Below are 551,255 nucleotides of genomic sequence, written 5' to 3' on the forward strand. Positions count from 1 at the left end.
ACATTGATCATTTCTGTCCCTCCCCTTTCTGCTTTCGGTTAAAGGCAGCCCCCCAGCTCCCAGCTGGCTCCTGTCCCCTCCCCCAGCTGGGAGAAGTTATTACATGAAGAGATCAGCTTACCAGTTTTCTTCCGAGCAGAGGCTGAGCTCGGAGCTCCGGGTAGTACAGTGAGGGAGAGCCGAGGGAAGCAGCGCGGTGCCTAGCGGAACTCCGGGGCTGGAATCCCGAGACACAAGTGCATCTGCTAGCTGTTAGCACTTGGCAGACGGACTTCTCCTCTAGGGTAGTTCTAACGTTGGGTAATAATGTTTGTCAGCTACCTGATATTAACATTGCTCCACGTTCAAACAGCAGTGTTAGCAAGACCTGGGGGAGAGGTAAGCCAAATAAAATATCTTGTCAGAAGTTGTATTTTCGTCAGCATTATATTTCCTCTTCTATCTACCAAGAGGGATCAAGGAAGGGGTTTTTATGGTGTGTAAAGAGTCATGCTTGATTTTGCTTTTTTAGGCTTGCCTTGCCTTTTCTTACAGGAAGACTTCTTTTCTTCTTGAAAAATCCTGTAATTTCTAAAATCTTCTTCTGGTACAGCTGCCACACCAGGGCATTGGCATGGTCTTGGTGACAGATGCCTGGAGCATGTACGTTTCTAGTTCTGTTGTTGCAAAAAAAAAAAAAAAAATGTACATGTCAGATTCCAATAGAGACTATTACCTGTTGCAAATTTTTCTCCAGTATTGCATATGCATGCTAGAGGGTGCATACTAGAGGAATTGCTTTTCTTTGCTGCCTTTGCATTACATTTTCCTCCTTTTTTGCTTTGATGTGCTTGGAAAAAATCTGTGTTTAACTTTGTATCATAGGTTTGAAGAAGGGTAGTGATACATAACAGGGCTCAGAGTGTCCCAGCTCTACTGATCTACCATAGAAGGGAGGCATGTTTAAGACCCATGAGGATGATTTATTCTTATTGGTTTAGCTCATATGTTTGCTGGATACATTTTTGAACATCATAAATGCCTGTAGGAGCCAGTTTTTGACACAGCAATTGGAAGGGATGATCATATGGGCTGGAGAGGGAAGCACATAGGTGTATCCACCCTCACCTACAAATAAGCCTGCAACAAATTTACCTCGTCCACTGCTTTTACTCCTTATTCTGATGAAAAGTCTTGGAGACTGATGGCTGAGTAATGAAAGGACAGCCTTTTTTCCTGAATCCATCTTCCTCTTTGAAAAGCCAAGTGAAAAGTGTATCTCCTAGAAAGGCCACTGGGCCACTTCACAGCTCTGCCTTTTGTTAGCATTGTGGGGACGGAGCAGGCTCTGAAAGCCTCCTGTAATGACTTTCCCTTTTCTAAGAGGAGTGGAAGTGAGCTGCTCCCAAATCCACGCTGCAAGGCAAGCTATGGTTGCAGCAGGCTCTTTACTCTGTTCAAAGCAGACATGGTACAGAGGCGTGCAGCAATGGGTCATTTGTTCTAGGCTTTTAGCCTATTAGTTACCCATGTCTTCTGCTCTGCAGATATTTTCTGGGCCTGTTGGGTGGGGGGAGGCGGGGTCTTGAATGGGAGCTGGAGGAACTGAATGGGTTAGTGATGCGGAGGCGGAAAGCAGACCATTACCCTCTAGTTGCAGTTGAAGTTCGCAACTTCCCTGTTGATTTTTTAGTGGAGTAAATGACAAATGGGCCAGCCTGACTCAGCCTGGAGCACTTAAGCATGTGAGAGGAGAGCTCATATGGAAAATATTTCTATCACCACTGCATACGCATATGGTCTGGGGAGACCCCCATACAGAGCAAATCACAGCGCTCCAACAGCCCCTCAGTGGCGTGCCAATTACTCTTATTAACAGCGGGGCCAAGGGCAGGCTCCAGTTACCTGCACACAGCTGGCTCCCGGGGAAGGCCACTCTGCAATGTGTGTGCTTCAAGCCTTGTGTCACATGCGGAGAGGCCAGTGGCTCTGTTTCACTTTACAGTCAGCACAGCAGATGAAAAATTCAAGGGGATTACACGGGCTCATCCAAATCTTGACTGTTCAGGCGGCACTTAGCACTCAGGAGAGGAAGGCAGAACTTCTGTCTTTTGAATTAAAGTGTGTGTGTGTGTGTGTGTGTGTGTGCTTAATACTCAGAAAAGCCAATCAGAGGTGATGAATGCCTGCTGTCTCTTCCTTTGTTCTACCCTGCTATGCTAAATAAAGACCCTCCTGTGCCTTTTCCTCTTTTCTTTCTAGTTTACCTTCCTTCCGTGTGTGTGTGTGTGTGTGTGTGTGTGCGCGCGCGCGTGTGTGTGTGTGTGTGTGCCGCTGCAAAGCCTTGGCTCCATATCTACTGTGCTCCTAGAAAACTGTACAATTAAGATTCCTTTCCCCTTGTTGGAAATGAAACGATGAGGAAGAACATGAGTATGAACTGCTCCCCCCCCCTCCTTAAAAAGAATGTCGTTTATATGGAGCTTTGGGGAATGGGGCATTTCTTTATAAGAGCCTCTTTTTTTATAACCATGTTACTTACAAAACGCACCCGTAAACATGTGGTGTCATCCCCAAGTCACCCAGATTTTCAGTTTCTCGGCCAGCCGGTTTTCTTGCAGGTTTTAATTACCCTCCCTTTCGATGTTTCTAAAAACACATGAGGAAAACGAAGGAAGGGGGCGAGGGTGTCACACACCTCGTGGTGTTTGGCTGGCTGTGTTCTCAGTGTGCATGGACGCCAAGCAGCAAACCCCGACCAGGAGCTCACAGACTCAGTTTTCTAGGGTGTGAGGTCCTTCCAGATAACCAGGGGCTGGCAGGTGGTGGGAAGAGGGGGTGAGATTCAAAGCAAGTCTTATTTGGCGTCCTGTCGCTGGCACTGTTGCGTTGGTGACTGTCAACCAAGGACAGTCAACTGACTGTCAACCCAGTATGGGGTCGGTGCATGGGTTGGAGAACAAACACAGAGAAGGACTGTTCCCTCTTTCATTTTCTGGTTGCAGGAGCATTAAACCAGGAACACTGAGGCCCCTAGAATGCTTTTGCCTTTGTCACAGTAGGACAGCATTGGTGTTCACTTGTACAGACTGTGTGCATCCCTTGAAAGAATGTAAAGGACCGTGAATCAGGCTGGACCTTGGGTGCATTTTTCTGTGTGGGAAGTGTGCCAGGATCCAGTTAATTTGCAGGATGCAAGAGAATGCTGTGTGGGGATGTGTGTGTACATTTCCTGAACTTGGACTTACCTTCTCAGATAAAACCAATGCGATAGTTATATGTGCAGAGGGGGTGGCAGAGGCAACTGGAAACCTGTACAGTTGGTACACTGTGGTGAGACAGATTCCTAGAAGTGAGCCAGAAAGACGTTTATTTTAATTTTGATGAAGCAATTTGGCAAAACGTATCAAAATTAAAAATAAATATCTCAGCTGCTAACAGGTACGGGCTATCTTTTGTGGTGATGAAAATGTTTCCGAGTTAGTGGTGATGGTTGCACAATCTTGTGATTGTACTGAATCGTACCTTTTAAAAGAGCAAATTTTATGGCATGTGACTAATATCTCAACGTATTTAATTAAAAATAAACAATAAGTATCTCTTTGACGCAGCTTTTCCATTTCTAATACTTTATCAAATAGATCTACTCTGAATGTGCAAAATGCCCTCTAAACCATTTTCCACTATGTAGCTGTTACAACAACCTAAATGTCCGTCAGTAGGGGACAAATGCACCCAAAGTCCAGCCTGACTCACACTCCTTTACATTCTTTCAGGGGATGCACACAGCCTGTGCAAGTGGACACCAATGCTGTCCTATTGTGACAAGGGCAAGGGCATTCTAGGGACCTAGAGTGGACCTAGCATTAAACCTCTCAGTTTAATGCTCCTGCAGCCAGAAAATGAAAGAAGGAATAGTCCTTCTCTGTTTGTTTTCAAACCCGTGCACCGACCCCATACTGGGTTGTTCTGTTCTTGGTTGACAATCATCACCAAGGTTTTCAGAAAGAATGGGGTAGCTCTACACGCACTGATACGAAATGACCACCAGGATATGTTGTTAGGTAAGAAAAGAGCAACGTGTATAACATGGTAGCCTTTTTGTGAAATGTGTTAACGTATTTGTCCATCCTCTCTCTGGAAGGATATATGAGAAAATGAGGGAAAAAATAGAGTGGCTGGGGAAGGAGAGCCGGTGAGACTTATGATTTACTATATACCTTTGGTACCTTTTGAATTGTGCGCAGTGAGCATGTCTTTTCAGTTAAAAAATAATAATAATATGCATGATGTAATAATAAATCACTTAGTAATAAAATATGTGATATAATAGATAACGTCCTCAACAATTGCTCATAGTAGGTGTCAAGGTGAAGTGTTCATGACTTAATAAGCATAACACAAGTAGTTCAGCTCAATGAAGTGATTCCTTAAGGGCTAAAATGATGTTCTTTAGGTGGCTCATTCATTCAGTGAACACCTACTTAAAACCCCTCTGTTTTCTCATTTTACAATGAGGATAACAACAGTAGCTATTTTAAGGGTGGTTGGAAGGATTACCACCAACCAACAGACTCACAGATATGGAGGACAGACTAGTGGTTACCAGTGGGGAGAAAGAATGGAGAGGGGCGAGATAGAGGCATAGGATTAAGAGGTACAAACTACTATGCCTAAAATAAATAAGCTATAGGGATATATTGTAGAGCACAGGGAATATAGCCTATAACTATAAATGGAGTATAACCTTAAAAAATTGTGAATTACTGTGTTGTACACCTGAAATTTATATAATATTGTAAATCAACTATACCTCAATTTAAAAAAAAAGATTTTTAAAATGTGATAAAATGTGCAGAGCTCTTAGCTTGGTGTGTCAGGCACAGAGTAAACAGCACTTATTGGCTATTACTACAATTACTATTGCAAATGCTACCAGAGTGTGCCACCTCAGTGCTGAAAAAAGGAAGGTAAAAAAATAAGGTCTTTGTCTTTGATGAGCTTATACTTTAAAAGGGTTACAGAGTGCAAACAATTAATGATTATGCAATAAGAAGCTCTCTTTAATTGCAAAAGCAGAGGCAAAGAAGCAGTGAAATCTGCCTAAGAAAGTGAAGAAAGATTGACAGACAATGTCAATTTGAAAAACTCAGTGTTTTGCGTTGGGGCTCTTCAAGACAACCCCCAGGTTCAGTGATTCACAGTGATTCTATACATCAGCATATAGTTGCACTTAACAGCTGTAAATTATCACAGTGACAGGATACAAGAAAACCAGCAAAGAAGAAGGTGCATGGGGTGAAGCTGGGGGGAAACCAGAGGAAAGTTCCAATGAAGTGGAGTCACACAGGGCCCACTTCATTCCCCCGGCAATGTGTTGTGACAACACGTGTGAAGTATTGCCAACCAGGGAAGCTGTAGACACTCAGCACCTCAGGTTTTTGTTGGGGGCTGGCCACGCAGGCACTCTCTGCCTGCCATGTACCAACATTACAGACTCCCAAAGGGAAACAGCTGTTCAGCATAAACCGAATTGTTCATACAGTACATGCAAGTGAGCCACTCTTACCAGTTCTGGGAATGGTGAGCACCCTCCCAAAATCCAAGTTCCCAGACACCAGCCAATGGCCAACATCATAAGCAGGTGTTTCTTTTTGGCTGTGTTGGGTCTTCGTTGCTGCGCACGGGCTTTCTCTAGCTGCGGTGAGCAGGGGCTACTCTTCGATGCGGCGTGCGGGCTTCTCATTGCGGTGGTTTCTCTTGTTGCGGAGCACGGGCTCTAGGCGCGTGGGCTTCAGTAGTTGTGGCACCTGGGCTCAGTAGTTGTGGCTCGTGGGCTCTAGAGCCCAGGCTCAGTAGTTGTCGTGCACGGGCTTAGTTGCTCTGTGGCACGTGACATCTTCCCGGACCAGGGCTCGAGCCCATGTCCCCTGCATTGGCAGGCGGATTCTTAACCACTGCACCACCAGGGAAGCCCCATAAGCAGGTATTTTTAAAGGAGAGTAGTCAGGTCTGCTATGTTAACTCCTCTGCACAGATGGGTAGGCAACTTAAGGGGAAAAATAGGGAGGGAGGACGTTCCAGGCAGAAGGAAAAGGTATGTAGAGACCCAGAAATAAGAAAGAACATGGCGTACTCTGGAAGCAGTTCAGATTACACAATCATATTGTAAGGGATGTGTCAGGAGAAGGTTTGTCAGTCACCTGGATCCCGAGGGTTGGAGTTCTTTTCTGTGCCTTTGGAAGTTCCAGAAATTCTATATCTACAGTCTTAAGATTATATTTTTATGACATCATTTAGATTACCATTGTGGAACATTTTCTTGGTCATAGATTATTGAAATTATTTCCTAAGGGTTAAAGTAAGTGAAATAGTGAAGGTAGGGTTGTTTTGTAAGCGGTGACAGACTTTATAAGTAGCTAGCCATCATTATTAGTCCCTGGAGTGTTATTTGTGGCAAATAGGAGTGAAGGATCAGTGTAATGCCCGGAGTGACTGATTCTTTGTGCACAATTCTCAGTGGCTCCACCTTTCTTTCACCTTCTTATGAATACAATTTTCAAAACCAACTGTGTGGAACTACCTTGATAATATAAGACCTGAGTTTGAGCCTTGGGTCTACCATGTTTAGCCATATGACTTTTGACATTTTTAATTGTTTTTTTCTTTAATTATGAAAGCTGTTGTTATTGTAAAACAAGTTCAAGCAATAAAGAAATGCAAAGAATAAAAAATTAAAGGTTCCTTTTTACCCTCACTTCCTACCCTATCCCTCTTCCCTCCCTGGATGAAACCATCAGTAACAATTTGGCATTTGTCCTTCTAGAACCATTCCTACATATTTACAAGCATAAAGGTGTGTGTATGTGTGGATGTGTGTGTCTATGAGTATATGTGTGTATATGCCTAAGACTTGCAAATAATGACAGTTTTGCTTCTTTTCTGATACCTGGTGCCTCTTGTTTCTACCTCTTATCTAATGCAATTGCTAGGATTCCCAGGATACAATGTTGAATTAGCACAATGAAAATGAACATTCTTGTCTTCTTCTAGACTTAAATGGGAAAGCTTCTAATATTTCATCACTAAGTGTGATGCCTGCCAATTGTTTTAGGTGGATAAATTTTATCTAGTTACAATTTCCCTTCTATGTTTCTGTTGAATTTTATCAAACCCTGTTTGCCTTCATGAAATGCTGATATGGAATTCTCCTTTAATCTACTTAGATAAGGAATTCTATTAATAGATTTCTTAACGTTGGGTTCTCTTTGGATTCCTGGAACTTAACTTTCTTAATCATAGTGATTTATTCATTAAATTTGCTGATGGATTTGATTTGTGAATATTTTATTTTGAAATTTGTCTTTTTTTATAAAAATGAGTACTATTGGTTCATGGCTCTCTTTTATTGGGCTAGGCTGGGGTTTTGCTAGTTCTGTAAAGTAAATTCAAAAGTTTCTCATACTTTAGCGTGCTTTGAAATAGTTTAAACAACAGAGGAATTAGCCTTTTCTTGAAGGTCTGTTGAACTCAGTCACGAAACCAGCCCTTTTGTGGAGTGGTAGTCTCTGGGTACCTTTTTTACCTTCTCTTTTATTTCTAAAAAATGTGCAATATTTAATATATATGATAATATATATAATATATAAGCAAGTTATAAAGCAAAATAATAAAACAAACACCTATGAGCCCACCACCCAACAAAAGAAATAAAACATTTTCAATACTGTATGCTGCTCCTAGCTTTGTCCCCCTCACTTCTCTCCCTCAGAGAGAAACATCATCCTGAATTTTATGATTATCGTTTCTTTGCTTTTTTAAAAATAATTTTATTACATATGTATGTATCTTTAAAGAATATATTGTTTGATTTTGTTTGGTTTTGAATTACATAGACATGGTATCTTGATTTTTTTTTTTTTTTTTACTTTTTTTTTTTTTTTTTGCGGTACGCGGGCCTTTCACTGTTGTGGCCTCTCCCGTTGTGGAGCACAGGCTCCGGACGCGCAGGCTCAGCAGCCATGGCTCACGGGCCCAGCCACCCCGCGGCATGTGGGATCCTCCCGGACCGGGGCACGAACCCGTGTCCCCTGCCTCGGCAGGCGGACTCTCAACCACTGCACCACCAGGGAAAGCCCTTGATTTTTTTTTATTCAACTTGATCTTTTATTCAACAGGAGGATGCATATAGCTATATTTCATTTATTTTCACTGCTACAAAGCATCCTTCTATGTGAATATACCATATTTTTTACTGTTGATGGATATTTAGGTTCTTTCCATGTTTCTTTTTCTTTTTATTTTTTATTATAAATGATACTGATGTGACCATTTTGGAACATATCTCTTCACATGTATGTGCAAGGATTCCTTTAGGATGTATACCTAGGAGTTGAGTTACTGGGTCATAGAGTATGTTTTGTTTAACTCTACAGTATAATGTCAAATTCATTTCTAAAGCGTTCCATCAATTTTCACTCCCACTAGCAGTGTTTAAGGGTTCTCAATTATCTATCTCCTTGTCAGTGTTTGGCACTATCAGACAGGCTAATTTTTGCTGAAACATTAGGTATAAAACGTTATTAGTATATGTTCATTGACACTTCTCTTTTCACTAACTCTTGCAATATAGTATAATTTTTACATGTGTACAAGTTATTCACATTTTGTCTTCCATGAAATGCCAGTTCATGACTATTTTCTTATTTTAAATTTGGTGCTTCTTTTTTTCACCACTGACATAAGAGTTCTTTATGTATTTTGAATATGAATCCTCTGCTTATTATTCCTTGCACTATTTCCTCCAGTTTGTGCCTTGTATTTTTTTTTAATTTTTTTTTTTTTGGCTGCACCGCTCGGCATGAGGGAACCTAGTTCCCCAATCAGGGATTGAACCCACACCCTCTGCACCAGGAATGCAGAGTCTTAACCACTAGACCACCAGGGTAGTCCCTGTGCCTTGTATTTAAATGTTTATAGTCTTTTGATAAACAGAAGCCTTCAGTTTTCGTGTATTTGAATTTACCAGTTTTCTTTCTTTGTGTTAACACTTTCTATGTCTTGTTTAAGAAATTATTGAGCCCGAGGTTATGGAGTTATTATCCTATGTTCTTTTCTAAAATTGTTGAAGTTTTGCATTTCACATTTATGTCTTTAATCCACTTAGAGTTGATTTGCCTGCTTAGTGTGAAGAAGGGATCTAATTTTTTTTCTCATATTGGTAATCAATTGTTGCAGAACCATTTATTGAAATCTCTCTACCTTATTCTTACTTTGGGGGAGTCTCAGTTATACTTAGACATTCTTTATGAAATTTGAAGTTAACTCATCAATTTTCCTTGAAAAATCCTTTAGAAAATTTTATCAGAACTGTATTGAATCTATAGATCAATATAAGAGCACTAACATCATCCCAATATTGAGCCCTTATATCCAGGAACATACTCTAAACCTTACATTTATTTAAGTCGTCTTTGAACTTTTTCAATAAGGTTTTATAATTTTCTACATAAAGGTCTGGTACACTTTTTTTTTTAATTAGTTTCTGCTTTATAACAAAGTGAATCAGTTAGACATATACATCTGTTCCCATATCCCTTCCCTCTTGCGTCTCCCTCCCTCTCACCCTCCCTATCCCACCCCATGGTCTGGTACACTTTTAATTTTAGATTTATTCCTACCTACCTTGTTATATTTTTGTTATTGTAAATTATGTTTATTTTTTAAATTATTTTTTAAATTTTGCTAATGCCTAGAAATGCAACCAGGCAACTTTCTAAACTCTCTTATTTATTTAAATCAATTGTCTGTAGGAACCTTTGTGATTTCTTTTTTTTTTTTTAACATCTTTATTGGAGTATAATTGCTTTACAATGGTGTGTTAGTTTCTGCTGTATAACAAAGTGAATCAGCTATACATATACATACATCCCCATATCTTCTCCCTCTTGCATCTCCCTCCCACCCTCCCTATCCCACCTCTCTAGGTGGACACAAAGCACTGAGCTGATGTCCCCATGCTATGCGGCTGCTTCCCGCTAGCTATCTATTTTACATTTGGTAGTGTATATATGTCCATGCCACTCTCTCACTTCGTCCCAACTTACCCTTCCCCCTCCCCATGTCCTCAAGTCCATTCTCTATGTCTGCGTCTTTAACCTTTGTGATTTCTAAGTACATAATCATGTCATCTGTGAATAATGACTTTGAATAATGACCATTGGTTTTTTTTTTTTTCTTTTTCAATTCTTTTACCTTTTGTTTCTTCTTATTTTTATTGCACTGGCTGGAACCTCCAATAAAATGTTGAATAGAGGCAGTGCTATTTTGTTTCTGATTTAAAGGGAATGCTTCTAACATTTTGCCATTGAAAATGAAGTTTGTTGAAAGTGTTTGGTTGTATTGGGTTGATAAATTCTCTTGTATTTGTTAAGAGATTTATTCTTTAATCATGAATAGGTATTGAATTTTATCTAAGGCATTGCCTCTGTCTATTGAGATGATCATGTAGTTTTCTTTAATCTGTCTAATTGCAGAAATAGACATTATAATGTTAAACCATACTTGCGTTCCAGGGATAAATCTGACTTGGTTATGATATATTTTGATTTTTATTAAATTAATTCTACATGTAACTATTTTGTCTAGAGGATTTTTTAAAATCTGTATTCAAGAGTATTGAATTGTATTAAATGGTTGTAGGAAAATTAAACCTTCCTATTTCTTCTTGGATAATGTTTGAAAGTTATATGTGTCTAGGAATTTGTCCATTTCATTTAAGTTATCCAGTTTTTTAACATAAACATGTTCATTATATCCTCTAATTATCTTTTCAGATGCTACAGATGTCCTTAGTTTTTTCCTAACATTGTTCCTTTATGACTTCTATTTTATTGACCATTCTCACCAGAGATCTGTCGATTTTATTGATCTTTACGAAAAAAGCAACTTTTGGCTTTGTTGACCCTCTGTACTGAAGCTTTGTTTTCTGTTCTTTTTAGTTCTGCTCTTCTTTTTACTTCTACTTTCTTTGAATTTATTCATTTGATTTTTTTCTTTATTTCTTTATCTCCTTAAATTTATGTTTAGCTCATTAATTTTCAACCTTTAATCTGTTCTAATATAAGCATTAAAGATGATATTTTTTTCCTTGAAATATCACTTTTGCATCCTTAAGTTTTGACATATAGTATTTTTATTATTCAGTTTTAGTGGTTTTTAAAATTGTCATTATGATATTTTTAACCCATGCCTTATTTAATTATATTTTCACAAGTATGACCCATGCTCATTTATAACTTGATTGCATGGTGGTCAGAGAATGTGGTATCTGTAATACTTATTCTTTTAAATTAGCTGAAACGTGCTTTATGGCCTCATATGTGGACAGTCTTTGTAAACATTCTAAGTGTGCTTGAGGAAAATGTTCATTCTTGATAACTGGGTACAGGGACTATTTATATATGTATTCAATCAAGATTGCAGATTGAATTTTTCAAGTCTGTATCTTTGCTAATGTTTGCCTGCTTCATCTATCAATATTTGAAAGAGACATGTTGAAATCTCTCACCAGCTGCTCTGTTGGCCTGTGGAGGGGATGGGGCATGACTGACCTCACTGTTCTTCAGGGAGTCCTGTCCTTGATATTAATGACCACTCTTGCTCAATGGCCCCTCCTGCTCATTGTACCTGTGGTTTCTGTGTTTAGAATTTTTCCAACTCAGCAATAGTCTGCTTTAGTAGTTTTTTTCTGCTGTGGTTTTTTGCCAACATAAACTTTCTAATACTCAGAAATTCCTCAAAAATTGTTTATCTGCTGATTGTATCCTTACTTCTTTTGTAGTTGTTTTTACAACATGTGTATCTTTTCTGCCATCTGAATGGAATTTTGGAAAGAAAATAGAAAAACAAATACTTTTGCTCAGTCTACCATCTTGACCTTTGTAAGATACATTTTTATCCTTTCTTCTTTTCTTCCTTTTCCTTTTTCTCCCAGCATGTGTTTATTGGGCAAAGAATTTTTCTAGACCTCTGTTTCCTTATCTATAAAATGGGGATAATAGTAATATTCATCTCAATGCCATATAAGGAACATTAATAAGATAATGTCCATGTAGGTGCTTTGCAAACTGTAAAGATCTATACAAATGCAAACTATGACCTTTAGCACCTTTCCTTAACTTTCCTTTCCTTTTGTATAGCTAATGTTATAAAGCAGCTCAGCTACATTAGAGAAAAGTGATTCATTGTGGTTGGCATATCATGAGAGCCTCAAACAAAATTTTATTTGCCACTTTTTGAGAAAATTACTCACCAAGAAACTATTGGGTGCCTTAATAGAAAGTCACAAGTTTGATAAATGGAAGTATTTATTCAGTCTAAAAACGAATGCCATAGTGGGTGTCCTTTTCCCCTATTTTCTTGTACTGTGTTGTTGGCATGCATATTCAAATTAGGCATTTCTTCTTTAAAAATATTTTTTTTTACTTAAAATACTTATTTGCTGATTCAGCGTATTATATAAATTTATTTACTTTAGCTTAGAAAGTTAATATGAACTGACAGAAAGAATGCTAAAATTTCAGCCCAGGCATATTTAAAAGACAGAATGAGTAATTGATGTAAAAGACCAAGTGGTTTGTATTAGAATGTACTGAAATCTGCCTATCTACAATTATTTTCTTCCACATTCCTATGTTGTACCACGGCAAAAGTAAACAACTCTCAATTAAATTCAACAGCTCTGTATTGAGTGCTATTTCATGTATGAGGTTTGTGCTAAGTGCTCTGGGATTCATAAGGAAGTGAGAACCACCTCTACCTCCACTGTCCTCTAAAGGTGGGCATGCAAAATTAGGTTAGTTAAAGCTAACATGTAAACTACTCTAATAAACATATTATACCCTATTGTGAGGATCAGGACCAGCCTTATGGAAAAAATACTATTTGAGATGAGATTGAAGAATGCTTAAGCATTCTATAGACAGATAGTGGAGGAAGCCATTCCCAGCCTCAGGAACGATATGAATAAAGAAAAGTCTTAAATTGGGACAGGTAAGGGCATATTTAGACAATGGCAAATAATTCTTTTTTTTTTTTTGGTTCCCTTTGGCTAGAATGTCAAGTACACGCACGTAGTGGGAGACAATGAAGGCAAGACAGCTTGGGGACATATTGTACACAATACAATTCCAGCCTTAAAGAAAGGATTGAGGCTTTCTTTGTGGTCAAATATTACAATTTTTGTAAATGTTCCATGGCAGCTTGTAAAGATATACTTTACATTTTTATTATAAATATAGATGTATATAATACGTGTGCATTCTTCCATGTAATTATATCATTCCTTCCCTCTGTGTGGGTATGTTCTTATATTTCTTAAGTTCTACTAGAAGTAACTAAAACTAAATGATTTATTAAATATGTTCCAACTTTAAAATTCTCTGAGTCTAGAAGTGACCACTAAACTACAAATGCACATTGTGAACCCCTGAATAGCATTACTGTCTTTAGTAGAATGGAGAAGACCCATGGGCTTTGAGGCACGTGGACCTGAGCTTGAATCTCCAGTCTTGCACGTTCTTAACTGGGCAGGGTCAGTGACTTCCCTAAGCATCTTTTCTCTCATCTTTAAAACGGGGAGGATTGTGTCAACGTCATAGTTGTAGTGAAGATTAAGGAGGTAATTTCCATAGAGTGTTTGGTACACAGCCGATGCTTGATGGATGGCAGTTATCCTGGTTGTAAACATATTTGATCTCTCAAGCCTAATGGAAAAGGATTCTTCAGTAAAGCTTCAAGGAGATATTTGTCAAATTAAAGCAGAATATAAAGTGAGAGGAAGGAGAGGGAGTGAACGTGGATTTGGGGGGAGCATCCATGGGAATAAAAAGAGAAGATCCTAGAGAGGGGAGGTTTATGGTCAAGACACCACAACGTGGCTCCAAATTTCTCAACCAAATATTATGGAGGCAAAGGCTCTGACTGAGAGAGAAAGGAGAAGAAAGTTTCTAGGATGCTTTAGGATGGGAAGGTAGAGATGGCCCATTGAAAGGCGAGAAAGAGCAAAACTAGGATTCTTAAAGCTGGAACAAGTCAGCCACACCTGCCCTGTGGGTGAAGGAGGGGGCTAGGAGGTCACTGTGGTTTTCCCAGCAAAAGGGTGGAAAAAAAACACTCTGTCTTCCCTAGAGCCAAAAAGTGGTGCTAAACACCAAATTCCAATCTCTTAAATCATTATTTGAGAAGGAATCTTAGAGATAATCCAGTCCAACCCATTAATTTTGCATAGGAGGAAAATAAATCTTTTAGAGGTGATGTGGCTTTCCCAAGACCATACAGTTGCTCAGCCCAGAGCTGGAGGGTGAATGGTCTAGAAGCAACATAATCACTATGGGCCTAGTTGTAGCATCTGAAACCTTTGGGCGAGCGAAAGCTTGGGGGTAACTTGAAAGACAGTGGTTGTGGCTTTAAATCTTTTTGGCTGCACCAGTTAAACCAGATGCATTAAATGTGTTCAGAGCTATTTGTAAGAGACCTCGGCTGTATACAGTTTGTTCCCCAAGTATGCTGACCCGTGGGATGGTTAGATTTGTGCATCAACCATCTGAGTCTGTTGGAAGGTGGTGGGGAGGGAGGAGAAAGGGTGGAATCCAGGTCTCCACTGCATTCAGCAACACATTATTTTTGGAGGGCCTGCTATGTGCCAGGCACTGTTCTAAGTGGCTGGCATACATCAGTGAATCAACCAGACAAAGGTGCTGACCTCACATTCTAGCTTTCTCGCTCCGGAAGTGTAGCAGAAAAGCAGGGCGTGGATATGGTGCAGCTTCCATTTCTTCACACCTCCCGTTCCCTGCTCATTCCCAGTCTCACACTTCCATGACACCCCTAGCATACCATCTCTGGTCCTAGAGCGCCCTCTGCTTTGACACATAACGTAACATCAAGCCTTGGATCTGGTTTGACCTCCATTGCTCTCTTACTAGTTTCCCCCATGAGCAGCTGGTCTCAGGGTGAGCCTGCAAACGCCGGAGGCTGGAAAACCACCCCTACCTCCCGCATCATCCTGTGGTACACAGTGCTGGACCCCAGGTTCATGCAGGTGGCATACATTTGTAGAGCCTTCACGTAAGACTGGAGCAGAAAAGCTGTGTCATGACTGATGAGGACACCCTTCAAAGACGAGAAGTCAGCAGAGTCTTGCTGGGGCACCCACTCGCAAGACTACTCCAGGAATCTTCCCTGTGAGGTACAGGTAGTGAAGACCCAGTTAGTGCCCTGGGAGCAGCTTCTTTGGAACCATATCCTCTAAATGCTCTGGAAAACCCATTCAAAGGGAATTGAAATCCCAAATGCCACTGAAAACATCTAAGAACTATGAGTAAGCACTGTGGGATTGTCAGATGAAGGGGGGCCTCTAATCATGAAGCATTTTGATGATTAACAGAATTCTAAGCCAAGACTTGAAGCCAGATACATACCATAATGGTTAAGCCAAATAGCATTTTGGCTGTTATTCCTGAGAAACAAAGCACACTGAAATAGAAAGGTAGTACATTTTTTTAAAGGTCCACTTATTTTTACTGGGTTCAAATAACCTAATTCTAAGGACTTACATGGCCTCTGATTTCCATGTTTCATAGCATGTCTGTCAGTAACCTCAATAGAGGTGGCTTTGTCTGGCCTCAAAGAAGGTTGTTATCCAACCAGGACTCCCTACTTCCCGGTTACTGTTCCCATCTCCCATAAATGTATCCAGCTGATGAGTAAAGTCTTAAGCCCAAGTGGAAAATGTGTATCAAGGCCCCCACCATTCACCAGCTCCCAGGGCTGTAGTTTGACGTGCAGGTCTAAGGCAGCCCTGACTTGTTAGTGATGGGCCGCGCTGGAAGTGATGGGAGAGATCTTATCACTCTAGTTTCTGCTCCAGGACTCTCTTGCAAGTTTAATTGTAAACAAGCATTGAATTTGAAGAGGGAGCAACAGACAGATTTTCCTGGACCCGAATGAACCTCTGAGACCACAGGACATAAATTACTGGGGTACAGTAACAAGAGGAAAGACATCCTCCTGTAATTTATTGACAAGGGAAGAAAAGCAAAGGAGTCATTAAGGTTTAGATGCTCTCAGACAGCTTCTGAGGTACTCGGGACACAAGTGTGACGATGGCAGACAGAAGTAACTCTTTATGTCCACACAAAGGACTCAGTCCTCTGCTTTCCCAGGGGCCCTAGAATGGAAACAGACCAAAGACCCAAAAAGGCTCTTCAAGTGCATTTGGCCCAGTGCCCCTCGATTTTTAGTTATGGGAAATCTGAGGTTCAGGGAGCAGAATAACTTGATAAGGTCACAGCTAGTACTTAAAGAAAAGTAATGAGTAAACCATTTCATTTGGTTTTGTTTTAGACATTTTTTTGCTGAAATTTAATAGTGAATTCAAGTACCCTTCAGGCATTGTTATTCTGTAACAGTGCACCATTTGAATGTTGTGTGCGTTTTCTCTTTATACGAATTTAATCAAATAAAAATGCAAACTAGCTTTGAAATAGCCATGAGTAAAAATACCCACTTTCTGAGTCAAAATACCCACTTTCTGAGGGTTGAGAAGCTTGTGGTCAGAGGTGTCCATGCATTTCTTTAATTCAGGGTCGGCCAACGTTCCCACACCAGTATTTAGGGAGCATCTACTTCGTGCTCAGGTGCTCAGGCCAGCAGAGCTCTCTGTGATAGGGATTATTATCCCATTTTTAGATGAGAAAACTGAGCTAGACAGATAAGGAACACTCTGACTGTAACTTGTTAAAGGCTGTAGGACTTCTCTTAGTTCCTCAGCCACGCTGGGTGGTACACCCCACCCTGAGTTTCTGTAGTACAGACCCTGATCTCTCGGACCGTTTTGCCACATAATTCCCCATTCCTTCCCACACTGCAACCAGATTTTGTGGGTTATAATTGCCTCACTGTGCCTCCAGAGAGCCCTGTCATTTCCTCTCTTGGTCTCTAAACTGTCCTCTTAGCTCTTGAGCCTCCCTTTCTCCCTCCTCATGCCCTTCCCACTTCCTTGGTCATCACGTGGACAAATGTGATGGCTGCTCCAGACACTAGCTCTTCTCTCCTCAGGGCCACCTCCCCATCTCCAACCCTGAAGGCTTCTGCTGAACAGACTGGGATGCTCTGAAAAACACCTCAGCAGAGAGCACTGTGATTTTCTTTCTCCCTAAAAGCTTAAACTCATGTAGGTATGGCATATTTTACGTCAAGGAGTCTTAGAACCGGAGGGGACCAATAGACCAGCCCTTTCTTGTTAGAGATTAGGAATCTGCAGGCCAGATAAAGTTATTGGCTCCACTTTATTGGCTCCAATGCTAAAAGTTAGTTCTATCAAGTGGACCCCTCACCCCGAGCAGTGAGCAGGTGGCCATGGCATTGATTATGTGAAACTGTCCGTGGCTGTGCTGGACGTCCTTATACGAGGCAGCAAGTGGCAATCATCATTGTGTTTACTACGTTTCACTAGATCTCACAGCATCTAGGTCTTGGTTTGGGTTCCCCCAGACACAGACTCTGAGCCAGAGATCCTAGTGCAAGTGGTTCATTTGGCAGGTGGTCACAAGATACCCCAGTAGAGAGTGGGGAGGTAAGGCACAGAGGGAGGCACTCAGTACAGGTGTGTTGTCAAGCCAGTGACCATGTGGGCATCTGGGCCTCCATCTGGATGGGGGTCTCTGAGAGTCATTGTAGCACATACCTCGGAATTATTCAACAGAGGAGCAAGGAAGCTGGCATATTTGCCCACTTACTTGGCTTCATCTTTTTAAGGACCTACAAGAGGAAGTACATCAGCCATCAGAAGCAGGAACACCAGGACACCTGATCTGTGTGTGTGTGTGTGTGTGTGCGTGCGTGTGTGTTTGACTTACAAACACTGATTTTGATGACTCATCATGCTTGCTTCTCAGTCTTTGCAATTTGGAAGCTCAGAACCAATTTATAACCCACCTCTAGCTATTGGATAAGACCTTATGGAAATACAACCCTTGTACCAACCTTACCTTTTTATTTCCCTTCTCTCATTTATTTTCTTTCTGCCCCAGTTTCTTTGTATATTTATTCTTACCCTATTTGTGCATGCCTTTAAAAGGCTCCTGGAATCTCTGTGTTGGTATAAGTTGGGTACAAATAAATACAAAACCAGGTTATGCAGTTGAAAGAGACAAATCTGGGACTGCCAGGCTGCTGGCTGGTCTCTAGCTTTACCTAAAGATTTTTTATCTGGGGCTTCCTGGTCTTCACACAAAGGTCTTGACTGCATGGGGAACCACAGAATTCTTACACATGCATCAAGTTTGTAGTGAGTCACCAGAGAACTGCAGATAAAGGAAAATGCATGTGTTCTTCAAAGTGGCTGCAGAAACAGTGCTATAAAATAGGAGACTCCTGCATCGCATGGGTAATATGACCAGGATTCCTGAAGACCAAATCAGAGCCCACGAGTCTCAGTTTTGCTGAATCAGGATTCAGGACCCTTTTGATAACATGGAAAATAGAAAAATAAATGAAGGCAAGTACTAGCAGAAGCACCCTCCAGAACTTTAATAGCTGTGATCTTACCTCTCTTTTTTTAGGCTAATATTTAAAACATTTCCTCCCATGCATGATTTTTTGCTTAATATTTTTTACTACTTGTCTGTACGGTATACAACAAATTTCCTTTAATGAGTATGTATTACTCCTAAATGGAGAGAAGATGAAGAGATACTTCCTCTCATAAGAATATATTTTAATCATGACATCCCCTTAAATATCTTGGTTTTCTAAAAATACATGTTTTGCTAAAAGCATCCAAGGCAAAATGTGGCCTGCTGGTCAGATATCCAAGGTTTGGGTTGTGTTCTTTGCTGGTCAGAAGCCCTGAAGAAATGAAGATTCTGCCCTCTGATATTCATGGATATGAGTACAGACCCATGCTAATCTTTCTTTGCCATTTGGTTTCACGTTTCAGGGAAAATATTAAGCCCGATGTCACAGTTAAAAGGAGCGGGGAAGAGGGACAGAGGGGAAGGAAGGAAGGAAGGAAGGGAGGGAGGGATGGAGGGAGGGAGGGAGGTTGCAAACCTGGACTCCACTCTTGTTTCTTTCTCTTTCTTTTGTTCAGCAGTCAAGAATGTGAATTGAGCATCTCTCAAAAGTTATTTACTTATGACTCCTTTATTCTAAAAAGTGTTGAAAACAACCACAAAAAGTTTAGTGAATGTAACATACACGGTAACAAGTAAGGGAGGAAGATGGAGCAAAGGGAAAACTTAACATAAGAAAACTAAGAGAAGGATAAAAACTAGTGTCTAAAATCCATGCCATTAAGTCCTGCTGAGTATGGGTCAGAAATTTTACTCTGCGCTTCATAGTAGCCAAAGCAAAGACGGAAACACAATCAAATATGTGACTCATAGGTCGGGGGAGAAAAACGTAATTCATTTTGGATGGGGTACTGAGCTAAGTATTTTGGAGAACATATACAAAGGAGATAAGAGGTATTAGCCCTTGGACTCAAAGAGTCAGTGCCACTACTTACGAGGACAAATAATAATACTAGCTACCATCAACTGAGTGCTTCTTATATGCCAAGCACAATCCCAGCCAAGGTACTCATGGCACAAGAATACCATGCATTAAGTACAGCTGCCTATATTTGTAAAAGTAGAATTTGTGGTTTATAAAAGGCTTTCCCATTTGTATTTACTTAATTACTCAAAATAACCCTTTGAGATACTGGCCAGGAAGACATTGTTTTTTCCACAAGGAAGGCAAGGTCATATAGCTAATAATTGGTGGACCTGGCATGCAAATCCAGATTTTTCTGATAGACCGTTTCCACTACCTTGTGATCTAGGAGGCAAAACTGTGGTGATGGAAATAGGATAGTTGGCTCTAGGATCTTAAGCTGAGTTTGTGTGTCTACTCCCAGGCCCGCCATGAACAGGCTGTAGGGTATTGAGAAAGTCCCTTTTCTTCTGGGAGCAGCAGTGTCTTCAACTGGAAAATTAGAAGGTTGATGACTGTCCAGGCGGATTCATTCCAGCTGCAACAGCCTGTTCATCTCTGGGTTTCTATGGCTCCAGGCGGTTTCCCAGACTACACTCCAGGGTGTTCCTAGTCATTTTCGCGTTAGCAGTTGCTCTGTGGTACAGCTTGGCTGTGCCTCTGTGGGCCGTTTAACCTTCATCATTGTCCCCGCCTGCTTGGGGGCCGAGCTGGGCTTGCAAGCTGCATGTTAAAGGCTGAGAGAAGCCAGAGCTCCCTTTAAGCCTGAGGTGTCCCACGGGGTGTTTCCACGGCATCACCAGGACAGGTTTTGTTGTTGCTGATTGATGCTTCATCTTCCATGCATCTTCTGGGAAGATTCAAGGTGGAAAGTTCCTGAAGTTGAATCCAGACCTAGTAAAGAACTCACTTTTTTTTCCCCCCTTTCCTGTTTAAGCCTCTTCGGAGCCCAAAGATCCCATGTACACATCTTGGATTCTTACAAGTTTGCAGTGTCTCCATGGAGGGCTTCCCTGGGGGCTAGAATGTTGTGTGTTAGTTTCCTGTGCCCAAATAAATAAACCCTGTCCTAAGCTGTAGGCTCCAGGTTTGCTTCTGGCATCCCTTTGCCTCAAAGTTTCTGTATTGAATAAAACAGAAATGTTTAGCAAATCCCAAGAAATTCCTTGTTTAATGGAAAAAAGAGATCCCTGAGTTTATATTTCAAAATGTGATTTCCATGTTCCTACCATATTAAGGCAAGTTCACCTCACCAAATCCCCAGATGTCTGGTATGCTTTTCTAAAAATGCCTGTATTTAGCCCCTAGAATGCATTTCGAGTACCTATTGTGGACAGGATTCTCCTCTGAGCCCTGTAGGAAATAGAGTCCCCAAGTGAGACTCAAACCCCAACATATAATTTAGTTGTAAAGATTGCATTAGAATCTATAGGACGTGTCAGCTCTAGCCTGCAGACCAGCTTTCTCCCTACATGTTGATCGTCTATACTATGCAATATAGCATCTTCATGTGGCCACCGTCCTCCTTCCTGATGGTGGTAAGTTTAGCTCTGGGACTGGCCACAAATAGCTTATCTCACTAGCTAAGATGGCATCTAGCAACTGCCTTGGCAATTTCTCTATGAGTTGTATTTTCTTTCTTCCAGCCTCTTTGAAGAGTGGGTTTTTTTCATCTGCTTCTTGTTTCTGCCAACCCTAAACTTCCCTCCCTCCTAAAATGTTTGTCTTTTTTCCTAAAAGTAATTTATATTTATTGTTGAAAGAGAAAGAGAGACAGAAACAGAAAGAGACACCATGCAGAGAGAAACTTAGAAAAAGATAATAAAGAAAATATAATCCCACCATAGCAGATTTACTGCTGTTAATATTTTGGATTTCCAAAAGTATGATTGCCTGTGGTTACTCATCCTCAACCCTTGCCAATTATGTGAATTTCGAGTTGGGGGATAATAACTATATTATATAGTGAGCAGTTTTCCTCTATCATTAAATCGTCTTCAAAACCTTTGTTAATAGCTGCACAACATTCAGTTGTACGGGTGAAGCTGTCATTTTACCCATTTCCTTTGTGCTGGACTTGTAGATGGTTTCCACCTTTTAACTTCAAACCCACCGATAAGGTGGTAGCTGTAGCTTGGTAGCCACTTACAGAGTGTATAGCTCACGTCTGACACTGGGCTAGCTCTGGGGATAAAGGAAGAAAAGGCACTGGCTTCGCCCCCAGGGAGAGGGGTTGTGAGCACTGTTTCTGGGCGTGTATCATGTCTACTAACATGATACTTAATATTGGGGCCCTCCCTTGTAGCATAGCAGAGTCTGAAAGGGCTTGCTGAGTCATAATGCTACGATATTCAGTATAATCTCAGAGTTATGTATATTTCATTATTTTCTAAGTCTGAAAAGTGATTTTCGGGGTGGCGGTGGGGAGAAAGCTCCCTAAGAGAAGTTGACCCTTGAGCTACTTCTTGAAGGACAAAGTGACAAGGAGGAAGGAGGGAAGGTTTGGGGGTGAGGGTGGGAGAGGTCATTCCAGGAAAGGCAAACAAGGCCAAGAAAGGGAGCTTGGGCAGGGTTGGATGTGTGCCAGGGCTTTGTTCTGGCCTGAATTTAGGATGCATGACAGGGGCTGCCACTGGCGAGGTTTGCAGGGGACATGTGCTGAGAGGCTTTTGATGTCCCACAAGGGGAGCACTTCAACCAAAAGCTTGGTGAACCGCTAAGGGTTACAGATAGAGGTCTGAGCTCGGCGGACGTGCAAGACGTACAGAATGTCTAGGAGAGTCACTGTAGCATCCGTAGCGGGGACAGGAGACATGGGGGTTTCTGGGGAGAGGTAGCAGGTGAGGACTCTGAGCCTCCTGGGCACAGGAATTGTGACTTTTCTTTACCGCTGCCTGGCACATGATGGGTGCTCAGTATTTGTTACATCTGAAAGAGGCCGTTACAAGATTCCAGGAGGAATGCTGAAGGTGGTGGCATTGAGAAGGGTAGGGTGGGGTCCCATTAGAAAGACATTTAGGAAGGGACGTGGATGAGATTTACTGACCGTAAAGCCAAGGATCCCAACAGACCTTATTTTTCAGCCCTGAACAAAAACTAGAATGTGGCTTTTGAAAAGGTATTTGACTTCAGGAACCAATAGGCCAATGGAATGTTTCTAGACCTTTTGAAACTCTAATCTCTGCTTTGTGAATTACATAGTTTGGTTCTATTCAGTGGGTCCCTTTTCCCCAAAAAATGCCACCTGTGAAATAAGTTAAATACTACACTGTCTTAATATAAAAATATTTCCTCAAACCCACTGTATAAATTAATTACTCTTTAGGGAATAGAATAATCTAATTTTCCTTATACAAGGTACTCCATTCACACGTTCTACACTGCTGTTGGGGTAGGTGATGAATCAACTGTTTCTGAAGGATTGTGAGCGACAGTAAATGTCAGTCTGAGCTCTTGATTTCCTGCAGTCTCACTAGTTGTGACTTCATTTGGTAACTTAATACTAATTGTGCCACTTTGATTACCTTTGATTTTCACTGTATTCCCAGCACGTGCTAGAGTACCTGGAACAAGCAGGGTGCCTAGTAAATGTCTTCTGAGTGGAGGAGGACTCTGAGTCCTTTAAAAATGCTCCTCTGGGGCTTCCCTGGTGGCGCAGTGGTTGAGAGTCCACCTGCCGATGCGGGGGACACAGGTTCGTGCCCCAGTCCGGGAAGATCCCACATGCCGCGGAGCGGCTGGGCCCGTGAGCCATGGCCGCTAAGCCTGCATGTCCGGAGCCTGTGCTCCGCAACAGGAGAGGCCACAGCAGTGAGAGGCCCGCGTACCGCAAAAAAAAAAAAAAATGCTCCTCTGGGGAATTTTAGAGACGTCAGAGAGAACTGCAGTTCAGGGGGAACTTAAGAGGTGAAACCAGAATTTGGTCCTTGATACAGTGACACAGACTTGCTCTAACCCCTTGATCCCACTACTTTGGAGGCACTCAGTGAATATTAGCTCCCTGATCAACACTGCCGGAGCAATGTCTGGTGCTGAGCCACAGCCATCAGTTCAAGCTTGTGCCTCAGGCAATAATGCAACTTTTCTTGCATGCATTCAGCTTTTATTGAGCACCTGCAGCGTGCCAACACAATAGCAGACATTCATGGTGTTCCTTGGATTCCAAAGAGATTTCTCCTTTTGAACCTTGCGACCACCCTGGTAGATATTATCGTCCCCTTTTGCAGATAAGCAAAATGAGGTTGGAAACACTAAAGTTACTCATCCCAGGTGGTATAATCAAAGGGGAAGCTGGCTGTTTCACCTCCCTCTTCATGGTACCAGAAACTGGTTTCTGGCTCTCCTTTTACCAGCTAAGTAAGCAGTGGGGGCTATGAAGTAGGGTGTCAGGATGTCAGAGGGTTTGAAGGCTCCTTGCCTTTCTGCTTTGTGACCCTGAGCAGTTCCTTCCTCTCTCTGGCCCTCAGTTTATAGTGCCCAGGTGAGAGGTGATGAACTGAGGGGCACCAGAACAGATGGAGAGGAGCAGCTGGACACAAGAATGTTAACGGGAAAATCACCTGGACATGATGATCGATGCAATATAAGGCAGGAAAGAGTGGCTTAAAATAACAGCCATTTATTATTGTTCCTGAGTCTGCAGGTCAGTTGGGGTGTTTCTGCCAATGTGGGCCATGCATGGCTGACCTTGGCTGGGCTGCATCTGTGGTTGGTCAGGAGCTGGCTGATCTAAGAGAGCCTCACACACATGTCCGACAGTTGCCTGGCTATCCACCAGGGTGACAAGGGTGAATGGAGCATGCATCTCTCATTCTCTACAGGCTAAGCCAAGCTTGTTCATGTGTCAGTGTTGGAATTCCAAGAGTATGAGCAGAAACATGCAAGACCTTCAAGGGGATAAGGAGATAGACTCCATCTCTTTATGGGGAGGAGCTGCAAAATCACATTGCCATGGGCTTGGCTACAGAGAAATGTGAACAAGTGCAGCCATAGTGATTGCCTGAAGCTGATATAATCGATCCATTTCCCTAGAGGCTCCAGAATAGCTTCAGACTAAGCCAGACTGGCAGAAGCTGCATAGCTGAACCATAGTATTATAGCCCTCAGTAGAATTCACCTGTACTAACAGGGCTTTAGTGATGCATCGGTCTGTACACAAGGGAAGTTACAGGAAACTGGACTCTTCAGCTCATTGTCATATTTACTCCCAGTTTGTTGTTGAAGACATTGTGCATTTTAGTACACGGTGGAGAGGTTCCTGACTTGTCTCCATACTAGGCACGCCTGGGTTTCTCTAGAGCTGGGCTGTTTTTTAATCTTACAAATTTGTGACTCATGAAGTGAATGGATTTCTCTCTCCAACTGTCTACTAGAAAGTTTAGAGCTGAATAGTGACCCGCTACTAACAAACATGGAGACCCTGTGACATATATTTTGGTACTGATTTCACTTTCAGCTCCCTTATATTGTTCCTTTTAACAGGTCTCCTTCCTACTTACTTTAAATCTTATTTTGTTTGATTGCGTTGTATATTTTTGTAAGTGGTTAAGTTTTGAATAAAGTAGACGATAAAAAAATGACTGAATGAATAAGCAAGCAGAATGCCTTCATATACCCAACAATGTACTGAAAATCAGTGTGTTTTTTATTATTTTTTGTTTATTTTCAATAAGTTGTTTTTGAAGTCCCACCTTGAGGACTGAAATTTCATACTTTGAAACTTTACAGCTTCTAAATTTTATTTTGGAAAGACTGCAGTTACCCTTCTCACCACTAGGTGACACTCTGTCATTATCTAGGTGGATAATAGTTGTACGGACTCTGCTGTAAGGACTGTGGGATATTTATGCGCGACCACTCTAAGGCATAAAACCTATGTCTCTTTTATATAGGGTTGGGTGTACAAATATTTGGCAATGGAATGGAAAAGGTTGAGGGCATGGTACCCTGTGTATGTGGGCTAGCCCCTGCCTGCAAGACGCTTACAATCAAGGCCAGAGTTTTCCTAACCCTCCTAAATGCAGTTTTCAGTGGCCCTGAGCAAAATGTAAATGAAAAAGTAGTGTAGAGAACCTTACATGAAGCTAAATATATTCTTTTGTTTTTAATTTATTTATTTTTGGCTGTGTTGGGTCTTCGTTGCTGCATGCAGGCTTTCTCCAGTTACAGAGAGCGGGGGCTACTCTTCGTTGCGGTGTGCAGGCTTCTTATTGCGGTGGCTTCTTTTGTTGCGGAGCATGAGCTCTAGGCACGCAGGCTTCAGTAGTTGTGGCACACGGGCTCAGTAGTTGTGGTGCACGGGCTTAGTTGCTCCGCGGCATATGGGATCTTCCTGGACCAGGGCTCGAACCTGTGTCCCGTGTTGGCAGGCGGATTCTTAACCACTGTGCCACCAGGGAGTTCCTAAATATAATCATTTTTAAAAGTTCTCTTTTTCTCTGAAATTTTGCTTTTCTACTTTTTTGGTATTAAAATGTCTTTTCTTTTATGAAATGATAGTAAGAATAGATGGAAGACAGTTTTTTTTTCTTTTTGTAAAAAACTTTCTACTTGACAATAAAAGGGGAACAAATCCATAGAGACGTCAGAGTTCTTTGGGGGAATTTAAAAATTTGGGCCCACAAAATCCAAAATTCCGGAAAATGTGCAGTTATATAAGAAAGGAAACCAATACCGAAATAGTTAATATAATCCTTCTCAATACATTTGTATATATCAGGCCCTTCACAGAAAATATGATCTCATATCACTTACAGTCCAGCTCCTATTATAAACCACGTTTTTTTTAAAAGGTGGCATTTAGGAAACAGTCTAAGGAATATTCTCCTTCCTCCCCTCCAGCTGGGAATTCTAAATCTACCCTTTAAGCATGTTAGAATACTTGGCCTCAATAATTACATTCCACTGTCATGTTCTTAGCTTTTATAGAGATCAAAAGATGAAACAACCTATTAAAACTCTGTTTCTGCCTTTGTTTTATTTTAAAGCTATTATTAAGGACACCTTCGCTTATATTACACAGTAGACTTTAAAGTTCCATATAAGGAAGTTTTAGGGTCCTTTCTAATGTTCTGTGGATCTATCTTTTCTTCTCCTTTCGATAACAAGATAGCATGTTACCTTTTTGCCTTCGCTGAGAGTGGCCCCGGTTCAGTTTTTATGCTCAACCAGAACAACTTTGTTTACCCTTAAGAGTGATAACATTTTTTGTTTCCTGGTTTCTTCTTCTATTTTTAACAACCTTGTAATGTCTTTTATTATAAACCCTCCAAAACCTATGTTGGAGTGATATACAAATTCTTCCAAAATAGAAATAGATTTCTTTATATAATAAATAGTATATTTTGGAAAGTACTGAGTTCTTCAATATAAACTGTGAATGCCTGCAGAGTATGTTCCAGGACTGTCCTAACAAAAAACCTTTAGTATTCTCTTATTCAAAATCATTTCACATATTTAAACCTTCTTTCCTGGACTAGAATAGAATCCCTGTTGCGGGAAGAAACTTTGTTTTGAATCCCTCATAGTTTCTAGACCAATGCCACGACATAAGAAGTACTCAGTGAATACTTGCTGACTGACTAATCCACTGATCTGTGTGTTCTGGGAGAATCAGAAAAGCTTTCCTAGAAGGGGTGCAAGGAAATGCACAGAAGGCATGACATTCATCTCCCTAATCCTTGGCTACTGTAATGTTAAACGTGATGGCTAAGGTCTCTTTTTTTTTTTTTTTTCTTTTTTTTTAACATCTTTATTGGAGTATAATTGCTTTACAATGGTGTGTTAGTTTCTGCTTTATAACAAAGTGAATCGGTTATACATATACATATATCCCCATATCTCTTCCCTCTTGCATCTCCCTCCCTCCCACCCTCATGGCTAAGGTTTCTAACGTTCTGGGACTTTACAGTTGTTAAGTAGGACAGGAGACTGTGGAATGTGGTGAATGACAGTTTTCAGATTCATGGGGGCAGAAGTAAATGTGGTATTGTGGAGACACTTTCAGGATGGAGGAACGTTTTGTAAACTGTAAAGTGCGGTGAAATTACGCCTCTTTGGTTTACAACCATTTGGCTTTACTACAGCTTTCACTGCATGCCCCTGATTTAGCTCTGAGAGGGCTGTCCTGGTATTCATGAAAACCGGTTTGGACTGGTGCCCCTTGTGAGCAGCAGGGTGGCCTCCAGGTGGCCATCTGGGCCGTGGTGCAGGTCACACCAACATCTGGCTGGGCGCGCTCCTTTCAGATGACTCGTGGTTTGCTGGTTGTAGCAGGGATGCTGTTTCATTAGGATGGCAACTTGTTGGATGAGTATGGTGTCATCCGCACTGTGTTCATTGATTCTTTTTGACTTTACTATTTTTTTTAATTAAAGGTTGAATTACTTAAACTTTCAGTATCAAATACATGTTTTGTTTTTTTAGTATAAAGTATACAGGGGGTCATAGCCTAAGGAGAACAGGTAAACAGCTATTAGATAGACTAACTAATAAAGAGAAAACACTTGGTTGGGTTTTATCACCATACCGATGTTGTCTAGTAAAGTAGTTAAGACCATTTTAGTGATATTTGGTGTTGTCTTTACGTACATTGATTTAATTTGGGGTTCTGGATTGCACTAACTTTTTTCTTATGAAATTAGTGGTAATTATATTTTCAGTTTAAGGTAATTTGCCTTCATAAAGTGGGGATAAACTGAATTAGGTAAGGGGATATTCTGTTATTCCTTTTGTATTCTCCTTCAGATCTGGTTCTTTGCAGATGTCCAATACCTGTTATTGTTAAGTTGCTAGAGGCTGGCTGGAATTTCAGAGAGTATTACCTAGAGCTAGCATGTCCTTCGGAAGAGGGACCCATGCCCGTTCTCATGATAATCTGACTATTGCAAATCTATGGAGTTTCTGATGAGGAAAGGAATTAGAAATACCTCTGGGTAAACAAGTCCCCAAAAGAAGGAAAGCACACATGTGAAAAGTAATAATAATTCAACTATCAGACTTGACATGGTTCAGGAGGTTTGTTATTTTAGCAAAGTAGCTTCACCCAGAAAAGATTGCTGCTACACTCTTAAAGGATGATTCCAATCTACTCTGCAGTAATCGGTAGATACCTCTCAAATTACTTCTTTTATCTCTCCCTACCCTCAACCTTGGTTTTTATTTTCCATTCATAACATTTAAAGGATCTGAGCCACCATAATTTGCAAGGTAAAACAACAGCAACAAGAGACACCAATTTCACAGACAGAGAAATAAATAGAAAACCTAGCTAGTAACTAAATCTGCTGAATTCTATGTATAACTAGTTTTCTATTGCTTTGTAACAAAATACCACAAACTTAGTGGCTTAAAACAACACAGATGTATTATTTCATAGTTTCTATATTATATACGGGATGCATACATTATATTAATTCATATATATCATCATCATCATTTCTGTAGGTATGAAGTCTGGGCACAGCATGGCTAGGTTTTTTGTTCAGGGTCTCCCTGGGCTGAGATCAAGGTGTTCCCAGGTGTTCCTCACCTGGATGGAGTCTGGAGTGATGTTCCAAGCTCCCTGCTTGTTGTCAGAATTCATTCCTGAGGTCCCTGTTTCCTTGCGGCTATCAGCTGACCTCTGGGAGGCTGCCTACTTTTCCTCGCCATGTGATCTCTCCATCTTCAAGCCAGAAACAGCACGACAAATACTTGTGTTTCAAATCTGCAACCAACCAGTTTAAAAACTTTCTGCCTTTAAAAGGCTCGTGTGATTAAGCCAGGCCACGCAGATAACCTCCCTATCTTAAGGTCAACTGTGCCATTTAACATAACGTAATCATGGGCGTGAATCCCATCACACTGGCAGTCCTGGAGAGCATCCAGGGCATGAGGCTCATCTCAGAATTCTGCTTAGCCCTGAGGAAAACTGCTTATCAGAACCAACAAGTATCATGCCTGCTGTGGAGGATATAAAATGCCTATAAGTCCTTTTCTGCCTCTTCACAGTTTGCAAAGTACTTCCGCAGCTGTGATCTCATTGCCTCTTAAAAAAAAAAAAAAAAAGAAGAAGAAGAAGAAGCTCTACCACCTTTTCATTTTATATGCAAGGAAACTGGAGCTCAGAGAGGTTATAAGATTAGCCCAAGGTAAAAAACCCAGTGACTTGCAGCTGGGACTTCTGAGTCATGGATGAGATACTCTGCTCTAAGATGGGAACTTTCACTGTGACATATTTCCACCCTCAAGAATTTTGTCTTTTGGAAGACGATGGGAGCCAATGCAGAAAGCAGTTGCAGATTAAGGAGTAAACATCCTAGTGGTGTTTTTAACACAGCTTAAGTTGAAGGGCAGTGTGAGACTGGGGTAGCTTTTGATACTTGATGGGGAGATGGGCACAGGTATGCAGAGGGCAGGAAGAAAGGGGCAGGCAGGGGGCACAGTCTGAGTAAAGGCAGGAACAAGCAGGGGGAGGGGGGAAACCTGTCAAAGTGTTAATGACCTGTCAGAGACCCAGGAATTTGCGGTAAGGCGCGTTAGATGTTAGGGAACTGTTGTGTTTGTTTAGCTGGAGAGTGATTTAAAAGAGCAGTCTTTTAATGGGGAGCTGAAGGTTCACATAGCCTTCCGTCCACTCCGCAATTCCACACCTGGGTATATACCCTAGACCCATATATGGATCATGAAATCAGTTTGGTGCGTTTTGAACAGCATTTAAAATATAGAACAGGGTGGAATGAAATATACTAAAGGACAGGGGATGCAATAAGGGTAATAAGTATTGTTTCTTGAAGCAGTTCCATTATATGTAAGTATGTGGACATATTTTGTGCTTTGTGTAGCATACTGTGATATAAAATATATTTCTTACTGTGGGTTGCAGTCAAAACAGTTCAAAAAAGACTGCCCAGAGAAACTCTTGCAGATGTGTACATAAGTACAGTAATGTTGGTAGCAGCACTGTTTATAATCGCCAATAATAGGAAACCCCCTTGATGTTCATCCTCAGGAGAATAGATAAGTTGTGGATTATGCGTATAATGAGGTACAGAGTAACACTTAAAAAGAAAGAAACTAGAGACACATCATCATAGACAAAAAACATCAAAGCTGGGCTTCCCTGGTGGCACAGTGGTTGAGAGTCTGCCTGCTGATGCAGGGGACGTGGGTTCGTGCCCTGGTCCGGGAGGATCCCACATGCCGCGGAGCGGCTAGGCCCGTGAGCCATGGCCGCTGAGCCTGCGCGTCCGGAGCCTGTGCTCCGCAATGGGAGAGGCCACAACAGTGAGAGGCCCGCGTACCGCAAAAAAAAAAAAAAAAAAAAAAAATCAAAGCTGAAAGAGAGAAAAAAGGCCTCTGAATTATAAATGTATTATATCATTATATAGACCTTAAAAACATACAAAACAATGAAATACATTATTTATGGAGGAGTATAAACATGCCTGAGTATGATAACAGCAAATTTGAGGGTAGCGGTTATGGCTAATGAAGGAGAGAGGGGAATGGCATCAGAGAGACGGACTTTCCCCTGCATCTGTTTGTGTTAAATTGGGTGATGGGAACTCAAGTGTCTGTGATAACATTCCCTATGTCTGTCTGCAGGCTCGAATATTCTGTAGTACATTTGCTTAGAACAGAACCGTAGGATAATTCATGAGCCAGCGCTGGGCAGAGACTGACTTGGAGACTTGCAATAGTATAGCTTTAAAGGCAATGGTCCTGGACTAGGGCCATGACAAGAATAAGCTGTTCTCATACAGTAGTATGTGTGATAGCGGTGATAATAATACCCTATATTTTTGGATGGGCTTTCAAAATAGAAAAACACTTCTACAGACATCTTCTCATGTTATGGTCACCAGATAGGCAGGTGACCTCAGAAAACTGAAATTTAGAGAAATGAAATGACTTGGCTGAGACAAGACAGTAAGGAGTAGTGAAGTGTGGAATTGAATCCAGTCTGCCCATGTTTTTTTGGTCTTTCAAGACATATATACACTAATATGTATAAAATAGATAACTAATAAGAACCTGCTGTATAAAAAATGAATAAAATTAAATTTAAAAAAAAGACTAGCATATTAGGTCCACCTTTGACTAAAGTCCAAGTGTTGTTCTTTAAGTCTCTGGTTTTCACTTATACGTGTCACAAACATATGATATAAAGACTGTGATTGTGGAGACATCGTCAGCTCTCATGAAGCAAGAGCATTGCTGTAACTCACTCACGTCTTCAAGATGCAGGAGCAGATCCTCACCTGGGCTTCCCTGTTGGTCATGGGGCACATTCCCTGTGTGACACATGACACTGAAAGGGAGAATTCAAGGGCAAATACCTGGTAGATTCTTGCTGGCCGAGCTTCAGAGGATGTCAGAGGGCAGCTGATAGGGGAATGAGGCCTGGTACCACCTTCTGCAGGAATGTTTGCAACCAGCCTATGTGTGGCTAGAGATGCTTAGACTGGAGCCAGACATTCTCCCTAGCAAAAAAAGAGAGAGAGAAAAAAAAAGGCAACAAACCCAGACATCTTCCATAGACTAGGAACTAACAAACAAAAACGTGGGTGTGTAACAAAGGCAGCAGGTAACTGTGAATAACGTTGTTCAGATGTGGTTTCACTCCATAAATAACAGAAGAAAGGACAAAAACAAATGTTTCTGGGTCTAAAGTGTAGGTTCCATGTCAGGTTTTGATGAACACATTATTCTCATGTAATTTTCCCAACAACCCTCTGAGGCAGGTGATAATATCCTTCAATTTAAAGACTGGGAAACAAGAGCTAAGGCATTAGCTGGTCTGCCCAGGGTCACTGGCTAGTAAGTGATGTAGCCAGGATTTGAAGTCGGGTTTTGCCCCATAGCTCACAGCGTTTGCTCTGTATCATGCAGTAATAAAATTGATAGGGAAAAGAAAACACGTTTATAAGCCAACATGTGGTGACCATGGAAAGAAGTAGATTTGGGGGGTGGGGCTGGAATACTGGAAGAGGAAATTTAGACCTTTGGGCTGGGAAACTAGTCTAGGTTCTTGAGCAGATGACTGTCTAGGTGAATGCTCTGTTCTGGCATGTTCCATCCAGCAGTGAAGTGCACGGTGGGCAGGAGCTACAAGCAGCAGGGGCAGAGAGCAGAGGAGGGCTGCTGGCAGTCCCCCAGTGCCCCACTGGCCCTACTGAACAGCCACATGCCCTGCTATCCCAGGAGTTGAGCAGATACCTCCCTGTAGAGGTGCAGTGAGATGTCTGTCTGGGATAACAAGTCGCAATGCAGAACACATTTTCCCACGGAAAGCACGTCCTCCTTGGTATTGGGTTCTGGCCTGCAGAACAGTGACAGAATCCACTGTGGACTAGATTGGCTTTTATGGGCAGGTCTGGGAGCCCAGTCGCCACATATCACATACATTCGGTAGGAAAATGTGTTCGTAGTTCAGCTTTCAAATGGACATTTGGAACATAGCCTGCCTTAAGCTGAGGATGCCCTACCTTGGAAGAATGCTGAGATTTGAGGTGTTAAGCGTCTGGGTTCCAGTGTTGCCTGAGGGAGGGGACGGGGAGTGACACTTAGTGGGCACTCACAGGTACCCAGGGCTGTGCTGGGGATTCTATGTAACCTCTTGTCTCGTTCCAACTCTAGTTCTGGGAAGTCAGTAGGAGCATCTTCATTTTTGTGCAGGGGATTGGACTCTCAGAAAGGTTAATTAACTTTTCCAAGGGTTTACAGCTAGGGAGAATTGTGAGGTCTATAGTTCAAGTTCTTTCCAGAAAGAGATCAAATCACTTAATTGGAGGTTCTCTTCCTGCCCCAGCTTTGCCCCTTACCATCATGGTGATAAAAAGAACCCATACGAAAGCCTCATGGGGGCCTTGTAAAAACACACTAAGTTGCTGGAGACTGTGTGACGTGGGCAGGATGGTAACACCCCTCATAGCTGCTCCTGCCCTTTCCTGGACCCACTGTCTCATCTCCCTTTCTCTTCTCTGTGTCTGGCTGGAAATTCTTGCTGTCAAATCAGTGGCTGTTTATAGTCACTAAGAGAGGAGGCCAATGGAAAAGGGGGCAGAGGGGAGGGCGCCCAAGGACAGGAGGGAGCTGAGGAGGTGGGAGGTGTAGGGGGTTCCATGGGGGGCTAAGCACATAGTATGGGGTGTCTTTTCCTGCCAGGTGCCTCCCTCTGCACCTTTTGCCTCACAGCCCAGGCACCCACTGGATTGCTGGCACCATTTGCTCCAGTCCATTCCCAAGCCTGCATGGATCTCTTTCAAGCTAGGACTTCTGCTTCACTGTGAGCCAGCTTCTGCCCTAGCCCAGGAGGATCCAACCTGACTCAGGTGTGACCAGGTGATTCAGACTTCCCGAATCCAGAAGTTCCCCACACTGCCTTCGGTGGAGACCTTGGGCTTCCCCCTCGGCACTGAGAGCAGACACGTGAAGGCAATGCTCCAGGTCACTCGTACTCTTGCCTCTATTTACACAGCAAGCATTAACTCACCGCCTACAATGTGTCAGGCTTCGTGATATGCTGGGGCATAAAGGAAAATAAGATATAGTCTTGGTCTGGAGGAATTAACAGTCGAGAGAGAGAGAAGTAAACGAAGTATGTTGTATGCCTGAAGAAGGCACAAAAAGCTTGGGAGCAGAGATAAGTTAGTATCTGAGTGTCCCTGGGATTAGGGAATTGGGGACGCCTTCTCTGAGATGGTGACATCTGAGCTGGGTATTCAAGAAGGAGGAAGCATTAACCAGGTATGTAGGGGGCTGGGCAGTCCCAATGGTGCGAATTGAGTGGCAGAGCATGGAGGCCAGGGAGGAGCTGAGTTTGGAAAGTCAAGTGATGTTGTTACTAAACTAAAAGTATGAGCTTCTTCTTCTCTCTTTATTTTATTTATTTATTTATTTTTTTGCAGTATGCGGGCCTCTCACTGCCATGGCCTCTCCCACTGCGGAGCACAGGCTCCGGACGCACAGGCTCAGCGGCCATGGCTCACGGGCCCAGCCGCTCCGCGGCATGTGGGATCTTCCCGGACCGGGGCACGAACCCGTGTCCCCTGCATCGGCAGGCGGACTCTCTACCACTGCGCCACCAGGGAAGCCCCCGCTTCTTCTCTCTTTAATCAGACTGGGATTGGAAGCTGTGCGGTGGTACTTCTATGTAGATACTGGGTGATGCTGGAAAGCCACTATGGGCAGGAAGCCTTGGAAGTCAGACACTGTGAATACTAAAAATTTGTTTTAATAAGCAATTTAGTTAGAGCTTGGGAAATTCAACAGGCCTAAAATTGCATGTATGTATATGCCAGTCCAAAGGAAGAAGCTAGCATCCTTTACCAGTTAGTGTATTCCCAGAGCCCTGTTAATAATTAAAGAACATCCTCCTCTGAATTATTAGAGCAGAAGAATCCCCTCACCCCATCATCGCAAGGTCTGCTAGTTCAACACCATCCATTTAAAGATGGTAGGTTCTGTTATACCCATTCTACAGATGAGGAAACCAAGACCCAAAGAGGCTAAGGTCATCCTGAGTGGCAGAGAAGGGTTTCTGTCTGTGTTTGCATAACTGCATATTTTGGTTTCACTGAGAGATGGCACAGCTTTCTGGCGTAACTGTTTCAGCATCTCCTAACCTTAATGTCAGGACGTGAGTCCTTCTGTGCAACCTCATCATTACTTTTCTTTCCCAGCAAAGGTTCTGTTTTGGGTTTTTTGTTTTTCAATCACAACCAGAATGTTCTTGAGGTATTCCTTGTTTGTATTTTTGTTTCTTATGTGTATTCATTCCATCCTTTATTAAAAACATGTCTTTAGAGAAATCACTGAGTAAAAGGCGACGTTCTATTTTGCCGACTGGTTTGAAGGGACAGTGGCCTTCCACAAATGACATGGTGTGTGCCACCCCTCTGTGGGTAGAGATGTAGTCAAAATCATGACATCATTGTGGCTTTCTCCCTTTCTCTTTTTTCCAAGTACAAACACAAGGTAATTATCTAAAGAATCTTTTATGAAAAAAGGAACATCTTCTACCCAGTTCCAGAAGTAGCCATCTGTTTCTCTAACCCAATAAATGCAGCAAGCATCCACTTCCCAGGAGGTGCTGTAAAAGCTTATTGCTGAGAGTTTTGTATTTTGTGAACAGTGAGTTACCACTCAGATTGTCCTTAGCAACCCAAGACTGGTTCCATGGGAACAAACTAAGATACTTAGTTTTATTTAGTTACTCCAGATCAAGACACTTGTTGGGCCTCTTTGAATTCTAAAGTTTCCTGGTGTTGAAGAGGCCCAGGTTGATCCTTGCATGGACAGTGCTCTTCAGGCTCAATTTGGCCAACCTGTTCATGATGGGACCATTGTCTGCTTGTTTCCTGTTGTGCATGGTGGGGTGAGAACCCTGGAGACTTCCTACCTGGGGAATGGTGTCCTGTTTTGGGAGCGCAGAAGCAGAGCGAGGTGGAAGGGTGATGGTGGTTTGCTGGGCCTTGGGTTGACCCTGGCCCTCCTGGCTTGGAATGCCATTGTTTAAGAGCTGCAGCCAGAGATGGGGTGGGGACAAAGGAAAGCAGCCAAGAGACACTGAAGCCGTAAGCTTTAGGGAACGAAGCTGGGTGAGGCAAAGAGGAACTATTGCTAAACCAAAATATTTGACTAGATTTCACTTTTTTCCTTCAGTCCAAATTCTTTGCTTGAAAGTTTAGCTTTGAAGTTGTTTCTTTTCTTAATGTTCCAACAATATTGTTCTTTTAATCTTGTTTTTTTGGGTGGAATGTAGACTCTTTAGATTATTTCTAAATCATAGCATCAAATTTCTCAAATTCCTGGGTATGCTTTCAGTCATAGGCCTTCTTTGGTGCGACCCAGAATCTTCTTTCTCAAACAGGCAAGAATGTGTAAAAACAGCCTGGCTAAAACTGACAGTGGATCTTTAGTGTCTGGTATTTTGCAGATTTTCAGAGAGATGCTAAATGGACTATATATTCTTATAATCTATGCAGCTCTTTCTGACGTCTTGATACAGAATACTTATGCCAGTTCTTCCGATAGACAAAACACACTGTAAAGGGCATCATAATACAAGTCATTAGAATGATAATAAGATTTATAGAGAAAAAGTTTTTCACCAAAATTACGTTCACAAGAGAACACAACCTTTTTATTTTACTTGGAAAAACAAGATGAGACGTTCCCTAGTCAAATCACTGAGCTTTGATGGATTCATTTCCCTTGCATACTGTACCCACTTCTCTTCCAAGTCACTGGATAGCACTTACGGGTTTTTAACAAGCTCAACATCCCATGTGAGAAAAGCCTCTTCCATCCACGGCCTCCTGGGATTGGAAAGTAGATCCCACCACCCAACCCCCAAGCACAGCTTCTGAGCCCCCAGGGTTGTACAGTGCATCTCATCAGGGTAGCGCCTGTGTCAGCCCCAAAGGAAGTGAGTTCAGGCACCCTCTTGAATTGCTTTTCATTTCTCCCTCATACATTTAGCGAGTGCCTGCTCTGAGCCAGATCCTGTGCTGGACCCCAGGATCGCCCAGATGAATTAACCATGATTCAAGGTGCTCCCAGGGGAGAGAGAAGTGCTCATTGGTACAGGCTAAGCTGAGTAAGGAGGACAGCAACAGAGAGAGATAAGAAGGGTTGTATCAGAGGGTAGAGTCACCAGGGTTGGCAAAGGTTCACAGAGCCAGTCACTTTTAGCTTAGACCTTAGAAGACTGGTGAGCACTGGTCAGGTAGATGAACGAGAGGGGCCTTCCAGGCCAGGGGAACAAGAACAAAAATCAAGGGCAGAAAGTATTCAACCCATGATATGTTTGGAAAATGCCAGTGTGGCTGATGTGGCTACATCAGGAGACTTGAGAAGTCAGCCAGGATAAACCCCAAAGCCAAGAGTTTGACCTTTAATCTGAAAGCATTGATGGGAATTGAGAAGAGGAGGGCCTGCATGTATACATGGTATCAAGTATAAACACACTAGAGGACTCCTTGGAAAGACCAGGATTTGACAGAAGGTTGGGGAGAAGGCTCATTATCTTGCTGAGTCTATTTTCCCCCTGCCCTACCGCACTCCTCCTCCTCTCCCCCAGGCTTTGTGCTGGAGTCTTCTACGCACAGCCAAGGACTCAGGGCTGTTAACAGTAACTAAGATAGTCTTCTTTTTTTTTTTTGCGGTACGTGGACCTCTCACTGCTGTGGCCTCTCCCGTTGAGGAGCACAGGCTCCGGACGCGCAGGCTCAGCGGCCATGGCTCACAGGCCCAGCCGCTCTGCAGCATGTGGGATCTTCCCGGACTGGGGCACGAACCCGCGTCCCCTGCATCGGCAGGCGGACTCTCAACCACTGCGCCACCAGGAAAGCCCCTAAGATAGTCTTTTGAGGCAGAAACCAGCAGGCCTCACAGGTTTGTGTCTGAAAGAACCCCACCGCATGCCTGAGGAGCTCATGTTTTCCCACCAAGCCTTCTCTGTAATCCATGCCATTACTAATTGAATTGTTCATATTCTTCAAGGCAGCGGATGCCCCAGGCTAATGCCAAGAACGGCATTTCCATAATTAAACTCCCAGGTGGGAGAACGAATCTCCTTCCTAGGTTCTTAATTTAGTACCACTGCACAATGGATTAGTCCTATTGAAGGCTGCTTTTCATTCTCAATACCCCCCAGCCACATAATGCATGCATGATCCAGAAAAACCATACTATTCTGAATATGCTTCTGAAAGAACTGTTTTATTTTATAATATTTAAAATTAGAAGAGGGCTTAGGCAAGTTCCACCATACTTGTGTTAGCTGTGGGAGGTTCAAGAACAGAGCTGGGTTCGAATCCCTCCCCACCTCTGACAAACCAGATAACTTCAGATGACAATTATCTCACAAGATTGCTTAGTATTTAAAGAGATCTAATAAAGAATGCTCTTTCAGTTTCTCTGAAAAGTTGTTTTCTACAGACTGATGAAGGTATGTGTCACCTATGTTAAGAGCAACCCAGGGAAAGTTCCACCTACTTTGTGACTCCTTTTTTAACTACTCATACTTGCTCTGACCTTTTTATATTCTCTGAACCCCACTTGCACTCACAGTCAATATTTACAGTTGGGACCACTTGAAAACCTTAGTAAAACCCTAAATGATGTTGGGTACAAGTATTTATTTCATGTGGCTTAGTTTTGTCTCCCAAACTAAATGGTAAACCTTTGAGATCAGGGGGCATGTATTATATTTCTTTGAATCCAGCCCTCTGACTCTAGCATGGTGCAATGCTGGTTACACGGTATGTACGAGGTAAATACTTGATTGATGGATTTGCTGTGGCTTTTCCCATCCAAGTGGAAATATGGATGTTTGTCGCCTGAGGAGGATCCAAGTCCTCTGAGCTGATGTCACACACGGAACTCACTTTCCATCAATATATTCATTCACACTGTCACATTCCAACCGGACACAGACTGAGCCCCTGCTATGCCAGACCCTTTCCATACACATTATAATGTCTTCTCTTAGTGCCAAAATTTGAGGCTCAGACTTACGCAAGCTGTTCACTGTTCTGACCAGAGCTTGGTCACCTGCGAGGTCATGGAAATGCTGTGGAGTATCTCAAGGGTGGAAAGGACCTAAAACCAGGAACCCTGCCCAACGCAAGGTAATTAGACTCCATCAATCCGGTGGCATGCACCACCTCTCCCCGCCCGCTCAAGGTCCCGCTCCATTTGCTTCGTAAAACCTGATGAGGAGCCCTTTTTTTTTTTAAAGTAAGAACTCTTCCATTCTGCCACTCAGCTGCTATGGTGGCTGCTGGCTGCGGCCCTGAGGAATGTGTGTGCACTCAAGGGCAAATGTCATCTCCCTGCATTGTGTGGAGAGCTCGCTTTGTGCCTAAAGACCGGGAGCTGCATAAAGCCCCAATGTCTTCCCCACAATGCACCCCAGTATGCAAAGTTCCTTTTCAGCGGCAGAGCCACAGATCTCGCTGAGATGCACTTTGACTCTCTGTCTTCCTGTAAGCTCTCACGTCTCAAATTCTGAACCATCCAGGCTTGGTTAGTGTCATCTTTCTGTTATGACTCCATCTGGTGAAAACCTATTTAATTTCCCTTCCAAAGTGACTGATATGAGCACCAAAAGCTTTTTTTCTTCTTTAAAGATTGAAACATCAATTAAGATTTTATAACAGTGTGACCTTGGGAAAATACCACTAATTAGCTACAGTCAATTCTGTGGATTCGAGAATATTCTGTGCAAGACTGCCACTCACATAGAAAGTTCTGTCTGGATTTCCCAGCCTTGTCCTCTTCCTGGAATGCCTGTCTCCTAGTCTTCCATGGTCAAATCACTTCACTATCATCACTTCTCTAGCTCAGGTATCACCTCCTCCAGTAAGCCTTCCCTGATTTCACTCTTCTTCTGAATTCCCATAGGGCTTTGTTTCCTCTTCTCTTGAAACTCTTTTCATTTTTTTCTTTGTCTCATCTTAATAAGAGCATATGTTACTTGTATTCTTCTCTAAGATCCTTGAGGAAAGAATCTGTGTCTTCTTAATCATTATTCTTCCCATAATACTTAATAAAGTGCCTTACACATACATGACACTTTCTAAATATTTGGTGTGTGGGCATAGAAAAGGAATTATTGGAAATTATTTGAATGAATTGTAGTTAACCATTTTTTGTTTTGTGTTTTTACAGTTTTATTCAGATAAAATTGACATATAACATTATATTAGTTGAAGATATACAGCATAAAGATTTGTTATGTGTGTGTACTGCAAAATGATTACCAGTCAGTTTAGTTAACATCCATCACAGTTTTTTTTTTTTTTCTTGTGATGAAGAACTTTTAGGATCTACTCTCTTAGCAACTTTCAAGTATACAATACAGTATTGTTAAGTGCATGACATCCCCAGGACTTATTTATCTTATAACTGGAAGTTTGTTCCCATACTCAACCATTTTTAATGACCTCCACAATCAGTTCCTAAGAATGTTGTCTGATGAGGATGATAGTGATGATGGTGATGATAACTAAAATAGTAAGAGTGGCCATCATACATTGAACAGTTGCTGCATTCTACATGCGACAAAGTAACAGCACCTTACATGTTACTATACTCATCTTAATAATGAGGAAATGTGGTTTTAGAGAGAGCAAATAACATGCCCAAAGCCAGGATGAATAAATGATAGAAGTGAGATTTGAAACCAGCTCCATTTGACTACAGAGCAGAGCCATGAACTGTTGTGTTATCCTAAAGAATATCATTAAACGGCGATTTCTGCTGCGTGTAACAGCAGTCTCTTTCCCTTTATTCCCTCAAGGCTTGGGCTAGGGCAGTGGGGAGAATTGATGCATTTGTGAAATCAAGCTAGAATGAAAGCATTTCGCAGCTTAGAAAGAGCATTACAGGTCATCTACGCTTATCCCAGCTCCAGCGATTGCCCCCCTGGTCTCCACAGTGCTTCCAGAACAAGGGAAAACTGGGTGAGAATCCCCAGGCGGCCAGACTTTGGGAGGCATTGTCACGGACCTGCCAAGCCTCTTTTCATGTTGGCTACTTTATAAATGACTATAATTGCACCAGGCTTTGGTGGAAGACTTTGAGCCTAATAAAAATGTCAAACTCATTAAGAAGGTTTCCAAGACCAAATAAACTCTGAAGAGGCTGTAATCTTTGATGGCTGTAAATTTGCAAATCACAAGAATGTGGAAAAATATAACTGCCATGTACGAGCTACTGAAATGTCACTGTTTATTGCTTCAACATCATCTCGTAATGGCGATTTGGTTGCAAGATCAGAAATCTCTCCTGAAAAAACTGTAGCACTCTTTTTCTTTATTGTAACAAAGCAGCTGTGTGTATGAGCTGTCCTGGATGTGTCACAAAGCAAAATCTAGAATAAACACAAGTTTGATTAGCCTGGAATCATGGCCCAAATCTCATTATGTGGAAATGTTTAAAGTCAGGCCGAAGGGCTTTTTTTTCTGTCTTCAGGGTAGCTTAGGAAAACCATGGGAAAAACAGAAGTTACACTGGAGAAGGTTTCACAAGTAGGGGTAGAATTTCAGCTGGATCTTCAATGTTGGGTTTGGAGAGGCAGTGATCTAGGAGACAGAAATGAGCTGAGGGGCAAGAACAGAGTGTAAGGTGAGGATGGTGATAAAGATGATGGGTTGACTGGAGCTAAGGGTTTCATACTGGGGACTCTGAAGGGTTTAGCAATTTATTAAAGTCCTCTTAGATGCCAACACTGAGCTAGAGGCTTAGCAATCCTCATATTAGTCCTATAAGGTAAGTGTTATATTCAGCTTAGAGTTAATTACAACTGAGGCTAATGCAAATCCATAGAGGGCAGAAAGCAGATTGGTGGTTGTCAGGGGCTGGGAGAGGGGAAAATAGGAAGTGATTGTTAATGGATGGATACAGGGTTTCTTTGTGGGGTGATGAGTGTTCTGGAATTGGATCGTTGTGATGTTTGTACAACTTTGTGAATATACTACTAAATTATCTACTTTAAAAAGGGTGAACTATATGGTATATGAACTGTATCTCAAAAATAATAATAATGAGGGGAAAAAAACTGAGGAACAAAGAGATCAAGTGACGTTCCCAGGGTCATGAAGCTGGTGGTCAATCGGCAAACCGGGATTGAAGCCCGTGCTTCCTGGCTCCAAAGCTTGTGATCTTCCCCCTAGACCATGCTGTCTTCTGTCCTTTTAGGACCTGTGAAGGCTTAGCCATGAAGTTGGTCACAGAGTTTGATCAATGAGTAAAAGGTATTTTTACAAATGCAGTGATGCTGTCTGACAGATACAATGTAAAACCTAGTGGGTCATGTGACACATAGTAACGTTTCTAGTAGGAAGTAACACACCAGATACTGCCTTTGAAGAGAGCAAGACCAATTCTGGGCTCCACCTGAGGTCTGGACGGGGGATGCTGGGGTGCTGGCTCCCAGGGTTCATTGACCAACTGAGCCTCGTGATGGAATATTTTTGTGCACACAGCTTGTGGGCTGTGACAGGTAAGGTCTGCAGGAGGGGATCGTATTATGGAAGACTTGAAATGCCCTCCCCTCTGGTGGGGAAATTTTAATTCAGGGCAGTGGACAGTGGTACATTAGGGATATTATTGTTTTTGGAAGGTTCTTCTGGCACTGTACAAAGGGTGGGTTAGTGTGAAGACAGAGTGGGTCAGGGAGGCCAACTGTAATCATCCAGGCATGAGTTAAGGAGAGTTTAGTTCAAGGTTTTGGTAGTAGAAATGGAGAGGAGGAACGAATCGGGGTAAGATTTAGAAAAAATAAATAATAGCCTCAGCCACAGATGGAGAAGGAACAGTTATAGAACCATCCTAAGTTTCTCTTCTTTTTAACTCTAGGTTTTGCACCTGGAAGGCTGGAAACTTGAAGGTGCTAGGGATAGAAACGACATAGAAAGGAGGCTTAGCTTGAGGAGAAGATAATGAAGTAAGTTGGCAGCCTATTGAGTTTGGGGTAATGACACTGGAACATTGGCACCAGAGTTGTGCTAACTCCCTGCCCAGGCCCTCATTCCAGACAGATGCAGCCTTTTCCTTCCTTGCACTTTAGGAAAGTAAGGTCTGATTGTTGTGCCAATGAGAAGTATGAAAGAGTAATAACACTGGCAATCCAGTGCATTTTCATAATGCTTTGTAATCTACAGACTATTTTGGCATCTTTTTTTCTACTTAATGTGACACAGTTTTATCGTAATTCTTCCACAATGGAGAATTTGCCCTGCACAAAACTACAGTTGGATTTATTATGGCCTTCCATTCAGCAGTTTGAGTGACAGAGGGAGTTCAGGAGGAAGAATCAGAAAGGCCCTGAATATTTGGATGCAAGACGAGACACTCCCACCAGTGCCTGGTGAAATGTGTGTTATCTGCATCAAATGAAACAAATACCCCATTCAAACTTAGGGGAGCTCCAGGAAAGCAAGGAGCTCCAGGAGCTCCACTGCAAACAAGTGCTGGGAAAATGTATGTGTATTAACTGGTGTCAATTATTTACCGTTTCAAGGTATATAAATGTCCATTGTAATAGAAAAAGACAGTGGAATGGTGTCTTCAAGTGCTGAAAGAAAAAACACTGTCAACCTAGAATTCTATGTCCAGTGAAAATATTCTGTAGAAATGATGGAAAAAAGAAATGCTATGGAGAAGAATAAAACAAGAAATGTCAGTAAGAAGTGCAGGAGTGGGGTCTTAGTTTTAAGTAGAATGGTCAAGGAGGACCTTTCTGGGAATGTGACAGTTGTTCAGAGACCAGAAGGTGAGGGGGTGAGCCATGTAAACAAATGGGAGAAGAAGTTATAACAAGCAGAAAGCCCCTGAGAAGATGCATGTCTGACATGTTTAAATAACAGCAAGGAGACCAGTGTGGCTGAGGAGATCAAGGAAGAAAAGAGAAGGGGATGACTTCACAAAGCTGACAGGGACCAGACTGTGTAGAGGATTATGGGAAGGATAAATATATATCTTGTTGGCCTGGGACAATCCAAATATATACTTATTGTCCTGATATTATTTTATTAAAAACATATCCTGGTTTGGATGAGAAACTTTATGGTAACCCTAAGTATAGGTCATTTAAAAACTTTGGCCTTTATGCATATTGAGATTGGAACCTCTGGAGGTTTTGACCAGTGATCTGGCTGTAACATGAGTGTCAGACTATCATGTGGAGAATAGATGCTAAGCGGGCAAAACTGAAAAGAGGACACCAATTAGTTAACTATTGAACAATCCCAGGTGAGAGGTGAGGGTGTCTTGGGTCACAGGGCGGTAGAGGTGATGAGAAGTGTCTGGATCCTGGAAGTATTTTGAAGGGAGAGTGGCATACCTCTTGCAGGGTGTGAGAGGAAAAGGGTAGTTAGAGGGTGACATCAAAGATTTTGGCCTAAACAATGGGAACGATGGAGTAGCCCACAGCCGAGATGGGGAACAGATTTGGGAGAGGAGATCAGGAACTAGATTTTGGATTGTGAAGTTTGTGGTGCCTTTTGGACAGCTAAGTGGAGATGTTGGAGCCATGGGTATAGAAGTCAGAGGTTCAGGGAGAGCTTCAGACTGGAATATAAATGTGATATTTAATACCAAGAGACTAGATGAGCTTGGCAAGTATAGAGGAGAGAAGATGGTCAAAGAACTGAGCCCTAGGATGCTACAATGTTTGTAGTCTGTGAAATGGGGAGGACAGCAAATAAGACCGAGAAGCAGCAACCAGGAAGTTCGGAATAAAACTAGGAGAGAGTGCAGTGCCAGAAGCCAACTGAGGACAGTGTTCTAGGGAGGAAGGGGTAAATCATTTGGGTCAAACGTTCCTGTTGGGTACGGTAAGATGAGGACTCAGAATTAGTATCAGGGCAGTCACTGGTAACCTTGACGATGGAAGTGTCTGTACCTAGTGAGGGCAGAAGCCTGACTGCAGCAAGTTCAAGAGAAAATGCTGTCTCTGTTTTTGTGGGGTTTTTTTTTCCTTTCATTTTGTTTTTTGTTGTTTTCTTTTCCACACTCTCCTTGGTTGGTCTTTGTGAAAAGCAAAAGACAAAGGAAGTTTCTCCAAGAGACCTCTTCTAATATAATTTGCACAGTGGCTGGGCAGAGAGACCACAGAAGCTATATGGTTTTCTGTTGCCATCATCCGGCTCCTTTTGGGGTTGGGGGCATTTTGCAGCAGCACGTTAGCTCATTTTATGTTCCTTGTCACTTAAGCTTCTGCGGCAAAGGGAATGCAATTTGGGAGCTGCACACTCCAGCAAGGAGACGGGATCAACAGCTCAAAGGAACAAGACCTCCCAGAAATAACATATTTCTAGGGGCAATTGTAATGTGGTTGTCCTTAAAATTGGGAGATGAAATCTGAAAACATTTCTGAGGGGAAAAAAGGCAGGGCTGGATGACAGCCTGGCTTTGGGGGATGAATTAGGGGAGAAGAAAAAATTTGTCAAACCTTTTGGGTGAGCCAAAAGCTTAGCAGTGCTGAGCAGAAATGTGTTAGTAGGAAAAGAGGGGCCAGCTGGGGGCAACGCAGTACTTTCAATTTGGGACTTTGCAGGAGATACAAATGGAGATGATCTAGCACTGGCTAGAAACTGACACCAGAGAGTCAGAATGGCTAAATGTGGATCCAGGGGTCCCTGAATGGGAAGTGGCAGAGGAAGTCCTGTTTCATAGGAGAGTTGGGATTTAGGAGACATTGCAAAGGTTGGAGAAAGGCAGGTGGACCGTCTTGGGAAGAAGTGGTAATGGGGAAGGTCACAGGCAGATGGTCCAGCGGGCAAGACGGCTCAAAGGTGAGGAAGGATGGCATTTTGGCAGTTGTAAATGACAAGGACTTTGAGAGGTGACTTGTGAGTTAAGGTGCTGGAATAAGAGTCTCTCACTTCTGTGCTCGTTGACTCACTGCTAAGACCCAGGCATCATGCCCAGCACTGAGAATTCAGAGGTGAGCAAGGTACAGTGTCTGTACTTGCTGTAGTCACCCTCTCTGTTGTGGTGAAACAGCAGTGTGTGCTCAACACAGCACAAAGCATAAGAGTTGTAATCAAGGCATGAGGAGGTGGAACCTTATGCACCCCGAGTCTCAGTGCAGGTGTGCAGATAGAGTCATACTGAATAGTGTTTAACTAGGTCTGGGGAGGAGAGACCTGTAACTTTTTCCAACACGGACAAACACTAGGGTGTGTGGAAAAGCATGAAAGGTCCTGGGAGGTACAGGGAGTTCAGAAGTATGGAAGGGCCTGGAATCCGGAGGAAAGCAGGAAATGAGGTAGGAAATTGACCGAGGGCAGGTCAGCAGCCACTTAGTAAACATGCTAAGGGGCTGGAGGTGGGGAGGGGACTCACACTTAAGTACCTATTGTACAGCAGGCCCTTTGTTAAGGCTTTCATATTTTTAAGTTTGGTTGTGATCTTTCAATTTTTTTAAAAAAATATGCTCGTTGTAGAAAAATTGTAAAACACAAAAAGAAAGAAGACAATAACCCATCCTGATATACTTCTTCCTGGCATTTTTATATAATGTCTCTTCCATCCTTTTATCACTTAGCATTTTAAAGGGGATCTCCCACATTATTAAAAATTCTTTATAAAAATCATCTTAAGCAATATCTAATATTCCATCCTGTGAATGCACAGTAATTTATTTAATCATTCTCCTAGCACTGTGTATTTGGGTTGTTTCCAGTTTTACATAAATATAAATAAAGCTGTGATCAGCATCCTTGTATGTCCGTCTTTGACCTTGTTTTTGATTATGCCTTCACAGTTAGTTCCCATAACTGGAATGACGGGGTCAAAGGGCATGAGCATTTTCAGCCTCTTGATCCCTGTTGCCAAATGGCTTTCCAAAAACTCCTTCCAATCTGTGTTTCAACTGGCAGCATTTCACTGCATACTCTCCAAAAATGAACACTGTAATTTAAAATTTGATATCACTTAATCCTTATGATATTCTCATGACATGAGTATTATCCCCAATTTACAGATAAGAAACTGAGGTCGACAGGTTACTTCACCAGCTCCGAGTCACATAGCTAGGAAGGCACAGAGACAGACCCAACCCGGGTTTTGGCTCAGAATTCGAGAGCTGCATTGCTGTCTCCCTGGACAGCTAAAGGATCCCACTGGAGGGTTTTAAATCCAGAGAGTGACATGAAGGACAAGGTCCTCTTGGCCTGCTCTTCTTAGCCCTGGCTTGTATATTGGTGATGGGTCTAAAGAAGATTAACTACCAGCTGACACGAGAGAACCCTTTCTTGTTCTTTGGGATTTATGAGCTGAAGACTGATTATATGGAGAGGGGCGAAAAAAACAGAAAATGTAATGTAGGTTATTAATGTTAATAGGTAACATATATATGAGTTCATACAAATTAGTTAACAAATGTGACCCACTGCAGTAATTTCTAAACAGTGTTGTCTAGTTAATAATTGTGGAAGGGGTCATTTCACTAGGAATTAAGTTGAGCTGTTCTCAGCTCAGCCATGTCTCTGAAAACTCCCACATCTCTTCAGCTTTTCAGACCTGAAGGTCAGAGGCATGACATCCAGGTCCAGGGTCACCTCAGGGTTTAACTCAGGCTCTGGCCAGATTAGCCACATGGGTTAGATGTGCTCTCTTGAAAGATCCAAATTGGCCAATAATCTCTCTTGGCCACACATAGCGAGTGTAAGAAAAATAACAATCAGAACTACCATTTATTGAGTGCTTACTGTATGCCAGACATATAGAGAAAATGAACTCCCTTGGGCACATTTGGGACCCAATAAGCAAACCAAATTAAAGACAGACTCCCTGGCATGGAATCCAAGACTGTCATCAGCAATAAAGAAGTGAAAACTGTTTGCAAAAGGGATTTAAATAATCTGTTTTAGAGCACATTGAATCATGCATATTCCTTCCCTAACTTAAAGAAGAATACACTGGTATTAAATAGGAGAAAGCGGGACTTCCCTGGTGGTCCAGTGCGTAAGACTCTGCGCTCCCAATGCAAGGGGCCCAGGTTCGATCCTGGTCTGGGAACTAGATCCTACATGCCGCAACTAAAAAAAAAAGATCCTGCATGCTTCTACGAAGACCCAGTGCAGCCAAAACAAATAAATAAGTATTAAAAAAATATATAGGAGAAAGCATCAGATTGACAAGCAATCGATAGTGGCAACCACTCACGTGTCCCGAAGGAAATGAATGCTGCAGAGAGGAAGGAACCGTGTGGCACTCTGCCTGTTGGGATGTGTCACCCCCGCTGCAGGGCCCCTCCATCCACCTTCTGCCCTGTCATATCTTCCAGCCCTTCGTTTTCTGTCCATTGCTCCTGTTAGTAAGAGAAACACCACATTTCATAAGCATGTGTGAACTGCGGAGATCCACTATCATCCAGAAAATGGCACCTTTAGGAAGGCACTGGGTCAGACTGAAGGGAATGCTAATTTTTTCACAACAGAACTCCTGTGAGAACAGGGCTCAAATCAGCAAGGACTGCCCTTGTAGAAACAGTCTGTCTCGCCACAGGAGGGAGATTACAATGGGGGCGGGGTTCCACTTAGTAGGGACGGATGTGTGGGACATTCCTGGTTCCAGTAATTTACTCTCTGTGCTCAAGTGTAAACTCAGGTGATTTATATACATTCATTTACATATTTACTGGAAGATGCTCATGCATTAATACACCCTCTTTCCCCAGATTGAATAAAACGCGGTCTTTATACTTCTTTGCTTATGTAAGAGGGGGTAACACTCTGACAGTCATTCCTCAAATATAAGTTGGAGGCAAACAGAGCACAGAGCAGACAGGGCAGTCATATGATGGCAGTGGGGGACTAGAGGGGTGCCCCTCGGTGAGTTGGCATGTACGTATACTTACATCCACATGTGTATGTATGTGTATGTATGTATGCATTTGTGTGTATGTGTGTGTGTAGAAGGAGAAAGACAGGCTGGGGTGTGGAGAGGGTTACATGAATGAACACCATGCTGACCTCTATTCTTAGCATACAACTATTTGCGGAGGCCTTGTCAGTTTTTAATGTGCATTTAGATGCCTTAATAGAAAAAGCATTGCACTTATGGCTGCTTGGGCCCAAACCTCAGTTATGCCACCTTACCAGCTGTGCAATCAGTAAATATGAGAAGTGTCAGCGGTAGCCAGTTCCAGTCAGTAGATTACACATTTCCCTTCTGTATCCCTGACCCTTTCAGTGTCCTAATATTGCTGTACTGATCTCCTGTTTCCTGTATCTGGCATTTGGAGAGTCCTGGGGTTTTCATTGGAATATTAAAGTATCGCCGTTTCCTCCTAGACATAGATTAAGGGTGGTCCCAGGCTAGCCTTTTCCATTTCGTGCTGCCTGCTTCCCACTGCCAGTGTTTCCTATGGAAGCTACCTCCCCTCAGAAGCCCTGTGCCCATGCGCAGCGGAAGCTCAGCACGCCTCCTCTTTTCTCAGTGAGCACCCTGCGGACACCTGCTCTGTGCTGGGGACCCTCAGGAGGTCACAGTCTAGACATAGAAGAGACAATCAATAACAACTAACCATTGTATAATATGACAGGTGAGCAATTAATGTTATGTGCAGAGGAGAGAGAAGGAATAACCCAGCTTGGGGAGGTCAGAGAAGGCTTCAGAGGAAATGACGTTTCAGTTGGAACTTGAGGGATAATTTTTGTTTGGCAGGCCAATGAGGACAATTAAGGCAGAGCCTACAGCATGATAGGATTAAGGAACAGGGAATAGTCTGGAATACCTGGATCGGGGGGTGGGGGGTGTGCTGGTTGAGCATGTAAGTTGTGGAATGGGAAATGGCTATAAATAAGGTTGGAAAATTAGGCAGGGGTCAGGTCTTGCAAGCTTGGAGCTGAGCAGAATTTGAGTGAGTGCTTTTTGCCCCAAGAACTGCTGCTGTATAGAGGCATTTAAGTCAGTGTGTGTACTATTCGTAGCTAAGGCATGTGGGGGCCCAGAGTACTGGGTCACTTGAAAGACATCCCCTGTTAGCCAGTTCTGTGGAAATGGACAACCCTCAAAGACTAGGGAAACACTAGTTGTGTGGTCAGGGAGGGGCCAGGAGGCCTGGGAGACCTTTGGAATAGGGTCATGAATGACCGGTATCTTTGTGCTTTTGTCAGTTTAATCACTAAAGGGGAATTAAAGCCTTTTGTAGAAGAGGTAATGAGGCTTTCTAAGGTTGGATGAGCTCACGGTTTCAACTAATCACCCCTCAGTGGGGCTGATGCCAGACTTCTTCTGCAAACTTCTTTGTAAGATGGCTCCTTGAATTGAAGGATTTCTGAAAACAGATAATTCATAGAGGAAATGGTTTCACAGAGATGGAGGATCTGAAATTCAAAGGGCAGACAGCAGGAAGGCAGAATGGCATCCCAGGCTCTGTGAGGTTACTTGGATTGTTAGTGTATGAACCATACAAGGTTGTCCATAGCTGTTTTCACCCGTGAAAAGGAGTAGGTTCCATGGCTGCAGCTGTTGACAGAGACAAGAGGGATATGCAGCTGCTCAAACTTTTGACACATTGCTGTGGGACTAGAATGGGAGGCTATTCAGCTTCCTCTCATGTCTTCTTTGCCTTCTGAATTCTGCAATTGAAAGGATCACACTCAGACGGGAGGCCCCAGCTGTGAAATTAATTCCCGACAGAGTCAATGCATTGATAAGTTTCAAAGGCTCAATCCAGGGTACTCCAATGAGCTTAGAGCAAGGTGGATGATTGTCGGTGCTTTCCTGAAATTTCTGATTGTTGCTAAATGTGACTGAAGTCAGAATGCTAGTGCCATCAGTAGGAAAGAGTTAGCAAATTCACAAATTGTGCTTTTGATAATAATTCTATCTTGAAGGGTATTGTTTATTTAATAAGAGCCTTTGTCACTTGGTCTCATGAATAACCAAGGTAAAAAAGCCTTTGCGGAGTCTGCTTCCTTAATGAAAAAGCATCGTGAAATTCACCTTGACTTAAGGAAAAGCAAATGCATTTTCATTTGCTAATGGCCAGTCACAGGCATAGTGTTTGCATAAGCAGAGCTGATGAAGAACAACCTTTCCCAAAGTGTGTTCCAATACCTTTAGTCCTTTGAGAGTCCTGCGCAGGAAAGGGTTTATATGTGAGTAAATCCAAGAAATGCTGTGTGTTATATGCTCCTCTTGGAGATTCACAAGGCCCACTGGCATAGTAAAGACACTGAGGAAACCTGGTTGACTTTGTACAATTTAGCATTTCCCAAACTCGTTTTCCATGGAGCCATTGTTTTGCAGTGTTTTTTGTTTTTTGTTTTTCCTATTTTTAACATCCTTTAAAATCCTGCATATTCAGAACGACTTTAGGAAATGCTGCTTTGGATAACTAAGACATAAATAGGCGTAGGATTTATTGATTTATATTGTCTTTGCTCACTTTTGACAATGTTGAGCCTGTTAATCGTTAGCCTGGAGATATTTATCGAGCCACATATATAAAATGAGTCACAGTCTCTCTCTCCAACCCCTCTTCCTTATCTGGATCCTCTCATGTTCATAACTCCCGACATCCACCCAAGCAAAACTGGCCTGACCATGTCAATTTTCCTCTACACCCTGTTTATGAAGCTATATCCATACCAACTGTTGTGCTCGGAAGGGTTCTTCTATCCACATATGGAATCATATCCCATGTAAACCACTAAATCCATGCAGAACCTCTGTACTCTAATAAACCAGTCCTGCTTAGGTGGAATGTAGTATCACATTTGGGCCAAATTCCCAGCTGACCAATATGCCTCCTTTTTTGTGGAGTGTAAGTATAACTCATTTAAGCTTGGAGTATGTGTAACCGATATCCACCTATGGTCTGAAAGGAGATTTGCTGCCTATTGACCAGACTGTAAACTCACTGAATAAATAGGCCCTTTTCCCTGTCCTCCCCTCACTACAGGGTATGTTTATTAATTCAACTTTTAACCGCAGAAGCCAGCTCTAGACATGGAGGCTTTATGGTTAGAGCTGGGTCATCAGAATGGTAGCAGAGCGACGCTCGCTCCCTAAAGGGCCATATTTTCTTTAAAAAAACAGCTACTCTGTTTCGGCTAAATATTTATCTGTCTTCCCCAAATAAATATTTGCCAGTGTTTGAGACAACTCTACCCACTTCTTGCATTTCCTTGCCACCATTTACTTTGTGCTGTTGCCCATCCCAGCCTGGATTCAGCCACCTTTACTCCTGAGGACACTGGTAACTGCCTAATTATCATGTCCACTTGGCATTGTCACAGCTTTATTTTTTCCACCTCCTCAAAGTCTTCTTGAGGACCTATTCTCCTGACTTATAGGATGCTGAATTCTCCTTGTTCTCACATGCCCTTGAAGTCAGCCCTTCGAGTCTCTGTCTTCTGCACGGAATGCTTCCATCCATTTAACTCATTTATCTCCAACCACCTAAGGTTGCTGCCCTACCTCTGATTCTTTTGGAATCCTGCAGGGAATAAACAAGTAAACTGTTGCTTCCTCCAAATATTTCTGTTTCTCTAAATGAAATCATAAATTTCCCAGGTCAATTGAATTTAAAACATCAGGATTATCTTTGACTTCCCTGTCTCCCTGACCTCCTGTGACATTTGTGACCGTGTCATAAATTTGGAGGCACGAGGGCAGGTCTGTGAAAGATATTTATTTCTTCTGTTTCCTGCTCAAATAAACAGAATTTATTTAATCCATTTTATTTTATGCTGGGAAGTTGTCCTGCTCTCTAACTTCCTCATGCATTAGTTCAAAATGCTCCCTGGCTTCGTTCCTATGTATGTTATTGTCATCTAAAAGTTGTATGTGTTTTATCAGAGCCCTCTATTTATTTACAATTCTGGTGGCTGCCTTCTGGTGAATAGTCATGGCTGTTAATGATTTTGTAAGCCTAGATCAGAGGTTTTACTCACTGCCTGGCTCAACCTTGTATGGGATTTTTGGAAATAAGGGGAAGAGTGAAATTTCATTCCTTTTTCATAAAGCATCCTCTCACTGGACAGGAAAGCCATAAATCTGAAAGGTTTAAATAACAGTTTCTGAAAATATTTAATTAAACCAGAAATGCTTAGCTGGAAGACATACTTCAAGTATAGGAAGAGAGGGAGAGGTTTAGTGTTGGTGAGAGTCAGTGTGGAACATTTCAAAAAAAGATAAGACTTTGAGTGGAGATGAAGAATATGTAATATTTGAAGAGAGCAGTAACTGGAGACAAGGAACTCAGGGACTATTTCTTCCTCCTTTTAAAATGGAGAGAGACGGGCTTCCCTGGTGGCGCAGTGCTTGAGAGTCCGCCTGCCGATGCAGGGGACACGGGTTCGTGCCCCGGCCTGGGAAGGTCCCACATGCCACGGAGCAGCAGGGCCCATGAGCCATGGCCACTGAGCCTGCGCGTCCGGAGCCTGTGCTCCACAATGGGAGAAGCCACAACAGTGAGAGGCCCGCATACCGCAAAAAAATAAATAAATAAAATAAAATAAAATAAAATAAAATAAAATGGAGAGAGACAACGAGCTAGACCTGGCAGGGGAAGAAGCAGGCCACGTGAGCGTAGGTGAACCCCCTACCCCAGCAGGTCACATTTACTGAGACTGACTCTAGGCTGGGTGCTTTTACAACCAGAAGATGAGGCCTGCATGTGAGGAGTCTCCACCAGCTCGGGATAGGAAGATGCCACCCTTCCTACCAAACCACTGCCCTCAATTCAAAAACAGGACCGAGAAAGGACTGGCCTTTGGAGCAATTCTTAGATTACACTACCTTCGATGTAAATCAACTTGTACAGATTTGCTTTTGCAAGTGAAAACAGTGGGCCGGTGTTTTATAGCTCTCTACTTCTGCCCTCAGCCTTGTTCACTTTTCCCTTTTAAATGTAAATGGAAAAATGGAAACGAGGTTTCCATGATGCACAGAATCTCTATTTTCAGAAAAGATAAACAGGTTCTCCTGGCCAGAGACTCCAAAGAGAAATATGGCTCCCAAAGGGATGGAGGACAAAATAAATGAAAATGTTGCTACATAGGTAAGTGAATTAATAAAACGAGACAACCAAACAAAACCTCTAAACTCAGTTCACGTTACCATTGAAAGAAACACCACTGAAAGAAAATGAGCACCAGGGAAAGGAGGGAAACTTCCAAAGAAACCCATGAAGCTGTCTCTAGAGATCTCACGAGCCGGGGTTTCCAAAAGTTTGGTCATGTGGGCGGAAGGGGATCACGCACCCAGATGAACACACACAGCAGTGAAACGTAGGAAAACAGGGTCAGGAAGGCCAAGGCTGGAATCAACCAGGACTCTTGAAAAAAGGGCCTCTAGATCATTTGGATGTCTTGTTGGCCTGTAGGTAAGCAAGGCCTCAGAAACAGCGGTCAGGGTAATATATGCATTTAATATATGCATTTACAGGAATCCTGGGTTTGGGGCCCAGCGAGCAGCCTCATTTTCACAGGTGTCCGGTCAGTAGTTCACTGCTGAGCTACTGACGGGTGCGCTCATTTCCTAATAATGTGACACCAGGCATGTTACTGGGCCTGTTTTCCCAGCTGTAAATGAGGATAAAAATACCTCATTAGATTGCTATGAGGATTAGAAAGGACTGAAGGAGTGTATATGAGATATATGTAACATGTACTTTATACCGAGTGAATGTTCAATAAAAACGGAAGCTGTTGGGGCTTCCCTGGTGGCACAGTGGTTGAGAGTCAGCCTGCTGATGCAGGGGATGCGGGTTCGTGCCCCAGTCCGGGAAGATCCCACATGCCGTGGAGCAGCTGGGCCCGTGAGCCATGGCCGCTGAGCCTGCGCATCCGGAGCCTGTGCTCCGCAACGGGAGAGGCCACAACAGTGAGAGGCCCACATACCGCAAAAAAAAAAAAAAAAAGGAAGCTGCTCCTTCTCTTTGTCATCATCACCATCCTTTAGAGCAAGTAGGAACAGAGTGCAGGGTCAGGCCTACTCCTTAGGGTCCCAAGAATAATTTATTAAATAGCAAAGAGAAACAAGGGCTGTTCCTACGTGGATTCTGTGTTTTCCTGGGTGGACATTGCTCATTATGTAAGAAAAGAGAAACAGGCTAAAGAGGCACCTGCAGCCCAGGGTCAGTGAGGAGGTAGGGCTCTTGAGATGAATTTGGGCTTCTGGCCAATCCTAATTGTTTGTGGATTGACCCCAGAACCCCAGGGAGAGATACTCCTTCAGTGTGGATGAATGTGTGTTCCCATGGCAACTTGCTCCTGGGCTGTTGTAACCTTCTCATCACTTACGTGACTCTCCCCTCTGGATAGAGGCTCCGCAAGGGCAGAGATTGTGTCTCATTCACTGCCATTCCCAGCTCCCAGTACAGCATCTGGCCCAGAAGAGACACACAATACAAATGTGCCATTTAAATGTGCCAAGACTAGAGATAGACAAATGTCTACATTTTCAAAATGAAGAAGGGTAAACTTTGGGAACTACAAATATCTAAGCTTGATGGTAGTTCCCCCCCACAAAAAAAATCTGGAAATAGCTGGTTTGAAAATCTGCAGTTCATCTAGAAATGATCTGGAAATTTGAGCTGACTTTCTTTAAAAACCACTAGTGCAATGAAAAGATGTTAAAAGCAAAATCTAATTATATATTGCATTACTAGAAATATAGGGTCCTGAATAATCATAGTCCTCTTGTGAATTGCTGGTCAGACCACATTATGTTCTGTTCCGAGCAGCTCACTTTCAGAAGGGCTCTGATAATCTCTAGATTATCAGAGGGAGGGTATCCAGGACCAGTCGTTAGAGTCCCTATCAAATAAGTACAGTTGAGAGAGCTGGCGTGGTTTAACCTGGAGAATATTGGTGGAGGTAAGCAGGAAGAGGCAGCAATGCCATCTTCAAAGCTCTGGAAAATAGGTGTAGATCTCCTTTGTTCTGCTTACAAAGGCAGAACTGGGACCAATGGGTAGAAGTAATAAGGGGCCTGTATTTAATCCACCATAAAGAAGAATTTCCTAGAAAATAGAATTGTGCTGCCCCCAGACACAAAGAGCAAATGTTCCACAGAAGTGCCTGGATAACCTGTTCAGGGAAGGTGTACATGGGATTCCTGCATTGAGCAAGAGGTTTGAACTGGGTGGTCTTCAACACCAGGAATTCATGATGGTGAATTAATCATGAATAGGATTGGCTGTCTACAAGGAACCTTTCCAGATGAGGGCCACTGTGCAGCAAAGCCCCTTGGAGGCTCCATTCACATTATTTTCCAGGTCAGCTGTTCACAGTAACCCATATCTGTCATACGGATTCAAAAGAGTTCAGCAATTAGTTTAAAGCAACTTCCTACCTGTCACCAGGGAGCGGCCAATCTATAATTAATTCTAGCTTTTAAAAGATAATTTCTAAGTTAGAACATTGATTCACATCACATCATGTGATATCATGGCAAATGTCAGCAGAAGTTTCTAGTGATAAATCAACTAACATGAACTCCAATCTGAGAGTTCTTGAATTCCTCAAATTCCCTATCTCAAATTCCTTTCCTCCAGTTGTTTTTAGAACATTTAATAGCAATCTTCTACTTTTAAAATAAAATCACATAAAAGCCAGAAATAAATTAATGGAAGTACATAAAATTAGACTATAATCTTCTTCTTAAATTATTTTAGTTTAAATTTTTTCCACCATCATTTAGGTTTCACTTCTACTTTTATTAGTAATTTCTTATTGTCTGCCCCTTTTCTTCTTCTTCCTGCCTTTCATTTCCCTTCATCTTCTTTTCCTCTAAAAATTTATATATATATTTTTTTGAATTTTATTTTATTTTATTTGTTTATACAGCAGGTTCTTATTAGTCATCCATTTTATACACATCAGTGTATACATGTCAATCCCAATCACCCAATTCATCACACCACCACCCCCCAGCCGCTTTCCCCCCTTGGTGTCCAAACGTTTGTTCTCTACATCTGTGTCTCAATTTCTGCCCTGCAAACTGATTCATCTGTACCATTTTTCTAGGTTCCACATACAAGTGTTAATATATGATATTTGTTTTTCTCTTTCTGACTCACTTCACTCTCTATGACAGTCTCTAGATCCATCCACATCTCTACAAATGACCCAATTTCTTTCCTTTTATGGCTGAGTAATATTCCATTGTATATATGTACCACCTCTTCTTTATCCATTTGTCTGTCCATGGACATTTAGGTTGCTTCCATGACCTGGCTATTGTAAATAGTGCTGCAATGAACATTGGGGTGCATGTGTCTTTTTGAATTATGCTTTTCTCTGGGTATATGCCCAGTAGTGGGATTGCTGGGTTATATGGTAGTTCTATTTTTAGTTTTTTAAGGAACCTCCATACTGTTCTCCATAGTGGCTGTATCAATCTACATTCCCACCAACAGTGCAAGACGGTTCCCTTTTCTCCACACCCTCTCCAGCATTTGTTGTTTGTAGATTTTCTGATGATGCCCATTCTAACTGGTGTGAGGTGATACCTCATTGTAGTTTTGATTTATATTTCTCTAATAATTAGTGATGTTGAGCAGCTTTTCATGTGCTTCTTGGCCATCTGTATGTCTTCTTTGGAGAAATGTCTATTTAGGTCTTCTGCCCATTTTTGGATTGGGTTGTTTGTTTTTTTCATATTGAGCTGCATGAGCTGTTTATATATTTTGGAGATTAATCCTTTGTCCATTGATTCGTTTGCAAATATCTTCTCCCATTTTGAGGGTTGTCTTTTCGTCTTGTTTATGGCTTCCTTTGCTGTGCAAAAGCTTTGAAGTTTCATTAGGTCCCATTTGTTTATTTTTGCCTTTATTTCCATTACTCTAAGAGGTGGATCAAAAAAGATCTTGCTGTGATTTATGTCAAAGAGTATTCTTCCTATGTTTTCCTCTAAGAGTTTTATAGTGTCCAGTCTTACATTTAGGTCTCTAATCCATTTTGAGTTTATTTTTGTGTATGGTGTTAGGGAGTGTTCTAATTTCATTCTTTTACGTGTAGCTGTCCAGTTTTCCCAGCACCACTTATTGAAGAGACTGTCTTTTCTCCATTGTATATCCTTGCCTCCTTTGTCATGGATTAGTTGACCATAGGTGCATGGGTTTATCTCTGGGCTTTCTATCTTGTTCCATTGATCTATATTTCTGTTTTTGTGCCAGTACCATATTGTCTTGATTACTGTAGCTTTGTAGTACAGTTTGAAGTCAGAGAGTCTGATTCCTGCAGCTCCATTTTTCTTCCCTCAAGACTGCTTTGGCTATTCACAGTTTTTGTGTCTCCATACAAATTTTAAGATTTTTGTTCTATTTCCATAAAAAATGCTATTGGTAACTTGATAGGGATTGCATTGAATCTGTAGATTGCTTTCGGTAGTATAGTCATGTTCACAATATTGATTCTTCCAGTCTAAGAACATGGTATATCTCTCCATCTGTTCGTATCATCCTTAGTTTCTTTCATCAGTGTCTTATAGTTTTCTGCATGCAGGTCTTTTGTCTCCCTCAGTAGGTTTATTCCTAGGTATTTTATTCTTTTTGTTGCAGGGGTATATGAGAGTGTTTCCTTATTTTCTCTTTCAGATTTTTCATCATTAGTGTATAGGAATGCAGGAGATTTCTGTGCATTAATTTGTATCCTGCAACTTTACCGAATTCGTTGATTGCCTCTAGTAGTTTTCTGGTGGCATCTTTAGGATAATCTGTGTATAGTATCATGTCATCTGCAAACAGTGACAGTTTTACTTCTTCTTTTCCAATTTGTATTCATTTTATTTCTTTTTCTTCTCTGATTGCCATGGCTAGGACTTCCAAAACTATGTTGAATAATAGTGGTGAGAATGGACATCCTTGTCTCGTTCCTGATCTTAGAGGAAATGCTTTCAGTTTTCCACCGTTGAGAATGATGTTTGCTGTGGGTTTGTCGTATATGGCCTTTATTATGTTGAGGTAGGTTCCCTCTATGCCCACTTTATGGAGAGTTTTTATCATAAATTGGTGTTGAACTTTGTCAAAAGCTTTTTCTGCATCTATTGAGATGATCATATGGTTTTTATTCTTCAATTTGTTAATATGGTTTATCACATTGATTGATTTGCATATATTGAAGAATCCTTGCATCCCTGGGATAATCCCACTTGATCATGGTGTATGATACTTTTAATGTGTTGTTGGATTCTGTTTGCTAGTATTTTGTTGAGGAATTTTGCATCTATATTCATTAGTGATATTGGTCTGTAATTTTTTTTTTTTGTAGTATCTTTGTCTGGTTTTGGTATCGGTGATGGTGGCCTCATAGAATGAGTTTGGGAGTGTTCCTTCCTCTGCAATTTTTTGGAAGAGTTTGAGAAGGATGGATGTTAGCTCTTTTCTAGATTTTTGATAAAATTCACCTGTGAAGCTATCTGGTCCTGGACTTTTGTTTGTTGGAAGATTTTTAACCACAGTTTCAATTTCATTACTTGTGATTGGTCTGTTCATATTTTCTATTTCTTCCTTGTTCAGTCTTGGAAGGTTATACCTTTCTAAGAATTTGTCCATTTCTTCCAGGTTGTCCATTTTATTGGCATAGAGTTGCTTGTAGTAGTCTCTTAGGATGCTTTGTATTTCTGTGGTGTCTGTTGTAACTTCTCCTTTTTCATTTCTAATTTTATTGATTTGAGTCCTCTCCCTCTTTTTCTTGATGAGTCTGGCTAATGGTTTATCAATTTTGTTTATCTTCTCAAAGAAACAGCTTTTCGTTTTATTGATCTTTGCTATTGTTTTCTTTGTTTCTATTTCATTTATTTCTGCTCTGATCTTTATGATTTCTTTCCTTTTGCCTACTTTGGGTTTTGTTTTTTCTTCTTTCTCTAGTTCCTTTAGGTGTAAGTTTAGATTCTTTATTTGAGATTTTTCTTGTTTCTTGAGGTAGGCTCGTATAGCTATAAACTTGCCTCTTCGAACTGCTTTTGCCACATCCCATAGGTTTTGGATCATAGTGTTTTCATTGTCATTTGTCTCTAGGTATTTTTTGATTTCCTCTTTGGTTTCTTCAGTGATCTCTTGGTTATTTAGTAACGTATTGTTTAGCCTCCATGTTTGTGTTTCTTACATTTTTTTTCCCTGTAATTGATTTCTAATCTCATAACGTTGTGGTCAGAAAAGATGCTTGATATGATATCAATTTTCTTAAATTTACTGAGGCTTGATTTGTGACCCAAGATGTGATCTATCCTAGAGAATGTTCCGTGTGCACTTGAGAAGAAAGTATAATCTGCTGTTTTGGGATGCAATGTCCTATAAATATCAATTATATCTATCAGGTCTATTGTGTCTTTTATAGTTTGAGTTTCCTTATTAATTTTCTGTTTGTATGATCTGTCCACTGGTGTAAGTGAGGTGTTAAAGTCCCCCACTATGATTGTGTTACTGTCGATTTCCTCTTGTATAGCTGTTAGCAGTTGCCTTATGTATTGAGGTGCTCCTATGTTGGCTGCATATATGTTTATAATTGTCATATCTTCTTCTTGGATTGACCCCTTGATCATTATGTAGTGTCCTTCCTTGTCTCTTGTAACATTCTTTATTTTAAAGTATATTTTATCTGATATGAGTATTGCTACTCCAGTTTTCTTTTGATTTCCATTTGCATGGAATATCTTTTTCCATCCCCTTACTTTCAGTCTGTATGTGTCCCTAGGTCTGAAGTGGGTGTCTTGTAGACAGCATATATATGGGTCTTGTTTTTGTATCCATTCAGCGAGCCTGTGTCTTTTGGTTGGAACGTTTAATCCATTCACGTTTAAGGTAATTATTGATATGTATGTTCTTATGACCATTTTCTTAATTGCTTTGGGTTTGTAGGTCCTTTTCTTCTCTTGTGTTTCCCACTTAGAGAAGTTCCTTTTGCATTTGTTGTAGAGCTGGTTTGGTGGTGCTGAATTCTCTTAGCTTTTACTCGTCTGTAAAGCTTTTGATTTATCCATCAAATCTGAATGAGATCGTTGCCAGGTAGAGTAATCTTGGTTGTAGGTTCTTCCCTTTCATCACTTTAAGTATATCATGCCACTCCCTTCTGGCTTGTAGAGTTTCTGCTGAGAAATCAGCTGTTAACCTATGGGAGTTCCCTTGTATGTTATTTGTCATTTTTCCCTTGCTGCTTTCAATAATTTTTCTTTGTCTTTAATTTTTGCCAATTTGATTACTATGTGTCTCAGCGTATTTCTCCTTGGGTTTATCCTGTATGGGACTCTGCGCTTCGTGGACTTGGGTGGCTATTTCTTTTCCCATGTTAGGGAAGTTTTCGACTATAATCTCTTCAAATATTTTCTCGTGTCCTTTCTCTCTCTCTTCTCCTTCTGGGACCCCTATAATGCAAATGTTGTTGCATTTAATGTTGTCCCAGAGGTCTCTTAGGCTGTCTTCATTTCTTTTCATTCTTTTTTCTTTATTCTGTTCCGTAGCAGTGAATTCCACCATTCTGTCTTCCAGGTCACTTATCTGTTCTTCTGCCTCAGTTATTCTGCTATTGATTCCCTCAAGTGTATTTTTCATTTCAGTTATCTTTTTTTTGTTGTTCTTTAATTCTTCTAGATCTTTGTTAAACATTTCTTGCATCTTCTCAGTCTTTGCCTCCATTCTTTTTCCAATTTCCTGGATCATCTTCACTATCATTCTGAATTCTTTTTGTGGAAGGTTGCCTATCTCCATTTCATTTAGTTGTTTTTCTGGGGTTTTATCTTGTTCCTTGATCGGATATGTAGCCCTCTGCCTTTTCATCTTGTCTGTCTTTCTGTGAATGTGGTGTTTGTGGAAGTAGGTTCTTTAAATACCAGAAAATCAGAGCTTCTCTGGAGCTGCTGGGAGAGCACTGCAGGAGCCTGAAGACCCTGGGGTTTGCAAAGGATCTTGCTGTTACCTTGTTTTACTTGTTCATCACTCTTGAAGATGTTTGCCTTATTACAGTAACTTTATTTCTTGGTTTATGCCAGCCACTTTTAAGACTATTTCCAACTGGGGGAGAGGACTCGTTTGGTCTGGTAATATCAAGCCAACTGGTGAATACAGCTCTCAGTCTGAATCAGATGGAATTTAGCATCTTTATCCTTTCTGTTTCTCTCGAGATGCTTTGGAACAGCAACAGCTTCTTAATTAAATGATAGAGATCCTCAGAAAGATCAGGAGCAAGTCCTTTGGACTTAAGAATTCTCAAGATTTTATTGCCTGTCACAAAAACGTACTTGTGCAACACCATGTGAGTCCCTCAGGATCACACTGATTTGCGAGGGAGTCAGGCCCTTCTTGGCCAGTTTGTAGATCTTCTCCTTCACGTAGTCAGATGTCAGCTTCAGCCAGGTGGGGACGCTGGGGCGGTAGGGCAGAGCCGACTGGGACAGGCCCTTCCCGGGAGCATGCATGCGACCAAATTTATATTTTTTAAACTTTCCCAGGACTCAATTAATATCACTTAAGAAAATTTTTGTGGGACCAGTGAAGTCTTGGGGCTGCTGCATTTAAGACTCAGCCGAACCCTGGAAACCCAATCTGTAGCCAAACATTTGGCTTTGGTTTAGAGGCAGAAGTCGAAAAGGGGAATTGATATGCAGGTGTGGTACAAAGCTGGTCTTAAAAATACAGATGTTATTACCTCTGGGCCCTAGGGACCTGGAACAAAATGCAGCGAGCCACCCCCAGAGGTGAAACAATGGTCATAAAATGGTTTCTCAATTCATGAGTTTTGCTGAGCTGTCTCTTTGCAACATTTAGTGACTATTTAATAACACTAACAGCTCTTTGAGCTAAATTGCTAACATTTGGGGAGCAAGGTTATGTAAAACAAAATTGAATTATGAAAACAATTTTCCAGTTAGCTCTGGCATTTCTGTTTATCTTTGTCCTCAAAGGAGCCATTTACCAGTTCCTACCCGGCAGGCATGAGCTGATGTCCACAGACCCCAAACAATCAGCACACACCTCTGAACAACAAGCGTTCTTATTTTCCATCTCTGGTCCTAGCCCAAAGTTTGGAAGTACATTCAGTCATGGAAAGCTCTAAAACCAAAGAAGTACCCAAAGTAGTCTTTTGAAGAAAATTACAATGCCTATTTAACTTCACTTAAATTTCCTAAGGTTCTCTTAGCCTAGTACTGTTGGAGGTTGTCTTACTTAGGTGTAGAAACGGTGTGTACTGATACCTGAAACTTAAAAACAGAGGCACTTTCTAGTAAAACTGAAAGCACGCACACCATAAAAGCAAGCAGTTCCACTTTTAGGTATATACTTCAGGGCAACTCTTCCACATGTGCCCTCTTAGCAGCAGTTAAAATGAATAAACCAGATGCACATGTGCCCACGTGGATAGCTCTCAAGAACACAGAGTGAAGAAAGCAAATTACTAAAGATACATTACCATTATGCAAATATTTGAATTAAAAACACAAAACAGACACTAAAGAGCATGGATGTACCCCAGCTTCAGAGACTGCCTCTGGGGAGAGGATGGAAGTAGGGAGGGATACCAAAGCCTCCTCAACATTATCAGTAATGTTGTGTTTCCCTAAGAAAGAAAATATCTAAAGCAAATTTAACACAAAATTAATTTACTGAGCACTTGGTATTATTTTCTATGCCTTTCTGCATCTTTACACATTTTTTTTGATTTTTTTTAAATTGAATGAACAATTCTTTACATTCTGTAGTGATTTACAGTTTTCAAGGGTTTCACACATGCATCGTTATACATTTTACAAATTAAACATAAAGCCCAAACCAGGATTTAAACAAAAAGAGTGGATGCACTATGTAGCACCCAGGAGGGTTTCTCTCCAAACCCAGCAAAGCAAGGACAGTTGGCATCTGGTAAAACAAGCTGAGGCCCCGATCTTCAGGAAGACAGAAGTACCGGCAAGTTGTGTTCAAACTAATTCATTCTTTCTCTTTCAGCAGCCTGCTCTTAAGACTCCATAAAAGCTTGTTGTTTAATGACTTAACTTCCTGGTCACATTCTTCTTGCCTGGCACAAATTTTTAATCCCACCTGGTGATACTATAAACCGAAATTTCCATTGCTGCTATTCATTCTATTCCTTTGTGGTTCAAGTTCCTCTTCTCTCTGTTCATTATATTCAAATGCGTACACCCAAACAGGACCTATAGGTGGGTGGCACAGCTTGCTCTCTATTCCACATAGAACTTTATTTAATAAATGGAAATAAATATCTACAGGTGGAGGGAGGTCTGATTGACAGTAACAATTCATTTTTCCAACTAATTCAGTTAACACCTGATTGGAATTCCTGACCAAGGTTTGAAGTTCTTTCAATGTTACTTAATATCACTTCTGTTCAGCCAGTATCTATGCAACATCTTCTCTGTCAAGGGTGACCAGCCTATAAGACTGGAATTACGTGCAGCTCTTTAGAAAATCATTTGCAGTCCCAGAAGGCAGTTTGAAGAAAAATATGCAATGCACTGTCCGTTGCATTGATGCTGTGATTAAAGGCCTTTGAGAGTCCTGAGAGGAAGGCATGGAGGAACCAGTGCAGTGTTTGAGGTCAGATAAGTGGAGCTCTGGATGGCAGCTTTGCCATGATACCCCTGGTGAGCCCTTGGAAAAGTTACTTAACATCTCTGATCTTCTATTTTCTCATCCAAAACATGAGGTTAGTAATACCTACCTTCTGGGATGGCTAAGAACTGAGTGAGGACTTCCCTGGTGGCGTGGTGTTTAAGAACCCACCTGCCGGGGCTTCCCTGGTGGTGCAGTGGTTGGGAGTCTGCCTGCTAGTGCAGGGGACACGGGTTCGAGCCCTGTTCCGGGAAGATCCCACATGCCACGGAGCAGCTAGGCCCGTGAGCCACAACTACTGAGCCTGCACGTCTGGAGCCTGTGCTCTGCAACAAGAGAGGCCGCGATAGTGAGAGGCCCGCGCACCGCGATGAAGAGTGGCCTCCGCTTGCCACAACTAGAGAAAGCCCTCGCACAGAAACGAAGACCCAACACAGCAAAAATAAATAAATTAATTAATAATTTAAAAAAAAAAAAAAAAGAACCCACCTGCCAATGCAGGGGACACGGGTTCGTGCCCCGGTTCGGGAAGGTCCCACATGCCATGGAGCGGCTGGGCCCATGAGCCATGGCCACAGAGCCTCCGCGTCCGGAGCCTGTGCTCCGCAACGGGAGAGGCCACAACAGTGAGAGGCCTGCGTACTGCAAAAAAAAAAAAAAAAAAAAAATGGTGATGTAGGATGTTAGATGAAATGATTTCTGGATTCCTTTGCTTCAGAATTCTGCATGTTCATGACTTCTTGTTCTTTGCATGTATGATTGCACACTAAAATGACCATGTGTTTTCAGTTGTAAAATGCACTTTTTTTTTCACATTTTAACATCCAAAAAATTACAACTGTTGGTAATTTAGATTGCTGTGAAATACAGTGTTAAATACAGGAGAAACACTGATAATAAGTACTATTTTATCAAGAGTTTCTACAGGAAGATGGAAAATTACTGTCAAAATACTGACTGAAAATGAGAATGTACAATTCTTGTAACTTAATGGAGATTTTTAACATAAAAGCAACCCAGAAGCTGTAAGGACAATTGTCCCAGGGGAGGGATTGGTTTGGGTGTCCCTGAAGGTCCCTTTCGGCCCAGAGATGCTCTGACACACTAACTTTGTTTCACTTATTTGGTTATTTTGTGCACTCATTAAGTATAGAGCATTTTGGAAAAAATAGAAGATGGTTTATGGGAATGACATAGTAATATTGTACCTATTAAATAATTACATGTAAATTTCCATTGAAGTGTTAAATTACTGATATTCTGATCAGCTGGTTTTTCCTATAGCTGTCACACATTGATTATCTTCAAGTAAATATGTTTGGACACTGAAACTGCAGTGAAAATAATTTCATATTTGTTGATGGCTTCAAAGGTTCTTTGGATTCTTGTAGAAACTCAAGAGTTAATTGCTATGAGCACAGTGCTGTATAACAAAAAATATTTTTTACTTGTGCTCTAGATAAATGGAACTTCCATGTTAATTCTTACCCTAGTAATAGAGGAAATATTACTTTATTATAACTGCTAATGATTTTGGTTGCTGTTGAGCTTATATGCGTAAAAGGAAGCGATTATTACTTATGGATGACTTGTTTCTTGATTTATCAAGACCGTAATAATTACAATGCATGTTGTTATAGTCAGTCTCACTGTGGCTCTTAGCATGAATTCATGAGAATTGAAGCAATTTTGAACCTGACTATAGCAGGAACAAAGCCCAGAGCTGTGGTGCAGTTGATCTTGGAGGAGCTGCTTAGAAAGTGGTTCCAACGCCAAAATCTGGGATCAGTTATCCAAAGAGCCGTATTTGAGGGCTGGGTTTGATTTCTGGGTTTCCCTAATTGACAGTAGAAATCTCAATTTATCACATGTGCCATGAATTTGTTAGTCTGAAGGAATTAATCAAAATCCTGTTTCTGTAAACATTTTTATTGATTCATCATTTCTGAAATCATGCAGTTTATGAGTTGGTCCTATTTTGGGTAATAGCAATTACTTATGAAAGCTGCTAGATAGTTTCTGTCAAGCTTAATTAAAACTTTTCTGCTGGGAGACAGACTTTTTAAAGAGTTTGTTAACTGCCGACTGTTGATACCATGTCCCAAATATTACTAATAAAATGGAATCTCTACCAGTAAAAATAAGTTGGAGGCATCAAACCTGCAAATCTGGAAGCCACTTGACTTCTTTTAGACAAATTCCATATGTCTCATTACCTCATCGTGGCTCAGCATTTGATCTTGTGTTATTTGTGGGTGGGAGTCACTTTTTTTTAAGCCTTTTTTTCTTTTTTGAGATGTCCACTCTATTTTTTAGTACTATCCTTTTGTAAATTTTAATGATGTAAAAAGCACCTAAGGACTGATGGAGATGCTCAGAATAGCAACCTTTGTAGTCTGTCCTGATGACAAGCTTATCAAGGGAGATTTTTTGACTCATTTATGAAATCGGAGGAAAATGTAGAACTTTAAGGCTGCCTTTGACTATACAGTATTAGAAACGTGGGAGGATGTTAGACTCAGGACAGAGGTAGCTATTGACTTAGATAGAGAGGAATTTTAATTGATAGGGTCCACTTTGATCTGGGCAGGTTTGGATTGATTTAAAAAAAAAAGGGAAAGTAATTCAGACTGAGCAATGGTTCAAAGACAATGAAGAAGAGTTTTCTCCATTGGAAAAATGGTTGGATGACTACAGAAGAGCCAGTTTTTAAAGGTCTTGGTAATCAGGAGTCCCTGAAGAATATTGAGTGGAGAAGTGATATAATGAAAGCAATGTTAAAAGAAAGTAATTCAGTGGCATTGGATAAAATTGGAGGGAAGGAGTAAGGTGAAGGAAAACTAAGAGGCAGGAAGACCAGTTTCTGTTATAACAATCAAGGAGTAACGTGATGATTAAAGTAATAATAACTAAGGTCACCAGAGTGGTGCCAGTGTTATGCCATTCATAACAACAAAGCTACCATTAATTGCATGCTTATTATGTGCCAGGCATAGTGCTAAGTACTTTACATAGAGTATATCATTTAATCATCATCACAGCAACGTTATGAGATAAGTACTATTATTAATCCCATTTTGCAGATGAAGAAACTGAGACTTAGAAAAGTTAAATGATTTCCCCTAATTGGTAGAGTGAAGATCTCAGCCTAAGTTATCTGACAGCTGAAGCCATGTTATAAAAGAGAAACGTTAGAAGTATTTGAAAGGTAGAAATGAAAAATAGCCAATATATATTTTGCTTAGCACTGTACTTGATATTATAGCATCTTAAAGTAGTTAAGACCAAATATTTTATCATAAGAGTTTAAAATCTAACCAGAAAATCAAGTTGTAACATGAACCAAACAGATGTCATAGGTTGGATTCCCCAGGAAATAGACTTTGAGATTTGTGTGCAGAAGGTTTATCAGGGAGAGTGCTTGGGAAAAATATCCCATGAAAGGTGAGGGGTGCAGGAATGGGCAGATGCCACAGAGACCTCAACTGATCTTATAGGGAATTCTGGAGCTGGAATGGCCCTTCAGAGTTGTCCCAATAAAGGCAAGGAGGCCAGGCCTTTGTACCCCTCCATCAAGCAATCAGTGGATGCTGGCTGCCCCCAGGAAGGGAGGGTAACCTTTGAACAAAGCAGCTTCCTTCTCCTGAAGACAGGTCCTGGGGAGGGACTCAGCTGTGTCCTCAGTCCTGAAGGGAATCTGGACAACATACTACAGCATCCACTACAACAAAATATAAGAACATACTTATATTTTTAAAACTATCTACTCTTTAATATAAATACCTTAAGTCACATTTGGGGGGAACACTTTCCTTTCAAAGTACTATTTTGGTGGGGAGGAGACACATAATAAATCTATCAGTGCATTTCTTTGCTATAGAGTGGTAGCTTTAGTTCTTGATGAAAATAATCGATATGGAAGGCATTTGGTGTGTGGCTTAATTGAAACACTGTTTTGGACCCATTTGGTGTTAATGTGTAAATCCAATACTGTTTTCACACCTGTCCTCGTTTTATGATTCCTTTTTCAAGTGGAAGTCTAGTATGGATTTCTTGCTTCAGACTAAGGAAAGGGCATGGACTGTCATCACTGTCCGGGAATCCAAATCATATGGTGCCATGAAGTCATCCTTCACGTCCATCAGAAAGACCCTGCCAGGCTTGCCTGCAGAGAGGAGCTGTGTGAATAATGTCTTGGGCCAAAGTCACCCAGGGGACACTCCATTATACCGCAGCTGATCTTGACAAATATTAGGCACAAACACACAAAATACATACATACCTGGACTTCACCTCCCAGAGAATCTAATTCCTGGTGGCTGGAGTGGGATCCAGGAATACTTATTTTGTAACAGCCTCTAAGATTCACCAGAGTTCAAGAACCCCTTTCCAGTGAGCCAGTGGAGGCCTTTGATAAACAGTCTATTCTATGGGAGTCTTTGAGGATGATGTCACCAGTTGGGTACGTTGGGGCTTTCCAAAAGGCTGAATCTCAGAAAGAAAGATCTTCTTAGAGGAAGTGGGGAGTACCATCTAGAAGAAAGAAAGAAGTTGAAAAACTCTGCACTCAAAAGAGCAAGAGAACACAGGACAGAATTGGGAACTAGAAAGTAGGGATAGGGATGAAGAAAAATCTCTAAGATTCATAGATCTTTTTGAAGTTCCTCTTGTTTATTTTTATTATCTTATCCATTGCTCTTAAATGAAGATGATCCTTGTGTTTATCTTGGGGGATAGCAAATAAGCGGGAGCATATAAGCAGGGATCTGTCTTTTATTTATTCACGCAATAAACCTTAGTTGAGCAGTTACTATATTCCAAGCACTGTGCAAATGTCAGCAGTGCAAAGACAGGAAGATTCAACCTCTGCCTTCAGGAGCTCACAGCCTGAGGGAGCGGGCTGAGACTGACAGATAATAGAGCACAAACACAGAGAGGCACAGGAACTGGGAGAGCACAGACAGGTGGTCCCTAAACTCTCCTCTGAGAGTCAGGGAGAGCTCCCTGGAGGAGGTCTAGAGGACTCTCCAGGATTGGAAATGCATAAGTCAAATGTGATTTTTCCATCCATAATTGTGTCACATATTTCCACCTACTTAGATTTTCTTTTTTATCCTTTAAGAGGATTTTTATACATTTTCCATAAAGATCTTTTATTTGTCTTTGAACTTAATTCCTAAATAATTCATCATCTTTGATGCTATTGTGAAGAGTATGTTATTTTATATTCTTTTTTTGGTGGTTCATTGTTGGTTATAGAGAAGTACAATTGACCTTGACATAGTATCTTGTATCATGCAACCTCACAGTACCCTGTGACTAATTCTAAGAGTGTTTGGATTTTCTTGGGTTTTCTATATAGATAAACATACCATCTGCAGACAAAGGCAGTCTTGTCTCATCTTTTCCAGTCTTTATATTTCTTATTTCCTTTCTCTGTGTTACTGCACTGGCCAGGACATCCATAAAGAAAGAGCAGCAGTAATTTGGGCATCTCTGTCTTCTCCCAGACCCTAAAAGGAATATGTCTTACTTTTCTCCTTTGAGAGTGATGTTTTCTGTGGGTAGGTTTTGGTAGATACCATTTTCAGGTTTAGGAAGCACCCTTCTACTTCTAAGTTTTTCTAGGAATGCTTTATCTTAAATACGAATTGGACTTTAACAAATGCTTTATTTAAATAGCATCTTTTGAGATGCCCATATGATTTTTATTCTTTAGTACCAATGATGGAATGAATTACATTGGTATATTTATCAGATTGTACCATCCTTACTTTCTGAGATAAAATCACTTGAATATAATTATTACCATTTTAATACACTACTGGATTACATTAGCTAACATTTAATTCAAGATTGTGGTATGTTAAAGTAGGGAACATTGGCTTATTGTTTTCTTTTCTTTCACTGTTCTTATCCAGCTTTGGAATCAAAGCTATTCTAATGTCATTAAATAAAATGGGAAGCTTTTCTTCTTTTTCTGTACTCAGGAACAACTTGTAAAGTGGGGATTATCTGTTCCTGGAACATTTGATAGAACTTACAAAATCATCTAGGCCCAGTGCTCTGGGGGAGGAAGGTGAAGCATAAGAAGATTCTTTATTACTATATGAATGACCATGAGGGCTGGCGGATGTGAAGGAGCCACCATGGGTCCCAGAACCAACCATTGCCAGTCACAGCAGGCTGGCTATCCTGGGAACCAGACGAACCAAACTCCTGTGAGCTGGGGCTGCAATCGACATATCTCGAAGGAGGAACGTGTACAGAAAGCTGCTTGAGCAGCTGCCTACAGGATGGATTTTATTGGGGATGGGGACAGGGGACATAAATAAACAAAGAGAAACTTCCAGGGAGGCTGATGCAACAGTCTAGGCGTGGGATGTGGGGTGGCGTGGGGCCCGGATGAGGAAAAGGCAAGTCTATGAATATCGCAAAGGAATAACTGGGAAGCCCTGAGCATCTTCTCATGGATCATATCCTCTAGAGCTGAGCTTCTCAAACTGTCCTCACACACAAGTAAGAAATGATGGTACAACGAGGGAGGTGATAAGAGTTAAGAAGAAGTGAAAACATGGACATGTGATGGGGAGTGCTGGGGACATGCGATGGGGAGGATGCTTTCACTTAGATCAGGGAGGGTGACAATAGCGTGGCCTGAACGACAGGTGTCATCCCTTGAGGACTATGGAGGGAGCACAGAGGCAGAGGGACATCCGGGGAAGGCCCTCAGGTCCCTCGCACCCTCTGTCTTGAAGCAGGACCTGTAACACTTCCAGCGCGTTCAACAGTGCTTGATGTGACGAGTTCAGGTCTCCTCCCCTGTCTGGCCACTCTCCCTGGACGAGGCCCCGTTTGTCACAGTTCCCGCTGAGACAGGGCCCGGAGATCTGAAACCAGTTGTCCAGCTGCAGGCTGACTGGGCAGAGAGAGCTGGTTTAGGACACTTCTATTTATGCAGATGGAGCCTCCATTAGTTTTCTTGCAGTTCCACAACATTGTTTATTCATATCGAGCCAACCTGGTGACAGACTGGACATAGAGGCTGACAGAGCAAGAAAAGTCAGGGTATTTCAAGGGTTTGGGGCAGGAAAACTGTAAGACATGTAACCAAACCCCATGATAACTGTTTTGGTTTAGGCTCACTCCACCAGATTATAAAAGTGACTTGTTTATCTTTCCATCTCAAGTGCCTAGAACAGTCTCCAGGTCTCTGTGGGCACCCCATAAATATTAGTTGAACCACTGGATGACTAACCCTATTTCCCTCACTGCCAGCCCCATTCTTGTTTCCCAGGGAAGCCTGTCTGATGCCTCAGTAGGACAAGCAGTGGCTGTGAGTCAAAGTAGAGACATCCCAAATGTGCATGGACATCAAGGGACATCTCTTTTTCTCAATTTTCTCATCTGAGAAATATAGTCATCAAATTCATTTATAATCAAGGACATCAGGATCATCTATCCTCTCAAAACAGGCAGACCTCATTTTATTGCACTTTGCTTTATTTTGCTTCACAGATATTGCTTGTTTCTTTGTTTATTTATTTTACAGCTTGAAGGTTGTGGCAGCCCTGTGTTGTCAGGTGATGATTTTCAGTTTTTAGCAATCACGTATTTTTTTAAAAAACATAATGCTATTGCACACTTAGTAGACTACAGTACAGTGTAAACGTAACTTTTATATGCTCTGGAAAACCAAAAAATTAGTGTGATTCGCTTTATTGTGATATTTACTTTATTTCCGTGGTTGTGAACTAATCCCACTATATCTCCAAGGTATACCCACAGAGACCTGGAGACTGTCCTAGGCACTTGAAATGGAAGGATAAACAAGTCACTTTTATAATCCGGTGGAGTGAGCCTAAACCAAAACAGTTATCATGGGGTTTGGTTACGTGTCTAACTTACAGTTTTCCTGCCCCAAACCCTTGAAATACCCTGACTTTTCTTGCTCTGTCAGCCTCTATGTCCAGTCTGTCACCAGGTTGGCTCGATATGAATAAACAATGTTGTGGAACTGCAAGAAAACTAATGGAGGCTCCATCTGCATAAATAGAAGTGTCCTAAACCAGCTCTCTCTGCCCAGTCAGCCTGCAGCTGGACAACTGGTTTCAGATCTCCGGGCCCTGTCTCAGCGGGAACTGTGACAAACGGGGCCTCGTCCAGGGAGAGTGGCCAGACAGGGGAGGAGACCTGAACTCGTCACATCAAGCACTGTTGAACGCGCTGGAAGTGTTACAGGTCCTGCTTCAAGACAGAGGGTGCGAGGGACCTGAGGGCCTTCCCCGGATGTCCCTCTGCCTCTGTGCTCCCTCCATAGTCCTCAAGGGATGACACCTGTCGTTCAGGCCACGCTATTGTCACCCTCCCTGATCTAAGTGAAAGCATCCTCCCCATCGCATGTCCCCAGCACTCCCCATCACATGTCCATGTTTTCACTTCTTCTTAACTCTTATCACCTCCCTCGTTGTACCATCATTTCTTACTTGTGTGTGAGGACAGTTTGAGAAGCTCAGCTCTAGAGGATATGATCCATGAGAAGATGCTCAGGGCTTCCCAGTTATTCCTTTGCGATATTCATAGACTTGCCTTTTCCTCATCCGGGCCCCACGCCATCCTACATCCCACGCCTAGACTGTTGCATCAGCCTCCCTGGAAGTTTCTCTTTATTTATGTCCCCTGTCCCCATCCCCAATAAAATCCATCCTGTAGGCAGCTGCTCAAGCAGCCTTTCTGTACACGTTCCTCCTTCGAGATATGTCGATTGCAGCCCCAGCTCACAGGAGTTTGGTTCGTCTGGTTCCCAGGATAGCCAGCCCGCTGTGACTGGCGATGGCTGGTTCTGGGACCCATGGTGGCTCCTTCACACCCGCCAGCCCTCATGGTCATGCCCGCTGTTTGCTCCGAGAGGGGCCCTCATCCCTCTTAGCCAGCTTTCCTTCTTCTGCCTCAAGTTGAAATCGCTCGATAAAAAGGGAAACAGTTTTCAAGCATCAAGCTTATGTCCATGTAAGCTGGCTCTCGAGCACTTTCTTTTTTTTCTTAAAAGTTGTTCCTATCTAACCACGTTCTAAAATTCCCCCAATAAAAAAGAAAACAAACAGACAAAAAAAAACACCCTCCTTTAATCAATGCTTGCTTAAATAGTGCTTCAGACAAGCACTTTTTAGGCGAATGGATGACCACAAGGATTTTCCAGGGAGGGGTGGGGAGATGTGAAATTGGCACAGAGCTCTGTTCTGTCTCCTTTGATCTTTAATTCGAGCCATTCCAGGCAGAGCTCAGTACACTCTGAAAACACACTTTGTGATTAAAAAATGGGTGGTACATCAGCCAAAACATTTGTTTATATTTTACCTCCCATTTCAGTGTTCTTGTTTCTTGTCATGCTTTCCTTGAGAATTTTCTTCATGTAATTAAAGAGGTGTGAGCATTCTGAGCATGACTGTGAATAGGATACAAAGTGCAGTTTCCTCCCCTGAAGACAGAGCAGGGTTTCTCCCCACCTTCTCAGGCACAACGTCCATAAGGATATGGCAAAAACAACCTTCGCTGTAACGTTTCCAGAACGGTAATAACAGGCAGGCTGTCCAGGAAAGAAGGAACCTCACAAAGACCGAGGCCTTCCAAATAGGGCCTCTCACAGCCCCGGGGAGCCCCTCACAGGTGCGAGGGTGTTTGAATGCACCAGTGTGTGTCTCTAGTTCCGTTAGAGAGGGGTTTCTCAACAGTGGCACTATTCACATTTTGGACCAATAATTATTGGCTGTGGGGCTGTCCTGTGCATTGTAGGATGTCTAGCAGCATCCCTGGCCTCCATCCACCAGGTGTCAGTATCACATTCCCCCTGCCTCCATCGATTGTACAATCAAAAATGTCTCCAGGGCTTCCCTGGTGGTGCAGTGGTAGAGAATCCGCCTGCTGATGCAGGGGACATGGGTTCGTGCCCCGGTCCGGGAAGATCCCATATGCCGCGGAGCGGCTGGGCCCGTGAGCCATGGCCACTGAGCCTGCGCGTCCAGAGCCTGTGCTCTGCAACGGGAGAGGCCACAACAGTGAGAGGCCCGCGTACCGCAAAAAAAAAAAAAAAAAAAGTCTCCAGACATTTCTAAATGTTCCCTGAGGAAAGAAAAAACCTCCCCCCAACCCCCATTTGAGAACTGCTGCTTTGGATGGACTTGGAAAGGGATCCTTGTAAGAGGCAGCGTTTATGGGACCCAGAGTAGTGAGTCACCTGAGACACTTCAACAAATGACCATGGCCAGGCCTGTGCCAGACCAAGTCAGAGTCTTGGGGGAAAGACCCAGGCATCAATGGCTTTAAAAGACCCCCAGGTGATTCTAGTATACACTCAGTGTTGAGAAAGAGAGAACTTTGAAAAGAGGGACTGTTTCATGACCTCCATCAAAGGACTAAGAAGAACATGGACCTTAGAACATCGCCATTTCATTAATAATGGGAGTCAGAAAGGAAAGACCAAGAAGGACAAATGACCAGCTGAAGCTCTTGTGTTTGCTCTTTTTTCTTCCTTAGTGGTTAGAAGAACCTTGAAATGAAGAAGCCCTGTGCTGGGAAGGGTCAGGGAGACCCAGTTACACCTCACAGCCAGGCTGTGAGAGAGGAGGAATCTTAAAGGGGTAGAATGTGTCTTGGAGATACTAAAAAGAAAAGTCAGCTGAGCCTCTGAGGCCTCAGGGAAAAGGGAAGGAGGGAGAGACAGACCGGGAGGGGAAGCAGCCCTGAGGCAGAGAAGTCATTCCTTCTTGGCCACTTGGTTCCAATTAACCTAGGGTTAGGAAATGGCTTCAGCAGTGTTGGCTTAGGGGTCTTGTGATGTTCCTCCATTTTCCTCTGTGGTAACATAAGTCCTATACTAAAGGGATAAGAAAAACAGTGGGATGCTTTAGTGTCAGACTTCCGGGTTTCAGTTCAGGATGCTACCATCCCATCTCATATCCTAAGCTAGAAATCCTCCTGTCGTTTTGCACTCAGATTTCTACTACGGCAGAGAGATTAAGAGCATGGAGTCACTAGAGTTGTGTTCAGTTCTTGAGTCCATGTCTTACTAGTGGAGAGATCTTAGAGAAGTAGGCTGCTTGACCTACCTGGGCCTCAGTTTTCCATCTGTAAAATGAGGATAATCATCATGCCTATCTCATAAAGCTGGTAGAAGAATTGAATGAGATAATCCATGAAAAGTATTAAGTACAGTGCTCACTAAATATTAGCTACTATCATTATTTATTCTTTGGCCACAACATCCAGTGGGTCAAGAAGTTCTGTTACCTGTTCCATGGAAATGTCTTTTGAAAATATGGCCCCCAGCTTCCCATCTTTGTTGGTATTACCTGAGTTCTGTGTCACCAGTCACACCCCCTGTAAGTCTGCCTTGCTGTGTCATGAAGCTGACATCTCTCCAGGTGTTACTAGGGTCATGTGACTCCTGATTAAAATTTCCAGAGGTTCTCTGGAACCAACAGGGTGAAATCCAGAAGCCATATGGCCAGAATCTACTTCTTTGGACCCCCTGTGGTCTCCCAGTGTGTCAGAATTGTTAGTTTTGGTTCCCACCACCAGAGAGCCTGGACTGGCTTACTTTGCTTGGGTTTTAAATGTCTGTATGTTTTCAAGTCACTCTAAGTGTTGGTCGAATGAACTCCCCATCCACAGTTTATATGTCTTGGACTGAAGTGTTGCACACTTTTTTCCTGTTATGTTTTAAATATAAAGTTTTGTTTTCCCAGCAAGTGCTGTCAGTGATTCGGAAATATTGCCTGGTCCTGGTTAATTTCTTTTTTGCATCTCACGTAGGGTCTTGTTTACTTACATTAATAAAAAGACTATACAAACAGCTTACATGTGAAATTTTCTCCTGGGGGCACAGAGGCCAATGATAGGGGCTAATTCATGAGTGAGGAGAAGTTGAACTCTAGGTCCTTTCAGCTCTTGTCTGACCTGTTGCTGCAACAAATCTCCTAATTACTACAACAGACCTTGTCTAAGGCAGTTATTTTATTACAGGTCTCCCCGGTTTGGCACCTTAGCTAACAATTTGTCCTTTTTTTCGGGGATCAAGGTGAGACAGGAAAGAAAAGAGTTCCTAAAGGAAAAAAGCAACTAAAAGACAAACTGCTCCAAAATCAAACTCTTTGGAATTCCTAGGCATTGGTTGACGCTCAACAGGAAAATTGCTTCCAGGAATATTTTGTCACATTGCCCCCAAATTTAGTTTCTTCAGATTCTTATTCTAGGTCAGCCCCCATCTATTGGGTGTACAAATAAGCATCCCCACTTATGAGAATGACTTCACTGTGTGAAGACAGGGGTAACTGTGGAAAGATGGTGACTTGAAATCAAGAGCAGTATTTCTCTTGAAGGGATAAATTTTGATTCCTTGAAGATGCAGCTCCCCTGGGTGTTGGTATAGATTATTAATATGTCCTCCCATTAGTTCTTTTTCCTGCTGGGTTATAATTATCAATGATGTTATAATTATCAATGATCAGTGATTGTGAACTTCTTTGTCTATTTCCCTCCACTAGACTGGGAAGCAAATGACCAGAAAGGAAAGTCAACATAGCATAAGGGATAAGGGCATGAGATCTGACAACGGAAAGCCTATTCTAGTCCAAATTCTGCTGCTTACTGGCTCCCTAGCTTGGGGAAAGTTATCTGATTGCCCTCCCACTCAAAATTCAGTTTTGTCATCTGTCAAATGAAATAATAATAGTAGCCACTTCACTGGGTTGTTCTGAGGGATACGTGAGCTCGTGTAAGTGGAGCACCTGGCAGAGTGCTTGGTATACCCAGCCCATGTCAGTTGCTGCAGTGACAAGGAGGAGGCTTTTTATAAGTTCCTTGAGAACACGGAGTGTTCTGTGTGCATCGCCAGCTTCTAGATCTGTATCTGGAAATGCAAGTGTCTGAAATGAATGAATGAATGTCATACTCACATGTTCAGGTCTCTGCTGTCTTCAATATAAGTATTTAGGGAAGCATGAGAACATCCACAACCCAATGACACACCCGGTACTTTGGCCACAGCTGGACAAGTGACATTTTAAAATCCTTATGTAATTTGGGAGAAGGAGTCTCCCCCAGGGTGATCAGTCACATGGCAGATGTGGACAGAGAAGAAGAATTGTAGCTTGGGGACTAACTCATTGAGGAGATGGGAGGAGCAAGTTGGAGATAGGTTGATCTGAAAGGAGAGGAAAAAACTGGCCTCAGAGGTGAAGGGAAGAGTTTCTTTTTTTTTTTTTTTTTTTGCGGTACGCGGACCTCTCACCGCTGTGGCCTCTCCTGTTGCGGAGCACAGGCTCCGGACGCGCAGGCTCAGCGGCCATGGCTCACGGGCCCAGCCGCTCCGCGGCATGTGGGATCCTCCCAGACCGGGGCACGAACCTGTGTCCCCTCTATCAGCAGGCGGACTCTCAACCACTGTGCCACCAGGGAAGCCCGGGAAGAGTTTCTTGAAGGCAGTGATGCTCCTCTGTGCCCAGGGTGGCAGCAAGGTCAAAGGGAAGCCCAGTCCACGTAAACTGTACTAACACTCATTTGGGCACCCAGTTTTGTTACAGTTGCATGACCCCACAATTTCATTGTTTTCTGATGAGCAGTGAAGAGCCTTTCCACACTGCCACAAATGGAAGCTATTCTAATGGCTCTCAGCTGGGCTGTGGTTTTGCTCACCATTGTTTGCACACAAAAGCCTGATCCCATTAAGATGGTCAGATATTTCCTGCCATTGCATGGCCTCCTGCTCACAAACATTTGATGCTATTTAAAGCCTCTTCTCTGCAAATATGCTTTGGTCACATTTGTGTAGTGCCCATTAATTAAGGCCAGATTTGAAGCTCTCACAGCTGTCACTTCTATTAACTGGCTTCAGGGAATGTAGGACTTCATTTTTCCAGGAGATAATTTGGACATCAGAGAAAAGCCAAGAGATCCTCGAATCCCTGTGGCACTTACCTTAACTTCCAGGCTTCTAATGAAAAAGCTTCTTAGACAAAAAGGGACACAAAGACCCTTTCACAGAAACCATCAACACTCCCTGCCAAGTGGGAGATTTATTGGGTGGGAACACACACACACACGCACACACACACAGGCTTTATTTGAGGCACCCTGGAAAATGAAAAGCTGTCTGGCAAAAGTAATCGTGTGAGAAGATGGTCTTGAAGATAGCAGTTGGGTTTTCTGTGAAAGTAAAAATGGACCAATTGACAACGGTGAGTCTGCTGGAAGGCTGAAAGAACGGTCTGTTTTCTCCTATATCTATCTTTCTCTAAAGGAAACACATCGTGGATTGGTTGGAACACGTGATCTTCTGGTTACCAAATGCTTTAATTAATAGGGAGTCAAAAACATATTGTACAAAGATTGCCAATTATCAAAGAAAGAAAATACTATTCTTTCCCAGCAGCATGATTTGGAACAGGAACATGTGGCAGAGGTGATACTAAAAAAAAAAAAAAAAACCACAATCATAATAAAAAGGGAGTTTATGTTTATTAGGTCCTTAGTCTGTGGCACTTTCATGTATGCATTTTCATGAATTATCTCATTTGACCCTTGAAAATCTATGAGGTAGGCACTATTATGCGTCCGTTTCATAGATGAGGAAATTACAGTTTCACAAGCTTAAGAAACTTACCAAGGTCATCCAGCTGGGAAATGGCAGAGTCAGAACTCAGATCTCAGTGAGGTCTGTCTGTCTGTCCTGAAGCTCTTGCTCATCACCTTCTGTTATCCTGGTTCAGTGGAAACTACGTGGGCTTTGGAGGCAGACCAGAGTTTTGTCCAGGTCTGTCATGTGATCGTCAACAAATTGATTAACTTTTCTGAAACTGTCCTTCAACTCAGGTAAAATGGGAAAAAATAATAGCTGCCTCGTAGTTAGTATAAAAATTAAATGAAATAAGGATAAATGAAGTACAGAGATAGTCAACAGATGTCAGTACCTCCTCCTCCTCCTCCATTTTATTTCATTCCATTTATTTCTTATTTCCATCCCTGGACTGAAGCTCCCACCATCTTCTGCTACATTGTCCCTGCATTCTTAGCTTCTTGGCTCTCTATCATGGGTGGGGACCAGCACAAAGAAATCTTTCTTTGCTTAGCTCTTCCTAGCAATCCTGCAGCTGTGCCTTCAACTCCCCTGACCCCCACCGGTCCCCCAGGAATCATAGGCTCCCACCTCTCTCCTCAATTCCCATGACATCCCAGAACCACAGGAGGACCTGTGAGGTGAGAGACCTGCAAGTTTGATTACTGGCCCAGCATTCCCTTCTATTCAGGAATTTCTCACATTTAAGCAGGTTCCTAAGAGAAGAGCTTTGAATGACATCTGTTTTCGCCCTCAAAACTGCTTTCTAGATTCAGATTTTATTTCTTCGAGAAACTTGGGCATTCCTGCCTTAGTATCGTTTCTGAATTTCCTGGAGGATGAGTAAAAAAAGAGAAAAGACAATAATTAGCAGAATGCTTTTCAAATATAATCCATGGACTTTAGCTGGAAAACACAGACACCTAAAGAACTAGTTAAGATTGTGGTCTTTTGTATTAGGAATTCAGGTGAGAATAAGTAGATGAATTTACTGATGGCAACAGAATAAATAGAAAACAGAGAGTGAACAATTAGCTTGAGAGAACACCCACTGTTAGGAGGTAGTAGGGAATCAGTGATCAGTGCTGGTTTCAAGTCTGATTAACTCTTTTTAAGCATTGTTTACAGATCTTTAACTTCTTGTTTACTTTCAGGACACTTGTTTTTGAAGTTTTAGATGAAAGTTCCTTTACTAACAAATTCTTTACAAGATTGGCTTTCACACTATGGAGCACAGTATGGAGGTTCCTTAAAAAACTAAAAATAGAATTACCATATGATCCAGCAATCCCACTACTGGGCATATACCCAGAGAAAACCACAATTCAAAAAGACACATGCACCCCAATGTTCATTGCAACACTATTTACAATAGCCAGGTCATGGAAGCAACCTAAATGCCCATCGACAGACGAATGGATAAAGATAATGTGGTACATATATACAGTGGAATATTACTCAGCCATAAAAAGGAACGAAATTGGGTCATTTGTTGAGATGTGGATGGATCTAGAGACTGTCATACAGAGTGAAGTAAGTCAGAAAGAGAAAAACAAATATTGTATATTAACGCGTGTATGTGGAACCTAGAAAAATGATACAGATGAACCGGTTTGCAGGGCAGAAATTGAGACACGGATGTAGAGAACAAACGTATGGACACCAAGGGGGGAAAGCCATGGGGGGGTGGGGATGGTGGTGTGATGAATTGGGCGATTGGGATTGACATGTATACATTGATGTGTATAAAATTGATGACTAATAAGAAAAAAAAAAGAGATTGGCTTTCAGAAAACATCCTGGGCTGTATAGATTGAGAAAGTACAGTCAAGAACTGAGCCTTTGGCCCCTCTCCCTGCCATCCCATGTTAAATATTTGCAAACACTAATCTAAAGAGTATTAAGAATCGAACTGAGACTTTGGAAGCCCACAGTTAGGAAACAAGTAGAGGAAAGGAAGAAAGGAGAGCATGGAGGGCCAAGGTGGGTGCAAAGGCAGAGAACAATTCAGGAGGTGAGGCATGAGCAGTGCTCTTGGGAATGAATGAGAAGACCCCATTTGATACAGGGTAAAATGAAGTCATTAGCATCTTCAAGGGAGAAAATCTCAGTAACTAGCAAGGGTGGGAGTCCGTGGCTAAAGGTTAAGAGACATGATTGTTTGAAAGTTGGTGCTTCTTTGACATATTTAGTAGTGAGAGGATAATAGCCAAAAGTGCAGGCAGCACCGTACTTGGGGCAGCAGTGAAGGTCAGGATTGTCAATGTGTAATTTCTAGTTTTTTGCAGGACATGGTTATTCTTGTGTAGTATCATGTTGAGCTGATAGTATGCAGTGGGGACAAATGAATGCAGGATTCTCCAGGTTGTATTTTTAGAAGGCTGAAGGCCATTTGGTTACTTGTGGACTTCTGTTTTACTCTGGCTTTGTGTGATACATAGAATTTGTGATGAAATGTCTTGTGGGTTCCTTACAGGGACCTGCATGGAGCTTTCCAAACTATGTCTCATAACCCAGAAACGCGAAGTTAAAGTCTGAACCCTAGGAGACTAAAAGTATACATGAAAATCGTGAACTGCACGTGGAATTGTCAAGTAGCATTCTGTGTCTATTAACAGTTTGTCTTTTCTATATAATAAAGAAAAAATCTTTTTAAGCGATTTCAACTACTCCATTTCAAACTTTATTATTCTCATAGTCATAGTAATTTTAATTTATGATATAGCAATGCAATAGCACACTCTCTATCAGGCATTAGAAAGAAAGAATTCAGAACATAGTTTGACCTACCAGATATTAGAAATTAGTATGATCTAGTCTTTGTCACCTAGCATGAAATTCTACATAATTTTTTGGCTGTAGGTTTAAAAATTTAACCAGAAGTTCTGTATCAAGAAAAATAGTCTGTGCTATGCTTGAGTGACAAATAAGGACAAAATATCAGTGACTTAAAACAAAGATTTCTTTTTCATTCCAGTCCTTCAAGGACCAGCAAGACCTCTGTTTATCATAGTCCTTCAGGGTCCCAGGTTGGTGGAGGCTCCACCACCTTAGGCAGCTGCCATCTCACCCAAAGTCTGCAAGATTTGCTCTGGCAGAGGAAGAAAAGTTTGGAGAGTTGAGCACCAGCAATTAAATCTTTCAACCTGGAAGTGATTCATGCCACTCCCACATACATCCCATTGGCCAGAACTAGGCACATGGTCACAGCTAACTTCAGAGGGGTGGGAAATTGTAATCCACCATTTACCTAGAAGAACCACATACAGAGGAATGTCCGTAATGTTGAACAGAAGTTCATCCTACCATTCCCTTTGCCTAAGAAGAAAAGATGAGTACTTTCATCACCTTTGTAAACTGTAATTTTGAAGTAAATCCTGGTGACTTGCATGGGGGATGGGAGAGAGTTCCAGTAAGCCAGATATAACTCAGGAGTGACATCCACTGAAGCTAAGAAAGTATCTCTTTGACATAAACACCTCATTTGCAATACAGAAGCAAAAATGCACTAAACCACAAAATTTCACTCCATGTGGACCTAGGCTCTAATTTCTTCGATGTCCAAATGAGACATTCTGTAAACTGAAAAGGAAGCCCAGTTGCAGCCATAAAATTTTACTTAATTCAAGAATTATTATCACTTAGTGTGTGCTAGTTCTGAAAGGCATACAGAGCTAAATTTTGTATGTTCTTTGCTCAAGACACTTAGATGTAACTTGAACACAAGGTCGATAATAATGTTGGGATTTAAATATTTTAAAAGACTTCCAGTTAAATTAAAATGTTAATCAACAAAGAATTATGATCTTTATCTTGTGGCTTTATGTAATCCTGACCTACTGCCAATATATCCCTGGGGATTCTCATCTGCTAATTCTTATAAGATGGTCTAGGTCAATTACAAGTAACCCATTTAGCAAAAAGAGCAAGCCAGAAAGCATTAAAATATATTCAGGTATATTTTTTCTTATTCAAAATAAAGTTTACTTTAGTGTCATGAAGAATAATACATCTCACAATGTATATTACTGGCCTGTTTCAGCAGAGACAGGTCAAGAAAAAAAATGGTACTCTTTTTTAGCCACCAAATAGTAATATTTGGGGAAGATTTGAAAAGCAGTAAAAAAAGCAACTTTCTAGTCCAGGGACCAGTAATGTGATAGGTCTTTCTGTACAATCCCCCTGTTGGTCCCTGTCCAGCCTCTTGTGACCAAGAAGAGGACATCTTTCTTCCATGTGACAAAGCCTCCAATATTTAGAGCCATCTAGCATGTCTGTCTTCTTTTCTTCCTGTTAAACACTCCAGATCTTTATACTGTAATTGTTAACAACAATCGCAAACTCTTATTCCAAGTACTGTGAGAAATGCTTTCCTCTTGTGGCTTAAATTACTATAATTTTTTAATTTAAGCACCTTGCCTAAGGTCACACAGCCAGAGTGGCCAACAGGATTGGAACCCCAGGAGAGCATGATTCCAAAGACAGAGTTTCCAGTTATTACTCAGTGTCATTGCTATTTAATAGTAATTTTATCTTTTTTCACAGTATAAAATTTCTTATGTCATCTTTTTAATAGAAGAGTGAAAAAGGCAAATACTTTGTCATAGAAAGAAGATTCGTGAAAGGGGTATTTTCAAGCCCCTGTTTTCTCTGGAAAACCAAATGCTAGAAAAGGTCCAATACTGAAAATATATTTTTGATACTGTACATCAGTAAAGTTATTCTAGATCATTCATCTTTGGAGCTGGAAATCTAGGGCTTTCCTTGCACCAGAGTCTCATCCCATAGTCCTGACAAAGAGGGGATAATGTTGAGGAAAAGGACTGTTTTAGGCAAAAACGTCAAACCAAATGGAAAATATTAGAAAGGAAGTGGGACAGCCCAGTGTCCAAAGGTCTCCAGAGATCAGAGTTTGGAGCACTGGTGGAGGGTGGAGGGTACACAGAGAGTGGTTTCCAAAGGGAGGATTTGTTACAAGTCAGAGTCTTTCAGGGATGAATGGCCTCCTCAGCAGGTGGGGAGCTCCCTGACAGTGGAAGAGGGTCAAACAAACAGATAGACAGGGTTCTTGCCAAGAAGGGAAATGTCTTACAAAGTTAGGGTCACCAGGCACCCATAAGGTCATCAGGAGATGTCGTGAGAGTTGGAGCTAACAGTCCATGTTCTGGGACCAGACTGCCCAGGTTACATTCTAGCTCAATAGCTTGCTAATCTAGGACAATTTTCTCAACCTCCCTGTGCCTCAGTTTTCTCATCTCTAAAATGGAATTAATATCATCTACCTCTTGGGATGTTGGGAAAATTCAATGAGTTAATTTATGTAAGGCATTTTATAAAAATAAGTGCTATGCTTGTGCTAAATTATCTAATCTTATCGTCTTCACTTTTTAGCAGCAATGCTCTTTTTTCCAAACAAAGTGGTATGAGAGATCCTAATCATAAAATAAATTTTAAAAAACTCGATGTGTTGTGTTAGTATTAATTAATTTTAATTAAAACATTAGCATCTAACTGTTATAATAGCAATTAGTAAGCACATGGCTATTTTGTTGAGTAGAAATTTTAGTGCATAGAATATGGAAAATGATTTTAGATGCCTGACCATCCAATTTATTTCTGAATTTTATTTTAGCTTACAGTTCTTGAGGCGTGCCTGATTAAGACAGACAACAAATTGCAAATTGTAGACAGGCAATCTCTTTGATTAAAAATGGGAGCAGTTTGTCCTGAGGACTGCATAAGAATGAGTTAATACAGCAGTGTCCAGTGTGTTATAATTAGGCATATACAATGGTTAAAAGGATGTTTATCAAGTTCTTCATATTTTACAAACATGTTTTAAAGATTATGAAAACATTAAAATAGAACCGTAGAATAGCTTGAAAGCCTATTTAGTCTAGCACACACATTTTATTAGTTAAATTAGCCCCAGTGACCTGTCCAGGGTCTCAGCAGGGAACAGTAGTTCCTAGGCTGACACCAGTATGGATCTTGGCCCCTTACATTACCTCCTGTGACCTTGGTTAGACCAGATGACTTCTATGGTTTCTTCCGCTCTAAGTCTGTGATTCTAGCATTCTTTATTTAGTGGGAATACTTGGTAATAAGACTGATTTTACTATGATAAGCCTCCTCCTCCTCCTATGGGTTGGACCATTTTGTTCCTCTCTATATTACAAAAATCTGTTAGGAAAAGAAATTCAAGGTTATATTTTTTGAAAAGGACATCCTTTGATGAAAATCCATTTTATTATTGTTCCTACCCACTTTAGTGATGTTTGTATAAAATAGAGAACTGTGGTTTTCTACAGCAAGGAGAGATAGTGGGGTATTTGCTAACACTCACTGGCAACTGCAAGGTCCAAATTTACAAAGAAATTCAAATTTGCTTTTCATGGCCAGCTAGGTCAATGCCCTATGCCACCCTTGTTTGTGTTCTGTTCCCTGACATTTTAGCTTTTATTAAAAAAAGAAAAAAAAAAAAAAACCTGGTTCAATTTGTCCATGACTTTGAACGACAGCAGAGAGGTAGACAAACATCCTCGTCTACGCTGATGATATGGTTTTCCAGCCATCCTAAGAAGCAGATAAGTCATTCTGCTCGTTACCATCTGAATGGCTTTGTGTCAACAATGTCACCATTCCCAACTTATTTGAGGCAAAGATTTTTCCGGTGTTCAAGTAGACACTTCCAATAACTCTGGAGCACTCCAGTTCACTCCTCATCTCAGGGGTAAAATCTTAGTTAACAACTCAAAATCAATGTTCTACCAAAGCACCTATTAAGTTATAGGTTTATAGCCTTCCTCCGCTCAAGATCTCTAGAAGTTTCTGTACCTTAAAAAGAGCAGGCTGTTTCCTATCATTACTTAAAATACAAGCTGAGCAAATTGAATCTACAGGGATTTCTTTGTAGCCCTCAAACATAAAGAATACAGTCTCAAAGAGGGTGACCTTAGGTCTCAAAAGGGAAGCCCCAGGATTGCTAGGATGACTCAAATACACTCAGAGAAAAGGTGGTCTTGGAGAAATCCTGGTCTATAAGCTCGTGATGCCATGATTTTAGCTTCCCTTTCCACTCACTAGTCAAAAGAGAACATTCTGGAGGCTTGAGGCAGAGTGAGTCTAATAGGAAATAGAGGCTGTCCAAAAGATTTAAAGACCCTTGGGTCTGTACTGGAGAGAAAGCCTCCATCAGATCCTTTTGTTACAATAGGAAAAAGTGGTTGGGAAAATTTTTCGTGCCAGGGCTTCAGGCAACACATGGAGACAATGGATAAGAGAGAACCCAAAGATTCTGAGAAATTGGAGCTTTCCCATGAGTATAAAAAGGAAGCCCAACACAATATTAAGAGACTCCCTTCCGTGAGCTATATCAGGGAAGAGCAGGCAGTCAGAAGCCATTTTTCTCTCCGTCACTGTCCACCCCAGGCTGCATGTCCTCATCCAGAGGACACTTGCCTTTGTGGGCACTGCATTCACCCATTTCCAGAGCTGTTCTCACTCCCTCTCTTGTAGCTCCTGCTTTTCCCCCTTAGTGTGTGCTGTTCACCACTGTGTTCACTGTCTCAGTCACTATTCACCTCGCCTGTTTGGCTTCCACCCTATCATTCTGTTTCTAAGAGTTTGAGCTAGATAGCTGTGTGTTCATAGCCTGACTCTTAGCTATGTGACCTCTTTCCTTCTCTATTAAAATGGTAGTAAATATTGTCACCTTACTAGATCCTCAACAAGTACCAGTTTCCTTTCTTTCTGTTGCTTTTCTTGGCATCCATCAGCACCTCTAGGGACTCCTTTGAATAATGAGAACCTGCCTTTCTTATAGGGTCCAGAGAGTCCATCAATTGTCAAAACTGAATTTTTGACTCTTTTTGCTTTGGCTCTGGCTCTCTTTTAACTAGGGTTTCTTTTACTCTGCCAGAGAAATGCTTTTCTTTTTACTTCCATATTTGCTGCCATTCCACATTCCTTGAAGTATACGCAGTCCGGCTGTTCTCTAGCTAAGTAACATTCCAAGGCAGCTATTGTTTAAGCTAGCAATGAATATCATTTGTTTGTATTTCTTTGAATTTGCCCTCTATGTTATCTTTAACTTGACTTTAAATAAAACATAATGTGTATTGAGTTCCTCCCCTGTGTCAGATGCCTTTTACAAACTTTGTCTCCGTTTATTATCACAAAACCAACCCAACAAATTAGAGCAGAATTAATAATTAGCATTACTAATTAATAGGTACTGTCACTTTAACAAAGTATTTTTGCTGTCAAAGTGTAATGATGCTGGATCATTTTCAAAATTTCTGCTTTCACTCAGTTATCACACCTGGGGTAAAGCTCACTCTTGAGATCCTGTAGCCCCAGGCACTCCTTTCCACCTGGAATCAGGAACTTAAATATAGGCATAATGCCTAGGAGAAAATAATCAGCTTGTTTAAGTGACAATTGACATCAGGAAGCCTTTTGAGCCAGAGGACTGACATGATGACAGCAGTATTTTGGGAAGATAAATTTCACAGCCACATGCAGGATAGATTACCTGAAATCACAACATTAGCCTTTCTTATGCTTATACATCTGGGGGGCATGACTTAAAAGCTCATAAATATGATCTGTTTAAAGAAGGGACTGGTGAAAATTAAGAATTTCAGGGTTCCACCAAAGATGGTGAAGAATCAATGTTTATCCAACTGGTTTGCATGTCCTAAATATTTATGTACACAAGTGCATATAGGTAATGCAGTCACTTGGAGGCCATATGTGGGTATCCTATCTGCCATTGCCCTACCTTAAAGTTGGTTTAAAGTTGCAGAAGAAGGTTTAAAGTTGCAGAAGAAGGGAAATTTTCTGCAAGCGTGAGAATTATTCATCTGGCTGCCACCTGAATTATTGTTATGGAACACATTGAGTTTGACAGATAACCCTGTTCTTAGACATCCTTCAAAAGAAGCGTGAAGGAGCCTTCGTGTTTAAATATTTCAGCCAAATTTCTTCCTTCTGAGCATGCATGCAACACAGTGTCTTTCTTTTTTTTTTAATTTTATTTATTTATTTTTGGCTGTGTTGGGTCTTCCTTGCTGTGTGCAGGCTTTCTTTAGTTGCGGCGAGCGGGGACTACTCTTTGTTGTGGTGTGCGGGCTTCTCATTGTGGTGGCTTCTTTTGTTGTGGAGCACGGGCTCTAGGCGTGCGGGCTTCAGTAGTTGTGGCACGCGGGCTCTAGAGCACAGGCTCAGTAGTTATGGCGTATGGGCTTTGTTGCTCCATGGCATGTGGGATCTTCCCGGACCAGGGCTCGAACCTGTGTCCCCTGCATTGGCAAGCAGATTCTTAACCACTGCGCCACCAGGGAAGCCCCTTTATTTCTTAATGAAATAAATATTCACAATGGATGCACCTATGGTTAGGAGAGAGAATAAGAAGGAATTATCTTTATTTGATTTCTTGGTCAGTCTAGCCCTAAAGAGCAAGCTCTTGGATTGGGTAATGATATCTCTCATGGAATGATGTTCTTCCTTGAGTCATAAATATTTCCCAGCTTGGTGCACCAACAGTTTCCATTCCCAGCAAGACAAATGAGAAAGCTCTAGTTACTATTTCAATAAATAAGTTTGGACCTATGAATTTGTTATGAAAGAAAGGATGGTGTTGTAGATGTCCCCTCCCTTAGGGGAATGAGCGCTGTGTGAGGGGAAAGAGACAGCATGGGACTTTCGGGGGAACAAGAAACAAAGAGAAGCTATAGGAAGGAGATGCAGAAACAGTTCAGTCAGCCCTTGTGGGAGTCCTCAGACCATAAGTAGCACCCCGTGAAAGGGTCTTGGGAAAAGCCAGAGAGCAGCCCTAGAGATAGAACAATAAGAGGGAATTAGCCTTATTTGATTTCTTGGACATTCTAGCCCTCGGTATATGTAGCCCTTGGTCGGCCATCTACCAGGCTCTGTTCTTAAGGTAAAGAAAGATTTCCACTGGGCTAAGGGACTATGCCAGTAGCAAAGGAGAAAGAGCCAGAAGTCCCTTCATTCAAACCCACCATCACCACCTCTGTGTTACACATTACTTATCTTCTGTGAGCTTCGATAAAGTAGGGATAGTCAAGATAATTAAACAGGATAACATGTGAGGTGCCTAGCACGTGGCCAGTACTCTACCCAGGACAGCTATCAAATATATATGTGGGGCTTCCTACTGCCTGAATCCCTGGGAGTTGCTTGAATCCCTATTTGCATCTGTTTTCCACCTACAGTCCATCTAAGACAGCGCTTCAACATGCCTGAGCTGTGAGCTCCACCCACAGCTTCCCTTGCTCTGTTTCTGAAATGAACATAACCTCTTTACAACGTCAGAGGCTTTCCATAACTGGTCTCTAAGACAAACCAGGAAAGACTAACAAAACAAGCAAACCCACACTTTTTTTAAAAAAATAGAGAGGTAACAAAGTTATAAGAAAATCTCTGGAATTCTTGATCCCCATTGTCCCAGAATGGTATTGAAATGCAAATAGATCATAGCAGTTTGCCATTACAACCCTGGCTTGGAACACCACTTGAGAATCGTGTGTAAATAGAAGTGGGGTTTCTGTGGACAGTGCAAACAGAACAACCTCCTCTGTTAGAGTAGAAATGTGTGTGCCTGGTGTGAGAGTAAGGATTCCCATGGCCATGCCCAGGGACAGGTCATTGAAGGGAGGCAGGTGCAGCCTCAAGGAGAAGGAAAGCATGCCAACATTTTTCCAACAGCCCCAAGTCCAAGCCAGTTCTGAACTAGGTGTCTTCATCTGCATGTTTCCAATCTTCACAACAGATTTGAGAAACTATATTTTAATATCCTTGCTTTACACGGAAGGAAACTAAGGCTCAGAAAGACGATGTCACCTGCAGGAATACACTAGGGATGCTCTTAGGTGGGCATCCCTGTGTCTAGAAGAAAAACTTATGAAGATGTGGGAACATAGAAGAAAAATTTTTATTTCCGATTATGGAAATGAAGAGGGGTTAAAGGAACCTAAACCAGGAATTTTAAAGGCAGGAAAATAGGCATAACGTAGATGTTATGTTAAGTCTTCAGTGAAGACTTGGGAAGTCTGAGAACAAAGAGAGGTTTAAATCACAGCAAGCACACTTCAGATTCAAGGTCAGTGTTAACAGTGCTCCCAGCCACTCAGGGCTTCTCATTGACCCTCCACAATCTCATAACTTCTCTCCTCCTTCTCTTTTCTGTCCCTTTGTTCTGTCTCCAGCTCTGGAAGCAAAACCAGACTCTTCTCCTATTTAGCTATATCTCAGTTTAGCCATTATCTCTTGTTGCCTTGATTTTTGCTCACCCCCAGGCCTCAGGGTCCCACCTCTCAGCCCATGCAGTTTATCCAAGTATTTTCACAGAGACAGTTTGCTTTCCAAAAGGGGTCGCTATTCTAGCTGGTAGACAAAACCTTTTTCACATGGTTACAGGGACGTAAGAAGAAGAAAGAAAAGAACATAGACCATTTAAGGGAGGAAACATTAAAACCCTGCCTCAGAAGGAGCAGGGGGACATCATAGTATCATGAAAAGGAGTCTCTAGCCTGTAGTCTCTAGAGAGAGGAAGTCCTCTCTCTGCCACCCTGGAGAAATCACTTCCCCTCCTGAGACTTTGTTCTTCATCCCTGGAGCAAGGGGCTGGGTTTCCCAGAGCCCTTCCTGCTGTCCAGTACTGGGATTCTCAAGAGACTGTGTTTAGGAATGTGTGTCTTGCCTCCATCCCATCCCTATTAAAAATATCACAGAGAAAAGCTTCCCAAAGGCATTATTTCTTTTTAATTTTTAACCTAGAGGGTGATGGTGTTGTGTTGTCTTTGTTTTGACGGGGTGGGAGAATTGGTTGGGCAACTTGGGAAAAGTAGATGCGGAGCAAACAAAAAGTGATCCAGAAAGTCAGATAATCTCAGATAGCACAGGAGTCACCTGAGGACGCTACTCAAATGTAGACTGCGATTCATTAAGCCTGCAGTGGGCCCCAGGGTTTCTAACGAGCTCTCAGATGATGCCTATGCTTCTGGTCCATGGACCACACTTTGGGTAGCAGTGAGGCTAGAGAAGGTCAAATAGTGCTTATTATTCTTGATTTTTAAAAAAGAAAATCAAAACAAAGGAGTGAAAAATATAGTTTGGAAGGATTCCTATCCAAAAAGCTAAAATTAAAAAAAATGTTTAGTGTTCTAGAGGAAAGTTCCAGTGAAAGAGGAAGAGAGAATTAATATGACTAAATTTAATGAATTAGTGATAATCAAGATGTACACTCAGACCCTCGCTCTAAGATGACTCCATCAAAGGCCTACTTCCCTAGGAAAGCTTCTGCCCGAAACAGGCAACACTACTAATCTTCCAGATTCCAAAGCCACGGACCTCCAAGTCTTCCCTACTTCACGTTCAATAGACCATCCTTCATCCCTCTATTGGTCATTCCTCCAGCCTAACATGGGTGTGCCCTTGCCTTCTGTTCTAATTCCATCTCTCTGGTCCAGGCCACCATCCCTCTGTGCCCATTTTAATGTAGTTGTCTGTGTGCTTCTCAGTCTCTAGTCTCTTCCATCTCTGGAACCCACTGCCTGTGTCTGCCTAGCGTCTTGCGGCAACAGCATTTCAGTGCGCCCTTCTCCCACTCAAGAGTCTTGGGATTCGAGCCCTCGTGCTTTGGTAGCCAGCTTTTCTTCTCATCTCCTGCCCCTCACCCGCTAACCCACCCACCCAGCCAGTCTTCTCAACCATCCCTGAAGAGATCACCCAGTGACATCGAAAAAGCCCATGTAGCCCCCAAAGTTTAACTCACACAGCTTTTTAAGCACTTTCTTGAACATTCTGGAAATAAAAGGCCTGAATATCCCACCCTCGTTTTGAAATGCTCCACAAAAACATTTTGAGAAATGAACATCACATCTTAACAACATGGCAGCAACTTGCACATAAGAGCACAATAAATATAGTCACCCTGAATTTCTGAGTCTACCCTTCTTATGTTTCTCAACTATCATTCCTTTTAATGTTTAACCACTGTTTCATGTCCCTAAACTAGTTGCTTATGTGAGTACCCTTTTACAAAGGCTTATAGGTGCCATCTTGTGGAGAAAAATGCAAACAGGCAGGTCTAGAGATAGGCTGTGAGGCAAGGAAATGTCAAGGACAAGCATGAGCCTCCCTCTTTGCTGGTCCCTGGATTCACCCACAGTCCTCCAAGGGCCTTTTGATTGGACCTGTGGATCCCGACTGTCTGCACCCAGGAGGCCGTGTAAATTGGGCCAGTGTGCAAGCAGCCTCCATCCTAGAGCACAGTTCATCCACCCAACTCGCTATTGCCTTTTTGCTAGTAATCTGGCTTCCAGAACTTTGCCCTGTAGAGTGTAGACAAGTATCTCTCTGCTCCTTTCTGCAAGAAACTTCCTAATCCTGACCCCTTGGCTGCCCAGACCACAGCTCCTCACAGACCCATCCCTCCTGAGGCCCTACAGAGTGAAGATACAATCTGACCAAATACTTTAAACAGAATTCTGTTTAAACAGAGAATTTACCAGTCAGCCTTACATTTTAAAAGTAAAGTGGAAGTCCAGAGGTTTCTACTATTCTGTACAGAAATATGGACACCTTACTTTTATAATAGAGCAGTTGTCATTGTTGTAATTCATTCATGCCCCCCCACCGCCATTTCAGTCCATCAGGGAGGAAGATCATGAAAGTGAAGCACTGAAATTTTCGAGTTTGGAATACCCCTACTCTCCAGGGAAAGACGACCCTAGTGGGAAGAGGGGTGGTAATTCTCTCACTGCATATCAAATGTTTCCCTCTCAGGACTACTTCCCTCAGATTTGTAAACACTCATGTAGTTGATTCTCACCCAATCTTATCCTAGAAGAGCACCAACATTTTCTTCCAGTGGAGTCACTTGATAAGGTGCTATTCTCTAATGAAATAAGATGAGGTACTGAAAAGGGACAGCCATAAGCTTGATTAAAACCAGATTGCCAGTTTACAATTACCTTCTTTAAGGAAGCCAAAATACCTTTTATCTCATGGACCATTTCTTCCCTCCAAATGAATGACATTGTCAGTTTGTTTCCCATTGATTCCTGTTTCCAATTTAATTTTGTCTACATGAAGCAAATTCCTCTGACTTTAGACATGGCAGGATTCTTCACATCAGGGCTGTATCTTTTCTTTTTCCCCAGAAACAATTTAGCACCAGAAGAGACTTAGAGATGATCCAGTTCAAGAAGCAAGTTGGTTCCTATAATTTTGATCTCTTGATTCCTCAACCAGCTGCTACTTCATTCAACACTATGCACCTACCATATACCAGGCACTGTGCTCTTCCCAGTACATAACCCTGCTCATGTTGAAGTTCAGCCAAAAGGCAAGATTCGAGAGCTCTAGAAGGCTACTGGCTAGCCTGATAACAGTGGGGAAGTGTTTTTTAAAACTGGATAATTAAGTATTCTGTGCTCATTAGCTTCTGACACTTACAGATGACTGTTTTTGCACTTCTAGGAAATTGCCATTGTTTTAAAGCTTTTTTCCAGGAGATCTGTGCTCCTAGGTGTTTCGTGAGCTGTGGAATAAACTAGAGCAGTGCTTCTCAACCAGGGGTGGTTTTTTTCCCAAAGGGACATTTGGCAATGTCTGTAGACATTTCTGTTTGTCATACTGAGGAGGAGGGTTGCTACTGGCATCCAGTGGGTAGAAGCCAGGGGTGCTGCTAACCATCCTACAATGCAGAAGACAATCCCCACAACCAAGAACTATCTAGGCCAAATTGGCACTAGAGCCGCAGTTGAGAAACCGTGGCCGTGAGGAAGAAGAGCCAGCAGGAAGGTGAGACGCGGGCTTCCAAACCCTGCCAGCCCCTCTTCAACCAGAACAGTTCTGCTTTTCTCATTTTACGTATTGGAGTTCTCTCTGTTTCTTCATGAGGTTTTGTTTGAAAAGTATGTGTTTTCTGCTTAAGGAAAAGAAGAAAACGACTGAGGTAGAAGGTAACTCTTTGCCTTCCGTATTATAGTTGAGACACATTGGGACGAATCAAGTGGGCAGCAGGGTGAGGGCCAGTCAGGGGCAGACTGGAGCCTTCAACCTGAGCCTCGGCCTTGTCTGTGCAGGGCTCTGCATGCCTCCCTCTGAACATATACATGCCATATTGAAAGATGGCATCGTGTCTGCCTTTTTTTTTTTTCTTTTTACATCTTTATTGGAGTATAATTGCTTTACAATGGTGTGTTAGTTTCTGCTTTATAACAAAGTGAACCAATTATACATATACATATGTTCCCATATCTCTTCCCTCTTGCGTCTCCCTCCATCCCACCCTCCCTATCCCACCCCTCTAGGTGGTCACAAAGCACTGAGCTCATCTCCCTGTGCTATGTGGCTGCTAGTGTCTGCCTTTTGATTTAAACCAGGGGTTGGCTTTTTTTTTTTTTTTCTGTAAATCACCAAATCATAAGTATTTTAGGCTTTGTGGGCCATACTATCTCTGTTGCAACTACTCAACTCTGCTGTTATAACACAAAAGCAGCTCTGGACAGTAAGTAAACTGTAAGTAATGGGCATGTTTGTGTTCCAATAAATCTTTATTTATAAAAACAGGTGCTGGGCCAGATATGGCCTGTGGGCAGTAGTTTGCTGACCCCTGATTTAGACCATAAGTAGGAACCGTGTTGGTTTTACCTTCATGTCTCCCCTGCCTAACACCATACTGGCACATAGTACAGGCTCCTCAGGAAACATTTACCAAACTATATTGAGGGTCAATCGTGCTGGGACAAGTGCTAGAAGATTTTCATGAGAAAAACAACTGGAAAAAGACCCCTCCAGTGTTTCCCAGAGGATTTCTGTATATTGTTTAACTATTTCCCTATGTTGGACATTTAGGATGTTTCCATTTTTTCATTAATAATAATACTGTGATGAGCTCCTTCATAGAGAAATTGTTGGCCTCATTTCTTATAATTTCCTTAGTGTAAATTCCTAGAAGGATTCCTGGGTCAGACAGTATATATAGCTAAATAGCTTTCCAGGAAGGTGCTATTGATCTACATTCCTGACCGTAATAAGCGGGAGATATTTATCATAGGCAAAAGATTTCTTTCAGCAGGGTGTCATGAATAAAAGTTTTGGCATCCATATGTATTTCCACGAATTAGCTCACCGTAAATGTAAGTAAATTGGTGTTAGCGACTGATCATTTTAATAATAACGTTCTCCCACACTGTTGGGAAAGCATGGTTATTAAGGCACGTTGTTTTACCTGTCAGTGTCATCAAGCCCACCAGTTGAGTTTACCCTATCTGATGTGTTTACTGAGCACACACAGAGACATCTGCTTCCCATTAGGGAATCAGAAGCTCCACTATCTGCACGCCTGGCACCAGCCTACCCTGCCACGATGTACAGAGGTCTCCTCCCTGTGAACTTCACCACCAAATATGTCATCCAGCTTGCTCATTTCCCACAGGAAATTTCATTTAGGTTAATTTTGGCATACAATTGGAGGCAATTCTTGAGCAATTTCTCCTGTGATGGCTTACAACATATAAAATTTTCCTACAACATGTTGCAAAAATCACTGGAAGAGTATAAGAATATATGATAGTTGTCCAATTGCCTTTGTAACAACAAGAAATATCTCTTTTGAACGACAGTACATGGTGAGCGAAAAAAAAAGAGAGAGAGATGAAATATAGATCGGGGGCCAGGGACCAGATGTTTGTTCTGTCCTTTTTCACTCAATGCTATTGGAGCAGTCAGGGTGCAAAAGAGCCATGTCAGCTGTCTTACCTTTATGGAGAACTTGGCCTTTTCTTAGCCTTTCACACTTTTCTGAATTTCTCCAAATGAAGAAGAGAATATCTGCAACTGAGAAGTAATAGAAAGTGCTATAGAAATAAGAGTGAGTCTGAACACTTATATAAGGGTGGGATTTACTTTAAAATGGATAGATTCCAGCTGAAACCAAGTCTATGAAGACAATGATAAACCCAGAGTTGCCTGAGAAGCCACCCTATCCAGCATCCTGCTAAATGCCTTCCATGTTTACCTCATCTGATGCTCCCAATAGTGCTATGAGGTACCGCCCCAGCCACAGATCAACTGAGGCTCAGAATGGCTGATTGACAGGTCCAAAGATGCAGCACTCCTAAGTGGCAGAGCCAGCACGTGACCCAGGTCCAGCAGTGTCACCTTAAGGGCCCACTGATGGCACTTTGGTGGTGCCTCTGAAAGAGTTTAGAGACACAGACCAGCACTATTAAGTCAACTCCATCAGAGACCAATTGACCAGACTTCTGATATGCAAACCAGAATTCAGGTCAGATTCATTTCTGAGCACTGTCCCCTGAAAGATCTGGATGGTGGTGGAAATGTTTTCAGCACCAAGCCCAGAGAGAAGCAAGTCACCCAGCATCACACATAAGTCAGGGACTGAGCCAGGACTATGCTCCAGGTTTCCTGATTCCCAGTGCAACATTCTTTCCCTCATGCCGAACTGCTTTTCCTGCTAAATGACGTCAACTCCACTTATCAACTTATACCTCCATGTTTTAGAGGAGAATACCAGCTGCATTAAAGAAAGCAACAAAGCACATGAATCTATATTTGTGATAAAATTGTGTAGACCTATACACCAAGAAAAAGTGCAGGTAAAAAATGGCAAAATCCAAATAAGGTTTATTCTTGAGTTAATACGTTATACTGATGTCCATGATATGCATGGTTTTGACAACATGCTGTGCTAATGTGAGATACTGTCATTGGAGGAGCCTGGGTGATGGGTCACTGAAATGCTCTGTACTGTTTTTGTAACTTCTTGTGAGTCTTAAACTTTTCCAAAATTAAAAGTTACAACAGTAAGAAAGTTATGTGACAGTAACGTGATGGGAAGATGAGCTAAAATATTTATTCACTTACTGTGTGTATAATGGTAAAACAGTCAACGTGAGAGAGATACAAAATGTGCTTGGTGCTTCATAATGTTGGAAAAGGAGAATGCCAGAGTCACTTCTGGACCAAGCTCTCACAGTCACTATAGTAACAGTGCCTTGAACTTGCTCCTCTGCATCTAGGTCACAGCCACCATCCACTCCTTCGACAAAGCTAGAACCCTCAGTGTGACCTCTGATCCTTTGGAGGGGGGCAGTTTTTGCATAATGGTTACAAGCCTGGGATTTGTGTTCAAATCCAGCCCCACCTCTTATTAGCAGCATAGCCTTGAGCCAGTTACCTAACCTCTCTCTTAAGTCTTAGTTTCCTAGTTTTTCAGCAATAGCACAGATCGCTTTTAAGATTAAATGAGAAAACTACATATTCAGAGGACCTGGAATATGACAAAGACTGTAAATGTTAGGTTTGATGATGCTGAGGCGGGGGAGGAGGAAGACAATGATTTGAGTTCCCTTCTACCTCACAAAGGCCTGTCCATTTTGCTTCCTAAGCATCTTTCAAATCCTCTTCATGCCATCATCATTCCCCTAGTTCAGACTGGGATCTTGCCACATTCTCCAGACTTATGCACCCCATTGTCAATTATCAGCTTTCTAAAAGAGAATTGATCTGGCCCAGCATGACATGGGGAATGCAGGGACTCCTCGTTGCCTAATAGCAAGTGATTTTCTGCATGTGTGTCTAATCGCCCCACTTAGATTCAAATTCCCATAATCAGGACCCATGTCAGAGTCAGCCTGGGATTTCCCAGATTTCGCCCAGTGCAGTCACTCAACAAGAGTAGTGATAAAATGTGTGTTTACATGTTTGGATCTTGCCATGGTTGATCCTTCTTGTGCTTCAGATTCTAGCCCAAAGGTCACTTCCTTAGCCATGCCCTGCCTGGACCCCAAGTCCAGATTTTCCCTCATTATATCATCTGATCTTCATAATAGCCCCGTGCAAGAGAAGGGACAGTTGTCAGATATGTAATTTACCCGTGCCCTCAGTGCTAAAAATAAAGGTCTTGAAAGCACGTCATCTGCCCAGTTCGCATTATGGGGTTGTCCCTCCTGCTTTGCGAACTGCATGTGGGACATTTAGCAACTCCATAGCAACTGAGCCTCTCGAAGACCCTGGCTAGGCACTAGAACACTAGAAGGGTGCTCTGTTAGCCTCTTGTCACCCCTCAAGGAAGGTTCACACACTCTTTGTTCTGACTTCTCTCTTAAGGAGTGAACCCTGGGTGCTCAGAGTCCACAGAGATGGGCTTTGAGGAGGCAGGATGTTACCTTCAGTTCTTGGCATCACTTATGCAGCTTCATGCATCATTGAAGCCAACCTCCAGGCTCTTAGACATCTACCAGGAAAAACTGCTGCAGCCCTCCCTCCCCATTGTCTAGATTCATCCTGAGTGCAGGAAATCTGGTGTGGGCTCCATTTTAATGTGCAGAGCATTTTAATATAGTGTCTACTTCCAAGATAAAATGGTGTTTTGTCTGCGTGTGTGGTTGTTTGAAGCAATCCACGTCTGTGTAATTCCTTTGTGATCATCCCATACTAACTGGGCTGCGGGCTGAGGATTCATGCAAAGTCAGTCCCTGTCTTCGGAGGTTCTTTTTTTTTTTTTTTTGCATCTTTATTGGAGTATAATTGCTTTACAATGGTGTGTTAGTTTCTGCTTTATAACAAAGTGAATCAGTTATACATATACATATGTTCCCATATCTCTTCCCTCTTGCGTCTCCCTTCCTCCCACCTTCCCTATCCCACCCCTCCAGGTGGCCACAAAGCACGAGCTGATCTCCCTGTGCTATGCAGCTGCTTCCCACTAGCTATCTACCTTACGTTTGGTAGTGTATATATGTCCATGCCTCTCTCTCGCTTTGTCACAGCTTACCCTTCCCCCTCCCCATATCCTCAAGTCCATTCTCTAGTAGGTCACCCCATACACCCCATTGACAAGAGAAAGACTCACTGGACTGCCTGCTCTCCCCTCTCTAAGACCCACTCCTCACTGCAGCTAAAGTTATTACCTGAAAAACAAATCTGAGGATGGCCCCCACCTTCTTCAGTGGTTGTTGATATGATAGAATAAAATTCCGATTCTTCACCCTGGCAAACAAGATCCTTAATGGATTCAGCTAAATTCTCCAGCCCCCTTTCATCCTTAGCAACAAACCTACACTTCAACCATGTCTGGCTATGAGCATGCTCTCCTACTTCCTCAGTGTTCTTTCCTACTTCTGTGCCTCGGTACACATTGTTGCCTTTACCTGGAGTGCCCCAAGGGAATAAGCTCCATCTGGGTTAAGTTGAGGCCAGGGGTAGCAAGAATGGATCATGCAGCGGGGAAGGGAAGAAGTTAAGATTTTGCTAGACAGGCCAGTGTGTCAGCGCTGCCAGCTTTTCTGTTCATCTTCCCTTTCAGTGAGAATCAGAGGCATCTCCATTCAGTTAGAATCTTTCTTTAGCAACGTGGGATCTACTTTCCCAAACTTCTGCTGAGGGTGGCCTTTTTGTTTGTTTGTTTCAAAGCAAAGGAGAACCCGGAGCAGGGGTGCGGGCTAGAAACCATGCACAGAAAGCGTTTTCCTTATTTTTCTGCTAAAACGTGCACAGGGCAAGGGCAAGAAATATTTGAGGGAGGAGAAATTCATAGCAAACATGGCACTTTGAAAGGCTAATTGGATGTGGAGGAACATGTTGAGATGATGTTCTGTTATTGTCAGAAATAATGTTTTACAGAGAAGCTATTTGTGAAGAGAGACCAGTTATTGTTGATGGACTCATGTGCACTCAGGAATATGGAAATAATAATGCAGATGTACAGTGCCTGCAGAAAGATGTCAGTCAAACATGAAGTGGGAGGGGAAAGAATGAACACCTTTTGATCTGACTCTGCCTGTAGGATTTGGCCTGTAGGACCCACGTGAACAGACCCAGGATTGTTTAACACAATCAAAAGTGAACTTCGAATGGTTTCCTGAACACTTTGCCCCTGAGGTGGGGTCTGACGATTGCTCTTACAATTCCAGAACCAACACAAACCTCTGATTCAGCAGACATGTGTCTCAAGTTGTAAAACTGATTTCAAGTATCATTTCCTATCCCCATAACCCAGTGAAATAATCCTGTCATCCCGATATTTCATTGTCCGAACTATAATCAGCTCACTTGTATCTGCCAACAGAAGTGGGACAGAATCTTCTCTGTTCAGACCATATGTCCCAACTTTAAATTCAGGATACACGAATGTGAGTCCTATGGACTCAGCTGCAGACGTGGAAAAGGATTCTGTGAAGACCATTCCATTCGGTCCTGAGGTTAAATTGCCTAAGAAGCACATGAATAGGGAGGGGGAAGATAAAGCAAAAAGATCTTGGGATGAATAATGAGAAGATTCATTGGGGAGGAAACGCAGGAAGGTCAGAGTTCCTTTAAACTCTGGTGTATCCCGTTATTTAGATGCATATCATCCAGTTTGCTGATGTTTCTGGTCCTTGCTTCCCTGTACCCTTCTGCCCTGGGAAAAATGCTTTAGACGAGCCAAGCAAAAGCCCCAACTGCTCAGCTTTTCAGAGTCACAGTGACCAGTGGGGACCCAGATCTCAACCAATTTGATTTAATTTCCTAAGAAACAGGGCCTGAGAACACTACTGTTGGGGGTACTTGGCTAAGTGTTTGTATCGTCTGTCATTTAGGACAGAAGACTTGAAGACAAACCCCAGTTTTATGTCCCAAAAAACTTCCAACAGGGGCATGAATTTTCAGGACAACTTCACTGTCCAACCTGTTTAATAAATGTCCAGTCCCCACACCCTCCTTATGTATTTTCTCTGTTATTTTTCTCCTGATTACCAAGTGTGCTTGTTTTACTTACTTGTTTACTGATGTGGCTTCCACCTCGCCCCTAGAACGTACATTTCACACCTAACCTAGGAAAGAAGTTCCTTGCCCAGAGTAGGTGCTCAGTGGAAATCTGTTGAGCGAAGGGAAGAATGAACTTGCTTATCTACAGGATCTGGATGGGGACAGGAGGAAGTTCAGGTCGAGACCCACCAACGGATCTTCAGTCGTCCCTTCTCCCCTTCCTCCCTGGGATGCTCCTGACATATGCTACAAGAGTCTCTTGTTTTCCACCTCTTTGCAGAGCATTGGCTGTGATGACTACCTAGGCTCCGACAAAGTCGTGGACAAATGCGGGGTGTGCGGAGGCGATAACACGGGCTGTCAGGTTGTGTCGGGTGTGTTTAAGCATGCCCTCACCAGCCTGGGCTACCACCGAGTTGTTGAGATTCCTCAAGGAGCCACAAAAATCAACATCACCGAGATGTACAAGAGCAACAACTATTTGGGTAAGCTTGATCTTTTTCCAGAGGAAACCAGCTGTCCCTACAAGATGATTTATTCCTTCCACGACTGTGACACGGCAGTGTCCAGAGGTCCTTGGAGCTGTAGAAGGTGCCACTGGGGAATGCCAAAGCACTACCTGGCCTCCCCTTGAAATGATATGGAGAAAGTAAAAAAGTCCTTCTTGCAAGGAAATGTTTAATATCTACATATTTAAACCAGTCTTTCTTCCTTCCAAGAGAAACAAGGCTATGAAATCAGGAATGGCCTAAATGTTTCTCTGAAATAGGGGAGGCTCTTTGAAATGGCAAGAGATCTGCCAGTCTTTTTTCTGTTGGAATTTAAGGGGGACAGGGGCAGTTGATGATCCTGTCTGGACTCCCACTCTGCAGAGGTCTAAAGCAAAAGCCATTTTTCTCTTCTTTCTGCTTCATCAGCCTGGGGCAACAGTATGTGTGTGTCTTTGGAACAGCTGCAGAACCTGTCAGCGATCATTTTGGGCAATATCATCAATATTGGGAGACCATTTTTGACCCATTTTCCCACAAAAGGAGATCTTTGTTGATTCTTCCTTCACTGTTTCTGGCTGATTTTATGCAAAGCAAATCAGGTCCTGCAAGTTAACTTTTAGCAGTTCTAATTCATGTAAACATGGACAAATCAGTTAACAAATAGCATAAGGAAAGCAATTTCTTAAAAACATTTAATGAACAGCAATATACATGTTTATTTTTTTGATCATTTATTTAACAGAAATTTAAATAGCACAGACTATATACTAGGCACTATTCTTGGTGCTTTACAGGTATTAAATCATTGAACCCTCCCAACAACCCTAGGAGATGGGAGCTATTCCCCTCACCATTTCATACATAAGGAGACAGGCACAGGGCGATTATGTAACTTGACAAGGTCACACAGCAAGGAAGAGGTGGAGCTGGGATTCAAAGCCAGGCAGTCTATCTCCAAGCGTGGTAGTCTACCAAGACATAACACCCATGAGCAGTTCTGGTACACCATTGGCCATGCAGCAGTCAATGGTTGCAGCAACTGAGAGATCATTAATTTTATAAATTCGAGTACCAGGATCATCCCAGAAGATAACCCAAGAACTCTAGATTCTGAAGCTCTTCCATCTTTGTCTGGGCAAATGCATCCAAAATTAGCTTCACTTGGTTTTATTGGTGGGAGGAGGAAGGGATGGCAGATGGGACTCTGAAACAAACCCAATTAAAGTGGAAAGCTATTACAATTGCTCTGGAAAACCCAGGAGCCACCAAAGTGGCAATAAGGCTAGTTTCCCCCGAGTTTGTGTGTTATTTTTATTTGCATAAAAAAAGGTCTTTTCGCTTCCTTCCTTTTGTACTATTAAAAGAGCAAATCTTCATAAACATCCTGTTCCTAGAATGGAAAATGTTCTTTGAGGGATTGCTTTAAGTGTGATTGTGTTCAAATGCACCAGCAAACAATGCCACTTTTTGTGAGCTTTGCGTAGTTTTTAGTAATTTCCCTGGCTCGAATTAGTTCTATTCAGTAAGTGGCTTTTAAGCTGTGCCTTCCGAAGGTAAAATAGATAATCTGGGTGATTACCCACCAGATGTCTGAGTGGAAACTGCTCTCAGAGCCTCAGTGTTTTCATCTAGAATATGGGAATAAGAATCTGGACCTTATAAGTATTCATGAGAATCCATAGGATAACAGATATTCAGGACCCCACCGAGCCCCTGGCACTTATTAGTAGTTGACAAATGTTCAGTCTCTTTCTTTTGTCTCAGAGAGCTTGTCAGTATTTCAAAGCTTCATGGAATACAAATTCCCTAATTCCCTGAAATTCCCTAAAAAAGATGAAGAGGAGGCAGAGGAGAATGGAAGTACCCAGAATCAATGGAAGGGTGATTCAGAAAATCATGTTCAACTTCTTATGCCCAGTGACCAGTGGGGTGCATGAGAAATCCAGAGTCCATGGCAGTATGACGCGATGCCATGTGGCCAGAGTGGGGAGAGTAGAGATAGAAGAACAGGCGAGAGTGAAAGGAGTTTCCAGAGGTGATGAACAGGGCCTCCTGTTTAGGGCACTTAAGCATCACTTGGGATGTAGCATCACCCAGAAGGCTCTTTTTTCCCCCTTCTTTCCTTCTATTATTGAGATTTAATTCGCCTACCATAAAATTCATTCTTTTAAAGCGCACGGTGGATGGGATGGTCTTTTTCTCATCACAGGTGTTCTCTTCCCCTATTCCACTTAATCCTATGAAATTTCCTGTTCTGGGAAGTCTATATATGTTCAAAGTTAAACTGCATGCAATTGTTTGAGATTATGTGTAAGCTATTAGAGCACAGGTCTATCAAGCTATTTTTGAACTTTCCAATGACTGTATTTCACATTATACATTTTCAAACATTGAAACATTTTTCTTTCTTTTTTTTCTTTTCTTGAAACATTTTTCAAAGAGGTATGTAATAGGGTTCTCCACAATCTTCCAGGTCATGATAAAAGTTTTGGTTTTCTTACCTTGTGATTTCTGGCTATGTAAACTGTATTTTGTACAAAAATTTGACTTGATGCACAAAACTGATTTGGCTGTCTGTGTACATTTGTTCTGCATAATACACAATGTAGAGGAAATGAATAGTTCAAATGTGTATCATTGCTTTTAAAAAATGCACACCTTTAACAAGTTTTTTCAGTTGCCCTATTGTTTTCCTGAATGGCCTGTGGGTTATTAGTAATAAAAATCAAATTTGCCTTGTGAAATACTTGGAATTGTTAAAATGACTGACTCTCCAAACTTGATAGAGATAGAAAGTAGATTTCTATGAGAACAGAAGGACTTATATTATTAGTGCTGGAGAAGATGGTTTAATCACCTCATTTTTAAAGGTTTTTTTAAAACCCACAATATTTAAATGACTTATTCTAGGCTATTCGCTTAGTTAATAATAATAGTCATGCTACACGTGTAGTACTTTAGTCTCCAAGTGTTTTTACATGCATGGTCTTCTGACTTTTAAAAATGGACATTCTTTACTTTGCTTGGTTCAAAAAAGATCTGGAGTTATTTACTAAAGATGCAATTATTGAGTTAGTATGTGAAAATTGAAATTTAAAAATCAAAAACTTTGGAAAAATATCTGTTCAGGCCTTTTGCCTATTTTTAATTGGGTTGTTTGGTTTTTCTGATATTGAGTTGTATGAGCTATTTATATATTTTGGATATTAACCCCTTATTGGTCATATCATTTGCAAATATTTTCTCCCATTCAATAGGTTGTCATTTTGTTTTGTTGATGGTTTCCTTTCCTGTGCAAAAACTTTTAAGTTTAATTAGGTCCCATTTGTTTATTTTTGCTTTTTTTTTCCTTTGCCTTAGGAGACAGATTCAAAAATATATTGCTACAATTTGTGTCAAAGAGTGTTCTGCCTATGTTTTCTTCTAGGAAACATTTAGGTCCTACATTTAGGTCTTTAATCCATTTTGACTTTACTTTTGTATATGGTGAGAAAATGTTCTAGTTTCATTCTTTTACATAGCTGCCCAGTTTTTCCAGCACCATTTATTGAAGAGACTATCTTTTTCCCATTGTATATTCTTGTCTCCTTTGTCATAGATTAATTGACCATAAGTGTATGGGTTTATTTCTCTGCTCTCTTTTCTGTTCCATTGATCTATGTGTCTGTTCTTGTGCCAGTACCATACTGTTTTGATGACTGTAGTTTTATAGTATAATCCGAAGTCAAAGAGTGTGATGCCTCCAGCTTTTTTTTTTTTTCTCAAGATTGGTTTGGCTATTCTTGGTCTTTTGTGGTTCTACATAAATTTTAGGAGTATTTGTTCTAGTTCTGTGAAAAATGTCATGGAGAAGACACAGAGATGGCCAAAAGACACATGAAAAGATACTCAACATTACTAATCATCAGAGAAATGCAAATCAAAACCACAATGAGTTATCACCTCACATCTGTCAAAATGGTTATCATCAAAAAGACCACAAATAACAAATTTTTGCAAGGATATGAAGAAAAGGGAACCCTCCTACACTGTTGATGGGAATGTAAATTGATGCAGCCACTGTGGAAAACAGTATGGAGGGTCCTCAAAAAACTAAAAATAGAGTTACCATATGATCCAGCAATCCCACTCCTGGGTATATATCGGAAGAAGAGGAAAACACTAATACTAAAAGTTATATGCACCCTAATGTTCACAGCAGCATTACTTACAGTAGCCAAGATATGGAAGCAACCTAAATGTCCATCAGCAGATGAATGGATAAAGAACATGTGGTACAAAAAATTAGATATTACTCAGCCATAAAAAAAAGAATAAAATCTTGCAATTTGCAACAACATGGAATGGGAGGGTATTATGCTTAGTGAAATAAGTCAGACAGAGAAAGACAAAGACTGTATGTTATCACTTATAGGTGGAACCTAAAAAATGAAACAAATATATGTGGAATCTAGAAAAGTGGTTCAGATGAACCTATTTGCAGGGCAGGAATAGAAACGCAGACGTAGAGAACGGACATGTGGGCACAGGGGTGATGGGGAGGGTGGGATAAAATGGAGGATTAGGTTTGACATAAATACACTACCATGTGTAAAATAGATAGCTAGTGGGAACCTGCTATATAGCGCAGGGAGCTCAGTTTGATGTTCTGTGATTATCTAGATGGGTGGGATGGTGGGGGAGGGAGGTCCAAGAGGCAGGGGATATATGTATACATATAGCTGATTCACTTTATTGTACAGCAGAAACTAACACAACATTGTAAAGCAATTATATGCTGACTTAAAAAAATGAATGAATGTAACAAAACAGAAACAGACTTACAGATATAGAGAACAAACTGTGGTTACCAATGGGGAGAGGGAAGGGGGAGGGGCAAGATAGGGGTATGGGATCAAGAGATACAAACTACTATGTATAAAATAAAAAAGCAACAAAGATATATTGTACAGCACAGGGAATATAGCCAATATTTTATAATAACTTTAAACGGAGTATAATCTATAAAAATATTGAATCAGTATGTTGAACATGTGAAACATATAATATTGTAAATCAACTATATTTCAATTTTAAAAAATCAAAACCTTCACAGAAGAAAGAGGCATATATACCAAAAGCCTTGGCTAATATGTAAATAGCGATGGAGCATTCGACCTGACTCTTGAGTTTATGGCTTTCTTGGGTTTGGCCATCGAGAACTGGACCTGCTGGACTCAGATTCTGAAAGCCTGAGTTCTGGCCCTGGCCCTGCCATAACTCACAAGGGGTTCTGGCCCATGTGTAGCTGGGAAGACAGGCCAGCTCAGCACCTCGTGATGCTTACTATTTCTCTGAGCAAAGCTGAAGAAATCACGACATTTAATGATACACAGATTTCAGGAGATAAGATGTTTATCTGTCTCATTTTAGGTTGGAAACCAATGAAGTTCTGCAGAAATGAGCTCCACTTTTCAGTGTTTATTTGAATTTTTCACATGCTCCAAAATATAGACTAGCTGGTAGATTATAGATTCCTAGATCTTTTTTTTTTCATGGAAAATACTTTAGAACCAGTGTATCTATTGTAAACTATGTAGTCTCCTTTTCCACTTGAATTATTCTGAACCTTGCTCTTTGGAAATAAAAAGTTAAATCTAATTTTATTAAAATGATTGACATTTTATATTACTTGCCTCTTCCTTAATAAGATGTTGTGAAATTATTTTAGCTGAAATATCAAAGTTTGGCATAGTTCAGCCAGCTCAATTTACTAATGTCATTATGTAACAGTTAAGAAATCAGACATAAAAGCATACCAAGCAAAAATTGATTCTACAGGACATGTTCTACCTGCCAACATGTTTACAGTGTCATAGAGCTTTAGACTTAGAAGGGATTTTTTTTGTTTTTGAAGATTTATAAACTTTTAAAAATAAACTGGCAGACTTCCCTAGTGGCGCAATGGTTAAGAATCCGCCTGCCAATGCAGGGGACATGGGTTCAAGCCCTGGTCCAGGAAGATCTCACGTGCTGCAGAGCAACTGAGCCCGTGAGCCACAATTACTGAGCCTGCGCTCTAGAGTCCGAGAGCCACAACTACTGACCCTGCATGCCACAACTACTGAAGCCCGCGTGCTCAGAGCCCGTGCTCCACAACAGGAGAAGGCACCACAATGAGAAGCCCGCACACCGCAACGAAGAGTAGCCCCCGCTCGCCACAACTAGAGAAAGCCCACGCGCAGCAACAAAGACCCAACACAGCCAAAAATAAATAAATAAATAAATTTTTTTAAAAAATTAAAATAAACTGGCAATACCTTTACTTTTAAGCACGTTTTCTTAAAAGTTTTAAACAATGAAAGTAGTGGTCAGCATTTTAAAAATCAAGTATCATGGACCATCTGTAATTTGCAAGCCTTTAATTTGTTAGTTGAGCAGCTTTCTATGTGGGAAAGACTAGAGTATTTAAATAATATGATGCCTCACATTTGTATGATGATTAATTCCAAAGATTTAGTCACATGCATTGTAAAAAATTTGAACAATACAGGTGATATAGAGCAAAAAAGATGAAATTCTTTTTCCATGCCAACCTCACACTTGATCCACCGGTTTCAAGTGTAAAGATGGATATAAAGGACCGCTCTTAACACATCAGTGTATACCCTCCAGTCCTTTGTGGAAATAGAAATAAATATATATTTTCTAAAATCCATGTTACTATATACACTTTCTGCAATGTGCTCCTTTATTTTAATGTTATATCATGATAACTTTTCATAGCAATGCATATAATAAGCTAATTCATTATTTTTGAGTAAAGAATATTCCATACAACAGATGTAACCTAATTTATTTAAGCATTTTCCTACTGAGGAATATTGAGACTGGCTCCAGTTTTCTAATATTGCAAATAATACTTTCGATTTGTCGTTCAAGATGGCAGACTGCATACATGAGTTTTTCTTCCCTTCCTCCCAAGGTTCCATCAAAATGACACTAAAGGAATAAGAGAAGGTATAACCTACAACCACTAAAAAAATGGGGGGGGCATCTATTACATGATTTTAACAAATTTCTGGAACAAATTCTCGAGTAGGTGAAAGAAATTTCACTAATAGAGCAAAGGAAATCACAGCCTAGGTAGCAGAGGGGACTGTGATAAAGGGGGGTTGACCTGCATGCAGAGCCCCATGAGCCTGTGAGTCTGGGGGACAGCAGGTAAAATGGAAGGGGAGAGGGGAGAATGGAGCTGAAAAACAGGGAAACAGTGAACAAACGTGTATGTGAGCAGGCAGCCCACACACACACGTTCAGAATGCTGGCACTGACTTCCTCATTCAAAAGGATGTGGGTGAGAGGATTGGTGCTCCAAGACCTCAGTATTCATTCTGGAATTGGAAGAAGGAGCTGCTGAGTGACTGGTACCCCATCTCCTAGAACTTGGCCTGTTAATAAGCTCAGCCAATGTGTACGGAGTTCTCAAGCAGCCTTCCCACCACTTTTGTCTTAAATATCAATGGATGATTGAAAATAACATGAATGGACAACCAAGGATCACTAGATATTTTTTAAAAGGCTGAAAGAGAAAACCCAAGATAAATAACTGAAAAAGATGTTTCTAGAAGAAACAGCAAATTCTTGGAGAAGAAAACTTGAAGAATGGTTCTTTAACAAGTAGTGCTTCCATGAATATCCTAATACATGTATCCTTTCATACTTACATAAATATTTCTATAGGATAGACTCCTAGAAATAGAATTTATAGGTCAAATGGAATGAACACTTAAAATTCTGAAAGATAAAGCAAAATTCCTCTCCACATTTGGTTGTACCCATCTATACCCCCACCAAAAGTTCATGAAAGAACCATTTCTCCACACCTTTACCAACACTAAATATTATGAATGTACCTAATTTTTAGTATAGCTTTTTAATTTACATTTCCCTGACCACTCATTTTTGTTATTTGTACTCCTTCTATGAATTTGCTATGAATTGTGTTTGTAGTTTTCTTGCTGATTTTAAGAACTCATATATGTTATGAATAATAACCGTTCTCTTTGTGTATGTTTATTCGTCTTTATCTTGTGTTTCAACTCTGCTTATGATATCTATTGTTCTGTGGAGAAAATTTTAGTCTTTTTTTAGTCAAATCTATCAATCATCTTTTTATGGCTAGTGGATTTTGTCTTACATAGGAAGAGCTACCCACCTCCAACATTATAAAATTATTCTCTAATATTTTCTCCTATTACTTTTATAATCTCTTTTATATTTAAACATTTAATCCATCTGGAATTAATTTTTGTGTGCAGTGTGAGGTAGGGATCTGTCTTTTTCCTAATAGATAGACATTATTGTCCCAATACTGCTTATTAAATTTCCCTCACTAATTTGAAATGACACCTCTACCATATATTAAATTTAAATATCTGTAGATATACCTGTGAATTCTCAGTTCAGGTCTGTTGATCTATCTGTCTCTTCCTCCTTTAGTACCATTTTTTTCATTACTGTAATTTTATATGTTTTAAGTTTTTGTAGGTCAACTCTCTGACTCCTCCCAAATGCTTTGTTTTTCCTAAATTTTCTTGGGTCTTCTTGTACATTTGTTCTACATACACTTTACAAATCAATTTGTCAAAATCTATAAAACTTCTGTTGAGATTTTAATTGAAAGTGCAATAAACTTACGGACTAATTTGAAGAAGAAAAAATTGTCTTCACAATATTGACTTATTTGATTCCAGAGCATAGTATATCTCCTTGTTTTATGTTCTTTCATAAAATGTCTTTACCTAGACTTTGCTTATGTTTTATTAGGTTTATGCTATAGTTTTTCCTAATATGAGATAAGATTTTTATTCCATTATATTTCCAATTACTCGTGCTAATGCATATTAAATCAGTTTACTTATTTATTTTGTACCTGTACACCTTGCTAGACTCTTTTAACAATTCTAATAGAATTGTTTTTCAGTTATTTAACGTGGATTTTCTAGGTGGAAAATCATGATATCTGTAGATAATATTAATGTTATCTTCCCTTGAAGTATTCTACCTCCTATTTCTTTCATATGTTGTTGCACTTAAAGACTCAGACCTCTAAAAATTTTTGGAATAATCATACTGATAGTGGACTTCTTTATCATGTTTCTGACAACGGGAATGCTTCTAATAGATGTTTGCTGAAGATTCTGATAGATACCTCTTATCAAAGTAAGGAATTTTCTTTACATAACTAACTTTTAAGAATTTTTATTGTAATTTGCCCTTGTTTTTGTTTTTGCTCCAGTAACTGATTATCCTTAGTTGTCAATTTACATTTATAAAGTTAATGAATATTTGTTTATTATAGGTATATTAAGTGGTTTCCTTCAGTTACTACAGTAGACTGAATGCTCACATCCTTCCCAGATTCATTTGTTGAAACCTCCAAGGTGGTGGTATTGGGAGGTGAGGCCTTTGGGAGATGATTAGGTCATGAGGGCAGAACCTTCATGAATGGAATTAGTGCCCTTATAAAAGAGGCCCCAGAGAGATCCCTGACCCCTTTCTGCCATGTGAGGTTACAGGGAAAAGAGTCATCTAGGAAGTAGGCTCTCATCTGTCACTGAACCTACCAACACCTTTATCTTATACTTCCCAGCCCTCAAAACTGTGAGAAATAAATTTCTATTGTTTACAAGCCACCCAGTCAGTGATATATTGCTCTAGTGACCCAAACAGACTAAGACACTTACCTTTCCTTAAAATGGAACAAACCTCAGTATGCTGTCAGTCTGCTGTCAGTCTGCTGTCTGAGAGGTTTCCTCTGAGTGTGTATGGGCAAGTGGCAACACGGAGTAGATACAAAACCACTACCTCCTAGAGGTATGCAAGGATTCAATAGGATAATAAACATAAAGCTTCTAGCATGGCAAGGGCTTAATTCATAGTTTCCCTTTCTTATCTCAAGGTTCCAATATTTATCAATGACTGCTTAACAAAACTCTACTTTTCCTTGTAATGGCTAAATAGAAAACAGCCTTCTCTTCCACCCATTGCCAGAAGCCTCTAGGATTATGCTGGCTCAAGTGTAAAAATTTGTACCTTTCGGGCTTCCCTGGTGGCGCAGTGGTTGAGAGTCCGCCTGCCGATGCAGGGGACACGGGTTTGTGCCCCGGTCCAGGAAGATCCCACATGCTGCGGAGCGGCTGGGCCCGTGAGCCATGGCCGCTGGGCCTGCGCATCCGGAGCCTGTGCTCCGCCACGGGAGAGGCCACAACAGTGAGAGGCCCGCGTACCGCAAAAAAAAAAAAAAATTTTGTACCTTTCTTCTTAGACATCAAAAGCCTACCTGATTTAACTTAATTGCTCTAGTTATGTGTCCTTATGCCCCACCACCCACCAACTGTCTCTCTAGGAGTAATTCCTTCTTCCCAGCAGAACAAAGAAAGAAACACAAGTGAACACATGTGTTCAGCATCTCCCCTGTGATGACCTCATTCTAATCAGAAAATGGTTTCTTTTAAACCCACAGACATAGAAAACAAACTTACGGTTACCAAAGGGGAAAGGTGGGGGGAGGGATAAAGTAAGAGTTTGGAATTAACAGATACACACTACTGTATCTAAAATAGATAAACAACAAGGACTTATTGTTTAGCACAGAGAACTCTACTCAATATTCTCTGATAACCTATAAGGGAAAAGAATCTGAAAATGAATAGATATATACCTGAATCACTGTGCTGTACACCTGAAACTAACACGACATTGTAAATCAACTATACTCCAATAAAAAGAGAAGAAAATGGCTTCTTTGTGGTACACACTTATAATCACGTATTTACTCCTTCCACCTCCACCTTAGACTGCATCCAGTGCTTCAAGTGACATTTCTCTGCTCTTGTTCCTATGTCACCTCCACTTCTTGATTTGTCTTCCATTCAATCCAGCATTGCCCATTGAAATTGCCCTTTGCAAAACTACCATTTCTGACTGGGATGCTTTTGGACAAGTTTGTTAATGTTTCTGAGATTCCGTTTCCTCACAGGTAAAAGAGAGAAATAGTTCTAATTTCATTGAGCCTTTGACTTCAAATGAGATGTATGTAAAATACCCAGCATCTTAGAGGTACTCAGTAACTGTTAGTTCCTTAATCTCCCTGGGTTACTGGTTCTCACCCTGGCTGCACAATGGAATCACAGGAGGTATAATATTTGAGGTCTATTTGAAATATGCCCATGCCTTCTCCCGCCTGCAGTTTTAATAGATCTGGGGCACGGTTTGGGTATCAGGATTTTTTAAGCTCCTAGGTGATTCCAGTGTCCTTTCACGGTAAAAGACCATTTCCTTATACAGTGGGTCTCAACTAGGGACTATTTTGCCCCCCACCCTGATACCCATTCATGTGGCAATATCTGGAGACATCTTTGATTGTTACAACTTGGGTAGGGTTAGGGGTTGCTACTGACATCTGGTGAGTAGAGGCCAGGGCTGGTGCTAAGCATCCTACAATGCACAGGATAGCCCCGCAGCAAAGAATTATCCAGCCCCAAGTGTCATTAGTGCTGAGATGAGAAACCCTGGCCAATGCGATCACTAAGATCTCTTTTGGTGCTAAAGTTTCATGGGTCACTTATTTCAGAGTGGTGTCTTAATGATAATAATAAATGTCTAAGGTGCTATTGGAATGACTGTTCTATCTACCATTAAGTTTGTGTTTGTCAGCTCACTCTGAATTCTTAGTTCCCAAATCCAAGCCCTCTCCTTCATTTTACCTTCAATCTTTCACTCGGTCTGTTGGTTGTGGGCCCCTGGGTTACAGCCCCGTCAACAGAAGTTCCAGCTTAGAACACCTTCCTACACCTTACAACAGCTGCCTTTCTGGAATCTGTAGTCCTTGCTTGCTTTCTTAATACATGGCAGAACAATAAAAGATAGAAGATAAAAGGAAAAGCAAAGAGAGATTTTTCCTTTGGACTCCCATAGGACTTTGATCATATCTCCAGTTTGGCACTCACCATATTTTATTTTATTGTAATTTATCTATTGTAATTTGTCTGTGTACTCCTTGAAGACAAACAGTCCAGACTTAGACATTCCTTCCCTCGAGTACCCTCCAGGTGCCAGCAACTGGGATGAGTAGTGGGGATACAGAAATCAAGGTAGGCCTTGGCTCTCCTGAAGCCATTTTGGGGGGTCTATGCTCAGGCATCCTTAGCCCACCTTGATCACGAGGCCTCACTTATGGTACTGGGGTCGTGTGTTACTCGTAGACTGTAGGAATCCTGGGTCTGCCTGCTTCGTGTAATGCAGCAGTCTCACAGTGGTGGTGGGCTGGTAGGGTCCTATCAGCATCTGCATTTAGAGCTGAGGATACTGAGCTCAGCCTGCTTGAGGGACCTGCTGAGGGGAACAATTCATGAGTGGTGGAGTCAAGTCTCAGATCCAGGCTCTGTCCTTGTTCATGACCTACGTATACGCCCGTGGCCATTCGCAGGAAAAACGTAGCTGGGGCGTGGAGGAGGACCTGTGCCTTCTCTGCCCCCCTCCCTACCGCCATGAGAAGAAAAATATGTTCTAATTCCTCACAGCCTTTTGTCCCCTCCACACTGTTCCATCCCTACCCCGACTATTACTTCAAACTTGCTGACAATCATTTGGCCTACCCTCATGTTGGAAATCCTTGGGCTAGCTTGCCAGAGTTATGTCTTAGTCACTAGACTTTCACCATCTGCCTCAACAGCGTTCTTCTGAAGCTAGCCTCTTAAAGAATGTTCAGCTCTTAAAAAGTGTGGAGCATTTTGGAGAAATGAAACACCATGTGGTTTTTTTTCTCCTTTTTAAAAAATTGTGGTAAAATATCTATAAACATAAAATTTATGGTTTTAACAGTTTTAACTGTATTCTTCAGTGGCATTAAGTACATTCATATGTTGTCCAACTACCACCACTATCGGACCTTTTTTATCATCCCCAAAACTGTACCTAATAAACAATAATTCTTCATTTTCCCCTATTTCAAACCCCTGGTAACCTCTATTCTACTTTATGTCTCATGAATTTGCCTGTTCTAGGTACCTCATACAAGTGGAATCACACAGTATTTGTCCTTTTGTGTCTGGATTATTTCACTTAGCATAATGTTGTCAAGACTCATCCATGTTGTAGCATGTGTCAGAAATTAATTCCTTTTTATGTATCTACCACATTTTTGTATCCACTCATCTGTTGATGGACATTTGGGTCGTTTCCACCTTTTGTCTATAGTGAATAATGCTGCTGTATAGGTATCTGTTTAGTCCCTGCTTTCATCTCTTTTGGGTATATACCTAGGAGTGGAATTGCTGGGTCATGTGATAATTCTGTGTTTACCTTTCTGAGGAATTGCACAACTGTTTTCCACAGTGGCTGCACCATTTTCTATCCCCACTAGCTACGCATGAGGGTTCCAGGTTCTCCACATCCAACACTTAAAGCTTGTTTTTAAAAGGTATTTAAGCAGGTGATATGACATGGCCTGCTTTCAAGCATCAGGAAAGGCTGCTGAGATGGGCTTTGTGACCCTTCTCGGTTACCTGTTACAGGTAGTGGCAGCCCCAGGACACATCTCAGAGTGATACCCTGATTCGCGGCTGGAGGTTCCTCATCAATGCTGGCACATGAGAGAGGGTGATCCTTGAGCATTTGGTTTTTTACTTGGATTCAGTTCTTGCCTTCTCTTCAGCAAGAGGCTTTTATGATTCCTGTCTAAAACCAAATATTTGCCAAAGATCCCATGCCAGAGAGACAGTGGAAAGATGCTGTTATTTGTTTGAGCACTCCTAGACTTAATTTTGCATTACATACTCTCCACCTGGTGTCTGACGGCACTCTTCCCTTTGATTTAGGAAAGCTCTGATGTCCTTGCGTCTGTTTACATGGGCTTTCTTTTTACTTTTACAGTCGCTCTGCCTTGAAGAGCTTTCAGAGACGCTGGAACCAATTCTGCCCCACCTGCTTATGCTCCTTGTGTTTTCACATTTTCTACTTTTTAGTTAGTGCCTAGTTGCCTGGAAATGTAAGACTGAGTTTTGCCTCTTTGTACTTGGATTTGCCTTTTGTTTTGTGGGGAGGAGTTAAGCTGAGATTTGCCTTTGTTTTTAATTATATCATCTGTCTCAGACATATGCAAAGCACCCACACCTGCTTTTTTTGCACCTAATGGGATGCTTTCCTCAAATGCAGGAAACAGCTGTCGGGCAGGCTGGGTCTTAGATTTTTATGGAAGTGGTTTGACAGCCTTGTCCCTTCAGGGAGAATAACATTATCTCCCAGCAGCACCTGCAGACAGCATCTTCAGCAGGGCTGCTAATCGCTCCCAGGTCTCCTACCTGGATTAGGGTAATAGCTCAGAACCCATTATCTGTGCGTCCAGCATCGATAAAGCTGTCCTCAATACATCCACTCCCTAACCCACTTGGAAGTGCCTCTAAGCCTTCCCTCTTTGAAGCGAAGTTTGGCTTTTTGCGGTGTGTTAGATCACTGAGCTTCCACATTAGGGAATTAATACAAGTTAAGCCTCAAGAAGAGATCTCTAAGGTTTAAACGACATTTAGTAAATATAATTGACTTACGGAAAGAAGCAACAGCCGAGAAAAACCATAACTTCCAGACTTTCTTAACCAGCAGCTGAGGTTGCCCATGCTTTGCTGCTCCATTGTCAGTGCTGTCTTCGGAAGGCCCCCTACTTTCTCTCAAGAGTTAAAGCTTCAGAAATGGGAAACCTGCATTCTAGGATGGTCCCCCTCTTCCCTCCAGGAGAAACTGAGCATGCTTTTCCCTTCTCGCATTAAGCAGAGCTCCAGTCAGATTCTGCTCTTCCTTTAAACATTTAATTCTTGCTAATAAATCCCTGAAGGGGTGAGCTTTGAAGATAAAGTTCTTTTCTGCTGCTAGTTGTGGGCTGCTAGTTGTTACTATTATACAAACTAGTCCAGAATTATATGGTTATATATTTGCGCTTTGAGATTTTTCTGGACAAGAAATACCCTTCCACAAGCAAAGACTTTTTTTCTAACCATACCAAGCCAAGAGTGATGTCAAAGTTTTATGGCACATGCTTTTATAATTGACAGTGAACTAGATCTTAAGGGCTGTTTGGATTATATCCAGCCCATGTGATGTCCCTCATGGAGCTCATTGGCTTGAGGTGTTACTAAGATGTTCATAGATGCAATCAGAAGTTGATCAATACTTATATAGGCAGAACACTCTATGACATAAATCACAGCAAGATCCTTTTTGATCTACCTCCTAGAGAAATGGAAATAAAAACAAAAATAAACAAATGGGACCTAATGAAACTTCAAAGCTTTTGCATAGCAAAGGAAACCATAAACAAAACAAAAAGACAACCCTCAGAATGGGAGAAAATATTTGCAAATGAAGCAACTGACAAAGCATTAATCTCCAAAATATACAAGCAGCTCATGCAGCTTAATATCAAAAAAACAAACAACCCAATCCAAAAATGGGCAGAAGACCTAAATAGACGTTTCTCCAAAGAAGACATACAGATGGCCAAGAGGCACATGATAAGCTGCTCAACATCACTAATTATTAGTGAAATGCAAATCAAAACTACAATGAGGTATCACCTCACACCAGTTAGAATGACCATCATCAAAAAATCTACAAACAATAAATGCTGGAGAGGGTGTGGAGAAAAGGGAACCCTCTTGCACTGCTGGTGGGAATGTGAATTGGTACAGCCACTATGGAGAACGGTATGGAGGTTCCTTAAAAAACTACAAATAGAACTACCATATGACCCAGCAATCCCACTACTGGGCATATACCCTGAGAAAACCATAATTCAAAAAGAGTCATGTACCAAAATGTTCATTGCAGCTCTATTTACAATAGCCCAGAGATGGAAACAACCTAAGTGTCCATCATCCGATGAATGGATAAAGAAGATGTGGCACGTATATACAATGGAATATTACTCAGCCATAAAAAGAAACGAAATTGAGCTATTTGTAATGAGGTGGATGGACCTAGGGTCTGTCATACAGAGTGAAGTAAGTCAGAAAGAGAAAGACAAATACCATATGCTAACACATATATATGGAATTTAAGAAAAAAATGTCATGAAGAACCTAGGGGTAAGACAGGAATAAAGACACAGACCTACTAGAGAATGGACTTGAGGATATGGGGAGGGGGAAGGGTAAGCTGTGACAAACTGAGAGAGTGGCATGGACATATATACACTACCAAACGTAAAATAGATAGCTAGTGGGAAGCAGCCGCATAGCACGGGGAGATCAGCTCAGTGCTTTGTGACCACCTAGAGGGGTGGGATAGGGAGGGTGGGAGGGAGGGAGATGCAAGAGGGAAGAGATATGGGAACATATGTATAGGTATAACTGATTCACTTTGTTACAAAGCAGAAAGTAACACACCATTGTAAAGCAATTATACTCCAATAAAGATGTAAAAAAAATTATTTATTTATTTATTTTATTATTTATTTTTGGCTGCGTTGGGTCTTCGTTGCTGTACACGGGCTTTCTCTAGTTGTGGCGAGCGGGGGCTGCTCTTCCTTGCGGTGTGTGGGCTTCTCATTGCAGTGGCTTCTCAACGCGGAACACGGGCTCTAGGCGCGCGGGCTTCAGTAGCTGTGGAACGTGGGCTCAGTAGTTGTGGTGCACGGGCTTAGTTCCCGGACCAGGGCTCAAACCGTGTCCCCTGCATTGGCAGGCGGATTCTTAACCACTGTGCCAGCAGGGAAGTCCCAAGGATTGGGCTTTTAGATGTTCTGCTTTTAGTATGAATACTGACTTTCTATTTTGTTATGTGTTTTTTAAAATGTTCAACCATGTCTCAGAGACCCACAGAACATTGAAATGTCTGCTTTGAGCATAGGGAACTCTCATAGAAACATAAACCCTCAGTGCTGGTCAGCATGGGGAATCTCAGAGCCGCTGTGACACAGATCCCTCGTGGAGGGATGCAGACGTGTTTCAACCCAAGGTCCTTATGGACCTGATTAATTGATTACAATGAAATAAGTTTAGCTTTTCACCACAGACCTTTATTCCCTCTTCTCAAACACAAATGGAGAAGAAATGCATGTTTAAGGATGGAAAGCCTGACCTCTGGCCAGAACCATCAGCTGGCCTAATACTTATTTTTTGTTAAATAAGCTTTTTATTGAAGTATTAAGTGTAAATATATAGGAAAAGTCCTCAGTTCAGATTTGTACAGCTTTGATGAATTTTCACAAAGTGAACACACACTCGTGTAACTAGTACCCAGATCAAGAAATGGAACTTTATTGGCGTCCCAGGAGCACCCTGCCCCCAGTCACCTCCAAAGGAACCACTACCTTTACTGTTATCACCATAGATTAGTTTTGTCTGTTTTTTTTAAAGCTTTATATAAATATGGAATAATACAGCATATATATACTCTTTTATGTCTGGCTTGGGGGCATAGGGGTCTAAATAGTTTTACACTTAACTTGGAGAATAGTATAAAATGTGATGATAGATTTTTCCCCTAATATTTAGCCAATTTTCCAACCCAACCTTTTGGATAATTTATTTATTTAACATTGGAATGTTTAGAATGTGCTACATCCTCATATTTATCCTAGGTCTATTTCATGGCTGCTTTCTCTGTTCCATTTATCTGTCAAATAAACTCCATACCACATTTTGACTGTTGCAGCTTTAAAATGTGTTTTAATATTTAGCATGGCAAGTCTCCCCTCTTTTGCTTCTTTTTTAACACCATTTAAGATAATCTGGGGTGTTTGTATTCCAGGTGAATTTTGGAACCATTTTGTCACATTCAAAAAAAAAATACTATTGGTGTTTTCTTGTGAGTGTGTTAAATCCACTTGATAAACATGTATTGAGCACTTACTGTGTGCCAGGCTCTGTTCTAGGCGCTGGGAATACTGCAGAGAAAAAGGGCACACCCCTGCCCTGATGACAGTTACTTTCTAGTGGGCGAGATGGGAGACAAAAAAGCAAAACGATCATTTCAGATGGAGATATGTGCTATAAAAAAAGAAAACAGGGGAAGTGGAGAATGAGTGGCTGGCTAGAGGAGCAGGGTGCTCTCTGAGTTCAGTGGTCAGAAAAGATCTCTCAAAGGAGGTGACACTTGAATTGGAACCTGCATCCTGTCTAGAATGTGCCAGATCTATACATCAATTTGAGAGTAATAGACATAATTAAAACATCCAGCCTAAGAACGTAGCATTTATTTCCATTTATTCCGATAGTTTACATCTGCCAGTAAAAGTTTGATATTTCTCATGTAGATTCTCTGCATTTCTTGTGAAGATTGGTCTTAGGTGTTTAACTGTATTTTGCTGTGGTATGATGATGATGATGACGATGATGGAGAATGAAATCTGTCCCTATCTTATCTTCAAATTGTTATTATCAGTATATAGGAAAGCTATGGATTTCTTACATTTACTGGCCACTTTGTGAACTTCTATTAATTCTGAGTATTTTCAATTGGTCCTCATGATTTTCTAATGATATAATCATATAAGATAGAAATAATGATGATGTTGCCTTCTTCTTTCCAACAGTCATACCTCGATTTCTTTTTCATGATATATTACCAAAAGTTTACCAAAACTTCTAAAACAACTGTTAGTGAGTGATAGCAGACATCCTTCACCTATCTCTGACTTTCATGCGAATGCCTCTAATTTTCACTATCATGAAAGATAAATGTATGCTCAATAAATATTTTAAATTAATTTATGATTACATGCTTATTATCAGGTTGAGAAAGTCTGTTTCTAATTTTATAAATGTTTTTTTACCAGGATGAGTTTTAGATGTCATTTTTGGCAGCTATTTAAATTATTTTTTCCTAAAAATTTCCTATATTAAATCATTCTTGCATTCTTGGCATACAACCTTCTTCATCTTGCTCAGGGATTCTTTTACTCTTCTGTTGAATTCAGTTTGCTGGTACCTTACTTAGGACTTTTAAAATCTATAATTCATCAGTGAGATTGGGCTATTGCTTTCATTTTGTGCCACTTCTCTGAAGCTTAGGTTAGGTTAGCTTTCCAATTTTTATATTCTCTGGAAAGGTTTATAACATTACCTAGTCCTTTAGGTTTTGATGGAAACGCACCAATAAAAAACATCTGGCTCTGGAATCTTTCTAAAAGAAATTATTTTTGGTAACCCTTAAACATTCGTTTACGGTTACTAGTCTGTCATGAGTTTCTTTTGTTCATCTTAAGTCAATTTGGTAATTTTTTCATATAGCTTTTTCATGGAGAGCTTCGAATGTCGTAGTATAGAATTACATATAGAATTCACTCATTATTTAAATGTCCTCTGACGTATTGTCTATTTTTAGTTGTGATACAGTTTGAGTGGCTTTATGGCTTTTTTCTTTATCAAGGTTGCTTATTTAAAAACTACAAAGTCGTGAGGAGGTAATGTACAGCATGGTGGCTGTAATGCCTGGTACATCTGAAAAGTGGCTTACTCTTTACCCGCTGACCATGTTAAAGGAAAATTCTACCAGCACACAGATGAACAGTAATCAAGACAATGAATAGTCACATACTGTGCCTATTAACAGGTACCAAAGCTGGACTCATTTCTCATTCCAAAATTTAGTTGAGAAAAGTTTCATAGTCAATTATGAGCATAGTGCTAGATGGTGGCTAGTAAGCCCTAGGGAATAAAAATTAAGCTACCAACTTCTTACTAGGTGTTCATTTTCTGTAATTGCTTGTTCTTTAGAACTATTTAGTCCACCTCTTAATGTTTGTTATGGTCTGCTATTTTAAATAAGAATTTTATTTTATATGAAAATTTATGCTGATATGCTTTAATTTTTCAAGTTGTGGGATCTTGGCTGTTTGGGCCAGGAGGCCATAAGCAGGGCATCATTGCTTCCTTCTGAAAGCACTTTCTGTTTAGGAAAAGCCCATCAGAGGACAATGAGCTAGCAAACTAACCTTAAAAACTAACATCTCAGAAACTGATCTGTGTCAACCATCAATCGGTGAAAAATATTGGAGTGCTTATATACAAGTTACACTTATTCATTCACTTTTCTTTCATTTATTCACCATTCAACAGACGTTTATTGAGAGTCTGTTACAAGCCAAGTCTGTTTTAGGCTACAGTTATGACTTCAGTTACAGCTTCTTGTAAATGTTTGTTTTGTTTCACATGTGCTCATAAGTATTCTATATAATTATTTCTTCTACCTTCCCTTTTGATAATAAAAGCCACTTGAGTCAAAATCTGGATTTTCCCTTTTCTTCATAATGCTCCACAGTTCCCAACTGGATACTCCACACGGAAAAAAGTGCTTAGCTCATGACTTTGATTTACTGACTGGTGGGAAGCCTTTATAATCCAGTCTTCTGTCTTAAGGCCTATCCAGAATTCCTCCCTTAATTTTCCTATCATTCCCGAAGGTTGCAAAGAACATTTTCCTTTCTGCCTTTAAGGGTTTGTGTAGAATTACCAGGACCCAGACTTCACCCTAAAGATGAGTGTATTTGCATACTCAAATGAAGTGATCCTGAGGTAATATTCTGAATTGCGTCCTAATTTTTAAAGAGGCTCCATATTGCATTTGATTCATAAAACTGAAAAGTAAAATGTTAATGTCTAAAAGTGTTATTCCAGGTAATAAAACCTGTTCCCAGCCTTTCATAATCACTTCCAGCCCAGTCGACGAGCTTATTAGCAGAAATAATGGAGGGGAAAGGGAAATTAAAACTTTTATAATTAAAAAGAATAACGCTTTTATTAAGTTACCTGTTTATTACCCACAGTTGTTGGGGTTTTTTTTTTTTCTTTTCGTGAGCTGCCTATAATTTTTAAAAACCTACTTTTGAGGGCAAAAAGTTAACATCTTGGAATAATCATTCCCCATCCGTTATTATTTATTTATTTTTAGTCATTCACTTTGACATTTCCATTCCCAGTTGTGATGTTCCAGAACCCCGTGCATCTGACTCTTCTTGGGAGCAGGACCGTTTACCTGCTTCCTATCCATCTCCACCCACGAGGTAACGCACATGAGAGTCTTTTGTCCACCGTTCGGTGTCAGGCAGGTGCCAGGGATCCTCTGCTCTGAAGCTCTGCCCATTAGGACCTGCAGGGATCTTCAGTTTACTTCTTGCTCACTGAGATTCTGATAGATAAACAGTAGGTCTAAAATGTGACCCCAAAATAACAATCTTCCTGCTGGAAGTTTCTACAAAGTGTTTTTAACCCTCAAAAAGCGTTTTATCCTCTTGGTATCCTCGTGTGGGTGTGTGTAGTCAGACCAAGGATGGATTTCGGAGCTGGTGTGCCCTTCCAGCTCTGGAAGCCACCACCTGGTTCCTCAGGGTGCTCGGCACCTCTGGGCTTCTGGAAGCAGCATCCAGGAAGGGGCAGTGGAGAGAGTCCCGGGCTCGGAGTCTCAGTCAATCTTTGAATTCCGTGCCCACCACTGGGCAGCTCTGTGATCTTGGGCATGTACTGTGAACTCTGTGAATCTCCTTCTCCTGACATATAAAGTAGGGATGACAGAAATGAGATAGTTGTATAAAGCTGCCTACAGATACGAAGTAAGCTTCGTTTTCTCGCCTCTGCTCTCAGAATTATCATAAAGTCACTGACTTCCTGAGCCAGGAAGGAGAGCCAAGAGCATCCAGGCTTCCCAATGAGAGAGTTATGTGGCCTGCACACCAGGAGCCTGGGCTATCCTCCAACCCCTGCCTTGGGCAAGCTCTGTTACCTGGGGTGAGTCTCTGTGACTCACCTGTTTTCTGATCCATAAAGTGGAGCTAATACTGCCATCCTCGTTGAGGTTGTGAGTGTCTATAAAAGGACTAGCATCTCATCTGGACCAGGGAAGGGATTCTCCAGCTGTCATTTCCCTCCAGGTTGGGTTCAGAGTCCAGAATCCTATCTGGAGCTCTCTGGACCACTCTCCCCAGCTTCCCTGAACACAGACAGAGGCAGAGTGACTTCCTCGCGGGGCAGGCTCTTCCACCCCAAACAGTTCTGATTGCTCAAAAGTACTTTCTATTTAACCCAAATCTGCTTCTTCAAACTTCCCACCCATAATCCATAAAATGGAATAAATGCCCCAAGCCTTTCTCCAATTAAGGTGCTTTTTTTTAATCCCAATGGAATCAGGTTCAATTAAACATCGAAGTCAATCTTAAAAGGAAAAAATTAAAAGCCAGCCAGAGGGATCTTTGCAGAAGACCATCCTTGCCCTTCATCTTGGCCCTGGTGGTGTAAATGGTTTTGTGATGGATGGGCAGTTACTTCTGTGTGTTCTCTGAGCCTCCCATTTTCAAGACTACTTGGTGGAACTGTCCTCTTCGGATTCCCTCTCTGGAATTGCTGAGCATCAGTTCAGAATCCTTGCTGAGAAGCTGGGGTCCCAGAGGAGCTGTAGCTCCCACTCCCCCTCTCTTAAGATGGTGCTAGAGTCTATATTTCTAGATTTTCACAAAGTTGCTTAGCAGGGTGGGAGCCAGGGGTCAGCACACATGTCAGAGGGGGACATGGGGACTTGAGTGCCACCATCAGCCAGCTTCAAGTAAAATTGCGAGGAGGCAGAGTCGTGTTGATACTCCCTGTGGTAAGCAGAATAATGCTCTCCCCCAAAGAATGTTCACATCCTATTCCCTGGAACCTGTAAACATGTTAAGTTACATGGCAAAGGAGAATTATGGTTGCAGATGGAATTAAAGTTTCTAATTAAAATCTTGTGATGGGGAGATTATCCAGGTAGGTCCGATGTAATCACAAGCGTTCTTGTAAGTGGAAGGGGAAGAAAGAAAAGTTGTAGTCAGAGAGAAATTTGAAGATGCTTCACGGCTGGTTTTGATGATGGAGGTAGGGCCACGAGCCAAGGAGTGCAACGAAGACGGCTCTAGGAAATGGCAAAGGAAAATGTAATCTCCCCTAGAATTTCTATAAAGGGACATCTGCCAACACCTTGATTTTAGTCCAGTGAAACCCATTTCAGACTTCTGACCTCCAGAACTGCAAGAGAATAAATGTGTGATGCATTAAGCCACCAAGTTTATAGTAATTTGTTACAGCAGCAGTAGGGAACTAATACATCCCCCTTCTTTCATTATCCTGCTTCCTGCTGTGGGTGTATCATTCTTCACTGTCACCTGCCTGGAGACCGTGACTGCTAAGGTGTTAACTCATCATTAAGAGGCAACTTGCCTGGAGAGGAAAGAGCACAGACTTTGGATCCAGACAGGACTGGATTGAGTTCCAGTGCCATCACTTCCTGGTTGCACAGCCTCAAATTGCTTCATGGCCTTTATTATCCTCATCTATGAAATGGGCATCACGAAAGGATTAAACTGCAGAAGGTTCTCCTTTTGGAGTACCTGGCACCTAGTGGACTCTCAGCATATGGCCTCTTTTACTAATGACTCTGGGAAGCATTTCTCTTTATTTAGAGTGTAGGAGATCAATGTTCTTTCCTCTGTACAGCACTGGGGAGCCTGGCCCCAGGGATTCCTAGTGACACCACTGGAGGTAGTTGAACTCTCACACCTGGACACTCTCTTCTCCAAGGACAGCTAATACGTGAAGACTTGGCACAGCACCTCTCTTTGGATGTCAAAACCAACCAGCCATCAAGATTCCCAAAGATCACGCCAGCCAGGTGAGAGCCTTGAGTAACCAAAAACGGCAGTGTGGTTGGGCTAGAAATTTTAACCTCTCCACGAGGGACCACAAAATTCCATCTGGGACATTCACCAAAAGTAACAAGAAATCACACGGGCGTGTTCTCTATTTGAGTGACCAGAGCCTCTGTAGGGCCAATTTCTCATATAATTTTAAGAGTGAAAAAATACCAGGACATTGATATATACAAATGAGGGTTCCAGAACATTCAGGCACAAACTGATAAAAGACACACGGGGATAGATGCACATGGAAGAGAACATTTGAGTCTAATTTTGATTTTTCCATTATTCTAAACTGAATCGCTGTTACAGGTTTCAAGAATTATAGAGATTATGAGGTCATCTTACTGGAATTTTACTCCCAGGCCATCCTTGAAGACAGTTCAGGACTATTTTTTTCCCCTTTTACTTTGCTGGATGCCAAGGGGATTTAGCTAGACAAAAGCTGTATTTTATGGCAGGACACATATTCTTCCACTGGAGATTTTTTTTCATTCACTGGGTTGTAAGATTTAGCTCTGCAGTATGCTGGGAGCTACCAGTGAGCTGGAGGTCAGGAGCCGGCCGTGGTGAACTCAGCTCAGCTATCAGAGCCAGTCTTTCCAGCTGGCCACCCCTCAGTCTCCTGGTCTCCTCTTCTGTGCTTGGGGGATTGGACAGGAACATCCCTGAGTTCACGTGTTGCTCTGACATCTGAGAGTGTCTTAGAGAAGCAGCAGGAGAAAGTGGGAAGGGGAGGAATGGCACCGAGGTGCCTGCAGGTAAGAGTCACCGGCTCTATTACTGGCAGTAAGAAATCCTGCTCCAACACCCTGGTATCCAGTGGGACTCACGTTCCAGTGAAGACAATTTGGCAAATGCTGACCTGGGTGATATTTAACATTTAAAAGGATCTTTGAAGTCATTGAGTCAACTTTATTTACAAGTCACTATCCTGGAATTACAATTCCATAAAACGTCCGACTGGGCCAAGAATATAAACGTCAGGAAGAGAGAGCAGTGTCCTAAATGGGTAATGAGAGTGAATCCAAAAGTGGTTTTGAGGGCTTCCCTGGTGGCGCAGTGGTTGAGAGTCTGCCTGCCGATGCAGGGGACATGGGTTCGTGCCCCGGTCCAGGAAGATCCCACGTGCCGCAGAGCAGCTGGGCCCGTGAGCCATGGCCGCTGGGCCTGCGCATCCGGAGCCTGGGCTTCGCAATGGGAGAGGCCACAACAGTGAGAGGCCTGTGTACCGCCAAAAAAAAAAAAAAAAAAAAACCACAAAAACTTGGGTTTTGAAGAGACACAAAAATATCTCAAATTTCTGGCTGTGGCTCTAGATGTTTAGGTTTGTTTGTAGACTGAATCAACCATGATGTTAACTCACTATTACTTTCAGGATATGAGGATGGTGGAGGGAAGTCCAGCCTATGCAAAAGGAAAATCAGGAAAACCTCTTAGTGGATAGATATTTCTCATTGCTACCAAAGGATTGGAAGGCGAAAAACATCCCTCAGCAGGAAGTATTTGTGGGGTGGTCCAGACGTGTTCTCTGGTGGGACATCAGGGCAAGGAAATCCATCTTCCAAGATCTGTCTCCTTGTGTCCACTGGCAACAAAAGATCTTGAACTGGAGGGAGAGGTGGAGGAACAAAGCTTGGGTTGAATGTAGGACTCTGAGAAGAGGGCAATGGGAAGAGCTTTCAGATGAAGCTTGATCCTTGGTGAAGAATCTGAGAAGGACTCTTGAAAAGCCGTCAGCCATTGAATGGATTTTCACTTATGTTCTAGTGACTCTATCCTTCTTGTATTATCACAAGCAATTCATCTCTGAATGTTTAGATCTCTCCTCTGTCGTTTTTTTCTTTGTATTTTATTTTTCCCCACAACAGAGATTTCCATCTGGTTAGCTTTTCATCAGTTGCCTCCAGATCACTGTTTCTGATGACTTTTAATAAAAGTCTGATGTCCTTTAAGCATGACTTCGGGTCATCACATTTTCTTTTTTTGTGTGTGTGATACGCGGGCCTCTCACTGTTGTGGCCTCTCCCGTTGTGGAGCACAGGCTCCGGACGCACAGGCTCAGTGGCCATGGCTCACAGGCCCAGCCGTTCCGCGGCATGTGGGATCTTCCCGGACCGGGGCACGAACCCGTGTCCCCTGCATCGGCAGGCGGACTCTCAACCACTGCACCACCAGGGAAGCCCATCACATTTTCTTTTAACATGGTTAAGCTTTTCAAGAATTATGCGTTTTCCTTCAATTTGTTCAACATGTTTCCTAGTGGCTTATTTTTCCTTTCCTCTCTATGGTTTAACCGAAATTTTTATTGAAATAATTGTGGATTCACATGCAGTTGTAAGAAATAATACAAATATTATCTCAGGTTTTAACTAAGTGAAAACTTCTGCTCCCAAACAAAGGAGCCATTAAAAACTTTTTTAAAAGTCTAATGACTGCTGCCCTTATTATTGTGTCCCAAGAAAAAGTGCAGATATCCTGAACTTAGGTTTTCAGGATGTGCTACCATAACTGTGTATAACTTCGTCAGGAGAAGCCTGAAGCACAAATCTGAGGACGTCCATAGCCCCATCCTCGTGCCAAGGACCACCCCAGTAGACCCCGCAGGACCACAGCAAACCACACAGAGCACCCACGGCATCCACCTGGGGCCCAGGTGCACCTGGCAGCCAGGAAAACCCATAAGTGGAGCCAGTCAAGAGAGGCAGAAGGATACAATATAAAACAAGCATGTGCATAGAAATGGCCAGGTACCCTTGTCTCTTAATTTAAACTTTTCCTTTGGTGCCTCTTGAGTTCATATCCCATTCACTATCCTCATATCTCCCTTCTTCCAAAATCCCATGGAACACATGTATATCTTTTTTTTTTAACATCTTTATTGGAGTATAATTGCTTTACAGTGTTGTGTTAGTTTCTGCTGTATAACAAAGTGAATCAGCTATATGCATATGTATATCCTTATATCTTAATGAGTTATTACAAAGTAAAGAACTGGAAATCAGCCAGTCACTAGAAGCCCCTCCACATGCCCTGTCCCAAGCTCTGCTCCCTCCCTCCCCCTCCTAACTTGTAGAGAAATCACTTCCTTGCATTTATTTATAATTTTATTGCCCAAGTGGTCATCCTTGGACCTCATGGTTCAGTCTTGCCCACTTTCAGTTAGGTCCTTTTAAACCTCTCTTCACCTACAGATTCTCTCTTCTCTTCTTTTCTTTATGAGTTACCTGTTGAGGATGCAGTGTCATTGATTGTCATGTAACCCGTGGTGGTGAGTTTTGCTGATTGCAGAGTCAGTGCAGTTTAGTATGTTCCTCTGTCCTCTCTATTTTCTGCCAATTGGCAGTTGGATCAGAGGCTAGATGAGAGTCAGGTACAGTCCCCCAAGTGAGACATTAGTCCATATGTTGATATCTTTAGAGTAGATCAAGGTCAGTAAAGAGGTTGGAAGACTGCAGCTTCTCGCCTTCAGAGACCCCCTCCAACCCAACTCCTGAGTCTGCTGTCCACCCTTGTCATTCCAGGAGAGGGGCCCGCCTAGACATGGAATGTCCTTGCCCCAAAAGAAGGCAGACCCACAGTTCTGTGAAGGCCGGGGACAATCTCACAAAAGGAAGATCGGGCCTCTGCTATCCCTCCTGCCATCCCGGGGCCCCCTCATGAAGGGAGAGGTAGTGGCAACCACAACAGAAGCAGTGAGAAGGTGGCCTGACCCCCACCCTGCCCTAGGGTCACAGCCCCAAGTCTGGGAACAGCTTCAGCCCCTCACACTCAGGAGCCAGCACACATGCTACCTTCCTCTTCCTTCACAAGGGAGAAGAATAGCTTTGGAACCAAGTTCGAATCCCTGCTTTGCACCTTGGTAGCTCTGTGACCTTGGGCAAGTTAGTTGGCCTGTCTGAGCCTCTGCTTCTTCATCTGTACGGTGCAGCTAATAATGCCTCCCTGGAGACTTTATGAAGAGTATACATGATAATTTGTGCATATTGTGCAAGTTACTTAACTTCTCTATAAAATCTGAGTAATACAGGTACCTACCTGATAAGGTGGTTATGGTAATTAAATGAGTCATTACAGATAGAGCATTTATCATACAAGGTGCATAGTAAGTCTGCAATAAATGTTAGCTCGTTTTACTGTTATTATGTAAGGTATAATATATGGTCTATTGAAAAGTTCTATTATGGTAGCAATGATCATTTAAAAGAAGAACACAGGGGCTTCCAGGTAGCTGAAAATAAGGACAGCAGCTGGGTGCCCATCTCCCAATATTTCTTCTACAAACAAGCTAGAACATCAAGAAAGGGGAAAAGAAAGTGCACAAAAATCACACCCTTGGCATAACTTGAGGCCAGAGAATGCCCAAACGTTAAAGTAACTACAATTAAAAAGAAAAAGAACACCACGTCCCAGCACACAAAGGTGCACACGTCCTCCCACCTCACCTGCATCCCCACTGCATGGCCGGGGGAAGCAGAGACATACAGAGAATCTGGAGGGGAGAGAGAAGAAGGCTTCAGATTGATCTAAAACAGCTCCTGACAGAATTAAGTCTGCTCTAAGCCTGAAAATACTAACCCAGGTGTCCAGGGAGATCAGAGCACAGACTCTGAGGGAGTCACAAGTACAAGTGTCTTGAACGGGCAGTCTATGCAACACACAGCTTCCAGGGGAGGAGAACAGGTGAGGAAGGGAGAAGTGTGATGGGGTGGAAAAGAGGGAGGGAAATAAAGGGGGAAAATAGGGTGGCCGCTGTTAAGGGCAAACAGATACCAATTATTATGTGGAAAGGGGATGTATGAGAAGAGCTGTGTCCAGGAGAATTCCAGAAGGAATCTTAAGTTGGAGAGCTTCAAAAGGGGAAATGGGAAAATAAAGTGGAGGAGCTGTCCCAGAGTGTGGGATGGTAGAGCAGAAGGGGGGTGTGGAGGACAGTGACATGAAATGAAGAAGAGGTGCATGACATCAGGAAGCCGGGAGCCAGCCAGTGGGAGGTGGAATGTGCTGGAATGCCAGCTTCGTTAAGCAAACTTGGAATTCATTTCAGGAAAATGAGGAGAAACACCTGCTCAAGGGAAGTGGGCACAGAGACACAAAAACATACCTGTTCTGCAAGCTGCCTGGGCCAGAGGATCCCAGGGCCCACAGGCAGGGGAAATGGGGGTGCGGAGCGCCTCCGAGGGCTCTGCCATAAAGAAAGAGTATGGGGGCTTCCCTGGTGGCGCAGCGGTTGAGAGTCCGCCTGCCGAGGCAGGGGATACGGGTTCGTGCCCCGGTCCGGGAGGATCCCACATGCCGCGGAGCGGCTGGGCCCATGAGCCATGGCCGCTGAGCCTGCGCGTCCGGAGCCTGTGCTCTGCAACGGGAGAGGCCACAACAGTGAGAGGCCCACGTACCGCAAAAAAAAAAAAAAAAAAAGAAAGAGTATGGTTTTGGACCCAGATGAAAGGAGAAAGGGAGAAAGTGATGATTCTGGCACCATAGACCTGGAATGCTGTAGAATTCAGGTCACCGAGTCTAAAATGTACCATATAAAGTGAAAAAAGGAAGATAGAACCACCTTCATAGCACCTGATTAACACTTAGGGTTTTGCAAATCATGGTGTTCGCAAAATCTGCATTTGTGTTCTGTGTGTGTTGGGGGAGATATTATTGGATATTTGTAAAACGTCACGTCTTTCCGGTTACAAAATGTGAATTCATTTTTATGGCACAAGACGTGGTGGTCTCCTCTTTGAAGTTTTAAAAAAGCCAGGTAGCCAGTGTTTTCTCTAGAATATGTACAGAACAGGGCCTTGGGTGGAAATGTGAGTTTTTCTTATTTTTATGGCAGTGAAACTTTTATAGATGAAATTTTGCACAGAACCCCCAATTCAGTATGTGAATAAGACACAGGGCATTTCTCTCACAGAATAGGGGGTTGAGGACCTGTAGCTTCATCAGCTCAGCCCCTCCCTCACTCTGCAGAGTCCTTCATATTCGACTCAGGACCTTAGGGCTCTGTGACACACACTTTGAAAACTATCGGATGCAGCCACTTCCTGCATACACTGTGGTAGATATGGGAGACATACAGTTAAATAAGTATCGTACCCTGCCCTTGGAGAACTCAGAGTCTAGAGGGGAGACAGAAGATTAAACAGCTCTCTGGAACACAGTGCTGAGGTAGAATCAGAGAGAGAACAATCAACTCTTCCCAGAGGGTGTGCAGAGGAGAGAAAGAAGGCTTATAGAAGGCCTTCAGAGGAGCTGCCTCTGAGCTGGATTGTGAAGAATAAATCAAATTCTCCAGGTGAGACTAGAGAAAGAGCTTTGAAGGCAAAGAGAACAAACTGTAAATCTATGAAAGTATAAATGTGCATAGAATGTTCTGGAAATGTTATTCTAGAACACAGGATGATGTAAAGGGTAATGGGAAATGAGACTGGAAAGGCTGGGTGAAGTGAATTAGGAAGGACAGGAGCAAAAAGGGAGGAAGGGGACCTTGCCAACAAGATTTGCCAAATTGATTTGAATGATCCATGAGGTGGCAGGATTACAGACTGGTCATCCTCACAGGATTCAAGATGACATTTGGAATCATAATCTCTTGTGAGACCTTCCCTAAACTCCAGGGTTATGAAATGTTTCCTTTGGGAACAGCAAAGCTAGATACATAGATAGTTTTTGTAGCTAAGAATGTATATACTGTACCTTGTCTGTCTTCTGATCTGTTATTTTTCTCCAGCTTTCAAAGCAAAGTTTCTGCCAATATTTTATTCCAGTATTTAGTAATGTTATTAGCTGTTAGTGTCTATTATCTTCTCTCTTCTTGAAAATAACATTGTCATTCCCTTTGTTTCTCTGTTTTGGACATTTCACATTTCACTTGATAGGTTCAGCCTAGGGTTTGCCAAAGTCACCTTCAAACTCGGTCTATGCCCAAGTCTTACAGCTAGACATACCGCACATTCATTGGGGCCTTCCAGGCCTGAAAGCACCAAACAGATCAAGAATTGGTTAAGAGGTGGCAGGTCCAGCATTCTGGAGGGTTTTCGATGTTAATATAACAATCTTTGTTGTTTCTAATGGAAAATCCCATTAGAAAGGCATGTTGGGGAGGGGATTGTCACTTAATTTCAAAAACCCAAATAATTCTGGGAATAAAAAAGATAGCTAATATTAGGAAATCTGTTACTACACCAATATATTAAATGAAAAAGTATTTTAATAGATGCTAAAAAGTCACTTGATGACATTTGCCACCCAATTTGTATTTGAATTCATTCATTCATTCCCTCTTAATAAGCTAGGGATCCCTTAATTTGATAAAGAATGTCTATTGGAATCCAATAGTATTCATTGTACTTAATGGTGAAACTTGAAAAGCAATCCTATTTCAGAGAATCACTGTGAAGATTCTAACCAATGAATTAAGATGAGAAAAATAAGCAAGGTATAAATATTGGGGGAAAAGAGATAAAACTCTCCTTACTTGCATATTACATTACTTTTTACAAATTAAATTATTGACAATTCATGTAAAGTTCATTAGACCTAATCATATGTTCATTACAGGTAAATTCCAAAATCAGTAGCTTTTCTATACATAAGCAATAACCATAGAGAACATGTAATTTTTTTTTTTTTTTTGGCACGTGGGCTCAGTAGTTGTGGCTCTCAGGCTCTAGAGCACAGGCTCAGTAGTTGCGGCACATGGGCTTAGTTGCTCCGCAGCATGTGGGATCCTCCCAGACCAGGGCTCGAACCCATGTCCTCTGCATTGGCAGGCAGACTCCCAACCACTGGGCCACCAGGGAAGTCCCGAGAACATGTAATTTTTAAAAGACGCCATTCAATAAAGCAACAAAAATTTTAAAGATTTAGGAATAAATGAAGCAATAACACAAGAGACATATGAAGAAAACTGTGAAACTTTACTAAAGGATATGTAAGTAAACTTAAATAAATTTAAGAATATACCATATTTATGTCTGACAACTCCATATTAAAGAGTCATCAACTTCCCCCAAATTAATCCACAAATTCAATTTTTTAAAAACCTCAACATTCCAGTAGAATTTTAATGATCATCACCTAACTGATTCATCTGGAAGAACAAATGTGCAAGAATAACCAAAATTTTTTGAATAAAGATGAAGTGAGAACATGTCCTACCAGATATCAAAATACTGTAAGCCTACAGCACTTAAAACAGTGTGGAACAGACACAGGGATACCAAAGAGATTGCAATGAAATGAAATAGTCTAGAAAAAGACTGTGTATATAAAAACATAGTATATGATAAAAGATGTATTTTTTTTTAATTTTTGAATTTTATTTTATTTATATTTTTATACAGCAGGTTCTTATTAGTCATCAGTTTTATACACATCAGTGTATACATGTCAATCCCAATCGCCCAATTCATCACACCACCAGCCCCAACCCCCCACGGCTTACCCCCCTTGGTGTCCATACATTTGTTCTCTACATCTGTGTCTCAACTTCTGCCCTGCAAGCCAGTTCCTCTGTACCATTTTTCTAGGTTCCACATACATGCATTAATATACGATATTTGTTTTTCTCGTTCTAACTTACTTCACTCTGTACGACAGTCTCTAGACCATCCACATCTCAACAAATGACCCAATTTCGTTCCTTTTTATGGCTGAGTAATATTCCATTGCATATATGTACCACATCTTCTTTTTTTTTTTTTTTTTTTAAAGAAGATGTTGGGGGTAGGAGTTTATTAATTAATTAATTTATTTTTGCTGTGTTAGGTCTTCGTTTCTGTGCGAGGGCTTTCTCTAGTTGTGGCAAGCGGGGGCCACTCTTCATCACAGTGTGCGGGCCTCTCACTATCGCAGTCTCTCTTGTTGCAGAGCACAGGCTCCAGATGCTCAGGCTCAGTAGTTGCAGCTCACGGGCCTAGTTGCTCCGCGGCATGTGGGATCCTCCCAGACCAGTGCTCGAACCCATGTCCCCTTCATTAGCAGGCAGATTCTCATCCACTGTGCCACCAGGGAAGCCCGTACCATATCTTCTTTATCCATTCGTCTGTTCATGGGCATTTAGGTTACTTCCATGACCTGGCTATTGTGAATAGTGCTGCAATGAACATTGGGGTGCATGTGTCTTTTTGAATTATGCTTTTCTCTGGGTAAATGCCCAGTAGTGGGATTGCTGGATCATATGGTAATTCTATTTTTAGTTTTTTAAGGAACCTCCATACTGTTCTCCATAGTGGCTGTATCAATTTACATTCCCACCAACAGTGCAAGACTTCTTGTTTGTAGATTTTCTGATGATGCCCATTGTAACTGGTGTGAGGTGATACCTCATTGCAGTTTTGATTTGCATTTCTCTAATAATTAGTGATGTTGATCAGCTTTTCATGTGCTTCTTGGCCATCTGTATGTCTTCTTTGGAGAAATGTCTATTTAGGTCTTCTGCCCATTTTTGGATTGGATTGTTTGTTTCTTTAATATTGAGCTGCATGAGCTGTTTATATATTTTGGAGATTAATCCTTTGTCCGTTGATTCATTTCCAAATATTTTCTCCCATTCTGAGGGTTGTCTTTTCGTCTTATTTATGGCTTCCTTTGCTGTGCAAAAGCTTTGAAGTTTCATTAGGTCCCATTTGTTTATTTTTGTTTTTATTTCCATTACCCTAGGAGGTGGATCCAAAAAAATCTTGCTGTGATTTATGTCAAAGAGTGTTCTTCCTATGTTTTCCTCTAAGAGTTTTATAGTGTCCAGTCTTACATTTAGGTCTCTAGTCCATTTTGAGTTTATTTTTGTGTATGGTGTTAGGGAGTGTTCTAATTTCATTCTTTTGCATGTAGCTGTCCAGTTTTCCCAGCACCACTTATTGAAGAGACTGTCTTTTCTCCATTGTATATCCTTGCCTCCTTTGTCATAGATTAGTTGACCATAGGTGCGTGGGTTTATCTCTGGGCTTTCTATCTTGTTCCATTGATCTATGTTTCTGTTTTTGTGCCAGTACCATATTGTCTTGATTACTGTAGCTTTGTAGTATAGTCTGAAGTCAGGGAGTCTGATTCCTCCAGCTCCGTTTTTTTCCCTAAAGACTGCTTTGGCTATTCGGGGTCTTTTGTGTCTCCATACAAATTTTAAGATTTTTTTGGTTCTAGTTCCATAAAAAATGCCAATGGTAATTTGCTAGGGATTGCATTGAATCTGTAGATTGCTTTGGGTAGTATAGTCATTTTCACAATATTGATTCTTCCAATCCAAGAACATGGTATATCTCTCCATCTGTCCGTCTAATCCCTTATTGTGTATATGAGGACACAGACCCAGGCTGGTAGGAGCAGGTCTGGAAACTGAGCCATTACAAATGCAGCGTCTGTCCACACAGTGCCCTCCTCACCCAGCACACAGTGCAGGCCAGTGCCTGGAGGCGTGGAAGTTCTGACTGAATGGTGGAATGAGGATCACAGTTTGCTTGGAAAATAGGATTTTGTAACTGATTAGACACCAGAGGTAAAGAAAGAGCTGGGGAAGAGCAGAGGTTTCCAGCCCGATGACTGGGAGGACACCTGGGCCAGTGAACAGGCGAAGCAGGGCTGGGAGAGATCATGGGGTGTTTGCTTTGGGACATGTTGAACTTGGGGGGCATGGGGCATATTTATGAAAGGTACAGAGTAAAGTTCTGGTAGGCCTTGGAGACCTGGTGCTGGAGTGCAGGAAGGAGACAGGACCAAAGATATAAATTGCAGGTCATCTCTTCAAAGTGGAGAACTGGAGTTGTCGCAGGGGTGGGAGGAAGGCAGTAGAATGGAAGGGAAATAGAAGCCAACCAAAGAGGGCTCCCCTGGTGGCGCCGTGGTTAAGAATCCGCCTGCCAATGCATGGGACATGGGTTGGATCCCTGGTCCGGGAAGATCCCACATGCTGCAGAGCAGCTAAGCCCGTGCACCACAACTACTGAGCCTGAGCTCTAGAGCCCATGAGCCACAACTACTGAGCCCATGCACCACGACTACTGAAGCCCGCATGCCTAGAGCCCGTGCTCCGCAACAAGAGAAGCCACCACAGTGAGAAGCCTGCGCACCGCAACGAAGAGTAACCTCCGCTCACCGCAACTAGAGAAAGCCCACATGCAGCAATGAAGATCCAACTCAGCCAAAAATAAATAAATAAATAAATAAAATTTATTAAAAAAAAAAAAAAGCCAACCAAAGACTGCAGCCACAGCTCCCTTTGGACAGGAGAAGGTAGAGGAGGAGCAGAGGTGCACAGAGATAGGCAGGAGTCAGGGAATGCAGCAGCCTGGAGGTGAGGGATGAGAGATGCACTGGGGAGCAGTCTACGTCCCAGTAAAAAAGGGTTAACATTCCATAGGCAGGAGGCCTGAGCAGAGAGGCAGCTGAATCTAGCCACTAGACCGTTGCTCCTGACCTTTGCAGGTGCAAGTCAGCCAGAGTAAATGTTATTTAGGAAGTTTGACAGTGCAGAGGAGGAGGGAGATTAAGGGGTGCCAGGGCTGAGGCAAGATGTGGTGTTTCTTTTCTTCTTGAAGGCTAGGGTAGACTTAAACATGTTTCTTGGAAAATGGAGAGGAGCTGGCAGAGACAGAGGGAGATAAGAGTTGGAGGGGAGAAGGAATGCTTGCTGGCAGGTGATCTTGAAGGAGGCAGGAGGGATTAAGGTCAAGGACATGGCCCGTTGACAGTTGGAATGGAAGTCTCTGAGCTGAGGTGGGAGGGCCGGGCTGGGGTGAGCACTGAATCTCCCGGATGGAGTGAGTCACGAAGGAAGAAGAAAACCAAAGGGCCAAGGCTTGAACATTGGGAGAAACCCAAAGGTCAGGGTCAGATAGGCACCAAGAAGAGGACAGCTGGAAAACACAGTCATGATGTCCAGAGGCCCAGACAAGTCAGTCCATGGTACCCAGCCCCCAAGATGGGGCTAAAGGAAGAGGACCAACAAGGATAACGTTTGCTTTGGAGACAGGTTAGAATGATAAAGCTCAAGTCCGTTAAGCCACATAAACACATGCAAGATTTCTCTGCTTGCACTGGACTTCAACTTCCAAATATTTTAATTAAACCAATATGTGAGTATTGAAGATATCAAAAGAACAAGGGCATTATTAATGTGAGAATCAGCAACTAACCACTTGATCCTTTTAAGTCATTTCCTCATTTAGGTCTAATCTGAGTAACAAACATTCCTGTAGCTCCACGATAATGTTCATGGATTTAAAATCACAGCTTGGTTTTTTACCCCCTCAGGGACTTATTTCTTATCTCATGGGTCTTTTTGAAATAAGCAGTTATCAGATTAACCTTTAGCTCACTGACCTTGGGTTGAATAGGTAATTTTTCCCCTGAATCATAGGCTCGTAAGAATTCAAGCCAAAATTCCAAGCTGGCTTTAAGCAATAAATACTGTAATTAACTTCTAACCAGGCAAGCTAACATTTTGCTTGGAGAAAGCATCGTTTTTGCAAACAAATGCCTCTTAAATAAAAACAATTTCATGCCCTCTTTTTCCAGCATGATACTTTACAGGGCTTGGTAATAACCAGTGCTTCATGTGAGAGCATGTTCTTAGAGATTTTTAAAATCCAGTTTTCTCTGGTTATCTGTCCAGCCAAGGAAGAGGCACTATCTTTTAGGGGTCTGTTGTTCCTAACAGAGTTCTTTTCCATCTGAACTGTTGGGCAAGTTCTATGGAAGCCCTACCGAGCCTGGTCAGATGTGACTTCCATCCTGCCCAAAAGACAGGGCAGAAATGGAGCCCAGGGCTGTAGCAGGTTGGGATGGACATTTGTGACTGAATGTTACCAAGGGGAGGGGGAAGGGGGCAGTGGGAGGAGGATTTTATCATGGTGATAATAAAAAGCATCGACTGCTAGACAGTCATTACCATTTTTAAATCCTCTACAATGTACCTCCTTATTCCCTGCACTCAGGACAAACCTCGCCCACTGCCCAGACAATGAATATCACACTGTCTTTAGTTCCGTCAGTGAAATAGGTGAAATTAAGACCCCAAGTAGTGTCAGCAATGGGAGTCTGAAATCAGCAAGTCCTGAGAGTATTCCAAATGTGCAGCCAGAAAACCAAAGCCCAGGGTCAGAGCTGAGCTGGAAACTAAAAGGGTATATAATTAAGGTGTCAGTTGTTAGAAGGGATTTTTTTAAGTCCTAGGGCAAACACAAGCCAGGAACCAAAAGGAGAATAAAGCATCCCATGTATGGGAATAAAGCATCCCATATATGCAGGAAGGGATCCATCATGAGATGAATTATGAATTTTTGCCAAACAGGTTGCCAGTGTCTGACCTGGTTTTTGTGATTTGGTTCAGCCATGCACATGGCGGCCTTTCTCCAAGGAGGTTTGAAAGTAACCACATAATTTCTGTCAGCATTCAGAGTGAGGGGCGTGTAATGTGGCCTGAAACCTGGCCTTATTTTCTCAACACTGTGGCAGAGACTCCTGTCCTGTGGTTATGGTGCTGCACACACACAGTACAGAGAGCTTGGGTGGCCCTGGAACACCGCCACATATAGCAGCAGCAACAACCAGAGGTCTGTATTCCGTGAGGTCCTGTCCCCAGCCTGCCATGGACATTCAGTTATGTGGGAGGTGGTGTGACATAGTGTAGGAATTTAAATATGGAAGCAGGAGCCTTACATTCCACCCCCAGCTCTGCTACTTGCTAACCTCGTGGTTTGGGGCACAATTCTTTATTTTAAAACCAGCTTCCTCACCTAAATAATGTGATTGGAATAAGAACAGCTGAGGAGGAGGAGTAATTGAAATAAGGTGTGTGAATTTACTTTGCAAACTGTAAAATGTTAAGGGATGTAAGAGTGAATTGTCTCCAGGCTCTGCTGATTGGTTTTCTGGTTGTCATTAGGCCTTAGCCAGTAATTTTTAATTCGTATCCAAATTCAAGGGGGGAAAGGAATTGATGGAAATCATCAATTCCATCCCAGCACAGTGCACTCACTCCAGGGGAGGTACCTCACTTTCAGAGAAATACAGGCCAGCCCGATCACATGCTGCTGGAGGAGACATCCAGGGAGCGCTGGGATTTTCATTGGAAGGGGAAAACTCTGCGAGGAAAGTGAAAGCTGTCTCTGGATTGTAAACATAAAGGTTCTTATGTGGAAGACAGATTTGGATTGTTACACGTGTCTTCAACAGGAGTAAGAGCACTAGGTAACACTTCTTAGGTACAGATTTCAGCTCATGTAAGGCTACGGTTCCCAAACTTTGCTGCAAATTAGAATCACTCGGGAAACTGTGAAATCACCCATAGCCCCGGCTGCACCCCAAACCCATTATATCAGAATCTCTAAGGGGTGGGGCCCAGGCATCAGTATTTTTTAAACCTCTCCAGGTGATTTCAATGGGGAGCCAAGTTAGAGAAGCACTGATCTACAGAAAGGCTGATGGCATCAGAACTAAGCAAAAAAGTGAACTGCTAGAGACATGGAGATTCCCTGCCATTGAAGCTGCTCAGACCCAGTCTGGGTGTCATGTAGTTGTGATGAATGCAAGCCTTCCGTGGACGGTTAGACTGAAGTTCACCGACCTCAAGTTCCCACCCATCCTGAGAGGCTGAGTCAATGCTCTGAGGTGGAGGTTTTCAAATTTCCTTAATAGTTCCAAGGAACTATTTGTTCAAATAAAATATCTAAAACAAAAGAAGAAGGAGTTGGCTTCCTCCCCACCTCACCCCTACACACACCAAGTCCATTCTACCTGCTTCTCCATGATGACCCGTGAGGACACTGTGGAAATCTAGAAAGTTAATGAAAAGCTCTAGGACTCCAGGGAACACAGTTTTTAAAACCACTAATTTAAGGGAAGGGAAATAGGATTTCCACAGAAATGAATTTTGTATTCAGCCATCTGTAGTTGAAATCCTGATTGTTTTGATGAATAGAAGTAGCAAATCCCAAATGGAGAAGAGCCAACATAAATGGCCATGGACTGAAACTATTTGTTAGTTGGGAACATGAACAGCATCAGCCAGTCTGTGGTTCATCCAGTGCCTTAAAAATTAGACCCAGGTCTATTTCTGCTTATTATCTTGGTGCCACATGTAGGATATAAGAGCCACTTCCTCGAGGTCACCATGGTGTTTCCAAAGGGAAGAATGCTTACATATTATTTATTGACACTTCCCTGGCTTTGCAGTCACATATTGAGTGTTCTCCCTGAATGGGCTCTGTCGTTATGTCCTGCAATGTGCAAAGCATGTCTTGAACCCAGGTGTTGTCATTTCCAATATTTGTTTGCAATTTCATGGCACCTTCTGTGCCACACAGACTCTAGCTTCTGTACCAAAGTCATAACTTACATATATGGCAGCCTAGTAACAGAGAAAGGAATAGGAAGTGAGAACAAATAAGTCGAGTCCTAGTTCTGCTGTTAGCCAGCTGTGTGAATACAGACAAGTCACCTAACTTACCAGTTTTCTCTCCTCAAAAATGGAAATCATAATACCTGCTACCTATTTCATAGGATTATCGTGAGGTTAAAAAAAGCCAAGGTCATCCTCTTAAGTTATATGAACTATGCGTGATTATTGAAAGCAAAAATAACACTGGGAGGATTTCAATGTATGTAGATGTAATACATATGACAAATATATCAATAATATAAATAGGGGTGTGTAAAAGTACCTATATGTTTTCAAGACTTTATGTTTTATTTGAAGTGGTAAATATTAACATTAAACTGTGACAAATGAGGTTTGTGTATTATAATCCTTAGGTAACAACTAAAAAAAGTACAAGAGCTATGAACAAAAAGCCGATAGATAAATTATATGGAATACTAAAAATTATTCAAATCCAAAAGAAGGAAGGGAAAGAGAGAACAGAGGAACAGAAGACAGAGGAGACAAACAGAACACTAAGAAAATGGTAGACCTAAATCTAATCAATAATTATGCTAAATGTAGATATTGTCCAGTTGGGTTTTTTTTTTTTAAGACCCAATGATATGCTCTCTGTGAGAAACCTACTCTAAATTTAATGATAAAAGTAGATTAAAACTAATAGGATAAAAAAAAAGATATGCCATGGAAATACTAAATAAAAGAAAGCTATGTTATAATTACACAAAGTAAACTTCAGAACAAGGAAAAATTACCAGGGACAAAGAGAGAACTTATATAATAATAAAGAGGAAATTAGCAAGAAAACATAGCAGTCATAAATGTGTATATATCTAAACAGCAAAGTCCCAAAATACATAAAGCTAAAACCGATAGCACTGAAAGGAAAAATAGACAAATCCACAATTATACTTGGAGACTTTAGTGTTACTGTCAAGATAATTAATAGAACAAGAAGACAACTTGATCTAATCAACATTTATACAACAGTCCACCCAGCAGCAGCAGAAATATACACTCTTTCCAAGTGCACATGGAACAGTCAGCAAGATAAACTGTATTCTGAGCCATAAGGTAGGCCTTAACAAATTTAATATAGTGATAATCATATAAAATAAGCTTTTTATTTGACCATGACGGGAATTTAACTAGAAATCAGTAATCAAAGGAGATCTGGAAATTTCCCAAATATTTGAAGTTTAACAAAACATGGAAATAAAATGGCAAAAATTTCACGTGAACTTAGAAAATATTTTGAACTGAATAAAAGTGAAAATACAACATGTTGAAACTTGTGGGATGTAGCTAAAGCAATACTTAGAGGAAATTTATAGTGTTAAATGCTTATATTGGAAAAGAAGAAAGATTCCAAATCAGTAATTTAATCTTAAAACTTGAGAAAGTAGGAAAAGAAGAGCAAATGAAAGCCAAAGCAAGCAGAAGGGAGAAAATAATCAAGATAAGAGCAGAAATCAGTGAAATTGAAAATAGGAAAACAACTGAGGAAATCAATGTGCCACCCATTTCTGGGCCCCACTTCCACGGATTCAAGTTCAGGAGGTCTGATATGGGGCCTGAGAGCTTGCATTTCTAACCAGTTCTCCGATGCTGCTGCTGTTGACTCAGGATTCACACTTTGAGAACCATGGCTCTAGCTCTGTGCTGCCCTAACTGGACCCCATCATCACTTGGTGCTCAATACCCCAAGTGCAGGAACAGTGCCCAAATGGGGTTGATTCCATTCTGAGCTCCACCTTGCATTCCTTAACCCAATTTGGAAAGGGAATTAAATCAGAGAAGTAAAAAAAGATTAATCTGCTATATTCTTGAAATCTGAATTGAGTGAATACTTCCAGGGAAAAGAACAAGTCTATCTCTCCTAAGAAGGGGTTGAAAAGCAAAAAAGGTAAGGAAGCAATTAGAGAGGTATAATGAAGAATGGCTGAATGTTGATAATTCCTGAAGCTTGATGATAGGTACATGAGAATTTATTATACTGCTTTGTTTACTCTTAATATTATATGTTTGACATTTTCCATTTTTAAAAAAGTTCTTTTTAAGTAAACTGAGATTATAAAATAGAGGAGCCTAGAAGAAGATGGATGTGTGTTAGAGGAAATTTAAATGCTATTCTCAAATTCTCAAGATGATTTAGAGATAAATCCACTTCCCTGGTGCTTCTTAGACTTTCCTTTAAGCCCCTAGTACTGAGGAAAGTTAATACTTACCTGACACTAACAAGGTAGCCCAAGGTTGTTCTACTGCAAGTCCAAATTTCTTTAAAATTTTGTGTTTTCTCTCCCAAATGTGGTTTTGCATCCTAGTTAGTATCCATTTGGTTTCATCTAAAAATGTTTTAAATTATTATCATGGGAAAATGTTTCCTACCTGTTCACCTAATAGATGGACAAGCTGCCATCATTAGCTGTATAAACCTTATAACTCCAAAGACGTAAGTGGTTCAGTCTCAGGGGAGTATCAAGTGCAAGAACCATAGCTCAACAAAGTAATTCAATAGGAATTTCTTTCCTTGTGTTTGCTTTCAGAGGACATTGAAATTGATATGCATTTATCGCTCAGTGTTCTCATACTCAGACAACAAAAGGGTTTGGGTTCATTTGTGTCTCTGCAATAAAACTCTTATATTACATTATATCTAAGTACATCCTATGCTTTTTAGATTAACTTCTGCCATTACCAATTCACTAGTAAGGATTGAATTAGTACCATCATCTTGGAACCCTCAGCAAAAAAGTAGTGTGTATGTGTTAATCCCAAACTCCTAATTTATCTCTCCCCCCCACCGGAAGAATCTGAAAAAGAATGTGTCTGTATGTGTATACATATATATATTATATACACATAACTGTATCACTTTGCTGTACACTTGAAACTAACACAACATTGTTTTTTAGTTCTTTTGGTTTGGCCACACTGCGCAGCATGCAGAACTTCCCCAACCAGGGACCTAGCCAGTGCCCCCTGCAGTGGAAGCACAGAGTTTTAACCACTGGACCGCCATGGAAGTCCAACAACAATGTAAATTAACTATATTTCAGCAAAAAGGCTTTAAAAAAGAAAAGAATAAAAGGGGTGAAAATGCTATTAGACTGGTTGTTTGGAATTTCCCACAAGATCTTGCATCTTTTCATTGGATTCAAGTTTATGCTTGAATCTTAAAAACAGGTTTGTTGGAAAAAGAGTAACATGTATTATACACACACATATGTATCACATTAGTGTAGGTGCTGGTTAGGACAGGCAGGGGGAGATGTCAGTGAGAATCCAGTGTGAAGGGGAAAATAAAATAAGACAAGAGAGGTAGGCCTTGTAGAGCAAAAATGTCCTGAGCTGACGAGACTGATTAATTCAACTTTCTGCTCCTGAGGTTAAAAAAAATCTTGGGAGCTTAGATGCAACATTTAGAATAGTAAAACAATCAAGACAGCCATTGATTGAGCCTCAAAAAAAACAGGTCATGGACCCTAAGATTAGGGTTAAGAGGTTAGAAGCAAGAGAGAACAGCTCTTGACTAGGACCCTCAGGATGAGAAGGGGATGCTAGCTTTATTCAGCAACGTCTACTGAGTGTCCTTTTGTCACATACTAAATAAGACAGGGCTCCTGCCCTATGAAAAATCACAGTAGGATTTTTTTAAATCTCAGGTACAAATTACCGACATTTTCCATACTTGATTGAAGAAGCCAAGGGGGCTGTGCAAGATGGTTGAAGGCAGGGTCAAATCACACAAGACATTGATTGTGAATCAGGGGAGGGTGGGCTTTATCCTTTAGGCATGGGGGTATTTTACAAAGATCAATCTAGGGTAGCATGCAAGGACATCCATGATCAAACTTCTGCCGTGGTCCAGGGGTGAGGCAAACCGAACTTGAATGTGGGGAGGGGACTAGGCAGGAGGAGAAAGGAGAGAGAAAAACAGGGGAAACCCAAAGATGATTGCCAAAACTTGAATCTGAGTAGTGGGAGAATAATTCTTTTTTAAAAGGAGGAGGAGTTAGGAAGCAAGTTCATTTAGGGTGAGAAAGATATCGGGTTTATCTCTAGATGAACTGAGCTATAATGAGACCTGTTAGAGTAACTAGGCTCCTGGAATTCCTTCTAAAGGGCAGGGAGTTACCCCCTGCTCGTGGGGAGTAGACAGTTCAGCCTAGAGAAGAGAGGTGGCCGCAGATGGCTGCAGTGGCAGAGCTGGCGCTGCCCATGAAGCATGGTGGACGCTCAGAAACTCTGGTGATCATGAACTTTGGGGCCCCTCCTATTCAGCAGCCAGTGTTCTCTCCTAAAACCAGATCTCAGCTGTCCCTCTCCTGATCAAAAACCTTTCATGGCTCCCCAGTGCCCACCATCCAGCCCTCACAGTCCGCCCACAACATTCACTTCCCACCTCACCTCCAGGGGCTCTCACTCCACACCCCCGCCCTGCTCTATTCCAGCCCCCACCACCCTATGATGCCCCTTCTCTAACCGCACCAGACTATCCCCCACCCCTCCAAGGTCAGGCCTCTTCTGGCCTCTGCCTTTGTCCATGTCCTTCTCTGTTCTCCCCTGAATTCCTCCCCCTACCCCGCCACCCTCTGCCTGGTGAACTGCTTCTCACCCTGCAAATTCCTGCTCAGACACCACCAACACCCTCTGCTGTGATCCGCTGCACCCCATGGAAATTTTACCAGTCTCTCTATTCACGTCATATTAGTATGTGTCTAAGCTCCCAAAGTTGTGGGCTGTGTCTTACCTTTACAGCCCCGCAATACCTCTTTGCTTAGCTTATTGTCTTAAACAGTAGATGGGATCTATTTCATACAACATTATTTGGGGCTTAAAAATACACAAAATTTCTTTATAGTTAGTAAGCACTCCAAAGGAAATTTGGAGTCAAAATAAATCAAATGTTAATATTGTAAAGAATGAGAATTAGCTGTACTTAGCCATAATTTAGCAATTAAATAACAGACTTGGCAGTTCCCTTTATTCAAACCCCTCACAACCTGTAATCACACAGTGCCAAAGAGAAAGCCAACCTTCTTTCTCTGTTACTCTGATTTTCAGTCCAAATGTGTTACATCATGTTGTAGAAAATCACACAGGTTCAATTCTTTCCAAACTCAAAATGCCAAAGTAATCTGAACTGAAAAATCAGTGTGATATGTGTGTATATTTGTTTAACAGAAACCATAATCTGGACATTTTAACAGACTGGACCTGGATCTACCCAAAGAGAGATGTTGCTTTTTTTGTGTCATTTTTTTTTCAACAGAATTTTTAGGCATCACTGCATGCATTTACCATTTTGACCAGGAGGAATGGAGGACATTTTTGAGATTGAAATTCTTAAACAGGAGCATCTAGATAAAAGCAGGACTTTAAGGAGTTTTCAAGAGCCTCTTATCTGAACTCCAAAGTTAAAATAAGATAGATCGGAACAATACAAGGACTTCCCTGGTGGTCCAGTGGTTAAGAATCCGCCTTCCAATGCAGGGGATGCGGATTCAATCTCTGGTCGAGGAACTAAGATCCCACATGCCACAGGGCAGCTAAGCTCACGCACCACAACTACAGAGCTGGTGTGCCGCAACTACAGATCCAACATGCTCTGGAGCCCACGCGCCACAACTACAGAGGAGCCCGTATGCCCCAACGAAGAGCCCGTGTGCCACAACGAAAGTTCCCACATGCCGCAACGAAAAGACCCGACACAGCCAAAAAAAAAAAAAAAAAGGAACAATACACCTCATAATTTACTCTATTCAATAAGCAATTTTTAAGTGCCAAGCAAGAGCTAAGTAGTGGGGCAAACATGTACATGTCACAGTATCTGCTTTTAAAGCACCCACATTCTATCAAGGGAAGCAGGTATATACACATATAGTTCAGGGAAATAAAGTTAATAATAGAAACCAGCCATAACATATATTTATGTATAGATGCTACTTCTTTCAAAGTTGCATCAACATTGCACTCTAAGCCTTCTTCATACTCAGATCCTAAAACGTCTTTTGCACCACTTTTGGTCTTTGGCAGTTCTGTAGAGCATCACAGTGACAGAATGTTTTGTGTGATCTGTGCATATGGTCTCCCTTCAGCATGTTTTTTTAATTAATTTTTATTGGAGTATCATTGATTTACAATGTTGTGTTAGTTTCAGGTGTACAGCAAAGTGAATCAGTTATACATATACATATATCCACTCTTTTTTTAGATTCTTTTCCCATATAGGTCATTACAGAGTATCAAGTAGAGTTCCCTGTGCTATACAGTAGGTCCTTATTAGTTATCTATTTTATATATAGTGGTGTGTACACGTCAATCCCAATCTCCCAGTTTATCCCTTTCCCCCCAGTAACCATAAGTTTGTTTTCTACTGATACATCTGTGACTCTATTTCTGTTTTCTAAATAAGTGCATTTGTACCATTTTTTGAGATTCCACAGATAAGTGATATCATATGATATGTGTCTTCCTCTGTCTGATTTACTTCACTCAGTATGACAATCTCTTAGCTATCAGTAGATGTTCAAAGCACATTAGAGAATACCGGGGCTTTGTCTGAACTTCTTGTTTGATTATACACGTTGTTTCCCCCTCATCATATTATGTATTTCTAGAAGTTATCCACTGAAAGTTAGCTCAAAGCTTTAGAAAAATAGATGGGGAGCAACACACTTGTGATTCAGGATGCAGGAAACAGTGGCACCTACTTCTGCTTTGGAAATTTTGTTATCTAATCCAGTCCTGGCTGTACATTAGTATCACCTGGGAGCTTTATTATTATTATTTTTTTCCTTTTTCTCTGTGGTACGTGGGCCTCTTACTGCTGTGGCCTCTCCCGTTGCGGAGCACAGGCTCCGGACGCACAGGCTCAGCGGCCATGGCTCACGGGCCCAGCCGCTCCGCGGCATGTGGGATCCTCCCAGACTGGGACACGAACCTGTGTCCCCTGCATCGGCAGGCAGACTCTCAACCACTGCGCCACCAGGGAAGCCCACCTGGGAGCTTGTAAATCACTCGCTGTGCAAGCTGTACCTCAACCAATTAAATCCAAATCAATGGGGAGATGCAACCCAGGTGTGAGTATCTGGGGGCGAAGGCGTCATCTTGTGTTTTTAAAAGAAGTTTTTATGTGGAAATAATTTGAATTCAAATTATTGAATAAATGTTGAAAAAGTTAAAATAGTACAGAGAACCCCTGTATTTACTTATTCAGAGTCACCTATATTTTTTCCCTCTGAACCATTTGAGGGTAAGTTACGTGTACCACAGCCCTTTATCCACAAATACACCAGTTTCAGTGAGTATTTGCTAAGAATGGGAATACTCTCTTACGTAACCATGGGATAGCCTGCAACTTCACACATCTACATTGACACAACATTTACAAGTATTTAATTTACAGTCCATACTCCAGTTTTGTCAGTTGATCTAATAATGTCCTTTATAGCACTTTTCTTCCTCCAGTTCAGGAGCAAATCTAGGCTAGGTACTACATTCATTTGACATTTCTCCCTCTCCTCATTTAATCTCTAATGTTTCCACAGACTTTGTCTTTTATCATATTGACATTTTTTAAGAATACAGTCCCCCACCCTTAAAAAAATTAAAATGTTCCTCCCTGTCTGATGTTTCTTGTGACTAGATTAAAGTTATACACTCTCAGCTGAACCCTGGGTTAGGGGTGGTGCGCCCTTTGCAAGGTACCATGTCAGGAGATACACAGTGTCTACCTTTTCTCACTGGTGCTGTTAATTTTGATCACCTGGTAAAGTGTTGCCCAGTTTCTTCACTGGATAATTACTCTTTCTTTTTCTCCCTCGCAACTAATAAGCAGTCTGAGGGGCTGACAAGACCACTGGAATATATTGCTCCACATCAAAATTTCCCCCCAAGGTTTAGTGTGTGTTGATGATTTCTGGCTGATCCAATCTTTACCATGACGATTGCAAAATGATTTTCCAACTCCAGCACTCTCTCTATATTTACCAGTCGGCCCTTGAAATTTTTCACAAGCAAGAGCCCTCCCTTCTCCCCCATGTATTTATTTATCTACTTATTATTGGTATGAGCTCATGAATTTCCTTTTCTTTCAGTAATTTGTAATTTGTTACCATACTTATTTGGGTGCTCAAACTGTCTCAGATGTGGCCAATAGGAGCTTCTTCAAGGTGACTCCTATGTCCTTGTGACATGTCCCCATCATCTTTGTGAACACTTCCTTACTCCCAGGCTTATCTTATACCTACCCTGCCCCATCCCTGGAACTAGTCATTTCTCCAAATAAGGGTGCCTTTTCATGGGGACTGGTATTAGAGACCAAGATTAAGGTGCAGGGTATGCTTATTGCTAGTGGGGTGTCTCTGCTTCTTAGCCCTCTTAGCAAACAGAGCTAGGAAATATATGCATGTATGTATACATATGCAAACACATAACAAAAATACACATACTCACATATGTATACATATATACGGTGTACATATAAACATGCACATATACCTACATATACATGATTTCAAAATTATGAATTCACGCTGATATCTTAAATTTAAATCCATAGCCCACAGTGTTCCCCCATTCCATATTTGTATGGCTCCTTTTCCACAGTGAGATCCCTGGCTCCCAACAACATGTCCAGCCACTTTGGAAAAATGTTTGGCAGTGCCTACTGCAACTAAGCATACATATGCCTTTAACACAGCAATTCTACTTCTGGGTATATTCCCAACAGAAATGAGAACTTATGTCCACCAAAAACATACAAGAATGTTTTATAGCAGCTTTACCCAAAGGAGCCAAAAACTGGAAACACCCAAAAGTCAATCAACAATAGAAAAGTAAATCGTGGCATATTTACATGATACTAAATTGCTATGAAAAAGAATGAACTACTGATAAATGCAACAAAGTGGGTGAGTCTCATGGGCATCAAGTTAAGTAAAAGATGTCCAGTGCAAAAGGATATGTATGTTATTATTCCATTTATATGAAATTCAAAAACAGGGAAACTGTGGCTCTAGACAGCAGAGTAGTGGCAACATTCGAGACTTGTGAGGATGGGGTAAGGACTCTGAGGGGACCAGGAGGAGCCTTGTGGGGGGCTGGAATGTTCTGTGTTTTTTCCAGGTAGTAGTAACACAGGCATAATACAAATATAAAAAATCAAGCTATAAACTTATCATTTAAATACTTTACTATATGTGAGTTATATCCTATTTTTTTATTTAATACAGCTATAAATTGGGCTGCCAATGCAATTAACTCAACTGAAACGACTTAATCGGACCAAATTCACATGTGTTCAGGAAATGACAACTCTATCAGAGCTTAATCATCTGCCTGACAACTACTGCTTTTCTGTTGTAATACACATCCAGTGTCAGTAATGGGAAAATGGGAAAAAAACTGTGCATGGAGGGTCTAATAACTATTGTAATTCTAAAATAGTGATGAGTTATTTAACAATATTTCATAATATCTGTTAACATCCATAATGTCTTGTGAATAGATAAGTGATTTCTATTGGTGACAATGCCACAGTACTGCTAATACTGTTTTGGTTTGTTGCCTACATTTATAATAGAAGGAATGCTAAGTTTCACTTGGAAGCTAGTGAAAATAAAGATGTCATTGACAGACCCCTCCATGGTGATAATATGAAGTGAATAGTTGTGTTCCATTTTCAGGGTATCTAGATTAGCTAAAATATTCTGAGACTCACTTGGGATCATGCCCATATGTGGGCCTCTGTGGAAGCTCAGAGACCAGACCAAAAATGGCATGACTACAAACCTTCAGCTACATCATGGCAGTGGCCAGTGACGTCTGACCCCTTCACCCTTAAGTTTGTTGTGCCGCTTCCCTAATAGCTTCTAAGAATGGATGAAACATTAAGAAGCTTGGTATTTTGTTAATAGGAGGAACTTAAGCTTCATTTCCAAGGGAAGAAACAGACATCTAGATCACAGCGATCTGTTTGCTGTAAGGAAATCACCTTCTTTATTTGATTGTGGAAGCCAGTGTTTGGGTCATCAACAGTGGGCATTAAGATGGTGGGATAAGGCTTCCCTGGTGGCGCAGTGGTTAAGAATCTGCCTGCCAGTGGAGGGGACACGGGTTCGAGCCCTAGTCCGGGAAGATCCCATATGCCACGGAGCAACTAAGCCCATGCATCACAACTACTGAAGCCTGCGCACTTAGAGCCCGTGAGCCACAACTACTGAAGCCCACGCGCCTAGAGCCCGTGCTCCGCAACAAGAGAAGCCACCACAATGAGAAGCCCGCGCACCGCAAGGAAGAGTAACCCCCGCTCACTGCAACTACAGAAAGCCCCCCACGTGCAGCAACAAAGACCCAATGCAGCCAAAAATAAATAAATAAAAATAAAATAAGATGGTGGGATAAGGTATATGAAAAGCAGGGCTTGGACATATTAGCAATTCCTATATGAACCTTGGAGAAAGGCATTATTGGTGCAGATAGTTTAGGCCAAATATATATGCTCAGCGTTGACAACTAAAACTGGAATAAAACTCAAATGTCTAACAAGAATGGAGATTTCCTCTCATTGACATAGTTGTGAAGTTGCCTTTCAAATAGGCTTTGCCAAAGCTTGACCTTCAGTGAACACTCATTAGCAAGAACCATGAATCACCTGCACCTTTTTGTGGACTAGTTCTGGACACCATTAATAGCTCTGGAGCTGCTTACAGGCACAGAAATTGTAGATGCAGCTGTTTTCAATATACAAGGCCAGGCCAGATGGGGGCTAGTTTTGGAGCTATTTCAGAAGCTAACCCGTGGGCATATGGAATCAGGACCATGTTTACTAAAAATCTGATGTGGCTTTTTTTTTTCTCAATGCTTTGCTATTATATGATTAAAGATTCATCTAAACCTTTAGAGGGAATGTACAGGTAACAGTAGTGGATGGTAAAAAGATTCAGGATCCCAGTGTTTTATTTCCTGGGGGGCCTTTGATGCTCTCTCCCATACAGTACTTCAGATGTTCTTTAATGGACTTTTTGGTTTCCAGATAATAACCTCTTCTACAATACTGCCATTAAAAGCAATAAAATCTTAGCCAGAACCTACCTTAATTCTGAGCTCTTGATGCTCTGAATGGTCTTTAAGGAGAAGCTGTAAAAAAAGGGAAAATCTTTATATCCCTTAGTAGTATTTCTGTAGTACCTTGTCCTTTATATTAATTAAAAATTTTAAGCTTTAAAGAAAGTAAGAAAGTAATATATGCATATGGTAAAAAAAATTTTAATGGTAGTAAAAAGATATAAAATGGGAAATAAATGTCTCCCTTCTAATCTCCCATCCCAACCTAAACCACAGCTCCTGTCCCCAAATGTTAACAGTTTTAGAACCATCTTTCCCTGAAATGTTTTCTGTGTGTGTCTACATGTTTTATGTATATATGTTTTTATTTAAAAGCATATCACAGGGACTTCCCTGGCGGTCCAGTGGTTAAGACTCTTCCACTGCAGGGGGCGTGGGTTCAATCCCTGATCAGGGAACTAAGATCCCGCATGCCCACTGTGCGGCCAAAATGAAAAAAAAAAAGTATTCAAGTAAGAAAAACAAAAAAATTTTTTAATGTATCACAGAGTTCTTTTCATACCCACGTACACAGACCTGCCTCATCATTTTTAGGGTCACGTGATATTCCACTGCATGATTATCCAGGGTGACAATTTCCTTAAGCAATCCTCTACTAATGGATATTTAGGTTGGTCTTAGTTTTTCTCAAGTTAAAACTGTCTGCAGAGAATATCCTTATTAAAAACACTTTTGTGTACTTAGAAGGGCAGCCCTCAAGTAGTTTCCTAGAAGTACAATGCTCAGGTCAAGAGGATGGGCATTTAAACATCCTCTTGACCTGAGAACAGATTGTAACCAAACTGCCATCCAAGGTTGAATCGGTTTACATTCCCACCAACAATGTCATGGGTGCTTGCTTGTTCACACACATGTCAATTCTGGCAGTATTAAATTTTTTAAACATTTACTGATCTGGTGGGTCAAGAATATTTCATTGTGGTTTTGACTTGCATTTCTTAAATTATAAGTAAGGTAGAGCATCTTTTCATTTGCTTATGGAATTTGTATTTGGTTTTCTGTGCATTGCCTATTTATCATTCTTTGCCTGTCTTTCTTTTGAGCTGTTGCCTTTTTCTACTAGATATTTTTGCATTCAGTAAGTATTAAGTTCCTACTACATGGTGAGCAGTATGCTGGGCTCACCACTGTTGGTGAGGAAACACCACTGTCTTTGCCCTTTGGGAGCTTACAGTACTGGGACACAAACATTAACCAAGTCATGCTCTGAATGGGTGTATGTACAGACTGAGTTAAGTGCCTTGAAGGAAAGGCTCTTGCATCTCTTAGAGCATGTGAGAAGAGAGAGACCTGGACTGAGGGTAGGAGAAAATTACCTGAAGGAGCTGACATCTAAAGAACAAATAGGATTTGTGGTTAGGGAAAGCATTTCTGGAAGAAGGAACAGCATTTTGGAGGGAATGTGATATATCAGATGAGCTAAAAGAAGGCCAGGGATCAGAGCACAGAGAGAAGAATAACAGTGACACAAGATGAGGCTGGACTACATTACCTGGGCCCTGACCCCATTGATGATTGAGGGGTTCTTCTCCTAGAGAAATAGAAAGTATTGAAGGATTTTGAGCCACAGTTGGTTATCAAATCTGCATTCTGAAAAGATCACTCTGGCTGAAAAGAAGGTAAACAGGAAGACCAGTCAGAAGGTTTTTGAGTTAGTCCATATGAAATCTGATGGTACCTTGGCCCTGGATTATGGCAGTGGACATGAAGAGAAGTAGATGAGTTCAAGAAATATGGAGAAGGGCTTCCCTGGTGGCGCAGTGGTTGAGAGTCGGCCTGCCGATGCAGGGGACACGGGTTCATGCCCCGGTCCAGGAAGATCCCACATACTGCGGAGCAGCTGGGCCCGTGAGCCATGGCCGCTGAGCCTGCGCGTCCGGAGCCTGTGCTCCTTAACGGGAGGGGCCACAACAGTGAGAGGCCCGCATACCGCAAAAAAAAAAAAAAGAAATATGGAGAAGGTCAAAATTTGATGATGGATTGGATATAAGGGATAAGGAAGGGAGGAAGTGTCCAGGATGATTCCTAGGTTCCTAATTAGATGGATGGTGGTACCATTTACTGAAATAAGAACCACCATATGATCCAGCAGTTCTACTCCTGGGTATACATAAAAAAAAACTAAAACACTAATTCAAAAAGATGTATGGACATAACAGCACTATTAACAATAGCCAAGATATGGAAGCAAACCAAGTGCCCGTCAACACATGAATGGATAAAGAAGATGTGATATATATATATATATTCCATTACATATATATATATACATAATATTACTCAGCCATAAAAAGAATGAAATTCTTCCATTTGCAGCAACATGAATGGAGTTAGAGAATATTATGCTTAGTGTAATACGTCAGACAGTGAAAAACACTATATGATATCAGTTATATGTGGAGTCTAAAAAAATAATATAAATGAATGTATATGCAAAACAGAAATGGACTCAGAGACATAGAAAACAAACTAGAGGTTACCAAAGGGGAGAGGAAAGAGAGTATAATATGTAAAAATACTGAATCATTATGCCGTAAACCTGAAATTAATATAATATTGTAAATAAACTATACTTCAATTAAAAAAAGAAATACTGGAAGAGGTCAAGGATGAATTCAGGCTTACACAACACATCTGAGTGAAGCTGTCAAATAGCTAATTAGATTTAAAAGTCTGGGACCAGGGAATTCCCTCGTGGTACAGTGGTTAGGACTCCGCACTCTCACTGCTGAGGGCCTGGGTTCAATCCCTGGTCAGGGAACTAAAATCCCATAAGCCTGGGACCAGAGGAGAAGTCTGGATTGGAGACATAAATATGGAAGTCACTGGAATATAGTAATTAAAGCCATGGGCAAAGATGCAATCACCCATGAAAGGAGTACAGCACCCAAATCAGCTCTACTCTGAAGCCTTAAGGAACACTAACATTTAATGGCCGAGTAGAGAAAGATGAGACAACAAAGAAAGAACAGGTGAGCAGCCCGAGAGCAGGAGGAAAACCAGCTGAGTGAGGGGTCCCAGAAACCAGTGAAAGAAAGTTTCAAATAGAATGGAGCAGCCAGGAGTGCTAAATGCTGCTGAGACATCTAATAAGAGGAAGGCTGGAAAATGCCCATTGGAATGGGCAACATGGAGGTCCTGGTGACGTTCATTTGAATTGTTTCAGTGAAATAATGGGGGCAGGAGTCAGACTGGAGATGACTGAGAAATGAATGGGAAGTGAAAACACATAGACACCGTATGGACCACTCTCAAGAAGTGTGGTTTTGAGAGAAAACAGCCCCAAACCTATTCATCCTCAGTCTCTACTCTTGACCCTTCCTTGCCACTCAGTAAGCTGAAGTGATTTTCTAATTTGGTATTTGATGTTCCACAGCTGTGGTCTCCCAGGAGCCATGGCAACAAGCCAGACAGGGATAGAGTCTGCAGGGGAGGCCACCTCAACCTTGGGGACTCTTCCACCTCTCAGAGCAGCTTCTGACTCTGCAGGCCTGGGAAGGCCCATTGTAGAAAACGCTGCTGAAACTGGCTTTAAGAAACAAAGAGTCCTTATATTTTAGAGACACCCACTGAAAAATGTAAGGATAAATAGTGTCTGGGATTTACAAAGTGAAAAAAGCTAAGCCAGGAGTTGATCATTTATTGAAGCTGGGTGATAGGATGGGTACATGGAGGTTTATTATACCGTTCTCACTACTTTCGTTTATGTGTAAATTTTTTTCATAATACATTGTAAAAAAATTAAGTTTAGTAACTATGTAAATTGAAAGTACACAGAGCCAGTGACTGTCACAGGCCCACAGTTGACCATGCCACTTAAAATGGGATCTCCTTTAAATACAATTTGCCATTCGCTTGTGGGTTTCAAGGTACCAAATGTCTAAGGGAGTCAAGTCTGCTCTCAGATGCTGTCCTTTCTTCTCTCAGTAACCCTAACACCTTGTTCCTTGCCCCTCTTCTCTGTTCTTACCTCCCTCCTGAGTCCGCTGTTATGGGACTCCAAATAGCAGTTCTGTCACTTGTTCATGAACTTGAACAACTTCCTTCTCAGACTTGAACCATGTTCTGAAAGATGAGGATGCACATCCACTTAACAATGTTGTGAAGATGAATTCTGACAGTGTATGTGGGAGTAGGGACATAGCTACATCCTCAAAAGTCCACAGAAGTCAGGTAATACAAATGAATGAAGACGACCAAGTAGGAGAAAGTCCTGTGACCCTTTTAGCCTGTCTTTAGCTTTGCCACTTTTAGTAGACATACCAGTAGGAAGAATTGTAAGAAATTTTCTATTCTATAAGGAAAATATTAATTCAGCATGATCATAAATGGAATAAATAATCTATATTCATAAATAAATGGGTAATAAACTGAGACTTAGCCTCAGTGTTGGGGAGCATTAGGGAGCGGTGGAGAGTAGGGCAAGCCAGAGCACGCAGGCCCCATCTAACAGAGGCAGTCCTCCTCAGCTCCATGACTGCTGCCATGAGAGAATGTGGAGCCAAGGTTAACATGTCTTGTTTTACAAGAGAAGCTAGAACTCTAAAATTTTTATGTGAAATCTCCCAATTCTTAAATTTGGTTTCAATTATTTACAAAAAAAGAACACTACAATGGCTAAACTAATTCCATTTGTGGGCCAAAAGCAGCTCATGAGCTGCCAGTGTGCAACCTCTCACCTAGATAATGGGATAGAACACAGTTTCCCTTCCCCGCCCCCTTATCTTCCACCTCTAACTTTCTCCTTTCTCTCATTTTCCACATTCTTCTCTCCTAACCACTCCCACCCTTCCTTTCTAGACTAAGTCCAAGTGGTAGAAGGGATTGAAGTGGGTTGAAGAAGTGATGAAGCCCAAAGGGCTGTGATCTAGATGCCTCATCCTGTTCCGGGGCCTAGGCCAGTGCCCTGCACATAGTGGATCATAATGACAAACCTGATGAATGAATAAGCCAGCAAGTAGGGAGCAGTCAGTTTCTTGTGCACACCTAGGCTTACCTGAGGACTCTCATTTTTCTCAACAGCCTTGCGAAGTCGTTCTGGCCGCTCCATCATCAACGGGAACTGGGCAATTGACCGGCCTGGAAAATATGAAGGAGGAGGGACCATGTTCACATACAAGCGACCAAATGAGATTTCGAGCACTGCTGGAGAGTCCTTTTTGGCCGAAGGTCCCACTAATGAGATCTTGGATGTCTATGTGAGTTTGAACTCCTGCCTGGAGTTTGTATCTTCTTGCTTCTCAGGACCACACTTAGAACAAATAAACAACAAATATTGCCCTTGCTCAATAAGACCATTTGAGCGGCACCTTTTGGGGTGCCCTTACATGCTTGGCATTCATCTTTGCCCCTCACCTCCAAATGTACCTAGCTCACAGAAACCTTAAACTCTCCCAGATGCTTATTACCCTCAGCGTTTATTGAGCCAGTAAAACCAATTTTACTTGTTGAACCAAATCAGAGGCAAAACATATCCTTTATTTCATGAGCATTGGCTCTCCTCCAGGCACTTTCCTCCTGTGCTAATTTGGCGTGTTTTCTTTTTATGGCAAAAGAAAGCAAATGCCTAAAGCAAGACAAGACCACTCAGAGTTCCCAGCCCTCTTCAAATTCTATTAAAGCAAGTGAAGAAACAAGAACTCCAGAGTACTCCAGACGACACAATAAAGCTTGGAGGAACAATATAGAGATTTACTAGTCGTTCCCTGCTTTGCAGAAGACAGAACTTTGATTTCTTTGACAAGAAACTAAAGTATTAAGTTGCCCCAGAGTTAAAAATGGTCCTTATTTTTTAAAAGAAACCACTAGAATCCAATCTTCTTAAAAAGATCAGGAAATAAAAGGTGACCGGAAATAAAAGCTCAAAATCACGTTTTGATAAAAAAGAATGTGCTCACCCATAGATATATATTCTCTCACCATCTCCAAAGCCATATTGGTCTACTTGATATTTGCCAAGTTCAAATTTTATAAATATTACTTGTCCATCTATACAGTTACATGTTCATTCCCTTTGAGCCTAGTGGCTCATGGACTAGAAACTACAAAGGAAGTCTTGTTATAGCTCATTCTGAATATTTTTTTATAGACTGTCCAGCTGGTGTTGGACTCCGGGTAAGTTTCGAATGGCATCAGGGGTAAAAACTCAGGTTGTTAAAGGCCCACTGTGGGTGGTCTGGGATGTGGTGGCCAGTAATAATTTCATAAATGGGACAAGGTTTGCACTGGCAGAATGTTCACACAGAAGAGGCACAGTAGCGGGGGAAAGGCTTTCCGGCCCCAGAATGACTGTTGGCTTGTGTGAAAAGAGAAGTGAGGGGATTAGGAGTAGACAGCAGGGACCTGAGGTCACACCACCGTGTCCCTCGGGGGCTCTCTGCTCCCCACCATGGTTCCTGGATGTAGGGGGCCCAGGGGTTCTCATGTCAGCCTTCTGTTGGGTGATTTCTAGACAGGAGGCCACATATCACATGTAAGGAAGGGGTAAAGGCTGATGGTGTAACTGGATGGAATAGACACCCTCAGGGACCAAACAGGACCCACCCATGCAGGAGTGACTCAGAGAATGCCTGTAGCTAACAGGACCTCAGAGATCAACTGGATTCTCACCTCCTGCTTCTCCAGATGAAGAGATCGAAAACCATGAGATTGAGGGACTTGCTCTAGGTGACCCAGCGGGTAAACAGGAGAACTCCTTCGTAAAGCAGTAGAGATAGAAATATCACAGCGTAACCTGTCTCCTTGCCTGGCTCGTATTTTCACTGCAGATTTGCATTCCGAGGCTCCATTTAGCCCACCACCCTGCTTCCCTCCAGGAAAGCCATGAGCACAAAGGATTTTGTGCTCCAAAGCCAATAGGGAGGGATTTATTCTGCTGAGCCATGCTGGTTTGTTTTGTGTTCTTGTCCCAGACAATGTTTAATTGCTGACTTCCACAGCCCTATGCAGCTTTTGTCATGGGTCCCTGAGAGAATAGGACCCAAGGAAACTTATTGCCCTTATACCTGTTTTCCTCACTTCATCTCTCTGTGGTTCTGGAACTTTCCATGGATGAGAGGGGATGGGACCCAGAGAGTCAATGAGGGAGAGGGTTGGGTCAGACCCTTCCTGAGCCCGCGTCCCGGGCCAGGTAGAGAGGACTTGGGAGGAACCTAGGGGATCTCGGGGCGACGCTGCCAGAGGTCTGGCCCTTCCTTACATGACTCTATCTCGCCACCTAGTGTTCAAACTTAAATGTCTATTTTGGATATTTTGAGGGCCATGAGCAAAACCTAAGCAATGGTAGAAGATGGTTGGGAGCCGACAGAAAGGTTCCCTACCATTGCTCCCATCTTCCTGTTTAAAATTTATAAAATCTTGACTTTCAACCTAGTTTTCTTCTTATTCTCTCGAAGACTACGTTCTTCATTCTTCAAAAGCAGATAGCAAAAAGCCATCTGGAAATAGCTTTCATTTAGTGTGTCACCAGTCCGCTAATATTATTAGATGTAAATCAGTCCACTCATTTATAGTTAGTGCCACTTACACCATTGAGCCCAAAGCCAGCAGGAAGGGGGTATGCATGTGTGCCAGTGCAGTGACATTGACCTTTGTGTTGTCAGATGATACACCAGCAGCCTAACCCAGGAGTCCACTACGAGTACGTAATCATGGGGAACAATGCCATCAGCCCACAGGTGCTGCCTCACAGGAGACCAGGTAAAATTTCTGGTTTTCCTGCTGGTCACTCCGGATCATTTCCTTTTAACGCCCTTTCTCTATTCTTCTTGTGTATCTGCCCTCTGTCTCTTGGTCAACACAGAGAAAACCCATGGACACATATTTCAGAGTCAATGGCCATTGATATCAGAGGATGCTTCACCATTTGTCTGAGCCTTCACTGACAAGACTGTTTCATTCACTTGATTCAAAAATGAAGTGAACATTCTCAGTCTGTCTTTCCAGCTCAACATTTTGAAATGTCTTTTATATTAGTTTCCTATCACTGCTATAACAAATGACCTTAAACTCAGGAGCATAAAGCAACACAAATGTACTGTCTTATAGTTCCGGAGGTCAGAAGTCCAAAATGGGTTTTGCTGGGCAGGAATCAAGGTGTTGGCAGGCTGTGCTCCCTGTGCAGGCTCTGGGAAAGAATCAGTTTCCTTGCCTTTTTCAGCAGAGGCCACCTGCATTTCTTGGTTCATGGCCCCTTCCTCCGTCTTCAAAGTCAGCTGAATAGCACCTTCAAATCTCTCTCTGCCTCTGACTGTCATCTCTCCTTCTCTGACTCTTGCCTCTTTCTTATAAGGACCCTTCCGATTACATTGAGCTCAGCCAGATAATTCAGGGTAATCTCTCCGTCTCAAAATCCAGGATAACTTAATCACATCTGCAAAATCCCTTTTGCAGTATAAAATAACACATCCCAGGTTCCAGATATTAGGACACAGACATCTTCAGAGGGCCATTATTCTGTCTACCACATGCCTTTTCTCTTGGTCCCCTTCTGCTTCTGCTAACACAGCTTTCACCTATAAGAAAAGAATAATGAATTCACACCTAACAATCCACTTCTTGCCTGTGGACTCTGCTGACAGAGCCAGCAGCTTTGTTTGCCTCTTCTGGGTATAGTACAGCCCCTGGCTGATATTTCTTTACCAAATGGTGATGGAGCCCACCACCCAAATGGAGACTGTCTTTTTCATCTTTCAGACAGAAGGGTCTGCAGAAATATTAATAATAATCGCTATAATCACTCACACGCAGAGTCCTCACTATGTGCCAGACACTGCTGAGCCCTTCACATAGGCTAACTCATCAAATTCTCACAACTATGCTCAGAGGGAGGTACTGTTATTAGCCCCATTTTAAGAGTAAGGAGATGGAAGCTTAGAGAGATTGAGTTACTTGCCCAGGTCCCACAATGACCTCAGGTCAGCCTGGGTCACTAGCCCCTGTGCTTATTACACTGCCTACAGGTGACCTGGTCCAACACCTGTCCTAGAAAGTGAGGGGACAGATGTGAGACCTGGCTGTACATCCTTCTCTGGGCTGCCGATTGGATAACCAGGTTATCTGATTGTTACAGGTTGGGGAGGAGCCACCTGGCACGTGGGGTGCATGTGTTGTCCAAACTCCAAGTCAGCACACTCAGCCTAAAAGATTTTTTTTTTTTGTGGTACGTGGGCCTCTCACTGTTGTGGCCTCTCCCGTTGCGGAGCACAGGCTCCGGACGTGCAGGCCCAGCGGCCATGGCTCATGGGCCCAGCCCCTCCACAGCATGTGGAATCCTCATGGACCGGGGCACGAACCCACGTCCCCTGCATCGGCAGGCGGACTCTCAACCACTGCGCCACCAGGGAAGCCCTGAAAGAATTTTTAAGCCACTTCCAGGAGCAATATACAGTCTGAGAAACCAAGTTCAGTTGGGGAAATATTGAGATTACTGATGCTGATTTATAAGGACAATTGGACAGACTATTTGAAATCATATAGGATGGTGATGAGTGATAACAAGCCTAATGGGTCTCAGCTAATGGGTAGCCTGTGGTTCTGGGATCAGCTACCTGGGACAGGGCAGGCCAGAAGGGGTCAGCAGTAAAAAGTTGGTGAGGAGAGGCAATCTGGACCAGGCTTCATCCACCATATCAGTGGAGTCAGGAGGCCAGAGCTTAAATTCAATTTTGCCACTTTCTTGCTGTGCATCCTCAGGCAAGTCAGTAACTTCTCTGAACACATTCCCAGTCTACAAAATAGAGAGGGAAAAACATACACTCAAAGGTTTTATTTGGGAGGGGGAAGGTATTGAATAAATTAGGTGTCCATCCTAGCACAGTGCCCAGTATATATAAGGTACATAAAAGATTTTTAAATGTTTTATCTGATAACATCTTGGACAGTTTCATTTATATCAGTATGCTGGTCTTGATTCTATTAGTTTAATTTGCATATAATATTTTAAACCATGAAGTATTATAAGTAGCCAACTAAATAAGAAAGTGCTGCTGAAAGGGTAGAGAAAGCTCTAAGTTTTAACTGCATTTTATAGTAACCTTAGAATTTGCCTCCTTATTTTATATTAAACTAATGAATGCTTGAACACTATTCAATCAAAATGGAAATATGTAAAGTAAAATGCAACTGCTCCATAACTGCCAAAACTTGGAAGCATCCAAGATGTCTTTCAGTAGGTAAATTTGGATAAAGGAACTGTGGTATATCCAGGCAATGGAATATTATCCAGTGTTAAAAAGAAATGAGCTATCAAGCCATGAAAGGACACATAGGAATCTTAACTGCATATTACTAAGTGAAAGAAGCCAAATCTGAAAAGTCTCCATATTGTATGATTCCAAGTATGTATGTATGGTATTCTGGAGAAGACAAAACTATGGAGACATTAAACAGATCAGTGGTTACCAGGGATTAGAGGGGAGGGAGGGATGAACAGGCAGAGCACAGAGGATTTTAGGGCAGTGAAACTATTCTGTGTGATACTACAATGGTCGATAGATGTCATACATTTGTCAAAACCCACAGAATGTACAACACCAAGAGTGAACCCTAATGTAAAATATGGACTTTGGATGATAAGGATGTGTCAGTGTAGGCTCATCAGTTGTAACAAACGCACCACTCTGGTGTGGGATGTTGATGGTGGAGGCTGTGCATGTGTGGGGCAGGAGAGATACGGGAACTTTCTAGACTTGCCACTTGATTTTGCTGCGAACCTAAACTGCTCTAATTAATATACGTATTTTGTATTATATATATGTCTATTTTTTTAAAAAATGCAGTATTCCCAACCTCAGCCCTCTCCCATCTTCCCAGAGGGAATCTCTCTTTACAGTTTGGTGGGACCCTACCCAGACCTTTCCGTGCATACACAAACATGTATGCGGCCAGTTTGAATATTTGTCTACAATCTAAGTGTGCCAGTCTTTTCCATAAGCCAACATAAATCTAACCTCAGTTTGAAACTTCTCTGAAACTGGTAGAATACTCAATCTCAGTCAATCTGGGGGCTCCCACACACACCCCAGATAGAGGAAAGATACCTGCCTGGCAGGTCTGTGGTGCTCAGGAAACCCAAGACCTCAAACACGTGCCTCTCCTCACTTTGGAGATCTCTCTCTCTCTGTCTCTCTCTCTCTGAGAAAGCGCTCTCTCCACTTTTCCCTCCTCCTTTCCCTGGGCTGGCCCCTCTGGGACCTGAGGCTTTCCCTGTGGGAAGGAAGAGCTGTTAACTTCCTGCACCTTTCACTTTCACTCCTGCAAAAATCTCAGACAAGAAAATCTAAGAACTTGGCCACTTGGACTAGGATAGGAGGAGGAACAGAGATAAAGAACAAAACACAAATTAATCTCTCAAGGACTTCCCTGGTGGTCCAGTGGTTAAAACTCTGCTCTTCTAATGCAGGGAGCATGGGTTTGATCCCCAGTCAGGGAACTAAGATCCCACATGCTGCACAATGTGGCCAAAAAAAAAAAAAAAAAAAATTAGTCTCTCAAAAAGTGTCCGGCCACATCTGTGTATGTGTATACAAACTGAATTCTGCTATGCTTTTTTCTTTCACTAAACAACCTATGGGTCATATCTCCATGTCACAACATGTATTTGCTTCATTCTTTTAAAAAATGGCATAATATTTCATTCTTGGTTGTAGTATAATTTATTTGAACCACTACCACTGGTAGACATTTAAGTTCATTTTACTGTTTCAAATTAGTAACCATACTTATACATACCGCTTTATATAAAAGAATGAGAATATTTGTATGACTATTGTCCTGGAAACTGAATCCCTAGGTCAAAAGGTGTGTGCATTTAAAATTTAGAGAGATATTGCCAAGTCGCCCTCCAAAACTTTGCGTGTATTTGCAGGCTCACCCAGTGTGCAAAAGTGTGTTTTCCTGCACCTTCAGCGAGGGGTTTAGGGATTTAAGGGTTTCCAGAGTTTCTCATCTTTATTGTTAGGTAAATAGAATTGCTGTTGTTAGTTGCTTTCTCATGTAGTTCTTTAATTAGGAAGGAAGTTGAGCGTCGTTGTGTGACTTTTGACTGTGTGTATTTCTTCTCATGTGAAAAGAAATTGCCTCTCCCTGTCCCTTGCCCACTTCCCCTACTGTGATGTTCATCTTTTTCTCATTCATTTTTAATAATGTTTTTAATATTAGGGAAATTAACATCTGCCTATTTTAAATTTATGTGCTATGAATTAGAAATGATCTCATGCTACCTATTTTCTAATGTTGGAGCCATTGCCTCTTCACAACTCACCGTCCAAACCCATCTTCTGTGGTGTGTGCACTTGCCTCTCCTAGGGGAGCCCTTCAACGGCCAGCTGGTAGCAGAAGGGGGGAGCCAGCAGGAGGGAGAAGGGAAAGAGGGGGACGGAGAGAAGGCAGACGTGCACGGCGGGGCACCTGAAATATTCACCCCGGAATCAGCACAGACCTTCCCGGTCAGGCATCCTGATAGATTCTCTCCCCACCGGCCGGACAATGTGGTACCACCAGCACCACAGACCCCACGGCGGAGCCGGGATCACAACTGGAAACAGCTGGGGACGACGGAGTGCTCGACAACCTGCGGGAAAGGTGAGCTCATGTGTGGGCTAGGAGGGTCTCTGCAGATCCCCGAGCAGGAGTGGGGAACATGCAGGTAGGCCCCAGGCACGTGGCAAAGCTTCCCCTCCTTGAGCCTGACTGTGTGATTGCTCGTTAGTGTGAGGCTGTGTCGGGGGGTCCCCAAGACCACCCTCAGGCTCGGTGATCCGCCGGAAGGACTTAGAAAACTCAGAAAACCTGCTGTGCTCATGGTTACAATTTATAACAGTGAAAGGCTACAGATTGGCATCAGCAAAGGGAAAAGCACATGTGACAAAGTCCAGGAGACACCAGGTGCCAGCCTCCAGGTGTCCCCTCCCAGTAGAGTGGCACAGGGATGCACTTGGTTCTCTCAACAATATTGTATATGAGCCAATACAATATTGTATATGAGCCAACCAGAGAAGCTCACTCCAGCTTTGGTGTCCAGAGGATTTATTGAGGTTCAACCACATAGGCATGTAGCTCCCACATTAGCTACTCAGCCTTTAGCACCCCAGAGGTCAAACTAATACAACATGGCCTAAGGCCTCAGGCAGGCAAAGACAGGCATTCACAGAAATCACATTGTGGGCATAAACTAGCTTGTCAAACTGACAGAGCGCAACCCAAGGTCTCTGGCATAGAAAAACTCTTATCAGCAGAATATTCCAAGGGCTCTGAGGTTATCTCCAGCCCTGGTCAAGGGCCAGTCCTGAATACAGGTCTCTCTTTGGAATATGCAGGGTCTGAGCAACCCAGGCCTGCTGAGTTAACCCTTTCCTGCACAGTGTGTTCATTAATAATCAGAGAATACACTCACCTAGTTCAAGATTTACAAGCTGATGTACAAGTCAAGGTTGTGGAACACTTACACAAATGCCATTCAAAAGTCATTCTCAGGGCTTCCCTGGTGGCGCAGTGGTTGCGAGTCCGCCTGCCGATGCAGGGGACATGGGTTCGTGCCCCGGTCCGGGAAGATCCCACATGCCACGGAGCGGCTGGGCCCGTGAGCCATGGCCGCTCAGGCTGCACGTCTGGAGCCTGTGCTCCGCAACGGGAGAGGCCACAGCAGTGAGAGGCCCGCGTTCCGCCAAAAAAAAAAAAAAAGAGGCAGAAAGCTAGAGATAATTATGCATTAAGGCCAAAATCAGTTTAGTGAGGATCTGTCCATGACGCCACAGAGGTAAGCAGTGTGAAATGAAATGTACTTGACATAGGAGCCCAGGATCAAAAGGTATTTTGATAGTGCTGAAATAGTCTGCCATTTAGGTAGTGGTGTGATGCCTGCTAACAGAAACAGATACACTCAGAACTAGGTGAAAACTAGGAGAAAGGATAAAGATTGTTGTCATGTGGTTTGATATCAAGGGTGGCATGTGTAGAAGAGTCTCCTCCATTTCATGTTTTTAAAGACAGCCTGGCCCAGCCTTTCCAGTAGGATGAGATGTAGGCCTGTCTGGAGACCATAAGGCATTGCGTTGTGGACACAGTGGGACAAGGACAAGAGCATGTGCCATTTGCCACACACCCTGCGTGCTGCTCACCCAGCCTTGTGTTCACTGGACTCGTCCAGGTGGTCATTCAATGGTCTGTATCTGTTCTGTACCAGGCATGATGGAAGGACCCCTTTGTCCCTCTAAGGTTTGCTCCCAGCCAGCGATGGCCTCAGAGACATCAGGGCAGGGAGGCAGTGTGGATGCACAAAACATTTAGCTCATCTCATGGCTGTCAGTGGTAGTGGCAAGTGTGATGTGACCAAGAAATTCTGAGCCTGCCACGGCTGTCCATCTCTTTTCTGCACATGCCAAGTCCACTTGCCTCGTGATCTCATCATTTTCCCCACACAAACCCTCTCCCAAACTCTCCTCCAGTCCCTCCTGGCAACACTCACCAGACCACACATTTCTGTGCCTCTCAGATTAAAAATTCCAGCATCATGACAGCATGATCACAGGGGGGAGCCCCGTCACTGGTGTACAAGAGAGGCCCATACTCTGTCCAGTCACTGCCCAGACCTCTGTTTATCTGGTCAAACTCCTGGCTTGGCCCAGTTGATCCCTGACGTTCCAAGACTAGAGTTATTTAATTTTGTCTTTCTTCTTATTTTGTCCATCTCTCCACAATGCCTCACTGACCTCTACATGGTCCCCTGAATTCACCAACTTACCTCATTTAATGTCCACTGATTACCTGTGCTACAGTCCCCCCTCCAACATAACATGCTTCTGTTTAGATCAACACGTTGAACGTACAGCCCAACCAAACTGATCCCAGATTGTTCCTGCTCCCTGAAGCCCAGCCAGCACCTGACCTCCCCACCCCATTCTTGCTGGCCAGCACTTAGAGGGCTAATTGTGTGGCATGCTTGGACAATGAAGAGGTGGCCAGGTACCATTTTGAGTGATAGCCTCCCTTTCTGCAGAAATATAAACTGACCCAGAGAAAGAAACCTTTTCGGTCATTGGAGTCAAGAACTATAGATCTAGTGTTTTCTCACCATCGGAGACAGAAAGAGTACCTCTGAGTTTATTTCCTGGGCTAAACGCTGGAACTGGACCAGGGGGAAGGCAGGCAGTGGCCAAAGTGCACACAGCCCCAAACAGGACCCATCTTTCCAAGGCACAGAGCATTCCTAAGGTAACTTGTATCCTTTCAGCTAAAGATACTCAATTTCCCCCTCATTAGTGCCAAGCAGTCGGGGTAATTACTTTTGCCTTCCAATCCACAAACGTGTAAGTAGAAAAGTTAAACGCACATGGTCTGATGGGAAAGGGATGGGCTAAATAATAAAATGTTTACTTAATCCCTTAATAGCTGCGTCCCAATGAGTATCCTGCAAGCTGTGAACTGAATCTTATTCATCTTTGTAACTCAGCACAATGTCCTTAATGTTTGTTGAATTTCATTAAAAATCTCTTCTTAATGGAAGCAGATATGTTACTGGACAAAATTTAATTCCACAAAAGTTTTTGGTTCCTATTAATTTTATAGCCAGTACTGCTTTTTTTTTTAACATCTTTATTGTAGTATAATTGCTTTACAATGGTGTGTTAGTTTCTGCTGTATAACAAAGTGACTCAGCTATACATATACATACATCCCCATATCTCCTCCTCTTGCATCTCCCTCCCACCCTCCCTATCCCACCCCTCTAGGTGTTCACAAAGCACCGAGCTGATCTCCCTGTGCTATGCGTAGTACTGCTTTTTACTCAGCTAATAATTATGCTTAATTGGAACATTATTTTAAAATAATGGTATCAAGTTATAGCTGCATTGTAAATGTTTACGCCCATAGTAGTTTAAACAAATGATTGTTTCTGATTCAAAACTGTCTTACAAACTGTCATGTTTTTTACAAGAACTACCTTATGGCTCGGTGTGCCCAACAAAATCTGCTTAAAGAAGCATTGAAACACTTCGTGGCTGCTGAAATATTTAGAGACACATTCAAAGTTATTCCTCTAGTTACAATTAAAATTATAGCAAGTTGAAGTTGAGAAACTCTAAATGCCTGGCCAATTAGCAACAGAACTGAGACAAAGCTGTAGGCTAAATGCCAGTGTTCTGCCCAGCAGGACTCAGCTACTGGCCTAGACTGGGGCCGGGGGTGGGTGGAGTGGGTGCACAGTCATGTATGAAAAAGCATCTTACTCTCCAGACGCTCCGGTTGCGCCTTCCCCCAGTTACGGTTCTTTGTAAACACCCAGTAGTAATACTTCAGTGCTGCCACCAGGGGGTAGCAGAGAGACAGGCCGAATTGAATCAGTTTTTGTTTTGTTTTTTCCAGTTGAGAGCTAGAAATTTCACTGAACAAACTTTGACTTTTTCTCCAAAATAGATTATGCCTTATTAAGTATGAAACATGAGGCTGTGCATTTAAAACAAAAAAACTTAGGCAGTTAGTATTTTTTTTTAGCAAAGTAACAAAAGCAAATGTTAGACCTCTGATAAATATTCACTCAACAAACTTTTATGGAGCACTTACTCCCCTGCTGTGCTGGGGTTACAGGGTTGAGCAAGCACTAGTCCTATCCCCTAGAAACTCACCATCTCATAGGAGGCAGACATATACTCAAATAACTAAAATTCCACTGGATCAGTACTTTACTGGGGGAATGTGTAAAATGATTTACAAAGGCAAAGCCAGCTGCTTTTCTAGCCTCTCTGGAATCTTCTTACTTCTCTGCCCCAACCTGACTGTTGCTTCAACATACCTGGCGCTTGCAGGCCAGTTTGCCATGCACTTTTGTTCCAGTTCCGCGGCCTGGACAGAGCCCCCCTCCAAGATGCACGTGTGCACAGCTCCCCAAAACCAACCCTCTCTCTGCAAAACCCTCTCTCTTTCATGTCTGTGGAAAACCTTCAAGAAGTTATTATTTGTGTTCATTTTATAATCATTCCCCTGCCTATCGATCTTTCATGTTGTCTTGAACTCTTAGGGGAATTGTTTTTATCTGCCTTTGAACATGTTCAAACCATGTCCACAAATAGATTATAAGGCCTTTGAGGGCAGGAACTATTCCTGCTCTTCTTTGCCCCGGACAGTGCCTAGGAAAGCCCTTGTGCAGGAGCTGCGTGTAAACTCAGGAATGGAGGAGTGTGTGTGTGTGAATCGTTCTGTTTCTGAGGCTTTTTCTTCATCAGCACCCGGATCTCTGCACATCTGCATTCATAGCCCAGCATTAGAGTGTGTTGTTCTTCTTGTCCCTGCAGGATCGCAGTACCCTATTTTTCGCTGTGTGAACAGAAACACTCACGAAGAGGTTCCTGAGAGCTACTGTGACTCGAGCATGAAGCCAACCCCGGAGGAGGAACCCTGCAACATCTTCCCTTGCCCAGCCTTGTAAGAGGGCCTCTCTGTTTCGGTTGCCTGTTTTCAGCTCACTTCTAGTTGCTTGTGCATAGGACCCTAGTAGTAGATGTAATCTAATTTTTAAATCAGCCTACATCTGATTTAGAAACAGGAGAGTTAGTCTATGCATAAAATGCAGTCTGTTTAGCAAGCACACCTGTCTTTCAGGATTAACACAGGAGCTCATAGCCTTTAACTGGTCAGCACACTCCCAGGAAGCCTTTGGTGAACTGGAGAAATTAGGTTTTAGCTGGCAAGGAAAACAAAGAGGGAAGCAAAGAGTTACAATCCAGTGCAGTCAGTGCTCAGGTGAGCTGTGTACAGAGAGAGACTAATGTAAGTCACAAATACATCTGCTTGGGGAGTGCCTCAGGAGAGGTCTTGGTTTAGTTATTGAATAATAAGTAGGACACTTTTAGAAGAACAAGGAGGGAAAGCCCTAAAAGGGGTCAAAACATAATTCTCAAACTAATAAGAACATAATTCTCATCTGAAGACATAGTGCCCATGTGCCGATGTCTTATTTAAGGAAATGACAAAGCAGGATAACAGAGGAGAATATGTGAAACTGATGTGTAAATAGTTCATGAAAAATAACAAAGGTTGGAAGAAGATTTCTAAGTTAGTTCCAAAGTGTGTTAATGTTCTACAGGGTAATAAAACTCATCTTTGGCGTTATTTTTCTGACTAGATAAAAATCTTTTGTACCTTCTTGGTTTTCTATAATTTTACGGAATCTGGGCCCTAATCACTGGTAAAGAGAATATGGAACAGAGCCACATTCTTTATGGAGTCAGACGGCCTTAGGCAGACTGCCAGGCACTGCTCTGGGCTGGGGATCACCCATAAGAATTCTGATGCTTCTTTGTAAGTTGGCTTGGCCAACTTCTGTGTAAGATGCTCTCTTCCTATTGACCGAAGTGACCGGTCCCTCTCGATCTCTCGTTCCTGAGCTAGCTGGGACATCGGGGAGTGGTCTGAGTGCAGCAAAACCTGTGGCCTGGGCATGCAGCACCGCCAGGTTCTGTGTCGCCAGGTGTATGCCAACCGCAGCCTGACGGTGCAGCCCTACCGCTGCCAGCACCTGGAGAAGCCCGAGACCACCAGCACCTGCCAGCTCAAGATCTGCAGCGAGTGGCAGATCCGGACAGACTGGACCTCGGTACGCAGCAGGCCAGCCTGCTCTGGAGCTCCCCCTCCTAGACCTACCGCCACCCTCCTGCCTCCCTGCTCCCAGACCTGACATGGGAGAACCCTGGATTCTCCAGGAGGACCCATCCTGTGGGGTTCTGGAAGGACTATTCTGCAAACCATAAGATGTGCTGATAGGGCCATCCTATCATCCTGATAGACTTAAGGGCCAACTTTCAGGGTGAGCCCATGGGAGCCGTGTGCACACCGGTGTCCTCTCTCTCCTGTGTCACGGTGGAGTGAAGGCTGGCAAAGGCTGCTAGAGCCAACTCCTCCTTCCAATCGTGTGCTCCCATTTTATAGATGGCAAAACTGAGGCCCAGAGGATCAAAGTGGGCGAGACATCCAAGCAGATCTTAGAGAGAAGGCATGTGATGTTTTCAGGCTGGGATCCTCCCCAGGTAGCATCGCTTGAGAGGGGGCCCGGCAACCCAGGAGTCTCGCCCCACCCCGTCCTCTGCTCAGGTGGCGGGTAACGAGGATGAGGGCACCCTGACCAGAGGGGCCCTCAGAGCTGGCACTGCCCGGTGCGCTGACGTGCGCTTGCTGTGTTTTAGTGCTCGGTGCCCTGCGGAGTGGGGCAGAGGACCCGCGATGTGAAGTGTGTGAGCAACATCGGGGACGTGGTCGATGACGAGGAATGCAACATGAAACTCCGGCCCAACGACATTGAGAACTGCGACATGGGACCCTGCGCCAAGAGCTGGTTCCTGACGGAGTGGAGCGAGAGGGTGAGCGTGCCGGACGGCGGGCAGGTGGGACCAAGTCTGCTGGTCTGATGGGCAGGAGCCGTGCATCACGAGGTGCCCCAAACCACACAGAGACGAATCGCTAGCTTGGAATCCCAAAGGTGATTTCTGACTTTGGGGAAAAACCCAGAGGTGAACTACTGTAGGCTTTCTATCCTTCTATGAAGACTGAGGGCCTCCAAGATCGAGACGTGGGTATGAAAGAATTCATTTAATTCTCCTTAGCACGTCACACGAATATTAAGTAATGAAATTCTAAATAAAGCGAGGGATTACATCACCCCTTTCCTACATCTTGGGCGTGCCTGGCATAGAACAGGCACTCAGCAAATAGAAGGCCCCCTTCCCTGCTTCTTACAAACTCAAAACCAATCCCACCATTCCCCTCCCCAGTAGCGCAGCCGCCTTAGGGTCCCTGGTGTCAGGTGTCAAGGATGAACTCAAAGGCGTCTATAGTTCATCATTAGCCCACCAGTTACCTGTGTACAAGGGGAGCCATTAAGAAATTGAATTCATCTATCAAAGACAAAAATAAGAGTTATATCAGAAGAGAGAGGGATTCTGGAGTTGGATGGTGGTGATGGTCGCACAACAATGTGAATGTACTTAATGCCACTGACTCTTAAAAAATGATTCATATGGTAAATTTTATGTTACGCGTATTTTACCACAATTTTAAAAAAAATGTTAGGGAAAAATACTAAGCAAAATTCAAGGATGTACGTTGGGGTGAAGGAGCGATCGGGGAAGGAGATAAGGAGTTTTGCCTGCCTTTTCTTGTGGAAGCTGTTGATTGGCTGGCAGTAGGCATATTCTGACCAGGGCAGCTGGACTGCTCATCAGATGAACAGTTTCTGGGTTTCTGGATTCTTCAGAAGACCTGGAGGTTTAACTGGGATGGAGACATTAGTGGCTGCATCTGTCCTTAGTCCCTCCCTCCCAGTTAGGCCAGGTCTGCACCATTTCCCTTAGCAGAATCCCTCAGGGTGCTTCGAAACTGTAGTGTGCCTACAAATCCCTGAAACCTTGTTCCAGTGCAGACTCTGAGTCATCCTGCCAGGAATGTGTCCCTGTACCAGCTGTCCAGGTGAGCATGGGTCACACAGATAACAAGGGTATTAACACTCATGTGTCCAGTTCCCAGGCCCAGCTCTCCCTTACTATCAGGCCACCTCCCAATACTCCCATAGCTGTGGCCCTCGGGGACTGGAACCATCTGCCTTAGTATCAGGCAGCAATGTCTTGTGACGGACTTCAGCCGTCCTCTCCCAGACCAGTCCAGACTCAGCTCCTAGCAGGCAGATGGTGTGCCCGAGTTTTCGTGCTCTCACTATTCTGCTGCTGAATAGATTTTCGAAATCAAAAGCCCAAACAATAGTCTGACAAGTGTAAGTGTATTAATCACAGCCGTGGGACAGGCTATTTGGAGAGAAGACTGTCCCTGAACATGTAGGACAGGGTGCCATACTGATATCCCGTAATGGAGGAAAGCGTGCCTGAGAAGTGGTCAGAGGTTTCCAGGGGAAAGAGGTGGTAGGGAAACGCGATGTCATTTGCATCCTTTGAGAGTGGCTCCAGAACCTGCGGGGAGGCCTCCCCTCTAAGGCGCCCCTTGCTGTCTCGCAGTGCTCGGCAGAGTGTGGGGCTGGAGTGCGGACACGCTCGGTGGTGTGCATGACCAACCACGTCAGCAGCCTGCCGCTGGAGGGCTGCGGGAACAACCGGCCAGTGGAGGCCACCCCATGTGACAACGGGCCCTGCACGGGCGAGGTGGAGTGGTTTGCGGGAAGCTGGAGTCAGGTGAGTGGCCAGAACCGGGTGTGTCTGTCCATCCCCTGACCTGTTTCTGGGTCAGGGAATAGTGCTCGGTGTATCCCGGGCGTGCCAGGTGGGTTTGAACCCTAGCTGTGCTACCCATGACCCTAGAGAAGCTACTTATGCTTTTAGAGCCTCATTCGGTCAACAGTAGTTATTCTTGATTAATTTGTGAAGACCCTCTCTCCAAACAAGGTCAGATGCTGAGGTTTAGAGGTTAGGATTTAAACATATGAACTCTTGGGGGACACAGTTCAACCCATAACTAGTATATAGTTCTATCATTATTGACAAACATTACTGTCATGTAACTACCACCACGATCAAGATATAGAACAGTTCCACTGCCCACCAAAATTCTCCTGTGCCTTTGTGGTCAACTTTTTCCTTCAAACCTGGCACCTGGCATCCACTCATCTGTTTCTGTCCTCATAATTTTGCATTTTCCAAAATTTCATATTACTGTATATAACAGTATGTAGCCTTTTGAGTCAGCTTCCTTTTGCTTATATGTAATACACATGCATTTGAGATTTATCCATATTGTTCCATATATCAATAGTTCATTCTGTTTGTGGCTGAGTAGTGTTCCATTGTATGGGTATATTACACTGTTGATTCCCAAGTTGAGGGACACTTCAGTGTTTGGTAATTTTGAATAAAGCCATTTTAACTTTCATGTACAGTTTTTTATGGGTACATAAGTTTTCATTTCACCTGGGTCAATGCCTAGGAGTGGAATTGCTGAGTTGTGTAGTAAATGGTTCTTTAATTTAATACAGACCTCCAAGCTCTTCCAGAGTGGCTGTACCCTTTTGTATTCCTGTGAGTAATGTCTAAAAGTTCTAGTTCCTTTGTATCATCAGATCATGGTATCGTCTGAGTTGTTTTTGCTTTTGTTTTTTTTTTGCCATTTTAACAGATATTGGTGATATCTCAAAAAAAAAACCCAGTAGTTATTGAGCACCTACTATGTGCTCTTCTCTCTAATCCCTTGGGATACATCATTGAGCAAAACAAATATCCCTGCCCTCAGGAAGCTTATGGTCCAGCATGGTTTCCTTGTCTATAAAATGCCAATAATGAAGCACATTGTGAGGTTATTTTTAGAAGAAATGAAGTAATGTGTACAAAGTATGTAGTGCAGTGCCTGACATACAATAAACACAATAAATTGTAGCTTCTAATGCTATTATTGTTAATCAAGTCAGTTTTGTCTGTATTTGAGTGTCAAAAGCAGAAATAGCTATGATCCAGCAATCCCGCTTCTGGGTATATATCCAAAGGAAAGAAAATCATTATCTGGGAGAGATATCCGCACTGCCCAGCCCCCCACCATGTTCGTAGTATTGTTCACAATAGCCAAGGTATGGAAATAATCTAAGTGTCTGTCGACAGATGAATGGATAAAGAAAATGTGGTATTTGTTTATAATGGAATATTATTCAGCCTTTAAAAAGGAAGGAAATCCTGCCATTAGCAACAACATGGATGGACTTGGAGGACATTATGCTAAGTGAAATAAACCAGACACAGAAAGGCAAATACTGCATGGTATCACTTATATGTTAGATCTGAAAAAAAAGTCAAACTCAGGAAAACAGAGTTGAATGATGGTTGCCAGGGGCTGGGGGTGGGGGATATAGGAAGAGGTTGGTAAAGGGTTCAAACTTTCAGTTATAAGATGAATAAGTTCTGGGGATCTAATGTATAACATGGTGACTATAGTAGATAATACTGTATTGTATACTGAAATTTACCAAGAGAGTAGAACTTAAGTGTTGTCACGTATACACACAAAAAATGTAAATATGGGAAGTGATGGATGTGTTAACTTGACTGTAAGAATCCTTTTGCAATGCACACGTATACCATATCATCATGTGCATACTTTCAATATATTACAATTTTATTTGTCAATTATATCTCAACAAAACTGGGGTAACGAAGCAGAAACAGAGAAAGTTAAGTTTGTTCATTATGAAGAACCAATAATACCAAATGCCTCAATAAAGTAACTTAATTGATTAATTAATTTTTCCTTAAGGTTCCAAAACTGAACATGAACCCCCTAAAATCATTCCCTCTTTGCCCCGTTATGATAACCATTGGTATTTTGAGTTCTTGGGCCATATAGTATTTGGCTCCCAGGGCTGGCTGGTTCTCCAAAGACTTTTTGGCTGATGATCATGATTTACACATTATCTGGACCTTTGGCTCCATATAGAATTTTATTTCTTTTAAGTAGCTTTAAAAACAGACCCTGAAAAGAAATGGACTGCCTTGTCCTTGTAAATCAACACAACCCCTTTGGAAAGCAATTTGGCAATAAAAGTCAAGAACCGTAAAAATGTTCATTTGCCTTCACCCAGTCACCCCACTCCTGGGGATTCATTTTAAGGAAATAATTAGCAGGAGAAAAAAAATGTTTTTTCAACAGAGCTGTTCATGACAGCAGGATGGTTAGGGATATTATGGTATATCGTAACTCATTAAGATACGTAACAAGAGCAATGGTAATTAGGAAGATGTGGAAAGTACATATAATATAAAGGCAAGTGAAAAACAGAATATGAAAGTATATGAACCCTATCTCAACCGCTTCAAAGTATAGTTTTCTATATAAACAACATGGGTAAGTGTTTCCTTCTCAAATTTCCTTAATATTTTTATAATACAAAGTGTAAAATATTTTAAAATTCAGAAGAGAAAGAATTCAAGTACTTCCAATGCTACCCAAGTTGATATCAGAGTTAGACATACTTAATAACAGATCCCAGTTCTGCGTCGCCTTAGTTCTCTGAGTTGGGGCAGGTAATTTAACCTCTCTGAGCCTGTTTCCTCATCCAAATATGAGGATAATGATACCAACCTTTTAGAGTTGCTATTGGTTTTCATGAGACACTGTATATAAAAGGGTCATTGCTTAGGACGTGGGGAGTACTTAATAAGTACTAGTTCCCTTTCTCCATGTTTATTATTTTTTCTGCCAATGTTTCTATCTCATTGTTGGCAGCAAAACACCTAGGATCTAAACCCCAAAGATAATTCAGAAGTGGACTGTGTATGGGACACTAAGTACACCAAGTATTCATGGAAACTGAGGCAATGGGAAGAGTCCTGTGTGAAATCTTAATACTGGATCATAACAGCCTTCACACAGAGAAGATAAGCAGTGCAGTTCGACTCACATGTCCACCAATGTCTGAGGCAGAAGAAAGGAGAGCAGGATTCAGGTCTTTTTTTTTTTTTTTTTTTGCGGTACGCGGGCCTCTCACTGTTGTGGCCTCTCCCGTTGCGGAGTACAGGCTCCGGACGTGCAGGCTCAGCGGCCATGGCTCACGGGCCCAGCCGCTCCGTGGCATGTGGGATCCTCCCGGACCGGGGCACGAACCTGTGTCCCCTACATTGGCAGGCGGACTCTCAACCACTGCGCCACCAGGGAAGTCCGATTCAGGTCTTTTTTTACCTGTGGGCGTCCTATTGACTCCAGACCTACTCAGAGAACTGAGAGTTGCGTGAATCCTGGTGAAGGCAGCATTTATCTCTGCTAAGATTAGAAACATGGAATTTATTACCTGTCATCCAAAGGGTCAGGACATGATTGATTGTGGACAAGGTTTTCATTCTGAATTTATAGGACTATCAGAGCCTGCTGGCACCTCCCTGCCCTGGGAATTTGATATTATCCCAAAAGAAAATGAAATAGAGCATGCTTATTTGTTGAAAGTAGGTCTTAAACATTAACTGACTTCAGGATATAAAAATAAATGTTCCTTCCAGACACGTGGTTTGAATGAGAGTTGGCCTCTTGAACACCCCACTGGCCCGGTCACAGTGATTAGTCCAGGATGGACATGTGACCCAAGCCGAGCCAAATGGAGTCCTTTCCTGGGACTTTTCATGTGGGCTTAGGGGAAGAGACTCCCTGGGAAGTTGTGAGCACAGGTGCTAGCAGTGGTCCTGTTGAGGCTGGCGGAGAAACAAGCCCAAGAGAATGAGACCTGTCAGGCTTAGGGAGTCTTTTTCTACTCTGGAGACAAAGTAGCCCAACTCTTTTTCATAAGATATTCCACCAGGTCTATTATTCATGCACAGATGCTTGCTTTCTTCCCTGTCAGTTCTGGGTTTACTTCACCCTTAGATTGTCTTAGTTCTTGCGGGGGATTGGGGGAATGGTTCTTTCACAGTCTTTAGCTATTAACAGCAGCCTTCTTGTCTGCCCCTGTGTCTGGATCACATTTACTCTCTAACATCTGAGCAGACAGTCCCAAAACTAAGAAGCCTTGTAGTTTTCTGGATGTCTGTGAAGATGGCAGAAAAAAAGGCACAAAGTGGAAATTGCTGATGGAGATGTTTATTATGCCCTGTGTGAATAATCCATAGTCTGTTGCCTTGGGTTTGGGGTACTTTTGCTGGGTAGTGACGTGGGTTTTTCCACCCTGTTTTTATTTCACCATGTGCCTGCATACAGAAGCAAGGATAATATTGAGTTTCAGCTGTAGACATTTTTACAGGCTATTCATAAAGGCAATAGCTTCTTTAAAGTCTTTAAAAGTATATAGATCACAGCTTGTAAAATTTTCTAATCTAAAGATATTAAGAGTACACCAAACATGAACAAAAAACATTTTACAAAGTAATAGATCTAAACAGAATAACTTATAGGGGGTTACATGCATCGTATTTCCATAACCTAACACAATGAACCAAGATGTGTAATTATCTGACTGGCTTCTTCGTGGCTGCAACCCCAGCGAGCTTCAGCTCCAAGTAAGAAGCCAGGGGATTGGACTCCGCGGACAAAGGCTTCCTGCTGGCTGCCCTGTTGGGAGCGGAGGGCTGACCAGCGGACATTGTCCCAAGTCTGTGGTCTTCTCCGCTTTGTGTGTCCCAAAAAATTTTAATCTAGCCCTTCATCCAGAGGCATGCAGACTCTGGGAAATGAATTCATTCCCAGTTCCCTCCCCTAAAAGACCAGCAGATAAACTAGAATGTTAGTTCATTGTTTTACAGTGAGAGGTGTCAAGAGTCTACCAGACAAGACCAAATTGACTGGCTGGTATGTTCTGTGGGAAAGCCTACGGGACACCATCTCACTCATATTTCACCGAGGGTGCCAGGATCTCAGCAGCCAGCATCCTCAAGCTGTGAGAACTCAGGGCACCCACTCTCCATTCCAGACACGGAAGTGTTAGGAAAATTGGAACCTGTGTGCAACTTTTCCTCCAGAAGTGTTTTCCAGGCACCCTCAGGCTCTTCCTCACTGAATCAATGGTGGTAAGCTCTGGTAAACATCACTCAATGGACGGTAGTTCTCGTCCCCTTTCTGTCATGTGACACCCATCTTTCTCTGCTTCTTTCTCCAGTGTTCCATCGAGTGTGGGAGCGGGACCCAACAGAGGGAGGTGATTTGTGTTAGGAAGAACGCTGACACCTTTGAAGTGCTGGAACCCTATGAATGTTCCTTCCTGGAGAGACCCCCCAGCCAGCAATCCTGCCACCTCAAGCCCTGCGGAGCCAAATGGTTTAACACAGAATGGAGCATGGTAAGTCCCGGTGCTTTTGGTAGAGGTTGTGTTAGTACATCATTATGCTTCCCCCCTCCCCCCTCACTGTTGGGCCACCTACTGGGTACCAGGCACTGGGCTCAGCCCTTGAGTAGATTCCCTGCAGCAATCAGCTCTACTTGGTCACAGCCAGGGTGCCCTGGACTCAGCCTGCTTGACGGGGAATGGGGAGCCTGAGACTGGGACGATCTTGATTTCTAAACTATAGAGGCCATAAAATAGTGACTCTCAAATTTTTGTGTGCATAAGAATCAGAGGGGATCTGTTTGAAACCGCCGATTCTGGGTCCAACGTGGCCAAGGAATTTGCTCCTTAGGTGAGCTGGCTACAGGTGTAACCAACATTTTGAGAAATACTGCTGCAGAGGATTGATGGCTGAAAGGATTCAGGGATGCTGTTGAGAATACAACATCATGAAGTGATCTCGTTATAAATCCCACTGGAGGAATTTCTGTCAGCTCTCAATACCTGTGTGTGTGTGTGTGTGTGTGTGTGTGTGTTGTACACTTTTTAAAAATCCTATGGACCATATGGATTATGGGACTGATCCTGTTTTTCTCTTTGAATTGGCCACTAGGAAACTCAGAGCCAAAACTGTGGCCCATCTCTAAGAGAGAGTTTATCAGAATATACAAAGTGACTTATAGGTGCTAATGTTCTCTGGCTTCTCTTTCTCCTTCCTACTTTTATCTTCTTTTTTCCCCAGTTTCCTCACTTATTTTTTATCTTGTGGCCCTCTTATGTATTTCTTAAGCCATCTCAAATCCTTTTTGTACGGAAGGAGGGTAAATGAAGAAAGACAGAGCTACAGAGAGACAGAGTGAATAGAGAACTAGGTTAGTAAGGAATGAAATGGAAAAGGATGGAAACAGTGATAAAATTCTTTTTTTTTCAAGTGAAAGAGTTTATTGTTAAGAAACTTCCTAAAACAGAAAAATTCCTCAGGTCATCATTCCCAGTGACCATTTCATATGACTTGTACACAAGGGGACCAGTGTTCGTTCTGCTTTTTGTCAGGGAAGATCATCAAGCAGTGGCTGTAGGTGAGTCCAGAGTAGAGGCCAGAGCCTTCCTCAAAATCATTCAAAGGTGATCAAAGGGATTTTCTTATAAAATATGTGGATAAAAGCTGAGAATTCTGTTTTCAGACAGTGTATGACAGCCATTTGGGTATGTGGTGAACCACACCTTGGATGCAAATGGGAATAAAGGAGGTGCTGAGTTTCAAAGATGTTTTGCCAACTTCTGGGAAGTACCATTTTATTATTTTGATATTGGCCAAGGCCCTTGAGAAAGCAGGAACAGATCACTATTTTCTTCTGCCATTCTGCTTAGAGAGTCTAGAAAGGACCAAACTCACCAGGCCACATCAAAGGCCACCAACTCCAAAGACACCTGCCTTGCCTGGGAACAACCCAGACGTCCCTCAGCAGGTCAGTGGATAAACAAAATGCAGTGCGTCCAAACAATGAGGTACCACTCAGCAACAAGAACGAATGAACTGATACCTCCCACGACTTGGAGGAACTTCAGATGCATTTTGCTAAATGAAAGAAAGAACCCCCCCAAAACTGTATGTTGTATGATTACATTTACATAATATTCTGTAAAAGAAAAAACTATAGGCACAGAGACCAGATCAGTGATTGCCAGAGGATGGGGCAGGGTGAATCTCACTACAAAGGGACAACACAAGAGGATTTGTTGTGTGTGATGAAAGTTCTGTCTTGTTTGCAGTGGGAGATACATGACTCTCTGAATTTGTCAAAACTCAGAACTGTGCACCACAAAAAATGAATTTTTCTGCATGTAAATTTTAAAATAAATAAGTGAACTGAAACTAATATGAAATATATAGTTACCATAGTAGCAAAGATGATGGAAGCAAGACACTTTTTAATTTACCTTGTTGTATAAATTTGAGTTTGGAACTAAGTAAATATTTTATATAATTATAAAACAGGGACTTCCCTGGTGGTGCAGTGGTTAAGAATCCTCCTGCCAATTCAGGGGACACAGGTTCGAGCCCTGGTCCAGGAGGATGCTACATGCCGCAGAGCAGCTAAGCCCATGTGCCATAACTACTGAGCCTGTGCTCTAGAGCCCACGTGCCACAACTACTGAAGCCCACGTGCCTAGAGCCCATGCTCCGCAGCAAGGGAAGCCACCACAATGAGAAGCCTAGGCACCGTAACGAAGAGTAGCCCCTGCTCACCACAACTAAAGAAAGCCCACGCACAGCAACGAAGACCCAACGCAGCCAAAAAAAAAATTTTTTTTTAACAAAATTATTCTTCTTAAAAAAGAAATCCCTAAAAATGGAAAATGCAATGAAACAAATTAACCTAAATATGTATGCAGTTGGTGGCATCAGCACTCTTGCATGTGGCTGTAAACCACAGTAATTTGACTGTCCATCCCTAAGGACAAAAAGGACTGCAGAAAAACGTTTGTATTGTTTGCAATAATCACATTTTTAGTGACAGCTGGTGTCCTGTGTTCTGAGATGATTGGGTGTATAATGGGTGATAAAGTAAATTAATAATCTACTTTATGGTACTGTGATAATATATGTACCAGTAAATATGCTAGTATGATAGTATAGCTCTATTATCCCCAGTATCCTTGAGAAATAGGATTCTCAACTTAGGAGAAAGAAGATACAGACCAAAAGTAGAAGAGATTTAAGTGAAAATCCTGTTGTCCTGAATTGGACTTAGAAATATCAGTATGAACTCACAAATTAATTTATCTTAAAAAATTTTTTTCCCCTGTTTTATCCACTGAAAGAGCCTGGAAACAATGACCAACCCAGTAGCAAACGGCATGCCTATCAGCCAGAATATGGTTTCAAAATACCACTCCCCACTAAAAGGAACCAAGAATTCTTAGAGAAATGGCTGATTCCAGGTCTGTGACTGTTATAAATATAAATTAGATTGGGATGTCTTTTCATACCAGGTAACAAGGAGGTTCTCAAAGACGAGTTCATGTCCAAAGGGCTCAAGAACCAACGTTTGGGCTCCTGATAGCCATTGATGGGGCATCAGTGAGCATCAGTAAAAATAATAACTACCATGGATTTAATGAAATACATCACATATGTTTAAATCCATCCATCTATAATAAGTTTGTAATGATAAAAAAAAAACTAATTAGAGGTTCCACCATTGGAGGATGTTAGGGGAACCAACTCATTATTCTGAAAACTGATAAATAAAAGAAAATAGTCAAGAATTTACCCTGTCTCTCCTAAACAAGCCATACCACTGGGTAACCAGAGAGTAAATATATGTGAGGAAGGAGTGGGGATTCTTTACATTCTCTGCTTATAAAAGAAGAAGAGGGCTTCCCTGGTGGCGCAGTGGTTGAGAGTCCGCCTGCCGATGCAGGGGACACTCATTCGAGCCCCGGTCCAGGAGGATCCCACATGCCATGGAGCGGCTGGGCCCGTGAGCCGTGGCCGCTGAGCCTGCACGTCCGGAGCCTGTGCTCCGCAACAGGAGAGGCCACAACAGTGAGAGGCCCACGTACAAGAAAAAAAAAAAAAAAGAAGAAGAAGAGGTGTTAGGATATTATCACCATTTTTCAACCCCAAATGAACTAATGGATCTGCTCATCAGTGGCTGCTGACCCCCTACAAAGAGAGACAAACATACACATCCTATGAAGCAGTCTCACCACAAAAAATCAAATCTGCACCTGTTAAGGCCTCTTCTGGATCCAATTTCCAATTTACAGGAAATGCAGAAGACAGAGGAACATGTCAAACTGTACCATGGGGATGCAGTCAGCAAAATCCTGACTGTGGGAAACTCTACAGGACAAATGACTCAGTTCCTCCAACAAATAAAGTATAAGGGAGAAGAAACACAGGGGAGGGGAACCCATGGATTAAGAGTCGTAAAAGGCATGTCAACCAGCTGCAATATACAGACCTGATGTGGATCCTGATCCCCCCCCAAAAAAAGCACTATTAAAAAAATTGAGATTCACAAGGCAAATGGAAATAGGAGCACTGAATATATCTTTGAAGATAAGGAACTATTGTTGATTTCTAGGTGTAATAATGGCATCGTGGTAATTTTTTAAGAGTCTTTGTTGTTTAGAGCTACAGACAGAAATATTATGGAAGAAGTGATATGATATCTAGATTTGCTTCAAAATAATGGACCTGGGTGGGTACAGACGAGACGTGGCTAGCCATGAGTGGATGCGTGTTGAAGCTGGTTGCTAGGTGCAGGGGAGTTTAATACTCTGTCTCCTTTGGTAGATGTCTGAAATTTTCCAATATCTGTCTTCTCCCATGTGCTGAGCTAATGGGCTGTCAAGAAATCTAACTTTCTTCCTTTCCCCGGGCAGTGTTCCAAGAGCTGCCAGGGCGGCTTCCGCGTCCGGGAAGTGCGCTGTCTGTCTGATGAGATGACCCTAAGTAATCTCTGTGACCCTCAGTTGAAACCAGAAGAGAAAGAATCTTGTAACCCTCAGGACTGCGTCCCTGAAGTTGGTAAGTAGGGAGTCCTATCTTGGAGTAAAATATTCATCTTTCTTAAGGTCCGTCCTGTTCTCTGGTATGAAAATGCCAGATTCATCTAGGTCTCTCTGTGACCTTGTGCCTAGTCATGGAGTTGAAGGGGGTCAGCATCCTTTGGGTATATATTTCATAGTTTAAGGTGCCTGTTGATAACACAGATGGCGATCCAAGCCACCCATCAACAGATAAACTTACATGGGAATTGATTAAAATGGCAATGCACTCAGAGATTTGGTTCCAGCATCCTTATGGCCAAAGTAGATAGATTTCAACTGCATGTTTAAAGAAGAAGAAAAAAATAAAAACTCTCAGCCCACACTCACACCTCCCATCAATAATAAACAGCAGGACCGGGATGAAGAGCCACACCGACCGCCCTTTCTCCTTCCCTAAGTCCAGGCTGCCCCTCGTACTCAGAGAGTCTTTTCTGTTCTCCTCTGCTACAGATGAAAACTGCAAGGACAGGTACTACAACTGCAACGTGGTGGTCCAGGCCAGGCTCTGCGTCTACAACTACTACAAGACTGCCTGCTGCGTCTCCTGCACGCGCGTGGCCAACAGGCACTCGGGCTTCCTGGGGAGCAGATAACACCCCGCTCCGCAACCGTGGGCAGGTCAGGGAGTCTGTGAGCAGTGGGACTGGCTGACTGCTGCCCCTCCTGGGGGCTCCCTGGCCTGTGGAGCTGCCAGCCAACTTAGCACCCCACCTTCATAAAGTGTACATACGGTGCCCAGGAGCAAGGGCATCATCACCGTGAACTGCTGACCCCTCCTTCAGAAACCTGGCACCTGCGCTCTCTGCAGACCGAGCGGTGGGGACTGCATGCAGCTCTCGGCCGACTCCCGTCCTGGCACTTTCTAAGTCAGCAGTCAGGCCCTGTCTGGGCACTGCCTAGCCCCAGTGCTGCTCGCCTTTCTAATACCAGCGCCCCTTGGAGAATCAGAGGAGACAGTCCCCCCACCCCAGAGCCCCCTTAAGCCTTGCTAGGATGCCTGCATCCCTCTGTTACCTCAGCCCGGCTGTGCCTATTTTTACTCTCAAAGACATTAGGCTCTTTTTCAGCCTTGTGACACAAATATCTCATGCCAGTTTAGAGCTTTATTGTTTTGCAGGTGTATTCAGAGATATTAGCTCATTAGCGGCTGTGAGCACAGTGCCCCAGAATGGGAGTCAGGGAATGAATCGTTGTCCCCATTTTACTGACAAGGAAACTGAGACTAAACTTAGGTAACCTACCTGCCACGTGATCAGGTAATTGACCCATTCAGTGACAGAGCTGAGTTCTGACCCCAGTCATCTGACCACAAAGCCCTCACCCCGAGGGCTGTCCAGAAGGCTTAGGTCTGCAGGATGTGGCTTCATTTCAGACCTAGAGGCTGAGAAGTTTCCCATTCAGCAAACAAAGCCCAGACCTTTGAATTCTTTCCTCGGGCCAAAAGTCGTCTTTATCTCCTGCCCTCAGTTGTTTCAGGAGTCTGTTTCTTTTTTCCCTTCCCCCACAAAGTCACAGGTCCTGGTGACAGGACTCTGCACAGTTTCTTAAACCCCATCCTTAATGGAACTATGCCATGAGGTAAGAAAGCCACTGGGGTAGAAAGGTGATTGCCTGAAATTCTGATTCCTCTCCCCAGTGGTACATGCCGCCCATGGAATCCTATATCGTGGATCCTTTGGCCTTTTGTCTCCCAGAGCAGATTTCCAGAGCACACAGCTCTGTTCCCTGGGCTCTCACCCCTTCCTCAGCCATCTCTCCTGGGTCCTTCCCTACACATCGCCCAGTGGAAAGTCTAACCAACCTGTCCCAGCAAAAGCCCTATATTTATAGTAGAAAGAGTCTCCCTGAGGTCTTTCTGGTTTGATTTGCAGATGTCTCTCTGTGACTTTGCATCCCTCCCTTCCCCCATGACTCACAACCCATATCCCCCCTGCCAGATGTGAGCACTAAGATCTATATTAATGCAGCCAGCCTGGGAAAAGGGGCTGTGAACTCCACGATGGCCGCAGCAGCAGGGTCTTCCCTGATTCACTTCACATAACTCTGTAGTTCCCGAGGCCTCTGGCTGGAAGGGGAATGCAGTGCATATGAAAGATAAACTATCTGAAAAATCAGTGAGGATAAAGAAGGGGGAACGTATATATATATATATATATTCTTACACCCACTAAGAAAAATAATCAGGCTGAGCAAATTGGAAGCGTATAGAAAATTTATCTTATTTAGTACTATGGTCCTGGGCGTATTTCCTTTTCAAAGCAAGCATTTGCTTTGAAATTCATAGCAACTGAGTTTCTCCCGTGAGCCCTTTAACCCAAAAATCTGCTAATTTGATGATGATTTGCAGCTTTTGGAAGCAGTATCACCAGCTCAGTCTTGCACACTCCATTAGGTTCCCACTACCCTTGAGCTTTCAGAAATTCTATTTGGCCTTTTTATGTGACCTTCTCTTTCTGGAGAGCCCCAGCCATCATTTCCCCCAAAGCACCCTATCTCTCCTGATCCTTACGTAACTCATGCAATAAGCAGCAGGACAGAGGCCCAGATTCCTGTGCCCACCAAGCAAAAACAGACCAGAGAGGCCAAGCATATGGCTGGTTTCCATCCAGCACCCACTCTTTCCCTCTCGCCACTTGCCTTTGCTTCTTGTCCCAAGGGAGGGTTTCCTTTATGCAACTACTGTCAGATGTTGCTGTACAAGCCAGTCATTTGAAGGATTCTTTGGAGGAAGCTTTCTTTACCTGCTGGAGGACAGAGCAAGATCAGTGGGTGGAAGAGCAGAAAGGCTGATTTCAGCTCAGATTGCGGGAAAACCTTCTAGCCATCCAGGCTGCCTAGCGCAACAGAGGTATGGTGTCCTAATGAGTGAGCTCTCCAGCGTAAAAGGGATTTCTCCACCAAGTGGCAGGTGAGCATCCTGGGTCCTTCCAACTCAGGATTCTCACGACTGGGCTGGGGCAGTGATGGCTTTGTCTCTTTGACATCCAGCAGTGTCCTGTGGCTCCTAAATGTCACCTAAAAGTTCTTTAAAGGGACAGTGGTCCTCTCATGAGAACGGCCATCCTGCCTGTTGTGGAATTGGATAGGAGCAAATAAATCAACCCCATGTCTTCAGGGGAAAGAAGTACTGAAATTAGGGGTCTTTTTTCTCTTGCAACAAATAGTTGAGTTAATCCTGGAATTCATTTATGTCTGGAAAGCTTATAAGTTGCTAGATGAGGGGTTTTATCAGCTTGACTTGGAAATCCAATTTTTACTAATCTCCTTGTTTCTTATATCAACGTCTAAATGCCTTTGTTCTTAGCACAACACACATGATAATGTCCTTTAGTATTTTCAGCGACAATGTTCCTTCCTCCCTCCAGAGATGCCTCTTTCTCATTTTCTTGTCCCCTTATCTCACCCTCTCCTTCCCATGACCCACCATCTCCTTCTCAGTCCTCTGCTTCGTCCCTTAACTGACCATGATGCAAAAATGAAATTTACATTTTAATACAGCTTTTTTTTTTCTGTGTACCAGATTGCCGCAGTCCCTGCTCTGAATTTTGAAATTAGATAAATTAAAGCTGTTCTGTGTTTTTCTCACAAAAAAATCAACAAAACTGCAAACAGAAATAGTTTGCTTTTTTTACTATCACTTATTAGAAAAGGAAAGTGTGCCCCTTGCAGCCTAGGCAAAAGCCATTCAGTGCAGCCCATCCTCCCCATCCTCACGTGGACTCGCCTTTCTCCCCTTAGAAAAGGAACAGCATAAGAAATAGGGCATTTAAAAAAAAAAAAAAAAAAAAAAAAAAAAAAAAAAAAAAAAAAGCTTGTAAACTCGGCCACTAGATGGCGTCAGTTCATTTCATTAAAGGCGTGTACAGTGCCCCCTGCTTGCGAGCTGGCGGGGAAGCCAGATGAGCAGGGCCAGTCCCCGCCCTAGAGGAGCTGCACTGTGACAGAAGCGCTCAGAACTGTCCCCATCTGTCCCGTTGCCTTACTTCTCTGGCCCAAGGCTTTTGGGGTGTGTATCATTTACTCACCCTCAAAGTGTTTTTCAACACCCTTTCCTTTAAAAAGAATGACTTTCCAGAGGGATGAAAATGAGGGACACTGGCTTCATTTCTTTTTGTCAAGCTGTGTGGCAGGGAGAGAAACCCAGATGTTACTAGTAACTTTCTAAACCAGTGGCTCTCTTTTTCTTTAATATAGCCACTTTAGAATTTGAATATCTGCTTTCTAATGTCAAAGACACAAATATAAGTGGTAAAAAGAAACATGACTTCTCTTGAAACAGGCTGAATAGTCAAACCTGAGGGAACCTCTATCAGCCTGGCAGGTGGAGGCCAACATTTGATCCTGCCATATGAAACACTTTTTCCGTGGCTTAGATGGGAAATTAGACACCTTCCTGATGAAATTGGTGGATGCCAAGAAGCTGGAGAGGTAACGCTTGAATGACACGTTCTAGTACCAAAAAAGTCTGGGAGACTAGAACAAAACCTGGGATCTTCAAAATTCACCAGGAAGCAACATAAAGTTCCACCTTTGTATTAAAAAAAGAAACACTATACAAGTACAAGGTGGGGGAGATGCAAGAGTTTCAGTGGATGAAGCTCAGTGTGAGTCCAGAAAGTGGGATGGAACTACCCCCAAATACACACACACACACACACACACACACACACGCACACACACAACACACGACATTCAGGCTACATAAGGAGAAAATGTTGGTGAACCGTATTTGTGATTGTTGGAAACTTTAAAAAGAATATTGGTAATGTATAACATTCAGATGAGCACACCCAATCCTGATGAGGGGCACAGACTCCGAGAAGCAGTGGAAAGGACTTCATGAGAATGTTTAGCCCGGAGGAGAGCCATCCTAGGACCAGAAGGTAAAAGCTGCAGGGAGACACATTTTACTTCTTGCAGAAGAACCACCTTTCTACAAGTGAGAGCCTTCAGAAGGTAGAGCGAGCGCTCTGTGGTTGGTGGTGACTGACCCATCCCTGGAGGTCTCAGCAGAGGCTTAATGGCCGTTTGTCATGGATGCTGAAGGGAGGATTCGAGCACCCAGCTGGGGCAACAGGACTTTTAAGATTCTCTCCAATCTGTGTTTTGGTGACTCTGTAAGTAGAACAGCTTCAAGTGATTCACCTGGTCTGGGATGGCAAGTACACAGCACACGTACTTCCCATTTCTACCATTTTGAACCCAGGGGCGCACCCCTCTCCAGGGCTGAATGTGGCCTCATACCTCGGAGAACCACTAGCCAATTGGTCAGAGCTGCCCTGTCTGGTCCTGCTTCATAGATGAGTAACCAATTGTCCCGATGACTAGTTCCCTGCCCAGGGTCACACACCTTGATGGGGGTAGAACCTCGACTAGACTAGCACCCTTTGAATACCATCTCACTTTCTCAACTCACTTTGCTTTCTTGTGCCTTTGCTGGAGCTACATCATTCTCTCCCCTCTCAACCACACTCCTGCTTCTTTCTATTCAGTGGGTAACAGTGGGAGACTGCCATCTTGCTGAGGAAAAGTGACCCCCACAGGGTGGGATTCTCTAGCCAGCTTTCTTAGCAGCTTCCAGACGTTGAGCCCCTTGCCTCAGTGAGAGGAAAGCCATTCTGTTACATAATTTCCACCTGCCTTGACCCCCAGATCCCCACCATTCAGTTTGATGGAAGGATATACTTTGTTATAACTTATTATTTTGTCCTTTGTAAATACAAGATGTTTATAGGAAATGTGTATTCTGAACTCTACCAGCAGAATGAGTCACTACACCAAAATAGTTCTATTATTTAGAATATGTTAATTATAAAGGGACCTAATAGGTATTTATTTACATATTCGATCCACATTTGTGTAAAATTATTTGATCCTACTAACCCAGCTTCCCGGAAGGTTGCTGCACGTGATGTCTTATTCCAAGTCCATAGTTACAATTTAGCATACTGATTAGCCAAATTCCTGGGTTTTAAGATCAAATATAAATGACTCGGCTTTTCGACTCATTCAGGGGTTTTTACCCCTCGGATTATACCTGAAACAGGTCTCTCTGGATTGCCACCTTTCCACCTTGAATATCATATTTGCTCATGTAATCTGCCATCTCCTCATCATCAAACATTTGAAGAAGGAATTAGGAGGGTCTTTTTCATCCCTTCTCTTTGTCTTGCCTCGTTCCTTGGAATCACCAGCAGGAAGTTGTTGGGGAGGCTGGCTTAGAGCTGTGACGGAGGCAGGGTCCCCTGGCAAGGGCAGGGAGGGGTGTAAGAGAGGTGATGCATTCACTGCTCTGACCACGCCTCCAGGGCCCCCGCTGGACACTGCTGAGTGGGAGCTCTGGGTTGTCAACTGCACAGCCAGGAGCAAGGAACCCACAGAATACCCCATCCACCCCAGGTCACCCGTACGGTGTCAATTATTGCTTAAAGAGGCGGAGGCGCATTATATGAGTAAATAATCAGTTTTCAGCAAAAATGACAACTATTTTTGTGTATGACTAATTTATTTTTATTATTGTAAAAATACAATAAACTGGTTTTAAAAAGCTTTGTTAACACGTCTATGCTTTCTCGGGCCTTATTCCATTTCTACTCACGTCGCTTCGCACAGCCCTCTAAAAAGAAGAGCTGAGCCCTTTAGAGATCGGTTGGTCTGTGGGACTTTGGCTCTGGGGGCGCCTGGACCCCTAAGAGGACAGGGAGTGCAGGACATCAGCCTGCTTGTACCCTGGTCCTCAACCTTGGCTGAGGAGCTTAAGATAAAACATTCAGGCATGTGCACTTCTACAGGATTTCATTTTTGTTTTGTTTTGTTTTACAGGATTGCACTTTTACAGGTATTTCTTTAAACCTCCCCCAGGAGGCAGAAAGTGTTGGGACCCACTGTGCTGATTCGTGCGGCTCCATCTCTCAACTGGAATACAACTTCTTCCAACTCTCCTCGGGCTGACTTTACCTTGGGCTTGAGCTTAGCAGAGTGTTTGACAAAATCTTTCAGGTTATCTTGATGCCTAATAACATGAAATATGACTTAGGTCATAAAGCCCATTGAAAGTCACCCTGGATGAGAGAGTCTCTAGTAGAGTGCCTACAGGCTCTGTCCTTGACACTGGCTGCCCTGCAGCAGCAGCAGCATCAGTAACTCTCAGAAAATTATTATTGTGCCTCAGATGTGCTTCCCATCACTCCCATCCACATTTTCTGCCTGAAAAATCTTCATTTACTCTTTTTTTTTTTTTTTTTTTTTTTTTGCTGTACGCGGGCCTCTCACTGTTGTGGCCTCTCCCGTTGCGGAGCACAGGCTCCGGACGCGCAGGCTCAGCGGCCATGGCTCACGGGCCCAGCCGCTCCACGGCATGTGGGATCTTCCCAGACCGGGGCACGAACCCTTGTCCCCTGCATCGGCAGGCGGACTCTCAACCACTGCGCCACCAGGGAAGCCCTACTCTTTTTTTTATTGCGGTAAAATTCACTTAACAAAATTCACTGTTTTAATCATTTTAAAGTGTGAACCTGCATCAGTCTCTCCGGCCGCCGGGCTCCACCGCTTCTCCGCTGTCCACTTCAGCTTCCTGCCGCCCTCCTGTCTTCTGCATGCCCGGTCCGTCCCCCAGTGGCACTAACGTGGTCTCAGGGCGTTCTCCCAGCAGAGCAGTGGCCGCCGGGGCGGCGAGATCCATGGTCTGGCAGAGGAAAACCGCCAGCTGCGGAGAGGAGCGCAGGCCGCACTACCCGAGCCGGCACCGGGGGGATGTGGCGATTCTAAACAGAGGATTCACCGGGGCTCAAAGTTGGCCCGGTTCCAGTATTGGTTATGAGTCTTCTGTTCGTCGCTTCTGTATTTATGTTGCACATTTGGGGCACGTACACTCGTTCATAGATTCAGCTACATCCATCTATCTGTCATCTGAAGAAGAAAGGAAAAAACCCCAGCACATCTTGGACCAAAAGCATGGTGATTTTCTGTTCATGAGAAAGAAAGTTTTCTGTAAGCTAACTGTTTTACAGGGAACTTAATGAGAATTGATTTTAAGGAATCAATTTTTTTTCTATGGCTCATAAACTTTTTAATTCATAAAAAAAGTGTGAAATTCAGTGGTATTTAGTACAGTTGTGCAACCATTGCCAGAACATTTTATTTATTCTGGCATTTATCCAAATTCCATTTATTCTTCAACACCCAAATCAGAAGTCTACCATGTGCCAGACACTGTGCTGAGAACCCTCACACATGCTGTCTTATTAAATCTTCACAGCAGACCTAGGGAGTTGGAATGTTGTCCCCTTCTAGAAATGAGAACATTGAGACTCAGAGAGGTTTCGTGTCCAGCTAACACTTGGTAACACTAGGATTCTACTGTCGGCTTCCCCTAGAGGCCGGCCTGTGTCTTTCCCATGTCCATCTCCCTAGGGCCTGGTGTGTCACATGGTCTCAGCGTATATTAGTTCCAGTCTCTCCACATGGATTCCAATCAATGACATTAATTGCCCAAGGACTGGATGGGTGCTTGGCTGTTGATAAGAAAGTGCAGTGTTGTTTAGTTTACCCATGCTCAGTATGACAGTGTGAGCAGAGGCTGCATTTGAAGATGTACAGCTGCCCCTGAGAGGGAGGTCAAAAGCCCCTGTTCAGGGGTCAGACCCAAGCTGGACCCCTCGGTCTCCAGTTCTGGGACCGACACGTTGTATTTAGTCAATTGGCCACCAGGAAAGAGCCCAGAGGATCAAGATGGTGACTGGGATGGGGACCGGGATGGGGGAGGGAGGATCTGGAGGGGTAACTGTCTTCAGCCATCTCCAGGCATCTCTAGGGACAGACAACAAGATCTACGTCCAGCAGATCAGAAAGAGAAGGGCCTGCGAGTCAGACTTGGTTCAAAATAACACGTTCCTGTAATAGACTCAGCGACAGTGACCCTCAAAAAAAGAGTGATCAACGATATTGCTTATATGCAGAATGTTAAAAAAATGATACAAATGAACTTATTTACACAACAGAAACAGAGACTTAGAGAATGAATTTATGGTCACCAGGGGGGAAGGGTGGGGGGAGGGATAGTTAGGGAGTTTGGGATTGACATGTACACACTGCTATGTTTAAAATGGATAACCAACAAGGACCTATGTTAAAAAAATTTTTAATTAAATAAATGAGTAAATAAATAAGAGTGATCAGGAACATTTGGGCAGCGAGAAAATTTGAACATGGCCTGTACTTAAGATGATACAACTGAATCCACGTAAAACTTCTTGGATGTGAAGGTGGTGTTTGGTCGGGCAGGAGTACACACTGTGGCAGTCCTAGGGATGAAGGTCACAAGGTCTGCAATTTACTTTCACGTGGGTCATCAGTAAAATTGTGTGTGTGTGCACGTGTATGTGGAGAGAGAGAAAGAATACGTGCAAATAAGGTAAAATGCACTTTGCTGAATATTAGTGAAGGGTATGTAGTATTCGTTATATTATTCTTCTCTGAGGTTTGAGATTTTCTAAAGTAAAAAGTTGGAGAGAATAAAGTACAAAAAGAGGACAGGGGAAGGGAAACTAATATTTTTGTCAGCAGCCAGAGCCAGTCCTGGGTGAAGCTTATCGTCACTGAGGCTGGGAAACCCTAACTTATTGAGCACCTACTATGTGCCAGGTGTCCTCTAGGTCCTTTTACATCATTTAATCTTCAAGATAACACCTTCGAAGCAAACACTTCATTTTGTGGCCATTTTATGGATAAATAAATTGAGATGCAAAGAGAATATAGCTGGGAAAACCAGGTCTCAGCCAGATGAGGAAATATTTTGATCACACAGGTCCTAAGTGGCTGAGGAAGTCGAACACATATCTGTCCAGTCTCAAAGAGTGTGCTTGTTCCTCTGCGTGGCACTGCCTCTCCAGAAGAACTGCATAAACCCATGTGCAAGACAAAAACTCCCTTGAAAACTAACAACCCAGAACTTACTCCTTGAGCACGTAATACACATTACAGCAGATGTTGTTGTTGATTATTGTGGCTTCACAAAGATTCTCATGCTCGGGGTGGAGTGCCCGACAACAGTGGGCAGCACACTTCTATGATATGTACACACACACAGACACACAGACACATACAGAAACACAGAAACACACACAGACACACACAGAAAGACACACAAAGACACACACACAGACACACACAGACACACACATACAGACAGACACACAGAGACACACAAAGACACACAGACACACACACACGCAGACACACACATGCACACACACACATACCACTGCCTCCAGAGAAAATGCTTCAAGGAGACGCCTCTACTTCTCTGTCCTGTTTTCATATGTGGATTCCAAAAATGTGTTCTTCAGAGGCCAGAGTCAACCCTGTTTGGAGGCTGGCCAGGTGGGAGGGGGAACAAGAGCAGCGGGACCCAAAGGATCAAATGTGCTTGAACTTGATACCAGCATCAGCCTCTGCCTCGCTCTACCGGTCAAAGCCAATCACAGGGAAGGGAAATACGCAGATTCCTCCGCCTGCTCCTGCCCTCTGAGCTCTGTCTCCTCAGATCCCAGGCATTCTCCCTCGGGATTCACTGTGCATCACCAGGCTTTGAGCCTCCCCAGTTGTGACAACCGTTCACGCACTCGCTCCTCTGCCTGATGCTCTGCTAGCACTGAATACGCAGTAGCGCAGCCGGAAGACTGCCCTCGGAGCTTACATTCTAAACAAGGATGTAGACAACTTGTGTGTGCCCGGCACGTCAGGCGGTGGTGTGTGTTGGGGCAAACAGCCGAGCTGAGAAGGTGGAGGGGCAGCGGTGGAGACAGGCAGGGGTGCGACTTTAAATAGGATGGTTGGGGCGTGGGAGAAGCCGGCCACGTGGATAGCTGGGTAAGGGTGCCGGGCGAGGAAGCTGCCGGAGTCGAGCCCCCATGGCGCACACAGGGTATTCAGGAACACTGGGGGAGCGGGGCAGCACGGGAGGAGATGAGGTCAGACCCTGGGAGCCAGGGACAGGCTGTGCTTTCACCGTGAGACAGAGGAGAGGCCAGCTGGGGATCTGGGCAGAGGGGGTGACAGGATCCGAGTACGGCCAGCAGCCGGACATGAGCTGCCATTTCTGCCCTTGCAGGAGCTGTGCCCCAGACACGTATTTTCCTGGATTAAACCATGAACCTTGGAGGCAAGCTGAGAAATACCATCTCAATGAAAATGTTGATTTATGAAACTCCACTCAGTACAATGTAACAAGAGCCATAAAGCTCTTCAGCTTTCACTTAATAATTCCATGCCTGGGAATTCATCCTGAGGAGAGAACTTAATAAAACAGTGTTTTCCCAGAGTGTCTTCAATAACAAGTTTTTTCATTTTGTGCTTTCATGTTAATAGTAATCTTTTTTAAATTGGCATGAACATGTCATTGTAAGAGCTGTGTGACTGTAATGAGATTGGACATTCACCTATGCTTAGAAATTTTGCTTTATCTTCACCTTTTAAAAATTATAAATGGCACTGCCATTAAAATAATTGTGCATTAAAAATATATAGGCATGGGGCTTCCCTGGTGGTGCAGTGGTTAAGAATCTGCCTGCCAATGCAGGGGACACGGGTTCCAGCCCTGGTCCGGGAAGATCCCACATGCCGCAGAGCCACTAAGCCCGTGCGCCACAACTACTGAGCCTGAGCTCTAGAGCCCACGAGCCATAACTACTGAAACCACGCGCCACAACTACTGAAGCCCACGTGCCTACAGCCCATGCTCCGCAACAAAAGAAGCCACTGCAACGAGAAGCCCACACACTGCAGCGAAGAGTAGCCCCCGCTCGCCACAACTAGAGAAGGCCCGCGTGCAGCAAGAAAGACCCAACACAGACCAAAAAAACAAAAAAACAAAACAAAAAAATATATATATATATAGGCATGAACCTATACACCACGTCTAGCTGACCACCTTACGGCCCAAGGCCTTTGTTTCCAGCCCTGGAACCAGGTAGTGTTACATTAATTGTCATGGGCGAGCTAATACGTGAAGAATGGAGTTGAATTTAGCAGTAAAAGGTTTATTCATGCCAAGCAAAGGCCAAATTATGTCACAGACTTGCTGTTTGAAGCAAGGATCCACAGTAGGGTGGGTAGACAAGAGTGGTGAGTTACTTGTCATTAATGCCAAACCCAAAAGAATTTCCACCATGCATTTCCACCATGCATCCATGTTGTGAGTGTCAATTGAGTTTCAACAAAGCATTATCTATCTTATCAGTGATGTTGCCTTTAATTCTGTTTGTTCTGAAATAGTGTTTTTACTTAATTGGCAATTTCATTTTGATTATGTAGTTCTGTAAGAGTTATAATCCCTCTACTTAGATTCATTTTTGTAACATTGTAATTAAGTATTATTTAATTCAGCATCCCATGTAAGTGAAACAATTATTTTCCTTTACAAGTTGTCTGAACGTCACTCAGGCATGAGCAACACTGGAATAACCAGCAGCTTGAAGCATCAGACAAATGAAAACAGCTGTTCCAATGCTGATCCACTGATCACCTACTCAGGAAGGGCTGGCTGCTCCTTGGCTGCAGGAAAGGCCTGGGAGAGCTATCAAGGTATCATTACCTGCCCCAGCCTATTCATGAAGGTCCCCAGGTCACCAGGGCTTCTCTACAAGCAGGCCCTGACAGATGGGTCCAGCAAGGATTCAGGAACATTCAGTTCATTTATGCTGGTGGGACCACACTCTGGGGGAAACAACAGGCAGGTCTGGGTCCAGAAAGTTCTCCAGCTTCCAGGCTCAGGGCACCCACCCTTTATCATCACTCAGGCTCTCTCCCAGGTGATCTCAGTCATCATCTTCTAGGCAACCTCCTCCCACCACCTTTCCATCTTCCCTGCTCTCCCAGCAGCAAAAAGTTAACATCCCAGTCTCTTTTGCTCCATCCTGCCTCCATGCCAAATGTCTGCTGAGTGAGACGTCCTCTGGGACCACGTGTGTTTGCCTAAACCTGTTGCTTTCATACTTTCTTTTCCTACCCGTAAAGTATAATGTGACAAAGATTCTCAAGTCATAATTCAGTAAATGTCCTTCCAGCTCAATGCTCCCCAAACCCTGGTAATCTGGGGCTTGAGGCAATCACCTCTAAAATACAGAAAAGCTGAATTCTAGCCAAAAACTAGAGACCGCTCTAACCATTTTGACAAATCATGTCAACAGCCCTTACGGGAATAGGAAATCCTCCTCATAGAAGAACATATCTTTTAATGCCAACCTGGCATTCACCGATGCAATTCAACAAATTCAACATCCATTCCATTCAGCATCCATTTCCTGGATATTTATGATATGTCAGGAGCTCCAATATCTCAGAAAAAAACCTTGCAGAGACTCTTGTCATGGGGCGAGGGAGACTCCAAAGAGCGATACTCTTTGATGTTTTGGTAGAAAAACAAAGCTATGAGTTAAACACTGGGTAACTTTGCCAGGATTCATCACTAAAATAGTTTAAATCTTCTGCTTGAATTTGCAAGTACTAATGGACATTTTTTCCTTTTCTGTAATTTCTAAGGAGAAATTCCCAAATCTCTTGTGCTAGAATTTGGGGAGTGAAACAGTCCCTGGCGTAGAAAAAGCTTTGCTCATGGAGTAACATCTCTATCTCGTGGCCATTCTGGGTATTGAGAGTAGATTAAGCTCCCTCTAATTTTGTGACTTCGTACAACCATGGATCTTAGATATGGGAGAGAACCTGAGAGGTTCTCTAATTCAGTCCCCTGCCTTCACACAGGTAAGGTTTCTTGGCTCCATTATTTCTTTACTGTAGCAGCCCAGAGAGGTTACGAGGCTCAGCCAAGGTCACACAGCTATTAAGTACCTTACCTGATACTCCTGCAATCCTCTTGTCACTTTTTTGGAAGAGGAAATCTTTCTTCAAACAAAATCCTACCAATTAGAAAACAGACAAACACAGAGGTGTTTTGGTTGAAGTGGAGATGGGCTACCCTTGCCAGCCCCTTTCCTCAGCAAACCTTGAAAACCATTTTCTTATATCAGGGGCTGCTCCCCTGGTAAATCAATGTGGAAACATTACTGTAGAAACCAGGGAAAGATCCCTAGGAAACTATCATTCCATCCTGAGGTAGTTTATTACTTGAACAGTTTTCTACTCTGGCCAGATAAAACCCTTTTAATAAAACACATTCTCTTTCTATCACGATTATCCGCAACTCTTCATTTTTACTTCTCCCCAGAGAATCTCTAGGTTGACTTGTTTTCAACTGCAAGTAAATGGTTTAAACCTCCTATGACAGAATCACTGGCAACACTGGCCGTGGGTGTGAGGGCAGCAGGAATGCATGTGGGCTCGCTCCACACCAGGCCCTGGGCCAGGCTCTGACACGTGAGCAGAGCAGTCTGAAGCAGTGAGATGATTCTATTGGAGGCAAGAGCAGAGGGCAGGGCGAGAGGAAAGAGCAGCAAACTCTGCTGGGGAATGAGGGGAAGCTTTCATTTACCCATTCAGGCTCCTTCTCTGTGTCAAGCCTTTCAACGAGATGGAGATTTCCGATCTCAGCCATCTCCTGGTTGTATTTGGAGACAGGCAATAACAATGAAACAAAGAGGTGAATAAGATAGCTTCTGATCATAACTGGGATGTGGGGAGAAATGATAGCGTTCTGACCTGAGGGGAGACATTGGGGCCTAGTCTTGAGGTGTGAGGAAGAGCTGGCTAGAGGAGGAGGATCCTGGGGCAATCCTGTCGGTAAGCCAACAGTGGGTATCCCAAGTGAGAGAAATCAGAGAAAGAAAGATACTGCCGGATATCACTTATACGTGGAATCTAAAAAAGCCAAACTTGTAGAAACAGAGAGTAAACTGGGGCTTGGGGGTGGAGGAAAAGGGGAGATGTTAGTCAAAGGGTACAAACTTCCAGTTATATGATGAATAAGTTCTGGAGATCTAATGTACGACCTGGTGACTATAGTTAACAACACTGTAGTATATATTTATATGTTGTGATCTTAAATGTTCTCACCACAGAAAAGAAATGATAATTATGTGACATGGTGGAGGTGTCAGCTAATCATACTGGGATGCATAAGTGTATCAAATCAACGCATTGTACACCTTAAACTTGCACGATATCATACATCGACCACATCTCAGTGAAGCTGGAAAAAATTTTAATAACAAATAAATAAATAGATAAATAAATCCTCAAGATAACACCATAAAAAAGAGAGAGAGAGAGAAGAAAGCAAGCCAGGCACTCTTATTCAGAGAGAAAGCTGCAGGGTGCCTCAGCCCCAGCTCTCTGCCTTTCTCTCCTTCCAGGAGGGGGCGCTGATGCACATAACAGCCAACCTAATCCAAAGCCAGCCCCTGGAACTTTCCTCCCCGCTGCACTACCCTTTTCCCCTAAGCTCCTCAAAATTTACACAGCAAGCTAAAAATTGTCATGAAGGCAGATTGAGGGAGGGCTGCAAACAAAGGGAAAAACAAGAAAGACTTGAGAGTATGTCCAAAGTCACCGACAACATTTTTCTGTTTCATTTTTCACGTTGTCTGGTTGTATGAGCATATATTTTTAAATTAACCTTTTATTTAATAAAATTCCAATCATAAACAAAATTGTAGAGATAATCGTTCAGTGAAACCATCTTACCCACCTCCCACAAAAACAACCACCAACCTTAGTTTTTCTCAGTTCATATCCATTTGTTTACTTTTTTTTTTTTTTTGCTGGAATCTTTAAAAAGCAAATCCAAGACATTGAATCACTTCTCTGGTAAATGCCTCAGAATATGACTCTAACAGTTATAAAGATTGTCTTTTATTAAACATAACTACAATACCATTGTCAGAACAAACCAAATTAAAAACAATTACTTAATGTATTATAAATGTGTGTATTTGTCTGTAAACATTTTATTTTCAAAATAATTTCGGAATTCCAGAATACTTATTTTGAATTTCAATGTCTTATTCGGGAGTCTCACCTTAAGATTGTGTCTGGGAGTAAAATAATAGATCAACAGACTTAAAAGTTACCATTGAATGGAGATTATTAAATAAATAAGTAAGTAACCAGGTAAATAAATAAATAAATAAATGACCATTCTTTATGCTGAAGAAACAGTAAAGAAACAGAGATCAGCAAAATCATAATGCTAATTTATTTTAAAGACTATTTTTCCATTAAATATATTTTAATAAAAAATTTATAATTTAATAATTCTATTAAATAACATTATTTACTTTTATTAAATAAAAATAATTTCTACTAAATATATTAAATTTAATTTAATATATCAACCAGAATGCCTCTGACTTAACAGAATTAGTTTTGGTTTTGTATACAAATGCCATAGTGTTTGTAGTATTTTGTACCTTGCTATTTCATCAGAACATTTTTCTGCATAATCCCCTTTCCATGGCAGAAAAAATAGCCATCTGGGAAATGTGTCATAATTTATTAACTGAAAAAAATATATTTAGCTATTTCCAATGCCTGGAGACTGAAAACGACATCTCATATCATGGTGTAGTGTCTGTGTAAGAAACTCCATTAAAGAACAGGTCTTCCAAACCCCTTTGAAGATAACAGAGCAGGACCAGCATATGTGAAGCCCGTGTTTTGGGGAGGAGTTTGCTGTACTCAGGGATGCAGGAGACCTTTGTGGCCAGAGCATGGAGCCGGGGCAAGATTGCAGCCCAGGCTGAAAAGATGGGCAGCTGCCAGTCCACCCCGGGACCCCTCCTGTACCATTCACCTTAGGGAGAATTGCTTTGAGCATATGCATTTTCTAAAATGTCATCCTAAAAAACATATCCTCCACCACTGTGGAGAGGCCCTGGATTTTTGCTGCCTCAATTTACTGTCTTCACCAAATTAATAAATGGAGCTAGTAAGGAATGTCATTAAACACAGCTAACTTCAATAGCAGAAGTCAGGAAGGAAAATATGCTAAATGTGACATGTGGACATTGCTCATCTAAACAGTTCAATTTGGGCAATTTCTTTACACCCATGCAGTTGTCAGGATGTTGTCTGGATCTTCAAGAATAAACTGCAGTAGACCCAGGCAGAGCTGGAGTCTTTGTGGCGACATCGCAGTTAGCCCTCCACAGTCACGAGACAGATTCTCACCACACACACACACTCACACCTACACACATGCACACCTACAGGTAATTCCCAGTCATACCTGGTGCAACCCCAGAGCCCTACCCTTAAAAGCAAACATAGAAAACAAAGCTTCCTACGAGTAATCTTTTCACTTTTCTCTATAAGTGATATTGTAGCTTGAGTCTAAGAATCTGCATTTTGTAGAAAAACTGAGAACAGAAATGCCAACTCAAAGTCACTTTCCACAGCCTAGAATATCTGCTTTATCCTTTTAATCTACCTGGAGACAGAATGTGTCTGGAGGAGATTTCCTTTATTAAATATATGAAGGTGATATTTTAATAAGATATTCCTATTTTTTTTTCTCCCTACCCTTGGGCAGATACATTCTCCTAAAATAACCAGCTTATCTGCCTGGGTTTGAATCCCAGCTCTGTCTCCTACTAGCTGTGTGACTTTGGGGAAGTCACTAAACCTCTCTGTGAAAGGAGGATAATAATGATAATGCCTATCTGATAGTGTTGTGAGGATTAAGAGAATTCACGCATATAAACACATAGAACTGTGTCTGGCATGTAACAGTTTCTTAAGTAAATATTTCCAATTATTATTATCATTCGAGGTCGTATTTATTTCAAATTAGCTAATCTTTTTTTATTTTTATTTTTTTTATTTTTATTATTATTATTTATTTATTTATTTATTTTTTTGCGGTATGTGGGCCTCTCACTGTTGTGGCCTCTCCCGTTGCGGAGCACAGGCTCCGGACGCGCAGGCTCAGCGGCCATGGCTCATGGGCTTAGTTGCTCCGTGGCATGTGGGATCCTCCCAGACCGGGGCACGAACCCGTATCCCCTGCATCGGCAGGCGGACTCTCAACCACTGCGCCACCAGGGAGGCCCAATCTTTTTTTAAAAGACACAAAAAAGCTTTATCTTAATTACAATTATGACACATGTTCATTATTAAACATTCAAACAACACAGAAAAATATAAAGAAAATAAAATAGTAAAATTCTCCTTCAGAGAAAACTGCCGACTTTGAGCATCCTCGCAGACAGTTCCTGAGTCTGTATACACACGACACCGACACCGGAGATAATGTTACATGCCTGATGGCCTGGGGCGCCTCCGGGACATCTGTCATGGGAAGTGCTTCCTGCATCTGTGAAAACAAATTGGTGACCTGTCTCCAGGAAAGCAGGAAATAACACGGCTCAGGCCAGTGGTTCTCCACCAAGGGCGAGTCTGCCCCTCAAGGGGGCATTTGTCAATGTCTGGAGACATTTTTGTTGTCACCATTGGAAAAAAGGGGATGCCACTGGCATCTAGTGGGTAGAGGCCAGGGAAGCTGCTAAACATCCTGCAGTGCACAGGACAGCCTCCATGACAAAGAATTATCTGGCTCAAAATGTCAGCTGTATCTGGGGACATATGTATATGTATAACTGATTCACTTTGTTATAAAGCAGAAACTAACACACCATTGTAAAGCAATTATACTCCAATAAAGATGTTAAAAAATAAATTTAAAAAAATGTCAGCCGTGCCCAAGTTGAAAAACCCTGCTTTTTTTTTTAAACATATTTATTGGAGTATAATTGCTTTACAATGGTGTGTTAATTTCTGCTGTATAACAAAGTGGATCAGCTATATGTGTACATATATCCTCATATCCCCTCCCTCTTGCATCTCCCTCCCACCCTCCCTATCCCACCCCTCTAGGTGGTCACAGAGCACGGAGCTGATCTCCCTGTGCTATGTGGCTGCTTCCCACTCGCTATCTATTTTGCATTTGATAGTGTGTATGTGTCCATGCCACTCTCTCACTTCGTCCCAGCTTCCCCTTCCCCCTCCCCGTGTCCTCAAGTCCATTCTCACACAGAGTGAAGTAAGTCAGAAAGAGGAAAACCCTGCTTTTAGGTTGTTTCATTTCTAGGACATAAATATTATAACCCGGAGGGTCAGCCAACTAGAATACACTGGTATGGTTGTGCCTGTAGTTGAACTTAACATACCTCATTACTAGTTTTCAAAGAGCTCCCACCCGACCCAGCCCTCACTGCCCCAGCCCCTCCCTGATCTGCAGAGCTTCGCGGAGTCCAGCACTAAAGGGTTGACACCAGGCGCAGCAAAAGGGAGGGGCGTGTCCAGGACCAGGCCTCCATCTCTGCGGCTGCAGCTGTTCTGATTAGCCAAGGCCCGGCCTGAGCCGCTGCTAGAGATTTGGGCCTTCCCCATGGGTAACGTGGGAGAGAAACCCAGAACATGAGAAGCTTTTCATTCTCACACATTGAAACACTGAACCATTTCTTCATAAATATTTCCTCTGATTATTATTATTATTGGTAATATTTACTTCAAATTAGCTCTTTTTTAAAAACTGAAAAGACCTTTGCTTTATCCTGATTATATGGTAACACATGTTCACTATTAAATATTCAAAGGAAACAAAATTTTCTCATTCTGAGCGTGGTGAGAATTTCTGCTGGTCGTAGCTCTGCTAAAGGGTGGAGAGGCCCACCTCTCCAAGCACCGGGGAGAAGGAGAGGTTAAAACAGACGTCGTGGGCTTCCCTGGTGGCGCACTGGTTGAGAGTCCGCCTGCTGATGCAGGGGACGCGGGTTCGTGCCCCGGTCCGGGAAGATCCCACATGCCGCGGAGCGGCTGGGCCTGTGAGCCGTGGCCGCTGAGACTGCGCGCGTCCGGAGCCTGTGCTCCGCAACGGGAGGAGCCACAGCGGTGAGAGGCCTGCGTACCGAAAAAAAAAAAAAAAACAGACGTCGTTCACTGTCAGTCATCACGACACGGAGGAGGGGAGTCTCCCCACAGGTCCCCAGCATGCAGCAGCAGATCGGATGTGTCCGGCACGGCCTGCCTTTTGCCTGCTCATCCTCGGATGGGGCTGGGAGCCTCTCCTGTTCCTCTCAGACCTTTGAAACGATTCTAGGAGAGAGACTTCAGCAGCCAAGAGCTGGGAAACTGCCCAGGGAATATCTGATTATTTCTAAGTGTTATCTTGAAGAGGAGATAAAGAGGCTTTGTTGAGAAACTTTCCTGCTAGTGTCAGCCCCTCGGAGTCCTGAACCTTCCACTCACTGCTCTAGAAAAAGAAATTATTAATTAATTCATGTCCTGCCGAGGAGAAAAAAGAGTCCCGTGATCTGTGGCCAGAAATTCCACTGAGACACATGAAATCAAACTATGCATGCTGTTTTGCAGCTGGATTGAGGTTGAAATACTGTGGTCGTATTTCCCTGGAAATGAACTTGGGAGCAATGGATGCATAGCATTCCACTGTAGGGATGGAGCATACTTTATTTACCCAGTTGTCTGCAGATGGATGTTTTACTAAAATCGTTACAGAGAACAGCCATATAATTAAATCTTTGTGAGAGAGTTTCCTAGAAGTGGAATTGCTGGGTCCTGAGCTCCAGAGCCCACGCCCTCGCCACTAGCTATCCTTTCTCAGAGATAGCGAAGACCCTCGGATGGGGAAAAAAGAGAGAATTTTAAAGAAATCCCAAAAGACATGTTCCCACATGCTGTGAATGAGGTTTGTCCCAAACCAGAAGCCCATGGCTGCCACAATGGCACCACCCAGCCTAAGCAGGCCGACTGGCAGCTGGGTCATCCCAAGAACCACTGTCTCCCCCCTGATGGTGGAGCCCAGTGCTTCTCTGAGGTCTGTGACCTGATGACACCGGGGATGACAGGCCCCAGACAGGCTGGAGCAGGCGGCTTTACCTGCTAGGGTCTTCAAGGTCCGGAGGGAAGTCAGTTCTGCAGCCTTCATCGTGAACCCATCTCCCCACCAGCCCCAGCCCCCCAGCCCCCCTCCACCCAGTCCCAGACTTCCAGGGAGTCAGAAGGAAGTTGCTGACCTGTCCCCTGGGGGAATAATTGTATTAGTGATAAGGTGGCCTCTGGCGGCTTTGTCAGCAGATTCAAGGCTTTGGGCTGAGTAATCCTTTGGTGTCTGCCCCAGCAGCTGGTGGTCACAGATCGGGAGAGACCCCCCCTGTCCCCCGGCCCGGCTGGGCTGTCATCTTTTCCCCCAGCACGGTCACAGCTCTGGCTGGGCCTGAACTGCCAGAGAACCGAGGGCCAGGATGAGAAAGGAGCTCAGCTGGAGAGCCAACAATGACATAGAGAGCCAACATAATAAAGTCAAAACCAACAGTGTAAGAACAAGCAGGTCAAACACTGCCGGTGTCTTTTATTCTAATGGATTTATTTATTTTTTATTCTATACCCACTCTAGAATACCAGGAAAAGAAGGACAAGTTAAAAATAGACTTCCGTCCATTAAGTGTCTTGTGATCCACATGCCCAGCTGGCCTGAAACTCTGAACCTGACCCTTGGAATCTCCCATTGACTGAGGAGAGAAAGTTGACCTGGCATGAGGTCAACATTAAGGACAATATCTGGCCCTGGAGGTGCTTCTAGAAAGAGAGCAGTCGGGGCAGACTACCTGGAGGAGGTGAGCCCTGAACAGGCCTTGAAGTATGGGGTTAATTGGGCAGGGAGATCAGGAGGGGCAGGGCAGCTCAGATGGAGAACAGCAGAGAAAAGACCCGCCAGGGGAAAGAAGTCCCCTCCTTCTCCGTTTCCTCACTCAGCTCTCCCCTCGCCACCTCCTCCCCATGCCTTGAACTCCTTCCTCGCCGTCCTTCCCATGCACTTGCTCAGAGGAACCGAGCCTTGGAGCAATCCTGGTGTCCACTTCCTCCTCCCAGCCTCTGCCACTCTGCTGGGGGCTCCAAGGAAAATCCTATACCTGCGCAGACTGTCACCGTCTTTACTCACAGCTGGGACCCAGAGCTTCCCCCAAAGTCCCTCCCTGAGTCCCTTCCCCAGCGCGGCTGCTTCAGACCTCACCTGTGCAAGGTGTTCCCCCCAACCTCTGCCTTCCGTCCCGGGCTCCCTTCCACATGCCTCCTCCCTCTCACCTTGGACTGTGCTAACGCCTGCGGTGTCACCTCCTCTGATCCCACCACAACCCCCCCGGGGCACTAGCCTACCCAGTTTAGAAAGGGTGCGACAAAGAGAGAGGCAGAATCATTTGCTTGCACAGCCAGGAAGATGTAAAACCAGGATCCGAGAGGAGGTCCACTGACCCGGAGCCTGCCCTAAGCCCTGGGTTCTCTCATTCCTTCCCGGCGACCCCTCTCCAGGCCAAAGCTGTCCCTCTACCTGTGCCCTGTACCCCCCAGGCTTGCTTCAGGGATCCGGTATTCGATTCACACCCCGTCTCCAGCTTTACTCTCTCCCCCTGCCTCTTCCTCCTCTGTGTCTCCCATTATAAAAGGAACTCTGGGTCTCAAACATTTTTCTTTTAATATCTCCCTCCACAGGAAAAAAAAAAAAAAAAACTTTCTTCAGTGTCACCCTTCCTACAAACCCCTTAGCTCTGTCTCCTTCTCCTCTCAGCCCAGGGCTCTGCTTCCAGGTCCTCCCCACCAGCACCACCCACCCAGGGCCATCTGCTGTCCCTTCGTGTGGAATGACTGTGGCCAAGGGCGCCAGCTACCTCCTGCTGCTAAAGCCTAGCAGAGCGACTGCTCAGACTCTTCTTGGAGAGCACCGTGGTACAAAGCGGGAGTCTGGGGATCAGACACAAGTTTGAAACCCCCATCTCCATCCCCAACCTCCTCCACCACTCTGTAGCTGTGTGGTCTGAAGGGAATTGCTTATCCTCTCTGAGACTCAATTTCCTGATCTGTGAGTTGAGGGTAATAATGATAACTCTTTATAGGGATGCTGTGAGGCTTGGATGTATTGCCAGCATTTGTGGAAGCACTCTTCTTGCTTACTTTCTCATCCTTATTATTGGGGATACAAAAGACCTCAAAGGACACTTGACCTGGTGGCTGCCTCCATCCTTGAATCCTCCCCAGCCCTTGCTCCCATGACCCACGCCATCCTGATTTTCCCTCTTAGCTCCTCTGCCAGCGGATCCCCCTCGGCCCAGGCTTCCAGGACTAGAGGCTGTCAGCTCAGCCTTGGGCACTTTCCTACCGCACAGGGTGCCCCAGGCAGTCTCTCAATCCCGGGGCTTCAGGGACCATCTCTTTGCGGACAAGTTGGGGATGGGTTGGTTGGGGGCGTGTGGAGTTGGTCCAGGGGTATCTGTGGGTAGAAGCTCGGGGCAGAGACACAGGCAAAAATCTGATGTGAAGTGGTCGTGGAAGCCGCGAAGGTGTGCGAGATTACCCAAGCGGAGAGTGGAAAGGTCTGCTGGGGCCCTGGAGGTGCTCAGGAGTTCAGAGGGGGAGGAAGATAGTTAAGACAGTTCCAGAAGAATGGAAGAGATGAGCTTCGGGAAGGAGGGATGGGTCAATCGAGTTCAAGGAGACGCCCTTGGCTTTGGAGGTTAGGTGGAGCAAGACACCTTGGCCGTGGAGGGTCCCGAGGGCCTGCCCATCAGCAGAGCGGTGAGGGTGAGGACAGAGGCCGAGAAGCCCAGGTGAGGGGCCCCAGCTCAGTGGCCTCGATCTTCTGAGGCCCCAGAAAGCGGATTACCCTGCAAAGCCCCTCGAGCTGACTTTCCAAATCCCCAGTAGTGCTTCTCTGTCACAGGGAGGGTTAACCCCACTTACAGAAGGGCGCTGCACCGCCCCCTCTGTCCCCTTAACTCCATGATTCCTTCCAGAAGTTTCACACTGTCCCTCCTCTCCCTCAGGCTCTAAGGCTGGGCCAAGCCCTGCCCCAGGCTCACCCAGAGGTGAGCCCAGTTCCGCCCAGAATGCATGGTCCCCTCCAGACCAACATGGGGCTTTCTGCTGCAGCCTGGGCATGGGGTGGGAATGGGGATGGGGGCCAAGGAGCCAGGAGAGGAACGGCTGTTTGCCGAGGATTCCTCTGGGATCTTCTCCACAACCCTGAGAAGCAATCAGAATAACAGCCCCCATCATTTATTACATGCCTACTAAGTGCCAGGCCCTGGAAGGCTTTGAGAATCATCTGACTTAGCTTCCCCAGCTACCCTCCAAGGCAGGTACTTCTTCTGTCACCCCTTTTTACTGGAGACTGAAGCTCAGACAGTTTAAAGCACTTGCTCAGGGATGCGTGGCTGGCTGTGAGGGAGCAGGGATCTGAACTTGGGTCTGTCTCGGCTGTCTCCACCCACCCTTGGGGTCAAAGGAAACACAAACGCCCCCTCCCCACTCCCCACCTCAGAACCATCACTGGGTTCGAGCTGGGCAGACTGGATCTGGGGACGCTGAGGGACCAGCCTGCCTGGGACTGTGAGGACAAGTCAGGGAAGGGCTGGGAGGCCACCTGAGAGCCCATAGCCAGGCTCAGGGGCTGCATCCTCACCCCCTCCTGTCCTGCAGGAGACCCTCCACGTGGGGCCCAGACCCCACCTGCAAGGCAGCCTCAGACCCTACATTGGAGCCATTTCCACATGTGATGGGAGCTGCCTCTGTGCTGGGCGTCTGGGGGCTGCTAGCCTTCCAGGAGTGCCCAGACCTTCAAATCCTGGGCCTTAAGCCGTCCCTTATGAAGGGATTAGGTGAGAAGCGCCGGGACAGAGAGCAGTACCCACAGTGAGCACCCTGTGTGTGGAGCCACGCCCAGACACACACACACCTCGGCCACACACTTGTCCCCAGACCCCCATGGTCCTGGGGCCAGTGGAGTCCACACCTCCCTTCACGATTTGATCAGCTTGAGAGCACAGGGACCCGGAGACACTGAGCATCCTGGGAGCCGGTGTGGGCGCAGCAGGTCCGACCGGCTCCCGGGGGCACCTTGGTAATGCTGCAGGTGTGGCTGGTTGATCCCCTGTGGAGACAGTAAAGATTAAGAGGATCATAAGCTGCATCCAGAGCTTCCCTGGGAGAAATCTCCCCAAGCCAGAGCCACTGCTCTGAGGGGAAGTTGGGGCAGCTCCTGAGTTTAGACAAAGGGGCCGGGAGGCAGGAGCACAGAGAGGAGAGACAAGGAGACAGAGACAGAGGGAAAAGTAGAGATAGACAAGAGACGGGGGCACAGACAGAGAGACAGAGGATCAGAGAGGGAGGCAGAGGCTGGGCCCGGCTCAGCCATCCTGAGGCCTCTCTTAGGCAGGAAGGCGGAGGCTGCCCTGGGACCAGCCAGGACCAGGCCGACAGTGCCCATGAACTCCAACATGGCTGCAGCGGCTCCGGCAGCTGTGCCTGCCTCCAGGAAGGAGTCTCCAGGCAGGTGGGGCCTGGGGGAGGAGCTGACAGGTATGGCTTTCCTGGACATAGTAGGGTCTGGACCCTTGGAGAGTGGAGTGTGGGTCAGAGGTTTGCAGGGACCGTGAAAGGAGCTGGAGTGACTCAGACCGAGCCCCAAGGACTGTGGGCAAGTGTGAAGGAACCTGCTGGCAAACCCAGAATCCTAGAAACAGGGGGATCAGACAGGACAGCTGAGTGGATGGGGGAGGAAAGGAGAGAGAAGGGCCCTCGGGGTGGGAGCAGAGGTCCGTAGCAGTGGTGCCAAGATTGCTTTTTTGCCTGAGGGAGCCCGAAGCCACCTGCAGAGAGAGGGAACGGGAGGTGGGGCAGAGAGTGTCCTCTTGTTGAGAACTGGCCATGGAGAGAGAAGAGGGAGGAGGAGGGCTGAGGGGGTGTGATAAGTGAGACACTCTTCCAGATGGGAGAGACACAGGCGTGTCTAAAGGCGGGTGGGCAGGAACCTGAGGATGAGGAAGCAAGGAGGGCGTAGGGGCTCCTGAGGAGGTGGGAGGGGGGATTGACCAGTCCTGGGCCAGTCCCCACCCAGCCCGGCTGCCCCTCAGGTGCAGGGCCCTCGCTCCAGTGCCGCGTGTGTGGGGACAGCAGCAGCGGGAAGCACTACGGCATCTACGCCTGCAACGGCTGCAGCGGCTTCTTCAAGAGGAGCGTGAGGCGGCGGCTCATCTACAGGTGAGGCAGGGCAGGGCCCCGCCGCCCTCCAGCCCCTGAAGGTGCCTGGGAGGGAGGGAGGGTGTTCAGGGAAGACGGAGCTGTGGCAAACATGTCCGAAACCCACGGCCCAGGGCCTGGGTGGGACCCTGACTCCCTGGGGGTTCCCCTCCGCCCACAGGTGCCAGGTGGGGGCAGGGATGTGCCCGGTGGACAAGGCCCACCGCAACCAGTGCCAGGCCTGCCGGCTGAAGAAGTGCTTGCAGGCGGGCATGAACCAGGACGGTGAGTCGGGAGACCACCCGGAGAGGAGTGGCAGAAGAGAAGGGGGTGTGTGACCCGTGGGGCGTCCTGACCCTCCCTGTCTCCCCAGCCGTGCAGAATGAGCGCCAGCCACGAAGCACCGCGCAGGTCCGAATGGACCTTGTGGAGTCAGACACGGAGCCCTGGCTGGAGCCCTTGGCGGCTCCCCCGACCCCAGCAAGGCCCAGCCCGCGGGGCCCTACACCGGTGTCTGCAGCCAGAGCCCTGGGGCCCCGGGCCCTCACACCTCCAGGCCACCACCATTTCATGGCCAGCCTGATAACGGCCGAAACCTGCACTAAGCTGGAGCCAGAGGATGGTAAGTGGGAGGATGGCTGAGCTCCCGGGTCCTGCCTTCATCCCACACCTGGGCCCCTGAGAAGCCCCTGCCGCCTACCTCGGAGCAGGGGATGATGCACAGCCTCCTCCTCCAACAGCCGATGAGAATATTGATGTCACCAGCAATGACCCCGAGTTCCCCTCGTCCCCATACTCCTCCTCCTCCCCCTGTGGCCTGGACAGCATCCATGAGACGTCAGCTCGCCTCCTCTTCATGGCTGTCAAGTGGGCCAAGAACCTGCCCGTGTTCTCCAACCTGCCCTTCCGGGATCAGGTATACCCGTCAGGGGGCTCACAAGAGTCCGCCGCGCTGGGGGTGCATATCTCCTTGTGCAGGTGATGATTGGTGGTGCACGCGGCTCGGGGATGGTGACGGCTGGGGACACCCATGCCTCAGAGTCAGTGATGATCAGGGACACCAGTCTCAGGGATATGACTGCTGGGGGTGCTACATCTCTGGGCAGCAATGATGGTCAGGGTCATCACCCAGGGGAAAGTGATGGCCAGGGACACACGGGGACCAGGGATTTGAAGACAGTGTCTGTGCCCCTCTGGGTCTTCGTTCCTCCTAGACAAGCCCTCAGGCCCTACAGATGCTCTGTTTGTCACAAGATGGTCTGCACACCCTAAACAGCATCAGTGGGCAAACCTGAGCTCCCTTGGAACACAAATGCCCCTGACTTCAGGGCTTGCATTTCAGCCCTGCCTCTTCTCTGCTAGGACACCCCTCTGGGCTTCTCATGAGCAAGGGGACCTGTCATGACAAATCCAGGAGAAGAGGCACACTGAGAGTCTGAGTCCTTAGCCAGTGGTTTGGATGAAGCAGCTCAGAAGCCAGGTTGAGTCGGCTGAGGATGCCTAACTTAGGATGCTGGAGGGGAGTCCCTGAGGCTGCCCAGCTTCTCACAGCTCCAGGATTTCCTATGTGTTCCACTTGCAGCTTGGATGAAGCCCACAGAGTATCTTGCAGCTGAGGCATCTGGGCCAGATGGTGCCAAGTCCCAGAGCTCTGGACCCCTGGTTGATGTCAGGCAGAGGTCAGAATGTTCTGGGCACCCGGGACCAGCCCTTCGTTTCCTAGGACACCCGAGAAGGTGGCAGAGGTTCCAGGCTGAGCCAGAGGAGCTGTGTATCAGTCATAACACTCGCCCTCTCTCTGGGCACAGGTGATCCTGCTGGAAGAGGCATGGAGTGAACTCTTCCTCCTCGGAGCCATCCAGTGGTCTCTGCCCCTGGACAGCTGCCCACTGCTGGCCCCGCCTGAGGCCTCTGCTGGTGGCAGCTCTCAGGGCCGGCTGGCACTGGCCAGTGCAGAGACTCGAATCCTGCAGGAAACCATTTCAAGGTTCCGGGCACTGGCGGTGGACCCCACGGAGTTCGCCTGCATGAAGGCCCTGGTCCTCTTCAAACCAGGTAGCTGAGTCTTTGCCCAAGCCTTAGAGGAGAGTGGTTGGGGATGAGGAAGGGGAATTCTGGTGACTTCCTTCTGCCTCTCACTTTCCCTCCATGGCCCCACATAGACGCAGATGTGTGCAGACTTCTCCCCTGGGGGCAGGAGGGAATGGATGGCTGCAGGGCTGGGCTCACGCCTCCTGAGGCCCTGGCTGACTGTGAGGGGGTCGGAGGGGCTGAGAGAGAAGCTCACTGCTGCTGCTTCTCTCCAGAAACGCGGGGCCTGAAGGATCCTGAGCATGTGGAGGCCTTGCAGGACCAGTCCCAGGTGATGCTGAGCCAGCACAGCAAGGCCCACCACCCCAGCCAGCCTGTGAGGTGACCCACGCACGTGCCTACCTGCCCATCTCTCCCTTCATCTCGCCATCCCCCTGCCCACCTCTCTGACACCATCTCAGGGCTGCACTGTTTAGATGGTAAAAGGGTCTCAGTACAACCAGTCTGTGGCTGACACCTACTGAGTGCCAGGCACAGCACCAGGCCCGGAAGTAGGGACCAAAATGTGCATAAGGCAAACTTGCTGTCTCCTAGGGGTGCCCAGCACAGTGGCCACATTGCAGTTGAGGGCTGGTCTTGAGGGCTGCATGTCTCTGCAGGAGACAGAGACCCACTGGGAGATGGGGTGCCAAGCAGAGCTGGAGGCAGGGCTGGACTTGGAGGAAGGATAAGATCTACAAGGAGAGAAATCATCATTCACCAAGGCGGGGAGAGAGAGAGAGGCGAATATGCATATGTTCTTAGGTCAGGAGCCCAGTTTGGAAGGTATACGAGATCGCTGCCACTGAGGAGGTGGCAGACTAAGCCAGAATGGCTCTCTGGCATCAGCCTGTTCAGGCCAGCCAAAGGCCAAATCTGATTCGCTAGGCAGAGAGGAGCCACTGCAGGCTTTTGAGCAGGAGAGTGTTGTACACAGAGCTGGGCTTCATGCAGGGGCGTGGCAGTGAGTACAGAGCATCCAACCAGGGAGGGAAGCAGACATTGCCATCATCCAGGGGAGCCGTGGAGTTTCTGCTCTTTGGGAGTGGAAAGGCAATGAGAGTTGCGGGAGCCACTGGGAGTTGGGATGGGTCAGACTTGGCACTTGAGTAGATATAAGGAACGAGGGGAAGAAGCGCTATTTGGGAGACGAGGTAGTCAAGAAATAAAAAGGAAAGTCAGGAGGAAAAGAGTTTTGAGGGAACATGAGGCCTGTTGGAGGTGCAGCGGGACATCTGACAGGGATGCATTTGCACAAGCCATGTGCATGGACGATAGCCCTGCCCTGGCTGGGTTTGGAGGACAGTGGCTGCCAGCTGAGACTGTGGCTGCAGGGATAGTGGGGCAGGAGCTAGTGCTCTGGGACTGCCCGGCTTGCCCGACACCAGCAGATCCAACGGAGCCTCAGCAAGATTGCACCACTTGGACTCCAGGCACCTATTGGCTATTTTAGACCATATTTTCTGCATTCTCTTGGGCCCCCAGCAGGTCTCTCTGAAGAAGTAAGCTAACACGGGCACCCCCGAAATCCCCTGTAATCTGAGAAATGATCAAAAGAAGAGGTAATTTTCTTTTAGAAAGAGTCAAAGGTATAAGGACTATACCCATCACACAGAAAGATTTCTGTTATTGGTGAGCATAGGTAGAATGTGTCCCTAAGGCTCAACACAGCACCCTAAGAACAGTCATCACAGACATTCAGGCACCAGCGGCCCTCCTTCACCAGGTTTCTGTTGGGCTCAGCTCCCAGAGATGTCTGGGCATATTGGTTTTGTGTCAAATTTCAAACTTCTGATTAACATTTCCTTTGCCACTCCTACTGGAGTTGGTTCAGTATCAACTACAGGCAGAAACTGAGTGCTGAGGAAGTCATTTGGGGTTCTCTAAGCCAGCGTATTTCAGTTTTTAAAAACTGCAACACCCAGGAAGAAATGCAATTTCCATCATAACCCAATAACACACAGACCCTGAAACAAAATTCCCCCAAATAATACCTGCCCTTACTTTGAATGATTGACTCTGATATTTCTGTTTAAATTATTTAAATTGTTTATTGTTTAAAAAGGCTGGTTGTGACCCACTTCCGGCAGTTTGAAAAACAATTTCTCTACTTGGCTTTATAGTTACTTCTTCCTGACACTGCTTAGATCAGAAAAGCAGAAGAAGGGAGGGGTGCACGACTGCTCAGTGCCACCAGCTTGGCTCTTACAAGAGAAAGAAAGCCCTTGGTTTGGCAAAACAAGTTCAGTAGGTCATTGGGAGGTGGGAAGACTTCCCGTAGACCTCCGTGGTAGAAGCTGAGCGTGGAGTTGCCCCACTTTGATGTGGCCTCCTTGACATTGGGCACTGACCCCAGCTGTCAGTCCTCCCACCCAAGGAGGGTCTAATGCCCCTCCCCGTCTCTTGTGGCTTCACCATCCACCTTCTCTGCACTGGGGACCCCTGCCTTGGCAAATGGTTCTTATTTAAAACTACAATGACTCCTTTTCTGGATGAGTATCTCAGCCACAAAAATTAAGTTTCGATTGCAGAACATTTTCACTAATGGCTAGCTATTCTGTCATCCTAGGTGGCTTACAGAGGGGAATTTATATATATATATATATATATATATATATATATATATATATATATATATATATATTTTTTTTTTTTTTTTTTTTTTGGCCGTGCCATGCGGCTTGTGGGATCTTAGTTCCCCAACCAGGGATTGAACCCAGGCCCCATGAGTGAAAGCGCCAAGTCCTAACCACTTGACCACCAGGAAATTCCCAGGAATTTATATTCTTATTCACATATATGTGGTATTAATCATCATGTAATTATAATCATTATATTCAATTAATAATATATTCACATGTACTATTAATATAAATAACTTCTCAGGCTTCCCTGGTGGCGCAGTGGTTGAGAGTCTGCCTGCCGATGCGGGGGACACGGGTTCGTGCCCGGTCCGGGAGGATCCCATATGCCGTGGAGCCGCTGGGCCCGTGAGCCATGGCCGCTGAGCCTGCGCGTCCGGAGCCTGTGCTCTGCAAAGGGAGAGGCCACAATAGTGAGAGGCCCGCGTACGGCCAAAAAATATATATATATATATATATATATATATATATATATATAAAACTTCTCACTTTATAATCTTAACACATAATAAACAATATTTATTCACTATTTTCATCACACTCCTCAACTAAAGATTGGAGGAGGGCCACAGTGGGTCAGGGGTAGGTGAATGGGGCCTTTCCTCTAAGCTCTTCCTTACTCGCCCTGGGCACCAGTCATCTCTCCTCTCCTTCCCCTTCTGCCTCTCCTGGGATGGCACTATCCCTAGGACTCAGGCTCAGAAGCTGATAACCAAACTGATGGCGTCCTCTATCCTGTTCAGGTTTGGGAAACTGCTCCTGCTCCTACCGGCTTTGAGGTTTATCACTTCCGAACGTGTTGAGCTCCTCTTTTTCCGCAAGACCATAGGGAATACTCCAATGGAGAAGCTCCTTTGTGATATGTTCAAAAACTAGTGGAGGTGGAAATAAAATGGGTGTGACCACTTTGGAAAACAATCTACTGAAGCTAAACATCTGCCTGCCCTTTGATTCAGCAACTGTACCCGTAGGTATGTGTACCTAGCAGAAATGTCCACCAAAAGATAGGACCAGAATGTTCGTAGCAGCTTTTTTCATAATAGCTCCAAACTGTACAATGACAATAGGATGGATTAATAAATTGTGGTACATTCATATAATGGAAAACAGCAATAAAAAGGAATGAACCATCAATATTATGTGGCAACATGGATAAATTTCACAGATGTAAACGTTGAACAAAAGCATCCAGGCACCAGTTCTGCTTATACAAAGTTCAAGAACAGGCAAGACTAATCAATGGTGGTAGAAGTTGGAATAGCGGTTACCTCCGCGGCAGGGGGTGGGGTTGATTGGAAAGGGGCCTGAGGGAGCCTTCTGATGTGCTAGAGATGTTCTTTATTTTGATCCGGGTGGTGGTTTCATAAATTTATCCATTTATAAAAATTAATTGAGCCATGCACTTAAGATTTGTGCAATTTACTGTATTGTTAGACCTCAAAAAAAAAAGTGAAAAAACAAAAACAGGAAGACAATGTGGCCAAGGTTCTCCCTTTGAAGACGCTGAAAGAGTGAGTACAGGGTCTCGAATTCCATCTGGTTGCCACTCCGAGTCGTAGTCCAGGTGCCACAAAGCCAAGCCCAGTGAAAAATCTCCCAGAGGATTCAACAACCCAGCTTCTCTCTAGATGGCATCCCACCACCCCATGGCTTCTCCCCATCTTTCTCTTCCTCATCCTTCCTCACCTCTCCGTAAACAGGTGAGCTCCACGCAACGCAACACAAGGCAGCCACAGGCACTTTTTGTGAAGGGGAATCTCCATCACTTCTTCTTTTTTTTTTTAAATAAATTTATTTATTTTATTTATTTAATTTTGGCTGTGTTGGGTCTTCATTGCTGTGCGAGGGCTTTCTCTAGTTGCGGCGAGCAGGGGCTACTATTCATTGCGGTGTGCGGGCATCTCATTGCGGTGGCTTCTCTGGTTATGGAGCAGGGGCTCTAGGTGTGCGGGCTTCAACTTCAGTAGTTGTGGCATGCAGGCTCAGTAGTTGTGGCTCGTGGGCTCTAGAGCGCAGGCTCAGTAGTTGTGGCGCAAGGGCTTAGTTGCCCCACGGCATGTGGGATCTTCCTGAACCAGGGATCGAACCCCTATCCCCTGCATTGGCAGGCGGATCCTTAACCACTGCACCACCAGGGAAGCCCCCCCCGGCCCCGCCCCGCCCCGCCCCACGTCACTTCTTAATTCCTTATGGAAAGATGAAGTTCAGACAAACCTCTTCCTTTTCAAAGACAGATCCAGAAGACCTAGAAAATAATAATTTAAAAAATATTAACATATCTCAGGCACTTGATACACCAGGCAGTGAACTGAGCACTGAATGTGTATTGTTATTTAACCCTCAGATTAATCTGACAGGGGGACCAGTCATCCCATTTATAGTTGAGAAAAGCTGAGGCTCAGAGAGGACGCAAACCTTGGTACGACTCCGCTTAACCCCGGCACTGTCTCTCCACCTTGCCCCTCCGCCCCTGCAATCAGCACAACAATTCCGTTGCATTTTCTTTTTTTTTTTTTTTTGCGGTACGCGGGCCTCTCACTGTTGTGGCCTCTCCCGTTGCGGGGCACAGGCTCCGGACGCGCAGGCTCAGCGGCCATGGCTCACGGGCCCAGCTGCTCCACGGCATGTGGGATCTTCCCAGACCGGGGCACGAACCCGTGTCCCCTGCATCGGCAGGCGGACTCCCAACCACTGCACCACCAGGGAAGCCCCCGTTGCATTTTCTGCCTTCAAAGAAGAAATGCTTAAAGCCGAGAAGAAAAAGGTCATGTGAGAAATCTGTGAAATCCTAGGGGTTCCCTGCCCTTTGGCCTGTATATGAATTCTCCTAGTTATCCAGAGATGTCTGGCCTTGATGGAGGAAGGATAATTCAGAACACTCTGCTCTGGAAATGACAATAGCTTGACTGGTGCCCAGAGAAGAAAGAGTATGGCAAATACTGCCCAGCTTAAGCCCTTCCCACCTAAGCACTCAAACTATTCAAGACCCTTGATCTTCTTTTTTTTTTTTTGCGGTACGCGGGCCTCTCACTGTTGTGGCCTCTCCCGTTGCGGAGCACAGGCTCCGGACGCTCAGGCTCAGCGGCCATGGCTTACGGGCCCAGCCGCTCCGCGGCATGTGAGATCTTCCCGGACCGGGGCACGAACCCGTGTCCCCTGCATCAGCAGGCGGACTCTCAACCACTGCGCCACCAGGGAAGCCTCGACCCTTGATCTTCTAAAAGCATCAGACTTGCCTCAGTTATTTGGGTCATTTAATGTCTATAATGCCATTATACTCTCCAATTCCCTATCCAAAGTTTTATCCATAAGGTTTAAAGGCCTGAACTCTTTAAACGTATAGAAAGCCTGAGCAAAGGCATGCTAGCAAGAAACATGGTTGAAATTTGACCAAATAGGCCCTGAACATTATCCTGAAGTCTTGCTTTGGGGAACATAAGGCTGCAAAGGCAGCCTGCTGAAGTTCACAGGCTAGTCTCTGGGAGGTGTGAGCACAGCAATTCTACATTGAGAAAGAGATTGGGATCTTCAGGAAGAAGTCTTGGAAAATTAGAGGAGGTACATAAGCTGAATTATCTGCTGCCAACCTGGCATCCATAGCCCCCCCTGCCCCGCCCCTCTTAAGGTCTTGTCTTCATTGCAGAGATGCCAGGAGGTACATTTCCCAGGATCCCCTTCCCCTATGGTTTGCTAATGGAAGGGAGGCACTCACGTGAGATTTGTAAAGTAAATGAGGAGCCATTATTCTCTGGAGGCAGTTGCAGCCATGTGTGTGGGAACACGGAGATTTCACAGCAGCCTTCTTTAGAGTTGCAGGAGCTTCCCGGCAAGCTCTTGAGAACTTCAGAACTTTTGGTTCAGATCTGCTGGCTTTCTGGACCATCTGTGGGAGCTTTCTCTCATCTGTTTCCCCAGTTCTTCCAAAGTTTATGTTAAGCCCCTAATACCTATATTAAGTCCTTCACACCTGAAATATACTAAGTGGCCTCTGTTTTCCTAATACAGCTCTCAGTTGATCCCAAGATTTAGTCAACCTTTTGCTGTAAATTGGCCCCATGAAATTCAAATGGGTTACAGCTCTGTTTCACTGCACTTAGGGCTCTTGCTAGGGGAGGGGATACTACCAAAACTCCTTTCAGCCCTTAACGCCAGAAATGTCTCTGGCTATGAAACATACAGAGGAAGACCCTGTGGTACTATCTGGGCCTTTCTTTTCAACTGCAGTTTTCAGATTTGTGAGACACTTCTCCTCTGCCCGTAAGGGAGTATTTAAAGGTAGGAAGGGCAGAGAAAGACTCAAAGGTGCCAAGAAGCACCCATTCAAATTAATAAATATAATCTGATAGGGGAACCCAGATATTGTGGATGACTAGTCTCCACCTGGTGGACACCATTGGTTTTCCCCACTAGGATGCAAACTCCACGGGGGCAGGAGCTTTGTTCACCAACGTACCTCCGCCACCTAGGACAGTGCCCGTGGGTGTGGGTGCTCAGTCAATACTTGCTGAATGAATGGCCACACAGAACTGAGAAGTGACATACTCCTCGGAGTCCGAGATGCCTCACAAGATTCAACAGATGTTACATGTGTCTTATCCATATTCATGGTTATGTCCCTGGCTCTAAGATGCTGTACTGCTATCCAATCTAGGAGACAGAACAAGTTTTTAAAAAGCAAAGCTCTAGTCTGCATCTCCTTACAGCTTTCTGCTCTTTATAATCAGAAAGGTTTGTTGTGGATCCAGTAATCACAGGGGCAACTTTTAAAAGTGGCATTACTAGGTTTTATTTAGCCAATTAAGGAAATCTTAGTCCACTATTTTGTTGTAATGTGAATTTAATGCAAAATGTAAATGTAAACTTGATGTAAAAAGAAATGTGAAGGATGATCTCAGAATTTTAAAAATTGAATAAATTTGACATTAGGGGAAAATTGATCACATTAATTTTTTTTTCAATTCCACCTTACACTTGGTTTGGCATTTGAAAACCCCTGATCTCATTCAGGCCTCTCATCCAAAAGGTAAGTGTGGGCACCTTTTGTTAGGTGCTGAGGATCTAAGAGTCAGCAAGATAGGCTCTTTTCTTGCCTTGGGAAGCTAACATCAAAGTTTTTTGATGCCACAAATACTGGGAGCTGTCGAGAACACAAGACATCTAAGCCAGTTCAAGGGGGAAGAGGACATTTCCAAGTAGAACTGCTTTTTACACTGAGACCTGAGAGTCAGTAAGAGTTATCCAGAGAAGTAAACCTGGGGGAGAGACCACATTCCAGACAGAGGGCAAATGACTTTCCCAAAGTCATGCAGTGCAGGGCAGAACAGAAAGGATACACTAGGGCCTTCTATTAGCAGCTATTGCTACTTCTTCATGGCCTTTTTGGTGAGGATCCTCAATGTAGATTTATTGCCTTTCCTGCCCGCCTACCTCTAAATTGATTAAATGAAGTCTTGACAGCTTAGCATCCATTACAGAAAACTCACAGCTTGAATCTCACCTTCACTTGAACTCTACTGAGTTCCAATAATTACCACCTCTGTACTTTGAAAATTTGGGGGCTCAGTCCTTTCCTTAAAAAAAACATCACTTTAACAAAAATCATTGTTCTTCCTTGGGTTCAGGTTGGAGTGAGTTGGGGTGGGAGCCAGGATGGCCAGAAAACAAACCACACGTATTGCTGCTTCTGGAAGCTTTGTTCTTTAATGAGCCATGGAGTGATCTGTTCATCAAGCTGCTCTTGTGTAGCCATACAGTGCATATTTTGAGTGACACAAACTCTACTTTATACAAATGATGTCCCCCACCCTCCCGCCAAAAAAAGATGAAAAAAAAAAAAAAGGAAATCACAAAGTGCCTGTTGATTGCATCAGGAATGTAATCAGTTCTGTGGGTGAGACAAATCATTCTTCGTATAGAATTATTCTGTTAAACAGTAAAATGATATTATATTTCACAGGATATGTCCTTTTACAATACATAGTCTTTTATAAATTTACACTCAGCATACTTATAAATTACTTTCAATCCATTAAAATAATATAATACTAATCTGTAGTCCACACCTTTCCCTTAGTAAATACAATTACTTGTTCAAAAGGTGCAACTTTTATATGACCTAACAGGGCTGATAAATAGGCATTAAGTATGGATGGAGAGCAAGGTAATAGACCCCTTGGTGGGGCTTTTGAAAAGTTTCAACCAAGAGACCAACAAGACCTAAAAGATCCACCTCCACAATCACTGTTTTGCCTTTTACCACCAAATCAAATGTGGGAGTGGTTCCAGAGAAAAGTGGTTAACAGTATTTTAGGGGCACAGAAAGACAGAGGACTCCCACAAATACCAAGGAATTTTACTACAAGGCTAGCGTGGTTTTGGGGGACAGTGCCAACTGTCACAAAATTATGGGTAGACAAACACATCTGTCAACACAGAATGATGTTGTCCAGCTCCCCACCAAGGGGGAGAAAATAGGGAGAGAGAAGGACAAGCAAAGCCGTCTGGACTTTGTTTCTTCTTAAAACTCTCTTAGCTTTAAACATGTCCTGAGAATACTTTCTTCTCTCTGGTTCACCAAAGTGCTTGTGAAAGGTACACATTCATTATAGTTAAAAAACCATGGCCCACAGGCACTAAAGTGGGCCTGCAGAACCTTGCTGGACCTCCTCTCTTCAGCATGCTTCTGGAACCCTCTGTCTTTAAGAGTGAAAACAATCCTATTGTTGTCGTGATGGAAGACAGAAGTCTCCACTAACCCCCCAGCAAGGTAAGAGCTGTAGCTGGTTTCCAAAGCATGAGAAGGTGGGGCTCTTGTATCCCATCCCCTAACCTCAGCTCCCTCTGCCTCTGCAAGGTTCATACTGAGCTGTAACTCCTTTGTCTTTCAGAAGCCGAGAGTGGCAAAATAATTAAAATGGCAGGAAGTATAAAGCGCATTACAAACTCAGCATGTCACCTTCCTAAATCCTTCCTGTATTTGCTTCACTTTGTGATACACAAGGCACACTTCTCTGCTTCCATTACATTTTCCATGATAAGGGATACGTTGGCTTTAATTGGGAGAATTAAAAATCAAGGCTGTGTTTGGGGCTGGGAACGTATGATAAGAAGAGAATGCTCTGCATTTTAGAGTATGGGCTTCAAATGAGGGGCTGCCATGCAGGGATTTCCTTTGAGGCATTTGAGATCAAAGAAAATGAGCAGAGAAGCAATAGGAAACACAAATTTGACACATACTAAGGTTAAGTACCTCAATCATAAGTGATTGTAATGCAGCAGTGGTCCACACCCTTTTTGGCACCAGGGACTGGGTTCGTGGGAGACAGGGGAGGGGAGATGGTTCAGGCGGTGATGCGAGCGATGGGGAGCGGCTGTAAATACAGATGAAGCTTCACTCGCTCACCCCGCCACTCACCTCCTGCTGTGCAGCCCAGTTCCTAACAGGCCGCAAGACCGGTACCGGTCTGCAGCCCAGGGATTGGGGACCCCTGGTAATACAGCATCGCCTTGTGGTAACATAACTTTAACCACGGGGAGGACCAGTTAACATCAGAGGGAAGGAGATACAGCACTTGGTTCTGACAGTTTTTTAGAGTTATGGCTTCATCTCTTTCCCAGGCCAACAATGCCTGTTATGTTATGAGAACAACGGCTTGCTTTCCTTCAAAGGGAGGGTCCCACATTTGCTCTCCATTCTTATAATTGCGTGGATCTCCCTACCCCCACCCTCCATTCTGGCAGCTTGTTAAATGACTAGAAATCCACAAATCTAGCAACTGAAAAACAAATATTTATTAAATTTTATCCAATTTCAGGTTTTAGGTCCCTGAGAAAAATTATAAAGTCTCTTAACATCCATCGCCTGGTTCCTATAAAGTGACCTATATGAGTAGTTTTTTAACTGCCAAAAACTTACTTTGCAAAACAACAGCAACAAAACAAAAACTCCACAAAGATTCAGAGGGGAGGCCACGTGCCAAGATGTGTTTCCCAGGCCATTTCCGTGGGCCAAAGACAACTATTCAACAGGGCTAATCTTTTTTTTGTACGGTATTTAAACAACGTTCTGGAGCAAGTGGAGAGTAGTAGTTAGTGCCAGCTGAAAACCACCCTCCCAAGAATAATGGGACAGACTGTGCCTGGCACGGGGACTGGGGCACCCACGATGACACACCATGCTGAGGGGTTGGGTTTTACTCTAGGAGACTCTCAAATTCAGATTTTTAAAGGCTTTATCTTTGTTACTCCTGACAGCATGAACAAGGTGGCAGATGTTTGCAGGATATAAAATCTAACATTTACTTACTAACCATCATCATTCTGGAGATTTAAAAAGATTCCTTTCCCGGGGTCATTTCTGAACCCAAACCAGAGAGAGGTAAGCCTCCTGCTACCTGTAGCTGCCACTCAGAATGATGTTCCATGTCTGGCCTCTGGGGCTCAACAATAACCAAGGAGGCAGTGGCATGAGGTTCAGTGTTGTGTAACAGGAGAGACTCTGCCTTAACAAAAGTCTTAATATTTCTATAACTTCACATCAAATAAGTATGAAAAGGAAGAATAACCAAAATTCAGGTTACAGATGGTAAAGGCTCTTTTTTAGAACAGTGCATGTGGTAGTTAGACAAGATGCATTTAGTAACTTTAAAAAAACATTTTCACATACTTATCTCAAGAAAGGGTATCATGTTTCATTTTCCATATATTATAAATAGGCAAAAACAGATTTCTAATCCCACAAATGCTAAGAAGCTTAAAATGCTTTCATAACTCAGGTATATGGAGACACCCAGTGGTGAGAAAAATGGTCTGACTTTTCCCTCAACCCAGGGGTGAGTGGCTCTCACCATCACGTCCAATGGCCCCTAATCTGTGGGAAGAAATTCCATGGGGAGCAAGGTAGCATAAGGTTAAAAAGAAATATGCATACTATACATATATATATTTACAGTAAACTTCAGTAACCAGAATATTAACAAAAATAGCTTCAAGTAGTCCTTGTTTTTTTTTTTTTTTTTCATCTATTTAATACTGATGGTCTGAGGAAAAGAAGATAAAAGTTAGATGGGTCATATTAAAAACTTTTCTCTTTTTTTTTTTTGGCAGCTTTCTGTAACACTTATTCATGCAGTGCTGTGTATGAATGTTTGGGCAGAAGTGATTAAATGGTCACATTATTTGTCTGAGCTCGTGGTGGAAATCCACCAGCAGATAAATAGGTTCATAAACGATCTTCAGTTTAATCTATACAAAGAGAAAAGCCTGGATGAAACCCTCATGTTTAGGGTTCACCATGTCTCTGGGACATTTAAAAAATATTAGAGGAACCTGATCCTAGAATCAGGAGCTATAAGAACAGTATAGCTACTGAAATTTCGGGCCATGCAATATATTTGGCAGGAACTAACCAGGAGTTAAACCAGCATTGATTATTACGACATCAAACATCATCAAAAGCAAAACATGTATTCTCCTCTTCACTGTGTAACCACAGATGTCTGAGACATGCTCTGATGGCTTAATGGAGACAACTGCTTTTTCACTTTCCCCAGAAGATAACATGGAGTGTTTTTCAAAAATCTTAAAATAGAGGGCTTAGGCTTTTTGTTTATAAATCCTTGGAAAAAAATTATATTCTACCCCAGCTCCTAACTATCCCAAAATAAACCCAAAGGATTTCACTTTAATGGTTAAGAAAGATTTATATGTTTTCTTCAAATGTCAGAAATCAGTGGGTCCCTCCAGCCCACAATGTCCCCCCAGTTCCACACTCACTTCTGGGAAGGGAAAAGAGGAGGGAGGAGAGGCAACTACAAAGACCTCCACAACTGACCCAAATCCCCAGGCCCTGGTTGCTTTATTTAGTCAAATCTCTAGTCAAATACAGCAGCCAAGGCACAACTGGCACCATCCCTAGCAGGCTTCAAAGAGGCCTTTCCGCTCCGGCAGGAGGACCAGGAATTCAGCACACAAGGTCTTGGTTGTATGCTTAGGCGAGAGGCAGGACCACAATTAGGATGAATATTGTGGACCAGGTGATGAGGCCCCAAAGATGAGATGTAGCCATGAAGGGACAACACATCTGCCAGTTCAGACCATAAACTCATTATTTCCAAAGAGAGCTAGCTGTTGGGTAGAGCTGCAGTCTGGGTCCACAGTTTTCCTGCGGCCAGACACAACTGTCCCCTCTGGGGTCTCTTTGGTTTTCTGAGGTGAGTTTTTCACATTCTTTAATTTTTGTTTGCCCTTTTCAGGGTTGAAGGTTCCTCTGCTGATGAATTGGGGCTTGTCTTCTAGGGACTTGGTCTGGCCCAATGGCCCTTCCATTCCCAGGGCCTCGCCAGCTGAGGAAGCTCGGTAGAATGGAGATTTGGAATAAATTTGAAATCGTCTTCTGGTCCCATGAGAAGATGCAGTGCTAGACGAACATAAAGAAGAGACTGAAGAGTCCACTGAATCCAGTGAGCCTTGCTGCTTTTTTAGCTGCTTCCGCAACTTGCCTGAAGGTTCAGACTTGCCAGCTGCCTTCAGGGAGATAAGGGCTAAGCTTCTCTCTAAAGCAAGAAAGAGACCGAGGCTGTAAATGACAGTTCCCTCTGAAACAAATCATCGTGTGATGAAGAGGTGTCACTGTTCACATGTGAAAGTGGGTGGGCTAAGATCTGGAGGGTCCAGTTTGACCTACTTTGTGCACAGACACAACTCGAGAAGAGCTCACCACCCATTTCTACACCACCCATATCGTTTCAGAATCAACCCCAAGGAAGTCTGAAGTTGGACTATGGCATCAGAAGAGGCCTACAACCGTTTAAAAAACTGCCAGGATATGTAGTCAATTCCACATCTCGCTGAAACACGCCAGGCAGTTAAAGACCTTGTTTGGTACAGTCCCATCTCACAGCAGGGCTCAGCTCCTGCTACCCACCCTTAGAAAATGGATCATGGGTCAGTAAGACACAGAAGCTGTGACTGTTGCCTTTTCTCCGTGGTAAATATAGAGAAAACGTTAAATTACAAAAGTAATGCCTTACATTGAAGGCTTGGTCTGATGAACAATTTATATAAAAGCTTCACAAAATCGGTATATTTCAACTCTTTAGGACTTTGTCACTTTTTCATGTAAACTCAAGGCTTTCTTGAAAGGGACTTTGTCTTCACTTGGGAATCTTTATTCCTTCTTTGCAAAACAAATCTGGAGTCTTTGGTCTAACATGTTCATTTACCTGATTTCTCAGCGATGGCACCTTCAGACTCAATATTCAAATTTTCAGAGCTATCAGCAGTCCCTATGGAGGCCTCAGACTCAAGGGTTTCATCATCAGAGGCACGGGGTTCCAGTACAAGCATCTCAAAAGTTAGCTCTTCCCTGTAAGATACAATCAAGAAACGCATTATCATTTGATAAGAAACGGAAGGAAGACAACAAGAAAAAAGACCTTCCGTGAAAATCAGAAATTGAGGTAGCAAAAACAGTCACATTTCTTACTGTTCCCTTCCAGGGTGGTGATAAGGACATGAAAGCACAGTCACAGTGAAGGCTAAAGACAGCAAAGGCTGGGACCTATAACAGGGCTAAGCATGAGGTAGAGAAAGATGCTGAAGCTACAAGACCTTCTGGTAAAATGAACTCTGGGCTGGTAATCAGGAGATGATTCTAAACTCACTCTAAACTCATTCATAATATATCAGGAAAGTACTTTCCTCTCTCTGGACCTCAACTTTCTCATCCACAAAACAAAGAGATTAAACTAGATAGTCTCTAGGATTCCTTCCAGTGCTTAAACTATTTTCTACAAAATTTTATTCGCTGGTTACAGACTATATCCTCTACCTTGACCAAGGAGAGACCTCTAGATCTCCTAGATGAAGTAAAACACTGATTGACCTTTTCTGTCCTTTGAAGCCTTTGCCATCTCCACTTAAGAGTATTCTCTACACCTCCTCATCAATCACCCACCTACCTCTCAGTCACGCCCCCTCATTCCCTGAAGTCTTTGGTACTTGGCTCCTAATCTCGCTTTCTCACTACCTCCTGACACCACCCTGATCTATTTCAATCCACATCTTTGTGAAAGCTCACATTAATACTCTAAAACCAAAGTTCCTTTACGTCTGCAACTCCTAACAACCTCTCCTCCACTTTATATAGGCAATTTTCTCCAATGGGCAGATCCTAGAGTTTGTCAATCCAATCCTCCACTCTGTCCACAATCTCCTTATCCTTCCAACTGTAACTCCGTTTTTCATCAAGTCTCCTCCCTTTCAGAGCCCTTGTAGCTTCTCTTCCACTCTACCTAGCTTTAAATTATTCATCCTTTAATACCTCCAACATCTAGCTTGAGATTCATGGACAATCTTTTCAAGGACAGTCTCACCAGCAACTCATTACTACATTTACAACTGTCATAAGCAGTGTGCATTCACACCTCTAAGACTAGGCTCATACGTTTTCCTTTCTCTGGAAAGACTTTTCACCTTCCTAGCAAATTCCTATTCACCCTTCAATACTTCCAATGCCATTTTCATCAAAGCTGAATTAGGTCCTCTTTTCAGATCATTTTTATATCAAATAGCTAGCCCCTGGTCAAAGTAGACCACTTTTGCCTTACCATGTTCAGCACACCTGAGCCCTAGCTGCCTTTTTTAGCTTGCCCAAATTCTAGATTCAATCCTGACAGGCAAAAAGTACTTTAATAGACTCATAACCTCTCATGAATCAAGCTCTCAGACCTAGGATACTGGGATCCTGGGAACTCAGGAACAAAAATCCCCTTAAAACATAAGAGTCATCATTGTCAACCAAAACCACTACACAGTACCTTCAGGGAGAACCATGGGATGTTCACATTATCCCCAAGATGTAGGGATACCCACTCCTGCTCCAGTGATGGTAGAGGTCACAGAGTGGCTTATTTGTCACCTAAATTGCAACCAATTTCCCTACCTAGTATCCCAGCACCCACTAGAGTTGCTGCCTTACCCTAACCAGCCAGTTGCTGGCCCCATGGCTATATTGATCTTCAGATAATAACCTTCTTTTATGGAGTTCTGAATAATCTTAGCCTGGGAATCCTTATTCCTCCTTTTTAAGACAAATCTGTTCACCAAGGCTGGTGACCTGTTAGGGATCTTAGCTAAGACTGACATACCCTGTCCCAGTCAGCATCTCCAGAATCATCACTGTAGCAGCTTCAGTTTGGTCTCCCAGCTCACAGAGCATCCTTCCTTGAGGTGACAACTTTCACACTGCTACCTGAGTACAGGCAACATGTCTTTGTCATCTCCACATGCCCTATATCACCTAACCTAGTGCTTGACTCACAATAAGGAAGAATAAAAAAAGGATAGAAGGAAGGAAATGAAAACAGATAACTAGTTGCTCCCTTTCCCCCTGGAAACTCACTTTTCTTTCTGCAGGTTCTCAATCTGCTCAGTCAGGACTCTCTCCTCCTGCTGCATAGCTGCTTGCTGCTGTTCTGTGATGTCAGCCTCCAGCGCTGCCTCACTAGTCAAGGTCTCTTCTGGGACATCAGACATGGAGGGCAACCGAACTACAACAGGAGAGGACGGGCATGGATAGTTTCCTCGACGAAGACGCCCCTTCCCCTGCAAAGAAAAATATATGTTAAAAGGTAAATTGAGTGACTGATCAGTTTTACCTGGCCCAGTTAGGATAACAAGTGTACTACTTCCATCACACCTGGTGAATGGTAGGAAGAAGCAGAAACATTCTGCAAGACCTAAGATATTTAGTGAGATACCATCCATCGAACACATTTAGGTTAAGCATTTTCTTGCAAGAGCACTGGAAAATGGGTATGTTGGTGGGTGGGAGTGTAAGAATACACTGTGTACTGAGACAAGATTCTTCTTTTAATCTAAGCTGCATCCCCTCCAAACTAAATATCCACACATGGCTATTTAAGTTAATTAATTAATTAAAATAAAATGGGGGGTAAGGGGGGGAGGGATAAATTGGGAGATTAGGATTGACACGACTATATATAAACTAGGTAACTAATAAGGACCTGCTGTATAGCACAGGAAACTCTACTCAATACTCTGTAATGGCCTGCATGGGAAAAGAATCTAAAAATGTGGATATATGTATGTGTATAACTGACTCACTTTGTTGTATACCTGAAACTAACACAACATTGTAAATCAACTATACTCCAATAAAATTTTTTAAAAAATTAAATAGAAGTAAAAATTTAGTTCTGCGTTAACACTAGCCAGATTTCAAAAGCTCAACAGCCACAGGTGGTTAGTGACTACCATATTGAACAGTGCAGATGTAGAACATTTCCATCATCGAAGAAAGTTCTGATGGACAACACTGCTCTATAACTTTAACCTTGGAATATATAATCTGTCTAGGAAGACTATAGAAACAGGTCCTAAAACTCAGTTTTACTTTTTTAAAAAAGTCATTTATATATTACAGGGTGTTAGTGAGAGATATTCTCTAAGAACAACTCAAGAAACTTCTTTCTTGAGATCAGAGGGAGAAAAAAATCTCATTGTTTTAATTGGTTACCTTGCACAGAACTTTCACTTCTGATAATGGCAGACTAGGTATTTAAAATTAAACCTCCTGCTGAGAACAACTGGACCAAACATAAAAAACCCAACATATTCTTGAAGGCACCAGAGAGCTAACAAGGTAGACCAAGATGAGGCTAGCCCAGCATTCAGGGCTAATTTAAATTTAAGAAGAGGTGGATGAGAGTCTCAGCAGAGCTTTTGACAGACTACAGCAGGAGTCAGCAAATTATGGCCCCTGGGTCAAATCTGTCCTTGTGCCTGATTTTGTAAATAAAGCTTTACTGAAATGCCTTCATGCTCATTAATTCATGCACTGTCTATGGCTCTTCTGCAGAATAATGGTAGCACTAATGGTTGCAAGAGATTGTATGGTCCACAACGCCTCAAGTATTTACTCTCTGGTCCTTTACAGAAAATGTTTGCCAACCCCTGGGGTAAAGAATAATAGTCCAGACCCAGGCAAGGGTGTGGGTTGCAGTCTGGTTTGAGTGTGGGCTCCATCCCCATCCATGCCTGATGCTGGGACCCCTAAGGTTTGCATCCTAGATATAAGTGTAAATTGAAATTATTACGGTCCTTGCAGATACTGCAGCCTAGCTTCAAGTCATTTGAATGGTTCAGAAAACTGTAATCACTAAAACTGGATTAAAGTAACCCCAGTTTGCTAGTGCCCTAGGACCTGGCAGAAGAAATGAAAACACTATCTGGAGGAAAGTAACATCATCTCAGGTTTCAAAATATTTTTACAAATAATTTTTAAAAATACTATGTCTCACACACAATAAAAGGCAACCAAGCACAAAAGGAGATAAGACAATGTAAATGAAAACCAGTAAAAACAACAGAAACCTTCAATGACACCAGATATTGTTGCTCTCAGAACAGACTTAAAATAGCCATGCTGAAAGAGATAGAAAGACACAGTTGAATTAGTGGACCAGAAGTTAGGTCAGAAGAAAATACAAAGAATCAAGCAGAGAAAAAAAACAAAACAAAAAATTTTCTAGAAAAATTCAGAAAAGTTGATAGAAGAACACAATAAAAAGATCTACCATATATAAATAGAGTACCAGGAGAGAAGAGAGATCCTGTAGAAGAAATAATAAAAAGATATTGGCAGAACATTTTTCAAAACTAATTAAAGATATCAACCTACCGACTAAAGAAAGCCTTTGACCTCTAGGAAAGATAAATAAAAAGAAGTCCATACCTAGAGACAGTTGCTAAAAATTAAAGGCAAAAGAAAATCTTAAAAGCAGTCAAAAAAAAAAAAGTACCTGCAACAAAGAAGCAACTATTTGATTCAAAGCTTACTTTTTAACAGAAACAATTTAAGTCAGAAAACAATAAATGGTATTTTCAAAAGAGGAAAGGAAAAAGTAACTGCCAATCTAGAATTCTATACATCACAAAAACAAACTTCAAGAATGAAGTTGAAATAAAGACATTTTCAGACATACTAAGACAGGAAATCTGTCACCAGAATATCTGCACTAAAGGAAGGGCAGACAGAAAATGACCCAAGAAGAAAAGTCAGGGAGGAAGAAATGAAGAGCAATGAAAACGGTAAATATGTAAGTCTAAAAGAATTTGCATAAAACATAAGAATAATGTGTTGAATTTAAAATACACAGGTAATTAAAAACATAACAACAACATCAACTACATCATATAATAGCTAAAGCATATTAAAGTCCTTGCACTATCTGGGAAAAAAATAAAAGTATCAATTAACAAACTTTGATAAACCACAAATTTATGTTGTAATCTTTAGGTTGACTACTAAAAGAAGAGTAAAAAAGTATAAAACTTCAAAACTAACAAAGGAAAAAAATGGAATAATAGAAAGTAGCCAAAAGAAAAAGGCAAGAATGAACCAAAAAAGGAAAGAAAGAAAAGAAACATATGTCAGGTAAGAAAAATTAAAAGCACAAAATAAAATAGTAGATTTAAATCCAAATATATCAGTGATTACATTAAATTAAGTAGATTAAATGCTCTAGTTAAAATCTGAAGATTATCAGACTGTATTAAAAAAAGAAAACCTAACTATATTAAGTTTACAAAGAACGCATATAAAACATTCAGAATTCAGAAAGGCTGAAAGTAAAAAGATTGGTGTAAAAGACTTACCGTGTCAGCACAGAGAAAACAAGTGTGTACACACCAATCAGTAAAGTCATAGAACTGAACTTAATAAACATAAGTGATATGACAGACATACATAGAATTCACAATCTAACTACAGAATACTCATTATTTTAAAGCACATACAGCAAGACAATACATTTCTAAGGGTTCAAATAGTTTATCTGACCTTTAAATTAATTTAAAATAAGTTTTCTGATAGTGCAGTTACAAAGAGAAAACTAAAAATACCTATGTATGCAGAATTTAAGAAAGACTTCTATGAATAAAGACGATATGGTACATATATGAAATAATGCCATTTGCAGCAACATGGATAGACCTAGAGATTATCATACTAAGTGAAGTAAGTCAGAAAGAGAAAGACAAATACCGTATTATATCACTTATATGTGGAATCTAAAATATGACACAAATGAACTTATCTACGAAACAGAAACAGACTCACAGACACAGAGAACAGACTTGTGGTTGCCAAGGTGGAGGGAGGAAACAAGGTGGAGGGAGGAAAGGGAGAGATGGATTGGGAGTTTTGGATTAGCAGATGCAAACTATCAATATTATATATAAAATGGATAAACAATAAGGTCCTACTGTATAGCACAGGGAACTATATTCAATATCCTGTGATAAACCATAATGGAAAAGAATATGAAAATAATGTATATATATGTATAAATGAGTCACTTTGCTGTACAGCAGAAATTAACACAACATTGTAAATCAAATATACTTGAATAAAATTAAAAAAAGAAATAAGACTTCTAAAACACTCGTAGCCCAGCCAAAGAAGAAATCACAATGAAAATTTTAAAATTCTTTAAACAGTAATATCAAAATCTATGGGATACAGTTTAACTCCGCCTATATTAAAGTTATAGCCTTATATGCATATATTAGAAAAAAAGAAAAGTTAAAAATTAAAGAGGTAAGTATCTATTTCAGGAAACTAGATAAAGAACAACAAAATAAACTCAAGGAGAAAAAAGAAAATAAACAGTAAATAAACATTAGAAAAAAGAGGACCAAAGCCAAAATGTTGCTCTTTGAAAAGACTAATAAAAGATTTTAAACTCTGGCAAAATTGGTAAGAGAAAAAGAATTTACAAATAACCAAAGGCGGGAATGAAAGGGGGATATCACTAAAAATCTAGTAGGCATGAAAAGGATAAGAGGCTACTATGAACAACTTTATGTCAATAAATCTGAAATTTTATACAAAGTGGAGAAATTTCTACAAAAATCCAAGTAATTAATACTGTCAAAAAATAAAAAATGTGATTAATCTTATAAACTGAATCTATAAATAAAACCTTTACAGAGAGAAAACTGGAAGCCTACATGATTTCACTAGTAAATAAGAAGAAATAACACACAAATTCTTCCACAGAATTAAAAATAAGGGCTACTCTCCAACTCATTCTTAGAGGCCAGCATAAGCTTCATACCAAAACATAAGGACATTAAAAGGAAAGTCTATTATAGGACAATTTTAGTCATAAACAGGGGTGTAAGAATTCTAAACAACATACTATAAATCAAATCAAGCAATATATAAGGAGAATATTACATCATGACTAAGTTGGATTTATTGTACTAGTATAATGATTCAGAAATTCACTCATTGTAAAATGTCAAAACAATAAAATTAAAAAGTCTCATGCACACCTCAATACATGCAGTAAAGGCATTTCATAAAATTCAATACTAAATCACAATTACAACTCCTAGAAAACCAGGAATAGAAGGGTACATATTTAATCTCATCAAGCATCTATAAAAAATTCTATAGCAAACATCATACTTAGTGGTAAAAGGCTGAACACTTTCCCTTTGAGACTGGGAACATGCCAAGAATGATCCCTATCACCACTTCCTTTCAACATAGCATTGAAGGTTCTAGCTAGCATAAGAAAAAGAAATAAAAGGCAGAAGGATTATGAAAGAACAAATGAAACTATCATTATTCATGAACAATATGACTGTAGAGGTAGGAAATCCAAAGGAATGCACAGAAAAATTGTTAGAATAAGTGGAAAAATACCAAAATCAATTGTATTTTTATTTAACAAGCAACAAACAGAATACAAAAATTTTTAAATAACATTTATAATTGTATTAAAATTATTAAAATCCTAGTAACAATTCAAATAATTCAAAAGATGTGTAAGATATCTATATACAAAACTATAAAACAATTTTGAGAGGAATTAATGATCTACATGAATGGAGAGATATATCATGTTCACGGATGGGAACAATCAATATTGTAAAAATATCAATTCTCCCTAAAGTGATCTCTAAATTCAATGCAATCTCAATAAAAATCCCAAGACAATTTTTTGTGAAGCTGATTCTATAATTTATATGGCAATACTGTATACAGAGCCAAGAATAGTCAAAACACTATTGAAGAAGGAGGTAGGATGACTTGTTCTAGCAGATATTTTTAGAAAGCTATAGTAATTAAAATAGTGGTGTTGGTACAAAGTCAAAATAGAGAGCCTAGAAAGAGAGCCACACATATATAGACTCTTGATTGATCACAAAAGGGGAACTTCAGAGCAGTATGGAAAGGATGCTTTTTTAAATAAACAGTGCTGGAAAAACTGGATACCCATGTGGAAACATAAAGACCACTCCCTACACTATACCACGTACAAAAATTGTTTCCAGGTTGATTATATATCTAAATATGAAAGGCAAAACAATAAAGCTTTTAGAAGATAATAAAGATTATCTTCATAACTTCAGGTAGTAAAAAACTTAAACATGACCCTAAAAGTACTAGTCTAAAGGAAAAGACTGGTAAGTTAGCCTACATTACAATTAAGAACATCCTGTTCATCAAAAGACACCTTTAAGAGTGGAAGAAGAAAGCTGCAACAGAAGTAACCAATAAAGGTTATGTATCCAAAATTCATAAAGAACTCCTATAGATCAGAGAAAGACAGACAACCTAATTAGAAAAATGTGCAAGAGTTCTGAACAGGTCCTTCACAAAAGAGCATATCCAAACTGCCAACATACTTACGAAAAGGTGCTTAAGCACATCAGAGTCACAACACAGAAATTTAAAATAAGACCCCAATGATACATCCACTAAAATGGTTAAAATTAAGGAATCTGGCAATATAAGTGCTAGGGAGGAAGTGGAGCAATTGGGAACTCTCATACACTGCTAGTAAAGTACAACCATTTTGGAAAAAAAGTTTGGCATTATGTACTCAGGTTGAAGATATATATATATCCTGTGACTCAGTAATTCTACTCCCATATAACCCCCACAAAAATACATCCATATCCATGTGTCCATCCAAACTACATGTATCAGAATGTTCATAGCAACATTATTCATAATTCCCCCAAACACAAGCCAAATGTCCATCAATACTAGAATGGATAAACTGTGGTATACGTATACACTGGAATACTATACAGTAACATATGTGAGCTACAATGAAATACAATAATATGGATAAGTCTTACACACATAAGGTTGAGTGAAATAAGTCAGATATAAAATAATACCTATTATATGATTCCATTTATATAAAGCTCAAAAACAGACAAAACTATAGTGCTCAGGGATACATACTTTAGTGGGAAAACAACAAAGAAAACAGAGTAAGTGATTAACATAAAACTCAAGTTACTGCTTACCTTTGGGGGAGAGAAAGGATTGCGACTGGAAAGAGAAAGAGAAGAGCTTCTGGGGGTGCTGGCAATGTTCTATTTCTTGACCTGAGGTTGGTATGTGGATGTTTACTTCATAATTCATTAAGATGCAGATGTATGTTTCTGTGCTTTTTTTTTTTAATGTGTTGCATTTCTCAACAAGTAAGAGCTCCTCTTCAAAGCTAACGATTTATGCAAATATACTACTATCTTTGAATAGATGGGACAATAAACTGACAGATTTCTGAGTTGATTTTGGGAAGAAGAAAGGAAGACATGCTGTCTCAGAAACAGAAACTGCTGAGCTAGCCCAAATGGTAAGGTGAAAGTAGAAGGTAGTTCTAAGGACATTCAGACTGACTCTTCCAAGCTCATGCCCTCTAAAACATGCAACAGGATGAATAGTAGGAGGGTGAAAAGACTGCTGTTCCACTTTCAGTTCTGAGAGCAAGAAGTAAAGAATATGTTAAGAAAAAGGCCCTCAAAACAAAAGGTCAGTCTGCAAATTTAATAGAGGATGACTACGGAAAAGATAGCATTGTGGAATGGACACAGAGAACAGGGTTTGGAGTTGGTATCAACACAGTGTTAAAGTCCATTATGACTGGTCAGAATTACATTATAAGTTCCGAGACAGCTTCTCATTACATATCATTGTGACTATTTTAATGAAGCCAAATGAACAACTAAAACTTAATGTGGTATAAAAGCCTCGGGGAGCTGGAAAAATCTGAGCTTACTCCTAGTATTCACTTCCCAGTATTCGATAAAAGAGCTGCCTTTGTTCGGCATTCATACCATCACCTGGCCGCCTAAAGTACTTCACTACAGGTTAGCTAAGAATTACTTAACAGAGCTGAAGAAAATCAAACTCCACAGGTCTGATCTCTCTTAAGATAGAATTAAATAAAGATTAAGGAAAAGCTGGAACCCCTACAGCCCAGAGTTCTCTTACAAGGTCAGAGAAAGTAAATTTTAAAGTTAATTACATAGAGCTTTTAGAAACATGGGAAAATGCTAATACTGTGTTAAAAACTGGACATAAACTGGTATACCTTAGGTTCTTTTAAAATCTGCAAATATATAAAGGTATTTCCTGAGTGGAATAATATCCTTTATTCTCCATACTTTTCCATAGTAAGCATAATTTAGTTTTTTTAAATGGGATTTCTTTTTTTATAGCAACATTCACTATATATTCTCTTTCAGTGGTTTTATCCATAATTGTTTTTCTATCATCACTGCAAAAGTCAACAGAGTGAAAAAGGCAAATATTTTCTTCACATTATGGTAAAAATATTTGACCTTGTGGACTCCCTGAGTTAGCAGTTAACACTTTGAGAAGTGGTTTGTAGTATCCTTTGTTCATTTTCCACTAGGTCTTTCTCTTATTTATTTGTAGGGGCTTCTCCTCATTAACTAGGGAAAATCAGACTTTGTGATATGAGTTGTAAATATTTTCTTACCGTATATCATTTCCCTTTTGCCTTGCTTATGGTCATTTTTGTCATGCATTAATACTTGATAACTATGCCAATGAACCTATGAACTTTTCTTTTAATGGTTTTATATAATAGAAAAACCTCCTCTACTCCAAGATCACAGTATATTTTTCTACCATAATAGGGATTTTATTGGTTTTGATTGATCACATAGTTTATGAACAATGTGTACCCAATTGTTAATATAAGTACTGAAAATCCTATAAAGCCATATTGTAATCCTTTTCTGAACAGTTATGCCAGTGACCTTCCAGCTTAAACTCTAGAGACAAATTATTCCTAAAATCAAGATTTCAACTACAATTATTTTCAAATGTTGATGAGTGTTAGGTCTAAAGTCCCACTTATCCACGATTTAATATCATACACAATATTCAAATTTCCAACCTCTCATTAACAAAGTTACTAGGAAAAGCTGGATTACCACTACCAAAGACATCACAGATAACACAGTTACGACAGAGAGCCAAGATCAAGAAGCAATTTAAGACATTACTATGCGTTTGGAGAGTTAACTATTTTCAGTTTGTAAAGAAAAATAAACTAGCACTGATTTCACCCTTTCAAAATGGGAGAAGGTGGAATTCCCCTCTTCTTAAAAAACATATTTGTAACTGAACTCATAGAAACAGAGAGTAGATCGGTGGTTGCCAGGGGCTGGGGTGTGGGGGAAATGGGTGATAGTGGTCAAAGGGTACAAATTTCCAGTTACAAGATGAATAAATTCTGGGGATGTAATGTACAGCATACTGACTGCAGTTAACAATACTGTATTATATGCTTAAAAGCTGCTAAGAGAGTAGATCTTAAATGTTGTTACCACCACCAAAAAAAAAAGAAGTAACTATATGAAGTAATGGATGTGTTTAGTAACCTTACTGTGGTAATCATTTCATTTTATATATATATATGTATATATATATATATATATATATATAATCATCACATTGTACACCTTAAATTTACACAATGTTATATGTCAACTATACCTCAATGTATATAATCTCAATATATATACTAGGAGAAAAAGAAAAACCAAAACACATGACACATGTTTTTAGAGCTCTAAAAAAGTCACATTTAAAAAACTGATTTAAAAAATTCTACTGTGTTGTACAAGAAGTACAATACAGGGCTTACTGACTTGATAAATTATATTAATTTAATCACACTTGGCTTCAGTTTCTCTGTTATCTTAAGGTGTTTTTAGTTTCTTTGTTAGCTACTTCAGTCTGTTTTCCTTTTGCTCCCCTTTTCCCTTTTGTTCCTATTTTTTTCCCTAAAGATTTATCCTTTTCTGCCTCCTGTTATGTATTGGTTTCAACTTTTGTAGGGAAGGTGTATCTGGTAACCTTCTTCATCTCCTCTTGGGCTCTTCCATAACTGCCCTTTCAGCTGAATTGAACTTCTTCTTGGATGTTTTGGCAATGTGAAGGTGAAGAGGTGGAATGCTTTTGTGCTGCAGGATACAGGGCAGTAGACAGCTCTGCAAAGCTAGGTTGCCTGAGCTGTAGGACATCCCTCTGTATCTGCAGGTTCTGCATTCTTGGATTCAACCAACTGCAGAATGAAAATATTTGAAAAAAAATTTCCCTAAAATTCCAAAAAACAAAACTTGAATTTGCCACCATGCACTAACAACTATTTACATAGCATTACATAACAACTATTTACATTTACATTGAATTAGATATGGTAAGTAATCCAGGGATGATTTAAAGTATGCAGGACACCTATCCTTCTCAAACTATTCCCAAAAACTGAAGAGGAAGAAATGCTTCTGAACTCTTTCTATGAGGTCAGCATCACCCTGATGTCAAAACCAAAGACACCACAAAAAAAGACAATTATAGGCCAATGTCACTGATGAACACAGACATAAAAGTCCTTAACAAAACACTAGCAAACCAAATTCAACAATATATTATAAGGATCATACCATGATCAAGTAGGATTTATCCCAGGGATGCAAGGATGGTTCAATACCCACAAATCAATCAATGTGATACACCACATTAACAAACTGAAGAATAAAAATTATGATCATCTCAACAGATGCAGAAAAAGCTTTGACAAAATTCAACATCCATTTATGATAAAAACTGTCAACAAAGTGGGTATAGAGAGAACAAACCTCAACATAATAAAGGCCATATATGACAAACCTAACATCACACTCAATGGTGAAAAGCTGAAAGCATTTCCTCTAAGATCAGAAATAAGACAAAGATGCCCACTCTCATCACTTTTATTTAACACAGTATTGGAAGTCCTAGCCACAGTAATCAGACAAGAAAAATAAAAGGAATACAAATTGCAAAGGAGGAAGTAAAACTGTCACTGTTTGCAGATGACACGATACCATACATATAAAAAAATCCTAAAGCTACCACTGAAAAAATATGAGAATAAATTAATTGACTAAAGTTTCAGGATACAAAATTAATATACAGAAATCTGATGCATTTCTATACACTAACAATGAACTATCAGAAAGAGGAATTAAGAAAACAATTCCATTTACAACTGCATCAAAAAGAAGAAAATACCTAGGAATAAATCTAACCAAGGAGATAAAAGACCTGTACTTGGAAAACTAAAAGACACCAATGAAAGAAACTGAAGATGACACAAACAAATGGAAAGATATACCATGTTCATGGATTGGAAGAATACTGTTAAAATCACAAATACTACACAAGGCAATCTACAGATTAAATGTAATCCCTACCAAAACACCAATGGCATTTTTCACAGAACTAGAACAAATAATTCCAAAATGTGTATGGAAACACAGAAGACTCCAAATAGCCAAACCAATCTTGAAAAAGAACAACAAAACTAGAGGTATCACACTCCCTGATTTCAAAATATACTGCAAAGCTACAGTAATCAAAACAGTATGGTACTGGAACAAAAACAGACACATAGATCACTGGAACAGAAACCAGAGTGTCCAGAAATAAACCCATGCTTATATGGTTAATTAATCTACAACAAAGGAGGCAAGAATATACAAGGGGAAAAGACAGCTTCTTCAACAAATGGTGTTGGGACAACTGAACAGCTACATGCAAAAGAATCAAACTGGGTTACTTTCTCACACCATATACAAAATAAACACAAAATGCATTAAAGACTTAAATGTAAGACCTGAAACCATAAAACTCTTAGAAGAAAACACAGGCAGTATGCTCTTTGACATTGGTGTTAGCAATATTTTTTTTGGATATGTCTCCTTAGTCAAGTGAAAAAAAAGCAAAAATAAGCAAATGGGACTACATCAAACTAAAAAGCTTCTGCCCAGTGAAGGAAGTTATCAACAAAATGAAAAGGCAGACTACTGAATAGGAAAAGATATTTGCAAATGATATATCTAACAAGAGGTTAATATCCAAAAATATCCAAAGAACTCATACAACTCAACTTCAAAATGACAAACAACCTAATTAAAAAATGAGCAGAGCATCTCAATAGACATTTTTCCAAAGACAACATACAGATGGCCAACAGACACATGAAAAGATGTTCAACATCACTATCATCAAGGAAATGCAAATCAAAACTACAATGAGATATCAACTCACACCTGTCAGAATGGCTATTATCAAAAAGATAGCACGTAGGGCTTCCCTGGTGGTGCAGTGGTTGAGAGTCCGCCTGCCGATGCAGGGGACACGGGTTCGTGCCCCGGTCTGGGAAGATCCCACATGCTGCGGAGCGGCTGGGCCTGTGAGCCATGGCCACTGAGCCTGCGCATCTGGAGCCTGTGCTCCGCAACGGGAGAGGCCACAACAGTGAGAGGCCCGCGTACCACAAAAAAAAAAAAAAAAAAAAAAAAGATAGCAGGTAAGTGTTGGTGAGGATGTGGAGAAAAGGGAACCCTTGTGCACTGTTGGTGGGAATGTAAATTGGTACATGGAAGATTGTATGAAGGATCCCCAGAAAATTAAAAATAGAACTATCATATGATCTAACAATTCCACTCCTGGATATTTATCCAGATAGAACAAAAACACTAATTCGAAAAGAGATATACACCCCATATGTTCACTGCAGCATTATTTACAATAGCCCACATATGAAAGCAACCTAAATATCCAATGATAGATGAATGGATAAAGAAGATGAAGTATATATATGTATGCATGTGTGTGTATACACACATACATACACACACAATGGAATATTACTCAATCATAAAAAAGAATGAAATCCTGTCATTAGCAACAACATGGATGGACCTAGATTATGCTATGTGAAATAAGTCAAACACAGAAAGACAAGTAATGCATGATTTCACTTATATGTGGAATCTAAAAAAACAAACATAACAAGACAGAAACAGATTAATAGATACAAAGAACTTGTGGTTGCCAAAGAGGAGGGGGGTAGGGGGATGAGTTAAATAGGTGAGGGAGATTAAAAGGTACAAACTTCCAGTTATAAAGTAAGTAAGTCATGTGGATGTAATGTACAGCATAGGGAATATAGTCAATAATATTGTAATAACTTTCTATGGTGACAGATGGTAACTAGACTTATCATGGTGATCATTTTGTAATGTATAAAAATATCAAATCAGTATACTGTACACTTGAATATTGTAAATCAATTATACTTCAAATAAAAAAGTATAATGGGAGAATGTGTGTAGGTTATATGCAAATACTATGCCATTTTTTTTTAAAGCAGGAACTTAATTTTTTTATTTTTGGCTGCGTTGGGTCTTCATTGCTGCGTGGGCTTTCTCTAGTTGCAACAAGTGGGGGCTACTCTTCGTTGTGGTGCTCAGGCTTCTCATTGCAGTGGCTTCTCTTGTTGTGGAGAACAGGCTCTAGGCATGCGGGCTTCAGTAGTTGTGGCATATGGGCTCAGTAGCGGTGGCTCATGGGCTCTAGAGCTCAGGCTCAGTAGTTGTGGCGCATGGGCTTAGTTGCTCCGCGGCATGTGGGATCTTCCCGGACCAGGGCTCGAATGTGTCCCCCCTGCACTGGCAGGCCGATTCTTAACCACTGCGCCACCAGGGAAGCCCTTTGCCATTTTACATAATGAACTTGAGCATCCTAGAAATTTGGTATCTGTGGGGGCGGGGGTTCTGAAACCCCTATCACAGTATTCCCTGTGGATACTGAGAGATGACTATACTCCTAGCACTTTTATTTTAAAATTTTTAGTCGTTGATTGATTTAGATCAACATTTTTCTTGTTTTTTCTCCATGACTATCCTTTTTTCCTCCACCATTTATTGAATAGTATTACCTCTGAAATGCCACTCACTTTAATGTTTATGATTCTTTCTTTCTCTTTTTTAAGGATTTTCTTAGTTTTCCTGCTTCCTTATTTTCTTATTATGAATTTTAGTAGCACCTTGTCAAGGTCCCCCCAGATATTCTTTTGTTGTTTTTATTGACATCATATCTGTAGGTAAAATGTTACAAAACTCTTTCCTTGTCTATGAGAATTTGATCTTTGGTCCATGTTCTAGCTCAGGACCCTGGAAACCTGATAAAGGTAGCATGTAAATGATGTTACTAGACAACATTGCCTCTGGCAAAAATTACCCTGATTGGCATCTGAAGAAGGAATGATAACTTATAAATATCTGGTTGGAACCTATATATTTAGACTCTTTGAGTGTGGAGGCTGCTGGAATTAGACATATCCCTTGCAGGGACCCTGGAAACTATGTCTGGAATTTTATGAGAGATACTGACTCCTGTGGAGGCATGAAACTTCTAAGGTAGAACAGATCTGCAACCACTAAATGTGGACCTCTTTTTCCTTGCACTTGAGCTGTGACTTGAGAGACTAAGGATATAGCTAACACCCTGATGGTGGTGTGGCAGCACGGCTTGCTACGACGACTCTGGCATAAAAGGAAGACCTTATGTTGTCTGCTGGCATGCTGTGCTTCCTGTCCCATATTCTTCTAAGTGATTCTGATGCCAAGTGTAGCTCACGGTAGTCTTATGAGTCTGAAAGTTTAGGTGAGTCTCAACAGATCCTCTCTCCATCCTATTGGGTGTTAGAACAATAAATGAATAGATGAATTTAGGAAGAACTGACATCTTTATATATTCAGTCTTTCTTTCCAAATGCATTTATTTGTTCAAATCTTCTTTTGTAATTCTTGGGGTTTAAGACTCTCTCTGTATAAATCTTCCACATTTCTTGTTCTACATTTCTTAAGTATATTCTTTGGTATTTTATGTTGCTGTTTTGAGTGCATGTGTGTGCTAATAAAAATGGGCATTTTTCTTCCATTATATCATCCAATGGGTAGTACATATCAAAGTTATCAATTGTACTCATACCCTATAATTTTAATTATTTTTTAGTTGATTTTCTTGAGTTTTGCATATATACAATCATAATGAAAATAGTGATAATTCTACCTCTTCTTCTAAATTTTATACCTCTGATTCCTTTTTATTACCTAATTGCATTAGATAGTACCTCCAGATCAAGGGCAAATAACAGTGAGGATAATGGACATTCTTGCCTTTTCCCAGTTTTAATTAGAAAGCTTCCAATGTTTCTCTATTAAGCAAGATACTGGTTTGGGGAATATAATAGATATATTTTATCATGCTAAGGAATTATAGATATATCCCTATTTTAATAAGAATTAAAAAAATAATACCTGTATAATTATATCAAATGCCTCTTAAATATCTATGAGGATAATATGATTTTTTTCCTACAGATCAATTAACATGGTGAATTATGCTAATCGAATCATTCTTGCATTCCTGGGTTAAATCACACGTAGTCAAAGTTTATGTTTATGGGCCACTGAGCTATGCTTGCTAATATTTTAACTTGGGATTTTGGGATTAATATTCACAGATGAGGCAGTTCTGACTTTATATATCAAGTGTTTTATTGATATACACATATGTGTATATATATGTGTGTAAATATATATATATCTCAGTGTATCAAGTCCTGTTCTATGGCTTTACAATTATAAACTCATTTAGTCCTGTGAGTCTGGTACTACTAACTCCAGTTTATACATGAGAAAACTGAGGCATGGAGATTAAATGACTTGCCCATGTCACAATAGCTAGTAATCTGGTGCTGGGATTTAAACACAAACGTTTAGTCCAGAGCCCATCCTGTACTCTGCTGCCTTTAATACTTTTGTGTAAAATTTTTGTTAGTTTTTCTTTTTTGGGCAGGGTGTTAAAAAGTAACAATGTTACACTCTTTTCATAAAAAAAGACCTTTTCCCTCTTAGCTCTGGAACAGATTAAATTGTATTGTTATGTTTTTAAAGGGTTGGTAAAATTCCTCTGTGAAACTTTATGTCCAGTGTTTTTAAAAGAGGAAACTCTTAGACAACCTTTGATGGCCTCTGAAGCCCTGAAAAGATCAAATCCAAACTACTAATCCTGGAATTTAAGAACCCAAAAACTTATTTGCTAATTCATTATATCTTATCACTCTTCCCTTCCTTCATTCTTACCAAGAAATCTTACATTCTAGCTATTGAAGTTTATTCAGTGTTCTCAGGTATTAAGTCACCTAGCTCTCTATGCTTCCCTACAGCTTTCTGAACAGACAAGATGAGATTTAGTAAACTTAACTACGATTATTTATATCTTTGCTTACTAGACTGTTAATTTATCTAAAGAAGAGATCTTGTCATTTCTATACCTCCAGCACCTAGCACAAGTGCCTAAAACACAACAGAACTGTAACATTTTTGTTGAAAAAATGAGTGAGAATAAATGAAAATGAATCAATGAGTGGGGCTAGGAAGACAGGTCTCATCTGCAGAAGAGAACGGGAAGGAAAAAAAGATGTGTCTAAAGTGTAGTCTAAAATGAGAAGTACCTCTGAAGAAACATAGATGGAAGGTAGTCTCATTTTTATTTAGTAAAACTGTAAGTTTAAAAATATTAAATGGATTTACAATACTGAATTGAATTCATGTTTTAGCTCTACAAAAACCTTCCTAAAATAACAAAAGAAACATAAAACTATGAATACCATAGGACTGTCATAACTTCACTACATATACATAAGGAAAAAGTTCAAGGGAAATATAAGTATTCTAAAATATTAATAGAAAATTGTGATTTTCTTCCTGCTTTTTGCACTTTACCCTACTGTTCAAATTTTTCCACAATGAGCATGAAACAAGTATGTAAATGTGTCTTTTATGTAGAAACACAAGATCTTAGATTTATCAAATGCCTAATTTTAAAAGATATTATATACTATAAGAGAAAGAAATAATTCCAGTCATTTGAAAATATAAAATAGTTTATCTTTCAAGTTCTGTGAGAAAACAGCTTCTTTAAAAGCACTGAGTACATCATTATACAAAAAGAGCTAGTATTAAGTTTCAAATCTGAATTTTTTTAAAAAGGGGATATAAGAGTAAAATGAAAACATTTAACAATCGATTTTTAGGATACAACTGGTAGACCTAGCAGCAAAAATTGCATAGGGAGCCACCATCATTTATTCTTGTCTAGTATTCTGTACTTTTTACTCTCTAAACACTCAACCCACCTGGCTCACTCACTCTGCTGTTTGTAAATCTTCACCTTCTCTTCTCTCACATATAATCCTATCATCCCAAGATCACAGAATCCTTATATTTCCTTACTTCCTAACTTCTGCCTTTTATTCCCCCAAACCTAATTTTCAGGCCTCTTGAAAAGCGTCACGTTCCCTTGCCAGATATTACTATATAGTTCTTCCACTCCTATGGAATTCTATCTACAAGAATTCCCTACATAACTTTTCTTCCCATTTGTCCACATCTGAGAGAGATGATTTCAAGGCTTCAAAAGAGATGCTTCTTTCACAATTCACAAAAAAGAGCACAAATACTGTTCTCCTTTTGCCTACTCTCCCAAAGAGGTCCTGTGCCTAATCCTCCTCACCATTGGCACTGCATGTTTCCTGCATGTGGATCTTCAAGTAATGCCTCTTGCTTACCATCATGATCTCTGAAAGAGGGTTCCGGAGGAATAGAAAAAGCAAGGGTCTTCTGGTTGTGGTGTTATCAAAGACAACACTACACGTTCTTATTACAAGAAAAAATTATTAACTGTATGTGGTGATGAATGTTAGCTAAGCTTATTATGATAATCACTTCACAATATATACATATATCAAATCATTGTGCTATACCTAAAACTAAGAATGTTATATGTCAATTATATCTTAAAAAAAAAAAGATTAATACTACAAAAATACCTTCTGGTCAGTACCAGAAACAGTAAGAACACTTCTATATTCTCAGAAAATCTTCATTCTCTGGGTCTGATTCTTATTATGTCAAGTCACCTGAATGTGAACAGTAGACTTAGACAGCATGCACTAACATAAGGAAATGACAGGACCCTTTGCTAGAATCAAGTCCACACTTGGAATATCTTTTTCCTTTGGAGCTCTTCAAAGCTGCCACACTTCAATTGATTCTTAACTTTCCAATTATTAATACTTAACTTCTAGAAGGGCATTTCTTGCTTCTTTTGGTGTTGTCAGTTTCATAGCTTACTCCCATAGATCCACAATGATACAGAATTGCAGGTATGCAAATTTCTAACAGAGACATGCAGGTAAGTTCTTCAATAAGCCTAGATGACGCAAAATTTATAAGTACTGCCAATCACTATGAGCGCCGCAAGAAAATCCTGAAAAAACTTAGAGCAATTTTAAAACTCCAAACTAAGTGAATAAAATAGCAACTGATACTATTTTTAAAAATTAGAATGTTGTTTTTAAAATGCTTTTTTTAGAATGCCTGTTCAACTAGACTCATTATGAAGAAAGCACTCCACAGTTAAAGTTTTGGAAGTACTGCACATTATATCCTAAACTTTGTTTGGCTATGAAAACCTTTGTGTGTAACATTTTTCAAGAGGATAATTTGTGAGCGTTCTATAGATTAGTAAACTTTATTTCAAATTATATTCTTCTTATTATATTATCTTAAATAATATTAAATCAATACTTATGCTTAGAACTATAACAAAAATAAGTTACAAAAAAACCTATTTATTATAGAAGAGGCATAACTGGATGGACTGTGAGCATATCATATTCCAAAATCCTACTCTGGGAATAGCCTAGTCAAAGATTATGCTCCATAAATCTAATTCTGTGGAAAGTACATGGTAGCAGAAACATATTTTCAAAATGACATGATCAGGATTCAACCTATTATAGTGATGGCAAATATGATTACTTACAAGTCAAGAGTCTCCTAACTGATATATGGCTGCCAGTCTTGCCCATCTTTAATCCATTCTTCTTTAGAATGCTACCAGCTATTTTTCTAAAAGAAATGATGACATTTCCCATTCTTCAAACCTTTCCATACTTCAAAACCTTTCCATAGCTCCCAAGTGCTTCAAAAAGGGAAAATTCAAAATTCTTTTTTTTTTTTTTTTTTTTTTTGCGGTACACAGGCCTCTCACTGCTGTGGCCTCTCCCGTTGTGGAGCACAGGCTCCGGACACGCAAGCTCAGCGGCCATGGCTCACGGGCCTAGACGCTCTGCGGCATGTGGGATCTTCCCGGACCGGGGCATGAACCCGTGTCCCTTGCATTGGCAGGCGGACTCTCAACCACTGCGCCACCAGGGAAGCCCCAAAATTCTTAATGCTGCACATCTGGTTCCAGTTTACCTTTCCAAACTCTTCTGCCACTTCCACACCACCTGCCCAGCTCTAGCTACACAAGGCAGTCATTATTCACGGGTATCTGTTTCGTGCTTCTTTGCCTCTGCAATTGTCGTTCCCCTGTCTTTTCACCATTTGTTAAATTACTACTCATCTTTTAACACCCAACCCAAATGACTTTTCACATTGGCAATAATATAACATACTTTTCGAAAATTCATTTCACTCTTCATTTCAGCAAAGTCACCATTGTATTTAATTACAGAATAGCAATTTTTTTCATCTATAAAGACCTGAATACTATTGACTTTGATTAGTTTATTTGTAGTGAATATCCTAAAACTAACTGCTCTCTCCTAGATTCAATTCTTAGATTCAATCCCTTAGATGCTGAATGAATACCAAATACGTCCTAGACACGGTCTTGTTCTTAAGACTGGGACTAACACCTTTTCTACAGCTAGATGCATATGCAATAGGATGTTAAGTGGGATTTTTCCTCTTGTTCCAAACTTGTGGCTAAGATCTAAAGCTGAGGATAATTAAGTAGCCCCTCTTCTAGCTTTAAGGAGCCAAGAGTAGTTGGTACCAGCTTCTCCTCTCAGGGCTTACTGAGAGTTTCATTTTTTTGAACCAATACTGTAATCAATATTCTAACACCTTTCCCTCAATGTAAATCTAAAAAGGCTAAAAAGAAAGGTGGGTTATTGGAATTTCAGGGAAACATAGAGTTTATGAAAAGAGGATATTCCCTCCCCTCTTACAGGAAAACGGCAGTGTCATCACTGAATCCAGAAGGTAAGAATCAAGGTTTGAGTTCATCTAAAAGAAAGGGAGACTGGTATTTCATTCCATTTGGTTGTCTGTATAGGCAAAAGACTTACTGATTTGCAACTCTGTTATATGCACAGGGGAAAAGAGAAGTGGGGAAAGAGTGTGGTGGGAAGAGTCAGATAGAGAGGTAGGCAAGACTTACCCACCTTGAGTTCTTGGGAACCAAGAGGAATGAAAAATGTAACCTTCCCCCCAGTGTGCTTGTAGGCCCTAGAACTGGCCATGGGAGGTAGATCTGATTGGGTAAAGTGTTGAGGCAAAAAAAAGACATACATATCAGAGTCACACGGTATGAATGCCATCCGTCAGGTTTAGCCAGAAGGTGTAACCAAAGCAAGGGACTGCCAATGCCTATAGCCTTCTGCTCACTGTCAGCAAGGTCAATTGGAGATACCACTTATCTTCATTAAGCCTATTGACAATGAGCTTGAATAGTAGTGCTGAACAACCAAGAAGACTGTCACCTCAATACTGGCATATCACATAGAATTCTGCCTCTCCTATATCACTCCTCTCAGTTTCAACACCAGAGGAAGAAACAGCACAAGAAAGAGAGTGGGCAGGGACTTCCTTGGTGGTGCAGTGGTTAAGAATCTGCCTGCCAAGGCAGGGGACACAGGTTCGAGCCCTGGTCCTGGAAGATCCCACATGCCATGGAGCAACTAAGCCTGTGCGCCACAACTACTGAGCCTGCGCTCTAGAGCCCGCGAGCCACAACTACTGAACCTGCGCTCTGGAGCCTGCGAGCCACAACTACTGAGCCCATGTGCCACAACTACTGAAGCCTGCATGCCTAGAGCCCGTACTCTGCAACAAAGACAAGCCACCACAATGAGAGGCCCGTGCACTGCAACAAAGAGTAGTCCCCACTCGCCACAACTTGAGAAAGCCCAAGCGCAGCAACGAAGACCCAACGCAGCCAAAATATAAATAAATAAATAAAAAAATTTAAAAGAACAAAAACAAAAAAACCAACTCTTGGAGCCAGGTAGGTTCTGCAATTTAGAAATTAAAAAAAAAAAAAAAAAGGAAAGAAAGAGGGAGGGCAGAAGTGTGTGACAAAAAGAACCTACTCACTCACCCCCAAAGTTTTCAGCCCCAGATTAAGGTCTAGTCTATCCTGGAAGAAAGTGATGAGTACTGATTAAGCCTGTGGCTGATGTTATAATATGAAGATATAATATGAAGAGAACTAAGTCTTAAATACTGGACTAAGACTAGAGCATTTAAAAATTATGGAATAGTCACAAGATGCTGTTAAGGTAGTTGATATCCAGTAGGAAAGGGGATTTTGACAAGGTAGAGTTGGAAGGCAATTACTAGATAAAAAGCAAAACTGACTGACATTTACAGCCTAGCAAATTGACATCCTTAATGAACTGGTTACACACAGATGGATAGTCTTTGCAATTAGTTTCCATATATATTGGTGTTCCATCTCTCCATTCTTTTTTTTGTATGAAATCCTGGTATGAGATCTATTATACTATTATTATTTAAGTCTAGAACCAGTCCATCAATTTGCTCACTACTACTTGCAGCACTGTCTAAAAAATGCTGAGTAGATAACAGTCATACTTCTACGTCTAGGAAGACACCATCAAAGTCACAGATAGGAATGGGCAAATAAGCATTTCTAATGATGGAGGATGCTAAAAACAGTAATAGGTTTCTATGTAATAAAGGAAGAGACTGATGAGAACAAAGCTCACTGAGCAGAAATTTATTTGATACCTCAATGCTTTCAGTGTTCACCTTTCAATGATCCAACCAAAGAAGAAATCCACAAAGAGGCTTATTTGACAAAGAGGAAAAACCAGTATATTATAAATGGACATTGTTCAACTGCATGACACAGAGGAAAGAAAATAAAGGTTCTAAAGAAAGAGAGCAAGAGAAAAGCAAGTGAAGGTTGATCAGGAAGTGGGACCTGAATTGGGGCTGCACATGGAGGGTAGACAGGCATGGATGATAGACAGAGCAGAACAACTCCTGGATGGATGAGAGACAATAATGTAAAGTGGCTGTGACACATTGCAATATTAATACATACCGAGACTGAATTGCGGGTAATGCTCATAAATCTAACTGCAATTAGTACAGGTTTCTGGATTAGGAAGGACATGAAAAGGAAAGCAGAAGGTTAGAATGTACATGTCATTGCCCCATTAAAGAGGTTTAATCTTTCAATGGAATGAATATATCTGTCTTCTGCAGCATCAGCAAAAAAGCACAGCTTGTCTACCTGCTTTGAAAAGTAGCTTTAGAGTAAAAGGTCTCTTCCTGTCTTCCCTGGATGGGCACTGCTAACTTGGGCCTCTCAGAACTGAGTTCATAAAAATTCATAGTACAGAAAGGGTTTCTTTTTTTTTTTTTTTTTTTTTTTGCGATACGCGGGCCTCTCACTGTTGTGGCCTCTCCCGTTGTGGAGCACAGGCTCTGGACGCGCAGGCCATGGCTCACGGGCCCAGCCACTCCGCGGCATGTGGGATCTTCCCAGACCGGGGCACGCACCCATGTCCCCTGCATTGGCAGGCAGACTCTCAAGCACTACGCCACCAGGGAAGCCCAGGGTTTCACTTTTAAATGGGGTTTCTGTTTTCATTTCCTGGAGAAAAGATTCAGAATGTGTTCTGTGATGAGCTTTATTTAATACCTTTACCGACTGGAGAAATTCTGTGTTTATGTTTGTTTTTAGAGAACACCCTTCATTAACTTAATCTACAGACATTTGTTGTGCACTTGTCCTGTGCCAGGCAGTTTAACAGTAAAGGAAGAAACGGAGTTACTTTAATGCTAACCTGAGTATAAACTACCAAGCAGAGAGGAGGTATTGCTGGGCCTCTGCAAAAACATGGGCACAATGATGGGGAAGCCTGCTCTTTAGAGATTTCCTGGGGATCTGATTGGGTGTTCACTAATACAATTTTGTTTTACAATTCAGGGGAAGGGTAGTAAATGGGCAATAATTAAACTTTAATGCAGCAATAGGTTTCCAGTTATCTAGACCCTATTGATTATTGGTCAGTGTGAAATGGAGTTGTTTATATATAGGTCACCAGTTACAAAGGAAGATATTAAACAGACAAATGGGCAAATGGAAGAAATAAATTATCATTTTTGTAAGGCTTTTTTCAAAACCTAGCAATAAGCCCTCAAAGAAATATTTATTTGATAATAGTAGACTCATAGTGGAGTTCTATATCCTATGACTCACATTCTTGCAAGTGATTAAGTTCTCTACATCCCAGAACTATTGGTGGGACCACCAAAAGTGACATGGTTGAGGTTGGGAACAGACGGTGGAAGAAAGTAGACTCAAAAGTTAGGGTGGGTTACATTTTCAGAGAAAGGACAGGAAAAGAAAACAGGGCAAATTATTAAACCACCAACATTTTACCCAAATACTTGATTTTTAAAATTCTTCAGAGTTAACTGTATCCTGTGTATATAACTAAAGACAGCTCAAAGAACAAACATGAGGCATACATTGTACCCTGAGATAAGGTGACTTTTTTTTTTCACTTGTTCCATGTGAAAAAGATTCAGAGAATAATCTCTCTCTACACATCATAATGTGTACTTAAAATCTGAGGAAGGCTCCCATTTCCCCCTGTGATTCCATGTCCTGCATCTTACCATTGATCTACGAATCAGTGACAGCCTGGTCTTTGCCTTATTCTCAGCAAATTCCAGGCTACTGATGTCTTTGAGACGAGCCTTGTATTTATTCATTTGTTCCACAACAATCAGCTCCACACAGCTGAAACAGGAAAAGAGAAAACTGTTAAGTGCTGAAGTCAATCAAATAAATTGTAGCACCCACAGACTATTTTTCAGCTAAGTGTGGTAGATAGTTGGAGGATAAAAGAAAAATCAACATCCCTTATTTTATGAGCTCAGAGACAGGGTTTATAATGGTGGTTCACAACTTTGGCTGCACTTTAGTATCCATCTGAGAAGCAGTTATAAGTCCCAATGCCTAGGCCACACCCCCGACCAATTAAATCACTCTCTGGGAATGGGACACAAACACTAGGCTTTTTTGAGGAAAGCTCCTTTTGCAGAAAAGGTTAAGAATCACCACTCTAGAAGGAAATCAGAGGTCCATGAAAAAAGGGCAAGGTGAAATACAGGAATATTGAAGTATTAAGACCAAAGGGATTCAGAGCCATAAGACTACAGTTAGACTAGATTACAGGAAAACACAAAGTATATGTAATTTGGTAAAATGGTATTTTAAAATACATTTGGAAACTATAATCATTCCTAAAGAAAAGCCAAATTTAAAAAATAAGGCCCTTCAAAACAAATGATGATTAGTTGAACAGAACCTAAAGGAATTTTTCATCTTCAGCATAAAAAAGCCCAGTGGCACCTAGCAATCTTATTAAAAACATATGAACTTAAAAAAAAAAAATCATTTGCTAGGGGAATTCCCTGGCGGTCCAGTGGTTAGGACTCTGCACTTCCACTGCAGGGGGCCCGGGTTCGATCCCTGGTCAGGGAATTAAGATCCCTGCAAGACACGCAGCATGGTCAAAAAAAAGAAAAAGAAAAAAAAAAAGAAATCATTCACTATGTTTGATATCTGTATAAAGTGACTACACTGACTCAGAAGTCCCTGGGGTCTTGCAGAGGTGATGGTGACTGGCCTTACGTGGTAGTCTTACTGATGTCCTGCACACTTTGTAGTGGGTCGATGGTGTCAGGGCAGCGGAGAATGCAGGGTGCAAATACAATGGCCAAAGCATTAGCAGACATTCGATTAGTGTCTTCCTGTAGAGCAATCCTAAGAGACAAAAAAACCAAGTGAAACTAGGATGAAAAAGGAAAATTGCAGGGAGGTAGGCAGAAGAGATGAGAGAAAGAAGATCAATGACATCAACTGCATAGTACTGGCAAGATATTCCTATCAGTTGAAGGAAGATACTGCAGACTTTTCCCAAAGCTGTTCCTTTGCCTATCAAGGAAAAATTTGTGACTCACTGCCCCAGGTCACCGTTACTAGATGAACATGTCTACAGAATGTAGACACTTTAAGGCATTTTCAAACAGTCATATAAGATACTTATCCAAAGAGAAAGATGGCTTTCTTCCCAACTATTGCTAATATTTACACTCAGAAGAAGAGAGACTACCCCTGAATTCTCTTTGGTCAGTCAATTCCTGAGCTCCGTCTGAACCCTCCTCCTATGAATTAGGTTATGTCAACAGACACACAGCCTTTCTAGCTCAGGAGTTAGATAACAGGCTAGGCTACACAGTGCCACCATGAGACTGAGGTGTTACATGGCTCAAATAGGGCAGAGAAGCACCTGCCATGCAATCTAACTCAGCTGAGGATTTCTGCTCCAAGGAACCATAACCACCTGTTTGAGGCATTGACTTTATCAACAGGAAAAAAAAGATCTGTCAGTTTTTCATACGAAGAAGCTCTTCATTTATTTAAAAGAATCCAAGAGAAACTGTTAAGTGTTCCTTTGTTTCTTGAAGTTACCTGACTAGATGAAAGATGAGGCGTTCCAGTGTATTGAGATGAGTTCGGGAGAGCTGGTCAATCACAGAGTATACACCACGGATTGTCTCTTTCCTCTCCTGAAGGCCTGAAAGCAGTAAGAGCAGCAAATAAGAATGAATATCCTCTCTTATACATTACATATTCCTTCTGGACAGACACTAGGTAGCAAGGGAGACTGGCTCTAGAGTTGATTTTTAGGAGTTTTAGCTATACCTGTATAGCAGAAGAAACACTCACAGTTACCACTAATCTCCCTTTGCTTGAGTTCTATACTCTCTAAGCAGTCTCATGAGTTTTAATCTATAGCCCAGTAATTCTTGATTATAGCAAGGGGCAAGAGATGCCCTAGCTTTTCAGGCATTTTGTGGCAAACCAATTCCCCATTAATCAATTGTTATATAAGTTATAAATCAGTCTTATGGGAATTGAGGAGTCAGGCCTCAGGGCCTAAACACTTCTAGGTAGGCCTTAATCAATATCCTACACATCTGTAGCACTGAAAAACTAAACCAACATGTTAGGCATGGCTTAAAATAGATAGCCGACTTTACACTGAGTTCTCGCCTAGATTCACAATTTAAATGAACATAAATCTCCTATTTAATTTTTAAATTTGTTTATAACCTTAGTCTTTCAATCTCTTTGTAAGAAGCAACTAGGTGACCTGCTCAGAAAGTTTTTAGGACACTGACCTTTTAATGAGTTTCTAAAAAAGTTAACATTTGAATAGGTGAGAGTTCACTGGCAGTTTTGTACTGACTGTATTACTTTTGTATCTATATGAACTAAACCAACTGAGAGGATGGCTAAATAATCTAATATGAAGATGGCATTCCTTTCCCAAGTGCAGGCCTTCCCTGAACCCAGGAAGCCTGTGCTTACCCATAGCTCGAAGAAATTCCTCATAGAGTTCAAAGGTCATGAGTGGATTGGGCAAATCACGAAGCCATTGTTTGAATACACTTGCAATGACATGTATGTTATAGTCATCTAGGTTTACATTCTCAGCATCTATTCAGAGACAAGAGTTAGATAAGAAAGCCAAAACATGCAGAGAGTCAAATAATTCACTTTAGAAATTATCATGACCGGAAAATGCCTTCATGTTCTTAATCAAACTATCTTCTACAATCTAATTCCATGCTTTGGAACAGTGCTCCTACTGTGGTAAAGGAACAGTTGTTGTTTGTTGGTTGTTTTTCAAATGTCATGGACTGATAGATGTGTAAAATAAAAGATCACAAGTTTTCATGCCAAGGCACTGTTAAATTGCTATAAATGTTTCTAAATGCTTTTTCTCAATTTCTGTACTTCTCTCGTGGATTGGTCTGTGAACGATACTTCTAGTAGTGATGCTTCAGATGACAAACATAAAAAAGGCCCAAAGGACAGTTTCTAAAAGTCAGACTGATTTTAAGTCATTCTCAGAGATGAAATGACAGTGATAATTGAGCTTAGGAAATGTGACGAAAATCTTTACTCTGCTTCACTTATAAACTCCCTAGGGTTATACATGAGATGATTGGGATGATATAGGATGAATGATGCTTGTGGGTAGATTCTTGGTGACACAGAGACAAACTTTGCACCTATATGTGATTCAAAAAGATCTATTCCTGGGAATTCCCTAGTGGTCCAGTGGTTAGAACTCCGTGCTTTCACTGCCGAGGGCCCAGGCTCAATCCCTGGACGGGGAACTAAGATCCCACAAGCCGCACAGTGTGACAAAAAAAAAAAAAAAAAAAAAAAATCTATTCCTTTCCAATAGTGGTGAAGAGTAGAAGTTGAACATAATGCCAAAGCCAAACCTCTGCATACATTCCAGGACTGAGGCTAGAGCTCTACACAGATACATGTTCAGTTCACTACTTATCCATTTAAATAACTATGTCATCAATGTAGGAAGGCAAGAGTATGCATCAGAAAGAGCACCACTTGGAGTCAGAATAACAGAGACTAACAGGCAATAGTTTAGATTATGGGTTAAATGCCAGCTTTGCCACTTATTGGCGGTGAGTCTTTGGGCAAGATCCTCTGTAAGCCTCAGTTTCTTCATCTGTAAACAGGGATAATAATCACTGTTTGGGAAGATTAGTACAAAGATCTGTTGTGAAAATTAATACAAAAACATCAGCACAGTGCCCTGCATCTCATCAACAGCTCATTATTCAATTTCCCTGAACCTAAATTTTCTTCTTTGTAAATTAAAGACATGATCTTACCAGACTGTTAAAAAAAGATTAAATGAGATCTGTCTGAAGTACCTAATAATGCCTGTACAAATGATATGCAATGTATGTTTGCTGAATTGACCACATAAAAACAAAGACTCTTTTGAAAGCTACAAATGATAAAACAAGCACCACAGAAAAGACCACACTCTTCTGGCTGCAAGAAAATGATCAACATGTAATGAAAACTAAGAGCATAAGATGACCTATTTAAATAAAATTATTTGGTCTTGATTTAGAGGGCACTATCTTACCTGTATCTAGACCTTGTCGAAGCTCCTTGATTTTATTAGTTGAACCAGACTTTCGGTAAATACCTTCTGTGTATAATCCATGCATTTCAATGTAGTTTATGAGTTTTTCCACCACCAAAGGAACAGTTCGGTCTTCACTGGTCAAACGGGATAATTCAACCCCAAACTGTCGAGATGATAGCTCTGGATCATACTAAATGGAAAATAATTTTTGTTTCTAAATACATTCAAACATTGTTAAATATGTTTATCCAATTCTTTAAGAGTAACTACTTTTTATTTTCCTCCAGTTTCACAAGCATAATTATGAGGGTTGGGAGGAAAGGGAATTATGATAAATGCTGAGAGTATAAATATATGAGCTGTTAGTTTCAATCTTCTTCCACTAGGAATCCTCCCGACCCCTGCCAAATAATGGGGCAGAATGGAGGCAGTGGCAACAGATTACTGTTTCCCTTTCTGTTAAAAAAATCCCCTCATGTAAAGATGGGATGTGGGCAAAGGAGAAAGGGGATAGACTTTGTATGTTAAACATTCCCCAAGTACCATTTGAAAATCTGTTGATTTAAAATGAATTAGTTGTCACTAATTTCTGAAGCATAAGAATGCTTCGGTGTTTATGTAAACTTTAGGGAAGTTTAACTGACTATTGATGTCATAGCTAAAGGCAGAGGCATATATTGTCACTATATGAATTAGGTTATTTCATATTTGCAACTAGATTATAGCTGGGAATAGGAATATCACCTTTCTATCTCAGAGGGTTATTGTAAAAATTAAGTTACAGGTGAACATACAAAGCACAGTATCTGGTATATGGCAAATGCTTAATAAATTGCTAAAAGAAATAAAATAATGTTTGCTGCAATAATTAAAACAAAATAAACTTTAGCCAATCTTCTTCCTATTACTATGACACACACATGCACACGTATAACCTATTTATTTAAATGTTATGGCTACCCCTAGGGCATTGGGAATGTTAATAGTAAGACTTGTGAAAGCAAAAAAATAAAATACTTGAAGGTATTAAACAAAAACTTCAAAATAGTTTTATTTGAAACCAACTAATCTAAAGCAAACATGCTAAAAATTTCTATTTCTTGAAATTAAGGGAAAAATTAATTTTACTATTCTCAACTGAGAAAAAGTGAACTCTGAGTTCTTACTGTAAAATCAATATATGTTTTTAGTTATTTTCTTTTTTTCTTCTGTGGGAAGGGGTGGCAGGGTGTCTTTAGTTATTTTCTGTCTGAAGTAATTTCCTTGTATATTTTAAATAAAGTTTTATTGAAGTATGACACATATATAGAAAAGTATATAAATTGTTAAGTGTACAGCTTGACAGACTTAGACAAAGTGAATGCACACTTCTTACCAGAACCCAAATCAAGAAATAGAATATAACCAGCAGTTATCTCCCTCTCAAGACCCTCCCAACTACTATGCATTTCACCTTTCACAAATAACCAGTATCTGTATTTCTATCACTATAAATTAGTCTTAACTGCTTTTGAACATTATATCAATGGTAACATACAATATGCATTCCATGAGGTGAGTTTCATTTATTTTTGAACTTTATTTATTTTTGAATAATACAGTATGTATTCTTGCTTCTGGCTTCTTTCACTCAACATTATGTTTGTGAGTACCAACAGTTTAATCTCACTGCAATACGGTATTCCATTATACAAATATACCACAATTTATTTATTCATTCTACTGCTGATGGACATTCAGGTTTCTATCAGTTTGGGGATATTTCAAATAGTGCTGATATAAATGTTCTTTTGTCTTTTGGCACAGATATCTATATATATCTGTTGGGTATATATCTTGGAGTGGCACTGCTAAGTCATGAGAAATGCTTATGTTCAGGTTTGATAGGTACTGCCAAATAATTTCAAGAGTTGTTAGGTTAACTCAAATTCCTACCAGTAATGTATGAAAGTTCCAATTGCTTTATATCCTTGTTAAGATGTTTTTCATTTTAGCTATTCTAGCGGGTATATACCTCACTATGATTGCAATTTGCATTTCCCTGATGATTAGTGAAGCCGGTCACCTTTTCATGTTTATTGGTCATTTGGAAATCCTCTCTTGTGAGGTGCTTGCTTAAATTATGTGCTCATTTTTCCACAGAGTTGACCATCTCTTTCTTACTGACTTGTAGATGCTTGTTAGATATTGTAGATCCAAGCTGCAAATATCTTCTTCCACTCTGTGGTTGATTTTTTTTTCTTTGAACAGTGAGTGGTTTTTGAAATTTATCTAAAACTTTTTTTGTATTTATTAGGATGACCATATTTTTTTCTTTATTAGTTCAATGTGGTGAATTACATCAACTGATTTTTGAATGATTTTTTTTAAAAAATGGATTTTTTTCCATAAACCAACTTTGCATTTATGGATTAAAAACCAACTTTATCGTGAAGTCTTTTTTTTTCATCTGTCATTAGCACAGATTCAATGTACTAACATTTTGGTTAAGGCTTTTACATCTAAGCTTATGATACAGCCTGAACTGAAATTTTCCTTTATCCTTTTCATGACTGACTTTCAAGGTTTCACTATCTTCATTCGTCAATTTGGGAAAAAAAGTACTGAAGTATTTACTCTTTACCATTCTCTGGCAGAGTCTGTAAAAGACTGGTGTTGTTTCTTCCTTAAACACTGGGAAATATTCAATGGCAAAACCATCTGGGCCTGAAGATGTCTTTGTGAGAAGCTTTTTCAATTACAGATTCTATTTTAATAGATATAACTCTTTAGATTTTCTAGTTTTCCTTGACTTAGTTTAACTTAGTTGTGTTTTTGTGGGAATTTGCCCAATTAATCTAAAATGTCAAATTTATTAGCATCAAGGTGTTCATAATGGCCTTTTATTTTCCTTTTAATGTTTGTAGTAAATGCGGTGCATGTTTTTCTTCGTGTGAATGATTTGTTTTTTTAAAAATTCTCTTTATTGATCACTCTTGCTAAGAGTTTATGCATTGTCTTTTCAAAGAACTAAAATTTAGCTTTGTAGCTTTTTATCTTTTGTATACATGTTTTTCATTTCATTTATTTCTCTTTATTATCTTCTTTCTATTGCCTTTGGGTTTAATTTGCTGGGTTTTCTTTTCCTAGCTTCGAGAGATGGAAGTTTACATAATTTCTATTCTTTTATCCTTTCTAATGTGTATTATAATGTATTGTACATTAATATATTATTAATGTATATTAATATATACTTAAAGCTATAAATATTCCTCTAATAACAAATTTAGCTATACCCACACTTTTGTTGTGTCATACTTTCCTCATCATTTCTTTCAAAATATTTTTCCATTTTCATTTGAGGATTGTCTAGTTATCTTTATTTTGATTTATAGCTTAATTTTATTCTGGTCAAAGAATATACTCTCAAAATATTCAATCCTCTGAAATTTGTAGGGACTTGCTTAATGGCCCAACATATGATCAATTTTGTCAAATGTTCCATGTGCAGTTGAAAAGACTGTGTATTCAGGCAGTTGTAAGATGCAGGGTTCAATACACATCAAGTAGATAAGATTTTTAAGTGTGTTTTTTAAATCAGTTGCATCCTTACTGAATTTCTGTCTTCCAGGTATTGAAGCTATAATAATAGACTCTTCTAAAGTTAGAATTTTTATAGCTCCCTAATGGCTTGACCATTTCATCATTATGAAACAGTAATGTTTGTTGTCCTAAAGTACATTTTAATATTATTACAGCTACACCACTTTTCTATTGGTTAGTCTCTGCATGCTATATCTATCTATCTTTTTGCTTTCAACCTTCTGTATTTTTAAAAACATATTTAAGTATGTTTCTTGTAAACAGCATATCATTGAGATTTTTCAGTTGGTTTTATCCTAGTCTTTTTTTAAATTTATTTATTTATTCTGGCTGCGCCAGGTCTTAGTTGCAGCACATGGGATCTTCGTTGTGGAATGCGGGATCTTTAGTTGCGCCATGCGGACTTCTTAGTTGTGGCATATGGACTCTTAGTTGTGACATGAGGACTTCTTAGTTGCGGCATGAGGACTCTTAGTTGCAGCATGCGGACTTCTTAGTTGTGGCATGCAGACTTCTTAGTTGCAGCATGCATGTGGGATCTAGTTCCCTGACCAGGGATCGAACCCAGTCCCCCTGCACTGGGAGCACAGAGTGTTACCCACTGGACATCCAGGGAAGTCCCTATCCTAGTCTTTTTTTGTTTTTAATATATATATTTTTTGGCTGCATCGGGTCATTGAGGCATGGGGGACCTTTCGTTGCAGCATGCGGTCTCTTCGTTGTGGAGCTTGGGCTACTCTCTAGTTGTGGTGTGTGGGTTTTCTCTCTCTAGTTGTGATGTGTGGGCTTAGCTGCCCCGCAGCATGTGGGAACTTAGTTCCCTGACCAGGGATCGAACCCGTGTCCCCTGCATTGGAAGGCGGATTCTTTACCACTGGACCACCAGGGAAGTCCCTATCCTAGTCTTTTAATTGGAAGTATTTGGTCTATTAACATTTAATGTAATCACCAATATATTTGGACTTATATCTATCAATCCACTATTTATTTTCTTTGACTGATTTATGATTCTGTTTCTCTCATTTCTCGTCTTCTCTTAGATTAATCAAGTATTTTTTGTTTTTCCATTTTCCCACCTTTATTAGCTTTTTAGCTATATATTCATTTGCTATTCTTTTAGTGGCTACTTTAAAGACTACAACAAATACTTATAACATATTTAAGTCAAATATATTTATTTTTGGCTGCATTGGGTCTTCGTTGCTGTGCGCGGGCTTTCTCTAGTTGCAACAAGCAGGGGCTACTCTTTCCTTGCGGTGCGCAGGCTTCTCATTGCAGTGGCTTCTCTTGTTGAGGAGCATGGGCTCTAAGCACACAGGCTTCAGTAGTTGTGGCATGTGGGCTCAGTAGTTGTGGCTCGTGGGCTCTAGAGCACAGGCTCAGTAGTTGTGGCACACAGGCTTAGTTGCTCCGCAGAATGTGGGGTCTTCCTGGACCAGGGCTTGAACCTGTGTCCCCTGCATTGGCAGGTGGATTCTTAACCACTGCGCCACCACATCTCAGATAATCCAGGGACCTTGGAATAGTTTAACTTCATTTTCCCAACCACCTTGGTGGTGTTGTTGTCACATAATTTAATTCTCTTTATATTTTAAGCCACAAGACATTATTATTGTCTTTAGTCAACATTCATTTATATTTACACATATTATTTACTCTTTCCATAGCTCTTCACTCCTTCCTGTACTTCTGTTTCCATCTGAGATCAATTTCCTTCTGCCTGGAGAATCTTTAGTATTTCTTGTATTGCAGGTCTGCTGATGACAAATTCTGAGTTTTTGTCTGGAGTGTTTTCACGTCATTTTCACTTTGGAAGGCTACTGTCACCAAGTACAGAATTCTGAGTTAGCTTTATTTTCTTATAACACTTAAAATATGCCAAGCCACTGTCTTTTTGGCTTCCATCATTTCTATTGATAAGTCAGTTGTCAGTCTTTTCACTGCTCCTTTAGCAGCGGTTATTTTTTTCCCTCCTCTGAATGCTTTTAAGAAATTTTCCTTTTCTTCCATTTGGAGGACTGTTCATCTGGTACGATTTTCTTTGTATTTATCCCACTTTAGGTTGAAAGTTGTTTGTTGACCATTAGCTCTTAAAATGCTGCTTCTCCCTTGTTCTCTTTTCTTCCTGGACTCCAACTGCACACATTTAAGAAACTTCCATCCTTTCCCATATGTCTCTATGTTTATTTCTGTATTTCCCCATTCTTTTTACGCTCCATGCTTGGATGTCTCTACTTATCTATTTTTCAGCTCACCAATCTTCTCTTCTCCTATGGCCAATACACTGTTAAACCTATCTTTTGAGTTTACAATTTCAATTGCATTTTTTATTTTTATAATTTCCATTTGGCTCTTTTTTATATATATATTTCAATTTTGTGATAAAAAGACATTTTAAATCTTTTTATCCAGCATCTAAACATATTAATTAAAAAATTTTTAAGTACATGTCTGAATTCAGTAAGGGGTCATCTATGAGTCTACAGATATTGTCTGTTTATTTCTTTTTTTTTTTTTTTTTTTTTTTTTTTTTTGCGGTAGGCGGGCCTCTCACTGTTGTGGCCTCTCTCCCTGCGGAGCACAGGCTCCGGACGCGCAGGCTCCGGATGCGCAGGCCCAGCGGCCATGGCTCACGGGCCCAGCCGCCCCGCGGCATGTGGGATCCTCCCAGACCGGGGCACGAACCCGTGTCCCCTGCATCGGCAGGCGGACTCTCAACCACTGCGCCACCAGGGAAGCCCCGTCTGTTTATTTCTTAGTCTCATTTCTTAATGTCTAATTTCATATATGAACAAATTGTAAAGGCTCTCAACAATGTTATCTCTCTTTAGAGAGAATTCATGCTATTCTCTGTAGGTGGGTAGCTAGAAAAAGGAAGAGATCATCTTAATCCAATCAAGGACTGCCTTGCAGTTTTTATAAAACTCAGTTAATCAATGCTATCAATGCTTCATCCTCCTTCCTGGGGTATAGCTCTTCACAGGTCTCACTGAAGAGTCTAGAGTATTGACTAGGGTCCTTTTTCAAAGGTGGGTCATTCAAGTCTGATTTTTCTCTCTTTGACACTGTGAGACTGCAAAATACTCTAATCTGCTTTCCTGTTTAGCTTCTTAGCCTCTTGCCCTGTGCAGCTTAAGAATTCAGAAAACGCCTTGAGGGAAAAACCTCTGAGTTTCAGGCTCACTTCTCTATATGTTTGGATCATGGTCCCTCAAGTTCTGGCAATCTCAAACTCCAACTTTTGTCTCTATAACTCTATCAGATTTCTAAGAGCATTGCTGGCTTCTCTGACTCTTAAGTGTGGCCCTCTGCCCAGAATCTTGGTTTCCTGCCCTACAACAAAAATTGACAAACTCCCAGTAGGAGAGAAACATCTCATAGATATAGATTCACCAATCTGTAATTCTCTTCTCTGTAGGATCTAGGCCCCTAAATTCAATTTGCCTGGGCAGCTTTCTAATGCTAGGCAATAGACTTTTTTCAGCTGTTCTCAGCATGAATATTAGTCTGCCAGAAGCTACTTCGTCTTAGCTGGAAGAAGATGCCCCACCTTCGTTGTATTTTAAGCCCTGAGTCAAATTTCTCTTTGTTCTTTGCCATGTTTGTCTACTAATTTGGAATAGATGCAAACTATATACATGGGCTGTAAATATGAACACACATTTTATTATAGTTCAGATTTGCATAGTATTGTTAAAATTATATGTGACTAATAAATAAGAAAATGTGATTATACACCAATAAAAGCCTGAAATATTTCCAAAATTGTTGCTTCATTGAAGCATAAAGGTAGCAGAGTACATGTTCAGTATCTTTTAGATCTGTCTGTGTATCCAAGTAGAAATATGTAAAAACACCAACTATGCTGGTGAATTTTACCATTCATGTTAAAATCTTTAATTGTAGCCTACCACTTTCAAGACAATTTCTAGAAACACTTATGAGTGTTTAAAGAAGTAGGAAACCTTTAAAAGAAGTGTTTTAGTAAGTTGTCAGCTGTGAAATCAGTTTAGTAGTTCCCATGTAGTAAAGGTAAATATAGTTCCAGGAAAATCAATTCAGTTATATATACACATCGCTCTATATGTGTATGCTGGATTATGATATAAAACGTATTTCTTACTGTGATTTGTGGCCAAAAAGTTTGAAAACTGCTACTCTATAAAAATCATCAAAGAGGCCTTGATTTCTTTCTACAAGGCACGAAAAACCAACAGACCTGTTATTTATTACTCATAGATGATAGCTTCTTACCTTTTTAGAGCACTTGGCTGTGGTTTTCAGACAGCACCTCTTATGACAAGCATACTTGCATACTGAAAAATAGGTTAAGAATGTAGCATTTTCAGAAGTCTGTTCATGAGTGACAAGAACTTAATAAGTTTACTGCTTTATTTTGAGCATAAATTTTTTCCTTTAAATCTGAGACTGCTATAGTATCACATACATATACTTTGTATGGTATTAGAATGAAAAATTGTCTTAATTCATTCAATTCAGAAAAATGAAGTTGAAAAACATAACCTAAAATTTCTAACCACTGTCTATGAAAAAGCTTTTTATTCTTTCAAGATTGCCCACCCCTCCTCCCCTGTCCCCACCATATTCCAGCAGAATATATATCTCTGTGGTCTGATTCACAAACTAGTGCTCATGTTCCCCTCTTAAATTTGTTCTACGATCTGCTAAAATGAAAGAAGTACCTATTAAGAATTATTCCAATGGGTTAGAAAAGCATTACTGTTAAAGACCTTTACTAAAATAAAAACAAATTTGGTAGCATACTAAGATATAAGAAAGGCCTTATTTACTATCCTAGAAGGTCCAGAATAGAGCTCTGAGGAACCAGAACATAAAGAATATCAGTAGTGATTGGGAAGATGAGATAAAGAAAAAGTTCAGAGCAGAAATAATTTCTCGGAGCAGGAGATGACAGGATGGCTAGGCAGCAGCAGGTGCGAAGGGCACACTGAGAGGAGGATACTGAGAAAATACTTGGCCTACGTCATTTTGGTACACCAGCTCTGGCTCCTGCACATCAACACCTGAATATCCTTCTTGAGCTTCTAAAACATGACTTGAGGGGTTTTCAAAGCCAAGATCAAGGAGGGGAGACCATACCGTTGTACTGGTGAAATCACCAGTATAAGCACAAAAAAAGTTAGTTAATGCTGTTAAGAAATCAAACCAAACCCACCCAAGTCATAAAAAAAAAAAAAGCAGATTCTTTATATTTTCAGTTTCAGATCACAGAGAAAATCATACCAAACCTACAGGAATCAGACTAACATTAAACAGTCAAGTACATGGCAAACTACTCCCAATTTCACTTTCACTGCAATTTTTTTAGACTACTGATAATAAAGCAAAAAGAAAACCACTTTTGAACCATAGAACAAGTGAACATATCCAGCAATATCCAAATGCTGATTTCACTATGGTGAACATGATTTCCATCCTTGTTGTCATACTGGACCCAACCCTTCCCAATATTTCTTTCATTCAGTTCTGGCCCACTAGTAAACAAAGCCTCACAAAATTATGAAAAGCACCAGAATAGATGTATGGAATGACAGGAGTAGAAGCTAAAGACCCTCTGTAAGCCAGAACCAAGCTGACCCACAAAAAATCTCCACTCACATTCTAGGGTTTAAAGGTTCTGATAAAGAATTATAGTAGAAAAAAGTACCTTTCTGGTTATAATCTAAGAATTTGTTCATTAATTCATCCAACCATCTATAGGTCCATCTACCCAATAAATATTTACTAAAACTTAAAATGTGCCAGAACTGTTCTGTATACTTCTAGGTATAAAGAAGAGACAGATAAGTTTCCTGACCTTACAGAGAACACATTCTAGTGGGACAGACAAACAAGAAAACAAATGAAGACTTAACATCATCTTGGGTGGTGATAACTACTATAAAGACTAGAAAAGCTGAGTAAAGGGATAGAGAATTGGGGGACAGGGTGGCATTTTAGATAGGAGGGTGGAGACATGAATCAACTGAAGTACTAAGTCATACTAACATCTGAGAGAAGAGCATTTCAGATGGAGTGAGCTGCAAGTATAGTGACCAAAGAACACCAAAATATCTTATTTGCCAACAAAGAGCAGGTAAAGGGAACTATAATGAGAGATGAAGTTAAAGAATTAGGGAGTGTGAATTATTCCTTAATGTTAAAGAAGATATAAGAAAACTCATGGAAACAGAAATAACAAGTGGTTAAAAAAATTCCTCAAAGAACTCTCATACTTACATTTGCAAACAGAGGCTCGGTCCATTATCCATATCAAAGAAGAACAGTACTCACAGTATGTAGGGATGCTATACTGGGTGGCTTTAAAGATGTGACCATTGTGCTCTTCTACCTGAAGGAAAAAATATAGCTATCTATGTTAAAGCCAACACAGTAAATGCTGCCCTAACATGTTGGGCAATGGGAAATCCTTCAATTCCCTGTTGTCTTCATTGGGTACTTATTTCCAGGAGGATAATTATGATCTGAGAAATAAAATAAAGGTAAAATATATGATCCTTGCTTTCAAAAAGTGAACAATCTAGTAGAGACAAAACTAACTTACATGAAAATCAGAAAACAATGCTATAAAGATATAAGAGCTGTCTTATGCAACTCTGAATCAGCATGTTAAATTAAAAGCAGCGGTTCTCAAATTTTTATTTTTAACCTCAAGAATCTTTCACACTTCTGAAAATTACTGATGATCTCAAGATACTTCTGTTCATATGAGTTATGAGTTAGAAATTAAAACTAAAAAAATGTAACTATCCAATTCACTTAAAGTTATGTTAACATGGAATATGTTTAATGATAGGTAACATTTTAATGAAAAACAACTGTTATCTTTAAAACACACAGGGCTTCCCTGGTGGCGCAGTGGTTGAGAGTCTGCCTGCCGATGCAGGGGACGCGGGTTCATGCCCTGGTCTGGGAGGATCCCATATGCCACAGAGCGGCTGGGCCCATGAGCTATGGCTGCTGAGCCTGCGCGTCCGGAGCCTGTGCTCCGCAACAGGAGAGGCCACAACAGTGAGAGGCCCGCGTACCACAAAAAAATAAATAAATAAATAAATAAATAAAACACACAAAAAAAGTACTGACAAGAGAGGTACTGTTTTACATTTTTGTAAACCTCCTTGATGTCTGGCTTAATAAAAGACAACTGGATTCTCATATCCACTTCTGTATGCAATCTGGTGGCAGTATGCAATTAAGTTTGAAAAATATGAAGAAAATTCAGCTTCATACAGATATGAAATTCAAAAATGGAAAAATAATTTAATTGTCCTTTCAGAAAATGACACAATATTAAAACTCTGCAAATGGTAACGTAAAGGTTAATTGAAATATGGAATCTAAAACCACACCGATCAACTCTTCATATTCTGTAACGTTAAAATCCATTGTTCTGGGCTTCACTAAAATTTACAACTTTTACTTCAAAGTACCATTAAGAAAATAAAAAGATAAACCACAGACTCAGAGAAAATATTTGCAAATCGTATATCTGATAAAGGACTACTACCTAGAATACAGGAAGAACTGTATTAATAAGAAGACAACTCAATTTTTTAAATGGGCAAAATATTGAATAGACAGCTCATCAAAGAAGTATAAATGGCCAAGAAGCACATGAAAAGATGCTCAAATCATTAGTTATCAGAGAAATGCAAATCAGAACCATGATGGGAAACCACTTCATATCCTCTAGAGTAGCTACAACTATCAGACAAAACTAAATATTGGTGAGGATGTGGAGAGACTGGAACCTCAGATATTTCAGGTGGGATTGTAAAATGGTACTGTTACCATTTTGGTAACTATATGGTATAGTTCAAATACTGAATCATTATGCTGTATACCTAAAAGTAGTATAATGTTATAAGTCAATTATATCTCAATTTTTTAAAATAAATAAATACATATATACACACATTTACACATACATACATACATGTAGGGGAGTATTAGTAGTCATTTTTGTCTTAATTAATCAAATAACCAACTAACTAAATGAAAAAGATCTAACTCACAGTTCATCCATCCCACAGCTTTATAATATGACCTTGGCTCTGTGATGTCTCAAATATTTCCAGATATTGACATTTTATCACACAGATATCCTTCTATTTAATGAAACTGTAAATCACACACATGCACATTGTTTTCCTCTACTGGAACTCTTAATATTAAGTTAGTTTCATTAAAAAATTACTTTATTCTAAATGGATCAAAAGGTACAAAATAGAATACAATGAAAACCTTTCTTTCACCTCTGAATTCCAACTGTTTAGTTCCTCTTATAGAAATAATCACTGATACCAGTTTCCTGTGTATACTTTCAGGTATTTTGTGTGTGTGTGTGTACAGTTATAAATGTATTTTGGTTTTTTAAAAATATACGAATAGTAGCTTTCTATATAGTGTTTGGCTCTTTGCTCTTTTTAATTAATAAAACATCTTGGAGAATGGTTTCTCTTACTTTAGTGCCAATCAGTATTATATTATATAGATGTATCTAATTTATTTAACCATTTCCTTACTGATTTAGGTTGTTTTCAAAACGTTTATTTATTACAAATTCCTCTTCAATAAAAAGCCTGTACATGTCAGCGTGAACAAATTGATATATCCACTGGATAAATTCCTGTATGTGGAATTGCTGCATCAAAGGTTTTTTGGTTTTGTTTTTAATATTTTTAAGGCTTTTAATACACAATTATTAAAGTACCTTCTCCAAGAAGGTTATGCAAATAACCCCATTTGCAGTATTGAAAAAAATCTATATATTTATTTATCTTTCCAAACTAGGTAACTAATTTAGCTTTGCTCATAGATGGGCAAAGTAGAAAATCACTGTTGTTTCATTTTAATTTGAATACTCTTAAGTATAAACATTTTATTCATATATTTCTTAACATTTCTTTGTATGACCTGCACTTATCACAGGCCCTGAAATATAATAGCAGTTGAATTAATGAATTTTCTTTTTTTTTTAATGTCATATGCTTTACTCATTTTTATCTTGAGGTATTGTTCTTTCCCTCATCAATATGAAAAAGACTATTCTTATAAGGCTTAAAATGTATAAAAGGCCTAAACACTACCTGTTAAATAACAGGTGCCTTCCTGTTACTCCTCCACCTTCCCTACACTTTACTTCATACACAATCTCAAAAATCCTCAGTGGTGGGTGACATTACACCTGTTTTATGTAATCCTATTTTACTCTTATTTTATATAATATATACTCCTATTATATACATGAGGACATTGAGACTCAAAGATTAAGTTGTCTACAGTTTCTCCATTGGTGAACAAAAGTAAGCCAGGCTAAGGGCTTAAATATCCTACTTTCAGGATTCCATTTCCTTCCATGAAAAGGAAGAAACTCTTTAACAGGTAAGATCATGCTAAAATAGAGTCAGATCATGCTTCTAACACACACAGTGGAAAAGTGACAAGCAATGATCTAAAAAACCTTAGAATTTGGTTTACAAGTGATAGGGGATGATTTATAATCCTGATTTATTAATAAGGTTAACAATAAATATCCTAGGATTAGAATTTACCATTGGCAGGGGTGAATCCAGGTTCTGTAGGCCCTAAAGCTTAACATTTTCAGGGGAAAGGGAGGAAGACAGGATGGGCAGGGGAAAGAACTTGGGAAGAAAGAGGAGAAGGTGGTGGCAGCAAATGCAACTGAAGCAGAGGGAACAGGGGGAGAGTGGGAAGAAATGAAGCTTAGAGATGTCAAGGTCAAGATCATGTCGAGTCTTGTAGGCATGGTAAGAACTCTGAATTTTACTCTGAGTAACACTGGAAGTCACTAGAGAGTTCTGAGTAGAGGAGGAACATGACCTGATTTTTGTTTTTAAATGTTCATTATGGCTATTATGTAGAAAACTGTAAGGGGAGAAGAATATAAGAAGGCAGATCAATTATGAGACAACACATAGTATTACTGGACCACTGTAACAGCAGTGGAGGTGGTGTGAAATGGTCAGATATTAGATGCATTTTGGAGGTAGAGTGCTGGCCAGAGTTCTACCTACTTCTCCAGCCACCCCCACAAAAACATGCAATACTTGAGCCTATTAAAGCTACTGGCTCAACATGCCAGGTTTTTCACTCATGTGTCTCTGGACATACTCTTTCCCTCTGGCTAGATACTGCCTGTCTAAACTACTACTCACTTGATAAGAAGTAGCAAAAACATCTTTTCTTCTGTAAAGTATTCCTTCATTCTCTCTTTCTGTATTTCCACAGCACTTTGTACTAGTTCTACTATAATACTTATCACATCTAAAAGTAGTAATTTTTTAAATGCCTGCCTTCACTAGCAGATTATGAGCTCCTCTAGGGCTTAACTCATCCTTGTAATTACAGAGATTATGGTAAAGTATGCAATAGAGACATACAATACAAAAGATAAAAACATGAACAATGGTAAAATATGCTCAAATGCCTTTGGGAATGTCTCTTGAATTAGGACTTACATTTGTAAAATCCTAAATAGTCCTCATATTCTTCAGAAGGGAGGGACAGCACCTTAAAAATCTCCTTCCCTACCCCTACTTCTGAAAAGGGATCATATTTGTACTTTTCATGAGTAAACATTTCAGTTTTCTACCATTTTAGGAAGCCACCATTAATAACAAGTCAAGCCAAAGAATTCAAGACACATTTGTCATTCTAAATTTTTGTAAAGACGTAAATGATTACCCCCTAGGCATCTGATAAACTTATTCTTTAAATACTTCCACAGAAATACTGTATGATACAGCTCAGACTGGTGGTCTAAAAAATTACTTTTTAGTAACATAAAAATATAGATTACAACTTACTAAATCAGTTTCTTTTTTCCTTCTTTTCTTTCTCTCTGTTTTTGGCACCTGGTTGGAGAGAAATACAGAAAATGTGATATAACAAAGACTAACATAATTTCTTACTTCTTTGCAAATGCTGAGATTTTTGCTCAACAGGTAATAAAAATAAGCAGCTCTTTATTCTTCAAGAGGAAACGTGCAGTGCTAGTAAGCATATGTGAGGAAAAAAATTTATGTTTAGTAAAATACAGTGCTCATAAAAGCAACAGAATGGAAGGATACTTTAGAAATTATCTTTTTAAACCTCAGTTCTGCTCAGAAGCCACACCATTATTAATTTAAATGATTATTTTATTTTAAACATTAATTACCTGATTATTAATTTTAAAGATTGTACTTTTGCATATTTTGGCTCTAGAAAACTCTCCATCCTAGAGCTAAATATAAAAAGGTATTGGAGATTGGTTCAAGATGGCAGAGTAGGACAAGCACTCACTCCTCTTGTGAGAGCACCAGAATAACAACTAACTGCTGAACAATCATCGACAGGAAGACACTGGAACTCACCAAAAAAGATACCCCGCATCCAAAGACAAAGGAGAAGCCACAATGAGACGGTAGGAGGGGTGCAATCACAATAAAATCAAATCCCATAGCTGCTGTGTGGATGACTCACAAACTGGAGAACACTTATACCACAGAAGTCTACCCACTGGAGTAAAGGTTCTGAGCCCCACGTCAGGCTTCCCAACCTGGAGGTCCGGCAACAGGAGGAGGAATTCCTAGATAATCAGACTTTGAAGCCTAGTGGGAACTGACTGCAGGACTTTGACAGGACTGGGGGAAACAGAGACTCCACTCTCGGAGGGCACACACAAAGTAGTGTGCGAGTCGGGACCCAGGGGAAGGAGCAGTGACCCCAGGGGAGGCTGAACCAGACCTACCTGCTACTGTTGGAGCCCCACCCATCAACAATCAAGTAGATTAAAGTTTTGCTGAGCTCTGCCCACCAGAGCAACAGTCAGCTCTACCCACCACCAGTCCCTCCCATCAAGCCTCTTAGATAGCCTCATCCACCAGAGGGCAGACAGCAGAAGCAAGAAGAACTAGAACCCTGCAGTCTGTGGCACAAAAACCACATTCACAGAAAGACAGACAAATGAAAAGGCAGAGGGCTATGTACCAGAGGAAGGGACAAGATAAAACCCCAGAAAAACAACTAAATGAAGTGGAGATAAGCAACCTTCCAGAAAAAGAATTCAGAATAATGATAGTGAAGATGATCCAGGACCTCGGAAAACTAATGGACGCAAAGATCGAGAAGATGCAAGAAATGTTTAACAAAGACCTAGAAGAATTAAAGAACAAACAAACAGGGATGAACAATACAATAACTGAAATGAAAACTACACTAGAAGGAATCAATAGCAGAATAACTGAGGCAGAAGAACAGATAAGTGACCTGGAAGGCAGAATGGTGGAATTCACTGCTGCGGAACAGAATAAAGAAATAAGAAATGAAGACAGCCTAAGAGACCTCTGGGACATTAAACAACAACATTCGCATTATAGGGGTCCCAGGAGGAGAAGAGAGAGAGAAAGGAACAGAGAAAATATTTGAAGAGGTTATAGTCGAAAACTTCCCTAACATGGGAAAGGAAATAGCCACCCAAGTCTAGGAAGCGCAGAGAGTCCCATACAGGATAAACCCAAGAAGGAACACTCGGAGACACATAGCAATCAATTTTACAAAAATAAAGACAAAGAAAAATTACTGAAAGCAACAAGGGAAAAACGAAAAATAACATACAAGGGAACTCCCATAAGGTTAACAGCTCATTTCTCAGCAGAAGCTCTACAAGCCAGAAGGGAGTGGTATGATATACTTAATGTGATGAAAAGGAAGAATCTACAAACAAGATTATTCTACCCAGCAAGGATCTCATTCAGATTCGATGGAGAAATCAAAAGCTTTACAGACAAGCATAAGCTAAGAGAATTCAGCACCACCAAACCAGCTCTACAACAAGTGGTAAACAACTTCTCTAAGTGGGAAACATAAGAGAAGAAAAGAACCTACAAAAACAAACCCATACAATTAAGAAAATGGTCACAGGAACATACATATCGATAATTACCTTAAACGTGAATGGATTAAATGCTCTAACCAAAAGACACAGGCTTGCTGAATGGATACAAAAACAGGACCCATATATATGCTGTCTACAAGAGACCCACTTCAGACCTAGGGACACATACAGACTGAAAGTGAGGGGATGGAAAAGATGTTACATGCAAATGGAACTCAAAAGAAAGCTGGAGTAGCAATAGTCATATCAGATAAAATACACTTTAAAATAAAGAATGTTACAAGAGACAGGGAAGGACACTACATAATGATCAAGAGACCAATCCAAGAAGAAGATATAAAAATTATAAATATATATGCACCCAACATAGGAGCACCTCAATACATAAGGCAAATGCTAACAGCTATAAAAGAGGAAATCGACAGTAACACAATAATAGTGGGGGACTTTTAACACCTCACTTATACCAATGGACACATCATCCAAACAGAAAATTAATATGGAAACATAAGCTTTACATGACACAATAGACCAGATAGATTTAATTGATATTTATAGGACATTTTATCCAAAAATAGCAGATTACATTTTCTTCTCAAGTGCACATGGAACATGCTCCAGGATACATCACATCTTGGGTCACAAATCAAGCCTCAGTAAATTTAAGAAAACTGAAATCATATCAAGTATCTTTTCTGACCACAACACTATGAGATTAGAAATCAATTACAGGGAAAAAAACGTAAAAAACACAAACACATGGAGGCTAAACAACACGTTACTAAATAACCAAGAGATCTCTGAAGAAATCAAAGAGGAAATCAAAAAATACCTAGAAACAAATTACAATGAAAACACGACGATTCAAAAGCTAGGGATGCAGCAAAAGCAGTTCTAAGAGGGAAGTTTATAGCAATACAATCCTAGCTCAAGAAACAAGAAAAATCTCAAATAAACAATCTAACCTTACACCTAAAGGAACTGAGAAAGAAGAACAAACAAAACCCAAAGTTAGCAGAAGGAAAGAAATCATAAAGATCAGAGCAGAAATAAATGAAATAGAAACAAAGAAAACAATAGCAAAGATCAGTAAAACCAAAAGCTGGTTCCTTGAGAAGATAAACAAAATTGATAAACCATTAGCCAGACTCATCAAGAAAAAGAGGGAGAGGACACAAATCAATAAAATTAGAAATGAAAAAGGAGAAGTTACAACTGAACTGCAGAAGTACAAAGCATCCTAAGAGACTACTACTAGCAACTCTATGCCAATAAAATGGACAACCTGGAAGAAATGGACAAATTCTTAGAAAGGTATAACCTTCCAAGACTGAACCAGGAAGAAATAGAAAATATGAACAGACCAATCACAAGTAAGGAAATTGAAACTGTGATTAAAAATCTTCCAACAAACAGAAGTCCAGGACCAGATGGCTTCACAGGTGAATTATATCAAACATTTAGAGAAGAGCTAACACCCATCCTTCTCAAACCCTTCCAAAAAACTGCAGAGGAAGTAACATTCCCAAACTCATTCTATGAGGTCACCATCACCCTGATACCAAAGCCAGACAAAGATACTACAAAAAAAGAAAATTACAGACCAATATCACTGATGATTATAGATGCAAAATTCCTCAACAAAATACTAGCAATCAGAATTCAACAACACATTAAAAGAATCATACACCATGATCAAGTGGGATTTATCCCAGGGATGCAAGGATTCTTCAATATATACAATTCAAAGTGATACACCATATTAACAAATTGAAGGATAAAAACCATATGATCACCTCAATAGATGCAGAAAAAGCTTTCAACAAAATTCAACACCCATTTTATGATAAAAACCCTCCAGAAAGTGGGCATAGAGGGAACCTACCTCAAGATAATAAAGGCCATATATGACAAACCCATAGCAAACATCATTCTCAATGGTGAAAAACTGAAACCATTTCCTCTAAGATCAGGAACAAGACAAGGATGTCCATTCTCGCCACTATTATCCAACAGTTTTGGAAATCTTAGCCATGGCAATCAGAGAAGAAAAAGAAATAAAAGGAATTCAAATTGGAAAAGATTAAGTAAACCTGTCACTGTTTGCAGATGACATGATACTATACATAGAGAATCCTAAAGATGCCACCAGAAAACCAGTACAGCTAAGCAACGAATTTGGTAAAGTTGCAGGATACAAAATTAATGCACAGAAATCTCTTGCATTCCTATACACTAACAACAAAAGATCAGAAAGAGAAATTAAGGAAACAATCCCATTCACCACTGCAACAACAACAACAACAAAAAATACCTAGGAATAAACCTACCTAAGGAGGTAAAACACCTGTACTCAGAAAACTATAAGACACTGATGTAAGTAATCAAAGATGACACAAACAGGAGAGATATACCATGATCGTGGATTGCAAGAATCAATATTGTGAAAATGACTATTCGACCCAAAGCAATCTACAGACTCAATGCAATCTGTATCAAATTACCAACGCATTTTTTTTTTTACAGAACTAGAACATAAAAAATTTTAAGTGTGTATGGAGACACAACAGACCCTGAATAGCCAAAGCAAACTTGAGGGAAAAAAATGGAGCTGGAGGAATCAGACTCCCTGACTTCAGACTATACTACAAAGCTACAGTAATCAAGACAATATGGTACTGGCACAAAAACAGAAACAAGATCAATGGAACAAGATAGAAAGCCCAGAGATAAACCCATGCACCTATGGTCAACTAATCTATGACAAAGAAGGCAAGGATATATAATGCAGAAAAGACAGTCTCTTCAATAAGTGGTGCTGGGAAAACTGGGCAGCTACATGTAAAAGAATGAAAGTAGAATACTCCCTAACACCATACACGAAAATAAACCTAAAATGGATTAGAGACATAAATGTAAGACTGGACACTATAAAACTCTTAGAGGAAAACATAGGAAGGACACTCTGTGACATAAATCACAGCAAGATCTTTTTTGATCCACCTCCTAGAGTAATGGAAATAAAAACAAAAATAAACAAATGGGGCCTAATGAAACTTCAAAGCTTTTGCACAGCAAAGGAAACCATAAACAAGACGAAAAGAGAACCCTCAGAATGGGAGAAAATATTCGCAAACGAATCAACAGACAAAGGATTAATCTCTAAAATACACAAACAACTCATGCAGCTCAATATTAAAGAAACAAACAACCCAATCCAAAAATGGGCAGAAAACCTAAATAGACATTTCTCCAAAGAAGACATACAGATGGCCAAGAAGCATATGAAAAGCTGCTCAACATCACTAATTATTAGAGAAGTGCAAATCAAAACTACAATGAGGTATCACCTCATACCAGTGAGAATGGGCATCATCAGAAAATCTACAAACAACAAATGCTGGAGAGGGTGTGAAGAAAAGGGAACCCTCTTGCACTGCTGGTGGGAATGTAAATTGATACAGCCACTAATGAGAACAGTATGGAGGTTCCTTAAAAAGCTAAAAATAGAATTACCATATGATCCAGCAATCCCACTACTGGGCATATACCCAGAGAAAACCATAATTCAAAAAGACACCCCAATGTTCACTGCAGCACTATTTACGATAGCCAGGTCATGGAAGCAACCTAAATGCCCATCGATAGACGAATGGATAAAGAAGATGTGGTACATATATACTATGGAATATTACTCAGCCATAAAATGGAACGAAATTGGGTCATTTGTAGAGACGTGGATGGATCTAGAGACTGTCATACAGAGTGAAGTAAGTCAGAAAGAGAAAAACAAGTAGTGTATATTAACGCATATATGTGGATCCTAGAAAAATGGTACAGATGAACCATTTGCAGGGCAGAAATTGAGACACAGATGTAGAGAACAAACGTATGGACACCAAGGGGGGAAAGTGGCGGCGGGGCTGGTAGTGGGATGAATTGGGAAATTGGGATTGACATATATACACTAATATGTATAAAATGGGTAACTAATAAGAACCTGCTGTATAAAAAAAATAAATAAAATTAAATTAAAAAACAAAAGGCATCATCTGGAGGACTTTCCTGGTGGTGCCGTGGTTAAGAATCCACCTGCCAACACAGGGGACATGGGTTCGAGCCCTGCTCTGGGAAGATACCCATATGCCGCCGAGCAACTAAGCTTGTGCGCCACAACTCCTGAGCCTGTGCTCTAGAGCCTGCAAGCCACAACTACTGAAGCCCGCGCACCTAGGGCCTGTGCTTTGCAAGAAGAGAAGCCAGTGCAGTGAGAAGCCCACGCACCACAACAAAGAGTAGCCCCAGCTCGCTGCAACTAGAGAAAAGCCTGCACGCAGCAACGAAGACGCAGCCAAAAATAAATAAATAAATAAATAAATAAATTTTTTTAAAAAAGGTATCATCTGGGACATGGAAAAGTTCTTTTACATATGACGTTTCCTGTTAGCCATAGTAGAGAACAATCTCAATCTAATCTTTTAAAATTACAAAAGAAGGCAGTATAAGCCTAGTAAGAATCTTCTTCTGCATAACATAAGACCCCAATTTAGATGTAGAATAGAAGAATTTTCAAGGATTTATTTATATCTGATTACTTCAAAATGATTTCAAATGTTTTATAAATCTAAATATACATAAATCAGAATAACTGAAAATAAAATGGGAGACAATAAGAAGGATTAATAGTATTCCTGCTACCTAATAATCAGATACCTAATTATTTCAGCTGGGGTACTAAAAGGAAACACACTGACAACCTTCTCTAAGCCTACTATCTCTTCTGTAATAAGAATTTCATAATAATTATTTAATAGGGCTGAAGCAAGAAGTAAATAAAATATCAAACACCTAGTATAATTCCTGGTACTCAATAAATAAAGTTTATTATTACTATTATATAGATTTTCAGAAACATACATTTTCCTAAAACCTAATTCAAGGAGAAATATAATTCGTGGGTCCTTACATAAAGGCCACTAGATGATACAACGAATCACGTCTTTAACCTCTGTTTTTCAAAAGGAAATTTATGTACTGACCTCTATCAAAGCTGAGGGTATAATCTTAATGGCACAACATTATATTTTAACTCAGTGAAGAATATATTAATGGCAGAAGGCTTTGATAATACAGTCTGATGAACTTTTAGGACAGAATGGAGTTTGCTGGATCTAAAGTAGTGCTAAAGTAGCTGACATGTTCACTGTAATGTTTTTCTCAAATACCAGATGTCCCAGACTCTTAAGAAGAATTCATAACTGAATCCTTTTAGAAATCAAAATATATTTACCTTTGTGGGTATATATTCCAGAGTCTTGAATTCATTCATATATTCATCTAAAAACACTTTAAAAGTGTTGACCCAAACTCTGACTGGAGATTCACTCCAATCACGCTGCTCAAGCCTCATGGTCTTTTCCAAAATCTGTTCAAATAGTGCGTAGAGGTCTTTATACCGTATACTTTTCCCATCATCTATCTAATAAGCAATAAGAGAAGAAATGTAAGGTTTTATGAAGAAATTCTTTATATATAGAAGACTGATCCAATTTTTATTGGGTAGTTATTTTGAATAAAAATTAGGATCCTGATACACTTTCTAATGGACATGTCCATGAGGTCATGTGGTATTTGTAAATTTCCACTCTACTATGGAATGTCTGCAGAATAAAACCTGCTAAATTTTAGTAAAATACCTAACAGTTTAAACAATGTAATAATTGGAGAAGGCCCTGGGAATTTTTAACTATATTTAGCTATAAAGATTATTTGCATCCCTCTTAATTACCTATCCCCAGAAATGAACCTTGTTTAGATAGTTCCACTCTAAAACTGAAAAAGTGAATACCTGAATTCTTGCCTAGTGAAACATCAGGCAACCTTTACTTTGATTCATTTTTCCAAAGAAGAATGACATGCTTAGAATAACACCATATTTCTTGCAAAGGAATCTACATGGAATTCCTTTTAACTTATTTAAATGAGGTGTGGAGTCTTCATGAGAAAGAAAAAAAACAGCATTTAAATGACCAAAATGTATTATATACATTTAAAATGTATTTCTCTTTCACCTCCTCAGAATTAGAAGTTGAACCTCTTTGATCCAGGGTTAGAAAACCACTATTAAGCTCTATTTCATAACGTTGGCTCTTCCTATGTGATACAAAGTATATTGGTCCCTAACCTAGAAAATAAAGGTATGAAGCATGACAAGCAGTTAGCAGGATTAGAAAAATATGGCCAACATTGTCTCTACCCAAACCTAGTCATTTGCCATAGCCTGATTACTACTTTATTATGGTCTTGAAATTATTGCTCTCTAAGACTGCATGGTTCCTATTTTTAAAAGGCAAAAAAATCTTATACTGAGTAGAATATACATAGGAAAGTTCTCCTGATTTCTCTTTACACATTAAATTACAGGTTGAACAAAGAAAAACCAATTAAATACAAATTATTTTTATAGAATAAATATGACAATTCAGATACCAATAAAGATTCTATAGATCAAAAGTATTAATTATTATATACTTTAGCACCAATAATAAATTTTCTAAACCATGACCAACATCATATGAAAGTATAGGTAAATCTGAAAGTGATACAAACTCATATATAGAAATTGGTGAACATAAACTGCTCTAATTCTACTGAATAAAAAAGTATAATAACTCCAACACAAATGAGAATTAGAAGCTGGAGCCAGAGCTAAAAGGATCATGAGAAGTCAAAATAGTCAAGAGATGGGGCTTCCCTGGTGGCGCAGTGGTTGGGAGTCCGCCTGCCGATGCAGGGGACATGGGTTCGTGCCCCGGTCCGGGAGGATCCCACATGCCGCGGAGCGGCTGGGCCCGTGAGCTATGGCCACTGAGCCTGCGCGTCCGGAGCCTGCGCTCCGCAACGGGAGAGGCCACAACAGTGAGAGGCCCATTACAGCAAAAAAAAAAAAAAAAAAAAAAATAGTCAAGAGCCACTGGATGAAAAAGAATCATACCTAGAATATCTGAATTCAATACCTTAAGATGAAAATATACCTATAACAGGGGAAAAAAAAAACTGCTCAAGGAAATTTGAGAATGCTATTAATCTGAGATCAGTCAGTATGCTTTTCCCTATCTATCCCTAAAACAAAAAGAAGACACTGGAGAAATCTCTAGTTGAACACGGCCCCTGTATTATTTTTTATGGCATTGTCAAATTTTTCATATGTTAAACTTCTGAATATCTCCTGACACAGTTTAACTTACCGCCAATGCAGATGAATAAAAGCTGAAGATATTCTGCCGAAATTCTTTCAGAGCTTTTTTAAATACAACATCCACTAGTGTGTCTTTCTTGCTGTCTTCATTATCTAGGTCATTCATCTGGGGACCACAGAAAGAGATTTTGTACACCATCAACTAAACTGAAAAGAAGTGAATGCCACTCTGGACACATACTGTTTCTTCAACAATGACTGCCCTGAAAGGGCAAACTATCATGGAACCCCGATAAAAGCATGACCAGATAGCCAAAGTTTTATTACTACTAGATGATTTCTAAAGTCCCTTCTAACATTGTATGATTCCACAGTTCTGCTACCAAAAAGACAACTGAAAGTGTGCAATGACAAGCCTCACCTTCCCATACAGAATGCAACATGACAGTTATGGTAAAACTGAAGTCAACAGTAAAGCCTAAAACTTTAAATCCTGTCTACGCAGTCTAACTCATACAAATCCTATTATTTGCACCTTTCTGGTAAAGAAACAGACTCTCTAACTTACTGAAGCATATATCCTTTAGGGGGCATATCCTGATATACAAGCATTCCACAGTCAAAGCTGCTCAGGGGCCTGAGGCAAAGGGTACCTTTTTCAGAAGAAATTCATCCATGCTTTTTAAATCACTGGCACTTGCTATGATCTGGACAGAGTCATTTTGCCAATGCATAGACTCCAAAGCCACGCTGCTGATCTTCACATTTCGCTTGCGCCTTGCCTTTGGAGAAGGCTCTTTGTTCTCTTTGAACTCCTTCCGGCAACTCCCAGGCAATTCTGGACTCAAAGGAGGTGTTGGCTGATTCTGAGATAATTCTATAAATCAAGATAGAGTGTCCAAAAAAAATTTCTTTTAGTAAAAATACTGAAACCTCTACATCCTTCTTTTTAAGTTCCTTTAGTAAGCCACTGAAGGAAACATGTAAATATCTGAAAAGTAAAGTAACATTAATGTTTAAGTTCAGGCAGTTAGGCAGTAAATCCAGATTGTACATTTGTACAGAAAATGTATTTAAGAATTATCACTTTTCAATGGGAAATTCTATCACGTCTCCCAAAGAGATGAGGTCTGATACTGAAAAACTGGATGGAAGTGTCTTGTAGAACTGAAGCCTGGATCCCAAAGACCTCAGTCCCAAAGAAAAGAAAGAAGAGTACACAATCACACTAGCATGTTAAATGCTGACTATTAACCCAGTCATTGCTTTACTATATCTGTTTGAAAGAACATTCAGCTATATACAAATCCAATAAACCAGTGAAGTTTGATAATTATTACTATTTGTTTACTAGGGTCTAAAGCCATAAATGCTCCTGTGACAATATCTGGTGTTAGGCTGGCAACCTCTATTTAGGGAACCAGGTAACTCAACTGGTTCACTTCTGCCTGTGTCTCTTTGCTATTTAGGATTTTCACACATATTTCCCAAATAACTCTATGAATTTCTCAGATAATTCCTGGAATTAACTAGCTCTGTATATAATATTGGAAAACACAAGAAATTTTCTCTGCAATTGTTTACACCAGAGAAATTGGGTTCCATGTACTCCATTATAATCTAGAACTACACTGGATTTGCCAACAACTACCTGGGGCTTGATGAGAAAGCTGGCCCCATTTCACATATGTTTTCCCCACATATATTTACCTTACCTTCTATCCAATGGTATATCCTCATTCCATCTAAAAGCTAATTCTGACAATAAAGGAAAAAAAATAGCCTCCTACTTGCTAAATGCCACCTTAGGCAGGAAGTGAAACAAACTTGAGATATGACACCAGAATAAAAATTATAAAGATATAGGATATAAGTATATTCAAATTGGTGTCAACTAATATTAATTCCATTATATAACCTAGATATACAAGTATCTAATTATTTCATTTAGCAAAGTCAATATCGTTCTTTATACTAAAAGAAATAATACTTACTAAATAAACTGTCCATAATCCAATTTCAGCATTAAAAACAAGGGCTACCTTAATAAATTTCTACCCAAAGATAAATAAAAAGGCTACAATCAATTTTTATACATGTATCCTTATTAAGCAAACACACAATGAAGTCTGCTAATAATATATACTTCAACCAAAGAGCTTCCTAATTCCTTCTTGGAAATCAGCAGTGGAGAATATAACTGTGAAATATGAAAAATTTAGAATGACTACTATAAACCAGATAAGATAAAACGAATTGATCCTCTTAGGAATTCCAAATTTTCCAAACTGAACCTGTAGTATTCACTTCATTTACTACTGGTTTTATCCATATCAGTTTGCAAAGTGATAGGAGCAAAGCCACAAGACAGAAAAACAGGGTTCTAATTAAATTTCTACCAGTTTTTCCTTTTTTTTTTTTTTTTTTTGCTGTACGCGGGCCTCTCACTGTTGTGGCCTCTCCCTTTGTGGAGCACAGGCTCCGGACGCGCAGGCTCAGCGGCCATGGCTCACGGGCCCAGCCGCTCCACAGCATGTGGGATCTTCCCGGACCAGGGCACGAGCCCGTGTCCCCTGCATCAGCAGGCGGACTCTCAACCACTGCGCCACCAGGGAAGCCCCCAGTTTTTCCTTTGACACACAGATGCCTCCGCTCTGGCTGATCCATTCCCATGTGAAACTTGATCTTTCCTCCCTTTATCTTATCCTTTGTCCCTTTATTTTTATCTCATTCTAGATGTGAGAAGTTTTGTTTACTTATTTTAACTGGGCCTGTTCTATCTCTTCTTAGAGATAATAACTTTCTTCCTAGGGCCTCTTTCTATTTTATTCAATACTGATATTTCGTCCACCCACCGGTATTTTACCCACTCATTACTACACATCCACCTCTGATGTATATCCCTGTTTAAGATAGCTGGCATCTTTACATGGTAATTAAAAACGTTCATACATACTTGAGCAAAGGGCTTGGGAAGAATGGGCTAATCTTCTAATACTGGGACTATTGGAATCCTTGGAGAGTTAATAATTCTAGCATTTAGAAAGGCCATATCTCAACAGATGAACTAACTGTTGGGTATTTTCTAATGTGCTATGATTGATGCCCCAAAAGTTAAAATAACAGCTACCACTATAAAGTCCCAGGAACATATAATAGGTACTTTAGCACAATGGTTATGAATACGGACTCTGGAGCTGGACTGCCTGAATTCAAATCTCAGCTCTGCCAATTGCTATACGTGTATAAGCAAATAACTCTCTGTGTCTCAGCTTTCTTATCTATAAACTGGGAATAATAATCATACCAACCTCAAAAAATTGTTGTGAGGATCAATGGAGTTAATACATACAATATGCTTAGTACAGTGCCTTGTATGTAGTAAGCACTCAAAAATTAGCTGCTGTCATTAATTTTTACTAGGAATATACATTTGTTAAGTGAATGAATGATGGTTAGATTTTTACACTTTAGAAAACTGAGGCTAATCGAAGATTCACAATCATTCTTGAAGTCGTTGTTACTTCACTGTTTTGTGCCACATTTCCCTGAAACTTCTTTTATAGGTAAAATTTAATTTTATAATTATCTGTTAGTTAAGGAGGGACTTAACAATCTTGGTCCTATCTCATTAGAATATCTCACCAACAGGATTACCATTACAAATATTAGAGGGATAGTAAACTTTCAGAAAGAGTAAACAGAAATTATGAAGACAATCTCCACCCTTTGTCCATTTTTACCATCTGGAAACTGATGAGCTGGAATCATATCTGAGCCAGCAAAGAGTGCCGAAACCTCCGAATGGGTGGCAGGTTTCACTCTGGTAGTCTTCTTCTCCCCTTGTTTCCCTTTGGCCCAGAATCTCATCTTAGCTCTCTGAGGTCTGTTTACAAAAAAAAAAAAAAAAAGTAACAATGGAAATTAGCATGTCCTATTGACAATATCTGTACGTCACTTTAAGTTATATAAACACCTTTCGTGTGAATTAATTCATTTAACCTCCACAGTTAAGTTTAGTCGTATTTAATCTTCAATTGTACATGTAAACTTCATCTGGAGGGTAAATGATAGTTTCCTCATCTTGAATACAGAAATAATGAGACTCAGGGATGTTAACAAAAACCACCATTTATTTGAGTTGTTATCATGCTCCAGGTACAAGTGCTTATATAGAATTACCTTAATTAACTATAACAACAAGTTTACATTCAAACCATAACTGTTTTTCAGGTGAAAAACTGGTAGCTTAAACATTAGGTAACTTTCCCAAGGTTATACAGCCAGTGAGTAACAAAGTTGAGAATCACACCTACTATGCTCTATATTGCCTCATTCTTAGTGCTTATATACTCTCTCCCATCATATAAATCAAGGAAACATCCTGAGATAATAACAGTTCACATTTACTGACCATATAGTATGTATCCTAACCTTGTATTAGGAGACTTACTTGTACATTAATTTGTTGGTTCCTTTTTTTTTGAGCATCGACTAGGAGCCAGGCACTATGCCTTACTTATGATGCCTTCTTTTCACAACTACCATGATAAATAGGTATTTTTATCCTAACTTTACACATGAGCAACCTGAGGCTCAGAGGGCTGATGGAGATGGAAGTTAAAATCAGGTCTGGGGCTTCCCTGGTGGCGCAGTGGTTGAGAGTCCACCTGCCGATGCAGGGGACACGGGTTCGTGCCCCGGTCCGGGAGGATCCCACATGCCGCGGAGCGGCTGGGCATGAGCCATGGCCACTGAGCCTGCGTGTCCGGAGCCTGTTCTCCGCAACGGGAGAGGCCACAACAGTGAGAGGCCCGCGTATCACAAAAAAAAAAAAAAAAAAAAAAAAAATCAGGTCTGTCTGCTTTTGAAGCCCATGTTCTTTTATCCATGCTTCCTTCTTTTTCTAATAGCTTATTACTAATCCTATACATCCATATAGTATAAAGGGAAATTATTCTACAAGACTTGTTACAAATGATAGCATTCTCCTGCCATTCTCATTCCTTTTCTGCTCCCTAGAGCAACCCTTTTGAATTTATTTAACTGATTCTTTTAATATTTACCATACTTATAATGCTATCATATTTGTGACCACAAATAATAATTAAGCATATTCCAACACTCCAGTTCTATACTCTCCACAAACACAGACATCCCTGCAACAGAATATCGTAATTTTAGTTAGATCAATATACAGTATTTTCTTTCAGTAGTATTCACTATTTTTTTTACTCTGTAAATAATATTCACAACTGGGACATACAGTACCCTCCATAACCAATATTTTTCTAGAGTTAGTGTTTTGTTTTACATTTGCTCACTTTCCTGCATCCAATTCACCTCCAAGTGTCTCCCCATTTGTGAGTATCTCCTCTCAACATGTTGAAACATAGTAGGTACAACATCAGTTCCATGTTCTTGAAGAAATCTTTCCCAGAGCCATCTAACCTGCTCTAATCTGGCATGGTTCCCTCAGTGACTGCTGTACAACCATCACTTGAAAAGCTACTTTCACCATCATTCATTATGTTGGGCCCTCAGGGGGTCCTTTCAATCTATAGAAACTCAAGTCCTTCAGTTCCATGAAATTTATTTGAATTACTTTATTTTTACTTTGTCCTATCTTTCCAGAGCTCCTATCAGTGGGTCACTGGATGTCCCAAACTGATCCTCTAATTTTCCTATTTTTTCTTGTCTCTTCTATCCCTTTGTCTTTTGACTCAACTTTCTGACAGATGTCCTCAACTTTCTTTCTAACTCTTCTGACTTCTACATGCTATCACAGTTTCAATTTTCAAATACTTTTTATTATGAATGTTTCCCTTTAAAGTATTCTGTTTGGTTTCATGAATGTAGTTATATTTATTTATGCAGAAGGTCTATTGATAGTTGTATTTGTCTGTCTTGAAGTTTTCTTTCCCCTGTATAGTTTATTGCTTCCAAGTTGTATTTTATCCATTAGTTTTAGATTCTTTCACTTCCGATGTCTCCTCAAATGTGTGGTGATCAAAAGTAGGGTATAAACAAGCTTCTTGGAAGGTCTAGTGTGCATTGGTGGGGCTTCCAAACTGTGGTCGTCCTTGTAGGGTTATCTGGCTGGTCCAATTTGTAGGGAGAGCCCCTGATAGCAATATCTTTAGGTCTTTCCATGAGGGTTGGATGGAAGTCCCAAAGACTCTTTGAATCATCTGCTTAGAGGGTATGTGAAACGTGGAAGCTGAATACAGAAAAAAATCTGGGGGATCTTAACATTCAGTATGTAAACATTCATTAAATCTCCCTGTTCCAAATATGTACCCCAATCCTCAACTGTATCTGGTTACCTCCAAGTGCAGAAATCTTCTGTTTTATCCTTTCCAGAAAATAAATCTCCTGTTTTCTGCTAGGATTGGGGAAGACCAGTCAGCCAGATGCTTCTTTCTCAGTTTTACCCAGTTGGTTTAGGATTCAACTTTCTCCTATCTATAAAGACATTTAAAATTTGTCTATCTACTTTTTGGATTCCACGTTTTTATTACTGCTGTCTCCATTTTTATTATTGCTGTCTCCTGTTTTATTATTGCTGTCTCCTGTTGTTTTTGGCCTGTATAGGTTTTGTTATTTTAGGAGGATGTGGAAATTAAATTTATATAGTTAATCTGCTATCTCCACCTGTATGTTTTTTCTATGTTACATTTTGTTTCCCAAAACTTGATCTCCAGCATAATCTGCTCTAGATTTGGATTACCTTGGATTATGCCTCTACAGTCATTGAGAAAGTGATCTTTAATAGGGTTATGAACCAGATAGATTTCAATGAGATATTGAAGTGTTCACTGAGGGCCCAATTGCCTTATATAACACAGTAAGGGACAAAGACATATTCTTGATAAATAAAAACTTCATATACTCTCCTAAAGAGAACAGAGTTCTTTCCTGAAAGTCTTTTCCAATTCCATTTGTAAAACACTTAACTCAGAACAGAATCCAAGTCCAAAACTGGAAAATATTTTCAATCTAAACTGGTCTAATCTCTTTTCTTTTACAACCAAAAATCCTAAGTCATATAATGATGTAAAGACTTTGCCCAAATCACAGTGTTAAACATATAAAAAGACAAAGCTCATTATATATATCTGAATTATTTATGCTACTGTCACACAGTAGGTACTTAGTATTTGTTGAAAAATAAATTTCAAAACTTTTAAAATTGATAGCTATTCTATCAATTATGGTTTTAAAAAGATGCTCAGTATTTAACTATGGTCTATTAGTAAATAAAATTATATTACCCCTATTAACAGTCAGTGTATGCTTTATACCTTATATCTGAATCTGAAGCCTTCTGTCTCACTGCCAACTTCGTAATCTCTCCTTGAGACATGGTCTTATGAAGCTTCGCTTCTTCATCAACTGAGGAAAAACGCTGTGATGTCTGTAATAATTACATATGTAAAGAAGACCTTAAAACCAAGTAATTATATCATAGCACTGTAATTAAAACTCAGGTTATAGAATTATTTGAGAATTACACCTATTAAAAACATTCAAAAATACATTCATATTACTCAGAGATGCATTCAAATAAAAAAACCTCTAAAAACTCCATTAACTTCATACAGTAATCTGAAGTAAAGAGAACTTGGGTCAATGAAAATGCTAAACAGGAACTACCAGCTCATGTTTTCCAACAATTTAACAAAGAATATCAAGTAGGGTGAAAGAAAAAAAAGAACATCAAGTGGAAAAGTAAGAAAAAAATCAAAACCATCTAAAGATAGAGACAAAAGATCCAGGACCTGATAAATCTAGAATACTAAGCATAGTTTTTCATACCTTCTTTTATTTGTCCCTAAAAAGATGATAATTATTTTTATGGCTAACTTGCTATTATAGATTTTTATATACAGTTAAGGGTTTAAAAGAGCTAGAACACAGGAAGATAAGAAAAACCAAAAGACCAAAGAATAAAATATCATTATACTCACTAATGGTTTAAATTATGAACAACTTACATAGCTATAAAAAGGACCTGAATTTCAATTGATAACTCTTGCTCCATTTGTTTACAATGTGCCCCTTTAAAGACAATACCATTTGGAGGACAGAATTTCTTGTTACCTATTCAAGTCATTTTTCTAATATTTCATTTTTCTACAGTTATAATCTTTTCTTTAACCTTTTGGTCTGCATGACTATGGCCTTATCAACAGAAATAGCAAATATCCTGAACTGTTAAATTTAAAGAACAGATCTGCTTCTGGCCAAGATGGAGTAACAAGAACCTGTTCTATACTCTTGCCTGAAACAACCAAAGACAAAAACAAAATAAAAGGAAAACTTAGACAAAATAATATGAAACAGGGACTTCACTGGTGGTGCAGTGGTTAAGAATCCACCTGCCAACAATCGGCTGCTGAGGGTCCTGTCTTTATCGGTGGGGTGACTCCAACAAAAGGCTAGAGGTGTGAACCTCAACACCAGCAGAAGTGGAGACCAGCCATGTGGCTGACAGGGTCTTCCTGCTCCGGCTAGGTGTCAGGCCTGTGCCTCTGAGGTGGGAAAGCCAAGTTCAGGACATTGATCAACCAGAGACCTCCCCAGCTCCACGTAATATCAAACGGTGAAAGCTCTCCCAGAGACCTCCATCACAATGCTAAGACCCAGCTCCACGCAACAACCAGCAAGCTACAGTGCTGGACACCCTATGCCAAACAACGACCAAGACAGGAACAAAACTCCACCCATTAGCAGAGAGGCTGCCTAAAATCATACTAAGGTCGCAGACACCCCAGAACACACCACCCGACATGGTCCTGCCCTCCAGAAAGACAAGATCCAGCTTCATCCAGAAGAACACAGGCACCAGTCCCCTCCACCAGGGAGCCTACACAACCCACTGAACCAACCTTAGCCACTGGGGGCAGACACCAAAAACAACAGGAACTACGAACCTGCAGCCAGCGAAAACGAGACCCCAAACACAGTAAGTTAAGCAAAATGAGAAGACAGAGACACAAACAGCAGATGAAGGAGCAAGGTAAAAGCCCACGAGACCAAATAAATGAAGAGGAAATAGGCAGTCTACCTGAAAAAGAATTCAGAGTAATGATAGTAAAGATGATCCAAAATCTTGGAAATAGAATGGAAAAAATACAAGAAACATTTAACAAGAAACTAAAAGTACTAAAGAGCAAACAAACAATGATGAACAACACAATAAATGAAATTAACAGTTCTAGAGATGGACTCAATAGCAGAATAACTGAGGCAGAAGAACATATAAGTGACCTGGAAGATAAAAATAGAGGAAATCACGACTGCAGAGCAGAATAAAGAAAAAAGAATGAAAAGAATTGAGCACAGTCTTAGAGATCTCTGGGACAACATTAAACGCACCAACATTCGAATTATAGGGGTCCCAGAAGAAGAAGAGTAAAAGAAATGGACTAAGAAAGTACTTGAAGACATTATAGTTGAAAACTTCCCTAATATGGGAAAGGAAATAGTCAATCAACTTCAGGAAGCACAGACACTCCCATACAGGATAAATCTAAGGAGAAACACACCAAGACACATATTAATAAAACTATCAAAAATTAAACACAAAGAAAAAATATTAAAAGCAGCAACGGAAAAACAACAAATAACATACAAGGGAAACACCATAAGGTTAACAGCTGATCTTTCAACAGAAACTCTGCAAGTCAGAAGGGAGCGACAGGACATATTTAAAGTGAGGAAAGGGAAAAACCTCAGCCAAGATTACTCTACCCAGCAAGGATCTCATTCAGATTTGACAGAGAAATTAAAACCTTTATAGACAAGCAAAAGTTAAGAGAATTCAGCGCCACCAAACCAGCTTTACAACAAATGCTAAAGGAACTTCTAGGCAGGAAACACAAAAGAAGGAACAGATTTACAATAACAAACCCAAAACAATTAAGAAAATGGTAATAGGAACATACATATCGATAATTACTTTAAATGTAAATGGATTAAATGCTCCCGCCAAAAGACACAGACTGGCTGAATGGATACAAAAACAAGACCCACATATATGCTGTCTACAAGAGACCCACTTCAGACCTAGGGACACATACAGACTGAAAGTGAGGGGATGGAAAAAGATATTCCATGCAAATGAAAATCAAAAGAAAGCTGGAGTAGCAATACTCATATTAGACAAAATAGACTTTAAAATAAAGACTATTACAAGAGACAAAGAAGGACACTACATAATGACCAAGGGATCGATCCAAGAAGAAGATATAACAATTGTAAATATTTTTGCACCCAACATAGCAGCACCTCAATACATAAGGCAAATGCTAACAGCCATAAAAGGGGAAATCAACAGTAACACAAACATACTAGGGGAATTTAACACCCCATTTTCACCAAAGGACATATCATCCAAAATGAAAATAGTAAGGAAACACAAGCTTTAAATGACACATTAAACAAGATGGACTTAATTGATATTTATAGGACATTCCATTCAAAACTAACAGAATACACTTGCTTCTCAAGTGCTCATGGAACATTCTCCAGGATAGATCATATCTTGGGTCATAAATCAAGCCTTGGTAAACTTGAGAAAATTGAAATCATATCAAGCACCTTTTGCAACCACAACGCTATGAAACTAGATATCAATTACAGGAAAAATATCTGTGAAAAATACAAACACATGGAGGCTAAACAATGCACTACTAAATAACCAAGAGATCACTGAAGAAATCAAAGAATACCTAGAAACAAATGACAATGAAAACACAATGACCCAAAACCTATGGGATGAGGAGAGGAACCAAGATGGCAGAGTAGAAGGACGTGCTCTCAATCCCTCTTCCGAGAACACCAGAATCACAACTAGCTGCTGGACAATCATTGACAGGAAGACACTGGAACTCACCAAAGAAGATACCCCACATCCAAAGACAAAAGAGAAGCCACAATGAGACGGTAGGAGGGGCGCAATCACAGTAAAATCAAACCCTGTAACTGCTAGGTGGATGACTCACAAACTGGAGAACACTTATACCACAGAAGTCTACCCACTGGAGTGAAGGTTCTGAGCCCCCCGTCAGGCTTCCCAACCTAGGGGTCTGGCAATGGGAGGAGGAATTCCTAGATAATCAGACTTTGAAGCCTAGTGGGAACTGACTGCAGGACTTTGACAGGACTGGGGGAAACAGAGACTCCACTCTTGGAGGGCACACACAAAGTAGTGTGCGAGTCGGGACCCAGGGGAAGGAGCAGTGACCCCAGGGGAGGCTGAACCAGACCTACCTGCTACTGTTGGAGCCCCACCCATCAACAATCAAGTAGATTAAAGTTTTGCTGAGCTCTGCCCACCAGAGCAACAGTCAGCTCTACCCACCACCAGTCCCTCCCATCAAGCCTCTTAGATAGCCTCATCCACCAGAGGGCAGACAGCAGAAGCAAGAAGAACTAGAACCCTGCAGTCTGTGGCACAAAAACCACATTCACAGAAAGACAGACAAATGAAAAGGCAGAGGGCTATGTACCAGAGGAAGGGACAAGATAAAACCCCAGAAAAACAACTAAATGAAGTGGAGATAAGCAACCTTCCAGAAAAAGAATTCAGAATAATGATAGTGAAGATGATCCAGGACCTCGGAAAACTAATGGACGCAAAGATCGAGAAGATGCAAGAAATGTTTAACAGGGCCTCCCTGGTGGCGCAGTGGTTGAGAGTCCGCCTGCCGATGCAGGGGATACGGGTTCGTGCCCCGGTCTGGGAGGATCCCATATGCCGTGGAGCGGCTGGGCCCGTGAGCCATGGCTGCTGAGCCTGCGCATCCGGAGCCTGTGCTCCGCAACGGGAGAGGCCACAACAGTGAGAGGCCCGCGTACCACAAAAAAAAAAAAAAAAAAAAAAAAAAAGAAATGTTTAACAAAGACCTAGAAGAATTAAAGAACAAACAAACAGGGATGAACAATACAATAACTGAAATGAAAACTACACTAGAAGGAATCAATAGCAGAATAACTGAGGCAGAAGAACAGATAAGTGACCTGGAAGGCAGAATGGTGGAATTCACTGCTGCGGAACAGAATAAAGAAATAAGAAATGAAGACAGCCTAAGAGACCTCTGGGACATTAAACAACAACATTCGCATTATAGGGGTCCCAGGAGGAGAAGAGAGAGAGAAAGGAACAGAGAAAATATTTGAAGAGGTTATAGTCGAAAACTTCCCTAACATGGGAAAGGAAATAGCCACCCAAGTCTAGGAAGCGCAGAGAGTCCCATACAGGATAAACCCAAGAAGGAACACTCGGAGACACATAGCAATCAATTTTACAAAAATAAAGACAAAGAAAAATTACTGAAAGCAACAAGGGAAAAACGAAAAATAACATACAAGGGAACTCCCATAAGGTTAACAGCTCATTTCTCAGCAGAAGCTCTACAAGCCAGAAGGGAGTGGTATGATATACTTAATGTGATGAAAAGGAAGAATCTACAAACAAGATTATTCTACCCAGCAAGGATCTCATTCAGATTCGATGGAGAAATCAAAAGCTTTACAGACAAGAAAAAGCTAAGAGAATTCAGCACCACCAAACCAGCTCTACAACAAATGCTAAAGGATATTCTTTAAGTGGGAAACACAAGAGAAGAAAAGGATCTACAAAAACAAACCCAAAACAATTAAGAAAATGATCATAGGAACATACATATCGATAATTACCTTAAATGTGAATGGATTAAATGCTCCAACCAAAAGACACAGGCTTGCTGAATAGATACAAAAACAAGACCCATCTATATGCTGTCTGCAAGAGACCCACTTCAGACCTAGGGACACATACAGACTGAAAGTGAGGGGATGGAAAAAGATACTCCATGCAAATGGAAATCAAAAGAAAGCTGGAGTAGCTACACTCATATCAGATAAAATAGACATTAAAATAAAGATTGTTACAAGAACAAGGAAGGACACTACATAATGATCAAGGGATCAATCCAAGAAGGTGACAGAACAATTATAAATATACATGCACCCAACATAGGAGCACCTCAATACATAAGGCAACGGCTAACAGCTATAAAAGAGGAAATCGACAGTAACACAATAATAGTGGGGGCCTTTAACGCCTCACTTACACCAATGGACAGGTCATCCAAAATGAAAATAAATAAGGAAACAGAAGCTTTAAATGATACATTAAACAAGATGGACTTAATTGGTATTTATAGGACATTCCATCCAAAAACAACAGAATACACATTCTTCTCAAGGGCTCATGGAACATTCTCCAGGATAGATCATATCTTGGGTCACAAATCAAGCCTTCGTAAATTTAAGAAAATTGAAATCGTATCAAGCATCTTTTCTGACCACAACGCTATGAGACTAGATATCAATTACAGAAAAAGATCTGTAAAAATTACAAACACATGAAGGCTAAACAATACACTACTTAATAACCAAGTGATCACTGAAGAAGTCAAAGAGGAAATCAAAAAATACCTAGAAACAAATGACAATGGAGACATGACGACCCAAAACCTATGGGAGGCACCAAAAGCAGTTCTAAGAGGGAAGTTTATAGCAATACAATCCTACCTTGAGAAACAAGAAACATCTCAAATAAACAACCTAACTTTGCACCTAAAGCAATTAGAGAAAGAAGAACAAAAAAACCCCAAAGTTAGCAGAGTAAAGAAATCATAAAGATCAGATCAGAAATATATGAAAAAGAAATGAAGGAAATGATAGCAAAGATCAATAAAAATAAAAGCTGGTTCTTTGAGAAGATAAACAAAATTGATAAACCATTAGCCAGACTCATCACGAAAAAAAGGGAGAAGACTCAAATCAATAGAATTAGAAATGAAAAAGAAGAAGTAACAACTGACACTGCAGAAATTCAAAGGATCATGTGAGATTACTAGAAGCAACTCTATGCCAATAAAATGGACAACCTGGAAGAAATGGACAAATTCTTAGAAATGCACAACCTGCCAAGAGTGAACCAGGAAGAAATATAAAATACGAACAGACCAATCACAAGAACTGAAATTGAAACTATGATAAAAAATCTTCCAACAGGGGCTTCCCTAGTGGCGCAGTGGTTGAGAGTCCGCCTGCCAGTGCAGGGGACGTGGGTTCGTGCCCCGGTCCGGGAAGATCCCACATGCCGTGGAGCGGCTGGGCCCGTGAGCCATGGCCGCTGAGCCTGCGCATCCGGAGCAGGAGAGGCCACAACAGTGAGAGGCCCGCGTACCGCAAAAAAAAAAAAAAAAAAAAAAAATCTTCCAACAGACAAAAGCCCAGGCCCAGATGGCTTCACAGGAGAATTCTATCAAACATGTAGAGAAGAGCTAACAACCTTCCTTCTCAAACTCTTCCAAAATACAGCAGAGGGACAAACACTCCCAAACTCATTCTAGGAGGCCACCATCACCTTGATACCAAAACCAGATAAAGATATCACAAAGAAAGAAAACTACAGGCCAATATCACTGATTAACATAGATGCAAAAATCCTCAACAAAATACTAGCAAATAAAATCCAACAGCACATTAAAAGGATCATACACCATGATCAAGTGGGGTTTATCCCAGGAACGCAAGGATTCTTCAATATATGCAAATCAATCAATGTGATAAACCATATTAACAAACTGAAGGAGAAAAACCATATCATCATCTCAGCAGATGCAGAAAAAGCTTTCGACAAAATTCAACACCCATTTATGATAAAAACCCTCTAGAAAGCAGGCAAAGAGGGAAGCTACCTCAACATAATAAAGGCATATATGACAAACCCACAGCCAACATCATTCTCAATGGTGAAAAACTGAAACCACTTCCACTAAGATAGGAACAAGACAAGGTTGCCCACTCTCACCACTATTATTCAACATAGTTTTGGAAGTTTTAGCCCCGGCAATCAGAGAAGGAAAAGAAATAAAAGGAATCCAAATCGGAAAACAAGTAAAACTGTCACTGTTTGCAGATGACCGGATGCTATACATACATAATCCTAAAGATGCTACCAGAAAACTACTAGAGCTAATCAATGAATTTGGTAAAGTAGCGGGATACAAAATTAATGCACAGAAACCTTTGCACTCCTATACACTAATGATGAAAATTCTGAAGGAGAAATTAAGGAAACACTCCCATTTACCACTGCAACAAAAAGAATAAAATACCTAGGAATAAACCTACCTAAGGAGACACAAGACCTGTATGCAGAAAACTATAAGACACTGATGAAAGAAACTGAAGATGATACAAACAGATGGAGAGATATACCATGTTCTTGGATTGGAAGAATCAGCATTGTGAAAATGACTCTACTACCCAAAGCAATCTACAGATTCAATGCAATCCCTATCAAACCACCACTGGCGTTTTTCACAGAACTAGAACAAAAAATGTCACAATTTGTAGGGAAACACAAAAGACCCCGAATAGCCAAAGCGATCTTGAGAAAGAAAAACAGAGCTGGAGGAATCAGGCTCCCTACTTTAGACTATACTACAAAGCTAAAGTAATCAAGACAGTATGGTACTGGCACAAAAACAGAAATATAGATCAATGGAACAAGATAGAAAGTCCAGAGGTAAACCCATGCACATGTGGTGACCTTATTTTTGGTAACAGAGGAAAGGATATACAATGGAGAAAAGACAGCCTCTTCTATAAGTGGTGCTGGGAAAACTGGGCAGCTACATGTGAAAGAATGAAATTAGAACACTTCCTAACACCATACACAAAAATAAACTCAAAATGGATTAAAGACCTAAATGTAAGGCCAGACACTATCAAACTCTTAGAGGAAAACATAGGCATAACACTCTATGACATAAATCACAGCAAGATCTTTTTTGATCCACCTCCTAGTGTAATGGAAGTAAAAATAAAAATAAACAAATGGGACATAATGGAACTTAAAAGCTTTTGCACAGCAAAGGAAACCATAAACAAGATGAAAAGAGAACCCTCAGAATGGGAGAAAACATTTACAAATGAAGCAATTGACAAAGGATTAATCTCCAAAATTTACAAGCAGCTCATGCAGTTTAATATCAAGAAAACAAACAACCCAATCTAAAAATGGGCAGAAGACCTAAATAGACATTTCTCCAAAGAAGATACACAGTTTGCCAACAAACACATGAAAGAATGCTCAACATCACTAATCATTAGAGAAATGCAAATCAAAACTACAATGAGGTATCACCCCACACCAGTCAGAATGGCCATCATCAAAAAACCTACGAACAATAAATGCTGGAGAGGGTGTGGAGAAAAGGGAAGCCTCTTGCAGTATTGGTGGGAGTGTAAATTGATACAGCCACTATGGAGAACAGTATGGAGGTTCCTTAAAAAACTAAAAATAGAACTACCATATGACCCAGATATCACATTACTGGGCTTATACCCTGAGAAAACCATAATTCAAAAAGAGTCATGTATCACAGTGTTCACTGCAGCTCTATCTACAATAGCTAGGACATGGAAGCAACCTAAGTGTCCATCGACAGATGAATGGATAAAGAAGATGTGGCACATATATACAATGGAATATTGGAATAACTCATGGAATAATAATGAGTATTATGAGTATTATTGGAATAATGAGTATTATTGGAATAATAATTCCAATAATTATTGGAATAATTATTGGAATAATGAGTATTATTCCATGAGAATAACTCATGGAATAATAATAATAATAATAATGGAATAATAATGGAATAACTCAGCCATAAAATGAAACGAAATTGAGTTATTTGTAGTGAGGTGGATGGACCTAGAGTCTGTCATACAGAGTGAAGTAAGTCAGAAAGAGAAAAACAAATAGCGTATGCTAACACATATATACGGAATCTAAAAAAAAAAAGAGAAAAGGTCATGAAGAACCTAGGGGCAAGACAGGAATAAAGATGCAGACCTACTAGAGAAAGGACTTGGAGTCATGGGGAGGGGGAAAGGTAAGCTGGGATAAAGTGAGAGAGTGATAGTGTATATATGGACATATATACACTACCAAATGTAAAACAGATAGCTAGTGGGAAGCAGTCGCATAGCACAGGGAGATCAGCTCGGTGTTTTGTGACCAGCTAGAAGGGTGGGATAGGGAGGATGGGAGGGAGGGAGATGCAAGAGGGAAGAGACATGGGGATATATGTATGTGTATAACTGATTCATTTTGTTATAAAGCAGAAACTAACACACCACTGCCAAGCAATTATACTCCAATAAAAATGTTAAAAAAAAAAAGATGTGACACATATATACAATGGAATATTACTCAGCCATAAAAAGAAACGAAATTCAGTTATTTGTAGTGAGGTGGATGGACCTAGAGACTGTCATACAGAGCGAAGTAAGTCAGAAAGAGAAAAATAAATACCATATGCTAACACATATATATGGAATCTAAAAAAACCCCATGGATCTGAAGAACCTAGGGGCAGGACAGGAATAAAGACGCAGACGTAGAGAATGGACTTGAGGACACAAGGAGGGGAAGGGTAAGCTGGGACGAAGTGAGAGAGTGACATGGACTTATATACTATCAAATGTAAAATAGCTAGCTAGTGGGAAGCAGCCGCATAGCACAGGGAGATCAGCTCAGTGCTTTGTGACCACCTAGAGGGGTGGGATAGGTAGGGTGGTGGGAGACGCAAGAGGGAGGAGATATGTGGATATATGTATATGTATAGCTGATTCACTTTGTTATAAAGCAGAAACTAACACACCATTGTAAAGCAATTATACTGCAATAGAGATGTTAAGAAAAAAGAAAAAAAAGAATCCACCTGCCAATGCAGGTGACATGGGTTCAATCCCTGGTCCAGGAAGATCCCACTTGCCGCAGAGCAACTAAGCTCGTGCGCCACAACTACCGAGCCTGCGCTCTAGAGCCCGTGAGCCACAACTACTGAGCCCGTGTGCTGCAACTACGGAAGCCCACGTGCCTAGAGCCTGTGCCCTGCAGCAAGAGAAGCCACCATTATGAGAAGCCTGTGCACTGCAACAAGGAGTAGCCCCCACTCGCCACAACTAGAGAAAGCCCAAGTGCAGCAATGAAGACCCAATGCAGCTAAAAAAAAAGAAATAGCAGCTATCAAGATAATGAACAGTTAACCCTGAGAGAGCAAAAACTGGGTAGAAATGAAAGTAGAGTTGAATGAACTCATGAAAGAAATAAAAAGACAGTCAAGGTCTTTGGTGGTGCAGTGGTTGGGAGTCCGCCTGCCAGTGCAGGGTATGCGAGTTCAGTCCCTGGTCTGGGAGGATCCCACGTGCCGTGGAGCAGTTGTGTCCGTGCAGCACAACTGTTGAGGCTGCGCTCTGGAGCCCGTGAGCCACAGATGCCGAGCCCCCGGGCCACAACTGCTGAGGCCAGTGCGGCTGGAGCCTGTGCTCCGCGGCTGGAGAGGCCACCGTGGTGAGAGGCCCCTACTTGCTGTGACTGGAGAAGGCCTGTGCACAGCAGCTAGGACACAGTAATCAATCAATCAATCAATCAATCAATAAGAAAGTGAAATGAAGATTAACTTATGAGATGCCTAAGGGAGAAAAAGCACAAATGGAAAATTTAAAGGGGACAAAAGCAGGAAGATAATAAAAAAATATAAAATGATATAAAGAAACAAGCAAAAAGGGTCAGAGAGAAGGTAGTTGAAATGGATGATAGGAAAAGAAAAATACTTGTTTGTAATTGCAGTCCCTAAACAAGAAAAACAAAACAACAGAACACAATATTTAAAACTATCATCCAGTAAAACTTTTCAAAAATAAGGCAAGACCAGAATTTACACATTGACAGAGTCCTGCAGATATACAGGATAATTAATCTGTAATATCGATTTAAAGACATATCTTAAACTTTAAATATAAAGAAGAAACTCTGAAGGCATGCAAGTAAAAACATCAAATAACTTATAAGGGCAAGAGATTTAGACTGGTAAGAGACTTACCAACAGTAACAAATAAAGTAAGACAACAATAAAATAGCACTTTCAAAAAACTCAGAGAAAGAAAATATGAATCAAGGACTTTATATGTAGCCAAGATGTCCCTTCAAACATCAAGGCTATAGAAAGATCTTGGGGAATTCCATATTGATGGCCCTTCGTAAGTAATCTACTAAGGGGGAGAGCTTCATCCAACCAAGAGATAAACAGGGAAACTTCTGCAAAATACTTGAAGTGATAATTTAATACATTTAATAATAGATCTAAGACAAAAACAAAGGTAGGGACTACAGTGAAAGAATCATACATAAAATTACATGTTCTGACAAAGTAGAAATAAAAGCCTAAAAAATAAGAGTAGAAGGGAATAGAGACTAGAATAATTCATCAACAGTTGTGTCACAATAGGTGAGAATATTATTTATTTTAAAATGACTAATTAGGGTATAATTGGTTAAATTAAAAAATATTAAAGGCATTTAAAAAAGTTATATATAAAGATAAACAATCAACAGAACAAGAACACAACCTCTCCAAAACATCAAAATAAATTAAAAAAAATAAAAGATCAAAGAAAAGTAACATAAACACAGCAAATTTAACATAATAATAACAAAATTATAAGAAAGAGTGGAGAATTAATCTGTTACATCAATAAATATGGATAGATTTAACTCACCTATTAAGGAAAATATTTTTAATTTGGCTCACAAAGCAGGGCCCAACTATACTGTGCAAAAAAACACACCTCTAAACAAAAGGATCCAGAAAAGCTAAAACTAAGGGGTGAGCAAAAGTATTCTAGGCAAGTGGAAATAATAGGAAAACAGAGGCTGTGATATTATTATTTATGTAGGATTCAAGCAAAAAACATGGAATCTGACAAAGGACACTTCTTAATACTAAAAAGCCACAATTCACAATGAATAACAGGAGATGTTAACACATTCTGTATAAGACAGATCAAAAATAATAAGGATGTAGAAGGCAAACAACATAATTAATAAGGTAGAGCTTACAGATATATATTAAAATTTTATACTCTGAATAGAGAATATACCTTCTTATCAAATACACATTCAACAAATAACAAGTGTTGGCAAGGATGTGGATAAAAGGGAACCCTCATTCACTGTTGGTGGGAATGTAAATTGGTATGGCCACTATGGAAAACAATATGGAGGTTCCTCAAAAAATTAAAAATAGAACTATGATATGATCCAGCAATTCCACTTCTGGGTATTTATCCAAAGGAAAAAAACCCCACTAATATAAGATATATGCACTCCAGTGTCCATTGAAGTATTATTTACAATAGACAAGCTATAGAAGCAACCTAAGTGCCCATCAATAGATGACTGGATAAAAAAGATGTGGTATATATATAAACAATGGAATATTACTAAGCCATTAAAAAAATTAATTCTTGTCATTTGAGACAACATGTACAGATCTAGAGGGTATTATGCTAACTGAAATAAGTCAGTCAAAGACAAAAACTACACGATCTCACTCATATGCAGAATCGAAAAAACAAAACAAACAAACTGAACAAAATGAAAACAGACTCACAGATACAGAGAACAAATGGGTGGTTGCCAGAAGGGAGCGGGGTAGGAGAGGTGGGCGAAATACATGTAGGGGATTAAGAGGTACAAACCTCCAGTTTAATAGTAAGCAAGTCATGGGGATGTATATACAGCATAAGGAATATGGTCAGTAATATTATAATAACTTTGTATGGGGACGAGACTTATCATGGTGATCATTTCATAATGTATGCAAATGTCATTACATAGTATATCCAAAAGTAACATAATATTGTACGTCAACTATATTTCAATTTAAAAAATGCACATGGTACATTCACAAAAACTGATCATATACTAAGTAACGAAGAAAATACCAGTAAATCTGATCAAATAGAAGCATCATAAAGTCTTTCAACAGAATACAATAAAACTAGAAACTAACAAAAATTAAAAAACAAAAAAGCCTCTTCATCTGAAAACACAAAAATTTTTATGAAACAAGTTTTGGGTAAAAAAAGAAACTAAAATTACATATTTTCTTAAAAAATAATAAATCCTTTACATAGTAGAATAAACAAGGTACATCTGAAGTGTGACCAGAGGAAAAACCATAGCCTTACAAACCTGTATCGATAAAAATAAATGAATGAATTGAATTAACCACTCAAAAGCTAGAAAAGTAAGAAAGTAAACCAAAAAAAGCATAATAAAATAAATAATAAAGGTAAAAGCAGAAATCAGTGGAGAATGAAAAAAAAGTAGGTATGATAAATAAACCAAATCCTGTTACTTTGGAAAAAATTAACAAAATAGACAAACAACTAGGTAAGGGGAAAAAATCTACAAAATAAGAAATGACAAAAGGGAAATAACCATTGAAACAGAATTTTTTAAAATCATGAGACTACTTTCCAGACCTCTAGGCAAATAAATATGAAAGTTAGCTGAAATGGAAAAAACTAGTTGCCAAAATTGCCCCCATTAGACAGAAAGCTTTAAAGACTAACTCTCCTAGAAGAAATAGAGGAACTTATAATAAAAGAATTATGTCACAAAAAAGTATCAACCCCAGATGGTTTCATAGGGAAATTCTACCAAATCAAACAGTGGAGAGTCACAATGCTATGAACTGTCCCTGACTTTTGGGGGGAATAAAATACACATATTAATACTAAGTGTATGGAGTTCCCTGGTGACCTAGTGGTTAGGATTCTGGGCTTTCACTGTTGTGGCCGGGGTTCAATTCCTATTCGGGGAACTGAGATCCTGCAAGCCGTGCGGTGCAGCCAAAAAAAAAAAAAAAAAAAATCAATAAAAAACCGAGAACAAAACTGAAAACCAGAAAGACCTAACAGGCTTGAAGAAATTAAATAAAATCAAATAGAAGACAGTATATTAAAAAATAAATAAATACCAAGTATATTCAATAGTGTGGCTGCTGTCCTGGGGCCACCAATCTAAACTTTTTATGTCATAAACTTTGTTCAATTCAGCTGGTTTTCAAACTTGTAAGACCCTCAAAATCACCAGCCTAGGCCCTAAAATCCTATAAATATCCTTTCCTGACTTCCCCCTTCTGAGAAATTACTAAGACTTAGTCAAGGTGGATTTTCCCTTACTGTAAAATAAGCTAATAAATTTAGCCTTGATAAATGGGTTTTTTCTGGCAGTTTTTTGTGGAGTGGACAGTAGAGAGAAGGAAAATTCAACACAGATAAGGATTGGAGAGAATCTCAGAGAAAAACAAACAGAAATAGGAATATAAGAAGTATAGGAATTTTGGGGGGAAATGAAAAACTTAGTTTTAGCATACTGTAGATAAAGTCAACAAATTCTGGAGAGCTATTTGGGAGTCATACCCATGGAGATGATTGCTTTAAGTTTAGCGAACGGTAGAATAAACTATACAGAGAAAACTGTTACCTATACCAATCCTACAAATAAGGGATAGAAATGATTTTATTAACTCATTCACCATCCAGATGATTCAGAGACTAAAAAATGATATGAAAGCCACCTTAAAAATATTGCTTAACAGTAATATTCCATTGTATATATGTGCCACATCTTCTTTATCCATTCATCTGTTGATGGACACTTAGGTTGCTTCCATGTCCTGGCTATTGTAAATAGTGCTGCAATGAACATTGTGGTACATGTCTCTTTTTGAATTATGGTTTTCTCAGGGTATATGCTCAGTAATGCCATATCTGGGTCATATGGTAGTTCTGTTTTTAGTTTTCTAAGGAACCTCCATACTATTCTCCATAGTGGCTGTATCAATTTACATTCCCACCAATAGTGCAGGAGGGTTCCCTTTTCTCCACACCCTCTCCAGCATTTATTGTTTGTAGATTTTTTGATGATGGCCATTCTAAACAGTGTGAGGTAATACCTCATTGTGGTTTTGATTTGCATTTCTCTAATTAGTGATGTTGACGTTCTTTTCATGTATTTGTTGGCCATCTGTATGTCTTCTTTGAAGAAATGTCTATTTAGGTCTTCTGTCCATTTTTGGATTGGGTTGTTTTTGTGATATTGAGCTGCATGAGCTGCTTGTATATTCTGGAGATACATGTACTACAATGTTCACTGCAGCACTATTTACAATAGCCAGGAGATGGAAGCAACCTAAGTGTCCATCATCAGATGAATGGATAAAGAAGATGTGGCATATACATACAATGGAATATTACTCAGCCATAAAAAGAAATGAAATTGAGGTATTTGTAGTGAGGTGGATGGACCCAGAGTCTTGTCATACAGAGTGAAGTCAGAAAGAGAAAAACAAATATCGTATGCTAACACATATATATGGAATCTAAAAAAAAAAAAGGTTCTGAAGAACCTAGGGGCAGGATAGGAATAAAGACGCAGATGTAGAGAATGGACTTGAGGGCATGGGGAGAGGTAAGGGTAACCTGGGACAAAGCGAGAGAGTGGCATGGACATATACAGTACCAAATGTAAAACAGATAGCTAGTGGGAAGCAGCCGCATGGCACAGGGAGATCAGCTCGGTGCTTTGTGTCTACCTAGTGGGGTGGGATAGGGAGGTTGGGAGGGAGATGCGAGAGGGAGGAGAAATGGGAATATGTGTATATGTATAGCTGATTCACTTTGTTAATACAGCAGAAACTAACACACCATTGTAAAGCAATTATACTCCAATAAAGATGTTAAAATAAAATAAAATAAAATAAAACATGGTAGGTATAAAAACTAAGTGAAAGCAGCATACAGAGACTAAACAGTTATTCAAATGGCAGAGTTAAAAGCAGGAAGTTTAAAAAAAACAGTAAAGTCATAAGGAGGGAAAACCTCAACTCCTCTACAGCAGGTAACAACTAATTAACAATTCACCAGCTCAGGAGGTAATGCTTATCAAATCCCCTTCAGGTAATTCATTTCTAACTGTCTTTATCTCATTAGATCAGTTATTTCACAACTGGAAAGGTCAGTGGATGGCTTCCTCGAAGACAGACACACTTCTTAGCAAATGTCAGTTATTAAAATCACTTTGTTCAGAGAAAAAACAAAAACTATCCAGTTTTTTAAAAAAGCATGTGCCCAGAAAATCAAGCCCATTTAAAATCCTGAAGATATGTGGATTTTGAGAACTCAGTAGATTCCATTTAGAAACAAGTAGACTTCATTTTTCACAATATCAGATAACATTAGAACATGGCATATTTTCAAGATAAACAAACAGAAACACACTTTAAAACTGTCCCTACCCTTCCCACCCCCAACCCCAGTAAGTATCTATCAGCATATTCTAAAAAGCAAAGCTTCCTCATGCAAGTGTTCACCAGAAACAACCACCACCAACTATTCCTAAAATAGCTAGTGATGAAACAGAAGGACAGTGAGAAAGCTGGAGAGGTGACTAACACACTGTGCAGGAGGGTGCTCTACAACTACTGGCATGCAGTGACTGTCAAGCAGGTGAACAGAATCACAGGCAGAGACTACCAGCTAGAACCCTTAAAGGGGCTGAATGCTCCAAGCAGAAAGCCCAACTTCCTGGTTCATCTCAGTAATTCTCAGTGAGAAAGAATTCTACCACCAAAAGGACTAAGGTTTGTAACAAAGGAAACTCTCAGGAACGAAACAGCCATTATAAATGCTAAATTCTTCAACAAATGAAAAATCTATGTACACTTTGGAGAATAATTTAAGCATGTTCCCTATTTACACTAAAAATGTATAGCCGTGCTTTTCATTAAAATTAGTTTGCTCCATTACATAATTTCATCTTTAACAACTAAGCATATGATAGAGTATATTTCATTATTTATAACTCAAAAATAGGGCACCTCCAAAGTGGAGTTATTTTTTTTTTTTTTTTTTTTTTTTTTTTTTTTTTTTTTTTGTGGTATGCGGGCCTCTCACTGTTGTGGCCTCTCCCGTTGCGGAGCACAGGCTCCGGACGCGCAGGCTCAGCAGCCATGGCTCACGGGCCCAGCCGCTCCGCGGCATATGGGATCCTCCCAGACCGGGGCACGAACCCGTATCCCCTGCATCGGCAGGCGGACTCTCAACCACTGCGCCACCAGGGAGGCCCCAAAGTGGAGTTATTTTATACTACACTGAAGAGAACGCTTTGGTTCTAATTATATATATATCAATGGATATACAGGCTGCAACTTTTACAGTCCTACAGTTTGGCTCAGGGTAATGACTCATTTGTCTAATTAGAGAACTGGTCATGCATTTTTCTGTTTTTGTTGTTGTTTTTATTTTTTCTTTCTTAGAATATCAATATTATCATTTAAAAACTGGGTCCAGGGCTTCCTTGGTGGCGCAGTGGTTGAGAGTCCGTCTGCTGATGCAGGGGACACGGGTTCGTGCCCCGGTCCGGGAAGATCCCACATGCCGCAGAGCAGCTGGGCCCATGAGCCATGGCCGCTGAGCCTGCGCGTCCGGAGCCTGTGCTCCGCAACGGGAGAGGCCACAGCAGTGAGAGGCCCGCGTACTGAATAAATAAATAAATAAATAAATAAATAAAAACTGGGTCCATCTCCAATAAAAGATAAAGACAATGAAAATATTCTGGAACTTAGAAAAAATTTTAATTAACTAGGTCTTTGGAACAATCAAACAGCTTTTAAAACAGTTCAAAGATAAAATATTTAATGAGTCAAAAAGAGGCCATCCCAAAATGTTTCTCCCATAATGAACAGATACTAAAGAAAAACATTAGAGACCCAACTTAATTAAGGATATGCACGGAAATAAAATGCATATCATTCCACCTTTTCAGTGATAATGTTTTAGTACATAATAGACATACAGGGTACTCATATTGTATTTTCCAGGACAATTCCAAAATCAAACACTTTATACCTATAAATACATTTGTACTTATCAAACTATATATGCCTAATTTGGGTTGAGATATGATAATAGTTCTTTTCTTTTTTTTTTTTTTTTTTTTTTTTTGTGGTACGCGGGCCTCTCACTGTTGTGGCCTCTCCCGTTGCGGAGCACAGGCTCCGGACGCGCAGGCCCATCGGCCATGGCTCACGGGCCCAGCCGCTCCGCGGCATGTGGGATCTTCCCGGACCGGGGCACGAACCCACGTCCCCTGCATCGGCAGGCGGACTCTCAACCACCGCGCCACCAGGGAAGCCCCAATAGTTATTTTCTTAATGCAGCTTTATTCAAACATAACTCCAATGTTGTAATTTGTGATTAAGACAAATTCACATTATCTATAGCCTTTTAGTTGGCTCGGTTGGCCCAAGGAGACATTTTTGGCATTGCTTATTAAATTTTTAAAAATTCATGTTTATTTTCTATTACTAAAAAATGCAGAGGGGAAGTAAGTTTAAAGCCAAAAAGAAAAGAAAAGAAGAGAGAATACCATTTCAGTTAAAAGCTACTGGATTATTTTTTATATACCCTATTCACTAGACCACGGAGGGATCAAGAAACTATGACCAGCAGGTCAAATACAGCCCATTGCCTGTTTTTGTAAATAGTTTTATTGGAACACAGCCATGTGCCTTTGTTTACTTATTGCCTATGGCTGTTTCCACTCTACAGTAACAGAGTTAAGCAGTTGCAACAGAGACTGTATAACCCATAAAGTCTAAAACATTTACTATCTGGCCCTTTACAAAAAAAAAATTTGAGGCTCCCTGCTCTAGACCTTTTAAGATATAACACAGAAAAGTCCTACATTAGTGCTAAGTTAAATAACTTTAATATTTTTTGCCTAATTTATGATTTGACATATACTGTTAAAGTGCCCTTTATCCAAGTCCTACTAAATTAAGGTTTAGCTTTAGTTGCTTTGTTCACTGAGGTTTCCCATGTACAAACCGTTATAAGGAGAAGAAGCTGTGAAGGTTAGCTTTAGATTAGCAAAGACTATTCCCATCAGATTTGCTTGTTGCCTATTTTTCTTATATTGCTGTAAAATTACCATTTCGGAGTCACTGTGAGAGGCCTGACCCAGGCAGGGTACAGGCCCTAGCTCAGAGTGAGAAGCTTGGTCAAGGGAGAGAAGGGGCTCAATAATGTCATCGTAATCATCTTCCTCTGTATCCCCCTCCCCATCGGCAAAAGTACCTCTAGTCAAGAAATCGGAGCGCGTCCGCGCCATTCGAGCTTTCTTTTTATGGGCCGGTCTGGCAACCTGCTTGACCAAATGATAAAACAAATAACACAAAAATGTTTTGTTTTGGTTTTTGGGAGACGATGCCAATGAAAGACATCAGAGAGCTCATGAATTTCTTGAAACATCCCCTCCACCCCTGTGCCCTTTCCACTAGGAGTGACAGCGATAACCAAAAGCAATCCATATTCATTACTCTGGACAAAGAATAAGAATGGAAGCTAAATCTATACTGTTCTTCTCCATAGCCAAGGAAGTCATCTTTCACTGCCATGAGTCACCAAAGTCACTTGCATAAATTGCCTTCTTTTCCTCAGCAACTTCTTTTTTGTAAATAATCTGGATTTTTAGGCACCCTTCCCTGCCTGAAGTACTCCTCTCTAAGTGTAACAGACTTAACTCATGGCTTCTCTCTCTGTAAACACTTGGGAGTAAATGAGTAGATGAGGTGCTCTACCTACAAGAATAATAATTTCCAAAACAGCGTGCACCTATTTTGCAGAGAAGATAAATAAAACAAAAGTCAATACTTACCTCTCCTTGGCCCGGCCCAGTTAACTTCACAGATTTCCAAGCTGGTTCATCTTGTTTATGGAGTTGAGGATTTCCACTGTTTAAGGCTTCCTTGGTGACACTTAGGATAAAACAACAGGATTACATTTCAATTCCTAGCAGGTATCTCATGGCAGCAGTCTTAAAAGTATAGCATGAAATATAGTCTAACAAGTCAGGTCAAAGAAATGGATTTGATAATGAGAAAGGGAAAATACCAAATCCCCAAATCTTTAGAATCAGTCTCAGAAGAAGGGGCCTTTACTCTAATCATTATAAAATACCTGATAAGTAGCCACCCAGTGATGAGGACCTCATTACTTTGTTTTATACTGAGATGGTCCTTTGTTTTATACTGAGATGGTCTTATTGATAAGCAAATTTTCATTCTGAAATCTCTCTGTAGCTTTCATCTGTGGTCTTAGTTTAAAATTTTTAGAATAAAATCAACACTGGCAGAATAAGAAATTGTTATCAAGCTAAAAGAAGTATGCCCCAAACCATAAAGATGGTATAGTGTTAGTCTGTGAAAATTTAATTCTGCTTGAATAACCACATGATATGATTGTTTTATCATTAAATTCTCTGTAGAAATGAATGTCTGTGTCTGATGAAAATCTGAACAGAACCTGTACTTTTATGGCCCCAATTATCTATATTAACTCAGAACCATGAGTCTTAAAATTTATCAATAACAGGACTGTAAACTCACTGAAAATCATATCTTACCTTCTAGCATACTGCTGGGTTTAAAGTAGACACTAACTTATAATACCATTTGGCAGAGTAATTGCCCTTGCATTCAAAATCTTCCACTTAATTTTATAAATGAAGGCCTAGGTTATCTTGTCCTTTGCCCTATGCAATAATCCCTAAACAAAGCTAATTAGATGTCAATCTTTCTGATAGCTAAAAGCTTCTCAGAGATCTCCCTTCTGACCAGTGTACAATCAAGTCCAGCAATCCTAGGTTGTCCTGAATAACCCTTTTGGTTATTAAAAATCTCTCTTGCCACAGTTGAGCCATTTACCTTTGATTTTTTTCCTCCAAAAGAGAAACAATTAATAGGACCTTTGATAGCACCTGACCACCCTAACTAACTTTTAAACTCACAGCATTTTCCCTTAGTTTCTCCGTGATTTCTTTTTTGTTCTCCCTTACTAACCAGCTGAAGACTAAGATGCACTTATCACCACTATGGCATAGAAAGGACACTAATGTTACTTCTTAATCATGACATCCAATGCTGATTTCTAAACAGGAAACTCAAATTCTGGTCTCAGGTGTTTCTCTAAATATGTGACCTTATACAAGTCATTTCACCTCCATGGGCACCAGTGACCTCATCTATAATATGTGGGAACTGGACTAGATATTATAACTTAGAAACACTAACATTTATGAGTCTATAAAATGCTAATGTTTCTAGTATTACTTATAGAACAAGAGAAGATGTGAAGTATGAACTTTACTTAACCTTTCACACAAACAATCTAATATATAATCATTTTGAAGATACATAGATATTAATAAGGTAAAGCAAACTAGGTCAAGTAGCTATAAGACTTTATCTTGGCAAAATGATAAAAGGAATAATTCACAAGGATGATTAATGTTTTTGAAATCTGTAAGTCTTCTACAAAACAGATTCATGGATGTAACAACTACGCACACACACACACACACACACACACACACATGCACACCCCTCACATAACTAAAATTAATCAGAATGACAGAAATAATATGTTTTTAACATTCTCTGGTGGGCTTATATGCTACACAGAGTCTGAACTTCTGGGCAATCTCTAGGTTAATGTGCAGCACTAGGATCTCAAGTTGTCATGTAGTCCAACTGCATTTCATACTCCTCTATAAAAATTCTTAGTGGAAAAATAAAATATAAATGATCTCTTGCCCATATTTACAAAGAGTTTCTATAAAATCTGTAATTTTAAAGACTGACAGAGTTAAAAGTTAGGTTATGATGAGAAAAAGTTATTTCCAGAGTTAACATGAAATTTAACTTTTTTAGCCCTAAGATATAGCCCTCCTTTCATTTAAAGTGATATTCTCCCACAAGAACAGAAAGAATTCACTGTATACATAGCCTTAATATAAATATTTTAAATTTTATCAAATTTGTTTTTATGTCCCACTTAAGAAATGCTTTCTCACAGCTACCACTACTTAAGACAACTTAAAAGAATAAAGAACTTCCACTTATGTGAGGTATTTAAAGTAGTCACAGTGGTCTACACAGTGGCGGTCCAGTGATTAGGACTCCCCGCTTTCACTGCCAAGGGCCCAGGTTCAATCCCTGGTTGGGGAACTAAGATCTCACAAGACAAAAAAAAAACCCCAAAAAAACCATACAGTAGTCATATTTTTAGAAACAGAAAGTAGAATGGTGGTTGCCAGGGGCTGGGGGTAAGGGGAAAAGGGGAGCTGCTTTCAATGGGTAATTGAGTTTGTTTTGCAAGATGAAAAAGCTCTAGAGATCTGCTGCACAACAGTGTGCATATAGTTAACACAACTGAACTGTACACTTTAAAATGGTTAAGATGGTAAATTTTATGTGGTTTTTATCCCCCCCGCAAAAAGTACAAAGAACTTAATGCAGACCATAAATAGGCCAACAGCTTTGACAAAGCACATTAACTTTAAAGCCTGATACTAACAAGCTTGGACTGCTACACCTAACAGCTCTAGGGCAACCAGCAATTGCTGACTGCCTACTAAGTTTCCAGGCACTGTACAGCCCTTCACAAATGTTTTCTCACTTAATGGGGAGGAACCAAAAACCGTGCTATCTGTGCTTAGTCAAAGACTCCTAGGGTATAATTATATCCAATTTCAGGTGGCTGGTGGAGTCAACAATTAGGAAATTTTTTTACACATAGAAAATGGCTAATTTGAGTAGCACCCATACAAATAGTTGAGGCACATCAAGGCACCCTAATGAAAATTTCCAAAAAGTTTCCCATTTATACATAAAAATAAATAAAGACTTCACTTACAGGGAACTACTCATATTTTCCTTTGGCGTGAAGAAAATGGCCCTAGTAGTTCCATCTCTGAAAGGGTCATCAGATTTGTAGCTACAAGGTTGAGTTGGCCTAAGGTGTTCTCTTTTTGAAATGCAATTATTAGAGAGTTTACAGGCTACATTCAGTTGAGTGGACATTCTGTCTGTCTTGGATAATTCCTTAACAGCACTAGATTGGCATGGGCCTCCTTTTCTTTCAAAGAACAGAGTGACAGGTCGGTCCTTCAAGGGTAAGTGAGCAGAGGGACTGTCTTTTGGGGCAAGAGCAGCATCTTTAACAGTTACTGATGGAGTCCCAGCTACACTGGGTTCGTCCTTATTTAGGGTATTCAGGATGAGGAGAGAGGATGGCCTCTCTATTCTTTGCTTTGACTGATGGAAAGATGGTACCAGAAAAGTCTCCCCAGTTCTTGGCTTTTCAATTGTCTTAAAGGCTTTACGCTCCTTTTCTAAAATATCTGTTTGCTGGCGAATCTGTTCCATCATCTCTTTTTCATTCTGCTGCTGCAATTGCTTTTGCCTTTCTTCCTTCTCAGTGTTTAGCTTTTCTAACTTCTTAAGCACAATATTGGAAGAATCTGTATTCAAAGAAGCAACAACTTGATTTTCCCCTGGAAAGTGGTACTTTCTGGCTTCCCTGTTGATATCCAAAGTAAGAGATGGAAGTGTTTCTTCACTTTCCAATAGTTTGTTTCTCTGGACACTTGTGTCTAGCTGAGAACTTGTTTTCAGTGGGTCTTGTTGGGGAATATAAAAAAATGTAGGCAGACTATTTAAAATAAAAGAGTCTCTCAGCTGTGGTTTACAGGTAATAGATTCAGAACTGCAAACCAGTTTTTCCTTCATAGCCCCATTCTTTAAATGCACTGAGTCAGAAGGTGCCCTCTTTTGAATCAATGTATAGTTAGTCTCACTTGAGGTACTGAGGGCATTGTCCTGTGAATCAAAATTTGGACTGCTAGATATCTTAGGTGACAGAAACGGCACATCTCCTTCATCTAGAATTATGGGCTCTGGTTTGCTCTTTTGGCTTTCCTCACAGCTCAGAAGTTCCAAGCTTCCTTGAGAGCTTTCACTATCAGGTGTACCCTGTAAAGACTGAAGGCCCTCAGGCATCAGTTCTGTAGACCACCTACGTTCTTCTGAAGGAGACACACCACCAAGAGAACGGACTTTCAGCAATTCTAAACTAAATATAGCTTGCTCTAGTTCTCTCATTCTCCGACTTTCTCTTTTGGCCCGACCCACTTTTTTCTGGTGGAGATCTTCCAAGGACTTGGGTCTCTCTCTTACAGTCACATCTGCCTGCAAGTCCATACCACTTTGACTTCTGGCTCTCTCCTGTCGCTTGTCTGGGGACTCGTTCAAGCAGTCCTTTGAACTTTCATGACTAATTCGATTACTCTCTATCACAGATTTACATTCCTCTATGGCTTTTACTCTGTTGTCAAATGAACAATCCTCCCATTCTGAAGGGTCTGAACCGTGAATTTCCAGAGTTCCATATGGCTTGATATTTGCCAATCCAAGTTTTAGTTTTGTTTTTTTTAGTCTTTGTTCTTTTAAAGCTTTAAATCTATATCAAAACAGGAAAAAAAAATAGGCTAGAGATATCTCTTGGTTACCACTGCAGAGAATACATTTATTGAGAATTTTTTAAAAAGTGGAAAGTCTCAAAATTTTTCTTTTTATAATATTAAGTGTTTCTTTAACTTGGATGCACATTTCACAATTCTATTTCTAGTGGAGAAGACAAAATGAGATAACCAATTCTAACTCAAGTTAGGCAAATGTTAGAGCAGACATATAAGAAGTATTTGACAAGTGAGGAATTTATTATTATAGCAAAAAAGATTACCTTTGTCTTGCTCTGAATCCTCTACATAGTGATTGCAAAAGGATAATTTTGTTCCTTTGTTCTTGATACCTCTTACTTTCCCTGTAGCCTTTCCATCTCGCCTGTATGCAGATAGCAGCCATGTGCCTCCGCCTATAGTGCTCCCTCCATTTCTGCTGGATGACAATGGCTGCAGTCCGGAGCTCCAAATACCGCTGCCTCTCTAAGTGGGCACGCCAGGAAGCTTGAAGAAGAGTGGCTGCACTAGCCATAACTAAAGCATCCTGCTGCACAGCTGCATCTCTGACTTGCTTCTGATTTAGGTAATTCCTCCAGAATCGCTACGGGGAAGACAAAATAATAAAAACTGTTGTCATATCTTATAACACATTCTCACAGAAATTTCTTATGTCATAACTAGAGGTTAAGTGGCTAAACAGCTAAATTGTGGGTGGTTAAAGTAAAAAAAGTTTCCTTTTCCAGATATGCCTGGCTAAAATAACTATTTTAGATAATATAACCTCAATGAAGTTAATTATACAACTTAAAGTAATTTAAAACTTTTTGATGCTTTCATGCCCTGCAAATTAATTTTAACAAATTACATTATATTCTCACCTACAATTTGCCAATATTCATGGGTTTAACGTCAACGTGTATACATTGCAAAGATTAAGATATTAAAGATTTTCTTGTACAAACAGTAAAGATCCTGTGGAAAACAGCCATCATATAAATCAAAGAGGGAGAAAATAAAAGATAAATGTAAAATATGATACCTTTCATCCAAAATGAATACATAACAACAACAATGTACATATAATTCTCAAATATCACTCAGAAAACTAAAAATAACTTGCCAACAAAAATTAAGGCACATAATTCCTTTGCCCCTAATCATACCTCACAAGACATTATAACTATAAATTCAATTTAATTTCAATTTAACTCCATTAATATTTATTAAAAGTCTATTATTATATGCCAGGTAATCTGTTGGATGCTGTGAACATTTAACAAATGAGTAGGACACATTCTCACCACTGAAGAAATTTACATTCTTACTTAAATGTTTCACAGTAAAACAGTCTAGTTACTAAAACACTGGCTAAATAAACTAGCCAATCTCATGCAAAGAATCTTTTGTTTCCTACCTGGATGATAACGGATGCCTGTCTCAGATGGAGGAAATGCTGCCTACACAGCAAGACCCTGAACCATCGCTGCAACAATATGATTCTGCGGAGCACCTCTTGGTGAAGCAGATCTTGTAGGTGTTGTCGTTCCTGCTCCTTTAGGAACACCTACCAGAAGGAAAAAAGATGAAGCATACAGCTTAAGAAGAAATGAGAAATTTATTTCATGCATCATCGTTCCTATGGTAAGCTTTTTTAGAGAAGAACAGACATAGTGGCAGACAGGTACAAGCAGTACTGATAGATATTTCCATCAACTTAGCCAAAGCAGTCATTCTCAAACTGGAAAGGAGGCATTAGAATATAGAAGGGGAACTGGAAAGGTGAACATCACTACAAAAATGCCAGTGCCAGAGACTGTGATACATTATTCCCTTGGGAACTTCACCATTAGAAGCCAATGCAGTACTGGTAATATTAATATGTCATATTTTTCAAAGATGTTGGAGTGGGGAAAAAAAAGATGACAACCACAAATTTTAAAGTTTGATCATAATATGAATAAACCAATAATGATAGTCTTTTTGAAACCCAGCATGCGTCAAAGGCTTCTTGCTGCCCAAAGCTATTCATCAGTTTACTTAGTTACTCCTTCATTCTATTATAAATCTTTAGGAATTTAGGGGGATACAAAGATAACTTAGACATAGTCCCTTTGGAAACAGGATTTACACTTCAACATTAAGAGCAGGTAGATATTAAAAACTGTATATATTTAAGGTGTACAATGTGATGTTTTGATGTATGTATAAACGTTTTGAAATGATTACCACAATCTAATTAACATATCCATCACTCCCCATTTTTGTCAACAATTAAAAAATATTCTTAGAAAGTACAGATAGATATTAGATACCCAAAGAGGAAAACAGTAAGCTATTCAGGGCAAGAGACAGAGCAAAACAAGGAGTTGGAAATAAGAACAAAGGTACAGGGACTCCCCTGGTGGTCCAGTGGTTAAGAATCCACCTTCCAAGACAGGGGATGTAGGTTCAATCCCTGGTCGGGGAACTAAGATCCCACATGTCACGGCACAACTAAGCCCACATGCCGCAGCTACTGAGCCCGCGTGCCACAACCAGAGAGAAGCCTGTTCGCCGCAATGAAGATCCCGCCTGCCGCAACTAAGACCCAACACAGCCAAATAAATAAATAAATAAATTTCTAAAAATGTAAAAAAAAAATTATAAAAAAAAGAATAAAGATACATACTGGGACAATGGAACAATTAATAGCTTGAAGTGGGGCTTCCCTGGTGGTGCAGTGGTTAAGAATCCACCTGCCAATGCAGGGACACGGGTTCGAGCCCTGGTCTGGGAAGATCCCACATGCCACGGAGCAACTAAGCCTGTGTGCCACAACTACTGAGCCTGCGCTCTAGAGTCCGCGAGCCACAACTACTGAGCCCACATGCCACAACTACTGAAGCACACGCACCTAGAGCCCGTGCTCCGCAACAAAGAGTAGCCCCTGCTCGCCACAACTAGAGAAAGCCCACGCGCAACACCAAAGACCCACTGCAGCCAAAAATAAATAAATAAATAAATAAATAAATTTATTAAAAAGGAAAAAAACAGTGTGAAGTCACAACATGGAGGTTCTTGAAAAAGAGAAAGATGTTTTGATTTAATGAGGAGGTTATAAGGGGATTATTATTGAGCAGGAGGCTGACATAAAGTATATTAAGACGATGATTTTGACACTATGGGTAGAGTGAGTTAAATGGAATAAAAAATAGACTGGCATTAGATGATGGATCTGTTTACTATAAGAGAAATGTGTGAGAGCTACAAAACAAAACTAAAATGGAAACAGTAAGAATGGAGAAAAAGGGAGAGATGTGAGAAACATTTATAAGGAAAAAAACAGAAACAGAACTTTGTAAAATGATTAAAGTGAAGGGTAAGCCAAAATACGATTATGGTTTCTAGCCTAAGAAGCTAGAAGAAAGGTGACAGAGAAAAAGACTAGTTGATTACTTAAAGACAGTAGGGGAATCTGGATAAGGTCACTTTAGGCAAATTGAGTTGATAATTACAGTGCAATACCTAGGAAGAAATGCTTTTTAAGCAGTTAAAATTACAGGCAGTACTAGAGCATTGGCCATAAGCTCTTTGATTAATACTGACTATATTATTAAGTAAAAATCTTGGCCTAATCGATTTCCCTATGATATCTGGTACACTTTCTTATAAACATTCTCCTCAGCAAAGACTGCCATTATTACTTATATACAAAAATGCACTCAATCTGGCAAAAGCTGTATATATTATATTTACCATGGATTTTCCAACTTGATAATTATCTGGATTAAGATGTATTTTCCTGAAGAAATCCTGAATGTTAAATTTGGATGGAATAATATTTCGGGGAAGAAGTACATGGAAATGGCTCACAAAATCCTGAAAAGTGAAAAGAAGATGTTGTAAAATCACAAAAGAATTATATGTAAACAAAATCCTAAACTAGCTAATTGTCCTTTTATTGACCTTTTTCTCATTATTTTAAACAGGGTGAAACCAAGAATTTACTTGTTAGTTTAAAATATTTCAAAAGGTTAATTAGTAAAATGGTAGGGGGAGATAGTGATTCCTACATATTTTGTTATCAAAGGGGAATGAAAGAAGAAGGGCAGAAGCTAATTCTCCTTTGAGAAAGCTGTACTAAAGACCAAAGAAAAGGTTATTTAACAAAAATCTGAATTTTTTAGCAGAAAAATAAGCAAAGGTGACAGCTATTTCAGGGTACAACTGAGAATAAAGCTTTCCCTCAACAGTAAAGACCTGCTCAGCTGCTGAAAAGCTTCAAAATAATTTCTATATCCATAGCAGCAGTAGCTGATGAGAACAGTTGTGAGCCTTGCTGGCAGCCTCCTATGTAAGAAAATCCTGCTGAGAAGACTTTAGGAAAAATCAAATGGGATCTTTTCTTTTGAACTAGATAGTTCTGATTGAAGTAGTTCAATTACTGGCGTAATCAGTGTGAAGAATTGCCATGTTATGGGTAAACTTATATTAACAAACATTCAGATCAAATGAGAATAGCCAAGTAGTGGATTCTATTACAACACAAGCTTAATGAGATTGCTGTCATTCAATGGAAATGAGTATTCTCTATCCCTCTTCAATTCTGTATACAAAAGATAGAATGTAAAGGAAGAATCAGGAGAAATAAACAACAAGTGAGACCCAAATAAAAAATAAGCAAGGCATAGGAATAATTTACTTGATGTACAAATATATTTAAATATCACTATAAAAGCATAACCTGGAAAGAATATTTGCAGCTGTATCCTGATTGGCGAATTCGAACTGTCTCCAGCATCCCAGTGTACCGAAGCTGTCTAAGTACCAAGGCATCACTGAACCTTAATGGCAACTAAAACAAAGCAAATGGAAAAAAGATTAACCCAGGAGAATAGATCTCCAAATTAATGTTTGTCTTATAAGTGTAGTTAAGTTTTGAATATCTAGGAATTGACTGGAGGCCGTCTGGTTAAGATACAGCAGAGGTGGTGGGACAATCTCACCTCCCCAGCTGGTAGCTTCAGAAAAGTTCTAACTGCCTGACCAAAAGGAAAAAAGAGACACCAAGCTTCCAGGCTTCTCTACTTGCAGAAGAAGAGGGCCTTCAAAGCTCAAAAGGAATGTAGTTGCCCACAGGCCACATAGTCTAGTCACTATAAAATTTGTAACAAGGTTAATCTACTTATACATAGTCAAGACTGTCTATATTTTTATTAAGTAAGATTTTATCTACAATCTCACTCAGAAATGACTTACCCCACACTCTTCCAGTTGCCTTGGTTAACTTGAGAGCTGACATATTTCTTCTTGTATGACTAGTACAAGGTTAAAAGAAGTTTACTTCCCTAGTTTTTGCTGATGATACTGGTATGACACATTGAAAAACAAAAAATTCCTATAATCCCTGAGAATTGATCTCTCATTGTATAAGCATCAATAGGGAAGAGGCTAAAGGGAGGCATTCGATCATCACCAGTCATGACACTTTGTCACTCCTAGGTATCTCATAGGCATATTTTTAGACATTCAAAAGAGGCTGTATTTGGAGCTTCTGATATTTCTCCCTATTCTCTAAATACTATTTTCAATGATCCACTAAGGCAATCCCAAATATTTTCCTGCAGAAAGATGGGGCATACCAGCTGTCAAAAAAAAAAAAAAAGTCAAGTGGGCAACTTATGTTAAATAATAATAGCAGTTAATATTTATTTTGTACTTATCCTGTGCCCTTAAATACTTCATCAATTGAACGCTTTGCATAGCAAGAATAACAAGGACTCAAACTTCTATTTAACTGTAAATAAAATGGTTTCCTCTTTTGTCACTATAAAAGAATGGCTAACATTTACTAAGTGCTTAGTATGGGCCAGGAACATTCTAAGTACTTTACAGGTATTGACTCATATGTATTCACAAAACACTATGAGGTTGGTCCTACAATTCCATTATATTGTTACACAGATGAAAATATTTAAGGCATAGAAAGGTTAAGTAACTCATCTAAGATCACAAAGCTTATAACTAGCAGAGCTAGAGACTGCTTATTAAGAATTAAGAAAGCTGAACCTAATTCCTAAGACATTTTAGCAGTTTGGGCTAGAACTATTTTTTTCCTATGATGGACATAAAAATGACAACTGTTTACACTTAACAGATATATTTTGCAAAGCTCTAATAAGGGGGACTGTCATATAAAACAAGAAGAAATCAAGAATGTTGAGTATCTTCCCTATTTTGAAGAGACAAGAATCTCTAAACATGAAAAATGCCACGCAAGTTCTGTAAGAATAATTGATACCTTGTATCTAAACAAGAGAGATTAACCTTGGTACGGGTAACAAAAGTTGCATAAAATTCTTTTATATGATGGAATTTCAAGAGATTTTTGCTTCTGTAGGAGATGCTAAATTCTAGGAGATGCTAAATTGAGCCCATATAAATACTTTTCAGGCAGGTAAGTGAGGAAATAAGAAGGATATTCATAGAAAATACAGAACACCGTTTTCCTTACAAAGATTATAGATAGCTCTTCCCCGCCACTTATTCTCCTTAGAAAGAATTTAAAGCTTGGTTTGAAGTAAGCTGAGCTAGAAGCTCTTATTTACAGACATTTTTACCTTTTCGGCATTGGAGCGAATGCATTTTACAAAATATGGTTCTGCTTGACCAAGTGTTTCCATCAGCTTGCTTAATGAGGCCTGCAATACAAAGGAATATAATTAGCACTTACTCTCATTCCAAACTGGCAACGAATGGTTTATAAATATAAACAACAATGTTGGTAAAATATGCAAAAAAAAGTGGTATACATAGAAATAGGTTTGTTTCTGAAAAGCACATTGTGTACACTGCCATACTGATTAAACTGAGGCCAGTTAAGGACGAGGATGGCAGTTTAACCTTAAAGCTGACAGACTGGCAATAGTAAATACTGCAGATATATTTTATAGTAATCTAAGTCTATAATAAATTTTTTACCTTTCTTCACATTTCATGAAACAACTTTATTCAAACTCATGCAGTCTCAGAGTAACTTTGGGAAAAACATCCAGTAGGGTATCCAGGAAGGTAGTAATCCCCTGCTTCAGTTTTAATGTTTGAGTATGTAGTGATGTTCCCTCTTTCATTCCTGATGCTGATAATTTTGTGCTTTGCCTCTTTTTTCCAGATTAGTCTGACTGGAGGTTTATAAATTTTCTGACATTTTCAACGAACCAGCTTTTTTTTTTTTTTTTGTGCTACGTGGGCCTCTCATTGTTGTGGCCTCTCCCGTTGCGGAGCACAGGCTCCGGACGCACAGGCTCCGCGGCCATGGCTCATGAGCCCAGCCGCTCCGCGGCATGTGGGATCTTCCCGGACTGGGGCACGAACCCGTATCAGCTGCATCGGCAGGCGGACTCTCAACCAGTGCGCCACCAGGGAAGCCCCAAACCAGCTTTTTTATTTCATTGGTTTTTCTCTATTATTTTTCTGTTTTCGATCTCACTGATGATTTCTACTTTATCATTTCACTCCTGCTTGCTTTGGGTTTAATGTTTTTCTTTTTCTAGTTTCTTAGGGTAGAAGCTTAGATTAGTGACTTAAGGCCTTTCTCCTTTTCTAATAAGAGCATTTAATGTTATAAATTAACCTTGGAGTACTGATTTAGCTGCACTGCACAAACTGTGATATTTTATTTTCATTCCATTTAAAATATTTTTAAAATTGTCCTTCCTCTTTGACTCATGTTTTATTTAGATGTCTTTTTAATTTGCCAAATATTTGGGGATTGTTATCTTTATTTTATTGATTTCTGGTTTAATTACAGTCAGATAACATACTTTGTTTATTAGTGTTCTATTTATCTATTGGCTTTTCAGCTACATCTCTTTGTATTGTTTTGTGTGTGTGTGTCTGCTCTATGGATAACAATATACTAACCTAACCGCACAGTATACTTAGAGTCAATATTTTATGATTTCAAGTAAAACTTAGAAGTCTTACAATCACATAGACTCCTGTTATTGCTGTCATATATATTACATCAACATACACATTTTTTTACTTTTAGGTGTTCTTTTCGTGTGTGTTACTGTAATATAATACACATAATATAAAAGGCTTGAATCATAAATACACAGTATGATGAATTTTCACAAAGGGAATACACTCTTGAAACCAGAGCCCAAATCAATGAATAAAGTATTATTAGAACCTTAGAAGTCCCTCTGTGCTCCATCCCACTGAACTTAGCAAGATCACTGTACATAGGCTACCTGCCTCCACCCTCCACACCTCAACCAAGGGTAACCATTATCCTTACTTCCAAGATGGTAAGTCAGTTTACCTACTATTAAACTTTATATAAAGAGAAAGATACACTATGTACTATCTTGTATTTGTTGCATACAATTGTATCTTGTACATTTTCAGCACTATATAGTAGTGATTCATTATATGACTATACCACAGTTAAGTTATCTGTTTAGGATGGATATTTGGTTGCTCAAGTTTGGGATGTTAGGAATAAAGTTGCTATGAACAATCTTCTACATGTCTTTCAACTGTTTTCCAAAATCCCTGCATCAATTTATATTTCAATAGCAGTGCATAAAAATTCTGGTTGCTCTACATCCTTGCCAATACTTTGCATAATCAATCTTTTTTATTTCAGCCATGCTGGAAAGTGTGTAGTATTATTGCCTTATAGGCAGTTTTAATTTTCATTTCCCTGATGAATAATAAATAATATTGAGGATGTATTTGATAGGCTTATTGGCCTTTTGGATAACATTTTTTTTTTTTTTTTTTTTTTTTTTTTTGCGGTACACGGGCCTCTCACTGTTGTGGCCTCTCCCGTTGCGGAGCGCAGGCTCAGTGGCCGTGGCTCACGGGCCTAGCCGCTCCGCGGCATGTGGGATCTTCCCGGACTGGGGCACGAACCTGTGTCCCCTGCATTGGCAGGCAGACTCTCAACCACTGCGCCACCAGGGAAGCCCTGGATAACATCTTTTGATATAAGACAGTTTTGCTTGATCAAGACCTTTGCCCATTTCTATTAGGTTGTCTTTTCAAGAACTGATCTGTGGTTTTTCATATATTCCACATATAAGATCTTTTTTCAGTTGTATTGCAAGTATATGTATATACCCTGTAGCTTGCCCTTTCATTCTCTTAGTAGTGAGTTTGTTTTTAACAGTTTTATTGAATTACAATTTACATACTATAAAAATGTATCCATTGTAGTGCATAGATCAATGATTTTTTTAGTAAATTTATACAATTGTGCAACCATCATTACAATCCAGATTTAGAAATCTTCCACCCAACCCCTCAAAAGGTCCCCTCCTGCCCATCTGCAGTCAATAACTGCCCCCACCCAGTGTCCCAGGCAACCACTGGTTCACTTTCTGCTGCTATAAATAAACCACCTTTGAAAAATATAATCCTCTTTAGACATCTTTTCCTCTCACTATAAAACCAATATGTATCTACTGTAGAAAACAGAATACACAGATACATATTCGAGAATAAAAATCAGTTTGGTTGAGTTTGTGTAATGACTTAATTCTTAGTTCCAGAGGTAGAACTAGAAGTAGATTATTTTCTTCAAACCGAGCCTTTACGCAGAGAACTCAGATTTCTGCCAAAAAACCCAAAGTTAGAAAAACTCTTAGCCAAGGAACAGAAACACTTAGAATTTCCACCACTACAAGCAAAGGACTACACTGACTAATGATGTAGTGGTGGATATATTTCCCAGCAATCTGTGGGTCTCTGAGCAGCTAAGCATGCGTGTCTTGTCAGGCCAAGAGAGGGGCAGTAGTTTTATCCGCATGTTTCAGCAGATATAACAGCAACAGCATGTGCATGACCTATTATCCTAAGTGAAAGCCACAAAACTCCTTTTAAAGCATTAACTGAGCAGACACATGGTGCCTATGAAGTGGTCTCCTTTCATATACAGCTCTATGCATAAACAATGCATAGTTTTTGCCTTATGATCAAGTTGCATCATCTCGCTCATAACTTAAGACTTTAGCTACTTTATTTGACAGTCTGATGGCTAAAAGGATACTAACATTTGCTGGCAGTAGAAAAAGTCTCAAAAGAGAATAATCCAGAGTAGGGTGAGGGTGGCTATTTATCTAACCACTGAAATAAGAAAAATATACATATGGTCTACCACCTTGTTATTTGTTTCTATTTGTTTAATCTGCTCTTTCTTTTATCCTGCCTTTTTTAAACTGAGTATACAGTTGATGCTTGAACAACACAGGGGTTAGGGGTACTGACCCTCTGTGCTGTTGAAAACCCACATGTAACTTTAAAGTTGGCCCCCGGCATACTTGGTTCCACCCTATCTGGAGTTCGAATCCTGAGATTCAACCAACTACTGATCGTGTAAAACTGTAGTGTAACTATTGGAAAAAATCCATGTGTAAGTGGACCCATGCAGTTCAATCAAGGATCACCTGTATTTTATGATTCCATTTTAGTTCTGCTATTAGCTCATTACCTATGATAAGCTTTTATTTTTTTAAGGATTTCTCAAGACATGACATCTTTAACATATCACAATCTGCCTTCAAATAATGCTACACCATTACCTGTATAGTGTATACTATACAGGTAATGCTGTAACTTTACAAGAGTATAAACTTTACAACAGTATAAACTTACATTTAGCCCCTCCGTTTTGTGCTACTTTTGTCATACGTTTTATTTCTACCTCACAATATATTATTTTTTTCTTCTACAGTCAATTATCTTTCTAAAAAATTAAAAGAAGAGAAAAAGTATTTATTATAGTTAATTACACTTCTATCATTCTGGCAATTTAGTGTTTTGTATAGATCCAAAATCTATGGTTTTCTCATCATTTTTATCCCAAATTTAACATTCTTATAATGTAGATTTCCCGGCAATGCATTCTCTCAACTTTTGTTTGTCTGAATAAGTCTCTATATAACCTTCAATACTCATGTGCATAGAATTTTAGAGTGACAATTTTTTTTCCCCTTTCAGTTTTTTAAAAATACTATTCTTGAATTCTGCCTTTCATAGTTTCTGATGAGAAACCTACTGTTATTCTTATCTTCATTTCATGGCACATAAATGTTGTCTTTTTTCTCTGGCGGTATTTAAAATTTCTCTTTTTAACTGGCTTTAGCAATTTGATGTGATGTGTATTGGTGTGTTTAGGTTTGTTCTGCTTGGGATTTGTTGAGATTCTTTGATCTTTGAGCTTATATTATTCATAAAAATAAGGAAATATTTTGGTCATTATTTCTTCAAATTTTTTTCTGTATCCCCCTCTCTTGACTTTCCTTCTTAGATGCCAATTACACCTATGTTCAATGATCTAATATTTTCCCACAAGTGACTAATGCTTTTTTTCATTTTTTCCATCTTTGTTATTTCTCTCTGTACTTTATTTTAAAGTAAATGTAACTTCTAATTCACTACCTCGGCAAATAGGTGTTAATCCCATCTAGCTTATTTTTATTTTCAAATATTACATTTTTAATCTGTGAAAGTTCCATTTGAGTCTTTCTCATATCTTCTATTTTTTTCTCATCATTATTCATGTTTTTCTTTGGACATATTTATATGATTTATAATAGCTATTTTGAGATCCTCATCTAAATGCCATTTTCATAATCTCTGTCATTTTTAGATCTGTTTCTTTTTCATTTTTCAATATTTATTTATTTATTTGGTTGCATCGGGTCTTAGTTGCAGCAGGCAGGCTCCTCAGTTGCAGCTCACAGGCTCCTTAGTTGTAGCATGCAAACTTTTAGTTGCGGCATGAATGTGGACCTAGTTCCCTGACCAGGGATAGAACACCAGCCCCCTGCATTGGGAGCATGGAGTCTTCACCACTGCGCCACCAGGGAAGTCCCTAGATCTGTTTCCAATGATTGATTTTTTTTCTCCCTTGTTATGGGTTGTTTTTTCCCTGATTCTTTGCATGCCTAATAATTTCAGATTGGATGCTAGTGTGATTTTACATTGTTGGATTTTGTTATATTCCTTTAAAGAGCAACAGACATTTTCCCCTGGGGCTGTTAAGTTATAAAGGATCACTTTGATTCTTTCAAGACTTGCTTTTATTAAGCTTTGTGAGGGCAGGTCCAGAGCAAAACCTTGGCATTTGTTTGGACTCCCTCTCCCTGGGCTATAGCAAACTGCCTTTATGCAGTAACCTGGGACTTGCCTCATTTATTTCCCTCTTCTCAGGGATCATAATCCTGCAATGCTTACTGTCTAATATCTAAAAACATTCTATTCTTATCTTTTGTCCAGTTTTCTAGTTGTTTAGAGCAGAAGGGCAATTCCTGTATCAGTTAATCCTTCATGAGTTCTATGATTTCATTTTGATGAAAGTAAATATTCATTCACAAGAAGTGTATGAAGTCAAAGACAGCTGGGTGCCATCTATCTTCATCACTTCTAATTTCCTCACCTGTACAATAAGAATGACAGTATTTATCTCACAGAATTGGAGGAAAAATAATGTGTATGTATAAATATTTAGTAAAGGATCTGGAAAATATAGTACTCATTACTTTTATAATACTTAACAATGTATTAGAAACATTAAAGATGACCCTTTTTGCAAATGTTAAATACAATACATGAATTTAATTTGAAAATATCCATAATTCCTGAATTTGGGGGACTTTAAGGGACATGATAGGATTGTAATTATAACTAAGTTTTATTGTAGTAGCTATAATGTGTACTCTTCAGATTAAAGTCTGAGTTTGGTATACAGGAACCTGTAAAAGATCCAAGGTAACAAAATAAAGGACACAACAGCTTAATGGTTCTACCCTTCATAATTATGAGATTAATGCTTCCTTTTCAGATGCCAAGCTCACCACATTACCTTTTGATCAGAATTTGGCTTCCTACCTTGATCTGCTAATCAGGAGGAAATGCGATCATGAACTAACAATTGTAACAAGTCTGCCTATGACTCTTATTTCTCATTGTATATTAATAAACTTTGATACTGTTTTACAGCAGTGTTTATAGTTTATCAGTCAGCATGATATTTTTTTCCCTGTAAATTCACCTTTCCATTTCTAAATCCATAAAGTGAAAACCCAAACTCTGGGATGTGAAGACATCACCGAGGTACAGACAGACCTGTCTGGTCAAGCAACATCTCTCTCTTTTTTTAAATAATCAAATACCATTAACCCATAGGATTGTGATTTAAGAAGGATTTTTTTTAATTCATGGCAGAGCTTCCATTATATATTCAATTGTCTTTCCTTTAACTTTATTAGCACCTAATAAGCTGTTTGGCTCTTCGATCTTGTTTTTTTGTTTTTGCTTTTTTTTAAAGAGCACTTTGACCAAGTAGCTTTTATAGAATCAAATTTTTCTCTAGGCCTATGGTGAAAATTGTCTAAAATAAAATGACATTTCTAGCCTACAGTTTGAAGAACTGTGCTTATAAATCAAACTAGATCATATCCAGTGATATGTTAGTAGATAATTTACATTCAGGTCTCCTGGATTAAACAGAAGCATTGAAAAACGTGATAACATAGAAGTATAGCTATCGGCAGATAAAGAAATTTTTAGTTAACAGTGAACGACGCTTCTGTGATAAAAGCATGAGGTAGAGTAAAATTATGTAAAGCACTCTTTCCTTTAAGATTTTCAGCTCTTTTTCATAAATATCTAGCAAATGAATAGAATGTTAGAGATGATTTGAGAAGAATGGGAAGAATTCAAAGAGAATTTTGTAAAGTTATTCTGGAGGTTATTTGGTTAATTTATTATGATCATATTTATTCCTAAATGCCCAGTTACAATGAAAGGAACTGGATTCCTATATACACAAAACTAAAATAAACAATCAAGAAAAAACTTACACTTCCATTGAGTTAAATGTTGATGGCAGTAGCATGAGGTTTAAATATATAGGGAGAAATACACATCATTATGTTAACAGTGACCATATCTGGGCAGTCAGTTTTCTGATGCTTTTCTCCTCACACTGAAAATAATAAATTACTCTTTGGGATATGCACTATCCAGAGATACAAGGATGAAAAACAAAAGCACTTGACTTTTTTTCCCCATCTTTGGTACTTCCATCCAAAATGACCATTATAGTATAGCTTTTTAGTCACATGAATCATATCCCATTCAGGTATCTTGCAGATCACTTTGACCTTACAATGCCAATCTGAACAAAACAGATTCCTCTTTGTTAAAAATAAAAGGAAAAAAAGGTAAAACAGGAAACAACCTGAAACTGGGCACTGATGCTGGGAGGTTTCTTCTTCTTGTGCAAATGAAGAAGAGACTTGGTAATGCGATCCTGTAGGGTCAGTCTTGTCAGGTGCTTTAAAGACTTTACTTCTAGCAAGTGCTGAAAAGCAGGGGAAAAAAATCAAATTCTTCATGTAAATTAATCTAAGAATAGGAAAAACAAAATTGTAAGCTAGTTTTCATTATTCCTGCGTATAATGACTGTGGTGAATATGAGCGATTAATATTCAACATCCATTTTTACCCTCCTTCTGCTTTCTTACAGAAGCTTACCAGCTAAAAAGAAACTACATTTCCCAAACTCTCTTACATCTCAGGTTCTGGATGTGATTTAAGTTCACCAATTCCCACACGTGAAACTGGGAAGGTCTAACTGAGGCAGAGGCTTTGTCTACTAGCTTGTTTCTGCTGGCAAACATGTACACAAAAGTACTTTAGTTTTCGGTGGTCCCAGTGCCCAGGCACTACTTTTTAAAGTGTTGTGAGGCAGAGTGCAGGGCATTTGTGTTGTCACTGCAACTCTAGTAAAAGCACCTTAGCCCTGAAGCCAACAGTTGTAGCAGCTTCTTCTTGATGGCTGGATTACACCACAGGTGGTATGAGCCTGGAAGCAGCACCAGTGATAGTGGCTTCCTCATTTCCTAGCTTTCTGAGTACAGCTGAGGTCAGTTCTGCTCTGTTGTTTTAATACTTCTGATGATTTCTGTAAGCACCTCTTTGAATTAAGTCCCTTTCTACTTAAAAATATCTATGGTGGTTAGTTATCTGCAACTGAATTCCGATCACACAGATAATAAATTAAATTCAATCCCTGGGCTATATAATAGGTAAGCCAGGAACACGTACACAGAAAAAAAGAAAATGTAGTCCCTATCAACCCGCAACCTGAGGTCCTAATTATTAATCTTAAAAATAAGATATAAGTTACACATAAAGCAACTAAAGAATACAAAACAGGACACTGATAAAGTATTTTGGAGCTTTTTTTAGCTAATCGTTAATCAATTTTTAAAATCCTACTAATTTATGGCTGTGAGTTTGTCAATGAAAAAAATGTATCTACACAGATGTGCAACTGCATATGTTATTTAAAAAGTAGTAAAAGTTTTATTGTATGAGAAGCACAGAATTGAGTTAAAAGTATGACAAATTAAAAGACTAAAAAATATTAATTTTGACAAGATAAACATTAAAAAATAAAAACTTCCAAGTGGCATTAAGTACAATATACATTTAAACAATTCCACCTAAGAAAAAATATTTTCAATAATGACAAAGACTTATTATCCATACATAAGAACTGTAAAAAAAATTCTTTAAAAAATACATCCAGTGATAATAAATGAGCAGAAGACTTCAACAGGCAATTCTCAAAATATAAATGACAAGTAACATAATGACAATCAATCTCACTTTTAATCAAAGAAACACACATTTTCTTTTAAGGAGATTTTCTGCACATCAGATTGGCAAACATAGTAAAGGCTGATAAAACCCAGTATACACGAAATAGGCATATTTATGCACTGTTCTTAGGAATGCAAATCATTATAATCTTTCTGATAAACCATTTCACGTCTACGTATTTATCTAAGGAGAGCTCTGAATGTTGTTTCTGACAGTGTACTTCAAAAAAATAGTGAAAAATTCTAAACAAAAGCAATAAGGAACTATACAGAATTTTTTTCATAAAGTAAGCTTCATTCACACAACTGAATACTATACAGCTCCTAAAAATACTGCAACCTATATTTACTGACATGGAAAAATATCTGCAAATACTCTTGACCAAAAAAACCCCACACAAAACAATAATATATATGTAAATATATATAGTACATGTGTATACTGAATTTTGAGAGTTTAGACTTTATTTTTATTAGCATTTTTGAATTCTTACAAAAAGATTCATTGTATATTAAGAAAAAAATAATTTTACATACTGGTCAGGACTCAATTAGAAGAGTTTTGTGGTTTATCCATAAGTAAAAAGAAATTAGCACTGAAGCCTAAAATTATTTCCCCAAACATTTAAGATACTTCTGATAAAAAGACCTTGGAAATGGTTTCATTTTATAAACCATATCTAAGGCAATGGTAAAATTAATTACTAAATGTCACTATGTGAAAAAGGGTCAGATGAACTGTGAAAAATACAAGTAACTATTTTTTTTAAACTATTAAAAAGTCCTTCCCATCAAGGAATGATTAGAAAGGTAAAAAAAAAAAAAAAAATCCACATTCATTCTTATCTCAAGGTCTGTCCAATCTTTTCATTTGCTTGGAATACTCTATAGCTAGACCTTTACATTGCTTGATTTTTTGTAGCATTCAACTTATAGCTTAAATACCCAAACTTTCTCATAAAGCTATTTTCTTAAATACCCCAAAGGTAGCCCACCTCTAAATCAATAATATGTCATTTCATTTTCCTCTTTGCACATAGTATCATCTAAATCATCTTTTGTTTACTTGTATATTTTTTTTCTCTTTCTCTAAAAGAATCACTATGAGAGAGCAAGGATTCTCTGACTGGACTGTTTATCTCAGCACCTCCAATGCCTAAAACAGTGTCTGGTACTGCAAACTCAATAAATATTAGTTTGGATAAATGAATGAATGGTTAGCAAGTAATGATTTTTGAACAATGTTTCCCCAGCAACTGGAGACCAGTCTCTTGTCCACAAAACTCACCATGATTAGATCCATCAACAAATATTCAGTGATTACTACAGATTCTGTTCTCAGTGCTAGGAATACATTGCATTCAAGTACAGGGAAACAGACTATAAGGAAATTAAAAAATAAATGATAATCTGAGGGTTATTAAGATTTATGAAGAAGATAAAACAGGGCAAGGAAGAAAGGAGAGACAAGGCGGAGCAGAACAATGTGGAAGACAAGAGGCTAAGGAGGCAAGAGAGAGATAAATCCAGTCAAGGGACAGCTTCAGTAGTCCAGTATGATGTGACAAAAACCAAGAACTGAACTGTGGGCCCAAGATCTAGCAGAAAACAGATACAGAGTTAATTCTTTTCTTAGGTCTTCTGTTCATTATCTACTTTATTCCTTTCTTAATTCCATCTTCATTGTTTAGCTTATTAAGATTAGTCAGTTCATTCTTTTTTAAACAATTATTTACTGCTTGCTGTGCAAGGTGCTATAGCCACAAAGATTAAGAAGATATTGCTCATGTTGTTAAAGCTAACTAAAATGGACAATAAACTTACCTTCAACGTTTGAGCCTGAGTGACTACAAAAATTCAGTAGGGGAGTGACACAAAAATCGCTTTGGGGATCAAGTCTGAGAGATGAGCAGGGTGTCAAAGTAGAAATGTACAACAAGGGAACTGTCAGTAAAAGACTGAAAATTTAAAGGTAGATCATATTAGAAAGGTATATTTAATAGAAGTGATGGTTTCAAGGTATGAGAGGGTAAGTACTCTCTAGGAGAGAAAGGGAAAGAACTATCAAAACAGAACTATATTAACAGAAGGCTAAGGGCTGCTGGAGGTTATATGTGTTGAACATTTGCCCGTGTTTATTCAGAACTGTAATAAAAATAAAGCATTCTAAATCCTACCTATATCAATAAAATGATGTGCCCTTAATACAGGTGACTGAATCTTATTTCCAGTAGCGATAAAAGTTGTAGGGATGCGTACAATAATGATTCATACTCAAGGTAAGAAAGTGGCTGCAGATTTCACAAAAGAGCAAAAGGAAAAAGAAGTTCAGGTTATCTACACTTCTGTTGCTTCCTTCCACATCACATAAAACTAACTTAATGCAACCAAAATATCTTAATCAGCAAATGACCATAGTCAATGAGGATACAGGATCTGCTACTTTAATTTTATTAATATATACTTGTTTTGCCTTGGTTTGAAATGGACTGAAAGAAACAAGCAAAACACAAACACTCATTAAGCATAATTAGAAAAAATGAGGCATATTTAAAGAAGGGTAGGAAAGTAAGATGAAGAGTGAGGTTACTAAACAAAGCACACATCATGCCTACATGCATGTACACAGATAAGCCACAACTTCAGCTCTAACATTCTGGTAGCAAATATGAAGAAAATACTTATTATTTATTGAATACTAATCATGCACATACCAAATATATATCTCTCATCCTAACATATATTATCCCCCACATTACAAATGAAGAGACAGAGGTTAAGACAAGTTCGAGAACTTACTCCAAAAATCAAAGAGCAGGGACTTCCCTGGTGGCGCAGTGGTTAAGAATCTGCCTGCCAATGCAGGGGACACAGGTTCGTGCTCTGGTCCAGGAAGATCCCACATGCCGCAGAGCAACTAAGCCCAAGTGCCACAACTACTGAGCCCGCGTGCCACGACTACTGAGGCCTGCGTGCCTAGAGCCCATGCTCCGCAAGAGGAGCCACCTCAATGAGGAGCCCACGCACCACCGCAACGAAGAGTAGCCCCCACTTGCTGCAACTAGAGAAAGCCCACACACAGCAGCAAAGACCCAATGCAGCCCCCCCAAAATTAATTAATTAATTTTAAAAAAAAGTCAAAGAGCAAGTAACAGATCCATCATTTGAACGTAGGTCAGTTTGACTACAAGGTCTATATTCTCACAGACTATGTGTTGCCTCTCTAATATTAAATATATGTACTTGAATACACAAGACACACTAAAATAAACAAAAAATTAGCCATATTTAATTTTAAATTATTGAGAAATAGATGGGATTCCCATGATTGATGATTGAATGGAATCATTTACTTCAGATGTATCCAACATATTCTTGTTGGCTATCATGTAAAGTTTAAGAAGTTATAAAAGAATGTATATATATGTATAACTGAGTCACTTTGCTGTAGAGCAGAAATTAACACAACATTGTAAATCAACTATACAATTAAAAAGAAATAATTTATCCATTTGAGGAGAGGGAAAAGAACAGCACAAACACTAGGCCCAGAGGTGGCATTCAAAATATTAAAAGGCTAGAGAGACAGTGAAGGAAAAAAGAAAGACAAATGAACGATAATGAATATTTGACAATGAATGTAGTCTCCTCTCTTTCTCTCTACATAAAATCATTTCATGTAAGACCATAATCACAAACCACTTAGGTAAATTTTCTTTGTGGCTTAAAACATATTTGTCACTACCACAAACCACATCAGCAGTACATTAAATTTTCTTTGGAAATATAAGGTGACTTAAGTAGAAGGAAAAATTAAAGACAGATTCATTTTCTTCTTTCTTGAACTTGAGAACCATGACAATAAATAGCTCTTTTTCAGTTCTTTTAAAATTTTGAAATTATGCCCATTAACAAAGTTACAAACGACAGGACTCCTTCTTTGGGAGAGCACAAGAGAGAAAAACTCAGTAAGATTTTTCTTTCTTTAGTAAATTTAATAAATATTTTGGAATGTAGATTAGAGTAGGCAAATTACAACCCCTGGGTCAAATCCTGCCCACTGTTTTTATAAGATTTATATGGTTGCAAAAAGAATTAAATAATATATGATGGCATGTGAAAATTAAATGAAATTCAAATTTCAGTGTCCATAAGTAAAGTTTTATTGGAATACAGTCACTCTCACTCAGTTACATATTGTCTACAGCTGCATTTGTGCTATGATAGCAGAGCTAAGTAATTATAACACAGACTAGACGAGATAAGCCTGCAAGCCTAACTGGACCTTTACAGAAAAACCTGGCTAACTAACGCTAATGATGATTAGAGTTAGGTAAGCATTACTTAGAAATTATTTTTAAATCAGATAAAATTCAGAATTTTATCTTAAACTGACTCAAGGAGAAATGAAAAGATCTTATGCAAAGATGCAATTACTCAACAAAAATTTACATTTATATTCAGAAGCTCTTCAAACACTAGAAAATGGGACATATCACAAGTATTTACCTGAACCATTAAACTTGGCCATTTCATAACATCCAGCATTATTTCTAAAATGGTTTCAACTGAATATACACAATTAACCTCTATTTTGGGTACAAATAACATATTTCTTTTTTGTTTATGAAGATCGTTTGCATGAATAATAAAAAAATAATTATGAAATGGGGCACTAACAGAAAAAAATTTTTTGTAATACTCACCTTTGGAAGGCCAGGCTTGGATTTGAAATTTTTGTTTCTCCTATAGAGATAAATCATACATTAGGAAAAAAAAAAAACCACAGTAGAGACGAATGATTTCAAGGTCTCTACTAAAACAACAGACTATATACCCATTTCCAAGTTATAGGTCACCTAAATGAAAACACTGTCTAATTCAACTAAGCAGTCATCTTTGGGAAGGAAGGTTAAGCGAAGAAAAGAGATGCCTGCTCTGTAATACAGGTACAAACACATTTAAGGCCAATGATAAGTAACATAATGTACATTCAAAGCTGAAGTTTCATTTTCTTTTGGATGTTAATAGGGCTCTGCATTCTTAAACCTATAGAGGCATTGTTTCTGTCATTTTAAACTTAAATAGATAGCTAATTTCATGAATTTTTAAAATGTACTTTTCACTAAGACTCATGATCTTCCATTTTTAGAAATTAAAAATTCTCTTTTGCCCTTTTTTCCCTTATTCATAATTCAGTATCACACTTATATCAAATCTTTTTTTTTTTAATGGCTACATACAGGGAATAAAGCCCAATGCTTATGAACATGGGCTGGGGTGTCAGGAAGACCTGGGCTTGAATCTAAGCTCTTTCACCTACTAATTCTGGAGTATAGCAAGACTTATACAAATTGAGCCTATTAACACTGTTAAATGATGATTTAGGGATTAAGGAATCCAATTCAGTCACACTTCTAGCTAGTGGTCAAAAAATATGCTTTGGAAGATTTTGAAATATGTTGATATAGGTAGCTAAGAACTTTTTACTTGTCTACCATGCATGGTTATATCTATGTCCTCAAACCAGTTCTAAATCAGGTAAGGAGGAATGGCAGGCTTGGGTTAAGTGTTATATATCACCATACAGGCGCCCCTTGAACAACACAGGTTTTGACTGTGCAGTTCCACTTATAAGTGGATTTTTTTTCAACAGTTTTTTAAAAACTGTATGCTTCTTCTCCTGTTAATTGTCTTTCAAGTTACTGTACTTGATCTGAGGTTGGTTGAATCTGTGGATGTAGAATCACAGATACCGAGGAGCAGTGGATATGGAGGGCTGACTACAGGAAACACACAAATTTTTGACTGTACAGAGGGTTGGCACCTCTAACCCATGCAGTGTTGAGGGGTAAACTGTATATGGCCCCATTCACCACTTCATAAGGGATTTTCCTGCCCAATTTGTTAGCATTGCCAGAATTAAAGGACAATGGCAGTTAAAGACTAGGAATCCTAAAAAGAGCTATCAGTTTTTGCTCTCTCTGGTTGTAGGGTCTGTTAAAGAGCAATAAAGAGTCATCTCCATAATAAGTATATTCAGTCTGATTCTCCTGGTGAGATGAAAACAAACACCAGCTTTATAATACAGGAGACTGTCACAGCTCTAAATTCTGACTACTTTTGAGTCTTGTTTCACTCAAAATTCTACTCATGAAAATAATGCTTCATGATCACCTCTCTTCTTTTTTAGCCAGAAATTTTAAATCAGTCATAAAAAAGCAATCCACATTATTGATCAATACTAACGTGAGAATTCCATGGGCTCTCTCCAAGAGTTTGCTGCTAGCTGAATTAGCGAATATCCCATCTTTATCAAGCAAGGAGGTGTTACTGGATAGTCTGCTCTGGCGAATCCCAGTTCTGCCATTCCAGGCAAAATCAAATGTTTCACTGTAAAAATTAAATAGAGTACAATTTGCTTTGTTAATTGAGACATCCCTAAAACTACATACATTTCTTTAAAAAGTAAAATAAAACTTTAAACACTAAAGTTAAAATTTAGAAAAAATGCTAAACCAGCAGAAAATGGTTTTATCAGAGAGATTACTGATTAATTTGGCTTATCTTTTACTCTTTCAGAACAAAATATTTCTACTGATTCTAGCACATTCACATTCAAATGTGCATCAAGGTGAGCACATCATATAGCTAATACCTTTAAATATACCACTTAACAAGCAGTAAATAATATAATGTATTAAAATATAATGTCATGGCTTTTGTCTGTGTTTGAAGCCCAAACCCTCTTTCCTTTTTAAAAAGGATATATTAGCCACTGAGTGTAACCACTTCTTTGAGTTTCACTTATTTTTGGAGAATACTCATGTATGTAAAATACTAATAAAAACTGTATGCTTCTTCTCCTGTTAATTGTCTTTCATTAGTTTAACTTACAGGCCCGCAGCCACTGAACCTAAGAAGGCAAACGAAAAGTTTTTTCTCCCTGACAGTTTCATACCATATAATTTGATTTATATAACATACACAAAATAACAAAACTACAGAAATGAAGAACAGATTAGTGGTTGCTAGAGGACAGGAAAGGGACATGGAAGAAGAAGGATAATACAAAAAAGCAGCATGAATAAATTCTTTTATGATGATGAAAGAGTTCGGTATCCTGATTGTGGTGTTGGTTACACAAATCCATACATGGGATAAAACTGCAAAAAACTACCCATACACACAGATTTTTTTTTTCAGAGATTTTTTTAAATGGTGAGAACTGTAGTCTAGTTAATATTAATGTAACAATGTAACTTTCCTGGTTTTGATAATATACTACCAGTATATAAGATGTCATTTAAGGAAAACTGAGTGAAGGGTACATAGGACTCTATGAACTATTTTTTTCCTTTGTACTATTTTTGAAACTTCCTGCTTTTGAAAAATGGAATATAACCTTAAAATATTTATTTTCCAATTAGTTCTTTATTTAAACTATACTACTTTTTAGATAGCCAGGACAATATCTTTAAAATCTTGTAATAACTTTGTTCTGTCCTCCTGGTCAAGCTTCTTACTAAGAACAACAGAAGATAAAAAAATAATCAAACATGCAAAACTTTACAAAAATTTTCATCAATATCAAGAAAATCAGAAACAACCTAAATAACCAACAATTGGAAATAAATGAAAGAAGTTATATTATAACCACCCCCATGGAAGTCTATAAGGTCATTAAAAATCATGTGGGGGCTTCCCTGGTGGCGCAGTGGTTGAGAGTCCGCCTGCCGATGCAGGGGACACGGGTTCGTGCCCCAGTCTGGGAAGATCTCACATGCCGTGGAGCGGCTGGGCCCGTGAGCCATGGCCGTTGAGCCTGCGCGTCCGGAGCCTGTGCTCCGCAACGGGGAGAGGCCACAACAGTGAGAGGCCCGCGTACCGCAAAAAAAAAAAAAAAAAAAAAAAAAAAAATCATGTGGGAGCAGCAAAGGAAACCATAAACAAGACCAAAAGACAACCCTCAGAATGGGAGAAAATATTTGCAAATGAAGCAACTGACAAAGTATTATTCTCCAAAATTTACAAGCAGCTCATGCAGCTCAATAACAAAAAAACAAACAACCCAATCCAAAAATGGGCAGAAGACCTAAATAGACATTTCTCCAAAGAAGATATACAGATTGCCAACAAACACATGAAAGAATGCTCAACATCATTAATCATTAGAGAAATGCAAATCAAAACTACAATGAGATATCATCTCACACAGGTCAAAATGGCCATCATCAAAAAATCTAGAAACAATAAATGCTGGAGAGGGTGTGGAGAAAAGGGAACACTCTTGCACTGCTGGTGGGAATGTGAATTGGTGCAGCCACTATGGAAAACAGTATGGAGGTTCCTTAAAAAACTACAACTAGAACTACCATATAACCCAGCAATCCCACTACTGGGCATATACCCTGAGAAAACCATAATTCAAAAAGAGTCATGTACCAAAATGTCCATTGCAGCTCTATTTACAATAGCCAGGAGATGGAAACAACCTAAGTGTCCATCATCGGATGAATGTATAAAGAAGATGTGGCACATATATACAATGGAATATTACTCAGCCATAAAAAGAAACAAAATTGAGTTATTTGTAGTGAGGTGGATGGACCTAGAGTCTGTCATACAGACTGAAGTAAGTCAGAAAGAGAAAGACAAATACCGTATGCTAACACATATATATGGAATCTAAGGGAAAAAAAATGTCATGAAGAACCTAGGGGTAAGATGGGAATAAAGACACAGACCTACTAGAGAAGGGACTTGAGGATATAGGGAGGGGGAAGGGGAAGTTGTGACAAACTGAGAGAGTGGCATGGACATATATACACTACCAAACGTAAAATAGGTAGCTAGTGGGAAGCAGCCGCATAGCCGTATCAGTGTATAACTGATTCACTTTGTTATAAAGCAGAAACTAACACACCATTGTGAAGCAATTATACTCCAATAAAGATGTAAAAAATAAATAAATAAATAAAGTAGAGAGAACTCAGCGACAGTAAAAAAAAAAAAAAAAAGGCTCATAATATACAGTTTGAGGCACAGAGAAATGAGAAATACTCCTAAATGGTATTAAAATTTACATTTCCATGTCAATTTGTCTTAGTCCACTTTCTAAGAAAATTGTTTCAAGTCTAGGCTTGTTGAGCTTTGCTGAGATCTCAACTAGGCAAGTCACTTTCCATATCTAATATTTCTTAAAACAATATCTTATTGACTGCTGAGGGGCTTCATATTAAATGTCTTGAAGTTGAAAATGATACTGAACCTTAAGAACCTTAAAACTTTGTATTTGTATGTATGAATGTTGCCAGTCTTTGTCTTATCTTCCCAACCAAATCATAGGGAAAGGTGTTTTGTTTAACTTTATATCCCCGCAGTGTCTAACATAGTGTTACCCACACATAGTAGGTGCTGAAAAAATGTTGGTTTTTTAAATTGACCCCACCTGTTTTGAGCAAGGTCTTCATATTACCCATCCCAGTGCTTCATACAAATGCTGCCCCTCGTCTCATTTATCCCCTTACTTTGATCTCCCTATGATTTCCATAATGTCTCCTTCATTTTTTTCTTTAATCTCTCTCTGCCACCCCTCTGCCCTGCTCCTTCCAGCCCTAAGTGGGACATGAGACCTTATGCAGCATCCTCATCTTAGCATGTGCTGGCCTCTGTGTTTGGTGCTGGGGGAATGAAGAAGACTAAGCCGTGGTCCCACTCACAGGCTAGTAGGGGACAGAGATGAGTCTGAGATGAACAGACTAGTAGAACAGGGGACAGAGACTGTCATATATCAACAGTGATAATAAATGTGATAAATCCTGTAACTGAGACATGTACAAAGTGATATGATAGAAAGGAAGGTGAAGTAAACCAGTTCTGGCTGGGGTGGGCTGAGGAAAGCTTCTCAGCAGCAATGATGGATACAGTGTCAACAGCCCAGGAAAGAAGGGAAAGGGTTACAGGGTAGAGTAAATATATCTGCTCCAAGCTACCACAGTGTGAAAGGAAGAGCAAGAAGTTCAGTGTGTCCAGAATGAGGAGTCATGGGGTGAATGTTTAAAACTAGGCTGAGGACATAAGTGAGGTTTGCTTGTGCGGGGTACAGTGTGCCCTGCTAAGAGCTGGGACTATACTCTTTGCCAAGAGGGAGCCAGTGAAGGGACTTTTTAGAAAGAAAACCCTGGTAGAATTTATTCCTCTGCTCATTCACTAGCTCTCTCTCCTCTTTCTCCATCTCTCTGTCTCTCTCTCTCTCTGTGTCTCTCTCTCTCTCTGTGTCTCTCTCTCTGTCACACACACACACACACACACTCATTTAATAGATTCACTATTTCCTAACACATAAGTTTAATGTAAATTCCTATATCTGATTTCAAGGGCCTCACAATCTGGCCCTACTGTATTTATTCAACTTTGTTTCCTACTGCTCCCCTAAACCCATTTCCCCTCTGAGCTAACAATGAGCCCTTGTATATGTCATTTCCCTTGCCTGAGAGGAGACCACAGCCCATGTCTTCCCACAGAGACCTCACAGTGTATTCCATAGCTTTTGGAAATTTATATGGTCTTGTACAATTTTCTAATTGTTTTGTGTCCCCCTTCTCTCCCGTAGTAAACATAAACCCTCTGGGAGCTGGAGAGTAAGCTCCATAAGACCAAGAATCACAAAATTTTTACTCATCACTGTCCTCCAGTTCTTAGCTTATAGTAGATGTCCAATGAAGGTTGGTCCACTAAACACACATAATTGTAGTTAAGAACATTTTTGTTACAGCCACTATGGAGAGCAGTATGGAGGTTCCTTTAAAAACTAAAAATAGAACTACCATACGACCCAGCAATCCCACTACTGGGCATATACCCTGAGAAAACCGTAACTCAAAAAGAGTCATGTACTACAATGTTCATTGCAGCTCTATTTACAATAGCCAGGACATGGAAGCAACCTAGGTGTCCATCGACAGATGAATGGATAAAGAAGATGTGGCACATATATACAATCATTATTACTCAGCCATAAAAAGAAATGAAACTGAGCTATTTGTAGTGAGGTGGATGGACCTAGAACCTGTCATACAGAGTGAAGTAAGTCAGAAAGAGAAAAATACCATATGCTAACACATATATATGAAATCTAAAAAAAAAAAAAAAAAAAGGCTCTGAAGAACCTAGAGGCAGGACAGGAATAAAGACGTAGATGGAGGGAATGGACTTGAGGACAAGGGGAGGGGGAAGGGCAAGCTGGGACGAAGTCACAGAGTGGCACTGACTCTCTATTTTTACATTTGGTATTTTACACTACTAAATGTAAAATAGATAGCTAGTGGGAAGCAGCCACATAGCACAGGGAGATCAGCTCGGTGCTTTGTGACCACCTAGAGGGGTGGGATAGGGAGGGTGGGAGGGAGACACAAGAGGGAGGGGATATGGGGATATAAATATACATATAGCTGATTCACTTTGCTATAACAGCAGAAACTAACACAACAATGTAAAGCAACTATACTCCAATAAAGTTGTTAAAAAAAAAATCATGTGGGAGAACAGTATTTAATGGCATAAAGAGCTGTCTGCATATATTATCAAATCTAAATATTGTTGCATGATACAGTTTTGTTTAAGACAATTATATTTACATACACGGAAAGAAGAATATTTACCAAAAAAATTTTAATGGACAAAATAGACATTTATTCAAAGAAGATATACGAATCATCAAAAAACATATACAAATCACTAATAAGCACATAAAAAGATGCTGAACATCATTATTTAGGGAAATACAAATCAAAACTACAATGAGATACTACTTCATTCCCTCTAAGACAGGCAATAACACAATGACAAGAATGTGGAGAAACTGGAACCCTTATCCATTACTACTGGGAATGTAAAATGTCCGAGCCACTCTGGAAGATAGTTTGGCAAACTCTCAAAATGTTAAACAAAACAGACGGTGACCATGTAACACAGCAATTTCATTCCTAGGCATGTACTCAAAAGCACTGAAAACACGTCCACAAGAGAACTTGTATATGAATGTTCACAGCAGCATTATTCATAATAGCCAAAAAGTAGAACCCAAGTGTTCATTAACTGATAAATGTGTAGCCAAAATATCCCTAACATGAGATGTTATTCAGCCATAAAAATGAATGAAGTACTGGTATATGTTACAACGTAGATTACTGAAAACATTATGCTAAACGAAAGAAGTCTCACACAAAAGGCCACATATTGTAGATTCCATTTATATAAAATTTCCAAAAAAAATATTTTTTTTCCAGAATAGGCAAATCTACAAAGACAAAAAGTAGATCATGTTTACCTACAGTGAGTGAGAGTACGAGAAAAGGAAACATTCTAGTAAACAGGAAACTTCCTTTTGAACTGACTAAAATGTTCCAAATTAGATTTTGGAATAGTTGGCCAACTCTTAAATGAATTGTATACTTTAAGTGGGTAAAATTTTGTGGTATGTAAATTGTATCTCAATAAAGCTATTTAAAACAAGGCCTCAGAAATCAGCAATGCTGGAACTAAAAGGCAATGTGGCGGTGTCTTCAAAATTTTGAAAAGAAGTTATTTCCAACCAAGAGTCTATACACACTCAAATTTCCAATCAAGTGTGAGGGCAGAATAAATGTATGCTTAGTTATACAAGGAATCAAAAACATGTTCCTCCTATATATACTTTCTCATGGAGCTTCTAGAGAATATGCTCTGTAAAAGTTTACAAAGTAGATCTATAAAAGGAAAAAATGGTAGAAAAAACTGTTGATACAAAACAGAAGAATAACATAAGGAATGACCAATACAAAGGTAAAGAAGATACCACTGTGACAGCTATGTGATAGATCTAGAGAACAAACCCTTCTGATCAAAAAAATGCCAGGAGAGCTTTCTATAAGAAGATGAAATTAATTCAAGATGCATCTGTACATGATCAGAGGAAATTAAAACAATTGTCAAAAAAGCTTAGGGTTGAAATGGATATAAGCACCACCAAAGTTTAGAAGAAAATCTGGCTGAATAGATGACTTTGGACTGAGGAAACAATTCTTTAAATAAGTTATTAAAAGGACAAATAATAGAGAAAAAATAATACATTTAACTACATTTACCATTTTAACCATTTTTAAGTGTACAATACAGTGGCACTAAGTACATTTATTGTTGTGCAACCATCACTACTATCTATCTCCAGAACTTTCAGCCAAACTGAAACTTTGTACCCATTCAACAATAACTCCCCATGCCCTCCAATACTATATAATATTATATAGCAACTAAAAAGAACAAATTACATGCCACAAGATGGATGAATCTTAGATAGATATTACTGAGGAGAAGAGTCACAGCAACCACATACTATATATTAGTATTTCTAAAACTCAAAAACTAGCCAAGCCAAACAACTCTTTGCTTAGAAAAACATACGTTTAATGTAAAACTATTTTTTAGAGCATAGTAATGGTATACATAAAATTCTGGATAGCAGTTACCTGTGGCGTGAGAGGGAGAATGATCAGAAAATATATGATAAAAAAGTGGCTGCAGCAATACTAATAATCTTCTGGTTCTGAACTTGGGTGGTATTCATTTTATTGATATGCTTCCTAATGTATATGTGTGTTTTGTATATTCTCTTGTATCAAATGCTACCTTAATGTATAAAGACTGAATCAAAGCTTCCTATTAAACTTGTATACTGCACACTTCTTATGTTCCATTTCAAATCCCCTAAGTCTTACCTCTTACTCTAGCTGCTGCTGTTGCAAATGGTAACTAGTCATACACACAAATTTTGTCCAGTGTCAAACAGATGCTGCTGGCAGCACTTAGTTTCAGATTCCAGACACTTGCCTCTTGCCTGATGTAGGCTTCTGCTCTGCACTTACACAAGCAGAACTCTCTGTGGGGCTAGCAACCCCTGGAGCAATGGATAAGTCCCTCCTCTTTTCTTCCTCAAGGCAAATAGATGGTCCTGAGACACAAATCATTAAGCTTCTCAGTTGGTCCCACAGGATTGAGCAACCAGTGGCCAACTCATTCATTGATTCTTGTATGGATTCTCTATCCTTCCTTTTTTTATTCCCATATCCCCACTCCTGCTCCCTAGGATAACATTCTTAAATAAGCTACATTTGTAAATACACTATTTGGTGGTTGCATAAGGGAAACCCATAATAAGCTGCCATAGCATACTCCATAGCAATTGTTTATGTCAGCCCCCAGCTGAAATACCACGTATCTGACAGTCATAAATTCACAAGGACAAAGAGTGAGAAGGAAGACTATGCAAGGGACAAGGAACAGTAAAAGTTTAAAGTTGACAGACATGTAATAAGAGATGTAGTAGACTAGAAAAAATTAAAACCTAGGTTTATATGTACGTCGGAATCATAGAAAAGGGGAGTCTATAGGGGTAGGCATGATTGAGAATACACATATGCTCGTGTGTGTGTGTGTGTGTGTGTAGAGGCTGGGGTTTGGAGTGGGAGAGAGGCTAAAACAACAAAATGCAAGTGTGTTCTCATTCAGAACTCTGGAAAGGTTCAGATATTAGAGATAACTGGTACCACTGCAAGGGTGATGCTGAATGGGGCTAAAAATAGGAAGTTAGTTTGAAAGTCTTTAAAAATGAGCTAGATCCTTACTCTTACCCTATATAGTGAAGTAACATTCCCTTCCTCAAACCTTTCAAAGATTTTACTTTATAGAAAAGTTGGAAACACAGAATCTCAGGAGAAGTCAGAGACATTAGGCATAGCTAAAGGTAGGGGTGGGTGAGGTACACTGAAAATAGGAGGAATTAAGTGGGAGTATGCATATGGAATCATGAGAAGCCCAGCTACATACCTAGAACATCAGTAGCCAGATTTAAAAGCTATAGGCAGGGAAAACTGACTGACCCAAGAGAAACAATCTAGAGATAGCAGACATTTGGAAGTCACCAACTAAACACCGAGATCCCCGATTAATAACAAAATACATCTTCTAGTCCAAGAATCAACTGAGTGCATCTGTAAATCCGATGATTTATTCTCTCTCTCTAGATGAAGGTCTCTCAGGAATCTCAAAGTAACATGTGCAGGCTGAAACTATCACTCCCTCTTCAAAACTGTTGCCTCTTAAGTACTTAAGTACTAGGTCAGAAATCATCCTTAATTACTCTGTCTCCTCACCCAATATATTCCACAAGTTTTATATAAGACATAGATTCCCCCCACCCTCTCTTTTCAGGAAACAAAGGCTACAAGAGTCACAATCTCAGAATACGAAGATAAACTGAGCCAAGAACAAATTTTTGGTGACTCCCAAACCTGTGCTCTTTCTCCTATGTGTTATGTAAAGGCTTAAAATACAGCAAAAAGGTTTTACTGGTATTTTACACACTGAGGAACAGGAAGAGTCCTAGCATTAGAATGGCAGGCTCAATGGTGAAGTAGAATGTTGGAAGTGAAAGAAAGCAAAAATAGGCTGTGCCTATTTTTAAGAGAGGACAATCAATGGGATGCTGGGGAGAAAGAAAAAGCTCTGTGTGTACTTAAAAATCTTTCTGCCAGGGCTTCCCTGGTGGTGCAGTGGTTGAGAGTCCACCTGCCGATGCAGGGGACACGGGTTCGTGCCCCGGTCCAGGAAGATCCCACATGCCGCGGAGCGGATGGGCCCGTGAGCCATGGCCGCTAAGCCTGCATGTCCGGAGCCTGTGCTCCGCAGCGGGAGAGGCCACAGCAGTGAGAGGCCCGCGTACGGCAAAAAAAAAAATCTTTGTGCCACTTGGTTATTTCAATGAAATGACTTGACGTAGGTATCTGTCTCAGTTTTTCTAGGGGCTTCCCTTAGCTTAGCACATTGCTATTAAGATTGATGGCATACACAACGTCTTTGTTCTCTATATACAATGTACTCCTTATATATACATTAGATCACTGTCATATATTTGTTGCATACATATAAAAATTATTTGCACAAAGCATAGAAAATCCAATACAGACTTCTCATAAACACTGAATCCTCATAAAATCAGATGAGAGACATATAGATTTTCAATTTTCCTCCTTAATACAGGTTCACATCAATGTGTACCCACAACCACCTACTGCAAGCCATCATCTCTTGCCAGAACTGCTAGTCTTCCTGTATCCAATCCAGTGCCTCTCCAAATCATTCTCCATAAAGCAACCATAGAGATTCTTTTGAAATATCAGTCAGTCCCCTGCTTAAAAGCATTAAATAACTTCTCATTGCCCTTAAGAGGAAGTCCAGCATCTCCAATACGGCTAACAAAGCCCCACATGAATTAGCCTATGTCTATTTGTCTTTCTAGAGTCGACTCTCATCATTTCTCTCTTCTTACATTCTTTTAATTCTTTATTCGTGCCATGCTCTCTAGAGAGAGCTCTCTTTTTGCTCCTGGACCATCATAGAGATTGCTCCTCTGCCTGTAAAACCTCACCCTCCTCTTCAAAGGGTTCACCCTTACTCTTCACGCAGATAACAGTTTAAAAGATTCTTTTTCTGAAAAACATTTCTGATGCATCTGGCCCCATATCCAATTCTTTAAATACAGTATTAGCATAAAAAATTTAAAAGTCCTCCTCTATGTTTCCATGGTATCTTATATTTCTCCAATCATATCATTTATCACATTTATCTCACAAAGTATTGAATCTCCAGTTTCCGCCACACGACCTGGCACAAAGTACTTGTTAAATAAACAAATGATCTGGCAGAACTAGAAGTTGTATCTGTCTTAATTTATTTCTTTATTTTTCTCTCAAGAATGATCTGACCTTCAGGAATGGAGTTACATGCAAATAATGCTCCAGTAAAAAAGCCACTAATTTTTAAAACAAAGGACAAACTACGTAAAAACACACAAATATTATTTAGGATAACCAACATAGTATATATTAAAGTGAAAAAATTTGGAAGAGACTTTTGAAATAACTATATAATACTTTTTTTTTTGCGGTACGCGGGCCTCTCACTGTTGTGGCCTCTCCCGTTGTGGAGCACAGGCTCCGGACGCGCAGGCTCAGCGGCCATGGCTCACAGGCCCAGCCACTCCGAGGCATGTGGGATCCTCCCAGACCATGGCACGAACCCGTGTCCCCTGCATCGGCAGGCGGACTCTCAACCACTGCACCACCAGGGAAGCCCTATAATACTTAATGTTTTAAATTTATACTAAAATATGAGTATTATTTCATACTACTAATTTGCTATTGTTATATGAACTGCTAATCACATATAACTGCTTACATTAATAACCAAGTTCTGTATTTTTTCATTAGGGTAAACAAAATACATTCTAAGACATGATCAAATTCCATGAGATTTATCTGGCTGTAACATATGAGAAATTACTCCAAGCTGTTTTATGTGACACCAAGTCATATTGGTTCTAAGAGAACCTTGAAGTCCATTTGCCTTTATAAATCATGTTAAATATGATAATTACTTAAAAAACCCTAGTAATAAATTATTTGACTTATCCTTCAAAAAAAGTATTTATTTTTGTTCTCATTGTTGCATTTTATAATACAGTGTCTCAGATGGTAAGCGGTCATTTGCCCAGATCAAGAGGAAAAGTTGAATTTAAACAAAAATAACACTTTAGACAGTGAGTTTTCAGTTGCATTAAGAATAGAAATCAGGATCCACACATGCTACATAGTCAACTCTTAGAGGATAGGTTTATCCCAGTACTCAAATATGTGGTTATCAATATAGCCAAAGTCCTAAAAACTGGTGTCATAACCCACGAGTTTTAATGAGACTTATTCTAGTTCCTTAATGCCCTGGGATTAGCATGATAGTACAGCAGACCCCATTTAATTATAAAACGTACCATATACTTGGACAATGTGCAAATTCATTATGTACTCGTCGACAATAAATTCTGATAATACTCTTTTTGCCCCCTAAATAACAAGTTTCCAAAGGCATATTTTCCCAATATAGGGTGGTATATTTTATTCTTCACACAATCTTCTCTACAACTATTCAGAGAGCTTTTTCCATCTAGGAACGAATGTATCTTTGAAACCAGGGCAGTCTTTTTAGTTATTCACATTAAGTGTCACTTCAGCAGCCTCTATTTACCATCTCTGCTTCATGATATGTAATTATAGGCTCTGTACTTTTTTCAAATCATATTTTGATACAAAGACATCTGTTTCCAGTTTATACCCTCTTACCAAAAAGCAACTGCCCACTCAACATTGATGAAAGTTTTATCTCTCACTTGAGGAATATTTGCACTGGCTAAAAATAGTTTTATATTTGCGTTTCCTTGTTTTTATACAGACTACGTCAATTCTTAGTCTTATATCACCAGCAAATTGGATGTTCCACTCTTTCATTTAAGAGTCACTTATTAGGAGTGTTCCATAGGGAAGGTCCAAAAGACTCCACTTAGTAGATACAAGCTAATGATTTCATGACTGATTTGATTTTCTGAGTATCTATTGTTCTATCCTCTCTATCTTCTCACCAATTTTCTCTAAAATATGCCTAAAATAAACTCACCAATACAACAAACACAAGCTGGGAGGCTCTCTTGTTAAGACTGCTAGCTGGCCTTTTCCTGATAACATTACTTCAATGCCACATATCTTTCTTTATTGTACACAAAGGAAAAGAATCAAGTTGATGTGATCAATTTCTCTGTGAGGCAGGGTCTCAAAAATGAGCTTATACACACATCTTTACAAAATTAGTTTGTCATTCCATGAGTGCCTAAAATCACCTTAACTGCTTGAGCCCAGACTAATCTTAAACCAATATATCAGACTATTCCAACTGATATATAAAAAACAGAAGCCCATATAGATCTCTTCAGGCATCCAAAATTGAAAGCAGTACAAAGAAACATAACTGGGAATTCCCTAGCAGTCCAGTGGGTAGGACATGGCACTTTCACTGCAGTGGCCCAAGTTCAATCCTTGGCCGGGGAACTAAGATCCTGCAAGCTGCGCGAGTGGCCAAGAAAAAAACAAAAACAAAAACTAGGAATTAGGAAAGTTATAACCATTAAATTGCTTCGGGAAATGCAACAAGTACAGTTCCTTTTTTTACCCAAATCAAGAAAATGAGTTCCTTAAGTTAGGGATCTCTAATGACCAGGGTGAGAATACTGCCAATAGATTGAAATAAAAAAGGTACACAGGTCACCAGATTAATGATCTAAATTTGTTCTTGGGTAAAATCTAACATGCACATATAATGGTGATTTTCATCATCAGCCAACTGTCACTGTTAAGAAAACAAAACGCATGCACTATAAAGACAGCCAGTAGTTCAATTTGCTGGCGTTAAAGATAAGTACAGTTGAGGTTGGATACTTGGGCTGTGACGGCTCTTGCAGGTTAAAATAGTGAACCTAGACTTCTTGTAATAAGCAATAAAGAGTTATAAAAAAAAAGTTATGGAGCAGAGAAGTGACAATATATATTAGAAAGACATAGTAACTCAAAATGGAAAACTTGATCAATGAAGTTATACTTTAATTTTAAATGACTGATCATCCTAATCTTATATTTTACCAGGACACTAAGAAGCTCAATTCTCTTGATGTTTAAAATGTACACAGCAGACTCTAGACACTAAACAATGCTCGTTTGCTCATTTAAAGTACAATCTTTATAAAACAGTAAGTGTAAAGGAAAAGGAGCTTTATTTACAAACCCCCCAAATTACTTATATTTGTTACTTTCAAATTTTACTTAAGAATTCTTCATTGAAAATGGTAAAAGATAAGCTTTGGGTATCACACTCATCAAGAAAAGGTATCGGACAGTTTGATGTAAATCAAACTACTCAATTATTACTTACCAATAAGACTTCTCCATGGAAAGAAGCAGAATACCCATTACTTTTGCAAAAGACATTTAAAACGCAAGAAGGGTCTCAGAAATTAAAACATATGCACTCATTTTTAATTATCCTGGGGAAACTTTTTTTACACTGTACAACCACTTTACTAGAGGCAATCTTAGATAATTTACTGTACTGTTAACTCAAACCTTTTTAACTTATTACACCATTTACAAAAACTTTAAGAAATTTAAAGAGAAAAAGGCCCGATTTACTGCATACTTTTAAAGCCACAGAAGTATTAATAAGAATTCTAGTTATTTCTTCTTTACGTCCTTGAAAACTTAAACCAAACATACTTACTGTTGGTTTTTTTCATTTAGAGTGTTCATTCCCTGGAGATCAGAAAGAGGTGTTCTGGGATTTTTCCGAGTTATACCTAGCATAGAGAAATCAAAAACTTTCAATCAATGCTAAGATAAATTAAACATCAAATAATTTTTCTAGGAACAAGTGAAATTAATATACTTCAATAGTAAATATTTGCTAGACACCCAGGTGGCTAACAGGCACATAAAAAGATGCTCAACATCGCTAATCACTGGGGAAATGCAAATCAAAACCAAAATGAGATATCACCTCACACCGGTCAGAATGGCTATCATCAAAAAACACAAATAACAAATGCTGGCGAGGATGTGGAGAAAAGGGAGTGCTCATACACTATTGGTGGGAATGTAAATTGGTACAGCCACTGTGGAAAACAGTATGAAAGTTTCTCAAAAAACTAAAAATGGAACTACCATATGATCCAGCAATTCCACTCCTGGGTACACATCTGGAAAAAATGAAAACACTAATTTGAAAAGATACATGCACTCCAATGTTCATAGCAGCTCTGTTTATAATAGCTAAGACATGGAAGCAACCCACATGCCCATCAGCCAACACTTGCCTTAAGAAGATGTGATATATATATACAATGGCATATTACTCAGACATAAAAAAAAAAAAAGAAATACTGCCATTTGTAGCAATGTGGAAGGACCTAGAGAATATTATGCTTAGTGAAGTAAGTCAGACAGAGAAAGACAAATAGTATATATGACTTATATGTGGAATCTAAAAAAAATACAAATGAATGTATATGCAAAACAGCAACAGGCTCACAGATACAGAAAACCAACATGTGGTTACCAAAGAGGAGAGGGAAGCAGGGAGGAACAAAATAGGGGTATGGGATTAACAGATAGACACTACTATATTTAAAATAGTAAAAATATCTTTATTTGAGATAACAATCTTGTATGTGGAAAATACTAAGTAATTCACAAAAAATTAGGACTATTAAACAAGTTTAGCAAAATTACAAGATATAAGATCAATATTCAAAAATCAACTTAGCAATAAACAATTGGAAAATGAAATTAAGAAAACAATTCCATTAATAATAGCAATAAAATAATATAAAAGGAATAAATTGAACAAAAAATATAAAATGTCTACTGAAAAACTATAAAGCATCATAAAAAGCAATTAAAGAAAACCTAAATAAATGGAAAGCCATCCATGCTCATGGACTGGAAAACTTAATATTGTTAAGATGGCAGTGTTCCCCAAATTCATCTACAGATCAATGCAATCTCTATTAAAATTCCAGCTGCCTTTTTTTTTTTTTACTGAAATGAATAAGCTGATCCTAAAATTAATATGGAAATGCAAAGGAACCAGAATAGCCATGTTGAAAAAAGAGAACATGGTTGGAAGACTCATACTTCCTGAATTAAAAACTTACTACAAAGATAAAGTAACTGAGACAGTATGGCACCAGCATAAAGATAGACAAATAGATCAATGGAAAGGAACTGAAAGTGCAGAAATACATTTATGATCAACTAAATTTTGACAAAGGTGCCAAGACAATTCAATGGGAAAAGAATAAGCTTTTCAACAAAAACTGGGAAAACTATATGTCCACATGGAAAAGAATGAAGTTGGATCAAAGACCAAAATACAAATGCTAAAAGTATAAAACTCTTAAAACATAGGAGTAAATATTCCTGACATTGGATTAGGCAATGGTTACTTAGAGATGAAACCAAAGGCACAAGCAACCAGAGAGAAAGACTGATAAACTAGACATCACCAAAATCTAATACATTTGTGCTTCAAAGGACACTATATCAAGAAAGTGAAAAGACAACCCACAAAATGGTATCAACAGAAAATGGCCAGTCAAATATCTGATAAGAAGCTTGAATCCAGAGTATAAAAAGAACTTTTGCAACTGAATAGTACAAAAGATAACCCAATTTTAAAATGAACAGAGTATGAATAGATATTTTTCCAAAGACAACACACAAATGGCTAATAAGCACATAAAAAGATGCTCAACATCATTAGTCATCAGAGAAATGAAATCAAAACTACAATGAGATTGCACTTCACACCCCCTAGCATGACTATAATAAAAAAGGAAGATAGTAAGTGTTGGCAAGGACATGTAAAAATTGGAAACTTGCATACACTGCTGAATGTGAAATGATAGTCACTTTGTGAAACAGTCTAGCAGTTCAAGAAAAAATTAAACAGAGTTACCATATGACCCAGAAATTCCACTACTAAGTATATACCCAACAGAACTTAAGACATACATCTATACCCACATAAAAACTGTTACTGGAAAATATATGTCTTGGGATCAACAAATTCAGTTAGAACTTTGAACAACTTTATTTTCTTACATATTTGAATGCATTGTTTTTGCTTCATTTATTCAGTTCCTAAGTCATAGACACCAAATATCCTTATGACAAATTATCATTTTCTATTCTCCATATGAATTCTTTTCTTCTGCATATTGAAATATAATCACTTCAGGCCTTTCCTTAATATTAGTAATGCAATTTTCAGATATGTTTCCTCTATTGAGATCACATAGGTGTTGATTTATGCCTCTACTTGTTTTAGTAGTTCAAAATCTATTTCAACATCATTCTGATATTTCATAGTCTTAAATTTGTGCTACTGCTTTATTGGATTCATGTTCTTAAATTCTTCTTAAACTGTAAAGTGCTCACCGGGAATTTTCTTCTCGTTTTTGGAGTATCTTCCTTGCCAACACAACAGGGTGTTTCTTTTATGCACGTTATTTCCCTTTGTGTAATGATTTTTTAAACATTAATTATTAAATATTTTAAAGGAATAATATACTGAACACTTGCAACTGACCACTGAGATTAGAGAATGAGGTCCTGTGCACCTTTCTTCTTGATCCCATTTCAACAGCATCAGATCCCAACATTGCCCACTTGTTGGAATTAGCATAAAAGGACTTTAAAATTGCTATCATAATGTTCAATGACTTAAAGTATAAGACAGTCTTATGACCTAACAGAAAAATCTCAGGAGAGAAATGGAAACTGTAAAAAGAATCCAAATGGATATTCTGGAACTGAAAACTCAAATTTTCTGAAATGAAAAATTCATTCTATGGTTTTACAAGGCGACTTGAAACAGCATAATGAACTTGATATCAGATAAATAAAAATTATCCAATATGAAGAACAGGAAGAACAAAGATAGAAGAAAAATCCACAGAATATGAGGAATCTGAGACAATATCAAATATTCTAAGAGCATGTAATTGGGGTCTCAGAAGAAAAAGAGAAATTGCAGCAGAAAAAGATTTCTGAAAAAATACTGACCAAAAATTTCCTAAATTTGATGAAAAATAATGAAGCACAGATCCAAAAGGTATAGCAAATACCAAACAGCATAAATATAAATATAAATGATATCTAGGGACATCACAGTCAAACTGCTGAAAATGAAAAAATAAAGAGAAAATCTTGAAGCAGCCAGATGAAAAAAGGTACGTTAGATATGAAAGAATGACAACAGAATGACATCTGAGTTTAACATCACAAATAATGTAGGACAAAAGAAAATGGAACATCTTTAAAGCACCAAAAGTTTGATAGTTCCTAATGATGTTAAACATATGTCTACTTTATGACACAGTAAACTCCATCATAACTTTTACCCAAGGAATGAAAATTTATATACACAAAATGAATTGAACAAGAATGTTTATAGCAGGGTTCCTCACAATTGCTCAAGACAGTACAAACCTTATATCCATCAAGAAATAAATGATAAACACAAAGTTGTATACACAATTGTATATACATTTACAATGGAATACAACTCAGCAACAACTTACTGATATAGGGAACAACATAAATGAATACATATATAATTACGTTACATAACAGAATCAGAACACAAAAGAATACTGTATGATTCCATTTCTGTTTTAGAAAAGGCAAAATTAATTTATAGTAACAGACATCTTAAGAGGAATTGTCTAAAGGGGGTGCGAAAATGTACGAGAGTAAGAATAAACTTTCTGATACAACTTTATTCGAATATTTTATATTTTTGTGGTCATATCTTTTTGTGTTCATATGCTTTAGGTTTGTCTCTTATAAACATCTTACAGCTGAATTTTATTTTAATTGCATAATCTTTTTAAAAACTGTTTAGTTGGGTTTGTTTTAATTTATTGGTATTACTGATATATCTGGAATTTTTTCTGCCTTATTTTATGTTTTGTATCTACCCTAATTATTGTATGCTTTTACCCAGACTTCTACTGAACTATTTTCTTTATATTCTGATTTCTTTGCTTTGTTTTGGAAGTTATATACACTCTCCTCTTTGATTATTCTTGAATTTTTAACATATTCATGAATTCTAAACTAAATTAATTCTCTAGTCTCTTTTTCTAAAGAGTATGAGAACCTTTAAATCTCTGATACAAGTCATCCCCTTCCTATCACAGCTATTGTTACCCAGTATTTATTTTCACCTTATTTTCTTCCCATTAATCAAGCAAATTAGGCATTAAGTTTTATAAAATAATAACTTGTATTTACAAGTTTCTCAAAACGTCCTAGTGAGTTCAGCTTCTGTCTTTCTCAACTAAATCTTTTTAAAATTCTATTGATGAAGATCTGCTCAAATTACTATCTAGTTTTATTTACTGCTATTGTTCACCTTTGCCTGACATAGCTTTCTCCATCCTTTTATTTTTATCATTTTAAGAATCTAGATATCATTTAATTAAGCTTTTTGAAAAATTCATTTTGAGATTTGAATTGGTGACGTTAATCTATTTTTATTAATTTAAATCATAGTACTTGTTTCTTGTATTTTGTTTCACTTTTATTTCACTCTTCAAATCCATATTCCCCCTTGTTAGTTTTCATTTGATAGATAAAGGTTTCTCGTGCTACTTTAGAAGACAGAGATTCAGGGAATTCCCTGGTGATCCAGTGGTTAGGACTCTGTGCTTTCGCTGCCGAACACATGGGTTCAATCCCTCGTTGGGGAATAAAGTCCCACAAGCCACTTGCAGCAGACAAAAAAAAAAAAAAAGAATCAATTTTTGTTATTGTGGTTGTCTGTAAGGCAGACATTCATGTTTGTTTATCCACATTGATTTCCTAAATTTGATAAATAGCCTTATTCTATCAACTCAATAGAAATAGCTCCCTGACTTTCCTGCAGGCTTCCCCAAAATACATATTGGCATATCCTGTATTTGTTTCTGTCTGCCATTTTCAAACAAGAATTCTGATCACGTGACATTTTTTTAAGAATATTTTAAATTATTTTAATGCAAATCTCTGCAGTGGGTAGTAGATAAGGGCTTTAGCATTCATTATTACATTTGAGCCTCATATTGCCCCTGTGCAGTGGGGACTACGTTTCAGAGAAGGAAATTGAGGCTCTGAGAAACAACATCTTCCACACACAGGAATACAGGGGCTAAGTAGCAGAGCCAGAATTTGTACCTGGCACTGCCTGACTCCAAATGCCAGGCTGTTTCTCCTCTCTCTTTTGAGAGTAACATGGAGGTCCCCACGTCAGAATCTTTGTGCCCTGCCACAGCCCTGGCAAAAAGCAAAAGATGGTCAGGTCTTCCTGGCACTTCCCCAAGATCAGGCAAGCTGGCTAGTTCCCACTCTGGTCCCGAGGAGGCCCTGATGAGTAAGGTGTGGACACTTCCTGGGGTTCCCATAACGTATTTTTATTTTTGGTATGCTTAATTCCATGAAAAATAGTCTCTTCTAGATATCTATCTATGACTTATGTCAGGCTTCATGATATGCAATTAATTTTTTAAATTGAGGTAAAATTTACATATTGTAGAACATACTCATTATAAGCATATAGTTAGTTAAGTTTAGACAAAACTGCCACCAAAAGAAGATATAGAATATTTCCGGGGACTTCCCTGGCGGTCCAGTGGTTAAGACTCTGCACTTCCACTGCAGAGGGCATGGGTTCGATCCCTGGTGGGGGAACTAAGATCCGGCATGCCGTGTGGCATGGCCAAAAAAGGAAAAGAAAAATTTCCATCATCTCCCAAAGTTCCCTCACACCCTTTCTTCGACAATCCCCCACACACCCTCCTGGGCCAAGGCAACCACTAACCTGCTGTCCATATCGACTGGTTTGCATTTTCTGGAATTTGATATAAGTGGAATAAAACAGTATGTTCTCTTTTGTGTAAGGTTTCACTCAACATTACATTTTAGAGTTTGATCTATAAAAAGTCTTCATGTGAACATATGTGTTCACTTCTTACGTGGAGAGAACATATGGAAAGCATATGCTTACCTTTATAAAAAACTGACACTGTTTTCCAAAATAACTGCACTATATTTTAGATTGCCAGCAGAGTGTATAAGCATTCCAGCTGCTCCACTCATCATCAGTACTGTCAACTTCTTAAATTTTAGCCATGACACAGAGTGTTAATGTGACTTCACTGTGATTATAATTTGCATTCCCTAATGACTTATAAAGCTGGTAATCTTTAATGTGTCTATAGATGATTCATATATCTTCTTTTCTAAGTGTATGCTTAAACCTCTTGACCATTTTTTTTTTAACCAGAAAGTAACATTTTTTTTTTTTTTGGCTGCACCGCGTGGCATGTGGGATCTTCCCCAAACAGGGATCAAACCTGCGCCCCCCGCGGTGGAAGCACAGAGTCTTAACCACTGGACTGCCAGGGAAGTCCCCTCTTGACCATTTTTAACTCAACTGTTTCTCTTATTATTGCAGGAGGTTTTTTTAAAATATTTTATTTTGAAGTCCATTATCGGTTATGTATCATAAATTATTATGAATATTGTTTCCCAGGCTGTGATATGTTTTATGTTTTTTTTTTAACAATATCTTTTTTAAAGTAGAAGTTTTCAATTTTGGTGAACTCTAATTTCTCAATTTTTTCCTTTTATAGTTCATGCTCTTATGTCCCATCTAATAAATTTTGTCCCAAGACTGCAAAGATTTTCTCTCAGGTTTTCTTCTATCAATTTAATAGTTTTGTTCTTTGCAAAGAGCTGTATGACCCATTTCAAGTTAATTTTTATGTATAATATAAGGTAAGGGTCAAAGTTCTCTTGTACATATGGATATCCAGGTTGTTCCAGTGCTGTTTTTTTTTTTTTTAAAGACTATATATACCCCCACTGAATTATCTGAGGGCCTTTGGGGAAAATCAATTGACAATATATGTATAGATCTTTTCCTGGACTTTGTTTTTTGTTTTTTTCTACAGAAAAGGATTTTATTCAATTTTTCTAAAATTATTAAAATTATTTTATTGGAGTATAGTAGCTTTACAATGTTGTGTTAGCTTCTACTGTACAGCAAAGTGAATCAGCTATACATACACATACTTGCCCTCTTTTTTGGATTTCCTTCCCATTTAGGTCACCACAGAGCATTGAGTACAGTTCCCTGTGCTATACAGTAGGTTTCTATTGCTCTCTTGCTTACACTAAGAGAACAATGTCATGATTATTTTAATCTTAAAATCATATAGTGTAAGATCTCCAGCTTCATTATTCTTCTTCACAATTGTTTTGGTCATTCTAGATATTCTACATTTCTATATAAATTTTAGTTATCAGCATATGAATTGCTACCCCAAAATCTGCTTCGATATTCACTGGGACCTCATTCAATCCACAGATCCATCTGGGGGAGAACTGACATCTTAGAAATACAAAAATATGTATCTCTCTTCACTTATTTAGGCATTTTTCAATTTCTCTCAGTTGTATACTGGTCTAACAGTATTTTGTTAAATTTATCCCTAAATATTTCATGTTTTGGTATGCTATATTATAATCCATTGCATATCAAATCACTCCAAAACCTAGCACTTTAAAATAACACGTAATATCACAGACTTTGTAGAGGAACAGGTTTCAAGAGCTGCTTAGCTGGGTGGTTCTGACAGGGTCTCTCATGAGTTGTATTCAAGCTGTCAGCCAACGCTGTGGTCATTTCAAAGCTAGAACTGAACTGAAGGACCTGTCTCTAAGGTCACTCATGTGACCTTAGAGGCAAGCCTCAAAGTTCTCCACTGCCTTTGACTAGAGGCTTCAGTGGGATTCTCAGTAGGGCTACTCACGACAGCAGCTTGATCCTCCAAGAGACAGTGATCCGAGAGAGAGTTAGCAAGTGAGAAAGTACCTAAGATGGAAACTAGTCTTTTTTAACAATTTTGGTAGTGATGTACTATTACTTCTGCTATGTCCTATAGGTCACATAGACCAACACTGGTAAAATGTGGGAGAAGACTACACAAGGTTGTAAATACCAGAAGATGGGGATAAATGGGGAATAACTACTGTAGCTGACTGTCACAGATATATAAATGGACTTTATAAGTTTCATTTTCCAAGTGTTCATGGCTAGAATATTACAATTTAATTTTCTATATTTAGCTGGTATACTGTGAGACTGTTAAATTCACTTTTAATATTAAAGAAGCATTTTTTAAACCCATTAGTACTTTCTATATAGATGATCATGTTGTCTACATCTTCCTTTTCAATCTATGTACCTATTTCTTTTTGCTGCCTTATTGCACAATGACCTTTAGTACAATGTTAAATCTGAGAGGCAAAATCAGATATCTTTCCCTTGTTCTTAATGTCAGGGAAGAAGTACTCAGTCTTTCACCATTACATATGAAGTCTGCTGTAGAATTTTCATGTGTATTCTTTATAAAGTTGAGGAAGTTGCCTTCTATTCCTAGGCTGCTAAAAGTTTTAAAATAGGAATGGGCATAGAATTATGACAAATTCTTTATATCCATCTACTAAGACGATATATGGTTTTTCTTTTTTAGATGATTAATATCTATATTATAAATTATGACTCTATATATACATATATATAATACATTATATTGATTGATTTTCTATATCAAACTAATCTTTCATTCCTGAATTTCCACTTGGTCTTCATGTATTATTCTTTAAATATATTGCTGAATTCAGGCTGCTCTTATTTTGTTAAGGACTTTTACATCTCTCACTGTGAGGAACATTAGACTGTAATTATCTTGTAATGCTATCTAATTTTGGTTTTAGAGTAATAATACTGGTTTAATGATATGATTTGTATAGTACTACTTGCTCCTCTGTTTTCTGAAAGAGTTGAGGAGAACTGGTATAATTGCTTTCTTAAACATTCCTTAAGGACTTCCCTGGTGGTGCAGTGGTTAAGAATCCGCCTGCCAATGCAGGGGACATGGGTTCAATCCCTGATACGGGAAAATCCCACATGCCATGGAGCAACTAAGCCCATGAGCCACAACTACTGAGGCCACAAACCACAACTACTGAAGCACGCGCACTCTAGGGCCCGCGTGGAACAACTACTGACCCCACGTGCTACAGCGACTGAAGCCTGTGCGCCTAGAGCCCAGGTTCCGCAACAAGAGAAGACACCACAATGAGAGGCCCATGCACCATAACAAAGAGTAGCCCCCGCTTGCCGAAACTAGAGAAAGCCTGCGCACAGTAGCCAAAAATTAAAAAAACAAAAATGAAAACATTTCTTAAATAAAATTGACTACTGAAGCTATATACACCTGGACTTTTTTGTTTTCATGTGTGGGAAGATTTTACTTATGAATCCAATCATTGATACAGGACTAAACAGATAAAGAGATTCTTTATTTTTCCTTGGGTCAATTTTGATAACTGTTGACATTCAAGGAATCTGTCTATTTCATCTAAGTTGTTGAATATATTGGCATAAATGTTCACAATCTTTCCTCAAACTTTTGATGTCTATACCATATGTAACTGTGTCCACCTGTTCATTTCAGATAACAGTATTTGTGTCTTCTCTCATATTTCTGGATCAGAATGGCCAGAACTACACTATCCAATACAGCAGCCACTAGCTATACATGGCCATTCAAATTTAAACTGATTTAATTAAAACTTCAGTTTTAAAATTTTAAAAAAATTTCAGGTGTTTAACAACCACCTGTGGCTAGTGGCTACAGTTTTGAACAGCATAGTTGGAGAACATTTCCATACTCACAGAAAGTTCTATTGAATGGTGCTGGACTCAAGCTTTATTAATTTCATTGCTTTTTTCAAAATACCAGCTTTTGGACGCTGCGCTATTCTCAGCGCGACACACTGCAGAAGCGGCTGTGGGGCGGGCCTGCCACTGGTGGCAGATGCAGCCCATGGCCACCATGGCCATGGCCTTCCACACAAACTTCAACTATGTGTGGCTGTGCATGTGCTGCCAGGGCGCGCGCCGCGCACCGTCCTGACCAAGGTGCTGTGCGACCAGGAGCTCAGCGGGCCGGTGTACATCTCTGCCTTCTACTTCGGTAAAAGTATTCTCCAGGAAAAGGATGACATATTTTTGAAACTGAGACAGAAATTCTGGAATACCTATAAGAGTAGTCTGATGTACTGGCCTTTTGTATAGCACCAGAGTGCAGACAGCAGGAGCAAGAAGAACTACAATCCTGCAGCCTGCGGAACAAAAACCACATTCACAGAAAGACACACAAGACGGAAAGGCAGAGGGCTATGTACCAGATGAAGGAACAAGATAAAACCCCAGAAAAACAACTAAATGACATGGAGATAGGCAACCTTCCAGAAAAAGAATTCAGAATAATGATAGTGAAGATGATCCAGGACCTCAGAAAAATAATGGACGCAAAGATCGAGAAGATGCAAGACATGTTTAACAAAGACCTAGAAGAATTAAAGAACAAAGAGAGATGAACAATACAATAACTGAAATGAAAACTACATAGAAGGAATCAATAGCAGAAAAATTGAGGCAGAAGAACGGATAAGTGACCTGAAAGACAGAATGGTGGAATTCACTGCTGTGGAACAGAATAAAGAAAAAAGAATGAAAAGAAATGAAGACAGCCTAAGAGACCTCTGGGACAACATCAAACGCAACAACATTCACATTATAGGGGTCCCAGAAGGAGAAGACAGAGAGAAAGGACCCGAGAAAATATCTGAAGAGATTATAGTCGAAAACTTCCCTAACCTGGGAAAGTAAAGAGCCAACCAAGTCCAGGAAGCACAGAGAGTCCCAGGCAGGATAAACCCAAGGAGAAACATGCTGAGACACATAGTAATCAAATTGGCAAAAATTAAAGACAAAGAAAAATTATTGAAAGCAACAAGGGAAAAAAGACAAATAACATACAAGGGAACTCCTATAAGGTTACAGCTGAGTTCTCAGCAGAAACTCTACAAGCCAGAAGGGAGTGGCATGACATATTTAAAGTGATGAAAGGGAAGAACCTACGACCAAGATTACTCTACCCGGAAAGGGTCTCATTCAGATTCAGTGGAGAAATCAAAAGCTTTACAGACAAGCAAAAGCTAAGAGAATTCAGCACCACCAAACCAGCTCTACAACAAATGCTAAAGGAACTTCTCTAAGTAGGAAGCACAAGAGAAGAAAAGGACCTACAAAAATAAACCCAAAACAATTAAGAAAATGGTCATAGGAACATACATATTGATAATTACCTTAAACGTGAATGGATTAAATGCTCCAACCAAAAGACACAGGCTTGCTGAATGGATACAAAAACAAGACCCATATATATGCTGTCTACAAGAGACCCACTTCTGACCTAGGGACACATACAGACTGAAAGTGAGGGAATGGAAAAAGATACTCCATGAAAATGGAAATCAAAAGAAAGCTGGAGTGGCAATACTCATATCAGATAAAATAGACTTTAAAATAAAGAATGTTACAAGAGACAAGGAAGGACACTACATAATAATCAAGGGATCAATCCAAGAAGAAGATATAACAATTATAAATATATATGTACCCAATATAGGAGCACCTCAATACATAAGGCAACTGCTAACAGCTATAAAAGAGGAAATCGACAGTAACACAATAACAGTGGGGACCTTTAACGCCTCACTTACACCAATGGACAGATCATCCAAAATGAAAATAAATAAGGAAACAGAAGCTTTAAATGACACAGTAAACCAGAGAGATTTAATTGATATTTATAGGACATTCCATCCAAAAACAGCAGATTACACTTTCTTCTCAAGTGCGCACGGAACATTCTCCAGGATAGATCACATCTTGGATCACAAATCAAGAATCAGTAAATTTAAGAAAACTGAAATTATATCAAGCATCTTTTCTGACCACAACACTTTGAGATCAGAAACCAATTAATCACAGGGAAAAAAACGTAAAAAACACAAACACATGGAGGCTAAACAATACGTTACTAAATAATCGAGACATCACTGAAGAAATCAAAGAGGAAATCAAAAAATACCTAGAGACAATGACAATGAAAACACGATGATCCAAAACCTATGGGATAGGGCTTCCCTGGTGGCGTGGTGGTTGAGAGTCCGCCTGCCGATGCGGCGGGTGCGGGTTCGTGCCCCGGCCCGGGAGGATCCCACGTGCCGCGGGGCGGCTGGGCCTGTGAGCCGTGACCGCTGGGCCTGCGCGTCCGGAGCCTGTGCTCTGCAGCAGGAGAAGCCACAGCGGTGAGAGGCCCGCGTACCGCAAAAAAACAAACAAACAAACAAAAACCTATGGGATACAGCAAAAGCAGTTCAAAGAGGCAAGTTTCTAGCTATACAAGCCTACCTCAAGAAACAAGAAAAACCTCAAATAAACAATCTAACCTTCACCAAAGGAACTAGAGAAAGAAGAACAAACAAAACCCAAAGTTAGCAAAAGGAAAGAAATCATAAAGATAAGAGCAGAAATAAATGAAATAGAAACAAAGAAAACAATAGCAAAGATCAATAAAACTAAAAGCTGGTTCTTTGAGAAGATAAAGAAAATTGATAAACCATTAGCCAGATTCATCAAGAAAAAGGAGAGGACTCAAATCAATAAAATTAGAAATGAAAAAGGAGAAGTTACAACAGACACTGCAGAAATACAAAGCATCCTAAGAGATTACTACAAGCAACTCTATGCCAATAAAGTGGACAACCTGGAAGAAATGGACAAATTCTTAGAAAGGTATATAACCTTCCAAGACTGAACCAGGAAGAAACAGAAAATATGAACAGGCCAATCATAAGTAATAAAATTGAAACTGTGATTAAAAATCTTCCAACAAACAAAAGTCCAGGACCAGATGGCTTCACAAGTGAATTCTATCAAACATTTAGAGAAGAGCTAACACTCATCCTTCTCAAACTCTTCCAAAAAATTTCAGAGGAAGGAACACTCCCAAACTCATTCTATGAGGCCACCATCACCCTGATACCAAAACCAGACAAAGATACTACAAAAAAAGAAAATTATAGACCAATATCACTGATGAATATAGATGTAAAAATCCTCAACAAAATACTACCAAACAGAATCCAACAACACATTAAAAGGATCATACACCACGATCAAGTGGGATTTATCTCAGGGATGCAAGGATTCTTCAATATACACAAATCAATCAGTGTGATACACCATATAATAAATTGAAGGAGAAAAACCATATGATCATCTCAATAGATGCAGAAATAGCTTCTGACAAAATGCAACACCCATTTATGATAAAAACTCTCCAGAAAGTGGGCATAGAGGGAACCTACCTCAACATAATAAAGGCCATATACGACAAACCCACAGCAAACATCATTCTCAATGGTGAAAAACTGAAACCATTTCCTCTAAGATCAGGAACAAGACAAGGATGTCCACTCTCACCACTATTACTCAACATAGTTTTGGAAGTCCTAGCTACAGCAATCAGAGAAGAAAAAGAAATAAGAGAACCCTAAAGAGGCTACCAGAAAACTACTAGGGCTAATCAATGAGTTTGGTAAAGTTGCAGGATACAAAATCAATGCACAGATATCTCTTTCATTCCTATATACTAATGAAAAATCTGAAAGAGAAATTAAGGAAACACTGCCATTTACCACTGCAACAAAAAACAATAAAATACCTAGGAATAAACCTACCTAGGGAGACAAAAGACCTGTATGCAGAAAACTATAAGACACTGATGAAAGAAATTAAAGATGATACCAACAGATGGAGAGATATACCATGTTCTTGGGTTGGAAGAATCAATATTGTGAAAATGACTATACTACCGAAAGCAATCTACAGATTCAATACAATCCCTACCAAATTACCAATGGCATTTTTTACAGAACTGGAAAAAAAGTCTTAAAATTTGTATGGAGACACAAAAGACCTTGAATAGCCAAAGCAGTCTTGAGGGAATCAAGCGGAGCTGGAGGAATCAGACTCCCTGACTTCAGACTATACTACAAAGCTACAGTAATCAAGACAATATGGTACTGGTACAAGAACAGAAATATAGATCAATGGAACAAGATAGAAAGCCCAGAGATAAACCCACGCACCTATGGTCAGGTAATCTATGACAAAGGAGGCAAGGATTTACCATGGAGAAAAGGCAGTCTCTTCAATAAGTGGTGCTGGGAAAACTGGACAGCTACATGTGAAAGAATGAAATTAGAACACTCCCTAACACCATGCACAAAAATAAACTCAAAATGGATTAGAGACCTAAATGAAAGACTGGACACTATAAGACCCTTAGAGGAAAACATAGGAAGAACACTCTTTGACATAAATCACAGCAAGATCTTTTTTGATCCACCTCCTAGAGTAATGGAAATAAAAACAAAACTAAACAAATGGGACCTAATGAAACTTCAAAGCTTTTGCACAGCAAAGGAAACCATAAACAAGAGAAAAAGACAACCCTCAGGATGGGAGAAAATATTTGAAAACAAATCAACGGACAAAAGATTAATCTCCAAAATATAAAAACAGCTCATGCAGCTCAATATTAAAAAAACAAACAACCCAATCCAAAAATGGGCAGGAAACCTCAATAGACATTTCTCCAAAGAAGACATACAGATGGCCAAGAAGCACATGAAAAGCTGCTCAACATCACTAATTATTAGAGAAATGCAAATCAAAACTACAATGAGGTATCACCTCACACCAGTTAGAATGGGCATCCTCAGAAAATCTACAAACAACAAATGCTGGAGTGGGTGTGGAGAAAAGGGAACCCTCTTGCCCTGCTGGTGGGAATGTAAACTGATACAGCCACTAATGAGAACAGTATGGAGGTTCCTTAAAAAGCTAAAAATAGAATTACCATATGATCCAGCAATCCCACTACTGGGCATATACCCAGAGAAAACCATAATTCAAAAAGACACATGCACCCCAGTGTTCAGGGCAGCACTATTTACAATAGCCCGGTCATGGAAGCAACCTAAATGTCCATCAACAGATGAATGGATAAAGAAGATGTGGTACATATATACAATGGAATATTACTCAGCCATAAAAAGGAATGAAATTGGGTCATTTGTTGAGACGTGGATGGATCCAGAGACTGTCATACAGAGTGAAGTTAAGTCAGAAAGAGAAAAACAAATATCGTATATTAACGCATATATGTGGAACCTAGAAAAATTGTACAGGTGAACCAGTTTGCAGGGCAGAAATTGAGACACAGATGTAGAGAACAAACGTATGGACACCAGTGGGGGAAAGCGGCGGGGGTGTGTGTGTGGTGGTGTGATGAATTGGGCCATTGGGATTGAAATGTATACACTGATGTGTATAAAATTGATGACTAGTAAGTGCCTGCTGTATTAAAAAAATAAATAAAAGAAAACAAAAAAACCCACTAAAAAACCCAAAATACCAGCTTTTGGTTTCCACTGATTTTCTCTACTGTTGGTCAGCTTCCTATTCAGTAATTTTAGGTCTAGTAGGCCCTTCTTGTTGTAGCTTCATAAAGTAAAAGCTCAGATCATTGATTTTTTACCTCATTTCTTTTCTTATATAAGGGTTTAAAGCTACTGGTTTTCTTTTAAGCACTTCTTTAGCTGCATTCCACAACTTTTAATATGCTGTGTTTCCATTATCATTCAGACCAAAATATTTTCAAGTTGCCCTTATAAATTTTTCTTTAACTTATAAGTTACTTATACATGTTATTTTCCAAATATGTGAGGATTTCTCAGATGTCTTTCTGTTATTGATTTCTATTTTAATTCCATTTTGGTCAGACAACATACTTTAAATTTTCAATCATTTGTGTGACCACACTGATGCCTGAGGTCATGGACATTAAGGCAGGCACATCAGGACGGTGACAAGCCCTTCTCTGACAATTGCTGGTCCTTCATCTTGTTCAGGAACATCACAGTCTCCATTGTCCCAAGAAGGTCAAAAGTATGGGTTTAAATTAAATTGACATTCTACTATTCTACCCTCTCTCTCTCTCTCTTCCCCCAGCATCTTATTCCTTCCCTTTTCCAGGGCTCCTGACCTTTGTGGAAGTGGGGCTTCAGCTCATGCTCCCAAGAACCATAATTTCTCCCCACTCTTCTAATTTCCTCCCTGCAAATCTCAGAGAATAATCACTATAGAGAGAAGGTGGCAGCACCAAAAATGAAATGGAGGAGGAAAAGCCACAATACCTTTTATGTCTTAATCTCGAAGGTCACACATTGTCAGTTCTGCCACATTACATTTTAGAAGCAAATCACTAAGTACAGCACATGCCTTTTGAAGGGAGGAGTATCAAAAAATTTGTGGACACATTTTAAACCACCAGAACAATGTCATAATTTTTACCCTAAATAATCATATATCTTTTAAAAGAACTAAGAGAGAGAAAGAAAATATGTATAGTCATTTATTTTTATACATATGTATTACCTCTGGTTTCTTTATTCCTTCCAATAACTCATGGATCAGCAAACTAGAGTCCATGGGCCAAATCAAACCCACTGCCTATTTTTGCATGGCCTGAGAGCCAAGAATGGTTTTACATTTTTTTAATGGTTGAGGAAAAAAATCAATGGAAGAATATTTTTGTGACATGTGAAAATTATATGGAATTTAAATTTCAGTGTCTATAATAAAATTTATTGGAATGTAGCCATGCTCATTTATTTATGTATTGTCTCTATAGCTCCTTTCACAGCAGAATTGAGTTGTTTCAACAGACCATATGACCCACAAAGCCTAAAATATTTACCATCTGATCCTTTGCAGAAAACGTTTATCAGCCTCTACTATACATTCAAATTACCATCTGGTGTCATTTGCTTTTAACCTAAAGAATTTCCATTATCTTTTTCATAGAACACATTACGGTGACAAATTCCCTCAGATTATCTGTTTATCTGAAAATATCTTTATTCCAGCTTCATTTTTGAAAGATACTTTTCCTAACTGATGATTGGACATTGTGGATAATACACTGTAACAACAATGAATTGTTATGTTTTCCTGCAGCCTTGATTTTTCTTCTAACAGACAATTAACTTGTCTGGACCCAAACTATAAATTAACTGAACTGCCTGAACATTGCTTTTGTTTTGGGGTCTTGAATTGTTTTGTTGGATTTTAATTATGATTTTTGGATATCTTTCAGCCTCCATTGCTTTTAATGAGAAGACAAGTGTTAACCATATCATTATAGGCAAACCTCATTTTATTGTACTTCACCTTATTGTGCTTTGCAGATATTGCGTTTTTTACAAATTGAAGATTTGTGGCAACCATGTGTTGAGCACGTCTGTCAGCACCATTTTTCCAACAGCATTTGCTCACATAGTGACTCTGTGTCACATTTAGCTAATGCCTGCAGTATTTCAAAGTTTTCATTATTATAATATTTGTTATGGTGATCTGTGATCAGTGATCTTTGATGTAACTACTACTCCCTGAAGGCTCAGACTATGGTTAGCATTTTTTAACAATAAAGTTTGTTTGTTTGTTTGTTTGTTTGTTTTTTGTGGTACACGGGCCTCTCACTGTTGCAGTCTCTCCTGTTGCGGAGCACAGGCTCCAGACGTGCAGACTCAGCGGCCATGTCTCACGGGCCTAGTCGCTCCGCGGCATGTGGGATCTTCCCGGACCGGGGCACGAACCTGTGTTCCCTGCATCGGCAGGTGGACTCTCAACCACTGCGCCACCAGGGAAGCCCAGCAATAAAGTATTTTTTAATTAAGGTATGTACATTGTTTTTTTTTTTGACATAATGCTACTGCACACTTAACAGACTACAGTATAGTGTAAACATAACTTTTATATGAACCAGGAAACCAAAAAAATTCATGTGACTCCCTTTATTGTGATATTTGCTTTATTGCAGTGATCTGGAACTGATTCTGAAATTGCTCTGAGGTATGCCTGTATTCCCCTGTATTTAATGTACCATATTTTCTCTGGGCTGCTTTCAAGATTTTCTTTCTATCTTTGGCATTTAGCAATTTGCCTATAACGTGTCTAGTTGTGGTTTTCTTTTGTATTGATTCTAGTTGGAGGTCACAGATTGTCTTGAATCTCCAAGCTAGTTTTTCTCAAACATGAGAAGTTTTCAGCCACTATTTCTTCCAATATTTTTCTGCTTCTTTCTCTCTCACCTCTACCTATGGGATTCCAACTAAAGGCAGTAAGAATTCAGCTATCCCCCAAGAGGAGCTATGCAGAGATACAAAAAGCCCTCAATTAAAAAAAAATCAGTAAACTTGCAAATCTCACCTACTGCAGTTGTGTCTTTCCAAAGTTATGTCCTATTTGGTTTGCATTGCTCTTTGACAGAGCTCCTATGGTCTCCCCTGAATACTCACAACAGTCAGCCAGGTATGGATGGCAGAATTCGTACCCTTTGAGTTTTAGCCTTTGGCAGCTCTCTCCATTCCAGGATTTTCCTCCTAAATTTCAAGCTTCTTTGCTACTCCTCAACTTTATCCTCTGACACTTCAAGCCAGTATGGTTGTGGTTTTCTGTCTCTGAAGCTATGGCAGTTAGGGAGAACCTTATGCAAAAAGCCACAAATTCACAATTCTTACCCACTACTTAGTTACTTTAAAGAATAAACTCCCCACTAGTTTCTGTGCTTATTTTTGGTCTTTTGGGGTCTGTATTTTTTTTATCTCTTTTCCAGTGCTTTCAAATAATGTTACCTTAATTTTTTTCCAGGGTTTATCATTGTTACCTGTGACAGGGTTCATTCACCTCATCAATTCACCACTACTATTACCTAAGGCTAGTAGTCCCCCGGTTTTTTAAAAACAATCTCCCAAACTTGAATTTATCATTTTATATATTATAAAATTTTAATTATTGGTAGTACTATAATGGAAAATAAACTACCTAAAGTAATGGAAAAGCCCAGCTTCCACAAATGTAGAAATAAATGTGCATGTGTACAATGTACAATATCCTCATGCAGCTGCTGCTGAAACTCTTGCCTTCCTATTCTACACCCATATATACCTAACTGGAATACAATTAGGCCTGGGGTTGTCAGGCTGAGAGTCATGAAAATCAACGAAGCAAATAAACTACTTCCAATTATTTAAAAGTTAAAAAGAATTAAGTTCCCTCCAAAAGATTTGTAGACTGTTTTCAATCATGTCCCATGAATTAAAAGATTAAGAAAAGGAAGATGGATATTTGGAATAAGTACTTGTATACCTTTCAGAAACCATAGCAATAATTAAGAGCAACATTTGAAGATGTCTTTTTTAAACACAATACTTACCTTCATTCTTCTAAAATGAGAAAATATTTTAACATTTTTCAAAATGCATTACACATTTTCTTATACCAAGACAGCATAAGTAAGAACTGAAGAAAGAACCCACAACATTTGCTCTTAGGAATTCTACTTATATTCTCCTTTCACTGATAATTAAATACTAATATTCCATGGAATTTCAGTCACAGAACTGTGAAGTTAGCAAAGTAAATCTGTGATTTGTAAAAAGCTCAGAACAGACTACATAAGTAATTTAGTCCATTATATGCAAATTGCTGAGTTAGGCTTTGAGTATTCTGAAGGATCCTTTTATTCTCACTATAGCAATAGCAGTAGCCAAACAACTGTTTTCCCACAACAAGCAAAAGAACCATTTTCATGCAGAATGAGTACAACAAATAGAAAAGGAGAAAATGGAGACCAAGGGCATCATTTTACACCAATTTTATAAAAAACAAACAAACAAACAAAACAAGAGAACACCCTCTATGATTCTGTCATTCTTCCTTAGACAAAACATTAACTGGTGGCTTTGCTCTAAATCAGACATGATAAAATCTGATAGGAGAACTATAGTCAAACTAAGTGAATTTGCCAGTGAAAGCAATATTGCTGATGTTAAAATTCAAGTGTAAATTAGCATAAAAATCAGCAGGAATTCTCAAGAGACAGAGGAAACTGTTGGCAGTGTTAGATATGTTAATTATCTTGATTGTGATGAGTTCATATATGTCAAAACTTACCAAACTGTATGCTTTGGCATGCAGTTTACACTACCTCAATTAGATTTCAGTAAAGTTGAAAAAAAAACCAACAGGAAAAAATCATTATTCATTTTTACCCATCACTTGGATACTTTAAAGTCAAAAGCAGAAACCAATTCAAAGTCTGTAACCAAGTATAATTAACAGCTCAAGGATCACAAATAGTCATCCAAGTTAAAAGTCATCCAAGTTAAAAGAACAGGTATATCAACTTTTTCAAAAAAAACAATGAATGCCTCAATGGAAGTATCCTGAGACTCACTGGTCAAAGGATTATAGAGGTCACATTGCCTAAGCTATTTACGTCCCACCCAGGTGTAGAATGCTCCTGGTTTCCATTTCCAAATGGATGTGATGACACAGAGTTTATTTATCAGGATTTGCAGCCTTACTGTACTTCTCTTCCTTGCACCTCTGCAGAATCTCTAAGCTCCTCTGGTGGACTGGGTGTTGGAGAAAGCTAATACTATCCATACTTTTCAAAACTGCACATGGCGCTGTATCATCATGTCCTTAGGAAGCAAAAGAAAAACAAAAAATGGAGAAAAGAAAAAGACATTATATAAGCCCAAACCAATAGAGAATCAAGGACAGTGCTGCCAACTATCTTAATAGTAAATAAAAATGTATCAAATAATTGGGGTTAAATATGAATAATTTTTCCAATTAATTTGAGGAAATTACACAAAAACAATAGGAAAAAATAAAGGTCCTGTCCAGGTATTCCAAAGTATCCTTTTTCAGTACTCAAAAGTGTTGTGAGTTAACATCATACTAAAAAATTTTAATTTAAAATACCAGGGAAATTTCGAAAACAATTGTATGGTGTCTTTTTTTAATGGACTCATTTTTATCAGGTCTGAAATATAATTAGCATAGAGTTGGCAACAATGCAAGAAACATTGTTTCTGATGGAACCCCAAAGAGAAATATACCCAAAACAATTTACCAAAAGTTAAAGGTTCACAAATCTCGCAATTAACCACACTTGTAGGAATTCCAAGTGTGTCAATGTTGAAAGAGTAGGAAGAAAAGCACTAGAGAGCAGGAAAACCCAGCAGCACTTCTGTACTTATAAATCTGAAAACAAAGCTGGAAAATCTGTCAGAATCAATTATTGGGAGGAAAGGAACCAGAGCGCATTCAAGTAAGGAACAAAGCCCCAGATTAGTGCTACTGAAACAGTGAGACACTTGAGCAGTAAAGAAGGAAGGAAGATTGTACCACAAATATTAGGAATAAATGTATTTAAAAGAGAATTCAGGTTTTCCAGGTTTGGGAGGAGCCAAGTATCATTTACACAAGAACATCTCTAGAGTTAGGACATGAAGTTCAAATGTATGTAGGTTTGCCTTTAAAAAATAAAAGTGAGGGCTTCCCTGGTGGCGCGGTGGTTGAGAGGCCGCCTGCCGATGCAGGGGACGCGGGTTCATGCCCCGGTCCGGGAAGATCCCACATGCCGCGGAGCAGCTGGGCCCGTGAGCCATGGCCGCTGAGCCTGCAGGTCCGGAGCCTGTGCTCCGCAAAGGGAGAGGCCACAACACTGAGAGGCCCGCATACCGCAAAAAAAAATAAATAAATAAAAATAAAATAAAATAAAAGTGAATAGTTTAACAATAGATGGAGGCAAATAAAGCAACACATAATTATGAACTAAAGTTCCATTAGTACATATTTACTGTATAATTAGGAATAAGATACTATCTATGAATAGATCTCAAGGCAGAATCATTTAAAAAGTTAAACAGAAGCAGAGTAATTCAAAGAGGTTTGCATGGTTTAACCAAACTATAATTCCATAAACTGAATATCTACATCCAGAGAATAGGGATCCACGTTTCAGTTAAAGAGACAGAATCTCATGATACCATAACATCAGATTATAGATAGACAGATAGATATAGAAACAGATATCTGATATAGATATAGATATAGATAGATATATCAGGCTTTTGTAAAGTTAAAAAAAAATTTCATATCCTATAATTAAAAAGTAAGCTAATAAAACACTATCTCATTTATCCAGTACAGAGAGTCCATAGCTGTACATGTTCAATGTTTCAAGAAGAGACAAATATTACCAAGTTACCATCATTTCTTAGTCAAAAGATACCTCAATAAAAATATTCTATTCTCAATAATCCCCTCCTTCATAGGACTCTTGCGGTGGGGGGGAAGGAATGCTTAGGCTCAGATGAGGCTGCACTTGGTTAGTAACAGGGTGGGGACTAGGGGTTAGGGTAAGCCATCAGTTGAGGGGGACCATTTGAGGAAAAAACCACCTGGTGAGTTCTACTCATACTCCATCCAAATTGTAATTTTTGAAAGTTATCAACAGACTTTCAGGCCCTTCAATAGCTAATGATATATTGTTAGTCAGAAATAATTTAAGAAGATTATGGTATTAAAGTATTTTATATGAGTTCAGAATATTAAATATAGTAAATTATTATGTAATCTTAAATTAAAACTTGCTCAACTTGACTACAGCCTCTGTACTCAATTTTCTATTTTATCTAAATAAATTGTGGCAATGCCATTTGGATATGGGTAATTTTATATCTGTGACTGTTTTGTGTCTCACCGACTGTTTTGTGTCTCATCATCATACCTATAACTTAGGGTTTTGTTATTTTTTTAACTTCTGTTCTTTCATTCTGCTTTCTATGCGTTCTTTTAACTCTTTAACAATTTTAAACACTGCTTTACAGACTATAATACTATTTCCAAACCTTAAAGTGATACTCCTTTGTGTGTGTACTAACTCCCTGTCAAGGTGGTTTGGTTTCCTAGGATGATTTTATAAGTACGTTTTCAGTGGAGTCTCAAACTCTTAAAAGAGGTTTATTTAGTGTTTGCTTATGCTAAGTTCCTAGCCTAGTTTTGATAATTTCTTAGTTTGAGATTATGCACCAAACAAACAGTATAAATTCTCTCACATGGTGAAGAAGATATGGGGCACTAATTTTTTTAGGCAACTTTTTTTTCAAACTTTATCTAAGGACTAACATATACTGATATGATTCTTCTTGTTCTTCTAGTCAAGGCCAACAGACAGAGTTTTACAATTATCTTTTCAGTGACAGAAGAGTTCAAGCTCTTTGAAGCTCCTACACCATATAAAACAGGGGCTCAATCCCAGCTCCACTGTATCATTGAAACCTGAAGCCATGTCTCTGATCCTATAACAGTTTCTGTAATGCCAGCTCCCAGGCCTTAGGGCCATTTTTTTAAAGGTATATTTCACATACAGTAAACTCCATTAATCTCAAGTATACAGTTTGATGAGCTTAAACAAATAGTTATGTCATATAATCCTCAATCAAGATATAGGACATTTCCATCACCTCAGCAAGTTATTTCATTCCCTTCTGGTAAATACCACCCCTACCCCTCCCAAAGTCAATCAAGTAATGATCCCAGGAGTGGGACTGCTGGATCACATGGTAATTCTATTTTAGTTTTATGAGGAACCTCCATATTGTTTTCCATAGTGGCTGTACCAACTTACATCCCCACCAACAGTGTAGGAGGGTTTCCTTTTCTCCACACTCTCTCCAACACTGTTATTTGTAGACATTTTAATGATGACCATTCTGACCAGCATGAGGTGGTACCTCATTGTAGTTTTGATTTGCATTTCTCTAATAATTAGTGATGCTGAGCATCTTTTCATGTGCCTACTAGCTATCTGTATGTCTTCTTTGGAGAAATGTCTATTAAGGTCTTCTGCCTTTTTTTTTTTTTTTTGGCGGTACACGGGCCTCTCACTGTTGTGGCCTCTCCCACTGAGGAGCACAGGCTCCGGACATGCAGGCTCAGCGGCCATGGCTCACGGGCCCAGCCGCTCCGCGGCATGTGGGATCTTCCCAGACCGGGGCACAAACCCATGTCCCCTGCATCAGCAGGCGGACTCTCAACCACTGCGCCACCAGGGAAGCCCTTCTGCCCATTTTTCAATTGGGTTGTTGTTTTGTTGTTGTTGAGCTGTATGAGCTGTTTGTATACTTTGGAGATTAAGCCTTTGTCTGTTGCATCATTTGCAAATATTTTCTCCCATTCCATTGGTCATCTTTTTGTTTTTTTATGGTTTCCTTTGCTGTGCAAAAGCTTGTAAGTTTGATTAGGTTCCATTTGTTTATTTTTGTTTTTATTTCTATTGCCTTGGGAGACTGACCTAAGAAAACATTGGTATGATTTACATCAGAGAATGTTATGCCTTTGCTCTCTTCTAGGAGTTTTATACTGTCATGTCTTATGTTTAAGTCTGTAAGACATTTTGAGTTTATTTTTGTGCATGGTGTGAGGGTGTGTTCTAACTTCACTGATTTACATGCAGCTGTCCAACTCTCCCAGCACCACCTGATGAAGAGACTGTCTTTTTCCCATTTTATATTCTTGCCTCCTTTGTTGAAGATTAATTGACCATAGGTGTATGGGTTTATTTCTGGGCTCTCTATTCTGTACCATTGATCCATATGCCTGTTTTTGTACCAATACCACATTGTTTTGATTACTGTAACTTTGTAGTATTGTCTGAAGTCTGGAAGAGTTATGCTTCCTGCTTTGTTTTTTTTAAAAATTAATTAATTAATTAATATTTATTTTTGTCTGCATTGTGTCTTCATTGCTGCACATGGGCTTTCTCTAGTTGCATTGAATGGGGGCCACCCTTTGCTGAAGTGCGCGGGCCTCTCATTGCGGTGGCTTGTCTTTGTTGCAGAGCACAGGCTCGAGGCACACGGGCCCCAGTATTGTGGCATGTGGGCTCAGCAGCTGTGGCTCATGGGCTCTAGAGTGCAGGATCAGTAGTTGTGGCACACGGGCTTAGTTGCTCGGCGGCATATGGGATCTTCCCAGACCCGGTCTTGAACCTGTGTCCCCTGCACTGGCAGATAGATTCTTAATCACTATGCCACCAGGGAAGTCCTCCTGCTTTGTTTTTTTTCCTCAGGATTGCTCTAGCAATTCTGGATCTTCCATGATTCCATATAAATTTTTGGATATTTGTTCTAGTTCTGTGAAAAATGTCATGGATAATTTGACAGGATCTCATCGTATCTGTAGATTGTTTTGGGTAGTATTGCCATTTTAACTGTATTAATTCTTCTAATCCAAGAGCATGGGATATCTTTCCATTTCTTTGAATCCTCTTTTATTTCCTTTATTAATGTTTTATAGTTCTCAGTATATAAGTCTTTCACCTCCTTGGTCAGGTTTATTCCTAGATACTTTTCTTTTGGTGCAATTTTAAAGGTTTTTGGGGCTTTTTAAAATAAATTTATTTATTTATTTATTTATTTTTGGTTGCATTGGGTCTTCGTTGCTGCACACGGGCTTCCTCCAGTTGTGGAGAGGGGAGATACTCTTTGTTGTGGTGTGCAGGCTTCTCACTGCAGTGGCTTCTCTTGTTGTGGAGCACGGGCTCTAGGCATGTGGGCTTCAGTAACTGTGGCACAAGGGCTCAGTAGTTGTGGCTCACGGGCTCTAGAGCACAAGCTCAGTAGTTGTGGCACACGGCCTTAGTTGCTCCGCGGCATGCTGGATCTCCCCAGACCAGGGCTTAAACCTGTGTCCGCTGCAATGGCAGGTGGATTCTTAACCACTGCACCACCAGGGAGGTCCCAGTTTTTTGGGTTTTTTTTTACATTCCCTTTCTGATATTTCATTGTTAGTGTAAAGAAATACAACTGATGGGGCTTCCCTGGTGGTGCAGTGGTTGAGAATCTGCCTGCCAATGCAGGGGACACAGGTTCGAGCCCTGGTCTGGGAAGATCCCACATGCCACGGAGCAACTGGGCCCGTGAGCCACAAGTGTTGAGGCTGCACGTCGGCTACTTTGCTGAATTCATTTATTAGATCTAGTAGTTTTTTTGTGGAGTCCTTAGGGAGAAACTCTGTACTTTAAACTATCACTCCCCTTTTTATCTCCCTGTCTGCCCTGAGCAAACACTAATCTACTTTCTTTCTCAACAGATTTGCCTATTCTAGAAAATTCATATAAATGAAATCATACAGTATGTGGCCTTTTGTGTCTTATGCTTTCACTTAACAAAATGCTTTCAAGGTTCACCCATGTTATAGCATGTACTAGTACCTCATTCATTTATGTGACAAAATAGCATTCCATTGTATGGATATACCACATTTTGTTTATCCAGTCATCTGCTGATGAACATTTGAGTCGTTTCTACCTTTTGGCTATTATGAATATGTTGCTAAGATCATCAAGTACAAGTTTTTGTTTGAACACCTGCTTTCAATTCTTTTAAGTATCTACCTAAGAGTGGAACTGCTGGGTGAAGTGTAACTACCAAGGCTGTTTTACAAAGTGGCTGCACCATTTTAAATTTTCACCAGCAGCATGTGAGGCTTCCAATTTCTCCACATCCTTATTACCAACATCTGTTATTACCTGTCTATTTTATTGTAACCATCTTAGTAGATGTGAAGTTGTATCTTACTGTGGTTTCAATTTGCATTTCCCTAATGACAAATTATATTGACCATCTTTTCATGTTTTTTATTGATCATTTACATATCTTCTTTGGAGAAATGTCTTTTCACATCCTTTGCCCATTTTTTAACTGGGTTATTAGTTTTTTACTACTGAATTGAAAGAATTGTATATATTCTAGATACCAGTTCCTTATTAGATACATGATTTATAAATATCTTCTATCATTCTGTGAGTTGTCATTTCACTTTTTAAAAAAAATATTTATTTATTTATTTATTTGGTTGCACCGGGTCTTAGTTGCAGCAGGCAGGCTCCTTAGTTGCAGCTTGTGGGCTCCTTAGTTGCGGCTCGCCAGCTCCTTAGTTGCAGCACGTGGGCTCCTCAGTTGCAGCTCACAGGCTCCTTAGTTGTGGCTCTCCAGCTCTTTAGTTGTGGCATGCATGTGGGATCTAGTTCCCTGAACAGGGATCAAACCCGGGCCCCCTGCATTGGAAGCGTGGAGTCTTATCCACTGCGCCACCAGGGAAGTCCCTTCACTCTCTTAATAGTATCCTTTGAGGGCTTCCCTGGTGGCACAGTGGTTGGGAATCCACCTGCCGGTGCAGGGGACACGGGTTCGAGCCCTGGTCCGGGAAGATCCCACATGCCGTGGAGCAACTGGGTCCGTGCGCCACAACTACTGAGCCTGCGCTCTGGAGCCCACGAGCCACAACTACTGAGCCCTTGCGCCGCAACTACTGAAGCCCGTGAGCCCTAGAGCCTGTGCTCTGCAACAAGAGAAGCCACTGCATTGAGAGGCCCGCTCACTGCAACGAAGAGTAGCCCCCACTTGCCGCAACTAGAGAAAGCCCGCGCACAGCAACGAAGACCCAGCACAGCCAAAAATAAATAAATTTAAAAAAAATAGTATCCTTTGAGGCACAAAAGTTTTTAATTTTGATGAAGTCTAATGTATCCATTTTTTCTTTGGTTGCTTGTGCTTTATACCTAATCCTGTCATACCTAAGAATCCACTGCCTAATCCAAACTGGGAAATGTGAATCCTCCAATTTTTGTCCTTGCATTTCTGGATTCCTTTAAGTATCAATTTTAGGATTAGCTTATCAATATCTGCATAAAGGTAGCTGTGGTTTTGACAGGACTATGCTGAATCTGTAGATCCAGTATTGCCATCTTAACTATGCCTTCCAATACATAAACATAGAATATCTTTCCATTTATTGCAGTATTCTTTAAGTTTTTTCAATAATATTTTATACTTTCAGTGAACAAGTCTTGCAATTCTTTTGTTAAATTTATTAGTAAGAATTTTATACTTGTTGGTGCTCTTGTAACTGAAGCACCAACTTAATTTTGTTTTCAGGTTGTTTACTGTTAATGTCTAGAAATACAACCAATTTTGCATGTTGACATTGTGTCTTGCAACTCGAGCTCATTTTTTATCTCTAGTAGATTTTTTTGTGGATTCCTTAGGAAGTTTTACACAAAATATGTCATCTACAAACAAAATGGTTTCTTCCTTTCCAATTTGGATATCTTTTCTTTTTCTTGCCTGATTACTCTTACCAGGATTTCTAGGACAATGTTAAATAAAAGAGGTGAAAACAGATATCCTGTCTTGTTTCTGATCTTAAGGGAAAAGTATTCAGTCATTCACCATCAAGAATGATATAACCTTTGGGTTTTTCACAGGTCCCCTTATCAGACTGAGGAAGTCCCCTTCTATTGCTAATTTGTTCAGCATTTTTATGATGAAAAATATGAAAAGGTATTCGTGTCTGTCAAGTGCCTCTTCTGTGTCTATTGAGGTGATGATCTGATTTTTGCCCTTTGGTCTATCAATGTGGTGTATTACATTGATTTGAGTTTTCTAAGGTGAACAAACCTTGCATTCCTGGGTAAATTCCACTAGATAATGGTGTAAAATACTTTTTACATATTGCTGGACTCAGTCTGCAAGGATTTTGTTGAGGATTTTTGTTGAGGGATATTGGTTTGTGGTTTTCATTTTTGTGATGTCTTATCTGGTATGCTGGTAATACTGGCCTCACAGATTGAGAATGAAAGTATTCCCTTATCATCTGTTTTTGGAAGAGTTTATAAAGGATTGGTGTTAATCATTAAGTATTTGATAAAATTTATCAGTGAATTCACTGTTCCTTGGTTTGTGGGAAGATTTTTTTTTTTTTTTTTTTTTTTTTTGCGGTACGCGGGCCTCTCACTGTTGTGGCCTCTCCCGCTGCGGAGCACAGGCTCCGGACGCGCAGGCTCAGCGGCCATGGCTCACGGGCCCAGCCGCTCCGCGGCACATGGGATCCTCCCAGACCGGGGCACGAACCCGTATCCCCTGCATCGGCAGGCGGACTCTCAACCACCGCGCCACCAGGGAGGCCCGGAAGATTTTTTTTCATAACTAATTCAACCTCTTGTCTTGTAATGGGCCTTTTCAGACGTTCTATTTCTTCTGGAGTCAGTATAGGCTGTTAGCATATTTCTAGGAATTTTTCCATTTCCACTAGGTTCTAATTTGTTGACATACAACTGTTAATAGTATTATAATCCTTTTTATTTCCATCAGTTCAGCAGCAACACCCTCCTTTCTTTCCCCAAATTAGTAATTTGAGTCTCCTCTCTCCTCTTCTTGGTCTGTCTACCTCAAGGTTTGTCAATTTCGTTTACCTTTTTAAAGAAGTACCTTTCAGTTTTATTTGTTTTCTTTATTGTTTTCTACTCTATTTTATTTATTTCAGATCTACTCTTTATTATGTCCTTCCTACTGCTTGCTTTGGGTTTAGTTTTCCCTTTTTCCCTAGAATCTTAAGGTGGGGCATTAAGTTATTGATTTGAGATATTTTTTTTTTAATAGAGATCAATTTCTCTAAGGGAGAAATAAATTTCCCTCTAAGCACTGTTTTAGCTGTAGCCCATAAGATATGTGTGTATATTTTGTTCTATTCATTTCAAACTATTTTCTAATTTCCCTTATGATTTCTTCTTTGTCCCATTGGTTATTAAGGAATGTGTTATTTAGTTTCCACATATACTGTAAGACATATTATTTTTGTTCCTCTTTTCTTTCATTACTCTCTTCTTTTGTGTTGAAAAGATGTTTTCTAGTATACTATTTTAATATTCTGGTCATTTCTTTTACTATATTATTTTTTAGTTATTTTCTTAACAGGTGCCAAGGGAATTAAAATTAGCATCTTAATTTACAACAATCTAATCTAGATTAAAAGCTACTTAATTTCAATAGTATATAAAAACTTTCCTCCTATATAGCTTCATTCCCTTCCTCCTTCTTTATGCTGTTATTGTCATGCAAATTACATCTTTAAAATGGCATGCCCTCCAAGAGAGATTTATAATTATTGCTTTTTCACAGTTGTCTTTTAAATCATATTGGAGGAAAAAAAAGTTACAAAATGTAAAAAATACATTTTTACTATCTTTTATATTTAACTCTATAGCTGCCTTTAATGGTGCTCTTTATTATTTCATGTGCTTTCGATCTACTGTCTAGTGTCCTTTCATTTCAGCCAGAAGAACTCCCTTTAATATTTCTTGTGAGGCAGCTAGTAACAGTCGCTCAGGATCTGTTTATCTGGGAATGTCATAATTTCATTTTGAAGGACAGTTTTAGTGAATACAGAATTCTTGATTGACAATGTTTTTTTCTTTCAGCACTTTGAATATGCCAAGTTGCTGTCCTCTAGCCTCAATGCTTTCTAATGATGAATCAACTTTTAATCTTACTGAGTATACTTTGTGCATGATGAATCATTTTTCTCTTGCTGCTTTCAATATTCTCTCTTTACCTCTAGACAGTTTAATTATGATAGATCTAAGTTTGAATCTCTTTGAATTCACCCACCTCGTAGTTTGTTGAGCTTGCTAGATGTGTAGATTAATTTTCTCAGCAAATTTGAGGAGGTGTTGGCCATTATTTCTTGAAATATTCTTTCTTTCCCTTTCCCTCCTTTCCTTCTGGACTCTCAGAAGTTTATATGCCTCATGGTGTCCCATAAGTCTAGAAGCTCTGTTTATTTTTCTTCATTCTTTATTATTCCTGTTCCTTAGCCAGATCATCTCAACTGATCTGTCTTCACGTTCACCCGATTCTGGCTTCTGCTTATTCAAACCTGCTGCTGAACTCTTCTACTGAATTTCTCATTTCAGTTATTGTACATTTTTTTCCACTTCAAAATTGATGTGTGTGTGTGTGTGTGTGTGTGTGTATAAAATTGATATTCTCCATTTGGTGAGACACTGTTCTCATACTCTCCTTTTGTTCTTTAGATATAGTTACCTTTAAGTCTTTAAATATATTTAAAATAGTTTAAAGACTTTGTCTAGTAATATCAATGTCTGGATTTTTTCAGGGGTAGTTACATAACATGGCAACTCTGAAAATTCTCTTCCCAGGATTTGCTGTTGTTGCTGTTTTTTACAGTTGCTACTATTTGTTTAGGACTTTCCTGAACTAATTCTGTAAAGTTTGTCACAGTTGACCATGGAAATCTCTGCTCAGTTAGCTTAAATGTCAGCTATTGATTGAAGGCAGATATCTTTACATGCCTGAAACCACTAATTCTCCCAGTTTTTGTCAAGGGTCACTGAGTGTGTATGTTAGTGCATACCTTCAACACTCAGCTAGGCAGTTTACAACTTAGCCTTGCCCTGCTTGCACAGAATCTGAAGGTTATCCTGACGTAAGAAATCAGGATATCCTCAGGTCTTTACTGAGCATATGCATAGCCCTGGGCACGTATACAGTCCTATGCATGTGCATAGCTATCTAGATTCCCATGAATATATGGGAACTTTTCATAGCCGTTATGGAAACTTCATTCTCCAGCTTTTCCTTTCAAATGTTTTGGTTAGTTTTTGCCCCAGCTGTTATCTACTGCATCAGAGTTGCAATGTTCAACAACTGCTTCTGATTGTTTTGGACAAAACCCCTAGGTAAAAGGTTATTCATACTGGGCAAGCTCCAAGTCAGGATAAAAGATAGCCTTGTAAGTGGGGTCTTCCAGGGAACTACCAAATAAGTTGAATATTCTCTGGGAATGGGGCTTTGAAGGAGCGCCAGCCCCCCTCTGTTCCCTCCAGGGGGTGTCACCCTGCTGATTTTCATTGTGCTTCCAGGCTATTGATTTTCAAGGCTACCATAGAGCTTGGGAGGGAGGGAGGTGAGTAGTGCAAGTTAAAACACTACAAAGTGCACTGTCATTATCAATATTCAGCCTTTTTTCTTGTATATGTACTTCCCAGATTACTGAAGGCCTTTGATGAATTCACGGAGCTCCAGCAAAGTTATTCTGACAATTTTTGCAAGTGTTCTTGTTGCTTTTATGGAAGAGAGAACTTTCAGAGGTCCTTACTCTACCGTTTCATTGACATTTAATCTAAAACCCTTACTCTTATTCACCACACCATAGTGCCTGATACAGAATTGACTTATAAATAATGGTCAGGGTTTTGTTTGTTAACAAAAATGCTCTTAATTGTCTTAAGTACTGGGTAGAATTATGGATAGAGTACTGCATAGAGATCCTAGACCCTGTTTAGGTGATATCTAAATTAGTTTTAGTACCTGGTCATTTCTGGAAATAGATGGTCACTGGAATCCTTCTCCCACTTGCAAAAACAAATGGGAGCACATTAGACTTACGGAGTCCATTGTGTGGGATGGGGAAGAGGAACAGTTTATGTGGGAACCATTAAAGCTCTCTATCTGCAGACACTATATGAATGGCTTCAGCTTTTCTCCCTGTAGATTAAGGAACCGAATGACACTTTGGACTCTCGTTCCTGCCTTTTTTTAAAATTATTATTTATTTATTTATTTATTTTTGACTGCGTTGGGTCTTCGTTGCTTCGTGCAGGCTTTCTCTAGTTGCGGTGAGCGGGGGCTACTCTTCATTGTGGTGCGCAGGCTTCTCATTGTAGTGGCTTCTCTTGTTGCAGAGCACGGGCTCTAGGTGCGTGGGCTTCAGTAGTTGCGGCTCACAGGCTCAGTAGTTGTGTTGCACAGGCTTAGCTGCTCTGCAGTATGTGGGATCTTCCCGGACCAGGGATCGAACCCATGTCCCCTGCATTGGCAGGTGGATTCTTAACCACTGCACCACCAGGGAAGCCCCTCGTTCTTGCCTCTTACACCAATGCCACAGCTGAATTCACTGTCTCTGCCTAGCCTTTTTAGATGGATTAAAATTCCTCTTTGGCTATACTTTTATGTAACTCCAAAAGAACAAAATAAGCATCACTGCACTCACATCTGCATACTGTATAATTTATGGTCAAGTTATGATCTCCCCTATACTTTCTAGTCCAGGCTCTTTCTTATTCAGGAGGAGTAAATCAGAGGCAAGGTGGATGCTACCACTGGAATACCTGTACTCCAATACCTCACTGCTGACCAGAAAAATCATTACCATTTTTAATTCCACCTCCCAGCAGGGCCAACATGTAGCTTCACTCAGAATGCCTATTTATATGACTCTACTAAGAACATTTTATGGTTTCCTGATAACCTGCCCCAGCTATAACATACCACAACTATAACAAATTTATTCTTAAAAGGAATAAGTTGAATTAATTTTTATTTAAAGACCTTAAAATGGCACTGTGCCCTCTAATTTGAAAGTCTATAAAAAAGAAAAAATAACAGTCAAAAGTAGATTTAAATTTGATATTCTCATTTGGGCTCAGTTGGCTTGATGAAGAAAAAGAATGTTAGGGAATTCCTTAAGAAAATCCAGGATTTTTTTGGTTCACCATCAAGGTATTTGTTGACAATCAGCTAAGAGTCCAGTGAAATATCTTATTTCTTAAAGGAAGTGAAAATATATTGCACTTCTGCAGTCTACATCTTCTTTCTTCATTAGAAATATTATCTTTGACCTCTTCTTACTCTCATTCAAGATCTGAACTGGGTTACCTTCTGCCTTTCATATATTCTACTTCTGCTTAAATAATCTCCAATTCCTGTTTCACGTTGATATGTTTGCATACTACTTATGGTCATTATAAGAGTTCTGCATCTACTACTTAGTTCATTTTCACAGTTACTCTGTTAGTTTTTGTTTTGCAATACTACAATGTTCTAATTTTATAATAGCCGTTTATCCTAAACCCACCAGAAAACAGCAGGTGGTACATGGTGCAGAGGGAGGAAAAATGCTAAATTTTGGCACTGACACTAATATGCTGTAATACAATTATTCTCTGTAACAAACCTGCTCAGTCACTACCTCAAAATGCAAATGAACTATTGTTTTTTTTTTTTCTTGATAAAAAGTGAAATTTTAAAAGTTTATGCAAGGGGGACTTCTAGCATGTTGGTAATATTCTCTTTCCTAACCTAGAAGATAGTTCCAGGGGTGTTTTCACTTTGTGATAATTCACTGAGCTATATGTTTTGTTTTGTGCACTTTTCTGTATACATGTTATATCCCAGTATAAAAGAGTTTTCAAAAGGAGTTTATTATGTGGAAGCTCTATGTTGGCCAGAAAGCAAAACTAGATTAGAAAACAAGAAGAATCTAGAAATTATCAAAGATAATTTCAGTTGTTGATCATTAGTAGCACTGCATGTCTTTGTACTAATACTAATACACATAGAACCAGCTTTCACAAATAATATTTTAAATGCCAAAGTAACATTCAATGTGAATAACTTTTACAGAAAGCAATGTATTCAATAGTAAATATAAGAAAAGTTTCTTATCTTAGTCAGTTATGTCTTAGCAGGATATGTATCAATTTTCAAAATTTTCATAATTGATAAGACCACTGTAATAAATAAGAATGTATCTTAAAAGAAAAAGCTTTTCCTTAAAGCTTTTTGCTGGTAACTGTAGTCAATAATATTGCAGTACTGTACATATTTGAAAGTTGCCAAGAGGTTAAATTGTAAAAGTTCTCATCACAAGAAAAAAAGTTTTGTAACTTTATATAGTAATGGATGGTACCATTTTGCAGTACACACAAATATTGAATCATTATGTTATATACCTGAAACTAATATAATGTTATATGTCCATTATACCTCAATTTAAAATTTTTTCAAGCTTTTTGCAAAGATATCCTCTTAGAAATAATTTTTGGCAAAGGCAAAGCAGTTTTAAGATACTCCTTTTATTTAAAAAAAAAAAAAACTATAGTTCTATCCGCAAAGGCCAGTTTGCACACATTATAATCTGAAGTACAGAAATGAAATTCAATTAGTTTTGCCTCTCATTTTAGAAATGCAATCTCTAAAATATTTTATTCATTTAAAATACATAAAAGCTGAATTTAAAGTTTTACTGCTAGTGCACATGCCCAAAAGCCCTATAAGTAAGTCTAGGAGTTCTGAAAGCAAAAAGTGTGTCCTCCTGCACTTCTGCTGAAGCTTCTTGGCAAAAAAAATTCTTTTAAATAATTACATATGTATTAGAATATCCTCACTATGCAGCAATGGTCTATCTAAGGCTAGAGCTACAGCAAGCAACAGTGTCATTTCAAGTAGGTAGCAAGTGCTTTAGAGATGCTCCTCCTACAGAATGTGAAATGAGAATATTTTATGATTTAAGGAGGAGACACACAAAAAAAAGTATCCTGTTTTATCCATTCCTAACTTTTAAAGTAAAATCCAGCTAACTGACTTAAGTGTAAGAGGAAAAGAAAATTAACACCTCATAAACAGATACTTTACATGTATTATCTGATTTTACCCTCATAATATTAAAGGCGGTATTACACTCCAAGAAAAACAGCTAATAGTCACAAAATCAGTCAAGAGAAGAGATGACAACTGATTACTGAAGTTGGGTTACCCCACTATACTATACTACCTCCATCTTAATTTTTCTGCCTCCTGATTTATGCTTCCACATTATGTTTCATTTGTAGTAAAAACTATGACTTAAGAAGAAAACAGAAAAATATCAATATTAAATTCTATATAATTAAATAATAATTTCACTTTTTGTTTAAAAATCATACCAATGTCTGAATGCCTAATAAATACCAGGTGCTTTACACTCATTATTCCTAACAGTATTTATTAATAAAAACGTACCAACATATATATACACACACATACACCCACCAGAACTCATTAGATCTGAAACATGATGTTAGGGCATGGTAAGAAAACAAAGAAGCATGGTAGAATACTGATGTCTACTGCTTACCAGTTTTTCTCTGAATGTGTCTTTTCCCAGCTTCCCTGAAAGCAATAACAGCTCTGAAAAAAGCTCGGAGAACTGCCCAACGGAAAACAGCTACAGGATCAATTCCAATCATCCCAGAGATAAATGCATTCTTGCTACTTCTCAGAAGAGCTACAATGTCAGGGCGCATATGATCTGTATTTTTTTCCCGGAAATCCTACATGAAAAAAGTACCAGTGTTACTTTTGAAAAAATTATTAAACCAAGAAGATAATGGGTGACATATATGAACAGTGGTTGAATAAGGCTATAGAAGTGACTTCTGTTTTAGGCAGCTAAATGGACCAGATAGATATCCTCTACAAAGTCCCATCTGACCCTAAAACTATTTAATTCAATAATTGATTTAAATTAGAATGAGCATTCCACAATCTTATTGCAGCTTGTTAAACACTGGTCAGGGAAAGACTCTCTACAGGACTATCACATAAAATGATAAGAGAGTTGAATAACAAAAAGGAGCCAGAAATGAGAAGACCAGGAACAGCATTTCAAAGCGAACACCTACTACCTATAGGTGGCTATGAGTTGAACAAGTTAGGAGAAAACCAGTAAGAACAGGGGCTGGAGCATTCTTGGCAAGGGTGAGAGTGGTAGAAGAATAAGCAAATAAATAGGCTATGTAGGCTATGTAAGCCTGAACTGGGAGTTTGGGTTTTATTCAAGTGTAAAGAAAAGCCACTGGAAGGATAATGACATGAGCTAACTGGTGTTTTATAAACATCACTGGTTGCTGCAGAGGGAATGAACTGTACAAAGATGGAAAAGGTAGGCCAGCTATTGCAGTATTCCAGAAGAACTGACAGTGACTTGGACTACAGTGATGGTACTAGTGGAAAGGGAAAATGGTTATCATATTTGGGATATGTTTTAGAGGTAAGGACAAAGGACTTGCTGGTGGATTAGGGCATGGTGAGTGAATGAGGAAATTAGGTTAACACCTATATTTTGGGTTTGAGCAACAAAGTGGGTAGAGGTACCATATACTGATATGGAGAAGACTAGAGAAAAGAGAAGGTATAGGGATAGAAAATGAGGATTAAGAGGTAAGTTTTGTCCAAGTGAAGCTTGAGATGCTGAGAATAATGATAATAGCAAGTAACATTTATTGAGAGGTTTCTAAGTGTATGGCACACTTCTAAGCATTTTACATGTGTTGTCTCATTGAAGTTCATTTCATCACCTTAACCACTCCTTGAGGTAGATGATATTATTATTCCTATTTTATACATGAGGAAAGTGAGTCATAGAAAGGTTAACTATCTTGGCTCCTATCACACAGTAACTGGAAGAACAGAGGTTCAAACTCAGCCACTTATAACCAGTATACTATGTCTGCATACAGACATCAAGTAGGCAGATGGATATATTTGTCTAGATTCTTACAGAGATTTCAGAAAATGCATTTGGATATCATCAGCATACAGATTTTTTAAAGCTGGATAAGATTACTTAAGAACTGTAAATAGACAGTTAAAACCACCTGTCAATGGGGGTTGGCGATGACAGAACACAAGAAAATGGGTTTAAATACCCACAGAAATATAGGGAGGGCAAGAAGCTTAACACTCCTGGAAGAAGGTCCCAGACTGATACGTGTAGTCTAGGCATTTGACTATAACCACACCCAGATGGAAGGATTAAAACTTGGTGAGTAAAACACTCCATGTTGTTGCAGCTTCACAGAACAGCTCTAACTCAGAATTCTGTGAGAATCGTGCCTAGTAAGACGTCATCTACCCTCATGTCCAGAAGGCAGCTTGAACTTGTCCTATTACCTTTAGGGCTTTCCTTTCCTAGTAATTCTTGGTTCTCCTGAGAACAGGGGAAACAAGCCAAAAGTCTTGGTGCTAAGTTGGTCCCTAAGTACCCTTTGAGCAAACGTATATATTATAAACGTTAGTAAAACTGAGTAAGAATTTTCAAATCAAATCACCAGCAGAAGTAAACACCTACTGAGGGAAGACAAATGTCAGGCATTAAGCTAAGCACTATACATAACTTATTTAATTCTAACGATTACTCAATAAAGTGGAATCAATTATAAACCACACTTTACTGGTAAGTAAACAGAGGTAGAGAATTTCATCAGAGGTCAAACATAAGTACCAGTAATAGGACCTAAAACATCAGTCTGCCCTACTCCGAAGATCATCCTGTCCTATTAATAACTATACCATAAAACCTAAAATTCAAGATTTCTTTTCCATGAGGACTGTCAAATGTTGACAAGACACCTTCCTTTTTCAAATGTAATGGTCTTGTCTGTCTTCATATTTCTAGATTTCTAAGTATATTTCATAAACTAATCACATCATCCTTTAAACTCTTTTCTATTGGCTTCCATAACAACACACTGTGATTTACTACTTAGTTCTTGTGCAGTCCGTTCTCAGTCCCCACTGTTGGTTCTGTATTGAAAATTCTTAGGGTTTCATCTTGTGTACTCATATTTTTTCCTCGATCATCTTGTATCAGTTGATCTGGACCATAATTATGACTTGAAACACTATCTAAATGATGAAGCCCAAATCTGTATTTCCAGCTCACATATTTCTTGTTATGTCTGAGATCCATTTATACATCTTAAAGGTATCTCAAACTCGAAAGAAAATGCATGACTAGTATTGCTTATATGTTTGAAAGCATTCACCGGTGAAACCATGTGGGCCTGGAATTTCCTTTGTGTAAAGTTTTAAACTACTGATTCAAATTATTTAACAGACATAGGGTTTTCAGGTTTTCCTATATTTCCAGTGTCAATTTTGGCAATGTATTTTTCATGGAATTTTCCATTTTATCTATGCTGTCAAATTTATTGGCAAAATAAGTTCATATCTTTTTAGTATCTGTAAAGTATGTAGTTAAATCCCCTTATTCATTTCTGCTATCTGTAATCTGTGAATTTCTTTTTTCTTTCATTAGTTATTTTCTATTACCTTTTACTTATACAGTTTACCCTTGAACAACATGGGGGTTAGGGAGGCCAACCCACCCGTACAGTTAAAAAACCTGTGTAACTTTATAGTCAGCCCCTTATAGTATCCACGGTGCTGTATCCATGGATTCAACCAATCGTGGATCAGGGAGCAGCACTACAGTACCTATTTATTGAAAAACACTTGTGTATAAGTGGACCCCCACGTTCAAACCAATGTTGTTCAAGGGTCAACTGTATTATTTTCTGTTATCCTTTCAAGGTACTCACTTTTGGCTTTGTTAATTTCTCTCCTGTATGTCTGCTTTCTATAATATTGATTTCTGGTCTGCTCTTTATTATTTCCCTCTTCTACTTTTGGGGGTTTAATTTGCTGTTCCTTCCCTAGTGTATTTTCAACCAGTCTTCCTTTCTAACATATGCTTTTAAAGTTATCGCTTTAAATGCATCCTACAAATTTTGATATGTTGTTATCTTCATTACTGTTCAGTTTAAAATATTATCATTTTAATTGTGATTTGTTTTTTAACTCAGGCGTTATCTAGAAGAATTTTACTTAATTTCTAAACACGCAAAGAATATCTAGTTATGATATGCCAATTAGGTCAGTTGTTTAGTACTGCTGTTCAATTGTTCTGTTTTTATTGATTTTGTGTCTGCATATCCTGTTGTTACTAAGAGATACGTATTAAAATCTACAACTTTGATGGTAAACTTGTCTAGTTCTACTTTTGCTCCCCTTTTGGCTTATATAATTGAACTGAAGTCATTAGGTACATATAACTTTTGATATGTCTTCTGTTGAACTGGTCCCTTTTATTGTTATGAAATGTGCTTCTTTATCTCTAATAATAATTCTTGTCTTAAAGTCTATCTTGTCTGATAATAATGTAATTATACCAGCTTTCTTTTAGTTAGGGTTTGCCTGGTGTGTCTTCTTCCCATCCTTTTATTTACTTTCAACCTATCTGATAATATGAATGAACATTTTTTTGTTTTTGTTTTAGACTGTATTTTTAAATTGAGATATAACTGACACAACATTGGTTAAGGTGTACAAAATATTGATGTGATACATTTATATACTGCAATATGATTGCCACTTTAGAGTTAGCAAACACCTCCATTATGTCATATAATCATCATTCTTTTGTTTTGTGTGAAGAACATTTAAGATCTGGTCTCTTAAAAACTTTGAAGACAATGCTATAATCACAATGTTAACTATAAATACAATGTTTACTATAATTACAATGTAGCACATTAGATCTCCAGAATTTAATTGCTGGTCTGTATCCTTTGCCAGCATCTCCTCAATTCCCCCACCCGCTAGTAACCACCATTCTACTCTGTTATTCTTTTTTTTTGCAGTACGCGGGCCTCTCACTGTTGTGGCCTCTCCCGTTGCGGAGCACAGGCTCCGGACGCGCAGGCTCAGCGGCCATGGCTCATGAGCCTAGCCACTCTGCGGCACATGGGATCTTCCCGGACTGGGGCACAAACCTGTGTCCCCGGCATCGGCAGGCGGACTCTCAACCACTGCGCCACCAGGGAAGCCCTCTACTCTGTTATTCTTAATGTTCGTTCTAAAATCTGTTCCTTCCCATCTTTTCCACCTCAGGAAATAGCACCTCAAACTCACCCATCAGCTATAGCCAGAGATCACTTACTTGGAATGCATCAATAAGGTTTACTGACTGTACCTCCAAAAACTATCTCATAATCATCTAGATCTCCTCCATCTCTACTGACATCTCAGTGGTCCAGTTTACCTTAACATTTCACCTCAACTATTTAAAAAAGCTACATAATTCAGCTCCCAGCTCCCAATCTCTCCCTCTGCTATTCCTTCTCCTCCAAGAAATCAATCTTTTAAAAACACATATCATGTCCTCTGCTTAAAAATCTTTTCATGGCTCCTCATAATAATATCAACAAAAACCAAACTCCTTTAACTTGGTCTAGAAGGCCTGAAGAACTAACTTGCTGTCCATTCTCTGAATTCATTTCATGCCACTATTTTCCTTGATCACTATAATCTAGTAACACTGACCTGTTTTCAATTATTTTAACATATTAAATTCTGTCCTATCTCATGGCCTATAATATTCACCATCCCAACCCCTCACCAAGGTAACATCTACTTCAGCTCATCTCTCAAATTTTGAGTTTCTCAAAGAGGTGTTTATGGATCCACAAATTAAAAAGCCACTATTTCACTACTTTCTCTCACAAAACCCATTAGTTTATTTATACACATAACCCCATTTATCTATATTAAACACACACACGCATATATGTATATGTGTGTATATGTGTATACAGAGCCAGGAACATGTCTGCTAATTTCTCACTAGATATTCTGAACACCAAGCACAAGGTCTGACATGTGTTTTGTGTTTAATAAATATCAGTACTTCCTGAATAAATGAATCAGTGATGAATGAATGAGTGATCTTAACTCTGACTCTCACGTCAAGATCCAAGAGAAAACGTATTGCCCCACCGTTCTCCATATCGTCACTGCATTACTTAGAACCTCTCTTAAACGGCAGGCTTAAACATCAACTGGTTGAAGGGTAATGGGCTCATCAATTACAAACAAAAAGTGGGCAAGGGCTTCCCTGGCAGTGCAGTGGTTAAGAATCCACCAGCCAACGCAGAAGACACCAGTTCGATCCCAGGCCCGGGAAGATGCCACATGCCGCGGAGCAACTAACCCCATGCGCCACAACAACTGAGCATGCGCTCTAGAGCCCACGTGCCACAACTACTGAAGCCCGCGCACGTAGAGCCTGGGCTCCACAACAAGAAATGCCATGACAATGAGAAGCCTGCGCACCACAACGAAGAGTAGCCCTAGCTGGCCGCGACCAAAGAAAGCCCACGCACAGCAATGAAGACCCAACATGGTCAAAAATAAAAACAAATATATAATTAAATTTATTAAAAAAAAGAAAAAGAAATGGGCAAAATTATGAAGATTCCCTTCCACGGGAGTTAAGAGTTTCAACATCCAGAGGGCAGACAGCAGAAGCAAGAAGAACTACAATCCTGCAGCCTGCGGAACAAAAACCACATTCACAGAAAGACACATAAGATGAAAAGGCAGAGGGCTATGTACCAGATGAAGGAACAAGATACAACTCCAGAAAAACAACTAAATGGAGTGGAGATAGGTAACCTTCCAAAAAAAGAATTCAGAATAATGATAGTGACGATGATCCAGGACCTCAGAAAAAAAATGGATGCAAAGATCGAGAAGATGCAAGAAATGTTTAACAAAGACTTAGAAGAATTAAAGAACAAACAAACACAGACGAACAATACAATTACTGAAATGAAAACTACATTAGAAGGAATCAATAGGAGAATAACTGAGGCAGAAGAACGGATAAGTGACCTGAAAGACAGAATGGTGGAATTCACTGCTGCGGAACAGAATAAAGAAAAAAGAATGAAAAGAAATGAAGACAGCCTAAGTGACCTCTGGGACAATATTAAATGCAACAACATTCGCATTATAGGGGTCCCAGAAGTAGAAGACAGAGAGAAAGGACCAGAGAAAATATTTGAAGAGATTATAATCGAAAACTTCCCTAACATGGGAAAGGAAATAGCCACCCAAGTCCAGGAAGTGCAGAGAGTCCCATACAGGATAAACCCAAGGAGAAACACGCCAAGACACATAGTAATCAACTGGCAAAAATTAAACACAAAGAAAAATTACTGAAAGCAGCAAGGGAAAAATGACAAATAACATACAAGGGAACTCCTATAAGGTTAACAGCTGAGTTCTCAGCAGAAACTCTACAAGCCAGAAGGGAGTGGCATGATATACTTAAAGTGATGAAAGGGAAGAACCTACAACCAAGATTACTCTACCCAGCAAGGATCTCATTCAGAATGAGTGGAGAAGTCAAAAGCTTTACAGACAAGCAAAAGCTAAGAGAATTCAACACCACAAAACCAGCTCTATAACAAATGCTAAAGGAACTTCTCTAAGTGGGAAACACAAGAGAAGAAAAGGACCTACAAAAACAAATCCAAAACAATTAACAAAATGGTCATAGGAACATACATATCGATAACTACCTTAAACGTGAATGGATTAAATGCCCCAACCAAAAGACACAGGCTTGCTGAATGCATACCAAAACAAGACCCATATCTATGCTGTCTACAAAAGACCCACTTCAGACCTAGGGACACATACAGACTGAAAGTGAGGGGAAGGAAAAAGATACTCCATGCAAATGGAAATCAAAAGAAAGCTGGAGTAGCAATACTCATATCAGATAAAATAGACTTTAAAATAAAGAATGTTACAAGAGACAAGGAAGGACACTACATAATGATCAAGGGATCAATCCAAGAAGAAGATATAACAATTATAAGTACATATGCACCCAATATAGGAGCACCTCAATACATAAGGAAACTGGTAACAGCTGTGAAAGAGGAAATCGACAGTTACACAATAATAGTAGGGGACTTTAACATCTCACTTACCAATGGACAGATCATCCAAAATGAAAATAAATAAGGAAACAGAAGCTTTAATGACACAGTAGACCAGATACATTTAATTGATATTTATAGGACATTCCATCCAAAAACAGCAGATTACACTTTCTTCTCAAGCATGCACAAAACATTCTCCAGGATAGATCACATTTTGGGTCACAAATCAAGCCTCAGTAAATTTAAGAAAATTGAAACCATATGAAGCATCTTTTCTGACCACAACGCTATGAGATTAGAAATCAATTACAGGGGAAAAAACATAAAAAACACAAACAGATGGAGGCGAAACAATACGTTACTAAATAACCAAGAGATCACTGAAGAAATCAAAGAGGAAATCAAAAAATACCTAGAGACAAATGACAATGAAAACACGGCGATCCAAAACCTATGGGATGCAGCAAAAGTAGTTCTAAGAGGGAAATTTATAGCTATACAAGCCTACCTCAAGAAACAAGAAAAATCTCAAAGAATCTAACCTTACACCCAAAGGAACTAGAAAAAGAAGAACAAACAAAACCCAAAGTTAGCAGAAGGAAAGAAATCATAAAGATCAGCGCAGAAATAAATGAAATAGAAACAAAGAAAACAATAGCAAAGATCAATAAAACTAAAAGCTGGTTTTTTGAGAAGATAAACAAAATTGATAAACCATTAGCCAGACTCATCAAGAAAGAGAGAAGACTCAAATCAATAAAATTAGAAATGAAAAAGGAGAAGTTACAAAACACATCTCAGAAATACAAAGCATCCTAAGAGACTACTACAAGCAACTCTATGCCAATAAAATGGACAACCTGGAAGAAATAGACAAATTCTCAGAAAGGTATAACCTTCCAAGACTGAACCAGGAAGAAACAGAAAATATGAACAGACCAATCACAAGTAATGAAATTGAAACTGTGATTAAAAATCTTCCAACAAACAAAAGTCCAGGACGAGATGGCTTCACAGGTGAATTTTATCAAACATTTACAGAAGAGCTAACATCCATCCTTCTCAAACTCTTCCAAAAAATTGCAGAGGAAGGAACACTCCCAAACTCATTCTATGAGGCCATCATCACCCTGATACCAAAACCAGACAAAGATACTACAAAAAAAGAAAATTACAGACCAATATCACTGATGAATATAGATGCAAAAATCCTCAACAAAATACTTATAATAGAATCCAACAACACAGTAAAAGGATCATACACCCTGATCAAGTGGGATTTATCCCAGGTATGCAAGGATTCTTCACTATACGCAAATCAATGTGATACACCATATAACAAACTGAAGAATAAAAACCATATGATCATCTCAATAGATGCAGAAAAAGCTTCTGACAAAATGCAACACCCATTTATGATAAAAATTCTCCAGAAAGTGGGCATAGAGGGAACCTACCTCAACATAATAAAGGCCAAATATAACAAACCCACAGCAAACATCATTCTCAATGGTGAAAACTGAAAGTATTTCCTCTAAGATCAGGAAAAAGACAAGGATGTCCACTCTCACCACTATTATTCAACATAGTTTTGGAAGTCCTAGCCACAGCAATCAGAGAAGAAATAGAAATAAAAGGAATACAAATTGGAAAAGAAGAAGTAAAACTGTCACTGTTTGCAGGTGAAATGATACTATACATAGAGAATCCTAAAGATGCCACCAGAAAACTGCTACAGCTAATCAATGAATTTGGTAAAGTTGCAGGATACAAAATTAATGCACAGAAATCTCTTGCATTCCTATACACTAATGATGAAAAATCTCAAAGAGAAATTAAGAAAACATTCCCATTTACCACTGCAACAGAAAGAATAAAATACCTAGGAATAAACCTACCTAGGGAGACAAAAGACCTGTATGAAGAAAACTATAAGACACTGATGAAAGAAATTAAAGATGATACCAACAGATGGAGAGATATACCATGTTCTTTGATTGGAAGAATCAATATTGTGGAAATGACTATACTACCAAAAGCAATCTACAGATTCAATGCAATCCTATCAAATTACCAATGGCATTTTTTACAGAACCAGAACAAAAAATTTCACAACTTGTATGGAAACACAAAAGACCCCGAATAGCCAAAGCAGTCTTGAGGGAAAAAAATGGAGCTGGAGGAATCAGACTCCCTGACTTCAGACTATACTACAAAGCTACAGTAATCAAGAAAATATGGTACTGGCACAAAAACAGAAACACAGATCAATGGAACAAGATAGAAAGCCCGGAGATAAACCCACGCACCTATGGTCAAGTGACCTATGACAAAGGAGGCAAGGATATACAATGGAGAAAAGACAGTCTCTTCAAAAAGTGGTGTTGGGAAAACTGGACAGCTGCATTTTAAAGAATGAAATTAGAACACTCCCTAACACCATGCACAAAAATAAACTCAAAATGGATTAGAGACCTAAAAGAAAGACTGGACACTATAAAACTCTTAGAGGAAAACATAGGAAGAACACTCTTTGACATAAACCACAGCAAGATCTTTTTTGATCCACCTCCTAGAGTAATGGAAATAAAAACAAAAGTAAATAAATGGGACATAGTGAAACTTCAATGCTTTTGCACTGCAAAGGAAACCATAAACAAGACGAAAAGACAACCCTCAGAATGGGAGAAAATATTTGCAAATGAATCAACAGACAAAGGATTAATCTCGAAAATATATAAACAGCTCACGCAGCTCAATATTTAAAAAACAAACAACCCAATCCAAAAATGGGCAGAAGACCTAAATACACGTTTCTCCAAAGAAGACATACAGATGGCCAAGAAGCACATGAAAAGCTGCTCAACATCACTAATTATTAGAGAAATGCAAATCAAAACTACAATGAGGTATCACCTCACACCAGTTAGAATGGGCATCATCAGAACATCTACAAACAACAAATGCTGGAGTGGGTGTGGAGAAAAGGGAACCCTCTTGCACTGTTGGTGGGAATGTAAACTGATACAGCCACTATGGAGAACAGTATGGAGGTTCCTTAAAAAACTAAAAATAGAATTACCATATGATCCAGCAATCCCACTACTGGGCATATACCCAGAGAAAACCACAATTCAAAAAGACACATGCAGGCTTCCCTGGTGGCACAGTGGTTGAGAGTCCGCCTGCCGATGCAGGGGACACAGGTTCATGCCCTGGTCAGCGAGGATCCCACATGCTGCGGAGCGGCTGGGCCCGTGAGCCATGGCCGCTGAGCCTGTGCGTCCGGAGCCTGTGCTCCGCAACGGGAGAGGCCACAACAGTGAGAGGCCCGCGTACTGCAAAAAAAAAAAAAAAAAAAAAAAGACACATGCACCCCAATGTTCACTGCAGCACTATTTACAACAGCCAGGTCATGGAAGCAACCGAAACGCCTATCAACAGATGAATGGATAAAGAAGATGTGGTACATATATACAATGGAATATCAGTTTGTTGAGATGTGGATGGATCAAGAGACTGTCATACAGAGTGGAGTAAGTCAGAAAGAGAAAAACAAATATCATATATTAACACATGTATGTGGAAGCTAGAAAAATGGTACAGATGAACCAGTTTTCAGGGCAGAAATTGAGACACGGATGTAGAGAACAAACGTCTGGACACCAAGGGGCGAAAGTCGTGGAGGGGTGGTGGTGGTGGTGTGATGAATTGGGCGATTGGGATTGACATGTATACACTTATGTGTATAAAATGGATGACTATTAAGAACCTGCTGTATAAAAAAAAAAAGAGTTTCAACATATTCATTAGGAGTACAAGCTCACAAATACCCAATGGTACATGATGACATGAAGTCTGTCAGGCCTAATGGATGTAGAGAAGAGAAAAATTGAACCAACTACATAGATAAACTAGTGGATTTAAGACTTACTGATGGTAACTATTCTTTCAGATCTAAAAAGGCTATTATGATTATGTAATAACCTATATGGGAACCATTTTGCTGTACACTTGTACACCTGCTGTACAACTGAAACTAACACAACATTGTAAATCAACTATACCCCAGTATAAAACAGAAATTAAATTTAAAATTAAATTTAAAATAAAAATTAATTCAAAAAATTAGAAAATAAAAAATAGAATATAAATAAATAGACTATTACATATAGAATGGGCTGACAGCAATTTTAGCTGCAGGAGGAACAAACAAAACCATCTTCTAATGACAGTAGAATACTGTAAAGTAGAGTATGAATTTTAGTAGTATCCTTAAACTATCTCCCACTGTTACTGAACAACTACAAAGAGGGTGGTGTGACAGGGATGGTGATATAGTTAAGAACACTCCTCTGCCCTAAAGGCATATTCAGTGAGAAATTTACTGACCTTTATCCCGTATTTCACTTTCCCGGCATAATGCTTTATGATAAAAGCTGGCTCCATAACAGCTGGAAATTCAATGTAAGAATTCTCTTCATGTTGATGCTTAAATTTGTCCAGCAGTGTTTGATTTGTAGCCTGTGGAAAGCTGAATTAAAAATAAAAACAAAAACACTAAAGATGCAGCAGTTAATACAGTAGTTTTTCTAAATACATTTTAATTACATTTCTATCTAACACATTTAGCAAATTACAGAGAGTTTTCACTTAAATAAATTCTCATAACAAGCTGAAAAATGAGTAAAACAAGAATTGGTATTTCTATTTTGCAGATGAGAGCTCAAAAGTCGTGATTTGCCTAACTCACACTTTGCAAGTGGCAGAAGTGAGAAATTAACTCAGGTCTTTGGATATTTAGCTTAGGTCACAGTGTGCTGCACTACCATAAAACCCAAAGAATAATAAAAACTAAATCGTATGTTGTTTTGGGTCAAGAACTTGCAGTAAGGGAATGATCTCTCAATTTGGACAGGTCCTTTAAATCACTGTCATATTTTGTTTTTTCTTCATGTATGAATTAAGTAGTAATTTTCTTACCTACACCAGTTACTGTATAGCTTTATATTATATCTATTATTATTTCAAATATACATCAATAGGTTTATACTCACGGATGAGCATTTCATATCTGAGAATCATTCAAATAATATTAAGAAGTAACTACATAATAGTACAGGCATATAAAACTTCAGAAGAGAAAGAAATCTCTAGTTGGGAACAATGGAAAGGTTCACAGAGGATAAAGGAGGCAATTAATTACGAGCTAGATGTTAAAGGTTGGGTAGGAGTTTCAAATACAGAAAATAATCACTGACAAATAAAAAGGACATGGCAAGTATCTTTCAGAGAATAGTTTTATTTAACAGTAGCTGAAATAATGAAAAATAATGTGACATGAGATTGTAAAGATGCTGAATATGATATCTAATGCGTAAAAATGATTCTAAAATTAAAACGAAAATGGTTAATTACATAGTATGTATTGGAATCAGGAAGGAGAATGATCTTTTTTTTTTTTTTACATCTTTATTGGAGTATAATTGCTTTACAATGGTGTGTTAGTTTCTGCTTTATAACAAAGTGAATCAGTTATACATATACATATGTTCCCATATCTCTTCCCTCTTGTGTCTCCCTCCCTCCCACCCTCCCCATCCCACCCCTCTAGGTGGTCACAAAGCACCGAGCTGATCTCCCTGTGCTATGCGGCTGCTTCCCACTAGCTATCTATTTTACATTTGGTAGTGTATACATGTCCATGCCACTCTCTCACCCCGTCACGGCTCACCCCTCCCCCTCCCCATATCCCCAAGTCCATTCTCTAGTAGGTCTGTGTCTTTATTCCCATCTTAGCCCTCGGTTCCTCATGACATTTTTTTTTCTTAGATTCCATATATATGTGTTAGCATACGGTATTTGTCTTTCTCTTTCTGACTTACTTCACTCTGTATGACAGACTCTAGGTCCATCCACCTCACTACAAATAACTCAACTTCGTTTCTTTTTATGGCTGAGTAATATTCCATTGTATATATGTGCCACATCTTCCTTATCCATTCATCCGATGATGGACACTTAGGTTGTCTCCATCTCCTGAGAATGATCTTTGATGTCAGACAGTCATTGCTTAGATTACCAATTCTGTCTGTGACCTTGGGCAAGCTAGGTACAACCTTCTTTAAGAACTGGTTTTTTAATACATAAAATGAGTAAAATGAGGTAACACAGTGCTAGTAGGTAAAAACACCTAACACTAGCTGACATCCTATAGGGATGATATAAATGTTACCTACTTTTTTATGTTGCCAAGACTGCTTTTTTCCTAGTCAGCTAGGCCTGCTTTTGCATTCAAATACTATGCCATCCTCAAAATATCTCGACTATCTAGGCTCTTCCTCTCCTATCCAGAACTCTCAGCCATTCTAGAATGGATTACAACTCTTAAACAATTTCAGAGAGTACCGCAACAGCCTCTACAGTAGCCTCAGTGATTCTAATTTTACTTTGTTTCATGTCACCAAACGGAACTATCAAAATAAATCTTCCTACAATAGTGCTTTAATTGTGTGCCTCTCCTACTCTGGAAAACTGGAATCCAAGCTCCTAAGCCTAGACCAACCCAACCTCTGCAAACTTACCGCTCACTACTCCACAGCAGAATGCTTCTTTTCAGGAAGGATGCTCACCTCATTGTCTCTAGGTAAAGGTTTATTTACCTTCTAATCCTCTGAGTAATCAAAAAGCTTATGATTTGTTTTTCTCTTACTTTTGAATGGAGAAAATAAATTTTGAAAGGAAGGAGGACAGATATGAGAACAATTTTTATTCCAAACAAGGAAAGATGGAAAGAAAAACTCTCCACATATCCTGCATTCAACAAACATTTGTGGATACATACTACATAACCAAGCAAAAGGGCTTGGAACAGAGTCAGAGTGGATATTGTGCATTTCAAAGCTCTTCAGCTAGTGTTCCCCAAAGGCTACCTGCAGGGGCAGCCTTAGAGTAGTGTTTCTTTGCATATAAGAAGTACCTCTGGGAGCTTTCAAAAATACCAATGCCTGTACCCCATCTCCAGTGATTCTACTGAACTGATGCTAGGCTGGTGTAACTGATGTAATAGTACATCAGTCCTATTTAGAAGTTTCCCCAGGTAATTCTTATGAACAGGTAAGATTGATAAAATGCTGTCCTAAATGAATGCTCTGATCTTAACTTCAGTTTGTTAAAATGAAGATTCTGATTCAAGAAATCCGGAGTGTAGGACTTCCTTAGCGGTCCAGTGGTTAACACTCTGCACTTCCAGTGCAGGGGACACGGGTTTGATCCCTGGTCAGGGAACTAAGATCCTGCATGCCGTGCGGACATAAAAAGAAAAAAGAAAAAGAAATCTGGGATGGAAGTATGAGATTCTGTACTTCTAACAACCTTCAAGGTGCAGCCAGTGCTGCTGTCAGCAGATCACACTAAGTACTATAGAAAAGACTGATAACACTCTTAACTTTGCTTACACCGTTCCTCATTTCTAAATTCCACACTGCATCCTTTAGAATCTAGTTTATAAAATTTGAACAGCCAGTAGATAGCAAAGACAAGATTAAATAAGACTTCTAACTTCCAACCCATGCATCTAAAGCACTACAAACACACTGAATGAAGCAGGAACACCACTAAGGATATATTTCATGTAATGTATTCCCTACAGAAGAAAATATTTTTAGAGGAAAAATACTCAAAGTGATTCCCAAAACAGCTCTTCCTAAATGAGACTAATTTATTTTCAACCTCTCTTTGTAGGTACATGACAGAGAGAAAATATTTCATGCCTTTGCATCTTCTGGAGTGTTAAAGCATAGAGACAAAGCTGGTCCATTTACAAGGGGAGGTAATAATAGGACTGACAGACTGACTTATAAAGAAAGGAAAGTAATACTATGGTTTATTAAAAATTTTTATGGAGAACTAATATAAAAGCATAATTGAAGCGATAATTAAGAGATTATTCAGTCCAATCTCCTACCTACAATAATACCCTGACAGATGATGCAAAATAATTACTATAATGGGAAATTTTATTACTTTATGAAGCAGCTGCTAATCAGCTCTAATGATTAGAAAGTTCTTCCTTATATTGAGCCAAAGTCTGTCTCCCTGTAATTTCTGGCCATGTGGCTTAACCCCAGAAGCTTTTGGGTAACAGCAAAGAAGTGCCATTCTCTTCATGGGGTAATATTTACATTTATGTGAGGTACCAACTGACCAGGTAAAGATGGTCTTTATAAAATAAGATGTGCACTCAATGAAATTTTGCTTAAAGAATAACAGATCAGACAAAACCCCTTTGCTCTATTCATGTTTTAATTATATATCCACTAGCTCATTTGCTGCTCACAACACCATAAGATATACAGCACACAGCATTATAATTTATCATCATTATTTCCTTTTTGCATGCAAGAAAACTGAGGACCAAGGATATTAAGAGATTTGTTAAGGGGAGTTGGAATACAACCCTGAACTTCAGACTCTACAGCCTAAGTATTATGGTGAAGCAATACAGGACAATACTTCAAAGCACACGCTTATTACTCTGCTCTCTGTATCTACGTGTTTGTTTTTGTTTGGTTTATTCATTTAGTTTGTTTTCATTTGTTCATTAGTTTTTTATATACCAGAGGGGATGGGGCAGGGGGGAAGGCAAAATTGGTAAAAGGGATCAACTCTATGGTGACAGAAAATAAATTTTTGGTGGTGAGTACACTGTAGGGTATACAGAAGTAGAAATATGATGTTGTAAACATGAAACTTACATAATGTTATAAACCAATGCTACCTCAATAAAAAAGGAAAACAAAAGCTCAGGTTAAAAAAAAAATAAAGCTTAGTTAGAAATACCTGGAGTCCAGGTATTTGAATTTGAATATTTGAGTTTGAATCTCGAGTCCATCATTTACTACATATATGATCTTTTTCTGGATTGCTTAAACTTTCTTGTTCTTTTACCATAATATAGCTCAAACAAAAAGAACTGCTTATCATTTCAATATCTACCATAATGGGTCTCAACACTAAATATCAAAAATCACCTATGACACTTTCCAAAATAAAATACACCAGAAGTAAGGTATGCAGGCTGAGTTAAGAACTAATAACCTTACAATTTTATAAGAGACAATGTATGTTTCAGGACATATAGAGCAATACAAGAAACCTTCACGACTTTGGACATAAAATTAAAATTTTTTTGTGTTGGTTGCATTTTAATTCATTTAGATTAATGGAAATAAATGTGATAGACTGGTGATAGAGTGGGTAGATGTAACTGTTAGCAGTCTCCTTTCCATTATATTTTGCCTTCTGCCATATTACTTTATAATTCTATGTAGCAATTCTGTGTTTATGGCATATTAACAGGGTGACATATAACTTACCATACATACCAGGATATTCTGAGAGTAGAAGTAGGCACCTTTAATAACTAAAGTGAACAACAGGCATAAACTTTAGATTGTCCCACACAAACCTGGTATATAGTCATCCTATGATAGTAAATGCTTAATATTTTATATTGTAGTTTAATGAGTATAATATTAAGCTAAGAATCAGGTGAACTAATTCAATTTCTAAATATTTTACTAAAGAGTCACAGAAAACCAACACATACTTCACCACTTTGGCTTCTCCAATTCTAGATTTGCCATCTCTTAGGATAATTAAACTATAAATAATACTTTATAGAGCACTGAGAACGTTCTGGAGGATGCTATAGGAAGCTTTATTTCTGAAGCATACATATAAGTTTAGTATATTGAACAGTGTTATCAAGGGGTGGCAAATATCTAGCATATGCTGCTACTTAAAACCTGCAGAGCCATGGCAGATATCACGAATCTATTATTATCTTCTCTTCTGCAAAACAGGAAAACTGCAAACACATCTCATATATAAAACTTTTTTTTTAAGAGCACTGAATAGTCAAAGATATTAAATTGAGCTGGTAAGTTAATGGGCTTTATGTAAGTTATACAGTCTTAATTTGGTACTTGTAAATAGCACTAAGTAGGCCTTCTACCTAAAATACTCCAAGAGTTAAGACAGCAGAAGGATTTAGAAAGACCTTTTTTTTTTTTTTACAATCAGTTAATTTACCACGTAAAATTGCTGTAAATGATAATGTGTACAGATTTTCTGTTCAAATATTCAATTGTAAACTTTTGTTAAGACTGTTATCTTTCTATTGCTTTTGTATGGAATGACACTGCAAAAATAAAAAGGACCTTCTTTAACTGGGGAAAAAAACCCTTTTTTTAAAGTTAATTTTTATTGGCATCTAGTTGGCAACTAGATGCCAATAAAAATTAAAAATAAACCCATTCTTAAAACACACATACACAAATTTAATTCAAGAAGAGAGGAACACAAAACAAAAACAAAAAATAAATATAAACCAACAAATCTAAAATCAAAGTGACTCTGTAGAAGAAATCTGGAAAAACTCAAGGAAAAAATGAGTTCTATAGTGAAGTCCATCCAATTTTCTTAGAAACACACAAACACACACAAAAAAGGCATATATGGGAAACTTTGGCTCTTTACTTAATAATGTTAAGAAGAAAATGTAGGGCTTAAGAAGACATGAAAAGCCCAAATGGCCAATAACAAAACTGAAAAGGATCATACTCACTTGCTTTCTTCATCCAAAAGATGGAGCAGGCCTGTTGGTTTCTTGCTAATAAGATTTATGCAACAGGTATTATCAATATAATCTATATTGTGCCAGCTGATACCTTCAGCTCTATATTCCTCCTAGGAAATAACATATTAACAATATATTCATCTTGCAGAAAATAACAGGAATGTAAGAATAAGGACTAAAAAGCTTTTACCAGGATTAAAAGAATAGTTTAAACTTTTCTCTTTTTTTTTTTTTTTTTTTTTTTTTTGTGGTACGCGGGCCTCTCACTGTTGTGGCCTCTCCCGTTGCGGAGCACAGGCTCCGGACGCACAGGCTCAGCAGCCATGGCTCACGGGCCCAGCCGCTCCGCGGCATATGGGATCCTCCCAGACCGGGGCACGAACCCGTATCCCCTGCATCGGCAGGCGGACTCTCAACCACTGCGCCACCAGGGAGGCCCCCAAATTTCAAGACTAAATAACTCAAAGCTCACATACTAGCAACTATTCAGAACTCTCTTATGAAGCCCCCATTGGTCCTTCCTCAATTTCTATACTAGGAAATCTTCTTTTATTCATCTCTGTGACGCTTTTACTTTTAAACTGTCAGAAAGATGCCCCTGAGAACAAAGAAGTTACGTTTCTACATTGCACTGATATTTAGGCACCAAATAAATATCCTGTTCATCTGATGGTTTTAGTATTCACTGATTACACTTGCATACTTCTCTACAAATACGGTGGTTTTGTGAAATAGTGATTTTGTAATTTTATCATTCTTTCCGTATTATCATTATCCTGTAAAGAAAAAGTGGACCCTACTATAGACAACAGTCATTCTAATTGGGAAAGGTAAATGCATAATTCTTTCCTCGTAATTAACAATTTCACAAGTAAGTAATGCTATACAAAGGTCACCCCCAAGCAGTGGTAAGGAAGTTTTTTCCCTATTCTTTTTCGTAGCATGGATAAAAAGTGTACTAAATAGTACAAGCATATGGATTTTTATAGACATTACTAGCAGTCCAAAATCCCTTCTTATCCCCTTTTCCCAATGATGATTCAGACCCTCTTGCCCAAAGTTAACTATTATCCTAATTTCTAATACCATTGATAAGATTCACCTGTGTATAAATATTATATAAATAGAATCATAGAATACATATTCTTTTCATCTGGCTTTTTTTCTTTTACTCAACATTATGTTGTAGGATGCACCTAAAGTTCATTCATTTTAATTGCTGTAGGGCTGGGGTTGTGGAGTACAACATTTACTCATTTATGCATTGTCTAGGCTGCTTTCTCAATGTAACAGCAGAGCTGAGACCATACGGCCCCCCAAACCTAGAAAACTGATTTGTCTGGTCCCTTTACAGAAAAAGTATGCCAAAATTGGCTACGGAGATTAAGTCTCAAACTTTAATATACAACAGAATCATGTGGAGAGCTTGTTAAAAACAGAAGCCACAAACCCAGAATTTGTGAATAAGTAGGTATAGGGTGGGATCCTATATTTGCATTTCTAAGGAGTGCCCAGGTGATGTCAATGGTACCAGTAGGGATAGGAGAAGAACAGCTCTTTGAGAACCAATACTGTAGAGTATTTATATACAATGTATTCACCTATTTATATACTATTGATAGACATTACACTTATTTCCGATTTCTGTCCATTAAAAATAATGAAATTATGAACATTTCTATATAAAACTCTTGTTGAACATTTATACACATTTTGAGAGTGAAACCACAGGCTTATAAACTACACATGTATAACCTCAGAAGATACTGCCAAACAGCTTTCTAAAGTGGTTGTACCAATTTATGCACCTACCGCCAGTGTATGGGACTTTCCGGTGCACGGTATTTCTCTAATACTTGTATTGTCAGTCTTTTCCATTTTAGTCATTCTGGTGAATGCTTAGGAATATTTAATTATGTTTTTAATTTTATTTTCCCTAATGACTAATAAGTGAAAAATCTTGTCCTATGTTTACTTCCCATTTGGATGTCCTCACATGCCTGTGTTCCTGATAAAAATTCTTAGAAAACAACCTTGCCTTGTTCTCAGTCTTAGGAGGAAATCATTCAGTCTATTTCCATTAAGTTTGACATTAACTGTTGGTTTTTTTGTAAATGCCCTTTATCAGGAAGTTCCCTTCTATATGTACCTAGTTTGCTAAGGGTTTCGTTTTGTTTTTAACAAGAATGAATATGTAAATTTATCAAATGCTTTTTACATTTCTATTGAGAACACCATGAATTTTTCTTTTGTTTTGTTAATAGATGAATTAAATTGATAGGTGGTTAGATGTAACACGCCACAGGAAAAACACCATTTGGTTCTGATGTATTATCCTTTTATGTATCTTGCTGGATATATATTTGTTTAGAATTTTTAAATCTACATTTATGAGTGAAATTGACAATTTCCACTTCTAAGAAAATCCTTCACAGATTTAGAAAGCAATGTTATCCTGGCCCCCAAAAATGTGTTGAGAATTGTCCCCTTTTTTTCTATTCCACATAAGAATTTATGTCAAACTGAAAATAATTCTTTCAAAGTCAGCAGAATTCATCAGTGTTGCCATTTTGGCTTACAATGTTCTTTATGGAAAGGTTTTTAATCACATATTCAATTTCTTTAATAGTTATAAACTTTGTATTTCATCTATGTCAGTTTTGAAAAGTTTTTTCTCTTATCATTTAATAAGGCTTACAGACATGAAGTTGTTTAGTGTATCCTACTATCTTTTTAACACGTGTAGGATACACAATGATGTGGTCTTTATCATTGGAATTCTGGCTATTTATATCCCTCTCTGTCTCTCTCTCACACCAATTTCTTAAGGGTTATATCAATGTTATTAATCATTTCAAAGTATTACTTTTCACTCTGTTGATCCTCTCCCATAATATATTTGTTTTCGCTTTTATTTAATCTTTTTTTTTCTTTATTATTTCCCTCTTTCCACTTTCCTTTGGTTTAGTTTGCTGATCTTTTTCCAATTTGTTAATCGTTGCTCTTCAACCTTAAAATCTTCTAACAGCTATAACATTTTCCTCTAAGTAAATCATTAGTCACACTTCTTAGTGACTCAAGTGCACCTTTAGTCACAAGTTTTAATACGTAATATATTAAGTTCAATATATTTTCTAATTTTTTTCAACTTCTAGGCTATCTAGAAATTCATTACTTAATTTTTAATCATAAAGTATTTTCCAGTTATCTTCTTGTTGTTGGTTTCTGATATAAATTCATTATGGTACTGAGATCTGTGTGATTTCAAAACTGTGAAATTTGACCCTTGTTTTATGGTCCAGTATATAAGCAAATTTTGTAAATTTGCAGTTATCTATATATGTCAGATAAGTATTTGCCTTAAAAATCTTCTATATCCTTATTTGATATAGGCCTCAGACCCAGGGAAACTGGCATTCTGACATCAAGGGCAGGCAGGACTAGGTACCCTCAAAAGCACCCACCCGGGCTTCCCTGGTGGCGCAGTGGTTGAGAGTCTGCCTGCCGATGCAGGGGACATGGGTTCGTGCCCCAGTCTGGGAAGATCCCACATGCCGCAAAGCAGCTAGGCCCATGAGCCATGGCCGCTGAGCCTGCGCATCCGGAGCCTGTGCTCCACAATGGGAGAGGCCACAACAGTGAGAGGCCCGCGTACCACAAAAAAAAAAAAAAGCACCCACCCAATTCTCTGGGTGCTTTACATCTTCTGTATCCTTATCAATTTTTTGTCTGCTTGTTCTATCAGCTATTCAGCAAGGTATGTTAAAATATTCCACTAAAATTGCAAATATATGTTTGTTTTTAGCTTTATCAATTTCTTGTTTTATATACTTTGAGGCCGTATTATGAGGTACCTATAAATCTGGAATTGTATACTTTCTGATGAACTGATCTGTTTAGTATTATCAAATATTCCTTTTTTATCTCTAGCAATGCTTAAAGTGTGATACTAATACAGTTATATCAGTTCTTTTGTTTTTGTTAAGGCTTGCTAAATCTTTTTCCATCCTTTTACTTTTAACCTTTCTGTATGCTTATATTTAAAGAGTCTCTCTTAGAAGGAGCAATTTAGTCTTATTTTATATTCAGCCTGGTTTGGCTTCTAGTTGGAGTAATTAGTCCATTTATATTTAATGCAATTACTGGTATTTGTGGGATTAAATCAACCATCTTACCATTTGTTATTTGTCCTGCTTTCTTGTTATTGCTTTTATTCCTCTTTCTTGCTTTCTTTTGTATTACTAGAGTTGTTTTTACTTCACTTGCTTCCTATATTAACTTGAGAGTTTTATATTCTTTTATTACTTGGTGGTTATCCTAAAATCTTAACTTATCAATGTCTAACAGAAAAAAAAATCTTCTACCACTTGGCATTTAATACAAAGATATTACAATACCTTAAATTCTGTATCGCTTCCTGAATTAAATGCTATTGTTTTAGTTCCACACAGACATTAAACCACAAAAGATATTTTTTTCTTCTTTTTTTTTCTGCGGTACGCGGGCCTCTCACTGCTGTGGCCTCTCCCGTTGCGGAGCACAGGCTCCGGATGCACAGGCTCAGTGGCCATGGCTCACGGGCCTAGCCACTCCGTGGCATGTGGGATCTTCCCAGACAGGGGCACGAACCCGTGTCCCCTGCATCGGCAGGCGGGCTCTCAACCACTGCGCCACCAGGGAAGCCCCACAAAAGATATTTTTATCTTTGTCTAATTTTGTTTAAATTCATTTAGATTCACCCACTTTTTTACATTGTTCATTGCTTTTCATTCATTCCTGAAACTCTGAGTGACAATGGGAATAATTTAGTTACTGACCAAATAACATACTTCAGTTTTAAGGAAAATACCCCACTGTCTTCTGGCATCCACTGTCTCCCCTGAAAGACTGACTTTCAATCTCATTGTTGCTTCTTTTTTTTTTTTTTTTTTGCGGTATGTGGGCCTCTCACTGTTGTGGGCTCTGCTGTTGCAGAGCACAGGCTCCGGACGCACAGGCTCAGCGGCCATGGCTCACAGGCCCAGCCACTCCGCGGCATGTGGGATCTTCCCGGACCGGGGCACAAACCTGTGTCCCCTGCATCGGCAGGCGGACTCTCAACCACTGTGCCACCAGGGAAGCCCTACTGTTGCTTCTTTAAAGGTACTGTTTCCCCCATCTCTGGCTGCTTCTCAGATATTGTTTTCATTGGGGTTTTATTTTTTTGGCCACATTGGGTCTTTGTTGCCGTGCGCAGGCTTCTCATTGCAGTGGCTTCTCTTGTTGTGGAGCACGGGCTCTAGGCACGCGGGCTTCTGTAGTTGTGAGACAAGGGCTCAGTAGTTGTGGCTCACGGGCTCTAGATCGCAGGCTCAGTAGCTGTGGCGCATGGGCTTAGTTGCCCCATGGTATGTGGGATCTTCCCAGACCAGGGCTCGAACCCGTGTCCCCTGCACTGGCAGGCGGATTCTTAACCACTGTGCCACCAGGAAAGTCCCTGTCTTTGTCTTACTGTATGGCTGCCTTTGTTCTTATCATGTTTTGTATTCTTAGGGCTTCTCAAATGTGTGCCTGTTGAAATTTTTTTGTTTTGTGTTTTAAGTTTTGGAAAATTCTCAGCCATCACTTTTTTCAAATACAGCTTCTATCCTATTCTCTCTCTTTCACATACATCTTTCCAGAATTCCTGTTACACATATGTTAGACTTTTTTACTATGCCCCATGTCTCTTACACTATTTGTATTTTCCTCTTTTAGCTTTATTCATCAGGCTGTTATTTCTTCTGGCCTATCTTCCACATCACTAATTTTCTCTTAAGCTATATCTAATGAACTGTGAAAAGCTAATGTTTTTAATTTCACTCTACATTTTAGTTCTAAATTTTTAAAATTTTCCTTTAGTTCTAAATTAGTTTTAAATTTTCCTAAATTTAGGATTTTTAAAAAACAGTTTGTAGTTCTTTAATAAAATTATCACTTAAAAAATTTCTTGAAACCACTGTTACTTTAAAGTTCATGTCTGATAAAATCATTATCTGCATCCCCTATGGTATAGCCTATTATCTCACTTGGTTCTTATTATGTTGGTTTCCTTCCTTGTATGTCTTAAAAAACAAACAAACTTCTCAGTTAAAAACTGAATGCTTGTATATGAAAAAGTATAGAGATAACTTTAGCACTAGAATGATTTCTTCCTCCACTGGAGACTGAATTTGCTCTTGGCAGGTGGCTAAGAACGCCGGAAATTCTATGCTATTTTAACCCAATCAAGAACTGAGATTATTTTAAACTGGTCTTCAGCCTCTATGATACCTTCTCTATTTCTGCTTTACCTTTACTCTAAGATATAACCCATTGAGGTCTTCAACCTAAAGCCTGTGGGAGTTGCCAGGGGGCTCCTCCTTGTTCTTTAATCTGGAGAAAACCCTTTTAGGCTTCTCAGATTCTCAAGCCTGACTCTTTCAGAATCTGGCAGCCCTCTACCAGAACAGAAACGTCTCTAGGAACAAAGCAGTCCCCGAATGCTGGGCTCAACTCCCTGGGTTTCGTGCTTAAATATCTAAGCCCTGTAAAACTTCACTTATTTGAAGGTACTCCAATGCTTTCAAATATATTTTGTTCAGTTTTTTTTAGGTGTTCTGCACGCAAGTTTCGTCAAAATTTCCTAGTCTGACATCCCCAGAAGTGGGATAGACAAAAGAACAACTCATTAGATTATGAACTCCACAGTAAGATCCCTGAACTCTAAAATGTCTATCTTCAATGCCTAACAGTGCCTGATACATAATTGTTATTTGATTTACTGATGAATCAATGACCTAAGGAATAATTCTGAGCAAGTAAAGGAAATAAGAGCAGTATTACAAATGATAACAGGAAACAGATTTTCAAATCACAGAAACCTCTTTTTGTCTGTCTCTTATTCCACATTATCTCTACAAATACCTTGATTCAGGACTCAGAATCACTCTCCCATACTACTTCAACTGGCTCATGGATTATGTCCTTCTCTCCAGTTCACCTCTCTTCAATCCATCTTCCACAGTTCCAATTCAAATCCTCTGCTAAATATACTTCAAATAGCTCCTCATTCTCTAAAAGAAAAATTCTAATCTTCTCTGCACAACTCTCTGACCCCAGGCTATTTCATCAAACTTATCTCCCTTCCTGCCTCCATCCTTATATCCTATATTTTAGCTATATTGAATCATTTCCAATTCATCAAAACTGCTGTGCTATTCTATGCCTCACAGTTTTAAAGATATTGTTACCTTTGTTTAAAATATCTTTTCCCCACTGACAGTCCGGTGAGCTCAACTTTCTATTCAAAACTCTATTCCAGAATCACCCCTGGGAAATCTTTGCAGACTTTCAGTAAGTTCTAATCAATTTCATCCTTTATATCACTACTTTACCTTATATCTGATTACCTTATACCTATCATCCTGCATGGCACCTATTACATCTCTCTCCCATCCTATGTGCATATGTACTAATTCTGGGCAAAATTTAGAAGTAAACTTCAGTAATCAAGATTTTCAAGATGTTTCCTCCCAAAGCATCTTACTTTTTTATTTCTGTGTTTTATTTTTTCAAAAAATTTAATCTACTTAACTGATTCTGTATTCAGCTGAATTTAACAAATAGTCCCTGAGTACTCATCTCATAACAGGTACCAGACCAGTGATACACAAATAAATAAAACACTCAATATTTAAACTGACTTAAATCTCTTATTTCCAGAAAATCCATTTCAAGTAGAAAAACATGTGGAGGGAGAGAAAGGAAGAATAGATGGGGTGGCAAAAAGTATAAATTTTCTCTAAGCTTTCCATAAATTATATCAAAAGCTTACCCATTACATCACAAATAACAGAAGAAAATACTGAGACTTAAAAGAAAGAAAAAAAAAAGCTATACCTTAGTATCTATGTCTTGTGATCCATAATTCCACCACATTGCCCACAACTATGATATGCAGGGTAGCAAATAAATGAGGATCACCCACCCACCAAGTAGTTTTGAACACATTTTCCATCAACTGTAAGGTTTTATTTTTATACATGTTTTTAGGTAAGGCATTTCTCGTGGCTCCTCCATGGCTAATCTAGACTTCTAAATAAGGTAAGAATAATTTCAGTTCACAATAAGAGAACACCTTTCTTCTTCAAAAGCAATTTAACCAGTCTTCTGTTTAATGATCCACAGAGCAATTGATGCTTTTCTTTGAAAAATACAAAACGCTGTCAACAAAATGCATTCCTCCACCCCTCCAACACACACAGCCATTTTAGGAGATAAAAATACTGATTTACCATAATCTAGTAAAAAGAACACTGGATTGAGTAAAGAAACCAATCCCAGCTCAACTTTTGATTAAAAGCAAGAATTATGAAGCCAGAGTGTTTTGAATACAGGCTTTAGGCATCATTTGCAACACCAGAATAAAAAGAGTACCCACTTAAGAGTAAGCACTACATATATGTTAGGTGATATTATAACAAATAATACTATCTTTTAACAGCTCTATAAAACAGTCTAGCTAAAAGGTCATGTGTTAAAAACTTTAAGGAATCATCAAAATGGCCAAGACTAAGGCTGCTTGTGCGAATATTAATCAGTCCTTATAACTCTTTAAGTAAAATAGCAGTGCTTAAAGCCAGGACAGAGGATGGCAAGCCTCAGTGACAGGAAAGACCTGTTGTGGTTTTCTGTTCATTTATTTTCTTCACTATTTCCTTTGAGGTGAATGTGAACCCTGCTTCTTTTTATACAAACTGAAATTCTGGGCTACAATCTCAACTTGTTACTGAATTCAAACTTGACTTGGAGAAATAGCCCACATTTCCTTCAACCCTGCATTTATCCTAAGAACTCTCATGGAAACTGATGGCTTGCTCTTTCTACACTAATTCAGTCAATTTGAACTTCTCACAAGAAATATCTAGTTACTCATTTTGGTCTCTCTACACTGCCCTATTTCTTTGTATCCACATTCTGAGCTGATTTGAGATTCTATTAATAAGCTCCTCTATCCCATCCTCAAACTAAGAGATCAAAGGAATCCAACAACCATACTTAACATTACACACAGTGACCAAGCCCATGGCGGCAATTAAAAATCAAAAACATCAACAAAAATTCAAAACAAACCCATGTATTTTTTCATTCAAAGGTGCAGTCAAACAAGCACATATTATTGATTCTAATACTTGAGGCCTATTAAACAAAAAAGAAAACCCTGTGTGATTAGGCCCCCAAACTATGCTCTGATCTGTAATTTGCTTACACTAATATGAAGTCAATAATATCTGTATTGAAATACAACACTTAAAATACTTATCACGACTATGACTCAAAAATTTATGTGTGTGTATGTGAAGGTGGGGGTTAGGGTTTAGGGAGCAGGAAGGGGGCAAGCGTACACACATTCAGGTACTCACCTGCTCCAATTTAAAGATATGCTGATTAAAGTAGTGTTGTAAGCGTTCATTAGCAAAATTAATACAGAACTGTTCAAAGCTGTTATTTTCATAATCTTCAAACCCAAAAATATCAAGAACACCAATGGACAAAGTCTGTGAAACAGGAAAAAAATTATGGTTAAAAAAGGATGCTCAAATTTATTTCATGAACAATATTCACAATATAAGTACCAAAATGTTCTTCAACAGCAGTAGAGAGGAAAACCTGGGGGGCCAGTGTTCAGTCAAAATATACTACAAATGAAAAGCATGTTAGTTCTCTTTTTCTTCATCTTTTTCTTTTTATCTTAATTATAAAAATAGATCCAAAGTTTTAACACATGTAATACATTGATTACAGAAATGTACAAAGCAGAGTTAATGACCTGTTACCTCAATATCACAAATCTCTAAAACCCAAGAGACAGGGAAGGGAAAAACAGGCTATTGGAAAGTCAGAAGGTTACTAAAGTAAAGCTAGGTTATTCCTAGCTATGCCTGGTTATGCCAAAAGGATCATGCAATTTTTCCTAGTTTGACTTCTCTATCCCAATAAAATTCTGCATTAAGAATTGGGCTTCCCTGGTGGCGCAGTGGTTTAGAGTCTGCCTGCCGATGCAGGGGACATGGGTTCGTGCCCCGGTCCGGGAAGATCCCACATGCTGCAGAGCAGCTGGGCCCGTGAGCCATGGCCGCTGAGCCTGCGTGTCCGGAGCCTGTGCTCCGCAACAGGAGAAGCCACAACAGTGAGAGGCCCACGTACCACAAAAAAAAAAAAAAAAAAAAAAAAAGAATCAAGCTAACAGGTATGTTTAAATAGTCTTACACAGGCTAGAAATGAAACGGGATATCAGAATATGTGGTTTCTTGAAGTTAAAACTTTAAAAATTTTTATCAAAAAAAAGAAACACACAAGATTTATGACATTAAACAGTTCTAAAAGGATTATAACAAAAACAACAATCCCTTCTCCACCCTCAATTTCTGCTCCGTAAAGTCAACAACACTCAAATCTTTTTACTTGTTTGGTAAAGAATAGTATAATATAGTAAAAAATGTTTATTCCTCTATTTCTTGATATTTTACCTCCAAAAATTACCTTCTAACTTCTTACTATGGATGATAAATATTCAGTTCTAATATCCCAAACCACCATTCTTCTCACCACCCCACCTTATTCTTAAAATACAGTTGTATGACAATTTTGATTAAATGAAAAAAATTTTTCTCCACTGGTGCTAAGAGAGATACTGGGCAAACTGATGTAATGAGTGATAAATAGTAAGAGACTTTTAAAAGTCTCCATTAAGAGTATTTTGTGTGATTAATACTGCTGACTAATTCTAAGCCCTTACAAAAAACAGTGAAAATAATGATCTTCAAAAATAAGTCAACTTGGGACTTCCCTGGTGCCACAGTGGTTAAGAATCCACCTATCAATGCAGGGGACATGGGTTCGAGCCCTGGTCCGGGAAGATCCCCCATGCCACGGAGCAACTAAGCCCGTGCGCCATAACTACTGAGCCTGTGCTCTAGAGCCCGCAAGCCACAACTACTGAGCCCACGTGCCACAACTACTGAAGCCCACACGCCTAGAGCCTGTGCTCCACAACAAGAGAAGCCACTGCAATGAGAAGCCCATGCACTGCAGTGAAGACCCAACGCAGCAAAAAATAAAATTAATTAATTAATTTTAAAAAATAAGTCAACTTGGTATATTAGATTAGAATTATGAAAAGGTCATGTAAGAGCAATTTTACATTTAAATATTTACGTTTTACATTTAAATATTAAAGATAATGAGGTCTAGATATATTTCAAGACATAACCAGGTAAAAAAAAATACAAATTAGAAACAATACAGATAGCATGATCCTATTTTTATGTTTAAAAGCAACTCTGTACATGTACATCTATAGGAATGTAAGTACATAGGAAAAAAGCTCTGGAAAGACACACAGAACAGTTTCACTGAATAGGATCATAGAAGCAGAAATAAGGAGAGAAATAGCAGGGAATACAGATAAAAAGTGATACTTATTACTCTATATAATTCTATGTTTTAAAATTTTATGCATTACCCATTTTATTAAAACAGTTTTTCAGGAAAAATATATTATAATCCAATATATGTCTACCTTGGTATTTTGCTCCAAATCTTTACTATTCATAAGTGCATGGTTAATCCGAAAAACTATCCAGTCAAACAGGGCACTATATAAAGACTTAGCCATGGAGTTCCTCACTGTCACAGCCTGCAAAAAAAAAAGTTAGGAGTCTAAGTGAAATTGGCAACAATCTGACTAAGATACTATAACAAAGTGTTTTGCTCTCATTCAAGAAAAAAAGCTTATTATCCTGAATTAGAAATTAATTTTTCTTTCAATATAAATAACCTACAATTGAAGTTTTTTATATATACTCATTAATTTAATCCAACTCAGGGAATCCAGGCTAAAACTGCCATGAAAGATAAAGGAAACAAAACATGAGTCCACACATTTCAACACACTTTTACTGAAAACTGGGGTATATATTTCACCTAGTAAAGAAGGTAGAATAGGAACTTTATAAATAAATGAACTTTGCCAGCTAAAGGGGGGAAGAGTATTCCAGGCATAGGAATCAATTATCAAAAAGGCATCAGTTATCTGTGGAATCCTAGTCATACCACCACAATTACACTCCTGGCTGTCTTCAGCTTGTCATCCACAGTAACCTCCAGAATTTCTCCATCCCCAAACAGTAACAATTCTTTCATTATGGAGTTATGTGATTTACTTTTTCCCCTCACCTCAAGCTTTCCCCAGTTTATGGAAACTCTCTGTACTATCTGCTCAATTTTTGTGTAAATCTGAAATTAGTCTAAAAAATGAAGTCTATTACTTAAAGAAAATCCAACATTTAGAAAGTACCTCAACCTAAAAAGAGGGTTGTGGGGCATGTATCTTAGACAGCTGAGTCCTAGAACTTAAAAGAATACAAATCCTAATAATTTATGTCCTTCTCATCTAGGGACTTATTTTGAAGCTTGTATATTCAGGTACATATTTATATCTATGTTCTTAATTTTAGAGGAAGTAGAGAGTGTTGATTAAGAGCTAGACTATCTCCCAGTCCCGGTTTCTCTACTTATTCCATCTATTTGACCTTGGTCAAGTTACTTAAACTCTTAGGCTACAGCTTTTTTACATTTGTAAAATGGAGACAATACTATAACTGACCACACATAGATGATGAATGAATTTCTGAATTTCAGTGAAAAAAAAAAAAACCCTCAAGTTTCCAGAACAAAAACTACCTACCTAAACTATCACCTACATAGGAAAGAGAAGACAGGTATTAAATTCTCTATCTTCAACACTAGACACTTGAAAATAATTGGAAAACGTTTAGAAATTCTGAGAGAAAAAAGGATGTGGCCCTAAAATTCTATTCTTAGGCAAGTTATCAACCAAGTATCTTTCAAATAAAAAGAAAGTCAATAGTAGAATATATAGAGAGAATAACCATTCTATTTTCCCCAGAGGAGGGGAAAAAGAATAAAGATGATCTGATTAAATTCAGCAAAAGCAAAATATTTTAAAACACACAGTAAGAAAACATGTTCGTTATTACAATGAATATAAATGAGTTGAATTTTGTAGTTAAAAGACAAACCTCCATATCAAATTAAAATATTTAGAGAATCCAAATATACCAAATATACAAATATAATGCCTATTTATACCATAACTCACAATATTATACTTTTAGCCTGTTTTCTCTGAAATGCAGTCTTGCCTATCACAGCTTAACCTCAATAAGCCCAAATACCAATTAATTATTTTCTCACTCAAACAAGATCTCGTTCAGTGTTTCCTTTCTCACTGAATGGTACCAGTATTCTACAGTTGTGTGTACCAGAAAACCAGGATTCATCCTTGACATCTCCTTCTTCCTCCCTGCTTCCCACTAAGCAAATCATTGCCCAATCTTGTTGATTTTACCATCTAAATTTCTTTCTTTTTAAATACATTCATTTCTCCCTATCAGTAGGTCACCATTCTAGACATAGCAGCAAGCATCTTTCTCCTCAGGAGTACTAACTACTATAGCCTCCAAACTCATCTTTCCACATTCACTCTTGCCCTCTGTGTTAGAATGATTCCCATCACCAGGTGTACATGTTCTCTATATCCTCTCCCAGTAAGTGTGAACAGGACTGTAAATGATGGATTTCACTCCCATAACTATCTTATGTTATATGACAAGGGTGAAGGGATTTTAAAGATATAATTGTGGCCCAAAATCAGGTGAATTTTTTAGTTAACCCAAGAGATACTGTCTTGGGTAGAGCTGACTTACTAGGGACTGAGCCCATCCATCAGAGATTCCCCCGCTGGCCTTGAAGAAGCAAACTGCCATGTTGTGTACAGGACCACATGGCAGGAAATGGCAAGTAGACTCTAGGTGCTGAGAATGGCCCCTAACAGCCAACAAGAAATTATGGATCTCAGTCCTACAACTGCAAGGAAGTGAATCCTGTCAACAACCTGTGAACTTAGAAGAGTCTCAGATAAGATCACAGCCATTATGAATATCTTGACATCAGCCTGGTGAAACCCTGAGCAGAGGACCCAGCTAACCTGTGCCCAGACTGATGATCCATGGAAACTGTCAGTTAATAAATCTGTATTATATTAAGTCACTAAGTTTGTTATACAGCTATAGAAAACTAACACGCTCTCCTCCAACTGATTTTTTCACACTGCTGCCAGATTGTCCTTAAAAAAATATCTAAGGCAACTTTTTTGCTTAAAACACTTCTTTCCATTGCTCTTCAGACAAAATACTAAAATCCTTACGGACTGCTCTTCATTTTACTCATAATGCCTAGCACAATTCCAGACACAAAAAGTGTTTTCAAATATTTACTAAACAAATAAATATACCAAACAAACATAAACAAAAATAAAGCAGGGGCTACAAAAATAATCTCAAAATGTTGAAGTTAAAGTTAAACATGTAAATAAACATAAAGAAATATTTAATAATGAAAAAAGTTGAGAAAGAAAATATAAAAGCATTGAACTTTTATGTAAAAGATGAACAAAACTCTTAAAACGATTTGGTTTTTGCTCTTGTCTAGAAAGGAGCTCTCAAAGTTGGCAACTATAAAATATGATATAAGATACCTGATATAATGAAGAAATGTGGACCTGTAGGTACAATTAGGAGAGACCCCAAAAATGGGATAAATGGATCAATGGGATAAATTAATCAATGTCTGCCTAGAAAGCATTCTCTACAGTTAAATCACTGTTTCCCCACCTCTCTGACTTCCAATCTCATATTCCTGTCCTATCTTTATAATTGTCAGTTTGATTTCTCAACACTTTCATAAAATTTCACCATAAAATAGTAGGCTTTTCAATAACTTTCCTACTCCTATACACCTGAGTGGTATAATAGTAATATTGGCACACTATAGCAATAAAACTTACCTGGAAGCCTTACTATACAGATGATATTTAAAGCCATGGGACTAAGTGAGAAAATCTAGATAAAGAGTATAGAGAAGAAAAGACAAAGACTGTCCTAGGGCACCCAATCTTTAAGAAGTCAGGAAGAAAAGAAAAAACAAACAAAAAGAACTGCAAAGGAGTGGCCAACAATGAAAAAGTAAACCAAAAGAGTATGATGTGCTGGAAGATATGATGTGCTCAACAAGGAATAATCATTTGGGTTAAAGACTGCTTATTTTAATTCTACCTACCATCTACTTATCCCATAGTAATACTATGAAACCTAAAAACCGTGATCAGATTGAGATCATTGGAGAAAAATGTAAGTGTATTGTTTAAAATTACATTCAACTTTAAGTTTCAAAGTTGACATAAAGTTCATGATAAATTTCAAGAGCCCAGAAAATATTTCAATCCATACTGCTATTTTCACTCTATTAACAGAAAGAATATAAACCTAAACTTCTAAAAATGTTCAGAGTTCCTTGATTTCAAAGAAAATCTATTCATACCTCTGCCAGTTTGTATGGTAAAATAAGCTTTTCTCCCACTGTCACGGTCTTCCTTGTAACTAGTGCTTCAAATAGCATCTCTTCTTTAACCTATACAGTGGAAAAGTAAATTCAATATAAAAGATTTATGACTATGGTTGAATTATTTATTGAAAAGTCAAATAGAGAAAAAAAATTACTGAGATTAGTAAATATGCAACAGAGAAAAAACAAAAAGACAATTCACTGGGCAATTTAAATATTGGCCAAAGTGGAATTTAAGTGTCCCACTCACCATACTTCACCATAAAAAAGACACAAAGGGTAAATAAGACAGATGGGGCCTTTTAAATTAAAGTTTTCTTTCTGATCATAATAGAGAAACATGTTTCATCGTGCAGAGTATGAAAAATACAGAATGGCACAAAAAATATTTTAAGACAATCAACCATAATCCCACAACCTGGAGACAAGGACTAAAAAGTGACAATACTTCTTGAATTCCAGGGACATTATAATGGATACTTATTGATGTTTCGGATGTTTATTTTCACTTACAGATGTTAAACTTTAAGATAAAGTTGATGCTTCCTTTGTTCTTACTCTCTCTCTAGAGGCCAACACAATCATGAATTTCACATGTATCATTTCAGTTCATGTTTTTATACACACACACACACATACACACATACATATATATGTATAATTTCAGTTCATGTTTTTATATTACAAACATGTTTTTGAGATCTATGTTGGTAATTTAGATCAAACTTATTCGTTTTAACTGCTATATAGCATCTCACTATATAAATTACCACCATGCACAATCCATTCTCCTACTTGTAGACATTTATGCTATTCACAATTTTGCACCATCAGAAAATAAACTGCAGTGAATATTTTTGCATGTGAGTTCAAGAGTTTCTCTGAAGTACATACCTGAACGTGGAATTACCAGGTTGTAGTGTACCTATTTTCAGCTTTATAGGATATTGCCAAACTCCTGTACATGGGTTTTACCCATTTGCTCTCTCTAGCAGAAGCACTGACAGTTCTTATTTCTTCAAACCTTGACTATACTTGGTATCATCAGACTTTTGGTTTTTGCCATGCTGATGGGCATGAAATGGTAAACAAGACCATTTTATAAAAGCATCCATACATAATAAAGCTTTGACATTCATAAAATTTTATGTAAACAATATGATATAAAATATATCAAGCAAAAAGACGAGTACAAGGAGAAACTGAGTTTTAAAACAAGAGAGTGAGGCATTACCCTGTCACCAGCAAATTCATGACAGGTCGACCATTTTTAAAATATGATTACACAACAAAGAAAATACACCTTCTTCTGGAGCATCCATTGCTCAATCTTCAAATTCCAAAAGATGGAAACGATTTGAGGCACATTAACTTCACAAAATGAACAGCCAAAGTTTAAATGTAAAACCTCAACCTTTCAGATATATTTAAAATATTTCACGGAACAACAACAACAAAAAATATTAATACCAGATTACACAAAATGACAAAACTAAGAAAACAAAGAAAAAACATATGTGATAAAAACCACTGTGGGGCTTCCCTGGTGGCGCAGTGGTTAAGAATCCACCTGCCAATGCAGGGGACACGGGTTCGAGCCCTGGTCTGGGAAGATCCCACATGCCGTGGAGCAACTAAGCCCGCACACCACAACTACTGAGCCTGCACTCTAGAGCCCGCGAGCCATAACTACTGAGCCCATGTGCCACAATTACTGGAGCCCACGTGCCTAGAGCCTGCGCTCCGCAACAAGAGAAGCCACTGCAATGAGAAGCCAGCGCACCACAACAAAGAGTGGCCCCTGCTCGCCGCAACTAGAGAAAGCCCACGAACAGCAATGAAGACCCAATGCAGCCAAAAATAAGTAAATTAAATAAATAATTTTTTTAAAAAACCACTGTAGTATTATTGTGAGGTATATTTGTTCATGTAAGCAATTATTTTTAAAATATTTAAAAATAAATGACCTATGTAGTAGACTCAAGAAATTTTTTTTAAAGGAACAAACAAATGTAAGCTGGCTACAACATGGAGCATAGGTTACTTCCATACACTTGCATAAATTGGTACAACCATGTAGAGAGTAATTTGTCAGTGTCAGTAAAGCTCAATATGTGTATATACCATAACCCAAGAATTCTACTCCTTGGACCATACCCTAGAATAATTCTCACACATGTTAACAAGGAGACATGTACAAGAATGCCTGTCATAGTACTATCTATAAATGGAAAATTACAAACAACTTCACTCCCCACTAAAAAAGATACACTGTTTTATTCATATAACAGAATTTTATACAACAGCTAAAAATAAGAATCTAGAATATATAAACCAGGACTGAAAAATCTCAAAAACAAAATATGAAGTGAAAAAGTCAAGTTTTAGAATGATACATATAGTATAACATTTATATAAAGTCTCAAAACATGCAGAACAACTAAACTATATATTCTTTATGAAAAGAAACACCTACCTATTCTGAAAGTGTAAAAACAAGAATAGGAATGACAAAAACTAAATTCAAGTCAAAACAGTACAAACTTCCAGTTATAAAATAAATGTCACATGTCATGGAGATGTAATGTACAGCATGGTGACAACAGTTAATAAAAACTGTAATCCATATTTGAAACTTGCTAAGAGAGTTGATCTTAAAAGTCCTAATTACAGGAAAATAAATTTTTTGTAACTATGTATGCTGAAAGATGACCAGACTTACTGTGATCATTTTGAAATATATACAAATATTGAAATGTTATGCTTTATACTTGAAACTAATGTTGTATGTTATTTATAACTCAATGAAAACTAAGAAACTGTAGAGAAATCATAAACGAAAAAGAAAATCTGAACACTGACTATATGTCTGAGACTAAAAAACAACTGTTAATTTTTTTTAGGTGTTTTAATAATATTGTTTAGTTTTTTTAAATTTTTGTTAGAGTATAGTTGATTTGCAGTGTTGTGTTAGTTTCAAGTGTGCGGCAAGGTGAATCAGTTAATCATATACATATATCTGCTCTTTTTTTAGATTCTCTTCCCATATAGGTCATTACACAGTATTGAGTAGGGTTCCCTGTGCTATACAGTAGGTTCTTAATTATTGTGAATATTTTTAAAACATCTAAATTATCTTTTAGATATTTGGGATTTTGTTTTGGAATTTGTTTTTAAAAAATTGGGAAGGAACAGGTGAAGATACAGATAAAAAGAGAGAGGCCACATTAATAAGTGATGAAGCTTAACAATGGGTACTTGGGTTATGTTCATTATATGAGGGGTACTTGGGGTTCTCTCTGTTTTCGACTGCATTTAAAATTTCAATTAATAAAAACTGGAAAAAAACTAAATTCATAGTAGTATTTACTTCTGCTGGGGGCAGAGTAACACAGTGGACTTCAAATACATGCAATATTTTATTACTTGGATGAGGTTTCAAGTACACAGGTATTTATCATGCTGTTTTCCACATATATTGTATGCTGAAAACATTTCATAATTTAACAGAAAAAAAGAAGAAAATATATTAAAATAGAAATCAATACATAATAAGTAAATAAGAAATGAAAGACAAATCTCACATATCAAAAGAAAAAATTAAGAAACACAAATAGAAAGCTGAAAGCTAATACCATAGAAAAAAAATTTTTAGACATCAACAAAATATTTAAAAAGAATGCAAAAGTAATAAGTTTTAAACATTTAATCAACAAATTATTTCCTAGAACAACATAAATTATCAAAATCAACCCAAGCCAGATTTGAAAATTCTGAGAAATCAGTCAACACAAAACTAACTGGAAGAACATCAAATACAATTGGTCACAGGGTTGATATTGTTCAAATCTTTAAGGAACATATGATTTTCTGCTAATGATTCCTCTTTTAGATGCAGAAAAAAATTTTTAAAGAATGAAAAACCACCCAATTCATTTTAAGGAGCTGATTTAATGCTGACACTAAAACCTGACAGTGGTCATACACAGATCTACACACATACACACAAAATCACACAAAACACACTAATCTTGCTTGTATTTTGATAAACATCCTAAAAAAAATTACTGAATTCATATTTTAATCAGCTACCTCTATAATTTTCTGAATAGTCTTAATCGTGCAAATATGACTTTAAATTTTTAAAATAAACTTTATTGAGGGAATTCCCTGGCAGCCCAGTGGTTAGGACTCGGCACTTTCACTGCTGGGGCCAAGGTATGATCCCTGGTCGGGGACTAAGATCCTGCAAGGTGCGTGTTGAGGCCAATAAATAAATAAATAAATAAACTTTATTAATACAAAATATTAATAATTAGCAATGGGCTCAATATCCAATCTACAATGTTTCTCATATTCACCTAATTGAGAAACTGATATGTATATTAAAAATTCATTCTTTAATAGTTTCAATAGATGTTAAATATACTCAAAACACATAAATCTACTAAAAATTGAACAATTTATGGTAATGATGATGGTTCTAATATTGCACAACAAAAACATGCTCCACAATTAAATACAACTAATCTATTGGAGCTTGTTCGCTTTTAATAATTTTACAAGCATCTACCCCAGATAGGATTTAGTACACAGAAGACGCAAACCGTTCACTACTGCCTGAGGTAACTACAAAAAATAATTGGAAAAAATAAATTTAAAAAAATAATTGGAAAAAATAAATAAAATTAAACCATTATTTGTTCTTAAAAGCTAAATCTATATTTATTATTGAATTGAATCACTTTGGGAAGGAGGGAAATTAAATTAAACCTTTACTAAAGAGTTTACATTTTAATTAAACCAGTTATTGTGCCTATCTTTCAATCTTATTTCAATGAAAGCCTTAAGGTTCCAATTATCATTATCAATGTTAATCAATTAGAGAAAACCATATTTAAAAATAAGATCTAACTATGGGAATTCCCTGGCAGTCCAGTGGTTAGGACTCTGCGCTCTCACTGCCAAGGGCCCAGGTTCGATCCCCAGTCGGGGAACTAATATCTCACAAGCCGTGCAGCCAAAAAAAAATTTTTAATTAAAAAATAATAATAATAATAAATTAAAATAAGATCTAACTATAGGCAGGATACCCTGGTAGGTCTTTTCAGACCTTCTCTAGCTCATTGACTTTGAAGATTATCATCTTTCTACTTACTAAACCTCCATTCCTAGAACCAGTCCAAACTATGTATAACAAGAAGGAATTTGAGAAGCCTGAGTTCAAAAGTGAGATTTGCCATCAAATCACATTTAGTTGTTACTCTAACTTTGACACTGGTAAGTCCAATTCTCAGAATTGGATTTTTCCTTTTTTTACCAATACCTCTTTAAATTGCCTGAATTCCTCTTACTAGTCTCTCACCAAAAAAAGTAATACTGCACTAGGACTAGAAGCCTTGGTACTTGCTGAATGCCTGAACTTATAAGAAAGACCACTAGTCACAATACCAAATGTTTGACTAAAATATCACCTGAAATGCCTGCCTGAAATACATCTGTTTTCTGACCCTCATGACCTTCAAAATTACAGCTTTCAGATACCACACTCCACACCCTGGAACTTCTTTCCAATGAGTGAATCTAGTTCCAATTCAAGGTACTCCCTCCTGACCCTTCTTCCAGGCTAACTCATTCCATTAAAGTTAATAAGCAACAGCAAGGCATGTACAAAATAATAAACACTGTAAGGTTAGATCAATAAGAGGCATCCATTGCTCTCAAAGAACATTGCTGCCACCTTATAATGGACACAAACTGGTAAACAATTAACTTTATGCTACAAAGCCAATACTGAACTATGCTAAGGAGAAGCAAATGTTCTATGCTGATAGAGTCAGTTTAGACCCTTTAATATGGTTAAGTCCCATGAAGTAGTATATGAACCAAGATTTGAAAGATAAGTGACATTTTAACAGAAAAAAAAGGTTATTCATAATTGCAAAAAACTGGAAACGATCAACATGCTCTTCAACAGATGAATGGATAAATCAACTGTGGTATAATACATCCACACCATGGAATATTACCCAGCAATAATGAGAAATGAGCTATCAAGCCAGGAAAAGCCACAGATGAATCTTAAATGTATATTGCTAAGTGAAACAAATCAGTCTGAAAAGGCTACATTCTATATGACTCTAATTATGTTATATTCTGGAAAAGGCAAACCTACAGAGCTAGTAAAAAGATCAGTAGTTTGCTACGATGGATTGAATAGGTGAAGCACAGGGAATTTTTTGGGCTGTGAAACTATTCTGTATGATAATGTAGTGGAGGATACATGACATTATGCATCTGTCACAACCTAAATAGCAAAAAGAGTGAATCTTAATGTGTACAAATTTTTAGAAAATTATTTAAGATGTTGTGGGAATCTTAGGAAAAGAATACAGACCATGACATGAAAACTGTATGACAAATATAACAACCTCAGTGAAGGGGGTGGGAGGAAAAGGTGCTGACCTAAGTAATTCTGGAAATAAATGGAGTCTGTAAAACTAGGGGTAACACGACACCATAAAGTCATTTCCCACAGATATATGGGTTAAAAATTCTAATACTGCTTTACAGGTATACTAGAATTGAATACCTAAATGAATGGCAGATTGATGGGAGACAGCTTCCTCACTGTTAGAGTGTGAGTTTACAGATAAGCAAGGGGAGGAGGCTAGAATGATACATGTGCTAATAGATTAGTTAGAAACAACAGTATAATCTCATGTTTATCTTTTTTTTAATTTTTATTTTTTTACTGAAGTATAGTTAACTTACAATGTTGCAGGTGTACAGCAAAGTGATTCAGTTTTATTTATATAGATATACAATAAATATAAATATGTATTCTTTTCCAGATTCTTTTCCATTGCAGGTTATTATAAGATACTGTATACAGTTCCCTGTGCTATGCAGTAGGTCCTTGTTGTTTATCTATTTTATATATAGGAGTATGTATCGGTTAATCCCAAATTCCTAATTTATCCCTCCCTCCCACTTTCCCTTTTGGTAAACCATAAATGTGTTTTCTATGTCTGTGAGTCTATTTCTGTTTGTAAATAAGTTCATTTGTATCATATTTTTAGATTCCACATATAAGTGATATCATACAATATTTGTCTTTCTCTGTTTGACTTACTTCACTAAGTATGATAATCTCAAGGTACATCCATGTTGCTGCAAACGGCATTATTTCATTCTTTTTTATGGCTGAGTAATATCCCATTGTGTGTGTACGTATCTGTATGTGTATGTGTGTGTGTGTGTGTGTGTGTGTGTGTGTGTGTGTACACACACACCACATCTTTACCCATTCATCTGTCAATGGACATTTATGTTGCTTCCATGTCTTGGCTATTGTAAATAGTGCTGCTATGAACACTGGGGTGCATGTGTCTTTTCGAGTTAGAGTTTTCACTGGATACATGCCCAGCAGTGGGATTGCTGGATCATATTATAGCTCTATTTTTCTTTTAGTTTTTTAAGGAACCTCCATACTGTTCTCCATCGCAGCTGCACCAATTTACATTCCCACCAACAGTGCAAGAGGGTTCCCCTTTCTCCACACCCTCTCCAGCATTTACTATTTGTAGACTTTTTGATGACAGCCATTCTGATGGATATGAGATGATACCTCATTGTGGTTTTGATTTGCATTTCTCTAATAATTAGCAACATTGAGCATCTTTTCATGTGCCTGTTGGCCATCTGTATGTCTTCTCTGGAGAAATATCTATTTAGGTCTTCTGCCCATTTTTTTGACTGGGTTGTTTTGTTTTTTTGATATTGAGCTGTATGAACTGTTAGCATATTCTGGAAATTAATCCCTCATCAATTACATTGTTTGGAAATATTTTCTCCCATTCTGTAGGTTGTCTTTTCACTTTGTTTATGGTTTCCCTTGCTGTGCAGATCATGTTTATATAGATATAGATGGTTACATAAAAATATTTGTAGATATGTGAATATACTCAGGGGAGTATACACACATATATTTCCTGTCAGAGGAGAGGGCCTACAAAAATCATATCCCTTTTAAGATGAGTAGTTAGCTCAGAAAACATGAGAAATCATCACTCCAGGAAGAAAGAATAAGGTAATAATAAAGACCCTGATGTGGGAAGAAATGTCATAGGAGATGAAGACCTTTGGCTCCCATTCAGCCATGAAGAAAGAAAAAGTAGTACCCTTTTCTCCACCCATCCAGATACCCCATCTTCAAATAAAATAATCTAACCAACATCCTACTATGAGAGGAAATATCAAATATAGAAGGAGAAAAATTACAAAGGCCTAGAACATGATACAGTATAGAGTGAAATACTCATCCTATTCAGCAAATTGAGGAATCATGGATATCTGGGGCAAAGGCAGGCAGGGGAGAAAACCCAAATCTTCTAAAGATTCTGGCACACACAACAGCAAAAATTCCAACTTTTGGAGTAACACTATTAATAAAAAGTATTAACCCATTTATACCTACAAACTAGTTACACAAAATAAAAACTGAAAAGTTACCCAGTATTTGAAATGACAACTGAGAATGTAATCACTTACTTCTAATAATTCTGAGACAACAGGCAGAACTTCAGGATTACATATATCTATGGAGTCATCCCGGTATGTCTTCTTTTTATAACAGATATTACCCAAATGTAGTATTGCTGAGAGAAGAGAGAAAATCCTGTGAAAATAAAACCATAAATTACAGCTTGCTTATGTGCATTCTCTAAGCTTATTTCATTCCAAAATTCTAATCAAGCAAATTAACCAGTACAAAGCATTTAGTCTTCAGAAAAATAAGAAATAGGATAATAATAACTATAATAACTAAAATTTATCGAGTGTTCACTATGTCGGGCACTGTGCAAAGCGCTTTACATAACCCTTTCAGAATTATATCACCTGTCAGATATAGCTATTTGAAGGGCACTTCCTACTATTGTCTGAATCTGCCGTAGTGTTTCAAAAGTCCATGGACTTTCTAAACGCTTTTCATCCTGCCTGGAATGTCCTTTCCTTACACTGTCTATTTCAGATCTACTGCATCAGAATCTTTAAAAGAAAGGTCTTAGAATCTGTATTTTAACAAAGTAACCTAGGTGATTTTTTATTATTAGTTATACTTTTTAAATGCTTTCCTACGTCATATTATACTTCCCATCATATTATAAATGCTTTTTAAAAAACAGTATGAGGCCACTGGGATATATTATCTAATATCAGGCCCTTAAGGTGAAACATCTGCATCTGGACTGTCCTTCCCTCCTGTCTCAGAAGAACACATGCCCCTCCTCCAGACAACAACTAATCCCTACACTTGTGCTATACATCTCAGGAACTCAGTTTACTCTGGAACATTATTATACCAATTTTCTAGCTCTCGCCTGAACCTGACAAGAACTTTCTATCAAAATAATCTCACTTCTCTTTTACTTTAAACAACCCATCCTAGATCCCACATCTTCACTTCACAAACAAGCTTATTGAAAAGTTAACTTACACTCCTTGCTTTCACTTTGTCATTCCCTATTTGCTAACACATTCTGGCATCTGCCTCCCAGTAAAATGTCTCATAGAAGTTACCAAGAACCTCCATGTAACTTAGAAAAATATATTATGTCCTTAACTTACATGATATCTCAAAGGCATTTAACACAGTTGAATACTCCATCTAAAAGCCCTTCCTAGAAATCTATATATACACATATCTTTGTGCCTCCTCCAGTTATTTCCTCAGAATAAATCTGTTCTACTTATGAAATTTTAACTATGTGTCTTCCTAAAATTAGGAAGCATTTTAAATAAAACAAAGATATTGTGTTAGGAACCTAATAGCTGTACTTTCGGAGGTCCGAAGCAACATCTAATTCATAGGTGTAATTTTTCAAATAATTTAAAATTTTTAAATGATTGAGTCATTAACACGACTCAAACAAAATACAAGCCAATTCTAAAGGAATATTTCATAAAAACATTCTGAGTTAGAGAGGAAACTCAGTATCAACTGAAATATAAAAACTACTGAAAGCCAAAAACATAAAAAAACAAACTTATGAGCCATTTTTTAAAAAATTACTTTTAGTAGTAGTTTATATAGTTGCACATTACACTATTTCAGAATTTTGGATTCAATAATCAGCACAATAATGTTTCTCACCCACAAATATGTGATGCATAGTCTCCAGCAATAATAAATGTCTTATAAACAATTGAATAAACTATAATTCAATATTAAAAGATTTATAAATATGAATTAAGAATCCCTGCTCTCAAAAAGCTTATAAGGTTAAGGTTATTTGCATCTTTAGAGTAGTTTATTTTAAATATAATTTACTTCTTTATTTTAAGCATAATTTACTCCATCCTTATCTCAACCTTTTTACAGTTCTACTTTTTTTACAATGAAAAATATACATTTAGCACAATGCTACAGACATAAATTTACAGTTGAAATACACAGAAAATTATGTTATACTGAAATGTATGCACGTCTTAATAAGATTAAAGATCAATGATATAGAAAACAAGGAGTTATAAAATAGTGTTACAAAGCAATGGTTTTTAGGTAAGGTACATGGAGAGGTTTGGGGGGCACCATGAGCCCTTGCAATAATATGCAAATGTTTATGTATTACATTTTACAGGAAGAAGAGCTCCAACTTTCAACAGACTCTCAAAGATTTATGACAAAAGAAAGCAATTCAAAACAAGTCTTTTAGAAAAATAAATTTTCTAATTCTAAGTAACGGTTAAGATGGAACTGGATCAGGCACTGGATCAGGAATATCAGAAAATTGTTTCAAAGGATCAAAGAAGAGGAATTTTTGAAACACACATCATGATTTATTCTCTAGCAAGGGTATAAGAATACAATAAATAAACTTACTGTCTTCGTGTCTTGGGAAGAAATCCTACCATTTCCATGGCTAGTTGTAAGCGTTCAAAGTCATGCCTCAAATCTTCCCCTTCCACTGTGAAGCAATCCTGTTTTTTTAAGAAAAAAGGGGGAGAAAAATCAAGACTACCTATTGAAAAGTAACCTAAGCCACATGGAAATATAGTAATTTTAGATAAATATACCTATTATAAAAATTAGAGCTGGTGAAATATTTAGACACTGCCAAATTCATTAGCCTTCTTATCTTACTACAAGTATGCACACTAAACACACACCTACCAAAATACCAGTAGGTTATCTTTTCTCCCTCTTTCACAATCACCCAAGCAAGGATCTCAAAAGTAACTTAAGAGCTAGCAATATGTATAAAATGTTCTGATACATAGTTTGATTTTGAGTGGTTCTGAAGAGTCTTGGAGATCCAAAGCATTTAAGAGAGCTCAATTCCACAAACAAATGTTATTTATTCAACAAATATTTAATAAGTGTCTACCCATATGCAAGGTGAACTAGATCCTGGGACACAAAAATAAATTTTAGAACAGGCAACAATTTAGTTGAGAAGTGGAGATTAGACTTTTATAATACAAAGCTGTTTATATTATATCAATATTAGAAATAACAAATATTATATTCCTAATAATATAAACAACATGGTAATCAGTGAGCAAAATAAAAAAGTATATGTGAAAGTATAAAAACCTGCAAATAACATACATGATATGAGTCAGTAAAAATAGTTATGTACTACCAAATAAAAAAATACTACTCTTCTAGAGCAACTCTTGCATTTCACTTCCCCCAAAAGTCAAACGGTGACGCGGTACACATAATCTAAATCTTTAAAGCAATAAATAAGTCTTTAAATCTCTTTACTATATGTTCTCACAGTCCCTTACACTTAACATTTTCAAAAACCTCCTCACATGTATTTACTTTCTTAATGCCTATCTTCCTATGAAATATTGTATTAAATACTCAATGAACACATGAACTATTACTTGTCTCATTTACTGCAGTTCTCCAATATCAAATCAGTGCCAAGAAGAAAGTGGGAAATTATTAAAGTAGATATACAATGAATGATTTATTTAACTGAATGAGATATTCTTTTTTGAGAAGTAAACAAAGTGCTCATTTATTTTTTAAAAAGTATTTATCAAGTATCTGCCATGTACAACTTGCTTTAGGCACTGTAAGAATGAGTTAATGAATATATATGTAAATAATAAAATTTAAAATTAAATATTAAGTTTTAGAATGCTATTAAAAATATTTTTATTCTCTATGGAAAGGTATACATGGATAGTTTAAATTTTTAAATTCAAGAAACGTTCTTTCTGAGAACCCATGTACTTAATTTTCTGACTATAAAATTTTAGTAAGCAATTTTAAGACATACTTCTACAGACATGCCAACATCCTACCTACTAAAAAATTTTAAGTTAACACATTTTTCTTTTACCTATAGTAAAGCTTTTTAAAAGCTCTTGCTTTTCTTCCCCCCAAAACCACAAATAGCTCACTCATTTTATGATTTAGTAAAAAGTTTTCTATAATAAATCAGTGGGGAAAAAGAGAACTATGCTTCTACTTGTGTAAACTCAATGATACAGTAATGATTCTCATAACTGACGGTTGTTCTTATCTACCACAAGAATGAATAAAACAATGTGTATAAAATATTGAGAACATAAATTGAATAAAGAACTAAAATATAAATACATTTATACTTGCTGTTATCTATAATCAAATTGTTCTTTGGAAATACAAAATGGTCTCAGTGAAGACCAAAATCATAATTAATTTTTAAATGCTTGTACTTAATGTGTATTTCCCTGATGACAATGGTATTAGAAAAACTAAGGATGGACTAAACTACCAGACCAGAAATATCTTTATCTTAATCTGAGTTCCTATGGAAGCAGACCTTGAGACAGTACAAGTACTAGCGGAATGTAGGGAAGGCAATGTAGCCTAAATAGGGTACAATATTAAAGTAGCTACCACAGTGGGTAACTGGACTTTAATCCCAAAGTAATCTCTGGGAAACAGTATAAAAAATAGACAGGTGGGGCTTCCCTGGTGGCGCAGTGGTTGAGAGTCCGCCTGCCGATGCAGGGGACACGGGTTCGTGCCCCGGTCTGGGAAGATCCCACATGCCGCGGAGCGGCTAGGCCTGTGAGCCATGGCCGCTGAGCCTGCGTGTCCGGAGCCTGTGCTCCGCAGCGGGAGAGGCCACAACAGTGAGAGGCCCGTGTACCGCCAAAAAAAAAAGACAAGTGAAGGAGCGGGAACACTTATATACCACCTCCCATGAGTTATTGGTTGAGGACTTCTAGAGATAAGCTGTTAACTCCTAGGAACTTCTAGAGGGTCATGCAAGAGCACAAGGGTTCTGAGAAAAGCCTTCAAGCACCAAGATACAAATACTAGCTGTTGGAGGTCATTTAGAAAACAATGAAATGGTAAGGGTCAAAGAATAAGGCAGGGAACTAACCAACAACTGTTAGGACCCTTTCCACTGAAAGAAAATAGTTGATTCCTCTTGTCAAACTTAGCTCAGGCTCTAGTCTTACTTGATAACACGCCATTGCACACTCCCCACAAACACACCAAAATGTTCCTTCATGCTATCAGCCTTTTTTCCCTTTGTATGAGATGATGAGAATGCTTTCTCATTTATAAGCACCTACAATAAGCCTGGCATATAGTAAACATTTATGAAGGAGAGAAAGTGAAGAGCAGAGTCAAATTACACATTTTTCTCCTACGCTGTATATATTTCTTAGAATGGTGCTTATAAAAATCATACTTTTTTATAGCTACCAGTTGATAATATAGGACATAAATAGGAATAATTGACTTTGAGAATTAGTAAAGATGCTGAAGATCATTTAAGAAAAAAGAATATAAAGAACATAGCCTGATTTGAATCCCAATTACACTATTAACTTGCTTCATCACCGTGGGGGAAGTCACTTAAATTCTGAGCCACTGTTGCTTCTGGTGTGAAAGGTAATCATACTAACTACAACCAGGGGTTTTATAATGATCAAACATAATACGGATGTTAAAGTGGTTTTTAAATGGAAAAATATATGCAAAGGAAGTTGTGCAGCATGCAGAGACCTTCATATTGGACTGGCATAAAGCCAAAAAGGCAGTATTTAAGGGAGTGACCACAAATTTATAAACTGTTGGACAGTGAATAGCAGTAAGAGTGCTATGTTGTAGAAATACTTAAAATAGGGAGAATGGAAACATTATGAATTCAAAGATTCCTGCCCAAGTTGCATCAGGATTCCTGCAGAAGGTCTACCTCATGGGAAAATGGGAGGCCAGGTACTATACAAATGGTTGGGTTCCTATAAAGGCAGTAATGACCAGGATGGAAGCTTGGCCTCACTGAGATATGAGTTCTAATCCTCTGCAGCATGGTGGAATGTCAATATCCTAAGAACTATTCTGGCAATTCTCACTAAACTCGCCTGATAGTTGGACCCTAAAATCATTCAAAGCTTGGTTCAGAAAAATTTAAAAATTAGGTGACACTAACTGTTTCCATTGAAGTTATTCAGAACTGGCTTTAAGGTAAAACTGTTTGAATAGATTATTACCATTTAAAGAAGGGAAATTAGCATTTACTAAATATCTTCTACATATCAGTCATTATGAGAGTCACTTACCGTTTATAATCTCTAAATCCTCAAAACACAAGGAGTTAATTATGCATATGTATACTTAATTGTATGTACATTTATAGTGAAGAAAATAGACTCAGAGGTTAAATAAGTCACCTAAATAACAGGGGTGGCCAAACCAAAATCTATCCAGTTCTAAATCCTCTATCTCCCATGAAACACTAGTTGCTTGAGCTTGTATTAATAGGATAACCCTTAAAACGAATTAAATCACTGTACAATGGGCAACAACAGGTCCCTTGTCAAAAGCAATTTTCTCACCATAGCTCCTCTTGGGATCATTTATACAATTCCAAATAATGTATGTTAAAAAATACAACACAAATTGCAGAACCCTCCTTAATCCTCTCTTCCTATAATGCTAGTCACATAAGTTCTAATAACTCAGAGTAAAACAAGTTTAGTTTGCCCCCAAATATACTATGAGGAGGAGCTAAGAGGAAAGAATAAAACAAAAGATCCTCAAATAGACTGCTTGTTTGCATTAATTACCTTGCGGATAAAAAGCAACAGAAATTAATCAAAGTTCTAACTATAATAGATTTGAAAACATAATAAATGGGAGGGTAGTGATGAAAGTAATGTTAAGGGAGTAGGAGAGTATGGTTACAAAGTTCTTCTAAGAGGAAAAGATGGAGAGTGATGTTTTCAGTGGTGGCAGCGATGGGGGAAACATTTACTGTGCGCTTACACAGTATTAAGCAATCTATCAAACTCTTTAGATGCACTAATTTAATACTCATGAAAGTTAAAGACCATTATTATTCCCTTAAATAGGTGATGGAAACAAAAGAATAAGTGACCTGCTTGGGTTCTCAAAACTAGTAAGTAGATGGAGCCAGTATTCAAGTCAGGTCTATCTACTTCAGAGCCCAAAAATTCTTAAGCATTACTTACACTGTCTAAACAATAGCAGACCAGTTCACAATTTCACTATAAGCTCTGTAAAGGCAATCAAGTCTTATATTCACCATATGAGTTTCCCAGTCTCCTACCTACTTCCCAATGAGGCACACACAGTCACTTGGTGTACTAGGCGAAAGATGGTAGCTTCTCAAGAGTGACAAAACAGCATAAAATTTTTCTATTAAAAGTTATCAGTATCTATAAATTTAAGTGTCTAAAATTTATTTTCCAAAATATTAAATCTGAAACTGCAAATTACTTGATTTATTATGAAATGGTAATGCAATTAAACTGAAGGAAAAAATTAATGTCATAATTACTAATACTTCTCAACTCTGATAGTTTTCCAATTAGAGGAGTTTGTAATCACATGCAGTAAGAATTAAAGTGATGGTTATTTAAAGCAAAGAATAAGACATGTTATGTTTACAGGAGGAACAGTTAATAAATTAGTTCATTAGTTAATGAATATAGATGAGTGCATGTTTTCAGCCTCTCACATCTGACCTAATTGCAAACTGAAGTAAAGGAAAAAGACTTTTTGTGTTCTTTTTACAATTACAAACTTGTTCGTACAAAATATAACAAATAAAGCTAAATTTACCTACTCATTTTATATTACATCATATATGCCCTTAAATCATTCTCAATTTAAAACATAAAATAATCTTATTTATAGGAATTTTTGGAAAATTACATAAAGGCTATAGCCTCTCTTGCTATTTAAAAAAAAAGTATGCATTCATTATGTGAAAAGACTGTTACCTGACATATAAAACAGGAAGGATGTAACTTTTTAAAATAAACAATAAATATTACTCATAATATGTGGGTAACTAAACTACTGAAAAAGAATTGAAACAAACAAATCTCAAGGAAAAAAATCCTATAGTTCATAAGGATCCATAACAATGTTGAAATCAGGAATGCAATGTATTTATTAATGGTCAAAATAAATATTGAATACAGTCTAAACAGCAAAAACAATCCAAAAATGGTAAATTGACTGGTTTTTAATCAATAAACCATACACATACAAATAAATCAATTCAAATAAATTAAACATTGATTTATCTTCTTTCTTAGATTCTTTGTTTGTATTTTAGCTAATTTTCTTCCTAAGTCACAAGACAGATGCAAATAAGCAAGGTGAGGGTCCTTTAACAGGAACACAGAATATTTAGGCACTTGTACTGACCGGCTCAGAGTCATAGCAATAATCATCCCAGCTCTGTCTGAGGGGTTTCTTTGTTATCTGAAAGTAAGGCAGATCAGTTAGGTAGAAGTAATGATTATTACACTTCTCTAATTACCTCTTAGATGTAGTGCTCACGTAGCACAGCTGTTACCAGAGAAAGTTATTTTGTATACCAGCACAAAACAAGAAACAACTAAGTATAAACATTCAGATTCTGGGAGATCATATATTATCATAACCAATCCATATTTGTTATTATTCAGTTACTCTGAAATATAGTAACTGCTGGGTCCCATAGTCTCTGAATACTGACCTTATGACAAGAATATGTATGGTATGGACACTGATTACAAAAAATATCTGGAAGAGATGCAATAAACTCTGGATTTCTCTAATACTAACAACTATCGGCTCATTTATGGGCAATTACTACTTTTTAAAAAGGAAAATATTTAATCACCTATATATAAGGCAAATAGTTTAAACAGGAAAGGAAAGGAAAATACTCAGAAGCTAAATCAATGATTTTTTTTAATATACTTAAATTCAATACAGTAAAAATGCCTAGTGTCATACTGGGAAGTGATATATAACATAATTTTGAAATTCTCAATATAGTAATACAGAGTTATATTAGCTTATATAAATATGTAGTTTCAAAATTAGGAAATATCAGTTATACAGCATGCTCTATATCTTGCAAAAAGTCTGAGATGTTACTTTCATAACCCTAAATACATACTACAATCACCGAGCCATATCAAAGTGTCAATTTCCTTACAAAACCCTCATAAGAATTTTTTAAATTACCCAAAAGGAATTTCTTTCCATAGACATTACATCTTGCCTCAAACAAAAAAATGAGGGGAAACAATCTGATATTTAAATGATCTACTATCAGACCAATTCCATTATTACCAGTTCTAGAATTTTTGTTAATATGGGGAATAAAATTGGAGAAACCAATGCAATGAAAAGTTGTGAGAATTACTACTTATTATGGAAGTTTAGGGGTGAATTCTGAGTTACAAGGTAAGTTACAAATTCTCTAAGTCATTTCCTTTAGTGAATTTTCATACTGAATGTTTAATAGGATAATCACTGAGTTATAAAAATAATCATACTCTAAGTCAGTATCATAATATCATGCAAAGAGGTATATGTATTAGACTTCAAACATGCAAATAAAGTTTCAGTATTCCTTTGACAAGGGCAAGCATGAATCATTAGTAACATTTAACATGGTCTGTAAAAGGTAAATCACTTTGGAAAGAGTAAAGCATTTTTCTAAATAGGAAGTATCTATAAACAGTTTATTATTCTCTTAAAGAGTCTCACAAAAAGCAAAAGGTTCACATATAACTAATCTTTTCCAATTCATATAAGAATAATAATAATTTTAAAACTTAAGAACTGCATCACATAGATTTTTAGATTGCATACATGAAAATGCTAGTTAATATTCACTATCAACCAGGTTTCAGAAACAAAGTACTAGGAAAATTAACTTTCCTCAAGAGCTAAAATTTAATAATGCCCTACATTTCAAAATGCTTTTCATGAACTCTCACCTGATTGAGATAATGATATTCTTCCGGTTGTTTAAGATGGAATGCTAATCTCTCTTCTTCACTTGCTCCTGCCAGGAGGTAATAAAATACATGATAGTTCCTGTTGGAAACAAAAAAGTATGGCTTTATAATGAACATGGTCTAATGGTTATTATTCAACAAGAAAAAGAAAACATTAATTAGTAAACTGTTTCAGCTTTGCTTCATTTTTTTAATACAAAGGTGATAAATTCAATATTTAAGTACTACAGGGGAATTCAAGTGGCAGTCAAGTGGTTAGGACTCAGAGCTTTCACTGCCGTGGCCCAGGTTCAATCCCTGGTCGGGGAACTAAGATGCAGCAAGCCGCACAGTGTGGCCCAAATAAAAAATAAGTACTACAAAATAAAATAATGTTTTGTATGCTGAATACAAAAGAGAAAGGTGAAGGCAGCAATACAGTAAACTTGAGACCTCTAAAAATTCTCTCCACAGAACCAATTAGAAAACTGGCAAATTTGTCAGAATCAACTCTAGAAATTAACCAAAAGAAAACAGCAATCCAGAGAGTTTTTACACAAGAAAAGCAGCTGAATCTCAGTAAAAACAGAAGCTTGATGGCCTTTTAACTTGCCCTATTCCACCTCCTGCTTACCAGATCCATGGTAGCTTTCAATACCAACAGCTTACAACTGAGGTGGACACCCTAAGCCTGGCAGCCTCCAAAAGAGGGCAGAACGGGGTTGGGGCTCATTCAGAGTCTCATTCCCTGAGAAATATGATTATCTGATCTGTCTGGTAGTTCCTTGGAAGGAGCCATTTTCAAAACTATCCTTATTTGACCTGACTCAGTGTTAGCCCAGTAAAAAAATCTTTGCCCCAGAGACATTTGTAGGAAACAATTATAGGCAATTTTTGAACATATCAGCCTCCTGCAGCGATGAATAAAAGTTGGGGCACACAGTAGGCTAACCAAAAAACTTAAAGGGAAAAGGTGGGAAATGAGACATCCACAGAGGCTTTGAAAAGCCCCAATACGTTCCTGGGAATCTAAAAGGCCATGTGCATGCATAAGGCTGTCCCCATGCCCAGGGTTGCATGTCCACTCAGCAAAGACAAGAGGAGATACTAACCTCTCACCTATCACTAACCCAGAAGGTCTGCACAAGGAGAAAGTAAAGGCTAAGGCAGAATTACAAAATGCCTACCTAGGTGTTAATAAACGTCATGGCCCAATACCCATAGAGAGCCCTGAGGCAAAGTCTGGGAGACTTACTGTTTCCAACCATTTAAGGAACACACTGCTCAATCATTAAATCTAACCAAGCAGATACTTCAATAGCTACACTTGAAAAAGAATACTTTTCAAAGACTTCAAATTAGCTCAGAAAATTCACAAAACAAACAGCAGAAACAAAAGTAACAACCACAAACCCTGGAAGGGGAGGAACTCATTTCTAGAGCTGCCACATGATTATTTTAAATGTCCAATTATTACTTAAAACGTCCAATTTTCAACAAAAATTTACAAGTCACGCAAGGAAATCAGAAAGTATAGCACATACAGGCTTCCCTGGTGGCGCAGTGGTTAGACACCCACCTGCTAATGCAGGGGACACAGGTTCAAACCCTGGGCCAGAAAGATCCCACATGCCATGGAGAAACTAAGCCCAGGCGCCACAACTACTGAGCCTGCACTCTAGAGCCCGCGAGCCACAACTACTGAAGCCCATGTGCCAAAACTACTGAAGCCCGGGTACCTAGAGCCCATGCTCCACAACAAGAGAAGCCACTGCAATGAGAAGCCCGCACACTGCAACGAAGAGTAGCCCCCGCTGGCCGCAACTAGAGAAAGCCCGCACGCAGCAATGAAGACCCAATGCAGCCAGAAATAAATAAATAAATAAATAAATTTTTAATTAAACAAACAAACAAAGTATACCACATACAAAGGAGAAAAAACATTCAATAATAACTGTTCCTGGGGAGGTCCTGACATTAGACTTACTAGATAAGGCTTTTAATCAGCTGTTTTAAATACATTCAAAGAACTGAAGGAAACCATGTTTAAAGAACTAAAGTATGAGAATGCTGTCTCATCAAATAGAAGCTCTCAATAAGTATACAGAACTTATAAAAATAATCAAAAAAGAAATTTTGGAGTTGAAAAGTATAATAACTAAAATGAAAAACTCTCTAGAGGAGCTCAAAAGCAGATTTGCAAGCAGAAGAAGGAATCAGTGGACTTGAAGAAAGGTCAGTTAAGGCTAGTTAGTCTGAGGAAGAGAAAGAACCATGAATGAAGAAAAATTATCAGTCTCAGAGATTGTGGGACACTATTAAGCAGACACCAACACATGCACAATACAGAACACCAAAATATGCACAATGGGAGCCCCAAAAAGAGAAGAAAGAAAAAAGCAGAAAGAATATTTGAAAAACATGACCAGAAACTCCCCAAATTTGATGAAAATATCAATCTGTACATCCAAGAAACTCAATGAACTCCAGGAGGGAAAAACTCAAAGAGATCCACACCTAGACAAATTAAAACTGTTGAAAGACAACGACAAAATTTTCAAAGCACCATGAGAGAAATGCCTCATCAAGGGATCGTAATATAAGATTACCAACTGATTTCTCATCAGGAACCATGGAAAGGAAACAGATTCAAAGTACTAAAAGAAAAAAAATCAAGAATTATATACTCAGCAAAACTATCCTTCAAAAATAAAGGAGAAATTAGGATATTCCCAGATAAACAAAAATTAATATACTTCAGAGCTAACAGATGGGCCCCATAAAAAATGCTACAGGGAGTTTTTCTGGCTGAAATGAAAGGAAACTAGACAAGATTCAATTAAGCATTAAGAAATAAATAGCAGGGCTTCCCTAGTGGCGAAGTGGTTGAGAGTCTGCCCGCCGATGCAGGGGACACGGGTTCGTGCCCCATTCTGGGAAGATCCCACATGCCACGGAGCGGCTAGGCCCGTGAGCCATGGCCGCTGAGCCTGCGCGTCCAGAGCCTGTGCTCCGCAACGGGAGAGACCACAACAGTGAGAGGCCCACGTACCGCAAAAAAAAAAAAAGAAAGAAAGAAATAGCAGAGAGAACCTTCAAGATGGCGGTAAGATGTGGAGATCACCTTCCTCCCCACAAATACATCAAAAATACATCTACATGTGGAACAACTCCTACAGAACACCTACTGAATGCTGGCAGAAGAACTCAGACTTCCCAAAAGGCAAGAAACCCCCCACGTACTTGGGTAGGGCAAAAGAAAAAAGAGAAAACAGAGACAAAAGAATAGGGACGGGACCTGTGCCTCTGGGAGGGAGTCGTGAAGGAGGAAAAGTTTCCACACACGAGGAAGCCCCTTCACTGGTGGAAACAGTGGGTGGGGAGGGGGAAGCTTCAGAGCCAAGGAGGAGAGCACAGCAATAGGGGTGCAGAGGTCAAAGCGGAGAGATTCCCACACAGAAGATCGGTGCCGACCAGCACTCACCAGCCTGAGAGGCTTGTCTGCTCACTCACCAGGGCGGGTGGGGGCTGGGAGCTGAGGCTCGGGCTTCAGAGGTCAGATCCCAGGGAGAGGACTGGGGTTGCCTGCGTGAACACAGCCTGAAGGGGGCTAGTGCACCACAGCTAGCCGGGAGGGAGTCCGGGAAAAACTCTGGACCTGACTAAGAGGCGAGAGACCACTGTTTCGGGGTGTGAGAGGAGAGGGGATTCAGAGCACCACCTAAACGAGCTTCAGAGACAGGCACAAGCCGTGGCTATCAGTGCGGACCCCAGAGAAGGGCATGAAACGCTAAGGCTGCTGCTGCAGCCACCAACAAGCCTGTGTGCAAGTACAGGTCACTATCCACACCTCCCCTCCTGGGAGCCTGTGCAGCCCACCACTGCCAGGGTCCTGTGATCCAAGGACAACTTATCCAGGAGAACACACGGCATGCCTCAGGCTGTTGCAACGTCACGCTGGCCTCTGCCACCTCAACCTCACCCAACATTTCGTACCCCTCCCTCCCCCCGGCCTGAGTGAGCCACAGCCCCGTAATCAGTCGCTACTTTAACCGCCCCTCATCTGGATGAAGAACAGACGTCAGAGGGCAACCTACATGCAGAGGCAGGGCCAAATCCAAAGCTGAACCCCGGGAGCTGTGCAAACAAAGAGAAAGGGAAATTTCTCCATGCAGCCTCAAGAGCAGCAGATTAAATCTCCACAATCAACCTGATGTACCCTGCATCTGTGGAATACCTGAATAGACAACGAATCATTCCAAAATTCAGGAGGTGGACTTTGGGAGCAACTGTAGACCTGGGGTTTGCTGTATGCAACTGACTAGTTTCTGATTTACATGTTTATCTTAGTTTAGCTTTTAGCGCTTGTTATCATAGGTGGATTTGTTTACTGATTTGGTTGCTCTCTGCTTTTCTTTTTTTTATTATTTTATTTTTTATTTTAATAATTTAATTTTTTTTTTAATTTTAAAAACTTTATTTTATTTTATTTTTTCTTTCTTTCCTTCTGAGCCGTGTGGCTGACAGGGTCTTGGTGCTCCAGCTGGGTGTCAGGCCTGAACCTCAGAGGTGGGAGAGCCAAGTTCTGAGTTCAGGACATTGGTCCACCAGAGACCTCTCGGCCCCACATAATATCAATCAGCAAGAGCTCTCCCAGAGATCTCCATCTCAATGCTAAGACCCAGCTCCACTCAACGACCAGCAAGCTACGGTGCAGGACACCCTATGCCAAACAACTAGCAAGACAGGTACACAACCCCACACACTAGCTGAAAGGCTGCCTAAAATCAAAATAAGGTCACAGACATCACAAAACACACCACCGGATGCGGACCTGCCCACCAGAAAGACAAGATCCAGCCTCATCCACCAGAACACAGGCACTAGTCCCGTCCACCAGGAAGCCTACACAACCCACTGAACCAACTTTTGCCACTGGAGACAGACACCAAAAACAACAGGAACTACGAAACTGCAGCCTGCGAAAAGGAAACCCAAAACACAGTAAGTTAAGCAAAATGAGAAGACAGAGAAACACACAGCAGATGAAGAAGCAAGGTAAAAACCCACCAGACCAAACAAATGAAGCGGAAATAGGCAGTCTACCTGAAAAAGAATTCAGAATAATGATAGTAAAGATGATCCAAAATCTTGTAAACAGAAGAACTAAAGAGCAAACAAACAATGATGAACACCACAATAAATGAAATTAAAAATTCTCTAGAAGGAATCAATAGCAGAATAACTGAGGCAGAATAATGGATAAGTGACCTAGAAGATAAAATAGTGGAAATAACTACCACAGAGCAGAATAAAGAAAAAAGAATGATATGAATTGAGGACCGGTTCAGAGACCTCTGGAACAACATTAAACAAACCAACATTCAAATTACTGGGGTCCCAGAAGAAGAAGAGAAAAAGAAAGGGACTGAGAAAATATCTGAAGAGCTTATAGTTCAAAACTTCCATAATATGGGAAAGGACATAATCAAGTCCAGGAAGCACAGAGAGTCCCATACAGGATAAATCCAAGGAGAAAGATGCCAAGACACATATTAATCACACTATCAAAAATTAAATACAAAGAAAAAATATTAAAAGCAGCAAGGGAAAACAACAAATAACATACAAGGGAATTCCCATAAGTTTAACAGCTGATCTTTCAGCAGAAGCTCTGCAAGCCAGAAGGGAGTGGCAGGACACATTTAAAGTAATGAAAGGGAAAAACATACAACCAAGATTACTCTACCCATCAAGGATCTCATTCAGATTTGACGGAGAAATTAAAACCTTTACAGACAAGCAAAAGCTAAGAGAATTCAGCACCACCAAACCAGCTTTACAACACATGCTAAAGGAACTTCTTTAGGCAGGAAACACAAGACAAGGAAAACACCTACAATAACAAATCCAAAACCATTAAGAAAATGGTAATAGGAACATATATATCGATAACTACCCTAAATGTAAATGGATTAAATGGTCCAACCAAAAGACATACACTGGCTGAATGGATACAAAAACAAGACCCGTATATATGCTGTCTACAACAGACCTACTTCAGACCTAGGGACACATACAGACTGAAAGTGAGGGGATGGAAAAAGACATTCCATGCAAATGGAAATCAAAAGAAAGCTGGAGTAGCAATTCTCATATCAGACAAATTAGACTTTAAAGTAAAGACTATTACAAGAGACAAAGAAGGACACTACATAATGATCAATGGATCAATCCAAGAAGAAGATATAAAAATTGTAAATATTTATGCACCCAAAATAGGAGAGCCTCAATACTTAAGGCAAATGCTAACAGCCACAAAAGGGGAAACTGACGGTAACACAATCATAGTAGGGGACTTTACTACCCCACTTTCACCAATGGACAGATCAACCAAAATGAAAATAAATAAGGAAACACAAGCTTGAAATGACACATTAAACAAGATGGACTTAATTGATATTTATAGGACATTCCAACCAAAAACAACAGAATATACTTCTTCTCAAGTGCTCATGGAATATTCTCCAGAATAGATCATATCTTGGGTCAAAAATCAAGCCTTGGTAAATTTAGGAAAATTGAAATCATATCAAGTATCTTCTCCGACCACAACGCTATGAGACTAGATATCAATTACAGGGAAAAAACTGTAAAAAATACAAACCCATGGAGGCTAAACAATATACTATTAAATAACCAATGGATCACTGAAGAAATCAAAGAGGAAATCAAAAAATATCTAGAAACAAATGACAAGGAAAATGCGACGGCCGAAAACCTACGGGATGCAGCAAAAGCAGTTCTAAGAGGGAAGTTTATAGCAATACAATCCTACCTCAAGAAACAAGAAAAATCTCAAATAAACAACCTAACCTTACATCTAAAGCAATTAGAGAAAGAAGAACAAAAAATCCCCAAAGTTAGCAGAAGGAAAGAAATCATAAAGATCAGATCAGAAATATATGAAAAATAAATGAAGGAAACGATAGCAAAGATCAATAAAACTAAAAGCTGGTTCTTTGAGAAGATAAACAAAATTGATAAACCATTAGCCAGATTCATCAACAAAAAAAGGGAGAAGACTCAAATCAATAGAATTAGAAATGAAAAAGGAGAAGTAACAACTGACACTACAGAAATACAAACAATCATGAGAGATTACTACAAGCAACCATATGCCAATAAAATGGACAACCTGGAAGAAATGGACAAATTCTTAGAAATGCACAGCCTTCTGAGACTGAACCAGAAAGAAGTAGAAAATATAAACAGACCAATCACAAGCACTGAAAGTGAAACTGTGATTAAAAATCTTCCAACAGGGCTTCCCTGGTGGCACAGTGGTTGAGAGTCCGCCTGCCGATGCAGGGGACGAGGGTTCGTGCCCCGGTCCGGGAAGATCCCACATGCCACAGAGCAGCTGGGCCCGTGAGCCATGGCCGCTGAGCCTGCGTGTCTGGAGCCTGTGCTCCGCAACGGGAGAGGCCACAGCAGTGAGAGGCCAGTGTAGTGCAAAAAAAAAAAAAAAAAAAAAAATCTTCCAACAAACAAAAGCCCAGGACCAGATGGCTTCACAGGAGAATTCTATCAAACATTTAGAGAAGAACTAACACCTACCCTTCTCAAACTCTTCCAAAATATAGGAGAGGGAAGAACACTCCCAAACTCATTCTGTGAGGTCACCATCACCCTGATACCAAAACCAGACAAAAATGTCACAAAAAAAGAAAACTACAGACCAATATCACTGATGAACACAGATGCAAAAATCCTCAACAAAATACAAGCAAACAGAATCCAACAGCACATTAAAAGGATCATACACTATGATCAAGTGGGGTTTATCCCAGGAATGCAAGGATTTCTTCAATATACGCAAATCAATCAATGTGATACACCATATTAACAAACTGAAGGAGAAAAAGCACATGATCATCTCAATAGATGCAGAGAAAGCTTTCAACAAATTCAACACCCATTTATGATAAAAACCCTCCAGAAAGTAGGCATAGAGGGAACTTACCTCAACATAATAAAGGCTATGTATGACAAACCCACAGCCAACATCATCCTCAATGGTGAAAAACTAAAACCATTTCCACTAAGATCAGGAACAAGACAAGGAACAAGAACAAAACAACTCTCACCACTATTATTCAACATAGTTTTGGAAGTTTTAGCTACAGCAATCAGAAGAAAAAGTAATACAAATCGGAAAAGAAGAAGTAAAGTGTCACTGTTTGCAGATGACATGATACTATACATACAGAATCCTAGAGATGCTACCAGAAAACTACTAGAGCTAATCAATGAATCTGGTAAAGTAGCTGGATACAAAATTAATGAACAGAAATCTCTTGCATTCCTATTCACTAAAGATGAAAAATCTGAAAGTGAAATTAAGAAAACATTCCCATTTACCACTGCAACAGGAAGAATAAAATATCTAGGAATAAACCTACCTAAGGAGACAAAAGACCTGTATGCAGAAAATTATAAGACACTGATGAAAGAAATTAAAGATGATACAAATAGATGGAGAGATATACCATGTTCTTGGATTGGAAGAATCAACACTGTGAAAATGACTCTACTACGCAAAGCAATCTACAGATTCAATGCAGTCCCTATCAAACTACCACTGGCATTTTTCACAGAACTAGAACCAAAAATTTCACAACTTGTATGGAAACACAAAAAACCCCGAAGAGCCAAAGCAGTCTTGAGGGAAAAAAACGGAGCTGGAGGAATCAGACTCCCTGACTTCAGACTATACTACAAAGCTACAGTAATCAAGACAATATGGTACTGGCACAAAAACAGAAACATAGATCAATGGAACAAGATAGAAAGCCCAGAGATAAACTCACACACCTATGGTCAACTAATCTATGACAAAGGAGGCAAGGATATACAATGGAGAAAAGACAGTCTCTTCAATAAGTGGTGCTGGGAAAACTGGACAGCTACATGTAAAAGAATGAAATTAGAACACTCTCTAACACCATACACAAAAATAAACTCAAAATGGATTAAACACCTAAATGTAAGGCCAGACACTATCAACTCTTACAGGAAAACATAGGCAGAACACTCTATGACATAAATCACAGCAAGATCCTTTTTGACCCACCTCCTAGAGAAATGGAAATAAAAACAAAAATAAACAAATGGGACCTAATGAAACTCAAAAGCTTTTGCACAGCAAAGGAAAGCATAAACAAGACGAAAAGACAACCCTCAGAATGGGAGAAAATATTTGCAAATGAAGCAACTGACAAAGCATTAATCTCCAAAATTTACAAGCAGCTCATGCAGATCAATATCACAAAAACAAACAACCCAATCCAAAAATGGGCAGAAGACCTAAATAGACATTTCTCCAAAGAAGATATACAGATTGCCAAAAAACACATGAAAGAATGCTCAACATCATTAATCATTAGAGAAATGCAAATCAAAACTACAATGCAATATCATCTCACACTGGTCAGACTGGCCATCATCAAAAAATCTACAAACAATAAATGCTGGAGAGGGTGTGGAGAAAAGGGAACCCTCATAAACTGTTGGTGGGAATGTAAATTGATACAGCCACTATGGAGAATAGTATGGAGGTTCCTTAAAAAACTAAAAATAGAACTACCATATGACCCAGCAATCCCACTACTGGGCATATACCCTGAGAAAACCATAATTCAAAAAGAGTCATGTAGCACAATGTTCATTGCAGCTCTATTTACAATAGCCAGGACATGGAAGCAACCTAAGTGTTCATCGACAGATGAATGGATAAAGATGTGGCACATATATACAATGGAATATTACTCAGCCATAAAAAGAAATGAAATTGAGTTATTTGTAGTGAGGTGGATGGACCTAGAGTCTGTCATGTAAAGTGAAGTAAGTCAGAAAGAGAAAAACAAATACTGTATGCTAACACATATATATGGAATCTAAAAAAAAAAAAAGGGGTCATGAAGAACCTAGGGACAAGACGGGAATAAAGACGCAGACCTACTAGAGAATGGACTTGAGGACACGGTGGGGGGTAGGGTAAACTGGGACAAAGTAAGAGAGTGGTAGCGTATATATGGACATATATACACTACCAAATGTAAAATAGATAGTTAGTGGGAAGCAGTCGCATAGCACAGGGAGATCAGCTCGGTGCTTTGTGACTAGCTAGAAGGGTGGGATAGGGAGGGTGGGAGGGAGGCAGACACAAGAGGGAAGAGATATGGGGATATATGTATATGTATATGTATAACTGATTCACTTTGTTATATAGCAGAAGCTAACACACCATTGTAAAGCAATTATACTCCAATAAAAATGTTAAAAAAAATACTAGCAAGCCAAATCCAGCAACATGTAATAAGGATTACACATACATCTACAAATCAAATCTAGCAAGATAACAGAGAATCAGTTTATATAAGCTCTGGATCTTCTCCTGCCATTGATTCTTCAAAACCAAGGAAACCAGGCTTCTATCACTACCACTCTATTAAAATGTGTTAGAAAAAGTTACTAATAACCTTCTAATAGCCGTATCTGTTAGCTCTACATGTCTTCAGGAGGCTATTCTCTTCCCCAAACTCTCTTCCCTTCATTCTGAAACATCTCTAATTCAGATTTCCTCATCAGCTAGCCACAAAAAAATTAACAGAAAAGTCTGAGTTCTAGTCCTAAGCTTACAGGTAATTAATTTGATAATGTTTAATGAAATTTTATTATATATAAGGACTACACTGAGCATTTTATAAACGTTATTTCATTTAATCCTCTAAACAACTTCAGGATAGTGTTCCATCTGCAAAATGAGAAAAAGTATCTAAGAAGCAGAGAAGTTAGGTGATATGCCAAAAGCATATCCAATATTTGAATATAGGTTTGTTTAACTTCAAACTCTGGCTCTTCATTTTGTCTCATTATAACATGAAGCAAATCATTTACCTCTCTGATATTTGGCTTCCTCATCTAAAGAAGGTTACATATATGTCAGCTCTGAAATTCCATATACCTCAAAGATTACAGAGAAATTAAGAGCTTTATTAAAAACTTTTCTCAAATTAGGGAAAGAACACCAAGACGTGACACAAGGTCCAAAGGCAAAATGCTCACAAAACGATACCACCTGAGATACCACTATTTTCCTGTTCTGATAGTTTGCCTAGAATTTAGAAAGGACAACATTTCTATATACCCATTAAAAAAAAAGACCTCCTAGCAGCTTCTTAAAAAGTACAGTATTCTGCCCATGAGAGAAATAGCAATTATATATAAAATTATACATGGTATAAACTGAATTAAAGGTCATAATATACAAAGATCTGAAAAGTCAATCTACATGATACAAATGTTAACTTGATCTAATTACACATATTAAAATATGTACCGTTCATTATGCTCTTGATAAACGAGTCTGGACTTCTCCAGCAGATACTTTTCAACATAGGCACTAGAAGAAAAATAAAATTTATTGATATAAGTAATAAAGCTTAATATAAAGTAGACAAATATTTTATTAGAGAAGATGCAAAAGTATAAAGAATGCTATCCAGAGTACATGTACCACCGGTGCTGGTGGTATAGTGGTGAGCACAGCTGCCTTCCAGAGTACATTTACCACTATAATTGTGTTATGGATACTGTTAGTGTCATCCACATTAAGTTCATAAACTCCTAAGTCTTTTTTTTTCTTTCAATAAAGCAAAATAAAGTCAGAAGTTCAAAACATGGCACATAAGACCCTCCCGTGACAAAGACTTTACTTTCTTTCCCGGCTCAATACCACTGTACACTCTTTGTCACCCTCCCGTGACAAAGACTTTACTTTCTTTCTAGGCTCAATACCACTGGACATCCTTTCAGATATTATAGTTTGACCAGACTACTAAATAATGCTCAAAGATATACTTTTTTTATATATCCATGCTGTTGCCACATTCTGGAATAAATTCTGGTAAATAAGTTTCTTATTTACCAATTTACTCAGTAAGTATTCATTAACTGGGCACTGTGCTAAGCACTGTTCAAATACAGAAATAAGTGATACACTACCTGTCCTCAAGGGGCTTACAAACTAGTGGAGAAAATAGGTAAACTAGCAGCTATCATGCTGAGTTGATAGGGTTTATTTTACAGCAATGACCAGAATATTATGGATGTACCAAGAGAGACACATACGATTCAATCCAAGAAGGAAAAAGGACGTAAGGAAGAACTCGCATAGAGGGTGAGTATATAGCACTAATATGGATACAAAAATCATAAATAAAAACTAGCAAGCAGAACACAACAACCAGTTTACATATGTATGTGTATAAATATGTCTGTGCGTGTACGTCTGTGGGTGTTTGTGTCTTTGTATTGACCAAGTGAGATATTTTTTCCCCAGGAATGCAAAATAATGGTAATATTAATAGATCCCAAAATGAAGATCAAGCTAATATCCATAGATGCCAAAAAGGCCTTTGATAAAATACAATAGCCATTACTGACAAAAACACTCAAAGAAAATTAAAATCAATGTTTAATTCATTAACACAATAAAATGTCCTAAAGCCAGTATTTTACTTAGTGAAGAAAATTAAAGGCATTCACACAAAGGTCTAAAACAATATTATCACAGTATAGGAGGTATGTAATCAGACAAAATAGAAAATAATCAGAGATACAAGGAACAGGAAAAAAATTTAAAGTATTTATTTAGGCAGATATGATAATACACCTAGAAATGTTAAGAGAAACAACAGTAAAACTAATATAAACAATAAAATAATTCAGTAAGATAACAAGATATAAAATTAATATAAAAATCAGTAGCCTTCACATATACAAATAATGTGCAATTTTAGAAGATATAATGCAAGAGAAAAATCACACTTTAATAACAACATTAAAAATAAAATAAGATACTTAGGAATAAACTCAACAAGAAACATAAAAAAACTAAAAACACTTCTAAAAAGCATAAAGATGTCAATTATCCAAAAATTTATTAGTCCAATAAAACCAAGCCATGAAAGACATGAAAGATCCTTCAATACCTATTGCTAAGGAGCAAAGAATTCAATCTGTAAAGGCTATATACTATATAATTCCAACCATGTGACATTCTGAAAAATGCAAACCTATTAAGACAGTGAAAAGATCAGTGGTTGCCAAAGGTTAGTGGGTGGGAAGGGATGAACAGGTGGAGCACAGGGATTTTTAGGGCAGTGAAACTATTCCATATAATATTGTCATGGTGAATACATACCTTTATACATCTGTCAAAGCCCATTCAAGGTACAACACAAATGGAACACACTAATGCAAGATATTATTAAGAGGGGAAACTGGGGGATAGGGTGAAGAGGTATATGGGAACTCTCTGTACTTCCTATTCATTTTCTCTGTACTTCCTATTCATAAACCTAAAACTTTCTATTCATTTTCGGTCATAAACCTAAAACTGTTTTAAAAATAGTCTATTAATTTTTTAAAAGTTATAAAGAATATTGCTGGCACAACCAGAGAGGACTCTGATCACAGACTGTATAATAAGAATTATTATTATGACAAAATTAAATATCTTAAGTATAAAATAGTATTAGGGCTCAAGAGGGAGGGGATATGGGGATATATGTATACATATAGCTGATTCAGTTTGTTGTACAGCAGAAACTAACACAACACTGTAAAGCAATTATACTCCAATTAAGATATTTTTTTAAAAAATAGTATTAAGTAGGAAAATGTCATTGTGGTTGCTTTAGGAAATACAGTAATTAGGGAGTCAAGTTACCTGCCCAACTTACTCAAAAACAATTTTTTAAAAATGAATGTAGAAATAATATAGAAAGATAAAGCAAATGCATATAATTGTTAAAAACTTATAAATCTAAGTTAAGGGTATATGGGGGTTACACTATTCTTAGAACTTTTCTCAGGTTTGAACTTTTCCAAAAGAAAGAAATAATTGAGAAGAAAAAAATTTAATATAAACACTAATGTCACTATTCTCATTAAAAAGCAAATGAACAACCTATGGTTTATGAAGGGGCAATGGCAAAAATACAAACATGCTCCAAAGCCTGCTACTGCTACTTACCCAAGTACAGTGCCTGTTTCTTGGTAATTTACTTGAATAAACTTGCCAAAACGACTTGAATTGTTATTATGAGCTGTCTTTGCATTTCCAAAGGCCTGTCAAAATAAGGAGTTCTCATTAATTTTATTTTTAAAAAATGGAAAATCCTGCTTAGATCAGCTCAAAGAGAAAATAATGTTAAAGAGATAGTAGAAAAGCAATTCACTTTTATAGTTAAGGTAAAGTAAAAGAAAGCAACTAGTATTTGAAATGAAACCAAGTAGACAGCATTTTATGCTATTCAGTAAAATAAATCTTAATTTTAAAAACTTATTGCTCATTACAAATCAGATTTCACTTTCACATTCCAGAGCCAGCAAATATTCTTGATATATTTATACATATATATTTTTAAAATCTTGCTTAAGTGAAATAGCAATAAGCTAGGAAAAGAATAATTACATCAAAAGAATTAAAATTCTAGAACAGTATAAAGGAAATAAAGTTTCATTACATAATGTACGCTTTATTATATCTACTTAAAACAAAATGACAGTGCTATTTTAGAAAGAATGAAAAATATATGTTTCCTAAGTTATAATCAAAAGTATACACCATGCAATGAAATATCACCTAGCAATAAAGAAGGAACTACTGGTACAGACATCAACACTGACAAATATTAAACATTATGTTAAGTGGAAGAAACCATACGCAAGAGTACATATTGTAATATGAAATTCTAGAAAAGTCAAAACAAGAGTAACAAGAAGCAGATTAGAAGCTGCCTGGGAATGGGGATGGGGGTGGGAAATGTCTACAAAGGGACACAAGGGGTAATGAAAATATTCTATGCTTGATTGTATGATGGTGGTTACAGGGTATATGCATTTATCAAAATTCACTAAACCATACATTTTAAGTGGCTATATTTTATTTCAAGTTATATCTCAATAAAATTTAAAAGAAAGAACCCACTGTTGAACTCACATATTCAACAACTTAAATGAAATCTTCAAGACATAATGCTGAATAAAAGAAGCCAGTCTCCAAACACTACATACTGTATGATTCCATTTATATGACATTTTGAAAAAAAACAACAACAACCAGCAATGAAGAACAAACAAGTAGTTCCCACAAGTTATGGGAGTATTGGGAGGGCAGAGGGTATGAAGATAAGGAATAGCATGAGGGAGTTTCATGGGGTAGTGGAACTACTCTGTACCTACACCCATAAATGGTTACACAAATTAATATGTTTACAATTCATAGAATTTTACTGTAAAGTTATTTCTTTTAATTTTAATATCTACTTTTTAAAGTAAATCATTAAAAAATAAAGGCAAATAAAAGACAATTTCAGATATACAAATCTGAAAATATTCATCATAAGTGAACCCACACTAAAAGAACTAAGGAAGTCCTTCATGCAAAAGGAAAATGCTATCATGTTCAAACATGGATCAATGTAAGGAATAGAGAACAGTAGAAATAGTAACCACATGAGTAAATATATAAAATACATTTTATTACTTAGACCTCTTGAAAAGATTACTGAGAATGAGATCAGAGAAAATGGTAAAGATCTCTGAAATTCATCTCCCCTTCATAAAACAAATAAGACTAACAAAAATTGTTATTTGTCAAAAGTAACATCAACTTTTTGATGATTCTAGAAATTAACGAGGGCTTGGAATAATCCTTTGTAGAAGAACATTTAATCAAGGAAAACAGCTGGATCTCAGTAAGAAAAGCAGGTATTGATGGCATTTTAACTTACCTGATTACCAATTCCCTCTCCCTAGCTCCACACTGAAGAGAAAACTGACACCCTACAATTACAGGGTTTTTTTAAAAAAGCAGTCTAGCCTAGAAGCCACTGCAAATATCAGACTAGGGTTAGAGTTAAAGCCTTGTCCCAAAGATAACTCACAATTTGACCTATTTGGCATTTTCCTAGAAAACCTCAAAGGGCTATCTTTCTGTGACCTGACCTGAAGATCACTCACTGAGAACAACCTTTTCCCACAGGTGTGTTTGTTAAAAAAAAACTAAAAAATAGAGTTGCCATGTGATCCACCAATCCCACTCCTGGGCATATGTCTGGAGAAAACTCTAATTCGAAAAGATACATGCACCCTTATATTCATAGTGGCACCACTTAAAATAGCCAAGACATGGAAACAACCTAAATGTCCATGGACAGAAGAATGGATAAAGATGTGGTATATATACACAATGGAATACTACTCAGCCATAAAAAAGAAAGAAATAATGCCATTTGCGACAACATGGATGGACCTAGAGATTATCATACTAAGTGAAGTCAGAAAGAGAAAGATAGCAATATCATGTGATACCACTTATATGTAGAATCTAAAATATGACACAAATAAACTTACAAAAGAGAAACAGACTCACAGGCAAGGAGAACAAATTTGTGGTTACCAAAGAGGAAAGGGGGTGGGAGAGGGATAAATTTGGAATTTGAGATTAGCAGATACACACTACTACATATAAAATAAATAAACAACAAGGATCTGTTGTATAGCACAGAGAACTAACTATATTCATATCTTGTAATAACCTATGATGGAAAAGAATATGAAAAAGAATATGTATATATATGTATAAGTGAATCACTCTGTTGCACACCAGAAACTAACACAACATTGTAAATCAACTATATTTCAGTACCAAAAAAGAGAGCAAGAAAGGGAAAAAAAGGGAAAAAAAACATGGTGATGCAGTGGTTAAGACTCTACGCTACAATGAAGGGTGTCCAGGTTCGATCCCTGGTCAGGGAACTAGATCCCACGTGCATGTCACAACTAAGAGTTCACATGCCACAACTAAGGAACCGGTGAGCTGCAACTAAGGAGTCCACGCACCGCAACTAAGGAGCCCACCTGCTGCAACTAAGAAGTCCACGTGCCACAACTAAGTAGCCCACATGCCACAACCAGAGTCAGAGAGCTGCAACTAAGGAGTTGGCGAGCCGCAACTAAGGAGCCCGCGAGCCACAACTAAGACCCAGTGCACCCAAATAAAAAAAAAAAAAGAAATGGTGAGAGCAGACATCTGTGTCTTCTTTCTGACCAAAGGGAGAAAGCTTTCAGTCTTTCACCATTAAGTATGTTGTTAACCTATAATTTTTAATAGGTGTTTTTTTTGTTTGTTTGTTTGTTTTGTGGTACATGGGCCTCTCACTGTTGTGGCCTCTCCCGTTGCGGAGCACAGGCTCTGGATGCGCAGGCTCTGCAGCCATGGCTCACGGGTCCAGCCGCTCCGCGGCATGTGGGATCCTCCTGGACCGGGGCACGAACCCATGTCCCCTGCATCGGCAGGCGGACTCTCAACCACTGTGCCACCAGGGAAGCCCCAATAGGTGTTTTTAATCAGATTGAGAAAGTTCCTTCCTATTCCTAGTTTGTTGAGAGTGTGTTTTTGTTTGTTTTGTTTTTTTAATCATGAAAGGGTGTTGTTTTTGTCAAATGCTTTTTCTGTATCTATTCTGATGATGGTGTGGCTTTTGTCCTTTAGTCTATTAATATTGTATAATACATTTATTTTTGTATTGTTTAACCAAACTTTCATTCCCTAATATAAATCCTACTTTACCATGGTGTATACTTCTTTTTATATTTTGCTGAATTAAGTTTGCCAGTATTTCTTTAAGAATGTTTGTGTTTCAAGGGATATCAGTCTGTAATTTTCTTTTGTTGTGGTGTCTTTGTTTAATTTTGGTATCAGTGAAATATTTTGGGCCTTATAAAATTAGAAAGTGTTCCTCCCTCCTGTTCTATTTCTTGGAAGAATTTTTGAAGGATTTGTGTTAATTCTTCTTTAAATGTTTAGTAGAATTCATCAGTGAAGTCATCTGGTCCTGGGCAATTTTTTTTTTTTTTTGGAAGTTTCTGACTACTAAGAAACAGACTCGTAGATGTAGAAAACAAACTTATGGTTACCAAAGGGGAAAGGGAGTGGAAGAGGGATAAATTAGGACTTTGGGATTAGCAGATACAAACTATATACTATATATAAAATAGATAAACAACAAGGTCTTACTGTATAGCACAGGAAACTATATTTAATATCCTATAATAAACCATATGGAAAAGAATGTGAAAAAGAATATGTGTGTATATGTATAACTGAATCACTTTGCTGTACATCCGAAACTAACACAACATTGTAAATCAACTATACTTCAATAAAAAAGTTAAAAAATAAAAAAATTTTAATTTAAATTTTAAAAAAGAGGGTTAAACCTGGGAAAAATGTATATTATTTTCAAAACATGTCTAATAAAGGATCTGCACCCAGCATACACAAAGAACTCTCAAAACACAACAATAACAAGTTGGGCAATAGATTTTGACAGGCACTTCACCAAGGAACATATATAGGTTGCAAATAAACACATGAAAAGGTGCTCACATCATTAGTTATTATAGAATGCAAATTAAAATCATGAGATACCATTGTATACCTATTTGAATGGCTAAAATTAGAAAGAATGACTATATCAAGGGTTAGCAAAGATATGGAATAACTGAAACTGTATATACTGTTCGGTGGGAATATAAAATGGTATGTAAAATTTACATGTAAGTTTGGCAGTTTCTTTAAAAGTTAAACAGATACCTACCATATGACCCAGTCATTCCACTCCTAGCTATTTACCCAAGAGAAAAGACAATGTATGTCCACACAAAAACTTGAATACTTTATGCGTTATAGCCAAAAACTGGAAACAACGTATATGTCCATCAAAAGATGAACGAATAAACAAAGTGTGGTATATCCATACAATGGAATACTGTCTTAGCAAAAGGAATCAATTATTGACACTCACACAAAATAATTAAACCAAGTAAGAGAAGTCAAACATAAAATAGTACATACTACATGATTCCATTTATATAAAATTATAGAATGTACAGACTAACCTACAGTGACAGAAAGCACATAAGTGGTTTCTCATAGATGAGTGGGCTAGAAAGGGTGAGAAAGAGGCATTAAAAAGGTATATGAGAACACTTTAGGGATAATGGATATGTTCAGTATCTTGACTGTGGTGGTGGTTTAATGGGTATATATCAATACATATGTCAAATTTATCCAATTGTACACTTTAAATATGTGCAATTATACCTCACAAAAATCTCTTTCAAAAAACAAGTAATATTACCTTTCCTTTCAGCTCTAAAACAAAAATAGTGTATTCTCTTTCCTTTCTACCCTTGATGGTATTGCTTCTAAAACACAGAACTAAAAATTTTTTCCCATATTCTCTGCATTTTCAAAAATGAACCCTTAGAATTTCAATCCTAGGCACAGATTTTAAGGCTGCACAGATAAAAATATATTGACAAGACTATATTCCCCAACTACCTATTTCCACAATCCAATACAGGCAGGAGTCCTGCCCCTGCTGTCTCCCTTTACAGGGGGATATATCTGACTCCAATCAACTTTCCTTTGCATCCTTTGAAATGGCCCAAAGACATCCTTTGAAAAAAATATTGCCACTGTCACACCTTTCAATTTTCCACACTGCCTTTTTCTGCTTTCCTATCTTCCAGTTTTCCTTGGTAACTAAAAATGATGTCTATACTTCTATTTAGTTTCATTTCATTTTCTCACATCTAACAAACTTTAATTTTTTTTAAGATATGTTTAAGAGTAAGAAAAGTATTTCTACACACTTACCTCAAGTACTGGTCCAGCTCCAAGAATAATTTGTTCCACTCCACTGGCAAATCCTTTCTGACTGAGGGCAGTAAGGTGATGAATAAGAAAGTTTGTGCTTTGAGTCTTCCCAGAACCACTCTCTCCTGAAATCACGATGCACTGATTCCTTTTGTGCTGAAGCATGGCATGATAAGCTACATCAGCCACAGCATAAATGTGAGGCTCAAGTTTTCCCAATTGGTGGTTATCATACATTTTGACATATTTGGGGTTATAAATAGGAAGAAACTTGAATGGGTTAATAGCTATTAGAATACTGCCAACGTAGGTGTAAATTTTTTCATGCTTAAAGCGATTTCGTAGGTTTTCTAAGAGAGTTTTCTCATTCAAATCAGGTAAGCTACATAAATCATCAAAGTCTTTTTGTTGAGGCTGTGGAAGAAAACCCCGTTCCATCATCCTGCGACGTTCTTCTGTTACCCGTAGCCATGACTGAAGACTACCATAATGGATTGATCCATCAAGGTTTTTTTCTCTCAGAAGAAAACGGTAGTCCTCTCCACTCAGGCGATTTTCCAGAGCCATTCGGGGCCACAACATCATTCGCTGAACTGGACAGTCTGTTGGATTGAGTATCCATTCTTCTCCACCAAATTCTTTTACCTCTGCTAGAACATAACATTTTGTTTTGTCAAGATGAAGTCTGTTTATAAGAGAGTCAATCACCTCAGCAGCCGTGGAGTTTTTTCTGGCAGGAATTGGACAGTAGATTGTCCCTTCTGAAATTGTCCCAGGATATATACGTAATGTATGTTCATTATCCTCAAAGCGTCGTCTTCCTCCATCATTTATATTCATATTGGATCCTGTCCCATCAGCATGGATAGTATGTGTTCAAGACTGCACAAATCATTTTCGTGGCAAAAGAACTGCTGCAACATAAAAGATGTGAAACATTAAGACTTAGTCACATCACACAGTCACTGCTTTCTGAAGCTCAAAAAAAAGAGGCTTAACAATCAAGTTGATTACACCTTTTAGGACAAAAAATCCTAACTCTTCTCAGTATAAGAACGGTTCTTGAAGACAGTCTCGTTGAGATAACATAATATTTCATATTATTGTCCAAATCTGCACACTTCCTAAAACAGCCAAAATTTTTTCAGTCTTTTGTTATATTAATAATTCAAAACCCAAAGAGTAAAAATAAAAATTAATTTGTCCTCTACTATCTTGAATGTTTCTAAGGTACCTGGCAATAGAATCAAGTTCTTTCTTTATATATGAAAAGAGCCTCATTGAAGACTGGCTTAAGATGGACAGAACAGTCACACAAATCTAATCACCCCACACCCAAAAGCTCTTAAGGTTAAAGCAAAACCGAGAAAGAGTGCATCAATAGAGCAAAAACTTGTGAAATTAAAAACAGTAAGAAGATGAGATCAGATAAACAGAAATTAAACTAGACGAAGTTATAACCAAGAAAACAATGAGAGAAACCTGCTACAGAATAGACATATTTTCAAGGACTTCTGGACTCTGTCTCCCTTAAGGTGAAGATGTAAAGGGAGCAACAAAATTGATCCTGCCCCTGGCTTGCTGAACAAAGCTGACAAAATTATACAACTAGGCACCATTACAAATTTTATTCAACCTTCCCTTTTCCTTCAATGCTGCCTTTTTATCTAACTTTATTTCATTTCTTACAAGTATTCTGCATACCCTCCAATTTTCTCAAACCCCACATATATCACACCTCTAAAAGAATGATTTCAACTTTTATACCTAACTGAGAAAACAGTGATTTCTTTTAAATGACTTCAACTCAAAATGTATTCCTATTTTCATCTCATCTCTGTTCTTCCATTTCTGTCTACAGAGAAAATGTTCCAGATACTTCCCATTTCTTAGCATCTCCATCAGTATCTTGCCCCATCAAAAAACAGCTCCCATATGCTATCCATCTTTCCCTTTTCACTTATTGCATCCTTTAACATATAGATGCTGTTATTTTTTTAAAAAAGAAAAATACCTTCAGTTGCTTCTCTCAGACTACTACACTACTTTTGTCAAAGTCCTCTCTAATGAAGATACTCTGTTTACCTTTTTCCTAGATGATCTTTCAAAAGCATAGAATACTATAGAAAATATAGAAAGCAGCCATAAATCTACTACCCAAATTCACCGTTTGAAAACTGCTGTAATCACTCCAGATTACTTTTATAAACAAAATATTAGAGAGATAATTAAAGCTCCTTCCTGTGCTCTGCAGAGGTAACCATTATCCTGAGGTTGGTATTATTCCCATACATGCTTTTATATTTTTACTACATATGTGGGTCCCCATAAATTGTAGATAGTATTGTTTCCAATTTTTAAGCTTTAAAAAAAATGCTATACCAAACAGTCTGCATCTCACTATAATTTAACATTGTCTTTTCTATTTATAAACTGCTGATTCATGTAACATTCATTAATTGCCAAGCAATATGACATGGTATGTTGGCTCATTAATTGTGACAAATGTACCAGTCTAGTGGGAGATGCTGATAATGGGTGAGGCTATGCATATGTGGGGGCAGGCAGGGGATGTACGGGAAATCTCTGTACTTTCCACTCAATTTTGCTGTGAACCTAAAACTGTCCTAAAAAATAAAGTCTATTTTTCAAAAACTCCCATTGTACGCTTATACTACAATTTATCAATCTACTATTAATTAAACCACAATTTATCAATCTACTACACTAAATCCTTCCACTGAACGCTTAAAATGTTTCCAGTATTACACTATTAAAGCAATGCTGCAATTCTCATACATGTCTCTTCATATACCTTTGCTAGAATCTCTCTGGACTGTAGACCTAAGAGTGAAATTGCTGGGTTTTAAGCACCTTCAACTTTACTAGATATTAACAAAATGCTCTCCAAAGTACCAACTGACTATTTCACAGCCGGTGTAGGAAGAGCTCATGTTTCTCTGCCTCCTTACCAAAAGTCAGTATTGTCAGACTTGAGTTTGTGCCAATATAAGAAATGTAAAAAGGTATTTCATTACTTCAATTTGTATTTCCTTCATGACTAGTAAGGAGGGGCAACACTTATCCTATCATTTGCCATTGGGGCTATGATTGTTCATTCATTTTCCCCTCTTGAGTTGTCTTTTCCTTATTAATTTGAATGATTTTTCATATATCCTGGATATTAATCAATTTCAGCTGAATGAGTGACAAATATCTCCTACCATTCTGTAGCTTATCTTTCTATTTTGTTCATGTTGCCTTTTGTTGAAGAGAAGTTGTATTTTTAATAAATTTATCAATATTTTACAGGTTATTATTTCTTTTTTAAGAAGCAACATTAACAACAATTGCAGTTAACTCTTACTATGTGCTTATTTGTACTAGTCATTTTTCTAAGCATTGCACATGGATTATTTAATCCTCACAATTCCTCCCTCAGGGTTGTTTTTATCATCATCATCCTCATTTTACAAATGAGAAAACACAGAAATTTTACAGAACTTGACCAAATGTAATAAAGTTGAGATTTGAAGCAGGCAGTCTGGCTCTAAAACCTACATACTATTATCTCCTGGTATCATTTTTTAAAATCCTCCTTTATCCTAAGGATATAAAGTTATTATCTTATATTTTCTTCTAAAAGGCCTAAATTTTGCTTTTCTTATGTAGGTCTTTTAACACATACAGAACTTATTTTCATGTATGCTGTGAGATAGGGCTTGTAATTATTTTCAAGTCAATTCAGATTAGCAAATGAACCAGCATCACAATGAAGAGTCTAATCTTTCCCCACTGACTTATAATGCCACTTCCGTCCTGTGGCAAATTCCAGATAAGTCTCAATCTGTTCTGGGTTCTGTACTGTTTTCCACTAGTCTATTTATCCATCAATAAGCCTGTCTTACCTATTACTGCTCTATTATAAGTTTTGATATCTGGAGGGCATACCACCTCAGTTTGTTCCTCTTTAATGTTACTTCGGTTATGTTCTATAAAAATTTTAAGATCAGCATATCAACTACAATGAAAAAACCTTTTGGCATTTTGATGGACATTGCAATGATTTTGAAGATTAATACTGGAAAAAACTGACATCCTACTGACTTCCCATTCATGAACACCATCTGTTTTTTTTTGTTTTTTGGGTTTTTTTTTTGTGGTACGCGGGCCTCTCACAGTTGTGGCCTCTCCCGTTAAGGAGCACAGGCTCCGGACGCGCAGGCTCAGCGGCCATGGCTCACGGGCCCAGCTGCTCCGTGGCATGTGGGATCTTCCCAGACCGGGGCACGAACCTGTGTCCCCTGCATCGGCAGGCGGACTCTCAACCACTGCGCCACCAGGGAAGCCCCATCTGTTGTTTTTAATCACACTTTTCACTTCTAAGGTTTCTGTCATTTTCATAGTGTTTTTTTTAAATATCTTTTTTGGAGTATAATTGCTTTACAATGGTGTGTTAGTTTCTGCTTTACAACAAAGTGAATCAGTTATACATATACATATGTTCCCATATCTCTTCCCTCTTGCATCTCCCTCCCACCCTCCCCATCCCACCCCTCTAGGTGGTGACAAACCATGAAGCTGATCTCCCTGTGCTATGCGGCTGCTTCCCACTAGCTATCTATGTTTGGTAGTGTATATATGTCCATGCCACTCTCTCACTTTGTCACAGCTTACTCTTCCCCCTCCCCATATCCTCAAGTCCATTCTCTAGCAGGTCTGCGTCCTTATTCCCGTCTTACCCCTAGGTTCTTCATGACCTTTTTTTTTTTTTCTTAGATTCCATATATATGTGTTAGCATACAGTATTTGTTTTTCTCTTTCTGACTTACTTCACTCTGTATGTCATATAGTTTTAAGAGATGCTACTCACTTACTTACCTCCCTGAAAATCCTAAATAATATATAATCTGATATTTTTCAGACTTATATTTTAATGTCATCAGTGTGAACTGCTCTTCTGATTGTTGATTTTATTTCGTATGTTTCTCAGCAATAGATGACTTAATTTGTTTGAGAACTTAGCTTTAGAAGTGAACTTTTTAATGGAAGACTTTTGTTTTTCATACCAGCATTTACTAAGAACCCACTATTTACTACTTTTTTTAAACAAAGCCACAATACCATTAATCACACCTTTAAAAATTAATATTTTTTAATACAACTGGTCAGTGTGTGATTTCCCCAGTTATCTCATAAATATTTTTCTTACAGTTGGCCTATTCAAATCAGGAGATCTGTCCTGCAGTAACAGTAAGAATATGCTTTAAGCTAGGAGGTTTCCAGCTGTAAAGCTATGTTTGTGTTCTCCTGAGTCCGTAGGTATAAGGCCTCGTATAAACTGTGGCTTCCGGCAATAGAAAGCAGCAAAGCTACTCCTTACAGTCATGCAGGCTGTGCTGTGTACTATTTCAGGAGATGCACTGCATAACTGTAGTCTGATCTATAAAGGTGAATAATATGGCAGCCCCAGGGGACTTCCCTGGCAGTCCAGTGGTTAAGAATCTGTGCTCTCAATGCAGGGGACACAGGTTCGATACCTGGTCGGGGAATTAAGATCTTGCATGCCGCACGGCACAGCCAAAAAAAAAAAAAAAAAAAAAAAAGCAGCCCCAGAGCTAAACTCAGAAATACCTTTTTCAATAGAGGAGCCCTACCTACCCTGGCCCATGGTTACCAACAATGAGCCCAATTCCAATGACACTTCCACATTATCTCAGAGGCCAGAACCTCAGATGCTTTCCCTGCAAGCTCCCAGACATAAGCCCCAGTCACTGCTTTCTGTTCTACTCTCTTTCCAAAATAGAAATGTTTACCTTTTTGAGCCCCATTTATGTCAATTCAGTTTTCTCTTTTTGTTACTTTATCAGTCTTGCTTTGTGTTTAGAAAGAAGGGGTTGCCTCAAAATATCACTCGCAGGGAATTCCCTGGCAGTCCAGTGGTTAGGACTCCGAGTTCCCACTGCAGGGGGCCCCAGTTCGATCCCTGGTTGGGGAACTAAGATCCCGCAAGCTGCGCGGCATGGCCACAAAAAAAAAAAAAAAAAATTAAAAAAAAATCACTCTTAAATACATCTTGACAGCAATCTGTGAGTGTTTATCAGAATCATCTAGGGAAATTTTAAAAATATACATTTCTAGGCCCAATAATGGTTCTGAGGTTGGGGCAACTAGGCAATTCTTTTGTTGCTGGTCCAGAGAATAGCATTCAGGAATCGGTGGTCTATATATCCACTTTCCACTCCCTTACCACTCTTTCCACATAGCAAGCTACTGCCAATGTTCTTTAAAAACGTCACCAATTACCATAAGGTTGCCAAATCCAAAGGTCTCTTCTCAAGCCTCATCTTAACACACCACACTGTAGCATTTGACTATGTGGCCATCTTCTCATTCTTAAAACAGCCCTCACATAACAATTCTTTTTCTTGTTATCTTCCTGATAGGTTGATTCTTTTTCTGAATCAATCTTACAGTTCCTCTTCCACTACCTCACTTTAAAGATAAAAATATTCTCCCAGTTTCTGGTCTCAACCCAGTGCTCATCTATCTGGATGATAACATCTAGTCCTCTATAATTTATACTGTTTCCTATTACCTATGGATGCTTTTGCACTATGGCAGAACTGAGCAGTTAGGACAGAGACCATATAGCCCACAAAGCCAAAAATGTCTATTATGTGGCCCTTAAAAGAAAACATTTGCCAACTCCTATTCTAGGATAACCACTGAAAGAAAAAGGGAAAAAGTACAACTTTACAACTAGTAGAATGAAAATACGGCATGAAAAAAACTAATCAATATAAAAGAGGGCAAGGGGGCATTTAGAACAGATGGAACAAATGGAAAGCATACTAAATATATAAGTACCTGTATTAAGTGTGAATGCTCCACTTAAAAGACAAAGATTGCCAGAGCAGATTTTTAAAATCCACCTCTGTGCTGTTTTCAATAGACACACATGTATAATATGAGGATACAGAACCTGAAAGTTAAAAAAAAAAAAAAGAAGATATACCATGTAAATTCTAGCCAAAAGAAAGTTGGTATAATCAAAATAACTTCAAGCAAAATGGAAAAAGAAAGTTGAGTTAAATATCTCTAAGGCCCTTTTTAGCCCTTACATACTGTAATACTAGGTTTACACCTGAGACAAAGGTCTCAGGATATCACTGGTGACCCTGAAAAGTAGAAAATAGTAAAGGACTGTAAGAAGTTAAACAGGAAGTGACAGATCGGCAAGTAGACTAGCAGGTGTTGCTCATATCTGCTATAAAAGAAAGGAGAAGAAGTATGAGTGAAATGTTTATTAGTTAGGGGGCTTGGCAGCACACCTTTATGGTTATAAATAGAATCAAGCAGAGAAAAAGGAACTGAAAACTTAAAAAAATGAAGGTCTGGGGCTTCCCGGGTGGCACAGTGGTTGAGAGTCCGCCTGCCGATGCAGGGGACACGGGTTCGTGCCCCGGTCCGGGAAGATTCCACATGCTGCGGAGCGGCTGGGCCCGTGAGCCATGGCCGCTGAGCCTGCGCGTCCGGAGCCTGTGCTCCTTAACGGGAGAGGCCACAACGGTGAGAGGCCCGCGTACCGCCAAAAAAAAAAAAAAAAATGAAGGTCTGATGAACCAAGGTTCTTTGGTAAGCAAGACAAAATAAGATTTAGGTCAAAGGTAGACAGGTAACTCTCACAAAAAGAAAAAACACTTTTTCTGAAAGAATTAAAAAAAAAAAAAAAGGATGGGTTGAGGAACAGCTTTTCAGGTAAGATGTGACAAGAGTGCATGTTAGGGACTTCCCTGGCAGTCCAGTGGTTAAGACTTCACCTTCCAAAGCAGGGGGTGGGGGTTTGATCCCTGGTTGGGGAGCTAAGATCCCACATGCCTCACGGCCAAAATACCAAAACGTAAAACAGAAGCAATATTGTAACAAATTCAATATAAAGACTTAAAAAAAAAAGTGCATGTTAGCTGATCTTTATCACTAGATAGGCTATAGGAGCCCAATTTTTTTTAATATTTATTTTTTTATTTTATTTATTTGGTTGTGCCAGGGTCTTGGTTGCAGCAGGCATGCTCCTTAGTTGTAGCAGGTGTGCTCCTTAGTTGCAGCTTGCAGGCTCTTTAGTTGCGGCATGCATGTGGGATCTAGTTCCCTGACCAGGGATCGAACCCAGGCCCCCTGCATTGGGAGCGTGGAGTCTTAACCACTGCACCACCAGAGAAGTCCCAGCCCAATTTTAACCTATAGTACATCAATACCAACTAAAAGCCAAATTTGGTGCTGAAAGAAAAAACATCTTGTAGTATTTCAACTAAAGAAAGGGTGATGGAAAAAATGAGTCATCGTATGACACACTATAGCATAGGTATACGGACATCTATCAGTTTAGTCTGCCCCGTAAGTAATCTATACCTTCTTCTGGTGAAAGTACTGTGTTTTCCTTTGAAGAACTACTCCTCCTCCCTTGTCATATGACACAGTTTGAATGGACTGACCTCACCCCCCACTTAGTTGTGACCCAGGCCCAGCCAATCAGTTTATTCCATTCCCCCTAGTGACAGTGGCTGCTCACTGAGATTCCCTACTGGAAATTTGCTGTAACTATTAGGAAAGAAGCATTTTTTTTTTTTTTGCTACTAGGGCTGCTAGTCTAGAAAAATGTAAATCTAGAGCTATTGGCAGTCGTCTTCTCTGAATGCACAGAAGAAGCCTCTCTGCAGTAAAAGAAATGAACTAACTCAACACACAGCAAAACCTTATCAACACTGAGCCACTGAATCCAGCTGTGCCTCAGATAAACTCAACCACTGAACCTCTTGTTAAGTGTGCCAATCAATTGCTTTTTATTCCGTGAGCCACTCTGAGTTGGGTTTTTCTGTTCTCTGTCAACAAAAGAACCCACTACAACAGGTTTAGCATAATATCCTTTGATAATATTGGCCTCCCTTGTTATACAAATTCCTCATATCCAAAATCTAACAATCTAAACTCAGGAACCAAATATATTTGAATACACTTTTGGATACTTCCTTCACTATCATGCAATTTGCTATCCACTTGCATAACCAAATAAATTCAAATAAGGCAGTACCTCCCCGGGCATCCAAATCCACTATCAAAACTGAAGAATTAAACAGATTTAGATAGTGAAGGATACTTGCAATGCCAACAATGCAGAAATATGGCAAGGGATGTACAATATAACGTCAAATGAAAAAACATAAACTACAAAATTGTATATAAAAGTATACATATATAAAACACGAACCACAATATTAGGCTTTGGGGAAATCGTCAAATTTTCCTTTTATAGTGTTCACCAAAATTAAGTTTGACATGCATTACTTCATTTGAGTTGAACAGCAATTCTCTGAGACAGGAAACAAAATATTACCTTTCAAAATAGAAAATTAAGGCTTAAAGAGCAAAAAAAAAGATCTATAAAATTGATGATAAATATTTCAAATCAGCAGAGAAAAATGGATTACTCAATAATGATGTGGGGATAAATGACTAATTTTAAAAATAAAATAAAACTATGCATATTAGGAATTACTGGTACTTATATAAAGAAAATTATTTAATATTCTTTTTATGCCCTATCCCAAAGTAGTTATTTCAAAAGTACATGCTAACAGAGAAAAACAATGTGGTGAGACAGTTGCTGTGGTCAGTGGGGTGTGGTTCAGAATAGGCTAGCTTATGACATTCACTGGACTGAGTTAGAAGAGACTAATTATAGAGGAAAACTATGGTGAAGGAAACAGAGTTCGGAATAGTTTCCTTTAAATCAGAAGTTCAGTAAAAAAAGATAAAAAGAAATAACTAAAGATTTTTAATGCAGTGTTCTGTCTTTGTGCTAATAAAACTTAATTTTCAAAAAATATGCATCGTTGCTTTTACTTTTTTATCAAGTTCTCAAAGTTATTTTTCAAGAAGAAAAAAGTGTCCTTTCTCTTTATACTTGCTTTATCACAGGGATCTATTTATGAACGTTAGCAAGCAGGATCATGTATTATCACTCAGTGACAAGAGGATTGGAAGGACAGAATCAGGCAAACGTATATCTGAAAAATAAAAATCCAGCTTTGTTACAGCTTCACTCAAAGCAAGGGCCTCACCAGTACATTTTGAAAGAAGAACATTCTACTATCAAGGTAGGGTTCATTTGAGAAAACATTACTGACTTGGGTACTGCTATAAATTTCATGGTGAGAGAGCTATTAAACATTTTGAACTTATTTTAGAAAAATGACTCTGGGAAAGTGGTACTCAAGAGCTAATATTCCTGTTTCTTCATTTTTTAGTACTTACAACTGAAATGTTCTACAAATAAATATATTTATTACCATACTAATGTATAATCACGTACGGACACACCTTGGACATACTGCAGTTTTCAGTTCCAGACCACCACAATAAAGTGAATATCACAATAAAGCAAGTCACAAAGATTTTTTTGGTTTCCCGTTGCTATAAAAGTTATGTTTACGCTATACTATAGTCTATTAAGTGTGCAATAGCATTATGTCTAAAAAATGTACAGACCTCAATTAAAAACTACTTTATTGCTAAAAAAATGTGCTAACCATCACTGAAGCTTTCAGCGAGTTGTAATCCTTTTGCTGGTGGAGGGTCTTCCCTCAATGCTGATGGTTGCTGATCGATCACAGTAGTTTCTGAAGGTTGGGGTGACTATGGCAACTTCTCAAAATAAGACAACAATGAGGTTTGCTGCATCGATTGACTTCCTTTCATGAACGATTTCTCTGTAGCATGCAATGCTATTTGATAGCATTTTACCCACAGAACTTCTTTCAAAATTGGAGTCAATCCTCTCAAATCCTGCTGCTGCTCTATCAATTAAGTTTATGTAATATTCTGAATCCTCTGTTGTCATTTCAATAATCTTCACAGCATCTTCACCAGGAGTAGATTCCACCTCAAGAAACCACTTTCTTTTTGCTCATCCATAAGAAACAACTCCTCAGCCAATCAAGCTTCACCATGAAATTGCAGCAATTCAGTCCCATCTTCAGATTCCACTTCTAATTCTAATTCTCTTGCTATTTCTACCACATCTGCAATTACTTCCTCTGTTGAAGTGCTGAACCCCTCAAAGTCATCCATGAGGGTTGGAATCTGATTCTTCCAAACTTCTGTGTTGACATCTTCTCATGAATCACAAATGGTCTCAATAGCATCTAGAATGCTGAATCATTTCCAGAAGGTTTTCAAATGACTTTTCCCAGAACCATCAGAGGAAATCACTGTCTATGACAGCTAGAGCCTTATGAAATGTTTTTCTTAAATAATAAGACTTGAAAGTCACAATTACACCTTGATCTGCAGAATGGACGTTGTGTAGGGGGCATGAAAACAACATTAATCTCATACATCCCTATCAGAGCTCTTAGATGACCAGGTGCATTGTCAGTGAGCAGTAATATTTTGAAAAGAATCTCTTTTTCTGAGCAGGTCTCAACGGTGGGCTTAAAATATTCAGTAAACCATGTTATAAACAGATGTGACGGCATCCAGCCTTTGTTGTTCCATTTTAGAGAACAGGCAGAGTAGATTTAGCATAATTCTCAAAGGCCCCAGGATTTCTGGAATGGTAAATAAGCACTGGGCTTCAACTTCAAGTCACCAGCTGCATTAACCCTTAACGAGAGTCAGCCTGTCCTTTGAAAACAGGCATTGACTTCTCCTCTCTAGGTATGAAAGTTCTAGATGGCATCTTCTTCCAATAGAAGGCTATTTCATCTACATTGAAAATCCGTTGTTTAGCATAGCGACCTTCATTAATTACCTTAGCTAGATTTTCTGGATAACTTGGTGCAAATTCTACATGAGCACTTGCTGCTTTGCCTTGCACTTTTATGTTATGGAGACAGCTTTTCTTAAACCTCATGAACCAACCTCTGCTGGCTTCAAACTTTTCTTCTGCTGCTTCCTCACCTCTCTTAGCCTTCACAGAATTGAAAAGAGTTAGGGCCTTGCTCTGGATTGGCCTTTGGCTTAGAGGAATTGTAACTGGTTTGATCTTCTATCCATACCACTAAAACTTTCTCCATATCAGCAATAAGGCTATTTTGCTTTCTTATTCGTGATGTTTACTGGAGTAGCACTTTTAATTTCCTTCAAGAACTTTTCCTTTGCAATCACAACTTGGTTAACTGGCACAAGAGGCTTAGCTTTCAGCCTATCTCAGCTTTTCGACATGCATTCCTCGCTTAGCTTAGTCATTTCTAGCTCTTGATTTAAAGTGAGAGACATGCGACCCTGCCTTTCACTTGAACACTTAATTTCTAGCTCTTGATTTAAAGTGAGAGACATGCGACCCTACCTTTCACTTGAACACTTAGAAGCTACTGTAGGGTTATTAATTGGCGTAATTTCAATATTTTTATATCTCAGGGAATCAGGAGGCCTGAGGACAGGAAAAGAGACAGGGGGAATGTCCAATCGGTGAAGCAGCCAGAACACATACAACATATGCCGATTAGTTCATCGTCTTGTGTGGGCGTGGCTGTGGCGCCCCAAAACAATTACAATAGTGATATCAAAGGTCACTGATCGCAGAGCACCATAACAAATACAGTAATAATGAAAGTTTGAAATATTGAGAGAATTACCAAAATGTGGCTCAGAAACACAAAGTGAGCACATGCTGTTGGAAAATGGTGCCAATAAACTTGCTTGAATGCAGTGGCCACTTCAATTTGTAAAAAAGTCAGTATCTGTGAAGCACAATAAAGCAAAGTGCCATAAAATTAGGTACATATGTATATAAACATACATGTAACTTATTTAGATATGCAAAAATATTTGTATTTTTAAATTATGCAAACTATGTGTTTTGTAATGATTTTTTCTTCCAAAGGTCCCCAAATACTCTTTTTACAAACCCATTTCTTCCTCTTCCTGGGCACTCAGCTAGACTTTATTTCCCAACCTTCCTTGCAGTTAGTTACATGTGACCATGTGATCAAGTCCCATGCCAATGATGTGCGAGCAGGGGTAATGTATATCACCTCCAAGCTGAGCCAATAAAAGCCCCTAAAAAAAAGGTCTGCCTTTCCTTGTCTAGAGAGGATCCAGGATAAAGCTCTAAGATCCTAAGGGACACAGAGCCAGTAGACGGAAGGACCCTGGGTCCCCTATGACCACGTAGAAAAGAGTACCCACCATCACCCCAACCCCATTCACCTACATTGGATTGTGAAGTAAATAATAAATAAAATTTTATTGCATAGAGCCACAGATATTTGGAGGTTGTTTAGTTACAGTAGTTAGCCTACCCTAACTAATGCATTACCTTTAAATTTTTCCAACCCCTTCCCTGTAAGGAATTCTGTAAGGAAATCCCTCTTAGATTCAATCCATCAATAATTACTATTGGTCTGCCTTTCAAATATATCCTGAATCTAACCAGTTTTTACCATTTCTATCTCTATCACCTAGTTCAAACCCATTATCATTCTCTCATCTGAGTTACTTGAAGTGTGACATCCTTGCTTCTATCATTGCTCCACTACAGTCCGTTTTATACACAACAGAACAGGCAGTCACCCTTTTTAAAGGTAAATCAGATCTTGCCACTCTCCTATTCAAAACCTTGAATGACTCTCCATAACACAATTAAATAAAACTGAAACTTCTATCTTTCCCTCACTCCACTTCAATCTAGCCTCACTGGTCTTTTTTCTGTGTTTAAGCTTATACCTGCTTCAGGACCTCTATGCTTCTTTCTGGGTCTCTCTGCCTGGACCTTCTTTCATATCACTGAGGTCTCTGCTCAAATGCCAGCTCCTCAGAGAGGCTTTTCTTTACTACCTTATCTAAAATAACCCTCTTTCCCCACTCTATTGTCCTTGCCCTGATTTATTTTTAATCAGAGGACTTGATGCACTACCTAGAATTATATTATTTATTTATATTTTTGTTTACTGTCTGATTTCCCCATTAAAGGGAAAAGACTTGCCTTTTTCATCATAGGTATCCACAACTCAAAAATATATTTGTTAAAGGAATAAACGAATTCAAATCCACATTAATCCATGTACTTTACCAATCATCTTTAATGCTTAAGGTAGTTATTTTATTAAACTTCACTGTAGCTTTTTCCTACTGACTTTCTCATCTGTTTTCATGTATATACAACACTTTGACTTCTTTGAGAGTTATTTTCAACAACAATTTGACAGGTGTGGCTTTAAAAATGAGCAAGTAATCAAAGTCCTTTCCTAAGGAGGTAATTAATGTTGCTGATACAGTAAGCATGGCCAGCAACAATATATATATGGAAGAGTGGCTCTTATGAAAGTATCCAAATGGCCAATAAAGAACTCAACATCTGTGGTAGATTACTGTTCAAAATATCAATATTTTTTGAACAAAATATTGTTCAAAAATATTCACTACCTACCTTCACTGTCCTCTGGAGAAGTATACCTCCCATCCCCTGAATTTAGGCTAAGACACATGACAATTTAGAGTGGGATGTCAACAGACATGATATAAATGAAATCTTGAAATATGTGTGGTAAGCTAGATGAGCCTTTGTGCCCTTTGTACCACCATGAGAACATGCCTCAACTAGCCTATTAGTCCCAGTAAGAAGATGGGATACACAGAGCAAAGTCTATCCCAGCTGACCCACAAAATCATGACCAACAAATAAATACTTATTGTTGTACATCACTGGCAATTTTCAGGTTGTTCATTAAGCAGTAATAGTTGACTAATACAGTATCATTAGTCATCAGAGAAATTCAAATCAAAATCACAATGGAATACTCCAAACGTCATCAAAATGGATTATGTCCACTAAAAGATCTGTACAAGAATGTTCATTGCCACTTCATTCATAAAATTGCCCCCAAAATGAAAACAATCAAAATGTTCATCAACAATAAAATAAATGGAATACAATACAGCATTAAAAAAGAACAAATTGCTGATATAACATGAACTCACAGACATAATGTTGAGTGAAAAAAAGCCAGATACAAAAAGATACATACTAAATTATCCCATTTATATGAAGTTCACAAACAGACAAAATAAATCTATGGTTATAAACTTCAGAAGCATGATTCTCTTTAGGGGAGAAGGAGGTTTGGAGGAAGGGCACAAAAGGAAGCCTTATGGAGTTTTATAAACATTCTATATCTTGATTTAGATGGTACATAAGCAGGTATATACATATAATTTTTAAACTGTGATCACTGAATACTTGTGCACTTGCTATATGCTACATCTCAATAAAAAAAGAGAAAAGGGACTTCCCTGGTGGCGCAGTGGTTAAGAACCCGCCTGCCAATGCAGGGGACATGGGTTCGAGCCCTGGTCCGTGAAGATCCCAGGTGCCACGGAGCAACTAAGCCCATGCGCCACAACTACTGAGCCTACGTTCTAGAGCCGGCAAGCCACAACTACTAAGCCCACGTGCCACAACTACTGAAGCCCGCATGCCTAGAGCCCATGCTCCACAAGAGAAGCCACCACAATGAGAAGCCCACGCACTGCAATGAAGAGTAGCCCCCGCTCACTGCAACTAGAGAAAGCCCACGTGCAGCAACCAAGACCCAACACAGCCAAAAATAAATAAAATTTTTTTAAAAAAAGAGGAAAAACTTTAGCATAACTAATGAGATTGGTTATTTGAAGTTAAAATGGTAGAGATTGGTTATTTGAAGTTAAAATGGTATTCCATGTAATATCAGTCTGATATTGCAGTTATTCCTACTAAGTTAATAATGTCTCAAAATTACACTTACCATAATCTCTAAATACCTTGAGGAAGTGGAAAATTAGCATCTAAATATTATTCCGAAGATTTATTTATTTATTTATTTATTTATTTGCGTTACATGGGCCTCTCACTGTTGTGGCCTCTCCCGTTGCGGAGCACAGGCTCCGGACGCGCAGGCTCAATGGCCATGGCTCACGGGCCCAGCCGCTCCGCGGCATGTGGGATCTTCCCAGACCGGGGCATGAACCCGTGTCCCCTGCATCGGCAGGCGGACTCTCAACCACTGCGCCACCAGGGAAGCCCCCGAAGATTTATTTTTTATTGAAGTATACTTGATTTAAAATATTATATTAGTTTCAGACATATAACATAGTGATTCAACATTTTTATAGTTAAAATTATATAATAATAGCTATATGTCCCTGTGCTGTACAATATATCCTTGTCGCTTGTTTATTTTATTTATTTATTTTGCCACACCACACAGCATGCGGGATCTTAGCTCCCTCTGGCCAGGGATCGAACCCGTGCCCCTGCATTGGAAGTGCAGATTCTTAACCACTGGACCGCCAGGGAAGTCCCATTGTTTATTTATTTTATACACAGTGGTTTGTATCTCTTAATCCCATACCTCTATCTTCCTCCCATCCATCATGGTAACCGCTAGTAGTTCTCTATATCTGTGAGTCTGTTTCTGTTTTGTTATATACAGCCGTTTGTTTTACTTTTTAGATCCCACATATAAGTGATAACAGAAAGTACTGTCTTTCTCTGTCTGACTTATTTCACTAAGCATAATACCCTCTAGGTCCATCCACATTGTTGCTAATGCCAGTATTTCATTCTCTTTCATGACTAATATGCCATCATATATATAAACCACATCTTCTTTAGCCATTCATCTGTTGATAGACACTTAGGTTGCTTCCACAACTTGGCTATTGTAAATAATACTGCTATGAACATTGGGATGTATGTACCTTTTCAAATTAGTGTTTTCATTTTCTTTGTATATATACCCAGCGGTGAAACTGCTGGATCATAAGGCAGTTATTTTTTTAGTTTTTTGAGAATTCTCCATACTGTTTTCCATAGTGGCTGCACCAATTTACAATCCCACCACAGTGCACTAGGGTTCCCTTTACTCCACATCCTTGCTAACATTTACAGACTTTATTATTATTATTATTTTTTGGCTGCGTTGGGTCTTTGTTGCTGTGTGCAGGCTTTCTCTAGTTGCGGTGAGTGGGGACTACTCTTCCTTGTGGTGCGCGGGCTTCTCATTGCAGTGGCTTCTCTTGCTGTGGAGCACAGGCTCTAGGCATGCGGGCTTCAGTAGTTGTGGCACACAGGCTCAGTAGTTGTGGCTCGCGAGCTCTGGGGCACAGGCTCAGTAGTTGTGGCGCACGGGCTTAGTTGTGCCGTAGCATGTGGGATCTTACCAAACCAGGGCTCGAACCTGTTTCCTCTGCATTGGCAGGTGGATTCTTAACCACTGCGCCACCAGGGAAGCCCTATAGACTTTTTGATCATAGTTATTTTCACAGGTAGGAGGTGGCAACTTATTGTTTTTTTTAAATTTTTTAATTAATTTTTTTGGAGTACAGTTGCTTTACAATGTTGTTAGTTTCTGCTGTACAGCAAAGTGAATCAGTTACACATATCTCATTGTGGTTTTGATTTGCATTTCTCTAATGATTAGCAATGTTGAGCATTTTTTCATTTGCCTCTTGGACATCTGTATATCTTCTTCGGAAAAATGTCTATTCAGGTCTTCTGCCCATTTTTTAATCGAGTTGTTTTTTTTTTTGGTATTGAGTTATATGAGCTGTTTATACATTTTGGTTATTAACCCCTTATCAGTCATATCATCTGCAAACATTTTGTCCCATTCAGTAGGTTGTCTTTTCATTTTATCAATGATTTCCTTTGCTATGCAAAAGCTTTTAAGTTTAATTAGGTCCCATTTGTTTGTTTTTGCTTTTGTTTCTTTTGCCTTAGGTGACAAATCCAAAACAATATTGCTATGATTCATGTCAAAGAGTGTTCTGCTTATGTTCTCTTTTAGGAGTTTTATGGTTTCAGGTCTTCAACCCATTTTGAGTTCATTTTTGTATATGGTGTAAGGGAATGTTCTAATTTCATTCTTTTACATGTAGCTGCCCTGCCTTCCCAGCACCACTTACTGAAGAGTCTGTCTTTTCTCCATTGTATATTCTTGGCTCCTTTGTCGTAGATTAATTGACCATAGTGTGTGGGTTTATTTCTGGGCTCTCTATTCTGTTCCACTGATCTATGAGTCTGTTTCTGTGCCAGTACCATGTTGTTTTGATTGCTGTAGCTTTGTAATATAGTCTGAAGTCTGGGCACGTGATAACTCCAGATTTATTCTTTTTTCTCAAGATTGTTTCAGCAATTGGGCATCTCTTGTGGTTCCCAAAGATGTATTTTTTTAAATGTTACATTACACTTGATGTTGAAAAATATGGGTTTGAACTGTGCAGATCCACTTACATGCAGACATTTTTTCAACAGTAAATACTACAGTACTATATGACCCAAAGTTGGTTGAATCCACAGAAGTGGAACCACAGATATGGAGGAATCACAGATATGGAGGGTGAACTATACCCTAGGACACGAATTTTCAACTGCACAGAGGGTCAGTACCCCTAAGCCCCATGTTATTCAAGGGTCAACTGTATTTTAAGAGTTTCAAAATAATGGACCTTTTGCCATTCTACAGGGACACCATGTGAAGACTAGACTATAACCAAAACATGAATCTTAAACAACTTAAAATCTCTCCCTCTACAAGATAAATTTCCATTCTTTGTAAAATTACATTTTTTTCTTAATACACCAACATAATATGGAGTACTTACTTATGAAGCTCCTGTGCTTTATATATTTAATTAATAAAATTTCAGAAACTTCTAAATGTCTATTTATTCCAATACAAATCTTTTAAAGCTATAAAAAATTATATTGTTTTACTCAGCAAATTTTCTACTCTATAGAAACTCCCTCAAATTTACTCATAGTTACAAAACAATGCATAGTTTGACAGAAAAACTAAGAATCCTACAATTTTTTAGAATTCTTAATGAAAACACAAAAATTCTATTTGTATATAGAAAAGAAAACTGTAAGTGACTTTTTCTAGGTCATCTATGTTTAAGTTTCCTTTTACTAGGTCAATGATATTTGCCTACAAGATTATCAAATCATCTTTCCATGCTCCTCATGGAAAGAAACCTGTATTTCAAACAGCTTTCCCCCTAGGCTCCCATTCTCTAAATAAATGTATTAAGTGAACATGCATTTAGTGACTCCTATGAGCTCAGGAATGTTATACATCTCAACAGTACTTCACTTCTCTGAAGTGAAATTCTGTAACATTTCCTTTATTTCATTCACAGCTGTAAGAAAAATATCTCCTCTTTATTGAGAATATATAGTTAGATACTGTTCTGTGTGTTTTATATGTATTACCTCATTTAAAAAGAAATGTATGCTATTATTCTCATTTACAGATGAAGAAACCAATTCCAGAGAGGTTATGTGATGTTCCCAAGATAATATAATCAGTACATGGATGATCTGGAGTTAGGAGCCAGGCCCCAATTTCTCAAACAATTTGCTTACAACTTAGCACAAATAAGAAACATGATAATAATAATAATAGCAATAAACACTCATATAGCATTTACTATGTGCTTAAATCACTTAATCCTCATAACAATCCTAATTAAATGTATACTATTATTATCCCTGTTTTACAAATCAAGAAATTGAAGCACATGGAGGTTGCCACTTGTCTAAGGTTATACGTTAGTAAATGGCAGAGCCAAGATTTGGACCTCAGTGGTCTAGCCATAGAATTTGGGTTCTTAACTACTATGCTACTTTGCCTGTCATAAACTGCCTTATATTATAGCTGATAAGGGACATATCATATTTTCTCTATGAAATCATAAGCTTTTAGAGAACAGAGATCAAGTCTCAGCATTAGGTTTTCTCTGACATAGGGACTGGGGTCCTAAGGAAGGCTTCTTTGCAATAGTGATGTTTGAGCTTAGCTTTGCCAATGAACTCCAAATGGTATATCTAATTGCTCAGTTCATATTTGGTAGTCTCCCCTACTAGTCTATAGGCTTGTTAGGGGCAGACTATTTCTGTCTTTATATCTGCTACACAACTAGTTTAGTATCTAGTAAAAACTCAAAAAATGTTTGCTGAATAAATACGTGAAACAAAGGGCTGTACCTCATGATGCCCCCATCAACAGAATCAATAATATAATAGAGGTTCATAAGCAATTATATAATTTGTGATAAACCACTATCCGGCTGTTGAAGTAAACAGGAGAGTAGGAAAAGAATGTAATAAAGAGTAGAAACAGGGGCTTCCCTGGTGGCACAGTGGTTGAGAGTCCGCCTGCCGATGCAAGGGACACCGGTTCGTGCCCCGGTCTGGGAAGATCCCACATGCCGTGGAGCGGCTAGGCCCGTGAGCCATGGCTGCTGAGGCTGTGCGTCCGGAGCCTGTGCTCCGCAACGGGAGAGGCCACAACAGTGAGAGGCCTGCATACCGCAAAAAAAAAAAAAAAAAAAGAGTAGAAACATATATTACTTACAGCCAGCAGTAAGTATGGGAATAAGCAAAACAAAGAGAGACTTTGTCTTTTTCTTAATTTACATATTTACAAATTTTTATTTCTTTCAAGATATCCTTCATTTGAGCACCTCTCCCTCTGACTTTCAATGAAAATCAGATACTAGGGAAGTTCATCTACAGGTTGATCCACTTAGGAGCTCCATAGATGTCTGCATATTTTGGAGGTCTTGTTGACAAGATATACTCAATCACTACAAAATGCACATCAAAATACTGAGACTCAGCATCACTTTCCACATGCTTAAGTTTGTGCAACCAGAATTCAGCACTTATTTTGGCCTTGGAATCTTTCAACTCTACTATACTTTGTCTATGGAACACATCCTTTTGTAATATGATATCCTCCAGGTACTTAGTGGCCTTTCAGATGTGCATACTCTCAAGCACTTGAATAGTTTCACAGGTATACCTTAAACTCAGATTTGAGTCCTCCATATTCCGAGGAGCTTTCAGAAGCAGTAGATCCTTTGAACAGACTATCTCTTCTTGTCCACTTTGAAAGAAGTCCACAGACTCTTCAGTCTTTGTCCCTACTACATTTTTTATCTGTCCTACTTTTCTATCCTTTTAACAATGATTCTAATGTTCCTTTTATTAACTATTGTTGCTCAATTCCTTCATTCCAGACAACTTAGCCAACTTGCCAAAACTCTTCAACAATTAAACGCTCTGAGAACAAAAAAAAAAAATTACCAAGGAAACAAATGAACAAAGTAATTTTTTATAGCTAGAAGTTCTTTTCCTATGAAGGGCCAGATAGTAAATATTTTATGCTTTGTGGATCACATATAGCCTTTGTCACATACTCAGGGTTTTTGTGGGTTTTCTTTCACTCTTTTAAAGGTTCAAAAATGTAAAAACCATTTTTAGCTTTCAGACAATACAAAAACAGGCCACCTGCCGGATTTGGCCTGTGGGCAGTAGTTTGTCTATCATTATACTAGAGGGCTTGAGTGTGCTATTTTAGTTATCAGTAGCCCTCAGGGAGCTTCTGGGAGGTGGTAAGAAGCCTATAGGACAATGAAGGAGCCAACTATTCTAACATACGGGAGAAATACTCCAAGCTAAGAGGAATAGGTAGTGCAAAATCAGAAACAAATTTGGCATGGTTGAGGAACAGAAAAGAGCTTAGTGTGGCTGAAGCAAAGCATTCAAAGAGGAAAATGATCAGAGATGAGGTCAGAGGTAGAAAGGGACTGGACTGTACAGTACCTTGCAGTCTGGGATTTTATTCTAAACGTAATAGAAAGCCTAGGGTATTGTATTGTTTTGTTTTGTTTTGTTTTTATATACAGGGAATGATACAACCTGATTTATGTTTTTAAAAGATTATTCCACTTGCTTGAAAGAAAGTGGATTAGAGGACAGAGGGAGGAAGGGGCAGAAGCAGGAGACCAGTTAGGAGGTTGTCTAGTAGCCCAGGCAAAAGAAATGGTTGATGGATAGAGTAGTAGCAATGGAGATAGAAAGGCGTAGACAGATTGGGTATGCATTCTGGACTCACTGATGGATTAGATGTGGGAACAAAGACAACACCCTGGTTTATCTGACTGAAAGTAACCAGGTAAACAGTGGTTCTATCTATCTACTAAAATGGGGAAAAGGGAGTAGAACAGGTTTGTTTACATTCATTTGTTGAGGCTGTTTTGTTGTTCTTTGGGAGGGAGGGGGGAATATGGCTTAGATTGTCTTTGGCCATATTAACTCTAAAATACCTAGAGGATAGGCAAGTGGAAATATCATGTAAGCAATTGGATATACAAGTCTGTAAAAGAAATGAGAATAGGACTAGAGATCTGGTACCTATTAGCATATGGATGGCATGTGAAGCAATCAGACTAGATGAACTCACAGACACAGGCTGCAGATAGAGAAAAAAAACTATGACCAAGCCCTTTGGTCACCACTGTTTAGTGGTCCAGCAGAGAAAAAATGAGAGTCAAAAATAGAGCAGCTAATGACTTAAAAACACAGAGTAGTAACAGTAGTAGTAATAATAGTAATAATGGTTAACACTTAGAATACTTATTATGTGCCAAACTATTCATTTGAGTCATTAAATCTTAGAACAGCTTTGTGAAGTAAGCCCTATTATCTCCATCTTCCAATGAGGAAACTGAAGAACATAGGATAAACAGCCTCCTCTAGATGATACATCTAAGTAGAGGAAAACCACCAGACAAATGAAGGGTCATGAAAAGAGAAGTATTTCAAGAAGCAGCACATGAGTCAGATAAAGATAAGAGAAATGACCTATGGATATGAAACCACAGAAATCATTTGTGACCATTTCTGTGTTTGATTCATAATTGTAGCTGGTTGAGTCTGGGAATGTACCTCAATTTCCTCATAGGGTTAGTGTGACAGATAAATAAGTTAACATATGAAAAGAATTTAAAACAATATCTGGCACATAATAACAGCATATAAGTTTTGGCAGGTATTATTATTATTATTGAGCATCCCATTACATACCTGTTACCTAAAGCAGGCATCTTATCTTTCCTATTATAAATCATTCATGGTTAGTAACCTATTTTTATAGTATCATCCTCTAATAATATGAATATTTAAGACATTGTGGATATATAGGAACCACTTATTCCCAGAAGTTAAAGCTAAACCACTGTTAACCACCTGTCGGGTATGACCTTGCATTAAATCAGCATTTACCTCTAAAGACCATAAGACCTATAACAAATCAACAACTTGCAACATTTGCCTCAGATACTTTAAAGTTATTTAAGTGGCTCCTGTAACTAGGATGAATCAGAAAGTGTACCTGACTCAACCAATTGACCACTGCAATTATCAGGATTTATGGAACATCGAAAAATCATAACCAAGTAATGCATTTGGCAACAGCCATTAGAACTAGGCATACCCCCTGCTCTAGTAAATTTATTCCATAGAGCCAACGTAGTGCTTTGCGATATACATCTCAAGGGAATCTAAATTAAAATATCAATGACAATCTCAGAAGAACTGAAAGAAGAAATTTGGATTAGGAAGAGCCACACTTTGAGATAAACAAGTACATAAACTATAGCTGGGATTAACTGTTTAGCAATGGTTCACCATGGCAATGATTTTATAGGAAAAGCCCCCTGGAGAGTTAAAGACAGCTAATGCAAAGTAGCTGTGTGACCTGGGACAAGCTATTTAATTGGCAGTATTATTCACTGCCATTTAATCATGGCAGGGGTTCGCAAACTTTTTGCATAAACGGATAGACAGTAAATAATATGTTAAACTTTGCACGTCATAAGGTCTCTTTCCCAAATACTCAACTCTGTCCTTCTAGCACAAAAACAGACATAAACAAAATTTTATCCTCATAACTCGGCTTTTACTCATAAAGGCTGAAATCCAGAAAAAAAATGAACTGATGGAAAGTTAGATTTGACTAGCCATTCCTGTCCAATTATAATAAAAAATAAACATGCTCCATATAGTTTATATCACTTTCAATGGAAACAAAAAGGAAAACAAAGCTTAAGTCACTTGGACATGCCAGCAAATTTGTTGATACTACTAAGGAATTAATAGAACACCACTTTTTCAAACTGTGCAAATGAAGAAACTAATAAAATTTCTAACGAATTTTTAACTCAACTAATAAAATAACATCATGCTGAGGCTTCCTCTTCTAGTTAGAATATATAAGGTCATAAGAGAGAGTCATCCCCACCATAAATTAAAGGAAAAAATCTGGACAAACTACTAAAAGTTAGACAAAATTAATTTTTTAAAACCATCAGAAAGCTGAGAACACAAAGAAGTCTAAAAAAACTCAAATCCATAGAGGGACGAGCCATTTTTAGGTAAAGAAACAAGTGACCAGTTTCAACTCTAATGCCATGGTGAGCAAAGGGGCAAACCACCCTATCAACCAATATGATGGACTGAAATCCAGAGGAGTCCCACAAGCAGAACAAATCAACACAACCTAAAAATTCTTCCCCAGGAAGGTTTCAGAGAGTATGGAGCAGCATGCATAAACTTAGGGGTAGACCAGGAGGGCAGAGTGGGATCTTCTGGAGAGTGGTAAGCCAAGTGTAGGGCTATAAAGAGATCTCTAGAATCTGCCGTACTTAAATTCCAAGCTCTGTTGTAGGGTGGAGATTGAATCCATCCTCAAAACACTGGAAACCAAAATTAACTATAATCCAGCCCAGTTATAATTCAATTCTATGTCAGAATGAAGACATTAGCCCTTAACCCTTTTGGTCTATCTGAGGAGTTAGCATGTTTTATTCCAGGAGGAAGCAATTATAAACTTCATTCTAACTGTTCTTTTTATATATAATATTCACATGCAATACAAATTAATGGATATTCAAAGAATCATGAAAATGTGACCAACAGGCAAGAGAAAAAATTCAAAACAAACCTACACATGACCCAGATGTGGGAGTCAGCAAAGACTTTAAAATAAATCTTATAAATACATGTTTGAGAAAAATATGGATTTAATATATTATGGCAGAAAAATGAAAACACTGGGAAAAAAGAGCCAAATGGAAATTCTCAAACTAAAAAAAAAAAAAATTCAATATCTGAAACAAAAAGTTAACTGAATAGGCTTGACAATAAACAAGATATAGAAAAGATCACTGAATGCAAGAAATCAATAGAAATTATCCAAACTAAAGCATAGAGAAAAAAGAATTAAACAAAAAAGTACAGGATTAGAGTCAGATATCTGTTAAGTAATATCAAACAGTCTGGAAAGAGGTGAAAAAGAGAATGGGGTAGACGACATATTTGAAAAGAAAATGGCAGAATTTTTTCAAAATTGATGTAAAAATAAGTCCACAGGTCCAAAAAATTCAGCAAACCCCAAGCAAAATAAATACAAAGAAAACTGCACTTAGGTACATCATAGTAAAACTGCTTAAAATCAAAAATAGGGACCTCACTGGTGGTCCAGTGGGTAGGACTCCATACTCCCAATGCAGGGGGCCTGGGTTCAATCCCTAGTCGGGGAACTAGATCCCGCATGCATGCCGCAACTAAGAAGTCTGCATGCTGCAACCAGAAGATCGCTTGTGCTGCAACTAAGACCCAGCGCAGCCAAAATTAATTAATTAATTAATTAATTAAAATAAATCTTTAAAAAAATCAAAAATAAAGAAAAAATCTTTAAAGTATCCAAAGAAAGGACAATTTACATTCAGGTTAACAACAAGAATGACAGCTGACTTTTCATCAAAAACAATAAAAGCTAGAAGATAACAGATAATGTATTTCAACTGCTGAAAGAAAAAAAAAACTGTCAATCTAGAATTCTAAACCTTGCAAGAAATATCCTTTAAAGATGAAGGTTAAAATAAAGATATTTTCAGACAAACAAAAGCTGAAAGAACTCATCACCAGCAGATATACAAGAAAAACTAAAGGAATTTCTTCAGACTCAAAAGAAAATAATCTCAAATGGAAGTCTGGATCTGCAGGAAAAAATGAAGAGTACCAGAAAATATTGGGAACAAAAAAGGTATGTCCACTCTCACCACTTCTATTCAATGCTGTACTGGAGGCAGTAGCCAGTGCCATGAAGCAAGAAAAAGAACTGAAGGCATAAAGATTGAGAAGGAAGTAAAACTATCTTTATTCTCAGATAACATGACCATACACAGAGAATCCAATTTAATTTACCAAGTTCAAATGACACGAAGTCAATATATACAAATCAAGTAAACTCTAACTACTAATACAACAAAATTGGAAAAATGAAATTAAAAAATACCATTTACGGGCTTCCCTGGTGGCGCAGTGGTTGAGAGTCCGCCTGCCGATGCAGGGGACATGGGTTCGTGCCCCGGTCCAGGAAGATCCCACATGCCGCGGAGCGGCTGGGCCCGTGAGCCATGGCCGCTGAGCCTGTGCGTCCGGAGCCTGTGCTCCACAAGGGGAGAGGCCACAACAGTGAGAGGCCCGTGTAACGCCAAAAAAAAAAAAAAAAAAAAAAAAAAACCATTTACAACAGAATCAAAAAACAACAAACACTTAGCAGTGAAGTTAGCAGTAAGGTGTGAAAGACCTCTAAAATGAAAACTATGAAACTTTGCTCAAATAAATTAAAGACAATCTCAATAAACATAGAGCTATACCATGTTCAAGAAAAGGAAGACTCAATATTATTAAGAAGCAAACCTTCCCCAGATTAATCTATAGATTCAACACAATCCCACTCAAAATCCCAGCAAGTTATTTTGTGGATATCGACATACTGATTATAAAGTTTAAATGGAAAGCAAAAGACCCAGAAGAGCCAACATAATATCAAAGGAGAAAAACAAGGTTGTAGAATCAAACTACAGGACTTCAAGACTTACTATAAAGCTACAGTAATCAAGACAGTTGGTATTGCTAAAAGAATGGACAAATAGATCAATGGAACACAAAAGCCCAGAAATAGACAAATATAGTCGACAGATCTTTAACAAAGGAGCAAAGGCAATTCAATGGAGAAAGGATAGTCGTTTCAACAAATGGTGTTGGAATACACTATTTACAATAGCCAGGACATGGAAGCAACCTAAATGTCCATCAACAGAGGAATGGATAAAGAAGATGTGGTACATATATACAATGGAGTATTGCTCAACCATAAGAAAGAATGAAATAATGCCATTTGCAGCAACATGGATGGACCTAGAGATTGTCATACTGAGTGAATTAAGTCAGACAGAGAAAGAGAAATATCATATGACATCGCTTATCTGTGGAATCTAAAAAAATGGTACAAATAAACTTATTTACAAAACAGAGTCACAGATGTAGAAAACAAACTTATGGTTACCAAGGGGGAAAGGAGAGGAGGGATAAATTGGGAGATCGGGATTGACATATATACACTACTATATATAAAATTGATAACTAATAAGAACTTACTGTATAGCACACGGAACTCTACTCAATATTCTGTAATGACCTATATGGGAAAAGAATCTAAAACAGAGTGGATATATGTATAGTATAAATGATTCACTTTGCTGTACAGCAGAAACTAACACAACATTGTAAATCAACTATACTTCAATAAAAATCAATTTTTAAAAAATGGTGCTGGGGCTTCCCTGGTGGCGCAGTGGTTGAGAGTCCGCCTGCCGATGCGGGGGACACGGGTTCGTGCCCCGGTCTGGGAGGATCCCACATGCCGCAGAGCGGCTGGGCCCGTGAGCCATGGCCGCTGAGCCTGCGCGTCCGGAGCCTGTGCTCCACGGGGGGGGAGGCCACAACAGTGAGAGGCCCGCCTACCGCAAAAAAAAAAAAAAAAAAATGGTGCTGAAATAAATGGACATCTACATGCAAAAAAAAAAGAGTGTAGATATAAACCTCATGCCTTGAACAAAAATTAACTCAAAATGGGTCACAGACCTAACTATAAAACAAAAACTATAAAATTCCTAGAAGACAGCATAGGGGGAAACCTAGATAACCTTGAGTTTGGTAATGACTTTTTAAAAATTTATTTATTTTTATTTATTTATTTTTGGCTGCATTGGGTATTTGTTGCTGCGCACAGGCTTTCTCTAGTTGCAGCAGGCGGGGGCTACTCTTCCTTGCGGTGCGTGGGCTTATTGCAGTGGCTTGTCTTGTTGCAGAGCACGGGCTATAGGCGCGTGGGCTTTGGTAGTTCTGGCATGCAGGCTCAGCAGTTGTGGCGCACGGGCTTAGTTGTTCTATGGCATGTGAGATCTTCCTGGACCAGGGCTCGAACCCGTGTCCCCTGCATTGGCAGGTGGATTCTTAACCACTGCACCACCAGGGAAGTCCTGGTAATGACTTTTTAAATACAATATCAAGTCACAGAAAAAAAAAAAAAAGACAGTTAGACTTCATTAAAATCAAATATTGCTCTGCAAAAGACACTTAAGAAAATGAAAAGACAAGCCACAGACCGGGAAAAAAAATCTTTGCAAAACACGTATCTGATAAAGGACTGGTATTCAAACTACATAAAGTACTCTTAGAAACCTAACAACAAGGAAACAAACAATCCAATTAAGGTGGAAAAACAGGTAAAAGATCTATACACTCACCAAAGAAGATAAACAGATGGCAAATAGGCATCTGAAAAGATGCTCAACATCATATGTTATTAGAGAATTGAAAATCAAAACAATGAGATAGTATTACACATCTATTAGAATGGCAAAAAAAACAAAACAATGTCAACACCAAATGCTAGTGAGAATGTAGAGCAACAGGAATTCTCATTCACTGCTGGTGGAAATGCAAAACAGTATAGTTTTGCAGTTTTCTTACAGACTAAACATACTCTTACCATACAATCCAGCAATCATACTCCTTCGTATTTACCCAAATGAGTTGAAAACTTATGTCCACACAAAAAACTGTACACCAATGTGCATGGCAGCTTTATTCAAAACTGCCAAAACTTGGAAGTAATCGAGATGTTCTTCAAAAGGTGAATGGGTAAACAAACTATGGTACCTATACAATGTATTACTAGTCAGTAATAAAGAGAAATGAGCTATCAAGCCATGAAAATACACAGAGGAACCTTAAATGTATATTACTAAGTGAAAGAATCCAATCTGAAAAGGCTTCATACTATATGATTTCAATTATATGACATTCTGGAAAAGGCAAAAATATAAAGACAGTAAAAATATCAGTGGTTCCCAGGGGTTCAGAGGAGGGATGGAGGAATGAATAGATGAATGAAGCCCAGGAGATTTTAGGACAGTGAAATTATTTGGTATACTATAATGTGGGGAAACCCCACAGAATGTACAACAAAAAGAATGAAACTAATGTAAACTATGGACTCCAATCAATAATAATGTACCAATACTGGCTTATCATTTGTAACTAACAGGCCACACTAATGCAAGATGTTAATAATAGAGGAAACTGGAGGGATAGGGTGAAGAGATGTATGGGAATTCTGTACTTTCTGCTTAATTTTTCTGTAAACCTAAAACTGCTTTTAAAAATAAAGTCTATTAATTAAAAATAAATTTGTAACAAACTTATATAAAGTCATCAACCTGTAAACTCTAAGATTCAGTCATTTTAATCCATGTAAATTATACCTTAATTTTCAAAAATGAAATAAATGGTTCTTTAGACCTCTTATTTGAAAATGCATATAGAACAAAGGACATATACATTTATGTGTTTTACAACAAGATGTTCTACAAGTGCATATATATGCATGTAAGTAAATGCATAGATAACTATCTGAAAAAACATGTACCAAACTGAAAGAGCAGCGCTAGGGAGCTATCATATGGGAAAACAGCACTACTGTAAAGGGATCAGGATGGAAGGATGGGGGTGGGGGTACACCTAAATCTGTGTCTCTTAATCTCTATTTGGAAAATCTACATTAATTTTTTAAATTGGCTATTTCTAGGTTTTAAATGCAGGCTTCAGAATTTGAAGAAAAAATTTCAAAATGTTTTCTAAATCTTTAAGAATAAATAGCCTTGGAGTAAATTAACATTGGACATAGATCTTTATTTTTAAATATTTCCACACCTATAAGGAATTTTAATTCACTCAACTGTGACTGACCACACTAGGAACAAGTACTATTGGCTGATTCCTAGTTTATCAATAATTCCATCCCTACAATGACTACAGTACTTCCACTGCACCCTCCTCTTTCACTACTTAGCTGACTCCTAGACCCCTCCCCCCTCAAAAAAAAAACCCACAAAAAACTTAATGTACAGTCCGACACCCTGCTGGACATCAGTGAAGTTCTAACACAACATTAAACATCATCCATTATTTCAGAATGCAAAGGACTGATCTGAGATATGCTATTATAGCACTGATAAACTAACAATGTACCAATGCCTCAAAACTATCCCATGCTTGTCTTTCGTATATTCTTTTCCACTATGCCTTTCTCTAGACAAAATTTAGCTTCTATTCTGTTCTGTTGTCTGGGTACTACTTCTGTGATGGACTAAATTGTGTCCCCCAAAAATTCATATGTTGAAACCCTAACCACACCCCCCAACAATGTGACTATATTTGGAGATAAAACCTTTAAAGAGATAAGTATGGTTAAATAAGGTCATCAGGGTGGGACCCTAATCCAATAGGACTGGTGTCCGTATAGAAAGAGGAAAAGACAGCAGGGATGCACACACACAGAGAACAGGCCATGTGAGGACACAGCAAAAAAGGTGGCCATCTACAAGCCAAGGAGAGGCCTCAGGAGAAACCAAACCTGCCAAAACCTTGACCTTGGGCTTTCAACGTTCAGAGCTGTAAGAAAATAAATTTTTGTTGAGTAAGCCACAGAAACTTTGTTTATGGTATTTTGTTATGGCAGCCCTAGCAAACTAATACAACCATACAGCAATCTTTGGTACACAATTACTAATAAATCTTAACTTGACACCATATTATAATGAATTCTACAGGATACTAACTAGTTTTTTTCCATCATCTAATAAGTACAATGTCTTCTGTGCCTAGTGTCATATATGTATGGCTTTCTTTTACCAACAGAGCTTCAAATATTATACTCAAGGTCCTTTCTGTTCCATCCCCTCAACTATGATCATCTCTGATCTCTACTCTTAGAATCTACAATTGCCAGAGGTCTATTTGCCAATACACTATCAAATTTGTAATCTGACATATTTGCCACCTGCCAGGCACTCTTGACACCTTCCCCCCTTCTCCCAACTCACTCCTTTCCCAACTGCTTCATGTATACTTCTCAGCCTTGGTACTACTGACATTAGGCATTTAGAAGCATCACCAACCAATGAGAGAGTACTTCTGGTCACTGAATAAACCAATAACATGCTGGTTTCTGTCGATTATTTATCTTACTGCTCACACCAACAGATTATTTTTTTTCTGACAGTTGCACCTATCCTTGAGTTGAGAAAATTCAAATGTTAACTCTATGTAGCTTATCACAGTGAAAAATGACTGCTCTTCACATACTATCTAAACAGAGTCCATCTTTGCTGGTTCCCATCAACAAAACATGTGCTAAGAGTTCTTTCTATTTACACTGATATGTCTCTGCTCACTCATCCAGCCTCCCTTCTCTGACCAGTGACGTGCATTTTTGCAAAAGCAACAGTCTTCCAAAGGTAGAAGTATGATCAGAGAACAGAGTACCCCTTACTCAATAAACTTACTCAGTAAAGCCTAAAATTTTGTTCTCGTTAAAATGGTACACTGAACAACTAAGTTAACACTTCAAAATGTTAATCAGATATTGCCTTACTGCCTCAAGACTCAAAACATTATTGAAAAATTGATCATTTTTATTCCTTCAAGACCTTGATATCATCAACAGCAGAGTTGCCAGACCATTTACAAAAAACTTCAATCTTAAAAGTTTTCTTTGGTTTTGGTCTTTTTAAAAAGGTGCCATCACTATGTGTCAAAAAACTATATTATGTGAATGACTTCAAGTGGGATTCTAAACAATCTTACCTCTCTTTTGTTAAGCTGTGAGATAACAATGCTAAATTAATAACTTACGAAGACTGAATATTTATGAAAAATTACTAGTTTTATGTAAAGTAAGAGTGCAAGTTAATCATTATTTTACTGTAATTAGAATCAGATAGATAGCAAATACAAATTACATATTAGCACAAGAGACAATCGTCAGCTATTCTGAACTTCCAGAGAAGTCATTCTAGAGATCCAAGTTTCCCAATAAACTGGAATTTCAGCTCTTTAAGCATCAGAAGTTGCTGTTTTCAAATTCTCTGGATGAAATTATTTCTACAACGTATTTCTAACTTTATTATCCTTTTAAGCAGAATACAGTCGGCCCTCAGTATCCACGCATGCAAAATCTACAGATACAGAAGGCCAACTGTAAGGAACTTGAGCATCCTCAGCTTTTGGTGTCCACGGTCAAGTGTCTAGAACCAGTCCCCCGTGGATACCAAGGGACAACAGTACACTGAATATAATTTATGTGTTTCTTAAGACTTTGGACTCCTGGGAATTCCCTGTTAGTCCAGTAGTAAAGAATCCACCTTCCAATGCAGGGGACGCAGGTTCAATCCCTGGTCAGGGAACTAAGATCTCACATGCCGCAGGGCAACTAAGCCCGCGTGCCACAACTACTGAGCTCGCGTGCCTCAACGAGAGAGCCTGCGTGCCGCAAACTACAGAGTCCACGTACCCTGGGGCCCCCGAAACTGCAATGAAGACCTGATGCAGCCAAAAATAAAAATTAAATAAATATTAAAAAAAAAAAAAGAATTTGGACTCCTGCAATAAATGTTAATTTTTATGATAGTGATATTCATAGAAACTACTGATATATAAAAGTAAGATGTATACGTATAGCTGATTCACTTTGTTATACAGCAGAAACTAACAAAACAATGTAAAGCAATTATACTCCAATAAAGATGTTAAAAAAAAAAAAATGGCCATACCGTAAAAAAAAAAGAAAAGTAAGGCTGTCTGTCCCCATCCTCAGTATCACCAGATTGACTTTTAGTTTATAGAAAAAATTTCACCCTGTCAGCATAAAAACCTACAAATGCCCCTTTTTCTCATTGCTGCTTCTAATCCATGTGACCTTAGAAACCAAATACTACTTATTTGAATTGTCTAAAATAAGACTAACCTCTAAATGAAAGCCTGAGGAATTCTCATGTAAGTATAGAAATGTTAACCACATATTTTCATACACTCTCCATTAACCATTTAGAGACTGTTTTTTTTTTACAATCTAATTGTATAGAAAAAACATGGGCTTTATAGTCACAGAGGGGTTCAGATCCTACTTTTAGCACTTACTAGCTGCATAATCCTGGATAAATTAATGATAAACTACCTTCTCTAAATGTTTGCATACTTGTTAAATCAACATTATCACCTAACTCACAGTTGCTATGAAGTTAAATGTGATACTATATATAAAAATGACTGCTACAAAGTAGGTGCAAAATTAAAAGACCTATTTTCTTCTTTGATTCATACAGTTAATATGGCAAATTTACTAAATTTTACTGTCTTTTATACAATCAAAATAATTTTCCATTTCTTTCTCAACATTTTTTATTTCTCTGGCTTCTACATATGGTGTTTGTTTTCCCTGCCAAAGAGCTTATGAGTATTTTTGCCTTTCTTGTCCTCTGTAACTAAGACATTTCTCCTGCATGGCCCAAGTAGCAGAAATCCTAATTATATTAGGAACATGGGAAATGATGTACAATCCTAACTTCTCACACTCCTAGATGGTAAATAAGCTTCCTAAAGTCAAAGTCTCTGTTGGCTATTTACCAGTAGTATAACTTTTGGGCTAACTATTTCTGAGCCTTAATTTCTTTCTTTTGTTTTTTTTTTTTTTTTTTTTGAGCCTTAATTTCTTAATATTCAAAAAGAATATCAGGGCCTCCCTGGTGGCGCAGTGGTTGAGAGTCCGCCTGCTGATGCAGGGGATACGGGTTCGTGCCCCGGTCTGGGAGGATCCCATATGCCGCGGAGCGGCTGGGCCCGTGAGCCATGGCTGCTGAGCCTGCGCATCCGGAGCCTGTGCTCCGCAATGGGAGAGGCCACAACAGTGAGAGGCCCGCGTACCACAAAAAAAAAAAAAAAGAATATCAATCTCCAATAATATGGCCAATTATTTAGAACAAAACACCCACTGAAATTGTTTAAATTAATAAAATAGAAAATATATGTTCTAAAAAGTATCAAAGAGTTAACAAGATGGTAAGGAATTATAAGGACAAAACATAAGAATTATAAGGCCAAAACAGAGAGGTAAGCAGAATGCTGAAGCCAAGTTAGCCCCTGACTGAAGCCAAGGTTGGGCTTTGGTTTTCAGTCTCATAAAGACAGAAGCCAAACCCAGGACCCACGCTAGGAAGTGAGTCTGATACGAGACCCTATACAATAAAATTCAAACTCATAAAATAAACAAAAATAAACCTGTCCCATTCTACCCTATCCCCCAAGAACTGCAAGGAAAGTTGTGTTGGCACTGAGCTAGCTGTAAAGGAGAGTTCCTGACAAGTTGTAATTTTTTCTGTAAAGGGCCTGATATAAATACTTTAGGCTTTGGAGGTCATACTGACCTCTGTTGTAACCACTCAATTCTGTGGTTGTAGCACACAAACAACCACAGACAATACAGAAATAAATAAGCACAGCTGTGTTCCAATAAAACTTTATTTATGGACACTGAAATTTGAGTTTCATAAAATTTTCACATGTTGCAAAATATTATTCCTTTTTTCCAATCATTTAAAAATGTAGAGGACTTCCCTGGTGGCACAGTGGTTAAAAATACACCCGCCAATGCAGGGGACACGGGTTCGAGCTCTGGTCTGGGAAGATCGCACATGCCACGGAGCAAATAAGCCCATGTGCCACAACTACTAAGTCTACACTCTAGAGCCCATGCGCCACAACTGCTGAAGCTCATGCGCCTAGAGCCTGTGATCTGCAAAAAGAGAAGCCACTGCAATGAAAAGCCCACGCACCGCAACGAAGAGCAGCTCCCGCTCGCCGCAACTAGAGAAAGCTGGCACCCAGCAACAAGGTCCCAACGCAGCCAAAAATAAAAATAAAGAAAATTTTAAAATAATAATAAATAAAAATGTAAAAAACATTCTTAGCTTGCAACCTTACAAAGTAAAACAGGTAGCATAGGCCACAGTATGCTTTGAATTGTAACCACTAGACACAAGACCACCTCAGCTACTATTACCCTACACACACACATACATACAACACTCACAATTTTGTCGCCTTAATTCATATTACCTGAATGACACAAAAAAAACCCAGGTTACAGGCATCGAGAAGACACGTGTGCAAGCATCACAAATAATGTCCCAAGAAAACACATTATTTAGACCAAGCAAGAAGGAAACAAAGCACCATGAATAAGAAGAAGCAAGGAATGGAAACAGATCTGCAAAAATTTCAGATATTGGATATGATCACACAGAAAATATAATTGCTTACTAATGTTTCAAGTGATAAATAAGACTGAAAATATCTGAAAGGGACAAGAACCATAAAAAATGACTTTGAAGATTTTAAAAGCTAAAAAGAACTTGTAAAATTTTAAAACACAACTGGAATTTAAAATGGAATAGTAGACACGAATGAACTAAAAGACCTACCTGAAGAAACTGCCCACAGTGAAAGAAGAAAAATACAGAAAAAAAGGTTAAGAAACATGTGAGAGGGACTTCCCTGGTGGCGCAGTGGTTAAGAATCCACCTGCCAACGCAGGGAACATGGGTTCAATCTCTCGTCTGGGAAGATTCCACATGCTACGGAGCAACTAAGCCTGTGCGCCACAGCTACTGAGCCTGTGCTGTAGAGCCCAAGAGCCACAACTACTGAGCCCACGTGCCACAACTACTGAAGCCTGAGCACCTACAGCCGGTGCTCCACAATAAGAGAAGCCACTGAAACGAAGAGTAGCCCCCGCTCGCTGCAACTAAAGCCTGCAGCAAAGAAGACCCAATGCAGCCAAAAATAAATAAATAAATTTATTAAAGAAAAAAAACTTCAAAAAAAAAAAGAAACGTGATAAAGAGAGAAAATCTAATATATGTAAATTGGAGATCCAGAAAAAGAAAAGAAATAGCACTGAAATCATAACATCATGTTCTTTCAAACAAATAGAAATCAGTAACAAAAAAATGACTAGGAGTAACAAATAGTATCTTTCACACCAATATCTATCCCATCCCACATACCCTTTTACAATGTGATGTTGACACTTTTCCCTATGTTTTCTGCCCCTTGAAGTTGGATGGACCTTTGCAACTGTCTTGACCAGAAGAATGCAGTGAAGTGAGGCTGAGTGACTTCTGAGGCTAGATCATAAACAGCAACATGCTTCTACCTAGCACTTTCTCCCTCAGGAATTCTAGCAGTCATACCTTAACAACTAAACTTAAAAAGCTCCACGGGGGCTTCCCTGGTGGCGCAGTGGTTGAGAGTCCGCCTGCCAGTGCAGGGGACACGGGTTCATGCCCCGGTCCGGGAAGATCCCACATGCCGCAGAGCGGCTGGGCCCGTGAGCCATGGCCGCTGAGCCTGCGCGTCCGGAGCCTGTGCTCCGCAACGGGAGAGGCCACAACAGTGAGAGGCCCGTGTACCGCAAAAAAAAAAAAAAAAAAAAAGCTCCACGGAAAAACCCATATGGCAAGGAACTGAGTCGGGCAAAACTGCCAAGCTGAACCACTCCTGAATTCCTGACCCACAAAAACTGTAAACAATAATAAGCTACAAAGTTTGGGGCTTAACTTGTTATGCTGCAATAGATAACTAATATAGCAGGAAATCCTCACACAGCTGTAAACTTAAAAATCTAGTCCTAAATAATCCATGTGAAAATAAGTAAACAGAAAATATTTTGAATAAACCATAACAAAAATATTACATTTCAAAACTTGTGAGATGCAGCTAACGCAATACTTTATAGGGAAATTTATAACTCTAAATAGGTATAATAGAAAAAAGTGAAAATTTGGGAACTGTCTTTTTAAGAAGATAGAAAAAACAGGAAAGTAAAACTAGGACAAGTAAAAGAAAATAATAGAAATGAGAAATAAAAAGAAAATATAAAATAAAAAAGGCCAACAAAGCCAGAAGTGGGTCTTTGAAAAAACTGTAAATTGGCAAAACTCTCACAAGAGTAACGAGGTAAAAAAGAGAAAGTGATCAGGAATGGAAAAAAGGGGAAAAATATCAATGCCGAAAACGTTACAATGGTAAAAGGATTTTTTAATTTAGATGAAATTGAAAATACCCTAAAAATATGTATAACAGCACAATTTACTCACAAAAACTGACTGGTCCCATTAAAAAAAAAAAAAAAAACTTAGTGACCCTAATAAAAAAATCTTTCCAACAAAGAAAATGCCAGAGCCACACTGCTTTACCAGCAAATTCCCCCCAAAACTCAAGAAGTAAATAATACAATCTTAAATAAATTCTTCCCGATTCTTTTTGTTTTTTGTTTTTTTTTTTTTTGGCAGTACGCGGGCCTCTCACCGTTGTGGCCTCTCCCGTTGCGGAGCACAGGCTCCGGACGCGCAGGCTCAACGGCCATGGCTCACGGGCCTAGCCGCTCCGCGGCATGTGGGCTCTTCCCGGACCAGGGCACGAACGCGCGTCCCCTGCATCGGCAGGCGGACTCTCAACCACTGCGCCACCAGGGAAGCCCCTTCCCGATTCTTTTTATGAGGCTGGTATAATATTGAAACCAAAAAATCTGGCAAAGACCAGACAAGAAAGCAAAACCATAAGCCAATCGTACTCCAGAACTTGCACGCAAAACTCCCAAACAAATATTAGCAAACAAAATCCAACAATGTAAGTACAGTATACTATGATCAAGTTAGGTAACCCAGGAAAGCAAAGACAAATCTGATACTTATATCAGAAAGCCAATTAATATAATCAACCATATTTTAAGATCCATAAATATTCAATTATTTATTTACATCTCAAAAGGAGTCTTTGCAAACTAGGAATAGAACAAAACTTCATTTGATAAAAGGTATCTACAAAAATCTACAGCATACTTAGTGTGGAAAGGCTGAACATTTTTCCTTTGAGATCAGAAACAAGAAAAGGATGGCCCCCATCTACTTCTAACAACATTATACTGGAGATAGCTGTATACTGTAGGCAGCATAGGAAAGCAAGAAAAAAATAAAAGGTATAAGGATTAGAAACAAGAAACAAACTGTTATTATTTGCATATGACATAACTGCGCATATAGAAAATTTGAAAGAATCTACAGATAATCTCATTAATTCTCTAATTTAACAGACACAAGTTTGATATTAGTTTTATAGCTCTATATACCAGCAGCAAACAATTAGAAAATAATCTTTTAAAGATATCACTACTTACAATTGCATCAGAAAATATGAAGTGCTCAGTGACAAATCTAACAAATAATGTATAAAACCTCTACTTAAAAAATAAGACCTTATCATGATTCATTACAGAAATGGAAGGATATCCACATTCTTAGTTTGGAAGACTCAATGTTGGAAAAATGCCAGTTCTCCCCAAATAAATCTACAGAACCAGTTCAATCTCAATAAAAATCTCAAATGCTGTTTTTATGTTGAATTACTTGTTGGGAGGTTTTTTGTGGAATTTGACACAGTGATTCTAAAATATATATGAAAGTGTAATGGGCCAAAAACAGCCAAGACTCTCCTGAAAAACAACAGCAAAGTGGGGAGACGTGCCTTACCAGGTATCAGAACTTCTAAAGCTATAAGTAGTTAAGACAGTGTGTCACTTGTACAGGAATAGACAAACAGACCAATAGAACAGAGAAGAAAGTCCAGAAACAGAAGTATGCAAATATGGATACTGGACATATGTGAGATGTGGCACTGCAGACCAGTAAAGATGAATTTTTCGGGCTTCCCTGGTGGCGCAGTGGTTGAGAATCTGCCTGCTAATGCAGGGGACACGGGTTCAAGCCCTGGTCTGGGAAGATCCCACATGCCGCGGAGTAACTAGGCCTGTGAGCCACAACTACTGAGCCTGCGCGTCTGGAGCCTGTGCTCCGCAACGGGAGAGGCCGCAACAGTGAGAGGCCCGCGCACCACGATGAAGAGTGGCCCCCGCTTGCCACAACTAGAGAAAGCCCTCGTACAGAAACGAAGACCCAACACAGCCAAAAATAAATAAATAAATTTATAAAAAAATAACTGCCTTTAAAAAAAAAAAAGATGAATTTTTCAAAATCAATGCTGGAACAATTGAGTGTCCATTTGGGGTGGGAGAGAATAAGATTGGACCTCGTACTGTCCATAAAAATCTATTCCAGGTAAAGACCAAATTTGTGAAAGGTTAAAACTTAAAAGCTCTTAGAAGATGATATAGAAGAACTACTTTACCTCAGACTACAAAATGGTTTCTTTAAAAGGATTCAAATAGTACTAGCCAAAGCTGATAAATTCAACTACATTAAAACTGAGAACTTCTATTGATCAACAAGCACCATAGAAAGTGAAATAACACACCAAAAACAGGTGTTATTATCCAAAACACATATAGGGAATTCCCTGGCAGTCCAGTGGTTAGGACTCCACGCTTTCACTGCCATGGGCCTGGGTTCAATCCTTGGTCAGGGAACTAAGATCCAGCGAGCTGCGCAACACTGCCAAAACACACACACACACACACACACACAGAGGATTTCTAAACATCAGTAAGAAAACCACAGATCACCTAACAGAAAAAAATTGGGCAAACAACTTGAACAGGTACGTCATAAGAAGAAGACTCAAATGATGATGAAAAGATGTGCAACTTCATTAGTAATCATGGAAATGCAAATTAAAATCATGAGACACCATCACACCTTTCAGATTGGTAAAAATTAGAGTCTGACAATACCAAGTACTGAGAATGTAAAACAAAGGGAACTCTCATTGTGTTGGAATTATAAATTGAAATAATTTTGAAAAACACTTTGTCATTATCAAAGTTGAATGTGTGCATACCTCGCAACCCAGCAATTCCATTCCTAGGAATTCTACAGAAATATCTGTGCACTTGCGTACATGAAACAGGTACAAGAGCACTCACCACTGAATTATTTGTATAACAGCAAGAAATTGGAATCAACTCAAATGTCTATCAAAACTAGAATGATTAAATTGTAGTATACATTGGAATACATTACCACAATGAAATCTAACGAACGACAGCCAACAACTTGCAATTAATTTCACAAATGCTGAACTAAATTTTTTAAATCACATAAAGTACTCATATGAAGTTCAAAAACAAGGAAAACTATACTACATTGTTTAAGGATATATGACCTGGGATTTAAGATTATGAAGCAAAGCAAGAAAATGACAGTCACAAAAGGTCGGGATAACAGCCACCTCCACAGAGTGGGATATGTTGACAAGGGCAAGGGAAGAGTGAGGTAATGGGGAGGTAATTCTTGTTTGTTGGCCTGGGCGATGACAACACAAATATTTACTTTATAATTTTCTTTAAACTGCATATGTTTTATTCACTCTCCCGTATGTTCGAATAAAAAGGAAAAGTAACAACTGCTTATGACTGCTATAGTAATTTTTTTTTAGATGTTTTCTAAAACATCTGCCATGCCACGCAGCACGCGGAATCTTACTTCCCTGACCAGGGATGGAACCTGTGCCCCCTGCAGTGGAAGAATGGAGTCTTAACCACTGGACCGCCAGGGAAGTCCCTGCTATAGTAATTTAATATGATAAAGCAATTTATGTAAGCCCGAGAGCTTGAATTCCTTATATCCTAGCAGGTACCTTTCCCTCTGTCTTTAGTATTCCTGTACCCTTCCCTCTGTCTTTAGTATTCCTATCTCTTACTCTTTACACTCATAGTATACATTTTATCTGCCTTACTAGACTCTAAGTATCTGTCTAATGAATGCTTGGATAATCTGAAAGATTTAAGGCAAAAAGAAGAAGAAGAAAGGTTAAGGAGAGGGGAAGTTGTGGGAAAAAACAGTAAGGAAAGAACCTGACTTATGCTTACATGAAAACACCCAGGACGTCAGATTTTTAGTTCCAATGCTTCAAGGAGCCAGGAAGCACAGGGAGAGGAAGTAGGTAAATCACCTCTGTCCCTTCTGACCAGGTGCCATAAAACAAAGCAGATTAACATCATTGATATCATCACCTAATATTTAGGTGCAAGAAAGTGTACCTAAATATATCTACTTCTCCTGAAATCCTCTTAACAACAACAACAAAACACAATAACAAAGCCCCCTCAGGGGCTTCCCTGGTGGTCCAGTGGGTAAGACTCTGTACTCCCAATGCAGGGGGCCGGGGTTCGATCCCTGGTCGGGCAACTAGATCCCACATGCATGCTGCAACTAAGAAGTCTGCATGCTGCAACGGAGATCCCGTGTGCCGCAACTAAGACCTAGCGCTGCATAAATAAATAAATAAATAAATAAATATTTTAAAAAAACAAAAACAAAAAACTAAAGCCCCCTCAGACTATAGGGCTCTCTGGAACAAATCTACTCCTCTTAATTACCTGAGGAAGAAACTTTATTTTTCAGTTAATCTATTCAGTATGTATTACCTATTCATAGTTCAAAAGATTAAACACAAATATCTATCAGATACAGACTCGTTAATAAAATTATAGTATATCAACACAATAGAATACTATGCCTCCATAAAAAAGAATAAGATCTGTATGTACCAATATGGAGTATTCTCCCAAATATATTGTTAAATGGAAAAAAAAAAAGAAGAAATACAGAACAGTACATATGGTATGAAAGGAGAGTACACACATGCACATACACCTAACTTCGAAGGAAAAAGAAAAAGCTGGAATGATTGATCAGAAACTTATAAAAATGATTATCTATAAGAGAGCAAGAAGGAAACAGAAGGGATGAGGATGAAAATAAGATTTCTACATATACCTTTACATTTGGTTTCTCCTTTTGAACTATGTATCTTACATATTCAAAGGGTAACAGTAAATTTAAAAAAACAGAGGAAGCAAACCCTAAAATGAAAAACAAATGGACCTAAATACATACCAAACTGGTAACAATCACATTGAGAAAATAATGATTTCAAGTGACTTTTAAACACAGTACTAACAATAAGTATAACCTTGGTGGGATACGTTCTAAGACAGAATGAGATGCAAAGAAATCTTAAAATTTACTGGTAGTGTTATTTATTTTAAAACTACATTAGTTATACTTAGGAAAAAAATCAATGTTAATAAAAATTAAGATTTTCAATATAAAAGAGATTAAAACTGAAGTACTTTTTTTTAAAAAAGATGAAGAAACATGCAATGTTAAATTTGAATAAGAATTATCAATATGACCTCATGCTTTTTTTTCTCTCCTGAGAAGACCTAGAAGTGATGACAGTTCCACAAAAGGGAGCATACCAACATCCAGATGTTGTTTTCTAAATATCATCCTCCACTAAAAGGAGACAGATCTCCTTGGAGAAACTGCTGATTCCTGTCTAAAGCAGGAGAAGTCCTTGGTGAGCTAAGATGTCTTATACCCGAAAGTAAGGAATCACTCAAAGACTAATAATAGGCTTATGCAAAAAGAATCACTCAAAGACTAATAATAGGCTTATGCAAAAAGAACTCAGGTGTCTGTTTGAAGGAACTCCCAATATCCTTATTTGAGACAATCTTAGCATCAAAAAAGAACAATGGGAGGGAAGGAATGGGAGTTTGAAATTAGCAGAGGCAAACTATTACATATAGGATGGATAAACAATAAGGTCCTACTGTATAGCACAGGAAACTATATTCAATATCCTGTGACAAACCATAATGGAAAAGAATATGAAAAAGAATATATATATATGTATAACTGAGTCACTTTGCTATACAGAAGAAATTAACACAACATTGTAAGTCAACTCTACTTCAATAAAATCTGAAAAAAAAGAACAACTGTAACTAATTGTACTAAATAAAAATCCAAGAGACCATTAATAAACTCATCTGTCACCACCGCACATGACTATTAGACCAACCCCTCACTCTGAAAATTAGACAAGAAAAAATTAAGCATTTACTTATTCTGCCCTTTTAGGAAGTACAGTTCACTCCCAGGTGATGAAGGTTATAAACCTTTTGTTAACATAAGAATGACAGCTAATAAATATTAAAAAATTACAGAATTAGAAAAAATCACCATTTTCCAACCTTCAATCAAATAACTCATTTGCCCAAGGCTCACAAAAGATGCTAAAATTGCTAGGTATAGAATATTTTGAAGGATGGAATATTTGTATGATACCAAAGTATTGCCCCCACAGATTATTGTACTTGATGATCATAAGAGGAAAGAATATACTTTTACAATGGAAAGATACAGCAAACACCACTTTATTTATTTTTTAAATTTATTTATTTATTTTTGGCTGCGTTGGGTCTTCCTTGCTGCATGTGGGCTTTCTCTAGTTGTGGTGAGCAGGGCTACTCTTCGTTATGGTGCACATGCTTCTCATTGTGGTGGCTTCTCTTGCTGCGAAGCACAGGCCCCAGAGCACAGGGGTTTCAGTAGTTGTGGCGTGCAGGCTCAGTGGTTGTGGCCCACTGGCTCTAGAGCACAGGCTCAGTAGTTGTGGCACACGGGGTTAGTTGCTCCGCGGCATGTGGGATCTTCCTGGACCAGGGCTTGAACCCATGTCCCCTGCATTGGCAGGCGAATTCGTAACCACTGCACCACCAGGGAAGTCTGCAAACGTCACTTTAAACTTCATAAAACTTAGATCACTAATAGTGACGTCATATATCTCCCACAGTATGCAACGTGAAATATAATATCACCTATAAAGTATTCTTGCCAGAACTTTTTAACATGCATAATCAAGCCTTTAAATTATAACTTCCACTGTACAAGATATACACGGAACAGAGGAACAAGTTAAGCAAAAGCACAAAGAAATAATTAGATAACTAGAAAACAGGCCATTCTGATAAAGAAGATGTGGCACATATATACAATGGAATATTACTCAGCCATAAAAAGAAACGAAATTGAGTTATTTGTAGAGAGGTGGATGGACCTAGAGTCTGTCATACAGGGTGAAGTAAGTCAAAAAGAGAAAAACAAATTCCGTATGCTAACACATATATATGGAATCTAAAAAAAAAAAAAAATGGTCCTGAAGAACCTAGGGGCAGGACAGGAATAAAGATGCAGACATAGAGAATGGACTTGAGACTGGGAAGGGTAAGCTGGGACGAAGTGAGAGAGTGGCATGGACACATACACTACCAAACGTAAAATAGACAGCGAGTGGGAAGCAGCCGCATAGCACAGGGAGATCAGCTTGGTGCTCTGTGACCACCTAGAGGGGTGGCATAGGGAGGGTGGGAGGGAGGGAGATGCAAGAGGGAGGAAATATAGGGATATATGTATATGTATAGCTGATTCACTTTGTTATAAAGCAGAAACTAACACACCATTGTAAAGCAATTATACTCCAATAAAGATGTTAAAAAAAAAAAAGGCCATTCTATAAGATGATGATCTAGTCTTGTCAAAGAAATTTCAATATCATAAGAAAAAGGAGTGGGATAAGAAACTTTTCTAGATTAAAAGAAACTAAAGATAATCAAATGCATGCAAAAATCTTGCCTGAATTCTGGTTTGAAAAACTGAAAATTTAACTGTAGTCTGAATATTAAATGTTATTAGGAAATTACTGTTATTTTTCTTAGGTGTTGGTAATGGCACTGTGGTGATAAGGAGAATATTTTCTTAGGACATATATGCTCAAGTGTTATGAGGTAAAAGTCAAAATAGTCGCAATTTTCAAAAGGTTCAGTTAAAGTATATACACACACATACACATAGAAAACAATACAGCAAATATGGATGGCATACTGTTAACTTTTTTTTTTTAATTTTATTTTTTTATACAGCAAGTTCTTATGGTGGCTGACTTATCAATGTTCTTTGTTCTATTCTTTCAACTTTTCAACACTTTTTTTTTTTTGGCCGCACCGTGCAGCGTGCGGGACCTCAGTTCCCCAACCAGCTATTGAACCCATGGGAGCACGGAGTCTTAACCACTGGATGGCCAGGGATGTCCCTCAACATTTTCTAAGTATTTTCATTATTAAAAAAATAGTGTGTGGGGGGGGGGGAATTCCCTGGTGGCGCAGTGGATAAGACTCCACGCTCCCAATGCAGGGGGCCCAGGTTTGATCCCTAGTCAGCGAACTAGATCCCACATGCCTACCGCAACTAAGAGTTCGCATGCCACAACTAAGGAGCCTGCCTGCTGCAACTAAAGGAGCCCACGTGCCACAACTAAGGAGCTGGTGAGCCGCAACTAAGGAGCCCGCCTGTCACAACTAAGACCCACTGCAACCAAATAAATAATTTTTTTCTTTTTTTAAAGAAGGAGGGGGAAGGCAGGAAGAGAACTAAAATAAGGTAGAGTTGCAAAAGAAGGTAAGGAAAAAATATGATCTCAAGATCATTTATAAACTCATATCCACACAGTTATCTGAAGAACTTTCTCCCTTATAGTAAAATAAATAAATAAATAAAAATTTCGGGAATTCCCTGGCAGTCCAGTGGTTAAGACTCCACAATTCCACTGCTGGAGACCTAGGTTCAATCCCTGGTCGGGGAACCAACATCCCGCCAGCCACGCGGCAAAGGCCAAAAAAATAAAATAAAGTTACTGTCTTTAAAAAAAAAAAAAAAATCCAGACTACTCAGCCCACTATCATCTGATCAATATAAGTAAACAGATCTCAAATACTTACACACTACAGACAGCAATAGTACTACAATCTGTCAATGATTTAAGGAATGTTTGTCATTGGCAAACAGAACATTTTGTTGTACCTCACACTGAATCAAAATACATTCTAACATCCATTAATCTGATATACTAAGACATCAAGAGAAGCATTTCTTTAGAGCCTTTTTGAACTGAAAACTATGATCACACTTGAAAGACAGCTAGCAGACTATCCTTCTAAGATTGACTTCTACTGGCAACAAACTTTTGATGGCCATTTATTTATGCCACACAATGAAATTCTTTAAATTCCTGATCTCATATTTAAACATAACAAGAAATAGACATATTCAAGGAGGAAGATGAAGACTTATTGAGTATCTACTATGTGCTTGGTGCTTTACATAAACTGTTTTAACTCATGATAATCTTGTGAGATGAACATTCTTGAAGCTCAGAAATGTTAAGTGACTTGCCCACAAATGACAGCTCATAAGGGATGAGGCTGGAAATTGAATCGAGGTCTGTTGAAAATCCAGGTTTAAAAGCCTATAGTATTTTTTCCACTTAATTGGCCTTAACAAATTTAATATTTACAGACAGAAAAGTCCATCTAAGGAAAAAGTATGTTTAATAGCATTCCTTCATACTCAAAGAGCCACATAATCTTAAAGTTTAAGAAAAATCAAAACTGAGAAAAAAAATAAGTATGCTCTAAAATTATTGCTAGTTGCAAAAAAAACTCAATTCTTAGCAAGCCAGCTGTCTATGACACAGGACAGCTAGTCCTTTCCTCACTGTACATGTAAAATTATACTCCAGTTGCCCGTTGGATGACCCCATTGCCAAAATATGCTAGCAACATAATTCACATTAAAACCCAGAGGCCAAACACCATTTGGAAAGAGCTTTACATGTTTACTATACCCATCTCAAGCATGATCCCCACTCAAAACAGGCTATTTTAAGCAAATATTCTTTGGTCTGTCATATTCTTTTCCACGACTCTAAAATATTAAACTTAAAAACAAGAAAATCTACCTAAATACAAACATCCCATAACTGAATATTAAAATACGTTGTGATTTTGAATTTATCTATTGCACAAAAATATGCCAAAATTGCACTAATATAAATCACATATGTTCTTTCCATAGGTTCAAAATTCTAATATCTATGTCTCTTGTATGTCTAAAGATACACAAAAAATATGTAGAGAAATCTACGTTAAAGAGTTTTCCCATTTAAAATTAAATCCTCTTTGAACTGGACTAGCGACCAGAAGAGGGCATAAGGTGGCGTGTGTGGTTGTATTGACAGTAATATCCTGTATCGTGCTTGAGGTAGGTGTTGGTTACATTTGTGTATTCACTCTGAAAATTTATTGAGCTGCACATTTATGATCTGTGTACTTTTTTATATACATTATAATTTATAATAAGCATATTCTTTTTAAAAATTCTTCAATCTAAAAACGTGCCTTACTATATTGTACTGATACCAAAGAAGCTACAGCCCAGTGAAGAAAATAGACAAGCTATTAGGAATTTCATTAGAGAGCTGTGACAGAAGCAAGCACTACACACTATAGGAGTGGCACCTAACTTAACCTGGAGGAAGTAAAGGAAAGCTTCCCAAAGATACACCTGGTCTGAGTCCTGAAGATCAGATAGCAGATTGCTAAGCAGAGAAAGGTGGAAGGGAAAAACGGGAAAGGGAACAGAGAGTGCAAAGACCTAAGTTCAATGAGTGGATCAAAGAATTTAAGGAAGAGAGCAAGGAAGGAAAGCCTAAAGAAGAGTCAGATCACGAAGGATCTCACACACATGCCAAGCTACAGTTTAAGCTTTATCCTGAAAGCAATGGGAAAGCACTGAAGATCTTTCAATAGGAAAGGATATGATTAGATTTGTATTTGTACCATGTCAATCATGGTGCCTGCCATGTTTGCAACCCCATTTTGTGGGAAAGTTAGCCTGCACACTGCCCCATGTTTTTCACCATTATGATCCTGCCCCACACCCACATGCACAAATAAACACACAGCCAACACTAAATGGCCAGAAGTAGTCACATGACCCAAGTACACAGGCTTGCTAGCAGCCCATGATTACAGCGCTGAGCCAAAGAGATTGTTTCTTGGGAATTCAAACCAGAAAACCCTAGGAAAAAGTCAGCAACAGAAGCTCAAGGTAAAAAGACAGTAGCCAATATACACTACCAAATGTAAAATAGCTAGTGGGAAGCAGCCGCATAGCACAGGGAGATCAGCTTGGTGCTGTGTGACCACCTAGAAGGGTGGGATAGGGAGGGCGGGAGGGAGGGAGACGCAAGAGGGAAGAGATATGGGGATATATGTATATGTACAGCTGATTCACTTTGTTATACAGCAGAAACTAGCACACCATTGTAAAGCAATTATACTCCAATAAAGATGTTAAAAAAGAAAAAAGACAGTAGCCGGAAGGCAAGATGTTGGCATGGGAGTGACACGGTAGTTATAAGGAAGCAGAAATTAGGAATAAATGGAAGCCATGAGATTGGGTGGGGGAGGGGATTAGAGAGAAAAAATAATACAAAACGAAATAGAAAAAGTAGCTAAGACAAGTTAACAGTAGAGCACTAGAGTGAAATCTGTCTTTTCCTGCTTCTAGTTTTATTTACTTATTTACTTATTTTTAAAATTTATTTATTTTTGGCTGTGTTGGGTCTTCATTGCTGTGCGCAGGCCTTCTCTAGCTGCAGTGAGTGGGGGCTACTCTTTGTTGCGGTGCATGGGCTTCTCATTGCGGTGGCTTCTCTTGTTGCAGAGCACGGGCTCTAGGCACGCGGGCTTCAGTAGTTGTGGCACACGGGCTCTGCAGTGCAGGCTCAGTAGTCATGGCGCATGGGCTTAGTTGCTCCGCGGCATGTGGGATCCTCCTGGACCAGGGATCGAACCTGTGTCCCTTGCATTGGCAGGCAGATTCTTATCCACTGCCCCACCAGGGAAGCCCTCTAGTTTTATTTTTAAGCTCCTGTTCTTCCTGAGACCAAGCTGTTTAACTTTTCCTAGGTTCCCTTGTGCATGTTTTCTTTCAATAAGCACTCCACTACTTAAGGTAACTTGAGTCTCTTCATTGCAACTGAAAGAGCCTAACTAAAAGAGCATTTTAGAACACTTACTCTGGCAAAAGTGGAGAGAATGAACTAGAGGGTACGGCAAAACAAGAGGCAGATGAGAAGACAAGAAGACCAACAGACATTCGGGGTTAAAGAGACAACAAAAATAGCAATCAGGAATGATCTGAAATATCATGAGGGAAAACGTGCCGGACTTTGTGATGTTGGTAGTTTGGTACAGAGTGCAGTGGAGGATGATTCCCAGATTCCTAAAGGCTTCATGAGGAGGAGAGAGTAGTACCGTTCATCAAGACAGGCAATCAAAAGAAAAAATTTTGTTGCAGTTTGTCTCCTTCTACCCCCACCTTTTTGGAGGGAAGTGAGGCAGAGAAGAGTTTTATTTTGTACATGTGTGAAGTGCTTGTGAAATATGAATCCCAGTGGAGATGTCCATTAGAAGTGATATACAGGGGTCCAGAGTAAAGGCAAGAGCTCTACACTGCAGCTCTGGACTTAGGAATAATTACATTAAGTCATGCTATGTTTTAAAAACGTGACTGAAAAATCTTTGACTAGTCTTTATTACTAATATAACTAGAAATCATACAAACCAAAAAACTTAATATTCTTGGCAAACCACATTTTCCAAGCTCCTATACTTCTCTGTAAACAATGAAGATTGAACAAACTTTTACAATAGTATAATCTAAATGATTAGGAAAAAATGGGATTTATGTTGCTAATTTCTACTGAGGTTTTACCTTTCTAATAATCTAAGTTTACTCCATTTCCCTCAGTACTATATACCACTCAGAGAAAACACTGTTAAAAAGTCTTGTCAGACAGTGAACCTACTGATGTTTAAACTATAACAAGACTTTTTAGAGAACTTAATCACATAATTTACTAGCTTAGACATTCAACTCTACCTATACTGTAAATGTTAGATTTCTATCCTACAATCTCTTCTCCTCTCAGTACACTTTTTGCACCCAAATCTATTACTATCAACCCAGAACTTGATAATGAGCTTAAGCCACAAATCCAGTTGCCTCCTGGCCATCTACATATGATAGAAGTATAATCACCCAAACTCAACATGCCACAAATTGAATTCCCCTTTCTTGACAAAAATAAAAATTCCACTCCTCCCTCATATGGGTCCCCACCTCAGTGAAAGGTACAAGCTAGAAACCTAGATCTTATCTTCTATGAACCCTCACCCTAATCCCAAATCCAATGAAATCACCAAATCCCGTCTACTCTCAAAACCCAAATGAAGACTGCACCATCATCATTTACCCTCCTGACACATTTAGTCTACCCTTCAATCCACCCTCCTCAAAGCAGACAGAGTGATCTTTTAAAAATGCAAATCTTATCATTTCAGTCCCCTTCTTTAAATCCTTCAGTAACTTACTTGACAAACATTATAATCTCTATCAAAGCCAGTCACTCCATGGGAGCTCAGAGGTTCAATGAGAAATTTACTTTAGTTATATGCTTTTTTGTAGGTTCACAAAAGAATCATCATGAAATTTTTCAAATCCTGAAAATTACTTAAAACATACAAAACATATGATACATTTAAAAGAAAAGCATGCAGCACTGTTTATAAGAACAAAGACTGAAAATAACCTCAAGATCACCAGAACAGAATACTATCCACCCAGTAAATGAGGCACTTCCAAATGTACTATTGTTGAATGAACTCTAGGATCTATTATTAAAGGGGGGATGGTATATCCATAGTATACAGTATGCAAGGATTTGTCTGTGGAGTGTTTTAAAAATATAAATGTATAGACTTGCATGCTAGAAATATCACAGGAAGGACACACACTAAGATGGAAACAGTGGTTGCGTCTAAGGAGGGAAAATGGGTGGTTAGAGGATAAAAAGAGGGAAAAGAAACTTTTTACTGCATACTCTTTTGAACCTTTTGACTTTTATACTATGTCTAGTTATGACCTATAATTTTAATATGATTTTCTCCCTCCTCAGTTCCATACACACAAAATAAAAAAATTTTAAGTACTGACTACAAAAACCTCTCTATACTTCATCCCTATACCAAGGTTAAAATTATGCACTGATCATCTGGTGTAAAATTACCTTTCCTTCTTGACAGCTCAGGAGTTCAACAAACTACATTTTATTCAATATTTTACTACTGAGAAGACTGTTGGTAATGACATCGGTGAACACTGCATGATAATTGTACTTGCTCCTTGGAAAAGCAAGACAGTAGCACCAGGTAGCAGAATTTTATTATTAAACTGACATTAAAGTCTTCAGGGATTAAGGAAAGCTACAAATCTTACTTTTCCAGCAAATTCGCAAACAGCAAATCAAAAAAAAAAAAAGCACCCTGGTATCCTTCAAAAACAGTGCAAAAGATCTGTAAAAATCTAGGAAAGTGAAGCAAATGATACCACATGGAGACACAGTTATATTCATTAGTGTTGTGTGCTTTGATCCTTACAGAAGTCCCTAAAATGTCACGATCTGGACTACCTCACACGTTCTACAGAAGAGACAAGATGAGAAGCAGGCTGTGAGACCTTACAACAGCACACACCCCCTGCCCGGGGCTTCCATGCTCTTCCCTCTTCCTCTATAGCCACCAGACTAAACCCTCCAAACAAGGGTGTCAATTGGTCCCCTTAAGCCCCACCGGAGTGAATACACTAGGCTACACAAACACCCCTTCAGGATTTCATGGCAAAGCCCTTCCAACCAAAGAAAGGATCACGAGCGGGGAGAAAGATAATCAGGTCTGCCTAAGGACAAGAGGTCTGGGGGAGAGGCTACAGTAGGAGTCGGGGGGAGAGGCTGCTGTTGATGGTGTCTAAAGAGGGGCTGACACCAGATCTCTTGGGAGGTAAGAGCATCACGAAGCAGACTATCTGAAAGCCGAGTTGGGTAGGGCAAAAGCTAGTCGGCTAGGCGGTGAGCGAGCTGGGGGGGGGGGGGAGGAGAGAAGAGGGGTGGGCATGATGGATCTGCCCTGGAACTGGGGGTAGCAATGGGTTGGGGGGGGCAGTAACTGGGTCTGAGGAACAGTGACAAACCCGGGTCAGCTCATGGGAGGATGTGACAGAGTCTCGAGGCCCCATTAAGCGTCCGAAGAGAGTCTGAAGGAGGTTCCAGTAGGGTGTGCTGGGGTGGGGGGCCCGTGACAGAACCCCTAGAGAGGCTGGAGGGCCGGAATGGTGTCTGGTCAATGGAAGATACGATGGGTGGGGTCTACGGGGGACCGGGGGCAGCGATCGGATGTCAGGGAAGCTGCGGGGCAGACCCGCTCGCGGGGCGTCTCCGCCGGGGCGGGGCGGAGCGGCCCCGCAAAAGCTAAAGAGAGAGACTGAGACGTGGGCCGGGCCGGGCCGCAGGGCCGCTGGGCGGCTTGGGCGGGTCTTACCTCGGGCTCCGCCGCGGTGGCCACCGCAGCCCCCTCCTCTTCGGCGGAAGCCGCCTGCCAGCCTCAGCCGCAGGGTCAGGCCGGAGGAGACAGCAGAGGCCGAGACCACCGAGGGTCGGAGGGTTTGGGGAGGGTGGGCCCAGCTGCCTTAGGGTCCGGGCGAGCGGCCGCCGCGCATCCCCCGCCCTGTCAGAGAGACTCCGCCCGGCCTGGGCAGGCACATCCCCCGCCGCACCCGCCCAGAGAGCACGCGTTGGACCGCCGCCTCAACCGCTGTCGCCCCCTATGCCGGTGCCGCCGGTGCCTCCTCCGCCGCCTCTCGGCGTCCTGGCTGGACTCTCAGCAGCCACAGCCAACCACCGCCCCGATCCCGTCCGCTCCGGCCCGCGCGCCCCCGACCCCGCGCACAAGGCCCCGCCCCGCGCGACTCCTCGGCTGCAAACGGGCAGGCGCGCGCACTTACCTCCCACGCCCCCTACCGCCTGCCGGAGCTGGCCGGTCCGCCTGGCCCCGCCCCCGCCCCCGCACGTGACGCCGCCAGAGAGTCAAGCATGCGCTTGCGCGGACACGCCCCATTTCATCCGTCCCAGGCGGCCCCGCCCAAGCTTTTTTTCCTCACCTTACGGCAGAGCTGGGAACTCTGCCTTAGATTTTCTCTCTACTGAAGAGGAATGTCGCAATGTTGGGGTAGAAAACTCTGGGTTTGCGACCGTAGCTTTCGTTTTCCGGCCAATAGAGAGCCGCCTGAAGTCTGGTTGGGTTGGTGAGGCCCGAGGCAGGTAAGAAGCCTGCTCCCCACTTGGGTTTGCTGGTCGGTGTGTCTGGGCCGGGGACCGCTTTACCGCCCACGCAGATCTAGGGTATCCTTGCCCCCTCCCCAGTTTTGGCGCAGGGTTCTCAGCTCCACCCCGTCAGCCCTCCCCACCCCGTTTCCACACACACGCCCTCCCCCTCATTTCCCCGCCCCAGACCTCCGTTTCCTAGCCTTTCTTTCCATTCATTACTCAGACTTTTTTCACTGAGTGCTTTCCAGGAGTTAGGCTCCAGAAAGCCAGAAGCAAATGAAACAGTCTCAGCTTTCTGAAGCGCTCTGTTATGTCGAGACGATGAGAGAATCCGCAGTGGTAGTAAAGTAAATTTATAATAGAAAAAAACACACACACAGGATACTCTGAGCATGATTGTATAGAAGGACTTGAGGAAACCCTTTCCAAGGTGACCTTTAGGTCACTCAATTTGTGTTAAAAGGCTAGTGAGCAGTAGCTGGTCAAAGAAATATGAGAGGAGATAGAAGCAGAGGGAATGACGGGTACAAAATCATATGCCAGTACTGGCTGGAAGAGTAAAAAGTCATGGAACATAACTGGTAAAAACCATACAGGTGTAGGCTACCCTTTAAAGAAACATCGTTGTAAAGTGATGAGATGAGGGGTAAGCGTGTGGGCCGCAACAGTGTGTTCTTTTAAGATGGGAAACTCTTAGGCATAAAAGTGTACCATGGAACCAAGAAGTAGACGATTTATGGATGAGAATAGCTAATTTACAGAACCAAGAACACTAGTGGAACTCAATCTTGTATGCACATTAGAGTCACCTGGGAAGCTTTTTAAAAAATAAAACCACTGCAGTTGCTCCATCTGAGGCCAATTAAACAAACTCAGGAATCAGTGTTTCTTTTTAAAAAACTCCTGAGGTGACTAATGCTGTGGGTTGAGAACCACTAAACTAGAGCAAAGGAAAGGATGGGAAGTAGGGGAAGGCAGAAGGTTGATAGAGTTGACTCTGTAACATTAAGATGGGAGTCATTTGATGAGAGAGAGTTGGGGATGGAATGGGACGCTTGGTCAGAGTGATGATAGTTTTGAATAACTGCTCTGGTAAATGGGAGAAGTCACTTCTGCCTTTCCCTTCAGCACATTTCCATCCTTCAGTCTTAATCAGATCCACCTCAGTTACTGCTCTCTTTTCCCTCCCTTTCCGCTCCATCCAAGATTTATCAGCTGGGGATCCAGCCTTAGAGCTCAAGGGCCTCCTCATTTCTATCCCCAAAAAGGTCAGAGCTTGGCGAATTTATGAGATTCAGAGACTAACTTCACTCCCCTAGAGATTATTACCACACACAGTGCCTTGCCAATTTAGAATCTGTCTTTTATATTCATTTCATTGATCATTTACATTAGGAATGATAAAGATTTAAGATTCAGCCCTATTAGGACCTCGTAGTATTAGGGAAAACAGACCTTTAAAGGAATTCACTTGGCAGGCAGAGAAGGTCTGGGTAAGGCAAAGCCCAAGCCAGTGCATGGCTACTGTCTATTAACTAGGGTTAATTCAAAAACCTATCTGCCACCAGATAAGAGAGAGTCACTATTGTCTGGTATGACTAGAGTTTAGTATGAAAAGCAGGGGTGGGACAGAGATAAAGATGATAAAGTGGGTGTGAACAGTTAATGAGGAGCCTTGAATTCCATGCTAAAGTGTTTAGATTATATACTATAAGCAATTAATAAGTATAACAAAGGTAAAAATAAAATAACCTCTTTTATGTCATGGACCACTTTGGCAGCCTGGCCTGTGGACCGTATCTCAGAATAATGTTTTTAAATGTTTAAAGTAAATACATAGAAATGTAAATGAAATTATTTTATTGAAAGTTTTAAAAATATTAAAACAAATGTGTGACGTAGTTATATATGTGCTTCCTTACATATTAAATAACATCTGGCAGCAGGTCTAATTATGTAATTTCAAAATAGTGATGAGTATAAATTATATTTTGAGGTAACTGCAACAACTTTAATGTGATATGAAAATATATTTCTAATGGTGACAAAGACATAGGGACTGTTAATACCACTGAGGATTATTGCCTACAATTAGTGAAGAAAATGCTAAATTTCAGCTAGAGTTTATTGAAAAGATGCAATTTTTTTCCCCAATCCAAGTTCATGGAACCATTAATTCTAGCTACCTCCTGGCCCATGGATTCTAGATTTATAAAAAGCTTACTGTAATGGTTTTAAGCAAGAGCATGACAGATCAAGTCTGTGTTTCGGAAAGGTACTTGAGCAGTGTTCACTTCTTAACCTCTCAGTTGGAGTGGGAGTGGGGAACTGGCTCTTCCCTTTTTCCTGTACCTTAGTTGCAGTAACCACTACTACTCCACTGTTGCCTAATAATTTGGGCCTGCAGGAGAACTGAGCTTGTGGCTGTGTATGTGGGAGAAGTACAAGAAGTAAATTGGGAAAGATAGGTTGAGGCTATTTTTGTGGAAATAATTTAATGCCATGCTGTAGTTTGTACTTAATTTTGGTAGACGATGGAGAAATGTTTAAAAATTTGGAGAAGAATAATGAAACTAGAGTTCTGTTTGAAAAATAATATAGCAGTAATGTATAGGTTAGATCATCAAAAGATAGGAATGAAGAGACTAGACCAATAAGTAATTAAATTTTTTAAAAAATAAATTTTATCATAAAGTGATCTCCAAAGAGTCTGCTAAGTTCCTTTATTTTCCCAATGTGACCAATCTAAAGAACAAGATTGGACTGAATTACATACCTTTCAACAAGGACACGCACACCTGTATAGAGATCAGTTAGCATTTTACGTTGTCAAGAGGCTAGCCCATTCTTTTATGTTATAAATTATAATGTTAGAACTTCTGATAAGCAATGGCGTTACCACTTATCTAGGTTCCTGGATATTGCTAAGGCCTTTCTTGGTTAAATTCCATCTACATCTGTAAGTCCTAAATTTCTGACTGTTTAAGGTTCAGACTCCTCTCCTTGCCAATTCCTTAAACCTCTTGGATGAGTAAAATGCATTAGTAAACAAAAAGGAAGTCCTCAAGGCCCAGGTAACCCATCTCTTTGGAACCTGACCATTGCCAGACTATATAAAACTTACTGCTCAAATCCCAGCTACTCTCCAAATAATGTGCTTTTTTAACCATATTATTGAAAAAATTGAATTTGATGTCCAAGTATTACTAATCCAAATGAGTAAGGTTACTTAACTTTTCTGAACCAGATTCTCTGAGAGGCTACCTTCTTCAGCATGACTAGCTTATATTCACTTTGTCCATCTACCTACTGGAGACCGTTTGGGTAATGATATGGTTCAACACAGATAGAAAATCAAGTTTATGTAGACTCTGAGTTTCATCTGTCTGTCTCCTTTTTTAGGGAAGGGAGGAATAGGTCTCTCTTAAAGCAGAGAGAATACTTGAAACATATGAGAGATTTTAAGCATTTTTATTACTTACAGAAAATCTCTGGAAGTTCCTTTCTCTGGCTTCCAATTAGATGACTACACTTTCGCACATTCATCTGTTATAAAAGCACTAGAACACAGTCATGATACTGAAAAAAATTGTCCTGGTTACAGTTATTATTTTTGAGCATCTATATTGTAGGTTTAAAAATCGTTCTAGGCCTGCCTTCCCTCAGGGCCAAAAAATAAATAAATGCTCTCTCAGAGTAGTGTGATAGGTTAAATTCCTTCAAAACAATAGCTTGTGGATTTCTGGCCTTAGCTGGCTGTAATTTTCCCACTACTGTTTGTTGCAGCAACTTGGCACTTTATATTAGCAGCTAAAATATATAGTTGCTGGAAATGTTTAGTCCTACTTAATAATATATAATTCAGACCTGGTCAGATGACTCACAAGTATTTGTATTAATTAACATTTAAAGACAAATTGCTAAGAATTCTATATGTCATAATCGGGTCCCATCAGACACTGTTTTCCTGTCAGCACAGTACAGTAAAACAAATTCATCGTTTCTTCCATTTGTTCATTAAATATTTATTGAGCACCTGCTATACACCAAGCACATTTTTGAAACCCATTAAATAGGAGTTTGTAATAACAATTTACCTCTTAACTATCTATGAAAAAAATAACTTACCAGGCTTTGAAATCTAGAAGACAAATAAGAATAAAAGATGATGGCTGGGCTTCCCTGGTGGCGCAGTGGTTGAGAGTCCGCCTGCCGATGCAGGGGACGCGGGTTTGTGCCCCGGTCCGGGAGGATCCCGCGTGCCGCGGAGCGGCTGGGCCCGTGAGCCATGGCCGCTGAGTCTGCGCGTCCGGAGCCTGTGCTCCGCGACGGGAGAGGCCGCAGCGGTGAGAGGCCCGCGTACCGCAAAAAAAAAAAAAAAAAAAAAAGATGATGGCTTTTTTATACTCTTTCAAACAAAATGCTTGCGTATAGATACTGTGGGCTAAACACAGTGATTATTTACGAAACCAGGCAGATTATAACTTTAGCTTGACCACGTCTTATCAGCTAGGATATATTAGCTATATACTAAATAAAATTCTGTCTACTCTTTTGTAAAATATCTTAGACCTCTCATTAAATCTGGTGTCCTCCCCAAACACTATTTACAGCCCTAGTCATTTCAAATTTTGCAATTGTGTTAAGTCATTTCTCAGAAAATTTAAGCAAAACAAAATCATTTTAAGAAAAGGCTGGTGTTTACACCAAGTAAAGGAAAATAAATAGTGACACAGCTATAGATGGAACCTTTGAAGTAGAAATGGTAGACTAAGAATAAAGTTCTTTTTCTGGTCAATGACCCCTTAGCCATTGATAGCCATTCCTAATAAGTAACAGAACAATAAATGGAGAGCCTCAGTGCTAGAAGAAATTCTAAAAGGTTACTTAGTCTATCTCCCTGGCCCAAGGTAGGGCCAAATGGAATTTATGGCTGTAGAGTTACCAGGCATCATCATCATACCAAATGGTTTTTCTGCTTTGAGAGCTGAATTCCTCTATTTGTAAAATATTCATTAGAGGAATATTGTTCAAATTTTATAAATAATTTATAAAATTGAGAAATCTTCCTATGTTTATAACAATTTTGTGTTTTCAAGCACTGAAGATAGCAGGGTTGAGTAAAATCTAATCTCTGTCTTTAACAGGGATGTAAAATCTTGATGGTAATTTTTAACATGCCACTTTATACAAATCTCTGGATGGTTTAGGCTAGCATTAGAAGGAAACGTTTAATTAGGGGAAATTGAAACCAAAAAATAAGGCTTCAGCTTCCTTCCTGAAAATTTTTCTGCTTATGCTGCCATGAAAAGCACATTTGGTCTTGGATGTGATTCTTTTTGTGAAATTGCAAAGGGAATCATTCATTAGAAGTTGGACGTAATCTAATTTTAATGAACATCAGATTATATTTATATTTAAATCTTTGTGTTCGAAGTTTTGTAGAAGAGAGATTAGACTTACTGTTTTTTTCCAGAGGACAAAAGTGAGACCAGTGAGTTGAAGAAACAGACATTTTTAGGTCAGTGTAAGAGTGGGAGGTGGTACATTTTTTTTTCTTGAATGAAAATAGCTGTATTTACTGGTATGTGCTCATTATAAAAAGAAAGGGGAAAAAATTAAGCAGTCAATATCAAAAGAAAAAAGTTTAAAAGTATTAAAATTCCATTCTTAAAGAAAGCTGTATATAACTTTAGATGGCTATCATTCTTGACTATTTTTGTGTATATTTGTGTACAGATTTTTATATAACCTTTCTTTCCATAACATATTATGAATATTTTTCTGTGTCAATAAATTTATTTCTATAACTTCATTTTTTTTTTTTTTTTTTTTTTTGCGGTACGCAGGCCTCTCACTGTTGTGGCCTTTCCCGTTGTGGAGCACAGGTTCCGGACGCACAGGCTCAGCAGCCATGGCTCATGGGCCCAGCCGCTCCACGGCATGTGGGATCTTCCCAGACCAGGGCACGAACCCGTGTCCCCTGCATCGGCAGGCGGACTCCCAACCACTGTGCCACCAGGGCAGCCCCTATAACTTCATTTTTTAATGGCTGCAAAGTATTCCATTGAATGGAAATCCTATTATTTAAATTTACCGATCCTCTTTTAAACTTTGAGATTGTTTCCAATTTTTCTGTTATAAATATTGCTGTGGTAAACATGCCTGTTAAATTTTTGCACATATCCTAATGTTTCCCTTCAGATAAATTTCTGAAAGTGTAATACCTACCTATAGACATTTCTTAAATATTAAAATATAATGGCAATTTATCCTTCAAAAAGCTTGCATTTGTTTACATTTCTGTTAACAATAAGAATGCCCATTTTCCCATAGTTACTCAGCAATGCTGGTTATTATCAGTTTTCCACATCTTTGCTAATTTGACAGGTAAAAAATGAAATCTTCAACTTACATTTCTTTGATTACTAGTAAGGTGTTGAGTATCTTTTCATGTGTTTATTGACCAGTTGTATACGTGTTTTTAAGCTCTATTTTCTTCTAATATTTTTGTTTCACTTTTTAACATTTAAATTTCACTCCATCTGAAATATAATTCGATATGAGGTCTGAAGTAGGGATCTAACTTCATTTTTTAATCGAATGATTAACAACTTGTTCCAGTGCCATTTATTAAATTACCCAGTTAGCATATCCCAAACTTCACTGCACAGACAATAAGGTGTTAATAGATAATACACCAAAACAAACACAGAAAGGATTTCATTGGTCAAATGAGTTGGGAAAAAAATCAGACCAAGAAAAGTTAATTTTCTTTATTGCAGAACCTCTCGTAGCCTCTAATATGCTTGTGTGCATTATGAATCAACAATACAGAGTTTTAGGATGCAGCATTTCCCTAACTTACTTAACCATATAATCTTTTTTCTTTCCAGAAATACCTATGAAATCCTATGGAACTATGCTGTCCAAAATAGTAGCCACTACCCACATGTAGCTATTTCAATTTAAGTTTAAATTAATTAAAATAAATAAAATCAGTCCCTCAGTCTCACTAGCCATTTTCAAGTGCTCAATAGCCACATGTGGCTAGTGGCTACTATATTGGACATTGCAGATAAAGAACATTTATTTCCATCATCACGGAAAGTCCTACTGGACAGCACTGCTATAGAACGTAGTGTTCATTGAAAATGGAATAATCCATAAATTTCTCCCATTGATTTATAATGTCTTCATCATCATATTTAAAGTTTCTAAAATGCATGGATTTGTTTTTGTACTGTTGCATTGATTTATCTGTTTCTGCTCCAGTATTACACAGCAGTTGTAAGTCAGGCTCCTGCACATTTTTCCCTGAGAGCAGAAATGAAAAATTCCTGCATGGAGTAGGAAGTTAGACTAGAAGGGATAGTAAAGGCCTTTACACTTCTAAGACTCTATAAAGGTAAGAATTTCTCTGCAGAACATGATATATATCATGTGAAGATCCATACTCCATTATTCATTCATTTATTCTACAATTATTATTTATTGTCTGCCCGACAAGTTTTGTTTTAGGCCCAGGGGGCCAAGGTGGTAAACAAGTTTAGGCAGACAAGGTCCTTTATTCTCTATGCTCATGGAGCTTACATTTTTGGCCTGGGGAGGGGGAGTGTTAATCAATAAACAAATAAATGAAAAAGAAAACTGTCAGACAGCCACAAGTGCTATGCAAGGAATTGAAATTAGAGGACAAGAGAGTGACCAGTGGCCTCTTATTTTGACTGATCATGGGAGATCTCTGTGAATAAGTGACATTTAAACTGAAATCTACCCCACACATGGAGCCAACCACTAGAAGGTTCAGGCACGGCACAGCTAGTACCCCAGCCCTCAGGAGAAAAAAAGCATGGCGTGTTTGAAGAATAAAAAGAAAGGTGGTGTGGCTGGAGCTCAGTGGGCGAGGAGGAGAGTGATGGAAGTGAGATCGGACCATGTGATCATGCAGGGTGTTTGTAAGCAGCTAGGGCAGGGCATTCACTTTTTTTTCTGAGTGTAATAGTGTGCTACCAAAGGGTTTTTAACAGGACAGGTGTGACCTGACAAATTTTTAAACAATTACTCTGACAGCTGTATGGAGAATTTACTGGAGGGGTCAATAGTAGAAGTAAGGAGACCTGTTAGGCTATATCAAGGTAAGAAATGTTGATGGACTTGACTGTGATGGAAGTAAAGATGAAAACCATTGGACAGGTTCAGAACATTTTGGCTGTAGAATCAGTAGGACTTATCAATTGGAGAGGAGGTATGAAGAAAATAGAAAGTTCAGGGATGATGTCTATATTTTCATTATATAATATTAGGTTCAGTTTCTAGTCATTATTATAGGCAAAACTGGCACACAGAAAACACCAATAAATGTATTTTGACCAAATGAATAAATTTGCTTGAATAATTGTCTTGCTCCTATACACATTTAAACTGCTAAAGCGTAAGGTTTTGCTCATGTCTTTATTAATTTTTAGGGAATCTGGTTCCTAAGAATTACGGGTTTATGTTACAGGCCTATCAAGTATGGAGAGTAACTAAACTGTTCCACTGAAGTATCCAAGCCAGCAGAGTAGGGTGAATGAAGCAGAGAAAATCGCCTTTCTCAGGTGCAAAAGTTCTCTGGAAATTTCTTATTTTAAAAATCTATGCTGCTTTTGCATTTTATGCTATATCATGTCCATGTTTATGTTAATTAAGATGTTGTAAGTTACTGATTTAAATGTTTTAAGTATTTAAGATATAAAAATATCAATATTTAAGATTAAATTGCTTAGCTCTTTTCCCCCAAAATTAGTGAAATTGAAGCTCTAGGAAGATGCACTGGGATTATTAGCCTATGTTTGATTTTCGGTGTGTGGGTGTGTTTGTTTGCTTTTGTCTGTCAATACCTGCTGGCACATAGCCATGTATCTAGTTAGAGGAGCACAGACCATATCTGTGAGCGTTTGCAGTTTGATACAATTTAAAACAAAAACTGAAGGGAGTGAGGAGGGGAAAGGAGAACTGCATTTCAAAACTACTAACTGTTATAATCTTCACTTAAAATGAGTAAATAGCTGCGCTTTGCCCTTTGTAGTGTTTAAAAACATAACTAAATGAAGCTGTTCCTTTTTTTTTTTTTTTTTAAGGAACCCTTTCTGAATAATTAGGGGGAAAAAATGAATAAAAGTCACAGTTCTGGGATAGTGTTTTCTTTGGGGCTTTACAGTAAAACTTATCTGGCTCACTACTGTGGTTTTAACCACAACAGGCATATTTTCCCAGAAGTTGCATACCAATTTCCCAGAATTGATGCATACCTTATGAAATGCTTGTTAATTAAAAATTTCATGTATATTTTTGATCTTATGAATATTTATGCATCTCTAATGTAGGCAATTCTTATATCCACTGTAATTAGTATTTTTAAGTATTTGCTCATCAAAAATTCCAACTGAATCAGCAGTAACACCTCTAGTTAAAGGTTAATCTACTTGGAAACTGCCTTTAAGATATTTTAACAAATAGCTCCAATGCTTTATTAGATCTCTAAAAGCTCTTAAAATTAATTCAGCCTAGACATTTATAATCGGTTACATTATAGTGGTCTAAAACAGGGATTGGCAAGGTTTTTCTCTAAGAGGGCAAACAGTAAATATATTAGACTTTGCAGGCTACTCAGCTCTTATAGCTCAAAAGCAGCCATAAAGAATATGTAAACAAATGAGCATGATTTTGTTCCAGTAAGACTTTAAAGAGGAAGGGAAGATTTTTTTAAATTTTATTTTATTTAACATTTTTATTGGAGTATAATTGCTTTACAATGGTATGTTAGTTTCTGCTGTATAACAAAGTGAATCAGCTATACATATACATACATCCCCATATCTCCTCCCTCTTGAGGTCTCCCTCCCACCCTCCCTATCCCACCCCTCTAGGTGGACACAAAGCACTGAGCTGATCTCCCTGTGCTATGTGGCTACTTCCCACAAGGGAAGATTTTTAAATTTGCAAAGGTGAGAGCTTAGAATTGTACAACCCTAGAGCTAGAGGAGTTTTTTAGAAATCATAGAATCACTTGGAAACATCCTAAAAATACAGGTGCCCAGACCCTGCCCCCAGAGATAGATCATATGTGTTCTTTAAAATCTCCATAGATGATTCAAATGTGCATCCCTGGCTAGAACCGCTATTTATCTAGTCCAAACCTCACTTTACAGATGATGAAGCTGAGACCCAGAAGTTTAAAATGTCTTCTCCAGAGTCAAACAACTGGTTGATTGCAGATCTGAACTGAATCCCAAGTCTCCTGACTCCCAGCCTAGTGTTTTTTCTACTGAACCTGCAGCTTCTTGCCTTACTTATATCAGCAGGAAATCAGAATGGTTCCTATTGAATTATAAACTTTCCCTTTAAATTAATTTTTATTTTTATTTAATTTCCCTGTTTTTATAACAGAAATATTCAAGTAGTATGCATTTTAAGGATTTTAAGATTAATATGAAAAATAGTCTCTTCCTTTTGTTAAAATTAAATATTTGGGAAGTGTTCTATACTATGAATTCAGTATTCATTTAGCTACAGAAGTTGGAAGAACATAATAAACTAAACCCTGTAACCACAAGGTTTGTGTATGCTGACAGCACATTAACAGCATGCTTCACTCAAGTTGAGAGACTGCTTTTCTCTGGAGTTAGCATTCACTCTGCTTATGCCAAAGGTAAAGTACAAGAGTGCAGAGTCATGCCCTGGCTAGATCTATCCTTGGTGACTTTGTAGCTTTATATAAAGAGACAAACAGATGCTTTATTTTCAAGAAATCTTTAAGATTCGTTATTACCACCCCACATATATAGAGAACAGGGAAGGAAACAATTTTTTTTTGAGAGCTTGCTATCTACCAGACAATGTGCTGAGTCTTTTCACTTGTGTTTTTAATTCACAAAGCAACTCTTGAAAGACAGGTTTTATTATTACCTCCTTTTACAGGTGAAGAAAATGAGGCCAGGAAAGAGGATGAATAACTTGTCCAGAGTCACACAGATAGCAAGTGGCAAAGTCAGATCCTGAACTCAAAGCCTCCTGGCTCCAAAATATAGAACTATACTATATATTTTTTTAACATCTTTATTGGAGTATAATTGCTTTACAGTGTTTTGTTAGTTTCTGCTGTATAACAAATTGAATCAGCTGTATGCATATGTATATCCCCATATCCCCTCCCTCTTGTGTCTCCCTCCCACCCTCCTTATCCCACCCCTCTAGGTGGTTGCAGAACACCGAGCTGCTCTCCCTGTGCCATGCAGCTGCTTCCCACTAGCTATTGGTTTTATATTTGGTAGTGTATATATGTCAGTGCTACTCTCACTTCATCCCAGCATACCCTTCCCCCTCCCCGTGTCCTCAAGCCCATTCTCTACGTCTGTGTCTTTATTCCTGTCCTGCCCCTAGGTTCATCAGAACCGTGTTTTTTTTTAGATCCCATATATATATGTGTTAGCATACGGTATTTGTTTTTCTCTTTCTGACTTACTTCACTCTGTATGACAGACTCTGGGTCCATCCACCTCACTGCAAATAACTCAATTTCGTTTCTTTTTATGGCTGGGTAATATTCCATTGTATATATGTGCCACATCTTTATCCATTCATCTGTTGATGGACACTTAGGTTGCTTCCATGTCCTGGCTATTGTAAATACAGCTGCAATGAACATTGTGCTACATGACTCTTTTTGAATTATGGTTTTCTTAGGGTATATGCCCAGTAGTGGGATTGCTGGGTCATATGGTTGTTCTATTTTTAGTTTTTTAAGGAACCTCCATACTGTTCTCCATAGTGGCTGTATCAATTTACATTCCCACCAACAGTGCAAGAGGGTTCCCTTTTCTCCACACCCTCTCCAGCATTTATTGTTTGTAGATATTTTGATGATGGCCATTCTGACTGGTGTGAGGTGATACCTCATTGTAGTTTTGACTTGCATTTCTCTAATGATTAGTGATGTTGAGCATCTTTTCATTTGTTTGTTGGCAATCTGTATATCTTCTTTGGAGAAATGTCTATTTAGGTCTTCTGCTCATTTTTGGATTAGGTTGTTTGTTTTTTTGATATTGAGCTGCATGAGCTGCTTGTATATTTTGGAGGTTAATGCTTTGTCAGTTGCTTCATTTGCAAATACTTTCTCCCATTCTGAGGATTGTCTTTTCGTCTTGTTTATGCTTTCCTTTGCTGTGCAAAAGCTTTTGAGTTTCATTAGGTCCCATTTGTTTATTTTTGTTTTTATTTCCATTTCTCTAGGAGGTGGGTCAAAAAGGTTCTTGCTGTGATTTATGTCAAAGACTGTTCTGCCTATGTTTTCCTCTAAGTTTGATAGTGTCTGGCCTTACATTTAGGTCTTTAATCAATCCATTTTGAGTTTATTTTTGTGTATGGTGTTAGGGAGTGTTCTAATTTCATTGAAACAGATGGGGAGATATACTGTGTTCTTGGATTGGAATAATCAGCATTGTGAAAATGACTATACTATATTTTGTAGGATTTTACAAATAGAACTATGAGGAGGTCATTGTCTCCCCAATATTCCTTACCATCCACCAAGACCAGATACATAGGTCTCTTAATTCTGAAGGAATTTACTACTAATCAACAGAGAAAAACAGACAAAACACAAAACCAAAGCAAAAATGGGGATGTTACAGACAATACAAAAATCTTAAAATGCCTTATTTCCCTTTTTTTCCTAATCTGTATTTTCTGACTCCCTTTTTAAAAAGGTTCATTCATCTGACAAACATTTATTGTACCTCAGATATGCTAAGCACAGTGCTCACTGTATAGAAAGGATATAACCCTAGGATGGTTCCAAATGGCTCCTGGTTCTTCTGCTAGGTACCCTTCCATCTCCTTTTCCCTTACTCCATTAATGATGGGATCATTGTTCTTCCAGTCACTCCAATGAAAGCTTCCAGACCGTTTCTTAATTCTTCTCTCTTATCTACCCTCCTCTGATCCCTTATGGATACTCTGTCTATAATATCTTTTCCTCCTTGCCTCTCTCCTACTACCATTTCGCCTGGTTTAGGTCATGTCCTCCTACCTTTACTTTCAATGAAAATCTAGTTGATCTCTACCTCCAGTTTCTCTCCCTACCAGTTAATCCTGTATACTATGCCTGAATCATTAATCTTCCTAAAGCACTGACAAAGCCATTAATGGCTCCACATTTTCTCCAGTATAAGTTCTACACTTTACACCTGGAAATCAGTCTATCAACACTTAGCTTCTGATAATCATCCTCCAACCTTCACCTACATCCCTACTCCCACTTCATTCCAGACAAACTGGACTACACACTTAAAGGCACTTTCCTTGCCTCTCTGCCTTCTAAATGCCCTTCTACATGCATGCAACTCTACCTGTCTTTCAAGAGCCCACTTTTATGCCACTTTCTCCTTGAAGTCTTTCCTGATCTGAGCTCTCCATCCGTTTCTGTCTTTTGAATTCCCATTCATTTTATTTGTGGCTTATGGGTTTCTTCTTTGAGTGTAAGCTACCTTACACATCTTTGTATCTCCCATGACACCTAATATTAGGTACTCAATAGGTGTTTATTGACTAAAAGAGATGTATATATTCATTATGTATTCATTATAACATAATAGGCTTAAGCTCAGTGAGGGTAGGAACTATGACTGTCTTATCCCCATTCTGATTTTCTAGCCCCTAGCACATAGGAAACACTCAATAAACATTTGTTCAGTGTGATACACTACAGTTACCAGTTGTCAGGATATAAATTTCCTGGTGACCCAGTAGATATCTGGAAATACTACTTTATGTTATATTTTTTTAAAGTATTAGTTACTTACGTTTCTTCATTTAATACTGACAAATACCCGTTGGTAAAGGTCATGTATTAATATTCTCACTTTACAGAAAAGGAAACTGTGTCTTAAAGAAATGAAGTAGTTTGTTTATGATCATATAGCCAATGAGTTAACAGAATGGAGTCTAAAATTCAAGTCTTCCGATATGAAGTTTAGCATCCATTTTCTTGGCCAAGGTGGTTTGCCCAAAGACCAGTCTGGTTCCATCTGCTTTAGAATTGTTGAGGTTAAACTATTGCAATCATGCTGTATGGAATAGAATTTAAGTCCTGATTGACCCAATGTCTGTATGTTGGATGTTTTCAAAATCAAACAAACAAAACACAAAAACTGTTTTCTGAAGAAAATCTTGGCCCTGCCTGTGGACACTCCCTCCAAGGTGAGATGCCTGTCTGTTCAGGCACTCTTCTTGTGGGCTTCTACCCCTAGTTGGATTTGCTGTTAAGGTGTGGGTCTGATTTCAGCTGGCAGCATAGAGAGCAGGTCTCCAGGTATTTACCAGGCAGTACAGTCTGGCCCTTACCACTCCTCTTAGTCATTGAAGACATGAGGGGAAGAGTCAGGGAGCCTTGCTTGATGCACATGCAGTCATTCCCTTTTCATACTCATATATTCTTAAATCCAGTCACATCAGCAGCCAGCTGAGCACCTAGCCTCCCACAGCTGCTTTTACTAGATTGCTGTTTGCTCATTCCCATCAGGCTGGATATTAAGGATCATTGTAAGAAACAAGTCCTCTGAAACTGTTTCATCTTTTATGAGGATATTATGGGACATTCATTATAATACACCATGTCTTTTATGAAAATTTCTTGAGAGAAATCTGTCTGACCTTAATACAGAGAATGCTTTTACCTCTCCAGAGCAATTGCTTTGTTTTTACCTTATGGACATTGTGAATGTTTAACTTAACACTCTCGTTAGCTGCCAAAAAGCAAGAGCCAAATTTGTGGCCCACCCATAACAAATGTACTCTATGCCTCGTTAACTTCGTTCCTGGCTCCAGTTTATGTCTGTGCTCAAGTTATTCTTTCTTCTTAAGAAAATCTTAATTCATGCCATCTTATTTTATACAGATTGATATACACACTCATCAACAGACTTGTATTACTTTTGAAATAGTTCATATACTGTATGCACAAAAAAACCATCTTTGGTGCTTCCTAGCTACCTCATTACTTGAGGTTTTTTTCTTCAGGGGTATATTTATTTTTCTGTATGGGTTTTTGTAGGGTTTTGATTACATGAAAATGGTTATGTCACAAAATTTTATTGTTTTAATAGTGTAACCAAGTGGTAAAATAACTGGTCTAATGGCCAGAATTGATTAAATTGATGTCACTATTCTAGCCCAGTCTTTCATAGCAGTGTTATTTTCTTACAATATGCTTTGCTTTGTACTCTCAATCTGCATGTGACAGTTTATTGCTTTATGATTTTTAGAAATATTGTTATGCTGCCAAGTGAGTGCATAGCAGTGACCTCTGTTAGGTTCAGATATTATATTACCACACTTATCACGTTTCTTGTCTCTTAGCACCTTACCTCAGGTGATCATGAGCATATTAATCTTACTATATGACTTGTCTTGCTCCCACTCTAAGTTAGTCGTGCCTTTGTTTGAACAAGATAATATGAATGGATATTTGTTTGCAAACCTCATTTCCTTTGATTAGTTTGGAGCTCTATCCAGATTGTCCAATCATCTTACTAATATCATCAAATTAATAACATAAATACTATTTGTACAACATTTTATACTCTTTTAATACCTTCGAGTAAAATTATTTGGCCTTTTCTACAACTTTCTGGGGCCTTTTTACAGATGACCAAAAACAAGGACAAAATCAAATCAATTAAATGACTTAATCAGGATGATACTAACAAATCAGTGGTAGAACTAGGGCTAGACCCAGGTCTCATGATTCCTGTGCCACACTACCTTTCAGTGCCAGAAGAATTTCTGTAGTCTCTGTCTTACCCCTTGAGGTTAAAGATGGGAAAGACTGTCACTCATGTTCATAACTAGGCAGAATCAGGAATGAATTTCATTTGTATTACTCTCATGATTTTCTGTTCTTGAAATTACAGTTCCTTTTAACTACTCTAATCACTGTCACTTTCCATTATGGAATGAGGAAGCAATATTTTATCTTATCTCTTGGAAATTAATTTTGAAATGGAAGCTGTTTCCCTTAGTAATTAGTAACATTTAAATTGGACTCTGAAAATTCATCTTTTTTTTTTTTTTTTTTTTTTTTTTTTTGCTGTACACGGGCCTCTCACTGTTGTGGCCTCTCCCTTTGCGGAGCACAGGCTCCGGACGCGCAGGCTCAGCGGCCATAGCTCACGGGCCCAGCCGCTCCGCGGCATGTGGGATCTTCCCGAACCGGGGCATGAACCCATGTCCCCTGCATCGGCAGGCGGACTCTCAACCACTGTGCCACCAGGGAAGCCCTCATCTTTTTTTTTTAAATTAATTTATTTATTTATTCTTGGCTGAGTTGGGTCTTCGTTGTGGTGCATGGGCCTCTCATTGCGGCGGCCTCTTGTTGCGGAGCACGGGCTCTAGGCGTGCAGGCTTCAGCAGTTGTGGCTCACAGGCACTAGAGCGCAGGCTCAGCAGTTGTGGCGCACGGTCCCAGTTGCTCCGTGGCATGTGGGATCTTCCTGGACCAGGGCTCGAACCCATGTCCCCTGTATTGGTAGGCAGATTCTTAACCACTGCACCACCAGGGAAGCCTTGAAAACTCATCTTTAATATAAAAACAATTTGCCATTCTTATCATGCATATTCATTAAAGGGCCAAATATATGGTTAATGCTATAGAGTTTGGTAAAACATTAGTTATAATTTTAACCAATCTCTGCATTTAAAGAGGAGATTTTAAATCCATGCTTACTATTTCAGAGGCAGAATTTCCAAAGGTTTCATTCTAACTAATTGTTAACATAAAGCACGTAAGCTAGAGTTTTTTTGAGTGTTTACTCTTAGCCAGACATTGTTGCTAAACACTTTACAATTATATTTAATCCTTACCCAAAACCTTGTAAGAGTAGTTGCTATTTATGATCCCCATTTTACAGCCAAGTATCATATTCAACAGTAAATATTGTCTTCTGCCTCTCCTTCAGCTTCTGGAATTTCTGAGCAGCCCTGGTCAGTACAAGATGGACCCAGTAGTCTTGAGTTACATGGACAGTCTACTGCGGCAATCAGATGTCTCACTATTGGATCCTCCAAGCTGGCTCAATGACCATATTATTGGGTTTGCCTTTGAGTACTTTGCCAACAGTCAGTTTCATGACTGCTCTGACCATGTCTGCTTCATCAGCCCTGAAGTCACCCAGTTCATCAAGTGCACTGGCAACCCAGCAGAGATCGCCATGTTCCTTGAACCCTTGGACCTCCCTCACAAGAGAGTTGTATTTTTAGCCATCAATGATAATTCCAACCAGGCAGCTGGGGGAACCCATTGGAGTTTGTTGGTTTATCTCCAAGATAAAAATAGCTTTTTTCATTATGATTCTCATAGTAGGAGCAACTTAGTCCATGCAAAGCAGGTAGCAGAGAAACTAGAGGCTTTCTTAGGCAGGAAAGGAGACAAACTGGCCTTTGTGGAAGAGAAAGCCCCTGCTCAACAAAACAGCTATGACTGTGGGATGTACGTGATATGTAACACTGAGGCCTTGTGTCAGAACTACTTCAGGCAACAGCCAGAATCACTACTGCAGCTACTCACTCCTACGTACATCACAAAGAAGAGAGGAGAATGGAAAGATCTCATTGCCACACTTGCTAAAAATTAGCTGTTGAAATATATTTGTGACTTTTGAAGTCTCCTCTTTCTGCCTCTCCCCATGTATTGGATGGCTACAACCTCAGTGCCTGAGGGAAGATACCTGGTAGAGGAAAGTTTAGAATTCTTACTTTTTCCTGAGAGAATGTTATCCTCTGTATTATCCTAATGGAAAGTTTCACTTTAACCCTAACTTGAGAGCAATATGTTCTGTGAAAATGTCTTGAAAATATGCACCAAAACCTTAAAACCAAGCTATCTTAACACTTATTAATTCCCTTTTGGTCTCCCTTATCCACATTGGCTTATTCCAAAGGAAAAGCAGTGATCGGTAAAACAAATTAAGACTATGTGAAGTCCAGAATGCAAGAAGAAAATTATAGCAGAACCAAAACCTTATTGCACAGCCCACATATTTTCTTTTTTGTCAAAAATGATTTGACATAACATGACCTATAACTAAATAAACAATTTAAAAACCGTATGCCAACTCACTGTGCTATTCTGTTGATTTTTAGTTAGTGCCTAGCGACATGTAAAAGGATTGTTTTATTTTATTTTTTTGAATTTTATACAGCAGGTTATTAGTCATCAATTTTATACACATCAGTGTATGCATTTCAATCCCAATCACCCAATTCATCACACTAGCCCCCCCCATCCGCCTGCCGCTTTCCCCCCTTGGTGTCCATACATTTGTTCTCTACATCTCTGTCTCAGTTTCCGACCTGCAAGCTGGTTCATCTGTACCATTTTTCTAGGTTCCACATATATGTGTTAATATACGATATTTGTTTTTCTCTTTCTGACTTACTTCACTCTGTATGACAGTCTCTAGATCCATCCACGTCTCAACAAATGACCCAATTTCGCTCCTTTTTATGGCTGAGTAATATTCCATTGTATATATGTACCACATCTTCTTTCTCCATTCGTCTGTCGATGGGCATTTAGGTTGCTTCCATGACCTGGCTATTGTAAATAGTGTTGCAATGAACATTGGGGTGCATGTGTCTTTTTGAATTATGGTTTTCTCTGGGTGTATGCCCAGTAGTGGGATTGCTGGATCATATGGTAATTCTATTTCTGGTTTTTTAAGGAACCTCCGTACTGTTCTCCATAGTGGCTGTATCAATTTACATTCCCACCAACAGTGCAAGAGGGTTCCCTTTCCTCCACACCCTCTCCAGCATTTGTTGTTTGTAGATTTTCTGATCATGCCCGTTCTAACTGGTGTGAGGTGATACCTCATTATAGTTTTGATTTGCATTTCTCTAATAATTAGTGATGTTGAGCAGCTTTTCATGTGCTTCTTGGCCACCTGTATGTCTTCTTTGGAGAAATGTCTATTTAGGCCTTCTGCCCATTTTTGGATTGGGTTGTTTGTTTTTTTAATATTGAGCTGCATGAGCTGTTTATATATTTTGGAGATTAATCCTTTGTCCATTGACTCATTTGCAAATATTTTCTCCCATTCTGAGGGTTGTCTTCTAGTCTTGTTTATGGTTTCCTTTCCTGTGCAAAAGCTTTGAAGTTTCATTAGGTCCCATTTGTTTATTTTTGTTTTTATTTCCATTACTCTAGGAGGTGGATCAAAAAAGATCTTGCTGTGATTTATGTCAAAGAGGATTCTTCCTATGTTTTCCTCGAAGAGTTTTATAGTGTTCGGTCTTACCTTTAGGTCTTTAATCCATTTTGAGTTTATTTTTGTGTATGGTTTTAGGGAGTGCTCTAATTTCATTCTTTTACATGTAGCTGTCCAGCTATCCCAGCACCACTGATTGAAGAGACTATCTTTTCTCCATCGTGTATCCTTGCCTCCTTTGTCATACATTAGTTGACCATAGGTGTGTGGGTTTATCTCTGGGCTTTCTATCTCGTTCCATTGATCTATATTTCTGTTTTTGTGCCAGTACCATATTTTCTTGATTACTGTAGCTTTGTAGTATAGTCTGAAGTCAGGGAGTCTGATTCCTCCAGCTCCGTTTTTTTCCCTCAAGACTGCTTTGGCTATTTGGGATCTTTTGTGTCTCCATACAAATTTTAAGACTTTTTGTTCTAGTTCTGTAAAAAATGCCATTGGTAATTTGATAGGGATTGCATTGAATCTGTAGATTGCTTTGGGTAGTATAGTCATTTTCACAATGTTGATCTTGCCAATCCAAGAACATGGTATCTCTCTCCATCTGTTGGTATCATCTTTAATTTCTTTCATCAGTGTCTTATAGTTTTCTCCATATAGGTCTTTTGTCCCCCTAGGTAGGTTTATTCCTAGGTATTTTATTCTTTTTGTTACAGTAGTAAATGGGAGTGTTTCCTTAATTTCTCTTTCAGATTTTTCATCATTAGCGTATAGTAATGCAGAAAGTTTCTATGCATTAAAGTTTGTATCCTGCAACTTTACCAAATTCATTGATTAGCTGTAGTAGTTTTCTGGTGGCATCTTTACGATTCTCTGTGTAGTATCATGTCACCTGGAAACAGTGACAGTTTTACTTCTTCTTTTCCAATTTGTATTCCTTTTATTTCTTTTTCTTCTCTGATTGCCATGGCTAGGACTTCCAAAACTATGTTGAATAATAGTTTCAACTGTTATTGGTGAGAGTGGACATCTTTGTCTTGTTCCTGATCTTAGAGGAAATGCTTTCAGTTTTTCACCATTGAGAATGATGTTTGCTGTGGGTTTGTCGTATATGGCCTTTATTATGTTGAGGTAGGTTCCCTCTATGCCCACTTTCTGGAGAGTTTTTATCATAAATGGGTGTTGAATTTTGTCAAAAGCTTTTTCTGCATCTACTGAGATGATCATATCGTTTTTATTCTTCAATTTGTTAATATGGTGTATCACATTGATTTGCATATATTGAAGAATCCTTGCATCCCTGGGATAAATCCCACTTGATCGTGGTGTATGATCCTTTTAATGTGTTGTTGGATTCTGTTTGCTAGTATTTTGTTGAGGATTTTTACATCTATATTCATCAGTGATATTGGTCTATAATTTTCTTTTTTTGTAGTATCTTTGTCTGGTTTCGCTATCAGGGTGATGGTGGCCTCATAGAATGAGTGTGGGGAGTGTTCCTTCCTCTGCAACTTTTTGGAAGAGTTTGAGAAGGATGGGTGTTAGCTCTTCTCTAAATGTTAGACAGAATTCACCTGTGAAGCCATCTGGTCCTGGACTTTTCCTTTTTGGAAGATTTTTAGTCACAGTTTCAATTTCATTACTTGTGATTGGTCTGTTCATATTTTTTATTTCTTCCTGGTTCAGTCTTGGAAGGTTATACCCTTCTAAGAATTTGTCCATTTCTTCCAGGTTGTCCATTTTATTGGCATAGAGTGGCTTGTAGTAGTCTCTTAGGATGCTTTGTATTTCTGCAGTGTCTGTTGTAACGTCTCCTTTTTCATTTCTGATTTTATTGATTTGAGTCCTCTCCCTCTTTTTCTTGATCTGGCTAATGGTTTATCAATTTTGTTTATCTTCGCAAAGAACCAGCTTTTAGTTTTATTGATCTTTGCTATTGTTTTCTTTGTTTCTATTTCATTTATTTCTGCTCTGATCTTTATGATTTCTTTCCTTCTGCTAACTTTGGGTTTTGTTTGTTCTTCTTTTTCTAGTTCCTTTGGGTGTAAGGTTAGATTCTTTGAGATTTTTCTTGTTTCTTGAGGTAGGCTTGTATAGCTATAAATTTCCCTCTTAGAACTACTTTTGCTGCATCCCATAGGTTTTGGATCGCCGTGTTTTCATTGTCATTTGTCTCTAGGTATTTTTTGATTTCCTCTTTGATTTCTTCAGTGATGTCTCAGTTATTTAGTAACGTATTGTTCAGCTTCCATGTGTTTGAGTTTTTTACGTTTTTTTCCCTGTAATTCATTTCTAATCTCATAGCGTTGTGGTCAGAAAAGATGCTTGATGTGATTTCAGTTTTCTTAAATTTACTGAGGCTTGATTTGTGATTTGTGACCCAAGATGTGATCTATCCTAGAGAATGTTCCATGCTCACTTGAGAAGAAAGTGTAATCTGCTGTTTTTGGATGGAATGTCCTATAAATATCAATTAAATCTATCTGGTCTATTGTGTCATTTAAAGCTTCTGTTCCCGTATTTATTTTCACTTTCGATGATCTGTCCATTGGTGTAAGTGAGATGTTAAAGTCCCACACTATTATTGTGTTACTGTTGATTTCCTCTTTTATAGCTGTTAGCAGTTGCCTTATGTATTGAGGTGCTCCTATGTTGGGTGCATATATATTTATGATTGTTATATCTTCTTCTTGGATTGATCCCTTGATCATTATGTAGTGTCTTTCCTTGTCTCTTGTAACATTCTTTATTTTAAAGTCTTATTTGATATGAGTATTGCTGCTCCAGCTTTCTTTTGATTTTCATTTGCATGGACTATCTTTTTCCATCCCCTCACTTTCAGTCTGTATGTGTCCCTAGGTCTGAAGTGGGTTTCTTGTAGACAGCATATGTATGGGTCTTGTTTTTGTATCCATTCAGCAAGCCTGTGTCTTTTGGTTGGAGCATTTAATCCATTCACGTTTAAGGTAATTATCGATATTTATGTTCCTGTGGCCATTTTCTTAATTGTTTTGGGTTTGTTTTTGTATGTCCTTTCCTTCTCTTGTGTTTCCCACTTAGAGAAGTTCCTTTAGCATTTGTTGTAGAGCTGGTTTTGTGGTGTTGAATTCTCATAGCTTTTGCTTGTCTGTAAAGCTTTTGATTTCTCCATCGAATCTGAATGAGATCCTTGCTGGGTAGAGTAATCTTGATTGTAAGTTCTTCCCTTTCATCACTAAGTATATCATGCCACTCCCTTCTGGCTTGTAGAGTTTCTGCTGAGAAATCAGCTCTTAACCTTATGGGAGTTCCCTTGTATGGTATGTGTCATTTTTCCCTTGCTGCTTTCAATAATTTTTCTTTGTCTTTAATTTTTGTCAATTTGATTACTGTGTGTCTTGGCGTGTTTCTCCTTGGGTTTATCCTGTATGGGACTCTCTGCGCTTCCTAGACGTGGGTGGATATTTCCTTTCCCATGTTAGGGAAGTTTTCGAGTATAATCTCTTCAAGTATTTTCTCATGTCCTTTCTCTCTCTCTTCTCCTTCTGGGACCCCTATAATGCGAACGTTGTTGCGTTTAATGTTGTCCCAGAGGTCTCTTAGACTGTCTTCATTTCTTTTCATTCTTTTTTCTTTATTCTGTTCCACGGCAGTGAATTCCACCATTCTGTCTTCCAGGTCACTTATCCGTTCTTCTGCCTCAGTTATTCTGCTATTGATTCCTTCTAGTGTCGTTTTCATTTCAGTTATTGTATTGTTCATCTCTCTCTGTTTGTTCTTTAATTCTTCTAGGTCTTCGTTAAACATTTCTTGCATCTTCTCAATCTTTGCCTCCATTCTTTTTCTAAGGTCCTGGATCATCTTCACTATCATTATTCTGAATTCTTTTTCTGGAAAGTTGCCTATCTCCACTTAATTTAGTTGTTTTTCTGGGCTTTTATCTTGTTCCTTCATCTGGTACATAGCCCTCTGCCTTTTCATCTTGTCTATCTTACTTTGAATGTCAGTCGACATATTTGAAGAGATCAACTGGCTAGAAGCAGATCAAGACCTAACCTAATTCAACATCTAAATATTAAGAGAATTGGTTACTCAGTTCTGTGAGATCTCTTCCATTCATCATGCAAAGGCTTTCCCAGCTATAATTTTTGCCAATACTTGATAAAGATGGTGTTAGCCCATCTTCCCCCATCTGATTCCCGGAGTGGTTTAAGAAAGGGGGAATATTAAATAACTTCATCAAAATAAATGTCTTGGTGGACCTCTTAGTTTGCTCAGTGAGTGAGCTGCCTTGCTACTCTGGACTGATAACAAGCTTTCCTTCACCTTGTCTATTAGCCATGCACACACTCTTTCCTTATATCCAAAGCTCTATGGTTTTAAAACTTATAGCTGATAACTTCCCAAGATTACCTGGTTTTTCAGATAAATATTTCTGCTTTCTTTTTTTGCGGTACGTGGGCCTCTCACTGTTGTGGCCTCTCCCGTTGTGGAGCACAGGCTCCGGACGCGCAGGCTCAGCAGCCATGGCTCACGGGCCCAGCCGCTCCGCGGCATGTGGGATCTTCCCGGACCGGGGCACGAACCGGCATCCCCTGCATCGGCAGGCAGACTCTCAACCACTGCGCCACCAGGGAAGCCCTATTTCTGCTTTCTGATAGTCATTTTTCCTCTCCTCCCTATCCTTAATCTGACAGAATTGTTTTCAGTTAGTCATGGTGATTTGAGGACTATTATTGTATCTGAAACTTACAGACTGAAAGTTGGTTTATTTTTTAGATATAAAGGAGAAAAAGAGACCTTTCTCAGCCCTTTCACTTAATTCAAAATGCAGACAATGTAACTTTTAAAATGTGGAGCTAAGAGTAAAAAAGAAAAGCTATCCCTCCTAAATCATGGATATGTTTTTTCAGAGTTATTTCAGATAATTAATAATTTAAATGATATGTTAGTTGCACATATTCTATTTCTAATGAGAATTAGATTGCAATGTGTATGAGACTTGAAAGCCAAAGATTAGCTTCAGCCATGAAACTTATTTCAGCTACCTCCCCAGCCTAACCCTGCCCCCAGCCCAACCCTGCCCCCAGCCCACATGGCCCAAAGTAACCTCACCACTCAGTGACCACAGAGGCAGTAACCCAGTTCCTTTTAGTCGGGAAGGGAAAACCCAGTAAGTGTAAATAAGTACAGGTCACATAGCAGGCCTCAGTGAACACAAGTTGAAACTAAAAGTCAAAGAGAAAGCTACCAAAAAAGTTTCCATTTCAAGTCAGTATATTTGGGATAAAAAAGGATACCCAATGGAAGCTGGGAGCAGGAAAAAAAGATTAGGAACTGGCAATCAGCCATAGAGGTGAAATAGGGAGGGAGGGACAGCAAAAGGACACAGGTTGCTGAGGCCAGGAGTGTAGATATGATAAGAAAGCAATATTGTTTAAATAACTGTTGACTTAGGCATCTAGTCTAGACTGCGAAAGGGTCAAATTCTCTCTGGGAAAAGTTGTTGTCTTTCTGATAATGAATAGTGCAAAGTATGTCTGTTTAAATGTCAGATTGTCTCCCTCTTAAAGATAGTACATATGGTAGCAATCTTTCCTGACTCCCTAAGATTCGTGCCAGAAATAAATTATTTTTTGAACTAAACTAGTAAAGTCTAAAAAAAAAGAAAAAGACTATATCTGAGGTCTCCTTTTCCAGATACATAACATGATTGGATTGTACCACAGGTTAGTCTACTTCTGTAAAACTTTTGAGTATGCCATTTGTAAGTGTTAGCATTGTAAATGACAGGAGAACTTGAGTCTACTTGTAATACTTCACTAGATACTGTAACAGCCTGTAAGTTATACACCTGCTTGACCATATACCATTGATATTACATGATATACAATAGGAAAAAGATCTTTCGCTGGTACAATGCTCCCTTCTTTTAGAGTCAAAAAGATCTAGTGTGCAGAATTCAATTTAAAAATATTCAGTGGGTAAGCAGTTTATTCAAAAGTGGATTGAGAGGCTTCCCTGGTGGCGCAGTGGTTGGGAGTCCGCCTGCCGATGCAGGGGACACAGGTTTGTGCCCCAGTCCGGGAAGATCCCACATGCCGTGGAGCGGCTGGGCCCGTGAGCCATGGCCACTGAGCCTGCGCGTCCGAAGCCTGTGCTCCGCAACGGGAGAGGCCACAACAGTGAGAGGCCCGCATACCGCAAAAAAAAAAAAAAAAAGTGGATTGAGCAGTTATTACACTGAACCACCCTGCTTTCAAATATCCTGTTGTATTGATCCATAAGTAACTCACACTCGTCCAACCTGTGTCTCATATGGAATTGAAAGGTCACCATATATAAACCCAGCTTCAGATGGTGGTCAAAAATATCATTGAGTTTTATATTTAACACTGTCCAGATCAAAATATTTCTGCCCTTTGGCTAGATAGCTGTTGAAGTTCCTAAGCACTAGTCCTAATTGGATCAGAATAATTTAAAAACAAGTGGATTATATTTCTGATATGTCTTATTATTTTTATCTATAGTTTTTACTATATCCATATTGACTATATGTTTTAATAATAGGTATTCCATTGAAATGGCAAACTCATATGGTTATTTACTGATACTGAAATGTTTTTCTTCCATCACTTAGAAAAGGGGAAAATAGTTACAGAAATTTACATGCTATGGTGTGGGAAAGAGCATGAATATTGCAAATCCAAGCACTGTCAGTTATACACTTATAGTCTTGGGCAAGTTTCAGATTCAGTAGCCTCATCTGCAAAATGAAATTGCAGTCTGTTTAAGCAGGTACAATGAGGATTCAGTATGGTGTGTAAAGCATATAGTACACACAAAAATAAACCTATTTCTCTGTCCTACTACCAGTCCATTTTAAGACTAGCAGCAAGTTTGAAAACTTAGTTTTATAGTGCACCCATTCAGCTGTGTGAAAAATGGCCTGATAAATACTGTTATGTCAAAAGAGAAAACTTACTCAAGGGTGGTAAATGACAACTAATCTTTGTATCACTCTATAACGTGCAAAGTACTTTATATACGTTATTATATATAATTATAATCTCATTTAATTGTCAAGTTTTTTCCAGGTATTATTTTTATATTGAATTATGGTTGACTTACAGTGTTTCAGGTATATAGCAAAGTGACTCAGTTATACATGTATATATTCTTTTTCAGATTTTTTTCCATTTTCTATTATAGGTTATTACAAGATATTAAATATAGTTCCCTGTGCTATACAGTAGGTCCTTGTTGTTTACCAGTTTTATATATAGTAGTGTGTATCTGTTAATCCCAGATTCCTAATTTATCCCTCACCCCCACTTTCCCCTTTGGTAACCATAAGTTTGTTTTCTGTCTTGTGAGTCTTTTTCTGTTTTGTAAATTAGTTCATTGTGTCATGTTTTGAAATTCTGCATATAAGTGATATGTGATATTTATCTTTGACTTCACTTGATATGATAATCTCTAGGCTCATCTATGTTGCTTCCATATATATATATGAATATACCATGTCTTCTTTATCCATTCATCTGTCGATGGACATTTAGGTTGCTCCCATGTCTCGGCTGTTGTAAATAATGCTGCTGTGAATATTGGGGTGCATGTATCTTTTCAAATTAGAGTCTCCTCCCTAAGTATGCCCAGGATTGGGATTGCTGTATCATATGGTAACTCTATTTTTAGTTTTTAATGAACTCCACACTGTTCTCCATAGTGGCTGCACCAGTTTCCATTCCCACCAACAACGTAGGAGGGTTCCCTTTTCTCCACACCCTTTGTTGACTTTTTAATGATGGCCATCTGACTAGTGACCAGTGAGGTGTAACCTCATTGTAGTTTTGATTTGCATTTCTCTAATAATTAGCGATGATAAGCATCTTTTCATGTGCCTGTTAGCCATCTGTATGTCTTCTTTGGGGAAATGTCTCTTTAGGTCTTTTGCCCATTTTTTGATTGGATTGTTTGTTTTGTTGTTGTTTTGATATTGAGCTGTATGGCTGTATGAGCTGTTTGTATATTTTGGAAATTAATCTCTTGTCAGTTGCATTATTTGCAAATATTTTCTCCCATTCTGTAGGTTGTCTTTTCGTTTTGTTTATGGTTTCCTTTGCTGTGCAAAAGCTTGTAAGTTTAATTAGGTCCCATTTGTTTATTTTTGCTTTTGTTTCCATTACTCGAGGAGACAGTTCCAGAAAAATACTGTTGTGATTTAGGCCTGTGTTTCCGTTTAGGAGGTTTATAGTATCCAGTCTTATGTTTAGGTCTTTAATCCATTTTGAGTTTATTTTTTTTATGGTGTTAGAGAATGTTCTCATTTAATTCTTTTCCATGTAGCTGTCCAGTTTTCCCAGCACCACTTATTGAAGAGACTGTCTTTTCTCCATTGTATATTCTTGCCTCCTTTGTTGTACATTAACTGATCATAAGTTCGTGGGTTTATTTCTGGGCTTTCTGTCCTGTTCCATTGATCTATGTGTTTGTTTTTGTGCCAGTACCATACTGTTTTGATTACTGTAGCTTTGTTGTATAGTCTGAAGTCAAGGAGCCTGATTCCTCCAGCTCCATTCTTAAGATTGTTTTAGCTATTCAGGGTCTTCTGTGTTTCTGTACAAGTTTAAAATTTTTTTGTTCTAGTTCTTTGAAAAATGCCATTGGTAATTTGGTAGGGATTGCATTGAATCTGTAGATTGCCTTAGATAGTATGGTCATTTTAATATTGATTCTTCCAATCCAAGAACATGGTATATCTTTCCACCTGTTTGTGTCAACTTCAGTTCTTTCATCAGCGTCTTACAGTTTTCAGAGTACAGGGTTTTTTTTGCCTCATTAGGTAGGTTTATTCCTAAGTATTTTATTCTTTTTGATGTGATGGTAAATGGGGTTGTTGCCTTAATTTCTCTTTCTGATATTTCATTGTTAGTGAATAGAAACTGTATATTAATTTTGTATCCTGCAACTTTACTGAATTCATTGATGAACTCTAATAGTTTTCTGGTGGCACCTTTAGGATTTTCTATGTATAGTATCATGTCATCTGCAAACAGTGACAGTTTTACTTCTTCTTTTCCAGTTTGGATTCCTTTTATTTCTTTTTCTTCTCTGATTGTTGTGGCTAGGACTTCCAAAACCATGTTGAATAAAAGTGGCAAGAGCGAGCATCCTTGTCTAATTCCTGATCTTAGCAGAAATGCTTTCAGCTTTTCACCATTGAGCATGATGTTAGCTGTGGGTTTGTCATATGTGACCTTTATTATGTTCAGGTAGGTTCCCTCTGTGCCTACTTTCTGGAGAGCTTTTTTCATAACTGAATGTTGAATTTTATCAAAAGCTTTTTCCGCATCTGTTGAGATGATCATATGGTTTTTATTCTTCAGTTTGTTAATGTGGTGTATCACATTGATTGAATTGCAGATATTGAAAAATCCTTGCATCCCTGGGATAAATCCCACTTGATCATGGTGTATGATACTTTTAAATGTATTGTTGGAGTTGGTTTGCTAGTATTTTGTTGAGAATTTTTGCATCTATGTGCATCAGTGATATTGGCCTGTAATTTTCTTTTTTGTGTGATATCTTTATCTGATTTTGGTCTCAAGATGATGATGGTGGCCTCATAGAATGAGTTTGGAAGTGTTTCTTCCTCTGCAATTTTTGGAATAGTTTCAGAAGGACAGGTGTTAACTCTTCTCTAAATGTTTAGTAGAATTCACCTGTGAAGCCATCTGGTCCTGGACATTTGTTTGTTGGGATTTTTAAATTACTGATTCAGTTTCAGTACTGCTAATTGGTCTATTCATATTTTCTATTTCCTCCTAGTTTGGTCTTGTGAGATTGTACCTTGCTAAGAATTTGGCTATTTCTTCTAGGTTGTACATTTTATTGGTATATAATTGTTCATAGTAGTCTCTTATCATCCTTTGTACTTCTGTGATGTCGGTTGTAAATTCATTTTCATTTCTGATTTTATTGATTTGCGTCCTCTCCCTTTTTTTCTTGATGAGTCTGGCTAAATGTTCATCAATTTTGTTTATCTTTTCAAAGAACTAGCTTTTCGTCTCATTGATTTTTTTTCTTTGCCTCTATTTCATTTATTTCTGCTCTGATATTTGTGATTTATTGCCTTCTACTGACTTTGGGTTTTGTTTGTTCTTCTTTCTCTAGTTGCTTTAGGTGTAAGATTAGGTTGTTTATTTGAGATTTTTCTCATTTCCTGAGATAAGCTTGTATCGCTATAAACTTCCCTCTTAGAACTGCTTTTGCTGAGTCCCATAGGTTTTGGATCATCGTATTTTTGTTTTCATTTGTCTCTAGGTATTTTTTGATTTCTTCTTTGATTTCTTCAGTGATCCATTGATTTTTTAGTAGCATATTGTTTAGCCTATGACATGTTTGTGTCTTTTGCAGTTTTTTTTTTTTCTTGTAGCTGATTTCTAGTCTCATAGTGTTGTGGTTGGGGGAAAAAAATAAAAGATGCTTGATACGATTTTGATTTTGTTAAATTTACCAAGGCTTGTTTTGTGGCCTAGCATGTGATCTATCCTGGAGAATGTTCCATGTGTACTTGAAAAGAATGTGTATTCTGCTGCTTTCGGATATAATGCTCTATAAATATCATCTGGCCTAATGTGTTATTTAAGGTCTGTGTTTCTTTATTGATTTTCTGTCTGGATGATCTGTCCATTGATATAAGTGGGGTGTTAAAAAGCCCCCTACTGGGCTTCCCTGGTGCCACAGTGGTTGAGAGTCCGCCTGCCAATGCAGGGGACACGGGTTCGTGCCCTGGTCTGGGAACATCTCACATGCCGCAGAGCGGCTGGGCCCTTGAGCCATGGCTGCTGAGCTTGCGCATCTGGAGCCTGTGCTCTGCAACGGGAGAGGCCACAACAGTGAGAGGCCCATGTACCACCAAAAGAAAAAAAAAAAGCCCCCTGCTATTCTGTTACTGTTGATTTCTCCTTTTATTTCTGTTAATATTTGCCTTATATATTGAGGTGTTCCTGTGTTGGGTGAATGTGTATATATATATTTACAATTGTTATATCTTTTTCTTGGATTGATCCCTTGATCATTATGTAGTATCCTTCTTTGTTTCTTGTAACAGTCTTTATTTTAAAGTCTATTTTGGCTGATATAAGCATTGCTACTCTGGCTTTCTTTGATTTCCATTTGTGTGGAATACCTTTTTCCTTTCAGTCTGTATGTGTCTCTAGATATCTGAGTCTTTTGTAGGCAGCATATATACGGGTCTTGTTTTTGTATCCATTCAGCCAGTCTATCTTGTGGTTGGAGCATTTAGTCTGCTTATATTTAAGATAATTATCAGTATGGTTTTGTTTTTTGTTTTTTGGCTACATTTGGGTCTTTTGTTGCTGCGCATAGGCTTTCTCTAGTTGCTATGAGCAGGGGCTACTCTTTGTTGTGCCCGAGTTTCTCATTGTGGTGGCTTCTCTTGTTGTGGAGCATGGGCTCTAGGTGCGCAGGCTTCAGTAGTTGTAGCACACGGGTTCAGTAGTTGTGGCTCGCGGGCTCTAGAGCGCAGGCTCAGTAGTTGTGGCGCACGGGCTTAGTTGCTCCGCAGCATGTGGGATCTTCTCAGACCAGGGCTCGAATCCATGTCTCCTGCATTGGCAGGTGGATTCTTTTTTTTTTTTTTTTTTTTTTGCGGTACACGTGCCTCTCACTGTTGTGGCCTCTCCCGTTGCGGAGCACAGGCTCCAGACACGCAGGCTCAGCGGCCATGGCTCACGGGCCCAGCCGCTCCACGGCATGTAGGATCCTCCCAGACCGGGGCACAAACCCGTGTCCCCCACATTGGCAGACAGACTCTCAACCACTGCGCCACCAGGGAAGCCCGATATGTATGTTCTTAATGCCATTTTATTAATTGTTTTGAATTTGTTTTTATAGGTCTTCCCCCCCCCACTTTCTTCTTTTGTTTTCTTTTTTGTGACTTGATGGCTATCTTTAGTGTTATATTTGGATTCCTTTTTCTTTTTGGGGTGTATATCTAGTATAGATTTTTGGTTTGCCGTTACCATGAGGTTTTTTATAGCAGTGTATTATATACATGATTGTTTTAAGTTGCTGATCTCTTAATTTCAAGTGCATTTAAAATACCCTGCATTTGTATTCTCCCCTCACGATTACTGTTTTTGATATCATATTTTACATCTAATTGTTTTGTGTATCCCTTAAATGCTTATTGTGGATACAGATGATTTTACTACTTTTGTCTTTTAACCTCCATACTACCTTTGTGTGTGGATGATTTTCTGCCTTTATTATATGTTTGCCTTTACCAGTGAGCTTTTTCATTCCATAATTTTCTTGTCCCTAAATGTAGCCTTTTATTTTTCGCCTAAATAGGTTCCTTTAACGTGTTGTAAAGCTGGTTTGGTGGTGCTGAATTCTTTTAGCTTTTGCTTGTCTGTAAAGCTTTTGATTTCTCCATCAAATCTGAATGAGAGCCTTGCTGGGTAGAGTATTTTTGGTTGTAGGTTTTTTCCTTTCATCACTTTAAGTATATCGTGCCACTCCCTCCTTGCCTGCAGAATTTTTGCTGAAAAATCAGCTTATAGCCTTACGGGAGTTCCCTCATATATTGTTTGTTGCTTTTCCCTTGCTGCTTTTGTATTTTCTTTTTATCTTTAATTTTTGTAATGTTGATTAAAATGTGTCATGGTTGTTCTCTTTGGGTTAATCCTGTATGGGACTCTGTGCTTCCTGGACTTGGGTGACTGTTTCCTTTCCCAGGTTAGGGAGGTTCTCCTTCTGAGACCCCTATAATGCAAATATTAGTGTGCCTGATGTTGTCCCAGAGGTCTCTTAAACTGTCCTCATTTCTTTTCATTCTTTTCTCTTTTTTCTGTTTAACGGCAGTGATTTCCACTCCTCTGTCTTCCAGCTCACTAATCTGTTCTTCTGAATCCTTTAGTCTACTATTGATTGCTTCTAGTGTATTTTTCATTCCAGTTATTGTATTGTTCATCTCTGTTTGATTGTTCTTTATATTTTCTAACTCTTCGTTAAAAACTTCTGACTTGCTCTGTGCATCCATTCTCCTCCCGAGTTCTTTGATCATCTTTAAGATCATTACTCTGAACTCTTTCTCAGGTAGATTGCCTATCTCCACTTCACTTAGTAGTTGTTCTGCAGTTTTATCTTGTTCCTTCACCTGGAACATATTTTTCTGCTATGTAATTTTGTCTAAGTTGCTGTTTGTATTTTATGTATGTCATAGGTTACCTACGTTTCTCAACCTTGGAGACGTGACCCTCTGTAGGAGGCAGCCTATGCATCCCCACAGTGCACTCCTCTCTCATCACCCAGGCTGTATGCTCTAGGGGCTCCCCCTAAGAGGGCTGCATGGGTCCTTCTGTGTAGCGGGCTGACTGTATGGGCTGTCTGGTAGGCTTGGTTAGCCTCTAGTCTGGTTGGTTAACGGGCCCTACCTTGCGTGGATTCTGCTACATGTTGTTTAGCAGGGCCTGGTCCTGAGGTGGCTGGTTACGGAATCCTAGGGGTCCCCAGGGCTAGTGCTGTCTCGCCAGTAGGTAGAGTCAGGGTCCTGAAGACTCTGGGGCTGTTGCCCACCTATTGGCAGGTGAAACCAGATCCTGGGGTTGGTGCTGGGCTTCTGGCAGGCAGAGCTGGTTCCTGAAGTCTGGCTGCAGGGCCCAGGGATCCCAGATCTTGTTTCAGATCATTGGTGGGAGAGGGCCAGTTCCTGACACAGTTGGGTATGGGGTCGGGAGTGTCCTGAAGGTTGCGTTGCCCTGCTAGTGGGCAAAGGCAGGGCCCAGCCGGTCCCAGGGTAGGGTCTGGCCTGTGTTGCAGGATCATAATTTTCTTGCTTCCAGTGTCTGCTCCCTGGTGGGTGAAACTGGTCTAGAGGCTTGTGCAAGCTTTCCTGGTGGGAGGTGCTGGTGCCTGTCCACTGGTTTGTGGAGCTGGGTCTTGGCCCTCTGGTGGGCTAGGCCATGTCTAGGGGAGTGTCTAGAGGTGGCTGTGATCTCTTTAGTCTTTAGGCCACCTGTCTGCCAATGGGTGGGGCTGTGTCCCCACCCAGTTAGTTGTTTGGCCTGAGTCATCCTAGCACTAGAGCCTACAGGCTATTGAGTGGGGCCAGGGCTTGGCACTAATGAGCCAATATGGCAGCTGCCAGGAGTGTTCTTGAGGTTGAATGTTCCCCAGTACGTCTGCCACAAGTGTCTGTGTCCCCAGGGTGAGCCACAGCCACCCTCCCACCTCTCCAGGAGACTCTAAGACCAACAGGTAGGTCTGGCCCAGGCTCCTATCAACTTACTGCTTTTGCCTTGGGTCCCAGTATGCATGAGATTTTGTATGCACCCTTTAAGAGTGAAGTCTCTGTTTCCCCTAGTACTGTGGGGCTCCTGTAATTAAGCCCCACTGGCCTTCAAAGCCAAATGCTCTGGGGGCTCATCTTCCCGGTGCCAGACTCCCAGGCTGAGCAGCCTGATGTGGGGCTCAGAATTCTCACTCCTGTAGGAGAACCTCTGCAGTATAATTATTCTCCAGTTTGTGGGTCTTCTACCCAGGGGGTATGGGATTTAATTATATCACAAGTCCACACCTCCTCCCCTACTCGTTGTGGCTCCTTCTTTATGTCTTTAGTTGTAGAAAATCTTTTCTGGTAGGTTCCAGTATTTTTTCATCAATGGTTGTTCTGTAGATAGTTGTGATTTTGTTGTGCTTGTGAGAGGAGGTGAGCTCAGGGTCTTTCTACTCCACCATCTTGGTTGTTTTCCTTATTATTCTGATTTTATAGATAAGAAACAAACTTGGTGGAGCTCAGTCACATGATTTCAAGTGACAGGACCAAGACTCAAGGGCAGGGCCTCCATCTCCTCTTCTCACACTCTTTCCACTTGTACCTTTCTCCCTCTTCCAGAAAATCATAGCAAAAACTCCTTGCTTGAACATTGTAAATGTAATCTTGCCTCACTTTATAAATTTCCTAAATTCAGCAAGTATATTACAGAAACCAATAGTGAGAAACTGTCATCTCAATTAACTGCTAGGTAACAAAATGTATATAATAACTGGCTTTGTTTTATATATTAGATCATATTTGGATCAGCTCCTGACATCGATGTACTGACCTAAAGCATTTTAAAAGCCCTACATTGTACTTCCTTTCAGATTTCATGTATATGAAAGATAGGAAGTAGAACAAGAGCAGCAGACTGGGGAAAACTCATACAAAAGAAAGGACTTAAAGGAATTGAGTCAAATAAATGGTACTAGGCAGAGGTGGCACACTGTACAAAACTGGGGAGATTGGTCACTGCGTTCCAAAATGAAGCAAGTGAAACTCCACCAAGGAAAAAATCAAGTGCCAGATGCATTTAAATTAAGTTTTCTTGTGTAAGGAAAACATTCATGTCAGAGTGTCAAAGGAAGAGGTAACATACATGTCAGAGTGTCAAAGGAAGAGGTAGCCAACTAAAGTGTTAGTACTAGGGAAGAGTTACCATTACTCAGGAAAAAATTAATCTTGGATCCTGCAGTTTGGGTTAAAAGCCAGAAGAAGAATTACTGCCTGGCTCTTTTCCCTCCGTGTACCAAAACAGAGCAACCTGTACTTAGAAGAAAACCTGTCCCCCACGACACAGGCTAGGACAAGTTTCTCTGCCCTTGGCCATGCTTCCCTTGCCAGCTCACACTCTAGCTCTCCACAGCTGCTGCCTCAGTCTTCATTCCACAAACCTGTGAAGCCCTCACCTCCTCCCACACTCTCCAGCTTCAGAGAGAAAATAGGAACTGTCATGAACTTCAACTTTCCTGACACCAAATCTACAAATCTAACTATATCTGTACACACCTTTGAGCCTTCCTCACTGCTATTGCAGTGACCCTCATAGCTGTGGCTAATGCCTTCACCTGTGCACAGGGATCTTGTGCAGACAGTTCCTTCACACAGCAACAGCAGCAGGAGCCTTTCTCTACTGGCTCTTTTCCATCAGCATTTAGATGTACATATGTATTAAATCTCCCCATCTTTAAAAATAAATAAAAACATGACCTCATGTCTCCCTCTAGATATTGACCTTTTGCTTTCTTCCTCTTTACAGCCAGATCTAAAGTGTCAGTTTCTCACCTCCTGCCCACTTCTCAACCCACGGTAATCTAGACTCTGTGCCCACCACTCTACAAAAAATTCTAAACAAGAGCACTAATGGTTCTCATTTTACTAGTCCTCCTAGCAACATTAAACCCTCCTTTTCAAACAACTCTTCCTTTAATTGATGTGATACCTAGTTTTTTAGTACTTCCTTGACCACTCTTTCTTATTTGCCAGTTTCTTGTCTATTTGCTGTAGATTCTCAGGTTTTTGTTCCCAAATCCCTTTTCTCATTCTGTACACACTTCCTAGGCTCTCCCATCTTTCCCCAGGCCAGTGATAGATTTGGGCACATCAGACCTATACTTCTCTCCTGACCTCTGCCAAACTTCTACCTGAATATCCATTTACCAGCCTACCAGACATCTTCCCTTGGATATTTCACAGGCAACTCAAACCCAACAAATCCCAAAGCTCAACTTCCCCCATCAAATCTGCTCTATCAGTATTTCCTACTTCAGGAAATGGCACCACTGCCCCACCCAGTTCTAGCCAGAGATCTAGGAGTCATCCTTTACTTGTCTCTCACACACTTCACATTTACCAATCTCCTAGTCGTGTTGATTCTACATCTTGAATATCCTTTAACTCCATGGATTTCTCTCACCAATGCCGCCGCTGTCATCCGGGCAACCATCATCTCTCATCTGGACTGCCACAATAGCTTGTAAAGTAGTCTTCCAGTATTCACACATATTGTCCATCCCCCAGTCTGTTTCATATCCTGCCAGTATCTTTAATAAAGCTCTGCACAATCTGGCCTCTTCTGGCTTCTCTTGCCTCTCTGTGAGCTAGATCCCTCTTGCCCTAGTTTATTGTTCCCCAACTCTGCAGACCTTCTTTTAGTTCCTCTAGCAGAGCACATTCTTTTCTCCCCTTAAAGCCTTCCTACTTGCTATTCTCTCCCCCTCTAACTCTCCCGCATTCTTCATCAGGGAAATTCCTATGGAATCTCTTCCTCAGGGAAATCTTCCCTGATGCACCAGACTAATTTGCTTTCCTTGTTAAACAATACACTAGAATCATGAACGCTTTCAGTGTGCCCAAATCACCTGTAATTTTTGGTGGTGTAAAATTATAGGTGATTGGGCTTCCCTGGTGGCGCAGTGGTTGAGAGTCCGCCTGCTGATGCAGGGGACCCAGGTTCGTGCCCCGGTCCGGGAAGATCCCACATGCCACGGAGCGGCTGGGCCCGTGAGCCATGGCTGCTGAGCCTGCGCGTCCGGAGCCTGTGCTCCGCAACAGGAGAGGCCACAACAGTGAGAGGCCCGCGTACCGCAAAAAAAAAAAAAAAAAAATTATAGGTGATTTATAGTGGCAAGATTTTCCAGTCCTGCCACTAAACTGGAAGCCCTGGAGTCCAGGGACGATGTCTCATCACCACTGAATCCATGCTGCTTAGTATAGTGCCTGGCACATAGACACTGGTTATTATTCATTGAATAATAAAATAAATACAAATATAGAAGCAATTTATCAAAAAACAGCCCATCATCTTTCCATGGTATTAAAGCAGAAATCAAAATGCCCTGTTAATCAGCATAACTTTTCATGCTTGCATAATACCAAGCTATTGTTGGGGGAGGGTTTGACAAACTTAAGCAACCTGACAGAAAACAAGGAACTCGCTAAACATGTAACTCTAACCATGGACATCTCTTCAACTTATCTGCTGATTTTTTAGAGATTTTCACATTTTACATAGTTATAATCCATGCATAAGCACTATTTTAATTCTGCTTTTTACACATTTCCTCCCTTAATCATTGTCTACTTGTTATGTTTAATGGTAACCTGGGGTTACAACAGGTTAATAGGTCATAACTTTCTTAGTCGTTTCCTCCCCAAAGTTAGGGGTTGTTTTTGGTTAGTTCCGATGTTGTTATGAATAGCATTGCTGCAAACACTCTTCATAAACAACTTTTTCATTCCAAATTATCTCCTTGAGGAATACAGAAGTGGAGTTGAGACATCAAAGCATATGAGCAATTTATTTCCCTTCATATAGATATCCAGAGAGTTCTCAAAAGAGAATCAATGTGCGGTACCATTAATAATGTATAATAAAAACCTATGTTTAATTCTGTGTAGCCATACCAACACTGGGTTTTATACTTATTTAAGTTTAAATTTTCTTGAAGTTTAATAGATAATAACTAACATTTATTGAGCTCTTTCTATGTGTCAGGGACTTCTAAGGATTTGATATAAATTTCCAATTTAATAATAACCCTAAAGCTCTAAGGTAGATGCTACTACTGTCCCCCTTTTAGAGATGAGAAGACCAAAGCTTAGAGTTGCCCAAGTGAATTAATGAGGTTTAAATGTAGATGTGCTGGGCTTCCCTGGTGATGCAGTGGTTGAGAGTCCGCCTGCCAATGCAGGGGACACGGGTTTGTGCCCCAGTCCGGGAGGATCCCACATGCCGCGGAGCGGCTGGGCCCGTGAGCCATGGCCGCTGAGCCTGCACGTCCGGAGCCTGTGCTCCGCAATGGGAGAGGCCACAACAGTGAGAGGCCCGCGTACCGCAAAAAAAAAAAAAAAAAAAAAAATGTAGATGTGCTGATTCCAGAACCTCTACTCTTAACCACTGTGATACACTGCTGTATGGTTTGTTAGTGGTAATGCTTTTTTTTTCTGTTTTATTTACCCAAAAGGAAAAACTTCTATTAAAAACAAAAACTGAATGTAGCTTTTCTGACTTCAGGAGTGTCGCATAATTTATTGCTAGAGAGCTTGTTGTTTTGTTGAGGTAAATATCTTGATGGACCTTTTTGGTTGAGAAAGGTCAACTCTCTGGGTTTAGCCTAAGTGGGCCAGGAGGATACAAAGAGAGATCAGTTACTCCAAATAATAAGATGAAAGAAATCTGAATTTTCATTGGATGCCCTAGAAAAAGAGAATGAGGCCTAGGAAAGAAAGTAGAGGGAGGTTGGTGAAAAGAACTGAGATGGGATACATGCCAGAAACACGGCAGGAGACAGGGGCCTACTGGAGGACATGGCTGGTGAGAAGTTTCCTGAGAGAGAGAATGGCCGTCAGATTGCTATAAGCAGTCACGTGTGCACTGAATTTGAAGTTGTTTTCAGCTTTGTGCCATAGCCTTCCATTAACTCTAAATCTTTCATGCAATTTGGATACATCTGATTATCTTGGTGGTGGATCATTTGGAGGAATGAAGGATGAGGAGTGGCACATCATGGGCAAGAAGGCAGTAGCTAAAGGAACAGTAGACAGTAGACAAGCAGACTGCATCATGGTCTAACCCAGGAGACACAGAAGCAACTTTGGAAACTCTTGCAGAAATTGAGTCTCAGGACTGACCACGGTGGTTGGAAATGGGGCTCGGGCCATTTTTGTACTGAAAGAATAACCCTAAACATTAAATTGTTTGGAGTTGTCCAGGTTGGAAACTTCTGGCTTATATTCAAGTGGAAAAGAAATTTTGTTGAGCCACAGTAAAAGAAATTTGGTTTATTAGCAGCATTTGTCAGTCTCCTCCTTGCCGTATGGTAATTACCTTCCAGAACACCAGACTCTTCTGGGTTTCCTTGTGCTTTATCAGGCACTCATCAGTTTCCTTTGCTAGTTCCTCCTTTTCTTCCTGATCTCTTGATCACAGTGTGCCACAGGGCTCAGTCATCCATACTTTCCTCTATCAACGGACACTCAGTCCTTGGTGATCTCATCCAGTCTCCTACTACTAAATACCATCCATATGTTGACAGTTCCCAGATTTGTATTTCCCAGACTTCTCTCCTGAACTCCAGACACATATATCTATTGCCCACTTGACATCTCCACTTATATGTCTAAAACTCATCTCAAACTTTACATGTTCAGTGGTACACTTCTGATCTTCCTCCCAAAAAATGCACCACTCATGGCTTTCTTCATCTCAGCTGATGGCAACTCTGTCCATCCTCTTCAAGCCATAAAACATGAGTCATCCTTTATGACTCTTTTTCTGTTATCCTCCATCTCTAATTTGACAGGAAATTCTGTTGTTTTTACCATCAGAATATATCCAGAATCTGCCCATTTCCACCATCTCTGCTTCTACCACCTGAGTCAGAGCCTCTGTCATCTCTCAACACAATCACCCCAAAGTCTCCTAACTGACCTCCCTGCTTCCACCTTTCCCTGCCTCACAGCCAACAAAGATCCTTTTAAAGCCTATATGATTAAAGTGTATTCACTCCTTTGCCTCTCATTTCAGAGTAAAAGCCGAAGTTCTTACAGTGGTCTTATCTGATCTTCACTGATTCCTGCTTTAGACAAAGATACATCTTGGTAAATCATAGTTCTTCATTGCAGGCCAGGCTCTATCCATGCACTCTACCAATTGCCAAAAACAAAATGTTAAAGAGGTGAATGCAAGCCTAGCAAAATTACAGATCAGTAGCTTTTCTGCCTGTGGACAGATTGGACATTCCTTATTCAAAGCAGTGGTTGAGTAAGATGTGACTTGGGGGTGAGGGGGTAGAGAGAGAAATCCTGATATCAGCCACTTTCTTGCTAATGAGCACATTATCTGTAGTTTTGGTGTATCCTCTAGAGGTTTCTAATATGCAGAATGATCTACTTCTGAGCCTCTTTAGGCCATTAAGTTCTTTGGCATTGATGACGAATTTCCTGTGGCAGGGAAATCATTTTTACTTTTGTCAGCTGTTCTAAAAGTCAGTAGATTGATGCAGTTGGTTATGAAAATACCTGCCAACATTCTGAGGTCCATGCCCTTACCTCCTGCCTTCTAGACTAATGATTCTCAATCAGGGGCCACTTTGTCCCCCAGGGGACATTTGGCAATGTCTGGAGATGTTTCTGGTTGTCACAGCTAAGGGTGGGAGGTGCTACTGGCATCAGGTGGGCCAAGGATGTGGCCGAGCACCCACCAATGCACAGGACAAACCCCCCATAACAAAGGATTATGCAGCCCAAAATGGCAGTAGTGCTGAGGTTGAGAAACAGCCATCTAGACTATTCTGGCGGACTTCTAATCTACCTTGTGCCCCATTGCCAAACCAGCATTCCTAAACCATCACGTTTATCCATCACTCCTAAGTTCCAGTAGCCCCCATAGCTCTTCATTGCCTGAAAGATCAAGTCTCTCCTTCTCATCCTGGCGTTTAGATCCTGAGGTGTTTTGCACATTTAACGTATCCATTCCCCAGCAGGAACTCTGCTGCTCCTAAGCTTTCATTGGCACCATCCTTCGCACCACCATCCTTTTACTGACGTTACCCCCCCAAACACACAACCGGTGAGGACCCTCCCCACAGCTCTCCTCTGATCCAACTCTTAGCCTCTGAAGTTCACACGTGTGGCACACCCCTTGCCACTGAGTCAGTCTATGCCACTCCCTTCTGTACATATCAGGGCTCACATGTCTACACTGTTATACAGCTATTCCCTCTATCTTGTCTCCTCAATAAACTCTTTGAAGGGGTCCATATTGTATTTCTGGCCTATTGATCTCAGTTTCCACAGCGTAAGGTGTGAAAACCATATTGTTGTATTGAGAGTTCCTTGTTGTGAGAGTCAAATGAGCATAAAAAGTACCTTGCATAGGGCCTGGTACCCAGTTTGTTGCTCAGAAAATTACAGAATCATAGTATCTATTGAATACACTCAGGAGTCCATAGCAAGTGCTTAATAAATCTTTTAGATGTAATTACAGACTGGAGAGAGCATGCATTCAGACCAGCCTGCTATTTGGAACTAACAGCAAAGAAAAACTTCCATCAGAAATCCTACACCAATTAACACTCCTTCATGCTAGAGTGAATCCAGGAGCAGTGGGTGTCACATTTTCCCAAAGTGGAGTCTAAGCCAACCTTTCCGCATTTAACAAGTTAATGAACAGCTTGTGAGTAACACTTTGCCCACTCTGGCCCAATTTAGAAGGCTGCCAAAAGGATAAGATGTCAATATGCCACTCTCTGCTTTGCCGGGGTGCCAGCTGCATCCTGCCTAAGTGCTTCTGCCCTCAGCCACTGGAGAGAGCATGATGTCCTTAGAGAAGTCGGCACCAGTAGGATGAGGCTGCAGCGCGGGCCTGGCCTTTCCCCAAGCGGAAGAGAGCCTTGTCTCGGATCCTGTGAGAGAAGTGAGTGGGGCATGGTATTCTGAGCAGCCCAGGTTTGGCTTTGGGCCAGGCACTGAGTGGCAAACAAGAAGGAACACATTCCGGGAAGGCAAGGAGCCCTGCCAACGCGAAGGAGGACCAGCCAGCAGGGCCTGCTGGGCGCCAGGTGCTCCTTGGCTCTGTGGAGGTCAGGCACGCGGAGGATAAACTCGGGTTTCTCTGGATTATCGTTTCAGAGGCTTAAACGCCTCCCTCCCCCTCACTTTCAGTGGGCAAAGCGTATGTAGCCATGTAACCGTTAAATTTGAATCCTCTCTGCTCTGGGGTCCAGCCCCTTATCTCTAAATGAAGGTAGGAGGAGAAAGAGTGAAATCACACCTTGCAGAATCCAGGTTTCTGTAATTCTGTGCCCTGGGTAAGAGAAGATGCCACTGACAACAAGGGCAGAGCCGGGGAAAGCCTGGGGTTTCTGTGCCCCTGTTGGAAGCTGAGCTCCCCACTCACCCCCAGAGCCCACACCACACACACACACACCCCACACACACCCCACACACACACCCCACACACCCCACACACACACCCCACACATACCCCACACACACCACACACACCACAGACACCACACACACACACACCACACACACCACACTTGTTCTTCACACCAGCCACTTCTGCCTTCTGACTGACCAGACCTCAGGAGATCTGCAGAGTCCTTGGGAACGCTTTCCTCTCATAATCACCTCAGGCCTTTCCCCCGGGGTATGATAGAAGAGGGGAGAGGAGAGAAGGGACCAAAGGGCACCAGGGAGAAATGGCCCTGGGAGCCTGCCCAGCTTCCCTTCTGCCACTGCCAGGGCCTGGGGACAGCGTGTGGTGGTGGGGGGCCCTTTCTTTGAGAAAGAAGAGCGAAGTCTGTCCCTCACTGCCTTGGCTCCAGTTCCTGCTGGACTTTGCTGCCACCTAGTGGCCCAGTGGCATCTCACCACCACCCCCACCCCGCCAGAGTGAGATCAGCCTAGGGATCTGGCCTGTCCCAGCCTGAGGCTGACAGGAGAGCCTTCTCTGAAAAGCTCCTCTGCCCTAGGATGCCCTGATTCTGCAGTGCAGCTGCTAGGAGAGAGGAGCAGCACAGGGTCACCACCTCACCTAGCTCGATAGGTGTCCTAATGGCATGGCCACCAGGTGAGAGGGCCAGGGCTGGCTGGGTGGGCGCCTGGGAGTGGGGACAGTTTCTTACTCCCAGGATGTCTCTGGTGGGATGCAGTTCTCCCAGAGCCCCCCCTCACTCCTGAATGCCTTTTTCACGAGAACTTCTGCCCACTCTCACGACTCTTCCTTATCTGGCTAAAGCCCATGTTGCAAACTGAGGCTCCCGCATAAAACATATATATATATCCCTCCGTTTCTCCAAGTTTAGGGCTGCTGTTTCTCCCTTATAAAGTTAGCTCAACTTAAAAAATATGATATGCCCTCACTGTGATGCTGCTGCTATGAACCACTCCCTGGGAATAGTGAAAAGGAGGTGTGTGATAGTATGTAGAAATTCAGCCATATTTTTCTGCATATTACATCCACGTGTTTATTTACTTTAGCAAAAGAAAGCACTTGGTTTCAGTAACCACTGATTCTGCCAGCTCCAAACTTTCAGACCTGAGCTGCAGTACCCAGGGAATGTATAAAATCCAAATTCCCTTCTCCTGCCTACCTCTCCAACCTCTTATTTTTTTTATTGTGGCAAAATACATATAAAATTTATCATCTTAATCTTTTTTAAATTAATTTATTTTTGGCTGTGTTGGGTCTTCATTGCTGTGCGCGGGCTTTCTCTAGTTGCGGCGAGCAGGGGCTACTCTTCGTTGCGGTGCGTGGACTTCTCACCGCGGTGGCTTCTCTTGTGGAACATGGGCTCTAGGCGCTTGGGCTCAGTAGTTGTGGCTCACAGGCTCTAGAGCTCAGGCTCAGTAGTTGTGGCACGTGGGCTCAGTAGTTGTGGCACGTGGGCTCAGTAGTTGTGGCACGCGGGCTTTAGAGCGCAGGCTCAGTAGTTGTGGCACACGGGCTTAGTTGCTCCGCGGCATGTGGGATCTTCCTGGACCAGGGCTCGAACCCGTGTCCCCTTCATTGGCAGGTGGATTCTTAACCACTGCGCCACCACGGAAGCCTTATCATCTTAATCATTTTTAAGTGTATAGTTCCACAGTGTGAGGTACATTCACATTATTGTCCAACAATCATCACCATCTCCAGAACTCTGTTTATCTTGCAAA

General features: G+C 39.5%; 4 protein-coding genes and 2 pseudogenes across 7 annotated transcripts; 4 read left to right on the forward strand and 2 right to left on the reverse strand.

The window, feature by feature from the left end:
* Positions 1–306: 306 nt before the first annotated feature.
* THSD4 (thrombospondin type 1 domain containing 4) lies at positions 307–183,528 on the forward strand (the record flags this gene model as incomplete). The annotated part of the gene is made up of 12 exons (XM_079701134.1): positions 307–378; positions 101,248–101,452; positions 156,676–156,851; positions 159,255–159,351; positions 163,960–164,235; positions 168,942–169,071; positions 170,038–170,242; positions 170,829–171,002; positions 172,647–172,820; positions 178,205–178,384; positions 182,768–182,912; positions 183,386–183,528. 12 exons carry the CDS (start codon positions 307–309, stop codon positions 183,526–183,528), a joined length of 1,977 nt encoding a protein of 658 aa, XP_079557260.1.
* LOC307050828 (small ribosomal subunit protein uS15-like) lies at positions 61,984–73,435 on the reverse strand (annotated as a pseudogene). The gene is made up of 2 exons: positions 73,286–73,435; positions 61,984–62,421 (listed from the first exon to the last, which is right to left on the reverse strand). The product of its transcript is annotated as a small ribosomal subunit protein uS15-like (transcript).
* A 7,002-nt stretch (positions 183,529–190,530) lies between the features above and the next one.
* LOC307050167 (protein transport protein Sec61 subunit beta-like) lies at positions 190,531–190,816 on the forward strand (annotated as a pseudogene). Its single transcript has one exon. The product of its transcript is annotated as a protein transport protein Sec61 subunit beta-like (transcript).
* Positions 190,817–208,173: 17,357 nt separating this feature from the next.
* NR2E3 (nuclear receptor subfamily 2 group E member 3) lies at positions 208,174–214,503 on the forward strand (the record flags this gene model as incomplete). Its single annotated transcript, XM_079700335.1, has 8 exons — positions 208,174–208,255; positions 208,810–208,936; positions 209,097–209,200; positions 209,289–209,537; positions 209,656–209,831; positions 210,724–210,970; positions 211,222–211,327; positions 214,371–214,503. 8 exons carry the CDS (start codon positions 208,174–208,176, stop codon positions 214,501–214,503), a joined length of 1,224 nt encoding a protein of 407 aa, XP_079556461.1.
* An 8,952-nt stretch (positions 214,504–223,455) lies between these two features.
* On the reverse strand, positions 223,456–455,350 carry MYO9A (myosin IXA; the record flags this gene model as incomplete). 2 transcript variants are annotated; one of them, XM_079698961.1, is made up of 43 exons in its annotated part: positions 223,456–224,180; positions 224,871–224,992; positions 227,030–227,232; positions 249,041–249,094; positions 250,627–250,750; positions 251,648–251,779; positions 252,488–252,593; positions 253,391–253,519; positions 254,994–255,186; positions 262,833–262,894; positions 264,840–264,951; positions 269,450–269,497; positions 276,812–277,000; positions 278,769–278,885; positions 279,373–279,596; positions 282,463–282,605; positions 286,024–286,136; positions 305,643–305,855; positions 306,369–306,444; positions 309,407–311,011; positions 311,294–311,613; positions 312,427–312,576; positions 314,748–314,870; positions 315,736–315,846; positions 317,612–317,692; positions 325,249–325,371; positions 331,384–331,423; positions 332,927–333,070; positions 346,871–346,946; positions 367,615–367,734; positions 382,865–383,060; positions 394,698–394,839; positions 400,936–401,057; positions 410,370–410,504; positions 412,529–412,645; positions 416,410–416,499; positions 424,987–425,113; positions 427,319–427,416; positions 433,139–433,195; positions 434,710–434,809; positions 446,114–446,176; positions 448,814–448,908; positions 454,511–455,350. In XM_079698961.1, the coding sequence occupies 43 exons, from the start codon at positions 455,348–455,350 to the stop codon at positions 223,717–223,719; spliced, it is 7,899 nt and encodes a 2,632-aa protein (XP_079555087.1). In that variant the 3' UTR covers positions 223,456–223,716. The 2 variants fall into 2 exon arrangements, with proteins under 2 accessions (XP_079555087.1, XP_079555088.1); XM_079698962.1 differs by lacking the exons at positions 249,041–249,094; positions 305,643–305,855 and having other exon boundaries at positions 224,850–224,992; positions 306,369–306,468.
* Positions 455,351–521,750: 66,400 nt separating this feature from the next.
* SENP8 (SUMO peptidase family member, NEDD8 specific) lies at positions 521,751–525,190 on the forward strand (the record flags this gene model as incomplete). The annotated part of the gene is made up of 2 exons (XM_079700137.1): positions 521,751–521,759; positions 524,516–525,190. The coding sequence occupies exon 2, from the start codon at positions 524,552–524,554 to the stop codon at positions 525,188–525,190; it is 639 nt and encodes a 212-aa protein (XP_079556263.1). The 5' UTR covers positions 521,751–521,759; positions 524,516–524,551.
* Positions 525,191–551,255: the final 26,065 nt, after the last annotated feature.

The sequence above is a fragment of the Hyperoodon ampullatus genome, assembly GCF_949752795.1.
Source record: "Hyperoodon ampullatus genome assembly, chromosome: 3".
Taxonomy (NCBI): domain Eukaryota; kingdom Metazoa; phylum Chordata; class Mammalia; order Artiodactyla; family Ziphiidae; genus Hyperoodon; species Hyperoodon ampullatus.